Consider the following 531,879-nt stretch of genomic DNA (forward strand, 5'->3'; position numbering starts at 1 on the left):
AGGAGCACCATCCTTTGACATAAAATGTCCGTAAGAAAGTGATTGATATTGCTGTCATCATAACAACCACACTGATCTTCTTAGATAAATGAGGCTGGGACACATAATTGCTTGGATGAGAGACTGCATCCATAAATTAAGAGAACTGGAAAATTGAAGTAATTATTCAGATGATTAAGGGAAACCTGTCTCTGTTCTCTCCCCATCCATCTTAGCCACCTATCCTCAGAATGAGACAAAACTGATTTGGCCTCAATTCATAGGATAATTAATGCTTTACATTCCCCCCTCACCCCAGTCCTGGCTTCCCTCCCACCCTCAACATCCCATTACCTCTTCTGGAATGCTGCTATAACTCTCTTCATACATTTGGCCATCAGACCTCCTAGGCTCAGGATGCAAGCATCCCACCTCATAGACATAATCTCTTCCCTTTTCTCTCTTTTTAAAGTACTCAAAGGAATTTTAAGAATTTATCTAATCTAACTCCTTCATTTTGGAGATAAGGAAATTGAAGTCCAGAATGGCTAACTAACTTAATTAACTAATATACAAGAGCTGAAATCCAAATTCAATCCAAAGGTTGTGCTTACACAGCATTATAAATGCAGGTTACTATTCTCATTAATATCTTTAACATAGAGGCTATGAATAAATGAAATTGTGTATGAATTCCATAAGTCAAATATGAGAATGAAGCACTTTACCTTGGAGTTACACTCTCTTATGGGTCTTTCTCCAGATGAAGGAATGTAAATCTAAGAAGCTGCTTTCAGTGGGGAAAATGCTAGTCTGGGATTTGGGGATTTTTATTCTAGCACAAGACTTGATATCTGCCCATGGAGCCTCAGTATCTTAATTTGTTCAATAAAGACAAGTTCTAAAATTCTATGCCATGACAATAACCAGTTATATGACCAGAGGTTATTTTACCTAAATGGACCAATTTCCTTATCTATGAAATAAATAACTTGAACAACAAAATGCAGCAAGAAGGGATAGAAAGTAAAATTTCATTCAAAATAAGTACCAAATATATAAAAGTTAGGAAATCTACTTACCAAAACACTCAGAGCAACTCTATGAATACAAGTATTGATGCTGTTTACAAAAATACAGACCTCTTCTCTTCATTTCTCCCCAGCCTGCTTACAATCTGATTTTTCCAACATGGCCCCAAGCAAAGTATTTTCCCACTTGCTGGTTCAGCTTCAGTTTCAGTGTTGTCTTTTTTTTTTAAGTTTCTTTTGCAAGGCAATGGGGTTAAGTGGCTTGCCCAAGGCCACACAGCTAGGTAATTATTAAGTGTAATTATTTAAGTAAGTAATTATTAAGGTTGGATTTGAACTCAGGTACTACTGACTCCAGGGACAGTACTGTATCCACTGCGCCACCTAGCCGCCCCAGTGTTGTTTTCTCATTAGAAAATAACCTGCTAGGGGTGGCTAGGTGGCGCAGTGGATAAAGCATGGGCCTTGGAGTCAGGAGTACCTGGGTTCAAATCCAGTCTCAGACACTTAGTGATTACCTAGCTGCGTGGCCTTGGGCAAGCCACTTGACCCCATTTGCCTTGCAAAAACCTAAAAAACAAAAACAAAAACAATATAACCTCCTTGAGAACAGCCTTTCTTTTTGCTTCTATTTTGTAGTTCATGTTCTTAGCACTGACTGTAGTAATCATTTAATAAATGCTTATTGACTGATCCAAATAAGTGAAAAGATATTAATTTCTAATCATTGGGTCATGATAATATAAGATAAATTAGAATGCTACATAATTAATTTACTTAATCAAAGCCATGTCAATCAAACTAGCAAAGAATTACTTTTTTAGAGCTAGAAAAAATAAAGTTCATCTGAAATAACAATTATTGTCAAGATTCTCAAGGGAAAGGAAGAAATAAAACTGAAGAAAGGGAATTTGGTAGTATCAGTTCTTAAACTGTACTATAAAGCAGGAACCATCAAAATTGTTTGATACCAGTTATAGATAATCAATAGAATGGATTAATTAAAAGTTGGAAGAAAACAATCATAGTAGCATGGTTTTTGATCAGCCCAAAGACCCCAATTATTGAAGTAATGTCTCCCTAGTCAACAAAAACTGCTAGGAAAGCTATAAATCTGACAAATTAGGTTTGTATCAAGAGCTCACACTAGAGAAAGATATGTGTTTTGTTATTTTTCAGTCTTTATAGTCACTCTGTGACATTTGTGAGTTTTCTTGGCAGAGATAATGGAGTGGTTTATTATTTCCTTCTCCAGTTCATTTCATAGATGAGGATACTAAGGCAGAAATAAATGACTTAGCCAGGGTCACATACTAAGTGTATGAGGACAGATTTGAACTTACGATTTCAAACCCACTGCTCTATTCACTGTATCGCCTAGCTAGCAGTATATATGGATAAATATAGCATGTATTATGCATATTTATATATACAAACATATATAAATATATTATATATGAAATAAAGATATGTAATAATGATAGAATGAAAAAATTAAAAGAACTTTTAGTCATTTGAAAAAATTATTATTGATTAGAGAAATGTACATTAAAACAATCTTGAGTTATCATTTTATATCTAACAGACTGGCTAAAATGATATAAGTGGAAAGTGACAAATGCTGATGAAGAAGTGGAAAAATTGGGACACTAATTCATTGTTAGTGGAATCTAACCATTTTGGAGAGCAATATGGAATTATGCCCAAAGAGTTATTAAACTACCCATATCTTTTGACCCAGCAATACCACTACTTGGTCTATTTTCAAAGATGATTCAGAAAAAAAGGAAAAGAACCTATATGTTCTAAAATGTTTATAGTGACTCTCTTTTTGGTGTCAAAGACCTAGAAATTGAATATATATCCCTTATTTGGGAAACAAGTTGTGATGGAATACTACTGTACTATAAAAGATGATGAGTTCAATGATTTTGAAAAAACATGGAAAGACTTGCATGAAACAATGAAGAGTGAAATGAGCAGAAGAACCAAGAGAACATTGTATATAATACTAGCAATGGTGTTTTAAGAATGCCTTTGAGTGAAGGTTATTTTTTCTATTATAAGTATTAGATATTATCTTTTTTTTTAGTTTTTACAAGGCAAATGGGGTCAAGTGGCTTGCCCAAGGCCATGCAGCTAGGTAATCATTAAGTGTCTGAGACCGGATTTGAACCCAGGTACTCCTGGCTCCAAGGCTGGTGCTTTATCCACTACGCCACCTAGCTGCCCCTTAGATATTATCTTCATCCAGAGAATAAACTGATAAATAGAACCATGTATGGAATAATTCACCTGTATATACACTACTAGACACAAATAGGTATGTGTGTGTATGTGTACATATCACACACACACACACACACACACACACACATACCTATTTGTGTCTAATGGTAGCCATCTCTAGGATAGGAGGAGGGGAAGAATGAAAAAAAAAATTTCCCCTGATAATTTTGTTCTATATTTGAAAGTAGTAAACTAGGTATAGTACATTTGTAGTTTCCTTTTCTTTCTTTTTTGAATTTTACAATTGTTCTCTCAACCTTACTTCCCTCCCCACCACAGAAGGCAGTCTGTTAGTCTTTACATTGTTTCCATGGTATACATTGATCAAATTTGAATTTATTGAGAGAGAAATCATATCCTTAAGGAAAAAATAAAAGGGACAGCAAAATTGTATAATAAGATGTTTTTAAAAATTATTTATTATATCTTTTGTCTTTGCTTAAACTCCACAATTTTTTCTTTGGATACAGAAGTTATTTTCCATTGCAGATAGCCCCAAATTGTCCCTGGTTGTTACACTGATGGAATGAGCAAGTCCATCAAGGTTGATCATCACCCCCATGTTGCTGTTAAGTTGTACAGTATTTTTCTGGTTCTGCTTATCTCTCTCAGCATCAGTTCATGCAAATCCCTCCAGGCTTCCCTGAATTCACATCCCTTCTGGTTTCTAATATAACAATAGTGTTCCATCACATCCATATACCACAGTTTGTTAAGCCACTCCCCAATTGAAGGACATTCACTTAATTTCCAATTCTTTGCCACCACAAACAGGGCTGCTATGAATATTTTTGTACAAGTGATGTTTTTACCCTTTTTCATCATCTCTTCAGGGTATAGATAGACCCATTAGTGGTATTGCTGGATCAAAGCGTATGAACATTTTTGTTGCCCTTTGGGAGTAATTCCAAATTTCTCTCCAGAAAGGTTGGATGAGTTCACAGTTCCACCAACAATGTGTTAGTGTTCCAGATTTCCCACATCCCTTCCAACATTGATCATTGTTCTTTCTGGTCATATTGGCCAATCTGAGAGGTGTGAGGTGGTACCTCAGAGAGGGCAAGTCACTCTTAACCCCATTGCCTTAAATAAATAAAATTTAATTAAAAAAAAAAAAGAAATGGGGGCAGCTAGGTGGTAAAGTGAATAGAGCACCGGCCCTGGAGTCAGGAATACCTGAGTTCAAATGCGGTCTCAGACACTTAATAATTATCTAGCTGTGTGGTCTTGGGCAAGCCACTTAACCCCATTGTTTTGCAAAAACCTTGAAAAAATGACAAAATGGACTGTTTCAGAAAGACCAAGAAAACTCACATAAATTAAATCAGAGGTAAGTGAACAGAACCAGAATAATTTGTACGATAACTACAACATTGAAAAGAAATATGACTTTGAAAGAAGGAACTTAGACTTGATAATCTCTAAGAGACCATATCCTTCTCTGTAGGCACATTTAAGAGTGGTTTGCTGATGGAAAATAAGCAATTGTTCAGTTGTATCCAACTTATCATGATCCCATGCACCAGTACATATCAATATTGCCAATGAAGTTATCTTGGCAAACATCCTGGAATGGTTTCTCATTTCCTTTTCTCGTAAGGTAAGCATAAAGTTGCGTTAATAATTAGCTTAATTATTCACTTTGCTTTCATAGCTATTCATACCCTAGAGTTGGAAGGGTTGTAAGAAACCAGATCAGAACATCAATCTTCAGATTCCAGCATCAATTCTCTTTCTTTCCCCTCTCAAAATAGACAATCATTGGAGACTTGCAAAGAACCTGAAAAAATGGTAGTCATGGAGAATGAATGACCCAATTGGTATACTGATGTAATGGAATATTATAGCACCATAAGAAGTGATGAACATGTAGCAACCGGAGAAACAAGTCAATAGCTAAAGTATGGCAATATGGTACAATGGAAAGAACGTGATATTTGAATCACAGAATCTGGGTTAGACACTCGTTCTGTTATTCCGTTACTACCTGTCTTATCCTGGCAAGTCACTCCATTGTAACTTTGAGTCCTCATGTATAAAATGAGGGGGATCTGACTGGGTCAACTCTAGGGTCCCTTCCACCTCAAGATCTAGGATTCTGTGAACTGATACAGAGCGAATGAAATAGAACCAGGAAAATAATTTATATAATGTCCAAAGGAATATGAATGAAATAAGAATAAAAAGACACCAAACTGCTATGTAATTGTAATGAGCAATACCGGCTCTGGGAAAGAGATGAAGTAAAGCAACTCCCTGTTTTATTAGAGCTTAAAAGGCAAGACTGTGGGGATAGAATGGTGCAATACCATTAGACCCCTATGTGACTAAGGGGGTTGGTTTCTCATAACTATTTTTCTTGGTTATATTCTCATGGGCAAAGGAGAGAGTATATAAGCAGAAAGAACTGAAAAAACAAAAGGCATCAGAACTTAGTTAAAAGGTTTTTTAATTGGTACTGGCAACTTGCTGTCAACTCACAAAGAGAAGTATAACTAACTTAAGGACTCAGGGTTCAATCATGATTACTATTTGCTTTCCTGTTTAGTTTCTTAAGGGAACTCAAGCTTCCAACATCAACAAATTAATTCCTATTGAAAAAAGAAGTGAAATGAAAAATCTTAAAGGGTAATAGTCAGGACTAAACATTTTTATAATATCAGACTCGTTGGCTGCTAGTCCACATTAACTATCAAAGCCAAGCTAGGACTCTAGATTTGTGATCCCCAGCAGACCAAACCAGGATAACACCTATTGATAAATTTCTTATTGCATAGTTCAGGGAGATGAGAGTTAACAACAAGGAAGGCATCAAAGCTCTGAAAGAGTCATCTTAAAAAACACAGATTGGCTAATGGTACTTTTATTGCAAAGAGATCATTGTGGAATAAAATTACATTTCAAAGAAATGGAATAATTCCTATTGGCATTTATAATCTTTCTTCATTTTTTTCCCTCTTACAGGGACTTATATGGCATTCCCCCCTCAAAATTTGTAACTATACAAATGTCAATATATTAAACTTACATGTTTGTGACCCATTTCCTGGCCTACAATCATGGATATCTGTAGCCTTGAGATTCAATGCCTTCTGAGTCCCTTGGCATAAGGTTACATTTAATGACATAACCTTTTTATTTTTACGGGTCGGATTTTTTAAAATTTAAGTTGATTTACTGAAACCCAACTACATACATGTAAGCCCACTATATTCATAGAAAATACATTTTTCTCTTGACTTATTTATATATCATGAAGAATATCTCCAAGGGAATTACAGTCTCTGTCTCTTGAAAGTATGATCAGTCCTGATATTTCTTCGAAACAATTACCACAAATATAACTCTTACATTACTTACCTACATTTTTAATGATTTACATGTTTTGAAGATACTATGTCTTCATCCCCACCCTAGAACTTCTTGATTCTCCAAACTACTCTGATAGGGTCCAGCTGTAGCAAACTCACTAAGGAATAAAAAGGGTCCAACTGTGGAATATTCATTCAAGGATATCATGACAGCTATTTCTGACTCACACCCAGATCTTTATCTCAAAACTATAAGTCAATAATAAGTCAAATGTGGAAAGGGGGAATGGTTACTTTGTTCCTCCACTATGAACATTTGTTTTTAACATTTTTTTATTGTGAGCTAAGACCAGGTACTATTTCTGATTTTTCCTTTTTATCTGAACCTAGTAAGTCCTCAACACTTTTTTCCCTTACATTCATCTTGACCATCTTAGTGATGTGATGTGAACATGAAAAATTTCCTGATAATCAAGGATATTAATCACTCGTTTGTAAATTCTTTGGATTTTAAAAAATATTCTTTAAAAATGATAGATTTCACTTTCTTATAACACTTGAAAGCAAGGCAATGGAGATTATTTATTCAATATTTTTAAAGTGCCTACTATGTATGAGGTACTATGTTATGGAGATGCTAATAAAAGACCCAGTCTCTACTCTCATGGATTTTGTCTAGCAGATGTCACCTTTCTTTCTGACCTTATCAAAGACACCTAGGAAGTTCGTCAATTAATGAGTAGCTGAAGGGTCAATATCTCTAAGATGACTGATTCCAAGCATAATAAAAATTGTGTCAAGCCTCAAAGTTAAACAGGTCAGGGAATAACCAGAAGCAGGAGACTGAGGCCATCCTGACAGTGATCTATATTATACAAGTCTGATAAAAAGTCCTAGCAGATTGGGATGACATATTATGCCCATTGTTGGTCTCCTGCTTTAGCTCTTTTATCCTCATTTCTTCCTCTAAGGTATTTTTTTTTTTAATAGGATAGGGAGAGTCAAGTCTCTCCCTACCTAATGTTTGGCTAAATGATGTTTTAGGTGCCATTAGTTTTAGAATATAAAATATTTGCACAGAATATTATATCTGAGAGCTTCTTCCCCGAACGAAAAAGTTTCTCCTCTGGTTATAAGGTGGTTCAAAAAGGATGCCTAATCAAGCTGATGGTAGAATGACAAGCTATTTATTCCTCTCCTACACTTAATCTTTCCAGTGAGAATCTTTCCCCAGGCAACTTAAACTCTGGGCCTGGAACTCTTACACAACAAATAGTGAAGGATCAAGCCTCTTCCTACCCACCTGCAGGAAGTGATTATGGAGCCTTGGGGCACTCTGTCTGTACAAAGACCAAATTCACAGCAAATCTAATGAATGCCATTTGGGTCACTGCAGACATGAGTATTTCCTTCAAGCTGACCAAGAGAGAATATCTGAATTTGACTGCTTTTGGGAGGAAAAAAGTGGAGGTGGCAAAGGATGTTGTAAACAGCTGTCTATAGTTTTCTTAAAAATTGTCATTTTTAGATTAACTAGCAAATATCCTTCAAGTGGGAAAAATTACATGTGGGGTATGTTTCTTTTTAACTTGTCCTTTTATGGGGGGTGTAGTTTTAGGAATCCTAGAATGCCAATGTCGGGACAGAGAAGTCATTGAGTCAGTGTAGAATAAGATCTATATTTTTTGAACATGGCCAATGGAAGAATTTGTTTTGCTTGATGATATGTTTTGTTTACAATTTTTTTTAAATTTCCTAAAGCAAGGTGAAAAAATTAAATGTTTGCTAATTGAAAAAATTTAGCTTAATTTAAAAAAAATCCCTGAATGTCATAGCTAATAATATCTATGTTTTATGTTATATCATAACCTTTGAAGAGACTCACAAATGCAAGGGTATGATGGGAGTAGGGAAGGAAGGATGAGAAGGGAGTTACTTTTAAATATTAAAAAATTCATATTGGTCTCACATTTCACCTTTAACATTTACTTGCTGGATGATAATGGACAAGGCACATAACTGCTCTGAAAAGCACTTTCCTCCTCTATAAAATGAGGACAACTGTAATATCTATTTCATTGGGCTGTTATGAAGCTCTAATTATATAATAGATATAAAGCACTTCGTAAACTTTAAAGAACTAGATGGAAGTTGTGATGACTACCATCTTTTTTCCCACCTTCTATTAACATAAAAATTGCATAAACCTGATTAACCAATGTGAAATTGATTGGTCTTTGCAACAGAAAAATACAAAATTAAAAGTTTAAAAAAGTTTAGTTTTGTTATTTTGGAAATTCCAATGTAACTTTAAATTGGATTGGACTTCAGTATTTTTTCCAACGGGAAATGACAATATCATTTGGAAAGCATATACAGATTTCTCAGTCTTTAGTGATGCTTTTTAGGACCTAAAACATGACCAGGGGAAATAATAAAGATGGTAATGTAACTTAAAAATGTTTTTTGATCCATACACATGAACTAAAGACTTCAAATTAATTATATCTATTTTAATTTTTTTTGGACTAGACTTAATAATATCAATGATGTTGGGAACTTCCAGGGAGGAAATTTTTTCTATCAATGCAGAGTGGTACTAATTTTACATCTTAGATTTTAGAGGCTGGCTTAAGGCATTGAAATATTGACTTGCCCAGAATCACCCAGCTAATTAAAATGGTAGAAGGAAAATGAGCCAAAGTTTTCTGGACTCTAAGCCCAGATCTTTATGCACTCTCCTGGGCCATGTTGATTCTTCCTAAATTTCATAGGATTCTAGATCTAAAGCTGGAAGGAACCTTGGTCCTAAACTTCTATTTATTTAATATATGAGGGAAAGTATAATGATATTTTCACAACCTATTAGAATAAGGCCTTGAAGAAATAAATTCAATAATTCATATTGACAGGAATTTTCAGTTCATTGTCGAAGATATGGAAGAATCACAGACTCAAAGCTCGAAGGCAAAAATCAAAGATCATCTAGAGAATCCCATAATTGAAGAGGAATCCCTTGCCTCATTTTATTTATTTATTTGTTTGTTGGTTTGTTTATTTATTTATTTTTTTAAATTTTATTTTTTTAATTCTCATTTTGTACAAATGTTTTCTTTTACATTAATAAAAAATTCTTGTTTAAGAGTAAACAAAATACCCCCCCCCCATGAATATAGACTTGCTTGGGCGATAAAGTAAAGGGGAGAGAAAAAAAATTAAAATAAAAAAATAATAGTAATAATTGTAGGTATGGCCAGGTGGCGCAATGGACGAAGCTCCAGCCCTGGAGCCACGAGCACCCGAGCCCACATCCAGCCTCGTACACCCCACAATCACCCAGCCGTGTGATATGCAAGACACCCAATCCCCACTGTCCTGCAAAAACCAAAAAGAAGAAAAAAAAAGACCCAAAATAAAATAAAATAGTAATCATAGTAAGGGTGGCTGGGTGGCAGATAGAGAGCATTGGCCCTTGAGCCAGGAGCACCCAGGTCCAAATCCGGCCTCAGACACCCAAAGATTACCCTGCTATGTGGACCCAGGCAGGCCACCCAGCCCCATTTGCCCTGCACCCTCCCCCAAATAATAATAATAATAAAAAATGTGCTTTAGTCTCTGTTCCAACACCAACAACTCTGTCATGGGTGGATCGCATTCTTTATGGTAAGTCCATCGCAAAAGTTACTTCCATATTTTTCCACCATTGCCATTGCTGATTGCAACTCCCCCCTTTCTTATTTCTCCATTACCATGTACTCTATTTTCTCTCTCCTTTCACTCTGACTCTGCTGTAGGGTCGCTGAGTGGCGCAGCAGACAGATCCCTGGTCCTGGGGCCAAGAGGCCCTGAGCCCCCATACCACCCCTTAGGCCCAGAATCCACCTGGTCCTATGGTCCTGGACAGGCCTTCCATTCCCAGCCCCTTGCAAGAAGTAAAAAAGAAAATGTGTTATATCTGACCACTCTCCCACCATGGTCCATCCTGTCCTCCTTTATTCACATCCCCACCCCTTCCCCCTGCTCCTCCCTCCTTCTTACTCCAGATGCCTATACCCCATTGAGTATATATGCTGTTTCCTCTCCTAGACACCTCTGATGAGAGCAAAGGTTCCCTCATTCCCCCTTGCCTCTCCCCTTCCATATCATTGCAATAGCTCATTGTAATAAAAAAATCTTATTATATGAAATATCTTGGCCTATTCCCCCTCTCCTTTTTCTTTCTCCCATTACATTTCCCTTTTTTTCTATTGACTCCATTTTTACACCATATTTTATCTTCAAATTCAGCTTTCTCCTGTGCTTCATCTATAAAAGCTCCCTCTACCTGCTCTATTAACTGAGAAGGTTCATACGAGTATTATCAGTGTCATGCAGGAATACATGCAGTTCATCCTCATTAAGTCCCTCATATTTTCCCCTTCTCCTCCAATCTCCATGCTTCACCTGAGTCCTGTATCTGAAGATCAAACCTTCTGTTCAGCTCTGGCCATTCCAACAGGAACATTTGAAATTCCCCTGGTTCATTGAAAGTCCATCTTTTTCCCTGGAAAAGGACATTCAGCCTTGCTGGGTAGTTCATTCTTGGCTGCATTCTAAGCTCTTTTGGCTTCCGGGATATTATATTCCAAGCCCTACGAGCTTCCAATGTAGTTGCTGCTAAGTCCTGTGTGATCCTGACTGCAGCTCCATGATATTTGAACTGTGTCCTTCTGGCTGCTTGTAATATTTTCTCTTTGACTTGGCAGTTCTGGAACTTGGTTATAATATTCCTAGGGGTTGGTTTTTTGGGATCTCTTTCTCGAGGGGGATCAGTGGATTCTCTCCATTTCTATTTTGCCCTCTGCTTCTAGAATATCAGGGCAATTTTCCTGTAGTAATTCTTTGAAAATGATGCCAAGGCTCTTTTCCTGATCATGACTTTCAGGTATTCCAATAATTTTTAAATTATCTTTCCTAAGTCTGTTTTCCATATCAGTTGTTTTTTTTCAATGAGATATTTCACATTTTCTTCTAATTTTTCATTTTTTTGGTTTTGAAGTATTGATTCCTGATTTCTGGTAAATTCATTAGTCTCCCTGAATTCTATTCTTTGTCTGAAGGATTTGTTTTCCTCAGAGTTTTCTTATCTCTTTTTCCATCTGGCCAATTTTGCTTTTTAAGCATTCTTCTCCTCAATAACTTTTTTGAACTGTTTTATCCATTTGACCTAAGCTGGTTTTTAGCATGCTATTTTCTTCAGCATTTTTTTGGATTTCCTTGACTAAGCTGCTGACTTCATTTTCATGTTTTTCCTGTATCTCTCTCCTTTCTTTTCCCAGTTTTTCTTCCAACTCCCTCCTTTGATTTTCAAAGTCTTTTTTGAGCTCTGTCAAGCCTGAACCCAATTTCTGTTTTTCTTGGGAGTCTTTAGATGCAGGAGCTTGTGCTTCCTCATCTTCAGACTGAGTATTTTGATCCTTCTTGGGCTCATATGCAAAATATTTCTCAATGGTCTTCCTCTTGTTTCTCTGCTTGCTCATTTTCCCAGTCTGGGCCTGGTTTTGGGGTGCTTCCTGAGCTTTTGGGACACTCCCACAAGGGTCTCAGTGTGTGAGGCTCTGTCCTCCCCTCCTGGTCTGTGAATGACCATAAGTGCTCCTCTCTGCCACGGGGCTGAGGTAGGGGGCCCTGCTGTTCTATGGGGGGGGGCCTAGACTGCAATCAGGATCTGAATGTGGTCAGAGCCCCAGAGTCCTGTTCCAGGGGCAGAGGACAAAGCTAGGCAGTCTCTCTTCACTCCCCTTCCTCAGCTCAATGGGCTCATGCCCTGGAGGCTCCTGCTTACTGGCTCCGCCTGCTTCTGTTTCAGGCTCAGGGCTGCAGAAAGACCAAGCTGCTCACAGTGTGCCCGTAGGGCTGGGCTCCACATGCTCCCTCTGGCAGAGGTCCCCCCTGTTCCCCCAGTTTGTGCCCAGTGCTCCCTGGGGTACAGCTCAGGAGACTCTCCCGCTCCTGTGATCCGGGGCTCCCAGCGCCCTGAGGCTGCCTCTGGGAGGCTGAAGTTTTCTTGCTCTGTCAGGCCGCCCCTCCGACCCTGGGGGAGCAGAGCCTTTCTGCTCTTTTCCAGGTTACCTTGAGTAGGAGAACTGCCTCACTAGGTCCCTCTGTGGGTTCTGTCTCTCCAAAGTTTAGTTAGAGTCCTTAGTTTCAAGTTTTATCAGAGAGCGCCTAAGACTGGATCCCTTCTTGTCACCATCTTGGCTCCACTCCTTTCTATTTCTTTTAAACCCCCTTGCCTCATTTTTAAGACCCTCGAGGGATTCTTACTACTCCCGAGGCAGATTACTATACTTCTTTTAATAAAAAAAGGGCAAAAACAAAAGAGCAGAACACAAGGATTTTATGCTTTATTGAAGGAATTCAAATAATAAAAAAACATAGTTTCAAGTGTATTACATTTTAATAATCTTGGAAAGATAATATTACTATACATATATACACACAAGTAATCTAGAACTACTGTGGAATGTTTTAGTCTATGTAGTCAAAATCTTCTGGAATTCCAAAGTTCTTATCAATTTTACTTTCTTCAAATCCAAATTTCCTTTTGGCCCAAGATTTTATAGCAAATATGTTATCTATGAGAAAAAAAAAGTAATATTTCAAGGTAGGTGTACTTATAATATGTTTCAAAGATACCTGGGATGCCAAAATTAGTCAATAATTGTCAAACAAGGGGCAGCTAGGTGGCACAGTGGTTAGAGCACTGGCCCTGGAGTCAGGAGGACCTGAGTTCAAATACATCCTCAGACACTTAATAATTGCCTAGCTGTGTGACCTTGGGCAGGTCACTCAAACCCCATTTGCAAATGGTGAAACTAAAGTGGAAATATATTAGTGGACACAGGGAAGAACAAGATCAGAATTCTAAATATGACAAACATCATCTAGGCAAGTCTTGCAAAAACATTAGGAAAGCTTAGATTTGGAAGGGGTCATAAATTTCAAACTGGAAGGCACCTTAGAGATCATCTAATTCAACCCTTCATTTTTTGACAAGGAAACTGAGACTAAATGTGGTTATTATTTAATCATTACATTTGGTACTAACTAGCAATGCTGAGATTTGAACCTAGATATTCTAATTCCAAACTGAGTACTTTTTCCATTTTTCCAAATCTAAGCCATCATTTTACACAGAAGAAACTGAGGTTCAAAAAAAATAAAATAATCCTCCTAAGGTCACAGAGACTTCTTATTGGAAGTATTTCCTAAATGATTATAATTTTTTTTTGATTCACTGGAAGCTTCTTTAAAATTACCTCACTGTACATATTTTAAGCAATGCTTGAACTTACAAAATCCAATCAATACCCAAGTTTTCAGGATTGTAAACTCCTACATAGACCAAGGTACACACATATCTCTGATGTCCTAACACAGTTATGGCACAACAAGTTTATTTTAGAACTCTTGTAATGGAGCCAGGGTTGTGTAGAGTACATACCAGTCCATCTGTTAGCAGCATCCTTGGCCACTTTATTTGCTTGCCCTAAAAGTTTTTAAAAAGAAAAAAAATCTTAATTTTTATATACAATTTCATCCATTTCATATATACAAAAGGTTAAATAATAAAAGCACCAATGTAAAAGATTTAAATATGCTAAGAAACTGAACTCAGAAATTTAGAAAGAAAGAAGACAACTTAAGAAAGAAGACTTTCTTATTTGTTTTCAGGAAACTTCCTGTTTTATTATGGTAAACTAAATTGGAGCACAAGAATAATACTGATCAATGGAATGTCATTTGAAAGAATCACTCAGTCTCCTAACCTCTTTCCTCTGGGTCCTTGAAAATAAGTTTGTAAATTCTCATCACCATAAGCTTTCCTTAAAAAGTAGCATCCCTCAGAGTCCTGGATTGAACCAGGCTCAACATAATTCAATTTCAGAACAAGTATAAAATTAACCAGGAGGAACAATTATTTTATATTTGCTATCTTGAAATTTTAGCTGGCTTGGGACTATTGCTAGTTGCATACACAATATTCCCTCCAAGGAGGGAGATTTGTTTTGATAAATTTTTTTCCCCTGAAAGAATCCCAACAATGGAATTCTTAAAAAAGAATCAGTCTCTATCTTCATATGTATTTGTATAAATATACACATATGTGTGTATTTATAGGTTTTTTATATATATATATATACACCCACATATATGCATACACATACATACAAACATACACACACACACACACACACACACACACACACAGTTTTTTAAAAAAAGAATTCCATGGGAAAGAAATTCCTTTGAACTGGCTAGTTTTACCTTTCCCCATTGAAAGAAAGCCAGAGAAGCTAAATTCTTATTATTCCAATGGTTTCTCACACTTTGATCATTCCAAATTATTCTTGCTCATACTTGCCCGATAATAGTAATATTTTACTGACAACATAAAATATAAAGTTTATCCCCTAGGGGTTATTGAGAAATAAGTAAGAGATAAAAGAGCTCTGCTTGCATGAACATAAAGATAAACCTTAAAAAAGACTCAATAAATAAATCATGTTCCTAAATAAATGAAAGAAACATACAAGGATATGGTTGTTTTACTCCAAGAGCTTCAGTAGGAAAAATTTCCTTCCCCATTAAGATCCCAATACTTAAACATAACATAATCTCACTGCCCAAGGGCCCATACTGATGGGTCCAGCTCTGGGTTTTCAAGGTCCAAGTCCTGCCTTCTCCCCTGAAACACTTATATCTTTAACTTTCTGTTACTGGTTCCCCTTTCTGTACTATGATCAACCATGATGGTTTGACTGGAAGGACACCTAACCTTCACAGAGTGAATAGTTTGTTTTCTAAGTATGCAAAAAGGGCTCTTAAATGGTTGGAGGAGGAGGAGGGAGAGGAGAGGAGGGGAGGACTTGGTCATTTGGGTATTAGTAACCAGGGCTCAGCAGTAAAGTCATTTGGGTTCAAATCTTGGCTTTGCCATGTAGTTCCTATGTGATCATGGCCAAATCACTTATGTTTCCTCAAATTGTGGGCTTGCACTAGTTGACTTTTAAATTCCTTTCCATCTCTAAATCTTTGGTACAAGAAATATCAGTAAGAAAGAGAGAGAGAGAGAGAGAGAGAGAGAGAGAGAGAGAGTGTGTGAGAGAACATATTATAAGTAGCAGGATCAAATAAAGAGAGAAGCCAATTAAAAATGCATAAGTATGTCTTGGTAAAACTACAAGGGTAAATGACAAATTTGAGTATCTAAGAAATCTTAGTCTTTTTTTTGGCAAGGCAATGGGGTTAAGTGACTTGTCCAAGGTAATTATAAAGTGTCTGAGCCTGGATTTGAACTCAGGTCCTCCTGATGCCATGGCAAGTGCTCTATCCATTGAACCTCCTAGGTGCTGCAGTTTTGTTTTGTTTTTCCAAAGCTTAAAATTGCACTAAGACTTTTTGGGACACCTTTTATAGGAAAGGAAATAAGTGAGGCCAAAATAGGCTGGGGTAAAAAAGCACCTTGATCAACAAGGCCAGAAAGAAATCAGCAAGCTACCAATGAGAACAGTATAGGTAGGAAGACAGTACAAGAAATACTAAAGTCTGATGGGATTTTTGTGGGAATGGGTTCATTTCTAGCCTTTTAGGTTCTTACTCGAGGCCCAGGTCCTGAAACTTTTTGGAACTCAGACCCACTAGGGTCAGCTAGAATGGGCATTATCAATTCTACTTCACTTCTCCTGGACCTGAAAGAGACTCTCTTGAATTTCAGTGGGACAAATACTTCAATGAAGAGAAGGGTAGACTGGGCTTGAGTCTGGTGGTGGTGGTAGGAGGTAGTGATTCTGTTCTAAACAATCTAACTTTATCTGCCCCCCCCAAAAAACATCTAGCAAACACCTGGCCTGGCTATCCCTCTTCTCACTTCTCTGCTTCCTAAGGAAGAACTAGAAGGGAAAGAGAAGAAAAGGACCATTGGAAAGTGACAGCCTCAAGAATAGCTAATAATTTGGAAGATAACTGATTTCAATGGGTGCTCCTCCACTGTCAATAAACATCTGTAAAGTGCCTATCTGGCAAGAGAGTCTACCAGGCACAAAGATAGAAATAACAATGATCTCTCAAGGTATTTACAATACAAAGAGGTCAAGAGATGAACAAAAATATTTATTTGACAATTAATGCACCTCACACCTTCCCTATGCTTCATCTTTTTTTTATCGTTTTTCCTTTATAATATAAATATTCCAATTATATTATATAATATATTCCTTTATATATGTATCATATATGTGTGTGTGTTTCCTTTACATTAATAGAGAATCTTCCTGATTCAGTGAAGCCTTCTTTTCTTATAATAATGGAGAGAGCCATACCTCTGTAAATACTCTATACTAAATACTTTCTTTCATTTTTTCATGTCCTCAATAATATCTTTTATGTGATGTAAGTTGACACCCTGCTGTATAGCTTGCTCATGTCCACCATGTATATTTTCGTTTTCCATTGGGTTATGCTTGATTTTAATTTCTCTGAAATTTTATATATTTATATATATTTTCATGATTCCCTGGAATACAAGATGAATGGAGTAATCCTGGTTTCTCACATGAGATCTCCCTCCAACAGAATTCTGTTCCCAGTTCACTGAATATCTATATTGCCTACACACAAATACATATTTGTATACACACACATATATATGTCTACATATACCCACAGTGTGTATATATATATATATATATGTGTGTGTGTGTGTGTGTGTGTGTTTAGATATATACACATGTTATGGCTTTGTCTTTTTTTTTTCAGTTGTGTCCAAGTTTTCTTTCTTCTTGATCCTATTTGGGTTTTTCTTGGAAAATATATTAGAATGGTTTGCCACTTCTTTCTCCAGATTATTTTACATATGAGGAAACTGAGGTAAACAGGGTTAAGTGACTTGTCCAGGATCACCCAACTAGTAAGTGTCTGAGGCCAGATTTGAACTTGTGAAGAGGAGGCTTCCCAGCTCCTGCTCTGATCCTCTCTCCACTGAGCCCCCAGGCTCCTCTTGTACTGTTCCCCTAGTTGTACAGTTTGCTTTCTGGCTCAGCACCTCCTCCTCTCTCCATCACTGGACCCAGAAGAATATGAGTATGGTTCAACCCTTTCAAACACTGGATTTGGAAGTCTTCTCCCTGGGATTTACTGAAATATGTGTAGGAAACACCTAACCTGTCCAATACCAGAACAAAATGAAGGGTGGGGGATGGCAGGACCAGAGCAGTTGGCAATTCTGACACTGAGACTCCTAAAGCCAAGCACTAACAATGGAAAGACTTAGTAGAGGAATTGAGCCTGAGGAAGGAGCACATTCCATGACATCTGGAGAAAAAGGAAACCTCAAGTTATTTCTGGTTCCAGGCAACTCCTTGAAGTTAGGCAACTGGTGGGGCAGTAGAGTCTGACCCAAAGTCAGGAAGACCTGGGTTCAAACACTTAGTAGATGAATTATTGAACCTCTGCCTCAATTTCCTCATCTATAAAAATGAGAGGGATGAAAATTGTCCAGTCTACAATAAGAGTCTGAGGTAGAGCTCTAAGTCAATGGTACTTTATTAATGGGTTTGTGACCCCCTCCAATGAAGCGGACCTCAGAGCTTTTTCATGATATGAGATGCCTCCTTCTTCAAGGACCTTGTGGTTATAGGGTTTGATAGCCAATTATGTAGAGAGGCATGGTGAAATACAGTCTCAATGGTTGATATACCTGCTTTTGAGGACCGAAGTGACATAGCAGAGGGTCCTCATGTTGGGTGGAGCACAGGGCACCTCCACTGATTAAGGGTCATAAGACGGTCACTTGCTCATAGAGGACAAGAGAGAGAGGTTCAGAGGCCCAAAAATAAATTGGAAGACTTTCCATGCAATTGGGTGACACACCGGGTGTGGTCACCACTACAAGGAAAAACAAAGGTAAGGAAGGCCTCATCTGGTTTCCTGTGATTAAGCAAGTGAACTGACAATCTGTAGCTCCCAGCTCTAGGGTCTAACACACATAACTTATAATCACTACCTCTATAGAATTATATCAAATTGATTTATCCTGATTGGAGATAGAGTAGGGGTCCAAATGAATGATTTCTCATATTCCTCCCAAGGTCATTATGAGGTTCAAATGAGATAATAATTGTAAAAAAAAATTGTAGCACAGTAGCTAGTACAATGCTTATTTCTTTCCCCTTGCTGTGAAATTTTTTTTGCACACTCCATTTCCTCTGTATGAGCTCTCCTACTCTAAGCTTGGTCCCCATACCTGTAAAACCTTCTCTTGCCACTCCAGTCCAAAGAATGCCATTTATCTCAGAAAGCACAACACCTATTTTCAATGCTGCCTAATCAGCAACTGATCTTTTAATCAGAAAGCCAGATAGGTCATTAGAGAGACCATTTGTCAATCAATTACTCAATCACACAAATACTTAATAAGCATCAAGGTCGTGTTAGGTCCTGGGATGCTAGAGGTACAAAGATAAAAAACAAACTATATGTTTTAAAGAAGCTTGTGTTCTATCAAGGAACCATAAATACAGATATAATTATATGCAGAAGATAAGATTGCATCTGGAACAACCCCATCTTTTTACAGATGAGAAAACTGAAGCCACAAAAATGAACTAGCTTTTCCAGAACGATACATCTAATGAATGGTTGTGCACAAGCCCATAGGGGATGTTTCTTCTACTGTGGGTTCACACAGTAGAAAAATAATTGGCCTTTCGGATCAAAAAATCTGGTACTCAATCTTACTGATCTTTCGTGTGCTTACACCTTGTCTTCCTAGCTCTACCTCCAGAGTTCTTCTCCATTTGAAATGACTTTGTATTAACTTATCAATGCATGTGATACATGCTCTCAGGAGAAGTCAATTTCTTCAGAGTAGGGTCCATTTCACTTCTGTCTTTGGTTTGGCTTTTATTTTTGCACATAGTGGGTACTGAATTGAATTCTAAGTTAATAGAAAGCAAAAAGTCCTTACTCCAGGCAAATAACCAGGCAGCTGGGGGGGGGGGGTACAGTGGCCCTGGAGTTATATAGACTTGAATTTGAACCTGGTCTCAGACACTTAATAATTGTGTGACTCTAGATAAGTCATTTACTCTCTCTTTGACTCACTTTCCATAACTGTAAAATGGGCCATTGTGCAGCTCGTATACAGGAAGCACTATATAAACATCATATTATATAATACAATGTAAACAAATTACTACTATATGCTTTGTAAAGATTCTCCAAGCTAAGCCTTTGAATATCTTGGGTAAGAACTGAAGCTGCTAGCTAAATAAAGGCAGGTCCATGGGTAGGGGCACCATACTGGTGTCTAGGAGAGCCACTGAGGTGGAAGAGGACTTGGGACTCCATAGCCCTCCAGCAGTTAAGAGTCCCCACTTCTAAACTCCAAGAATCATTTTAGCTCAAATTTCCTTACACCAACCTTTATATTGAACTTTATATTGAAATGTTTCCCTGCAGACCAACAATTCTCCAAGTACTCTTTTTTCCATTCCTTGCTTTTGCATCTCTAGGGCCAGCGGCAGAGTAGAATGAAGAACAGCATTGAGCCAGTGGTGGCACGTGCATCTGAGGGCACCAATTAGAGCCCCTGCGTGGAAGCAGTCTAAATGTTTATTAAAAACATACCACAAGGTCTTACCAACAAACTTCTCCCCAAATCCTAAAACAGTCAAACCCTCAGGTTCCGCAAGGCCACAAAGGACTTGTCGCAACAAGGTTTTGCTTTTATTTTTATGGTGAACTGTGTGTCAATCAGTGAAGAAACACCTCCTAAAGCAGAAGCACCCAGTTCTACAGTTTGTAATGTGACAGGGCAACCTGCCATGGATCACATCGTCAGGATATAATCTGAGGCTGGAATTTGTTTCTAACTAAATCTGAGGTCCTCTTTGGTCACTCCTGCAAAGATGCCTCTAATAAAAATATAGCACTAATTTGAATGAACACTATCAAATCTTTAAAGTATACTGCTTAAAATATACATTTTTTTCTTATTAATTTGTTATTGGTCTTTGTTTTGGGACAGTCATTATAGCAAGTTTTTCACCAGTTCCAAAGGAGAACATGATACTACTTAATCCTGAAAATTCCTTGTGGCCCTGACAAAGAAACTTTAATTTTTTACTAAGATAGCCTTAAAATTATTCCATTTTGCAATTCACACTGAATTTATTCCTCCTTTTTATCAATAGTGTTCATTCAAATTAGTGCCATATTTATAGTCTATGGGGAAACGTCAATATAAGGTTCACATAAAGTTGGAGGAAGGAAATTTAATGATTCTTAGGATTTTTTGGTGGGGAGCTCTAACAGCTGGAGGATTATGGAGTCCCAAGTCCTCTTCCACTGCCCTAATCTTCACTCAGCTCCAGGAGAGACCCGGGAGCTGAGCTGGGAAGGGAATCAGAAGACTCACTGAGGCTGAAGTGAGAGAAGAATGAGCAGAGTCTGTCCAAAGACATACAAATGGGCCCTGGGTTAGCTAGAATAATAAGCTAGCCTTTTTATAGGGCAATAGGAGAGGTACCATCTGATTCTCACAACAGCCTTGGGAAGTAGGTGCTCTTAATAATCCCCCATTTTTATGTTACAGATGAGGAAACTGAGGCAAAGAGGTTTAGGGACTTGCCTAGGGTCTCACAGTGGAATCTCCATTTGAATGCAGGTCTTTCTGCCTCCTGGCCTCTGTGCCCTACCTAGGATGCCAATGAGTCTGGGCAGCTGAGCACAGGAAGGGGAGTAGTATGGAATAACCTAGAAAGATAGGCAGGGGCCAGATTGAATGAAGGGCTTCCACACCAATCAGGATCTGTACTTTAAGCTATAGAGAATAAGGAGTCTTTGGAGCTTTTGGAGCAGGGGAGAGCCGACTGGGGTTTTTTCATTTCCTCCTTTAATCCCAAAGAGGGGGCTCAGTATTCCAGGCAGCATTTTCCACCCCCAAGGCTGCTCATTTGAGCCCAGACTGGTCCCAAGGAAAAATCACCATCCCTTTGAATAAGCCCAGCTCTAGCTGCATGGGCTCCTGGGACATTTCCTTTAAATGCCAGTCAGAGATTGGCAATCACTAAGAAGCTTAGACAATTCACAAGTTATTTGCAAACCATTTGGAATTAATTAACTAGCATTGTTATTTATCTTTTCTGGAGAGGTCTAGTCTCCCTCAAAAAACTGCAACCCTTTTCAAGGGCAGACTTTCAGGCTCCTTCATATTCCCAGTGCAGAGCAAGGGGCAAGCTGGGACCCTCCCTCCTGGCAGGATGTACAAAAGAGATATACTATATGATATGTAATACATATATGTGATATGTATTTAATATATAATAACCTAGAAACCTAGAAAGATAAGTCGGAGTCAGATTGTAATAGAGGCAAGGAGACCATTTTCCAACTAGCACAGAACTGTGGGACCAGTCACAGGAAGAGGTTATTAACCACCCTTTCCAGGGAGAGAGAGAGCCGGAGACCCCAGGAGACCTCAACAGATCCAGGTGTGAAGACAGCAGTCCACTCCCACCCTCTCTGCCCACCAACTCTTGTCCCAGCCTTTCCACAACCATTTTAGGAGCTATCTCCGACCCTTCCATCACTCGACCCAGTATTCAGGCTGTCAATCGTTGTCAATCAGCAAGTGTTTATTAAATGCTTTCCACACACCAGGTGCTTAGTTAGACCTTGATGGTACAAACCAAACAGTCCTGTCCTCAAGGAGCTGACATTTTATCAATAAGGCCAGGCAAGTTTTATTAAGCTGGCCAAGTGAGATCCTAAGAGCTGGGAACAGAGATGCAAGCCAAAGGAAAGGCAGTCTCTGTATTCTGGAGCCTTACATTCTAAAAGAGGAAGACAATAAACAATAGAAATAGGAAGATATTTGGAGTGAGGGTCCCCAGGAGCCACTCAGGTCTCCAGGGTGGGGGCAAAGTCGGGAAACATGCAACATATGCAGGTTGAAAAAAAGAGGATAACAAAAGAAATAATTTTAGGGGAATTTCATAACATTTTCATTCTCTACTCTAGTGACCTACCTGGTCCACTTCCTCTCCACTCTTCTCTCCTCTCCTCATGATATCTTTTGTGAGTTTTGAGACAGAATTTTTCATTGGCCAGAGCAAATTCAACAAAACTAGACATTTTTCCATTGAATTCTTTGGAGAAGATGATATTCCAGGATCTGTAACCATAGAGCCTTGACTATCTTTGGAAAATCCCCCTTTCCCCTGGACTCTGGGCTTTGGTGAGCTCCTGCCTCTCCCTAAATCAGAGGGTGGTCTGACGAAGCTGGACATGATGCTGTGTCTTTGGCACTTTCCGGGAAGACACTTTGTTGGAGGCCTTTAGGACTGTGTCTTAATCAAATTATTTTTATAGACACAGATGGAGGTTGCCTAAAAGGTCTAGAACAAGAATGTTCTCTATTATGTGACTGACTAGCAATTATCCATGTTGTGCTGGGAGATTTATAGCTGGGGGAAAACCCTCACTCCTCCTTCAGTGGGGGAAAACCATTTTCTTTGGGGAAGCTGGGAGACCCAGAGGACCAGCCTGGAGTCAGAAGACGTGAGTTCAAATCTGATTGCAGACATTTACCAGCTGTGTGACCTGGGCAAGTCACTTAACCTCTGTTTGCCTCAGTTTCCTCATCTATAAAAATGGGCACAATAAAAGCGTCCACACTTTTGGGCTGTTGTAAGGAGCAAATGAGATAACAATCATAAAGTGTTTAGCACTGTGCTTAGTATATATTAAATGCTATTCAAACATTAACTATTTTTATCTCCTGAGGTAACCATTCCATTTCTGGATAGTTTCATTGGTTAAGTAAGCTTACATTTTGTTCTTCTTAATTTTCATACAATAAAAGTTCATTTCATAACCCTTTTTCTCCTTTCCTTTCCCCACCAAGGCTTCCTCTTCTTTATACTACACATCCCTTCTTTCTTTCATCCTTAGATCCTATAACTCTGGGTCCTTTGCCATCTTGATGGGTCTCCTTTGCTGGATAATCTCCAACTTCACAGTGTTCCTCCTAAAGTGGGATGTTGGGGGCTGTCTTCCCTTCAAGTCTCCACTGAAACTGGACCTCTGGAAAGTCATGGCCACTCCTTCTTCATTCCAGCCCTGTCCCTCTATTCATTATTACCTAGGTATATTTTATATGTTCATAGTTATTTGCATGTTGACTTCCTTTCCTGTGTGAGCTCATGCAGATAAGGGACTATCTTTTGTCTCTTTTTGTATTCCAGGCACCAATAAGCAAAACAAAAAAAACAAAAAAAAACCCCCACACACATAAAAGACAACAACCTCTAGAGAATTAGACAACAACCTCTCCTAAAGTAGCTTGACAACACATACACTTTCTTGGCTGCCAAAAGGCTCTATAGACTAACACAGCACTTGCAGAGATCTTTTAAACCAACTGCTACATAGTCACATCTCCCTTATCGTGCACTTCTGAGGTTGATAAGTATGGTACGATCTGTATCATTTGCACTTTTCAGTCAATTGCTCAACTGTAAAGATGTGATCTGCCTGTTCTTTTCTTATATATATCTTCTGATGTCTATGCAGATAACTCTTATGGTGATTTAGTCAATATGGGAAAGTAAGCACATGGATCATTGTTTTCTGATCTCTTTTTTCAGTAATAATAATGTCCGCAATTTTTTGTCCAAATGTTAAATCTCCCCCTTTTCAAGAAACCTGAGAATCAATCAGTTCCATAATGCTCTTATAATAATGTCATTGCCATTAAATTATTCTTTTAAAATTATGTAACAGTGAGAATTTTTGGAAATTCTTTTTGCAGGCATGCTGCTAAAGTTTTTCTGAATTTAAAAAAAATTTATTTAAAACTTAGTTTTAAATTCTATCTCTTCCTTCCCTCCACTTTCCCTCTCCCTCTCAGATATAGGTTATACATGTGCAATTATGTAAAATATTTCCATATTAGTTATTTTGCACAAGAAGATTTGAATAAAAGAAAAAAATGAAATAAAGTTTAAAAAATAGGAAGGCATGCTACTTTTTTGAGAAGATCCTATATGCAAATGATAATGCTTAAGACCTTAGTAAATAATAAGATAGAAATTCCATGTCATTCTTCTACTTAAAATTTTTCATTCTACTTTCAAACTGTCACCATTCAAATTCCTGGCCTGGCATTCAAGGTTCTCCACAAATGATACTCCATCTTTTCTTTTTTTTTTATTTTTACAACTTTTTTTTTAGGTTTTTGCAAGGCAAATGGGGTTAAGTGGCTTGCCCAAGACCACACAGCTAGGTAATTATTAAGTGTCTGAGACCGGATTTGAACCCAGGTACTCCTGACTCCAAGGCCGGTGCTTTATCCACTATGCCACCTAGCTGCCCCAATACTCGATCTTTTCAACCTTATTTCACATTACTTTCTTTCACTTTCACGTACCTGAAAATAGAAAATTAATCTTCCCATATCGGTTCATGCTCTTCTCTAGGCCTGAAAATGCTCTCCATTTCAGTCCTTGTCAAATTGCCTACACTTCTTGGAAGTTTTCCATCTTATCAGATGGTAAAACCCTTTCCTCTCTCTGTTTTGATTTATTATAATGCATTTATTGAATAATATGATATGTTACCATCATCTATGGTAGTGTTTTACACCCCTTCACCAAGGGTCAGTCAGGAAACTAGCATTTATATGTCTATTATCTGCCAGGCACTTAAGATATAAAGAAAGGGAAAAACCTAGAGAGAGAGCACAAAGCTATCTCTGCTCTTAAGGAGCCCACAGTCTACAAGGGAAGACGATATGCAAACAACCAGATATAGTTGATATAGACAGGAGAACTCTTGGGAGGTCTCAGAAAGAAGGCACTACAATTAAGGATGACTTTAGTTTAGTTTTTTTTTTCAAGACAAATGGGGTTAAGTGGCTTGCCCAAGGCCACACAGCTAGGTAATTATTAAGTGTCTGAGACCAGATTTGAACCCAGGTACTCCTGACTCCAGGGCCGGTGCTTTATCCACTGTGCCACCTAGCCGCCCAGAAAGGATGAGTTTAACTGACACCTGAAGGAAATTGGGAAAGCCAAGAAACAGAGATGAGGAAGGACAGCATTCTGGGAGTGGAAGACAGTAAAAATGTTTGAAGTCTGGAGATAGAGCAACCCCTGTGAGGATGGTTGGGGAGACTGGTGCCATTGGACAGAGAGGGGAGTAAGATATGAGAGGTAGAAAGGTAAGAAAGGTCAAGGATTCCTTCCTAGATTTTTTATATTAAACTGGAGAGAATAAAATTAATGGAGCTAACTGAAGAAGAGCTGCATTTTTAGGAAGATCAGTTTGACAAGTGAGAATGATTGAAGTGGAGAGATTTGAGGCAGGGAGACCAACCAGTAGGCTATTCCATTAATTTAAGTGTGAAATGATGAGGGCCTAATGATGATGATGGCAGATTTTGTATGTGTTTGTGTGCATGTGTGTTGTGTATATGTAAATACACACACATATAGGTGTGTAGATATTATGAAAGTAGACATGACAGGATTTGGCAAGTGACTGAATACGGAGGATTTGGAAGACTAGATGATGGTATTTCCATTGACAGTGAGAGGGAAGTTAGGAGGAGGTGAAGGAATGGACAGAATATTAAGTTTGTGTGCCCAAAAAGTTATTAAGCTGTTGATATTACTTACTACATCTATACACCAAGATATCAAATAAAGAAGAAAAGGACCCATATGTATGAATATATATATATATATATATATATATATATATATATATATATGTATATATAGCAACTTTTTTGTCATAGCAAAGAATTGGAAACTGAGGGTATGTTCAACAACTGGGAATTAGCTGAACAAGTTATAGTATATGAATGAGATGGAATACTATTGTACTGTTAGAAATGATGAAGGGGATAGTTTCAGAAAATTGTGGGAGGACTTATATAAACTGATACAAATTTAAGTGACCAGAAACTGGAGAACAATTTATATAGTAACAGCAATATTATAAAGATAATCAATTCTGACTTAGTGTGATATTTCCCCATATACAAGATACTCCCATGTGACACACCTTAATTTTGGGGTTTGAAATTGAAAAACAAATGTATTACATAAAGTTATTGAAAACTCAAGTTTTATTCATCATCAAATTCATATAACTACTCATCATGTCAAAACTCCCATCTTTGTGGATACAGGAATTCCAATTGCCCTTTGCTCTTCCATCCATCTCTCCAATTCCCTTTCTAACTCAGGCCATTTGGCTGCCTTGCCGTTCATGGCCTTCATTCACTTTTGCAAATTGGATCACTTTGAACTTGAATTCAGCATTATATGAAAATCTTCTGAGCTATTTCTGGGCAGAATATACAGATAACAAATGTAAAACAATGAGCACAAAGGCAAGCACAAAAAAGGGGGAAATGCAAGTAAAAAAAAATCTATAAAAATGAGCACAAAGCCAAGTGTAAAAAAGTGGAAAATGCAAGTAAAAAAATCTACAACCACCATATAAGGTGCTCCCAGTTTTTAGACCCCAAATTTTTTGAAAAAGGGTGCATCTGGCACATGGGGAAATATGGTAACTCTGATCAACACATTGAGAAATCACAATTCCAAAAGATTCAAGATGAAAAAATAGTATCTACCTCCAGATTAGGAGAGCCACTTGATTCAGAGAGCAGACTGAAGCATATTTTCTTTTATTTCTTTTATTCTTTTTTTCCCCTTGACTAATAGAAATATTTTATTTTTGTTTCTTATCAACTGGAGGACAGGGAAAAGAGAAATTTGGAGCCAAAAATAATATTAAATTAAAAAAAGATAAAGAGGTCAGTTTTAGGCATGTTGAGTTTAAGATGTCTTTGAGACATCTCTTTCAAGAGATTCATTAGACTGGTAGAGATATGAAACTGCAGATCAGGAGAGAGGTTAGGAATGGAGAGAAAGAAATGATACTTGAAACCATGGAACCGAGGAGATCACCAAATGAAATAGTATAGAAGGAGAAGAGAAGGGGACTCAGGACAGAGCCTTGCAAGATCTTCAATGTTATACTGGATAAGATGAAAATTCTACAAAGAAGACAAAGAAATGGAAGAGAAACAGGAAAGAGTGATATCATAAAAGGCTAAAGACTAAAGAGTATTCAAGGCTGGAGGGAGATCAAAAAGGATAAGGACTGATCTCTAATCAATTGATAAATATTTATTAAATAACTACATGATACTATGACAATCCAGGTATTTTTATATCTGGGATACAAAAAGAGGCAAAAGAAAGTTTCTGCCCTCAAGTAGTTTATGGCTAAGGAAGAGATGGAGAACATCACTAAAAACAAATTAGATGATTTTTATTATATTAAATTAAAAAGCTTTTGCACAGACAAAACCATTGTAACCAAGATCAAAAGAATTGTAGTAAACTGGGAAACAATCTTTACAACTAATGTTTCTGACAAAGGACTCATTTTTAAATATACAGAGAAGTGAGTCAAATTTTTTTTTTTAAAAAAGCCATTCTGAGGGGCGCCTAGGTGGCGCAGTGGATAGAGAACCTACCCTGGAGTCAGGAGTACCTGAGTTCAAACCCAGCCTCAGACACTTAATAATTACCTAGCTGTGTGGCCTGGGGCAAGCCACTTAACCCTATTGCCTTGCAAAAAAACAAAAACAAAAAAACCTAAAAACAAAAAAGTCATTCTCCAATTGACAAATGGTCAAAGATATGCAAAGGCGATTTACAGATGAGGAGATCAAAGCAATCCATAGTCATACAAAAAATTGCTCTAAATCATTACTTATTAGAGAAATGCAAATTAAAACTTCTCTGAGGTACCACCTTACAACTCTCAGACTGGCCAATGACCAGAAAGGATAATGATCATTATTGGAAGGGTTTGTGGGAAATCTGGGACACTATTACACTGTTGGTGGAGCTGTGAACTCATCCAACCTTTCTGGAGAGAAATTTGGAACTAAGTCCAAAGTGCAACAAAAATGTGCATACCCTTGGATCCAGCTATGCCACTACTGGGTCTATACCTTGAAGAGATGATGAAATTGGGTAAAAACATCACTTGTACAAAAATATTCATAGCAGCCCTGTTTGTGGTGGCAAAGAATTAGAAATCAAGTAAATGTCCTTCAATTGGGGAATGGCCTAGCAAGCTGTGGTATATGTATGTCATGAAACACTATTGTTCTATTAGAAATCAGGAGGGATGGGAATTCAGGGAAGCCTGGAGGGATTTGCATGAACTGATGCTGAGTGAGATGAGCAGAACCAGAAAAACACTGTACACCCTAACAGCAGCATGGGGCTGATGATCAACCTTGATGGACTTGCTCATTCCATCAATGCAACAATCAGGGATAATTTGGGGCTCTCTGCAATGGAGAATACCATCTGTATCCAGAGAAGAACTGGGGATTTTGAACAAAGTCCAAGGAATTTTACCTTTAAATTAGAAAAAAAAAAGACTGATATCTTATTGTCTGATCTTGCTGTCACTTATAACTTATGTTTCTTACTTAAGGATATGATTTCTCAGGGCAGCTAGGTGGCACAGTGGATAGAGCACTGACCCTGGAGTCAGGAGTACCTGAGTTCAAATCCGACCTCAGACACTTAATAATTACCTAGCTGTGTGGACTTAGGCAAGCCACCTAACTCCATTTGCCTTGCAAAAAACCTTAAAAAAAAAGGATATGATTTCTCTTTCATCACATTCTATTTGGATCAATGAATATCATGGAAACAATGTAAAGATGAGCAAATTGCCTTCTGTAGGGGAGGGTAGCAGGTGGGAAGTAAGATTAGGGGGAAAAATTATAAAACTCAAAATAAATAAAATCTTTAAGTACAAAAAAAGAAAGAAAATTTCTGCCCTCAAGGAGCTTACTGGAATCTTGAAGAGATGTTCTGGTTGAACAATGAGGTCAGGAGTCAGACTACAAAAGTCTTGACTTTCTTTGTAAGGGCTTGGCAAGTAGTAGGGATTTTGTGAGCTATAAAGTGGTAGGGAACAAATTCATGTAAATGCTCATCATTTTCCCCTTGCCCATCTGACAAATGTGGGAAGGAATCTTAGAGTTGCTTAAATTTGCATTTCTCTTATTATTAATGATTTGGAGCAATTTTCCCCCCAGGACTGCTCATAATTGGATTTCATCCTTTGAAAACTTCCTGTTCCTATCTTTTGACCATTTATCAATGAGATAATTTATTCCTTAAAATATAATTTTGTCTTGAAATTCATTTTCTTTAATTTCTAAAATAGAATTTTTTCATAAAAATGGACGTGTGTAAAAGCAAAATTTCATTGAATATAAAATTGGTAGAGAATTGAGGGAAGAATACTGCCAGATAGAATAAAATGCTGTTATCATGATGGTTTGCTGACTGGTTTTTAGGTGTCCTCTACCTAATTTCACCCACAAAATGAAGATTAATGGGCTTTTTAAAATATTCAAGACATACTCTAAGTAGAACATTCCCTGGAATTCCCATGGAATAGGCATGAAAACATTAGATTAATCTAAGAATAATAATGCAGTAGATAGAGGGTCAGGCTAGAAGTCAAGGTGACCTGAGTTCAAATTTGACTTTAGATGCTTACTTATTATGTGAACCTCAGTTTCTTCAACTGTAAAATGAGTTGGAGAAGGAAATGGCAAACCATTCCAGTATCTTTTAAAAGAAAACCCTGAAGTGGGTTATGATGAGTTGGACACAATTGAAAATGAAATGGTTGGTATAGAATTAGGTCGCAGAGTTAAGAAGACCTGGATTCAAATTCTATCTCTAATATATCCTGGCTGTGTGACCCTAGGCAAGTCACAAATTCTCAGGATTCTAGGCAACTCTCTAAAACTATAGTTTCAGCAATGACAGTCTCTTCATCTTCATATCAATGACAGGTATAAGTATTCTATAATGGAAAGCAAAAAGAAACTTTTGAAAATGGAGCTGGTTGACAAATAAACCACAAGCTCATTTGAATTAGAATTTTTGTCTCCTTAAAAACATTCTATTTGATGGTAACTTAAACTAATCTGTTGACTTTAATATTTTATATGCTGAAGACTTCTCTTTGACAGGGAGTTAATTCTAAGTTATGATTTATAACTATTTAAAGATACTTGTGTAGATGGTCTGGTTAAGACAGTCAAGAGAAAATTCAAATTCAGGTAATTTTCATTCAATACAGATATTTTAAAATCTTAAAAAAAAGAAAAGGAAGAAAGAAAGGAAAAAGGGAAGGGGAAAGGAAAGTGGAAGAGAAAAGAAAGGTAAGAAGGAAGAGAAGGAGGAAGGGAGAAGAAGGAAGGAAGGGAGGGAGGGAAAGAAGGTGGAGCCAGATTAAAAAAATGAAATATAAGTCCACATGTTCCCTTTTATGTCATAATATTTATTAACTTTTGTGGTTTTTTTAAATATCATCTTAAATCTGTTATAGAATAATAATTCCAAGTGACTCAAGGGAAATAGAATACTATATGAAGAGTAACTGTGTAATAAAGCATTTTTAGCTTTTCTATGACATATTTACACTATAATAAAAATTCTGTGGGAACAACTTAAAGCTAATGGTCATACAGTAATTACTCCCCAGTAAATACATTATTAGGTACTATCTAGAAATACTATCATACTGTTCCTGATCACAATCTACTAAATACTAGTCGAGCCACTAAACAGTACCCTTTGTGTCCTTGAAGAGTTATAGAAGATGACTCTAGTCACCTGGTGAAGGTGAATACTTGGCACAGCTGGGATAAAGGGAACAGAAACGTATGAAACTGTCACTAGGCCAGTGAGAGGAGCATAAAGACCAGGAGGGGAAGGGGATTGATATCTTTAAGGGACAGCAATTTCAAGGCAGAGCCAAGGTTTACAAAGGGACAAAGGTCATTAGAGCAGAAAGGGCCTTGCCCCATTTTTTCTGCTGCTGCTTTGCTTTTGTTTTCCTCTTGACAGTGCCTCTCCATCTTCATCAATGTTCATCAGTCAATATCCATTGAAGTGCTACTATACCCTAAGCACTGTGCTAAGGCTGCTATATTGGGAACTGAGTCTGGATCTATGAGTTCAGTGGCACAGGGAACACCCTTGAAGTAGAAGGAGACTCCTTCTCCCAAAGGATCCAGTACTTCTATGTAAATTTTACCCTTAGAAAACTATCTAAGGCAGTGATGGCTTAAGTAACTGGCCATGGTCGCATAGCCAGTATGTATCTGAACTAGTTCTTCTTGGCTTTGAGACAATCTCTCTATCCACAGGGGTTTAAACATCAGAGGTGTTCAATAAATGCTTATTGAGTGATTTACTGGCTAAAATATAGCACTGAAGCATATTTTTATTATTTATTGTATTTGCTGACAGAGGATTATGTTTAAGTCAGGAATCACCTTCATGAAACCTTGGACCTGATGTTTTCCTACTCAAATCTGTCTTGCTAATATTTAACCTCACCTTCACATTGATATTCTAACTTGAATTATGGTTATTTGTGTATTATCTTTGCTCATTCGAAATTGCTCTTTGATGGAAGATCTAGGTTCATAGAGTATTATCTCTAGTCTGTCAATCAACAAGCATGTACCAGAGTTTCTTAACTTTCTTGGTATCAAGGACTCCTTGAGAAGTCTTGCAAAGTCTACATAATCCTTCTCAAAATACTGTTTTTAAAAAAACATAAAATAAAATACACAATTACAAAGAAACTAATTATGTTGAAATAGAGATGTACTTTCTCCCATCCAACTTCAAAGACATCCACTCCAAATTGATATACTCACCCCTTAGGAGTCCATGGACCCCAGATAAAAAAATTTCTTCAACCTATATATTACTTTACTAAGTGCTAGGGGAAACAAAGAAAGGCAAAACCAGTTTCTAGGCTCAAATATAACAAGAGGAGACAATATGTAACGAGGTGCATCCATTTAAGATATAGCCAGAATAGATGGATAATAATCTCAAAGGATGCCAGCAAGGCTGGCCACAAGGCAAGGAATTTTTCAAGCCATAGTAACTCACAGAAACTATTACATTATTCATAGACTGATGCCTGGTAGAGACTTCAGAGGCTACTGAGGATTTAATAATATTAATTAATAAATGAATTTAAGTGCCTTGATCACATGGGAAGGCAGCAACAGGATTTGAACCTGGGCTCAGACACCAACACTCAATTCTGACACACCATGCTTACCTGGTGGAAAGGTGATATGAAATGATAGAGTCTTCCCATACCAATGAAATCTTGGAACCTAAGCACATATTGTCAGACTAAGTTTGAATTTCAAAATGTAACCATTTTCTTATTATGAGTATTGCTGCTAATGAAATTTCTTACAAAAAAAATTAAACATAGTGTTTTACTATTACAAATGCTAAACCATCCTTATTTTGCTGTGTAATTTTCTTTAAAGATAATTCTGTCCCTGGAAGATAACAGGGCAAAGGAATGGGTATGAATACAGTTTCTAAAAGAACTGCAAACTCTCAACAACTTCACAAAATATTACTCCAAAATAAACTACAAAAAAATTCAAACTGAAAAAAAATTCACCAAGGTTTCAATTGATGCTTAGTAAACTGTCAAAGATGAGAAAAACATATGAAAACTGTCAATGTTGCAATGGGGAGCTAGTAACACTAATATACTGCTGGTGGAGCTGGAAATGGGTTTAACTTTTTAAAAACCCCATTTGGAATTATGTGAGAAAGGTCAATAAATTGTTCATAGCCTTTGGTCCTGAAATTCTACTGTTGAATATATGTTCCAAGGAGCTCCTAGACAAAATAAGGTCCCATATTCACCTAAAGATTTATAGCAACACTTTTTGTGGTAGTAAAAAACTAGAAACAAATGTCCATTGATTGGGAATTGGGTAAACAAACTGATATATGAATAAAATTAAATATCGCTTATAACTTATAACACTTGTAAGGAATTTATAGAAATATAGGAGGATTTATATGAGCCACTGCAGAAAGCATTAAGCAGAAACAGGAATACATGCAAAATACACACACACACACACACACACACACACTGTTCAGTTGTGTCAGTCCTTTGTGAACCCCATTTAGGGTTTTCTTGACAAAGATACTGCAGTGATTTGCCATTTCCTTCTTCTGCTCATTTTAGAGATGAGCAAATGGCAGACAGATTTAAGTGACTTGCGGGGGTTATAAAGCTAGTAAGCAATTTGAACTCAGGGAGTTTTATTTTCTGGTCCAGGTCCAGCCACCTAGTTGCACTGACATATAATGTATTATATAATATAAGGAAATGTACTTTTCTCTTTTCCTTGGAGAAAAAAAGTAAATGCAGAATGATACTTGTACAGTCACACATTTCCCCAGTCCATTCTTGTGATGAATTGATATTCAAACACAGTAGGTACTACATAAATGTTTATTCCCTTCTCTTCCCCTTCCCCCTTTTTTACAAGAGAAGATTCTGATTGAGTTCGGTGGTATAGGTAGAAAAGGAAAAGCATGGATAAAATATTAATCCTCATGAGGTAAAAATCAGAATACCATTCTCCCTTTCATTAAGTGTGTCATTAACATCACAGTAGAAAACAGGTTTACTTTGCTAAAAGAGGGCAAAAATGGTTTTCACTTAATAAAAATGAAAAAATTGGGGGTACTGTAATGTATAAAATTTGTTTAACTGATTATCAGTCTTTGTTAATACTCATTCATCTACTGAAAAAGATGGACACAGGAAGGTATTTATTCTGAGTCCTTAGAAGGATTTATAGACACAGATTGAAGCTAGAAAGAACCTGAGATGTCCCCCAATTTTACTCCCTCTGAACACATCAGGAGGCAGCAATGATTTTCTTTTTAGGGTTTTTCAAGGCAGTGGGGTTAAGTGATTTGCCCAAGGCCACACAGCTAGGTAATCATTAAGTGTCTGAGGCAGGATTTGAACTCAGGTACTCCTGACCTCAGGGCCAGTGCTCTATCCACTGTGCCACCTAGCTGCCCCAGGGAACAATGATTTGCCCAGAATCACACAAGCAGTAAGTACCAGAGCATGATTTGAGCCTACATCTCCAAATTCAGTGCTCTCTCCACTGTACTATGCCACCTCATATCCTAGAAGGAATAAAAATGATTTATGGTTTGGGGAGAGCAGAGCAAAGAGGTTGTCATTTGTTAGAGAGAATTAATCTGTGAGAAGTAGCTCTGGACAAGACAGGCAACCTTTGATGTCTTTTTTAACGAGCTGTCTGCATTTCATCATGAAGGTGAGTCACTGGTGGGTTCAGATTCCCAGGAATAACATCGCCCACTCTTGCTTTGATGTGATCCTGTTTGGTGATTGCCATGTAACTAGCTACATTTGGTATAAATAGATCTCCATTATAATAATTTCTAATGACCGTTTTTAGTGCAATCCAGGGAGTGCTTTCCTCTGTTGGAGTGAACAGGGCTCCTGGTGCCCACTCATTAGATTGTCCACTAGTGGTCTGTGTCTCTTCTGATTACATCATTTACATGGCAGGGAGTGACATTGTCAATCGGTTACTTGGACCCTTCCCAGTAGTGAAGGGAGTTCTTTATTTAAGATGGGATGTTCTTCAAGCATGTCTCCAAAGAATAGGTAGAAGATTACACACACACACACACACACACACACAAACACAGTAGGAGGTCTACCTCTTCCTCATGAGGTACCTTATACCTCTGAAATCACAGGTTTGGTGAAAAAAAAACATTGTGGGACATTGCATATATTTTCAATTTTTTTTTCAATGAACTGATCATTTTTTCTATTTTTTTCTTTTAAAATACTCTTAAATTTTGTTATATTTGATGGCTCTGGGGGGAGACAGAAGACTATAGGGGAGATTTAGGCATAAAATATCAACAACATTTTATTTTTAAAAAGAATGGGAAGTTTTTTCTACATTCAAAGCTATCTTATAGTAACATTTTAATTCTGGAAGAGCCTATAAAATGCAATTTTGATCTTTTATTTAAGTTAAATCTTTTAGAGCTGTGGAAATATAAGCATACTTATCTTCTGCTAGTGGAACTCACTGAATGGGTTACACAATTTAGAATTCTGCAAGTTAATAAAAAGAATTTATATTCTTTGTCCCAGAGACTCTACTACTCAGGTCAAACTCTAAAGATGTTAATGACAGTAAGAAAGGACCCATGTAAATTGAGGGGATGCCCACTAATTAGGGAATGACTGGACAAGATGTGGTATATGACTGTGATGGAATTAGAAGTGACTAACAGGATGACTTCAGAAAACCCTAAAAGGATTTATATGAATTGATGCAAAGTAAAGTGAATAGAATCAGGAGAATGTTGTGCACAGTAACGGCAATATTCTAACGATGATCAGCTGTGAAAGGTCAGACTACTCTTAAGCAAGACAACATTCAAAGACAATTTCAAAGGATTCAGAGTAAAAAATGCTATCCATCTTCAAAGAGAGAACTGATGAACTTTAAGTGCAAATTGAAGTATAATTTTTCCTTCCTTTTTTGTGATATGGCTAATATAAATGTTTTGCTGATTTCACAAGTATATGATTGATATCATGGTGTTTGCCTTCTTAGTAAGTGGGGGGGGGATTTAAAAGGGCAAAGAATTTGTAACAAAATTTTTTTTAAAAGAATATTATAGGGGCGGCTGGGTGGCACAGTGGATAAAGCACCGGCCCTGGAGTCAGGAGTACCTGGGTTCAAATCCAGTCTCAGACACTTAATAATTACCTAGCCATGTGGCCTTGGCCAAGCCACTTAACCCCACTGTCTTGCAAAAACCTTAAAAAAAAAAAGAATATTATAAATAAATAATAAAAGTAATAGAGTTGTTAATTGTTTTTAAAAAGATAGAGAAAAGAACCATATATGTAATAATTTTCACAGAAGTACTAACTTTAAGAAGGCTGAAAACAAAACATGGAGCCAATAGCTGAATTTGGAGGATTTGGGGGGTCTAAATCACACCTGTGATTTCATAGATGTACAAAGTACTCCCAGTGAAGAAACCTCCTCTCCCAATGCAGAATTACATCTCAGAGAGTCTTGCTTGAAGCACTAACAGTAACTTGCTGGGGGTGACAAAGTCAGTATGTGTCAGACCTAGGTTTTTGAATGAGGCAGACCCTTTATCTATATATCTTGTTGCTTCTCTATGAAAATCACTATACCATCAAGAATGGTAAATAGGAAGAGTACAGAGAATTAAAGGGAAAAAAGCAGAGCCTAAGGAACTATCTATCTATCTATCTATCTATCTATCTATCTATCTATCTATCTATAGTAGAGAGGGCAGATAGAAGGCAAAGTGGACAGAGCACTGGGCTATGAATCAAGAAAATTCATTTACTAGCTGTACGATCCTGCGCAAGTCATTTGACCCTGTTTGCCTCAGTTTCTCATCTATAAAATGAACTGAAGAAGGAAATGACAAACTATTTGAGTATCTTTGTCAAAAAAAAAACCCCAACTCAAATGGAATCATGAAATGTCAGACAGGACTTCAGACAGGACTCTGTAACAACAAAAAACAGTGATGAGATTGATAGCATGTGAGTTATCAAAATTAGAGCATACATACTCCTTTCTGTTAATGATAAGTAAACTTCCAAGAGGAATGTGTCAAGAACTATTAATAGCAATCCAATTAGGTGTTATTTGCTTAACTCTTTAGAGGGGATGAAGTTCACAACAGGGTTTGTTTGAATGTTGACTGAGGAGTATCTGTTAGGCATATAAAGTTGTCAATAAATTAAAAAAAAATAAAACCCTTTAGACTTAATCTAACTTAACTATATTTAATATGTCATGTAATTATACCTATTTAATATGCTATTAAGTGTCAGCCTAGATATATTCCAAAGAAATTGTTGGGTAGAGTAGTATAAAGATCTATACTTTAAATAATACATTTCTAAATTTTCTCAAAGCTTTCTTCCTACCATCTACAGTTACAATAATCCTGAAAACAGTTGTTAAAATGTTTTTCTAACTTAGACACATTACCTAACAATGAGGTGCTATAAACACACAAAAAATTAAATTTTCAATCTTGGTTTCCTGGTCAAATTTAATATTGTATCTTCATTATCAGAAAGATTTAATTTCCTCCAATACTATTAAATGTCCATCTTTACATAATATTTTCTCAAGGGCAGAACAATAGAATACAAAAATATAGTTGTGTTGTACACCATAACTATGAGTTCTTTGCTTTTTGGGTATAACCATAATTAACTGGTATTAGGATAGGTAAATGCAAAGACTTTGTAGGCATGCCAGTTTCCTCACAGTTTTCTGCTTCTTACTGACTTTCTTTTGGTACATTCTTTACTAACTTTCGATTGTCTTGCTAAATTTAAGAAACTCACTGATAATTTAGTTTCTCATATGACTACTTTGTCAAATCTAAGCCTATATCTTATGTTCTCTGCCCCTTAGGTTTCAAAATGCTTACAATTTCTGCAAACAATTATTATTAAAGGTTTCAACATTCATTGTAACAACTCCAATGTACCATAAATTAAGAAATTTATTTAAAATGTATTTTCCTATTATTAAGTCCACTGTAAAAAAAAAAAAAGTTGTGAACAATAAAACTGGAATAATATTGAAAAAAACTAGGCTTCATTTTCTCATTCACAAGAAGAAAAGAGGCCAAAGGCAGAGATGGGTATGGAGAGAGAAGTAATAAACTGTTGGAGCAACATCACAGAATATCAGAGTTGGAAGGGTTCAAAGAAGTCATCTTGCTCAACCTGTAACATGACTAGGAACCCCATCCCCCCACATGACATTCCTGACAAAATCCAATCCCACTACCTTCAGAATTAATGAATTCTAGTTTTAATTACTGAGTACCTTACACAGAGTGACATGCCTAATAGAGTTTACAACCCATATAAAAATAATATAAAAACATTGAACAAAACCTTCTAATACATTAAGAGACTTGATCAAGTCTCTACATTACACTCATTTTTAACATTTTACAAGGGTAATAAAAGAAGACACACCTACTAGAGTCTTATTTACAGACAAAGTGAGACTTGCAAAAAGTTTGTTTCCTTTAAATAGACTAGGTAGGATTCATCAAAGACACAAGATGTCAAAAATTGTTTGAATAATGGAGGGAAGAGGTATGATATGTTGAATGGTTAAGTGAGCCATTCTAAGTCACTGGTACACTTTCAGAGAAAGTTCAGAAGTAGGGGTGGCACAACCAAAAGAGCATATTGAAATAAATTCTTTTAATTGGTAATTTCTTTTATAATTAAATGGTTAGGTTTTTATAAACAATCTCTTCCTCTCCCTTAAATTTGAAAAGTCATTAAATATCTTCCTTTTTTCCTCCCTAGGTTTGTAGTGAGGCATTATATTCATTACTTGAATTTAATGAGCAGTTATTTTTTCCATTTTAAAAAACATTTTTATTTAAAATTTTGAGTTTCAAATTCTAGATCTTCCTCTTGACCCTCCTCTTGGCCACTCTGAGATGGCAAGCAATAGAAATAGATCATATATGTTCAATTATGTAAAACATTTCCATATTAGTCACTTTGTTTAAGACGATTTGAATAAAAGAAAAAAAATGAGTGGGGGGAAGAAAGGATGCTTCAGTCTGTATTAAATCAATATCAATTCTTTGCTCTGGAAGTATATAGCATGCTTTATCATTAATCCTTTGGGATTATTTTGGATCATTTAATTGCTGAAATAGCTAATTCATTCACAGTTCTTCATCAAACAATATTGCTGTTACTGTGTACAATGTTCTCTTGGTTTTGTTCACTTCACTATGCATCAGTTCATGTAAATGTTTCCACATTTTTCTGGAATCATCCTGCTTGTCATTTCTTATAGCATGATAATATTTCAGTTCAATCATATACAAGTTTGTTTAATCATTCTCCAATTGATGGGTATCACTTTGATGTCCAATTCATTACCAAAAAAAATTGCTATTATAAATATTTTTGCAATGTAGTTCCTTTCCCCACCTTTATTTTATTGTTTCTTTGGGATACAGACCTAAGAGTGATATTACTAGATCAAAAGGGAAGCACAGTTGATTGCCTTTGGATATAGTTTCAAATTGCTCTCTAGAATGGTTGAGTCAGATCACTTACTCCACCAACAATGCATTTTTTTCCCCCTCCAACAATCATCATTTTCCTTTTTTGTTATTATCAAGAAGTCTGATAGGTATGAGATGGTACCTAAGAATTGTTTTAATTTGCATTTCTCTGATTAATAGTGATTTAAAGTATTTTTTCATATGACTACAGATAGCTGTGATTTCTTTGAAAACTGCCAGTTCATATCTTTTGACCCATTTATCAATTGGAAAATGAGTTATATTTTTATAAATTTGACTCAGTTCTCTCTCTCCTTTATATGTATATGTGTGCATATACATGTATATGTTTGAGATATAAGATTTTTATCAGATACCTGTTGCAAATTTTCTCTCCAGTTTGCTGCTTTCTTTATAATTTTCATTGCATTGGTTTTGTTTGTGCAAAAACTTTTTAATTTTATGTAATCAAAACTATCTATTTTACATTTTTGCAAGCTACCCGGGTGGCGGACAGAGCATTGGCCCTTGAGCCAGGAGCACCCGTGTCCAAATCTGGCCTCAGACACCCAAAGATCACCCTGCTATGTGGCCCCAGGCAGGCCACCCAGCCCCATTTGCCCTGTACCCTCCCCCAAATAATAATAATAAAAAATGTGCTTCAGTCTTTGTTCCAACACCAATAATTCTTTATGGTAAGTCCATTGCAAAAGTTACTTCCATATTTTTCCAACGTTGCCATTGCTAATCGCAACTCCCTCCTTTCTTATTTCTCCACTACCATGTACTATATTTTCTCTCTCCTTTCACTCTGACTCTGCTGTAGGGTCGCTGAGTGGCGCAGCAGACAGATCCCTGGCCCTGGGGCCAAGAGGCCCTGAGCCCCCATACCACCCCTTAGGCCCAGCATCCACCTGGCCCTATGGTCCCAGACAGGCCTTCCAATCCCAGCCTCTTGCAAGAAGTAAAAAAGAAAATGTGTTATATCTGACCACTCTCCCACCATGGTCCATCCTCTCCTCCACCACTCATATCCCCTCTTACCCCATCCCCCCCCTCTTTCTTACTCCAGATGTCTATACCCCATTGAGTATATTTGCTGTTTTCTCTCCTAGCCGCCTCTGATGAGAGCAAAGGTTCCCTCATTCCCCCTTGCCTCTCCCCTTCCATATCATTGCAATAGCTCATTGTAATAAAAAAAAAACCTATTATATGAAATATCTTGGCCTATTCCCCCTCTCCTTTTTCTTTCTCCCATTACATTTCCCTGTTTGTTCTATTGACTCCATTTTTATACCATATTTTATCTTCGAATTCAGCTTTCTCCTGTGCTTCAACTATAAAAGCTCCCTCTATCTAGTCTATTAACTGAGAAGGTTCATATGAGTATTATCAGTATCATTTTTCTATGCAGGAATACATGCAGTTCATCCTCATTAAGTCCCTCATATTTCCCCCCTCTCCTCCAATCTCCATGCTTCACCTGAGTCCTGTATCTGAAGATCAAACCTTCTGTTCAGCTCTGGCCATTCCAATAAGAACATTTGAAATTCCCCTGGTTCATTGAAAGTCCATCTTTTTCCCTGGAAGAGGACATTCAGCCTTGCTGGGTAGTTCATTCTTGGCTGCATTCTAAGCTCTTTTGGCTTCTGGTATATTATATTCCAAGCCCTACAAGCTTCCAATGTAGTTGCTGCTAAGTCCTGTGTGATCCTGACTGCAGCTCCACGATATTTGAACTGTGTCCTTCTGGCTGCTTGTAATATTTTCTCTTTGACCTGGGAGTTCTGGAATTTGGTTATAATATTCCTAGGGGTTGGTTTTTTGGGATCTCTTTCTCGAGGGGGATCAGTGGATTCTCTCCATTTCTATTTTGCCCTCTGCTTCTAGAATATCAGGGCAATTTTCCTGTAGTAATTCTTTGAAAATGATGTCAAGGCTCTTTTCCTGATCATGACTTTTAGGTATTCCAATAATTTTTAAATTATCTTTCCTAAGTCTGTTTTCCATATCAGTTGTTTTTTTTTCAATGAGATATTTCACATTTTCTTCTAATTTTTCATTGTTTTGGTTTTGAAGTATTGATTCCTGATTTCTGGTAAATTCATCAATCTCCCTGAATTCTATTCTTTGTCTGAAGGATTCGTTTTCCTCAGAGTTTTCTTATCTCTTTTTCCATCTGGCCAATTTTGCTTTTTAAGGCATTCTTCTCCTCAATAACTTTTTGAACTGTTTTAACCATTTGACCTAAGCTGGTTTTTAGCATGCTATTTTCTTCAGCATTTTTTTGGATTTCCTTGACTAAGCTGCTGACTTCATTTTCATGTTTTTCCTGCATCTCTCCTGCATTTTCCCAGTTTGTCTTCTATCTCCCTCATTTGATTTTCAAAGTCTTTTTTGAGCTCTGTCATAGCCTGAGCCCAATTTCTGTTTTTCTTGGAGTCTTTAGATGCAGGAGCTTGTGTTTCCTCATCTTCAGACTGAGTATATTGATCCTTCTGGGGATTGTAGATAATGTATTTCTCAATGGTGTTCCTCTTTTTTCTCTGCTTCCTCATTTTCCCAGCCTTAAGCTGTTTTGGGGGTGCTTCCTTGAGCTTTTGGGATACTCCCACAAGGGTCTCAGTGTGTGAGGCTCTGTCCTCCCTCCTGGTCTGTGAATGACCATAAGCGCCCCCCCCTCTGCCACAGGGCTGAGGTAGGGGGCCCCTGCTGTTCTATGGGGGGGGGGGGCCTAGACTGCAATCAGGATCTGAATGTGGTCAGAGCCCCAGAGTCCTGTTCCAGGGGCAGAGGACAGAGCTCTGCAGTCTCTCTCTCTTCACTCCCCTCCCTCAGCTCAATGGGCTCATGCCCTGGGGGCTCCTGCTTACTGGCTCCGCCTGCTTCTGTTTAGGGATCTGGGCTGCAGAAAGACCAAGCTGCTACTCTGTGCCCTGAGGGCTGAGTTCCATGTGCTCACTCTGGCAGAGGTCCCCCACTGTTCCCCCACTTTGTGCCCGGTGCTCCCTAGGGTGTAGCTCAGGAGACACCCCCGCTGCTGTGAGCTGGGGCTTTCAGCGCCCTGGGGCTGCCTCCAAGAGGCTGACGTTCTCTCGCTCTGGCAGGCCACCCCTCTGACCCGGGGAGCAGAGCCTTTCTGCTCTTTTCTAGGTTACCTTGAGTAAGAAAACTGCTTCTCTGGGCCCCTTTGTGGGTTCTGTCTCTTGAAAGTTTAGTTAGAGTCCTTAGTTTCAAAGTTTTATCAGAGAGCGCCTAAGACTGGATCCTTTCTTGTTGCCATCTTGGCTCCGCCCTATTTTACATTTTTGTATTGCTCTCTATATCTTCTTTGATCCTAAATTCTTTCTTATCCATAAATTCAACAGATAAACTATTTCATGCTCTCTTAATTTGCTTTTGGTATCACCCTTTATGTGTAAATTATGTACCTTTTTTGGCTTTATCTCATCTTGGTATACAATGTGAGAATGGTCTATACTTAGTTTCTGCCATGCTGTTTCCCAGTTTTTCCAACAGTTTTTGTCAAATAATGAGTTTTTGTTCCAAAAGCTTGGGTCTTTTGGGTTTTACTAGATTGTTACTATAATGTAATTTGTACCTAATCTATTCCCATTGATCCACCACTCTATTTCTTTTTTTTTAGTTTTTTTTTTGTAAGGCAAATGGGGTTAAGTGGCTTGCCCAAGGCCACACAGCTAGGTAATTATTAAGTGTCTGAGACCGGATTTGAACCCAGGTACTCCTGACTCCAAGGCCAGTGCTTTATCTACTACGCCACCTAGCTGCCCCTACACCACTCTATTTCTTATCCAGTACCACATTGTTTTGATAATTACCGCTTTATAACAGATTGAGATCTAGACCACCTTCTTTCACAATTTTCCATTGATTCCCTACATATTCTTGAGCTTCTCTCCTTTTAGATGAATTTTATTATCATTTTTCCAGCCCTCTAAAATAACTTTTGAAAGTTTGAATGACATGATACTGAATAAATAGTTTACTATAGATAGAACTGACATTTTTATTATACTGGCATAGCCTACCCATGAGCAACTAATATTTTTATTTTGATCTGTCTTTATTTTGTGAAAAGTGTTTTATAGTTGTGTTTATATAGTTCCTGAGTTTGTCTTTGCTAAGACATCAATAAGCATTATATAAGCGATTACAACAGGGTATCACCATGATTTACCATTTAAAATATCAGAATAAGAGAAAGAAGCTGCATAAGTGAACAGAGTAACAATAAAGACTTCTGGGTACAAGGCTCTATTCTCTGTAGACATTAAGCACACTTAAGCAAGCAAGCAAACTTACTTATTTCTTCTACAACTTCAGGATCACATTCTTTGTATTTTTCTAATTCTGTCTTTAGCTGCTCCTTCTGCTGGCGTAGGGAAGTGAGCTCCTTAGAGAGTGAGGCACGTTCTTCCTATGTTCAAAATAATTTCATGGGTCACAATCATCACAAAGAAAATCTGGTTTAAGAAAAAGTTCAAATTGAATATTCATTTCCATAATATTTCATCAAAAATGTAAAGGTGAAAAGGACCTCAGAGGTCAAGTTCATTTCTTTATTTTATAGATGAAGAAATTGGGACTCAGAATGGCTAAATTTATTTTTCCCGGGTTTCATAGGTAGCAAGTCTTAAGTATTATTTCAAGCCAGACCCTCCTGACTTCACCTTAGCTCTATATTCTCTGCATTTTGCTGTGTCTTGTATTTTATTTCTTTTCACTGCCCAAAATCTAGCAGGCACTTTGTTAATACTTCTAGGTGGATTATCTCATACCTCAACAAGGAGGTCAAGCTAGAGACTAATTTATCTCCTTAACAATTTGCTTTAGCTTTCAAAAACTCTAGATTTTTAATAGTTTGGGCTTCCCCAATTCTGATGCAGATCTTACCCCTCCCTCCCCCAGAGTCTACTCCTCTCCAAAGACTTTTTGTCCATGTTTTCCCATAAATTATTCTCAGAGGACCTAGGAAAGGTGCAGAAGGACTAGATTTTAATCCCTTAGAATCCTGGAAGTACTTAAATGCAAATCTTAAAGACTGACCAAACATCCTTTTTCTTTTTTTTTTCACCATACACATCCTCCATGTCTTTTAGTCTTCTTATTCACAAAGCACCAGTGAGGTATAAGTAAAGCAGTTCTATCTTTTTCTCCCAAAATCTCCTATTTTCTTCATAGATGTAGAATGTAAGGATAGGATAAAAAATGAGCATTCACAAGTAGACAATGCCATTGGGTTGTATCAATCAATGAACATTTATTAAGCACTTTATTTAAACTCTTATTCAGATCCCAAATTTCAAAATTCCACTTTCTTACTACTAAACTTTCTGTCTTTTTACCTCTCCTCTATTCCTCACTTAATTCAATTTGACAAGTATTTATTATGTGCTTACCATTAAAGGTCTAAAGTTACACACATTTAAAGAAGTGTGGAGGAAACTGAGGAAGGGAAAGACAAAGGAGGTGTTATTCTTAACTCACTGAACCACCTTCTTTTCAAAGAAGGTCAAAATATAAGTTTTAAGTGGAAATGTGATTCAGTAAACAGCTACTGAACTTTCTAGTCTCAATTTTTCCTAAGAGGTAAAAAGTTTAAAGTATGCAATTCAACAAGCCTTTATTATATATTTCTATTGTGTGAGAATCATTATGTTAGGGATACAAAAATAAACAGAACTTGCTTTCACTGAGAAATTTATAATCTATTCAGGGGAAAGACAGGTGTACAGCAATAGTGAGGACAAAGGAAAAGTCTAGGCATGGTGCTATGAGAAACATAAGGATTAACAATAGCTAACTTTTATACAGAATTTTATGGTTGAAAAGGTACTGGGAATGTAATATATCATTTGATTCTCATAGCAATCATGTATGTAGAAGCCTGCTATTAGTGTTACCTTTATTTTACAGATGAGGAAACTGAGGCTGAGCACAGAAAGCTATAAGGTTCACAAGGGTGTTCCCCCATCTCCTCCTCCCCGACTCCCCCCCCCCATTTTGGTAATTAAGGTCATATTCAAATTCAAGTTTTTCTGGCTCAAAGTCTAGAACTCTATTTACAATGTATTACAGCCTCACTTTCAGTTTGGGAAGAGAAAGTCAGAGGGCATCATGAAAGAGGTGGGACTTGAGTTGGATCTTTAAGGAAGGCAGGGAGGATGTCAGTATAATCTGGGGAAAGGGTAAGGTGCAGAGGGAAGAGGGACAGAACTATAAAAGCAAGCTAGATCAAAGACAGGGTCAAGGAGGTATGCAATCAGGCCAGAGTGCTGAGTACATCAATTGTATGACATAAGGCTGATGACCTTGAATTTCAGGATTAAGAGATGATACTTTATTTGGCAGGTAACATTTAGACAAGGACACGGCAGATGAATTAGATGAGGATTACACACTAGTGTAACTAGACCTATATCCCTTTCCCAAACCCCCTATTCAATATGAAAGGAAATATTAGAATTACGATGTATGTGCACCTAAGTTATAAGCTGTGTTAATTTCTATATTTATTTCTAAATATAATTTATCAAATGTTCTCTGTGCTACCTCCTTGAAATGCTTCTTTTATATCTCTCAGGGTACTCAGGTACTCTTAGCTTGGGAACTCCTGAATTATTGACAAGGCAAGTCAGTTGGGAGGCTATTAGAATTAGATGAGAAACCCAGAAGAGATGCCTGATCTATAAGATGTACAATGGAAAAAATCAAATAGATGTGAGATCTCTTATAGTGGGCAGTTAGGTGGCTGAGCAGATAGAGCGCCAGACTTGAAGTCAGGAAGACTCATATTCCTGAGTTCAAATTTGGCCTCAGACACTTACCAGCTGTGTGACTCTGGGCAAGTCACTTAATAGTATTTGCCTCAGTTTTCACCTGTAAAATGAGCTGGAGTTTGGCAAACCCAAACTACTCTAGTATATTTACCATGAAAACCTCAAATGGTGCTATGAAAAGTCAGAAATAACTTGAAAACAACTCAAGAACAACAACAACAGAATTATGGGAAAAGAGAATAAAAGATGACTTTAAGATTATAAACTTGGATGAAAGAAACTGGTATGGTAGGATAATGGTAAGCTCAGTTTTAGATATTCAGTGTAGAAGATACTGGTGGACTATCCAGATGGAAATGTTCAAAGAAGTAAACAGTAGTTTTCTGTAGTTCTAGGAGAAGATACCAGTTTTGCTATCATTTGTATAAAAGTAGTAAAATAAAGTCATGAGAGCAGAGAACAACTGAATGTAAAGGCAGAAAGAAGACAAAAGGTCACTGACAAACTTTGGGAATATTTTTTTTTTAGGTTTTTGCTAGGCAATGGGGTTAAGTGGCTTGCCCAAGGCCACACAGCTAGGTAATTATTAAGTGTCTAAGACTGGATTTGAACCAAGGTATTCCTGACTCCAGGGCCAGTGCTATATCCACTGCGCCACCTAGCCGCCCCAACCTTTGGGAATATTTACAATTTAGAGGTAGAAGGAGAATAAGAAAATAATAATGAGAATATTCACAAGGGAAGAGATGTTGATATGGAACAAAGAGAATATAAAAAGATGTAGTTCATAGAATCAAATGCTGCAAAAACATCAAAGAAAATTTAGGTTATGAATGTGTAGTCATGCAAAACATTTCCACCTCACTTTGGTCAGATAGGTTAACAAGACAGAAAAGGGAAATTACAAAAGCTAGACCAAATATAAAAAAATAGGAATAGTAATGCATTACTTGGTATAGTTGTGAACTGGTCTGGCCATTCTGGGGAACAATGAGTGCTATTAAACTGTGCCTACCCTGTGGCTCATCAATACCACTATTAGATCTGTACCATAAAGAAAGCAAAAAAAGAGAGAAAGTTCTACATGTATTTATAGCGACCTTTTTTTGTGGGGGACAAAGAATTAGAAATTGAGGGGATGCCCTTCAACTGGGGAATGATTGAATAAGTTGCAGTACATGGTTGTGATGAATAACTATAAAAAATAACAAGCAAAATACTTCCAGAAAGACCTGGAAAGACTTAAATGAATTGAGACAGAGTGAAGTGAGTAGGACCAGTCCATCATTGTATATAGTAACAGCAATATTGTAAAGATAAGTAATTGTGAGAGCTCTCTGATCAGTACAATGAACCAAGACTCTTTTAAAGGTCTCATATTTCATAGAGAGAATTGATGAATCCCGAGTGCAAACTGAAATATAATTTTTTTGCTTTCTTTTCAATGCCTTTTTTTTACAAGGCATATATAGAAATATTTTTTGCATGACTTCACTTGTTTAATGGGTATCATATTGTTTCCCTTCTCAAGGGGTGGAGGAAGGGATGGACAGATGGAGAGAATTTTGAACTTAAATTTTTTTTAAATGAATGCTAAAAATAAATTAGTTTAAAAATTTTAATTAAAAAACCAGAAAATTGTTGATGAAGTTGAGAAAATGAAAATAGACTTTTTCTAGCAGTTTGGCAATGAATGGGGTTGAGAAAGACAGACTCAAAAGAAGGTGGTTTTTTTTATGTTTCTTTTTTAGGCCTGAACTTGCAGGTGGGCTGAGAAATCATTAATATATAAGGAGATATTGAAAAGTTCTGAGAGAAAATGCAAGGTCATAGAAGAGATAGAATTCTGTTGATGGTATCAAGGACAAAAGTATAATGGGAGTTAACTTTGATGAGGAGGATTATGCCATCCTCTGAAACTAGAGGGAGAAAAAGAGATGGAGATATTAAGAAGTTAAAAGGAGTGGACAGAAGGGATTTGAAAATGATCCCATCAGATGCTATTAGGATCTGTGAAGTAAAAAGTAAAGTCATCTGTTGGAAGTAAGAGACAAGATGGTGGAACCAGACAGAAGGTTTAGAATAGCCATCTTGCTGAACTGGTCAGAGAAAGAGAAAAAAAATTTTCTGTTTATGACCATAAGAATACAGCAGCAGACTAGAAGACATCAAAGTGCCAAATACTGAAGGACTCTTTGATACAGCTACTAAGGCATATATTCCAAGGAAATCAGAGGAAGAAGGGTTATATCTATCCAAAAAACATGTATAGAAGCATTTTTTGTAGTGTCAAAGAACAGGAAACAAGTTGGGTGCTCATTGATTGAATCGTATCCATTGTCATACACAGTCAATGTAATGATCTATTTTGCATAATTGTGTTTATTAATAAGAAAGAGTTCTATTCGAGGAAGGAGTATTTTTGGGCAGTGGCTGTAATTTTTAAGAAAGCATGAATACACTTAATTTGGGTCAATGTATACCATGGAAACAATGTAAAGACTGATAAATTGCCTTCTGTGGGGGGTGGGGGGGAGGGAAGTAAGATTAGGGGAAAAATTGTAAAACTCAAAATAAATGACATCTTTAATTTGAAAAAAAGTGTGAATAAAACATTAAAAAAAATCACTTGTCAAGTCAACAAGTATTTATTAAGTTTCTGCTCCATGCTATATTGGATCACAAATCTCTGACAAAAATTGTAAAACCCTACTTTATTCTCAATCTATTTCTTACTACAGAGCCAGGTTTTGGTAAAGAAGATGTCAAGACTTTTGACAGTCATCAGAGGCTGGGCTATGGGTTCAGGGATGGTATGCTATGATATCCCCTCCATGTCTCCTCTGTAAGTTATAGAGTGAAAATGAAGGAGAAGGGAAAAGATGAGAAAGGCTCTTTGGTTATGTGCAATGAGCAGCAAGAGATGCAGACAGGCCAGGGTCCCTCAAAAAATAGAAGACAAGGAAGCCAAAGAAAGTCTCTGTGACAGAGAGAGATTCTTTTTTTGTTGTTGTTGTTGTTTTTGTTTTTTTAGATTTTGCAAGGCAAACTGGGTTAAGTGGCTTGCCCAAGGCCACACGGCTAGGTAATTATTAAGTGTCTGAGGCCAAATTTGAACTCAGGTACTCCTGACTCCAAGGCCAGTGCTCTATTCACTGCACCACCTAGCCGCCCTGGCAGAGAGATTCTTGCACAATTACTTTCTATTCCTAGTTGAAAATAACACCCACTCCTTTTCTCACCTGGTTGCAAGTGGTTCTTGTTTAGGAAGCACCCGAAAGCCATGGCTTATACTCAGCAGCTAGTCTGCCAACATTAGTGCCAGGGTTCCTGAGAGCTTGAAGGTGATTCTATCTAGAATTGCCAATGTGAAAGAGGAGGCAGAATCAAAAATGTCTGTTGCTGCTCTCCTACAACACAATGATTCCTGGTCATTGGCAGTAGCTATTCAGAAAATGTCCCTTGAGATGGTCTTTAGAAGTTTCTGTCACTTATTCTGAATCTTATTGTAATCATGAGAAAAGATCAACATAAGGAATTCAGAGAAATATGGAAAGATTTTTATGATCTGATGAAGAATGAAGAAAGCAGATCCAAGAGAATGTGCACGATGACTAGAATAATGTAACATTCCAAAAACGAATGAATTCTGATGAATTGGGGTTTTTTTTTAATGTGATTAACATTTTTTGTTTTGGCATCTCCTTCATTTTCAGAGATAGTCCTGACTCCCCAGATAGACATCCCATGGAGCAAAGAATAAAAGACAGAAAGGAAAAACCAGTTCAGCAAAATCAATTAACAGATCCAGTTGAGACCAACAGTAAATGTGATGATTCACACCTAGGTTCTCTTATTTCTGCAAGGAAGGAAGGGGAGGGTGCCTTTTTTTCTTCATGCCTTCAAGACTGGTCATTAAATCACACCTTTTTTTGCAGTTGTTGTTATTCTCTCCATTTACACTGTTGTAGTCATTATGCAGGTAGATTTCTGCCACTTATTTAGCTCTGCATCAGTTCATGAGAGTCTTTGCATGCTTCTCCTTATTTAGTATATTCATAAATTCTTTCAGTATAATAATATTCTCTTATTCCCTGCCCTGGAATATCCCACCATCACTGTTTCTTCTACAAGAAGGTCTTCTCCCTCTTTTCCCAGGAACTTCAAGTGAGTTCCCCTCTGGGACTGTGAAGGAAGCAGGCCAATCTTCCTTCTTTCCTCACCTCACCCTGTTTCTGACTTTCTGGACTTAAAAATCAAAGCTTCATTGGGAAGCATTTTTTTTTCAGCTCCTTATTGAATGTTATCTTGCCCCACTAGAACTGAAGGTCTTTGGGAGTAGAGACTATTTCTTTTGAGCTATACTTGTACTACCAGAGAACAGCACAGTGCCTGGAGCATCAGTAAATAAATAATCATTTCCTTCTTTCCTTCCTTCCATTCTTTCTACCTTTCTTCTACTTTCCCTCCATAACTTCCTTCTTCCCTCCTTTTCTTCCTTCATCTCCCTACTTTCTTTCTTTCCTTCTCTCCTTCCTCATTCTCTTCCTTCTTTTCTTTTCTCTCTTTCTTCCTTCTTCCCTTCCTTCCTCCCTCCTTCAGTTTCTTCCTTCTTTCTCATTCATATGCCACTTTTTTTAGCCTTTCCCCAACTGATGGGTATCAAGTTTGTTTCCAGTTCTCTGCTACTACAAAAAAGTGCTGCCATAAATAGTTTTTTGTTTGCTTTTTTTTGTGAGCAAATGGGGTTAAGTGACTAGCCCAAGGTCACACAGCTAGGTAATTATTAAGTGTCTGGGTTTGTATTTGAACTCAGATACTCCTGACTCCAAGGCTCGTGCTCTATCCACTGCACTACCTAGCCTCCCCCTGCCATAAATATTTTAGAATGTATGTATTTCTTTTCTATCTTTGTCTTTTTCAGGGGTCTATACCTAGGGATTACTGAGTCAAAAGGATTTGGATCTTTTAGCCCCTTTCAAAATTCCAAATCACTTTCTAGAATGATGGGTCCAATTCACAAATTGGTGTGCTTGCTTGTCCACAATTCTCTCAAGATTGACTAGTTCCATCTTTTGTCACTTTTGCTAATTTACTAAGCATATAGTGGAATCTCAGAGTTATTCTCTAATTTTTGATGAATTGAGCAATCTTTCATATATTCAGGTATAATTTATAAATGAGTTTGAGATTTATTTGTTCATATTTTTATCCAATGGGAAATGGCTCTTGATTTTATATATTTGTGTTGATTTCTTATATATCTTGGATATTTAGTTCTAATTAGTCATATTTATTACAAATATCTTTTCTCCAAAATTATTGGCTTCTCCTCTCATCCTAGTTGCATTGATTTTGTTTATGCAAAAAGTTCTCAATTTCAAATAATGAAAATCTACTTTATCTACATTTTGTAATCAACTCTCATGAACTATAATGAACAAGCTCAATTCTGGAGAATTAATAATGAAACACATCTACCTTTCTCTTCTCAGCAGAGAAGCAGAGTCTAGGGATAGGAAATATAAATTTGAAATGTACAGGATGGGGGATGATTGGGCCATGCAAATACAATTCAGTAATTAACTTTTAAGAAAAGAAGTTGAGCCAAGATGGCAGAGTAAAGGCAGGGACTCTCCAGAGCTCATTCCAAACCACTCCAAATACCTTTAAATAATTAACAAAATTCTAGAGTGGCAGAACCCACAAAAAGACTGAGTGGCACAATTTTCCAATCCAAGACTTGGCAGATCTGTGGGAAAGTTCTGTTGTACCTGGATTAGAAAGGGCCCACAGCACAGCCCAGGCTGGACTGGAGCAAAGAGACTCTAGCCATCCAGAAACAGACCACAGGACACCTGGGTCAGAAGCAGCAGTGGTGATCCCTCTCAGCCCAGGGATTACCAAGGACAACTTGGAACGTCAGCAGGAAAACTCGGCTGTACCAGAGTGAGAGCAGAGCCCAGTCCACTGTAGGCCTTAGCACAGACCTAATCCTTGGAGACCAGAAGCAGGTTTGGGGAGTCACCTGGCAGCTACTTCCAGAGCACTCAGCCCATGGATGGTAAGGGGCTGGGGGAGAATGCAGAGGTTATCCCTGAGGTAGGACTCTGCTGCTTTGCCCATAATCTGATCCAGGTCACAGTCTGGAGTCCTAGTCTCAAGAAAAGGAGCAAAAGTACAGGACAGCTCACCACCTGCAGGGACCAGGGACTCTTCACACAGTTTCAGGACAGAGGGGAATAATTGTGGTCATGCACAGACCAGAGCTTAAATCAGAAGAGCAGTCATAGCCTCTCATAAGACCTTGGAGGAACTGAGAATTATTTGTAGGTTCCTATGGGGTATCCCTGAAAACACCTGCAAGAACCCTCAAAAGTTTGGGACAGTGTGTCCTCTACCTAGGAAGCAGAACCCCACCTTAACAAAGAGTTAAAATCAAATCATAGGCTAGGGAAATGAGCAAACAACAGAAGAAAAAATCCAACATAGACAATTACTTTGATCTTATGTAAGATCATACTAAATACTCAGAACATAACAAATTCAAAGCTTCTGCATCCAAAGACTCTAAGAAAAATAGGAATTGGTCTCAGGGTATGGGAAAAGTCTTTGAAAAATTAAGTAAGGGAAGTAAAAAAAATTGGGAAGAAAAATCAGAGTGATATGGGAAATCAAGTCAGCAGCTTGGTGAAGATAATACAGAAAATACTGAAGAAAATAACATCTTAGAACCAGGTTGGGTCAAATAGTAAAAGCAGTTCAAAAGGCCAATGAGGAGAAGAATGCCTTAAAAAGCAGGATTGGCCAGATGGAAAACGAGATACAAAGGTTCTCTCACGAAAATAATTCCTTCAAATGTAGAATGGAGCTAAGGGAAGTTGATGACTTTGTGAGAAATAAAAAAAAAAAAAAACCCAAAGAATGAAAAATTAGAAGAAAATGTGAAATATCTTGTTGGAAAAACACCTGGCCTGGAAAAAAAATCCAGAACAGATAATTTTAAAAATTATTGGACTATCTGAAAATCATGACTAAAAAAAAAGACCCTAGACTTCATTTTTCAAGAAATTCTTGGGGGCGGCTATGTGGTATAGTGGATAGTGCACTGGCCCTGGAGTCAGGAGTACCTGAGTTCAAATCTGGCCTCAGACACTTAATAATTACCTAGCTGTATGGCCTTGGGCAAGACATTTAACGCCTTGCAAAAATCCTAAAAAAACAAAAATTCTCTAGGAAAATGGCTCTGATATCCTAGAAATAGAAGGTAAAATATAAATTGAAAAAACCAACCGATTACTTCCTGAAAGAGATCCCAAAATAAAAACAGCCAGGAATATTATGGCCAAATTCCAGAAAATATTACAAGTAGCCAGGAAGAATCAATTCAAATATGTGGCTCTACAGTCAGGATAACACAAGATTTAGCAGCTTTTGCATTAAGCGTCTGTAGGGCTTGAAATATGATATTCTGGAATACAAAAGAACTTGAATTACAACTGAGAATCAACTCTTTCGGGGGAAAAGATTTTTTTTTTTGTCCTTCCTTCTTGAAGAAGACCACAACATCAGGAAGGCAATGCTATAACAAGAATGTAAATTGGATTTGATTGAGCGAGGCTGTGCTAAGTCACCAAACTCACTCTCTCCTCCAGAGCCATCTAGGTCCAGTGGCCATATATGAATCAGGACATTTGGAGATGGTACTGCATGTGAGGAAATCAGGGTTAAGTAACTTACTTGCTCAAGATCACACAGCTAGTAAATGGCAAGTATTTGAGGTCAGACTTGAAGAATCTAAGGCCAGTGTTCTATCCACTACACCACCTAGCTGCCCTTCAGGGGAAAAGATAGACTTCAATAAAATAGGAACTCTCAAACTTTCCTGATGAACTGACCACAGCTGAACAGAAAGTTTGATTTTTAAGAACAAGACTCAGGTGAAGCATAGAGAAGAGGGGCAAATCATGAGGGACTTAATGATACTGAACTGCTTATATTCTTGCATGGGAAGATGATACTGATATATAGACCAGGCACAGGAGAGAGTTGAATTTGAAGGTATAATATATTGAAAAGATGGAGTTAATGGGGGGGGAAGGGAAAGGAGAGGTAGAATGGGGTAAGCTATTTCACATAAAAGAGACAAGAAAAAGCTTTGGAAGAGGGGGGAAGGTGAGGGGGAAATGAGTGAGCCTTTCATCTAAAGCACCTTGAGAGGGAATAACATACACACTCAATTAGGTATAGAAATGGGGGACAGGGGGTATAGGTGATAAAAGAGAAGGAAGATTGTGGATGAGTCTAGTCACATGCAATACACTTTTGAGGAGGAACTGGGTGAAGATAGAGAGAAAGACAGAGAGACAGAGACAGAGAGACAGAGAGAGAGAGAGAGAGAGAGAGAGAGAGAGAGAGAGAGAGAGAGAGAGAATAGAATAAATGGGGGACAGAGGGAAATACAGCTAGCATTAGCAACTATGGGGAAATACTGAAGCAATTTCTCTGATGGACTTATGATAAAGAATGCAATCCATCCCAAAGACAGAGCTGATGGTATCTGAATTCATACTGAAGCATACTTTATTTTTTTGAGGTTTCTCTTTCTTTGAGGGGGGGAAAGGAGTGGTGTTATGTTTACCTTTACAACATGACTATTGTAATAATGTTTTTCATGGCAACACATTTTTAACCCAAGTAACTTGCTTTCTCAGTGGTGGTGGTGGGGAGATAGGGTGGGAGGAAAGGAGAGAGTTTGGAACTCTAGGTTTTGGAAGCAAATGTTGAAACTTGCTTTTTGGGGGGGTGGAGTCAATATGGCAGAGTGAAGGCAGCATTTCCCAGAAACTCCTTTCCCCCAAAACTCCAAAAGCCAACAAATTATGACTCTAGTCAAGATTTAGAGGGGGCAGAAGCCACAGAAAGACTGAGTGATACATTATCCCAGTTCAAGATAACTTAGAAGTTCTGCGGGAAAGGTTTGTTTCACCAGGACTGGGGGTTGGGAAAAAACCACCATTGCAGTGCAGCCGAGCCCAGCCCAGAGATCACGAGCAACAGTTTGAAGGGGTGGTGAGAGAACTCTGTTACACCAGAATGAGTGTGGAGTGAGGAGTACAAGCTGCAGAATCTGTAAAGAGAACTGGGAGAAACCAGCCTGCACCTCCAGAGCACAGCCCACAGATAGTAAGGGAGTCAGGGGAGACTGCAGAAATTTCTCTGCTCCCCTGGGGCAGGACTCTGCTGTTTGCCCATATGCAGATCCAGGTTGCAGTCTGCCTTCGGTACTAAGATAGCAGGGCCCCTCCTCACAGCTCCTGGGCAGAGGGAAGTGCCTGTGGTCATCTACATATTGAAGCACAGGCAAGAGAACATAAGACCTTGAAGGAATAAAGGTCCCAGTGGGGCGTCCCAAAAAAAACCTCAAAGCGGGTGTCCCAATAATACTCTAAAACTCAGGAAGCATCCCCAAACCAGGTATAGGCTGAAGAAATGAGTGAACAGAGAAAAAAAAGAACACCACTGAGATATTCTTTGTCTATGATCCCAAAAAGGATCAAAATACTCAATCTGAAGATAAGTACAAGCTCCTGCATCTAAAGACCCCAAGAAAAAATGAAAGTTGGACTCAGGCTATGACAGAGCTCAAAAAAGATTTTGAAAATTAAGTAAGGGGGCGGCTAGGTGGCATAGTAGATAAAGCACCGGTCCTGGAGTCAGGAGTACCTGAGTTCAATTCCGGTCTCAGACACTTAATAATTACCTAGCTGTGTGGCCTTGGGCAAGCCACTTAACCCCATTTGCCTTACAAAAAACTAAAAAAAAAAATCAAGTAAGGGAGATAGAAGAAAAATTGGGAAAAGAAATGAGACAGATGCAGGAAAAACATGAAAAAGAAGTCAGCAGCTTAGTCAAGGAGATCCAAAAAAATGCGGAAGAAAATAGCACGTTAAAAACCAGCATAGGTCAAATGGATAAAACAGTTCAAAAAGTTATTGAGGAGAAGAATGCTTTAAAAAGCAGAATTGGCCAGATGGAAAAGGAGATAAGAAAGTTCTCTGAAGAAAACAAATCCTACTATTATTACTATTTTATTTTGGGTCTCCCCCCCCCCTTTTTTTTGGTGTTTGCAGGGCAGTGGGGCTGGGGTGGCTGGCATGTCACACAGCTGGGTGATGGTTGGGTGTACGGGGCTGGATTTGGGCTTGGGTGCTCTTGGCTCCAGGGCTGGTGCTCCATCCACTGCACAACCTGGCCATACCTACAATTATTACTATTATTTTTTTATTTTTATTTTTTCTCTCCCCCTTACTTTATTGCTCAAACAAGTCTATATTTTTTGGGGGGAGGGGGTATTTTGTTTACTCTTAAACAAGAATATTTTATTAATGTATTAAAAACATTATTTGTACAAAATGAGAATAAATAAATAGTAAATTAAAAAAAAAAGAAAGCAAATCCTTCAGCTGTAGAATGGAGCTAAAGGAAGCTGATGACTTTGCGAAAAGTCAAGACACAATAGTTCAACACCAAAAAAATTGAAAAATTAGAAGAAAAATGTGAAACATCTACTTGAAAAAAAAACAACTGATCTGGAAAACAGATTCAGGAAAGATAATTTAAAAATTATTGGGATACATGAAAGTCATGATCAGAAAAAGAGCCTTGGTCTCATTTTTAAAGAATTCCTACAGTAAAATTGCCCTGATATCCTAGAAGCAGAGGGCAAAATAGAAATGGGGAGAATCCACCGATCTCCCCTGGAAAGAGATCCAAAAAAAACCAACCCCTAGGAATATTATAGTCAAGTTCCAGAATTCCCAAGTCGAAGAGAAAATATTACAAGCAGTTAGAAGGACACAATTCAAATATTGTGGAGCTGCAGTCAGGATCACACAGGACTTAGCAGCAACTATGTTAAGGGCTCATAGGGCTTGGAATATAATGTTTTGGAAGGCCAAAGAGCTTGGAATGCAACTGAGAATCAATTACCCATCAAAACTGAACATTCTCTTCCAGGGGAAAAGATGGACTTTCAATGAACCAGGGGAATTTCAAATGTTCCTGTTGAAATGACCAGAGCCGAACAGAGAGTTTGACCTTCAAATACAAGACTCAAGTGAAACATAAAGAGCGGAGAAGGGTAAAATATGAGGGACTTGATGATGAACTGCATGTATTCCTGTATAGAAAAATGATGCTGATCATACTCATATGAAACTTCTAATTTGATAGAGCAGGTAGAAGGCGTTTTTATAGATGAACCACAGGAGAATGCTGAATTTGAAGATTATAAGGATGGAGTAACAGCTAAAAGGGAAATGCACTGGGAGTTAAGGGAAAAGAGAGGTGGAATAAGCTAAGATATTTTGTATAAAAGATACATATATATATATAAATATAAATATTTTTTTTTTACAATGAGCTTTTGCGATGATATGGAAGGGGGGAGGGCAAGGAGGAATGAGGGAACCTTTACTCTCAGCAGAGATGGCTCAGAGAGGAAACAGCATACACACTCAATAGCGTATAGATATCAAGAGTAAAACAGAGGAGGGGTCAGGGGGAAGGGGTGAGAGTGAGAGAGGAGAGGGAAGATCATAGGAGAGAGAATAGTCAGATATAACACATTTTCTTTTTTACTTCTTTCAAGGGGCTGGGATTGGGTGGCCTGTCCAGAATCACAGGGTCTCAGGGGTGGTATGTGGGCTTGGGGCCTCTTGGCCCCAGAGCCAGTGATCAGTCTGCTGCACTGCTCAGCTACTCTACAGCACATTTTAGAAGAGGAATGGAGTGAAAGGAGAGACAAAATATAATATATGGTAGTGGGGAGGAATGGATGAAGGGAATTACAATCAGCAACAGCAACAGTGCAAAAATATGGAAGTAACTTTTATGATGGACTTATCATAAAGAATGTGATCTGGAGCGGCTAGGTGGCACAGTTGATAGAGTACCAGCCCTGGAGTCAGTAGTACCTGAGTTCAAATCCGGTCTCAGACACTTAATAATTACCTAGGTGTGTGACCCTGGGCAAGCCACTTAACCCCTTTTGCCTTGCAAAAACCTAAAAAAAAAAAATGTGATTCACCTAAGACAGAGCTGATGGTATCAGAACACAGAATGAAACACAATTTTTTTCCTCTTTCCTTTACTTTATTTCTCATGAGGCACTATATTTTTTTGGGGGGGAAGGGTGTATTATGTTTACTCTTAAACAATATTTTAGTAATGTATAAAAAAAATCACATGTACAAAAATATTCATAGTAGCTCTGAAGCTCTCCAGCTTCATAATTACAGAAGACTGTTGGGTGTGATATACATTTCCTGCTTCAAGATCCTCTTAGTTTTTGGTCAATACTGGGTTATTATTGTCAAAGAATTGGAAATTAATGTACATGTCCTTCAACTGGGGAATGACTTAACAATATGTGGTATAGGTATGTGATGGAACACTATTATTCTATTAGAAGTCAGAAGGGATGGGAATTCAGGGAAGCCAGGAAAGATTTACATGGACTGACACTGAGCAAAATGAGCAGAACAAGAGGAAAATTGTGCACCCTAGCAGCAATGTGGGGGGTGATGATCAACCTTGATGGACTTGCTCATTCCATTAGTGCAACAATCAGGCATAATACTTTATTTCTTTTTTCCTTAAGGATATGATTTCTCTCTCATCACATTCAACTTAGATCAATGGATACCATGGAAACAATGTAAAGACTAACAGATTGTCTTCTGTGGGGGGAGGGAAGCAAGATTAGGGGAAAAATTATAAAAAAACTGAAAATAAAGAAATAAAGAATAAAACTAGATAACAGCAAAAAGAAACTTGCTTTTGCATGTAGCTGTGGGGGGGATTTAAAAATTAAAAAAAAGTTGCTGGTTGTCCTTTTATTTTTTTTTTATTTTTTTTTTAGGTTTTTGCAAGGCAAATGGGATTAAGTGGCTTGCCCAAGGCCACACAGCTAGGTAATTATTAAGTGTCTGAGACCAGATTTGAACCCAAGTACTCCTGACTCCAGGGCCAGTGCTTTATCCACTACGCCACTTAGCCTTCCCTTGTCCTTTTATTTCTATCCATGATTGTGCTGACTGCTCAAATAAGAACTTTGAAAAGTTTAAAACACTATGACTGAGTAGTACTGTTATTGTTTCTTTCTCGTTTGTTCAAAGTGTCAGGGTCCTTCTTTGTCATGAGAATGGAAGTTCAAACATTGTTGTTAAACCATAGGCCACTAGTATCTTCTATTGCCATCATCCAGAATGTGCTTTTAATCTGATTTTCAGTGTTTCTCTGGACTGAGAAATAGAGCAAAACTGATGATGTTTTTGTTTGTTTTTTTCAGGGTAAAACTGATGATTTTTTTATCCATAATGATAGATCAAAGAAAATGAACACTTTTTTTTTTCTGTAAAGATCCTTTAAGTCATTTAAAATTCTCATGAGAACACAAAGGATGATGTGTAGATGGCATTCAGAAGTGGGGGAATTAACAGAAAACCACATCAAAGAGAATTAGGCCCAGCCAAAACCCAGTTTCATAATTACAGAAGACTGTTGGGTGTGATATACATTTCTTGCTTCAAGATCCTCTTAGTTTTTGGTCAATACTGGGTCATTATTGTCAAAGAAACCAAAGATGGGAGAGAGCTTACCGTGTCTTGTCGGCCAATTTTGGCTTTCTTGATGCTTTGTTCTAAGTTCTCTTTCTTCTGATTCCCCTCTGAAAACTGTTAGAGGAAATAAAACAAAACAAACAAGGGTAACTTACCAACTGAACCATGGAGCATTAGCCCACAAGGATTTTGTTGCACCCAGAGCCCAGTAAAATCAAAGATGGCAATAGGTTCTTCTATCATTAAGAAAAGATAAGGGAGCATGGCTCATCAAAGCTTCCTGAATATATCTATTTCAAGGGTCTATGATTCTGTCAACATGGGTAGTCCTTCCAACCCAGATCACAATCCCACATCCAGACTGACAGTACCCACAAGTTTCAATGCCTGCAAAAGGAACACAATGCAAAGAGAGCTATAAGTGGTATCAGATGACCTGGATTGAATCTTTGCTTTGCCTATTTGTGTGACCTTGGGGGAATTACTTCACCATTCTTTGAACCCTGATTTCCTCAACAGTAAAATGAAATGTTGGACTAGATAGCCTTATCAGCCTTGTGATAAAACTGCTCACTACTTAGCTAGGATGGTCCACGGAAGGACAGATGATCTACCAATAGCTACTTACTAAATGTGTAATCTTAGGCAATCCCTTCACTTTTCTGAGTCTTGTTGTCCCCATCTGTAAAGCAACTCAGTAGAACTAAGATGACTTTTAACGTTTCTTATAGTTCTAAATTTGTGATTCTGTGACATGTCAGAATATATGATTCATTGGCATAAGTTTTCATGAATCCAGGGCTACTTCCTCTGATTCTGAAAGACTCAATTTATTTTCTTCAATTTACTTTCACTGGGATTAAGGACAATCAGCCTCTTTACCCATCACACATTAATGAAGGTGAAGCTTTTATCTCAAGAATTCACAAAATGGGATAACTACTTAAATAAAATGATAGGACGGAATGAACACCAATACTGTTAATATAGCTGCCATCCTGTCTTGGTTAGATATGCCTTCTTTAAAAAAAACACATTATATTGATTTAACCTCACTGAGTTCAAATTTGACCTCAGATACTTATTAGTAGTGTGATCCTGAGCAAGTCACTTAACCCTGTTTGCCTCATTTTCCTCATCTGTGAAATGGGCTGGAGAAGGAAATGGCAAACTACTCCAGTAACTTTGCCAAAAAAATCCCAAATGAAATCATGAAGAGTCAGATGCAACTGAAAATGACTTAACAACAACAACAACAATCCATAAACATCAGTATCCCAGCTATTGGGTTTGCTATACTGTGGTCATCCTGGAGACTTGTAGTTCTGTGAGTGGGTGGCCACTTCACTAGTACTCAGAATGAGCAGGGAAGGAAGTTCTCACTGCTTGGAAAAAACATATAGTAAAGGACATTTTATATTTACATACTCAGTACTTGGAACTGGTTAAGTTGGCTGCCAAACAGCTTTAGTCTAATATAAATCTACTTAGGCTATTTATTTAAATATTTTCTTTATCATCCTAGTGATCAGTCTAAGCATTTCACTTAGTTTACTAAATTGATAAAACGTTGCATGAAGAAATGAATTAAATATCATAAGCATAAATCTACTACAAATCTGGCACACCCATCAACATGCAGCTTTGGACTATACCAAAAGAAGTTTGGTAATTTCCCCTTTTATTGATCTCACTTGACTTTTTTTTTCCTATTAATTTCCTTTTTGTGGGGGGGAGAGGGTCTAGATCAGCAAAGGGAACTCTCATTGTAGAAATGTCCTCCACTAAGGCCCCTGCAACTCCTCATCTTTAGTTAATAATCTTAGAATACTGCTGTGAAAATTTGAGAGATTAACTGACTTTCTCTAAGCTAAGATGAGCCAGACGCAGGACATGAATCCAAGGCTGGCCTTCCATCTATTACTTAACTAAATATTCACCAGTTTAACAATTCCCTGTTTAAAAAAATCCAAAAAACTCTCCATTGCATTGCTTTTTTAGAAATGAATTAGGAGTAGACACCTGGTTAAAAGCAGATATTTTACTTTTATTTCTGTAAAATATCACAGTCCACATGGGGTATGAACATGAAGGAAATAATTAAACTCTTAGATGAACAAAAACTTTTTCTCATGATGATTGTAAGAAATTGTTCTTTCCACATGTGACCTAGCAATATTTGGACAATGAAAGGGGCCTGAGTGTTCTTTTGCTGAGAATAAGGAGCAATATCTTTTTTTTTTTAGGTTTTTCTTTTTGCAAGGCAAATGGGGTTAAGTGGCTTGCCCAAGGTCACACAGCTAGGTGTCTGAGACTGGATTTGAACCCAGGTACTCCTGACTCCAAGGCCGGTGCTTTATCCACTACGCCACCTAGCCACCCCAAGGAGCAATATCTTTAAGAAGTGTGCCCCTGCTCCTGATGTACATATATAAAGAAAAGAAATCGTTGTAAGCTTCCACTTAATATTTCCCTGGTCATTAATTCTAATCCTCATCATAAACAAGACCAATCAGTAATGTCCTGATGACATAACCAAACCAGTATACCTCTTTATGAGAGAAATCATCTCAAAGGAAGGAGGAGGGGAGAGGGAGAAGTTTGGATATATTCTGTTAGAATGCTTGGGATCCACAACAAATTCAAAGCAGGGCATAGGTTTAAGATCTTAACTGCAGCAAAAGAATACTAACATTACTGCAAAAGCATGAGTTTCCCCTTAGACACAGTCCTAAAATGCAAGTCCTCTCTAGTTCAGAGAGCTAGGACAATCCTGGAAGATCTATTATGGACGACATCCAGACCAAGAAAACAAAACAAACTATAGAATCTGAATGAATACCACGTTCACCTCTTTAAAATTTTTCTTTTATTTTTCCTTTCTAACCCATGGTTTTCTTTCTTTTCCCTTAGTCCTAATTCCTCATATAGAAAATGACTAATATGTAAGCATGTTGAACACAAATGTCCATGTACAATGTTCACTAGACTGTTTGTCACTGAGGAGAGGGGGATGGGAAGGGAGGATGGAAGGAAATTTTGTAACATAAATACATATATGGATCAATATTAAAAATTTTCATAACACATAATTGAAAAAATGAAATAAAATATCAATAAGAAAAAAAAAGAAATGGTCCTAAAGAAAGCCAACATGCCCATTCTCATGGACCCACCTTGAGTAACAAGAAATATTATACTGTTGTACATGGTCATTTATAGACTTAGCACAATGGTTCTATTTGAAATTATATTTAAAATTGTTCTAATCACTATACCCATAAGAAATAATGTTCCTAAAGCACAAATGGTGCCATTCCACTATCCTGCTCAAGAAACATTCCTGGTTCCCTGTCACCTCTAGGAAAAAATGCAAACTCAGCTAGGCCTTTAAATCTCTTCACCCTTGGGCTGCAGCCTTTGTTCCCACTTAACAAATTTCTCCCCTACATAGATTCTATGTTCTTGCCAGTTTGGGAAAAACTGCCTTGCTTGCTATTACCCAAATCTGACCCTCTATCCACCTAACCCTGTGTCTTTGAGCCAGAAGGCCCCTCATTCTGGCTTCTCAGTGTCTCCTCCAATTGTCAAGCATGTGCTTATCTCTGCCTAGGATAGATCCACCTCCCAGGAGAACATAAGTTCTTTTATTGTAGGGACTGTCTCACTTCTGACTGCCCAGCACCTACCAACAAATGCTGGGCTCCTTCTCTGTCTCTCTCTCTCTTTTTGTCTCTCCTCTATGTCTCTTTCCTCTGTCTCTGTTTCTGCCTTTCTCCCTCTCTTTTTGTCTCTCTGTCTCGTCTCTGTCTCTCTCTGTCTCTCTCTCTCCCCCGTTTCTCTGTCTCTTTTCTCTCCCTCTCTCTCTGACTCTCTCTTTTTGCCTCTCCTCTCTGTCTCTTTCCTCTGTCTCTCCTCTGTCTCTCTCTGTCTCTCTCTCTCTCTCTCTCTCTCTCTCTCTCTCTCTGCCTCTCTTTCTTTTTGTCTGTCTCTCTCTCTCAAGAAAGGGCATAAAATGAACCATTAATTAACTGAAACTCAGCCTCATAATTCAATTACATAAATGACATGTGTTAGAGGTTTTGTACCAATCAGTTTGGTGAGGAAGTAGAAAAGTCAAATGAAAGATGTATCCCAAAACAAGAAGTTCAGTAATGAATAAAATAACCTGCCCTTAAAGGAGGAACACTGTATTCAAGGTCTGGCACGTAAGCCCTTCGGTAATGCACATGATGTAAGAAGAACAGAAGCCTTCCCTGGCCACCTTCTGTACCAGTAAGTCCCCAAACAGTTTGGTCTGGCTGAGTCCTGAATGCTTCTTGGTATTCTGCTGAGATCACAGCGTCTCCATCTCCAAACCACAACATTTAACTCCTAAGTGACTGTCTTCCTATCACAACAAGGGATCTGTACTTCCCTTGGAAGTTGTTCGGCCACAGTTCCTGGCCAGTACTTTGGCCCTAAATCAATCAAGTCCTCATGTGACAATGGCTAAGGGCTCTTAGCTATGGTGATGATAGGATCTAAATAACTTCTAAAACCTGTTTTCTTGCTGTGAGAAAACCAGCCAAGAGACACAGGATGATACAAGAATGGGTGTACTACAAAAATCTAGACTGCTAGATAGATTAATCTTGAACTAGGGAAAAATATAAAGCTATGTTCTGATTTTAAAATGGAAAGTTCATCCTTTTCTTTAAAATGAAATTCTCAGTAAGATTCTTCTTAATTATAAGCTTTCTTAGTCTACATGAAATATGATTTATTAAAATACTATATACATTAAAATTTCTACTGTGTAACGTCAAGGGCGCCTATATGAGACTATACAGTAAAATGGGGGGAGGGGAAAACCTCAAAACTAACAAGTTTTGTTATACCTATAAGATCTTTCTGTGGGGTAAATAACTCTAGCCATAGGATGAGAATTTACATATGAAAATTTGCAAAGCCAGGACACTGTTGTTTATCTGTACATTTGACAGAACAGGGTTAAGAAAAATAATGCCAATTTTTTTTTAGAGCAAATCACTGTCTCAAGGAACTGCCTGCTCATTACAGAAGCAGAAAGTTGTAGAGGTCAAGGATCCTAAACTACTTTTCTGACATGAAAGGATTACAAAGACATCAGATAGAAAGATGAAAACTTTTTAGAAGGGATAAGTACAAGGGAAAAAAACAGCAAAAATCAGGCTAACATTTCTGAACTTAAGCTAATGATTTTCAGAAGATTGATTGTTTCTAAGATGTTCTTTCTTTCTCTTTTATAATCCAGAATAGCAAAATGAATTCTGCTATGAAACCAGCTAAGCTCATGTATTATAATTTCTTATGGTTTAGTTGAAAACAAAATACAGACACACAGACACACACCACCAACCCCAATAACAGCTACAAATGTCCCAAATTCAAGTTGGCAGGACATACCAAAATATTAAACTCAGAAAGGGCCTCTGTTCATCTAATCCAACCCTCCCTAGAAGAAACAAACCAACCCTCCTCTACAAGTACATCCTGGAATGCCCCTTCTCTTGTACACAATAGGCACTGAATAAAAACTTGATGAATAGCCCACCAGTCATCACTTAGCCTTTGCTAGAAGACCTGAACAGAAGAACCGCCTCTCCTCCCAGAGCAGACTGGGCCACTTTTAGAAGAGCTCTAATTTTGAACAAGTTTCCTCATGTGACATATGTTGTCTTTCTGCCCCTTCTACTCACTGGCCCTGGCTCTGAAGTATGATGCCAACAGAACAAGTCTAGATAAAAGCCCTTCTAGTACTTGTATATAGTTGAGACCTGCCTCTGAGGACAATGCTTACCTGAATAGGAATCCTCACTTCAACAGGCTTGGCCTCAAGACCTCTTGGGCAAGGGAACCCAAATCCCACTTCTAGACTCTTCCCAATATCTGTTGGGATGATTTGAAAACAGAATGTAGAATTGGAAGGGGACTCAGGAGGGCTATTTAGCCCAATCCCTACATTTTACAAATGAGGAAACTAACATTTATATATTGTTTATAACTGGCCAAGTGATTTATAATTATTATTATCTCATTTGATCCTCACTCCAACCCTGGAAGACAGGAGTTATTACTGTCTCCATTTTACAGATGAAGAAACCAAGGCAAAAAGATGTGCAGTGACTTGGTCAGGGTCATGCAGTTAATAAATATCTGAGACTGAATTTGAATTCAGAGCTTTCTGACTCTAGACTCCATGTGCTAAATTTTGAACCATGTCTTCCTGACACCAAGTTCAACTTTGACTGTTAATCATGCTGCTGGATAGGGTTTATAAATTATATATATAACATTTAAAAATTGAACAAAATTTTCCATTGCTTATATAAAAATATCAACTTAAGTATTTATATTATATGAAGTCAAATACGGCTGTATTTTGGGAGGCAGTAAGAAAAGAGATAACTATAGTAGTTTTGTGGGAAGACAGAGTGGGATCTGTGAAAAGTATACTTATCCAATTAGTCTAGGAAGGATTCATCAAGGCAATAAGATATGAAAAATTATTTGAATAATAAGAGAGAAGAAATCTGGTAAGCAGGGTAGTTAAAGTGTCTATCCAAAAGTAGAACTGGTATAATCACGTATAAACTGCAGAAAATTTTGCAAGATACAAAATTTTAAACATTGCTTTCCTCCTATGTAGGAATGCCAGATAAGGTTAAGGAATGGGAGTGGGTGGATCAAAGTGGACTATGATATTAATTCTGTAAGCATTTATTGAGTAATGATGATAATGCCTAATTTTAAAGTCTGCAAATTGCTTTCATACATCATTTCTTGAAGCCTTACAAAAACCCTGTGAAATCAGTATTAAAAGGATTATTTTTTTTTATTTTTCAGATGAGGAACTGAAATTTATGGAGGTTTAAATGACTTGTTCTGGTCATATCACTAATAATTAGTGCATGAGTCAGGATTGGAACTTGGGTTCAAAGTGGGATAAAGGATAGAATGCTGGGCCTTTAAGTCACAAGGATTCATTTTCTTGAGTTCAAATCCAGCCTCAGGCTGGACTACTAACTGTATGGCCCTGGTCAAGTCACTTAACTCTTTGTCTCAGTTTTCTCATCTGTTAAATGAATTTTTTTCATTTGTCAAAGAAATGGCAAAAACACTCAAGTATCTTTACCAAGAAAACTTCACATGGGGTTATGAAGAGTCAGATACTGCTGAAACAACTGAACAAAAAACAAAATAAAATAAACCTCCTTAGCTATGTAGTCATATCTATAGTAGAACCACAATTTTATAAATCTTCCATGCTATTTGCTCTCATTTAATCTTGAGTTAACTGTTTTTTTTCTCTAACAATATTCATTAAGAAAGATTCATCTGGCAGCATAAAGAGCTAGAAAGAGAAATCCCATTTAAAGTAACCTTAAATAACTGGGCAAACATCAACTGATCATGGATAGGTTGAGCTAATATCATAAAAATGACACTTCTACGAACACTAAACTACCTGTTTAGTGCTCTACCAATCAAAATTCCAAAAAATTACTTTAATGAGTTAGAAAAAGTGGTAAGTAAATTCATATGGAGAAATAAAAAGTCAAGAATTTTCAGGGATTCAAAGAAAAAGTGCAAAAGAAGGTAGTTTAGTCTTATCAGATCTAAAATTAATTATAAAGCATCAGCCATCAAACCTGTCTAGTATTGGCTAAGAAATAGTGGTGGATCAGTGGAATAGACTAGGTGCAATAGCAGGAAATGATTATAGTAATCTGCTGTTTGATAAACCCAAAGAGTTCATCTATTGAGATAAAAACTCTCTTCAATAAAAACTGTTGGGAAAATTGGAAGTTAGTGGAAGAAACTTAGATTAAACCAACACCTCATACCCTATATCATTAAGATAAATGGATACAGGATTTAGACATAAAAAAAATATTATAAGTAAACTTGAAGATCAAGGATTAATTTACCCATCAGATCTATGAAAAGGAAGCAGTTTAGGACCAAGGAAAAGATGGAGAACATTGTTAAATTTTTTCCTCTAACATATTCATTAAGAAAGATTCATCTAGCAGCAGAAAGAGCTAGAAAAATAAATTCCATTCAGATAATATAAAATACCTGGGAGTCTACCTGCCAAGGAAGACTCAAAAACTTTTTGAAAACAATTACAAAACACTTCTCACAACTCTAATTTTGATTACATTAAATTAAAAAGCTTTTGTACAGACAAAACCACTGTAACCAAGATCAAAAGAAATGTAATGAACTGGGAAACAATTTTTACAACTAACATGTCTGACAAAGGACTCATTTCTAAAATATACAGAAAACTGAGTCAAATTTTCAAAAAAACAAGCCATCCCCCAATTGACAAATGGTCAAATGATATGCAAAAGCAATTTACAGATGAGGAAATTAAACTGATCCATAGTCATATGAAAAATTGCTCTAAATCATTATTTGAGAAATGCAAATTAAAGCATCTCTGAGGTACCACCTCACACCTCTCAGACTGGCCAATATAACCAGAAAAGACAATGATCAATGTGGGAGGGAGGTGGGAAATCTAGGACACTGATACATTGTTGGTGGAGCTGTGAATTATTCAACCTTTCTGGAGAGTAATTTGGAATTATACCCAAAGGGCAACAAAAATGTGCATACCCTTTGATCCAGCAATACCACTACTGGGTCTATACCCTGAAGAGATGATGAAAAAGGGTGAAAACATCACTTGTACAAAAATATTCATAGCAGACCTGTTTGTGGTGGCAAAGAATTGGAAATCAAGTAAATGTCCTTCAATTGGGGAATGGCTTAGCAAACTGTGGTATATGTATGTCATGGAACGCTATTGTTAAATTAGAAACCAGGAGGGATGGGAATTCAGGGAAGCCTGGAGGGAGTTGCATGAACTGATGCTGAGCAAGATGAGGCAGAACCAGAAAAACATTGTAGACCCTAACAGCAACATGGGGTGATGATCAACCTTGATGGACCTGCTCATATCATCACTGCAGCAATCAGGGATGGTTTTTGGGCTATCTGTGATGGAGAGTACCATCTGTATTCAGAGAAAGAGTTGTGGAGTTTGAACAAGGAACAAAGACTATTGCCTTTAATTTTGAAAGAACCCATTGTCTTGTATAGTTTTGCTATTTCTTATACTTGATTTTTCTTTCCCCTGGGGATATGATTTGACTCTCATTACATTCAACTTAGATCAATATATGCCATGGAAACAATGTAAAGACTAACAGACTGCCTTCTGTGGGGGGGGGGGGGGGGGGGGGGCGGGGAGGAAGATTAGGGGAAAAATTGTAAAGCTCAAAATAAATAAAATCATTCTAAGAAAAAAAGATTCATCTAAACTGAAAATTAAAGCATGCTTTCTTCACCTTCTTTAGGTTTCTTGCTTTTTAAAAATTTTTTGCAAAATGGCTAATATGAAAATGTTTTACATAACTTCACATGTATAATTGATACCATACAGTTTGCCTTCTCAATGAGTAGGGGGCGGGGTTGGAGGGAGAAAGAGAGTTTGGAACTTGCTATTTTTTAAAAAAATGAATGTTAAAAGTAAAAAAAATAATAATTTTATTTATTTTTTAGGTTTTTTTTTTTGCAAGGCAAATGGGGTTAAGTGGCTTGCCTGAGGCCACACAGCTAGGTAATTATTAAGTGTCTGAGACCAGATTTGAACCCAGGTACTCCTGACCCCAAGGCCGGTGCTTTATCCACTATGCTACCTAGCTGCCCAAAAAATTAATTTTAAAAGAGAACAAAGATTCCTCTATAAAATTACTAAAAATGTAAGCATTTAATATTCCTCTTTTGTAGAGGTCAAAATTAAACCAACCTCAACCATTTGGAATATTATTAAAATCCTATATAAGTGAAAAAGGGTTTTGAAGGGCCTAACTAGCTATCATGCTACAGGACAGGCTCTCTGGCCCTCCTTCAGACCATTACCTTTTATATAAAACTAAAAATCTTAACCACGAGGTTTTCCAGAGAACAGGAAAGCAAATTAAAAGGGGATGGGGAGATGAAAATCTTAGCTAGTTAGCTTATAAAATTAAATATTAATTTATAAGCACCTATGAGCCAGTCACTACAATAGATACTAGAGATATAAGCTATCTTTTCCTCAGGGTTTTCTATTCTACTGGAAAGATACATATACCCAAATATATAGTACAAGGAAAATTGAGGAGAGTGCAGTAACTAATGGAGTGAATAAGGAGGCTCTAGAGCTAAATCCTGAAGGAAAATAAGGACCTGCTGACAGAAAGACATAATGGCAGCCAACCTTGAAGGTAAGAGAAGGAAAGACTCAAGAACTCAAAAAGCACAACTGTTGGGAGAGATCTAGTGTAGGGGTAAACACCCTCAATTGCTTTTGAGGACATAAGTTTATTACAACATGGTATGATAACTGATGTGCTTAATGATGACCATTAGCTGGTCTTTTCAGCTTTCCCTTTCTAGATGACTAAGGTCTTCCCTTTAATTAGCTCAAACTTCTTCAACAGAGTGCCTAGACCACCTGTAAAAGAGACAGAGAACATGGCCAGACAGAGAGACACCAGCAGCCCAGGGTCTTCTAATTCCCATGACAAACCATCAAGAAAACAACTTAAATGTAGGGTTTGTGAAAAATGATATGCAGCAAGGATATATTGCAAAAAGACTTGAGGAAGAGCAGCTTTGTGTATAACTTTCTATGGCAGAGAACACTGAGAGTTGTGGGGTATGCTCAGTCATTTTCAGTCAATTCTGACTATGACCCTTGAGATTTGTCTTGGCATAGATACTAGAGTACTTCCTTAGTTTCTTTTCCAGCTCTTAGAGATGAAGAAACCGAAGCAAACAGGGTTAAGTGACTTGTCCAGGGTCATAAACTGGTGTCTGAAGCTGCATTTGAAGCTAGGCCTTCCTAATTCCAAATCTGGTCCTCTAGCTAACTGCCCCTAAAATGTTACTGAGTATTTTTTTTTGATTTTTTAAAAAAAGCACATGGCTTGATAAAATGAAATACAACCCTGAAGGCTCCTTTCAGATGTTTTTCTTTTATGTATATAAAAGTTGAACAGTCCCCTATGATAAATATGAGAAGTAAAATGGGAAGATATTATTTTCAACAAAGTTTTTTAAAAAATTAATTTATAAGACTAACAGACTGCCTTCTGTGGGGGGTGGAAGGAGGGAAGTGAGATTATGGGAAAATTTGAAAAATTCAAAAATAAAAAAGCAAACTCATAAATAAATAAATGTATTTAGCAGTTAGCCCTTCCAAATTGTGGCATTCAGTGACCCCTGTGAACTGGAAATTTTGCAAAAAAAATTTTTGACCCTCTCGTTAAACCAGAGAAGAAGTCTGATTTTGTTTAATGGGTTTTTTTGGTAAAATTTGGATTAAATATTTGGTCATAGGATCTTTGTCATCTACTGAGCTTTGCATCTAAAACCTCGACAAAATTCTCCCCAAAATTCCATTTAATTTGTTATGCCGACCCACGATAAATTAAAACATCGATGGGGAAAGCTGTAATGTGGAAGGAATAACTATAATCTTTATTTTAACATTACACTTTTTAAAAATGTTGAGTTTTGAATTCTTCCTTTTCTTTTCACCCACCCTTTTACCCACTGAGAAGGCAAGTCATGGAATAACAACTATACATACAAAATCATATAAAACATATTTACATATTGGTCTGTTTCAAGGGAAAAATCAAGAAAAATAAGAAAAGGCTTTTTAGAAGTTGGATTTGGAATCATGACCTGGGAGAATTCCATAGTTCAAATCCCACCTCTCAACTCAACTCTGAGTGAAACCCGGGCACTTCATCCTTAACTTTTTTTTTTAGGTTTTTGCAAGGCAAATGGGGTTAAGTGGCTTGCCCAAGGCCACACAGCTAGGTAATTATTAAGTGTCTGAGACCAGATTTGAACCCAGGTACTCCTGACTCCAGGGCCGGTGCTTTATCCACTGCGCTGCCTAGCCGCCCCTTCACCTTAACTTTTGAGAGTCTCAGTTTCTAGTCTGTAAACTGTTGTGAATGACAGCATCTATTAAACAGGGCTATTGAGAGGATTAAATGAGATGATAATGCTTTTAAAATGCCAGCTATTATTATTTTTATCGATGTCATGACATCTTGTGTAAAGTCAAAACAAAAGTAAGGATTTCCTATGACTGATCATGAAAATAATAGCTCCTATTTATATACATGTATATATATACACACATATAAATATACAGTTTGCAAAATACTTTATACAAAAAATAATTTCCTTTGATCCTCACAAGTGCTATTACCATCATTTGATAGATGAGGAAACTGAAGCTGGGCTGGCTTAAGCATCTGAGAGGCAGGATTCACATCTGGATCTTCCTGGCTCTCATTCTAGTGTCTTAGACATTAAGCTACAGTGAGTTATTCCAAAGTGCTTAGCATGGAGCTGGAGACATCCAGAGCCCTGGATCTCGGAGCATTCCTTAAAAAATCTACTTGGTAAAATCCATATTACTATGGAAGAGCTGGGTCTAACCATCCACATGAGAAAAATAAAATGGATGGAAAATATATAGAGTGCAAACTACCTGGACCTGTTGAGTAGGCTCATCAATATGGTTATTTCAAAAGAATATTAGATATAGTTTTAAAAATTACTCTCAATGGGCAAGGTGAAGAAATTTGATGATTTGCTAAGTTCTAATGGTTTCATAAAGGGTAAAAAAGGTTTATTTTTTTAAATATATAAAGTATAGGAAATACATGGTTATAAACTCATCAGAGCTTGAACAACCAGGAACAGCCAGGCCTTTGAATTGGACCATGTGACTGAGATACCGCCACTACCACCTGCTGGCTTCAGGTTAAGGCTGCAGGTTTTCTGAGGTTGTTAAGCAGGTCTGCAATGTCATTGTCACAAAATGGTAGCATCATCACAGTCCTATGATTTTAGGGAAGGGAATACTTGGGGTTGGCATGCAGGTTTTCCTGAGGTTCCAAGAACATTTCCTACCCTTCAAACTGGATTCAAAAGTACCAGTTTAGGTTCCCAGGTTCCAATAGAATTTGAGATCCCAGGTCCGACCAGTTCCTTTCTTAACACTAAGATAAATATTTTAAGTAATTAGAAGATGGTGGATATATAAAAATTCTAAGTCAAATGATACATCATGCTGAGCCTTTATCTTGTACAATACTGGACAGAAGTGTTCCAACATGCCTATCTATTGTAGCTGAGAAGAGTATCTGGCACAAACTTGTAGTCTATTGGATTATGTCAGCTTTTATTTATAACATGTAATTTCCCCCTTTAACCACCCCAAGGCAAAGAGGGGGAGAAGAAAACATAATTTATACCCAAAGTAGATTCAAATCAACAGGATTACAGTAAAAGTACACCTGGATCATCTATATTTAACAATGATCATTTCAGATTTTGACTTTAGAATATCAAGTCCTGAGACTAATTTAATAATTGTCTTGACTATAGGAAACAGAAGACAAAAGGAGGGAAAAAAAGATACTATTTTGGGGAAACACCCCAAAACACACCCACTGTTATCTATCCACAAGAAAATCATCATACTTTTTGTTTTCTGTAGATATTATTATGATTACATGAATGTGAATGATAATATAATTATCATTTTTTCTAAATGCTACTTATTCCCAAGCATATATATACATGTATATGTATATATATACATATATATATATGTATATATATACACAAACACCCAAATAACTAACAGATATACTTATAATCATTCAATGACTATATAATCAAGAGTACAATTCAATACATTATTCCAGGAGTCTAGAAGGAAACAACTAAATGTTAGAATGAGGTTAGTATTTGTAATCAATGACACCTCTAAGTAGATACTATTTAATACTTTGAAAATCTTTTTGATGGCCCAAGGTCAATGGATAAGCACTCTTAAAGTATGATTATAGATTTTTCACTTGGGGCACCATGTAGACTTGCAGATGAATTATAGAGACCAGTACTTCAACAGATTCCTATTCAGTCTGTCCACCTGTTCCCATCCTAGTCATCACAGCCTGATGGATTTTTGTTCTTGTTTTAGCTCAAATCTTCTGGAGAGGAGATATCTGACACTCTGGATATTTTCTGATTTTATAAGTCTTGGTGCAGAACCTATATTGCTAAAAACTCAAACTGGCCCACCTCTACTTATGGGAAATAGGTAGAGTTTCAAAAGATGAAGATAGTGCATAGGGGAAAGAAAAAAAAAGAGGTCAAAGAAAGAAGAAAAGAGTTCAGATCCCACCCAAGGAAAAAAGTTCAAATATCTTCCACAAAACTACAACTCCATAGTGTATGGAATGCATACCAGACACAAATAAGATGAATTCTAGGATTGGAGTATGGACTGCTTTTCTTGGACTGTAGGTCATATGAATAGTGGGAGATTAAGTTGAAAGGGTGGGTTAGAAGTCAAAAGAGTAGGGTCTTGAATACTAAGCTAAAGAATTTGTACCTCTATTTAGTTCTGAGACCTCAGATGCATAATCTAAGATACAACCTGGTTTCTTAATCTAAGATCATTCATTTAAAATTTTTTTTAAAATTATGTTTCAATATAATCAAATTTTTTATAATCCTATGTGATTCTGGTTTTTTTGTGTACTGCAAAAAAAAATGATTCTGAGAAAGGGTCTATTGGCATGACCAGACTGCCAGAAGAGTCCATAAAACTAAAAAGTTAACAGCTTGAAAAGGAAGTTCAGGATCAGTTAAAAAAACCACATAATGGGTAATGTCTAGATGTGGATTCATGAAGACCAAGGTTCAAATCCTGCTTACATGGCCCATTTAAAACTTCCGAAGATAGTTGTATTTATTATCTTCTTTTTGTTGTTTAGTTAAGTCCAAGTCTTCCTGACCCCACAGAATATAATTCATCAGGCCCTTCTACCCTACACTGTCTCCAGAAGTCTGTTCAAGTTCATGTTCACTGCTTCTATGACACTATCAGTCTTATCCCCTGCCCCCCACCTCCTTTTCCTTTTGCCTTCAATCTTTCCCAGCATTAGAGTTTTTTCCTCCAAAGAGTCTCCTCTTTTTATTATGGGAACAAAGTATTTAAGTTTTAGCTTTAGTACTTGACATTCTAAAGAATAATCTGAATTAATTAATCTGAATGAATTAATATGACCGATTTGATCCCCTTGAAGTCCAAAGGACTCTGGAAAATCTTATCTAGCACACAATTCAAGAACATCAATTCTGTGGTACTTTTGTTTTCCTTATAATCCAGCTTTCACAGCCATATATTACTACTGGGAAAATTATAGCTTTGACTTTGTGGACATTTGGTGGCATTTTGCTTTTTAGTATGCTATCTAGATTTGTCATAGCTTTCTTACTTTCCAAGGAGCAAAGATCTTTTAATTTCATGGCTACAGTCACCACCTGGAGTGATCTCTGAATCCTATAATATAAAAGCTGACAGTGTTTCGATTTCTTCTCCCTGTATTTGCCAGGAAGTGATAAGACCAGTTGCCAAGATCTTAGTTTATTTAATGTTAAGTTTTAAGCCAGCTTTTACAATCTCCTCTTTCATTCTTAAGAGGCTTCTTAAATCTTCCTCACTTTGTGCTGAGTGGTATCATCTGAATATCTGAGATTATTGATATTTCTCCTAACTGCCTTAATTCTGACATTTGATTTATCCATCATTTGCATATAAGATAAATAAATAAGGTGACAATGTATATAATTGCTCCATGTTTGGTTTTAATTGCTGCTTCTTGGTCTGTACATAGGTTCCTTAGGAGAGAAGTAAAATGATCTGATTCTCCCATCTCTTTGAGGACATGTCACATTTTATTGTGATCCACCCAGTCAAAGGGTTTAGTGTAGTCAGTGAAACAGAGATAATTGTTTCTATAGAACTCCCTTCCTTTCCACATAATCCAAAAGAATATAGGTAATATGGTCTCTAGTTTCTCTGCATCTTGGAAAACCAGCCTACTCTTCTGGTAATTCTCAGTTCATATATTGTTGAAGCCTAGCTTGTAGAATCTTAGGTATAACTTTAACTGACTATCATGTTAGAGGAATCAATTACTTGGTCATTTGAACATTTTTTGACATTAAGTTTGGAATATAAACTGATCTTTCCCAATCCAGTGGCCATTTTAACAGCATTATGTTTGAGGATTTTGAAAAGCTCAGCTGAAATTCCATCACCTCCCCTAACCTTATTTTTAGGAATGCTTCCTGAACCTTAACAGCTGTATGACCCAGAGCAAGCCACTTAACCTCAGTTGGCCTCAATTTCCTTATTTATAAAATGGAAAAAATAATAGTAACTACTTTCCAAGATTCTTGTGAGGATTAAATGAGATAATCTGTGGAAAGCATTATATAAAGGTTAACTATTTATAGTTATTTCTGGAGGTTTTTTTTTTTTTAACTTCTATACCAGTTTGGAGGCCTGGAAGGCAGGAAGGAGTATTAGGACAGAGTTGGAGTTCAGTTGTCCAAGAAACTTATTGGAGAATTCACATCCCCAACCCTTCCCAAACTAATCAATCAATCAACAAACACCTAATAAGCCCCTATGATGTGCCAATACTAAGTACTGGAGATACAAAATAGGCAAAAGACAATCCCAGCCTTCAAGGAGCTTACAATCTAAGGAGGAGACAACATTCAAACCAATATATACAAAGCAAGCTATATGCAGGATAAGAAATAATTAAAATATTGAATAATATAGGAAATAATTAAAAGAAGGAAAGTACTAAAAATAAGAAGGGTGGGAAAGGCTTCCAGTAGAAGTTGGGATTTTAGCTGGATTTGAAGGAAGGCCTCCAATATAATAGGTACGGGGATTTTATAGATAAGGACAGTATAGGATAAGAAGGTGACACAGGCATAAGAAGTCTGTATGAACAGAGGTTTGAAGAATGATGAATAATGATTGGTCAGAAAGGGGGGAAATGGTTCCAGAAAAGAGTAAAGAATGGTATGTGTGAGGTATAAGCCATGGTTGGGTGTGCTTACCTAGAAAGGAGGAATGAAAGATGGGCTGAAGTCTGAGTGACATCCACAGTAAAAGGGAAAGAAATACAGTACAATAAACAGTCCTGAGGAAAGTAGTTCCCAAAAAAACAATAAGATTACCATCAAGAATCCAAAGCTACAAAAGTCAGTCATTTCACTAAAGTAAACTAGTATCAGAAACTACCTTAATATTTTATATCACCTCTGGGGGGGGGGGGGGGAACTGCCTTCATACAATTGCTATGAAATCCTCAATCCTAAAACATATCATTATAAATAATTGAAGAAGTTTATACTAAAACTATTATTATAACTAAGCTATGTCCTTAGGGAAAGCCTTAAGAAAATAGATCTGAGTCATTCCCTTCTTCCATGTAGGAGAAAAATATGAAGATTAAAAAAAAAGGGATCAGTATCTTCCACAAAAGCGCAACTCTCTAATGTATGGAATTGTTCTGATAATCCTCAGAGTTTAACTCATTCACTTCACATTTGGAGGAGGAAAAGTAAGGAAGAAGAGAATTAGAAAGAAGAGCAGAAGTAGTAGCATTAGGAGAAAGAAGGTTAGGAGGGGTAGATAAGGAATAGGATTAAGAATAATAGGAGGAAGAGGAATAGGAATAGTAGGAATCAGAGTAGTGGGAAGAGGAAAGGATTAGGGATAATAATAGTTAGCTGTAGTAGTAATAGTAGTATAGTAGCAGGAATAGGAATAAGGATAGTAGAGAATGTAAGACTAATTGACAAGACTGGGAGGAATAGGGGTATCAGGAACAAAAGGAGGAGAAACAAACTACAAAACTTTTAAAATGCTTACTTTTATTACAAAACTAAATTAAAAGTAATCAGGATGTCAAAACATATGATGTCGACAGTAACTTTTATGAAAAATCAAGATGGAAAGATGACAGTTGTGGCTCGTTTTATTTAAGAAAATTCAAGAAATTTGTGGGGCTGAAGAAGAGCTTTGGAAGATGGCTGAGAACTGAATATCACTGAAGGGAAAGGAAGATCCCTGGTAAAGAGAAAGCAGCAAGGTTTAGATGAAGCAATGATCATGAAGCAGAGAACAGAGGAATCTGGCTAGAGGGAAATTTTTTGACTCAAGACATAAAGGAAGACAAGTTATCTTTTTCTATAAAGAGGCAAAAAGAATCCAGTCTTCCCATAGAAAGAAATATAACTTTTCTACTTTTAACAGAGGAGGATGATTGTGTGTGTGTGTGTGTGTGTGTGTGTGTGTGTGTGTGTGTGTTGTGGGGAATGGGGGGTGTAAGAAAAGAAAAAAGGATGAAGAAAATAAAGGGGGGCAGCTAGGTGGCACAGGGGATAGAGCACTGGCCCTGGAGTCAGGAGGATCTGAATTCAGCCTCAGACACTTAGTAATTACCTGTGTGATCTTGGGCAAGTCACCTAACCTCATTGCCTTGCAAATACTTAAAAAAAAAGAGAGAATAACTCAAGCAATAATTTCTAGTTTCAAGCTTTCCCCTTTAAGAAAGTTCCTACTAGCTAAGAAAACATTATACACAATGACTATAACAATGTAAATGGAAAAAAAAAAAACACCACAAAACTGAAAATGAATGTTACAAAATTACAGAAAAGAAACTTGGCCCCAAAGAGATATGAGAATATGCTTCCTCCTACTACTTTGCCGAGGTGGGAGGTCTATGGGTGTGGAACATAGTGTATATTTTCAGATTTGTTTTTCAATGTATGGGTTCATTGTGTTGTTTTTTTTTCTTCCTTTTTCTTTCTTTTTTTTTTAACTTCAAAAGATATTCTTTGTGATATGGGTTTGTTCTCTGGAATAGAAGAGAGAGGAGGATATGGGGGAAATTGAAGTGATGAAAAAAAAAAGATCCATATAAAAAGACAGCTCTTCAAAAAGACTGTCGTTGTGATTAAAGCCCTACTGCCTGAGGGAAAGAAAAGCAGAAAATGTCAGTCAAGACTCTTTGAACAGCTGTCCAGTAAGAAAAAGAATCAGTTCTTAGCTGATTGATAGCCTACACATGTACTTCAGAGTGCAGATAAAAAGTTATTTAACTATGGCAGGTCCCAGAACTTAGCTAAGTCAGTTCTAAGCTACAGTAGTACATGACTCCAATCCAGAGGCAAAGGATAGGAGAACAAGAATGGAGGCATTTCTGCTTCTATGGTGAGAACTGTCAAAATACTTGCTTTCCCTACTATCCCTTATCACCCACAAGTTAGTAATGCACAGGACAGATTTCAAAGAAATTAATGGCTAAAATAACCAAACTTCATTACATTCTTCTTCTTGACATGAAGCCTGTCCTAAACTGAAGTTTATTACTTCAGGTAAAGCAAAAATTTTCAGGAGTAGCACAGCATCATTCTAGTTTAAGAGGACAAATTTCTCTCTGAAACCCCCAAATCCATTTTTCAGTCCTTCAGTCATTAATGGACTGCACCTCAGATCTCATAGTTGCATTAGTGGGAGTTGTTACCACTAATGCAAAATATGCCAGTTATCAATATTTCAGCTTACTGGCTAGTGTTATCACTAAGCATGATGTTATTAAATATGTAAATACAAAATATACTCATTTTCATAAGAGTAACATAGTGATAACTCTAAGGTTGTGCAAATTCAAATGTTTCTTATAGCTACAGGTCAAAATCCTAACTAAATCTTCACATTGTAGTACCAATTTCCTTTCCATTTTTATTTTCTATTATTCTCAAACACAAATATTCTGTTATAGACAAGTTAGTCCATTCTCTAACCACTGGATTGATTTTCCCAACTTATTAGCTCCTAGGACACATACTACCTATATTTAATTAATTTGGTACCTAATCAAATCCTGCATAGGCTGCAAGAATCAGAATTTTAAGCTTATTAGGAATCTGATAGATTACTCCCAATTCCCTAAATTATCAGCAAGACTAGAACCTAAGCTTTTTGCTCCTTAGGTCAGTAATTGTTCAGCTAAAATATGGTATTGCGTACACAGTACTAAACTTGAAGTCAGAAAGATGTGAGTTAGATGTAGATCCACCTCAGATAATTGTAAGCTTGTGAGTCTGTCAAGTCACAGGAAGAGAGGTAGGATTAAATGGTGTGAGCCTATGATTTTGTGAACTTCTCACATATGTATATATCTTTTTTTTTAAAAAAAGAATTAAATTATAATAGTATCTACTCAAAGGATTGCTGTGAGACCAAATGAGAGGGAGGGACAGAGGGAAGAAAGGGAAGGGAGGCGAGGAAACTAACCTTAAAATTCTATGTAAATGCTAGCTATATTTATAAGCTCTTTGAGGGTGGAGGTTTGTTCCTATAATTCTTTGTCTTTTCCACAGAACTAAAGAGTAGTGCTACGAATATACACAGCATTGGATAAATATTTGCTGAACAAATGGATGGATAAATGCATTAATTTGATTCAATTTTTTTCACTCAATAGATAAATTTTTAGGCTATGTCCTCCAGTCAAATCCAGTAAGTTTACTTAGGCTAGCACAATAATAAATTATGTTCATAAAGAAAACCAGGGCATTGAATTATTCTGAAATGTTTTCTTAATCCCTAATTAAACAAAGACTAATATTTAATTACAGTGCTATGGATTTTTACTATATTCTAATCCTTTGAAAATCTTTCTTCTGGCTTGCTGGAGATAGGGGAAGAAAGCTGCTGTTTGACAAGAGCACATTAGCATGTAGTTTGCAAGCACAGGGATAGGGATGTGTGTGTGTGTGTGTGTGTGTGTGACCAACTTCTGCCACTATTTGAGGAAGAAGCAGCATATACAGGATGCTGACTCTTGGGTCCATGTGTGGTTTTTTTTGAAGACAGCAGGAAGTGGGGGGGGGAGGCCACAGAGAGTGGACTGTTGGCCATATTTAGTGTATGTACCATAAGTCACTCTCATCTACAGTTATCCTCCACCCTCAAACCTATCCAACTCTAATTTTTATGAATAAATGGGAGCTTGTGAAGCCTAGAAATCCAATAATTGAGTAAAATTTTAAATTGAGAGAGAGAAAAAGAAGACTGTTCCCTGTTCTTTATCAAAATCAAGAATCCCTTACCTACTTTCATTCTGACTTCATCACTCCTCTTTTCTTCTTTTCTAGGTTTAGATTTTGTGGTTCTCAACTAATAGAGTAGGGTTCTCTTAATTTTGGGGGAGGGGAGGGCTTCTTTGATAGTCTGGTGAAACCTACTCAGTATAATTTTTAAATAATTGGTAGAAAAGCTAAATTTCAGTTAGAGGCTGGGGAAAATAAAGATGTTGATTTATTTTCCCGTCTAAGTTCATAAAGTGCTTGAAATCTATGTATCTCTGATTAAGAACTGCTGATATAGACTGAGAAACAAAAAAATTATCTCCCTTTCTTATTACAAATGAATCAATATTTACTGACTACTGTTTGTATGTAGGGGAAGGGAGTATATGAAAGAGCCTTTAAGGAATTTAAAGATATCAAAGTCATGTCAGTGAATATTTATTTTTTTAAGCATTTACTTTATGACAGACACTAATGCTGGGAATATAAATACAAGCAGAAAGACAGTCCCTGCCTTCAAAGAATGTATAATCTGAAGAAAGACAAAAAAAAGAAAATGTTATTACTATTACTGTTTATAATAATAGTAAGTAGTTTCTATCCTCCACACAGTTGACAATATAAACTTCTTCAAACAAAGGTCCAACTAAGTCATTTCCCCTTCAGTGATTCACTATTGTTTCTAAGATAAGGTAAGAATTTTCCAGTCTGGCTCCAAGTGGTCTTTTCCAGCCCTGGTTCTCATTACATTCCTTGAGGCACTCTCTTTCCGGCCCAATGGACATTTTGGGGTTCTCCCTCCTCTTGCCTCGGTATTTTGGCACACATACACCCCCTCCACATGGCATCCTTAAATTCCCTCCACATGCATCCTGAGCTTTTTCTAGAGTCCAGCTTCAGATGGTGCCCTTCATCATCAGCACCCTCCCTCCTCAAAATGGCAGCTGGCAAACTTAGCTGGCACAATTTAGATTCCCACAGAGAGACAGGGACCGTTTCTTCTTGTCTTCATAACTCTAGTGCCTAGCACCCACGTGCCTTCTTTGCATATAGTATACACCTTCTGGAATACTGAAAAATCTAATTTTTAAAGACAATCCAAGCACTGTGCTGATGCTTCACAAATATTACCCTGATTCATTCTCTCAACAATTTTGAAAGATAGGGACTATTTTTACCCCTATTTTACAGATAGGGAACCTGAGACAGGGGTTAAGTGATTTCCCCAGGGTCACATAGCTAGGAAATAATTAAGGCAGAATTTGACCTTAGGTTTTCCTAACTCCAAGGACGAGGTTCTATCTACTGTGGTTGGCAATGAATAAACATGGAGAGGGCACCAAGCCAAATATGTATTCTAAACACTTGATTTTTAGGTAAAATGTTACTATCACATCCCAAGGGCTTCTTTTTTTTAGAAAGATCCATTTAGACTGTGATCCACACCACCAGGCATCCCACAGGTTACAAGAAGAAACAGGTGAGAGAACACTGATGGCCTAGAATAACCCTTCCCTATCACTGAACCCATGAAAGCATGCACTTTGAGTTATCTATATGTATATGAAAGGAAGCACACAAACTTTTATGACCAATTAATTTATTTCCTAAAATAAGTAATTTTTCATATGCCATCCCTACCTGCCTGCAGATTTCTAATTCAACACCAACCTCCAATGACAGCTCAGCTGAAGTGTTCAGAAGAGCCCACGTTGTTCATCACACTTCTGCAAATCTCTTCTTAACAGACTGAGAAGACAGAAGCTCCCAATCAGCGAAAGCAAAAAATAACACTGCTGTAAAAGCTTTTTACCACTTTAGGTAAGCTATTTCTCCTTTTAATCCAGGAACAGATGGAAGAAAGACTAGTTTCTGTTGTCTGGTCTTGTGTCTTTTCTCACACTTTATCACTTCAAACTTTCCTTTCTCTTTTCATCACTAACAAGATTCTCCCAGTATAACTGACAATATAAAATACCAAATGCAAGAAGCTCTTCTTTCATAGATATTTAATGACACCTTCCCTGCCAAAACAACCAGATGCTCCTACTATTAAATTTTATTTATTGCATGACTTTATAATATTAATGGCCAGACTCCTCCTAAAAATAGTGATCGCTTCACAAGTTCATTATCTCAACTCAAAAACATACCTTCTAGTCCCATCTTCTCATCAGTCCAATCACAGTTTCCAAGATGTAAGGAATCTTGAAAGTCAGCTAGTGCAAGTTTCTCATTTTTAGATAAGGAAAGCATACATGATAAGCTAAGTGATTTCACCAAGGTCACATAGATGAATTTATTTTTCAGATTATATGAAAATGTCTAGAAAGTCCAAACCAAAATTGAATAGACCAACCAAAAAACTAATAGACATTAAATAAATTCTGCAAGGACACAAAATGGCAAGATCAACCCATAAAGTCTTTTGCATTCTAATTTACTAGTAATAAACTTCAAAATAACAGTAAAAAGACACACCACTTACAACTATAATAAAATGATCAACAAATAAAATTTCAAAATTTGTGAATTAACCTATTTAGAAATTACTACATTACTCATGTAGAACATGACTAAAAACCATAATGACTGAATTAAAGGAAGACAAGTTGGAAGGACCACATTTACAAATAGTTAGATTTATATACCCAAAATGTCAATACTCTCCAAATTAATTTACCCTTTTAATGAAATGTCAAATTTATTTATTTAATGCAATAAAAATAGCAAGAAATTTCTTTAAACTAATATGCAAAAATATTAGGGCAGGCTGAAAAAAACTAATGTCATCTTGTGATTTTAGACTTTAAAAATATTAGAAAGTAGATATCAGGGGCGGCTAGGTGGCATAGTGGATAAAGCACCGGCCTTGGAGTCAGGAGTACCTGGGTTCAAATCTGGTCTCAGACACTTAATAATTACCTAGCTGTGTGACCTTGGGCAAGCCACTTAACCCCATTTGCCTTGCAAAAATCTTAAAAAAAAAGAAAGAAAATAGATATCAAAACTATTTAGGAGAAGGCAAAAAAGAGAAATGCATAATATAATAGAATAGAATATTCAAACAAATGACAAAAAATTAATATTTAATATAACAAACTTTCAGATAATAAAAAGTGAGTTGAGATTAGTTTAGCAAATATACTTGGGAAAAGTTGTTAGCAATTTGATGGGAAATGGAGTTAGACACATATTTCATACTACTTAAGCTGTGAATTCCAGAAGGTTGAACAGATAAACATTAAAAAGAAAATGATAAAAAAAGGAAGAAAATGAAATAATGTAGATATTTAATAAAATCTAAATTATATATATTTAAGTACTTCAAAATAAATTTCTGCACAACAAAACTAACATAATCACATTCAAAAATAACAGATTGGGAACAATATCTATAATGAACAAAAGAAATAAAAGCTTGAAATATAAAATATAGAAGGACCTATGACTTCATATCCTTTTACTGCTAATCTAATTCCTATTTCTATTTTTTTTTGCCCTGTGACATATAAAAAAATAGCTTTTGATCTAAAGGTATTTGTTTATATATTTGGTGAAATCTTTGATGAAAACTGTTTTTGTTCATTTTGGGGGGGTATAAAAGTATTTCAGTCTTTTCTTCTTTGTTTTTTTTTTCTTTCTTGCAAACAGAGTTGAGTGATTTGCCCTCACACAGCTAGTAAAGTGTCTGAGGTCATATTTGAACACTTGTCCTACTGACTCCAGGGCTGGAGCTCTATCTACTGTGTCAATTTCAATTTCATGTAATAAAAAATCTCAAAATTATCTATTTATCTTTTATCATAGTCTCTATCGCCTATTTGGTTAAGAATTCATACTCTATTCACAGCTGTGAAAGGAATATGATCTGCCTCTCTTCTAATTTTTTCTTTTTTTTTTACTATTTAGGTCACACATCAATTTTGAATTTATTATGGAATGTAGTATAAGAAGCTATCCTAAGTTTATTTTCTAACACAATGTTTTCCAATTTCCCCAACAGTTCTTATCAAATAGGAAGTTCCTTCCTGGATAATATATGTTTTCTGACTGATCAAATATGTGGTTATTTAGTTCGATTAATTCTGTTTCTTCTTTGTCTAGACTATTCCCCAATTTAGTTTTCAACTTTTTAAGCAGAACCAAAACTAAATATATATATATATATATATATATATATATAAATAATTTTTAAATGTTCAAAACATTTTAAATCTAATATTGAAAAGAAGGTACTACCTTTAAATCTGTCAAATTAATAACACCACTCCCCTCCCAATTCTCCCATCTCTCTAGTGTCTTCTAGGCTCACAGGAATCAAATTAATACTTTTAAAACTATTTTTCCTCACTTAAAATTGTATTTATTTTACTCACCTAAAATATAATTACTGATAAAATACAATGATTATTTATGGCTTTTTGGTTCTATAAAACCTATAGTATGTAAAATATCTATAATATTCTTCTTCCAATTCAGCCAATGAAAGTTAGCCAGTGATTTTTTATATAATCTGGATTTTTTTCTATTACAAAGATTTCTTGCTTTTACGAGCTCTAATGCTCATCAGTTACATATAGAGTCTATATTTTCTAAGTCCTGTAACCAAAAAATGGACCTTAAGTATCATGTTACGTTATATTATTCTGTTGGCTTTGCAGTAGTCATTTACAACTTTCAGTAATTTCCTGCCTTGTAAGTTTCCCCAAAATTCTTTTGTTCACTCTCTAAAATATTTTCCCTTTAATGGTGCTTTTCATGGTTTGCAATATGTTCATCTTTCATTGCTTCCCTTATTTGATGGTTTACAAATTTCTCATTGATTTTAGCCTGATTCTTGGAATTTTTTTTCTTTAAATAAGTAAAATCTGCAACATTTCATTAATCCAAGTTTATTGCATAAATTGTGGGGGTAGGAAGGACTTTCTTAAAAGACTAATTAGTGCTTGGATAACCAAATTTCTTTCCCCCATAATTAATTTTTTGTTTTGGGGTCATTGGTTTAAAAAAAAGGTAATGATTTTTCATTTCTCTGTTATATTCACAAAGAAAGCAGTAATATTTGCTATTCTCATGTTGTAATGCTAGCAAAGAGCAAAGCTTTTCTGATCCTCTCGGGTAACCAAGGACACTTGTCATTTGTCATTTGTAATGCCTCAAGTCAAGTCTCCTGTTTTGTATTTCTTTTAGTGTTCTCATGTAAAAGAATTCATCCTTTTAATTAGGACACCAAAAGTTTGGTTTGAGTTGAATGTATGAGAAAATCATGAAAATAAGGTCATGTAGATATGACTGAGCTATTAAGTCACAATCTAAGGACAAAAAGGTTATATCAAATGTGAAATCACATTTGCTGATCAATAATATAGTAGATAGAGCATAGGACAAAGCATTTGGGAGACATGTTATCAAATCTAGCCTTAATAGATTCAAAATCCTAAGCAAGGCTTTTAATTTCTCTGTGACTCAGTTTCTTCATCTATCTAGTGGGGAAATTTGATGCGAGGGTCTCTCAGTTTCTATGATCCAATGTTCCTACCTTGTTTTTTTGAGTCTCACAGCCTTAATCTAAATGATCAAGTTAATGTTCTTTATTCAAATTCAAGTTTCATGTGGTTTTCTTATAAACAGTCCTTTAATGTGTAAAATGAGTTTAAAATCTGAGAGCAGAATTGAATATTGTACAATATGTTTGGTCTTGGACATAATCCGCGATGTATTTGCAAAGCAGAAATAGCAATTTTTTGAAAACTCTTTTGGCTTGAGGATAACTTAAGTCTTTACAGTATAACTGAGATGACTAAGTCTTATTTATCCTGATCACCTGTTTTACAACCAAAAGAGAGTAAATATGCTTAACTAGATAAGCGAAGTTCTTTTTCTAAGACATAAAAATCTGTTAATTATATATGAAACAAGTGATTTATATGCCTACAAAAGATGGTGATAATTTAAGTAATGATCCAAACATTTACGAAGTACAAAATAACTGAGAACACAGAATTAGAAACAACTATGTTGCTTGAGATTTTGTTCTGTCATTCTGCTAATCATCGAAAAATATTCTGCCCTTGATTCTGGGTCTTTCACTACTTGAGGAGTCCTTGATTTCCTCATTTATTGGTTATTGCTAGCCGAGCTAATAAATGGATGGTGGTTGGATTTCTAACGCTTTATTTCCATTGCAGCATGCAAAACTTTTAATAAAATTCTAGCAAAATGACTACAATATATAGCCAAAACAACTATTTATTATGAAAATTTATGGATTTATGCCATTTAGGCTGAACTGAGGAGGGAAAGGGGGCAAGAAGATAACTGACTAAACCTTGTTTCTCAAACACTAGCCAGGGGAACGAAGCTATAGAAAAGGAAGAGAGATAAAGGACAAACATTTAGTCAGGGACATAACTCCAATGCTGAAAAGACTATACCATCTTGAGTCACCCCATTGGGAGTTCTGAAGATCATAAATACAAAGCCAGACATGATTCAAGGACAGTCAGGAGTTCCTAGAGAGCTGGCCTGGAGGCAGGAAGACTGACCTCAGGCACTTCCTAGCTGCATGACCCTGGGCAAGTCACTTTACCCTGGTTCCCTCAGTGTCCTCATCTGCAAAATAAGCTGGCGGAGAAAATAGTGAACCTTTCCAGTATTTCTCTGCCAAGAAAATCTCAACTGGGGTCATGAAGAGTTAGATACAACTGAAAACAACTGAACAAGACATGATCTGAGGAGACATCTGGACTAACGTCTTCCTTTTAGAGATGAGAAAATCAAATTCCATTAAGGGTATTCCTCTCTCTCAAAGTATTGATCTCAAGTCAATCTATCACCTTTCACTGATCAATGACTTTCCTCCAACCAAGGTGGCATCATTAGGAAGCTAGTGAGTGTCAGGGTGGATTTTTTTTGGGGGGGGGGGGTTTACAAGGCCCTGGGGTTAAGTGTCTTGCCCAAGGTCACACAATTAGGTAATTATTAAGTATCTGAGGACGAATTTGAACTCAGGTCCTCCAGATGCAGGGCCGGTGCTCTATCCACTTAGCTGTACCCCAACCTATTTGCCCCCCAAGGCCAGATTTGAACCCAGGACTTACAGATGCAGGTACAGGGCTCTCTCTCTCTACTGCTCCAACTAGCTGCTCTCTATGGAGAGACTTTTGGTTCTAGTCTCCCCCAGTTTGCCAGAGGGGTTCTACTCTCAACTTGGTAGAGGTCTTCCTCACTCTCCCAGAATTGCTGGAGAACCAGTGGGGCCCTCTGGCTGTCTCCCTTTATACTGCCAAATGACAGACACATCTCTGACATACAACTGCTTGGTGAACCCTTTGATTCCCGTTCTTTTGGAGAGATCTTCAGGGGGTACATACTGCAGTGCCCTCACATCCACCACCCTCCTTGTGATACATCTTTAGTTCAACAGAGGTAGAAATGTTGTGCATCTCACTACCATAAAGCAACTAATGTGTCTTTGTTTTCAGAATGTGGTAAAAGAAACTTCAAAACCCCTCCCCAAGCTAAATAGGATGATTTTCCTAAAAGGCAATGGGATATTTCTAGAAACTTCCTTGGCTCAGAGGACTGAAGACTAAGACTTTCTCATTTCCTAAATATAAAGTAGTCATGATGCTCAGTCAGAGGGGAAGGATGCGTGGATTGTGGTAGGAGTTTGTCCCAGATATTTCAACTCAACTGATTCTCAATGACTATCCTTAGTGGATATCCTAATTTTTTTTTAAATAATTAAGTGAATCTCTTTTTCTTAACTGCTGAATTATCTATAGTGTCTCATTTTGTTCTACTATTAAACCTAAATTGTCAGGGAACTGGCAAGGGGTAAGTTTTATTGTAACAGGTTTTTTGGTAATAACCTTGCCTGTACAGTAAAAGACTGAAGTGGTTTAGATCAGATTTGTTTACCTGGGAAGGACTGAACAGGTAGAAAACACTGACCCTAGAGACCTTCCTAGTCTAACACTGAGTATGCCTTACATCCTCACAGAGACTACTACAAGGAATTACCTGTCCCTATACACCTCAAGCCTAAGTGTTGCCTATTGTGCCTGTGTAGAGGTCAATTCTCTGTTGTTTCCTTGTTCTTTCATTTGAACTCTATATAATTCAAGGGGAGTAGGCCATGTATCTTAGTTCTCTCTGTTGAATAACAAAAACTTCTTTCTAAAAACTTTTTTCAGGTTTGGGCTTGTTCTCAACCAATAATTTTGTGTCAGAATTCAGATCCCTGATGAGCACCCCAAAGAAACTGGAAGGTTCTCCAAGACCATGGATGCTGAATAAATTTCTGGGATCAAGGTGAGTTGGAACCAACTTGAACAGGATTAATTGCCATGATGATAACCTGGTGAGTACTCTGGGATTTGATCAAATACAAAGTTCTCTGGCCTTGACTAGGTTTTGAGCTCTTACAGGGAGGGAGGCAGAAAGCTTAGCCTAGGAAACTGTGGATCAGAGCAGATGAGTAAACCTCCTGAAGGTTCTGGGGGCAGCAACACATTTAGCTTAACGTCTGGTGGATCTTTTCCAATCATATATGGTAGATATCCCCCTAATTCACTAATGGGCTTAAAATCTATTGGCCACCCTCAGCCTGGTTTAGTCTATGACGGTTTCTCTGGGGAGTAGCCATTACACTTGCTCCAGCTTCTGGGAGTGACAGGGTGGACAACAAAGAGGTGGGGGAGTAAGTGGTCCTGAAAAGAGCTTAGCAAGGTATTCCCTGAACACTCCATATACCACCCCACCCTGACTATTAAAGATAAGTCAAGACAGTAGGGTTGTTAGAAGGATTGGGACTTTCACTTCAGAAGCACTCCTTGGGCGGCTAGGTGGCACAGTGGATAAAAGCACTGGTCCTGGAGTCAGGAGTACCTGGGTTCAAATCTGGTCTCAGACACTTAATAATTACCTAGCTGTGTGGCCTTGGGAAAGCTACTTAACCCCATCTGCCCTGCAAAAACCTAAAAAAAAAATAAATAAATAAAAAAAAAAAGCCCTCCTGTTTGCAGAATACATTCACTTTATAGATTTTAAAGGGTAAAACCAAAAACATTGGAACTAATGTAAATATAAGCAGCATACTTTCTATTATTTCTCCTTTTGTTTCTGCAGATTGACAGATGTATTATTTTAGTGTAAGGGAAGAAGTTGATTTAATCAACTTGAGAATGTAAAGAAAACCTTAAAGCAAAGAAAAATAATGATTTGTAGTTTGAGGTCACTGGGCCTTATCAGGTTAAAATATGATCTTAGAAGGATGTTATTCTTTAACACTATTTTCTTCTCTAAGTGATTCAACAGAATGTTATTTTGGGGATAAATTAAAAGTGGTCACCTAAAAGAAATTGAAATAGACTAAGCAACTTGAAATGAAAAATTTATTAGTATAATATGAGAAAATTTATTTAGGAATAATTTGGAGTATTAGAATAATATATGACTGGGAAGTAAAGATGAGATGAATTTAAGAAAAATGAATATAAGAGAAATGTTGAATCAAACCATAACAAGAAAGATGCAGTTTTGAAATTTGTAGGGCGTTAAAGTCCACTAGAAAAGAAAAAAGAATAAAAAGGTTTAAATAGTAGAGATTAAAGGGAAATAAGTGGAACTTTAAAGGAAGTTGGGGTTCATTTGCACTAACAATGTGAATACTGGTTTTGAAAGTAAAGGATTTCAAGCTTTAGAAAGTAGGGCTTAAAAAATTTTGGTCTCAATAAGATAAAAAGAAAATGAGAAATTTTCTTTGTCTTTAAATTTTGGGGCACTAGTTGGAGAAATGTCTGTTAGTGATTTAAGACAGACAAGATTCCATCAAGTTATAATATTTACAAATTGGAAACTATATTAATAAGTTTGCAGTATAGAATAATTTCAATATAGCATACTAAAATTTTGTCTTTTAATGGACCATTTAATGCCCAAAAGGACATCAGAAGGGTGTGTTCCATCTCACAGGTCTCAAAGAGAGAGATGAGAATCTTTGAAAATGAGCAACTTGAAAGTAATAGGCTCTATAATTTGAGGTGCTGGCAGCTTATGGTCCTTAGGAAAAATAAAATTTTAAATACTTCTTGTAATTATAAATTCAGATTTGATTGAATTTGTCCTAAAACTATAATGTAGTCTCATTTAAAGTGTCCTATTAGGATAATTGTGATATTCCTTAATGCAAAATATATCTGATATTGGGCATTAAGTCAATATGCTTAGAAACTTGTATGAATAAGAATTAAAAGTGTGATTGTTTCTTCCAAATTACTCATTATTGACTTTTTAATGCCATTAACATAGAATACCAAACTGAAAGATGAATAAAGTGATTTTCTATGGTGGATGATTTAGAAATTTTGATTTATGTTTTAAAAATTCATAATACCATTATATTATTGTTAGGTTTCTAATTCTCGTATTGTGATTTTGGGGAAATAATTGTATTAAGAAATAATATTAATTTGAAAAATGATACCTAGAGGATGATGCAATAGTATCGCTAGAAATTAATTCTTTTGATCAGAATTCTGTAAAATTATGAATTTAAATTAATTTGGTATAATTTTCTTTATAGTGAGTAATAATAATAATAATAATAATAGTAACTTATGTTTTGAGAAAAGTATGAAAGACTTTTTAAAGCTGAAATGTCTGTTCTCTGGGGACTTGCCAGATTTTCCTTGCCCTGGATCTTCAACCTTAGTAAGGTCATAAAATTTCATCAACTCTGAGAAAAGTTGCCAAAGAAATGTTGTAAAGTTAATGAGAAATTAGAATGCTTTACAACTGAAGTAAGGAGATTTACAAGTTTTATAAAGAATGATTTTAATCTGATTTTTTTACTGCTTATGAAAATTATAAACTCATACCTGGAATAATATGCATTAAGTTATATCTTTGAGCCAACTTAATCTTAACAGACTCCAGATTTAAAGATTTTATTTTTGCCTTGGGTTAATGTGTAAAAGCTTCAGACATGGATATTTGTTAGTCTAGAGGTTTGCAATAAGTAGCCAGTGATTTGGGGGGTTTTGAGGGAACTGTCATATAATAACTATATGTATGAAGCTCCAGAATATAATTGTTCTTAATTTCTAATGATTGATTTCTGCTCCAGGATGGATTTAAATTAGAAAGGATGAATAAGATAAGGCCTTGTATGTGTTTCCTGTTAACTTGTTGCAACAACATGAGAAAAAGTTATTAACTGTGTCTAGCTCTAAACTGATTAGTGAAATTTGTTATTTTAGGCATAATCTCTTGGGACTATAATTTATTTTATTGTGAAATTTGGTTTCAGGTATGATTGTCTGAATTGTCTTTAAACCAACAATCTATCTTTCAAAGGGAGTGTGCTGAGAATGCTGCAGATAGATAGCTGTCTGTCTGACAAGGTGCAGAGGATAACTTTGCTGAGGTAAGATTCCTTTAACTCAGTTAACAGGAAATTCTCCCACTTGGTTAATTTTGAATCTAGCTATGATAACCTAGGAATAATGTGGAATTTTGTTGTTCCAGAATAAAAGTTAACTATGACTCTCACTTGTAATCAAGCAGAACTAAGAAAACTTGTGCTCTAGAAATGATCCAATGAGGTTTTATTTGTGCACAAAACACTCAAAAACATTTTGCATTGATAGGTGAGGAGGCATATGAGGTACTGCTTATTCATAAGGAGCAATTTTGTGCTAAGAGTCAGAAAATATTCACACAAAGAAAATTATTTCAATCAACTAGATAAAGATATAAAATACTGCCTTTCTTATAGGTGGTCTATTTTTACCTGAAAGGAGTAGGAACGTGTGCTTTAAAAAATAAATGATTTAAAATATGAGAAGGAGCAAACAGCTTTCAAATGGGATTTGAGTAGTTTTGGACAAAAAATGAACTGTGGCATATCAAAAATAAATAAGAAATTGACATAAATATATAAAGCTAGTGTCCATTTCCTATATAAATGTTCAAAGGACATGATCAGTTTTAAAAAAAAAAACTATAAAGTTAAAAGGACCATATGGAATAGGCTCAAATATCTAATAAGAAAATGTATAATTAAAATATCTCTAGTTTCACTTCACACCCAGCAAATTGGCAAAGATGATATAAAATGAAAATCATTAATATTGGAGAAAGAGACATAATTACATTGTTGGTAAAGCTGTGAATTTGTCCAAATGTTCTGAAAACAATTTAATAAAGGAAAATTTACTAAAATGACCCAACAATCTTACTCCTTGGCATATACCTGAATGAGGTCAACTACTGAGAAAAAAATAACCCTAACAAAATCTTCAGGCAGCATTTTTTTATGGCCCCCAAACTATGGGTGTAATGGAATAGTACTATACTGTATGACCTCTGGTGTTCCAAACCTCTGATCTCTGATCCTGTGTAAAAAAATGTTAAATATGAGAATTGCAGAGAAACTGGAAAAGACTTAAATGAAATACGACTAAAAAACACAGAATTAAGATTGATGTAATAATTGATTACTTCCAGAAAGCTGATGATGAAATATATTTATCTTTACTCCATATTGGTGGCACAAAATGACCACTTGTCAATTTGCTTTAATTTTTTCTTTGCTATGAAGGAGGATGAAATGATGGATGAAGGATGAAAAGAAGGATGTTGCAATGATTTTTTTTAAGTATTGAAACAAATTAATAAATAAAAATAGAATGGAATTTTTTTAATAAGCTGGGCTCTTTAGTAACTGTGTCATCTGCTCTGAACTTATTTATATCAATAATCATTGCCACAGACTAGCCAAATATGGAAAAGGCTAATAAATATTTTGCCCATTTATGAAGCCAACCTAAATAGTTTCTCAGTAGAATGAATCTCAACTTAGCCATAAAAATGAGACAGTACCCCACATAACTTTCCAAATTTATCATTCTGTGCTCATAGTCAGAAGATTCAAAAACAAAATACTAAAATGTCTTTTAAAGACAACTTTCAACATCTTGTTGCCCTAGTTAGCATAATAAATAGATTTCATCAACTTGCTCTTCAAAACCCCCCCTAAACTGGCGGGTGTGTGTGTGTGTGTGTGTGTGTGTGTGTGTGCAATGATCCTTTATTTTGTGCAATGAACTCCTCTGAAAGTCTGATGGATTCCTCAACTCCAATGCTTCTGCTGCTTGCTGCTCAAGACATTGTCAACCCCTCCCTCAGCGTGGAGGGCTAGAGGGCAAGAGGACCCAAATTCCTCCCAAACCCTTCCTTTATATAGAGCAAGAACTGGACTTTTGTTCACTCATTTTGTATCTCTTGCTCTGCCTGGTTTCAACACCATGGAACAAGATAATCTCATAACCCAGTGATGCAGAGAATCATGGGCATGGGGAATATGGAAATTAATTGGAAACAAAAACAAAAATTTTAAATCTTTTGTTTGCATTGTTAAAAATCTTCATTTTTCTTCTATCCCTTTGTTAAAACACTCCATCTTAACCTAGGGTCTGACCTTGGCCACAATTCTCATTGGTCAGGCAAACTAGATGACTCAGGTGTTGACATATCACCTTGAGACCATCCAGGGCAGACACCAGACACCTCCTCAAAATGGTAAACTCTCCAATGTGGGACTTGGGCAACTCTCAAGACACTACCTCTTCCCAGGGACCCTGAGGAGGCATTAAAGGAGATTCTGGCCCAGGCTCTCTCTTTTTGCTTTCAGACTTTGCAGAGTGTGTTAATCTTGCAGCTGGACTGCAATCCACGTGGCTGGAATTGATGGTCTTGGGTTCCCTCGCTAGATGTATGATCCAATGTACCAAGGATTTTTGTCTAAGAGACTTTTTTGTAGATCCCAAACTCAATGAAATTACTGTCAGGTCATCAGTTGAATTTCAATGCTAATTTGAATGCTATACATAATGCATATGCTAATGTATACATTAGCATATCAAAACCAAATCACTTTTCAATTACTCCAGCCCCAGGCAGATTTGTGGCAATCCTCAATCCACAAAGGATTTAGAAAGAGGGATTGGATTTGGTGGGGTTTTTTTTGCTGGGTTAGTTTTTTTGTGATAGCTATATACAAGGCAGATTGGATTGGGGGTTGGGGGAAAGGAGAAGCATGGACAATAATAGAAAGCAAGTAGTCAGACATTATTCTTTTCCATAATACCAGGGTTTATTTTTTCTGTGTTGGTTGGAAATGTTGATGAGTTATGAGTTTGTTATGAAATGTATTGTTCAACTTTGATGGATGCAGCACCTCTCAGCAGTTCAGAGATTTAGGACAACCCTGGGAGACCTCTAATGGACCAGGCATCCTCACCCAGAGGAAAACAAAACAAAACTAAAACAACCCATAGAACCTGAATGGATGCTATGTTCACTTTTTTTTAAACGTCCTTTATGTTTTCCTTCCTATCCCATGGTTTTCTATATCCTTAGTCCTAATTCCTCATATGAAAAAGTGACTAATATATAAAATAATATGCATATATATAAATATATAAAACATGTTAAACATAAATGATCACTTACAACTTTACTAGTCCGTTCATCACTAAGAGAGGGGAGTGGGAAGGGAGAGTGGTAGAAAAATGTGTAAATAGGCAAGGGGATGGATTTTGAAAAACTTTCATAACATGTAACTGGTAAAATAAAATATCAATCAAAAACATAAATACAGAAATATAACATTCAAGTCTTGCTATGTAAAGCAAGCAATAAAATGGTTATTAGGGTAAAGTTAGAACCTATAAAGTAATCAACAGGGGAATGTTATTGTAGGTGACTACTACCATAATTAAGGAAGATATATTATGAATAATAAGTCTCTATTAAAAGTATTTCCTTTTGGGGAGGTTAGGTGGCATTGTGGATAAAACACTGGCCTTGGAGTCAGGAGCACCTGGGTTCAAATCACTTAATAATTACCTAGCTGTGTGGCCTTGGGAAAGCCACTTAACGCCATTTGCCTTGCAAAAACCTAAAAAAAAAAAAGTATTTCCTTTCAAATAAAATCTCATTATAGCCCCCTAAATTTTATAAATAGAACTATTTCCTTCCTTCAGTATTCAGTGGATGTCTCTTTCTTCAGGATCCTTAGGCAGTTAGGAGAAAATTATAATTGCCATAACTAAGATAAAGCAGCTCAGTTTACCTAGCACACCCCACCTCCAATGGGAAACTGAGGAGATCCATTGATTTGGAAATGGGACAAAAAGAGTCATTTTATCTAGCCCTTTCATTATATTGGAATGTAAGGAAACTGAGAAGTTGAGTTGAGATTTATTTTGGTTTTTTTTAAAGTATCATTTTAAGTTTCATTTTATATACCAATCGATAGCTACCAGCTATCAGAGAATGAATCACAATAAATTTCTATACTTTCTTTTTTTTTATACTTTCTTAAAATCAGTAGACTAGTTCCTTATATGTTTTGGTTCCAAAGATACTCAAAATGAAGTTTCCCTATATTTCTAAAGCAAAAAAAAAATTGTTAGGATAAGTCCTAGAAATTGATAGTGAAAAGAATTGAAAAAAAAATCCATTTACTAATAGCTATTCCAAGTGAGATGAAAGGAAAATGCTTTCCTGCATGAAAAGCTGAATGAAAGTTTTTTTAAGTATCCAGAATTTGGTCAAGGGTAGAAAAAATACACAGAAAAAAGTGCAATGCTTGGAATTAACCCAATAAAGGAAAGAAAGAAAGGATTCAAACTGAGAAGACAAATTCTGACATCACTGTTAGGCTGCTAGATTAGCAGAATCATAATCTTAATGTTTAGCTCAAGGTGTTTAAAAATTCACAGGACATTTTTGGAAACAAATGATAGTACAGAGCTCTGTACTAAAGATGGCAGGCTCATTAAAAATAATTAGATGTGATTGAAAGAAACAGTTCACTAAATTTCTTGTGAGCTCCTAAATCAATGGTAATGAAATTGGCTTAAATGATACTAATTGGCTGCAAATATGGAGGTTTATATAGTATTGCCACAGCATTATATTAAAATAAATTCTGCCTACCATTGGCCCATTAATACAAAGCTTAATTTAGTACAAAACAACTTGAAACATTTATCCAAGATAAAAATTAATTTTCTATCCATAGTAGTTTTAATTAAGGAAAACATGAACACTGAAAAGTCTTAGCTCTCACCTTCAAAAATATCGTGGAATGTAGGAATACAATTAGAAACAAATACTATTTAAGTCTCTGAGGACATAAATTCATTCATAAATGGATGATATTCAGAGTTAGATACATTAATATAACACAATTCCAAAAAATGATAAATCAGAATAAACAAGAATAATACTACTACCAGAAAGCTGGTTAATATAAAATACTAGATTCATTAGCAAAAAAATCTAGTCTTATATTACCTAGCTTTCTAGAATTTTGATTTTGTAAAAAGATAACCCTCCAAAAAATTAAAAACCTTTCAAGTGCAAAGGGCTGAACTCATGAGCTTTCAAAATACTTTCATAGAAAGTCATCCCAAAGGTGACCTTCCTTGAGATCTCTTGAAATCTTTATTATCGGAGTATCAATGGGATGTACAGATCAGCAATCAATTATCCTTCACTTTTCCTATCTTTGGTCCTCTTATCCTATACATATAAGACAATCCTTTATCCAACTTCTGCTCAATTCTCCTTAGTATTACAATAATTTGTTGCTATCTATTCTAATAACTGCTACACAAAGCATGAAAAACAATATAGGTTTCACAGGATATTTCATTTCAAAACACCACAACAAAAGATGCAGCAAAATCCTATGGATTTGATATATCAGTTTCTTACAAAAATAAACGACACATTCCTCCTCCCTCATCCCCATAGCCAGTCATTTTAAAGTAGTGAAGCACAGTGGATAAAGAGCCAGATTTAGAATCAGGGAGACCTGGGTTCAAGTTACTACTTTTGATACACAAATGGACAGTGTAAACTGAGCAAGACACTCAATACTGTTTCTTTTAGATTACAATTTACAGAAAAATTGCCCAATTGCTAAGAGTTCTTCAGTTTCCCACACCAAAGAAATTAAATTTTACAAATTTATTATAGCACTAATGATGTATTAATGTTATACTATAGGACTCTTCTATTTATTATAATATATATATATATATATATGATGGATTTTTTTTCTATTTAAAAAAAATTTTGCACAATAAGTCAAAAGAGGAGACTCCTCCACCAAAATATTGGCAGGTGTTTGGTTTTTTCTTTTTGATTTAATCTTCACCTAGAGTCACTTAAAGGTAGTAATAGTTGGGGTAGGATTTGAACTTGGGTCTTTTCTGGCACTAAACTCAATACTGTAGCTATTCTGCCACCTGCTGTTATCACTGAAAGACATTTTAAAAATCTATGCTCCTTTCACAAAAAAAAGGCCTATTTTTTCTCATAATTCTTGCTTACCTGAGTTGACAATGTCTCCAGTTTTCGTTTTCTTGAATGCAATGCTTTGCTTGGAAAAGCCCAGAAATAATTAGATGTTCCAATCCTCTCAGAGTCTACCATGCCATCATCAACTAGGCTTTGAAGGACTTCCTTTACTGACATAGAAGCTATCAGAAAGAAAAACAGTATTATAAATTTAAATTAGAATCACCCAAAGATAACAAATGAATGGAAAACTCCATAATGGCCCTTAAAGTGTAAAGCTTCAAATGACCCTAGAAAGAGATATGTCTCAAGGCTCTTTTCATTTTCTTAGGATCAGATTTTTATTCAAAAGAACCTAGAATATACTATGGAGAGCCTAAGGCTTCTAAATCAGTTTACAAGTGCCTATATTACCTTTACCATCATTGCCTTTGAATTTCATGAGACACAGGTTGGTTCAGTGGATAGAGGGAGTCAAGAGGAACTGGATTCAAGTTCAGCCCCTGATATAAGCTGGAGGTCTGATATGGGGCAAGTCATAAACTGCAAAGGGAGCCTTGAATCAGCAAAGCTCACCCCAGAGCAAATAGGTGCTTATGTCCAGATTAAGCAAGAGTGGAAGGATCCCCATGAAAGGCAACAAGTAGCACCTGACTACAGCAGCACTCAGAGCAAGACACCCCAGACCAGGTTCTTGGTGGTCTCTTATATTCTATCCCGAGATACTGGCAATGAGCTCTGACAATAGAGCTGAACTTCAAAGAGGCAAAAAAGGATGACCCTAAGAAGTCAAAGTTAGCTTAACAACTGGCTCTCTCTCAAGGAGAGACTAAGTAGGACTAAAGACCTCACTCAAAGTACAGAAAGGCAGTCTAGCCTTGGCACATAACCTTGATTCAGGAAGCAAAGCTGGAAAGGAGTAAATCAAAGAAAACACTCACTAATATCAACAACTATTTCAAATCTAGAGATTACACTCCCCCCCCCCCAAAAAAAAGTAAGTCTATAACAATTTCAAGTTTAGACTCAAAGAAATAAAGGAATTTTCTACAAGGACTACACAGATACTTAGAGCAAATGAAACAAGGGATTTAAAAAAAATGGAAAAAATCTCTGGGAGAAAGAAGTGGAGGGAAAATAAGTAACTTAGAAAAGAAAGGGGGTAACCCCTAACCAGGAAATCAATTCCCTGATAACTTAAAAACAACAGCAATAAAAAAAAGATCAATGACTCCATGAGACAAGAAGAAATACTGAATAAAATCTATAGTCTAAAAAAAAGATAAAATTAAGATGTTTGATTAAAAAAACAAATGAATTGGGAAAGATAATTAATGAATCAATGAATTCCCTTATTAAAAAAAAAAAAACCTGGACACTATACTGTAAGAAATCATAATTGAAAAATTTCTAGATCTACTAAGACCAGAGGACAAAGTAAAGATTAAAAAACAAACTACTAATCACCTCTTGGAATGAATCCTCAAAGGAAAATTTCCAGGAATGGCATAATCAAAATCCAGACTCCTTATGTTAAAGAAACAACACTGTAAACAACCAAAAAGAAGTAATCCAAAACTTAAAGAAACACAATTAGGAATACATAAAACCTATAAGCTTAAAATATAAATCAGAGAAAATCTTGAAAAAAATATTCTAAAAAGCAAAAGATACTGGATTACAACCAAGAATAATAACCAGCAAAGTTGAAAATAAAATATTCAATAGAATAAAGCATTTCTAATGAAAAAGTCCAGAGTCAAGGTGAATCTTTGAGATACAAACATAAAAATTCAGAAAAAATTTACCCAGAAAAGATAAATTTGTTTGAACAACTGAAAGGAATTATTATCATGATAAAGGGTAAAGAAATAAGGTTTCTAAAAACCTTCATGTTTTCAAGAATGCTGAAAGAGATAAACAAGAAAAAAAGAATGATTTGGAGAACAGAGACTGATTTTGTTCTGAGTTTTTCAAGAGGGGAAAGAAAAGTAAAAAGAATACATTAGGATAGAAATAAAGGAGAAATGGTTGGAACCTGTTATTTCTGATAATTGGGGTGTTTAAGAAAAGTATGCAGACATGGAAGAAAGAGAAGAATTGGGCATTAGAGTGTTGAATGAATTTTCTTATCAGTTTGCCTAGTTAATGCCAATAAGCCAGCACAAATAAGAGAAAGGTTTTATCACTCAAAGTGTGAAACACCCCACTATTAGTCGATGGAGAATGTGTCATTCACAATTCTGCTAGTAGTATTACTATATTAAAATAAAACAAAAAACAAACAAACAAAAAGATGTTGTTTTTATTATAGTACAGCTGGCTATTTTTTAAAAGTATGCTTGTTAAAGAGAATGTATATCATTAGCTACAGGAGATAGATAAGGGATGTGTCCTTTATAGTATAGGAAGCTTCACTAAATCAAAAGGAACCGACAGGTTAGATAAAGGCAAAGTACATTCAGAGATTTTGTTTTTGTTTTTGTGAGGCAGTGGGGTGAAGTGACTTGCCCAAGGTCACATAGCTAGAAAGAATCAAGTGTCTGGGGCTGAATTTGAACTCAGGTCCTCCTGACTCCAGGGCCAGCACTCCATCCACAACAACACCTCTGAAATTCTTTGTAATTTTTTTAAACAATTAAGTTTTTTTAAAATACAATTTCAAGGAGGAAAGAAGACAATAAAGGGCACTAGTTATTCCAAATGGTCCTGAAGTTCATGGAAAGGTACACTGCATACTGGTGAAAACAGAACAAAACAGAAATACATTCTCCCCAAAATTCACATTCAATGAGATAAATCTCATTCTTTTCTAAGATGACAAAGGAGGGTTGAATGAGCACACATTCTCACACACACAGAGTTTGATATAGAAATATATATAAAAAGGGAAATAAGCAGGGATTTTAAGGGAGGATAATACTGTGGAGAAAATAGTCACACATAAAATAACATTCTGATGCCAAGAGAAAAGGGAGGTTCATAGTTTCCCAAAAAGCCCCTTTTTTATGTTCTCTATTATGGAAATGCTTTTTTATTAGTGTTGGAAACAACTAGAAGATAACAGCATTGGTTTTTAGACAATATATTTTAAGACAAATTTTTAATCAAATTATAATAGCTATATCCTTCCATAAACCAAGCAAAAAAGGACAACACCAAAAACTGCTCTCACGGACAAATGTCAAGACCCAAAGAGACCAAATAAATCTATCACTGAGAGGTCTAAAGACATCATTTCATTGAGAAGCTGAGATGTCAGTTTTGAAATAGAGTTTGGAAGAAATAATTCAAATGCAACACTGACATTTTCAAATGCTTCATGAAAATTACAGTTAATAATTTTACAGTGAATTATTAATAACTGTCTTGAGCTCCTTTAGCCTTTGGGTTTATTTTATCTTCTCTAGTGCTGCTGTAAAGGACAGAGAATGAACCTTGACTTCCTGAAGACCAGGGATCAATCCTCTCTGATACATATTAATGTGGGACCATGGACAAGTCACACGGATCCTCGGTATTCCAGCTCTCTTTCTCTGTGCTACATAGGTGCTTCAGACCTCTAACAGTGGAGGGTGCTCTCTACTAGGGAGATCTCCACATGGATGGAATCACAAAAGTGATAACAACAACAATAATCTTAGCTAGGACTTGAAATTGCTTTAAGATTTGCAAAATGCTTTACATATATTATCATTTATCCTTACAACCTTGTGAAGTAAATAGTATTATTACATCCATTTTAGATGAGTGAACAGTGTCTCCAAGAGGTCAAAAGACTTGCCCAAGGTCCTAAGTACCAAGTAAATATCAAGAGAAAGAGGATTTAAATACAGGTCTTCTTGAGTCCTTAGACTAAAATAAGAGGAAACACAACAAAATTGCAAAAAAAATAAAAAGGTCAATGTACCAAAAATAAAACACCACACAAAAATCAACAGTAACTTCCTTGAATCTTTAAAGATACAAAAAATAAAGTAATGATGATACTTACTAATTCCTTTCTCTCTGGGAGCAATCTTCTCCATATCTTTCAACTGAAATACATCTTTCTGTTTAAAAGATATAAATCAAACGCATATTTACTTTCCACTTGATCTTTACATTTATGAATCAATCAACAAATATTCAATTAAAATCTGATACTAGGAGCCAAGCACTGAAGTTATAAATACAATGAAAGAAATAATCTCTATTTCCATTCTAACACTAAATTCATACTCTGATTGATTCACATGACTACTGTCATGGATCAGAGAGTTAGAGCTGGAAGGGTCCCCCCAAAGGTTATCTAGTCAATGTCTCTCATTTTACAGAAACAACAGAAGATTGCCCAAAGTCACAGGGCAATAAATAGCAAAGCAAGAATTTAAACCTAAGTTAAATCAGTAAGTATTAATTAGGCATTTACTATCAGTTAGGTACTATGCTATAAACCAGGGATGAAAAAAAGGGAAAAATCCCCTGGCCTCAAGGAACTCACTTTCTAATTAAGATTTTATTTGTTTTTGAGTTTTATAATATTTCCCCCAATCTTACTTCTCCTCCCCCTACCCCACCCACAGAAAGCAATTTGTCAGTCTTTACATTGTTTCCATGTTGTACATTGATCCAAATTGAGTGTGATGAGAGAGAAATCATATCCTTCAGGAAGAAACATAAGATCAGGTTTTTTTCCCCCTAAATTAAAGGAAATAGTCCTTGATCTTTGTTTGAACTCCATAGTTCTTTATCTGGATACAGATGTCACCCTCCATTGCAGACAGCCCAAAATTGTCCCTGATTGTTGCACTGATGGAATGAGCAAGTCCATCAAGGTTGATCATCACCCCCATGTTGCTGTTAGGGTGTACAGTGTTTTTCTGGTTTTGCTCATCTCACTCCGCATCAGTTCATGCAAATCCCTCCAGGCTTCCCTGAATTCCCGTCCCTCCTGGTTTCTAATAGAACAATAGTGTTCCATGACATACATGAGCCACAGTTTGCTAAGCCATTCCCCAATTGAAGGACATTTACTTGATTTCCAATTCTTTGCCAGGAACTCACTTTCTAATGGAGAAAACAAATAACCATGTACAAACAAGACATATACAGAGTAAACTTGGAGGAAAGAGAATAGTATCAAGGGGGACAGAGAAGGTTTCAGCCTTCTTCTATAGCATCCTGTTGCTATAGTTTATGAGGGGCAGAGAAAAATATGTAATTTGAGCAAATTTCTTGAGAAGTCAAAAGATTCTTAAGAATATTTATACAGTTGATACAGATATAATCTGGATTTCTCTTTTCCTTTTTGCCTTTCCAAAGACTATCAAGGACCATTTTATTTGCTCAAAGACCATATGGGGGATCATTACACTTATGAAGTGGAAGAATAAGTAATGATGATTTTAGCTGGTCAAGTTAAAAATGTTAAATACACACACACACACACACACACACACACTAATCACAAACCTCAAATTAATCAAAAAATTATTTGTCATTTTTTTCAAATATATTATCAGACAGTCAAATGTACTATCAGAAGTTTCATGATCTTGTTCCCTAATCTGCATAGATGGCATAATTGTTTATGGAACTGAAGTTTCATTTTCTACTAATTAAGAATGTATGAATTCTTCATGATGATGACTGTCCTTTGTTCTCGAAGAAGACCATGACATCAAGGAGGTGATGTCACAATAAGCACGTGAATTAGATTTGAGGGAGGGGGTGCTGTGCTAAGTTACCAGCCTCACTTTTTCCTTGGGACATCTGGATCCAGTGGCCAGATAGGAATCAGGATGACCAGAGATGATCCAGGATGTGAAATAATCAGGGTTAAGTGACTTGTTTATATCCATTTAGTAAATGATGCGAAGAAGAAAAAAGGCTCAAAGAAACCATCAAAATTGGTCAAATGGCACTTCCTATTCAGAAAATTTGCCAGTCTGTTTTGACTGGGATCCTTTCTTTCTGTATGATCTTTGGAAGTCATTTAACCTTGCTGGGTCTACGAAGACTCACCTTAAAGGCCCCTTCCAGTTCTAAATCTATGAAAATCCTATGTAAAAATCTGTTATTAACATTACTAATAATTGGCTTAGTTATTACTATTAATTCCTCTTTTTTGGGGAGAGGAGGCCTTGGCAGAGAGTCCAGACTTGTGAATACATCTGCCTAAAGAACTCCCAAGTCTGGGTGAACTACCTTGGAAGGTCAGACAACTTTCTCAGAGTTATACAGTTAATATACATAAGGAGATAGGATAAGGACTCATGTTTTTCTGACTCCAAGATTGGCCCTCTAATGGACTAGGTCTCTCTACCTTATCTTGTATTTTGCCAACAGAAAATCTATTGAAAATAATAAAAATGTAAAGAAAATTTACTTACCGTCTCAAAAAAGATCTCCATCATACGAGTTCTCTTCTCTTCTACACTCAATCCTTTTTTCTTTGACTAAAGAAAGAGTATATGCACTTCATGTTAAAACAATCTGCCAAGTGGCTTATTCGGAAATATTATGCATTTTCCTACTTATACTAATATGTATATAGAACATTCCTCTCTTGTCAATTATGGTCAAGATTGGTGACCTTCAGAGTCAATTAGTCAAATAAACATTTAATAAAAAATCCTATTAATTGTAAACTAATTAGAGACCAAATTTGTGACTGAAATTTCTCTACTGTGAATTTCCAAATTATGGTTTCAATGTTTCTATAAATGTTTTGGGGAACACTCTGTAGAATTTATTTTAAGGAAAAAGAAGAATAAAATTCTGAAAGTTATATAAAAACAGCACTTAGACCTTTTAATTACTCTCTGAAAATGACAAATTTATTATTTTAGTTCAAGGAAGTTGATTTTGATGATCAGAAAAAAAGGAAGTTTGCAGTTTAAATTTTAAGAACTAGCTATTATTAACTCTTTCTTGATACTGAAAAGGGGAAGCTTGTTTAAATAAGGGAGCAGCTTAAAAGTAAATAAAGCATAAACTGGAAGAATGTTTTGTGTTTTGACTATATTCTAAAACCAAATCATGTGGTCTCATTTACAGAGAGATACATACTCCTATTAAGATAATTGTGGTAATTCAGAACCCAATGCAAAAATCTGTATGACGTTAAACAAATTACTTCACCTCTGTTTACTTTAGTTTCCTCTTCTATAAAAATGGATAATAATACTAGCAATCACCTACCAGGGTTGTTGTGAGGATCAAATGAAATGATAAATTATTAGAGGCAGACCCATTGGGTCAGGCTAGTTGGTTCAGGTTTGATATTAGAATTAATTGAGAAACTGAAAGGTCATTCAATAGTTACAGAAGCAGATTAGCTGTATCATACAAAAGATATTCAAAAAGGATTCTCTAGTCCTTGCCAAGAGGGTAGACAAAGCTCTCTTCATCTCATTTTGGAACCATATAATCAACAGGCCAAAATCTCAAAGCCTTGGGTATCCTCCAAGTCTGATGGACCTCAATTCCATCCAGGTGAGTTTTTTATGCCATTGGATAACCAGGAAGCCATGTTAAAGGTGGTCAGAGACTACCGGGAAGCATAATGAGAAAAGCACAGCTCGAACCTCAGCACCTGAACCATCTGAGCACCAGGAACAGCTGTTCAGGGGAAATTAGTCTAACCTATGTTGGGGGGAGAAATGGATACCTTTATAGGAAGTGGTCCTATCATAAGTAACTCTTGGAGACCATGTATTCAGACATTGAGATTGTGATTTGCATTAGTGAAAGGAGTATTAACATTAAAGAAAAAATAGATCTTTGATGTATTGAAATATAATAAGAAAATGCAGGAGAGGGCTGCCATAGGGAGCCAATATAATTGAGGAAATAGGAAAGTGACACTTTTTTAATAAAAATAATTTTCAATGTCAAATCAAAAAATCAGAAGAAATAAAAAGAATAAACTTATTATGCACAACCATATGCTAACAAAACTAAGAAATAGAATATAACTATTATACCTTCAAAAGTGTAAAATATTCAAACCAACAGAAGACCAAATAGAGATTTTAAATAATCTAATCTTGAAAACTAAACAGAACTAACTGTAAAGGAAACTAAGGGGGAAAAAATCTGGTCCTGATGGATTCACAGGAGTCACAGAATGCTATCAAACTTTTAACTATGTTATATAAATTATTCTCAAAAAATAAGAAGGAAAGCCCTCTACCATAATACTTAATACCAGGAGAGTTTGATAAAGCACAGGACTGTAGACCAATATCATTAATTTATATCTGATTAAAAACATTTTTAAATAAAATTCTGTCAAACAGAAAATAGTAACATAACCAAGAAATGATTCATTACAACCAAGTTGAATTTATACCAGGGATGCAAAAACAGTTCAAAATTAAGAAAATAATCAACATGATTATTCATATTAAAAACAAAATATCAAAAACTACATGAATATCTCAACAGATATTGAAAAAGCTTTTGACAAGGTACAATATTCATTTGTACTAACAACACCCTATAACATCTGGGTATAGAGATATTTTTAAAAATATCATAAAATCGGTGATCCCCCGCCGGGGTCTCCGGGCCACGGCCGAGCATGGAGGCGGGAGAGGACCTGCCCTTGCAGGGCCTGGAGAAGGTGCCAGCGGAACTCGGGCCCAAGCTTCTTCATAAAGTAATTGATGGAATTTGTGGACGTGCCTATCCTCAATTTAAGGATTATGACATTATTTGGGATTCATCTGAATGGATTAGTATACTGGAGGATCTTTCCAAATTTTTCAAAACTGTCATTGGTAAAAATAAAGATTTTGAAAAGGTGATTGAACAGTTGAATCACTTAAGCTCAGATCATCAGAAGACAATCATGAAATGTTTGAAAAGTCGGAAGGATGAAATTAGGAAAGCCCTCTTAGGAGAAATAATTGCCATTTCTTCTACTCAGTTACAGGATTTTGATTGGCAGTTAAAGCTTGCTCTCTCTAGTGATAAGATTGCTACATTGCAAGTCCCACTTCTGAACCTTGATCTAGATGTAAAGGAAAATGATGACATTAAACAATATTCTGTAGAAATGAATAAAGAAGAACTGCAGAATTTAATAAATTCATTGGAAGCAGCTAATAAGGTCATCTTGCAATTGAAGTGACTGGAAATGATGGATGATAGAGACATCGACTTCTTACTATTACAACAGAGATGGCAGCAAGAGGGGAATGTGCTCAGAGAACCAGGGGATACACTGTTATAGTATACTGATCTAAGCAAGCAACAGTAATCTGACATTAGAAAAGATGAAAGTATTTATTTGGTTAGGAAAAAGTACTATGGTTGATGTGAAAAGCATAAAAAAAAGTAAATATAAAGATTATAATAGTGTTTTATATTTTTAAAATGTTTTATGTATTATTTTGTAGAGAAATCTTTAGAAACATGTCTGTTTAGAAAAATACCGTTTTATGTATACTAAATACATCAAGTTAACATAAGCATTCCAAGTACAAATTGTACCATTTTTTAAAAAAAGTTTATAAGTACTAGTACCATAATGATGGGATTAATAATTTTAAATGTTTTAGATCTAATTTTAAAACTATGTAATACTCCTCCTGAATATATTTATATCTCTATACACATATATCCAAACACATTATATATCTGTACACATGTAAATGACTATACAGATATACAATTTATGAATTATTTTATAAACATTTCAGAAACAAATTTATGTCATCTAGTACTTAATGACTATTAGTCACAAACTAAACCTAGAGAAGAAAGGAATCTTAGCTGAACAAGATTCTCTTCCACAATATATTTGACAAGGTAATATTAAGCTTTTGTTTGAAGACTCTAGTGAAAGGGATTCTCTGACTCCTGAGATGGTCCATTACCCTTTTGATTGTCCTAATTGTTTGGAAATCCTATTCACTGACTTGAAATCTATCTTTATGACATCTCCCATTAATTTCTGATGTCTTACTGTAACTAAGAAGTGGACCTTTTAAAAGATAGTAGTTTCTTTCTGAAATTGTAGGACTCAGAACTGAACACAGTATTCCAGACGTGGCCAAAGATGGCTTGGTTACTGTGGCACAGTCACCTTTTCCTCTCTGCTTCTCAGTGACACATGGGAGGACAGATTGACCTTTTGGCTGCCATTTACCACTTGATTCATGTAGAATTTGCTTTGGTCTCTAGATTTTTTTTCAGACTAGTTGCTCTGTAAACATTGTTTCCCTGTTTTGTATTTGTGGAGATTACTTTTTGAACATAAGTGTAAGTCTGTCTAATTAAATTCACCCCTGTAGTCTAAGCTGACTAGCATCAACTTTGTCATCAGACATGCTGGTCATCTCCCCCAGATTTTTATTAAATCGACTGCTTAGAAAAAAAAATATCATAAAATCATCTAAAACAACAAAAAAATTTTTAAATGAGGATACAACTAGAAACTTTCTCAATAAATACAAGACAAAGCAAGGATGTCCACTATCCTCATTATTACTTGATGTCATTCTCGAAATGCTAGCAATAGCAATGAGAAAGAAACTAAAGGTGTAAAAAATAGGTAAAGAAAAGTTGAAACACTCCCCATTTGATGAAGATATGATAGTTTACTCTAAAAACCTAAGGAATTTATAAAGATATCAATTAAGATAATTAATAATTTCAGGAAAGTTATAGGCTACAAAAAATTCAAACCTAAAAAAAAATTTTTATATAACAACAAAAGCCAAAAGTCAACAATAGAAAGGTAAATATCATTCCAATTGACAAAATAATTGAGGATTAATCTATCATACACATACACACACACACACACACTCAAACATATGCAGACACACACATATATGAAATCAAGTCATTTCTTAGTAGATATGTGATCAAAAGATATAAAAATCATTCTTGTACCAATTGCAAACTATTAACCATTTGAAAGAAAGTTCCAAATTAAGAAATGCAAATCAAATCAACTCAGAGATTTTACTTTTTACACTGTAAATTGGCAACAGTGACAAAAAGATGGAAATTTTTAATGTTGTACGATACACTAGCACATTATTGGTGAAGCTATGAATTAGTACAATCATTTTGAGAAGCAATTTGGAATCATGGAAATGAAATGACTAAATATTCATTCCCTTAGACTCAGAGACTGCACTACAAGGTTTATATCCCATTGATGAGAAGACCAACTATATATACCAAAACATATATGCCTTATATACCAAAATATTTAAAGCAGCACTTTTTGTGAGAGCAAGAATTGGAAACAAAGTAGATATACATTGGAGAATGGTTGAACATATTCTGGTACATGAATGTAATAGAATATTACTAAGATACAAGAAATGATGAATATGATCACTATAGAGAATTATGGAGAGATATATAAGAACAAAAACAGAACTAAGTAAGCAGAACCAAGAAAATAATATGGACAATAATTGTAGTAAATAGAAAAAATCCATAAAAATCAAAAATAAAATGTTGCAAAATTACAAAGAAGTAAGTTCCAAAGAAGAAATATGAGAAAATAACTCTACCTAACCCCTTTACAAAGATGGGAGGTCTTCAAATATGGTATGTTGACTTTTTAATTTTCAGATTATTTTCAATGCATTGATCAGTTATGCTAAATTATTTTCCCTCTTCCCTTTTATTTTTATTTTTTAAAAAAACATTACTTGAGAACATATGGAATGGCTCTGGATGAGGGAGGGATGTTAAGGGAAATTATAGGGATGTAAAAAAATAAAAGACATAAAAAACTAATCTTTAAAAAGAAAATCATTTTCGGCATTTGTGCAGAAGATAGACTGGAGAGGGGCAGTCAAATACAATGCAATTACAGCAGTCCTGAAGAAAAATGAGAAGAGCTGAGATTAGGAAACTGGGGAGATATGGAGGAGAAAAACAAGATTTGGCAAATGATTTGGAAATGTGAAATGAGTCTGGAAGGATTAAAGTCCCCTCAAAAGAAATAAGCAAGTTCAGATGGGTGTGGGAGGAAAGATAATGAGTTCTGTTTTAGTCATGCCTAATTTGAAAAGCATATGTGATCTTTTGGTTTCAATGTCCAGAAACATAGTGATGGGGGACAAGAGCTTGAAAGCTGGATGTGTCAATCTTGGAGTGATTGGTTATCTGATTATCATGATTATCATCCTGATGATAAGCCAATGTGGTCACCAAGTGAGAGCGTAGAGAGAAGAGGTCCAAGATGAAGATCCATATCTAAGAGGCATTATGTGGATGAAGAACAGCAAAGGAAACTGAGAAAGCACAGCAGGTTGGTAGGAGAACCAAAAGAGAGCCTGAGTAACAAAGACTCAAAAAGAAAATCCAGAAGGTAGGGGTGGCTAAGTGGCGCAGTGGATAAAACACCAGCCCTGGAGTCAGGAGTACCTGGGTTCAAATCAGGTCTCAGACACTTAATAATTACCTAGCTGTGTGGCCTTGGGCAAGCCACTTAACCCCATTTGCCTTGCAAAAAAAAAAACAAAAAAAAATCCAGGAGGAGAGACAGAGTCAACTCCTGAGCAGCAATCAAGAATGAGAAATAAGAAAAAGCTATCAGATTGGGAATTTAAAAAAAAAATTATTTTAAAAAATCAACTTTCCACCCCACTTAACAAGCATTTAGTTCTCTTTTGTAACCTCTAATCTGTAAAAAAGAAAAACTAAACATTTTTTAATAAATATTGATAATCAATCAAAACAAATTCTCTAACTAGAGTCTGTCTCATTCTGCATATTGATCCTGTCATCTCTGTCACAAGCTAGAGAACATCCAGGCTGACAATTAAAACAGTTCTGATACCTTTGGAGAGAACAATTTCAGTGCTGAGGTCAGAAGCCAGACTAACAAAAGTTGAGGAGTGAGAAGAAAGGAAATGGAGGCAACATTTATAGACAGATTTTTCTGGAAACTAAATGGTCAATATAAAATGAGACCAAGTGAATAACCTTCATTAAATATCCCTCAGGGAGGCATAAAAGGCCAATTCATTACTTGTAAGCAGAAATTTTTTTCTCTGCAAACTAGAATTAGAGGCAAATATGTTTGAAGAAAGAAATGGAAGGGTATGTGTTACCTGAGATTATCAAAGTTCCTTACTTGGATAATTTTTTTGAAAGTTGGATTCATCTTTTTATAAAATAAGAGACTCTAATAAATGATGTTCTATCATAAGTTAAAGAATACTTAGGGACTAAATCTCAACATAATATGAACAACATAAATTACAGAGATAACTTGTACCACTTTTAAACCATGTAAATATGTTTAGTTTTACAAAAAGTTAGTTTTACAATCCCTGTTACCTCAAATTAAACAGCCATTAATTAGTTCACAATCTGGTAAACTTTGTCTGGATCAAAAAATACACCAAAATGATATAGAATTTCATAATTCCAACCCCTATCATCGTGAGAACATTTTAGAAACACTATCCCCATTCATTCTGTAGTATGCTCTTTATCAGAGATAATAATCAAAAACAGTTTTAGAACTGGATTTAACTTCTATAAAGAGCCCAGGTGTGAGAAACAGACTTCTTCCCACCTCAAAGAAAAAGGAAAAGCTTTAAACCTGTGCTAGACAGATTTAGGCAGTTAACTCAGGACTATAACTACCAAGTTACTAAGGGCGGGTGGGGAGGGGAATAGTATCAGGCTGCATTAGTGACATTTTTTTTTAAAGTTTATTTGAGCATGAGGGTGGTACATTCACACCAATTTATTTATACCCAGGTGGTTGGGTTAGTCTAACCACAAAAAAAGCCGTTATCAGTTAAAATTACATTTGGAGCAGCAGTAACTTCACACTTCAGTACTCTGGACTGCCTGTCTCTGCACCACAATTTCAACTAAAATACTGCCCGTTCAGCTTAAAAACAAAAGGCCCCAAATTACAGCTAATATCACCAATCTAAACAAACACAGGGTTAAAAAAAAATTCAAGTAAAGTTGAATGGAAATAATTTGATGGGTAGTGAGAATGCAAGAAACAATGTGGTTTGAAATCTTACCTGGATTTCATTGCTCTGCCTTGATGCCACTACTAATCCTCTACATTAGGCACTATTTCTCTCTAAAAATAATCTCTTGGGGTGGCTAGGTGGCGTAATGGATAAAGCAACAGCCTTGGAATCAGGAGTGCCTGGGTTCAAATCCGGTCTCAGACACTTAATAATCACCTAGCTGTGTGGCCTTGGGCAAGCCACTTAACCCCATTTGCCTTGCAAAAAAAAAAACACCTAAAAATAATCTCTTAAACAGGATTTAAGCCAGAGAAACAATTTGGAAAACTACAGGTTGTTCTTATTACATACTTAAGAAGAAAAAAATTTTGTGCCTGATCGAAAACTACAGTTTGCAACTCAATCTTTTTTCTGTTTTAGGCAATACAAAAAACAAATAAATAAAAATAATCTCTCACCCCTCCATTCCTTTCCCAATAGAATACCAAATAGTGGCTGAGCTCTCCACTTTTGCTTCATGCTGATTAAGCTACTAAATAAGCAAATGAAATGTCATTCCTGGGCCCTTTGAACTATGGTGAATTTTACTTGCTTGCTAATTTTTGACAGTGTCATATCTACCTCTGGTCTTTCACTGGGCCGCTGCAATCCCAGCCCTCCATTCATTTACTCACCATCACTTATTAAACACCTACTATTTGCCAGATATATTGGCAGGGAGAGTAAATTATTTTGCAGGGCAAGGGGATTAAGGTCAAACAGTTAATAAGTATTAAGTGTCAGAGGCCGAATTTGAACCCAGGTCCTCCTGATTCCAGGGCCATCTAGCAGCCCCTGAGAGTAAATTATTTTTTACAGTAGTAGTTGTAGGAGACTTTGGGACCCAGTGTTACAGAAATTTTACGGTATTTCTTCACCCTTCACATAACTAACAAGATATTCTTCCTAAAACTAAAGTCTGACCAACCTTTTTATTCTTGATCAATAAAAACCTCAATATCTGGAAAAAAAGAACATTTGTTCTTTACTCTAGCATTTAAGGCCTCCAGTTTCTGGGAAAAACCCTGAGATTTGAAATAAGTATCTGCCCAGGATATCTAGGATGTATTTTCTTTTTTTTTAAAATTTTTTAGTTTATTTATTTTATATTATTACAATAATCTTGTGAGTAAACATAAACCTCCTTCCCCCTCAAAAAGATAAACCTCAAGAACAGAGATAAAGAAAAGTGTGCTTGTTATTTCTTCTCTGAGCCATTTCTGATGAGAATGAAGGCTCACAGCAATCACTCCCCCTTGTCTTCCCCTATTCCACTCCATTTTCAAAGCTTTTTCTTGATTCTTATGTGACTTAGTCCCTTCTTCCTCTCCTTTCCCTTTCTCCTAGTACTTTATCACCCACTGACTCCATATTTTACTATATTATACTATTATATTCAGCTCCTTCCTGTGCCTTGTCTATATATGCTCCTTCTAACTGCTCTTATAAGTGAGTAGGTTCAAGGGCGGCTAGGTGGCATAGTGGATAGAGCACTGGCCCTGGAGTCAGAGGTAACTGAGTTCAAATCTGGCCTCAGACACTTAATAATTACTTAGGTGTGTGGCCTTGGGCAAGTCACTTAACCCCACTGTCTTGCAAAAAAAAACAAACAACAAACCTAAATAAATAAATAAATAAATGAGAAGGTTCATATGAGTTATTTGTATCTTCTTCCTCTGCAGGAATACAAACAGTTCAACATCATTAAGTTCCTCACAGTTAGTCCTTCTTGTTCACCCTCTCTATGCTTCCCCTGAGTCCTGTATTTGGGGATCAAACTTTCTGTTCAGCTTTGGATGTTTCAATAGGAAAGTTTGAAAGTCCCCTGTTTCATTGAAAGTCCATCTTTTCCCCTGAAAGAGGATGTTCAGTTTTGCTGGGTAGTTGATTCTCCGTTGTAAACCAAGATCTTTTGCCTTCCAGAATATCACATTCCGAGCCCTTAATGTAGATGCTGCCTGATCCTGTGTAATCCTGACTATGGAGCCTTGGTAGTTGAATTGTTCGTTTCTGGCAGCTTTTAATATTTTCTCTTTGACTTGGAGGTTTTGGAATTTGGCTATAATATTTCTGGAAATGCTCTGCCCACAAACTGCATATTATGAAAAATCAGATTTTACTTGAAAGTTAGATTTTTTCCCTAATGAATTTCTTCCCTGAAGATCCTCCATGATGTCTACCATTGACGACTTCTTTGAATCTTCTCTTTTTCTTGGGGATCTGTAGTGTGAATGTCAGAGTAGAGGCTTCATTTACCTTTGGTAGGGAAAAGCTCTGGATGGATCCTTTCCTACACTGAAGTTTTTAAATGTATCAAATAAATTATGTTTTAAGAAAGCCAATTATATTGAAATAGTTATAAAAAATATTTTTAATAAGCAAGTTCATGAATTCCAGGTGAAGAACATCCCTCCTATAGGATTTCCTCCAAGATCTCTCCAGTGCCCCAATTTTGAATTACATTTATTTGCAAGCATATAATATTTACCAGTAGGATCAACAAGAGATATTTATTAAGGGTCTACTATGAGCAAATTGACACTAGTTAATGAAACAGTCCCTCTTTTTTAAGAAGTTTACTTTCTAGAAAAATTTACCCACTTCTAGAAAATAAATTCCTCCAGAGCAGACACATTGTGTCCCTTTTCATCTCTGGAGTAGATACTTTAATAAATGATTGCTGTAGTCCAATTTTAACCAACTTAAACTCCTTTCAAGTTTGCAAGTATTCAATGAAGCAAAATTCCCTGTTATGTAAAGTAGAAAACCCATAAGTAAAGAAGTAGGAAACCAGGAAACCTGGAGCAGCTTGCAAAAGCTGTGCATAGACACCTACCCTGGAGTCAAGAGGACCTGAGCTCTTATCCAGATTTGCACTTAATGGTTACTTAGCTGTGTGACTGTGGGCAATGTGTTAAGTCCCCATTGGCTTGTAGTTAAAAAAATAAATTAGAAACTTAATTCAGCCCTGTAGTAGGGGAAAAGGGTTTGAAATTGTTGGGAAGAAAAAAAAATAAAAAAATAAAAAGGGGCAGCTAGGTGGCACAGTGGATAGAGCACCGGCCCTGGAGTCAGGAGTACCAGAATTCAAATCTGGCCTCAGACTCTTAGTAATTACCTAGCTGTGAGGCCTTGGGTAAGCCACTTAACCCCATTGCGTTGTGAAAATCTAAAAAAAATATAAATAAAAATTAGAAAAAAGAAATTGTTGGGAGAAATGTATTGAAATCTGGCATTTCTACACCTATTAGATGAGAACATGGGAAAAGAAATCATCATTTGGGCCTTGGTTTACTTACATGTAAAAGTGGACATAATAGGCTATTAATAAATGCTATTGCTGACCCACTGTAGGGCAGGTAGCTTTGTTGTGAAAAGCAGATGGGAGAGAGCACAATCCAAAAGGGGGGAGGAAAGGGAGGAAGTGGAGAGGAAGTGTTGGGGGAAGAGCAGGGAGGGGAGGGGAGGGGAGGGGGAGAGGAGAGGAGAGGAGAGAGGGAGGGAGGGAGGGAGAGAGAGAGAGAGAGAGAAGGAAGGAGGGCAGGGAGGGGGAGGGGAGAAGTGGAGAGGAAGGAGGGGGAGGGGAGAGGGCCCGGGAGAGAAGGGGGCGGGGCGGAAGGAGGAAGTGGAAGCGGAAGAAGTGGAGGAGGGGCAGCCGGGCGAGGGGCCGCGACGCTAGTAGAAAAAGGGGAAGCAGGGGAGGGGGCCGCCGCGGGAGGAGGCGGCGGGCGGCGGCCCCGGCCCCGGCCCCGGGCGGCGCGGCGCTTACCATGGCGGGCCGGAGGCTCTCCCGGCGGCGGCGGCGCGGCGGGCGGAGGCGGGTTTGAGTTTGGCGCCGGCGCCGCCCCGTCCCGCGCCGCGGAGCCGCCGAGGAGGCGGGGAGGCCCCGGCGGGGAGCAGCGGCGCCCCCTGGCGGGCGGGCGGGCTGCGGAGCGGCCACCGGAGGCCGGCCTGGGTGCCCCGCCCGCCCGGCCCGGCTCTTCCTCCCCCCCCCCCCCCCCCGGGCCCCAAGCCCTCTTTGTGTTCTCCCCCTCCCGGCCTCCCCTTCTCTGTCTGTGCCCCGCTCCCGGCCTCTGCCCCGGCTCCCCACCTTCCCCTGCCCCTGGCCGTGCCCCTGCCTGTGCCCCTGCCCCTGGTCGTGCCCCTGCCTGTGCCCCTGCCCCTGGCCGTGCCCCTGCCCCCTGCCTGTGCCCCTGCCCCTTGTTTGTGCCCCTGCCCCCTGTTCGTGCCCCTGCCCCATGTTCGTGCCCCTGCCCCCTGCTCGTGCCCCTGCCCCTTGTTTGTGCCCCTGCCCCCTGTTCGTGCCCCTGCCTCATGTCTCCGACATTCCTGGCCGCCCCCGTTGCCCCCTTTGACTGAGCCTCCCATCTAGTGCCCTCTCTGCCTGGACGTGCAAATAGGCTCCTCCAGAGTGCGGTGGGTGCCGCCGGCTTTTCTGGGTTTTCTGGGAATCTCCTGACTCTTGGCTCTGAAAAGAAAAAGCTACCCTTCTTGTGCCCCCCCTCCATAGGTCAGGACTCCCTTCTAGCAGTGTAAATCGATTGGCACAAAGCCTGGTATGTATGGGCGCTTAATAAAAGCTTGCCCTTGCCCCTCTCCCCATGGCACTTTGACATCCCTTTTTGCTTTTCTTTCTGGATCCTCCTCTCTACCCCTTTTTTTTTCCTCTTTTCCCTATCTTTGCCCTCTTCTTCCAATCTGGGGTACTCATTTGGAAACAATGAATATACCATAACCCATGCATACCTGCCCAAAAGTACTCCAGAAGAGGCTATCCACCGTGTAACTGCCCAAACCATTTGCTCTTCCATTCCTTCATGATGTTCTTTATTATTATTATTATTATTATTATTATTATTATTATTATTCAGCATCCTAAGTGGTGATAAACTACAAGCTTCCCATACCTCACACAAAACTATCCTTTAACTTCTACTGGTTTCCATCTCACGTTGGAGGTAATGGTGTTCTAGATCTCGATGTTGCACTACGCTGAAAATAGTGTTAAAAAAGATGAACCTTTGCATTTATAACAGGTGGTGTAACCACTCACACAGTGCAGAGGGGCCTCACAACTCTCACATGGACCTGTAGACATCTACTTGCTATCCGGGTTGTGATCACTTCAGCCTGCTCATCCTAACAGGTCTGTGTTCCCAGAGAGAGACTATCACCAGATATTGCATTCACCTCTCAGGATTCTAGGGGTAATTCTACTGAGTGGAAATACACTCCCTCTACTCACAACTCCCGATCTTGAGCTCCCATTGATGATGCATTTCAAAGTACATAAACCAGTCACAATTATGACACTTAGAATTTAAGCACAATCATTTACTTAACAATAAGGCAAAAGAAAGAATAACTATCAGAAATAAAAATAATAACAATATAGACATAAATGTATAAATAATAAAATACTTTACAATTTATATGTAAACCTGGGGTCTCACTTTCCCATCCAGGCAATCAGTTTCTATAAGAGACAGTGACTGAACACAGAAACCTGAAAGGAAAGTACATGAAGAAGGAAACCCATGTGCTCAATGTGACTCAACACTCAGGACCGTAGACCATTGTCACTGACCAGTTTAGGAAACATCTGTGCCTCATGATCACCTCTTTGTTCTTTGTTAATCCTCACTTGGGACAGTTAGGTGGTGCAGTGGATAGAGCACTGGCCTCAGAATCAGGACAGGGAAGTTGGAGTCCAATCTCTTATTCTTACTAGCTGTGACCTTGGACAAGTCACTAACCCTGATTGCTTCACATCCAGGGTCATCTCCAGGCCTTTGATTCATATCTCTCCTGGTGTCATAGTCTTCAAGAACAAAAGACAAACATCACCAATCCTCACCATTCTCCAGCTGGACAAATTCTTTTCTAAACTCAAATATAGCTTTGACCTGCTCTTTCAATTTAAAATCACTCCTTAAATGCATTAAGGAAGTTACCTTATAATGTGAATAGCAGTTCCTTTTATGTCAAAACAATAAGGTCCTTCAGGCTGGCTATTTCTGGGCTATACAAACCAACTGAATCAGCTCTCCACTGATTAGGATGCTGTGTTGTCCAATCAGAATACTGCTTGTGGCAAATAATTCAGGTATACTGAACCTAAGCTGATTTTCTTATACAATAAAGCAACAGTAGTCGCTGTTATTCCCCTTTCTGATTTTCCCTTCTGGACAGAGATGGAGCAGAAGAGAGCAGGTAATACACTTTTCAGAAACTTCAACTCTCAAGCTTTAGTTGTTCCTAAATTAGTCAACTTAATTGGGAACTAATAGCCAAGGCACAACTAGGTGGTGCAGTAGATAAAGCCCTGGCCTTGGAGTCAGGAGGACAGGAATTCAAATCCCTTAGACACTTGAGGCATACTTAGCTGTGTGACCTTTGGCAAATCACTTAGCCCTGACTGCCTTACAACCAGAGCTATTTCCACTGGGCTCAGATGGCTCTGGAGAAGGTGAAGCTGGTGACTTAGCATAGCACCTCCTCACTGAAATCCAGTTCATGTGCTTATCATGGCATCACCTCCCTGATGTCATGCTCTTCTTCAAGAACAAGTTATCAACAGCCAAAGCAGATTCATTTTGCTGTTAGTGTCTTCAAACAGCTTTAAAAAATTGCCTTTGACCTTTTGCTCATAATTTTTCTTTTGTAAATCTTTTCTCCCTTCCAATTTCACCAACCATCTCCCATTCTTTGAGGGTAAATATAATGAAATCCATTGTATATGAGAAGTAATGCAAAACAATTTGGATTAGATATATTGCAAAAAAAAAGATAATTTAAAAAAATCTTCCAGTTTGGGGGCAGCTAGGTGGCGCAGTTGGTAGAGCACCAGCCCTGGAGTCAGGAGTCCCTGGGTTCAAATCCGACCTCAGACACTTAATAATTACCTAGCTGTGTGGCCTTGGGCAAACCACTTAACCCCATTGCCTTGAAAAAACTAAAAAAAAAAAATCTTTCTGTTTCCATTCAGAGTCATCAGTTCTCTTTGGAGTTAGAAATCACTTTTTCATTATGAGTCCTTTGGAATTATGGATCTTTGTATTGATCAGAGTAGCTAAATCTTCCATAATTGATTATCATTGCCATAATGTTGTTACCATATACAATGTTCTCTTGGTTCCCCCTGCTGTTTTTTCCTCTTTTCTCTCTGGTTACAGTCTTCAATGTCAATTTCCTTTCCTTATCTCTTATTTCTTATACCTTTATATGTCTTAAATCAAAACCTTTATTCAAATCTTAGTGACTCACCTTCTCTTAAAAGGTAACAATTCTCCTAAATTCCCCAAATATATCAGTAGTCCTTTTAAAATTGTACCTGTGAGAGCAATGATCATTAATAACCAATGATTTGGGAAGATTTAAATTTCCTATTTTTTTATCCATTTTATCAGTTTCAGAAGATTGAGTTTGTCTTCCCCTGTCTCCAAATCCCATCTAGGTGGGGCTGCCATTGTCTGTTCTGGTTTGGGTGAAGATAAATTCTTTAAATAGATTGTCTAAGGCTAAGGTTAACTTAAGAAGTAAATGACATAATCAAAGTTCAGGTTTAGCCCCTCTAATATTCATCTTGTTCATTATTACCTAATGAGAGTTGATTGCCATTTCAACATTCCTCTTCCAAAAGTGCATATAAATTGTGACTTGCCACTATGATTGTCTTTAGCCTGTATGTTCATCTGTAGAGTTCTGAAAACCTTTCATAACATGGCTCCTTCTTACATACATTTTATTTTCATTCATCTAAGAGTTTGAGCCTCACAACAACCCTGAAAAGTAGGTGATACAGGTGTGATTATTCCCATTTTACAGGTGAAGAACCTAAGATTTACAGATTAATGGATTTGGATTCCATATAGCTACTGTCAGTAGTGGAAATTAGACCCAATTTTTCCCATCTCCAAAGTTATTTCACTCTGTACTTTCCAATATTTCCCTGATAAAAAAAAAGAGAGAGAGAGAGACCCAGAATGTAAGGCTCTAGTAAAGTACCATGACTTGTTAATAGGATAGAGGTGATGCTGTACTCTTGAAAGTCATTATGTGCTTAATATGGGTTCTGGCAACTAGAGAGGAAGGTCACAAAGGAAGGGGGAAGGTCTTCCAGTCCTTCCTGCCTTTAGGTCTATTTTCTGAGTAGCAGCCTTAGCTAAGTTTAGAAAGGTTTTTTCTTTTTTTTTATTAGGGCTGTCTGCATGATGAATTTTTTTAGCCATGAAGCTCATAAAAGGCAAACAGGGAGGCTGCCAGACTGATGGAAGGAGAACTTCCTTCCACTAATGAAATTATAGAGCTTTGAAGTTGTGAATGCAAAGATATTGTTATTTCTACCATGAAACAATTTATTTTTTGATGTGTTTGGTGATATAAATAATTTATTCACTAATTTATTCCATAAAGCACTATATATATAGTTTATAAATGGGCAGCTAAGTAATGCAGTGGATAGAGTGCTAGACCTGGATTCAGGAGAACCTGAATTCAAATCCAGCCTCAGACACTTAATAATTACCTAGCTGTGTGACCTTGGGCAAGTCACTTTACCCTATTGCCTTACCAAAAAAACCCAACCAAACAAAGCAGTTGAGAATCAGGAGTCTCAGAGAAATAACTAGCAATCTTTGTGACCAGGGCTAGTAGCAGGAGATTTCATTACCAAGCTGCTGCTTGGCAAGACAATGAGTGGGGGGGGGTACAGGGTGAAGGGGGGCCATGGCAGTTGAAGGGGAGAATAGTTTTTGGAAGCCATCTGCCAGCTTCTTATTTTAACTAATTGGTATTGCTAAATTAAATTGTTTTGAAGTGGGGGAAATAGTGGACAGAGAAATATGTTTTATGATTAATCTGTTCCCTCTATGCAGAACATATATCTTCCCCTACCCCCATCCCATCATTCAAGGATTGAGATGAGGTAAAGTACCTGCCCCTACCTGAAATCTTATGGTTCTTGCCCTAGCCTGAAAGGATGAAGTCTTTGAGCTACTCATCAATATCTCTCTCATCATCTCATCTCTGCTCTCTGAGCTATCCACCCCCCACCCTTCCATAGCTTCCTACATCTTCCTGTGTTCCCCTAAAAATCTCACCCTTTACTCAGTTGACTTGTTATTTTCTCTTGAAGTTAGCCCGTTTGGGGAGTGTGGTTTTCTCTTTCGCTCCTATACTTTTCCTTATTGTTTAGGTTGCTTAGGGATCACTGGTTTCCCACCTTTAATCTTTCTTGCCTTTAGCTTCTGCTCAAAACAAAAATACTTATATCAATCTTTTGTCACTAAAATTTCTTCTGGGTCAGAGTCTTTCTTTTACACGAATTCTTTCATGGTCCCCCCAAACTGGAACCTTTACACAACTGCATTTTTTCCCAGCAATAGTTTTATGCTGCTGATGTACTCAAAGTATTTCTTGTCCCTCTAAATTTTGGCACCCTGGAGATAGTCTCAGTTGTCCTGCCCTAATTATAGCTCAGAGGGTACCTCATTGAGATCAGTCTCCTCATCTGTAAAATGATTGGCTCATATATGAAATCCTAATTTCCTTCCTTTCAGCTCTAAAAGTGTGATTTGCTCTAGGCTCTCGGGGTTCTCTCCTTTCTGGTAATAAAGGGTGTTGTACCCAGCAACCCTCTAGGGCAGGAGTCAGCAACATTTGAATGGGAAGGAGCCAATGTTGTTGATTTTCTTAAAATAACACAGCCCACATCTATACTTAAACCTCAGGTTTAGAAAGAGAACATTTTGAAAGGCTTAATTATGTTTTGTCAACTGATGCCAGAGAAGGGTTATACCAACCTCATTTGTGCTGGTTTCTGTATTTTTATTATTTTATCTAATTTAAACCAGTGGATACAATACAGCAGAAAGATCAGATAATAATTATTTGTCTCCAAAAAACATCACAAGTAAGAGGAAAGGGGAGAAGGACAAGAGGTACAGAAAAGGCAGAGTGTTGTAGAACTTTGGACAATGAGAAATGAAACATAAGTATCACAGGAGACCTAGGCCTTCCTTCTATTCTCTTTTAAGGTGACTGGGTTGCAGTTCACAAGTTCATAGATTTAGAACTGGAAGGAAACTTCGAGTTCCTTGTTTACTTTTAGATCAGAAAATACAGAGTGAATGGGGAAATGACTTACCCAAGGTCACATCAGGCTTCAAACCATTCTTCTAGCTCTAAAATTTCACATTTTTCATGATAGCACTGCTCTAGTTGTTAGTTTATCATTTCCCTGTCACTTTCACAGAATAATCTACTTAAAGCACCTTCAGCTTAAAAGAAGATTCATACCTTTCTCTTCATTTACAATACAAAACCCTTCAAGGGCCTCAGTAATATGCTTCTAACCTATCTTTCTGTCTTTACAATTTCCCCCTCTTTATACACTCTGTGTTCTATTCAAGCTGGATTACTAGATGGTTCTAACATTTTTTTTTTGTAGAATATACTTGCTCCTCACCCTATTGGTTTTTATAATTGAGTTTGCATTTGTCTAAACACCTTTCTATATCCTTGAATTGAGTTTAGGAATTAAGCTTTCTCTTTGAGTTAGCTTAAAAGAAAAAAAAGTCTTATTCTCATGCTGCTATCTGCTGGGTTACTCCCTAGATATCTGTTTGTTAATCCCCACAAATTACCTTTACCAAAGAAACATTGTCTATTTTTCCCCATCTTTGTATAGTTTAGGGAAATTTTTATCTCTTCAAAGGAGACAAGAAGTCTGGCAACTAAGATCCTTTAGCAAAGACTATAAGATGTGGAAGGGTCCTATAAAATAATTAACTCTCCTTAATTTTTCAAGACTGGTGTGATTAACCTCACCTGAATGCCAGTTCACCTTTCTCAGTATAGCCAATTGTCCAGTTCCTGCCTCTTAATAGAAGTTATCCCTCATAATCAAAGAAAACCATTAGTAATCAAAGAAGACCCTCCTGTCCCTTAGGATTTATCCCATTCTCTTCAGGTCTACCAGGACACCTTCCTTGTTGTATGTCACTAAAGAGGGTCCCCTTCTATTTTTTGGGTTCTTGATTTTACTGAGGTTGCGATTCTTGTCATTGTTAACGAAATGATCTTGCTCAGAGTCTGTACCTCAGTCTACCTTTATTAAATTTACTCAAGATATTTTCTTTCTAGGCAGACACAGCCCTGTTGGCATTTTTCTGTGAAGATTTTTTCTTGATTCCTTCCCTAGTTACTGCTCTCTCCCTCCTCCATTTACCTGACATTTATTTAGCTGTGTAACCTGGGCTTCTCTGGCTTACCAGTCACCTAACATGGTGTCTATTGCATCCCCTATAGTGTGGGAGGTGGGAGTTGGAAGGTAGCCTGCCTTTGATTAATTAATAACCCTCATCTTTAAAATTGGCAAAATCAAGTCAGTCACTCTTTTCCACTATTCTTTTCTTTCTGTTGCCCTCTTATCAGCTGTGCCGAAGGGTGACAAAGCCTGTTCATCCACCAGACAATTACTTCCTTCCTTCCTTATCCTTCTCTGTTACCCCATTCTGAGAAATGGACCTGGGGCTGTTTGTTTCTGTTATGTGTTGTTTGTCCTCCTCAATTTTAGGTACCAGAGGTAATCATCAAGAATGGAGAGTATGGCAACCTCAGAGCCAGGATTGCAAAAGGGATGGTACAATTAGCTAGTTGGGCATGGAAACCCTGAACCATCAAGGTACCTGGAACAAACCCAGAGAATTCAGGACTAGAAACTGTATCTGTGTGCTATGGGAACTGAACTAAAATAAAAGTCTAATCCCTGTCCCCCGCCCCCCAAGACTGTTGGAGTCCAAAAAGGGGAGGGAATTATGCTTTCCACATATTGGGGGAGCATTTCTGTATTTGTGATTATACCGTCTGAAGAAAATATTTCTTTGTAAAAGTTAATTTGACAGTGGCTAAAAAACTGGACTGCAGGAGGCTATATATACTACACTTGGGGGAACACCATTGGTGGGGGGTTGAAGTCATCTTAGGAGGAGCTAAACCTCTAATTGTCTTAAGGATACTGAAAACCCTGAGGGTGGATAAAGCCTAACATATCTGGCTTTCAGATACATGTGTTACACATGAAAGAGTTAAATTCCATGCTTCTCACTGCATAAATTGTTTTTCCTCACCCAAGGCCTTGTAAGCAATAAATGACAAACATTTGTCAAATTGAATTAAATCCCCCATTTTAGAGAAAATTAAAACAGACAGACATTAAGTGACTGACCCAGTATCATAGCTAATAGGTATTTGAGGCTATATTTGAACTTGGATCTTCCTGACTCCAGGCAGGCCTAGCATTCTATCTACTTCTGTTTCCTATTTTAGTAAGGGACCATGCTCCAACTTTTATGGTCATTAAGAGAGAATATAAAGTACTTTACTCCACTGAGGCCCCAGTTCCAGGGAAAATAACCTTTCAATCAGAAGGAGGGTTACTGAGTAAAAACAGAACTGGCTCCTGCCTCTGGAATGAAACCAATAAAAAGATGAGGGAAAATGCTGCTCTATTTTGGCAGGAGAGGTACATTTTTTTAAAATTTCTTCAATAAGAAGTTCAGCTGGTTAATTTCATTTTGTGTTTTTTAAAAAATCCATTAGGAATAATAAGGAGATTTCAATGTCAATTTTTGTAATGTCCTATTTTAAAAAACTTAATTTCCAGAGCCCTGATTAGGAGGGAACTTGATCAGGAGACCATTTGGGACAAGAGTATGAATCTGACAGTCTTACAATTTCCTTGGAGCCAGGGAAGTCCCTATTCCAATTTGCCAGTTTCCAAAAGTTTGGGCAATAGCTCTGTTTCTAGTTAATCTAATGATTATAAGAAATCAAAACTGTTCTGCCTCAATCTAAGTTAGACAAGGAGGATTAGACCATAAGATCATAGATTTAGTGCTGGAATGGACTTTTGTGAAAATTTAGCCCAGGTGGCACCATGGACAGAGCATTTTACACCTGAAGTCTGAAAGACCTATGTTTAAATCTGCCCTCAGACACTTAGTAACTGTGATCTGATATAAGTCATTTAGCTTTATCAGCCTCAGTTCATCTTTAAAAGGCACTAATCATAGTGCCTACATCACAGAATTGTTGTAAGGATAAAATGAGATTTTGTACATCACTTTGTAAATGTTAAGGTTCTCTCTCTCTCTCTCTCTCTCTCTCTATATATATATATATATATATATGCTAGCTCTAATAATTATTCAATTGATAAATGAGAAAACTAGTGAGTGAACTGACTTAGATTCTATAGAAGTCACAATTCAAACCCAAGTCTTCAGTCTACATATCCATCACTCATCTAAGATCTAAATGGAAATTTATTGAATTCATTCTACCTACAGATGAAATTTGTTTCATAGATTCTTCTGGCAGCAGCCCCCCCCCCCCCCTGCAATGGGATTAAGTGACTTGACCAAGTCACACAGCTAAGTATTAATTGTCTGAGGTTGCATTTGAACTCAAGGTCTTCCTGACTCCAAGGCTAGTGCTCTATACACTTCACCTAGCTGTTCCCATCTTAAAGATTCTTAACTGTTGACTAATCATGTTTCTAGGGTGACATCATTAGGTTATGTTATATTTGTCTGGAAACCAATGTATTTTGCCACGCTATCACATGGACTAAGCACATGTAGTTTTATGTGAGAAGTGCTTCCTGATGGAAATCCTGAGTTGTACTGAAACAGTAGGAAAGCTTTTGAAGTCACCTCTTATCTTCACTTCCAGCTGAGAAAGGGATGAATGCTCTCCAGATTCAAAAGAGCCTCAGCTGGTGGTGGTCTTTATTGCTTGGCTGGGGGTGGGGTGGATGTGGAGTCTTGGGGAAAGGGCAGGCTGTTGGAAAACACATTTTTTTGATTGTTTTTTTTACAAATTAAGAGTGTGGAAATGTAGCTAATAAAGTAGAACTAAAGAAGATACCCACAGCAGGCATTGTTTTTAATTAGACTATTTTGTCTTATTATTATTATTGTTATTATTGCATCACATTTTATAGCCTTGCATTCACTAGGGGGAGGCAGCTGTGGCTTTGTCCCAGAATGAGAAACCAAAAGGGCAGAATAATACCTTCCTGAGAACTCTTAACCGTTCGTTCCCTCAAAGGTTGCATTGACAACAAGAAAGAAACCTGGGGTATCCAGAGTATGCCTAGGGGAATCTTTACACTTTTAATCTACTAATGAAAAACCACACAAAATGAAAACTCTAAACTGACATTTGAAAAAAATTGCATTCTCATTTAAAAGAGCTTTAAAAATAATGATAGAAATTACCTATAAATTTCCTTGATGAGGTCAAAGCCCATTAGAATGACACTAGAATATTAAAAATTATTTTGGTGTATGGAACACACCTTGAAACAAATGGGGCATCATAGGATTTAGATCTGTAAAGAAACTTAATTCAAACTTCTGTCTTCTTGCTGAAAATTCAGTGCCCTATTCATTATACTTGGAGACCTTCAACTTTATGTAAGGAAAGAGACCACATTATCTCTGTAAGGAAACCATTTGGCCCAGGTGTGAATATGAATTTCCCTTAATTGCTGTAGTGGTCCATCTTGATTGGACATAGGGTCATTATTTGGACATTCACTTAGTAATGGTTATATAATGTCTATATAATCAATTCCTTATATGGAATCCAGGTAGCTGGTTACACATCTTGTTTATAGTTTGATTTCTTATGTTAGTCTCAGATTTGGCATGGTGCCGACTTTGTTCTAGGCCCCTATAAACATCCAGATTAGGGGGCAGACTTTAGGCAGGGGGACAAGTAGAAAGCAGACTATGTTAGGAATGCAGACCTGGGAGAGAAATGTGGAGTAGGAACTTGGGGAATTGATAAATAAACCTGGGCTATGCAGGATAGATTTGTGTGGACTTGACCCTGCAGCCTTCCACCATCAAGATGGTACAATAAAAAGTTCTAATTCTCTCCAAGTCTCCTCAGCATTCCTTTGGTCTTTCTGAATAAGGAACCTGCAAAACAAAGAGGATGGGATTTTTTTTTATTTTTTATTTTTTTAAAGATTTCATTTATTTTGAGTTTTACAATTTTTCCCCTAATCTTACTTCTCTCCCCCTACCTCCCACAGAAAGCAATTTGTCAGTCTTTACATTGTTTCCATGGTATACATTGATCCAAATTGAATGTGATGAGAGAGAAATCATATCCTTAAGGAAGAAACATAAAGTAAAAGAGATAGCAAGATCAGACAATAAGATATCAGTTTTTTTCTAAATTAAAGTTAATAGTCCTTGGTCTTTGTTCAAACTCCACAGTTCTTTCTCTAGATACAGATGGTATTCTCCATTGCAGACAGCCCCAAATTGTCCCTGGTTGTTGCACTGATGGAATGAGCAAGTCCATCAGGGTTGATCATCGCCCCTATGTTGCTGTTAGGATGTACAGTGTTTTTCTGGTTCTGCTTATCTCACTCAGCATCAGTTCATGCAAATTGAGGATGGGATTTTTTTTGAAACATCCTGTTTCCCCTCAATTAGATAAGGATCTAGAATGAGATCTGACAACTTTTGACAGGATTGAATTGGCCTGATTTAGTCTCTAATGTTCTTACCAGCTCTAGAATTCTGGACTTTCTAAGATTAAGCTTAAAAGGTGGCTCCAAAGCCATTTAATCCAACCTTTCCTTATTGTCATATGTGTAAGCGGAATCCTGAGTCTGAGAGTGGAAAGAGTGCCATGCTGGCTGTCATCTAGTAGCTTCCTATTTTAATTGCTTTTTTTTTGTTACCCAGGTGCTAAAGCTCTATTGTTTCTAGGCTTCTGAAATACTAAAAATTGTTTTGAAATCCTCTAAAATTTGGTGCTCTTGGGACAAGGTCTACAGCTTACACTGTACAAGTCAAGTGAAATGAGGTCTGGAGAACATTGTATAGAACGATAGCAATATTGTTTAATGATCAACTGGGAATGAATTCATTATTCTCAGCAATATAATGATTCAAGACAATTCTGAAGGACTTATGTTGAAAAAATGGTATCCACCTCCAGAGGAAAAAACTAGTGAAGTTTGAATGCAGATTGAAGCATATTTTTTCTTTATTTTTCTTTCTTTTGCTTTATGTGTTTTCTGCTACTGCATGACTAGCATAGAAATATATTTTGTATGCCTGAACATAAATTACTTCTATCAAATTGCTTGTTTTCTCAATGAGAAGGAGGGGAGGGGTAGAGGGAAAGAATTTTAAACTTAAAATTTAAAAAAATGTTAAAAATTGTTTTCACATGTAATTGGGGAAACTAAAATATTAAAATATATACACTTTGTAATGAGTGCTGTTAGAGCCCTCACTGTGATCTGGATTTTGTCTATGCTTCAACTTCAGTTATGTTGTCTGTACATTCTTGAGCCACTGAAAGAATGGATGGACTGGTGGCAGTCATGTCTTCTGTTTCTACATCCTGCCCCAGTCAATTATCTGGGTCTCCCATGTATGTACCTTTGGGCTTATGATTCCGCTAATGCTTTGTCCCAGATGTATTCTAAATTTTAAATAGCTTATTATTTTTATAATCTACAAGGAATTTTTAGGCTCTCCCTGGGATCTACTCTGAGTACTGCCCACTATAAAATCAAAATTGACTGGGAGTCAAGAAGACTTGAGATCAAATCCTGTCTCAGACAGGAGCTGTGTCATGCTATGCAAATAGCTTGGACTATGTCTCCCAGTTTCCTCACCTGTATAATGGGAATAATAGTAGCACCCATTTCTCTTAGTGCATCAAATCAGACAATATTTCTCAAGGGTTTTGTAAATTTTAAAGTGATATATAAATGCTAGCTATTATAAGTTCCTTTTTCTTTTATTCAATGGGAAAAAATGATAAAATTAATAGTTTTACAATAACAAGCATTCATTAATCACCTAATTGTGTCTAGTGCACTTTGCCCGTAGGTACAGAGTCAAAACACAGGTCTAGGTACCAAGAAAAATAAACCACCCTGAAACCAACAGAGAAAACGAGCTTTATTATAACATTTTGAGAGTTTGTGCACAGTCAAGTTACACATTTGAATCTTGTTTCTCCTATATTTCATGACAGAATAAATTTAAAGTTTTTATTTGTAGACTAAAGCATCCAAAATACTGTAGCACACATGATGCTACACACTCACACACACACACACACACACACACATATGCACACATACTTTTGATACAAGCTTTCATCCTCAATCTGAAACAAGCAGTCAGTATTTTTTGTTTTTTAAGAGAACCAATGAGAATATTTTCAGTATCAACTTCAGAGTGCAAGACATTATATGTTCTATACATAAAACATGAAATGGACTTATAATGATGGAATGTACAAACACCCCCCCACCCCTTCAAAAAAAAACAAAACCCAACACTCGCACATATACACACATGCACACAAACCTGCACAAACATATGCACACGCCTTTCACATCCTTGTTCCCGGGAGTAGGAGGGGAGGGGTCCAAAGTGGAAAATGAGCAAACACTCTGGCACAGGGTTCTGCTAATGATGCTGATGAGAAAACATTCCCACACCACGAAGCAAGAGCAGAAGCATTGAGAATAAGGCCATGTTGCTTTTTACGAACATTGAGTGCTGTACATTCATTTGAACAACATAGCCCATTGATCCATCTACTCTAGGGTGCTAATATCATCCGTATCATCTTCACATGCAGACCACGCAAGCAGGGCACACTATTTATCTTCAGAATGCATTGGGGGTTAGTTACATTATTATAATGGGTAGTTTGCTGTCATTCAAAAGCAAAGCAAAAAAAAAATCATTTCTTCACCATAAACACATCTTTAATGGGCACTTCATTTCCATTATGGCAACACTAGATCCTTTGATATAAAAAAATATTAACAAAAATATAAAATTTAAAGCCCTGCAAATGGTATTGACAGCATATGTTTTGAAGGAATGTCAGATGTTTGCAACAAATGTTTACCATGAAACATTTGCAGCAAAATAGATGAAATTTTATCTTATGTGAAAAATGCATTAACGTCTGTGTATAATTGAAATAAATGTGCAGTTTCCCCTTCATCATCATCTTTTTTTTCTTTTTCTTTTCTTTTTTTTTTTTTAGAAACTAGGGATTGGAGTGCATGTTATAGGATCCTATTTAGATTCTCCCTCATATGGACTGTAGAGAGAGCCCTTTAAAGCCTCTATGTTAAAACCTTGCATTGTTGGTGCTCCACAAATACCAGCTACTCAGCTGAGATTCTTATTAACTCTTAAGATTACACATACCCTGTAAATTCAACAGCAATTAGAATGGGAATTTCTAATAGCCATGGAGTAATTAACAAAAAGAGTCAACTAGACATGGGCAACTGGGGAGATTTGCTTAGTTACCAGTCTCTTAAAGGAAAAAAAAAAAAAACAAATTTTTTCACACTCTGGTCTTCAAGCATTTGTCTTTGGAAGCTTTTAATCTAAGAGTTTCTGGCTAATCAAGTGACAGCTTGACCTTCCTGTGTCAAGTGGAGTTGGTCTGTAGTGTGGCTGTAGAATGTTTTATTCACTTGACTTCTCAATAGTTATTAGCAGGGTTTTATGCTAAGGGGCCTAGGGGGAATCTGAATTAGTGGCTCTTAAGGTCTCCTCATCATCACCACATGACAGGTTCTGTATCCTTGACAATGAAAAGCCTAAAGAGAAGGCCAGTCTCTCTAAATCTTTCTCTTAGCATACCAAAAACAGTTTGACTTCATTAGGATATGACAGCTTTAGATTGAAATCTTGCTCATTAATGTCTCATCAGAAGCACTTTGAGAATACATTTCAGGGAAAAGGGAGACAGTAAATGCACATGTATATACTCAAGGAAGAAATGATATCTATATCTCAACATACAAGTATAAATATATATTTCCAAAACTTAGCGTTTCCTGGAGTGCCCAAAAGATATGTTTGCTTATTTGTTTGTTTTTTAGCAATATTTAGATAGTGGGACAGGTCAGAATTACAGTTTCTAATAAATTTCATTCCAGTTTGCACTATTATTGCAGTTGAATATAAACAAAGCCAAGAGGCCTAAATAAGCATTTAGGTTCTTCTGGGTAAGTATTAAGCCAGGTAAAAAGCATTGCTTAGATCCAGGATTAGTACTCCACATCAGAAGTGAAATGGATCATTAAATTCAATGTTGTCTTACTTCATGAACATAATTCAAATCCTATGCAAGTAGAAAATTCTCTTTAAGTAAAATATTCCTAAGATTGAAAGCCTGTGAAAAATGCTTAATATAAAGGCTTTGTTTTTCTTTTAGATTCTGGGATAAACTAAAAATTAATTTAATCGTACCCATTCTTGCAGCTTAAAAACAATGTAATAACTATGGTGAGTTTGTCCTCCCTGTCCTGCAGAGTATTAGGACAAACCAACGTCAAAGTTGTAGGCTTGCTGCCCTTATTCTGGAAGAGTATTGTGGTTGAACATTCTGAAAAGTTTTATTGAATTTTACAACTACCTTATTATAGGTTCAAAACAAAGACAAAGTTTAAAAATTTCACCTAAACAAGAGGTAATAAACCTCAAAGCATATCTCCCTTAAAAAAAATTAGTCTTTATAAGCTCAGTGTTTATTTGGAATAGAATGGTTCTTAACCGCCAACTAGAAATATTAGACTGATTTATTGTTTAAAAAAAAAGAAAGAAAAAGAAAAATCCCCTATAAAACAATTGCTAATTCTTAAAACAAAAGGTTGCAAACATCAACTTCAAATAGTTGAACAGATGGCAGGATTAAAAAATTTTTCTAAGGTGCTAAAAAAAAAAAAAACCCAAACCTTCCAAATATTCTTTCAAATCAACATCATACTGATTGCAACTGAATAGAAAATTCAAAGGGGAAAGAAAATAACATTATTTTAACAGTAATAGCAATACTTATAACCATTGAAATAATTAAGTTGAAAGTATTGCTTAAGATAGATTAACCTTGGTTCGAACTGTTTCACATGTTGCAAAAATCTCAAAAGTTTTCTTTTAAACTAAAAGGTGACTAATACACCATTGGAGAAAATAGCCCAAATTGGTCTTATAAAGAATTTTCAAAAAAAAAAGGGATTGTGTCCACATGATTGAATTAAGTTGGAAAGTAAAGGAATGTACCAAAAAACTGACATGAGGATGGTCTCCTCTTTCAGGGTGCTGCCTATTTCAATAACATCATCAAATGCTTAGCTATATATATATATATATATATATATATGTATATGTATATATATAATACTCTACCTTATCCTATAACAATGTATACAGAATCCTTTAACCTTTCTATTCATCAGACAGTAATAAAGAACCATAACATGCTCTTATCTGTAATGTTCTTAAGGAAACACAACTTTGGTAATACTTGCTTTTAATGCCGAAACCATTAATCGATCACTTACATACCTTTGGCTGACCACCCCATGTCCTCCAAGGGCTATTTGTATGGCTCTCTGTCCTAGGTGATACTGTGTGTCCTACCATTTGTGCTGATGGGTTGCAGAAGGCAGAGTTTACATTTTTGGGGAGTGACCAAAGGACAAATGTGGGAGCATGGCACACGTGGAAGAACTGGCTTTTTTTATCTTATTACAACCCAATATGTTCATTTTGTGTCAATGGGATTATTTGTTTATTGAAAGGTAGCATTAATTACTATAGTGTGACAATGATTTCAAAGCCTTAAGAATATCAGGTATGCCCCCTGCAAGCATACTTGGTGTTCTGCTACCAGGTGAGCAAAAGAAGGTGAAAAGAACACACAGAAAAGGTCTTTGATCTATTCCCAAAATGATGGGAAATTTTGCATTGATTCTTATAGTGCTAATGTCAAGGCATCTTGGGCCTGACAATCAGAGCAATAAGGATTTTGCAAGGCAGCCTTAAAGGAAATCTATTAAGTTATAGTTGCCGATGACGATGACTGAAGAACACCACAAGTAATACACACCATGAAAGCTGAGGTCTAGAACACTCCCAGATCTTTCATCTGGGTTAAATAACATATACCTACAGTAAGTTTTTGTATGTGGAAGCTCTGAGCAAAGGCTACCATTCACAGGTTGAATAAATGTCTTCAAATGTTTAGCTTTTCCAAAATGTTGGTTTGAATTCCCAAAATGATTTGTTAGCTATGCAAATTCCTGTTCTATCAGTCAAAGTTTGCAGGTTTGAGATTCTGCTCTTTTAAAGGATTCAGGAAAAGAGAGTTTTCTTTTTTAAATGTTAAAGATGAGTTACGGAAATCAGAAGTGAAGTCTTTTAGTCTTAAGTAAACAGTCACCTTTGGAAACAACCGTGAACAAATCCAGTGGAGATTCCTTCAGACATGAAAATGAATTCAGTCTAGTTGTAGTTGGGTTTTGCATGAAGAATCCAGTCCAGGTTATAGTACAGGACAGTGGCTTAGGGCTAATTCAGATACCTGCCATTATTGCAAGTATCGATAGACCTTGAAACAGTGATTTCCAGAGTCTGCCACTACAACATGACCATCTGAAGTTAAGGCCAAGCCTTGGGGACCATAAAGTGGATCAGCAGATGTGTTAATGTAGGATAAAAATGATCCACTCCCATCGAAAACCTTAAGAAAAATAAAATGATTTGTTATGTCAGAGAGAACTAGTAAAGATGCTAATTATAAATAAGAATGCCTCTTAACTTTATTTAATTCACTATAATTTCAAATTCAGATCAATCACACAGATCCCACCTAAAAACACCTTGCATTTTATCTTCTCCCTCCATGATTGTCACTTGATGAATGAATCTTGACCAAGAAGAAACTTAATTTGGGGTGGGAGAAAGAATAGGGCAGGGGAGGAACAAATAATGATATATCTTTGTATTTGTTCTCCCTGATTCTTTTTTAGTCTCTACTTTCTACTTATTTGAGGATGAATGTGAGAAAGTTCAAAATTAAGAGCCTGGCCATGGAAGGATTGGCCTTAATGCATAAGTTTGGAAGAATCACAGCATAGTATTAAAAAAATAGCATTTATAATTCTATTACATTAGTTTCCTTACTTAAGTGAGGAACATTTTTTTTTTTTTTTAGTTTTTTGCAAGGCAAATGGGGTTAAGTGGCTTGCCCAAGGCCACACAGCTAGGTAATTATTAAATGTCTGAGGTCACATTTGAATTCAGGTACTCCTGACTACAGGGTCAGTGCTACTGCGCCACCTAGCCATCCCCCAAAACATTTTTTTTTTAAGAAAGCAAAATATAAGATGATTTTCTATTCTGTTCATTTCAGTGATTTAGCCTTTCATTTCCTCATTTTTGCTGTGATAACTCGCAAGGATAATTATATGAAAGAAACAGCATTTGGCCTTCTTTACCTCCTTCACATGGGTCTAAAATAATTTTTGTTATATAAAGGAAGTTAATTGCCTCCTGGGGGAAAGTAAGCAGTCTCCCAAGTATGGTACACCTAATTCACTTTTAGGTTCTCAATGTGGTATCTTTCAGGCAAATGATCTATAGGAGGATTTATTCAAATTTTGGTATATGAGGAACCCTTCATCAGTTTGGTAAAAGCAATGGATCCCCCTTTTTTTAGAATAATAGTCTGTTAACTGCATTCATAATTAATGGAAATACTAAATTTCAATGACAAGTTATTGAAAATTAAAATGTATATTTTTTTTCTCATCTGAAATAAAAAATCCTCTGAATTGTATCCATGTATTTCTTAGGAGTCCATGGACCCTGGTTTAGAAATCTTAATTGTTTAGGGTGCCAATTAGCACCCATTCACTGTGAAGGAGGTATTTCAAGGGTCATATTGACTTGAGCCAAGAAGTCAGACTTGGGGCTTTCTAGACTCTAGAGTAAAGTTAATCTGAACACAATTTGTACTGTATGATTATCTTCATTGGGATGACTCATTCCATTCAATATGCAATTTGGTACATGATTTGCAAATACAATCAGACAGATTTTTCTATAATTAGGGATATCAGAGACACTTTATGAATTCAAGAGGATTCTTTGTAATGATTTTTAAATTTCCCCATCATCCTGGCTTATGCTCTGTTGCCATAGTAGTTGCCTTATACTGCTCTAAACTGATGTATTAAGAACATAAAGGAATTCAGTATTCATGACCATCTATCCTTTGCTTTTTACCAGTACTGTTTTCAACAAATATATCTATAAATCAGCAATTTTTTTTTACCTGGATTCTACTGTTTCCCCAGTCTGCTACAATGATATTTCCATTTGAATCCACTGCTACCCCTGTTGGGGCATTAAACTGTCCATTACCTTCTCCATTAGAACCAAACTTCAACATGAATTCTCCTTCTTGATTAAATACCTGTATGAAATATTTTTAAAAATTTAAGTTAATGATAAAGGGAACTGGAACTAGACAGAGAGGATGGTGATAAAAGTGATAATAAATTTACAGTACCTTGACTGAATGATTATGAAAATCTGTAACAATAATTTCATTGTTGCTGTTAACAGCTGCAAAATGAGGACCTATAAAAAAATGAAAAAGAACAATCTGTGATGATGAAGTCAGTATTATTAACAATAACAATAAAATAACCATATGACTTAAAAAAAACTTAATTTGTTAATTCAACAATTCAAGGGGAAAAAAAATCAAAGAATCAGAGACAGAAGGGACCTTGAGAGGTCTTTGGTCATTGCTCTGACTCTAAGTTGAAGGGGGTCCTATGACAATCTATGTTTATTGTTCCTAAGAGATCATCTAGTCCAATCCCCTCATTTCATAGACAAAGTCTTGAGAAGTTAAATGACTTGTCCAAAATCATACATATTCCAGTCACCAGGTTTTGAACTTGGTTTTTTTCTAATTCAAATTCAGGTTTGTTTTTTTTTGTCTATTCTGCCTCCTTAAGGTCAAGATGAAGATTTCTGGTAGCTTTAATGGAGTGGGATAAGCAATAAGCAGTGAGAATCCATCCTTCATGCCATCATCTGAAAGTCACATCTATTGGCATCCATGAGTGTGTATGGATTGTTTCCAAGAACGTCTCTTTTTGAGGGAAGACACCATATCTCTTCAGGCTGAGTGAAAGGTCTTAAGTCAATAATATATTTAAGTGTGTCAGAAATTTGGAGTGACAATCAGAACTTGGCAGAACTGGAGATAAAGCACAAACCAAGGTCAGGCACAAAAATGTTAAAATGTTTGAAAAAGTCATTAAAGAAAGCTTAATAAACTACTTTCAGCCAGTTATTGCAGATGTGAACAACTAAGTGAAGTGGAGGACCTAACATAAGGAGAATAACACAAGATGCCCTTCTTATTCTTAGGAAGTATTACTAAAATGATGTTCTCTTTAAAATATCTATCACCTAAAAATGGGACAAGAACTTTTTAGGTTGTTTGCTTGGGGTTCTTTAAACAGCAGTGCAATTGGGCTGGGTATTTGTTCTATTTGTTCTTCAAGTCATATTCATGGTTTTGAATTCTACTAAGTAGATTTCAGTTAAAGCCTCAACAACTAAAAACAACAGAATGGAATTCTGTCCAACTTACATCTTTCCTTCTGCCCTTGCATTTAACTGAGTAGCAATGAACATGCCTTGGCGTTGCCTCTGTCCCCAGCATCTTTCCAATCTCAAGAAAACATGCTAGGGATGTGACCTCTTCAACATGCTCCATCATCATGCATATGTGAGCAGAAGAAGCATAAAAAAGGGGATTTACATATTACCATCGAGTGTACCTGCAAACTGCCTGTCCCCATTTCCTCGGCTACCAAACCTGGTCACGATTTTCCCATTGGGTTGGAAGATGAACACACAGCATGCTTTATTGTCTACCACTATGATGTGTCCATTGCGGTCCACGGACACACCTTTTGGTCCCATCAGCTTTCCTGATCCAATTTTTGTCTGTAAGAGACAAAAAAAATGGTGATCAGGTTGCATCTAGAGTTTTATTTTAATGTGTGGAAACACTGGAAAAAGGAAGCATTTCTGGAAAATGAAGCAATACAATTCTAGGTATTCCCATGTGTCATAGAATCTATCTTGGTCAAATAGATGAGAGAGATAAATTAAAAAAAAGGCCTCTGCTGAAACTGTTACTTTCCTTTCCAGAAAGCAGGAAGCTGAACAAATCAAAGATCTGTCATCCAAAATCTCATTTCCAAAGCTCTGATATTATACCAGTATTTCACTAAGTAATTTGGGGATTTAGGCAGGATGATAAAGTTTTAATTGTACTATTATTCATATTTCTGAAACATTTAAAATCAAATTGAATGAGTACACTGAATTCCATCCAGAGTCTGCAATTATTGGATGATTACCACAGTGGTTAAATAATCCAAGTATTTTAACTATATTATAGCAAAAGAGAAACAGCCACTTTTTGTAAGCTAAGGATAAAATATCAAGTAAATATTAATGTTTGCTCTTTTTTGAATAGGCTGGATCTCACATAATATATTTACAATGAACTGGGAGATCAAAGTGGACATTGATAAGCATAGATTTCATCATTACTTTTGGTATTCAGTGGATGTGTGTGTTCACACCCTATTGAGTCATGATAGAAACAAAGGCAAGACATATACAACACACTTACTTTTGTTGTCCTATTTCATTATCCTCTAGGATACTTGGGAGCAAGGACTTATCCCCATGACAGGTATCATTATTTATATCCCCTAATTCCTTTCTTTTCAACTAAAATTCTATTTCATTTTTCTAACTACATGCAAAAACAGTTTTCGACATTTATCCACTTGCAAATTTATAAATTCCATATTTTTCTACCATTCTCCCTCCCCTTTCATGATGGCAGGGAACAGTCTGATAAAAACTGCATATGTAAAATCATGTTTAACATATCTCCATATTGATCATGTTGTTAAAGAGGAATTAGAACTAAGGGGAAAGAAAGAAAAAAACACCAAAGAAGTTTTTTTAAAAAAGTGAACATAGAGCTCTTTGTTCTGCACCCAGATCCCACAGTTTCCCTCTGAATATTATCCCCCAACTCTTAAGAGAAATTGAATACAGAAATTAGGTTGACCTCTCACTATAAACAGCTCCTATAACTGGGCAAGTCCATCACCAGTAGACTTCTTTCTGTGTTCCAAGGGAGTAGTTTCCTCTTTGTTGTTACTGTTTTAAAAGGCATTTTATTCAATTAAATTTAACATCAAATATTTATTAAGCACTTAGTACATACCAAACACTGTGTACAGAAGTAAAAAGTACTGGGGAATAAAACAAAACAAAATAAAAAATGGTGCCAGTCTATTAAAAGCAATATATGTAGAAATAAGCAAATACAAAGTTTATACACTGAGATATCAGAAAGCTTTCTCATAGGAGGCAACTGAGCCAAGACAAATCAAGTTCGGGGGTTCTGGAGGCAGAGGGGAGAAAGAACAATATATCCCATCACGATAGGGTTGGTCTCTGCAAAGACCTGGAGGTAGGAAATGAGATGAGAGGAGTATAACCAACGGGTTAATTTAATTTAGTAAATGTAGTAAAAATGTGAAATCAGGCTAGACAAGATTAAACCAGATTGTGAAGGACTTCAAAGATCAAATAGAGAACTTTCTATTTTAGTGGAGCCAGCATGGTATAATGGAAAAATACACTAGCTTTGGAGAATTAAATCTAGCTTCTGTCGCTTAATTGTCCTGTCACCATGGGCAAATCACTTCTCATGGACCTTAGTTTCTTCTTCTATAAAGTGAAGGCATTGAATAAATTGACTTCTGAGGTTCCTTTGAGTTCTAAATCTATATGACTCTGTCTAGAGGCAAATGGGAGCCATTGTAATAGTAGTGATAGTGACAGTGGTAGTGGTAGTAGTGGTGGTAGGGGTAGTAGCCCTTCATAATCAAAGAGGATCATGTCAACATATATGTGATAACATGATTTGCACATTATATTTATTATAGTGAGGGGTATGCTGTGGAAAGACATTCTTCTCGCTGCCTTTTCTGGAACTATTTCATCCATTGGTCCGATCTGATAGGATACAGGACTTCTGGGGATGGCTGGGTGCTGTGGAAGTCCTTCTGAACTCCAAAGCCTTATGACTAGTTCCCTACCATATCAGCAAGGCATTATGGCATTCTAGCAACCCTGGGCAAAGCACAAATGTGATTTTTGGCAACAAAGTGGTCAACTTGGCATATCCAAGTTGATGGTCTGTTCATCAGTATGGTCTTTTCCTCTTAGGCCTGCAACCATAGTTTCCCTGAAGCTGCCTGGAGGGTCATGGGAATAATGCCATGGCATGCCAGTTGGCATCCTTTATAGTTGGAACTATGATGGTAGCTAATCATCATCAAACTTCTGACTTTAGTTCTTGATTAATGAAAGCATTTCTTGGTAAATGCTTTTGCTCTGGTCCATCTTGTACTAGTCCAAGAATTTTACCTCTACTGGCACAATATGAATCCCCAGAATCCCTCTTAATCATGATCCCAGTTCCAAAAACCAACTAAATAGAACAGGAGTGCTATTCATTTATTCTTAGCTGGGGTATCCATAGCTATTTCTTTAGAAATACCTATTTGCTATCTTTGAGGAGAATAGGCAGCTAGGTGGTGTAGTGGATGGAGCACTGGGCATAGAATCAGGAATACCTGAGTTTAAAATCTGTCCTCACACTATTTTATAACTATCCAATACAAATGTGTATGTACAATATTCACTTTGTTTGCCACTGAAGTGGGGTGGGGAGGGTGGAAGGAAATTATGTAACAAACACACACATATATGTATATATACACATATATACACACATGTATATATACACAGAGATGGAAAAAAATAATTGTATAATGTTGGCCAAGTCAATCTGTTTGCCTCATCTATGAAATGAGGATAATGATATCCCCCACATTCTAGGGTTCTTGTAAGGATAAAATGAGATAACATTTGTAAAGTGTTTAGGACACAGATTGGTACACAGTAGGGACATAATAAATGTTTGTTTTCTTCCTTATATTAGCTTTTAAATTTGGCAAGGCACAGAAATGCAGAATTATCTCATTTGGTATTTTACAGCAATCCCATGAAGTAGGTGATATTATTCTCGTTGAACATGTGAGGAAACTGAGAGAGGTAAAATATAGACAATGGGTATCTGGGGAAGGTTTCAATGACATTCACTTTGTCATACTTCTGTTTCCTTATTCAGAATCTCTGAAGAATGTTTGACTGTCATGGTCTCAGGTTCTGCCTTTGACTCTCAACTCTTCTTCCCTTGGCTATATTATTCATTTCCAGGATTTCAAGGATCACCTTTAGGCAAACAATTGACAAATCTAGATATCTATTTCCCATCTCTTTTGAAAACCCCAATTCCTCATATTCTACTGACTGCATAAATGTATTGTTGAGACCTCCAATTCAGTGTGGTAAATAGATTCTAGTCCCCTGCAAAACCACCTACTAGTCCAAGTGTCCTTGCAAAATGCCTCTTCCTCCAAATGTCCTAATTTCAGGCCATGGTGCCATTGTTCTTTCTGCCTCCCAACTTTGGAACCTCAACTCTTCTGATTCTTCCCTTTCTTGGGTTTTCATAGCCAATCAGCTACCATTTGCATATTCCTTCACAAAAAAAGGATTTTTTCTTTTTTTTTTTTTACATTTTTTAAAATATTTATTTTTTTCTCTTTTTGTACAGAAATTTTTTTTATACATTAACAAAATATTCTTGTTTAAGAGTAAACAGAATACCCCTCCCCCCACAAAATATAGACTCGCTTGAGGATAAAGTAAAGGGGAGAGAAAAAAATTAAAATGAAAAAAAGTAATCATAATAATTGTAGGTATGGCCAGGTGGCGCAATGGACAGAGCCCCAGCCCTAGAGCCAGGAGCACCTGAGCCCATATCCAGCCCCATACACCCAACAATCACCCAGCTGTGTGACATGCAAGCCACCCCAACCCCACTGCCCTGCAAAAACCAAAAAAAGAAAAAAAAAGACCCAAAATAAAATAAAATAGTAATAATAGTAGGGGTGGCTGGGTGGTAGACAGAGCATTGGCTCTTGAGCCAGGAGCACCCAGGTCCAAAAAGGACTTTGCCTCAATCTCTTTCTTTCCTTTTGAACTACAAACATGGTTCAAGTAACTTGTCACACAGCTAATAAGTATTTGAGGTTGGATTTCAACTCAGGTCGGTCCTCCTCACTCCAGGGCTGGTGCTCTATGTGCAGTGCCACTAAGCTGTCAAGATTCTTTAAGTCTTAACTTAAACACCCCTCCTCCATGATGTCACCATAGCTGAATAATGTATGAATAATTAAAAATGTAATACTTCTCTCTGAATTTCTATAAATTTAGTGTGTTCAACTTATAATGTATTCATTATATACTTTCTTATAATTTTTTTTTGGTGTGTATGTATATACAAAAAAACCTTTCCTACTACATGGAAAGCTTCTCAAGGATAGGGATGTCTTATAAATATTTTTGTATATCCCACCTTACCAATCTATAAACTTTCTGCCAATTCTGGAGGTTAGGTAGCAATTATCATTATCCTTCATTTTACATGTGAGGAAACTGACCCTTAGATAATTTGTATTGGTCACACAGATAGTAAGTTTGGTGCCAGGACATGACCCAATCTCTCTTGACACCAAGTCTGGTGCTTTCCTACTCTATCTATCTATTGTCTTCAATCCTATGAAGAGTCAAATATAAGTAAGAGTTGACAATTAGTAGCAAAGTGTGTCACTTTGCATTTTGTCAAACATTCAATTAGAAGATAATGAATTTTTAAATAAACAAATTAATGAAGCTACATGTGGTGTTTATATCTGTAGTTCCAATAATTCCATTAGTATTAGGAACACTGAATTAGAGTCAGAGCTAAAAAGAACCTTAGATGCTATATAGATTAATCATTTAATAGATGAGGAAACTGAAGCACAGAGAAACTAAGTAAGATGTCTAATCTTTTTTTTAATTGTTTATCTCCCTCTACCAACCCATTTCCACCTCCACCATGAAAAGAAAAATAAATCTCTTGTAGTAAATACGCATAGCCAAACAAAGCAAATTCCCCATTGGGTTGTTAAAAAATGTATGTCTCATTTTGCATTTTGGTGACCAGTTCATCCAATTTTACACAGCTAGAAATTTCCAGGTGTATTCAAAGTCAGATTCTCTAGCTTCAGATTTGGTGGTCTTTTCATTATTAAAATTTTGAAGGTCCATGATAGATTTTTTTTTTAAGGTTTTTGCAAGGCAGTAGGGTTAAGTGGCTTGCCCAAGGCCACAATCCTAGGTAATTATTAAGTGTCTGAGGCCGGATTTGAACTCAGGTACTCCTGACTCCAGGGCCGGTGCTCTATCCACTGCACTACCTAGCTAACCTATCCATGATAGATTAAATGAGCTTCTAGGATGACCCGAGAATTCATAGTCATTTATAAAAAAAAATTTTAAGTAGGGAAAAAAAAGACATTCTAATTTCCAAATAATTAAGTTATAAATAAGTTATAAACAAACTTTTTGAAATATAACCCCTTCCTATGTTAGGAACTGGCCTGAGCTACACCACACAGCTGCAAATAGGACACAACTTCCTTGACTATATCCTGGCACTAAACATTATCTTTGGTAGCCCAGCAGACTAGCTGCATTATAATTGCATTCTCTTTATTTGTATCCTGGTGGTTCTATAGGAAATTCTGAATGAATTCTTGCTGATTGGTTGATCAGTTCTTCCCTACAGTTCCCTTCTCTACAATCCAACTGGATAAATGAAACTTTCTTACATAGTTACATGATTCTATTACTTTCCTTTAAGGAACAGTTCATAAATAATAGGAAGCAGCTAGGTGGCACAATGGATAAAGCTTTGGGCTTAGGAACAGGAAGCTTCATCTTCTCAAATTCAAATTCAGCTTCAGACACTGTGTGACCCTATTTGCTTCAGTTTCTCTTTTGTCAAATAAGCTGGAGAAGAAAGTGGCAAATCACTCCATTATCCTTGCCAAGAAACCCCCCAAAATGGGGTTATAGAGAGTCAATATGACTAAAATGACCCAACAAGAACAAAAAGTAATAGGATGGGGTGGCTAGGTGGCATAGTGGATGAAGCACCCGCCTTGGAGTCAGGAGGACTTGGGTTCAAATCCAGTCTCAGACACTTAATAATGACCTAGCCATGTGGCCTTGGGCAAGCCACTTAACTCCATTTGCCTTGCAAAAATCTAAAACACAAACAAACAAAACAAAAAAAGAATTTAAGGGAAAACATTTTGGGGCGGCTAGGTGGCACAGTGGATAGAGCACCGGTCTTGGAGTCAGGAGTACCTGAGTTCAAATCCGGCCTCAAACACTTAATAATTACCTAGCTGTGTGGCCTTGGGCAAGCCACTTAACTCCATTGCCTTGAAAAAACTAAAAAAAAAAGTAATAGGATATGATTTGATCCGGTGTTTGGGATAGGGTGAAGTAATAAAAGAGGGGTTTTTTTTTGGGGGGGGGTTAGGGTTGGAGAGTGGGTCTACCTTGCTCAGACCAGAAGTACAATGACCACTTTTGGACCCTATTCCAATAGTGATGATGATGTTGATAGAAGCTTTCACTTGCTCTGTTTTCCTATGGGATAACATGCAGATTCTGTGTCGCCAGTGGTTCATCATACCAGTATTAGACTCTGTGTGTGTGTGTGTGTGTGTGTGTGTGTGTGTGTGTGTGTGTGTGTGTATACACCTGGTTGGTTTTTACAATACTGTAGCTCAGAACTCCTAAGCTTAAGCAACTCACTAGCCCCAGTTTTCCCTAATATCAGGGATAAAAATCCATCATTTCTAAACTGAAATATCCATCATTTCTAAACTGAAATAATTTTACATTGAGTTGAAACATGACACTTTATGCTAAACTTTATTGAAGTAAACTATCTTCTAAAATAAATCCAATGGAGACATAGTAATTCAGTTACCTAATGTTCTTAATATATCACACTGATTTAAATACACTATTTATGGTCACAGTCAGAACCATAACTAGCTATTTTGGCATCCAGGGCAAGTACACAAAACAGCTCCTACCCAACACTGGAAATATGGAAAATTCATTGCTTGGTTCTCCTTTCCCTGTCAAGAAGAAAGAGACCAGAGGTGATCAATGACCATGGAGAGAGACACTGCAACACCATGAGACCATTACCTTGGAAGAGCATGGCAAGGTCAAGAACTCACTCGGTTCAAATTTTTGTGCTCTCTAAATTTTGTTGCCCTGGCAAAGCAATTGTAACCCAATCCTAATTATAGTTCTGTCTTCAATACCATCCTACTTACACATTCCCTATTCAAAATTTGATTTATAAAATAACTTGAATCCAAACCATAATAGTATTCAGCAGAAGATGGAAAGATTAAAAATAACAAAAATTAATTTAAAAAGCATCTTTAATTAAATTTAAAGAAATTTTTAATTTGAAAAAGATTAAAATGTTTTTAAAAAGCATTCACATTATGATTTTAATATGGTGATTCTGCATAATTTCTAGTACATACTTCTGCTAATTTTCCCTTCAAAGAGAACTCAACTTAGGGATATGTTCAGGAGGAGATTAGATTAAAAATAACAAGATACTGGTGTTATAAAGACAAAAATGTATAAGGGACTTGTTTCACTGACAACTGAAATTTTGATAACTATTCTGTTTCAACTTAAATATTTGAATTAAAAGAATGCAAACAGATTTTTCTGTTTCTGAAAAAAGTAATCATTTCATTCATTAACATGAAATATTTTCATTAAAAGATTAGTATCTTTAAATATCATTAAATAATGATAGGTAAATTATTCAGAAGAATCATTTGGCTCATCATTCAGTTCAATTAAAAAATTTATTGGGTATCTGCCATGTTTGAGGGCGTGCACTAAGTCCCAAATGAATTGTATGCAATTAATTAGCTATATAATTCTCTGCTAGTAAATTAGGTCTAGGCAGGCCCATTAACTCTTTCTGTCCACAATAAGGAGTCACTTTACATGTGATAATATTCATACACTGTACTATCTTACTAGTCTGAAAGACTATCAAAAGTAATACACTGGGCAGTAGGAAACCTAGTAACATCATCTAGAGAGTGTAGTAGTGAAAAATGCAGGAGCTTGTGGTTCCATTTGATTCAGATGCTCATAAACCAACACACTTTGGCACAACCAACTTAGTGAATTGTTGGAGAAATTCCTGTCTCTCCTTATCATAGGCAGCCTCTGGCTGAAACAGCTATTCTAGTTAAAGAACAGGACGGTGAGGCTGTGAACAGTGAGCACCCAACACCTGGCTTAGCCATTGTGTGTAGGGCTTTCCTCAAAACATACACAAAGGATGTCAAGCCAAAGTCCTATGTTAGTTTCATGGTGTACTTCCCCCCCCCCGCCCCCCAGTCAGGAATGAACCTGGGCAGAGAGAAAAATCTGGAAAAAAAGAGAGAAAGAGAATTCTTCTCCCATCATAGAAACTACTGCTTACTGGATTTCTCACAGAGTATATTGAAACCATTATAAGAGTCCTAAAGGGAACCTAACAATAACTTGTTCCCAGATAGCAAAATGAAGGATAAAGAAGGTAGGAAAATGAGGGTAGAAGTTTTTTAAAGATCATGTCATTACCTTGCTGGTGGAGTTGTAAACTGATCCAATAATTCTGGAGTACAATTTGGAACTATGCTGAAAAGGCAATAAAACTGCATGTTCTTTGATCTAGCCATACCACTATTAGGTCTGTATCAAAAAAAATCATTATAAAAAGGGGAAAGACCTATAAAATATTTATATCATACAAAATAATTATAGCAGCATTTTTTAAGGTGGCAAAGAATTAGAAATTGAGGGGTTGCCCATCAACTAGGGAATGGCTGAACAAATGGTATATAAATGTAATAGAAAACTATTACACTATAAGAAATAAGAAGCAGGCAGAAAGACTGTTGCTGAGTGAAATTAGGAATAGCAACATTATGTGATGATTAACTATGAGGGACTTGGCTCTTCTTAGCAATACAGTGATCAAAGACAATTCCAAAAGTCCATGATGGAAAATTCTATTCATATCCAGAGAAAGAACTGATGGAGTCTGAATGCAGATTGAAGCATATTATTTTCACTTTCTTTGTTTTGTTTTGTTTTTGTGTGTGTAGCTTTATCTTTTTATTCTGTTTCTTCTTTAACACCATCACTAATATGAAAATATGTTTTCATGATTACACATGTATAAGTTATACAAGATGGCTTTGCCATCTTGGGGATGGGGAGGGAGGAAAAATTGTAACTCAAAATGAATGTTAAGGGGGGCGGCTAGGTAGTGCAGTGGATAAAGCACCGGCCCTGGAGTCAGGAGTACCTGGGTTCAAATCTGGTCTCAGACACTTAATAATTACCTAGCTGTGTGGCCTTGGGCAAGCTACTTAACCCCATTTGCCTTGCAAAAACCTAAAAAAAAAATAAAATAAATAAAATAAAATAAAATGAATGTTAAGGGAACAGATAGGTGGATAGAGGATGTAAATTCAATTCTGGCCTCAGACACTTGATACTTATTCCCTATGTGACCTTGGACAAGTCACTTAACCCCACTGCCCCACAAAAACAAAAAAAAGAATGTTAAAAATGGTATTACATGTAATTAAAAAAATAAAATACTATTAAAAAAAAGATCATGTCATTATTTTCCTCCCTAGAGAATGACATTCTCCACATTTGGATAACTCTAAGTCTGCATTTTAATTCCATGAATAACTTGAAAACATATACATTATGAATTGAGTAGAACAAGTTCTATTATGGATGAAAATAAAAGAATGAAAATAAGCCATTACAAGCAAAGTTGTTGAAGATCCATCAGTCTGTGTACTTGATGGGCCAAAATCTGGCAGAATCACAGATCTTGGGCCATTAGATCATTTCCAAAAGACCAAAGATATGGTGGGTGCTTAGAATACACTCAGGAAAAGTAAATAAATTTAAAGCAGTTATTTTGAGGACATAGCTTAGAGCAGAACTACTTATTCTTCTTTGTATCATGGCTCCTCTGAATAATCTAATGAAGCCTATGGACCTATTCTAGAATAATGCTTTTAAAATACATAAAAATCCTAAGATTAGAAAGGAAACCAATTATACTGAAAAACTGAGTTATCAAAAAACTTTTTTTTTTTTAAGTTCAGGGACCTTGAATTAAGAATATCTGGCTTAGAGGAAAATTTGGCCTCTTGGATTTGGTCATGTTCTTTAAAAATGTTAAAAAGTTCAGTTTATAGCCAGTTTAGAAATAACTGTAGCACTCTTTGGAATATCAGTGCATTCTAAGAAATGCCAATAGGGGATGGACAACTATTCTCAGAACCAGGAAGACAAGATTTCAGTTCCTTTCTTTGACACATACTACCTGACTGATTTCAGGATAATAACTGGACCAGTCATGTAACCTCTTACTTTTCTAGGAAGCTATTAAAAATTATAAATCATAGAGAAGGTGTTAACTACATGGTTGGAGGGTTCTATTTATTTATTTTTACCCAGTAGTCTCCCATACTATCAAAATCACAGGTCTTTTCCCTATCCCTTAATGAACATGCATAATGGGAAGGTCCACCTTAATTAGATAGCTAAACACTTTCAGATATATACTGCAGGTGGAAAAATCTCAATTTTCTATTCTATGGCTTAGTCTTAATGAGAAAATAGAATAATATGATCATTATATTGAGCCTAGGACTTACGCTAGGAGGACGCAAGATTTGGACTCGAGAACTAATTTTCTGAAGACTCACATGTATCATTCATTTTACTAGCTCAAAGAAAAGAAAACAAGAGACTTTCTGGTACATAGATATGATCTCTACAACTTAAACATCACTTTTCAATAAGCAAGGAGTGACTTTTCTTTGTTCCTTTTAGACCTTAACTTTTTATCAAAAGGTATTGTTGGAAACTGTGTTGTAAAGCAGTCTTCAGTCCTCTAGGGGGTGAAAGTGTTCTTTAGTACTTTTTCTTTTCATACATATTAGACCAACGACCATTTTATTTAATATGTTTTTTATTCCATCACCCCAACCTCTACTTTATCTAGAATATTAGGTATCAGAATGAAAAAGCTTTAACTTAAGAAGCTCTAGATACAAAACTCCTCTCCTCTAGTAAGCGAATACCATTTCAGCACATTTTTTTTTACAATTAGTTTTCAATTGACTTTTTCTATATGACCACATTTCCCCTTTGTATCCTTCCAAATATATCAACTTTTCCAGAGAGCTATCTTGGAGAATAAATAACATTTAAAAGTAAAAAAAAAAAATTAAGACTCGAGAGGAGAAAAAAAATCAGCGTAACTAATAAATTGAGGAAAAGGCTGAAATATATACAATTTACAACTCCTGTGGACTTTCCAGCTCTACAAAAGGATGGGGGTCAGGATGTTTCCTGATACCTCTTCTTTCAAGCCAATGGCATAGAATTTTAATGCCTAATTAGCTATCATATAAACAAACAGCAAAATAAATCAGTCATGTACCAAAGCTTTCCTAAATGGGAAAACAAGATATCTCTATATCATGGAAGAAAAGAACAAAAACAAAATAATCATAGATCAGAGGGAGAAAAGATTTAGAGCTGGAAGGGACTTTAAAGGTTATCACATCAGCTCTGGGTCCCTTAATTTTACAGATGAGGAAAACGAGGTCTAGAGAACTGAAGAAATTTGCATTATTATATAAGTAGTAAGCAGCAGGGCTGGGATTTGAATCCAGATTTTCTGACTCCAAAAACAGCACTTATATTTCAGATATGTTATTACATTTTTAAAAATTCTATACAGTAAAGTAGCCAATTTGATCTATTCCAAATTGATCAATAAGACATGAGTGAAAGAAAGGAAGAGATGATGCAGGAGGAAGGAAGGAGCTTTCAAAAGCTTCTACTGACACATTTATCCAAGTTTCTATAGGAACAAAAAATTTGAAGGCTTTGAAAGAAATAAGCAGAATATGATGATGATGAGACCCGCTTTATTTTAATCCACATTTTCATATGGTTGCTCTAGCCTACACCTTAAATCTGAGATTTGGGAAATTAACAAGCAAGACAGAAATAAGTAAATTCTTTTTCTCAACAATCCAAGAAAACATCTTCTATTTATTGTTCTTCATTCAATCTCTACAAAGAACAAATAGCTTTCTCCTTTGAGAACTCTCCTGTCCATTGAAATCATTGATTAGCACATAAATACAGATCAACACACACACACACACACACACACACACACACACACCCTCAACATACTTACTGTACTGTCACTTAAAAATGGAAACTGATGGACTAATTCCTTGCAGTTCCTCAGGCCATTTTATGCAATGTTACACTAATCAGATTTTACTTGAATAAATCTATAGTTCTAGAAATAGAGTCAGCATCTCAGTGATAACAATAACAACAACAACAGCATGTGCTGAGGAGAAAGGAGAAATTATCTATTTAAATCTGTCATTTTCATAAGAAACATAACTTATTTGAACTTAAATTCTCTGACTCCCAATTTGTTGTCCTTTCCACTAATACCAAACAACTAAGCAGCTGAATAATTTACCTCTTTATACATTTTTGCTTAAATCAAAAAAAAAATTTCCCCAATTACACATATGTTTTCATATTCATTTAAAAAAATGTTTAATTCCAAATTTTCTTCCTCCTTACCTCCCCCCCCATACTGAGAAGGCAAGCAATTTCAGATAGGTTGGAGTTATGCAAACAAAACATGTTTTCATTTTAGCTATGGTGTGAAAGACAACACAGAACAAAAAAGAAAAACTCCAAGAAAACTAAGTTTAAAAAAAAGTTTGCTTAGATCTGCATTCAGCCTCCAATTATTTACCTTTTAAAATCTAGCCATCCACATTTAACCAGTGTCTTTCTTTATCAGCCTTACTATAATATATCACTGTTCTCAGTCTTTTAAAATCAACTCTGTGGATTGTTACTGAAACAATGATTATTTTTCTTGATTTTTTAAAATTCTCCTTCTCTTGTCCTTTTACTACTGTCCAAGACCAAATGTATATTATTTTAACTTACCTTAAATTTCCCATCAGAAGAGAAAATGCTAACCCATTTGTTATCATAATCTGCAATGATTATATCTCCACAGGGATGAACAGCAACTCCTGTTGGCCTCTGGAGCTGGCCAGGAGACCGTCCTCGGATACCAAAACGACTTTTGAACTGACCGTCATTGGAAAATATCTATTTAAAAAAAACAACCCAAAAACCATAAGAAGCAGCACAAAAATTACTGGAAGGTGACAATGAATACATTCAATTCCCTTGAGAAATATCCTGTTTCTAAGCTAGTTTCTTACACACAGACCATATTGTCCACAGATTTTAGATCCTTAAGTAACAAAAATTGGATCATAGCCATTCTCTCAAAAGAATCATTTCAATTTTAAAGTTCATTTTCTATTTTGAGCATGCTGGTTGACCCAGTGGATAGAGAGCATGAGACACAGACTCAGAATGTTCTGAGTTCATATCTAACCTCAGAAACTTATTCATCATGAGACCCTGGGCAAGTCATTTAACTTGTAAGATGGAGATCTAACTCTCAGGTTGGTTATGCATGAGGATCAAGTGAGATAATACAAAGCATTTTGTAAATCTCAAAAGAATTCTATGAATGCTAGCTGTTATTATGAATAATTTTAAAATCATACCTGCACACATTGATTGTTGCTGTCTGCAATTAGTATCTTTCCTGTTGTAGATGCAGCTACCCCTTGAAGATTTGTAAATTCTCCTTTATTTCTTCCTTTGGTACCTGAAAGCAATCACAGAACAGCAGATGTTAAGAATGAGATAATTAGATCTCTCAGTTCCAGCAGGAAAGTTTGGGTGGTCTTTGTTTACTTCATAATTATTTTGACTTCTCACCAGCCTTTGGTAATCAAAAATGAAACAGAACAAAATCTAAGTCAAATATAATGACACTTTTCTGAAAGAAACAAACACCTTTTTCTACAGTTAGGTGGTTTAGCATTAAGTCTGTATTGGGATTTTTGATATAGACTCAAAAATCATCTGGTCAATCCTCTTGTACTACAAATGAGGAAAGTATGACCCAGTGACATTCACTTGACCAGGTCACACAGGTTATAAGCATCAAAAGGAGAATTTGACGCCTCATCTTAGAAATAGTTTCTTCTATGGATTCTACTGTTGGAATACTAGTAATTTATTCCCAAATTTGCTCTCCTGCCTTGGTGGTCTTCTCTTTATCATGTTCTACATTAGCATTTTCCTGTTATTCTTTCACCTTTTAGACAGAAAAAGCTAGGCTAGAGCAGGAAATAGAGTATTGAGTGTGAAGTCAGGAAGAACTGAATTAAAATCTAGTTTCAGATAGATGCTAGTTGTGCAACCCTAAACAAGTCATGTAACTTCTCTCTGCTCCTCCCCCCATTTTTTTTTGCAAGACAATGGGGTTAAGTGACTTGCCCCAGGCCACACAGATAGGTAATTATTAAGTGTCTGGGGTCAGATTTGAACTCAGGTACTCCTGACTCCAGGGCTGGTGCTCTATCCACTGCGCCACTTAGCTACCCCCCTCCCCATTTTCTTAACTACAAAATGGGTATTATAATAACAGTACCTATTTCCTAGAATTGATGTAAGGGTCAAAGGAGATAATTTTAAAGTACATTTAATAAATTCTTGTTTCTTTCTCTTCCTTCCATCAACATGGACTCCTTAGACATTATCATGTTTAGTTCCACAAACTGATGTTTGTCTTTCATTTTCAGAGAAGACCATGACAACAGCAAGGCAATGTTGTGATGGGCATTTGAATTGGATTTGAGTGAGGGGGCCATCTAGATCCAGTGGCCAGATGTGGATCAGAACACCTGGAGACGGCCCTGGATTCAAGGCAATCCGGGTTAAATGATTTCCCATGATCATATAACTTGGAAGAGTCAAGTGTCTGGGGTCAAATTTGAATTCAGGTCCTCCTGACTCCAGAATTAGTGCTCTATCCACTGCACCTCCTAGTTATTCCACAAATATTTCAGCAAATAAAATCATAAACATTTTTGTACATGCATATGTATATGAAAACAGAGTATCACTCCGGGTAAGGTAACTCCTTCTACTCATGCAGATTGTAATTCATCTGTGGCTTAATATATAAGTCCTAGGGAGCTTTCTGAAATATATAGTATTAAAATAATTTGCTCAGCATCACACAGCTGATAAATGTCAAAGGTAGTTTTGAATCAAGATTTTCTTTATCACATACCCTGGTCTCTATCCACACCATGTTGTTCCTTTGGGGGAAGGGGCATTTTGGATGGTGTCAGAAAATCCTACTGACATCCACAAATGTTGGTTTGGCCTGAATGCAGGGATATAACACTTCCTCTCCTTTCCTGCCTTTTAAGAGTTTTCTCTGTGGTGTATGTTTCCCTTTGTGAGGTACTGAATTCACAATGACTTTTTTTTCATTTGCTGGTGAGATTCAGAATCTAAGAGTTGTAAGAAAAAAAATGCCATTCCCCATGTGAGGAACACAAAGAAATAAACCAATGCCAATACAGTAATCTTCACTGACCTTCTAGTGGTAGATAAGTAGCAAGTGTTTTCCCTCATTTAGCAGAGGAAGAAGTTGGGCTGTCGATAGTATTTAAATAAAAAAAAAATAGGAAACCTGACTTGAACTCCATTTATCAAAATGTAAGGTCAATGAAAGAGACGAAAGTCCCAGGTGGAGTTTTTAAAAGTGAATTTGTTTATGAACATTATTTCTAAAGGACTGACATAGTAGTCATCCAAGAAGTGCATTTTCTTCCTACATATCTAAACACTATTCTGACAATGTCTTTTCCAGGTTGATAAGCACAGTGTAAGGGAATTTATTCAACCAAAGAACTCCTGCAAAGACTGCCAGAAAACAAAATGAGGGGAGGAGAAAAAAATATCAAGAAGGCTTTAAGGTGGTAGATGTTTGCTGCATTTTTAGAGAAATTTAAAACTCAAATGCATTAAATTAAATTAAAATTAAATTGGGAGGCATAATGATGGTAGTATTGTTCTTCAATTGTTTCAATCATGTCCAACTCTTTTTTACTTTATTTTAAGGATTTTTTTTAGGCAAAGATACTGGAGTGGTTTACCATTAATTTATTTATTTTATTTATTTTTAGATTTTTTGGCAAGGTAAATGGGGTTAAGTGGCTTGCCCAAGGGCACAGCTAGGTAATTATTAAGTGTCTGAGACCGGATTTGAACCCAGGTACTCTTGACTCCAGGGCCAGTGCTTTATCCATTTCACCCCTACCATTTCCTTCTTCAACTCATTTGACAGATGAGAAAACTGAGAAGAGGATTAAATGACTTGCTCAAGGTCATATAATTAGTAAGTGTGTCAAGTTGGTTTTGAACTGAGGTCTTCCTGACTTCAAGTCTGTCACGCTATCCAGTGTACCATCAGCATATTGTAGTTAACAGTACACTAGGCTGAGAGTTAAGACCTGGGTTCAAGTCCTATATCGGACTGGTGTTTAATAAATACCTGATAATTGATTAAGTGAAAGACAGAGCTGGAACAAAGCTTGGAGGGAGTAAAACTATGATTCAAAATCAACATCAGTTATTTAACCAATTGGGTGACTGTGGGCAAGTCACCTTGCCTCTCCAGTGCCTTCAGAAATGAACAAAGTGCTGACTTGCATAGGTAAAGTTTTCTCTCCTGGGAGTTCTTTATAACAAAGAAATCACAGGTACTGTGATTCTTTCAATTGATCAACAAATATATTCCAGGGACAGGGGCATCTAGGTGGCACAATGGATAGAGGACTGGTCCAGGAGTCTGAGTTCAAATTCAGCTGTAGACACTTAAGTAACTATGTGACCTTTGGCAAGTCACTTAACCCCAATTGTCTCTCCCAGCAAAACAAAAGGGAAGCAGAAACATCCCTCAAAAAGGATGAGCTGGGTCTAGGTTTCAGGGTCAAAAGGCAGGCAAAACTTTTCACAATTCAAAGGAAGAAAAACATATTGAGATAGATATAATGACTAAATTTAATGCTTTCCTTAGTGTGTGTGTGTGTTGGGGGGGTGGAATGATGTGGATCTTTATGAATGAGCAGAAAAAAAGTATGCCAGTCTGCCAGTTCAAGAAATTGGTAAGAGTTCTAAGAAGAGGGGTGGCTAGGTGGCGCAGTAGATAGAGCACCGGCCCTGGAGTCAGGAGTACCTGGGTTCAAATCCGGTCTCAGACACTTAATAATTACCTAGCTGTGTGGCCTTGGGCAAGCCACTTAACCCCATTTGCCATGCAAAATCCTAAAAAAAAAAAAAAAAAGAGTTCTAAGAAGAGCCAGATTGTAATAAAATAGATATTTAATGGTTGTCCTTCATTCTCGAAGACCATGACAACAGGAGGTGATTCCATGACAAGCACATGAATGGGATTTCAGTGAAGGGGGTGCTGGGCTATGTTACCAGCCTCACTTTCTCCTCCAGAGTCATCTGGGTCCAGTAGTCATATAGGAATCAGGACAATTGGAGACTGTTCTGGATATGAGGCAATTAGGGTTAAGTGACTTGCCCAAAGTCACACAGCTAATAAATGTCTGAAGCTGAATTTGAACTCCCTTCCTCCTGACTCCAAGGCCAATGCTCTATCCACTGTGCCACTGGTAGTAGAATTCACCTCTATTCTGCCCCAACCTAAGGACAATAAACATAGGTTCTAATATGGACCACTATCCAAACTGATACTCAACAAGATGGTTCACATTGGTGACACCAGTTTATGTGTTTAAAAAAAACCCCACAAACAAACTAGGGGGCAGCTAGTTGGCACAGTGGATAGAGCCAGCACTAAAGTCAGGAGGACCAAATTTGACCTCAGACACTTAATAATTGCCTAGCTGTGTGAGCTTAGGCAAGTCACTTAATCCCATTGTCTTAAATAAATAAAATTTAAAAAAAGAAAAAACCCAGATGAAGGAAGGGTGGCCTACCTGGCCTCTAAGCTGAGATTTGGGTCTGACCCCCAAGAGCCTAGTATAATCAAATTAGGTTTTAGCCCCAGAGGAACAGGGTACAAGTCAGACTACAAATAGAGGGAAGCAATAGAGGCCGTGTTTTTACTATAGGATCTATTGATAGATTTCAGGGGGAAAGTTATGTCTTCATTTTTCTTAATCTCAAACTGAAATTTATCACTTGTTAAGAACCTTGGTGTATGGGAGCACTGTAAATTAACTTCACCTGGTGTCCTTGAACTCCAGAGTCTTATTTTTCCAAAAGCTGTGGGAGTGGATTAGGGCTGGTAAGGTATTCAGGCACTGATGTTTTGGTAAATAAATGGAGCACTTGATGGAATACTTGTCTCCCACCCCCCCAACTCTCGCCTTGTGAAAGAATAAAGGAGTCCAGAACTGGAACTCTACAACCATTTCCTTCAAATATAAATGCAGATAACAATATTATTCGGAGGAGTTCATCTGTTTTGCCAGAATGTCAAAAGGTGTCCAGGATACAATAGTTCAGAATCTCTGCAATCAAAGCACCATGTCAGAAGGAATGGATTAAGAGATCAGGGCCAAAATCAAGATACTTGAACTTAAAATCCATCTCTTGCTAACTGTATTTGAGAGACCAGATTGGATGAGTGTAGGTGTAGCCCTAAAGGTGGAGCCAGGCCAGTCACAATACTGTGAAGCAACATAGCCTATTGCTGCCCCTCTTAACTGTGTCATTAAGGAGAAGGGCCAAGGTGCAAGTTCACAGAAATATGTATTAATAGTCAATGGAAGAAATGAACATATTTTGTTTCAGAAGAAGCAGATTAGACACTATGGGATTTCCCATTGTAGGTAGTTACATCTCATAAATAACAATGCTTGTGTAAATTCTCATGAATTTAATTGTTGTTCAGGAGAAAGAATAGTGGATTTGAAGTCAGAGGACCCGAATTCAAATGTGAGTTATGACAATTACCACTGAATAATTTTGAGCAATTTATCTCTCTGACCCTCTGTTTCTTTCTTCATCTCCAAAATGAGGACAATTAGAGTTAGAACCTAAAGGGACCTTGGAGGTCATCAAATTCATTATCTTATTTTACAGATACGAGGGCAGAGAGGGGAAGTGTTACTTGCCTAGGTTCACATAGGTGGTTAAGTAATTAAGGCTGGATTGACAGTTTTAAATTCCAAGCCTATTCAATCATGTTCTGATTTCTACTTTTCAAGTATAGAGGCTAAGGGAGAGAATATCCAAACTCTTGACAGATGATAATAGGTAGAGGCTGTCAACTAATGAGAATAGGGGCATGTTATTGTATTGACTATCACACGGGGAGCCATTGTTCAGACGTGAGACCACAGAGTGGAAGACAATGCCTGCTCAATGGAGGCATGTGGGCCAAAGGCCCAATCCTTGTGGACCAGGATATTTTGGTCTAGTCTCACTGGCTTTAGCTTCAGTCCTTAAAGGCAGTGGCACTTAAAAATTAGTAGAATTATGAAAGAGATTGTGCCTTTCCTATACCCATCAGACATCTGTGCTTTCCTTCCCTTGTATTTATTGATCTAAGTGTGGTATTCTCAACTCATTCCCAAAGTCCAAAAAGTAGAATATATGTTCCCTGAAGTAAGGGATTAGTTAATTTTTAGTTTTTATCTTCAGCTCTTAGCAGCTTAATAAGTGTTTGATGAAAGTTTTCTTTTAAAATATGATGACGCTTCTAGGACTTTTGAGGATTAAAATTCACTTTTGAAAATAGAAGAGCCAAAGAGAGATGGGTGAAAGAAAGGATCAAAGGTTCATATACCTAGAGATGGAAAGGACCAAAAGAGAAAGGTAAGAAGTAACCAAAATGGAGAGCCACTAAAGTCACATTATAAAACCATGAACCACTTTAACCAGATAAAAGGGTTAATTACAGTTGCTGATGGTTTGTTGATCCAGTTCCCAAATAATGACAGTCCATCCTTCAACATTTCTTCATTCAAAGCTAGGTAATTAATTAATGTCTGAGGCAGGAATTGAACTCAGTTCCTCCTGACTCCATGGCTGGTGCTCCATCCACTGTGCCACCTAGCTGCTCCTCCCTTTGGGGTTTTCTTTGGCAAAGATTCTACAGTTGTTTGTCATTTCCTTGTCCAGCTCATTTTACAGATGAGGAAACTGAGGCAAACAAGGTTTCACAGATAATAAGAATCTGAGGTCACATTTGAACTCAGGTCTCCCTTACCCCCAGTGCACTATCCATTGAACCTTCTAGCTGCTCTTTTTAAAAAAAATCTCTTATTTTCATTATAAAATGAAGAAATGTTGAAGGATGGACTGTCATTATTTGGGAACTGGATCAACAAACCATCAACAACCATAATTAATTTTTGAAATTCTCACTCTTTGTTGCTTTTAGAACCATGTTCCAGTTTCTGAAAAGGTAAGACTGACATTATTGATATCTTCTAATTCTCATAAATATATTTCAATTTCATAATGGAGAAACTTCATCAGGGAATACTTATCACATATTAGTATTTTCAATTACATATGAAGATACAGCAAAAATCACACACATAGGAATAAAAATATGTTGGTGCATTATAATCCAAAGACAGGGCTCTGTTGGATAGTGGAAAGAATTTGGGGTTGGAGGAAATGAATTTTAATTCTTGCAACTGTTGCCCCACTGACAAACCCATGCAAGTTGAAGATCAATGGAAAGACAGACTATGCTGATGTGTGCAGGGGAGAGGAAGATGATTCTTGATTGGCTGAGAAGTTCCTAAGCCCATGACACTATAGATTGTGGACTTAATGGAGAGGTTCAGAGAGACACAGAGAGAAAGCATAAACTTTGGAAAGACTAAAAGGAGCTCCAGAACCACAGAAAATATGGGGAAAATCAGCCTGGGCCATTGATTACTAGTGCTTGTATCCCCATAGACTGCTAAGACTAGGTTTCTCTGGGGAGAGTGTTGGTTGAAATTTTATCTTGCTCCTAAGTCAAAGAGCTCATTTATTTTTGTGTTTCTATGGTCCACCCTAGTTTATGTAACTTCCATCATTTTTGTTTCACTACTTGCTTAGATTTAGAAAAAGTTTACTAGCTATTATGATTGCTTTTTTTATATGTTAAGCATCTGGTGGAAGGAAGCTAAGGTGACCCTCCCAGGCTGCAGTAAGACTACTTCCCACCCAAAGAAAGAAGGGAAAGTGGCTTTTATTTTGAACCCTCAAAAGATCATGACACCTCTGGACTGCATATATATCTGTTCTGTACTAGAATAATTCTGCCCTAATGTAGAGATACCAATCTCACTGATAACTGGGGAATTCGGATTTTCCACATTCTAGGTCTTCTCTATCTATAAGCAAATCCCTGCAACACCAGTACCAGTGGCCAGGATTTAAACAAATTCATGCAGAACATGCCAAAACCATTACAAAAATGTCTATATTATACCAATTACCACCTGTATAACCATAAGCAAATCACTTAACCTCTAAAGGGTCTCAGTATCCTCATCTTTAAAATGTGTGTGTGTGTGTATGAGAGAGAATGTGTGTCTGTGTGTAATTGTGTAATGCTTATGGACTCTGAAAGGTCTGGCTTCAAGCCCTGGACCTACTAGTTAATGACTGTGTGACCTCAGATAACTTACTCTGAGCTCCCAGTTCCTCAATTGCCTCATTTGTAAAATGAAGATAATGCTCTCATTATCTGTGCTTCATGGAGTTGTGAGGATTAAATAAGATGGAACTAAACTATAAAGTGCTACATAAATGGAAGTTACCATAGTTATTTCAATTTGGAGCTAAAATAAATAAAATGAACTTTTACACAATGAGAATAATTTGTTTCTGCTGATCTTTAAAATGTTTAGCCAACTCTACAAGATTATAAAAGCTTAGACAAATTACTTTCTAAAAATTCCTAAATGTATGCTAAAGTTTAACCATATTCTATCCTGAAGTTTGTTAGTGTAACATATAATTTCCATAGGCTGTACCCAGGTAACCTTTTAGATTTTACTTTATTTGGAAGATTTTATTAAAAGACCCCCCAGTATTGATTTGATAAATGCTAAGTGCTTGTAAAACTAATTTTTTAAAGGACCATGGTAGTAGTCACCTTCAATTGATAAAACAATTTCTATTGAATTGTTTTATTTTAGTCAAATTGGCAAGCTATTAATTGCTTGCTATAAGCCAGACAGTGGCTTATAAGCACTAAAATATAAGGAAAGTAAAAGTTTCTTTCTTTAGAGTTTATTCTTATGGGAAGACATGAAAATAATGGTATATATGACATATATACAGAGTAGATATAATCTTAAAGGAAGAGACACTAGTAGTCAGGAGACCTAGAGAGGACTCATATAGAAACAGATTTAAAATATCTTAAGAAGTTGAGATAAGGAGGATAAGTAGTCCAGGTATAGGGGACATTCAGGGAGATGGATCTTGGGGTGCAAGGAAAAGTGAAAAGGCCAGTGGAACTTTGTCATAAAGGGCATTGGAAGGAAGAAAGTATAAGAAGAATGTATAAGTAGGAAGGGACCAGATTGTAGAGAGCTTTAAATGACAGAGGACTTTAGGCCTGATTCTAGAGGTAATAAGACAGTGGAAGTGATTGGGGAAGTGAGAGATGACATTGGGCAAATCTACACTTTAGGGAAATCATATAGGCAACTGACTGGAGTATAGATTGGAGTGGGGAGAAACTTGAATGAGAGGGTATATTATGTCATATTATCATGAGCTACCAAACAAAAAAGAACTTGTAAGCAGTCCTATGCTCATTAACCAAGAACAGTTTATTTATCCTCTCTAGACTTCATTTATAAAAATAATGATGTTGAACTGGATGACCCATAAGCTACCTTCTAATTATAGCAATTTCTCTATTAATGAATCTAATGATCAATCTAGCTGACCAAACTTATTAAAAAATTATCCAAATTCCAACTTACAAAAAATAGATTAGGAAAATATTAGGTAATGATAACAATAATACCCCATTTTTTAAAATAAAGATTTACCATTTACAAAGCATGTTATCACATTCAATCCTCTAGCTATTCTTTGTTACACAAATGAGGAAACTGAGGCCACTGAAGATTGAGGAGTTGCTCAAGGATAATGGAAGAACCAGAACAAGAACTCAGATGTCCTCTGGGCATTGCCAAGAAGATCCATTCACGTATTGCCTGGCCTTTGCAGTTGCCATGAACTGAATGTAACCCAGAGCTCAAGCTGGGCATTGTGTAAGGCTCTCATCTATCTTCTTTGAGAGCACAGAGTGAAGTGTAAACATTCTCTCCATCAAAAAGTCTTATGCCAAAGACCAATTTGGGGACCCACAGTTACATTCCTATGAATGTAAGACCTCTGTTAGTGAATTCACTGAGAGCAGGGATTATCACATTTTTCTATTTGTATTCTTAGCACTTAGTTCAGCACTTGATACATAGTCAATGTTTAATAAATACTTTTTGCTATATCCAATTCCATGTTCTGAAGGTCTCTAACATGTTACCAGGGGAGGGATTTACCTAAGAATTCTTTAAAACATCTGATTTCTATAACTGGGTTAATTACTCATTCACTATTATATCCCTTCAACTTTAAATTCTCTTATGAATATATTCAGCCTTTATTTTTTATCTCAAATGAATGGAAAAGCAATTAAGCACCTATTATGAGCCACTCACTATAACTGATCTCTAAAGGGAAATGGAGGTACAAAGGATAGCCATTTCAAGGAATGGAATCCATGGGTCATATAGTGTCCTCCTTAGTTATGTTTGAAGTGTATCTTGTTGTCTAAAAGGTGTGTGTATGTGTGTGACAGACAGACTCGCAGGGATGGGAGAATCCAAATAAGACTAGGAATGAAAACCACAAAAATGATAAAAGAATGTCTTCTTTCCAGGTATTTGAATCTAATCTAAATAACCTGAATAATTCTACAAACCCTGTTTTAGACTGAAAGACAAACTAGAGCACAAATGCCCTGTTACTAGGGAGATTTCCATTCAAAATCCTTTTTTGTGTATCAGGGAGGCAGCATATTAATTGCATATTTAAATTGCATCTAACTGCACTTTCACAACTTCCCACAGCTTCTGGTTTCCTTTCTTTGATCAGGAACTTTCTTGGGGAGCTGACAGAGCTGGCTTATGATGTCTAGTCAGCAAACCTGAACACTGAAGAAGAGAATTCCGGACATTTCAAGGTCCTATTATCTTACACAGGTGCTCAGGTTACTTAGCTAAGACATTTCCATTTCAAGGCATTTTCTGAGATGGTGTTAGATCCCAATCATCATTCATTCATTAAGGCAACATAATTAGGCTTTCAGGGTGGAGAAGGAGAAGGGGAGAGTATTAAGTATCTCTTCTTTAGAAAACAAAAGCAGTCAAAAGACATTTCAGATAGGAATCAAATTCTAAGTTCCCCAAATTTTGTAGCCAAGCTCTGTTCTGGAAAAAACTCAAGCAAACCAAACACTCCCATTGATGCCATGGAGAGTTTGGGAGTAAGCATGGTCTATTCACTCTGAATATAATAATAGTAATAATAATAATAATAATAATAATAATAATAAATGTAATTGACATTTATATAGTTCTTTCTAGTCTATAAGGCTTTATATAATCATTCATTTGAAGGGTCAGCATAACTATTCCTATTTTATAGATGAAGAGAGATGATGAAAAAGATCAAAGTGATGAAGCAATTTGTCTAAGGTCACACATTTAATAAATGCTAAAGCTGGAGTTTGAACTTTGATCTTTTTTTGTGAAAATCCAGAACTCTCTCCATGACACTTTAAATCAACAAACACTTATTAATTGCCTACTATGGACCACTATATCTATAATGGAATCCTTGTACAAATCTTTGAATTGCTATTACTGTGCATGTTAGGATGAACTAAATATGGTAATCAATTGAATTCTAAGGCAGAGGTGATTAACTTGTCAGTGAAATCTGTATCTCTCTGTTTCTCATTGAAAACAACTGGGTTCTGAATACTGACAAAAGGTTTTCCCATTTGTAACTAATGTGAAGAGAGGTTTTGAGTTAGCATCTTTCTACAGCACCTAGTGGAGTCTTGGCTTCTGTGGGGATCTAATACACACACAACTGCTATTTGCCAAGTCTAGCAGTTCTGGTTCAGAAATATTTTGCCTGTTCCTATGTCTCAGTAGCACCCATCAACAGGGAGGATGAGAATGAAATCTGGATGCAGAAGTATAGCTCATGATGCAGTTAAGAACAAGAAAATAAAATCTTTCACTGTCTAATAAATGCTTGGTGATTGATTGATTACACATCTCAGCCACCTGTGTACCCAAGCTGCAATTAACTTCTTCCATCCCACCAGCTGCTCTGCCAATGGATTTGTTACATCACCTCCATTATTGAACAGATCAAACAATTAGTGTCATCACAGCCTTCCTGAAGAATTAGCTTTAACCATTAAGAAACAGAATCAAGTAACAATGAGATAAACAGATGGAATCATGGGATTTTTAGAATTAGATCATCTAATTCAGCTCCCCCCCCCTTTTTTTTTTTACCATAACTGAGACTCACAGTGGCTAAATCCAGAGTCATATAGGTGTCAGTTTTTAGAAGCCAAGTTTCCTGGAAAAAACTTCTGTAAATGTCATTGGGAATGTCAGAGTAAGCATAGTTTATTCATCCTAAATAGAAAGGAGGGGGAGGAGGTGGTGGAACAAGAGAGGAAAGAGGAGGAGAGGAAGGAAGAAGAGGAGTCGAAAGAAAGGGAAGAGGAGGGGGGAGGGGAAGGCGAAGGCGGGTAGGAAGGAGAGGAGGAGCAGGAGTCTAGTTGCCTTTCTCTTCCTCATTTCCTCCAATTTCTACCTTCTGCTGGGGAATATAATTAAATACTCCCTATTTTAAAAGGCATGTCAATCCACTCTCCTCTGGTTCCACTCATCATTCTATGGCTTTCAGAACAAAGTATTCTTCTTTGTTACTACTCTCCTGTATTTGTAATCTTCCACCATTAGAACCTCAATCCTCGAGGGCAGGAACTATCTTGCTTTTGTATTTGGAGCACAGTATTTAGCAAGTGATAAAAATTTCATTTTCACTACATCACTCGTTCATTCAGTCAATTTAGCATTCTGAGAGTTTTTCATAAAAAATGGATCAAGGCCCCTCTCCTTCCACCTTGAGAGAGGTGTCATTTTATTAGGATATCTTAATAAAAACCATTTTAATCATCCTGGACTAAGTATTCACAAGCCTTTTATAACTAGCCCACCCTATAACATTTTCCCCCTGCTATCATTTTGATTCCTTGACCAGGGACTTGGATTCCAGAAGACTTGCTTCTCAGTGTCCTCAGGATTGATGGAACCTGGGTTTCATCTGGCTCCCACCCTTTCCATCACTGGTTGAACCTAGGGTAACCATGGATGTGGCAGGCCAAACTCACAGAGGCTGTCACTAGGTATCTTCATGGGAGACAGGATAGACCTGACAACCCAGAGCAGAAGTTGAGGAGAAAAGGTTCCAGGTGTCACCTGGAAAGAGAAGTAGCTGGCATCTTAAAAGAGGCTACCTTATCAATACAATCAACAGTTTGTCATTAGAGTTTATCAGATTCCCAGTAAGGAGTGAACTCCAGAATATAGGAGATAAAGAAAGAACCAAAGACAAAACCTATGTTGAGTCACCAGGAAGCAGGGCTAAAACAGAAATTCCCAGAAGCCTGAGTCTGGTGTTAGGCACAATATCCAGGACCAAGTATGATCAGTCAACCTATCAAATGAGATGAATAAAGAATAACCAAAGAACAAAGCTCCAATAGAGAAATCAAGGCTGAGGATATTAGCAAACAGATGAAAATGCTGGAACATACTGGAGAACTACTATGGCTTAAGAGAAAACCAAATGATAATCCCAGAAGAAAAAGACTACTATAAGAAATCTAAGTAGAGCCCCAGAGAAAAAAATATACTGGTCACAAGGAATATAAGGAATATAAGAGTATAAGAGTACCTAAAATAAGAGTACCTAATATATAATATAAGAGTACCTAAAAGAAATTGAAGTAGGGGAAATGTTAAGAAAAATCTATTCTTTAATTAAGTAATCTCTTTCTTCTGCATCTATCATATATCCTTCCATTAACACTGTTCCCACTACCATCTTCAAGATGAAATCAATGAGCTTTTAGTAAAGTGCCTTGCCCCAAACTGACAAATCCCAGTCCTCAGGCACAAAACAAACCTCTAGCAACTAAACAATGGATGCTGCCTTAACTGAAAGGATTTAAGTCTCTGCACAAATAACCCAATTACCTCATCTCTGCCTCCAACTCTTCCTTAAAAACTTGCTTAGTCCTTTTCGTTTCTTGATTTCTTCAGAAGATCTGCCTGCTCTGAGGGAGCATAATTCTAGAAATAATTCTCACTCCCCTATGCTTTCTTGACTCTGATTCCCAGCTTGCTCCTCTCCTTTGGAGGTCAACCTGCTCTTAAGGAGCATCATCCCCAAACTGAACCACCACCTTCGTCATGTAGCTGGATCCATATTAATAATCTAAGCCCAATAACTGTCATGTGGCTAGTCCCTTTCCCTTTTTCACCCTTTCTTAATTGTGCTGTTCTCCCTGACCAAAGTTCTTCTGTGCTTAAATTTGTCTTAAGAACTTGCTAAAGAACCTAACCAGTGAGGATTTTTGTAACTTGTGAACTTTTGAAACAACCTGTGAATTAAAATTTATGCCTTTTTTACTCTCCTGATCCTTTAAAGCCCCCTTCCTCTAAGCCAAAAAGAAAAAATGGAGCAATGAGGCTGAAACTCACAGAACTTTGGAACTATCTGCCATTCAAGTATCCACACCAATTCTATTCCTTTATAGCTATAAGTTGTATTTAAGATGCAATTCATTGATGAGTCCAGAAATACAAAAAATTAATTCTACCCAGCTTTGAATTTCACATAGTTCAATTCAACAAATTCACACTGGTGCTAATTTTTAGAAATCAGATTAATAAGTGAAGAAGTCACATTCCTTGTCCTCATGAAATCTAGGAAATATGATATACACACAAATCTAGAGAAGACTTGACAAATCCCATGTAATTGGACAATTTTATATCTTACAACATTTTTCAGACAGGAAGCTCTAATTTTCCATAAATCTTGCATGTAAAAACTTTTCAAGCTATCAGTAGACAGAAATAAAATTTTCCCAGTGTCTGTATCAGTAAGCTTTTTTTCCCTTACCTATTCGAAAGATCAAATCATCTTCAATGGGATTCTCTTTTCTTTTTCCAGTGCTATACATGCTTGCAGGTCTTTTCACAGCTTTTTGTTTCACATGACCACTTCCTGGGGACTTAACACGCCTTTTGACCCCTTCAGTTGTTGGAGACACATCTGCTGAACGAATCACTTTAAGTTTAAATGGGCTGCCGCGGATATGCTGGTCATAGAGTCTCAGGGAAAGGGTAAAATCTCCTTCCTTCTGTACAGTATACAAGAATTCATAAGTACCGTTTTTATTATCCAGTATTTCTCCATCTGCTACACTGCCATCAGGAGTACTCAATTCGGCAGTGATGTAGGCATTCCCAGATTTGCACAGCTCACCATCTTTGTCCTTGGTTGTTATAGTAACTGACATGGGTTGTCCAATCACAGTCTGCCTCAGTCCTTCACCTGTAGCGACCGTCTCAGAGGCCACAGCATTGGTGGTTAAAATAGTCCCCAGGTTGTGAATAGATTTCTTAAGCCCTTCAGTCTCTACAATGAAATCTAGCTGATCATTCTCCCGGGGCTGCAAGGGGAAGTCTTGATCGGCAAGTTCATTGAGCTTCTCACTCATCTGTTTTTTAACCAGCAAGACTTCCGTTTCAGTGCCATGGTTGAGGGCCTGTGCAGTAAAGTTGCTACAACTTTTAATGTTCTCCTGTCCCTCCAACAGAGTATCCAGTTGTGACTGAAGGACCTGCAGAAAAAGCAAGATGCCTGAAGGATAAGATTGACCTTTTCTACTAGAAAACACATTTCACAATCAAGGAAACAAAATGAGAGTGGTCCAAGAAGCTGGTGTGGGGAGAGATGGGTCACCCTGTTCACTAGGTGGCTCTTAATATATATTATATAAACACAAGGTTTTTAATTAATTGACAAATTCCACTTTACACAAGCAACTATTCACAGAATGATAAAATCAGAGATCTGGAAGTAGGAAACTTAAAGGAGATTTAGTACATCTTCATCTTACAGATAAGGCAACTGAGGCCCAGAGAAAATAAGTGACATAAAAAAAAAGAAAGAAAATAAGTGACTTGTCCAAAGTCACTTTGGGCAAACATAATAGAAGCAAGGTTTGAAGAGAAAGAAATATTCTTTTCCTCTAAATTACATTCATACTATCTATGTCCTGAATACACAATTCTTTACACATTGTCTCTCCTATTAAAATGGGAGCTCCTTGAGAACAGGGTCTGTGAGTTATTGCCTTTCTTTGTACAAATAGAGCCATATACATAATAAATACTTTGTAGATGTTTGTTTGGGTCTATTTGAAGTCTGAAAATCCTTAATTATTCAGAATCCTTGACTCTCCTCCCCTTTCCTTGCTCTTTGCCAATGTCAAAGGGCACTGGGTTTTGACAAGAGCAGGTGGCCAATTGACTATAAAGGGCTTGGCAAGTAAATGGATCCTCTTGACATCTGAAATATTCATTATTCTAGAGCTTTTCTCTCACCATCGAAGAGGTCAAACAAAGAAACAACAAAAAAACCCACCAACAAAAACGCCTTTCTGGGCTAGAGATGCCACCTACTTTTTAATCCCTATTTTTTCATTCTTAGGCAAACTAGCACACATGGAGATCACTTATCTAAATTCAAGCTGTAGGGAATGGAGGAGGCCTTAGTGAGCAAGCACTAAAGATATGACAGTCAAGCTTTGGAAATCTAATTAAATGGAATGATCTACCAGGAACCCAGAGGACTAAAGAGCACTCACACTACCCACCTCCTGTCAAAGAAGTAAGGGACTTCAGGACCAGATTTTAAACATGCCATTTTAGACATGGCAATTATGGGCATTTGTTTTGAGGGATTATGTGTATTATTTGAAATAGTTTTATTTCTTTTTTGATTATTTCATTGTGAAAAGTTGGTGGGAGGGAAAGGTTAAGTAAATGGTTGTAAAAAATTTTTTTAAGTTGCATTCATTGGTATATTAGAGTGGTGTGTATATGTGTATGCATGTATTCATATATGTGAATGTATGTGTGTGTTGGGGTGGGAAGAATGGAGACGAATTATTTACTACAAACTGGTGCTTAAGATCTTAGATCTCTACAGGAGCTAGAAGGGGGAAAAACATCCCTGAGCAGTCATCTAAAGAATTTATGGAGTACACAAAGCAAAGCATGAACATCAGTACCTATTAGGGGATCTCTCTGTACTTTTGGATCTCAAGAAGGCAAACTCCTGACCCACAGATAACATCATTTACTTGAAAAACAAGAAAACAAATCTTTTTTTTTTTAAATCAAAGACTTGAACACTTACTTTGTGTTTAAGGCCATAATTCACCTCCAGTTCCATGAGCAGTACACTCTTACGCACATTTAGCGTCTTCTGGAGCTCATCAAAGGTGGAATGGATGTCATCTACGATGCTAGCCTTTTGGTTGGTTAACTGGTGGATGATCTCAGATATGAAATGAAGAGCAGAGTCTATCTCAGGGAGCCTGAGGAAGGAAATCATAAAAGATTACTATTTAGAATTCATGTTGCTGACTTTAAAAACATAAAGTTCTAACATTAGATTATGAGCTTCTTGAGGGTAGGGACTTTCTTTTGTCTCTTCTTTTATCTCTAGCACTAGGGCCCAGTGACTGGCATAGTAGTAGGCACTTAGTAAAAGTTTATTGGTCAAAAGCACTATTCTGTAATGCTGCTAGTTCTCCAAACAAGATGCATAATCAAAAAAAACCACTTTCACGTCTTTCAGCACAACTGTACATAAGGAGCTTTGTAAAGTTTTCAAACTATAGAAATGCAAGTTGTGATTTTGGGGGTTGGGGTTGGTCAGACCTGTGATTTTATTGATATAGGGAACTATCAGTGATGAATTAATTCTAAATCAGTCCTGAGATCTAAAAAAAACCATCTGCATTTAGAGAGCAGCTTATACAAAAACAGCACAAAAAAACAAATGTCTTTCAAGGAGTTAAGAATACTGATCAACACAGTAACCAATTTCAATTCCAGATATCTCATGATAAAGAACAATTGACAGGTGATGTACTCAAGATACAAAATTAGATATACAATTTTGGACATGCCAATGTGGGAATTTGTTTTGCCTAAACACACTTTTTTGTTATAAAGATTTTTTTCCCTTTTATTCTTGTGGGAAGAGTGGGAAAAAGAAAAATAAATGTTTCCTAATTGAAAAATACAATTTAAAAAGTTTTTGCTCTAAAAAATCCTAGATGCTCAGATGGGTATTCTCTTCAGAATATTTGCAAATAATGAACCCACTAATCAAGCCTATGTTCATCAAAAATCAATATATTTCATGAATAAAATTTTATTATAAACAACAGTATTTTAAAGCAGAGACAGAGTGTGATATAGTGAGAAAAGCCCTGAATTTTGACTTCAGAGTGTATGGTCACTTTCCATGAGTAATTTAGCTTTCTTGACTTGAGTTTCTGTCTGCCAAGTATGGAGTTGGGGCAAATATCTAAGGTCTTTATCATTTCTATTATGGGCTCATCTATCAACATGAAAGTCTCTTTGAATTGAGAGTTCTTTGTGTACTTTCCCTAGATTTCCAAGTTCTTTTTCAGCATGAAATACTACTCTTTCCCCATTGTGTCTGTGCTTTATAGACCCAATTTTCCAATACTCTCCATCTATTCATGGCTCATAGGGGCAGTTAGGGGGTGAAGAGGATAGAGCACTTGACTTGTTATCAGAAAGACTCATCTTCGTGAGTTCAAATCTAGAGTCAAACATTTTTGAGCTATATGATCCTGGGCAAGTCACTCATCCCTGTTTGCCTCAGTTTCCTAATCTGTAAAATGAGCTGGGGAAGGAAATGACAGAGCCACTTCAGTATCTCTGCCAAGAAAATTCCAAATGAAGTCAGGAAGAGTCAGACAAGACTGAACAACCAGATTCCTCAAACTAGAACTGGAAGGGACTTCAAGAACTTACTCCAATCTTCCCATTTTATAGGTGAAAACATTAAGACTCGGAGTTTAAGTGATTTAAATGTCCAAAGTTATCCAGGCAATGTTAGACTTTGGTTTTTGGTTTTTATTTTGCAAGGCAATGGGGTTAAGTGATTTACCCAAGGTCACACAGCTAGGTAATTATGAAGTGTCTGAGGTATGATTTGAACTCAGGTCCTCCTGAACCCAGGGCCAGTGCTCTATCTACTGTACCACCTAGCTGCCCCCCCAGGCAATGTAAGAGATAGGACCTGAACCCAGGTCCTCAGACTCTAGGGGCATGAATCATGTCATCTTCCATCACTTTTTTTCAAAAGAAAAATGAGAATCTTGTCTTTCATTGTGGTTTGCCTTTATAATATTACAAGCATTGTACAAATTATTCCTTTGATTCTTCAGACTTCAATAATATTATTATAGAGAGTTTTGACATTTACAAAGCATTTTTACATGTACAATCTCCTTTTATCTTTACATGTGTAGTAGGTGTTATAGGCATTAGATACCCATGTTACAGATGAAAAAACTGATGTAAAGAAGGATTTAGAGACTCAACAAATAAGTATGGGCAAAGCACAACACAGTCTTATTTTATTTCACTCTGATGGCCCAAAAGTCCCAAAAGCTAGTTAGGATCAATGGTGGGTATCAGGTCATAGCTTAGGGTGGGGAACCTCTGGCCATAGGATTGTATTGGTCTCATGTTGCCATGGCAACTGCAGTCAGGACTCAAAATTCAATAAATATTGGAGCTTTTAGAAGTGAATTTAATAAATGTTTGACCCAATGTAGCTCAAGAATGGCAGGAGAAAAGTTTCCCCATAATACAAATCTCTTAGTTCCTTTGTAGAGCATGTACAAATAAGTTGCAGAGCATGTACAGATAAGTTGTATAGTAACACTCCTGTTCAATATACAACTGGATCTGAGAGCTGAAGCAGAGGACTTGCCTCCAACACAGCTGAATAGCTACAAAGCCACATCCTGAGGTTGTCGCTGTGAACAGTACTGAAAATGGACCCTGGAGGAATATGTTATCCTACTAACCTACTTTGGAGGTCACCATCCTCATGGCAGTGCATCAGGAAGGAAAAGGGAGATATGTCTCTTTTACCTTTTGTTGACAGCATCAAGCTGGACCTGAAGAGAAGCTTTATGTTGTTCAACCACATCCTTGAGTGGAACGGTGGGATGTTCAGCATGTTCCCCTTCTGTACACTCTCGACACATGGCAGTCTCACAAGACTGGCAGTAAAATTCCATCACCTAGGGGCAAAGCAATTCCATTTAACAGAGAGACAAGCAACAGCATTTTTTTTTTCCTGGCTAGAGTGACATATCGATTAATTGTTGTCTTTCTAATTCAAAGGAGATTATGACATCAACTGAACGATGGCATGACATTATGCAGATTAGAGTGAGCAGAATGTTGTACAAGGACATTCTTCTCATTGCCTCTTCCAGAACCATCCGTATCAAGTGGTGTATTAGGATAGAAGTAACATATTATATTTGCCTGAAAACAACAACAACAACAACAATAATAATCAATAGCGAGCACAGAGAACTTTGGAGTCAGGAAGATCTGAGTACAAAATCAATTTTAGTCTTTTACTATCTAAATGACCCTGAACAACTCTGTCTATCTCTGCTTTCTTATTGGTAAGATGGGAATAATAATAGCAAGAATAACCTCACAGGACTGTTGTGAGAATCATATGAGATAAAAATATATAGCACTTTATAACCTTAAAGAATGATATAAATGTTAAGTATTATATAGATGACTATTCACATAGTAAGCACTCTATAAATGATCATTTAGCAACTTTTTTTTTTTAGATTTTTGCAAGGCAAATGGGGTTAAGTGGCTTGCTCAAGGCCACACAGCTAGGTAACCAGATTTGAACCCAGGTACCCCTGACCCCAGGGCCGGTGCTTTATCCACTATGCCACCTAGCCGCCCCTTAGTAACTGTTTTGATCAGCGTTCTGTCTTTCAGGGGTGTTTGCCTTTACACTATTGTCGGCTCTGTGCAAATTTGTTTCCATTGCTCTGCTTACTTCAATAATTGATATTTATATAATTCTTTGAGGTTTCAAAGGGTTTCATGTACATTATATTTTTAATCTTTACAATGACTCTTGGGAGGTAAATAATCACTTCTATAATGTTTACTATGAGTTTTGCAAGGGTGAAAGTTAAGTAAGCAGCACTGATCCAGCAAAGAGGGCAGACAGAGTCACTTACAAGGGCCAGCACATCCTCTGAATCATTTTCCTAAACTATTCAATCTAATCAAAGTTGGAGATAAGATATGACCTTAATGATGTTAAAGGATTCCTGCTCTAAATCTGGTTACCACCTAAATCTATTTTCCAGGAGCTCATGGGCTCTTTATTAAAAGTAAAAGTTTAGCCAATTTCCTCATGGAAAGTAGTTAGACCATAGGGTGGGGGTGGGATGGGAAGCATTACTTGATTAGAAGTCTCATTCTGTACTATTCTGTACTAGGTCTATGCTTAACCATCTAAAGGGGGGGGGGAAGATGAAGGAGGGAGGGAGAGAATTTGGAAGTAAAAGCTTAAAAAAAAGTTTAAAATGTTTTAACATATGATTGGGGAGTGGAATTAAATATAATATAAAAAGGTCTTCAAATTTGAGAAATAATTACTTCATAGTGGCTTGAAAGCTAACCTTCCAGTCACCATGACATGCTGCCTCTTTTATATAGTATTTTCTAAATGAGAGTCTATAGCAGGTAATTGTAGCTTACTCTTTGGAAGCAAATGGAAAGATATAAGATTGCCAAGTACTTTATTGAGGTAAAATTCCATTACAATTAGATGTTTCCTGAGGCTAGAATATTATATTTTATGTTGCTTGAAAATGAGTCACAGACTGGAGTTCTGACATTTTTTTTTGTTCCGTTGACTGCATGTATTTTATTCCTTGACTGACTTGGGTTGTTACTGAGCATCAGACAGTCCCCTCTCCTCATTCTATTAAACAGAGATTCATTTGCATAAACTCCCATTTGAAAATATTATGAGCAATAACAGAGCCCTGCCAGATTTGGGAGGAATGGATAGGCAGCAAAGTTGCATTGATACTTTTTAGTGAGGTTTTGAAAAGGCAATGTCTTTTGTTAAAATGCCTATGCTGTCCCCCTATAAGCATCTCCCTACTGCCTTCACGACCATGTCCACCTGCATTTCCCACTGTCACTACAAACTCAATGTATCCAAAATGGAGATGCTAGTCTTACTCCCTAAACTCACTCATTCATTTCATTTGAGTATTTTTGTACTTCACTTAACATTCATCTGACAGTTTGCCAGCTTTAAAACATTGATATCATCTTTGACCCCCAGTTCCTCATTTCTCTGATCTGAGTTACCACCAATTCCTGTCAATTTGACATTGCTTATATCTTTTCATGGTCACAATCTCATTTCATCCCTAGACTATTGAAATAGCTTCTAACCAGGTTTCTCGACAGTTTTCTCCATCTTTCACAGTATTTCCTTCTTAAATATACAATGCAAGCATGTCAAGTCCCTTCTCAAAAATCTCAAGAGTTTTCTGCAGTCTAATGAATAAAATTTGTATTTCTTTGCTTTGCATTTAAAATTCCCATATTAATATTAATCCTTTCCATGCACCTTACGTTTTGGCTAAATTATTTATTGCCTTTCAAACACACTTCATTTTCTTGCCTCAAGTGCCTGTGCCTTTGCTCACAACTGCTCCCTCTGCTTGTAATGTTCTTCCTCTCTTTGGTCTCCATTTACTTCTCCTCCATGAAGCCTTAACTGGTTCTTTTTTTTTTTTTTTTTAGATTTTTTTGCAAGGCAAATGGGGTTAAGTAGCTTGCCCAAGGCCACACAGCTAGGTAATTATTAAGTGTCTGAGGTCCGATTTGAACCCAGGTACTACTGACTCCAGGGCCGGAGTGTGCTCTATCCACTGCACCACCTAACTGCCCCATGTCCTGGACACTTCTAATATACTTAGCACATTATTTATAATTTAACTATGATGTCTTTTTGATGTCTTACAAGATTTTAAATTTCATGAGAGCAAAAATTATTTATATTCTAAACCTCATATTCCTCCCATATCAAGCACAAACTATCTATATACAGTATTTAATAAATGTTGAATCAACATATTAACAATTTCTGGGTTTTATGATATCTAATTTTTATCATTTTTCACATACTTCCAAAAATGAGAATTTTTTGACCTAGTTGAAAGCAAACTTTTCTACCATTCTATATCATCTTCTTTCTCCATTTGCATGGGATCCAAAGAGGAATTCCGAATATGGCAGCTTATGTGAGCACATTACCATTTCTCATGAGGTGCTGGGTCTCAGGGAATTTTTGCTGATTGAATGAAATCAGGAACCCAGTTTGTCAAGGAGCTGACCTACCCTGGCAGGCTCTGATAAGTGATGGGAGAAAGGAGCTGTTGAAAGAAGGATGGTATCAATGAGTATGAGAAAAGCAATATGGAGGCTTAAGAAGAACAGTGAGAGATGGAGATTTCCTGGTTGGAGCAAAACAAGTAGATCCTGGCTTGGGAAAAACTTCAGATTCTAATAGCAACAGTTTCTGACCAGAGATGCCAAGGGTGTCTGCACTGAAATCTTTAACTCTACCTCCATCTCCTTCTCTGAGACAAACACTGTCTATGAGACACTGGCCAGTTTTCCTTATGGGAGCTGGGATTCTTTTACAGAAACGAACCCCAAATTATTTTAAAGAGAAGAAATAAGAGGAAACTACAGTCATAGGGAGTACAGGCTATGATTACTTTTTATTGTTTCGCTGTTCAATTCTATTCCAAATAAATATTTTACATTTCAATTCCAACTGTTGGCCTTTGTTTTCCTAACAGATGAGTCACTGAATTTTTTGAGAAATAAGCTAATTGGAGAAGATTTCAAGAATTTTAGAATCTGAAAGGGAAGAAATGAATCAGAAAGATCCATTTATGATTATTTTAAAATTATTCTTAACTAAAATAAACATGAAAATTTCTGCATACAAAAAAAAGAACAGAAAAGGAAGACAACTATCTACTATGTACAGCTTTTTAGAAAGATATTAATAAGAAATATACTGTACTTGGGGCGGCTAGGTGGCATAGTAGATAAAGCACCAGCCTTGGAGTCAGGAGTACCTGGGTTCAAATCCGGTCTCAGACACTTAATAATTACCTAGCTGTGTGGCCTTTGGCAAGCCACTTAACCCCATTTGCCTTACAAAAAAAAAAAACCTAAAAAAAAAAGAAATATACTGTACTTAATTTAATACACTAGTTTCAAAGCTCTCTTGCTTCCTTATTACCTTGTAGAATCTTCTGATCCTTCCTGGCAAAGTCTATGATACCCCTGGGTATCCTCCCTGGGAGGAAATGGGGAAATTGGGGATAAAGAAGGGCCCAGGAAAGGATTAGACCAACAATGGATGTCATTTTTGAAGCTTGGTTAAATATTGGGATGGTGATGCCACTTCAGGGAGGAAACATATCCTCCATATATTGGCCATCTGTGCCAGATCCAAACTCAAGTTACCCCACCCTTGTTATTGCTATGTTGAGAACCCCAGGTTTCAAATATGGTATATGTGAAAGAAGATGATTCAGACCTTCACAGGATGCATTAATATGATGTCATTTCAAATATAAGAACAATTTCCTTCACTTGCTGTGAAAAATGGAGGAATTGAAAACAGATTAGATACAAGAGGAAGCAGAGATTGTCTCATGCAAAGGTCTTGGCAATAGATTGCAGGATCAATGCACTTCTGCAGCACTGGAAAGCTTTTGTCCAAAAGCAAGACTTAAGTGTACTATTACTTTTGCGGTTCAATCAAATTCAAAACAAATTCAGCACATTATTTTCTATCTTCAAGTAAATTGATGGTATATTACTGGAATCTCAAGAGAGTCACCAACCTCTAGGTCAAAAATCAGTAAGAGGAAGGTTTCAAGCAAGAAGGTCATCAATTCATCTCATTCTCTTATTTAATTGGCAATGCTTTTATATGTGGTAGCCAAAAAAAACCACTAGAAAAGTGGGTACACATCAACTGAAGAATGCAACAAAATTTGGTATATGAAGTGAAGTACTATTGTGCTATAAAGTGAAGTATAATTGTGCTATAAGAAATGATAAATATGAAGAATTCTGAGAAACAATAGAAGACATATAAAGTGATACTGACTTAAGTATAGGTAAAAGGCTAATAAAGATAATAATTAGACTAATACAAAAATAACATTAAAAGGTTATCAAGGGGCAGCCAGGTGTCACAGTAGATAGAGCACTGACCCTGGGAGTTCAAATTTGGCCTCAGACACTTATTAATGATCTAGCTGTGTGACCTTGGGCAAGTCACTTAACCCCACTGCCTTGTAAAAAAAATACTATCACAGAATAATTAAAGTTGATGACCAATCTTGGTCCCAAGAAACTGGTATTGTATCACACCTCTCTCATATCTAGTAGGGGACTGTAGATGAAAGAATATGGTATTAACCATCTAACACAGTCATCATGTCAGTTGGTTTTAACTATTTCAGTACAAGAGAGAGTTCAATGGGGATGAGTTTTAAGGTTAAAAAAGTATGTAAAAATCAAATAAAACTTTAAATATATTACTGGTCCTTAGAGTGCTTACTGTCTTGGGGATTGGGGAGGGAAAGAAGGAAGGAAGAAAAATTTAGAACTCAGAATCTTATAAAAATGAATGTTGAAAATATGTAATAAGAAATGAAAAAAATTACATGAGGGAGAAAAGTACTGTCTCAAGTATTTTAGTTATTCTAAAAAAACATTCATGAGTCACATTTTTTTCAAGAAAAAACATGGAAAACAATATTGGAAAAGAGTAGAGTTCTCCCCCCATACAGTTTTCCCCTTTGTCTTTGCTTGGGGGACTTTTGGGAAGATGTCCCTTACTAATGTAGCTCTAATGGGCCTGCCAATGCTAGTTTGCCTCCAAAAGATGAACTCATTATTTCCAGTTTACTCATACCCAGCAATTGTAAAATGCCTTCATTCACAATTGTTCTGGCTCACAATAATCCTGTGCTATCACTACCATGAAGGACCCAGTTTGCAGATGGAGGTCAAAGACACAGAGCGTTAAGAGCTCTTCTCTGAAAGGACTTGGGTTGTGTACATTAGTGATGGCAAGCTGTTTCTCTGCTTCCTACCTCCTACAGAACTAACAGGAATTCTGCCCACCACAGTGTAAGTGTGTGTGTGTAGGGGGGTGGTGGTGGGGGGGAGAGAAATAAGTTTTCTCTCATCCTCACTGCAACTGGCAAGGTAGTGGGAGCACCATGAATTTGTCTATCTGTGCAGCTGGGCTACTGCCCAGACTCAATGGGATATTTGTGCTACCCTGAGCATAGAAAATGAAATGTCAGTTGAAAGAATTTATGTAGTACACCCAAGGAAAATGAACTGAATTACTGTAGATGGGGAAAAGCCTGCACTCATATCCAATCCCTGAGTATAATTTTAGCACCTACTTCTTTCCTTAGCCAATCTCTTGGAATTTATTTTGACAAAAATATAATTGTATTTCTGAAGGTGGAAAAGTTTCAACAGAGTTAGGGAATTCAAACCCAAGTTAGCTGACTTTTTTCCCAGGAAAAACTATGATCCAGACCTCTAAAATTAGGAAAGGGTCATTTTAATTGAAAGTTATCCATTTTTCTTTTGTCTTTGGAGTCCTGGGCACTTTGCACATGTTAGGCAATTTAACAAATGCTTATTGGATAGGATTAGATTACACAATTTAATTTCTATGATTGTCAGAAACTCAAGCAGTTTATCTTCTTTGATGGCCAGAATGTCAAGCAAGCGAAGATGTGTGTAACAACAGGTCAGCTGTGTCCCTTGGCTGCCTTAGGGGCATGGAGCTAACCAAGAAGGAACATGGTTGCCCTGTGGGCAAAGAAGCCTTTTGGATCTATATGTTCCTTCCAGGACAGGATTCTTATTTTTCTGTTTTTAATTCAGGCTGTGTGTATCAAGATAGTTTAATTAGAAGTCAGATAGCATCAGAGAACTTCAAATAGATGACGGATTCTAGTCCCCACAACCTAATCTGTATCATGAAAGCAGTTTACAGTATATTGTGAATGAACCTGTTTTAGAAACCTGCAGACTCTTGAATTAAGTGATTTACTCTGGCAATTAGCTGCAGTCATTGATTTATCTGGGATGTAACAGGGTAGGATCTATTTCCATATGGAAATATGTGTTTGTGTGTGTGTGTGTGTGTGTGTGTGTGTGTGTGTGTGTGTGTGTGTGTGTGTGTGTGTGTGTGTGCACACGCGCGTAGGGAAACCAGCTGCCTAGAAACCACAGTGGCCCCCAGTTGCCCTCCTCAAGGAAATAACAGAAGAACCCAAATCATATGCTACTAATTTTTCAAAGACTCTTGATGACATGTAAAATTTTACCATGTGAAGAACCCCAGCACTTAAAAGACTTACATGGCTTAACAAAAAATGGAGTTATTCTTCTCCTGGGGTTGCTCTCCTGTACCTCAGAGAAGTCTGAACTACTGAGATTGAGGCAGCTGGGACCATGATAAAGAAGCACAAATTAATAAGAAAAAATACTCATTTTAAAAGGTATTTTTAACTCAGTTGAAACCTCAACTTCTTCATAAAATGACAAGCAAGGTAGGGATTCAAGGCTTGGTGCTAACTCTGGAGACCTGTCATTTCCAGGATCCTCCTTCCACTCTCCCCCTCCCTTCCACAGATAGATTGGGCTTCCAGAGCTAGCAAAATGCTTCTTTTCAATTCACTCTGACTCTCTCTCCCATTCTTTCCTCTTTTCTTTAAAGAACCAAAGAAATAGTTGAATATCAATTTTAACCATTCTGACATGGTTGTGGTAATAATAATATTCAGCCTACAGAAATTTTTACTCTCATCAAATTCTACTAGCCTTTTCCACACTAACAGAAATTGTATCAGAGAAAAGCCATTGTACTCTGAGTTGGGAGATCTGGGTTACAAATCCCTACTTTGAAAAAAATATATACTTGCTGTGGAACCATATGCAAGTCACATCTTCAATTTCTTCAACTGTAAAGTGGATAAAATAATGTGAAGTTCCTTCAAGTTTTAATACTCAATGAATTCATGAATATCTATAACAGCTATTATAAAATTATGGTAATGATACCAAAAAACCCAAAGGTATAACATATAGTATATATAATACTGCATACCACAGACACAAGTATATATATATATATATATATATATATATATATGCACATAGAGGTGTGTATACATGTATGCATGTATGTATATGTGTGTTTAGACAGTCAGACACAGATAGATAGTTAGCTCGATAGTACTTTAAGATCTTCTGCATTTTAGGATAAAATGAAACCTCCATTTGACATTTAAAGCTTTCTCAGTCTGATTCCAAACCATCCTTCAAGATTATTTCACACTAACCCCTCGCATATTCTCAATTTTCTAGGCACACTAGCTTATTTCTATTTTCTTCTATAAACAACCTTTCATCTTCTTACTCCTTGTTTGTAATGCTCTCTTCATTTTTTGAAATTCCAGTTTCGTCTTTCCCTCTCCAATTATTTTTGTCTTTTTTTGGTATATATGTTGTTTATTTACCTATAAACTGTTATTTAACAGTAAACTGTAAACTCCAAACATTTTGATTTTTGTCTTCACATTCCCAGCTCCTGGGACAATGTCTGGCATAGTATCTTTGGAGACTGAGGATATTGGTTCAATTCCTGCCTCTGGCACTACTATGACCTTGGGCAAGTCACTAACAAGCCCAGGTCTTTGGTTGCTTATGTCTATAAAAAGTGGGGTTGACTTAGATCACCTATAGGACACCTTCTAACTCTAGAGAAAGCAACTAATATAAGAAGTAATAAATAAATACTTATTGAGTCAACCTGAATTGTCAAATATAACAAAGAAAGAGAGAAAAGAGAAACTTGGGACAGAAATCTTTGAAGTGTATAAGTGTGTTTTAAAAAAATAATAACTTCTAATTAATCAAAGATGTTGGCTTAGGAATCACAAACTATCTTCTATTAAATGAGATGCACAGGGCTTCCTAGTGTGAATAGGTCATAGATTTTTCTGCCCTCTGACTTGCTGCCTAGATTCAACTTAACCTTCTCTAGTCCTTCTAAATTCTATAGATGAGGAAACTGTACTTACTGGTGTTTTCTTTTAACTCAACCAACCTATGAATGTTTGTTACCTTCTCTCCATTATTGGAGAGAATACTGTTTATGACCAATCATGCCTTCTGCTGAAGTCACTTTCTTGACATTGCATGAATTTTAAGATTTCTTTAATATAAAACTGACACATATTGCTTCTAGCTTTTATGTACTTCCCATTCAGAAACTCTTAACTGGAATCACATCTTTGAAACTGGCAACACCCCATGGGATATGAGCAGTGTATATTAATCTCCTCCTTCAGGGCTTACAAGTTTTCCTTACAACACTTAGAGGCAGGTGGTACTTTCATTCCCATTCTAAAAAAGTGGACAGAGAAAAGAGCAAGGAGAGCTATAATTTATTGAGATCCACGTTCACACTGGCTAAAACAGGGGTTAGATGTACAAATCTGTACAAGCTTATAACTCAACTGTCTTCAACTTGGTTTCAGGATCTTCTATAGATTCACACACTTCCACCATTCATAGAATTTCCAAAGGATTATAGATTTAGAGCTCAAAGGGACCACACCAATCCCCTCATTTTACAATGAGGAAACTGAGGTGGTGCCTTATGCTGCTCAGTAATTCAAAGTAGTACAAATGTGTGACTTTGAAAATGAAAAATAACTGAAGAAAAATATAGTGTGGCAGAAAGAGTATTGAAGTGGTTTTGAATCCTCGTTCTGCTCTTACTATCCATATGACTGAGGTCAAATCATCTAAACTCTTTGGTTTTTATTTATACATCTGTACAATAAGGCATCTAGGTAGTATAGGAGATAGAGCACTGGACCTAGAGGAAGACTGATCTTCATGAGTTCAAATCTGGCCTTGGATACATATTAGCTATGTGATTTTGGGCAAATCATTTGCCCTTGCTTGCCTCAATTTCCTCATCTATAGAAAATAGGCTAGAGAAGAACATGGCAAACCACTCTAGTATCTTTGCCAAGAAAACCCTCAAAGGGACCACAAAGAGTCAGACACAATTGACCAAGAATAATTATACAAAATAATTGTGGTAACCTGGTCTCTTCTTGCTCTAAATCTATGATTCACTGGTAGTCTACAATAATTTTTGAGAGAGGGGCAGCTGGGTGGTGCAGTGAATAGAGCAGCAGCCCTGGAATCAGGAGGACCTGAGTTCAAATGTGACTGCAAACATTTAATAATAACTTAGTTGTGTGGCCTTGGGCAAGTCACTTAACCCCCTTGCCTTGCAAAAAACCTAAAAAAAAAATTTTTGAGAGAAGGGGAACAGAATAGTCAAAGAAATACCATGATTTTGGGGATCATTCCAGTATTGAACCCAGACTGTGTTAGTCCAAAGTTTTTGGAGAATGGGGTGGACTACAAAAGTCATCATAAATATCTATTAAATCCATTATTGACCTTTTATAACACTTTGTATTATAAAGTATTGGTGAGTTAGGTGGAGAAATAGATACAACACTGGGTCTAGAATCAGGAAGAACTGAGTTCAAATCCAGCCCTAGATACTGACTACTTCTCACTACTCCCTCCAGGGTTTTTGTGAGAATGAAATAAGATAATATTGGTAAAGTTCTTAGCACAATTGGCTAACACTTGGAAGGTACTCAATGAATGCTAGTTTCTCTTTCCTCCTCCATTATGATATGGAGCTGATCTTGAGTTCTTAAGGTTAAGGTTCAATCAACAACTTCATCATACTCATAATTACTAGCACATTATCTTATTAGACCCTCACAATAATCTTAAGAAGTAAGGTAACTGAAAATGAGGTAATATGATTTTCCCAGGATCTCATAGCTAGTAGATATTTGAGGCAGAATTTGGACTCAGACCTTCCTACCTCCAGGTCCAATACTCTATCCATTGTGCCACCTACTGGTCACAACTTAGAAAGACTTTGAGAATGGGAAGTGATAGATGATATCCAAAAACCAGTCAAGTTAAATGAAGAAAGGTTTATTAATAAAGAGATAACCACCAGGTAATGAGATGAGGCTTTGTATGTGGGGGGGAGGTTAGTGTAGGTTCATTAACAATGATCTTCAAAAGTATGGAAGAAATGAAATCTGTATTAGTAGAAGAAATAACTAATCTGATAGGGCCTATCCTTCTGATGGTGAACAGACATGTCCTAATATCCTGGGAATCAATACAAGTGGTCCAGATTTTCTAGCCTATTGCAGTTGTGCATTTTCCCCACTTAAATGCTATGACAATAGAGCTACTCTCTGAAAGTTATTAAAGACTCACAATTCAATTCAAATAATTTCAACAAACATTGTGTCTTTTATCAGTGTTTATAATAGAGAAATAATAGAAGTCTTAAAAATAAAAAAAGAGAGAAACCAGGGAAGTCTATTGTTGCTATTGTGTCATATAGTTCTGAAACTACTGCCTATAGATAGAAAATAAGAAATTGTATTCTCACACAGCACAAGTAAAGACGATTCAAAAGTCTCTCTGTGCTGATAATATGTGGATTTACTGAGATTACAATTTCAATTAATTACAAAAATTAATTGAAATAGTTAAATACTGCAGTTAAGTAGGGCATAAAACAAATTCCATAAATTGTCAACCTTTCCTTATATTGGTAACCAAACCCAAACAGAAAAATAATTTCCTTTCAAAATAATTGTAAACTTCATTTTTAAAAATGGGAGGGTGTAGGGTATCAGTCTATGAATACACACCTAGCACATGTGAATAACTACAAAGCATTCTTTACAATAATAAAGGATTTAAATAATTGGAGATCTTTTCATTGGTCAGAGGTAAAATGGCCCAATATACAGAGTACAGGTTACTGCCTTTGAGCCTATGAGAGTTATTAACCTGGTAAAGTGCTTAATCCCTAATTGATCTGGGGAATTCCCTATGACTATAAGTTGTAGGAGAGATGTCAACTTGCTTTGGTAGAAAGACCATTGAAATTATAACTCAAAGCCTTGTCCTATCTTTATTAATTGTCTATGATTCAGTGATACCAGTATAATAAAATGACAAGGCTCTCTAAATTAATTTATAGATTGAGTATTATGCCATCAAATTACCAAGGTGTAAATATTTAAAACTAAAAACATACAACAACATTCATTTGGGTGAACAAAAATATCAAGAATCTCAAGAGAAATAATGAGGTTTGGAAAACCATGAATAAAAGAGTTCTGACATCAGCTCTCAAAATATACTATTTTGTAGTAATTATGAAAACCATTTGATAATGGTTAAAAATAAAAAAGTGGATAAAAGGAAGAGATCAGATAAGTATGACTCAGAAACAATCAAACATAGAAATCTAGTATGAGAAACCCAAAGAAACTAATTACTGAAGTAATGACTCCCTATTCAATAAAAATTGCTGGGAAACTTAGAAAAGTCTGACAAATTAAATTTAGACTACCTTCATATATCATATTCCACTTTAATTCGCCAAATGAATTCACAACCTAAAAATAAAAAGGTATACAAAAAATTTAGAAGAGAATGGAAGGGCTTGTTCAAATGACCAGGAAAATAATTTGTAACTAAACAGGGGTCAGAAGAACTCATAAAAGATAGACAATTTCATAATTGTCTTATGATAAAATTTAAAAAATTTGCATGTATAAAATTAGAAGAGAACAATTGACTAGGCACAATTTTCTCAGCAATTATCTTTGACACAGGTTTGATATGCAAGATATGTAAGAAATTATTAAGAACAAGATTCATTCTTCAATCAATAAATGTCAAAGAATATGAATTGGAAATTTTTCTTTTTTTAGATTTTGCAAGGCAATAGGGTTAAGTGGCTTGCTCAAGACCACACAACTAGGTAATTATTAAGTGTCTGAGGCAGAATTTGAATTCACATCCTCCTGACTCCAAGGCCTGTGCTCTATCCATTGCATCACCTAGCCTCCCCTGGAAATTTTTAAAAGAAGAAATACAAGCTATCAAAAAGTATAAGAATGGATTCTTCAAATTAAGACAACACTGAGGTTTCATATTATACTCATAAGTTTGGTAAATATGAGTTTTAAAAAAATTGAAACTTCAAGGAGATCAAATAAAGAAGGAAAGGTCCCACATATACAAAAAAATTTATGACAATCCTTTTATAGTAGCAAAGAACTGCAAGTAAAGTGGGCAGTTGATTAGGGAATGACTGGACCAATTTAGGCAGAAGAATGGCATGATATAACGTAGAAAAGGAAGACAAGGAAAAAATCAGAGAAATTTGGAAATATATATATACATATATATGTATATACATATATATATGAATTAATGAAGAGTGGAGTAAGCAGAACCAAAACAATTTACATACTAACCATGATAAGGTAGGAACAGCTAGGTGGCACATTGGATGGAATACCAGGTTTGGAGTCAGGAAGACTCTTCTTCCTGAGTTCAAATCTGACCTTAGATACTTATTAGCTGTGTGCTCCTGGGCTAGTCATTTACTTCTGTTTGCCTCAGTTTCCTGTAAAATAAACTGGAGAAGGAAATGGCAAAGCACTCCATTATCTTTGCCAAGAAAACTGTAAATGGGGTCATGAAGAGTCAGACATGACTGAAAATGTCTAACAAAAAGCAGATATGATAATGTAAAAGAAAGTATCATAACTCTCTTCATAACACTGATGAACATAGAGACAATTAATGATAACAGAGTACTAATAAGAAAGCAGGATTCCCTCCTCTCAGCAGAGTGATAATGGACTGCAAATATATAAGATACTTTTTCAGACACAACCCACAGATTGATTAGTTTTGCATGGCTATTACAAGCAATGGGAGGTCACTTAGGTGTCATAGTGGATAGAGTGTTGGGATGGGAAATCAGGAAGATTCATCTTCAGGAGTTCAAATCCAGCTATGGTCACCTTAAGCTGTGTGATCCTGGGCAAATCAATTAACCTTGTTTACCTCAGTTTCATTCTCTGTAAAATGAGCAAACCATTCTAGTATCTTTGCCAAAATAATCCCAATCACAGAGTCATATATGATTAAAAACAATTAAACAACAATAAGTAATGCTTCTTTTCTTTTTTTTTTCTTAGTGGGACAGGTGTAGTGCTACTCACCAGGAAAGTCATACTGATATGAAAAAAAAGGAAAATGACCAATGAAATACCTAAAATGAAAAAGGGGGCTAAAAAAAGGTTTTTAGATAGTGAAGGAATCCAAGTTTACACCATCAAGTATTAATCAAAAAGAATATGAAACATGAGAGGAACATGAGTCAATCCCCTCAGAGTGAAACAGGCAATATGTATTAGAAAGAGTTCTACAATCAGGGGACCAGGGTTCAAATTCTACATCTTACTACCTATGTGATCTTGGGCAAGTCAATCAACCTTCACTCCCACCCCTAAGCACTCCATTTCCTCATTATCAAGTAAGGAGGTTGCATTAAATGGCATCCGTGGTGTTTTCCTAGTGCTTGATCTAAGACACTGAAGTCTTGAATATCAACTTGGCAACTCTGTGGATGACAGATCAGAGGAAGCAGATACTGCTGGCGATATGCATATATCTGCACACACATATACATAATTTATTCAATGCAAATATAAATTACAAAGTATCATTCTTTGTATTATGACCTCCTTAATTTATTTATAGTCATTTATCAGTAAGAGAAAATGTGTTTGAATTTCAATCTTGAATTTCTTAACATGAGCCTGGATATTTTCCAATAATGACATTTGTAGTCAGACATATGGGTGCTTAAGTTAACACACGATTATCGTTTACAGCATAAATGCAGAATACAAATGTGTTATTTTTCTTTCTGGTTTGTGGATTTTAGCACCTATTCAGTCTGGCATCTGAGCTGAATCTGGAACTCAATGAGCCATCTCACATCTCAGTGCATTTGAGTAACCCTTTTCCTCATCCCTAGACTGGACTCTTCATCTCTGTCAGAATCTTGATTTTCTTTCAAGAAAAGCAGATGCCATTGGATCAATAAAAGCTTCTTTGATCTTGCCAGCTTAAAGTTATCTCTACTTATCTAAATATTTCTCTAACACTTTATATCTCTTCCTTCTACCTACCACACTCTATTTGTATAAATTTCATATTTTCCCGAATGGATCAAAAATTCTATTAGAACAATGACTAATTTTTCCTTAGTATTTCCAGTACCAAAGACAGTGATTTCTTCATGACAGAGATTTAATAACTGTCATTTCATTTCTAGTATCTATACATATATATATGTATATATAAATATTTATATGCTAAAATAAACAGATTTTTAGAAAACTACTGGTCTGTTCTACAGGGCATTAACTGGATTTGTGATGTGATTTTTTTTTATTATTTTATTGTGCAAAATACATTCTAAAGGAGAGTTGATAATCCAAGAGAAGGATCAACTACTTAGGATAAATTGTCTTACTGTACGAAATCAAGTTGGTTATACATTGTCTAAGAGTCAACAATTAATAAAATAGAACTAGAAATCAAGTCTATTGATCTTTGGTATATTCATAAATATTTCCTTTTAGAAAGATAGTTGATATAATGTATGAAAGCAAACCTGAAAGCATTATATAAAAACTGTAAAATAACCATCATCATTATTATTAATATATGAGAGTACCTTGGGATGCACCATGGTATTGCATCCAGAGAACTTGTCTGAAAGTAAAGAAGGTCTGAATTTAGACCTACTTCATCACATCATTGACAATGTGACTCTGGGCAAGTCACTTCACCTCTCAATGTTCAAGGTGAGTACTAGTCCCCTTTCCTCACTTCTGCCCCCATTGAAGAGATTACAGGTCTCAAACAACAATAACAACAACTTGTATACAGCAGGTGCTTAATAAATATTTGTTGAATTGAACTGTGTGCCATTTTATATGTAAAGACACTATATCATTTTCTACTCTACTTACATTTCCATCATGGTTTGGGCAAGAAAGAGGTTTTCCTGCAGCCACAGCTGTGACTGTCTCCAGGATGGAAGACTCCTCAGTATTGCTGCCTGGTGTTCGCTGCAACACATCCATCAGGTTAGTGATGAAGAAGTTGTTCTGGAGTGCTGAAACCCCTTTCTCTGGCAGGATGGAGGTCTGGCGGCACACGGGGCAAGACAGTGTTAAACTGTGTGCTGGGATGTAGTTCTGCAAGCACCTATTAGAGGAAAAAAATAATGACAAGGAAAAACCAGAATGACAATCTGAACCTAAGTGGACTATGGTTATATAAAGCATGCACACAACACACACACACACACACACACATACACATGCAAACATACATCTTTTTAAAAGTACTTTAAAATGTATGATACAAAGTATCATGGATACTTTTTTATAATTAACCCTGCTATATTAATAATGAGAAAAGGAAGGGGGCAGAAGGGAATAATTTTTCTAACAGCACTTAGTCATTGAATGTGCATTGCCTTAGACAATTTGAAACTTGGGAAAGACCTTATTTTAGAAAGATCAACGTCACCCACTGTATTTTGGGCCATTGCCAGTCATCTTGACTTTTGTCTTGCCACTGTACTTCTATGTAAGACTGAGTAAGGCTGACAATTATGTATACTCTATCTCACCTTCGTGATGTCATTGATCCTCTTTGTGAAAGAATGAAGAACAACAACTGTGTTACTTTAATCTTATCAAAATGCTGCTTTATTAAATGAATTATTTTGCACAATATGAACATCAACATAATTTCAATTACAAAAAGTTATAAAAAGATGAACTGATTTTCAGGATTTCCAAATCAGGGTCCAAGTGTACATTTACATAGAATTGTCTTAGCATGAAATCCAAAAGAGTACAGCAAAAAAAAAAAAAAAGAGTTATTCTGTAGCCCCTTTAGCTGATCAACACTTTATTAGAAAAGCAGCTGCAGATTTGCAGCTTTTACAAATATTATTTCATTTGACCACAAAACAACCCTGGAGGTAGGTATCATTATTAACCCAATTTACGGATGAGAAAATGGAGACAATCAGAGGTTAGGTGACTTGATCAGTCACTTAGCTAGTAAGTATCTAAAGAAGGATTTGAACTATAGTCTTCCTGATTCCAGGCCTATTGTTTTCTCTACCAGCTACTTCCAATAGTAGCTCACAATGACATTGCACCTGAGTATCTGCAAAGTAATATATAACCTATACGCATATATTAATATATTTTCTCTCCCTACATATACTATGTATACACACACATGTTTTTTAAAGATCAAATATACATACCTCATTTGATCTTCACAACAAATTTGTGAGGGAGGTACTATTAATAATAGTAATGATAATACTTGTGTTGATTTACAAAAAGTAGTTATTTTTATCTAGCATCTACCTTCTGGGGTTGTTGTGCGGATCAAATAAGATAATATTTATAATAGACTTTAACACAGCCAATAGTAGATGTGATAAAAATGCTTATTCCCTGGTCTTTCCTTTATGTACATATGCACAAATCTATACAAGCATAAAAAAATAGGAAGAGAGGGGTTCCAGGACCATTTATGATTTAAATCCATCAAAAAAAAAAGGTGAATTGGCAAAGTACTTGATCTCATTTGAGCCTTAAGAAGCCATCATGTGAGATGGATACTATAGCTATCATCACCCTTACAGATGAGAAAACTCAAGATTCAATAGGTGAAATGACTTGCTCATTAATATGCAGATAAATAACAATTAGGGATATAATTTGAACCCAGGTCATTCTGACTCCAATCCTAGCACATGATCCATTACATAATGCTGATTCAGCATTTCTAGAAACTAAAGAGATTTGTATTTGAGTTGAGGGACAGAGGGTATCAGTTGTTCTCCTGCTGGACTTGGTCAAGGGCTCCATGGGCTGGAGTTCTGACTCACATCCTAACTAGCTAGCTGTATGATCACAGGCAAGTTACAACCTCTCAGAGCCCCAGTTTTGTCAGCTACAACATGAGGATGAATAATATTGCCTGTGATAAAAGAATGGTGAGTACTATAGAAGCTGGAGTTTTTAGTAATATTTTGGTTGATCAAGCAAAAGATTAAAATGCTCAAGCAAGAATACACTATCCCTGAAGTAGAATGTAAGCCTCTTGAAGACAAAGACTGTTATCATTTTTATTGTTTTGTTTCCTCAATGGATAAGACTTCACTTAATACACAATGGACATTTAATGTGTTTGTTAAATTATTAACACTTTTTAAATATCTTTTCACAGTGCCTAACATACTGCTTCAAAACAAAGTAGGAATGAAGGAGAAATAAGGCAATGGGGCAGTTGGTCAGTGGTTTAGCAATTTAATTTATTGTTTATGAGGAGGATTGGTTCTTCTTCCCATATCTCACCAACACAACGTTCTACAAGTGATATGAGTAAGATTGAGATTCACCTTCCAAGAACAGCTGTGAATTTGAGGTGAGAAACAGAAGAGATGGCTACCAAGGCAGCAATCTGTCCTCCCCCCATCCTGAATTCTTTACAGATTATAATATCCCTTCCAAATAAATGAAGCCTTAACTTTTTTATTTTTTAATAAACAAAATTGACATCAATTATTAAAATAAATTAACATTCTTAACAAGTTTGTATATGGAAGCAAATACTAAGTTATGCATAAGAGATTTACAGTTTCATGTACTAACACCTTTTTTTAAAACGACAATCTGGTATAGAAATATATGTTTTATTCTATAAATTAAAAATTAAATAAATAAAAAATTTGGAAAAAAAAAAAGAGTCAAATCACCAAATATTCATCAAGTATTTCCTAGGCAACAGCCACAGAAGATACAAAGAGAGAAAACAGTCCCTGCCTTCAGTGAGCTTGTAGTCTAGGGATTAATCTTTAAATTTCAATGTTTATTTAGAATGGAACTTGCAGTAGAAGCTAAGACCTCCATGACCACTTACAAATAAAGGGGATCAAAAAAAAAAGAAATAAGGATATTCTGAAGCATCCTACATCTGAGCTGGGAGGCAGCAGTCTGCAAACTGCCAAGGAGGGGAGTGGCAGGAAGACCACATTTGAGCCCAAGTTTCTGGGGAGTTCTGATATACACCCCAAACTTTGCAAGGCTAGTTAGACAGCAGCAGCAAATTACCAAATCAGTTTGTCATGTGTGCTTTATGAAAGGACTCTCTCAGGACAGTTTTCCACCAGACTCATGTGAGGACACAGAAAATACCAGACTGTGGAATCGGTAAGTCAGTGTGGTACAATGGTGAGAACACTGCCTTTGAAGGCAGAAAACCTGTCTTCACATTTCCACATGAATTCCTGCTAGCTTTCTGACCCTGGGCAAGTTAATTTCCACATCTATAAAGTAACGTGTTTGGAATAGATGACTTCCTATTAACCTAACCTCATTGTGAAAGAGTACAAAATAAAGTTATATTTCAAAACAAAGTATGGCAGTGCCAACAGACTAGAATAATAATAACAGAAAATTCCCTGACCATTCCTTGACACTTTACGCTTTCCAAAATAAACCAAATATCAGAACATTTCACTAAGGCAAAGGCTATAAGTTAAATCTTTTGATGGAATGGGTAACTTTGACAGACCCTTATTTACTAAAAAGTCATTTATCTCTCCACAGTGGAAAGTAAAACATTTTCAAATTATGTTTATCTAATTACCATAGGAAATATACTAAAATTTACTGTAGTTAAATAAATATTTTAAGAGAGAAAAAACCCTACTCCACTGGATGAATAACTAATGCTATCTATGACCAAAAAGAAGGCTTCTTTGATAGTTGAAAATGATCACTAGTAGAACATTTTTATGCTGCCTTAATAATAGGACAAAATTGACAAAAGAGAGAAATATTTTTCTTATTCTTCAGAATGGACAAAGTGATTTAAGGGAATTTTTCTATTTGGAGTGGAAGTTTTCCAAAGCAGGACATCTATCTATAATGGAGGCTGGTAGAAAGAGTTAGGATGCCCTGAAGCATCCTACAAGGAGCTGAGAAAACAACTTTTCATGTAAACTGTATATTTAGGGGATTCAGGAACAGATTTTAGTTATCAAATCCACCAAACAAAAATACAATCTCATTTTACAAACACTAAAGTCTGAACAACTATCTTCTGAAGTATCTGCAAGAATGAAAGCCTGCCCTTTTGACCTCGAGCCTTTTACAAATTCATTGATGTTTTCATCTGACTTAGCCTGGGGGAGGAAGTAGCAGGTTTTTAATTGATCCTCACTAAGAACTCCTCACATGGCAATGGTGATTAGCAAAAGCAGTTTCAAAGAAAACAAAGATAAAAGTGAAATAAAAAATTTAATAGATGAAATAATGAACATCTCCCCCCTCCTCTTGTCAAAATAAATTGGTGGATGTTTGCTTGGTGTTTCTTAATTGCAGTTTTTTGAATAAAGCAAATAATTGACAACTTATGATTATGTGACTGGAAGTCTTAGTAAGAGAACAAAAGATTCATTGTTTCATAGGGTAACTGTAGAATTCTGGGAAAAAGCATGGTTGCAGTAGGTTGAGGAAGGACAGTGTGACTGCTGCCTCCATGACCAGGATGCTTGCTTACCTCTCACAGAAAGTGTGTAGACAGGGAAGTACCTTGGGGTTCTTGTAACGTTCCAGGCATATGCTGCAAATCAGAAACTGCTTGTCAATCTGCCGCACCACAGGACTGGGGATGTTCGAGCCTTCACTGGCCATCCTAGACCATTGGCATATGGGGCCTGATTCCTTTTACCCTGCTCGATGCTGCTAACACAGATGAAAACCAAGAGAGACAAAGAAAAACATCGTTTAAGCCATGTGGAAGTAGCAGTCATTGCTAGAATGTTCATTTTAGACATAAATTCATCAATGTTGATCTTAATTGTTCAGAATGCATCCTGTGATTGTGCTTCTAGAGTTGGAAGGGACCTTCAAGAAATCTTCAAGTCCAACCAACCCCTTCGTTTACAGATTGGGAACTGGATCCCAGAGAGGTGGCTTGTCCAAAGCCACAAGAATTGGAATCCATATCCTTTGATTTCAATCCTAGGACTTTTTCTATTGTACCATCTGTTCCTATCAAAAGAATGAAAGGAAGTATTTTAAAGCATCTACTATATGCTATGCACTGTGCTAAATTTAATTCTATTTCATTTGATCATCTCAACAACCATGGGAGGTAGGTACCACCATTATCATGATTTAATATATGGAGAAACTGAGGTAAAAAAGGTTAATAACTTGCCCTTGGCCACACTGCTAGTAAGTATGTGAGGCTGGATTTGAATTCTGCTCTTTCTGACTTCAGGACTATTATTCTATCCACTGTACCTACCTGTCAAAAAGATTTATCACTTGGTAGCCAAGTTCCTGGTGATGAGTCATTATCGACATAATGTTACTGAAACCAGTATAATCTTATTAAGAAGACTGGTGAGACATCAGAATTGCTTAACTATATACAAACCTCATAAAACAGGAAGCCTGTTGCTACAGGGTACAGAGTTGGTACACTCTGTTGTGGTTTATTTTATTTGTTTTCAAAATAATTTGATTTTATGAAGCTCTCTTAAGCACATAAATACATTATACTTCCTGACTTTCCATTCGCTCATGCCTGGCTCATATTAAGAGCCTGGTCCATGTCTGTAGAGTTGAATGGAAAAATGTGGTCCATATGTCATTTGAAATAATTACAAATTGCCGTTTGGGGGGGGGGGGTACCTGAGAATGCATAGTCACCTTCTACAGTAATTCAGTTTGATAAAAGGATTAAGAACTAGAGTTCTACCCCCATCTCTTAATAACTAATTTCAAACATTTTCTCTCTCAAATCCGCTCTCAAGAGTTGAAATTTATTTATAGCAGCATTTAAATGACAGATGAGAATTTGAAGTGTTACTTCTTGTATTGCAATTTGCATTTTAAACAGGGATCAAAGCCTTAAGCTAAGTTCTTACAGTGGACATCAGGTTGCATTGTACATTATGCTGTGCCATTCCACTACCCCTGAAATCTTATCCGTTTCCGCACAATGACTTGGGTAATCTCAACCCCTAAGGTGAAGAGAAAGCAGAAAGGTGGGGAAACGAGCTAATGGTCAATACACATTTATTAGGCATTTCATGTGGATCAGACTCACTGCTAAGAAGATACAATGAGCACAATCTAGACTTACAGCATTCTGCTGATTTCAAATAAAAGAAAATGAACTCTAGAGTTAGAAGCCCAGGTTCAAAACTCACTTCAGATTATTACTACTTCTGTGACTTTAGACAATTCACTCAACCTCCTTGAACCTCAGTTTCCTCATCTGGAAAAATGAGAGGATAAAATAGGCTATCCTATCCTGAGGTTCCCCTTCTGGCTTTAAAATCTCAATCCTTAGATTTTATTGAATTCACTCCAAAATAAAGTAGATAGGATGGCCTGAGAGTTCAATTAGTGTTGATGCTTAAGGAAAAGATATGGTTATTAAGATACAGAAATTATTAAATCCAAAGAATTTTTATTTTTTGGATCTTTTTAAATTCAACATGTTTTTCCTTATGCAACCCCCACATTTTTGCACCATTATTCTTTCCATGATGATATATAGCTATTCATCATGTAAAATACTAATCTTTGAGAGGGCAGAGACTGTTTTATTTTTTATTTTTGTCGCTAATGTCTATCAATAATAATGCCTTGTACGTAATAAATGTTTGTTCAATTGAAGTCTGCCTCAGAAATGTCCAAAGGCTAGTAGTTCTGACCTATGGAGATAAACAGAAGTCTAATCCCTCTTCTGGAAGATAACCGTTCAAACAGTTAGTGGCAGCTATGATGTCTCTAAGTCTTCATTTCCCCAAGTTAAGCAACCACAATTCCTTCAATTGACCCTATATGAAATGGTTTCACATTTCCTCACAGTTCTTTAGTTTTGCAAGTTTTCAGTGCTCTTCCTAAAGTGTGAATACCAGACCATAGATGAAGTCTGATTAAAGTACAATGATTGAATGGAACCTCTGTTAGAGATCTCTCTTTAAATTCACATCTATTCACCAAATCCTCACTTTCCACATCTGGTCCAACCCACAAATATATGGTCATTTAGTGTGCATTTAGTATCCTCTAAGATATCATTATTCTTCTCTGAACAAACTCAACATTATCAATGTCCTTCAGACAAGGTCTTCCTTGTTATTGACACAGGATTCTCATAATATAGCATAGCATTACTTTAAGCTTTTTTGGGGGGGGGCTATCAGATTATACTTTTACTCATAATAGTTGTGCAAGTTATGAATACTCACATGAGCTGTTTGTTGTTTCCCCTATTCATAATATATACAATTAGTATTTTGAAAAAGTATATCGCTTTGCATTTGACCATATTAAATTTCAACTTATTGAATTTGGTTCAAAGTTTCTTCTTATTAAGATTTTTTCAAACCTGGTTGCTATCATTTATGCATCCCTCCTCAAAATACAAAAAGTATTAAATCTACACCTTTGCCCAAGTCATCATTTGTGACAAAGTGTAAGAGAAATGTAGCTCTTTATCCAAGAATTATTTCCAGGTGAATAACCACTCCATTCATCTCTATTTGGATTTGCTCAATCATTTAAGCAGTTCCAAATCCATTTAATTGTGCTATTATTAAAACCTGTATCTTTTGTGAAATCCAGGAACAACATTCCTCTGATTTCATAAGCCTGTCAAACAGGGACAAATGGATTGACATCAATCATTGTGTCATTGAAAGAGAATGGGATTTGGAGTCTGAGGACCTGATTCAGGTCTTTATTCTGCAACTTTTTAACTGTCTTTATCTATGGAAAAGTAACCTCAATTTGGACCTCAGTTTCCTCATTTATAAAAAAAAATTGGATTAGACTATATCTCTCAGGTCTCATTTAGCTCTCAACATTCCATAATTCTAAGGTTGTAGGACTTGTTTTAATAAACTCATTAATGAACATCACTTTTCTTTTTAAAAGCTTATAAACTATTTCTTTAAAAGTTTCTTTATTTTTTGTTTTTAATTTCACTTTAATTTCTGTATAAATTCCCTCCTAGTCAGTCAATCTTCCCTTGTAACAAAGATGGTTTTGCCAAGTTCAGTAAAATGAACTAACACAACATCCATATCTGACAGCATGCATTAACACTCTACAATCATAGACCATTTCCCACCTCTTCAACAAAAGGACGGAGATACATTTACTCATTTTCCTTTTCTCCAAATCTGATCGTCATATTTTCATAACATGTTCATTCTCTACTTTCTCATCTCTCATCTCTTATCTCTATCTCTCTGTTTCTCTGTCTTTCTGCAGACTCCCTCCCCCCTTTGCATTGCTGTATTAAATGTGTCCATTGTTTTCCTGGTTATTTCCCTATTTACTTTACTGGGCAATATTTCACATATATCTTCCCAACATACTATGCTTTTTAATGCTTCCTAGAATTCTGTTGGAAACCAAAGTCAAGTTCACTAAAACACAATTTGCAGAATCTTCCTTTTTCTTCTTTTTGAAAACAGGGACATTTGCTTCTCTCTCTGGTCTTCCTGTCCTTCACTATTTTTCAAATGAGTTTAATTTCCAAAAAAAGAAGTAATAGAAGATAGTACGAGAGACCCCTTCTTTTCAAAGTAAAAATGTCACTTGGCATTAAATTAAGCAAAAGAATTAAGCAAAACCAAAACAATGTGGCTGTAGTAGGGATTCACTGTGCTGGGATAAGATGACCTACATTTTTCAGTCCTAGGTCTGACATAAACTAGCTGTGTGACTTGGAGCAAATCAGTTCACCTGTCTGGGTCCCAGTTCCTCATCTGTAACATGAGAGGTCAGATGAAATGATATCTAAATTCCCTTCCAGCCCTAACATTAGATGAGTCAAGGGTTGGACACTACCACTATTTTCAGGATTCAATGAATTTTTAAAAAAGGCATTATGTATGTTACGCTGGACTGGTCTCCTTACTCTCTAGGATTTTGAAATCTCAGATTCTCTTTCCTTTCACATTGTCAGCAAAAAATAAGAGATTATTGGGATAATAAAAAGGAATGATAGAAACACTACTCTGCTAGAGATACAGAAGGAGCAAAACTGCAATTGTTGGAGAAGACAAATTAAAGCATGGGTGTGACAAGCTTTGTCTTTGTTATATTCTCATTGGAAATTTGCCATTGGTGGGACCAGTATAAGGTTTGTAGGAAGGGAAATCAAGATTTGGAGATCAGAAGGATCTATGAAACAGTGCTTCCCACACCTATACCCTCCAAAAGGAGAGAAATACTACTGTAAATATTTAGCATCAGGCTGATACTCGATTAGACTGTCTAGGATACCAATTATGGGAGGTTAAGATCATATATCACATGTAGAAGATAGATTAATGTTCATTGTCAATGGAAAACAAATGTAGCACTATTACAGTATACCTCCCTAATGGCCAGATTGCAATACGCTGGAGAGAGCTGCTTAATGTACTCATGTGAAATTGGGGAAAGGAATCTGCCATGGTGGGAAGGGAAAGGAGAGACTTTGCTACAATTCTACTGTACAGTGGGTTGCTGTACCAAATTCTGTAATTTGATTTTTCTTTGACAACAAGCATTTACCTGCTTCTCCATTTAACATCATTCATTCATTCATTTGTTTGTTCATTCATTCATTGATTGCTATCACTACTCAAAAGTACTCGTATGAGTTGTGCAAGGACAAGTCATGCACTTGTGAATCTGCAGATATAATTCAGGTAAGGCCTTATTATCTTCATGGAACTTAAAACTAAATGTTCAACATTAGTCTGATGTTGAACACCAATGCTAATAAGTACAATTAAATATAATTTCAAAATAAAAACATTTAAACATATCCCTAAATGGAATAAGATTTTTTAAAAAAGAAAATATTAGTCTTTAAATGGAAAAAAAAGGCACTAAATTAAAAAAGCAGAAACTCTTTTCTTTTTTTTTTTAAATCTTCAATTCTAAACAGAAATCCTCATGGAGAAATTATGCACTAAACATAACCTTGGGAAAAACACAAAATCTTCCTAACCATTTTTTATCACATAACATGTCTGGCATTCTTCCTGACCCATTCCACCACTCCTGACTGCACCCACAGTTCTGTGGGATTGAGGTGAAGCAATGAAGAAGGCTCTAGTAGGAATGGAGAAAATGAGAACAAACTCTTAAATACATGTTTTCCAAGATTTGGATTCCTTTGGGAAATCAACATATTTCACATGACTCCTGGGTTAGAAGCCCTAGGCTATTGAATTTGGTTTTTATAATTTCATATTTCTGGTATTGCTAGATTGCTACTTTTTCCTTCTCTGCTGCCATTTCAGATTTATATCTCCATAGCAATCATGTATGGCATGAACTGTTATTATTGGGTTAATGACAAAAGCAGGGAATATGCTGAATCAAGAATTTTAAAATTCAAGTGGTGTGTGAGTGTTTGGGACAGTTGGCCTAATCAGTCACGGCATAGGATTAAACAAGTATGATTGCAAAACAAGGAGTTATCATTAAGGAGAAGATGTATGGATGTATATTATCACTTACAGGTAATTAATTTCCACTATGAATGAGGGTTGAAAGTAAGAAAGAAAGGGAAAAAATAAAAGAGAAAAAAACCAAAATGGACCATTTCTACTGACCTCAGTTAAATAAAACTTATTTCAGGTGGGCTACTTTGTAAATTATTGGGTCAGATATTACATCTGTCCATATCATATGGTCCTATACATAAAATATAGGAAATTATAGCATACTGAAACTGGAAAATAGGTCAGTAGGTTGTCCAATCCAATGCCCTCTTACAGGAAAGTTTATACACAAGCCATCCAAAAATCTCCACTGGTGTAGAAGTATAGTAGAAAGAGGAACATCGGCTATGATACTTAGAGATGGAAGGGACCCTACAGAATCTAGCATCAATCTATCTCCATTCTGCTGTTTAGAAGCTGGATGACTATGAGAAAGTCACCTAATTCCCTGAACTTTTATTTCCTCTTATGAAATGGAGTGGAACGAGATTGATGTATGATCTACTTTCTTATTGCTTTGTTGTAATCAATCAATAAGCATTTATTAAATACAGTATTAAATGCTAGAAAATTGCTTTGCAAACTCTGAAGAGCTATTCTGTTTTCAGAGACAGAGATCTCAGAATTTCCCTAATAGATTTGCTACTATAAAGAAGAAGTTCTCTCTTATCCCCAAACTCATACTTTTCTTTCAGTTACATATGTCTTTTTCTTTGAATACTGGAAGACTTCTGTATTGGTCAGAGTCACAATAACCTTCAGATTTCTGAAGTGAATTATTACATTAACCTTCAGCTTCTTTCCCCTACCTAAGTCTAGACCTCTATGATGGGCAATTGTTACTTAATCAGATCAGTTTAAATGCAGTCTGGTAGTATGGGGCAATAAAGACATGTAGGGTCTTCTGCCCCCTTATCAATCACGTTGCCACTTCTCCCCTTGCTATCCTAAGGTGATTGGGAAGGACACAGAGAAACAGGGCATCATGGGACTTCAAAAGGCAGAAAGGGTCACAGCAAACCAGATTGCTTATCACTAGACCCTTATTGTCTGTAGCAAAAGGGGATTACCATTCTTGATTTGGAATTGCACAAGCACAAAGCCTCAATAGTATCTCTGCCATGGAGAAAATATTTTCTCTTAACTATTTGAAATCTGTTTGGAAAGTAATTAGATTTGTGCTATTAAAATAATGGATTTTTGAGGAAAGTAAAAAATGTGTTTAATAGAAGGAAAGTAGAGGAAAAGGAAGAGAGAACAGAATGGAAGATGTTAAAATAAGGAGGAAGATGATTTCTTTTTACTGGACATAAAGAAAGCATGAAGAGTTCCTTCAATGACAAGGCAGTTCTAATTCTCAATCTAGACGCATCTGCTACTCAATTTCTGGTCTAACCAAATCCAAATTCTAGTAAGAAAAATTCAAATTCTAAGTCAAATGTAGTCAAATTCAGATAGTCGAATGGCAGACATCTTTTTTTTCCCCCAAGGCAGATTGAAACTGCTCTATGAGTACAAAACCACTTAGATCAGAAAACAGGATTCAACATCAGTGCTAAAAAACATAAAACATTAATGGTCATTTGTTTGCAATTTGCTAAAAATACAGAAAAATTAATTTAACCTGATATTTCTTTTTAAGGAAAATAGTTCTTCAAATTAATCATTTTAAGCAAAAGTATCTTCAACAAATTTTAGAGATACAAGTCAAATTGATATGATATGTTTCATGGTTAAACATGGTAGTTTTAAGGGTTAGGCATTAGTTTTGGAGGAAAAAAACTAAAGGAATGAAAGTGAAGGATATTTTTTCTCAAAATTACCAAAATTGGATATTTTTATTTTTATCTGTTGGACAACAAAATCCAACAGGTTTCTGCCACTGTGTAAGTTAAATCTTAATAGGTGTTATAGGTTTTGCTCTTATTTCTGAAAAGGCACAGACCATCTTAAAAATATGCAGATCTGTACAAACTCAATCACTGACTGAAAACCCATTTCTTTGCAATTTTTTATAAGGAAGAAAAATCTTTAGTGTGATTTAAACTGAGTGTTCAATCTCCAAACTAAATAGTTATTTGTATCTTTCTAGGAGAAAACTGGACAGAAACCTTTGGCCTTTCATTTCATTGGGAAAGAAAGCTGCTCTCTCATACCATATACACAAACTTCTCATTGTGTGCTAGGGAGGGGCATGCATTATTTAACATCACAGTTGGTTAGGAACAGAACTCTCAAAGAATCTGTCCTGAAATTAATGAAAGTCATGGGGGGGAGGTTCAGATTTGGGGAATTTAAATCTAGTAGGTAGTCACAAGTTGCTTTATGTCATGAAAAAAAAACAAAATTTAATTTGGGCTTATCTGGATGCTCTTACACATTCTCTTTAGGATTTTGTTTTAAAAAAGTGATACAATTTATTCATGAGCAATAGAATTGCAGAAACCTGATCTATGCAATGAAACCAAAGGTTAATGAAGAATTTTAAAAATACCCTGACTTGAGCTTCCACCTGTCACTTAAATCCTGAGCACCAAAATAGTTCCCCCCTGTTTCCTTTCTTTCTTCTTTAAGAAATAGGAATCTTTCCTGCACCTTCTAGGTCTAGAACATACTTATTGCATTTTCTTCATTTAAAGAACAATCACAATCATTAGTCTTTGCCCTTCTCCTTCCAAACTTCTCCAATTCCAATAATTAAAATTCACATGCAAAAAGAATAAAAACTCCAGACTTCCAATAATGTAAGAAATACAGTCTGATGTTTCAGGATGCAATGCCAAGCCCAGAGACTCTTTCCCCATGCAATGCTGCCACAGAACTCCACCCAGATGTGAGGCACTACTTCATGGCTGAAGGAATCATGAAGGGGAAAAAAACCCCCAAACCCCAGTGATCTGCAGCATATTCTTTTGCTCCTTATCTATGACATTTAGGATCCAAGGGGGTCAAGTCATGCATTATATGAATGAATGGGTTTCTATCGGTAATGGAGAGCAGTGGAACTGAGGCCAGGGGTTCTCTTAAGAAAGGAGGTGGGGGTGGGGGATGGGTTACTTTAAATATTCCCTTTCACCCTTGGAAAAGCAGGGTGGAATTCAGTAGATGAAAGGTTTCATCCCTTTCTTTATGCCCCCAAACCGAAAAATAAAAGGATCCCTCCCAGCAGCTCAAAACAAATTAAGATTAAAAACATACACACATAATAAAGAATAACAATAATAAAATTCTAGGAACTCACATTAGAGGCTTGATAAGCACAATCTTGCACGACTTTTCTCCCCTCTCTTGTTAATCTGGTGCCTTTGTTTAAGCATTAGAGTAAGTCTCTCTCTCTCTCTCTCTCTCTCTCTCTCTCTCTCTCTCTCTCTCTTTCCTATAGTTACTGAGCATGCAGCATCACCATGAGAGAGAGAGAGGGGAAAAAAAGAGCCAGAATAGAACAGGAGGAGAGATCAGATATCCACCTGGCATAATATTGAGCAAATCTGAATATTTAAGACCTACCCATCTCTGTAGATAAATAGATTAATCAACGAAGTAAAGTATTAAGTCCTCCCAAGGGCTGTGGCTGCAGTTAGCTCCGCAATAATCCAAAGGAACAAAGCATATTCCTGCTAATGTCTCAAGTTTGGAAGCACTGCTTAAAATGCCCTACCATGCAGCACAGCCATACTTAGCGACAGAGCCTAGCTTGGACTTTACATGTAGTGATGCTCCAATCCATGAAGAGGACAGATGAAAAGAAAAATGGAGGAAACAAGAGAAGCCCCACTGAAGTCGTCATGAATTTTTTTTTTTCTGGGGCATTAACAAGTGGGAGACCCCTTCAGGATTCAGACCAATCAATCTTTATTGAGTACATCTTTTTCTCACTCAGCTTGTATTGAAAAGACTGCAGCAAAGAGGGCAAGGCATTGTGGGATAGGGATGCAGCAGAGAGCTGCAATGAGATTCGCTGGGGGTTTTCTCCCTCCCTCCTTCTCCTCCACCCCTTCTGAGTCAGCAATCAGCTGTTTTAATGCTTGCCTGCGGGAGGGGGAGTTAGGGGGAACCGGAGGACTGGGCCCCTGACTTTGGCCACCGGGTTGTTGGAACAGTGAAGATGAGGAGGGGACAGCAACTAGTGGACACCTCTCCCAGGGCAGCGCAGCTAGGGACAGCATCGCCTCTTTCCGAGGATGGAAGATTGAATCCATCTAAGGGAAAGGGAAAGGGAAAGGGATGCAAAGCCACAGACTCTAGGTGGGACGCTAAGAACACAAAGCTTACTTCGCTATTTAAATGGGGGATTTTCATATAAAAGAGGCCAGGGCGCATGTGTAAGAACGCGGGCGGACCCACATACGCACAGGCTCTAGTTAGGAGGAAAAAGGCGGATACTGAAACTTCTGATAAAATCTGAAAGTAAAAACAACTACAACCACCCTAAACTTGGGTTTCTCAGCACAGCCACAAAGAGGCGACCTTAAGTGATTAGCCGGGTTATGATTCTTTGAGTAGCAAGGATTATCCAAAGGAGGGGTACCTGCTATTAGTATCATTAATATAATTTTATTTGGAATATCATGTGCCCATCTCTGGGTAATAATATTAAATGACGTTTGGAAGATGTTGTAACATAGTGAGTAGAGAGGTGACCTCAGTCAGGTAGACCTACTCTTGATCCATACTATGTGATCCATACTACCCAGGACTTGGAATCAGTAGGGCCTGGATTCAAATCCTACCTCAGGCTTATTAACTGTGCTACCCATGCCTTACTTTCTGTATCTTAAAGTAAGGATAATTATGGCATTTACCTCACAGGGTAAATGAGGAGTAAATAGGCTGATATGCTAATGATGCTTTTAAACCTCAAAACAAAATATAAAGGTCAACTTTGTAAAATTGGGGGGGGTGAGGCAGGGCAAATAATTTCATTGTTATTAGATGTTTTCTGGGGAAGAGACTAACGTTCTCCACCTTCATATCTTATGGAGAGGAGGGGGGTGGGATGGGCACTGAGATTTTAAGTGATTTTCCCAGGGTTACACATATGTATGGATCAAGAGTAGGTCTACCTGACTGAGGTCACCTCTCTACTCACTATGTTACAACATCTTCCAAACGTCATTTAATATTATTACCCAGAGATGGGCACATGATATTCCAAATAAAATTATATTAATGATACTAATAGCAGGTACCCCTCCTTTGGATAATCCTTGCTACTCAAAGAATCATAACCCGGCTAATCACTTAAGAGACAACCACTCTCTTAAAGTAACAACATGGAGTTACAGAATGAGAAACAAGAGATACAGTTTAAATATTCTGTTTTCTGATTTCCCTACAGGACATCAATCCTGATAACACAGGTGCTATTCAGTACTTGGAAAATGATTCACTTACAATGAAATCTAGCTGATTTTGTACTCATCTAAAGTAATTAATACAGCTCAACTCAACAAACATTTATTCAATAGCTTTCATATGTGCAAGGTACTGCGCTAGTTGCTGGGGATGCAAAAAGGAGCAAATCCCTAGAATTTTAGCTCTCAATCAGCTTGCAATCTAGTAGGAAGATGATACACAGATAATAATAATAATAATAATAATAATAATAATAATAATAATAATAATTAGTCTTGAGAGAATTCAAAGAGTGAAGGATTATTTTTACCTGGGGATAGCTAGAAGACTTCATGGAGAAGTGGCATGCCAAAGGTGGAAGAAGGAAGGACATTATGAAACTGGTGAGTATGGAGGTGGGAGAAAAACAATGAAATCTAGGATCATGAACTAACTATCTGGTGTGGCTGGCTGCACAATGGTAAATTCACTGAAATAAGATTGGCATGGTAGGTTGGAGTCAGATTGTAGAGGGCCTTGAAAGCCAGACATTTCAAAGGTAACAGGAAGCCATTAATGGGGTTTTTTTGGGGGGGGGAGGGAGGAAAGGGGCATGATCAGATTATTTCCATTTACTATGAAATTATTTTTGAAAGAGGGATGAATATTGAATTGGAGAAAGAAGAGATGACACAGGAAAATCTGGAGTGCAAGAATTAGAGGCAGCTCCTGATTTATAAATGCCCAACAAAGTACATAGGATACTAAGGAATATCCCATACCTTGAGGTAACCAAGTACCTCTTCCCTTTGCCCCTTGTCATTTGCCCTAGTCCCCATTTTCATTCCTTCACTCCCTTTTTTCCTGATTGTTTCCAAGACTCCCTTAAACTCTCCTTCCTCTGACTGTGAGTCTCTGTCTCCTCTTCCCCTTCAGCACCCCCTCTCCCTTAATCTCCCTTTCTCTTCATTCTCTTCCCCAACCAATCAGACCATGATAGCCACTAAAATAATATAGGACGTAGCATCAGGAAGAACTGGGTTCAGATACTCACTGGCTTGGTGATGCTGGGAAAATAACTTAAACATTCTATGCCTGTTTCTTTGTGTGTAAAATGGGAATAATAATAATAATAATAACACCTACCTCATAGAAGGATTTGGATGTTGTGAGGATCAAATGAGTTAATAATCCATGTAAAACTCTTGGCAGATCTTAAAGCAATATTTAAATGCTAGCCATTATTATCAGAGGTGAGAGCTAGAAGAAACCTTGCAAATCATCTAGTCCAAAACTCTCATTTTATGAGAAGAGACAAACTCAGAGAGATCCAGTAATTTGCTCAGGGTCACCTAGAGCCAGAACTGGAACTAGACTTCAAAACCAATCTTGCTTCTTTCAAGAACTGTTCTTCATGTTCTTAAAACCTCACACTCTAACTCTTCATCCACTAATAGCAACAGTCCCTGTTTTTCTTCACTTCTCTAAGGACCCCAGGCTCCCTATTTGACTGCTCAGCTCTGGTCCTCTGCCTTTCTCTTCCTCCGGGCCTTGTTCATATTTCTATAGTACCTTAAGGCTTACAAAGACTTTACAAATACATTATTATGTTTGATGATAACTCTGGGTAGTTAGCTCCTATTATTATACCCATTTTATAGGAGAGGAAATAGGCTTAGATGGATTAAGCAACTTGCCCAGATTTGGTAACACAGGTATAATACTGTAATTTGGATATTGATGTCTGGGGGCAGCTCAGTTAAGTTTAGAAAGGTTCAATACTAGTTATGGAATATTTGGAGCCACCTCAGCTCTAGAAACCAACCCAGTGAGGTGGAGGTAGAGTGACAATCTGCATGGGAGAGGGATTACACACAGGATTATGGAATCACGGAATTGGAGAGTTGGAAAATCGTTAGTTATCATTTTAGTCAATCCAATCTTCAACAGGAACTCCCAATAGAAGGAAATGGCCTCTGCATGAATTCTTGATGAATATAAATTTGAAAACCATCATCTTTTATTGAGAAGTAAAGTTTTTTGAACAGTGATTTACCATAAAATTATTTTTGAATATATAACCACATCTAGGTCCTATACTTTCTATATCAAGCAACAAGGTGGTGTAGTGAATAGAGCACTAGGAAGACTCTTCATGAGATCAAATCTGACTTCAGACATTTAATAACTATATAACCCTGGGGAAGTCACTTAACCTTGTTTGCTTCACTTTCCTTCTCTGTAAAATAAGCTGGAGGAGGAAATGGCAAACCATTTCACTATCTTTGCCAAGAAAAACCCAAATAGAATCATGAAGAGTTGGGAACAACTGAAAACCTTTATATATAGATACTCTTCTTTTTCCTTAAATTAATCTGCTGTTAGAAAGTAATATAAATATTTTAAAGGTAAGTTTAAAGGACTATAAATGATATCCCTTATCATGTCATTTTTCTCTAATTTGTCTTTTTTTTTCCTGGAACCTTTTAATTTCTTTAAGCTGGATCAATATCTATCTGAAATATGAGAGGAAAAAAAGCCTCAGCTCAGACCACTCTTGTGTAATTTTGTAAATTTATGATATTAAGGGGAATTTCCCAAAGTGAATATTGCTACGTATGAGAGGTAGACTGCAACCATCCCCAAATAATCTGATTTTATGTTCTGATCCCATGGCAAGGGTAACCTTCTTAGGAGAAGGATGTCAGGGAAGTTCATTCTCTTCTTAGCCTCTCCCCAAGTTCTTCCTTTTATATTCTGAATTTCCATCCATTCAACTGATTTTTTGGTAATCAAACTCAGAGAAAGAAGTAGAAGCCAATTGCGTGGAGGGAGGCAGGGAAAGAGGAAAAAGAGGACCAAGAAGAATCATGGCTTAGATAGAAGGATAAGAAAAATCCAAGGACAGAAGCAACTTGCTCCTGCCTAAAGAACCTAAAAATACACAATGAAATAGCTGCAGGAAATCAAAAAGTATTTTTGACCAAAACAAAAATCCTTTTCCTGAAGCCAATTTCCTCACTTTCATTTCAGAATGGTATAGTGGAGATCCCAATAGGATCTCTTTTTAGCAGGAGCTCTGGTATGGACTTCCCCCAAGTTTGAGGCCATTCTTTTTTTTTTTTTTTGGTGGTTGGGGAAAGTCCAAGGTCCAACTGAACCTCTAGGCCTGTGGAAGGATGACATAAGCTTCATATGTACTCTAGGTCTGAATAATTCAGAGTACCTGGCAAAAGTTTGACTTATCTAGAACATAACAGAATGACAACTTCTCAACTTCCAAGGTCTATTCTCTCATCTACCCAGATAATTACAAAGCATTTTTGTTTCTTCAGAAATGAACTCAACTAAACTATGTACTGATTTAATTAATCAGTAGAAACAACTGCATCTGGGAAGCAGAGATTCTGTGTTCTGTGGCCTGTGGTAAATTGTTTGTTTCCTCTGGTGACTGGTCTTGACTACAGCAGACCTCCCCAATCTGCACTGGACAGATGTGAAGTCCTGGCAGCCTTGAGGTAGAGGAGTAAGGGGAAGAGGAAACAGATTTTGGGCAAACAGCCATTTGTTTCATTAAACTCCATGCTATCTCAATTCTACATTATTTCCCTTCTGCTTCCTAAAATTTGTTTTTTTTATAAAAAGTGAAAAGTATTTGGTGAATGTGACAATAGGTGTAGCATTGTCCTGGGCTCTATACCTTATACAGAAGAGGTGGAAAATATAACTTTTTCCTTCAAAGAACTTACAATCTATTAGCCAATGTCATGTCCTACCATCATTTTGGTCTGGATTTGGAGTCAGAATATCTAGGTTTAAATGCTGCTCTACCTGTAGATTGTGGGTCCCATTCACTACTTGTATGGCCTTGGGAACGTTGCTCCATCTAGGAAAAAGAAAGAGTTACACTAGAACATCTCTAAGATCTATTCTAGTCTAAATCAATGATCCTAAAATCAAAATATAATAAACAAACTCAACCATAATATTGTGAAATCTTTCTATTAGATTAGATTTCCCACTTAAATCATTCTAACAAAGGAAGTCATTATACTCCCTATAAGTGTCATTTTCTCTCATTTGTCTTTTTTTTTTCTGGAACCCTTTAAAAATATGAGGTAGGTTATACTTGGCAAATCAAGAATGGTTTAAGTAATACCTAGTTTTCACTCCACCACTTAATCATTTCCCCTCTTTAGGCCTCAGAATAGGCAGCACATGGATCTTCTCTATCTGGAAGATCAGTGAAATTGTACTAGAAGATGCTTAATGTTCCTTCTAGTTTCTATCATGCTTTGATAGGAATAGCATAATATAATATGAATAGAAGCTAACTAAACACTAAAATCTAATTAATGCTAGTTTGTGTGTGGAAAAGTCAGATATAGAGGCAGACAGATAAGAGAAAGGATGGACTGAGGGAGGAAGAAGGAAGCGAGGGAAAGAGGGGAAATGTACTTTTAGGAATTAATAGAGATTTCCATCCATGGAGGATGGAGAAATTAGAGGCCTGGGGAACAGGTGACCAGCTTGGCCTTGAAGAATGGGTAGATTGTACATAGGCAGAAAGGAGAAAGGCCTGAAATATAATGTAAGCAAAGATCAATATTACCAAGGTGACCTTTTTCTCTGATTGTTTGCAGATGTTTTAGCTGAAAGGACCTTAAAGGTCTTAGCCATTGTCATTTTGGTTTTTGAAATGATTCCCAGGAAGCATAGGGCTGGTCCCAGAGGATTCCTTCTTCCCTTCATTTTCCTCATCCTTCAGCTGGCCTCTCACCATCCCCGCCCAGGGTCACAGGCAGATCTTTATGCAAACCATTGTAGTGACTCTTTCCCAGCAGAGTTAGCAGTAACCATGGTGACAGGCTTCGCCTCCAGAGGGACTGGAGTTCAGCAGCACTCTGGAGGAATCTACCCAGTGAATGTTCACTTGAGGCACCCTTGTTTAGAATGGGCTCCTACGACCCAGCTCAAGGATAAGGCTCTCTTTTCCTTTTCTCTGGGCTGTCTTTCCAGTAAAAATGACTAATTGGAAAGCAGGTTTACTGGGACCAGTGAATTAAATTAGGGAAAATAGAGAAGAATCAGGTTGGTGGGTAAGTCCCAATTCCCCTTCATAGAAAACATCAGTCCCATGATGCACACACAAGATAATCCCCTCTGACTCAGGATAGGTACTATAGGGTGATGACTGGGCAACAACAGCAGGTCCTCAGCATTTCTAGGCATCCCTCTCCCTCTCAAGGTCCTCTAGGAATAGTATGTCCTAGGGAGGACAAAGAGGTGACAGATGTTTCTGTTATGTAAAAATTCTGTCTATCCCCTCCTCTTTCTCCATCCCTGTTCTCCCTGCCCACCATCTTTCTTAGTGCCTTTTCCACTTATATAATAAACCAGCTGGCACAGATTACCACATAATGCCTGGCAACTATCCCTTACAAAGCATTCCAGCAAACTTTTCCAGTCATTTCTGAGCTTGAACATTTAAAGAACTAGAGAATAGGAAAAAATAAAAACATGAAGAAAGGTGGGTAGGGAGTCCTGCCAATGTCCTACAAAATACCCTCATGTGGTCCTCTGAGGCTCAGGGTTACAGATGAAATGGCCAATTTGCTTTAGTGGAAGTACTGTTCACTCCAGGAGTTCAAAGTTGACTTCTCTCATGCTTTCCTCCACCAAAAAAGCACGGCCATTACAACAAATATTTATGAAGTATTTACTATGTATAATGAAGACACCGAATCAGTCATTGAAGAATGATGTCACAATGAGAGCCACATTAAGAAATTTAACAGATCCAAGGTGGGGAGGTAGAGGCCACATATACAAATATCTATAATACAAGTAAGACCAAGAGATGGGTAAAAAGAAAATCCAAGTAAAGTGAAAGTGGAAGGAAGAGAACTATTTTAGTTATGGGCAAAAGACAGGGTCACACTTGATTTGGGCATTTAAAAAAAAGAAGGGGGAAACTTCATAAGGAGATTTGAAGGAGTTGGGGAGGTAAAGTCCAGACATGGGAGATAGCATGAGAGAAGGCAAAGAATAGAATCAGATTGAGAATAGTTCCATTTGATTAGAACATGATTCCTAAAGTCAGGGTGAGAAGGGTATAGAATCATTTGAAATTAGAGTGGAAAGGTAGGTTGGCTAGCTAGGTCTTTTTACCAGTGGGGGGCATGCCTATTGTGTGCCAACCAAAATACTACAGTGGAATTTTGTATTAGTTTGTACAAAGTAAAAATATTATACTTATAAATATTATCTTTGATCCTCACAACAATCCTGTGAGGTAGGTCCTATTGTATCCTCCATTTTATAATTGAACAGTCAGGCAGTCAGAAGTTAAGTGATTTGTCCAGTAGTCATAGAACTAGAAATTACTTGAGCCTAGATTTGAATACAGGTTTTCCTGATTCCCGGCCCAGTGCTCTCTCTAGTTGCTTCTGTAATTGCAGTGAGGAAGTATAGAGAAATTTAAAAAAATGTTTAAAGCTAATGCAATTTTAGGTTGCTTTAAGAAATTAAGAAATGGATTAGGGAGATTATAGCCCTGTAGTATTCCACTCTGATCAGGTCACATCTAGAGTATTGGGCTCAGTTTAGAATATCACATTTTAAGAAGAACATTCACAAGATTGAAGACTACCCAGATATCAGTAACCACAATGTTCAAGAGCCTCATCTTCATACCATTTTCTTATCAGTTGAAAGAACTGGTTAGCCTGGAGAAAAGAAAACTTGGGAGTAAATGGGGAACAAGGTAGTTGTTTTCAAGCCCTAGAAGCCTATTTTGCTTATTTTGCCCAAAGGGCAGAACTAGAAACAATGGCCTTAAAGAGACATGTATAGGCTTGACATCAAGGAAAAAAATTCTTAAATTAGAGCTATGTTATTGTTCAGTTGTTTTTAAGTCATGTCTGACTCTTTGTGATCCCAGTTAGGATATTTTTGGCAAAGATACTGGAGTGGTTGGCTATTTTCTTCTCCAGCTCATTTTTTTTTCAGATGAAGAAACTGAGGCACACAGGGGGCCACAAAGCCAGTAAATGTGTTAGACCCGATTGAACTCAGATCTTACTACAGATCTAATGCTTTATTCACTGTGCCACAAAGGTGAAGAGGTCATCACTGGAAAGTGTAGTTTTTCTTTCACTGGAGGCCTTCAAGCACTGGTGAATGGACCATTAGAGGGGATACATTTAAGAATGGGTTGAACTAGGTCACCATGTAGGCCTTCTAACTCAGAGTAGGTGAGTAAAAGACTTAATTAACATGAGAAATGAAGTAAAAAGACATAAGTGGAAACCATTATAAGCTAGAAAAGGAAGTAGGCTGGGGATATAGTAAGAAGGGTAGACAGCATATTTGTGCTGAGAATGGTACATTAGTATTCCTAAAACCAAATGTTCTTCAACACCTGGATACAATCTCTGTGAAGGACTTGTGAGAAAATGCATAAAAGAATCACATAGGATGAGGAGACAAGGAAGGCTGATGATTTTCATTGTTAGAGGAAGTATCTCCCACCCATAAATTCATATATAGATACAACAAAACAAAGCCATGGACAGCTAACTGACCCTTAACGAAATTGTTAAGGCCATGAAATTTCTTTCTGTGTCTCCCTGAAGTTTGGCACCTCCTTCCTCAATTCCCAAGACTTATACATTGTCCCTGACAAGCCAGGGATCTCAATAAGGTCATGCTCCACCCAGACTAGACTTGATCTATAAAATAAGGAAGACCAGATCATGGGATCATGGGATGGAGTTCAAGAAGAAATCTTAGATCTCATCCATCAGTTTTCTCTCTTCCATTTTACACAGGAAGAACTTGAAATCCAGAAAAGCCATGTGACTTACATGTGACTCACACATGTAACAAATGCCGCAGTTGGAATTCCAGCCTAGGTTTTCTGAGTCCAATTCTAATGCTGTTTGATCCCTAAGATTCCAAAAATAATTGCTGATATTTTAAAGTAGTTCAAGATCTACAAAATACTGTGATGCAAATTATTTCATTCAATCTTCACTGTGTTGGTTTATGATTCCCAGTTTACAGAAAGGGAACTGATTCACTGAAGGCCACACAACTATTAAATTCTAGTCCAAATTTCAGCCAATTCTCCAAATCCAACCTTCTTTCCATTGTAATACTTCCCTCTTCAAGGACAAAGGACAAACCACAACAATATCTTTCATGAAGATGTATGTAAAAGTCAATTTAATGTTTCTCCTTTATTTTTTTTATTTTTATTTTTTTTATGTTTTTTGCAAGGCAAACAGGGTTAAGTGGCTTGCCCAAGGCCACATAGCTAGGTAATTATTAAGTGTCTAAGTCAGATTTGAACTCAGGTACTCCTGACTCCAGGGCCAGTGCTTTATCCACTATGCTACCTAGCCATCCCTTGTCCTTTATTTTCAAAGAAAACCATGACATCAGGGAGATGATGCCATGACAAGCACATGAATTGGATGTTGTTGTTTTTTTTAATTTAAGGCACTGGGGTTAAGTGACTTGCTCAAGGCCACACAGTTAGGCAATTATTAAGTGTCTGAGGCCACATTTGAACTCAGGTACTCCTGACTCCGGGGTCAGTGCTCTATCAACTGCACCACCTAGCTGCCCCTGAACTGGATTTGAGTGAGGGGGTGCTGTGCTAAGTCACCAATCTCACTTTCTCCTCCTCAGCCATCTGGGTCCAATGACCAGATATGAATCAGGATGACTGGAGATGGCCCTGGATGCGAGTCAATCAAAGTCAAGTGACTTCCCAAGGTCACACAACTAGTAAGAGGCTGGATTCAAACTCCAGTCCTCCTGACGCCAAGGCTATACTGTGCCACCTAGATGCCCTAATGGCAATTTACAAGTAAAACAACTGCTACAGAGTCTGCAAAGAATTAAAACAAAAGACACAGGAATCTCAAAACCCACAAATGGGTACAAACTAATACTTGGTTATTACTTAGCTCTTGGGACAACATTCTACTTTGATAAGTAGCCTGAAAGTTCTTCCTATTGTACTGTAACTTTTGTACATGTGGGGAGGTTGAAATGTTATTTTGTTGCTTGTGATACTTCTCCAAAGAAGAAGTTTGGACAGCTAATCTTGCAAGCCTCTTCGCGAGCCAACATTTTATTATCTGCTACGAACTTCTATCTACTGCTCCTTACAACTCTAAGGCACAAACTTACTACATGAAAGAAGGGGCATTTTTATATCTATTTTCCTTCCTTAGGAGATAAAAGCAGAATATTCTTTAATAATCAACTAAAATAATGAAAATGGGGGTATTGAGGTGGCACAGTGGATAGAGCACTAGTCCTGGAGTCAGGAGGACCTGAATTCTTTTTTTTTTTTAGTATTTTTTTTTGCAAGGCAAATGGAGTTAAGTGGCTTGCCCAAGGCCACACATCTAGGTAATTATTAAGTATGTGAGACCGGATTTGAACCCAGGTACTCCTGATTCCAAGGCTGGTGCTTTATCCACTACGCCACCTAGCCACCCTGAGGACCTGAATTCTAATAAGACCTTAGACACTTACCAACTTTGTGATCCTAGGCAAGTCAGGATCACAACCTGTTTGCCTCAGTTTCCTCATATGTAAAATGAGCTAGAGAAGGAAATGGAAATGGAAAACTACTTTGAAAAGAAAACCCCAAAGGTGGGGGTCTCAAAGAGTCTGAAAAAACCAAAAAAAAATGACTCAATAATAAACAACAAATTTGAGGGAATTAGACTTGTTCTTCTTGGCTCCCTAAAAGTAGAATTAGAATAAATAAAAGTTGTTAAGCGATAGATTTAGGTTTGATATAAGGAAAAACTTTCCAACAATTAGTTATTCAAAAATGGAAAGGGTACTCTTAGGAAGTAGTAGATTCCTCTCAGGGGCATTTGCAAATTGTATGTTATATGTGAAAGAGAAGTCTTATTTAGGTATGGGGTGGACTATACAACTTCTGTGGTCCCTTAATCATATTATATGATTCTGTGGCTTACAAATGGACCTAAGGTTTATGGGTTCTTCCTACCCTGCCCCTCCCCTGGCTTCCAGTAAATATCATTTGCAATAATGAATTACCTTGTTGTAGGATGAAGAATTGCAAGTAAATCATGGTAGGAAACTAGAGTCTACCTGAAGAACTTGGTGGGCAAGAGATAGGGGAAGAAAGGGGGGGAAACCTGGGAGGAGGTTGGTACCATCCTGCTCTGGGAGTAGAAATAGCTTGGAAGAGTATCACAACAGGCACAAGCCCTTAGTGTGACACATTCAATTTGCAACCCATAGAGATTGGTTCAAAAAAATAAAATGGTCTCATTTTTCTATCGCTGACACATAAGCTGGATATGCAGGCCTGTACTCTGGAAAATCTATTGTGCTATTGTCACTATAGCAACTTTGTGGCATAGTGAATAGAGCACTGAACTTTGAGTCAGGAAGACCTAAGTTTGAATCCTTTCTCAGATGCTAACTGGCTAACATGGTTTTGGGAGAAGTCACATGCAAAATGGGGATAGTTACTCTGAGTCTCAAATGAGAATATACTTAAATTACCTTTCAAACTTTAAAGTGCTATGTAAGTGGTAAGTTAATAGATACTTCTGTGAGGGCAGGGATCTGGTTTTATCACTTCTAAGATTTTTCTTGTTCACTGGAAAGAGATGCCCCCCTCCCCTAGTAATTCATTCCATTTTTGAACAACTCTAATTGTTAGAAAATTCCTTCTTACTCACAGTGCTGTGTATTCATTTAAAAAACAACCACCCCAGCAATCCAGTAAAACATGTTTACAAGCTGATAACTAAAATAGATTCTGGTCATTGAAGAAAGGAAAAATAATGGGCTAGTTTCAATGCTGGCTGTTGCAATTACCATATTAAAGATTTCTCCCACTAGGAAGAAGAAACACAGCATAAAAGACTAGGTTTTCTGGTAGGTTCCTAGGTAACATGTTAGTTCCAGACATACTTTTATCTCTTTTACTTTTAAATGTCATCTGAGGACAAAAGAATGGGCTAATTTTTCTTCAGGCTACCTAAAAAAGGAAGTAGGGAAGAGAATGGGAACTGGATAAACAACTTTGGCCAGGAATTGACCAAATAGTCCTTATGACTTGGGAAGTGATCTTCTTTCTCTAATTTTTCATTTCCCCATTAGTAAAATGAGGGTGCTAGAAGATGTTTTATCTCTTTCCAGATTCTTTCCAATTCTGACATTCTAGGATTCTAAGAAGTATAAACCTCCAGATCATGAAACCTTCCCTCTTTAGCAAACTATTTTATCAGGACTCCAAAATTAAATGAAAAATAGCTATTTTTGCCAAACTCTCACTCCTAGAAATCGATCCATAATATTTGTTTCAAACTCTTATTTAACAAAACTAAGGAATGAATGGTGCATTTTAATAACTGTAAGGAAACTCAGCAGGATGACATTGAGGGACAATCTCAACTTGGCCTACTTCCAACTTCTCATTATTTCCTGCTAGGGCCAGCTCCAATTTACTTCTCCTAATCTACCCGTGCCAACTTGCTTTGGAAGGCAGTATAGTAGCCCTGGATTTGGAGTCAGGTTCAAATCTTAGCTGACTTTGCTTTATATTCTCTGGGTAACCAAGTCATTTTACCTCTCTGACCTCAATTTCTTAATCTAGAAAATTACTGAATTGACATTCTGGAGAACAATTTGGAATTAGGCCTGGAGGGCTATACAATTCTGAATACCTTTGATCCAGCAATAATACTATTAAGTCTGTATCCCAGAGAGATCAAAGAAAAAGGAAAAGGAACCAAAGGTACCAACAAATATTTATAGCAACTTTTTGTTGTGGCAAAGAAATACAAATTGAGGGACTGCCTCCAACTGGGGAATGGCTGAACAAGTTGGTACAGTATCACGATTGAATACTACTGTGATATAAAAAAATGGCAAGGTTCAGAACAATCTGGGAAGACTCATGAATTAATGCAAAGTAAAGTGAACAGAAGCAGGAGAATGTTATACACAGTAAAAGCAATATTGTATGATCAACTGTGAAAGACTTAGTTATTCTGATAAATACCATGATTCAAGACATAATGAAAAAATCCTATCTACCTCCAGAGGCAACTTATGAATTCTGAGTGAAATTTAAAGTGTATTTTAAAATTTTTCTTTATCTTCTCATTTTTTCAATATAGTTAATATGGAAATATCCTTTTTCATGACTTCACATGTATAGTGGGTATCATATTACTTGCCTTCTCCATGGGTGGGGGGGGAGAGAATTTGGAATTGAATATTTTTACATAAGTATAAAATAAAACATATAAGTTGCAGGAAAAAATGATTGGGCTAGATCAAACTGCCTCTATAAGGTCCTTTTTGACTTTGTATCTATGATCCTACAATCTCATATCTCTTAAACTCTTTGAGTTTTCTCCCATCTATAAAATGATGGGATCGGAGTAAATGATCTGTTAAGTCCTTTCCAGTTCTAACTCTATGACTCTGATTCAAAGGTGAGGGTTGAGAATCAGCAAGAAAGCACAAGATCATCCTACAGGACAGTAATAGAATCCATAATCTCAGTCCTTGTGTCCAAGAAGGTTCTTGATAGGTTCCTAGATCTAGAACTGGAGAGGACCTTAGAAATCAAGCCCCACATTTTACAGATGGGAAAATTGAGGATTGGAGAGACGAAAACAACTTACACAAAGTCACATAGCTAGTCAAGTCAGGCCCCTTGACTTCAGGTTCAGTATTCTTTCTACTGTACCACTTATTTAACTCAGAGGAGGTCTTTCTCAAGAGAAAGAAATATAAGGTCTGGAAGGCTTCCTGCCCCTACACTGCTTTCCACATCTGATCTAAGCCAAAAATTCAACAAGCTACACTAGTTTTAAGTATTATTTTTAATGCACTGCTCTGATTATGTCAGCTCATTTTTAAAATGCTTCAGGAGTTCCCAATTGCCTTTTGTAGTAAGAATAAAGTGCTGACAAAGCAATTGAAGACTCTAAATAATAATTTATATAAATAATCTGGCTGTCATCTGTCTTCCCTGCCTCCCATTCCCTTTCACATATCTAGAAGATGTCCTGTTCTTCACTTTGACCCATCACAGCCAGGTTGCACAGTGGCTAGAACACTAGGGATAGAGTCAGGATGATCTGAGTTCAAATCTGACCTCAGATATGTATTACCTGTGTTACCCCAAGCAAGTCATTTAATTGCTTTTTGCCTCAGTTTCCTCAGTTATAAAAAGGGGATTATAGCCCTTACCTCCCAGAATTATTGTGAGGTTCAAATGAGATAATATGTGCAAAGTGTTTAGCAGGCTTGGCACATTATAAGGGCTTAATAAATATATTTACCTCCTCCCCCACAACTTTCCATTTTTGGGCCTTTGTTCTCTCAGTATTCTAGGCCTAGAAAGTACTATTCCTCCAAGTAACATTTCCAATGCATTGCTCTGATTACACCAGTTCATTACTAAAATCCTTCATATGTTCCCAATTGCCTCCTGCAGTAAGAATAAATTGATGATAAGTTTAGACATCCTTCTTTTTGGCCCAACTCATACATATAGATCACCACCTTCCCTGATTCCCTCAATGTTACAAAAACAGCCTGGAACAAAGAAGAGATTTGACCCTATATCTTCCCAACACTGAGACTACCTTTCTAATCACTATGCTTTACTGTGACTATAGTAGGAGCTTCATAAACACTCAACTGAATTGATAGGGCATACCAAGTAGAAACAGAAAAGTATGTTATGGAGCAAAATGCTCTCATACCATAGCTGACCTCCTGTACTTAGTAGTGACTTAGAGTTCAGTTATAAATAAGCAAACACCAGAGGCAAACAGCAAGAGTTCTCAGGATGATAGAGGAAACAGGAAATGACCAACAAAGGATTTTTCAGTACTAAAAGGTTGAAAACCTGACCACCTATATGGTAAAGGGCAGAGGGAAAAAAAAAACCCCTGCATCCTGCAGGGGTGGAGTTTCAGTAAAAGCAGTCCCCCCTGGGATTAGACTGAAGATCTATCTTTCTCCAGAAGGCAGACAATAGAGTTCAACTTCATGTAGTTTAAGAGACAGCTTATCCCCAGAATGAGCTGGGCAATAGGAATCTATTATTTGATGAAAATTTGGAGGAACAGGACCTGAATCTCTATAAAATACAGAATTAGGAAGAAAGATGGGGTGCCCTAAGTAGAGAGATTAAACAAGAATGAAGATGAATCCTTCAACTTGTTCTTGGCAAGAACCTGTTTTGTTTTTGTTTTTGCTTTTGTTTTACTAGAGTAAGCTAAGAAAAACAGTTGATCACTCGAAAGTCTTCCCAATTAAAATGAGATCAAATGGTTCGACTATTTGGCCTTCCTTTTGTAGTTTCTCTTCATGGGGTTTCATTAGAACGTTTTCTAAAAACCTGTTTTAAGAGAAACTGCATAGTAGAGTCAGGAAGACTTGGATTTAAGTTCTGCCTCTGATAGAGATGGGCTGTGTGATCCTGAGCAAGTCACCTAATCTCTCAGTGCCTTGAGCCCCAAAACTACTGACTTATTTTGGGGAGAGGAATTGTTTCAGTGGGAATTCCTTACACCAAAAAAAGGCAGGTCCAAGTAGTTTATTAATTGAAAAATAATTTATTTATTGTTTCTAATAAGAAAAAGACTCCTTATCCTAAAGTGATATTGTTGGCATATGGCAAGTCTTGGGAAGCGGAAATCTTTTCCACTGCCCTCACAATAGCCTCCTGGCCTCGCCAACATTCTTTCCATACTTCCTAGTCTTATTCTCACTTTTCAATAAGAGATGAACTAATTCCATAGGTTAAAATACTGAGACCCAAAGCAAAGAATAAAAGAAATGGAGAGTTGGCCTCTTACCCTTTATTCATTGCAAAATGAGTGGGTCTCTATTGAAGAAGGGGGAAGGGGCTTCTTCTTTAAGGGAATCACACACACAATACATTTGCTTGGGATACCACTAAGAGCTTTGTGAACAGTCCTGCCTTAGAAGTCCCATTCTCACTGACCAAAGACTGAAAAAAACCTTGTATCATGGCTGCTGAATATTAGAGCTAAACCTTGGAAACAGGATTTAACTCCCTCAAATATGGCATCTTTGAACACTGTAAAATCAAATTTAATTAGTTTGAACTCAACTGATTTCATATCATCTAACAACTTGTGCAATGTCTTTGCAGAAAAGGTTCTTAAGTAAAATAATATGCAAACAAAGTGACAGGAGGTATGTTTAACCTACTTAACACAATACATTTAAGCTCTTTAAATTGTTGTTTGCATGACTGTAATCTCAAATGACCTAATCTACTCATTATAGCAGGCCTAGTAGGACTTATATTTGACTAGCAGTAAAATGGAACTACTGACAATACTTGAGAGAAATAAATAAAATAAAATATTCTGTAATTTGTAATCCTACAAATTCAGACTTCCTTGTCACTACGTTCATTATCTTCTTGTCTGGTCAACAAACATTTATTAAGAAACTGTGCTTAGATGTTGAGCATACAAAAGCAAAAAATAAAAGCCAAATAGTCCCTTGTTCTCAAAGAGTAGACATGAAATCAGGAGACAGAATGCTGAACTCAGAGAAGAGCAAATTAAGCCAGTTCCGTTGGAACATGGACAGTGTGAAGAGAAATATTGTGAAAGATACCCAGAAAGGTAGGATAGAGCCAAGCTAGGAAGTTTGGATTTTTTCCTAAAGGCAATAGGAAGCCACTGAATATTCTTGAGAGGGGAGTGACATGATCAGGTATATGTTTTGGGAAGATTGCTTTGGCAGCTGTATTATGGATGGAATAGAGATGGAAAAGCTTGGTAGCTACTGATACCAATTAGTAATCTATTACAGTAGGTCATGAGAGCCTGAACTAGGTCTTTATAATCCTGAATGAGTGATCTGCATATACACAAATGAACACAAATCTATTTTACCTGTGCTGCCAGATAACCTCCTGCAGTCAGAGATGAGATTGAGAGAATAGCTTTTTTTTACTCCTATCCTAAGTTTCATCTACAGACACAATGGGAGCATCTTATTTTATAGACTATTTTAAATTATTATTATTTTAACTGACAGAGACATATTTCTGCTCATGTAAATCCTGAAGGCAATTTCAGGCAGTCTTTTTGATGTTCGAATTAACACACACACACACACACACACACACACACACACACACCCCTCCAAAATGAGAAACTAGAGACCCAGCAATTAAACAAAAATGACTGTGTTATTAAAAAATAAAACCCCCACACAATGTTTTGGTTACTGGACCTGAAATATCTATAGCAACATTAAAGGAAAACATTTTCAGAATTGACCTTAGCTTTCATTTGCCATCCACCAAACAGGAATTGTGGGTCTCATTTTCTCTTAATTCAAAGACATTTTTCACATCTGCAAATCATCAAGCTACCTGCATATTGTTCACATGTCCAACTTCAAACAAGGCTCCCAATGAAAGAGAAGGTGGCTAAGTCAAATAGGATTGCTTAAAGAAAATAAAGTGTTAGTCTGATAGAATGGGGAGGAGACAGGGGAAGAGAAGAGGAAAAAATTATTTAAAAGCTTTTTGCTTTTGAAATTCTATCCATTCAGTAGATTTCTATTGAGAAGCTATAATGGACTGTGTTAGGTTCTGTGGGATATAAAAAGAAATACCTCTGCTTGAACCCATCTTGGATATTTTCAAGGTTTTATTTTTCTGGGATTAGAAGAAAAAATAGAAAGGGGGAACCAAAATAAGAGGATAAAAATGAAGGCAGAAAGAGAGAGAATCTTTTTTTTAAAATAAAGAAACCTCAGGAATAGTCATGTGGCATAGTGGACAGAGTATGGACCCTGGAGTTAGGAGGACCTGAATTCAAATTTGGCCTCAGACATTTGATGCTTACTAGTTGTGTGACCTTGGGCAAGTCACTTAAGCTCAATTTCCTTGCAAAAAAATGAAAATAAAGGTAAAGAAGCCTCCTTCCCCTCCCAATAACATTATTGAAAACAGTGTTCATTATATCTAAGGGAAATATAAAGGTAGATATTAGAATATATTCCTGCAAGTGAGAACTCCATTAAGACTATAACCCAACAATTATCTTTTTCAACTATTGTGTAGAGATGGCATTTCCAAGAACCAGAACTAGCATTTTCTGTGTCTAGGGCAAACTGCATTAAAATTGGAAATGAACATGTAGAAACCTTGGGACAGAGAGATTAGGGAAACCCTGGGGATTGAGGAATTCCTCATCTGTGGGATGACAATCAGAGAAAAGGAAGCTAGACTATGTGGTATTATATGATTTTAATTAAATATGCTAAAGAACCAGATATCAACCTCCATTGTTTGTTTATCTAAGTACTGTTAGCACAGCAAAATTTCAAGGCTCTTAGGGAAAATCCTTGATTGTCCTATTGTAGTCATGTTTTTTGAGTCCTGCTTAAAAGTGACAAGTTGAGATAGCACAAGTTGCAGAAGGGTGAAGTCTTAGGCAGCTTCTTTGTTAGATTCTCTTCTTTACCAGAGCCACTCTCACACAAACTGATTAGTAAAGGAAGATGGGAATTGTGTAGAAGAATTCTGTAAACAATGGCTTTTTGTGCCATGAGGAACTACCCTGCAAATATATGGAAGCTACTCTTACTCCTAAATAAAATTGATGTGGACCATACTCTCTTCTGAAAGGAGGAATATAGTGCACTAGATCATCTCATTTCCATGGAGAAAACAATTCTGATAAGGAGTTTTCAAGCCATCTCAATTCAAAGGATTTCTTTAAAATAGTGTTAAATTTTAAATTGTCAGTAATAGAGTTTATAATTTTATTTAAGGCTACTTTTATGCATTTGAATGTTCATTTTTGTTTTTCTGTTATTTTGAATATATTATGGCAAGAATATACACACACTAGCATTCATACTCACATATGATCACATGTACACTACACACACACACACACACACACACACACACACCACATTCTTTCTCTGGGAACATTAGGAAAGATAGAAGGTATAATCAAGTCTCCCACTGTTCTGCCTTGAAAGGGATGGGATGTAAATCTCCTTTCACCAGTAAAGTAAGATAAATATCCAATATTTATACCATACTTCTATTATGACCTCATTTAACTCTCAAATAAAACAATGAGACTTGTGGGCATTATTATTATCCATGTTTACTAGAAGTAATTGGGCATTGAAAAAGACGTGCAGAGCTGCCTCACAAACTATCGAATTAGTCATAGAGAGTTGTGATTTGCGTAAGTAGAAGGGATACCCACAATAAACAAACTTGGAGATCTTGCAGATTTCAATTTTTAAACTATATCATTTATATTATATTTCTCAAAAAATTGTACCACTATTATGCTTCTGTTGAAATTTCTGTATGCAGACATGTTTCCTTCATGTACCCTTATATGGAGAATTTAGCAATATAAGAAATCTTTATTCTAAATAGTGATGTGCTAATAAATGTTTAACAATCAGCTCCTAAAACACTCACAATACATTTTTCTCTTTTTTTTCTCTTTTTTTTATTTTTTAGATTTTTAGAAGGCAATGGGGTTAAGTGGCTTGCCCAGGCCACACAGCTAGGTAATTATTAAGTGTCTGAGGCTGGATTTGAACTCAGGTACTCTTGACTCCAGGGCTGGTGCTCTAGCCACTGTGCCACCTAGCCGCCCCACACAATACATTTTTAAATTTAATCTGCATTATTAAAATTTTTCTTAATAACTTCCTTCGATCTAGGCAATTAGATCTAAAACAATAAATCAAATCCTGATTTATTTAGAAAAAAGCATTTGCTTTTTTCTAAGGTATAAATGTTCACCCTCAAAACTTAACAATTGACTTTCCAATTGAGCTGGCTTTAGTATACCCTCACCAGAGTCCCACAGCTAGGGCATATCTAAAGCCAGATTCAAACACTAGTAAAGGCCTGACCCTCTTCTCCCACTCAGGAGTTCCTCCTGTAGCCTCACAAGGTGGCTGTAGCCTATTCTTTATATTAAAAAATTATTTATTTTATTGATTTGGACAAGCTTTATCTCCTAAAAACTCCAAAGAACAAAGTAATATTTTCATAAACTTAATAGGAACAAGAAGAAAGAAAGAAGACATTGCTTTTCACTAAACAGTTACCTAGCCAACACATGTATTTAGTATATAGAAACAGGCTATTAAATGAAAAAAGACTAGAGCTATCACCTCTTGAAAAAAAATCCCCAAATAAAAAGTTCCAAGAATATTATAGCCAAAATCCAGAGCTTCTAGATCAAAGAAAAAGTTCTCCAAGCAGCCAAAAGGAAAGGATTCAAATACTGAATGAAGAGCCACATTTAGGATCACACATGATTAAGCAGCTGCCATTCTAAAGGGGTTGAGAGTTTGGAATATGATATTACAGAATGCAAAAGTTATAGATTGACAGTCAAGAATAAAAGAATAACTTTCTCAGCAAAGATGAATATACCACTAAGGCTCTTTAATAAGACAGACAATCTCTAGGCATTTCTGATTCCAGACCAGAGCTGAAGAGAAACTCAAGTGAAAGAAATATAAAGGCATACCAAAAAATGACAAAGGACTAAACCAGATCCCTATTATCGTCAGAGTTCATAGAGGGAGAACAATGGGACAGGACCTAGGAATATTTGTTATAATTTGATGATCTTAAGAAAAGAAAGAACAGGGGAGGCTAGGTGGCATAGTGGATAAAGCACCGGCCCTGGAGTCAAGAGTACCTGGGTTCAAATCCGGTCTCAAACACTTAATAATTACCTAGCTGTGTGGCCTTGGACAAGCCACTTAACCCCGTTTGCCTTGCAAAAAAAAAGAAGAGAAGAGAAGAGAAGAGAAGAGAAGAGAAGAGAAGAGAAGAGAAGAGAAGAGAAGAGAAGAGAAGAGAAGAGAAGAGAAGAAAGAAGAGGAAAGAAGAATACACTTAAGGCAAGCAAAAAAATTAAGTTAGGGAAATTGTCTTTCCTAATCAGGGTACAAAAGAAGACATCTCTACAAATAAGGAGGTGGGAGAGGCTGATATTTGAACTTCACTCTTATCTCAATTGATCAAATTCATACACACATATACACACAATTGGGTACTGAAACACATTCCACTCAACAGAGAATCAGGAGAGAATAAAGGAGAAATGGGGAAGGAGAATTAGAGAAAGAAGAGATTAAGAGTAGGGGTAGCAGGGCGGTTAGGTGACACAATGGATAGAGTACCCGCCCTGCAGTCAGGAGTACCTGGATTCAAATCTGGCCTCAGGCACTTAATAATTACCTAGCTGTGTGGCCTTGGGCAAGCCACTTAACCCCATCTGCCTTGCAAAAGCCTTAAAAAAAAAAAAGAGTAGGGGTAGCTAAGTGACCCAGTAGATAAGAGTGTTTGGCCTGGAATCAAGAAGTCTCAACTTCACTCCTTAGATATTTCCAATCCAGCCTTAGACACTTATTAGCTGTGTGATTCTGGGCAAGTCAGTTAACCCTCTTTCCCTTAGTTTCTTCATCTGTAAAAAATGAGCTGGAGAAGGAAATGACAAACAGCTTCAGTATCTTTCTCAAGAGAACCTCAAATGGGATCATAAAGAATTGGATACTACTGAAATGTATTGTCCTAAGCAAAACAAACTCTAAGGATATAAAAAAAATATTTATGACTCTTTTTTGAGGCGGCAAAGAATAGTAATTTGAGGGGGAAATGGATGAATAAGTTATGATAAGTAAATATGATGGAATAATAACTCTTATCAGTGTAATGACCAGCCAGGATTCTAGAGGAATAATAAAACATTCTACTCACCTCCTTGTTGGAGGGATATGCAGATTGATACAAAACTTTTTTGGACATGGCCAATCTGGAAATTTGCTTTGATTGTGTCTGTATATTTGAAATGGTTTTGCTTTGATTGTCTCTGTATATTCATAATATTTTGTTTTTTTTCTTTTATTCGCAGTTTAGGGAGGGGTGATTTGGTTTGAAGAAAGTGAGAAGGCAGATCAGATTAAACCAAATATCTTTTTTTTTTTTTTTTTTTTTTTTTTTTTTTAGTTTTTGCTAGGCAATGGGATTAAGTGGCTTGCCCAAGGCCACACAGCTAGGTAATTATTAAGTGTCTGAGGTCAGATTTGAACTCAGGTACTCCTGGCTCCAGGGCCAGTGCTCTATCCACCTAGCTGCCCCTAAAACAAATATTTTCTAAAAAATTTTTTTAAATCAAGTAATATGGTAATCTCTTAAACTGTAAAGACCAAGATGTATAATTTTAACAAGTTATACCAGTGGGAAGTAGTGGGAGGTAGCCAAAAGTTGACCTTGGATCTAGGAAGACCTGAGCTCAGTTCTTGCCTCTGACACATACAGGTTAGGTGACTCTGGACAAGTCTTTTAAACTCTCAATGCCTTAGGCAATTTAAGCCTATTAATTACCAAGATATATACTGACCTGCTTTAAGTTCTTTGGTCTAGGGATCCTTTTAGGGCATCGAGATGGTGAAATGGATAAAGTCCTGGCCTGGAGTCAGGAAGACTCATCTTCATGAGTTTAAGTATGGTTTCAGATACTTATTAGCAGTGTGATCTTAGGCAAATCATTCAATTCTGTTTGCCTTAGTTTCCTTATCTGTAAAATGAGCTGAAGAAGGAAACGACAAACCACTCCTACTGGAGTTTCCTTTGCCAAGGAAACCCCAACTGGGGTCAACAATAATTGAACATGAATTAAAAATGATTATAAGAATTAAAAATGACTATGTAAGGGACCAGCACACTTCTGGTTAAACATCTGCGTGACTTTGGGTAAGTCACTGACCCTCTCTGGGACCTTTTCTTCATATATAATTCAAGAGATCTCTAAAAACACATAATATTTAAGTGTATGATCCTGTGATTTCATTTGTAGGACGTATCTCAATGTATTGCTTTTCCTACAGTTATCTTCCATCTTTCCCATCAGGCTCAAAGGAAAAAGAGCCTTTTCTCCTCTTTTCTGATTTTATTTTTGAAAATTTCCATTCTTAAATAAATTAAATAAATAAAACTTTACATTCTTAAAAATTATTGAGGACCTTCCAAAGAGCTTTTGATTTTGTGGGTTATACCAATCAATATTTGTTATATATTAGAAATTAAAACATCACAGTGATCAAGGACAATCCTGAGAGACCTCTCATGGAAAATGCCATCCATATTCAGAGGAAAATAACTGAATGCAGAACAAAGCATACTATGTTCCGTTTTAAAACTTTCATGTGTTTTTCTTTTTTTCTGATGATTTTTCCCCTTAGGTCTAATTCTTCTTTCACAACATGGCTATATGAAAATATGTTAAACACAATTATATATGTACAACTGTTATCAGATCATTCATTTCCATGGAGAAGGGAAGGGGATGGTAAAAAAATGTGAAACTCAAAAGTTTGCAAAAGGATGAATGTAGAAAATTATATTTGCATATAATTGAAAAAGTAAAGAAAATAAAAAAAGAAACTAAAGCATCTTAGTATTACTATAAAATAGTTTTTTGACCTTGTGGGTCTCCTGAATGGGTCTTCAGAAGCCCCTGGATCCCTATCGTTATACTGTTCTTTATTAAAGATTTTATTTATTTTGAGTTTTACAGTTCCTGTCCTTATACTTTTAAACAGATAGGAAGACTAGTTCTGGTTAGTTTTATCAGAAAACTCCCAGAACCAAGGGGTTATGAGAAGAGGAAGTGCCATTTCTCCAGCTGCCTCTGGAAACTGTTGCTCCAGAAACTGAATCTTTTTATAATGTCACACACATTGAGATTGAAGTCATTTTCCTCCATCTGTTTTTTCCACACTATAATACAAGGCAAAATGCAGTTGTCCTTGCCTTAAGTAGAATTTTGGAATAATGTAACAATTATACTTGGGTGAGCAGCCAATAGAATATCAGCCCCAAGCGCCCGCTCTGTTCTCTGTAATTTCCATAAACTGTGATGCCAACAGGCAATTAAAAAATGCTTTGGGGAGGAAATCATGGCATTTGGCCTTTAACACATGACTCTGGAGCTCTGGATTTAGAATAGGAAGGAAAGCCTGGGTTAAAATCTTAGGGGTGCTGGAGTATGCTCACAAGATCTTTATTGTTAAAATTTCAGTGTGAGCATTTACACCTCAGAAATTGGCAACTGTGACAAATACAGGCTTGATTTATTGTTTTGCTGATTGTCTAGACTTAAAAAAGGGATGGGGGAAATGCTGATAATACAGAATCAGCTTAAAAGTGTTATCATATATCAACCCCCCCCCAATGTAAGGAACCAGCCTACTTCTGATTAAAATCCCATCTCAGTCATCTGTGTGACTTTGGGTAAGTCACTGACCCTCTCTGGGACTGTTTCATCATATATATATATATATATATATATATATATATATATATATATATATATATATATATATATATAAAATTCAAGAGATCTCTAAATACATATAATATTTAAGTGTATGATCCTGTGATTTCATTTGTAGGACATATCTCAAAGTATTACTTTTTTCTACAGTTATCTTCCATCCTTCCCATCATGCTCAAAGGAAAAAGAGCCTTTTCTCCTCCTTTCTGATTTTATTTTTTGAAAATTTCCAGTTCCAAATTCTCTCCTTCTCTCAGTTCCCTCCCCCAGCTATTGAGGAGCCAAGAAACAGAATACCTCTTATACATATGAAGATATACAAAACATATTCCTCTCCCTTCCTAATATCCCCGAGTCCATCTCTTCCCACTTCTTCCAGAATTTCACTCTGAAAATTAACACTAACTATAGTAATTTTAGTTTATCATTTTAGATTGACTTTTTATTTCTATCTTTAATCTCCACAAAATCTTACCTCAAAATTTAAAATAACAAGGATCATTTGACTCAGAGTAGACTTTTTAACATGCTTCATATAACATTCCATGTCTCCTTTGTTTTTGTGTTTCTTCCACTACCTAGCTGAGTGAATTGTATATAGTAAGGACTTGATAAATGTTTATTGAACTGTATAAATTTCCAACTTTAAGACTTTGCTTGCTCTGCTTTGGTAGTTCTTTCCAACCTCCAATCTATTCAGATCTAATCTATCCTTTTAACTTTGCCTCAGGTTGTATTTCCTTCATGAATCTTTCTCAAGAGAATGTGGGACTCTTCCCTTTTCTTTGTTATTTGCAATCTGTATCATATAATTTACCACTATGCTCCCTGAAATCCTAGGATAAGTACATGAAAGCTATTCTTTGGCTACTTAAAATTCAGATTGAACATTATCACTGGATGGTATTCTTTCTTGCTTTGTTTTCTGATTTTTCCACTTGTGCTATTCTTGTGTTTCCTCAATTGGATTGTAGGATGCTGGGTCCTTATCAAAAAACAACTGATATCTGTATAATTTGATAATAATTGTATAATCAAGAAGTCATACAATCTTTAAAGAATGTATTTTTATGTCACCTACATTTCTTTAAAATCTTTTGAGATTTTATTTTTTTATATAATCTACATTTCACAGTATATGCCTCTCTCCACCTTCTTCCAGAGAGCTTCCTTTATAATAAAGAAGGGGGGGAGAAGGAAAAAAAAAGTTCAGCAAAAATAACCTACATAATAAAAACAATCTGATGTTATATATAACATTTCACAACAGTATCTGCCTCTGCAGAGACATGTAGGTGCTGCCACTTTGGAGCCAAGTGTGGTCATTAACAATTTTTTAGTATTCAATTCAGGGAATCATACAAGTTATAAGAATAGGAAAGGACCTCAGAAGAAGTCATCTAACCTCATTGGAAGCAGAAATCTTCTCCACATTATCTTTTCTTTTTTTTTTTAGATTTTTTTTTGCAAGGCAAATGGAGTTAAGTGACTTGCCCAAGGCCACACAGCTAGGTAATTATTGTCTGAGGTCGGATTTGAACTCAGGTACTCCTGACTCCAAGGCCAGTGCTCTATCCACTGCGCCACCTAGCTGCCCCCACAATATCTTTTTGCAAAAGAATATCCTTTCTAACTTGGTTTTTTTTGGGGGGGGGGCAAGGCAATGGGGTTATGTGACTTGCCCAAGGTCACATAGCCAGGCAATTATTAAATGTCTGAGGTCAGATTTGAATTCAGGTTCTCCTGTCTCCAAGGTCAGTGCTCTATCCACTGTGCCAGATAGCTGCCTCCCAACTTGAACATCTTACTCTTTATGCAAGATTCTGAAGACACACAGGATTTAGAGCTGGGGAGATCTTAGATATAACAGGCATTTTATAGATGGGGAAACTAGTCTGTTCAAGGTCATCCTATAACTAGTTGATCCAGAACTGGGTTTTCTGACTTTAAATACAGTGTTCCTTCCAATTTGCCAATTTGCCATACATCAATCAATGAATATTTGCTGAATGCCTACTAACTTTGACCCTTTGCTTTACAAACTTATTATCACTAGTCATAAGGACAGGGTCCATGAACATCTACTGCGATAAATGCAAAGAAATAACTCACAAGACAGGCTTGTGGATCAGTAAGGTTATCTTTGCATGTGCAGGCTAATACTTCATCACTGAAATCTAGTTTATGATAGTTAACTTAGGTACTCATTAGATCTGATTCACAAGATTGAACAATATTAGCTCTGTTGCAATGAAATCAGGAGGTTACAAATTACCCATTAAGTAAAGGTCATGTACAAAGTTTAGTTTTCTGGAAGTGAATTATACTAGAAAGTGTATAGTTTTAAGGCTAACCCCAAGTAATCACAAAACTGCCAAATGTAGCTCCAACACAGAAAACAAGTGTATTTTTGTGTATTCATAGTCTCAGCAATCTCCTTTCTACTATATCAAATTTCCTGAAAGAGAAGCAGGACTTCGTTATTCATTTCACATGAAGAAGAGCATTAGTAGTGTAAGGAATGCATATTTTTAGTAGCTCTAAATCACTGAACTTTTGCTGAAAACCAATCTCTTAAATCAAATTTCCTCAAATACAACATCCTTTATAGGTATCTATTTTTAAGTGGTTAAATTTCCTCTGTTTTTCTTTAAGACTCTCAGCCTTGGGATTTCAATTCCTTATTCTGGCATCTCCTCATCCTAAACAGTGTTGAAGGATGTGGAAATGTGACAATCAGTTGATTTAAGTTGTTAAAGAGAAACATACCAATAACAAAGCATGCATATATAATGAGAATATATAAAAGGGAAATATATCTAGCCTTTCTGAGATCCTCATGTAGCAAGGGGTTACCTTTCCCCTTGTTTCAATTGTCTAAGTCTGAAATGTTGGTATTAATTCTGTCCATTGCTGGGGCCTCATCCAGGACAACAATGAAACATGTGGGAGCTGTATAAGTGTAACTAAACAATGAGGTAAATAGCCACTAAAGGAGCCATGGTTCTTGATTCTCTTTGAACTTGGTTATTAGTCCTTTATGCTTCCTTTATTGAATGAATAAAAGTCCTATGTTCTTAATTCTTAAGAGATTGAGAGCATACAAGAGAAAGTGGTGGCTATTACCAGAGGAGAAACACTGACTTCTTCTATTTTCCTTGAACAAGACATTTCATCTCTCATTTTCTCTGACTGCTCCCCATCCCTGGAATATTTTCCCTCTTCACCTCTATCTCTTGCTTCTCTGGTTTCCTTCAAGTCCCAGAAGAAATCCCATTTTGTACAGAAAGCATTTTCCTTCTAGGAATAAATGGTATAAATTTCCTATTTCTCCTATATATAGCTTCTTTGAATATTGTTGTTTGCAAGTTTTTTTTTTTTTTTCCATTAGATTGTAAGCTCCTTGAGGTCAGGGACCATCTTTTGGCTTTCTCCAGTGTTTAGCACAGTATCTGGAACAATTTAATAAATGTTTATTGACTGAGCACTAAGGACAAAAAGTTCCAATTAATGTATGAGTAAGGATGTAATGAACTGGATAAGAGAAAGGCTCCCAAAGTTTGCTTGGGCCCTTCAAGTCAGGAGGCGGCTTCTGACAGAGGTTATATACAAATTAATTTAGAGAGAGAAATATAACATAATGAGACAGGCAAGTAGAGAGTGAAAATCAGAACCAAATAATCACACAAGTACACTAAAAGACCAGCTAGCATTTTCTTATATAAGTCTAATGAACTAGAGTCTTAAGGAAGTGATTTAGGGAAAAAAAAAATTACATAGGAAAACAATTTTATTGACTTTCATCTTGCTATAATTCTTGGCATAAATTAAACCAAAAGTATGTACCCTAAAACAAAATATAGCTCAAATGGATAAGTGACTAAGGATAGAAGAGAATGGAAAGTGCTAACTTTTATATCTATGGTTGGGGGAAAGTCATTAACTAAACAAGAGACAAGAAAGATCAGAAAATTACCAAATGGACAATTTGATTATATCAAGTAAAAAAATGGTATAAAATTTTGGGAAAAAAATCTTGTAAAAATACTTCTAATAGTAGTCTGATAGCCAAGACATATAAGGATCTACTATAAATACATTAGAAAAAAGAGCTCCTTCAGAACCCGGAGAAAATTGTGCACATTGACAGCAACATTATGTAAAGATCAACTGTGATAGATTTAGCTCTTCTCAAAATACAGTAAACAAGGACAATTCTAAAAAGACTTATGATGGAAAATGCTATCCACATCCAGAGGAAAAATTATGGAGTCTGAATATAGACTAAAGTATATTATTTTCACTTTTTATAATTGATTTTATGGTTTTTCTTTCTCATTTTTTCTTTTGTTCTGATTCTTCTTTCACAATATGACTAATATGGAAATATGTTAAACATGATTGCACATATATAAATAACCTTTATCAAATTACTCTCTGTCATGGGGAGGAGTAAAGGAAGAGAAGAAGGCAGAAATATATTGAACTCAAACATAAAAAAAATCAGTACTGAAAATTATCTTTACATGTTATCAGGAAAAATTAAATTAAATTAAGGTAAAAAAAGAAAAAGAGCACCTTAATAGAGAAATGGTCAAAGGAAGTGAACAGTCTTCAAAAGATAAAAATGCAAATAATAAAAAAACCTATAACAAATAATTAAATAAAAAATTAAATAACCATAACTATATAACAATAACTACATGAAATAATCAGAGAGCTGCAAATTAAATCAGCTTGGGTTTCACTTCACTCCCATCAAATTGGAAAAGATGATGAAAAACAAGTAGCCAATGTTGACGAGGCTATGAAAAGATACACCCTAATACAGTATTGGTAGAACTGTGTCTTTGGGGCAGCTAGGTGGTGCAGTGGATAGAGCACCGGCCCTGGAGTCAGGAGTACCTGAGTTCAAATCCGACTTCAGACATATAATAACTACCTAGCTGTGTGGCCTTGGGCAAGTCACTTAACCCCATTGCCTTGCAAAAACTAAAAAAAGAAAAAAGAACTGTGTCTTGGTTCATGTTTTCTGGATTGCAAGAAAGAGACTTCTACTTCTGATATTTCTAATGTGTGTGACATAAACCATGTCATTTAAACTTTCTAAACCTCAATTGCTTTGCCTGTCACATGAGGAACATAACATTTGTACTATCTCTTTTGTAGAGTTGATCTGTGAATGGAAAACTCATTAAAAACCTTAAAGAACAAAAAGAAAGTTGATCATAATAAGCCTAAAATCAACAAGGACCAAATTTCCTTCATTGCGGGCAGATGGGGTTTACAATCACTTAATTCAACAATCGCTCTCTTATTAGAGAAGCTGCTTTGACTATACAAATTTAAATTCTCAAAAAAATATGACCAATTGTTGATATTGTGAAGGGATTTCAAGGATTTATAAGATTAATCTTCAATGGATAAATATGTACAACCCTTCCTAAGAGTTAGAGTTCAACTAGTTTACGTACTAAAGGGAAAATCCCCTCTTAACAATCTCTCTGGGAGATCATAATTGTCTTGTCTTAATGAACTTTTGTTAACATATTACTTGGAATCACATACTCAGCAGGAAGAAACTAGAAAGAAGAACTGATAACTAGGTCATTCCATAGTGAACTAGAAACTAAAAAAGCAGGGCTAAAAAGCACAGAAGGATCATAGGATTATTGATTCATAGCTATGAAGGACTTAATGGGTAATTGAGTCCAATTTTCTCATTTTATGAAACTGAGAAAAGGGAGCACCTTAGGATCATCAATGTACAGATGGGACTTTAGAAGATCATTTAATCCAGTCCTCTCATTTTAAATGTGAGGAAACAAATGGAGACCCAGAGGGCTTAAACAACTTTCTGAAGATTATACAGGTAACAAATTATAGTCAAAAGTCCAGCCAAAATCCTCTGATTCCAGATTCAACACTTCCCATAAAACTGCATTATCTCCCACCTTCAGTCCTACTATCTTCCTCTTCTAATTTCCTGGATCTTATAATATATAATGTTACCTCAGTGATGGCTTTATCATTGAGAGTATATTTTACTTCATGTGTTTGTATCATTGTACAGGTATTTTGTATAGGTAACCAGATTAACCAAAACCTCATCAGATCATCCCAACTAATATTGTTATGAAATAATATGAATAATATATAATGATCAAGCTCTATCATAGAGGATACAAACTACTCTGTAAGAGTTATAGATCCGGGATGATACAAACCCTTTCTCACCTCAGATTAGTGGAAGTCATAAAGTGAGTCATAAAGATAATAATTGTGATACCTGACAGTCATATAAAGGTGTGTTGTAGCCAGCTCAAACTTACAATGCAAGTGTCTGCAACTTGGAAATTGGCAGATGCTATATATCAGGACTTGATTTATTGTCTTGTTGATTATATAATTTTAAGAAAATTAATGGAGAAAATATTGATAATGCATATTAAATTTAAAAGAATATTATATATATAATTCTTTTTTGAAAACTGGTTATTAATCACTTGCCAGCATACCTCTGTTTATAAAATACCTTGTTGGATGGTCATAGTAATTTTGTGAGATAGGTATGCATATATTATTATTATTATCAGTGTTTTACAAATGATGAAATTGAGACTCAGATTACTAATAACTGATTTATAGGGATGAGATTTGAGTCCATGCTATGGAGTCAAAGATTTAGAGCTAGAAGAGACCTTAGGGGCCATCTACTTTTTTTTTTTTTGCCATTTTCCAAAAGAAGACTCAAAGTCCTGTGGTGACTTCCAGAGGTAAGGCAGTGTTTTATGTGAGTCTCAGCATAAACTTAGGGGGTCCTGTGGACCAACCCTCCTTCTACCTTCACCATACATGAAGGAATAGCTCCTTTCATTTACTATGGTGGGAAGCTCTCTAAGCAGGCTAGGGAGGAAGTAATGCAGAGAAGGGAATCAGTACAACCATAAAAAAATATAATCTATAATCTATTGTAATCTATAATCTCAGGACTCTATAGAAACCCATTTTGGTCACTCAAGAATGTGTCTCCCATGTATAATAGTGTTTTCCTCCATCATCTTGTTTTTCAAGGCTGTAATTATGTTTGATAGATGTTTGCTTAGTTTTTAGTTTTATTTGGTTGATTTGGATGTTTCATCTTAAAAAGGGTAAGAGAAATGAAAGTATGATTGTTTTGTGATAAAGGAATGAAAGAACTATCAGGAGAGAAAAAATAAATATAGGAGACTTGACTGAAACCATAGAGCAGAGCAGAGAGAACCTCATGGTTTCAATGGCAAATACCTAAAGGTGGTGGTGGGGAGACTGTCTGTTTCATAGATCATAATGAACTATTTCATTATAGGTCATATTTCATAATGACCTATGAAAAGGACAGTTTTCCCTCCATTTTTAGGTGTTTGTCATTTTAGTCCTGGGTGTACTAATCAAGCCCAAACTTATTAAACAGGGACAGAATATTTCATGGCTAAAGTGATATTGTAATGAATAGTATTATACAGTACGACTTTCCCTAATCTAGAGCTGGAAGAAAGGATAGGGAAGAAGCACTTGTAGAGCACCTACTATGAACCAGGCTATATGTTAAGCATTTTGCAAATATTATTTCATTTAATCCTCACAATACCCCTGTAAGGTAGCTTCTGCTATTATCTCCATTTTGCAGTGGAAGAAACTGAGGTTAAGTGACTTGTCTAGTCATTTTATAGATGAGGAAATTGAAACCCAAGGTCAGATGCTGTGAATATCATGGAGTCAAAAAGCAAAGGAGGAAAGGCAGCTGCCATCTGGATCTAGTCAATCCATCAGTCAATGAATCAAGTCCTCTTCTTGAGGAATTTCCATTCTTACAAGGGGGCAACATGCACTACCTATTTAAGGGCATCAAGAAGTCATCCTAGTTCTGGAGTTAGCAGGAGTGAACCAGAGGTTTGATTGAAGGAGCATGGAATGAATGAGGGAGTACCCATGAGCCTTTGGATACTGAGGGGGGGGAGGGAGAGAGAGAGAGAGAGAGAGAGAGAGAGAGAGAGAGAGAGAGAGAGAGAGAGAGAGAGAGAGATCCTAGGGGACCTGGGTCACTAGGATCAGAAAAATCTGATTCTTAGGCAGTCTCTCTTCTTTGGCTCACTGTTTATAGCTCAATCCTCATTTTTTTAATATACAATCCTGAATTAATACCAATCTGGTCAGCAACAAGGGACAATTCTGCCTCTGTTTTATATAAACAGGTGTTTTCATGACCGAATAAGATCTGTTTTTAGCACCTAAATTAAAGTAAGGTTCACTGACTATTCCTTCCATCATTTCCCTGGATCATTGCCCCCCAAATAAGAGACCTTTTGTTTTACCTGGGACCTTTCCAGTTACCTTGTTTCACTCAGGTTCACTGTTAAATTTTGGAAGAGATAGCGAAGGGTCTCTATCAAGTCAGTCTGCTTTTAAGTGGTTACTATGTACAAGTCACTGTCTTAGCTGCTGATTATACAAACACAAAAGTGATGTCAGCCCTCAAGAAGCTTGCATTCCAATGGGAAAGACAGCAGAACATATCTAAGTCCATCCATAAAGTAGAAACCAAATGAATTCAAGGTAGTTTAGAAAGGGAGGGTGCTAACACCTGGGGGGGGGGGATGAGGAAAGCTGCCTTTGGGTTGAGTTCCAGTAGAATCATAAATGGATAGACCCTTCCTCCTATTCAGAAGGTGCTTAGGAAATGCACTATGAGCAAATGCTTTCTCAGACTGAAACAAATCCTTTTTTTGCCCAGGAGGATGATAGGGTCAGGAATAATAGTCTTGGATTCTCTGGTGAAGTATTGGCAGCTGGGTTTACAATGCTACATCATTGTTCTAGATTTGGCTGTCTTCAACTAAAGGCAGAAGAAAGGGGTAGAAAACTACTATCCCTAAAAGGAGTTTGATATACAAAATCAAGATTAGAGTACTATCTAAAAATCTGAACTACAGTTAGAATTTACTCCCAGCACTGGAGTGGTTACCATCTTCAGTAAAACCATAGCCAATTTACACTACTCACCGTAGTGGTGGCTAGAACCAGATGATTCTGTAAAATCCCCCAAAATATCTGTTTTATTAGGCTGATGAAGAGACAATGTCTACAATCAAACATTGACTTGTAAAATATTTGGCAAATTTTGAAGATAGAAAATACATTATTATTAGTAGCAGTAGTAGTAGCAGCAGTTACTCTTTATATAGTAACAAAGGAACAAATAAATTTAATATTTCAAAATAAATCCTAATAAAAGCCTTATCCCAATTAGCACAAAAGATCTGCAGGGGCCAAAAGGCTTTGATTTGAAAAGAAAATGCCAAATAAAGATGAATGATATAATCAATTAAAGGAAATAGTGTTCTAAATATCAAGTATCATAAAACTGGGGAACAAATTGCCACCTAGATATGGTTATTTAAAACAAAAAAATAACTTCCTAGACCTTCAACCTCTTTTTCAGCAGTTTTCTGTGAAAATGGCTCTTAGTCCCAAAATCTGTCTGAGCTGAGTCATTTTGGAGCAGCCAGGAAGCCATCTTGTCTTCCCTGGCTCAATTTAAACACTCCCAAATGTTCTATGTTTCTAAACATACAGACACTGTGGTGATTGTGTGTATGAGTCAAGGACAAATTCTAATCTTCAAGGCCAGACCTTTTACATAAACAAATTCTGGCTAGACCTAAAAAGAGTATGTTAGAGAAAAGCAAAAATGCATTTAAAGTCCTAAGGAGAGGATGGTTCTTTTGGAGGATTGAAATGAAGCTCAAAGGCAGGATGTGCAGAGACAATAGTCATTTTGACCATTTAAGACCTGGGCATATAAGAGACAGAAGAAAAGAAAATGAAAGCTAATGTTCTCCAGTGGAATTTTAAGTGACCTTTCAGACAAAATAGAGGGCCTGAGTCCCTCATCCTCTAGAGGGAATGTACTATCACTTTGATTTTGCCTTTTTTCTCTCCCCTTAATTTCCCCTAAAATGTCCTTATCTTCTAAGGAGGTGCTTGGCAGTGCTATCAACCCTGTGACAAAGCTTGTCTCAGACTGATAAATATGCCTTACTCCTTTTCTCAGGCAATCATGAAATTTCCAAATTCAACACAGCTTGCAGGTGTCTTCTAGAGACTTTTTGTGAATGAATGAATGAATGAATGAATGAATGAATGAAAAGATATTTATTAAGCAATTTGCTATGTGTCAGATACTATGCCAAACAACAACAAAATGGAAGACAGTTCCTGACCTCAGGGAGCTTATATTCTAATAGGAGAAAGAAGCACATGTAGGAAAGTGGTAGCTAAAGAGAGGTATTTTGGGAAGTCATAGGGATGTAGAGTCATAGGAAGTAGTCATAATATAATGAACTGACAAAATCTCTTTAAGATGGAAGTATTCATATATGAATATTCCCAGAGAAAGAGTGGAAAAGGAAGGAGGCATTGAAGGAATAACTTAGAAAGGGCCTAGTATTTGTGGATATGTGAAATATCTGAAAAACTTAGGGAGACTTGTATGAATGTATACAGAGTAAAGCGTTGTAAGACAAACAGCTTTGACAGAAGTCTGATAGATTTAATAATTAACTACAATTCCCAAAAAAAACCAATGAAGAAGGATGCTATTTCCTGGGAAAGGTGATTGACTTAAGAGAAAAAATAAAAAGAGATTTTTACATGATCATCTTGAGAATTTGTTTTACTTGATTATATTTTTATTTATATCAATATTTATAGCTCTATAAGATAGATTTTTCCTTTTTTTCTTTTTTCAACAGAAGGGGAAAGAAAATAAATGCTTGTTAATTAAAAATAAATAAATATTTCAGAAGAGATAAGGTCTTTATTTCTCTAGAAATATTGAATTGTTTTATGTTCTAATCTAAGGTGATACTAATTTGTACAGAATTCAGACAATGAAATAAATTTGATTTATATTTTTAAAATACAAAAGCATTTATATTTTGTATAAACCAAGAGGTTGAGAAGGTATGAAAAGAGTGATCACCCATTCCCTGCTGTTTCAAAAACTGCAAACTTGGATTTTTTGGGAGACCAAGAATATAGTTATTCTCCAGGAATGGGTTGTTACCCTAAAAAATTCAGAATTGATAAAGCCACAGTCATTGTGACTTTCTCCTTCTACCTTAGAAAAGTGAAGATTATCTCAAAAGAATTAGACTAATGCCAAGTAATTTAGTTTAGTCTATGCCAATATTAACTAAAAGCATAGATAATAACAATGATGGCCTGATATACAGTTGGTGCTTAATATAAAGATGCTTGCTGATGAATGAAAATTTTTAAAGTCCCTAACTTTCTCATCATCTTATTTCTTCCTCACAATAACAATATGAGAACAATGCTACTGTTATTATTTTCATTTCACCTATGAGGAAACTATTTCAAAGAAGTTTATGCAACTTATCTATTGCTACTCAAGTATCAAAGGAAGAATTTGAATCCATTTTTTTCCTGATTCCATTTTCAGCACTCTTACCATTTTACCCCACTGTCTTTTGATCCCAGGAACAAGCAAAGGCAAAAACAATTAGTTTCCTCAATGGGATTGACTAGGTCCATTGGGATTTCCTTGATTGATTAGTCTTTCATTCAATTTGAGTTTGGCATATGATAGGAAAAAATGGCTTCCTTGCCTTTTGTGGTCAACCAGAAAAGCAAGTGAGTATATCTAGACAATGGTGAGGGCTAGAAGGACAGATGAGTCGGCTTGGAGACTTTACATTCCCTTCTCGTGGCAAGGAAAAATCTTTTGGCAGGATCCCCCCCCCCCCCCCCCCCCCAGGAAATTAAGGCAGGCAATGAAAAGCACATCAGAGAACATCAACAAAAAAAAGAACACTTTCCAATATCTAAAGAAACTTTCATTGTCAGAATTTTTTGAATTCTATTATTTATGTACCTTCTAAATGAGATATCACAAAAGAAAGAGTTTGTCAAAAATGGGAAAAAGAGAAGACAATTCAGAAATAAATACAAAAAAAATCCTTGCAATAAATGATTAGCCTTGTACATTCTTGCCTGTCTAAAGGCTCATAGTCACCTTTAACACGAAAATTTAGCATTTGTGCATATAAACTCAATTCTATCAAATATGTCTATTCTACACTTACTATGAGGAAGGAGAGGAGTATTTAAGGCAGTTTTCTATGTGCTTTATAAATTATTCACCCAACACATGCTCTCCAGTTTGATAAGGAGACCCCCAGAGATACAAAGGCTTCAGAATCATTCAAAACCTTTCTTTCTTTGTGTAAGCATCTGGTTTTGCCCTAAGAGGAACCCACTGTAAATCAGAATGAGACAGGAGTCTAGATGGTTCTAGAAGATTCTGGATAAAGCAGAAGATTTATTCTCACTCTCTGAAGTAAATGACAGGAAACAAAGTGTTTCAAAGAACCAGGGAATTCAAGTCAGACTGTTTATATATAGTTGCATAAAAGGGAGGGAGAGAGACCTTCAGTCCATTATCTTTCTATTCTTTAAAAATTAAACACACAGAAACAACTATAGACTCCTTCTAATGGGGGAAAATATGAGGCTTAGATGAGTGTGGTGAAGGAAAGTAAGAGGAAGAACATAACCATAATAATGTATTCTTTCTACCACAAAGATGATAAACACCAGTCTCTGAAAATGCAATCTTTCTTCTATTTTTTTATTTGGAAATTCTAATTTTTTAATTTGGAAAATATAAATTAGCCTCTGTTTCCTTGTCTGATGAAGGAGATTACCTTGAGAGGAGAATGGAAAGGGGAAGGTTGACTGCCTTGAGAAAGGACAGCTACAGGTAGAATTCATTTGCAGGTTAGAGAATGATTCAGAGATTGGTAGGCCTCACACTTAAAGGAGTCAGTTTCCTTTCCCAACCTCTCCTCTTCTCTTCCCTCCACTCAAGCCCCCTCCCCAGGCCAAGACTTTTCATTATTCCACTAACAGTAAGCATTTTTAGACTTCTGTATTCATCTTCAAAATAAATGTTTCTAGTGCCTGGCTGCTGGATTTTGTTTTAAGCTGACAAACATATCAAGGTCAACATCTTTCCAGCAATCACAAATGAGAGTCGCAGGATGACTGAGGCGTATGGAGTGGGGAAAGAATAAGGGCAGATGGTTAAGGAATTAAATTCAGTTTCTGGTAATGGATAAACTACTAAAGTTTTTTTTTTAATAAAAGGGAGGCAAAATACTTCCCAAGTTATAAAATCTGCCTATTTAAGATTCCAGGGTAATTTTTTTCTTGGAGTCAATGACATTTCAAAGCTCCGCTTCATGCTTTTCATGTACATAGATCATATATTATTATTTTTTTAAAAACAGGGTGTACTAGCTTCTCCTTCATTGCCATCCCTCTTGGCTCAGGTTCAAAGCTGCTTAATTTGGAGTCTTAGCACTTCCAACAATCTTGCTTCTGACATGCACACTAGCACTGGGCTGGGCTGGGCTGTCAGAAACCTTTCTCTTGTCTTTTTGCCAGCATGTCTGGCTTCTAACCACTGCAGTGACAGGTTCGGAAATGAATTACTTTACAGACTTCTTAAACATGCGAACATCCACCCAGGAGTGAACAAAAAAAGGTACCCAAAATAGACAGAAATTGGCAGCCCCCGGTGCATTGCCTGTCATGAGCAGAATAACAAGTTAAACTCATACACACACACACACACACACACACACACACACACACACACACACACACACACACATTCCACAGCAATCTGGATGCATCTCAACCTTCTGCGGAAGTATTTCTAGAGCTCGATAGCACAAACAGGCTAATGAATAATTGTGAAATGGTGAATTACTGCACTTAGGGAAAAAAATCAGCAAACCAAACTACATACACACAAGTCCCCAGGAGAAAGCTGTTGCTATCTTCTCTTTCTCTCTCCTTCTCGTCCCCCTGCCTGCTACGGAAGGGTTGGATGCTGTTTTCTCAAAATCAGTCAGACAAATCCTGAGATATTCCTTTGCTCTTCTCCATGCACTCTTTCTCTGTCTCTTGGGCTGCAGCTGCAATCTCTCCTTCTGATGGTATGTCAAGGTGAAGCAGCTCTATCCCCTCCCATCTCAGAGGGAGAGGGATGGACTGAAGGAGGGAGGAAGGTCGGTCCTTGGACGGCTATCAGTTACGCAGTAAAAATAGACAAGAGGAGGGGAAACCCCCCTTCTGGCTGGATTCCGAATTGTCTTCACTCGATGTTCTCAGCCCAAAAAGCTCTCTAGTTGGTAATTTCCATTCTATGAGAAGTTCCAGCACATTAAGACATCTGTTTTTCATAAGCTGAGAAGGCAACGGCAAACGTAGGATAATATTTTGTCAAACTGCCTCAGCCTCCCCAAAGCCCAAGGCCGACAGCTAATCCCAAGCACAAAGAACTAGGAGATAAACAGCCAAGTTGGTGCCCAGTTCCAGAGATCTCCTGAGTGTGGATGACTAAGTGTTCCTATTGCCAGCTTCCCAAGGGCCAATCACATCACAATCCCGCTTATTAAGAGGTGTTTTGGCTCCATTTTCATTCCTTCTTCAGAAAACAAGTTTTTGACTCCACCTCTCCACCCACCCCCAAAACACCACCCACTAGGAACACGCATGCAATACTAGCCCTCCAGGGAAAAGAACCTGAAGTAAAGGAGACTAAAACAGGGCTGGGGAGAACTGGCCTCTAGACTCATGCCAAGACAGATGATCATTAAGGCAGCAACAGAGGCACACTGATTATGACAGAGGCAATGATCACTTCATTCTCTCTGAACTGACTCAGCTAGTAGAGGAGACACTGTACCCATGGTGAAAATCTTCACTCCTTTCCCTGTCTTACTGCAGCATCTCTTTGGCAGACACAGCTCTGGGGCAGCACCTCTCACTGCCTCTGGTTGGCTCTCTCCACTAAAACCCATTTGCCACTAATCCAACAAAATAAATTTATAAAATGTTAGGTCTGTGACCTTGTCATCCCTTTACTCAATGAATTCTATTGCTCTCTATTACCTCCAAGATCAAACATAATGTACTCTGTTTGCCATTGAAAGAACTCTTCATGTCACTGCCACTTCCTATTTTTGAAGTCTTCCAACATGTTGCTTTGCTTTGGATGTACTTTATGATCCAGCTCCAATGCTGGCCGTACTGTTCATTGAATACAACAGTCTTGTCTCCTGACTATTTTTTGTTTTTTAGCTGTTTCCAGGCATGGAAGGTTCTTTTTTCCCTCACCTCCTGGGCTTCATTGGCTTCCTTCAAGACTTAGTTCAAACCCTATCTTCTCCAGGAAGCTTAATCTTACCTCTCCTCCCCCACTTCCAGTGGCTTTCCTCTGAGATTACCTTCCATTCACTCTGTAAAAAATCTTATATTTACACAGTTATTTTTATGTATCTCTTCCATTAGAATGTTCACTCCGTGAGACCAGCACATTTTTTTTTCTGTTTTTAATTCCCAGTGCCTGGCAAACAAGATGGCTCTCACTAAATGTTTATTATCTGACTGACTAGATCCTCAGTTTAGAACTAAATGATATATCACAAGGCTTATGGATGATGTAGTTGGAAAAGCAATCCAACCATCTTACCATCCTTCCATCCATTCATCCATCTTTGCATCCTTGCAACCATCCATCCATCCAACTTCAACTAAGTAAAAAGCTAATAGGTTATTTCTCCCATGTCTAGAATGTTCTCCCCCTTCACCTATGCCTTCTAGAATCCTAAGATCATAGATACAGAACTAGAAAGACTTTAGAGGTCATTCATTCCAAGTCCTTCATTTTACAAATGAAGCAACAGACTATGGGGTACTGATTTTCCCAGGGATTAGAAAGGATGAGAGTTAGGATTTGAATTCAAGACTTCCTTACTCCCTGTTAATAAATGCTTATCAAATTAGACTGGTTATACTAAGAAGTTTAAGACATAGTTCTAGTCCTGCACTATCTTCTATTGAAATGTAAAGCTAAAACACATAAACAAATAACCATGCTATAATGCAGTATATTATAGAGCAGCCCACATTATAATAATAACTTGCATTTATATAGCAATTTATCTTTGCAAATTATTTTCATACAATTTTCACTGGTTCTTTTGAAGTCAGGTGGTGCAGTAAATAGTGCAGGATCTGGAATTCCTGATTTCAAAACTGATTTATTTTATTTTTTTAATTTTGGAAAGTTTTTTTTATTTTGAATTTTACAATTTTTCCCCCAATCTTGCTTCCCTCCCCATACCCCTTTACATCATTCCCATAGTATGCATTGATCTAAGTTGAATGTGATGAGAGAGAAATCATATCCTTAAGGAAGAAACATATAGGATGTGATATAGCAGAATTAAATAATAAGATAACATTGTTTTTTAAATTAAAGGTAATAGTCTTTGGTCTTTGTTCAAACTCCACAACTTTCTATCCCAAAATTGTGCCTGATTTTTGCCCTGTTGGTGTGAGCAAGTCCATTAAGGTTGATCATCACTCCCATGTTGTTATTAGGGTGTACAATGTTCTTCTGGTTCTGCTCATCTTGCTCAGTATCAGTTCATGCAAATCCCTCCAGGCTTCTCTGAATTCCCATCCCTCCTGGTTTCTAATAGAATAGTGTTCCATCACATACATATACCACAGTTTGTTAAACCATTTCCCAATTGATGGACATTCCCTCAGTTTTCATTTCTTTGCCATCACAAGCAGAGCCTCTATAAACATTTTTGTACAGGTGATGTTTTTACCCTTTTTCATAATCTCTTCAGGGTATAGGCCCAGTAGTGGTATTGCTGGCTCAAAGGATATGAACATTTTTGTTGTAGGCATAATTCCAAATTTCTCTCCAGAAAGGTTGGATGATTTCACAGCTCCACCAACAATGTATTAGTGTCTCAGATTTCCCACATCCCTTCCAACATTGATCATTGTCCTTTCTGCTCATATTGGCCAGTCTGAGAAGTGTGAAGTGGTACCTCAGAGATGTTTTAATTTGAATTTCTCTAATAATTAGTGATTTTGAGCAATTCATATGACTATGGATTGCTTTGATTTCCTCATCTGTAAATTGCCTCTGCATATCCTTTGACCATTTGTCAATTGCAGAATGGCTTATCTTTTTTTTAATTTGACTCAGTTCTCTGTATATTTTAGAGTTGAGTCCTTTGTCAGAAACACTAGCCATAAAAATTGTTTCCCAATTTACTACATTTCTTTTGATCTTGGTTACAGTGGTTTTGTCTGTGCAAAAGATTTTTAATTTAATGTAACTGAAATTATCTAGTTTATTTTTAATGGTGTTCTCCATCTCTTTCTTGGTCATAAATTACTTCCCTTTCCATAGATCTGACAGGTAAACTATTCTTTGTTCTCCTAGTTTGCTTATAATATTGTTTTTTATATCTAGATCCTGTATCCATTTTGATCTTATCTTGGTATAGGGTGTGAGGTGTTGGTCTAATCTAAGTTTCCTCCATACTAACTTCCAATTTTCCCAACAGTTTTTGTCAAAGAGAGAGTTTTTATCCCAATAGCTGGACTCTTTGGGTTTATCAAACAGCAGACTACTATAATCATTTCCTGCTATTGCACCTAGTCTCTTCCATTGATCCACACCTCTATTTCTTAGCCAAATCCAGACAGCTTTGATGACTGATGCTTTATAATATAATTTTGGATCTGCAGGGCTAATCAAATCTGATTTTAGATACTTACTAGCTGTCTCACCCTGGACAAGTCATTGAATTCCAATTGTCTCACTTTCTTCATTTGTAAAATGATCTGGAGAAAGAAATGGCAAACCACTCCAGCATCTTTGACAAGAAAACTCCAAATGAGGTCATTAAAATTTGGTAACTTTTTTGAAAACTGTATCCTTTGACTATTTATTTATTTATTTATTTATTTATTTATTTATTTATTTATTGGGGGGGAGTGGCTCTGGATCATAATCTATATCAGTTCCTTATGTATCTTGAATAGCAGATATTTTTAAATTTTTTTTTACCATAGCTACATGCAAGAGCAAGTTTCAATGTTTACTTCCAAAACCTTAAATTTCAAATTTTCTCCCTTCTTTCCACCCCATTACCCCCACTGAGAAGGCAAGTTACTCAGTGTAGGTTAAAAAGGTATAGCCATGAAGCACATTACTACAATAGTCATGTTGTAAAAATAAACATAATCCCCTACACACACACACACACTAAGAAAGGAAAAACTCAAGAAAAATAAAGTGAGAAAATAAGTGTGCTTCAGTTGAATAGCAGATATTTTGATACAAAAATATTTCCCACTTGAGTTCCTCTTTTTATTCCATCTGCATTGATTTAAATAAAAATTTAAAGCTTTTAAATTGTATGCAATCAAAAAAACTATCTTCTATCCTTTTGGGGATGGCTATATACCTCTAGTCATAAGGCCCTAATTAGGTTTTGCCAAATTGATGCAGAACCTTCTTAAATGTTATTCCCATTTCTAATTTCCCTATTGCTGTCCACCCCTTTCTTCCTCCCTCCCTTCTAATCCATTGTAAATACTTCTGGAAGATTAAGAATTAAAGGCAGGTCTGATTATGTCACTTTTTCCCACCCTCTTGATAAAAACTTTCAAATGGACTTTCTTTTCATAGGGAAAAGATTAGACTCCTTCATCCAGCACTGGGAATTCTCAATAATCTGCCTCCTACCAATTTTACAAGTCTTATATCACACCAATTTAGGTGTTATACTCCACCCAAAATAAGTTCCTTACTTTCCCCTAAACAATCCTAAGTATTCTTGTCTCTAGGACTTGTCTTTCTTATTATTAACCCCTCTCCTGCTTTTTCTTTATAAGTCAAAATACTAATCATCTTCTAAGATTCAGTCAAAATGCCAAGTTCTCTATGAAGTAGACTGATCAGATGCAATCTATTCCTCTGAACTCCTTTTCATTTCTTTTTATTTGTTGGTTTTTATAGGGCAGTGGGGTTAAGTGACTTGCCCAAGATCACACAGCTAGTATCAAGCATCTGAGGCAAGATCTGAATTGAGCTCCTCCAGGAGAGGTGCTATCCACTTCACCACCTAGCTGCCCCCTCTGAACTCCTTTTGTATATTTATTATGCCTCTCGCCTTCTTGCTAGTATTACAGTTATTTGTATATATGTCTCATCTCCTAATTCAGCATTTGGCATTGTTTTGTAAAGTTTGCCAAGAGTGTGGCCTAATAAATATTTGTTGAATGGATGATTAAATAAGAGAGAGTAGTAGTACCACTAACTGAGGTACATCACATGTTTTCTCATTTCTTCACATTTATCTGCACTGTTCCCTTACCCACTGTTTTCTAATATTTTTCTAAAGGAAAAAGAAAACCCTTGTAATTAATATACACAAACAAAATAAGTCCCCACATCCACTTTAATAAATATTTATTAAATGCCTACTATGTACAAAGGTCTGGGCAAGGTACTGGAAATACAGAGACAAAACCAAACGAAACCTAACTCTCAGCAAACTTTCATTCTATTGGACTACTCTCTTCCCATACACCAAGGTCTAGTTTAAATGGTACTCTCTATTAGAGGCTTCAGGGATCCCTCCAGCTAGAAGTTATCTTTCCCTTATCTGATTTCAAAGGATTTTGTAATTTTATGTACATGCCATATTTTAGAAAGGCAGAGAAGCACAATTATAGAACATTGAACTTGGATCCAGCAACTCAAGGGTTGGAATAACTTGTTAGACACATGGGATAATAGGCAAGTCACTCATCATCTGTTTCCCTAGTTGTGAAATGAGGCTAAGAACACCTATAGTACTTAACTCAAAATTGCTGTGAGGACTGAATGTAGTAAAATGTTTTGCAAACTTTAAAGACTATATATCCACTCTTGTTACTATTATTAATTATTTTTGTATTACATTTACTTATGTTCATGTTATATTGCCTCCACTAAATTACAAACTCCTTGAAGGCAAGTTCATACATTGCTGATCCTTGTACTTCTTTTTTTTTTTTTTAAAGTTTTTGCAAGGCAAACGGGGTTAAGTGGCTTGCCCAAGGCCACACAGCTAGGTAATTATTAAGTGTCTGAGACCGGATTTGAACCCAGGTACTCCTGACTCCAGGGTACATGCTTTATCCACTACGCCACCTAGCCGCCCCGATCCTTGTACTTCTTCAGGGTCCAACACATTGTTTTTATAAGGTAGGAAGGGATAATAAAGAGAGGAAGGGATAAAGGGAAAGAGGGAAAGAAGAAAGAAAACGGGGGTGGGGTGGGGTGGATGGGAAGGAAAGAAGGGAAGATCCATCCAAAGTTTGTACTTTTAATAGGAATCCCAAAACACAATGTCTTTTGTCACCAAGCAAGAGATGGAATTGAGAAATGTACTTTTTAGTTGTCATTTCTATTGAAGTCTCTAAAGTACTTTAAAAGGAAATAATGAAAGGTGATAAAAATCACAAGTGGAGAAGAGTAATCTAGTGAGTGTGGGCTTGTAAGGGAATGGTGTAGGGAATCCATAGTGAATTTTATTTTGAAATAGGATTAAGGATGAGCAAAAAGCATTATGTAATATTTCAAAATCACAGGAAAGCTGACAAGGAAATAGCTGCTGACTTTCATTAGCTCAAGGATATATTTTCTTAGAACAATTTCCTAAAATAAGTAATCCATTGATCCTCACAGGCTCATCCATTAGACATGAAGAGAAGGACTGAGACATTACTTACAGATGCTTACTCAAAAGAAGCATTAAGAGATAACATCATTAGGCTTCAGCCTTTAGAATGAGACAATAAGAAAGAATACAGTAGGAAATCAGGGAAAGAGCCAAGAAAATGAATGACTCCTAAGGTCAGGAAACTTTTTTTCCCTGATTACAGTTTTCCATCGCTGGTTGGAACATCAGTTCATTTTAAATATTCCTTTTCCATTTTTTTGCCTTAAAGTAGGATTATATTTAAAGCTTCAGATAAAAAATTTAACTTTGAATTGTCATATATTAAGTCATTTTTTCTTTTTAATTTTTTTCCTTCCATTTGGATTTGATTCTTCTTTTACAATATGATTAATATGAATCTATGTTAGGGTTATACATGTGGATCCTATATTAAATTGCTTTCTGTCAGGGGGAGGGGGAGAGGGAGAACAATGTAAAATTCAAAACCTGTCAAAAAAAAAAGTTGAAAACTACGATTGCATGTTAGTTGGAAAAATAAATAAATAAAATACTTTATTAAAAAAGAGGAGATGAAATAAAGGTATAGAGTGATTATGTAGATAATCCTATAATGTGTATATATCATTATATGCATGTGTAATTATATATGTATATAATCATTCTACACCCTTAATCAATATATAAAAAGAAATATATGTAACACACCACACATGTGAATATATACACGTTCATGCATGTATATGTGTTATTTGTGTGTAGATATTTTAAATATATGTATTGTGTGAACATCCTTTGGGGAATATCATTTTGTTTGACCACATATATTTGTTACAATGATTTTGTTATTTTAATGGATGAAGAGAAGAAAGAAGAGTAAATGAATAAATTTCTGTTTATTTAAAAAAAAATTAGCTTTGCAAAAAAATAAATCATAAAAACTGAATGCAAAGTACTTTCTTTTATCAACACATAACCAGGGACATTGGGCTACTATGACTCATGGACTACTACCTTATCCAAAGAAATAAGATTTATGAATGACACACGTGAATGGAAAGGTGCATGATGGGTATGAGAAGCTTGGCATATATTACCAGTGATGATTAATACACAAAACATTAGGTGAAGCTCTCTCAGAGAAAGGTCAAATAACTTGCTCCAAGTCCCACAGCTAGTACATGTCTAAGATAGGCTTTGAACTCAAGTTTCAGATCCAGTGTTCTGTACCTACTGTGCCACTTATCTGGGTAGATGAGAGGCAGATGCTAGCTCCATGTAGGGAACAACTTTCTAAGACTTAGAGTCAGACCAAGGTAGAATGAATTGCCTCAGGAGATTGTGAGTTCCCCATCTTTAGAGCTGCTTAAACAGATGTTGGATGATAACTTATTAAATAATTTACAAAGGGAGTTCTTGTGTAGGTACAAGTTAGATAGGAGACCTCTGAGATTCCTTAAACTCTGAGATTCTTACATCTTAAGTAGCATGATCTGTCAATCAATAACAATTAATAAGCACTGACTATTTGCAGGCACTATGCCAAGCATAATATCATTTAAAGTACCTTGGACTAGTAAATGAGATGTTTCCGATATTGCACATAACTCTGCCTATGCCTTTGGGCAAGTCACTTTATCTTGTTGAGATTCAGTTTTTTTCAGCTATAAAATGAAGGGATCAGACTAGACAACTTTTAAGGTCCTTTCAGTTATAAAACTATTCAAGGAATGTTATGGCAAATTGTTTATCATAAGGCTAAAGTCTCATCTATTTAGTTGCAATACGGTCAATGTAATAAAATGAGGACTTTCTGACAGGCACTTCTCAATTTACAAACTATTTATGCTCTTTATGTTCTAAAAACTTGGCAAGTTATCTGTCATTCGAAAACATTTTCCCCAAAATAAAGGCTATAAAAGTTCATTAGACTCCTACACTAGCCCACAAAAGCCAAACTAATCAATGTATCAATAGTGCTGTGTACACAAAACAATAGAACCCAACCACCATATATAATCAGATTGTTATGGGAAAATGCCTTCCATTGTCTGACTTGGGATGCCGAGAACACATTATCCTCAGTCTCACTCTGGAAGTGGGAATGGGGACTCCCTCTCCTTCCCACCCCCAACATTTGCTTAGCAGTGAAAACAGGAACTAGTTCCCCCAATGCCAAGCCACTTGTGGTGGTTCCCATGGTGTGGATCAGAGGCTACACAGCAGTTCCCAGGGGAAAGTAAATGACCCATTATTATTTGGAGGGACATAAGAATCTAGATGTAATAAAGGGTAGCTGTCATGACCTTCTTCCTATTTATCAAAGAATCATCAAATTTTACACAGATATTAATATTTATGTGCTTTTCTATTCACAAAATGCTTTTACAAGTTATCTCATTTGATCTTTATAACAGCCTTGGGTTTTATTACTATTACTATTACTATTACCATTACCATTACCATTACCATTACCATTACCATTACCATTACCATTACTATCTCCATTTTACAAATGAAAGAACTGAAAGGTTAAACTAGTATATGGGGCAGTATTTGAACTCAATTCTTTTTACCCATTCTCTTCAGTAGGCCACCCTCTCTGGGCCTCAGTTTCTTCATCTCTAAAATAATGGGTCTATAATACTTGACTTCTACTTAAAGATTTATGACCCTATGATCCTACATTAAACAGGAGCTGTCAGGGACCCCATCAGCCATCTAGTCAATCTCTACCTGAAAAGGAGCCCCTACTACAGCATGTCAAATAAATGGCCACTCAGTTCACTTGAAGCCCTCCAAGGAGAGAGAGCCCATGATCTTCAGAGGCAGCCCATCAGATTGCTCTAATTAGGATGATGTTTTTCCTGAAAGGAAAGCTAAGAAAGATGCCTATTTGCAATTTCTGCTTACTGCTCCTGGGTTCTGCTCCCTGACAGACTAAGTCAAATCCTCTTCTGCAAGAAAATCTTTCTGATATTTGAAGATGGCAATTGTGTCTCTTCTTTGTCTTCAGGCTAAATATCTCCAGTTTCTTCAGCTGATTTTCACAAGTCAAGACCGTATTGAGTCAAGAAGTCAAGATTGTTGCCCCTCTTGCCTGCCTTCCTTTACAGCATCTCCTGCTCATCAGCAGCTTCCTAAACCATTGACACCTAGAATGGAACACAACAGGCTGACCTATGTAGACTACTGACAGAATCTCACCTCTCCTGTCCTGGTGTTTAGGATGCTACATATCACCAAATGCATCCCCAGATTGTACATAAGCCTCAAATGAACCACTTTTTAGTCTGAGCCAATTTCCCAACATCCACTTTACTAGAGTTGCAGAATCTCAGGGGGACTTCAGAGACCATCACTAATTCCCACATAGACATGAACATGTTTAGCATTCTTAATGGGGCAGATAGATTGCATAGTGAATAGAGCATAAGTCCTGAAGTACAGAGACTAGTGTTCAAATCTGGCCTCAGACATTTGATAGTTACAAGCTATGTAACTTTGGGCAAGTCACTTAACCCTGATTGCCTTGAATCTTGAGGTCATCTCCCTCCCTGTTATCCTGATTCATATCTGGCCACTGGACCCTGATGGCTTGCTCCAAGGGAGGGAATGCAGATGGTGACTTAGCACAGCAATCCCTCATTCAAATCCAGTTCTTGTGCTTGTCTTGGCATTACCTCCCTGATGTCATGGTCTCCTTTGAGAACAAAGGCCAAACATCATCGTCGTTGTCATCATCATCATCATCATCATCATCAATCTTCTTAATAAATTGTCCATCAGTCCAAACTTGAAGAAATGGGGAGCTCACCACCTTATGTGACCACTCATTCAATATCTGACCTTCCTTAGTTTTCTGATGAAGAAATTGAAGTTCAGTTTCTTTTCTTATGAGGGTTCCATGGATGGACCACCCTGTTTCCCTTTTTGCTGACATTGACTTAACCAAGTTTCTCTTCCACTGAAGAACAGAATGAAACCTTACAGCTTTGTCCTTTATTCACTGAACCATACATATAATCCTTCTGGGATCTATTTTTTTAAATTACAAAAATATTCCAATATCTCCCACTCATCTTCTTTCCACCATACATCAGAAAACCCTCCCTTGGGTTTTAAGTATGATTAATAATTAGCAAATCAATACATTGGCCATGTCTGATTATGTTAGACCATATTTCCTCATTTAGATTTCACCATCCTAATCTTAGATGGGATCATGAGAATGGTGCTTGTACACAATGGCCCCTCACTTCAGTCAATCTCACTTTCCTGATATCATGATCTTCTTCAATACCAAAGTACAACAACTACTACTACTATCTAAATTTCACCCCTTCTGCTGAGAGGAGAATCATAGATTCATCAGCAGGGCTTTGCAGTCAAGACTGGGCAGGATTCTGAAGTCTTTCAAGGCTGATTTTTTTACTTTATTGTCATTGTGTAAATTTTGCTACTGGTCTACTTCATTTCATTCTTCCTAAATTTATCCAAGATTTAAGATACTAGTAACACTAACATTTTCTCTGGCCAGGCATTGTGCTGTGTTTTATTTACAAATAGTATCTCATTTAGTCCTCAAACAGAGCTGGATAGGACTATCTAAGCTTCAAATTTCTCTGCATTCTTCACATTCTTGTTTCTTATAGTGCAATACAATTTTAATTATATTTCCATGCCACAATGTTTGTTGTCATTTCCTAACTGATGAGTACCTATTTTATTTTCAATTTTTTTGTTCCCAGAAAAAACTCTATTAATATTTTTGTATACATGGAACTTTTGCTGTCTTTGATTTCCTTGGGGCATGCACCAGGCAGTGGTACTGATGAATGTACAATTTAGTGACTTTTCTGCTTTCTTCTATGTAATTACTTCATAGAAAATTTCCCATGTTGCTCTGAATGCCTCCTATTTATCATGTCTTCTGGCAAATTACATATATATATATATATGTATATATGTTTGTGTGTGTGTATACACATCACTTTTTTAAACCATACTCAATTGATGAACTTCTATTTAGTTTTCTATGTTAGCTATCATGAAGAAGACTATTAAAAGGATCAAAATTTTGTTTTATTATAGGACCTTTATGTCTTTGAACTCCATATGTCCCTATGCCCATTTGTGATATCACTAGGACAAAGGGCATGAACAGATTGGTGGCAATTCCAAACTGTTTTCCAGAATGATTGAATACTCTCAACTTAACTAACAATATACTAGTGTAGCACTGATTTCTTCAGGAACTGTCACAAAAACATAATCTGAAAATTCATACTTTTCTAACATGCTTTACTATATAGGCTAACCTGAGTTAACAATGGTGCTGATGCAAATCCAAAAGATGATGATGATGACTTTAAGAGATGCTAAATATGAATCACATATATTATCTCATTTGATCTTCACAATAACCCAGTGAAGCAAGTACTATTATATGCCAGTTTTACCACTGAGGTAATTGAGGTTGTAAGAAGTTAAATTACTTTCTCAGGGTCACAAAGTCACTAAGTACCTGAGAGCAGAATTCAAGATCAGGTATTCCTGACTCCACACCCAATATTCAATTCATTATCGCCTGCTGTAGAGACAAGATCTCATTCCTAAGAATTCTATTTCCCTCCAAACTTTATCTTCAGTAGTTTGAGTAAATAACTGATCTTGCTAATTGGAATGGGAGCATCTATCTTTTTTTTTTATTTTTGAAAGGCAATGGGATTAAGTGGCACCCCAGGTCACACAACTAAGTAAGTAGTAAATGTATAAGTCTGGATTTGAACTCAGTTCCTCCTGATTCCAGGGCTGGTGATCTATCCACTGCTCTCCCAGGCTGTCCCTCACTCTTCTTGAATTATCTGTTAAAGCAAAAACTTTCCATAACTTTAGCTGATTCCTCTCAGGTTTTCAGAGGCTTGGTCTCTCAGAGTCGGGAGAGGCCAATTTGTCCAACTCCCACCTAAACAAGAATCTCCACATAGCATACCTGACAGGTTATCATTCTATTTTTCTCCTGCCTACATACCTAGTAAGGGGAGACCTCCTACCTCCCAAGGCAGTCATTTTTCTTTTGGATAACTCTGTTGGGAAGTCCTTCTTTCTAACAATGTCTTATATTTAAGAAGTGAAGAAGTACAACGGAGTTAGGAAGGTCTAGGCACTTACCAACTGTATGACTCTGGGCAGGCCACTTAGCTATGGTCTACCTCAGTTTCCTCAACTGTAAACAGGGATATTAGCAGCTACCTTGAAGGATGTTTTTCTTTGTAAATCTTAATCACTATATGAATGCTAGCTATTATTATTTTTAAATTTTACTTATTTTTGGCATTCACTTTTTTCCCTAAACTAAATGATAAAGCACTCCAGTATCTTTGCCAGGAAAACCTTATGGACAGTATGTTCACCAAAGAATCAGATAGGACTGAACAACAATAGTAATATCATTACTGTTTTAATGGTAAATAGTTCTGTTGGCAGTTTGGACTCTTGGGAGCCAAGTGGAACAAGTGAAACCCCCCTTTCATACCATTGCCCTTGAAGCTACTTGGAGACAACCAGCACGTCCAAACTTATCTTCTCTAACTGAAGATTCCCCATTCTTTCACTTGATCCTCATATAGCACTAGGCAGCTAGTGGTATAGTAGATAAAGTTGGAAGGGACCTTAGAAATCACCTTGTCCAAATCTGTCATTTTACAAATAAGGAAACTGAGGCCCAATGAAGTGAAATTACTCATGCAAGATCCTAGCTAGTAAGAAGTAAAGGCAGAAATTAAATACCTATGGTATTTAAACTTCAAATCCCATGTTCTTTCCACTTGACTATTTTTTAATTCTTTTGAGCGGCCCTTCAAATAACTAAAAAAAAGTGGTGTTTTTTTTAAAGCTGTGCCTACGGTGTTAACTTTTTGATAGTCACGTCCAAACCTGACAGACATGAAGAAGAGTGAGTCATTTCTGTTTTTCTAAGGCATCAGAGCCAAGCTACAGTATCCTCGTGATATGGGCTGTGGCCAAAGAAAGGGGTTATTGAAAGCATGTAGTGTAGGCAAAGGAAGAAACCTGGAGGCCTCCTGTGTTCAAAAGGCAAGACAGACACACCTGTTTGAGGTCATTATTTTCCTTCAACCCCACAGTAGCTTAGTACTGTGGCATGTACAGTCTAAGGAGGAGGCAGCCTCCAACAGCCAATGGTTGAGAAAAAACATGTCTCAGTGGTAAAGAAAGTTAATCCAGAACAAAAAAGTAAATCCCTGTTTCATCAAAACAAAAAGAAAAATTAGGCATAAGCCTAAATTGGGATGTTATGCACTGAAGAAACTGGAGAGTTCTTTTGAGGAGTGAGCCAGAATAGACTGTTAAGAACTTGGAGAGTTGGGGTGAAGAGGGAAGATGCAGAATGATTTTCCTTCTTTCCCACCTAGCTAATACTCCTCCCACTCCACCCCCACCCATGTATGATGGGTGAGTTCAATTCCTTAATTCCTTCCCTGCCTGTCCAAAGTCCCCACTTTCAAATATACATTTAATATTTGGCAGAGATGAAGAGGGGGAAAAAAGAAGGAAAACAAAGAGGGAAGTTTTTAAAAGTGGAAAGAGAACTTGAATTTATAATGGAACGGGGTAAAAGAAAAACATACCAAATTGTGATTTCATTACTCTAGTGATCTGCAGGTAAGGAGACAGACTTTGCTATTGCAGATTGGCATCTTCTCTGAAACTTATATAGTGTTAGAAATTTGCCTAGAGCAGAGGAGTCAAATAGAGGGGCCACATTCAGTGACTACACCTCCCCCCCCTCCACCTAGTGTCTCCCAAAGCAGATTAAGATATAATTGCTAAGTATTTAGCAATATAAATTTAAAAATAGGCTACAACAGAAATATTGTTAGTAATCTATGGCTTACTAAATGAATATGCAGTCTATAGGCATCCTTACATAAGGCTAGGCATTGTTTCTTGTTTTTGAGGAATTTGGGGTTAAGAGACATGTCCAAGGCATTTAGCTAGTAAGTGTCTAAGTCCAGTTTTGAACTTGTCTTCCTGACAGGACGAAAAAAAATAAGCACTGAGGAATAACCTTCTCAGGGTCTTACAACTAGAATGGATCAAAGGCAAGCCTTGTCCTCAGGTCTTCTAGGCCCTGACTTTTACTCTATATTGCCTCCATTTCATTGGTTTATTAATGAGGGGCTGCTAGGTAGTGCAGTGGACCCTGGAGTCAGGAGGACCTGAGTTCAAATTTGACCTAGAGGAGTTTACAGTCTATTAGGGAAGACAATAAGCAAACAAGGATGCAGAAGCAAGCTACTGCAGGATAAATAGGGCAAAGTCAGTGATCTTTGAAAAATCTTGGGAGACTGAGAGAGGAACCAAAACATTGGGGAAGGAAGAATGGCTCACTGAATGAAATGGAGTCTGAAACAAATGCGAATCAAATTAAGTTTCTTAAAGAGGCAGGTAGATTATATCTCCCAGTACAAGGTGGAGTTGAAACTCTTGGATTTTGAATCGGAGGGAATGCAATCAGGTCAGATTTAGTTCTCAAAAATATAATTCAAATCAATTTAACAAGCATTTATTAAGTGCTGGAAATATCAAAGCAAAATGGAAAGGAAAGGAAAGAGAAGAAAAGAAAGGGAAGGGGAAAAAAGAGAAAAGAAAAAGCATTTCCTTCTCCTAAAGAAACTAAGAATAAACACTTATTTGTTTAAAAATTTAAAACTGTCTCTCTGACTTGGATGAATTAGGGACTTGAGAGAACCTCTGGATTAAAAGATCCTATTTCCTTCACATTCCTCATTAGGCTATCATTTTCCAAACAGGTTCTAAAGGATTGTTGAGTTAAGAGCTGATGTCAAAGAACCGGTAACCCATGGGGGTGGGAAGAAAGGACAAGACCTCTTTAGGGCTTTGGAGTTAATGTTTTCTGCTGTATTTGAAGTTTATTTACATAGCAGTGGTCAGTCAAATGCCAGGTTTACTGTTCCTTTAATTTTCCCTCATTTCCCCTCAGTACTCTACTGGAAAAAAGCAGTCTGTTGTTTGGCAAATACACTTAATGTTTAAGACCTAAATACCAGGAAACACTTGGCCTTATAAAAACTGAGCAGGGCTGAGGCAAAGATAAGGGAGAAGTGTGCCTTTAGCAGGTATACCTTCTAAGTCGGGCAGTGACCAGAGTTCTATTCTACCTTTCATTTGTTTTGTGCTGATAGCATTCTACTGACTGAACAGTCTCTTCTGTGCTTACCTTAAGCCTTCACAGGGTCATGCACAATATAACTTTGATTCAGTTTTAGCCAAAAAAAGAAAAGGAATGAGCTTTCTCTTTAATGAAGACAGATACAACATATGTTCCACAACACTGCCAAGTGTGGACCAAACCAGATTAAAATATAATCGGAAAATATTTTACAAAAAAGCCCTAAAAATACATTAAAAGAGAGATAGTTATAATATGTAGGTTTCTAAGTCAACATATGGACTGCAAGAATTCTCATGTATAGGCAAAAGGTTCATGTTTCTTTTTGATTTTGACATCACTCATCTATATCTATGCTCTTTCATCCAGAGAGTTCCTAGAAGCTTGATTGCAACTTTGAAATAATAGCTGAATACTTAGATTATGACTTCTGTCTTCGAATTTCAGTTCTTGCCTTGTGCCTGTGGCCTGAAGAAAAAAATCTAATGCTACTTGGATGCTCTCCCCAAAATACATCCAGACTACCATCCAGAAACTAGTCATTTAGAAATACCTTTTTAGCCTTTCACATAGTCTACAATTCAAGGACTTGTTCTCCTTGCAATACATCTCGGGTGACACACTCATCTCTTGAGTCCCAGTCCCCAAATTCCCTCCCTCCTCATCTTTCAGTTTTAGCTAAAGTCCTACCTTCTGTACAAAGCCTTTTCTTCTACTTTAATATAAAACTTGAGATTGGTATTAAGTGGTTTTTTTCAGTTGTGTCTGACTCTTGTTGGTCCCATTTGAAATTTTCTTGGAAAAGATACTGGAATAGTACTCCAGCTCATCCATTAGATGAGGAAACTGAGGTAAACATGGTTAAGTGACTTGCCTAGGGTCACACAGCTAATAAATGTCTGAGGCTGGATTTGAATTCAAGAAGAGTAGTCTTTCTGGTTCCAAGCACATGCTCTATCCATTGAGCCACTTAGCTCTCCTCCCTTTGAAATTATTTCCAATTAACCCTGCATTATTATTACATAGTTCTTTTCTTTTTTTTTTTTTTTTTTGCAAGGCAACCGGGGTTAAGTGGCTTGCCCAAGGCCACACAGCTAGGTAATTATTAAGTGTCTGAGACCAGATTTGAACCCAGGTACTCCTGACTCCAGGGCTGGTGCTTTATCCACTACACCACCTAGCCGCCCCACATAGTTATTTTCAAGTTGTTTCTTCCATTTGACAGTAAGATGATGTTTTTGTTTTCTTTATATCTCTAAGCTTAGCTCAATTCTTGGATTCATTGTAGACATTTATTGATTTGATTTGAATTAAAATAGAATGACCCGACTGTTTCTTCATGAGACTGAAATTTAGGTTAAGTAAAGAAAGTATAACAATAACCATAAAAATTTAAAGAGCATTTTAAAAATAAACCCTTGCACTTATTGATCTTGAATAGTCTCTTTCATCCCTTAGATTCTGATCTTTTAAAATGCCTCAACCTGAGTTTTATTCCTTCACTTTCCAAACAAGGTACTCATGGGCAGTATAGGCTCACAGCAAGAAAGAGAAGAAAGTTTATAATCAGTCTCTGGAAAGCTGATCACTGACAGCACTTGTTAGAATTGCCAAGAACTACTTACTTTCTGGCTCCCTGGGCCCTCTCAGAAAAGGGAACTCTCTGGGAAACAGAATCTGTTTGACTTTGTTATCTAATTATCCTCTAGCATACAAATGGGTATCGGAGGAAACTGCCCTTGTTACTACCAAAGACAGGCATCTAGAAATGAAGCTTCTCAAACACACTGGGGCACTTTCCGCCTTGGTACACAAAAACAGGAGGCTCATTGAAAGAGACTGCCGCCATCTTTAGTAGAAGCGCCTCCTCCTTGTTCTATTTTGAGAGAAATGAATTTTATAAAGATGAGTTTTTCTAAAGTCCTCCAAGCTCTTTCAAAGCCTTTTCTAATTAGTGCTCATATATTCCCAAGAGGAACATCTGGGGCAGATAGCACAATTTGCCTTTTGCCGATAAAGAAATTAAACCAATGAGGAACGCTATCATTGCCCAGCTTTCATTAGAGCCACTCAGCTAGAAATAAAATTAAACTTAGAAATAAAATTAAACTTCACTTGTCTCTGTTGGAGAGAAGCCTATGCTAGCTCTTGGACTATGAGCTAGCAAACACATATGTGTATACATTTCTAAATATACACATGTGTTTATGTATACATTCACATTATGGATCTATATGCTTATACATCCATGTGTGATAGGCAGTATTCTAGGGAACAAGTCACTCTGACTATACTGCCCATCATTAACTATGTCTATAATTTGGTTCAATAGGTTAAGATGGGAGAAATGTCAACAAATGAGGTTTTCCCACTTTAGCAGATGGACACATAAAAGGGAACTCTTTTTGGCTTTCCGTGTAGATACCAATTAACTCCCAGCAGGGTCCAACACATCAGGGGTACTGTCTCAAAGAGTTCGTGAAAAGCTAGGAATAGAATTTGACAACTGCATGCCAAAGGAAACTGGTTTCATAATATAACTGTATACACCTTCAGCCTCTGTAGTTAGATTTTCATTTTCATTTGTGTTATCTAGAGATGCTGGTCCCTTGAGCTTCACAAACTTATTAGATAGTTAATGAGTGTAAAAAAGTTCAAAGACAATTTTTTAAAAAAAGATTAACTCTACCAGCATTATTTCTTCTTTAGCTCCAAAATATAACCTCCTTGAGGGCAGAGATAAGTTTATTTCAGGGTGTATCCAGTACAACGTATGGTGCACACTAAGACCATAATAAAATTTTGTTGTTGTTGATCAGTCATTTCAGTCATGTTCAACTCTCTGTGATCCCATTTGGGGTTTTCTTGGCAAAGATACCAGTCATTTGCCACTTCCTTCTTCCCCTCATTTTACAAATGAAAAAACTGAGGCAAACAGGGTTAAGCTACTTGTCCAGGCTCACACAGCTAATATGTAACTGAGGCCCGATTTTGAACTCAGGAAGTCTTCCTGGCTTCAGACCTGGTACTCTAGACAAACTTCAAATTGTCTGTGACAACTATTGCTGTCTGTAGGACCAGATAGTACCAAGCATTTAAGTACCTGAGATGTGCTTCCTCAAAACCAGATAAACCATTACCATTTTTTTAAATTAGGTTGTTTTTTATTTTTTGCAAGGCAAATGGGGTTAAGTGGTTTGTCCAAGGCTACACAGCTAGGTAATTATTAAGGGTCTGAGGCAGGATTCGAACTCAGGTACTCCTGACTCCAGGGCTGGTGCTCTATCCATTGTACCACCTAGCTGCCCCCATTACTTTTTTAAAATATCATTGGCCAGGCATGGATGGCACCCTATAAGTAAAGAAATTATGTCTATGGGGGTTGGAGGTAGGGGAACCTATAATTTCTTGAATGAATAAAATGAAATGAGTCCTGGGTTATAGGAGAGTGAAGTTACTGATATTAGGTGGAACCTTTGTCTCAACTTCTCCCATGGTCCCCTTCCTTTATGGACAACATTGAGAGTAACTAACATTTTCCCCTCAAGACCTTTTTCTAACTGGATCACACCCATCTGTATGCTGTGTCTCTAGACTCTCAGCCTCCCCTGACAAGGACACCTTTGCAGCATAAAGAGTGCAAAATGTAAAGGTAGGAGTTCTGGGTTCCAATTCAGCCTGAGATACTACCTCTGTGACTGTGAGAAACTTAAGGCTTCTCTGAAACTGGGGTTTATTTTTAAAAAAAAGCTAATAACACTTGTACAACCTGATTCTAAGGGCTATTATAAGAAAAAAAAAGCACTTGTAAACACTTCAGTGCTGTAAAAAATTTTGGTGTGATTCTAAAAGACAATATAGAAGATTGGAAGAAGCATGCTGGGCATAGGAGTCCAGGGAGACTTGGGTTCAAATCTAACTTCTACACGCTCCCCTTTATTCAGGATATTCCAAAAGTATTAGAGCGTTTTAAAACTATTTAAGTTTAACATGTTTGGGACACCTTGGACAGCACTTCAACAGTCTGCAAAAAAGTTTACCTATAGGATTTCATTTGGTATTTAGGAGCTATGTGGCCATGGGCATTTCCTTCATCTCTCTGCCTTTTGCTTTTCTCATCTGCAAATAGGACAGCATCATAGAATCTGAACTGGAAGACAACCATAGAGGTCATTGAGTCCAATCTCCTCATTTTATGGAGGAGGAAATGAACTGGGGAGGAGAACAAACTTGCTTAGAGTTAGTCAGCTGGTAAAAGTCCAGGATTTCAACTCCAAATCCAATGGCCTATTAGATATATCATTATGTCTTTCCATAGCTTTGGGGAGAGAAATTGTTGAAATTCTTTGTGAATGTCCACAGATATCATTACAACCTTATGTAGAAGCAGCCGTGTATTTATTCTCATTATGCAGATAGAATATTCTTGTTGCTTTTCAAACAGACCCCAAATTTTAATAACTTCTAAACTCCAATTTAACTACTCTGGGACCTATGAGAAAATGATGATTTTGTATGAAGTGAAAACAAAGCATGGAAGAATAGCTACAATTCCATATAAAGGACACATTTAAAAAAAATCTCACTTTAGGTATACCTAAAGATTAGCCAAACTTCTCTAACTCCCCAGTGCAAGCTTTGAATTCATTCTCTTCCTCCCTTTGCAAGTTAGAAAGTAAATCAGAAATGTAATGAATGAATGAATGGGTGGGAAAAGCAATTATTAGACTTTGATCAAAAGATGAGAGATTTAGAGTTTAAAAGGATCTTAGCTGTTATTGAGATAAGGAAAATGTGACCCAAGTTCTATAACTTGCCCGTGGTCATGCAAGTTAATATCTGAGTCAGGATTGGAATCCAGAGACTGGTATGCCATCAGCACTTCTCTAACTTTTGTAACTCAGGCTCCTTCATTCTATTAAAGATTATTGAGGACCCCCAAAAGCTTTTGTTTACAAGGTTTATCTCTATCAGTATTTATGTGTTAGACCTGTAAACATCTTAGCATCTTTATGAAACCATTTTAACCTTTGGACTGCCTGAAAGGGTCAAGGGATCTCACCGAGATCCCAAACCATGCCTTAAAAATAAATTATATCATGCTGATTCTCACTTCCAATATGCCAGGCCCTTTGGAAGGGCCCAGATGCTTGGACCAAATTGCTATAGATCACTTCTCAGTTCTACTGGAAACAGGACATTCCAGTCACAGTGCCTGGAGTTAGTCCCCTTAATTGTTAATCTCCCTAGCTCTGAAGCTCCAGTTGAGCACGGTGGAGGCAAACCTCCTTTCTGAATGTGTGGTACAACCTGGCAGGTGTCTTCCCTAGTGCCAACCATGTGCCTGGAAGAATGATGATGATGATGATGATGATGACAGTGAAGATGGTACCACACTCAAACTCTGCTTTCTTGACAATTTTCTTCTGCCCTTTCCTTTGATCCCTGAAGTTATCTGACACCCTCCCTTCCCAATCATTAATCAGGCCACAGTAAAGCTACCTGTGCTATATAGCTGGCCAAGCCAGTTTTTGGTGCCTCATCCCCCAGCTCATTTGAAGAAGAAATTCTTTGCTTCCTGACTTAGTATACTGGTAAGTCAAGGACAATTGCTATAATTGCTCAGCAGTCCTTCCTTTATTACCAGAAATCCATCTTGCCCAACCAGAGCAGCCTTTGAGCAGATTTATGAGGCAGTAAAACTTTACTGCAGGCTAGTCCCAGCCCTTTCCCACATTTCTGAATGGATCCCTCTCTGACTAGTGTCCACCGTAATTTGTCCTTTGAAATGTTAGCATCTATTTGACTACTTTTAACATGTCGAACACATTTTAAAGTGGCAAGAGGGAAGAAAGTCCCTCAAGTCCTCCCTGAAAAAAAGGCAATGGGAAGCCCCCCAAATACCACAGTTGCCTTCATCCCCTCTTCATTATGGTTCTTTTTAATTTTTTCTTTCATTTTTCCATCCAAAATCCAGTTCATCAGAGGGGACAAAGATCTAGTCAATTTCTCAGCCCCTTTAAGTTTAGACTTGGACACAAGCCGGCAAAAAAGAAAAGCAATACAACCGCACAACTACTCCCCTGCCACCGCAGTGAGGGATCACAGGAGATAGCCCAGCCACCCTAAGAGAAGCTACTCGGAAGCACACTTAGAAGCCTACTTACTGGCTTTCCATAGCGACCACGGCTGGACACCAGGGACTGAGCCCCAGCCTCCTTCAGCTCCGGCACCAGTCACACAATCAGTCCCATTCTAGTCCCCAGGCAGCTCAGGGAAAGGGTGGCCCTTGCAAAAATATAAACAGCTTGTCAGCACCAGCCAAAGAGGCGGGACTGCAGTATCAGGGGACGGGGCCGGCCAATGATTAGCCTCTTTGGACTCCACTGGTTTAAGATACTGAGTTTCATTGTGAAGTAGGGAACAAGAAGGGTTGTGTGTGTGTGTGTGTGTGTGTGTGTGTGTGTGTGGTGACAAGGAAAAAACTAGAGAGACAGAGACAGAGAGGAAGGCGAGAGAGAAAGACTGTGGCTGGGGGGCAGGGGGAAGCGGGGCCCTCCCTGCTTCAGCCAAGGAAGCAACCAAAAAAGCTATCCTTGTTCAAAAGTGAACCAGTTCCCAAGATTCCAGTCTTGTCAGGAAAGTAGAGGAGGATCACACTGACATAAATCATCACTCTTTATTTTTCCTCTAGCCACTGGCATGTTTCCGCCCTCTCTGCCGCCTTCCGCCTTTACTTTCTAGAGTTAATAAAAAAAGTTGCGTGTTTTCCATCCAAGAAGGGAGTGTGAGGGAAAAAGCCTTTGAAGCGTGAGAACCACGACTCGCCAGATCTTGGGGATCTAAAAGAAGGAACCTTGGAGGTTGGCTGATACCTGACCAAGCACATATTTGTTGCATCTTCTCCCCATATGCGCCAAAAGAAAACAAAATCTAGCTAAGCATAGAGCTACCCAGGCAGTCTGAGAGACAGACAGGACAGGACAGACAAGAAAGAAGGTTTAGTTAGTTTTCTTGGCAAGATTGCAGGGGGTGGAGAGAGTGACAGGACTCTCCTTAATCCAGGTAAATTCACAGCAATTGCTTTCGGACAGAATAGGCAGAGATCCCCCCGCATGCATTGAGCCTGTCAAGGAGACAAAACCTCAATGGCTCCTCATTCCCATTCTCTCCCTGCCACTTAATGCTCTTTTTACTTTTAATAACAAAGAGCAAAATCAGACTGAGAAAAACAAGTCCTGTTTCTCTCTGTGCTTGTCTGAGCTCACCCAGATAAAAAGGGAAGTCTGGAACTGCTGAATTGAAAAGATGTACCTCTGTCTACCTTCTCTATGACTTGGATACATGGGTTATTTGTTCACTATAGTTAAAATGATCTCCCTTCTCACCTCAACCTCTTAGAATCTCAGGGAAGCTCATCTCAGGGACTACATTAGATGATGTCTTTCTTTAAACTCTCCAGCTGTTCCCAGAAAGTCTTCCCAACCTTTTCCAGTCCCTCTTGGCTTTTTGCCAATATGAAAGAGAAGATATTCTAAATAAATATAAATTCTAAGCATGCTCATATAAGAAATAAAAAGATTAATTTCGATAGGATAATAATTTGCCAAATATTTTACACTCCTTGACTCATTTTCATATCCTCTGGGAATATACACATTCTAGGTTGGGAACCTGGGAGAAAATAATGCTTCCATCACTCCAAATGACCTTGTATTTCCATTACATTTAGATCTGCTATATTTAATTATTTGTGTAGATTTTGTCTCTACCCAAACTCCCCCAAAATGTAAGTGCAGAGACTTCTGTTCTTGACTTTGTATTATACAAAGTATCTACCACAATGCTTGGCAAACAGTAGGTGCTTAGTTGATTAATTCCCATTTAAACAATACCATGTAGTCGTGAAAACTAAAAAAAAAAATCACTGACACCTTCAGATTACAATGATTTTGTCATTTAAAGTAAAGTACAGAAGCCATCATAATTATGAAAGACCTTCAGGTCTTGAGTTAAAGGAGAATTTCTAATCTATGTTAAATTAAAAAAAAGGTCTTGTGATTCCATCAGGAAATGCTATTTTAAAAAGCCTTTCTCTAGAATCTCTTATGAACTTGGAAAGGCCCCTTGTGTGTTCCTCTGGTCCCTTTTTGCTGTCATCACTTTAGATAAAATTGAGGACAGGACTGACTCACCAAATTGGAGGATGTAACTGCCTCAATTCTTTGCTACTGCAGGGCTAATGATAATCTTCACATAATCATCCTTGACTCTTCCCTCTCTCATCCCTGACTCATCCCATTTCTGATAAGTTGCCAGATATCATCAATTCTACTTCTTCAACTTCTCTTGTATCTATCCCTTTCTCTCCATTCATATGACAACCATCCTCATCCTGGCTTTCATGGGTTCTTTCTTAGATGGCTAAAATACCCTTCTTATTGCAACTGGATGACTCAGTGGGAAGAGTGTCAGCTGTGAAGTCAGGAGGATCTGAGTTCAAGGTGTTTTGTTGTCCGGGCAGCTAGGTGAAGCAATGGATAAAGCACTGGCCCTGGAGTCAGGAGGACCTGAATTCAGATTTGGCCTCAGACACGCAATAGCTGTGTGACCCTGGGCAAGTCACTTAACCCCACTGCCTTGCAGCACCCCCTCCCCCCCAAAAGATTTTTTGTTGTCAAGATATTGCCAAGACGATGCTTTGTGACTCCATTTGAGGCTTTCTTGGCAAAGATAGTGCAGTGGCTTGCATTTCCTTCTCCAGCTCATTTTGCAGATTAAAAAAACTGATGTGAAGAGGGTGAAGTGACTTGCCCAGGTTCATATAGCCAGTAAGTGCCTGAGACCAGATTTGAACTCATGAAGATGAGTCTTTCTGATTCCCTATGCATTATGGTGCCATCTAGCTATCCCAGTTTACTTTTAGGCTTATTTAATGCTGCTCCCAGCTCCTCAAATTCCATCTCTATGCACTAGCAGGTAATCCCCAAATCTAGATTTTTCTCTCTCTTCTATCCAAAGAACATCTGTCTGCCTTCTGGGTTCAACTTGAATATCAGCTGCAGTTACCTGTTGCTCCAGTTACCAAGTTGCCTGGAATCCTATTTCTTTATCTAAGTGCTGTATATTTCCAGTGGATTTGAAGCTGCTTGAAGGCAGGGGCTGCTCTGGTACTTTTCACCTCTATTATCCATCACATATTTCATTGGAGCTGGGAACTAAGAAACCAATGAATCCACAAGCATTTATAAATTGCCAAGTAAGCCTGGTGAGGACTCCTGTCAGTGGTATAATTCACTAACCTTCCATGACTCCTTGTCCTATGCGGCTCTTGTATATGTCCTTTCAAAAACCCTCCACAGGGATTCCAAGCGAGAGGCCGTCCTATCTCTTTTTTAAAAAAATTATTAATTTTTCCAATGAACTGCAAAGAGTTTCCAACAATCATCTTTTGTAAGGTTTTGAGTTTTTACATTTTTCTTCCTCCCTCCATTCCTTCCCCCTCCTCCTGACGGAGCAATCTAATATAGGTTATACATGTATAACTATGTAAAATCTATTTCCATATAAATCACATCCTACATATTTCTTGACATTACATGGAAATCAGGGCAAGCTATGGACTGTTTGGTTTAATTCCTTACTCCGGTCATAAATCTCTTTAATAATAACTGGTTCATAATTTAGATGGTGCATTGAGCTCCAGACCTAGAGTCAGGAAGATGAGTTCAAATCCAGCCTCAGATACTTTCTAGCTGTGTGATCCTATGTGACTGGATAAATTAATTGACCTCTGTTTGCCTCTATTTCCAAAACTGCAAAATGGAGATAATATTATCACTTATTTCTCAAGGTTACTGTGAGGATAAAGGAATAAGGTTTATAAATGCTGGCACAATGCCTGGCAAAGAGTAGGCATTTAATTAATTTTTTTTCTTCCTGTTTTTTGATGACAATATTCAGAAGATTAGTAACTGAATCATGCTATCTCTGTTGCTGGGTCTTTCAAGGTCTGATGATTCTTTATATTTGCATAGGAGAAATAGATACTTTATTAGAAAATGGGCCCCATTTTGTTCTGAATGTCCTTTTTAAATAGTCAATAAAGAATATGAACAATGATATGTTGCATTCTCTGTATCTTTCTTATCTATTCATTAAGGATGCCTGTAAAGATTTTGTGTTGGTAGTAGGCACAGAGAAGGCACAAAATAATTATTTTTTTGAATTGAATCCATTTGGATGAGCCCTTTGATTCCACATCATCATCCTAAGAAATTTTTGTCTATTTCCCTAACTACCCTATGAAGAACTTACTCAACACAGTGGAATTCATTTGCTGGTTTTATCCATATCTCAACATGTGGGCTTCAATGCCCTGTGATCCTTTACTTTAACTACCTGACACTTCCTCCTCCTTTTCTGTAATATCTGTCCATAACAGTGACTTTTACATTGGTTCTCCTGCATGCACAAGTCATTGGTGATATTATATTCACTTTTTTCCAAATGTAATCTAGCCTGATCTGATCTCAATTCATTGTCCATCTACATTGCCCATCTACATTGCTTCTCTCTCTCTCTCTCTCTCTCTCTCTCTCTCTCTCTCTCTCTCTCTCTCTCTCTCTCTCGTTATTTTTCCAATTACATGCAAATATAATTTTCAACAATCATTTTTGTAAGGTTTTGAGTTTCACATTTTTCTCCCTCCTTCCCTTCTCTTCTCCCCTCCCCTGACAGAGAGTAATCTAATACAGAACTATATTAAGATATTTCCACATTAATCATGTTGTGAACAAAGAATCAAAACAAAAGGGAAAAACAAAATATACAATAAATTTTTTAAAATTGAAAATAGTGTTTTTGGTCTTTATTCAGACTCCAGTTCTGGTTGTAGATGGAATTTTCCATCACAAATCCTTTAGAATTGTCTTTGATTATGGAAGTACTGAGTTGAGCAAGTCCATCATAGTGGATCATCACACAATGATACAATCTTCTTCTGGTTCTGCTCACTTGATTTCTTACAGAACAATAGTACTCCATTACATTCTTATACTCCAATTTATGGGCATCCCCTCAATTCTCTCTCTCTCTCTCTCTCTCATCTGTCTTTCTCTCTATTTTTGTCTGTCTCTATCTCTCTGTTTCTCCCTTTCTCTCCTTTCTTTCTCTTTTCTTTCTTTTTCCTATCTTTCTCATCCTCTCCCTCTCTCATCCCTTCCCTCCCTCCTTCTCTCTTTTTCTCTTTCTCTCTTTTCCTTTCTTTCTCTGTCTCTCACCTCCCCTTTCTCTTCTCTCCTCCTTCCCCCCTTTCTCCCCCCCATTCCTTCCCCTTCTCCCTTTTTCTCCCTCCTTTTTCTAACTCTGTCTCTGTTCCTCCCTCCCCCTTCTCCTTTGCCCCCCCCCCTTCTTCCACATACATCTCTCTCTCTCCATATACTGAAGGATTCACAGTCACAAGCTCTGGGTTCAAATCCTAGCTGTGTTATACTACCTCACCTCTCTAGTCCCCAGTTCCCTCATCTGTAAGATGAAGGGATGGGAATAGATGATCTCTAAGCCCTCTTCTTCCTCTCCAGTATTTTAGTGCTCACAACTGAGAGGCGCCTCAGTGGCCATCTCATCCCAACCATGCATGAAATCAATCTGTCCTGCAACAAATTTAGCAAGTGGTTGTTCAGCTTCTACGTGAAGATGCCCAAGAATAGGAATTCACTCTCAAGGAGCCCTACTCCACTTTAGGGCTACTCTATTTGTAGGAAGTTTTTCCTGACATCCAGTTTAACTATGCCTCTTACAGTTTCCACCTAATATAACTGGTTCTGCCTGGCAAAACCTCTTCCAGAGGACAGTAGCTCAGACACTTGAAGACAGCCATCATTTCCCTCCCTCCTGAATCTTTTCTTTTCAAGGTCAGACAGCTCTAGTTCCATCAGATGATCCTCATATAACATGGACTTGAGGCCCCTCATGATTCTAGAGCAAATGATCTCATATAACATGTATTCAAATCTCTTTATAATTCTAGATCAAATATTCCTCATATAGCATGGACTCAAGGTTCTTCCTCTTATCTCTTCTGAATGCTTTCTAGTTTATCAGAGGCTTCTTAAATTCTAGTGCCTGGAACTTAATACTACAGTCCTGATGAGATCTGATGAGGGCAGAGTATAGTGAGATTTTGTCATTCAGTCATGTCCAACTCTTCATGACCTCATTTGGGGTTCTCTTGGGAAAAGATGCTGGAGTGGTTTACTATTTCCTTTTCTCGCTCCTCTTACACATGAGCACACTGGGTTAAATGACTTGCCCAGGGTCACACAGTTAGGAAGTGTCTGAAGCAGGATTTGAACTGATTCTAAGTCCAGTACTCCATACACTATGCCACCTGGCTGACCCGGAAGTGAGATTATTGACTCCCTAGTCCTTTCTTATGGATCACTGATAATACTATCAGAGACAAATAAGAAATGTCTCATATTTCTAGGGTGGAGGAGAATGGAGGATGAGAAAATTTCAAGGATAATCAGGTTTATATTTAAAATCTTATAGAATATATATTATAAATGACTAAAAATTAGAATTCAGACTATTAAAAGTTTATTAGTGATTTAAAACTGATCCTATGATAAAGAATTAATTTCTACAGAATAGATTAGATAAATTCAAATGATATTTAGCTACATCTGGAAAGTATAAAATGTAAAAATGTTGTTTTTCAGTAGTGACTAATTTCTTTGTGACCCCCAAATGGGGTTTTCTTGGCAAAGACACTGGAACAGTTTGCCATTTCCTTTTCCAGTTCATTTTTACAGATAAGGAAACTGAGGCAAACAGGGTTAAGTGACCTGCCTAAGGTCACACAACTAGTAAATGTCTGAGGTTGAATTTGAACTCATGAAGGTGAGTGTTCCTGATGCTAGGCCACTTCACCACATGGTTGCCCTCATATTTTACAATTGAGGAAACTAAGGCACCAAAAGTGAACTAATTTGCTCAAAGGGAAGCTAGGTGACACAGTGGATAGAGCACTAGCCCTGGAAACAGAAGGACTTGGATTCAAATTCAACCTCAGATACTTAACACATACTAGCTGTGTGACCTTGGGCAAGTCCCTAAATCCTGATTGACTCCTATTCAGACCCATCTCCGGTCATCCTGGTTCATATTGGACACTGGACCCAGATGACTCCGGAGGAGAAATTGAGGCTGGTGACTTAGCACAACTACCCTCACTCAAATCCAATTCATGTGCTTGTTATGGCATCACCTCCCTAATGTCATGATCTTCTTTGAGAATAAAGGACAAACAGCAACAACAACCTGCTAAGGTCTTATGGTAGTAATGAGAAGACTCATTTGTGTCTCCTGCTTCTAAATGCAGTGTTCTTTTTATCATCCATCCTATACTCTAAAAGAAAGTACAACCTGGAAAACAGGAGTAGTCAAGGAGCCAGGAAGACTTGGGTTCAAATTCTACCTCTGATGCAGAGTGAGTGTGTGACAGTGGGAAAAATCATCTGATCAGTAATCTAGGTAATTCTTTGAGAATTTTTGCAAAGAGGGTCCTACCTTGATTTAGTAGATAGTTTCCTTACCTTGAAATTTCCTACAGAAATAAGTCTAGCCTAGACAACTCAAAAATTAAAAGTACTTTTCCAATCACTTTTTTTTCTTTTTCTTTTTGCAAAGCACTGGGGTTAAGTGACTTGCCCAAGGCCACACAGCTAGGTGATTATTAAGTGTCTGAGGACAGATTTGAACTCAGTTCCTCCTGACTCCAGGGCCAGTGCTCTATCCACTGGGCCACCTAGCTGCCCCTTCAATCACTTTCAAAGAGATTTTTTTTACTTACTACTTGTATGTCTGTGCATAAGTCACTCAACCTCTATAATACTAATTTATTTCATCTTTAAAATGGGCATAATGCTACTAACACCTACTTCAAATAGTTGTTGCATTATGTCTAATAGAATTATAAATAACCCCAAAGAAAAGAGATTTTATGCAAAGTAGGATACTATTTAAAGATGTCATTATTTAGTTAATTTTAAACTCTCCATTGCCTCTCTCAACAGCAAACCAGTCAGTGGATTGCCTTTCCTCCTATATATTAATGTCTAAGGACAGATAAAAGACAATATTTAACTTTCTCTTTTTCATGGTTATTATTTATTTTCTCACTTATGGTTTGTTTTTTTTAATTGGCAAACAGGAGAACATATATATGTGTTGTGATCTATGTTTTTGTGAAAAAAAAAACTGTGCTCTGGCCTACTTAATCCACAAAAGATTTCCCAGAGAAGGTAGAATATAAAATGACTTGTGGACAGATGGTTGAGCAGAAGCAGAAGTGGAGGTTAGAAAAGGAGGGCATTTCCATTCAAAATGGCAGAATTAAGTAGAAGTGTGCTTCACTGATAAAGGAGCATCTTGCCAACCATCCCTGAGGCCTATTCCCTTGTAGTTGGTTTAATGCTATTATTAAAAATAATACACTGAATAATTACAGAGGTAGATGTGTACTTTAAAAATGTGGGCAGATGACATCACCACTTTTCACATTTTAAACCATCAGATTATGCAATTCTGTCAATGACTAGGTGCCTTTTGAGAACGGTCATCATCCCAATTAAAGGCCTTCCCTTGATTCAAAACAGGATGGATCTTAGTCACCAAAATCTTGGCAACCTGAAACTTCAATTATCCATAAAGGCAGAACTTTACTTAATCCTTCCAAATAACTAAAGCCTCAATTAACTGGGTTAATTCAGTGTTCCACGACCCACTCAGATGATCCAGAGGGTCCTAGCTTCTTGAATGCTTGAATTTAAAAAAAAATATATCATTTTTTCATAAACTGACACACACTAAAAGCTCCACTTAGATATCGAGAAGTTACCAAATTATGTGTCTCAAGAAAGAGCTGGGGGTAGCTAGGTGGCATAGTAGATAGAGCACTGGCCCTAGAGTCAGAAGAACCTGAGTTCAAATCCAGCCTCAGATACTTAATAATCACCTAGCTGTGTGGCCTTGGGCAAGTCACTGAACCTCACTGCCTTGCAAAAACCTAAAAAAAAAAAGAAAGAGATGAAAGTTACTTTTAAGTCATTAGCCATCATATTTTAAAAAATTGTGGGAGACCGGTAAGATGTAGTGCAATGGATAGAGTGTCAAGCCTGGAGTCAGGAAGACAAAGCTTCCTGAGATCAAATCTGATCTCTGACTCTTCCTGGCTGGGTGACCCTGGGCAAGTCACTTAATCCTGCTAGCCTCAGTTTCCTCATCTGTAAAATGAGTTGGAGAAGGAAATGGCAAACCACTCTAGTGTCTCTGCCAAGAAAATCCCAAATAGGGTCACTAAGAATGAGATATGACTGAATAAAGCCTGAAATTCTCTGTCTCTCCCTACCTCCCCCTACCTCTCTCCCTGCCCCCCCTGGGATAGATAGAGGGCATATATTTAAAAACACTTGAATTCAAGCCTCTGATTCCTACTACCCTCTACCACTAGAGTCAAGTCTTTTAATCTCTGTACCCCAGAAAACTCTTTAAGGCTATTGGCGGAGGGAATTTTCATTCTAGGAATTCCCCACACTGATGAAAACATAAGTCCAGACTTCTACTTTCCCCTTCCTTCCCTCCCATTTAGAAAATGAAACCTGGTAATACATGTTAAGACCAGACATGGGGTAGGCATTTCTGGAAAACACAGAAGTATACATTTAAGTTATATTCTTCTTTAAATGGAAAGATGATTAGCGTTTTTTGAAGCTGCAAATAGAATGAGATTCAGGGGAAATATTACTTAATAAAGAAAGAATAAATGCTACAGACTGAATTGATTTGTAATGTGACAGAAAGAATACTCTATAGAGAGGAAGAAAGAGATGACATCTTTTTGGAAAGACAAAAATGTTAGGTTCTCTTAATGTTAGTCTCTATGTACCTTAAACCACAAACCTTTATATATATTAGCATCCATAACTATCTAAATTATTCTGTGTGAATATAGGCAACTGAGTCAAAAATCACTGTCTCATGGAATTTTAGACAAAAGAGACCTGACCAGTCAGTCAGCCCAGGCCTCCTCCAAGTAGCCCAAATACAACATATCAGAAAATAAATATCCAGTTTTTGCTTAAAGAATCCCAAGGAAGAACCCTTTGCCTCACCCCCCAAACCAGTTCATTCCACTTTAGGACAGAAAAAGTAAGAAAGGTTTGGGATTTTTTAAAATGACATTTAGCCTAAATAAGTTTTTTTTGTAAATATCTATCCATTACCTCTCACTGTCATCTAGAGTCAAGCAGAATGCTAGCCTTTTTGGAAAAAAAGATGATTCTTTTGACAAGTCATCAATAAGCATGATACATTTTTTCTGAGAGTGATGATTGATTTTCAAAGAGAATTAGCCAGGCAGTGTGCTAAGAGCTTTTATAAAGATTATCTTGGGGGCAGCTAGGTGGTGCAGTGGATAGAGTACTGGCCCTGGAGTCAGGAGGACCTGAGTTCAAATCCAACCTCAGATACCTAATAATTGCTTAGCTGTGTAACCTTGGGCAAGTCACTTAACCCGACTGCCTTAAATAAAAATAAATAAATAAATATTATCTCATTTGATCTTCACAACAACCAGAGAGGAATGGGTGTTGCTAATAGCCTCATTTTAGAGTTGAGGAATCTGAGGCAGAGGTTCAGTGACTTACACAGGGTCACACAACTAGTTAGTATCTTAGGCTAGATTTGATCTCAAGGCTTCTTGATTCCAGTCCTAATGCTCTGTCTACTGCACTACCAGGTGTCATAGATCTTTCAAGCTCCAATATTCTGTTCTATTCTATTTTGATTGCAGTTTTTTTTTAAATCACAAATTGTCTCCATTTTAAGAATCTAATTTAAGGCACAATTTCCAGGGGTGTCTATCCTATGTCCATGTTTAATATGTATTACCAGGTTTCCTTTTCTAAACAGCAGGGGAGGAAGATATAGTTGGCTGGTCTAATTTCATCCCATCTTTCATGTCCTGCCTCTTGCAGCCAATAGCACACATCTAAAAGACCACTAGCTAGGAATGAGCTGAAGATCAACCATGCTTCTACAACCTCACTCCCATTAGCAGAAAGGTTTAACTAGGGGCGGCTAGGTGGCGCCGTGGATAAAGCACCGACCCTGAGTACCTGAGTTCAAATCCAGCCTCAGACACTTAATTACCTAGCTGTGTGGTCTTGGGCAAGCCACTTAACCCCATTTGTCTTGCAAAAATCTAAAAAAAAGAAAAGAAAAGAAAAGAAATATTTAACTGACTGAGAAAAGCACCTAGAATTGATACTACAGCATGAATTGATTACTACATTACTTGATACTACAGGTGGTTAGTAGTTTAGTATAATGGTTCTCAAATATTTTGGCCTTAGGATCCTATTGAGAAGCCCCAAAAGGAGTTTTTTTTTATGTGCTTATATCTATCAACATCTATTGCTTTTGAAATTAAAATTCCTTCGTATCACTGTGAAAATAGTTTTGACTTTGCAAATTCTCTGACAGGGTCTTGGGGACAATCCTCATCCCACCATTCCAGGATCATCATTTTCTTTAAAAAAAAAATTTTTTTCCTAAGCAAAATCAGGGGGGATGTAACTTGCTCAGGGTCACACAGCTAGTATGTGTAAAGTGACTGGGATTGCATTTGAATTCAGGTCCTTCTGACTCTAGGGCTGTTGATCTATCACTGTTGCCTCAAGGACTATCATTTTCTTTTTTGCTTGTTTGTTTGTTTTAGATTTTTCAAGGCACTGAGGTTAAGTGACTTGCCCAAGGCCACATAGCTAGGTAATTATTAAGCCTCTGAGGCTGGATTTGAACTCAGGTCCTCCTGACTCCAGGGCCAGTGCTCTATCCACTGCACCACCTAGCCACCCCTGGACTATCATTTTCAACAACATTAAGTATTATTGATTTAATAGAGGATTGTGATGATGACATCCAAGACATAGTTTTCAGGAGTTCAAAATCAGTCTCAAAAATGTAGCAAATACTGTTCCACTAACCATGAGTCATGGGTTGAAGTGTTATTTAATATTTTCACCAGTGACCTTGATGATAGAAGAAAGCATCCTCATTAAGTGAGCAGAGACCAGAAGCTTGGTGGAAGAAGCCATCAGCTACTTGGAAGATAGAATCAAATGCTTGTAGACATTTTATTATCCGAACTTTTGAAACCACAAATGCTTTTGTTGATTTCTCCTGTAATCTGAGTCTGCTGTTTGGTAATTTTATTCAGGCCATAATATTAGTACTTAGATTCATATCTCCCTTTTAGATTTCTAAGCTCATATTAAAAAGAAATTCAGAAAACTGGAGAACTGGCAAAAAGTCAAATAAATGGGATTCCATAAGAACCTATGGGGCAGTACAGCAAAGAAGTATAAACAAATGGCAGAAACAAAAGAAAGACAGGAACTAGTCATGACAAATGTGGTTTAAAGGTAGAAAGAGTTTTTAGGTTGAGCAATGAATACACTGATTAAAATTTGTGAGTGTAAGAACCATTCCCCAATTTATAAATAGTCTAAGGATATGAACAGGCATTTTTGAAGGGAAGAAATCAAGGCTATCTATAGTCACATGGAAAAAACAATAAATTGCTTTTAATTAGAGAAATTCAAAATAAGTATTTCTGAAATTCCATTTCATACCCATCAGAGTAGCAAAAGATGATAAAAAGAAAAAGAAAAAAGGATAAGTGCTGAATTAGCCCTAGGAAAAACATACACATTGATACACTGTTGATGGAACTGTGAATGGTCATATATTCTTTGGAAAGCAATTTGGAATTAAACACACAAACTTACTAAACAGTGCTTGCCCTTTGATCCAACTGTCCCACTGCCAGGCTCATACCCAGAAGAAATCAAAGAATTAGGGGAAAAATTCTATCTATAGCATTTATCAATTTACAGTAGATTTTTTGGGGGGTGGGTATCCAGAAGGATGAAGAAGAATAAATGAAGGAGGAGAAGGAGGAGGATAAGAGGAAGAGGAAAAGGAAGAAGAAGAGGAGGAAAAGGAAGAAGAAGAAGGAAAAAGAAGGAAGAAGAAAGAAGAAGGAAGAAGGAGAAGAAGGAGAAGAAGAAGAAGAAGAAGAGGAGGAGGAGGAGAAACAACTAAGAAGATTTCTGTAAGTTGAGAAATGGATAAACACTGTAGTATATAAATATAATGGAATACCATAGTGCTATAAGAAATAAGGAAATAGATGACTTCAAATAGACTTGGAAAGATTTATATGAACTCATGTAGAGTGAAGTGAGCAAACCAGAAGAACAATTTATGTTATTAGCATTATTATTCATAAAGTGAAAAATTTTGATGACATTTAGAAACTGAAGAATGGAATAAGCAAAACTAGCCGAATAATTAATAAATAATTAATTTTATTAACGTAAAGACAATCAACCTTAACAGCTGTAAGAATTTTAATCAATGCAATGGCTATCCATGATTCCAGAGGACCAATGATGAGGCATACTATCCACCTCCTCACAGAGAAATGATATATTTAGAATGCAGAATGAGATATGCCAATTTTTGTTATACAGCTAGTGATGGAATTTATTTTGCTTAATTATACATGTTTGTGCATGTATAATTTTTTTCTTTTTTCCCCAATGAGGTAGAGGGGATGGGAGGGAGATAAATGGATTTCTGTTCATTTTTTTGGTAAGTCAATGGGGTTAATGACTTGCCCAAGGTCACACAGCTACGTAATTATTAAGAGTCTAAGTCCACATTTGAACTCAGGTTCTCCTGACTCCAGGGCTGGTACTCTATTCACTGTACTACCTAGCTGCCCCATTTCTGTAATTTAAAAAAAATTTAAATAAAGGGGGAGAGGTCCTATACAGTTGGATTGTTGTATACACTTTCAAATAAGGGAGGTGACTCTTGCTCATTATGTTTAATTGTTTTACCTTGTTTCAAGAGAACTGCCCTGGAGAGGGAGAGAGAGAGAGAGAGAGAGAGAGAGAGAGAGAGAGAGAGAGAGAGAATAGTCTGAAAATATTTATAATTTGTAATGTAGAAGCAAAACAATGTCAATAAAACTGGAAAAATATACTGAAAAGGAAGAATAAGTACACCAGAAGTGGAAAGATTTCCTTATATAAAGGAAAGCTATAGGACAAAACTGTAGTCAACAACAAAAAAATCAATAAAAAAAAATCTGATAGCATCATAGCTCAGGAGAGAGACATAGTTCTTGAGAGTACTGACCCCTTAGGACCTGTGGTCCTATCTTTTCCTCTCCTCCTCCTCCCACAAACATTTTCACTGGACCAAGTGCCCACCCACAATCTCCCCCCCCCCCCCCCCCCCGCCTTGTTTTGCTTCCTACAATTTGGCTTTTTATGCTTGAATTGACCTTAGAATTCTAAACAAAGGCACCTAGGAAAAGGAGGCTAATTAAATCTAAGTGCTTATGTGCTTTTCACATTTTTTTCAGTCTTCTGGTTCTTTCCCCCAATCCTCCTCCACCCTCTATTCCCATGAGTCTTTAATTCCTTTCCTTCATCCCTGGTTCTATGAACCCTTTCTCTGCCACTCTGGGGTATTCTCTTCTTCAAGCCCTTCAAACTACAATTCATTTCATCACTTACCTCTCCAGAGAAGCCTTCTACAATGGGTTGCCCTGATGTGTGTTGCTCTGTCCAGACACTCCTCAGTGGTCTCATAGGTGAGTGTTCTAATTCACCAAAAACTGTAAACTCCCCTATCTTCTGTTTTGACCCTGTGCTTTCTGAACTCACAGGACACGGGCCCATTGCTCAGCAAAGACTGAAGATGTCCGGATGTTGCTATTTAATTTCACTTGTTCATTTAGAGAACATAGTTGGAGTGAGAACTTCTGGATCTAGGCAATAGTATTTAAATACTCTAGTGATTACAGCTTAGCCTTTGAGAAGAAAACCCTAAACTGCTTTTTTCTTTAATAGAGCTGCAGTTCTGGTTAGATTCAAAGATGAGCATGAGTCACCTGGGCTTAAAAAAGGAAACAGACTCTTAAGGATGTCTAAGCAAGAGGAGAGCTTTCCAGAATCTTCTCTGACCCTCCAGTAAGAGTACTGAACTGTCCTTCAATAAATGTGGAACTTGGAAAAAGTAGGGAAGATTACAGAGAAAAACCAGAAGGGCTAGGAAATAAAATATTTGAGGAAAAAAGTTTAAAAAAAACTGGACTTGCAGAATAAATTATCACAAATACTTGTGATCTCTCTGTCTCAAGAGAACACAAAATAAGGGGAAGGGGTTTCAATTGGAGCATAATGAATTTAGGCTAGTACACAGCACAAAGAGATCACAAGATCTGAATCTAGATGTGTTCACTTCTCCAATCCCTTCATTTAACAAATGGAGAAACTGGTGGCACAAAAGCTAAGCTTGCCCAAAATATACAGGCAGTGAGCAGCAAGCTGGGATACAAATTCAGCCCTCATTACAATGACTCTTTTTAGATAGGGTAAGCCAAAAGGTTTGATATAATTTTAAGCTTTAATTGCTTTTTTTAAAAATAGCTTTAATGACCTCAAGCTTAAACATATAAAACTACACTAAAACTTTTGGAGACATCTGTTATTAGGGAGGTAAAATATGGGAACATGCAAAATTAGATTCTTAGCTCTTTTGAGTCCTTTCTTCAAAGTCCATCTCAGAGGCTAAACTATGTGGGGTCATCCACAATTCTCCCAGTCACTGCTAGTGCTCTGCCCACTGAAGTTATTTTGCATCTGTGTATTTTTTTTACATACATACATATGTACAGTTGTATCCCTCAATAAAACAAACAACCTTTACAAGGGCAGGGGCTATTTCATACTCATCTCTCTACCATCAGTGCTAAGCGTAGTACTTGACCATTTTGGGTATAAATTTTCAATCAGTTGATGGAATGACTGAAGTGTGGTCTTTCCTAGAGAGTAGGGATTAGACATGGTGACCTTTCAAAGTTCCTTTGGCTCCATGAATACATCACTTTAAGTTAAAGTGGAAAAAAGCTTCTGAATCTCAATCCAATGATTTCCCAATAAAAAAATCCAATCTATCCTAGGGGTTCTTAACTTGTTTTTTCAATATTGTGAAACTTGGAGAGTCTGGCAAAGTCTCTGGACCACTTTTCAGAATAATATTTTTAAATGAAGAGAATAAAATACATAGTATTACAAATGCAACCAATTCTGTTGAAATGCAGCTACCAAAATATATATTAAAAAAAGTTCAGAGACACAGATTTGTTGTAATACTTCAGTGACCTCTGAGTCAGTGGTCATATTTTAATGTTCTGACAATAAATATCATGTTTCTCTACCCTCCACTGCTGCTCTTGCCTTCTCCAGTCAAGTTATGATTAAGTAACTTAATCTCCCTGAATTACTGTGGTTGAGAAAATCCATCATCTGGCAGCCAACCATGAGCCTCTCTGAATTTAAGCAGATTGGTTATTGAATACCAAATGTACAATCTATGACTGGGTTAGGGAAATGGAGATTTCTATGTAAACTGCATGAACATATACACACTCACATGTATGCACACAGACACCAACATAATATATAACATATTTGAAAACTTGTTAGCAAGTTTCAAGAGCTCTCTGTAGACTTCATCATGAGGCAAACCAATTTTTAAAAGCCAAAAATAGAACTCTTTATGAACCAACAAGTCTCGTGAGAGTTGTGTCTAACAACAGAATACATTTGAGGTCATTTTCTCAGAATTAAGCTTACTTGCTTTACTTGCTTACAATTTTCTTTCTTTTTTTTAAGGTTTTTTTTGTTATTTATTTATTTTTTTTGCAAGGCAATTGGCTTAAGTGGCTTGCCCAAGGTCACACAGTTAGGTAATTATTAAGTGCCTGAGGCCAAATCTGAACTCAGGTACTCCTGACCCCAGGGCTCCTGCTCTATCCACTGTGCCATCTAGCCGCCCCCCTTACAATTTTCAAAGTAGAATTCTCAGCAATTAAATACCACGACATTTGCTTTGCTAACATGTTACAATAACATCTTTCTAGTCAACAAATGTGAGGTCTAAAATAATCTATCTTCATTATTGAGACTTCTTAAGAATATTAGATGGTAAGCATCTTTTGTATTTCCTTTTTTCTTTAACAGTATTTTTTCCAATTACATGTAAAGCTATTTTTCAACATTCATTTTTGTAAAATTTTGAGTTCCAAAATTGTCTCCCACCCTCCCCTCTCTCCTCCCTCCCTGAGACAGCAAACAATCTGACAGAGGTTATACAAGCACAAATTGGAAGCATCTTGAGGGTGCTTTTTTTTTCATCCCTAGTACCTATCTCAGTAGACCTTGTAGCTGAGTCTTAAATATTTGTCAATTGGAAAATCCTGCCTGCCTTTCCTCTCAACTCCAGCTGACTTTCTTTTTTCCCCCCAACATTTATTTTATTTTTAATTTATAGAATAAAATAAACACTATTGCAATAGTATAATAAAAATGATTTCACATGAAACTGCAAATCTATTATGTACAACTTTTAAATATATAATAAAGTTATCGGGTAAAGAAAGGCAAAATAGGGGTGGCTAGGTGGCGCAGTGGATAGAGCACTGACCCTGGAGTCAGGAGTACCTGAGTTTAAATCTGGCCTCAGACACTTAATAATTACCTAGTTGTGTGACCTTGGGCAAGCCACTTAACCCCATTGCCTTGAAAAAAAAAAAAAGAAAGGCAAAATACAGTTCTGGTTCTCAAGGAACTCAAGGTCTAAATGGGGAGACAGTAGGCAAAGAACAATGGACAAACAAGGGTGTTGTGTGTGTGTGTGTGTGTGTGTGTGTCTGTGTGTGTGTGTGTGTGTGTGTGTGTAAGAGAGAGAGACAGAGAGATAACAGAGAAAAGAGATGGAAAGAAGAGATAGACAGAATGACAGACAGAAGAAAAAGGAGAGAGACAGAGATAGAGACATAGAGATGGAGAGTGGGGAGAGGAAAGGCAGTATGTCCTAGTGGAGAGAGAATCAGCTTTGGAATCCATCCTCTGATATATCCTGGCTGTGTGATCTTGGAAAAGTGACAACCTCTCAGTGCTCCAAGCAACTCTCAAAGACTATAATCTCCAGAAACTCTTCATGAGTAGAAGGCATTTCCTGGGGGAGGCACGCTCAATTATCCTCATTTCATTCTAGGAGAAGTTGATTTTCATGATTTAATCCATTTAAATCTTGTTCTAAAGCACTGGTCTGGAAGTCTTGTTCTAATATAACCTATTAAAAGTGCACTGTCATTCAACAGAGCCTTTGTAATCTTTTTTGCAATTAATTTTATTTCACAACTGTATTGGTCCTCTGGAGATTTTTTTACTCCTGTCTCTGTCTCTATTATAATAATAGGGTCTGATAAAGTTTATTACTTCTCATTTCTACATATTCCTGTTAATAATTATCTGTTTTATGGAGGCAAAAATTTATAGTGGAGAATAGAAAGTAAGCACTAGAATCATCATCCAAGGACCTGGGATTCATTCTCACCTCTGCTTGCTCATTACCCATGTGATCTTGGGTAAGTCATTTACCTTTGTTTTCAACCAGAGAGTTGGACTAGAAGATTGTCCTTTTTACCTCTGAATTCAATGAAAACTATTAAATGTTTTGGGGTTTTTTTTGGGGGGATGCTTAATGGGAATTTCTAGATCAACCAATCCCCAGTACTACTGGATAATTCCTTTTTTGACCTATCTGCAGGAATTTTTGGAAGGAACTCTAGAATTCTAAAAAATTGTGCCCTTAATACACACAGTTGCCACCAAAACCACAATAAACATTTACTTAATCTTATGGTAAGCACTGGGGATACAAAGACAAAAATAAAGAGGTTCCTGCCCTTAGAAAACTTACAATCTTACAAGGCATGATATATGTATGTGTGTGTATGCTTGCATGTATATATTTATTTTATGCATATGACATAGATGTCTCATGTTTTATTATAAGTGAAGTATAATACATAGTATATATTTATTATATTTAAGACAAATATCTAAATATATTTTTATGCATTTTCTTATTTTGCATATACTTTATATACATATATAAAGTAATAAAAACAAATTTGAGGAGATAGAGGTAACTAAAACTTGAGATCACATACAGCAGAAGGTAGCATGTAGACTCTTCTTTGAAGGAAGCTAAAAGACTGAGCTAAGGAAGGAGTACATTCCATAATGGAGAAATGTTCTCAAAAGAAAGGAGGTAGAAGGTGGAAATATGTGGCCTAATAGGCAGACCTACATAAAATTGAGCAATATGAGAGAAGACTGGTTAAGGTAGGTAGGATGGGCAGCCAAGCAACACAACAGAATGCTTAGCCTGATGTCATAAAGAGTCACTCATCTTCCTGAGTTCAAATCTGGCCTCAAACACTTAATTGTTGTATGATCCTGGACAAGTCATTTAACCCTGTCTGCCTCAGTTTTCTTACCCTTAAAATGAGCTGGAGGAAAAAAAAAGGGTAAACCACTGAAGCATCTTTACCAAGAAAACTCCAAATGGGATCATTAAGAATTGGACATGACTGAATAACAATAATAAAGAAAGATGGTGAAAAGTTTTAAATATCAACTTGAGAATTTTGTATTTTATCCTAGAATGCCTAGAGAGTCACTGAAGATTTCTGAAGAGTGACAAAGTCAGATCTATACTTTAGGAATCAGTTTATCAACAACTATTTAATAGGTACATACAATGCAGCAGCTTGGAGTATAAACTAGAGAAACTGGAATACAGGGAGATAAGGTAGGCATCCATAGCTACAGAAATGACGCAGGCTAGAACTAGGTTAGTCTTGTGAGAAAAGACAAGGGGATGGATACAAGAGATGCCAAAGACGCAGAATGGACAGTATGGAGTAAATGAACATGGGGAGAGAAAGTTCTCTGCAGATGCTTAAATGAAAATATTCCCTCAAATGCCATAGAACTATTCAGCAAAATGTTTATTCCATTATGATCTCCTTGACTTTTATCTATCTTAAGTTAAAATTGTGTTCATATACACTTCTCTGCTTACAAATAGAAGTTGATCAGCATACAAAGATTTTAAAACATTTCAAAATAAGAAAAATTTTATTTTAATATATCCATTTTATCCCAATGAACTGAGGTCAGAAACTTTTTTTTCATTCTTCAAAGTATAAGAAATTCACAAATAACGTAGTAATGCTCCTGCCAGGTCTAACTGAGCCAATTTCCCCAGAATCCTAGAACCCCAGAGCTGAGTGGTCATCTAATCAAACACCTTCATTCAGTCTTTGCTCAAAGAGAGAGTGCTTCACCTAAAGAACTCAAATGAGGGACCTGTCCAGCAGAGATCCTGTAAAGAGGTGGGTAGGCCCAGAAGAGAATGAAGACATCATGAGACAGGCCCCTACAGTGTCAGAAGCATGAGTTGCCTGGGCCACATGTGATCTCTATGTTGGTACTTCATTCTATTTATGCATATATTTTTCCCACTATTGCTTATGTGTATTTTGGGAGAGTTCACCCTAGGTTTATGAAGGAGAATTTTTTTTAGATATTGTTCTTTAATAGTCAGGAGACATAATTAGCTCAAATCAAAGGTATTTGCTGAGTTTCAGTTTCTCTATTTATACCAGGATGATATTTGGACTGTATAGATAGATAAACTGAAACTCAGCAAATACCTTTGTTTTGAGCTAATTACGTCTCTAAAAAATTGCTTGTTACCTTTCCATAATACTTGTATTCATTTTATATATACTACATATCTATTTACATGCTGTTTCCTCTGGTAGAATGTACGGTCCCTGAAGGCAGGGATTATTTCATTTCTGTTTTAGTAACCTAACAGCTACCACTCTGTATGTCATATAAGAGACATTTAATAGATACTTTTTTTTTATTATTGGTCAGTTGATTCAGTTGTGTTTGACTTTTTATGACCCCTTTTGGAGTTTCTTGGTGAAGATACTGGAAAGGTTTATCAATTTCTTCTCCAGTTCATTTTATAGATGAGGAAATTGTGGCCAACAGGATTAAGTGCCTTGCCCAAGGATCACTCAGCTGGTAAGGATCTGAGGCCAGATTTAAACCATGATTTAAAAAAAAGAAAAGATAAAGTGTTTTATATATACTAGTAACTCAAAGACTTTTTAAATTAATACATGATGTGATGACATGGCTATAATAATGATTTTCCTTTGAACTCTTAGCCCTTGAACTTGTATCAAAGCTTTTTTGATTTTGAAGATCAAATTGGCAAGCAGAGTTTTAATTGGATTTCTTTAGTCCTCCTTCACTTAGAAAACTGATTTGAAACCATGAATCACTCTTGGGATTGGCCTTCCCCATTAGGGCCCTCCCTTAAAGATCATCTTTAAATCCTCTTATTCTGTAAACCTCTAAAATGTTCTTTTATTTCTCATGTTCTCATGTGTTTGTATTTACACTTACACATCTCATCATCCTTTCACTCTGTAGCTCACACCTTGGTAATATATTTAAAAAAACACTGTATAACACAATGGAAAGTACACTGGCTTTGAAGTCAGAGAGATTACATTAGAATTGTGTTCCTACCTGTGTGACCTTGGGTGATCACCTAACTTTGCTACCCTTCAGTTTTTGCTGGATATTGAAAGAGTTTTGGAGGGGAAAGAGAATTGGTTGAATTTAATGGTGAATGCTCTAAATCCCAACCAATCTGCCAGTCACTTGAGTTCTTTGGATCTTAATTTTCTTTACTGAAATATGAAAAAGTGGGACTAGATCACTTCTAAAAGTTCATTCTAACTCTAAACCTATAATCCTAAATAAGGTACATTAACATAACAACACTAATAGAACTATATTCCAAAGACATCAAAGAAAAAGGGAAAGGTCTTTTTAAGTTCAAAAGTATTACTGCAGCTCTTTTTGTGGTGGCAAAGCATTGGAAGGTAAGGGGATACCCATTAATTGGGGAATGTCTGACAAGCTTGTGGTATGTAATTGTGATAGAATACTATCTGTGATACAAGAAATGATGAGGAGGATAGTTTCAGAAAAAATCTGGGAAGGCTTCTGATGCAGAGTTAAGTGAGCAAACCTTGGAAAACATTGTAGATCATAACAGTAATATCAGAAGGATGATCATCTGTGAAAGACTTGATTCCTCAGATAAGACATGATCCAAGTATATTCCACAGAACTTGTAATGGGAAATGCTATCCACCTCCAGAGAGAGAACTAATGAAATCTAAGTACAGATTGAAGCATAATTTAAGTGTGCTTAAATTTTTTTTTCTCTTTTCTTGCAACATGACTAATATGGAAACATCTTATGCATGACTTTACATATATAATGTATATCATAATGATTTCCTTCTCAAGGGGGAAGGGTAGAGGAAAGAAGATAGGGAATTCAAAATTTAAAAAGGAATATTTTTTCAAAAGATATCTTTTTTTAATGCTATTTAAGTCTTTTGGATTCTCCCTCACTTTAAATGAGGCAGGATGATATAGTGAAATAAAGAATACTGGATCTGAAGTCAGAAGACATAGGTGCAAATCCTGACTCTTCCTTCCTCTATCTTACTTTGGCTAAGTCACTAGGTCTCAGTTTTTTTAATACACAAAATGAGACAATTGAATTTTATAACCTTTAAGCCCTACTGGTGCCTCTCATTTCATTATCAACTTTTCCATTTTGAGATTTTAATATGTATCTTGAATCTTGAATGTACTTAATTAGTTACATGTTGACTCCTCCATTAGAATGCTAGCTCCTTGTGAGAAGGATCTGTTTTTGTGATATTGCTTTTTCTTTTGCACACTCAGGTTTTATCATACTGCATCTAGTGATCATAAATATTTTTGATATATTGATAAAGGGATTGACAAATTAAAAATACATATAGACATGCTGAATTAAAAATAGTGGCTTTATTTATTATTTCCTCTATCCTTTCTTGTTAAAAGAGAAGGGGAGGGAGAGAGAAATATAAGTAAGGAATAAATTCTTACATATATATATATATATATACATATGAACATATATTCATATGGACATACATGCCTACAAAACCACTAATATGATCATCTTCAAAAAACAAAACTGTTTAGTCTTAGTGAGCCACTAATCTTCTGTTGGGTTTTCTCTAATTTATAGTTTAAAAATTGCTCACTGGAAAACCAAACTAATGACATGAACATCACTCTCGAACCCTGCTCTTCTTCCTTTCTATCACTTCCTAGGGTCTCTGGATCAGCTTTTTCCTTCAAATGAAGGGGGAAATAATGACAAGTAGTGAAGATGGGTCTAGTCTAGTCTGCTAATAATGGAAAAGTTGTATTTCCTGCCTCCACCCCCATCAGCTACCTTGGAACACTGGGGTTAATTTTTGCCAAAAGGCTCTCAATGCTCCCTGGGAGTAATCTTTTCTCTTTAATTTGAGGAGAAGATGATTTTGTTCAGAGTGCTATCCCTGGAGGCCCAAAAGAATTCTTTACTAGGCTATAGAGGATGAGAATCAAGATCATTCAGCACAAGTGTCTGGGCAAGAAACCATTGAAAACTCTAAGGATGCCCCAGAAGTCTGACATGTATCTAAAAGAAAACCTTAGGAAACAAATGAAACAATCCTTTCTTAATTTGTTTCTTCCTTCCTTCCTTCTCTCTTTTTTTCTTTCCTTTCTTCCCTCCTTTCATCCTTCCTTCCCTTCTTCTTCCTTCCCTTTCTTGCTTTCTTTGTTTTTCTTCCTTCATTCTTCCATCCCTCTTTTTTTTCCATTCCTTTTTCCTTATTTTTCCTTTCTTCCTTTCCCTATAATACTTCCATGAAACCATGACTTTACTGGTATTACTGTTAGCAAAGAAAGTACTTCTCTCTCTGCACTTTACTCTAATTCTCTTTATGAGAGATACCAATACATTCCTCCAGCTTCCATCTTTTATTCTTTCTTTTTTTTTAAGGTTTTTGCAAGGCAAATGGAGTTAAGTGGCTTGCCCAAGGCCACACAGCTAGGTAATTATTAAGTGTCTGAGACCAGATTTGAACCCAGGTACTCCTGACTCCAAGGCTGGTGCCTTATCCACTATGCCACCTAGCCACCCCTGCTTCCATCTTTTATTAACAATCACTTTCAAAACATGGAATCTTTAGATTTAGATCTTGAAAGGACCTTAGAATTCAATTAGTCTCCTCATTTTCTAGATGAAGAAACTGAGACTTAGAGAATTGAAGGAATTGGACAATAGCCAGATGGCAGACCAGGTTCTCTGATTCCAAATCTGGCATTTCCCATGATACTACATAAGTGATCCATACAGTAAATACCATAAGAGCCAGATTTCATAAACTGCCAGATTTTCACAGTTCAAAGGAACCTTAAAGATGATCTAGTTTGCAGATGATGAAATTGAGACTCAGAGTATTTTTTCTGGAATAACAAAAATTAAATAAAGCAGAAAAAGCTTTAAGTAGGAGACAGGTCCCTGATCCAGAAGCCAGAGAGAGAGACAGAAAGAGACAGAGACAAATGAGAGAGAAAAAGGGACAGATTAGATAGATAGATAGATAGATAGATAGATAGATAGATAGATAGATAGATAGTTAAGGCATTTATTAAGCCATACATTTTCCAGATACTGTGCTAAACCCCTGGAATCTATACAAGCATAAAAGAAAAAGAAAACAAGGACCATGTCTCTTTTCAAGGAGTCAGCGTTCTAAAGGAAGAAGACAACAGATACAGGGAAGGTGGACAGTAGAAGGGGCAGTGACAGGCACCAAGGTCAAGGTGGCAGAGTCAGGAGCAGAGCAGGGCAGGGCAGATGTGAGCCTGGAGGACTTGGGTACTTCCTGAAACTATCTTCCCAGGCTGTGATCTGGCTTTCTGAGAACATGTACTCTCTGTGAGTCTAGACTACTAAAAGTTTATAGTAAAAGATGAAATTTCCTCACCATGGAGTTATATTTAGGTCCATTTTCTCTCCCACAAGGGTTCTCAATAATAGAGCCAGTCCTCCCATCAACTAATTTTGTTGATGACCTTGCACATATCATGCTATATCTTTGGCCTCAGGTGGCCCAACTGTAACATGGTGGAGACTATCTGATCATAACTTTGGAGCTGAAAGGATTTCAGAGGTCATCCAGTTTCATGTTAGAGATAAGGAAAGTAAAGCCAAGGGCAGGATTTGGACCCATGTACTTTGATCCCAGAGTCAGTGTCCCTTCCATTGCAGAATGCTATAGACTATTTCATTGCTGGCATTTTCTGTGGTCCTAAGATTTTGCAGATAAAAAAGCTCAGGGGTCCTTCAACTCTGGCAGGTGGCTTCTCAGTCTCTAAGGACTAGGACTTCTCATTTTCCTAATGGAGCTCTCAATCCCACCTCCTCTCATTTCTTAAGAACTTAGTACCTCTCTAGACCAATCGTTGGCTAAACCCAAACTCTCTTATCAACTTAATTCAACAAACACTTATCTACTCCACAATTCCCCTCCTTGAGATAAGGCTCTTAGGACAGCCTAAATAGTAGCAGGCAAAGGGTCAAACTCTGCCACAGTCCATTGTACTTCCGAAAGGAAATCACTTGGATAAAACCACTTGAAGATCACAGAATGCACTATTGAAGAAAAACTAGGGAAGAGTCATAGACAGACAAAAATGCAAAGCCTGTACTCAAGGAAACAGCATTGTTCATGGATTAAGGTCCTAACTCCCAGAGTTGAGTCTAAAGGAAGTTAAAGAAGACCATGCCTCCCTGCCAACCTGGGAGGCCCTGGGATGACCTCTTACCTTTTTACCTATCTCCATTATGCCCCTCATATCTATGACTTTGATGGGTAAATTCTAGGAAGTTGCTTGGAGCAAATAAGGGACTTTCCTAGGCTGTTAGAGAATTAAACTCAAGTATCCCTATGTGGGCCTGCCTGTGAAGGGGGAGGGGGGCAGCCAGGTAGAACAGGGACTGTTGAACTCAGGAAGACATCTCATGAGTTCAAATCCAGCCTCAGAGGCCAGTTATGTAGTACAGTGAATAGAGCACCAGCCTTGGAGACAGGAAGATCTGAGTTCAAATTTGGCCTCAGACAAACTACATTCATGGATGCCAGGTTAAGAACCCCTTGCTCCTAGAGGTAGGGTTCTTTCTATGAGAGGGTATTATGTATAGAATACCCATCTTAAAATGAGTAAGATCTCACCTCTGGCATAGTCACATATCCTCTCTTGGCCTCAGATCTTCATCTGTAAATTGAGGGTGGTTTATTAGATGTCACTAATGTCTCTGCCACCTCTAAATATAAGATGCTATGACTTTACAGTAAACAAATATAATGATTATAGTCACATGAATGGAAAGAATAACAGCAATAAATAACTTATTTTAAGAAATTACCAGTCAACCCAATCTTCAGCAACCACAGCCCTGATCAATCAGCACCCATCATCATCAAGGCAAGACCTTCTGCCAGCAAAAAAATTACATGATTAGCATTTTTTAACAATAAAATATTTTTAAATTAAAGTGTGCATACTTTTTTTTAGATATAGTACTATTATACATTTAACAAACTATAGTATAGGGTAACATAGCTTTTATATAACTTTTATAGTCACATAAATGGAAACTAAAAGAATTGTGTGACTTGCTTTATTGCAGTGGTTTTGAACCAAACCCACAATTTCTCCAAGATATGCCTGTATTTGTTACTATATCTTCCAAACTTAGTCAAATACCTCAAATATGTGGTATTTAACTAAATATTTATTGAATAGAATCTTAAACTTTACTTATCTTAGGTTCCAGTTTCAAGAGGTGGAATGGTTTTTTTGGGCAAAGATAGACCCAAGACCATGACATGTTCCCATCTCATCTCTACTTCTGGCTCTGTTCCCAAGAACAGGGAGGAAGAGGGTAGGGTTAATAGTATGTATGTCCCAGGGGTATAGTAAAATCTAATAGGATAGCATCTGTGCAACAAGTTGAGTCTCCCAGAAAAGATTTTACATTAATACAAAACCATGTTATTACAATAATACCTCTTTTAACTACAGAGATTTAATAGGGCAATTTACTAATTGGGAGAAAAATAATTGATTTTGTTTAGCTATAGGCAGAGAGAAAAGGGGACTTAAAAAGTGACAACATTTTCCAACAGAAAGCAAATTCATTTGATTTCTTCCCATTTTCAAGTGAAAAGAAAACATAATCTTTCCTGGGTATCATACACACACACACACACACACACACACACACACAGTCTTTACAAAAACTCTAATTAGCTTTTGCTTTTTTTTTTTTCCCCCAGCAGTGGATGTTTTAAGAATTTGGCATGGCTTATGAAGATGCCTGAGCCTGCACCACACGGATGTTTGTATAGTTAGCCACACAGATCTAGCAATAAAATCTTCCAATTAAAGATTGTCCTAAATACCACACAGTCAATCTGTAGCAGCTGAAGGCTGGAATGAATGGTTCCTCACCAGAGTGGTGTAAAAGATATGAGAGGCACAATTACATTCTGGTTTCTCTGGGATCATTTCACAGATTAGGTCTATGTTGACTACCATTTTAAAAGAAAATTAGGTGGTTTCAACCCTCCACCCGCAACATTCCACCCCGCCCCCTCTCTGTGAGCTTCTCTCTATCTCTCTGTCTATCCAACCTTTCTCTTTATATTTAGGCCTCACTTCAAAATTCTCTCCTTTATTCCATAGCTATGGCACCTAAGAACTTTCCCTATGAAATAAGGAGTTGAACTTCTTCCCTAGGAGACTTAACAAAACCACTGTGCTCATTTATGTGTTACTGCCAACCAGGCATTCTAGCACACTAGCTTAGCATATTTTCTGAAAAGGTTTTCTAAATACTCCTCTAATGGCAAAATAAATAAATCTCTAGTCCTCTTGCTATGTGGGCAGCATTTACACTTATTAAATTAGAAAAGGGAAGGATCATATTTTCTGACTCTTGCTTACTCTGCACTTCCTTTTATAGTATGCCCATACAGATTGAGCTATATGTGCAATTTAACCATGAAAGTCATGCCATCATTCATTTGATGTCATGGTCTTCTATTTTGAAGGACAACACCCTCAGTTAATTCAATAACTGATCTACAGTAAGTAGGTGCCTCCTACATGGCTAAAAATTTTAAGATCACAGGAAATAATTCTATTAAAATCCAATTTTCAAAATATTGAAAAAAAAAGTTCATGGTTCCCCAGGTCAAGAACCTCTGATCTAGTATAAATTGCTCATTTTACAGATGAAAAAACTGAGACCTGAAAGGTGAAGTGATTCACTCAATATTACACAGGTTACTATTTGGTAAAATCAAGATTCAAACCTTCATCTTTTGTAAAATTTAACTCTTTTCCTGCCACAGTAAGTATTTTCTTAAAGTGCAATATATCATGGAACCCAAAGGTTCTAATAATCTGCAAGTGGTACCAGTGGAATGAACACAGCCCATTAGGTAGGGAGCTCCTATGACTTCTAGGATGCCTTAAATAACAACTCATATTTTATATTTTATCTCATATACTTGAGATTTACAAAGACCTTTTCTCATGACATTGTGTATGAAGTAGTGTCAAAGTGATTATCCCCATTTTGCAGATGGGAACACTGAGTCTCAGAAAAGATTGACCTAGGTCTCACAGACATTGAATCTGGAGTCAAATCTCTGTTTCCAAATTCAGAGCTCTTTTTCTTTTATTCCATCAGAGTGCTTTATCTGGAGACGGGAAGACATGAATTCAGATATTTACTAGCTGTGTGACCCTGGATGAATCGCTTAACTTCTTTCAGCCTTAGTTTCCCCATCTGTAAAAATAGGGATAATATTACCAGGATTATTGTGAGATTCAAATGAGCTAATGTGTATGATGCTTTCCAAACCTTAAAGTGTATGTATGCATAAATGTGTATGCTTCTTTATTATACTATATTATGAAAATAAAATAAATAAAATAAAAATAAATTTTAAAACATGGAAAAAAGTATTATATGAACATGCTATCATATTTATTATTTTTACTCTAATGAGTTTGCCTGGGCAGCAGTAATTAAGGATAGTGACTCATATTTATATAGTGCCTTATGGTTTGCAACTAGGTGGAACAGTGCATAGAGTGCTAGATCTGGAGTCAAAAAGGCTGGAGTTCAAATCCAGCCTCAAAAAAACTACAAGCTGTGTGACCCTGGACAAGTCACTTCACTCTATTTGCCTCAGTTTCCTCATTTGTAAAATGAGTTGGAGCAGGAAATGGCAAACCACTCGAGCATCTTTGTCAAGATAACTCTGGATGGAGCCACAGGGAGTCAATCAGATACAACTGAAAAATGACTGAATAACAACATGCAAAATACATGATGTCCAATATTTCATTTAATCCTCCCAACAATCATTTTACATTGTCATTCCCATTTTACATTAGATGAAACTAGTTCAGAGAAGTTAGATGACTTACCCAGGATAACCAGCTAATATATGTCAGAGATGGGATTCAAACCTAGACTTTCCTGACTCCAAGACTACTGACTGTCAACCACTCTATGTAGGCTATAATAGAGTTATAGTTGTGGAGCCATCATATTGATGAGTCTGGATTCACTTTTAAAGAAATGAATCCCTTAAAAACAATAGCCTATAAACTGCTTTTTTGGGCTTTCATTCTCTTTTGCTGTGTCCCCAAGCCCCACCTCTCTCCCCTTCATCTTTTGTGAATCTTCTTCTTCCTTTCCTTTCTCACTACTCCAGTCTTATATTGCTGCAGGCTCCTCTTTCTTGAATTCTCTTTCATCTCTAGTGCCAACCCCGTCCCACCCCTAGTCGTTCCTCTCCATTTGTGTTGGAGGAAGTTTTCAATCCCCACTCAATAACATAGTACTTGCAATGCTGGTAGCATCGGTATCTGCAGTGTGTGTGTGTGTGTGTGTGTGTACATATTAGCTCCATCATAAGCAAAAATACTTAGACCAGGCCTGGGGCTCCTAGTGACTTTCCCAGAATAGATAGACTTGAATAAATTTTACCCTTCTGACTTTTAAAAGATAGGATGAGAATCTGTGGCATGTCATAATTAGTCTAGCAAAAAAAAAAAATTTATGAAACATCTACTAATGTGCTTAGTGCTAGAGAGGCAAAGAATGCCAGAAATGTTCTCAAGGAACTCACAGTTTATTGGGGAGACAATAGACAAGTAACCAACAAGATGCTGTTCAGTCTTTCAGTGTTGTCTAACTCTTCATTGGATCATGTATCACACTGTCCATTGGGGTTTTCTTGGCACAGATACTGGAGTGGTTTCCTTCTCTAGCAGATTAAAGCAAACAGTAGTTGAGGGACTTGTCCAGGGACACCCACTGGTAATGGATGAGGTCGGATTGGAATTTAGGTCTGTCTTACTCCACTGACTCCACAAGCTATAGACAGGATAAATTGAAGATAATCTATAAAAAGAAGATCCTTGCAATAGAGGATCAGGAAAGGCTTTCTGCAGAAAATGGACTTTTAGTTGGAACTTGAAGGATGGCAGGGAAGCCAGGAGGAGGAGGAGAATAGGAGAGCATTGTGGGGGAGGGGGCTGGGGAAGGTGGAAGGCCATGGAGAACATTAGACTTAGAGTCAGGGAGACTTGTATTCAAATTCTACTTCCAGGTATTTGTTAGGTTTGTGACCCTAGCCAAGTCATTTAACATTGAAATTAACTGATGCTGCTGCTATAACTCATAGAGTTTTTTGTTTGTTTTGTTTGTTTTTTGGTTTTGTGCAAGGTAAATGGGGTTAAGTGGCTTGCCCAAGGCCACACAGCTAGGTAATTATTAAATGTCTGAGGTAGGATTTGAACTCAGGTACTCCTGACTCCAGAGCCGGTGCTCTATCCACTACACCACCTAGCTGCCCCTGATAGAGCTTTTGAAGGTATTCACAGCACTTGATATATTTCATCTCATTTGATTCCCCCTAATAGTCTGGTAGGGTAGGTGCCATTTATCATCATTCTTAGTTCAATTTAACCTCTCTGAGCCTCAGTTTTCCCTTCAATAAAATGCCCACAATCACAACATCACACATTTGTGAAAAGGTTCGAATGAATTAGGATACAGGGATAGTGGTGGAAGGGAACAAATATTTATGAAGCTGCTAATAAAAAATGTATTAAAATTCCAGGTATTGTGATAAATGCTTTACAAATATTGTTATTTGATAATGTATATGTAACATTTTGATCACTTGATATTCATATTTATTGTAACAACTTAAAAGGCTGACAGGTTTGCCTAGCACTTGATAACTATTACATTTTACCCTCACAACAATTCTATAATGTAGTTGTTATTATTACCTGATTTTTACAGAAGCAAAAACTAAGGCAGATAGCAGTTAAGTGACTTGTCTAGGTTCATCTGATTAGTATCTATGGCCAGATTTGAATTCAGGTGTTTGTGACTCCCAGTCCAGTGACTGGACCTTTAGACAACTCTCAGAAGTCTTCTAGTTCAACCTCATTATTTACAAATTAGGAAATTGAGACCCAGAGAGGAAAAGTGACTTCCCAAAATTGGCACTGGAATGTGTCTCATTAAGGCAGATTCAGGATTTGGTGTCACCTCAACTGTACTACATGGTTTGTTGAATTGTTACAAGATACTTGGCCACTAGGCAGAGGCGAGGTGGTAGAAGGGAGAGACTTGCCTGAGCCCTCTCCCAAATAATAACTCTAAGCTAATTCTAGAGCAGCAGAACCCTGCAAAAGAGAGAATGAAACAAGACAACTTAGAAGGACAGCAGGAAAGGTCGATCATACCTGAGTGAAAGAGGAGCTCAGTCAAACACAGACCACTCCAGCACAGACCTGGCTCCAGCAAACCAGGGCAGGCCTTGTGAGCCAGTGAATCAGCAGTGGCAGTTTCCAGATCTCTCAGTCCACAAAGGGGATTGAATAATTGACCAGAAGGAGATTTATAGGGGTCACTTTGTTGGTATAGGGGCATTGTCTATACTTATGATCTGGATCGTAGACCTGGGTCTTAGTTCCAGTGGGAGGAAGAACACTAGGACAGCAGTACTAGGGGCCACAAGGAACCAGAGATCCTAGGCACAGTTCCAGGCTTGTGAAAAGAGTGCACAAGCCAGTGAATAGTACAGGAGAGTAGTAAACATACCTCTCCCTAGATCATAAAACGTTGGATGAGTCAAAAACTTACAGGTTCCTAGAATTATCTCTGAATACCTCTGCATAAAACACCTGAAGCTTGGGACAGTGCCCCCTTCATTTGAGAAGCAGAGCCCTACTTTAGCACAGAGTTAAAAGTCAAGAAATGGTAAGAAAACTGAACAAATAATAGAAAAAATTCTGACCATACAAAATTATTATGGTTTCATAAATTTTTTTGATAGACTGATTATATGATATGCCACAGATTCTCATCCTATCTTTTAAAAATCAGAAGGGTAAAGATGGTGGTGTGAAGGCAGCAAGGACAACAAAGTCAAAATTCCTGTATTCAAAGCCAAAAAGAAAAATATGATTTGGTTTCTGTTCATGGAAGAGCTCAAAAAGAATTTTAAAAATAAGAGTGATAGAGGAAAAATCTGAGAAGAAAAATGAGTGATGAAAGAAAATCATGAAAAAAAAGAGTTAATTCAGTAAAAGAGGCACAAAAATACTGAAGAAAATAATATCCTAAAAAAAATAGGTCAAATGATAAAATAGACACAAAAATCCAATGAAGAGAAGAATGCCTTGAAAAGCAGAGTTGACCAAATGGAAAAAGATGTACAAAAATTTACTGGAGAAAAGATCTCCTTAAAAAGTAAAATTGACCAAATGGAAGAGGTGGTACCAACAAAGCTCACTGGAAAACAATTCCTTAAAAGTTAGAATTTTGCAAGTGGAAATTAATGACTTTATGAGACAATAAGAAGCAATCAAACAAAATCAAAAGAAGAAAAAAAGAGAAGAAAATGTGAAATATCTCATTGGAAAAACTTCTGATCTGGGAAATAGATCCAGAAGAGATAATTTTAGAATTATTGAACTACCTGAAAGTCATGATCAATAAGAAAAGAGTCCAGACATCATGTACCATGAAATTATCAAAGAAAACTGTACTGATATTCTAGTAGCAGAGGGTAAAATGGAAATGGAAAGAAGCTAACAATCACTTACTGAAAGAGATCCCAAAATGAAAACTTCCAGGAATATTATAATCAAATTCCAGATCTCCTAGATCAAGGAGAAAATACTTCAAGTAGCCTAAAAGAAACAATTCAAATATCATGGAGTCAGGATAAAACAAGATCTAGCAACTTCTATATTAAAGGATTAGAGGGCTTATATTCTAAAGGGCAAAGGAGCCAGGATTATAGCCAAGAATTACCCACCCCTCAAATCTACTCATATATTACTAATATAATCCTTCAGGGGATTTTTTAAGCATTCCTGATTTTAAAAAAAAGACCAGAACTAAATAGAAAATTTGACTCTCAAATATAAGATGCAAAAGAAGCAGGAAAAAGAAATCATAAGGAATTTGAAAAAGTTAACTTTTTTTTATATCCCTACAGGGGTAAATAGTATTTATAACTTCTAAAAACTTTCTCATCATCAGGGAAGATAGGAGTATACATAAAAAGAAAGCAGGTGAGTGAGTTGAATGTAATGGTATGATTATCTGAAAAAAAATAAAATTAAGAGCCAAGAAATAAAAGTGTACTGGAAGAAAGGGAAAGGGAGAGGTAGAATGGAATAAATTATCTGACATAAAAGAGGGGAACATTGTAGTAGCAATACTGAATGATGATCTACTTTGAATAACCCAACTCTTCTTAGTAAAACAACAATCCAAGACAATCCTGTTGAACTAATGATGAAAGGTGCTGACAATCTCCAGAGAAAGAACTAGTAGAATCTGAATGCAGATCAAAGATACTTTATCTTTATTTTTCTTGGAATTTTTTTGGTCAGTGTTTTCTTTCACAAAATGCCTTACCTGGAAAAGTGTTTTGCATGATTACATATATATAACTTATGTCAAAGTGCTTGCCTTTTTCGATGGGAGGAGGGAAGGGAGAGAATTTGGAACTCAAAATTTGATTTAAAAAAAGAATGTTAAGATTGTTTTTACATGTTTTGACCATGATATCCATTCCTATGTCTTTTTCACTGTCATTGGTTTAAAAAACAAAACAACAAAATATGATTTGCTATTAAATGCATTATTATAAAAATAGTTGCAACATAATATGAGCAGCAGCAATTATCAAAGTGTGATCCAAAGGCCTGCAGGGGTTCCTTTCAGAAGGTCTGTGAGTCAAAATATTTTTAAAATAATGCAATGACATCATCTACTTATTTAAAAAATTCTCCTCCCTTTTCAACTGCATCTCTTTGAGGCTGGATTTTCTTCAGATAAATCAATCAAAATAACCTAAAACAATCAACTGAACACAGGGTTCACAGAGCTATGAGTATCTGTCAGACATTTCAGAGACTTGCAAGACTATGTAAAATAATGTCACCCTTTTCACTAATTGTTTTCATTTCAGAAAATAAAGTTATTTTTCTTTTTTTTTTTTTTAGGTTTTTGCAAGGCAAATGGGGTTAAGTGGCTTGCCCAAGGCCACACAGCTAGGTAATTATTAAGTGTCTGAGACCGGATTTGAACCCAGGTACCCCTGACTCCAAGGCCGGTGCTTTATCCATTACGCCACCTAGCCGCCCCTAAAGTTATTTTTATAAAAATGTTTTATAAGTAATTGTTCATTACTGATATTTTAAAATGAATTAATAAATGTTTAGAATTTCATGAGTTTTAATTTCCAATACAGAAAATATCAATAGTTTTAAGTCACATAATCAAAAGCCCTTTGAATTCTTCAATAATTTCAAGAATGCAAAGGGGTCCAGAACGGGAACTGCTGGTAGAATAGAAAAAAGATCATTGGCCTTAGAATCAGGGGGTCTGGTTACAAATTCTTCCCCTGCTCTCTGGCTGGCCATGTAATGGGCAAGTCATTTAACCTCTAAGTATCTCCAAGGTCTTCTTAAGTTGTTCAAGTAGGACTGATAGAGGGAATTATTCCCTACACTGATGAAATCCAGGCCAATTTAAGTCATGGCATCTAGAAGAGATCCTGCCTGCTGGGAGAATTGCAGTGGAAAAACCTCCTTGTCTTTGAAACCTCTATTAAACTTGGGTCTCTCAGCAGATTCCCAGAGCCTGGAGTCAGTCACCTGGGTGCCTTTGACTCATAAGGCTTGGAGGAAAAGGGAACAGAAGTCCTTCTGTTCTGATGAAACCCAGTATGGCACATTGAGGGGAAACTATTGTCTGAGACAGTAGCTGCCAAGTCTCAAAACTGGAGCCCCATGGGTTGGCACCCCTCCAGGTCTGGCAGGAGAGTTGGACGCTAAAGCATGTGAGGAGCCAGCATCCTGGTGCCTGCTGAGGACAGATCCATCATTGAAAAGCTCTCACATGTGACTCTAGGACTACTAAGGAAATCTGTCCTCAGAGCAATTTTATTTGCCTTGCTTTCTAATGACACCATATTTGGGAGTTAGTGATAGCTAAAACCAGAACGTTGGGAATCCTGGATTAGAGGTCAAGTTGTACCCATTTATTCACTGAGTTTACTTGGAAAAATTACAATTCTGTGAGGTTATGTATGTTCTTTCAAGATTTGGTCTTCTCAACTGTCTTCTGATAACTGTTTTTAGAATCAATTTTTTTGGTGAATTTAAAAAATTTTTAAACTTAAATACAAAATGAGAAAAGATAGAGAACATTGACATGTACACTGTAGAACATAAGAGATGGTTCAATATAAAGCAATAAATTTCCATTTCAGGAAAGCCTATATAATAAATACCACACATTGTTTTCAAAACTGCCCTTTGCTTCCATGTTGGTTTTCTTTTGCTTTTTGCACTTTTTACTTTATTTTTCCCCTTCCCTCTTCCCACCTTCCTAAAGAAGGCTACAATTAAGTGTGGATCTAGAACTAATTTAAAAAATTCTTGAACTTAAGAGAAAATGGTTAGGTAGTCTCAGATTCCTAAGTCAAGCTATTCACTCATTCACTTACTTATTCAATCAATGAACAAATATTTACTGACTAATCGCTCTAGGCTCTCTGAAGACTTGTTCTTACTCTCTCTTTCTGTAGTAAGTGTGTGTGCATGCATGCATACATGTGTGCATGTATAAATGCATATGTATGTATACATGTACATGTCTGCATGTATATAATGTGAAGGAATATATATATATATAATTAGAGGAGATAAAAGTTGAGAAAGAGAGATGATACATTCTATATATGAATATGCATATATTCATATTGCTTGCAATTTCCTTCTCCAACTCATTTTTCAGATGATGAAACCGAGGCAGACCAGGTGAAGAGACTTGCTTAGGGTCACACTGCTAGTAAGTGTCTGAGGCTGAGTTTAAACTCATGAAGATAAGTCATCTTGACTCATCACAGTTGTCAGAGTTATCATAAAAAAAGTGAGGAGATGATGGAGAGATAATGCCCATCTGAAATGATCAGAAAAGATTTCTTGAGGAGATGACATTTGAACATGGGCTTGAAGAATGAATAGGATTTTGACAGTCAGAAAAGAGAAAAGGAGGGCATTTCGGGCAGATGGAATGACATTATAAAGACGTTAAGATGAGAAATGTCCAAATATAGGAAATAGTAAGTAGATCCTTGAATCAGAACTGGTCTCTGTCCATCCTTTGCAGTTCTTTCACTATGATCCATTTGGTCCCAGAAGGTAAAACCAGGAGAAGATAGTTGGAAGTTGCAAAATGGCATACTTAGACTCTATGGTAGGAAAAACTTTCTAAGTATTAGAGCTTTACAGAAATGGAATGAACTTCTTTGAGGGGTGGGTTCCCCTTTCCTTCAAGTAGAGGCTAGATGATCCTTGTCAAGTATGTTCTATTAGTGATACCTTTTAGGTTTAGGTTGGATCAGATAGTTCCCAAGACCACCTCTCTGTGATTCATTAACAGAGTATAAAAGGTTGTGAGCTGAAGTGAAGCTGGAAAAGATATCTGAAGTCATTTAGCCCAACCTCTTCATTTTAAAGGTGAAGAAACAGGCCCCCATTGGGGGGCAGTTGGGCCCTGAGCAAGTCTCTTAACCTGGTCTGCCTCAGTTTTATCACCTGGAAAATGAGTTGGAGAAGGAAATGATAAATAACTTCGGTATCTTTGTCAAAGAAAATCCCAAATAGGGTTACAGAGTCTGACAGGACTGAAACAGCTGAAGAACAACAAAAACAGGTCCATAGGGTTAAATGACTGCCCAAGATCATACAGGTTAAAGCAAATGACAAAGCTGAAAACCAAGATTCTCTTACTCCAAATCTGCTCATTATAAACAAAGTGAATGAACATTACTTGAAAAAAAGATTAAACAAACTATGATATATGAATATGATGAAATTTTCCATAATAAAAAGAGCATTGTTGATGTTCTCCTTTGTTTTCTAAGAGAACCAGTGACATCACAGGTGCTGTCTTAACTCTTCAGTGAACTGGATTTAAGTAAGTCAAAGTTGCACAAAGTGATCAACCTCTCTCTTCCAAAGTCATCTCAAAGTTAAATGGCAGGGCAAAAATCAAAACAACAGCAATGACTTAGGGTGCAAAGGAAGACCTTGGTGTCTTTGATGCCTGACCAAGCTCTAAGCATTCTACAATGCTCACTTTAGCCATCTTTGTGCTGTTGAAACAAATTGTTCCCATCCACCCATTACAACAGAGGAAGTCTTCACATGCTTGGGGCAGTCATCCCCCTAACTCACTGACAGATTTGAGATCATCAACCTGGTTTAACCCATTTGTCCAAGATGGTTTACCAATATGTGACTGCTGTTTCTTGGAACCATAGGTGAGAATTGGATGAATCAAGTGGACATAAATGGTGAAGGAACAGTCCTGAAAAGGGTCCTACGAGTCTCCTCACCAGAGGTGCTAGTCCTCCTTGAGAATCACATACACCTGGGCGGCGGGGAAGGGAAGAGACCATATGACAGAGAGGAAAGAGGACTACTGGGAGGCATGAGCCCTGGGTTTGAATCTTGACTCTTATACTCATTGATTGGGTGATTATAGACAACTAACTTATAGTCTTATATTTTAAGGTAGGTGGCTTTTTCCTACTCAACATAAGCTACAATAATCTAAACAAAAACAAATTCTAAAAAGGCAGCCAGATTTTGATAAATATTTATTTTTAGGTTTTTGCAAGGCAATGGGGTTAAGTGGCTTGCCCAAGGCCACACAGCTAGGTAATTATTAAGTGTCTGAGGCCAGGCTTGAACTCAGGTACTCTTGACTCCAGGGTCAAGTGCTCTATTCACTGTGCAACCTAGCTGCCCCCAGATTCTGATAAATCTTAATGATTAATATGTTTCAAATAACAGATAGAAAAGTAAGCTCACTTCTCTCAGTACAAAAGTAAGAGTCTGTAGTTACAAGGAAGGTCGTACAGTGTCAAATAAGATTTCAAAGATGCTTGGTTTGGCTTGGATATTTTCCTTTCTTTCAAGGCTGAGTTCATGCTTGAGGGACAGAGATCAGTCAAGGAAAAAAAAACTATTGTATAAAAAAACAAAAGGAGAGACAGACATTCAGAGAGAGACAGAGAGGTGGAAATAAGTCTTATGCTAAACCACTTGCATTTTATGGGTGATGGGATCTGGAGAGCAGCTGCCTTGTAGTTAATCAATATGACCTTATTTATTCTTATTCCTATTTCTAGTTCAGAAGGAAAATTCAAGATAATAATTATGCTAGACTCTATGTTCTGAACAATTGCTGATGTTTAAAAAATACTAAGATATTACTAAAATTTCTCTCCATTCTCTTCTTGTGCCAGGAAGGAGGCAGGTAATAATTGTATTTTTCTTGTTTTACTTAGGATGAATGATCTATTGTTATTGTGTTGGGGTAAAAACCATCCCTTGGTTTGCCTTCTTTTTATGAAAGGGCAACACTGTTAATCACAACAAGTGAGTCATTCAGCCTAGCATATATTTTCCTAGGCCTTGGACAGAATTGTACCAACCATCCCCCCGGCTGCAGCTTTCATTAAGTCTCCCACGTGCTACCACCATCTGCTTAATAGATGGAGACAAAATGGTCATTGCTGCTTCCCATCTCTCACTATCCTACATAAGTTTGCATTGCATAAATCTTATACGCACAAGCAGGATGGTACAGGGGAGACAATTCTAAACCTTCCTTCCAGTCTGGGTTGAATCCTAGCTCTGCTACTTTCTATCTGTTTGCCTTAGGTAATTCCCTTCAAACCTCTAGATCTCAGGTTTCTACTCTATTTAAAAAAAAAAAAAGTTGGGCTAAATGACCTCTGAGATTTCTTCCAGTACTAAATCTGTGACACTCATCAAGACACTCATCTATGTTTGAGGGAAAGATTTCCGGTACTCACTTGTATTTCTATGTAAATACAGGTGCCACTAGCATCTAGGGTATCCGAAAAGATTCAATGCAGTTTAATGATTTTAATAACAGGAGGCTGCATTTATACTTTTGTATTTAAGGGGCTCCTACCTACATTAAATTATCAGAACAAACTTGCCCCATCTTATATAAGCACAGCTCATAAAACTGATTTCACTTCAATAGCTCCCAGTTGTTGCCTTAAACATCAGTTCATTTTCATAGTTATTAAATTGCTCATACCCTTTGACCAAACAACCTCACTACCAAATTTGTACCAGCGATTAAAGACAGTAAGAGCCCATATGAACCGAAATATTCCTCACAGTACTATTTGTAAGAGCAAAAACCTACAAACAAGCCATCTGCTCAGTGATTGGGGAATGATAGGGAAAAAATGTGGCAAATGAATGTAATAGGCTCTCGTGCTCTAAAGGAACAGCAAATACTAATATTCTGGAAAAGTCTTGTTTAAGTGATGCAGATAAAGTATGCAGTACAGAAGAGTAACATATACAGGCACACAACAACTTCAGAAATATAAATAAAGGCTCCAACAAAAGACAACAAAACCCAAGTCAAATGCAATAGACAAAAGTAGTGCAAAATGATTAAGGTTTGTGTCTCCAAGTCTTGCTGTTTAGTCTGTTAACAAGTGATAACAAATGTCAAATGAATATCAAGTATTATTGGCTGTAATAACTCCATAAGACCTTTTTGCATAGCTGTTTTTAGGGAATATATTTCACTAAAGGGAGTGTTTGTGGGGTTATTTTGCTGGGTCAAAATAAAAAAAACCCAACTATTTAACGAAAAAAAAACCCCACAAAGCAGTTGGGCTTTGCTAGGTCTTGGGCTTTGCTAGGTCTATACCATAACTTTCTTAACTGTTATTTTATAGCAGCCTCAAGGTTTCTCTTCTATTTAACAAGCTTTGAATATTATTTGTTTTCTTTTAATGATGTGAATCTCATCAGAAAGTGACAGATACAATAGGAATTTTGCCTCAAAAGTAAAGTCAAATTCGGATCAAGTTCAGAACACACACACACACACACACACACACACACACACACACACACACACACAATCACACACACACATCTGCAAGAAATAAAAATAAGAGAAGTCACCATGTGGTGTTTTCTTTAGTCATTAGTCCCAGGAGTCCCATCACCCTCCACATGATAACTGACAGATTTAGTGGATGAAAAACAAATGATCACAATGAATTTTTTACATGAAATGTGACTGCAGAGTGATCAATGAGTTGACATTTCCTGAGGAGACCAATCAAGATGATTCATTAGACCTCATTTATTTTAAGTACCAGAACCTGCTTGGAAGACAGGGTCAATGGAACCACTAGCTTTGTCCTTACTATGACAGACCACAGTGTCCTCATTAGCACCCAGAATTTTTTTTTTTTTTAGGTTTTTGCAAGGCAAACGGGTTAAGTGGCTTGCCCAAGGCCACACAGCTAGGTAATTATTAAGTGTCCGAGACCGGATTTGAACCCAGGTGCTCCTGACTCCAGGGCCGATGCTTTATCCACTGTGCCACCTAGCCGTCCCCACAGAATTTTTTTAAAAAGAAAACTAGCCGGGCAGCTAGGTGGCGTGGTGGATAAAGCACCGGCCCTGGAGTCAGGAGCACCTGGGTTCAAATCCGGTCTCGGACACTTAATAATTACCTAGCTGTGTGGCCTTGGGCAAGCCACTTAACCCCGGTTGCCTTGCAAAAAACCTAAAAAGAAAAAGAAAGAAAACTAGCCTCCAGTGCAACATATAACACATCTCATGAGATATTCTTTTAGCTATATGTCTAATGGTTACTTGAGAACTTTAAAAAATCCAACAACTTCGAATATGACATTATCATAAATAGGTTTTTAATCACCAGTGTTTAATAAATCATACCTATTTTATTTTTATCACAGTAATTTCCAATTTTAAAAATCTCCTTTCCTCTTTAAATGGCATCAGAATTTATTTTATTATTTCACCTTTTAATAACAAGAATCTATTTTCTCTCCTTCCTGATTTCCCACAATTTAGGAAAAAAATAGAAAAACAAAAGTTCTATAAAAAATTTGCAAAATCAGGGAAAACAAATTTTCATAATGTGCATTCCCCCAAAATGTGCATGCTCTTCTGCATCTAGCTTCCCCCACTTCTCTATTAGGAAATTAGTAGCATACATCATTATCATCAGCTCTCTGAAATTATGGCAGGTCATCAGCAGATCAGATTACTTAAGTCTTGCCAATTCCTTTATAATATTCTAATTGTGTAAATTGCTCTCTCCTGGTTATGCTCACTTCATTCTCTATCAGTTCATGTATGCCATCTCAGATTTCTCTGAAACCATCCCTTGAATCAATTCTTATAGAATAGTAGTATTGCAATGCATCCATATAGCATAATTTGATCATGAATTCCCAGTCATCCTCTTTTTTATTTTCTGTTTTTTTAATTTTAGAAGGAAATTTATTAGGTGATTTGGTAGATGAGAAAAGCTGGGAGAAGGCTCCCTCCCTAATCTATTAGAGATTTACATTTATAGAGTTTCAGAGAAGAGTTCCAGCAAAATAATTAAGGTATTTTGTAGAGATGGCAATTCCTAGGAGAGAAACATTGAGATATATATCAGTAATCATAAATATTCAAATAAATATGGATTGAGATATAAAAATTAACATTAAAATTTGGGAAACCAAAAATGTAAACACTGGGTGAACCCAAGACTAGACCTGGGGATCATACTCTTTGTTTCTAGTTCTTCATTCATCTGGATTCTTTTTGAATAAATAGGCCTTATTTTAGATAGCAAGTAAATTAATAAATGACTATGGATGAAAGATGCTAGTGAACATTTTTGATTATCAAGGATCTGATTATCTAATTTGTACATTATCCGTTAACTTCTTCTCATTTTTTCCTTCCCATTGACTGCCTCTCTGCTTTCTTTCTTTTTTCCTCCTTTTTTTTTTTTTTTTTGCCATGTCTCATTAGAAGGCAGATAGAGACTACTGTTGGAAAGCAAGTCTAGCAACTGGATAAAATTTCAAGAAACAGCAGGTCACTGCTTCTTCCTCCTAGTATTGAAAAAAATGCAAACAATAAACCATAAACATCAACAACAATAGTGGATTACCTTAAAACAGTGATGCTTAATATGGGATCCTGTTGAACTTTCAAAAAATATATTTTGAAAACTGTATTTCAATATAATTAGTTTCTTTTGTAATCCTATCTATTTTATTTAGTGAATTTAAAAATATTTTGATTAAGAAACCCAAAGCTTTACCAATATGCCAAAGACCATTAAAATAAAAATGGCTAAGATCCCCTAACCTAGGAGTTACCTTGAAAATATTTACCTATTTGCCATAAAGTAAGCAGAAAAAACAGGCAAGGATGAAACTCTAATCTTGTCCCATATTTTGTGCTATATTACAATTATTGTAGTATGAATACCCTGATCAATTTGATAAGATTACAGAGAAGTGTGTCTTTGAGATTTTGATTTCATGTTTATCTGTCTCATCAAATCAATGTAAGTCAATTGGGTTGGTTTGGACAGTTATAGGAGTCATTCCTATATACAATCCTATTAATGGAATGCCCTCCCCTCCACACAAAGATATTCCAGTATTTTTGTCAAGAAAAACTCAAATGAAGTCATGAAGAATCTGACATGATTGGAGTGACTGAACAACTACCACACTTTCCTTTTTCAACAGAGAGATTGTGAGGGGGAAGGAGAGTTAAGATCATTTCTTCATTTGTATATGGTGGGGGTGGCCAATACTTCCTCCCAGTTCTCCTCAAATACCTCTTACAAGTCTCTTGGGGCAGGTGATCTAACAGAGTGGTATGTGTTCTCATCCACATAGCTGGAAAGGTGAGTCCCTAGATTAGGAGTAACTGGAGCCAGCAATGGCAGAGGCATCTATGTTCTTAAACAAACAGCAGCCTTAGAAAGGGAAAACAGGTAGTGGGAGTAGCTTAAAATCAAGTTTCTGGAGTATTACTGAAAATTCTTGTACCCAAGCTTCCTGAATAGACTAGTTGGGAGAGGGGTATTATTTCCTGAGAGTCATATTTCAGAATCCACTTTTCTGATGAAAGAAAATGTTCCTGGACAATTCCAGTCTCAAAGCTGACTCATCAGCATCTTCACACTTGAGAGAGTTCTGGGTTCTATCCATCTGGAAGGAGAAGGAAAATTCCTGGGAAGAGCTAGCCTCTTGGAGGAAAATGAGGATTGCATGATCCCTCTCACATTTAGAAGAACATCAAGGTTCCAAAGTCATGATATAGAAGAGCAAAAAATCTGAAATTTGAGTCCCACTATTTTGGTGAGTTACTCAGAAGCTGTAGGCACAATGGAAGAAGTTTGCCTTGCCACCAAGTCCAAGTGAATATTTCTTCTGAAGGGAGTTCAAACTTTCAAGCTAATACCATAAGGCAATCCAAATTTCTGAATCTTTGGATAAAAGTGTAGTTCATTAGAATGCTGGAAATGTAGTTGCTCTGATAGTAAGACAAACTTCCACTTCTTTTCCTTTCTGAGGTGGGTTTTAAATCACAGAGGAGTATTACTCATCAGGTGGACAGTGGGGCTCTGGGGAAAGGTGCATGTCATTGCAGACAGAGTATAATGACTCAAATGTTTATGGGCTACTTTGAATCCTTTTACGTTTGTTTGTTTTCTGCCTTTTTTGTGGGGTGGAATAAATTGATCTATCCTATATATGATACAGACTGGGTGGATGGAATAAAAGAATGGATAGAGTATGTGACATGGGGTTAGAAAAGACCTGAGTTCAAATCCTGTCTCAAACATTTACTAACTCTGTGACTGACAATTTAACCTCTTTTAGCTTCAGTTTCCTCATCTGTAAAATGGGAATATAATAATAATAATAATAATAATAATAGCATTTACTTCTCAGAGTTTCAAACTTTAAAGTATTATAAAAATGTTAGCTATTATTTTTGAATGACTGCAAAAACAAAGAAAAACCCAGAAGAGTCCTTCTTTATAAATTAAGGATTAATGAACATATTTCAATATTTGAAAGAGTCTGTGTGTGACCTTGTTGATATAAATTCCACCTTCATCAATCACAACCTTTCCATACCTTAGTAGAAAGGTGGTCACTGGGAGTTCCTGTAACTAAAGAAACCCTTACCCTGTGGCCAAAATCTAGGCTGTTCCTGGGTCAATAGCAGCAGAGATCATGGGCCTCTTTTTCCAAAGAGTTTCCAACTTGACAGAATTTGTTAGACCTTGTGCTCCTGACATATTTTTTAATTGAAAACTGGGCTTGCAACTGAAAATATTACACCCAGCAAAGTTAAGAATTATCCTGACTGGAAAAAAAAAAACCCAATATTCAATGAATCACCAGACTTTCAGGATTTTGTTACAGAAAAGACCAGAACTTTTTTTTTTTAACAAGGCAATGGGGTTAAGTGGCTTGCCCTAGGCCACACAGCTAGGTAATTATTAAGTGTCTAAGGCCGGACTTGAACTCAGGTCCTCCTGACTCCAGAGCCGGTGCTCTATCCACTGCGCCACCTAGCCGCCCCAAAAGACCTGAACTTAATAGAAAATTTGACATATTAGATTCAAGAAAAATATAAAGTAAACATCAAAGACCAATTCCAAGGCACTCAATAAGCAAAAATGTTTACTAGTTATATATGGAAATGTAAGCCATATGGCTAACATTGTCATTAGCGACTGGGCAATTCTAAAGAAAAACTGGGCAGAGCCAAGATGGTGGTGTGAAGCTAACAAGTTTCCAGAGTCTTTCCCTACAAAAGGTAAATTAAGCCTCTACTCTGATACTCATACTACAGACCCCACTGAGAAAATGAGAAGATTCAAAGAAGTTTTCAACTGCAGACATCATGAAGGATCTTCAGTGAAGGTCATTCTCTTTGGGGGAAAAGGGGAAAAAAAGCCTAGGAGGTGGGAGAGTGGGAATAGCCGGCAGGAGACTTTCAGCCATAGTGCAATACAGGTCCTGACAGCTTAATAATAACAGAGGTCCTGGCAGCTGGATAGTAAGCCAGCAGGGAGGATCCCAACCCCAAACACAGTCTGAAGCCTGAAAACATCAGGGTAAATGACAGGACTGGGTTTTGAACAACCCTCTGTTAAGTCAGAACCTGGACATAAAGAAGGGAAAAAAATTCTACAAAGGCCAGGCCTGGACTGCATGGCCAATAACAAGCCAGGGATCAGACCCCAGCCCCAGCAAAATAAAAGCTTGGATCTGTACTCTGCATACCTCAGGACCAGAACTACAACAATAAAAATGAACAAAAAAGCTAAAAGAGTTATCACTATAGAAAAACATTTCACAGATAAAGATGACAGCAATGTCATGTCTGAAGAAGAAAGTTGTGAAAAATCACTCACAGGAGAAGTACCAAAAGTCCATATGGGGGCAGCTAGGTGGCGCAGTATATAGAGCACCGGCCCTGGAGTCAGGAATACCTGAGTTCAAATCCAACCTCAGACACTTAATAATTACCTAACTGTATGGCCTTGGGCAAGTCACTTAACCCCATTGCCTTGTGAAGAAGATGAAGAAGAAGAAGAAGAAGAAGAAGAAGAAGAAGAAGAAGAAGAAGAAGAAGAAGAAAGGAGGAGGAAGAGGAGGTGGTCTATAAATTGGACTCAAATACAAAAGCTCATCCAAGATCTTAAAAAAGAATTTAAAAACCAAAGAAGAGATGAAGAAGAAAAATGGAAAAAAGAAATGAAAGTCAGGCAGGAAAATTGTGAAAAATTGACCAAAGAAATCAATACCTTTAAAAAGGAAACAAAAAGGTAATTGAAGAAAATAAAATACTAAAAATTAGAATTGAACAGCTAGAAACCAATGTATCTACAAGACTACAAGACTTCATCAAACAAAATAAAAAGGCTGAAAAAATGGAAGAAAATATAAAGTATCTTCTAGGGAAAATAAATGACCTGGAAAACAGATCCAAGAAAGACAATCTAAGAATCACTGGACGACTAGAAAGCCTGGACCAACAAAAGAACCTGGAAAACATCATGCAAGAAATTATAAGGGAAAACTGCCCCAAAAGAGACCTCAGGATAAAAACTCCAAGGACTATAATAGCCAAATTTCAGAACCCTCAAATAAAAGAGGAAATATTACAAACAGCAAAAAAGAAAACAATTCAAATACAAAAGGAACACAATCAAACTAACACAGGACCTATAAGCCTCAACACTGAAGGATTGGAAGAACTGGAATAACCTATTTTGGAGAGCTAAGGACCTGGGATTACAACCCAGAATGTATTACCCAGCAAAATTCAGCATATATTGTCAGAAAAAGATGGATGTTTAATCAAATACAGGACTTCCATAATTTCCTGACACAAAGACCAGAACTAAACAGAGAATTCAATTGCCAAATACATGACTAAAGAGTTACATAAATAAGATAAATGAAAAAATGTTTGTACCTAAAAGGGAAGATACAACAATTCTAATTCATTAGAGCTTGACTTCTCTACAGATAATTAGAGGGTAGGATATAATTGAAGAGAATGAACCTAAAGGATATGAGTATAATTGGGTCTTGTCTCTCAATTGAAGAGGTACAAGATTACATCACTATGTCTGAGACAAAAAGCTCTGAAAAAAAAAACAGGAGTGTTAATTTTCACTTAAGTATCTCATTATACCTTGACCCTCTTTAATCACAAAGTGCTAAGCACCTTGTCTAATGAAGGCATCATAAACCGAAATGTCCTGAGACAGCATCTTGGTTACTTCCAGTCATTTGTTAGGTTCTCCTTGAGACCTCCAGAATCTCCCAGTACTTAGAGATCTTCATGATTCTTTCAGTTAATTAGATTAGGGTAATTAACTGGTGCTTCATTTAAAAAGGTGTTAAGTACTTTGGGTACTTTACCTTAAGCTGGGGGCAGGGGAGGTAAAGTATGAAAGAAAATAGGCCTGGAGGGACAGACACAAATAGTTCAAGAAATGATATGACTCTGGATGATATTTTGGCTTGTGAGAAGGATTGTCCATACTTGAAAGATTCTTAAAAGGGGTTTGAGGTAAAAAAATGATTATAATTATAATTTGATGCAATTTGAGTCAATGTTGCTTATCAAATAGTCAAGTAAACAATCTGTGATGATATCTTGATAACAATAGTTTATCAAGCAATCAAATAACCAAACTGTTATTGATGATACCTGATTAATAATATTAGAGCACAAGGGAAGAGGCACAAAGATTTATAATTTTAAAGGGAAAGAAGGGGAAATGTGAATACTGAGTAAATTCTATTCAATAAGATTTAGCCCAGAGAAGAAATAAGATATATTTCTCACTTGGGTTTAAAAATCTAACTTAATCTACAGGGGGCCAGGGGGAGACTGGGAACAGTGAAAGATAAGGGAAGAAGGGACTGATAAAAGGGAAGAGAAAGTATAAGTGAAAGAAAACTGAAAGTTAAATTTTTAAAAGAAAAAATCAAAGGGGAAAGTAAAATTTTGGTGAGGATGAATAAGAAAACTGGAAAGAGAAATATAAATGGAGAAAGATAGCATACAGGGAAATACAGAATTAGCAATCTTAACTGTAAATGTGAATAGATGAACTGTCCCATAAAATAGAAATGAAGAGCAGAATGGATTAAAAACTAGAATCCTACAATATGTTGCTTACAAGAAACACATTTGAAGCAGAGAGATGCACACAGGGTAAAGATAAAAGGTTGGAGCAAAATATATCATGCCTCAGTGGAAGTAAAAAAATCTGGGTTAGTGATCCTAATCTCAGCCAAAGTAAAGGCAAAAATCAATCTCATTAAACAGGGTAAGGAAGGAAACTACATCTTCTTAAAAGGCACCATTGGAAATGAAGCTATATCATTACTAAACATGTATGCACCTAGTGGTATAGCATCCATTCCTAGAGGAAAAGCTGAGCAAATTGCAAGAATAGACAGCAAAACTTTAATAATGGGAGACCTCAATCTCATTCTTTCAGAACTAACAACAAAATGAACAAGTAGGAATTTAAGAAGGTGAATGAAATCTTAGAAAACTAAGATATGATAAACCTCTGGAGAAAATTTAATGGGGATAGAAAAGAATATACCTTTTTCTCAGCAGTACATGGCACCTTGACCAAAACTGACTATGTACTAGTGTACAGAAACCTTAAAATCAAATGTAGTAAGGCAGAAATAATAAATACATACTTCTCAGACCATGATACAATACAAATTACATATAATAAAGGGTCAGGGAAAGATAAATCAAGAATTAATTGGAAATTAAATAACATTATTTTAAATAATGGGTGGATTTTGATCCAGCAAATAATAGAAATAATCAATAATGATATCCAAGAAAATGATAATAATGAGATAGCATACCAAAATTTATGGGATGCAGCAAAGGCAGGTTTTTTTAGTTTTTTTTTTTTAGGCAAAGGCAGTTTTGAGGGGAAACTTTATATCTCTAAATGCTTTTATGAATAAAATAGAGAAAGAGAAGATTAATGAATTGGGTATACAACTAAAAAAGCTAGAAAAAGAACAAATTAAACATCCCTAATTAAATACCAAATTAGAAATTCTGAAAATCAAGGGAGAGATTAATAAAATGTAAAGCAAGAAAACCACTGATCTCATAAATAAAACTAAGAGTTGGTTTTATGAAAAAGTCAATAAAATAGACAAACCTCTGGTTAATCTGATTTAAAAAAAAAGAAAGAAGATAACCAAATTATCAGTACCAAAAATGAAAATGGTTAATTAACCACCAATGAGGAAGAAATTAAAGAGATAATTTGGAGCTAATTTGCTGAACCATATGCTAATAAATTGGACTTGAGTGAAATGGATGAATATTTACAAAAATACAAACTTCCCAGATTAACAGAAGAGGAATTAAATTACTTCAATAACCTCATTTCAGAAAAAGAAACTGAAGAACCATCAATAGACTCCCTAAAAGAAAATAACCTGGGGGGGGGGGTGACTAGATTGCACAGTGGATAGAGCACCGTCCTTGGAGTCAGGAGTGCCTGAGTTCAAATGTGACCACTTAATGATTACCTAGCTATGTGGCCTGGGGCAAGCCACTTAACCCCTTTGCCTTGTAAAAACCTAAAAAAAAAAAAAAGTCTCCAGGTTCAGATGAATTTACAAATGAATTCTATCAAACATTTAAGGAACAATCAATTCCTATTTTACATAAACTATTTTTTTTAGATTTTTCAAGGCAATGGGGTTAAGTGACTTGCCCAAGGCCATACAGCTAGGTAATTATTAAGTGTCTGAGGTCGTATTTGAATCTAGGTACTGACTCCAAGGCCAGCGCTCTATTCACTGCACCACCAAGCCGCCCCTACATAAACTATTTTTAAAAAATAGAAGGAGTTCTGCCAAACTCTTTTTATGACACCAACATGATGCTGATACCTAAACCAGGAAGAACCAAAATGGACAAAGAAAATTACAGACCCATCTCCCTAATGAATATTGATGCAAAAATCTTAAAGCTAGCAATAAGACTATAGCAAGTTATTATAGGGATCAATACACCATGATCAGGTTGGATTTATACCAGGCAGGCAGGAATGGTTCAACATTAGGAAAACACTCAACATAGTTAAACATATCAATAGTAAAACCAACAGAAATTATATGATTATCTCAATAGATGCTGAAAAAAGCCTTTGATAAAGTACAACATCCATTCTTATTAAAAACACTAGAAAGTTTAGGAATAAATGGAGTTTTCCTTAAAATAATAAATAGTACCTATCTAAAAACCATCAACAAAGATTATATTTAATGGGAATAAACTCTGAGCATTTCCAGTAATTTCAGGGTTGAAACCAGGTTTCCCATTATTACCACTTCTATTCAATGTTGTATTAGAAATACAATAAGAGAAGAAGAAGAAATTGAAGGAATCAGAATTGGCAATGAGGAAGCAAAACTTTCACTCTTTGCAGATGATATGATGGTTTACCTGGAGAACCTGAGAAAAATCATCTAAAAAAAACTCCTTGAAACAATTAACAAATTCAGCAAAATAGTAGGATATAAAATAAGCCCATATAAATCATCAACATTTCTATATATGAGCAACAAAGTCCAAAAACAAGAGACAGAGAAATTCCATTTAGAATAACTGTAGACAAATTAGATACCTGGGAATCTACCTCCCAAAACAAACTCAGAAACTCTATAAACATAATTATAAATCTCTCTTCACTCAAATAAAGTCAGATCTAAATAACTGGAAAAATGTCAAATGCTCATGGTTAAGATGATTCTACCCAAATTAAATTAATTATTCAGTGCTGTACCAATCAAACTACCAAAGAACTACTTTACCAAGCTTGAAAAAATGGTAACAAAATTCATCTGGAACAACAAAAGGGCAAGAATAGCAAGGAAACTGATGAAAAAAAGTTTAAAGGAAGGTGGCCTAGCTCTATCAGATCTAAAATTATACTATAAATCAGCAGTCATCAAAACTTCCTGGTACTGGTTAAGAGATAGAGTAATGGATCAGTGGATTAGGACAGGTTCAGAGGAAAATACAGTAAATGACTACAGCAATCTACTATTTGACAAACCCAAAGACATCAGTCTCTGGGATAAGAACTCACTATTTGACAAAAATTGGTGGAAAAGTGGAAAATAGTATGGCAAAAATTAGGCATAGAGCCACATCTCACACCCAATACCAAAATAAGGTCAAAATGGGTACAGGACTTAGACATAAGGAGGAATACCATAGATAAATTAATGGACCAAAATATATTCTATCTATCTGATCTATGGAAAAGGGATAAATTTATGAGCAAACAAGAATTAGAGCTGATTATGCACTGCAAAATGAATGATTTTGACTATTATTAAATTAAAAAAGGTTTTTCACTAATAAAATCAATGCTACCAAAATTAGAAGAAAAGTGGAAAGCTGGGAAACAATCTTCACAAACAGAAGTTCTGATAAAGGTCTCATTTTTAAAATAGATAGAGAATTGCATCAAATTGATAAATGGTCAAAGGATATGAACAGTTTTTAAATGAAGAAATTAAAGCTATATATAAACATATGAAAAAATGCTCCAAATCACTACTGATTATATAAATGCAAATTAAAACAACAATGAGGTATCATCTCACACCTATTAGATTAGCCCAGGTGAGGAAAAAGGGAAGATGATCTATGTTGGAGAGGTTGTAAGAGGATTGGGACATTGATGCATTGCTGGTGGAGTTGTGAATGGATCCAACCTTTCTGTAGAGCAATATGGAACTATGCCCAAAGAGCAATAAAACTGTTCATACTCTTCCACCCAGCAATTCCAATTCTAGGACTATATCCAGAAGAAACTGTTAAAAAAAGGAAAAAGTCCTACATGTTCCAAAATATTCATAGCAGCTTTTTTTTTGTAGTAGCAAAGAATTGGAAAATGAAGGGATGCCCATCAATTAGGGAATAGCTAAACATGTTATGGTACATGAATAGTATGGAATATTATTGTTCTATAAGAAACAATAAATGATCAGACTCTAGAGAAGCATGAAATGACTTAAGGGATCTGATGCTGAGTGAAGGTTCTAGAGCCAAGAGAACAAATTACACATCAACATTATGAGATGAACAACCTTGATGGAAGCAACCCCTTTTGGCAATCCAAAGACAACTGTATTTGACAGATTATGGACTATATTATCCCCACCAGAGGAAAAACAAAACAAAACAAAGCACAGGAAAAAAAAACACCCCTACCGAATCTGATGAAACCTTTATAAAAATTATCTCTTATGAATCTCTTTCCCTTAATCTCATGCCAAAAATTAATAATTTGTAAATATGTTTAACAAAATGTGTATGTAAAATGCTAACCTGATTGTTCCCAAATGGGGGGGGAGGGAGGGTGGAGGGAAACTTTGTAATTTGGAAATATGCATGTACAAATGGATGAAAATAAATAAATAAATGATTTTTTAAAAAAGAAAGACTGCAGTAAAGCTGATATGACATAATTTGAAAAAAGTAAAATGGTGCAGGAAAAGATGAAAAGAGCAATTATCTCATACAAATGAGGTGCAAGAAGAAGAACTGATAAAGAGCAATGGGGAAGGAGGGCTGGTAGTTGTGGAAATTTACTCTCATTGGGAATCAGTTAATGAAGGCAATACTATGCATATCCTGGAAGGTATAAAAGCTTTCTAAATTCAGAAAGAAAGAAGAGGGAAAGGGAATGAAGGAAACTTCTTCACCTTCAGAGAAAGAGGAAATAAACATAGTATGGTCTTACATATATGTGTATGAATGATTATGGGGAACTAGGTGATGCAGTAAATAGAACACTGACTTCTGGAGTCAGGAGGACAGTTTGAATCTGGCAGTAGAAGAACTGACTACTTACTACTTATGTGACCTTGGGCAAGTCACTTAACCCTGATTGCCTCTCTCCTAAGGGTATCTCTAGTCTTTCTGATTCATATCTGGCCATTGGATCGAGATGATTCTAGAAGAGAAACTGGCAACTTATCACAGAACCCCCCCACTCCAATTCATATGCTTGTCATGGCATCATCTCCTTGATATCATGGTCTTCTTCAAGAATGAAGGGCAAACATCAACAGCACCATTACCATGAATGATTATAGATAACTATATGTCAGTATACAAATTTGCATATATGGGTATATATTATGCATGTGCGTATGCATATATGTATCTGTATATATGTCTATGGGCATGTGTGTGCTTGTCTGTGTGTCCATGGTTCTTGAAGGATGGGGAAAGGGGGAAAAATATAATAAAAACTATGCAGCAGACAACAAAAGAAAATCTACAAGGAAGCAAAGAAAAGATGGACAATTTTGAACACAATGTGTAATGTTTATTATATAGGCCTTCTTGAAATGAAAATGTATTGTTTTATAATTGAATCTTATGTTCTGCTGTGTATATGACAATTTTTTTCTTTTCTTATTTTGTATTTAAGTTTAACATTTTTAAAAAAAGGACAAGATACCTCCAAAACCCAATAGGCACTAGAGAAGATCTTTAGTCATCACAAAAATTTTCACATTTTGACTCTTTCTGGCCCATGAAAATAAATTATTATAAAAGTTCCTATGTCACAGGGTTGTGAGGATCAAATGAGAACTTGGCAAGCCTTAAAAAAATGCTATATAAATCCTAGCTATTTTTTTTTCAAGACTTCTTTACTTGGGGACAATCTGAGTGACTTGTGATTAATATCATGTTGTTTTTCTTTCCTTTCTTTCCTTTTTTCCAATAAACCATTTGTTTGGAAGCTTTTGCTATTCTTACTGGCAAATTCGGTGAACAATAGATGCTTCAGTGAGTGACTCCACCAGAGCTTGGCAGAAACTGTGGTTACAATTGTGTTGTGATCTGTTTGACCAGAGGTTAAAACTGAAAATATTTCAACAATATAAGAAAAGATGGCATGGGGGAAGGGGGAGAGCATCTCATTATTCCCATTTGCAGTATGCCATTGATGCCAAGCTCAGAGACACTCACTGTTAGTTGCTCAAGGAATTAATACAGCTGCCTTGATGAGGAACATAATTCTGCATTCAAGAAATACAATGGGGTACATTTACGGAGGTAGCAGAAGGTCCTCATTGTTACACAGTTTTTTACAGAAAGTTAGATTTTACAGACATACATGAAAGATCTGTGTTGTCATCAGCATAAGAAACTCCCTCTACCAATATCCAAACACTTAGACTTCATAGATAAATATGAGGGAGTCTAAGACTCAGAAGAATTAACTAGTTTTGAGTCAACTACCCAGTGTCTGATAAAGGATTTGAATCCCTCCCTCTGTCTATAAGAATCTGACTTTATTGAATAAGACACAGAACCATAGATTTAGAACTGGAAAGGCCTTAGGGGTCACATTTTAAAAGTGCTAAGGAGTCACTTGAGGTTGGGGGGTGGGGCGGGTACTAAATGGATTTTCCTGGGACCACAGAGTTACTCTAAGAGCCAGAATCTGATCCAATGCTGCACATGCTATCTGCTAGGAAGTGCTGCCACTAATTATAGCAACCAACATTAAATGAAGCCAAATGGATGGGAGAATCACTTGTTTACATTATCTTGGTTCACAATAGTAGGGGTGCCAAGATCATTCCAAATTCAGAAGTCCTTGAATAAAGCAGAACAATGGAAATTTAGACTTGTCATGGGTGGTACCATAGAAATGGTGTACAATGAGCATCTTCAATGATATAATTTGACAAGTCCTGATTTTTAAAAAATCTGTGATTTTTTCTTTTTTGCCCCATAATCATTTTTAACATTCTTGCCTCCATTAAAACCCCCTTTATAAAAAAATAGTCTTAATCAAAATCTAACCTGCCAAGCAATTGTGACTGACAACACATCCACCATTTTGTAACTATAGTGCCTCTTTCTCCATCTCTTTTTTTTTTTAAGTTTTTTGCAAGGCATTTAGGGTTAAGTAGCTTGCCCAAGGCCACACAGCTAGGTAATTATTAAGTGTCTGAGACCGGATTTGAACTCAGGTTCTCCTGACTCCAGGGCCAGTGCTCTATCCTGCGCCACCTAGCTGCCCCGGTCCATCTCTTTATTGGGAGAAGGTAGCTTTCATTATCTATTTTTAGTTCTAACATTAATCATTTGAGCCCTATTTTTAAATTAAGATCTAAATATGTTTTACCCTAATGATATATCCCAGGTTATTAAATTAGAGAATAATATAAGTACTAGGGGACTGTTATAACCTTCTTATTGGCTAAATCTATAAAACAGTCCATCTTTCCTACTGGACATATACTGTGGGCAGCTTTACCTGTCAAGGTGGTGTAGGGAGTGTAATGGATACCAGATTTGCAGTATGATCACAGCAAGGAAAGTCTCTTTTCCTCCTTTTTGACCCTCAGTTTCCTTATCTGGAAGATGTTGCAGTGTGTGTGTGTGTGTGTGTGTGTGACCAGAATTCTGGATTTGGAGACAGGAATAGCTGCTTCCAAATCTTGCTTGTGACACTAGCTTTGTGTCTAGGGAAATATCATTTCAATTTTCTGACTTCCAATTTTCTCATCTCTTAAGTGAGGGTAACAACACCTGTAGCTGTAACTGACTGGGTTGATGTAAGACTCAAAAGAGATGATTGATGTAAATTTTGTTATCTCTAATATTTTATTTTCTCCTCAAGGATGTGATTTCTCTCCCAACACATTCAGTTTCAATCAATGTATAACATGGAAACAATGTAAAGATTATCAGACTTCCTTCTGTGGGGGATGAGGGGAGGGAAGGGAAGGTAGAGGAAAAATTGTAAAATTCAAAACCTTACAGAAAATGATAGGTAGAAACTACTATTGTATATAATTGGAAAACAAAATTTAAAAAAAATTTTTTAAAAAGAGATGATTGATGTTTACACAATGCTCTGCAAATTTAAGACATAGTATCAGTTTCTATTTTTATTATTTTTATTTCTTGATCTAAATCTTATGATCTTAGCTCCTTTAAGCATTTATTCTTACAATAAAAAAGTCCCTTTTGATAGATTTGGCACATACCATCACATTTCAGTATTAAAAGTACCTGTAGGCTACATTTCATAATTCAGCCTAGAATGCTGGGGGGGGAAATGCTAAATGGAGATGAAACAAAGCTTTGGGAGGGGGATATTGGGCACTGGGTGATGGAGTGGAAAATAAAGATTCTGACATAACAAGATATTCATTCATATTACCCAAGAGAGTCTTCCTCTTATTCTTTTCTCTTTGCCCTTTTAGGTTTAAAAGGAATTGAAAAGCTGTGTTTGCAAAGAATCACAATGACTGGAGTTAGATTTGAACTCAGGTCTTCTGAGTCCAGGCTCAGTACTCTATCCACCAGCTACCTCATTTACTTCAGAAGACACAGAATCCACATGGTACAAAAATAATTTTGCCTTTTCCTAGGAAACCAGCACACTTTGGTTTCCAATTCAGTATTGTTCACTGTTCTATCTGCCAATCACTGCCTCCCTAGCCAAACTGCTTATAAGCCCATTTCAATGTACTACCATCCAGAACTCTACTGGTTCTGACTATGCACAAAAGGACACAGCCAGTCTGACCCAATCCCTAATTCAGGGCAGCCCCTAGAAAGGACTTTCCTAGTTGGTTGATTCTGTCCTGATCACCACACCCTCCCTCTCCTCTATTCACCTTCAGAAGTCCTCTTTTGAAATCTCACATTCTTCCCTTGAAATCTGGGTCCACCCTTGTCCACAACCAGGTAAGTGAAGCTGATATCACCTCAGCAGGATTGTCAGTAGGGATATTACAAGTTGACCTGGATTAACTCTATAAGGGAATTCTGCTTTACAGATGTCTCCAAAGATAACCTTTGTTGATCTAATCTAAAATGGAAAAATCTGGTATTCTGAGTCCTTGGGACAGACAATTGAAGGTTATTTAACTATGACTTTAGCTATCTGACTGAAAGAAATTTTAACATTCAAACAGAGGCAATGGGAGGCAAATGTTACACAGGACCCAATGCCAGAAAATGAAATTCAAAAGTATTAAATACAAGTAACAGAATCAGAACATTTTATGGCCAAGAGCCTTGAAGTCTTGGGGTATGATTTGATGCTCAGTAAATAAGATTTAAAAAGCCCATGGTCATTTTCAGGACCACACCACATGCTGAACTGGTACACCATTCCATGGTCCTTGCCAAGATCAACTTACAGCTGAGGCCAGAGGCACTGGTTGGAAATCGATGACATGAGATTCATAATAATGGAATCTAACCACATTTTTCCATGCCATAAGCTGTGATTTGAAATTAAACTCTGCTGGGTTAAAGATGGTATCTGGGTGGAAAAACCTAGCCACAGAATCACCATCTGCTCTTTCAACAAGGTCTGAGTCTGCTTCTGCTCCTCCAAGAAATACATTTCAGTCTATCAACATTTGGGTCAAATCAGAAAACTGGTTAACCGCTTGCAGTGTCATTCACTGGCCCTGCTAAAATCCTGCTCCCCTTGAAAGTTTTGGAGTGTTTTCCTTCTCCACCTTAACAAAGATCCCTGGGTAGCTGGCACCTGTTTTTTCTACTTCTATAAGCTGCCAAGAAGGGGGCAGCAGAATATACATGGACATAGAAGGTTTCTCAATGGGCAACCAGTTTCCCATCTGGTATTGGCCTGATGCCAAAGAATTCTGGCATCACAATAGCTCAACCCATGCCTTCCTATGCCCATTTGGTGCTTATATTTAGAACCTATGGTCAGTGAAACTGAGCCACCAGAAAAGCAGGCTAATTGACAGCCATACCTCCATGAATATTTATGAATCTTCTGGAAACAAAAATTTTTTAACAAAGTCAGTCTGAAACTGAAACTAAAGGAACTCAAGAGAAGTTTAGGTTTTGACAGGCACTGTTTGGTAAGAGCTAATGCTAGGACTGAAGAATTCAATGGTGCGCTTTTAGATAGTATTGTTTGGAGAATTAGACCAGGTGTAGTAGTAACATCTGCCAGGGAAGTATGGAGACTAGGTTCATTTTTCCTTTACAAATATTAAAACTGGGGCCACCAGGTGGTACAGCGGATAGAGCACTGGCCCTAGAGTCAGAAGGACTTGAGTTCAAATCCAACCTTGGGCAAGTCCCTAACTCTATTGCCTTGCAAAAAACAACAACAAAAGATACAACAAATATTGAAACTGTTCTTGAGACTTGGACCATCCATTGGTAGCTTAAGTACAAAAGCTAATGTAGGGACACTTAGGAGTTCCTTCTGCAGGTCGACCAGCATAACCAACAGAGGCAAGGAAGCTACTCCCAAATAAATCAATATTGTATCTTTGCAGAGAACCCCATTCTTGGTATGGCAAGTAAACTCCTTTTCATTAAGTGTTAGATAATTTATGAGTGTCTCATTGGGTTCCAACGCTGAATCTGAATCACCAGACCATCCTGAATTAATCATTAACATTTATTAAGCTAGGCATTGTGCTAAGCACTGAGGATACAAAAAGAGAGGTAAAAGACAATTCCTGCCCTCAAAGAGCTTACAATCAAATGGATAAAGCCTTGACTTTACCAGGAAGACTCAAGTCTGTTTGAGAGGAAGACCATAGTTTTAGGGTGAACAAAGAGTGCTGATGTGAGAGTAAAAATGTTGCAAGTCATTGGGTAGCTAATTATTGTGAACAACACAAAAGTACTATCTCCATGTCCCTCTGCCAGAATCCTGTCAAAGGTGAGAAAGAATGCCCTATTAAGGTTCAGAGAGGATGAAATACCTATCCTGAAACATATTTCCCTCTAAGAAATTTTAGCAACAAAAACTATATGTCAGGACACATGATCTTTGTGAATAGAAGTGGCATATTTTATCTCCCATTGACTTCCTGGGGCAAGATTTCAGGGATCAATTATCTGTCCACAGTTTCTTGATTGTAAATTCCTTGCTAGATCACAGGATGATAGGATATAGTGATAGAAGGAAACCAAAAGGTCACTTAGTCCAAGTTCCTCATTTAAAAAAAAATTGAAATGTAGTGAAATTGTGTCCTGGACCACTTAATAACAGAAATATTAAGTAATGACAATAATAATAATAATAATAAAAATAAATATTTATATAGAACTTTAAAGATTTTCTTTTTTTGGAGAGGCATTGAGGTTACATGACTTGTCCAAGGTCACACAGCTATGCAATTATTAAGAGTCTGAGGCCAAACTGGAATTCAGGTACTCCTGCCTCCAGGGTTAGTACTCTATCTAAGATTTTCTTAGCATTTTATGAATATTTCATTTGATCCTCACAACAACTGTGGAAGGGAGGTGCTATGATTATCCTCATTTTACAGATGAAGAAACCAGGGCAGAGAGAGATTAAGTGACTCATACAGGGTCACACAACTAGTTAGTGTCTGGGACCAAATTTTAACTCATTTTTAACTTCCTCATTCCAGGTTCAGGGGTCAATCCTCTGGACCTCAAATAAGGGAATTCAAACCCAGATCTTCAGTCTTCCTAATCCAGTACTTATTCCACTCCGAACCTTACTAAATCATAAGCTATATGGAGTCAGAGATTGTGTGCTTTTTTCATATTTTTATCCCCAGTGTCTAGCTTAGATCCTTAATAATAATGCTCATTGAATTGAATTTGATCCTGACAAGTGCAAGACACTCCATCTCTTAGCTCTGGGCATTCTCTCATGCTGGAATGCTATCCTTCCTCTATTCTGTCTGCTCACCTTAAGTGTAAATTAAAATCCCACCTTTTACAGGAAGCCTTCTCCAACCTCTCTAAATTCCAATCTTTCCCCATTTGGATCACTTTCTGTTTCTCAGTGGATAGAGCACTGGCCTTGGAGTTAGGAGGATGGAAGTTCAAATCCAACGTCAGACACTGGGAATTTACTAGCTGTGTAACCTTGATTGCCTCGCATCCAGGGCCATCTCCAGTTTCTGGCCACTGGACTTAGATGGCTCTAGAGGAGAAAGCAAGGTTGGTGACTTAGCTCAGCACCCTCTCACTCAAATATAATTAATTCATATGCTTGTCATGGCACCATCTCCCTGATGCCTTCTTCAAGAATGAAGTACAAACATCAGCATCCTGTATATCTCAGTTCATATGCATTTATTTGCATGTTCTCTCTCCCCCATTAGATTGTAAGCTCTTTGAGAGCAGGGACTGTCTTTTGCTTCACAATGCTTGCTACATAGGAGGCATTTAATTTTGATTGATTGAATGAATTAGAAAAAAATTAAACTCATCTGCTAGGTTCTTTCTCTTCTCAGTTTTGTTCTCATCTATTTTTAACTAGGGAAAGGGGAACAGAAAAGACAAGGTGAAAAAATGGAAAGAGTACTGGCTCTGGAAATCCAGTCCTATTACCTACTACTCAAACTACCATGGGCAAACGAAACAACCTTGCTGCTCCATATTTTTCTCATCTGTAAAATGTAAGAATTAGGCTAAGTGCTTTCTGTAACTCCTATGATCTCAGGTATCCAGATAAGGCTCCAGCCTGTTATGAATGCTATATCTTGTCAGAGAGGTGACAGAATCAAGATGTAGAATAATACAGACATTTTTGTTTTGCTTGACTTGCAAATTTTTTCCAAAGGATTTTTTCTTTCTTCCTTTCCCTCCCCCTCCCAATGGCAGAAAGGAAGTATAAGTGAAAAAAATAAATGTTTGTCAATTGATTATTTTTTAACAAAAGAAACCTTTAGAAAGAAACCTAAGGCCTCTAGATTTTTGCTTTTATTGGCTAGACCAAGGTTTTTTACCCTAATTAATCTTTTTAATTAAATTCAACAATTTGTTTAAGTATTTGATAACTATCCATAACCTGTAAGGCACCATGCTGGGAGCTATGTTTACAAAGATAAAAACCAAAATTCTTTTTGACTTCAAAGAGTTTACATTTTTTTTGTAAAAATAAATTATTTTTATTTTTAGTTCAAAATTTTCTCCCTCCCATCTAGGAGAGAAAGAAGACACCCATTATATAATTATGCAAAAGATATTTCTGGGGGTGGCTAGGTGGTGCAGTGGATAGAGCACTGGCCCTGGAGTCAGGAGAACCTGAGTTCAAATCCGACCTCAGACACTTAATAATTACCTAGCTGTGTGGCCTTGGGCAAGCCACTTAACCCCATTTGCCTTGCAAAAAAAAAAAGATATTTCTGTATTATACCCTTTGATCCAGCAATATCACTACTAGATCTATATCCCAAAGAGATCACAAAAAGGGTAAAAGAACCCACATATACAAAAACATTTATAGTAACTCTTTTCATAGTGGCAAATAATTGGAAATTGAGGGTATGCCCATCAATTGAGGTTAATGACTAAACAAATTATTATATATGAATGTGATGGAGCACTATTGTTCTATGAGAAATCATGAGGGACAGGATTTCAGAGTAGGTGGGAAAGACTTGTATCAATGGATACTGAGTAAAGCGAGCAGAACCAGAAGAACATTGTATACACTAACAGCAGCATTGTGTGATGATCAACTATGATGGATTTATTCATGTCAGCAGTACAATAAAAGACAATTCTTAAAGACTTGCGATGGAAAATACCATTAATATCCAGAGAAGGATCTATAGAGTTTAAATACAGACCAAAGAAAACATAAATATCTTATGTATTAGTTTTTTCCCCTCTAATGTTTTTTCCCTCTTTTCAATTTGATTCTTCTTTCACAACATAATTAATACAGAAATATATTTAACATAGTATGTATATTATATTGCTTTCTATTAAGGGGAAGGGGGGAAGGAAGGAAGGGAGGGAGGAAGATGTGAAACTTAAAACCTTACAAAAAAGTGATTGTTGAAAACTATCGTTGCATATAGTTGGAAAAGTAAATAAATAAAATTTTTAAAAGATCAGGAAGAATATATTTCTGCATTAGTCAATATTCTGAGTTAAAAAGCAAGAAAATTTTTAAAAAGAAAAAAATGTGCTTCTATCTATACTCTGAGTCTATTAGTTCTCTGGAGGTAGATAGCATTTTATATCATGAGTCCTTTGGTGAATGGTGATAATAGATATCTTTGCTTTATTTCTGATCTTATTGGAAAGGTTTCTAATTTATTCCCATTATAGATAATGCCTGCTCTTAGTTTTAGATATCATTTAAGAAAAGTTCTATTCATTCTATGCTTTTTAGTGTTTTTAATAGGAATGGGCATTGCATTTTGTCAAAGTTTTTTTTTTTTTAGGTTTTTGCAAGGCAAATGGGGTTAAGGCCACACAGCTAGGCAATTACTAAGTGTCTGAGATCGGATTTGAACCCAGGTACTCCTGACTCCAGGGCGGGTGCTTTATCCACTGCGCCACCTAGCCGCCCTGTCAAAGTTTTTTCTACACTCAATGGTATAATCATATGATTTTTGTTGGTTTTGTTATTGATATAGTCAATTATGTTTCTAGTTTTCCTAATATTAACCAGCCCAGCATTACTTGTATAAATCAATCTGATTATAGTGAAAGATCTTTATGACATATTGCTATAAAATCCTTGCTAATATTTTATTTAATGTTTGTGTCAATATTCATTAAGGAATTATAATGTTGAATTTTGGTTTCTAATTCATTCTACTATCAGTTTCCATTTTAGGGGTAAGTTCATCCCATTCATATTCACAATTAAGACTGCTAACTATATTTTCCTCTAACCTCTATCTTCTGTTTATTATTTTCTTTTAAAAATTCTGTTCCTTCTGAAAAGTCTGTCTTGATCTGACCACTGTCTCCATTGATCTGTCTTCCCTAATCATATATCACCTTACTCATTTTTCTTAATCCTTTCCTCTCCTGCTTCCGTATTAGATAAGATGGATTTCTAAACCAACTAAGTATCTTTCTATAGTTTTCACACATGAGAGTGAAGTTCAAACATCACCTGCTCCTACTCCTTTTACCCTCTATTTTTTTTTTTTGCAAGGCAAATGGGGTTAAGTGGTTTGCCCAAGGCCACACATCTAGGCAATTATTAAGTGTCTGAGGCCTGATTTGAACTCAGGTACTCCTGACTCCAGAGCCGGTGCTCTATCCACTGCACTACCTAGCTGCCCCTACCCTCTATTTTAAAAACTCCTCCTATTGCTCTTCTTTTATATGAGATAATTTCCTCCATTCTTCTCTCTTTTCCTCCTCTCAGTATATCCCCCCTTTCTTGTCTGCACATTCTTTTATTTTGAGATTTTTATTTTGAGTTTTATAATTTTTTTTCCTAATCTTGCTTCCCTCCCCCACCCCTGCCCCACAGAAGGCAGTCTGTTAGTCTTTACATTGTTTCCATGGTATACACTGATCTAAGTTGAATGTGATAAGAAAGAAATCATATCCTTAAGGAAGAAAAATAAAGTATAAGAGATAGCAAAACTGAATAAAAAGATAACGGGTTTTTTTTTTTCTAAATTAAAGGTAATAGTCTTTGGTCTTTGTTCAAACTCCACAATTCTTTCTCTGGATACATATGGTATTCTCCATTGCAGATACCCCCAAATTGTCCCTGATGGTTTTACTGATGGAATGAATAAGTCCATCAAGGTTAATCATCACCCCCATGTTTTTCTGGTTCTGTTCATTGTGCTCAGCAATGACAGCTCATGCAAATTCTTCCAGGCTTCCCTGAATTCCCATCCCTCCTGCTTTCTAATAGAACAATAGTGTCCATAGGTACATATGCCACGGTTTGTTAAGCCATTCCCTGATTGAAGGACATTCACTTAATTTCCAATTCTTTGCCACCACAAACAGGGCTGCTATGAATATTTTTGTAGAAGTGATGTTTTTACCCTTTTCATGATCTCTTCAGGGTATAGACCCAGTAGTGGTATTGCTGGATAAAAAGGTATGCACATTTTTGTTGCCCTTTGGGCATAATTCCAAATTGCTCTCCAGAAAGGTTGGATGAGTTCACAGCTCCACCAACACTGTATTAATGTCCCAGATTTCCCACATCCCTTCCAACATTGATCATTGTCTTTTCTGGTCATATTAGCCACTCTGAGAGGTGTGAGATGGAACCTCAGAGAAGTTTAATTTGCGTTTCTCTAATAATTAGTGATTAGAGCAATTTTTCATATGGCTATGGATTGCTTTGATTTCCTCATCTGTAAATTGCCTTTGCATATTCTTTGACCATTTGTCAATTGGGGAATGACTTGTCTCTTTTTAAAAATTTGACTCAGTTCTCTGTATATTCTAGAGATGAGTTCTTTTTCAGAAACACTAGCTGCAAAAACTTTCCCAATTTACTACATTTCTTTTGATTTTGGTTAGAATGGTTTTGTCTGTGCAAAAGCTTTTTAATTTAATGTAATTGAAATTATCTAGTTTATTTTTAATGATGTTCTCCATCTCTTCCGTGGTCATAAACTGCTTCCCTTTCCATAGACCTGACAGGTAAACTACTTCTTGATCTTCTAGTTTGCTTAATAATATTGTTTGTTATATCTAAATCCTGTATCCATTTTGATCTTATCTTGGTATAATGTGTGAGGTACTGTTCTAATCCAGATTTCTTCCATACTAACTTCCAATTTTCCCAACAGTTTTTATCAAGAAGAGAGATTTTATCCCAATAGCTGGACTCTTTGGGTTTGTCAAACAGCAGATTACTAAAATAGTTTCCTGCTATTGCACCTGGTCTGTTCCACTGATCCATCACTCTATTTCTTGGCCAATACCAGACAGTTTTGATGACTGATGCTTTATAATATAATTTTAGATCTGGTAAGGCTAAGCTACCTTCTTTTGTACTTTTTTCATTGATTCCCTGGAAATTCTTGACTTTTTATTTCACCATATGAATTTACTTAACAATTTTTTCTAACTCATTAAAGTAATTTTTTGGTATTTTGATTGATAGGGAAATTTTATTAGTAGTTTAGTTTTGGTAGAATTGTCATTTTTGTTATATTAGCTTAACCTATCCAATGATGCTTGCCCAGTTATTTAAATCTGATTTTATTTGGGTGAGAAGTGTTTTGTAATTGTTTTAAAAAGGTTTTGAGTCTGCCTTGGCAGGTAGACTCCCATGTATTTTATATTTCTGAAGTTACTTTGAATGGGATTTATCTTTCTAGCTCCACTCATTCTTTTTTTTGAGATTATGCTAACACAAGAGATTTATACTCATTTCCTCTGTCTACTCAAACTCCATATCATCTTCTTATATAGGAATGTAAACAGTTTAACTTTATTAAGTCCCTTATGATTTCTCTTTCATATTTATCTTTTTTCTTAAGAGTTTTATTTGAATGTCAATTTTTCAATTCAGGATTAGATAAAAACAAGTTTCATCAGGAATGTTTAAAAATTCTATATTTCACTTAATATCCTTTTTTTAAAACCTGTAGGACTATGCTCAGTTTTATTGGGTGATTTGTTCTTGGTTGTAATCCTAGTTCCTTTGCCTTCAACATAAGAAATCCGCTCCTTTATCATGGTAGCTGCAAAAACATGTATGGTTCTGACTATGTCCATGGAATTTAAATGATTTCTTTTTGGCTGTTAGCAATGTTTTCACCTAGACCTAGGAACTCTCAAATTTGTTTATAATATTCCTTATTGTTCTATTTTGCCTTCTTGTTCTAATATATCTGGGTACTTTTACTTTATAAATTTCTAGAAATATGATATCTCAACTTTTTTCATGGTTTTCAAGTAAGTAGTCCAATAATTTTTAAATTACCTCTTCTTGATCTTTTTCCAGGTTAGTCATGTTTCTTCAGAGATAATTTCATATTTTCTTGTATTTTTTCATTCTTTTGGCTTTGTTTTTATTGTTTCTTGATGTCTCATGAAGTCATTAGCTTTCATTTCTTCAGTTCTAATTTTTCCTCAATGAGATTTTATAATTCTCTTATCAAGATTTTAATTCCCTTTTCATAATTTTCATGCATCACTCCTTTTCACCAGTTTTTCTATTATTTTTATTTGTTTTAAATTTTTTTCTCTTTTTAAAAATTCACTTTTTAGTTTTTCCTAGGACATCTTGTTGAGTTTGTGTCTAAACTGCATTTTTTTCTCTTTGAGGCTTTACCTGTGGATGTTTTCAAATCATTGTCTCCTTCTGAATAAGTGTCTTTAGCTTCCCTTCCACTATAATTTTTTTTTATGGTTAGTCTATTTTTTTGGTGGTGTTTAATATTTTTCCAGTTTATTTCTTGAATTGGGACTTTATGTTAGAATTAAGTTCTACTAATTTCTGGAGGTGGGGGAATGGCTATTCTGATTTTCTGACTTTTATATTCTGTTGCTTTCATGGCTAGGTCTGGTGGCCAGTAAATTATTTGTGATTCCAAGGTGGTGTGGTCTGGGGTGGGGGTGGGGGGGTGGAGCCAAGATGGAAGTGTGAAGGCAGCATTTCCTGGCAACTCCTTACCCCCAAAACTCAAAAAGCCAACAAATTATGACTCTAGCCAAAATTTAGAGGGGCAAAACCCACAGAAAGACTGAGTAATACATTTTTCCAGTCCAAGATAACTTAGAAGATCCACAGGAAATGTGTGTTTCACCAGGACCAGGAGTGGGAAAAAGCCTGCTTGCAGCACAGCCTCAGAACAGCTTGAAGAGTCAGGGAGAGAATTATGCTACACCAGAATGAGTGTGGAGTGAGGAGAACCGGCCATAGAACCTTCATTGAGAATCTGGTGAAAGCAACCTGTACCCCCAGAGCACAGACCACAGATGGTAAGAGGGTCAGGGAAGACTGAAGAGATTCTCTTCTCTCCCTCAGGGTAGGACTCTGCAGTTTGCCCACACTCAGATCCAGGTTGAAGTTTGGGCTTCCATACTAGGATAGGCAAGCAGGACTCCTCCTTACAGCTCCAGGGCAGAGGGAAGTGTGTTGATCATCTATATATCAAAGCACAGGCAAGAGAGAATAAGACCTTGGAGGAATAAAGGTCCCAGTGGGGTATCCCCCCCCCCAAAAAAAAAAAAACCCAAAGCCTTGGAAGTGCTGTAAATTAGTCTTGGGCTGAGGAAATGAGTAAACAACAGAAAAAGAAGAATCTGACCATAGAGAATTATTTTAGTCCCATGAAAGATCAAAACACATACTCAGATGATAACAAAAATTGAAGCTTCCATATCTAAAACCTCCAAGAGAAATAGAAAATGGGCTCAGACTACGGATGAGTTCAAAAAAGACTTTGAAAAGCAATTAAGGGAGGTAGAGGAAAAATTGGGAGGAGAAATGAGAGTGATGCAGAAAAAAATCATGAAAACCAAATCAACAACTTGGTGAAAGTTGTACGAAAAAATACTGAAGAAAATAATATGTTAAAAACCAGTTTAGGCCTAATGGAAAAAGCAAAACAAAAAAAAAAGGCAAATGAGGAGAAGAATGCCTTAAAAAAAGCAGTATTGGCCAGCTGGAAAAGGAGATATAAAAGCTCTCTGAAGAAAATAACTCCTTCAAATGTAGAATAGAACTAAAGAAAGCTGATGACTTCACAAGAAATCAGGAAGAAATAAAACTCTTCCAAAAAACTCCAAAATTAAAAGAAAATGTGAAATATTTCATTGGAAAAATAACCAACCTTGAAAACAGATCCAGAAGAAATGATTTAAAAATTATTGGGCGGGGCAGCTAGGTGGTGTAGTGGATAAAGCACCGGCCTTGGAATCAGGAGTACCTGGGCTCAAATCCTGCCTTAGACACTTAATAATTACCTAGCTGTGTGGCCTTGGGCAAGCCACTTAGCCCCATTTGCCTTGCAAAAAAAAACCAAAACAAAACAATAAAAATTATTGGGCTATCTGAAAGCCAGGACCAGAAGAAGAGCCTAGACTTCATTTTTCAAGAAGTAATACAGCAAAGTTGCCCTGAGATCCTAGAAGCAGAGGGTAAAATAGGAATCAAGAGAATTCACTGGTCACCTCCTGAAAGAGATCCCAAAAGAAAAACTTCCAGGAATATTATAGCCAAATTCCAAAACTCCCAAATCAAAGAGAAAATTCTAAAAGCTGCCAGAAACAAACAATTCAACTACTGAGGCTCCATAGTCAGGATTACACAGGATCTGGTAGCATCTACATTAAAGGCTCATAGGGATTAGAATATGATATTCCAGAAGGCAAAAGAGAATCAACTACCCAGCAAAACTGAACATCCTCTTTCAGGGGAAAAGATGGACTTTCAATGAAACAGGGGACTTTCAAACTTTCCTATTGAAACAACCAGAATTAAACAGAAAGTTTGATCTCCAAGTACAGGACTCTGATGAACCACAGAAGGAGTGGAAGAGAAGGACTATGAGGAACTTAATGATACTGAACTGTTTGTATTCCTGCATGGGAAGAAGATATTGATAACTCATATGAACTTTCTCTTTTAAAAACTTTTCAAAGAGCTGTTAGAAGGACCATATATAGATAGGACACAGGAAGTAGTGGAATATAATGGTATAATATAGTAAAAAGATGAAGTCAATGGGTGATAAAAGAAAAGTACTGGGAGGAAATAAAAGGAGAGGAAGAAGAAGCTAAGAAATTTCACATAAGAGTCAAGAAAAAGCTTTTCAATGGAGTGGAAAGGGGGAAGGCAAAGGGGAATGAGTGAGCCTTCATTCTCATCAGAGATGGCTCAAAAAGGAAATAACATACATATGATAGGGTGAGGAAATATGTCTTACCCTAGAGAAAAATGAGAAGAAAGGGATGGGATAAGGGGGAATCGGGGAGGGAAGGGGGGGAATAGGTAATAGGAGAGAGGAAAGATCGAAGGAGAGGGTACTTAGATACAACACACTTTTGGACAGGGCCAGGATGAAAGGAGAGAGAGAATAGAATAAATGAGACTGGGGAGGAATAGAGTGGAGGTACAGTCAGTAATAGCAACTGTGGGAAAAATATTGAAGCAACTTCTCTGGTGGACTTATGGTAAAGAAAGCAACTCACCCCAGAGACAGAGCCATTGGAATCTGAACACAGACATGTTTTCTCTCTCTCTCTCTCTCTCTCTCTCACTATTCTTGAGGTTTCTCATCTTCTTGGGGGGGGTATGTTTACTCTTATAACAAAATTATTGTAATAATAAATTAAAGTTCACTTGAAAAAAAAAAAAGGTGGTGTGGTTTGGGAAGAGGACTGGTCATTATTCTCGTCTGAACTCTTATTCTTACCCAGGGAGTAAGAAAGTGTTCCTTCATGACCATAGTTGTTCCTCTCCATCCTAAAATTCAACCCAGAACTAAGTAATGGGTAATGAAGCTGCCAAATGACACTTAATCCTGTGCCCAATGTTAGTACAGGAATCCCCCAGAAATCTCTTTCTGACCAAGTTCCCTTGCCATTCCAGTGCTCTGGGTGCTCCTGGTTCTCACCACTGCTAATGCTTCTTCTTCTGCTGCCTCTGTAACCTCCAGGCTCCACACCTGATACCACTTCTGCTGTACCATGACCCCAGCCAGTTCCCATCATCTTGACTCCACCCCAATAGTCTTTTATAACTACTTATGTATTAGATAATGCAAAATAATTTCAAAAGGGAGAGTATGATAATCAATAGAGGAATTCAGAGGGTGTAGGTAATAAACATTGATTAAATGCCTACCACATGCCAGTACTGTGCTAAATAGTTTGCAAATATTAACTTATCTGATCTAGAAAAGTTTTTGTACATAGTGGTCCTTTGCTGTACTTTGAAGAAAGCAAGAGATTCTGTTACTCTATGATCACATGAAGTTAAGATAAAGAAATAGCTTTTTGTGGTTCTATTCTTGCTATCATATTCTCTGTTGGCTAATAAATTTTGTAGTTGTACAGAATTTCCTATTGCTATATACTCCAGAGAGAAAAAAGATAGTAGAGATTCATGGGTAAGAACATATGGCCCATTACAAATAAAGAGGCTTTGGAACAATTTCTTTAAAAAAAAAACTCAATAGAATATTATTAGAAAAGTCTGAAAACCTCCATATTTAATACTGAAGACGAAATCTTCAAGGGAAATTGTAGTTCAGCAATGAGAATCCCAAATCTTAGGCCCACAGCTATAAACAAGTAAATATTTTCTAATGATGATGATGATCATGTGCTAAACTAAGCTTAGCTCTGGAGATGCAAAGAAATACCATAACACCATCCCTATTCTGAAGGAGCTCACATTCTAATGGGGGAGACAACCTGTATATGTACATCTTGGTCGATCTCTCTCTCTCTCTCTTTCTCTGTGTGTGTGTGTGGGGGGAGTTTCTCCCTCTCTATACGCATCTATATTTATACATAGTGTATATAGATAAAGATGCATATTTTAAAAAAGAAGGTAATCCCCTAGTTTTTTTTTAATGGTAATAACCTCCAGCACAATTTTCCCCAGGGCCAGATCAATATTTATGAATTAATAGGGATATAAATAAATCATGTAATGTTTGCATCAATTTTGTCTATCCATTATATTTTCAATTTCTTCTCTACAAGTTTTCAAATTACTTTTGTTATAGCCAAAGGATCATAGATCTAGAGCTATGGAAGGGATCTTAGGGTCCATAGAGTCTAACCTCCTCATTTTTAGATGAGGACACTTGAAACCCAGAGAAGATAAGTGAATTATCTGTGAATTTACAGGTATTAGGTGGGGGGGGGGGAGGTAGGATTTGAATCCAGGTCTTCTGGCTCCAGATCCCCTCACACCAAAATCAATAGTTTTTTCCTCAAATTATGTTACTTCACCTCAAATTCTTTACAATTATCTAGTAAAAGATTCTTTTTTTTTTTAGGTTTTTGCAAGGCAAATGGGGTTAAGTGGCTTGCCCAAGGCCACACAGCTAGGTAATGATTAAGTGTCTGAGATTGGATTTGAACCTAGGTACTCCTGACTCCAGGGCCGGTACTTTATCCACTACGCCACCTAGCCACCCCTCAGTCAAAGATTCTTGACCTAGCTTCCTTGGACCACCAAGAAATCTATGGATAGAGTGGGTACTGAGAAGTTTAAGAATTTGGATGGGGAAAAATTACATTTTTATTTTCATTAACCTCTAACTGAAAACCTGTCCTTTAATTATGATCTTTTAAAAAAAGATTATATTAAGGATAAGTAGAGAAATATATAGTACAGTCTTACAAATATGTATATGTTTATGATTATAGATTTCTATGTACATATGTGTATATTTTCTTATTTATATTTAAATTTAAAATAAAAAGAATTGTAAAGAGAATAAACAAAAAAATCTATTATTCTGAGGAGTCCACAGGCTTCCCCACTTTGCTAAAGAGCTCCATGTCACATGAAAGGTAAAAAAAAATAAAATCTTGATATAGTTCCACCCCTTTATTCTACAGATAAGGGAGTTGAGACCTAATGAGAAGTGACTGGATCAAGGTCATGACCAGTATATAACAGAACTGGTATTCAAAGTCAGGCTTTTCAACTTCAGATTTATTTATGATTTTGCTACAATGTGCTGCCTGCTCGAGAATAAGAAACATCTTTTAAAGTAATGATAAATTTGTATTCTCAATTGAGAGACATTTAGATAGTATGACAGTCCTTTCAACAAGAAAACAAGAAAAATAGATCTAGCTACAAAATTCTCACTTAAAGTGAATGGGGGGGGGGAGAATTACTCTCAGGGAGTCCTTTTTAGAAGGAGGGAGCAGTAGTTGGTCTACTAGTTCACTAATTGGTCTTACTTCCCATGAGTTCTGCCCATTGACCTGAAAGCCTGTGATGTGAAATATCCCTCTGGGAGGCAGGATGTCAGAGGATGAAAAATAAATGCCAGAAGATGCCTGTTTCTGGAATAAACAGCCAGCTCTCCAACTGCACACATTGTACAATCCCGAGCACAAAATAGACACCCCCCCACAACCCACCAACATTTGTTCTCAGCAAAGTCTGTGGCGCCTTCAGTGACACACCCTTGGACTAGACCCCAAACGACTTTGTACTTCTGCTTCACCAGTCAGACAGGCATCATTTTAATTCAGGGAGGGAACATTTTCAGTGAGTTAAAAAAAGCCCTCACTGTTCAAGGCTGATTTCTCCTCCTATCAAATGTCTTCTATCAGAGTCTCCCTGTTTCTAGAAGGCTTTCTATCCCAGCAACTGTCTTTTTATGTTGTAATTCCTACAGACACTGAGAGAAATCAGTCATCTTTTACCCTGTAGAGAGAATCCTCCTCTCTGAAGTGCCGCAGAGTCTTAGCCCCCATCTTGGAGCCTCCTGGCTCTTGGCCTCATCACTGAGGCAATGCACGCAATCCTAAAGGAGTCCTGATGGTGGGAACGATGTGTTGTGGAAAGCCCCAGAGTCCTCTTGCTTTCTGTCTCCAGTAGTGAAGGTGGCTGTTGTCTCTGGGGACACTGGGGAACCTGGAGATTCAGTCAACACTGGAGCTTGAACCTCAATTAGGCCACCAGAACAGGGGTCCAGAATACTCACATGTGTAGTTGGTACGGGTGGCACCTGTGCACTCCTCCCCCAGCACTGGTGACTAGGAAGCAGAGAGAACACTTCTCAAGCCCCCGGCAGAGAGACTAAAAGCACTGGCTGCCTCAGAGTGGCCCTCACTCTCTGTGCATCTGACTACATGCTCCTCCTCTGTCCCCAACCCAGCTGCCAGGTGAGGAATCATGTCAGTCTGCCCCCTCCCCACTCCAAGAGCAGACACAGAGCCACACAGAGACGCCAGGGTGAAGCCAGCCACCCGCACGCTGAGCTGGAGCAGAAGCACCAAGACCCCCAAGAATGTCAGAGTTTGTCTGAAGGCAAACATCGGCCCTCTTTTGCCCTTTCCTAAATTCCTAAATTTACTCATAGAGTAGAAAGTTCACTTTTGCCCTGATAATCATTTTCTCAGTCAAAACAAGAAATAAGTAACCTCAATTCAATTCAATTCAATTCAGGTACTGGGCTAGATACTGGGGATACAAAGGTGGATATAGGAAGGAAGGAAGGAAGGAAGGAAGGAAGGAAGGAAGGAAGGAGGAGAGGAGAGGGGAGGGGAGGGGAGGGGAGGAGAGGAGAGGAGAGGAGAGAGAGGATAGCAAGGGAGAGAGGGAGGAAAGGAGGGAGGGAAGGAAAGAAGGAAAGGGGGAGGAAAACAAGGGAGGAAGAAAGGAAGGAAGGAAGGAATAGAGAGGGAGAAGGGAAGGGAAGATTCTAGGAAGAAATGAAAGAGAAAGAGAGAAAATGAACCAGACAGAATGAGATTGAGACTCTCTCTTTTCCCATTGACGTAGCTTCATGCAAAGTGATTTTTTATAGAGATAAGTCTTACTGTGTGGGGGAGCTCGTTCTTAGTTCCTGGTTAGTCTGGACCATTTCCAAAGCACAGACAGGAGAGACACCAGCTCCTTGCAGGTGACTGGAATTTATCTTGCCAGAAAATGTTAAATGATGCTGGGGGTGGAGGGTGGGGTGGGAGGAGAGGGGAGGCAGAGACGGGAAAGGAAAAAAAAAAGCCCAACTATATGGGGTGTGTGTGCGGCGGGGGGGGGGGGGGGGCTATATTTTTAGAGCAATATAGGAGCATTTGATAAAAATGCAAGGATGCGGCCAAGATCATGCGACTCTTGCTCCCCTTTCCCTTGCCTCCACCCATTCCTACCTCAGACTCCTCCCTTCAACCCTCATTGCTATTCACCTCACTCCCATTCCAAGCACCTGTCTCAGCAGGGAGTGGTTTCTGTGGAAACGAGAGAAAGCTCTTTTCCCTTTGGAGATGGTTACCAAGGCAATAGCAATCCAGTCTGCAGTGTGTACCAGATCAAAAGAGAGTGTCAATTGATGTTTAATTTAAATAGAGACTTTAAAGAGTTTCTCTCCCCTACCAAGGGGGAAGAAGTGAGTAGGGATGACAGACTCAGAGTAAAGCCCATACTATTCTGGTGGGTGGGTGGGTGGGGGGGTAGAATAACAACTTGAGATCCTCAGATCAATCAATCCTTAATTATGAGTGTTAATGAAGGAGATCATTTGAAAAAGCAATTGTCATTTTGTTTTGGAATCCATGAAAGTCTTTTGGAAGCAACTTTACTCTCCTACATTTTGTGTCAAAGGATTAACAAAATTAGTTTGAGAAGTCTGAGCACCCACCAATTGGGTCTGAGCACCACTTAATTGGGGTTGGGTGGGTAATTAGATAGGGGGTGACCATTGGAAAGGCAGCCCAAATGCAGAAATGACCCAACAGGAAAAGTCATTCTGGAATGAACATTTTACAGTGGGTGCTCTAGATTCAAATGCTATATTTGACCCATCACTGATTAGCAATTTTATCAATAATGTGGATAAAGGTATTGAAGGGGCATGGTTATCTAATCTGCTCTGATTCAGGGTTGCTAACACACTGTTGACAGAATGTAGAAGAATATAAAGACCCTTTCCCCACCTTCCCCAAATACTAAGATAATATTTTAAAATTATTTTTGTCTGAAGTCAGTGAGTTCATATAAAAGAAAAATGTCTTTCTTTAACTATCATTTCCCCCCCAAAAATTCTTGCTTCCCTTTCTTCAAGCCAGGGGTAAGAGGGGCAGCTAGGTGGGCACAGTGGATAGAACACTGGCCCTGGAGTCAGGAGGACCTGAGTTCAAATCCAATCTCAGACACTTAATAATTGCCTAGTTGTGTGACCTTGGGCAAGTCACTTAACTTCATTATCCTGAAAAAGTAAAAAAAAAATACACCAAAAACCAGGGGAAGGGGAAGAAAGCAACCATTCACTGGCTAGGTTAAGTGGCTTTGACCAATTAATGGTAAAAATATTAAGAAGTCCTGTTCCTAGTAGTAGCATTATCAGTGATGATCATAATAATAATGAGCTTTAATAATATAGAGCTTTAAGATTTACAAAGACATTACAAATATTATTATCACTTGATGACTAGAGTAACTGTAGAAAGTAAATGCTATCATTCTTATTTTACAGATAAGGAAATAGACAGAGGTTTAGTGACTTGCCCAGGTAAGTGTCTGAAGGTGGATTTGTACTCAGGTCTTCCTGACAGCACTCTATTTACTGCTCCACATAGCTGCGGCTATATTGTAAAAAATTTATTACAATAACAACTAGTTTTTACAAAGTATTTTAAAATTGACAAAGAACTTTATGTAGTTTGTCACCTGAGGCTTGTGGCAGTCCTAATGTAAACATCTAGGCATTATTATCACTATTTTATACATTATGAAACAGAAATTTGGAGAAATTAAGTGATTTGTCCAGGGTCATACAGTTAGCCAATAAGCATTCATTAAATACTTACTGAGTGTCAGACACTGTGTTAAGTATTTGAGAAATGAAGAAAGGCAAAAGACAATCATGCTAACAACCATATGCAATACAGGATAAATTGGAGATTATCAATTTGGGTTAGGTGCTTAAGATAAGGGATGAGAAAAGGCTTCTAGTATAAAATGAGATTACTGCTCAGACTCAACAGAATCTAGGAGACTTTAGGAGACAGAGGTGAGAAAGGAAAGCATCCCAGACCTAGGCCAATCTAGTCAGTATAAGGAGTTAGGAATTGAATTCTTGTCTTTTTGTTGCTGCCATTGCCAAGTCTAACTATTTGACTCAACCTGTTATGCAGGTTTGCCCTGTATTTTACTATAGGTGTCTTTAAAAAAATAACAAACCCTGTGCTTTATTCATAGACACTTTTGCATCTCTAGTTTGGCTTTTATAAACTGAATCCTACTTCAGATGCACTTAGGAAGTTTTCCTAGAATCATTGTAAATCTTTTTTAAAGAAAAGAAAAATTTCCCCACTGGCCCAACTTCCACCTACCTATTTTTAACAATTTTTAGATATTCAGATACTGGGTCTGCAGGGAATGTGGGTATTGGTCCACATTAAACAAGTGGTATTATTTACAAAGGTACCACTGGGAACACTCTTCTTGTTTGTGGTCTCTAAGAAAAGCTATCCAAGGTTCAAGGTGTTATGGGATCAAAACCATAACTCCAAGCGACAGGGCCATGAAGCCAGCTGTGGATGAGATGTTCCCAGAGGGCGCCAGGCCCTACCTGGACCTGGACGAGGCTGGAGGCAGCACGGGGCTCCTGATGGACTTGGCCACCAATGAGAAAGCCATGCACGAAGACTTCTTCAATGATTTCGAAGATCTTTTTGATGATGATGATATCCAGTGAAGTGATTTCCAGCTAGGGAAACCCAAGATGTTAATTCTTTGATTTGTAGCAGTAGCGTAAATACTGCTTTTATTTAATCAAAACATGGTTTATGATTTCTAAAGAGCTTTTGGAAATCACTTAAAGTTGGGGCATGATTACCAAGACAGGAAATGAACTATAAAAAAATGTTAACCATTAAGAAGCTGCTGTAGATATCTTTTAATATCAGCTGTTGTCCTTGTCTGAATAAATATGAAAAGGGTTTTATTTGTATGTAGTTCTATTTTTCCACATTTGAATGATGTCACGGTTTGATGCATAATTTTGAAAAATAAATTGTTTCTGTTTTGGAATGCTGATTCAAACAGCAAATTTGTCAGCTTATCAAATACATAATAAGATTTTTCCTAAAAAACAAACAAACCATAACTCCAGAGCCCCCATTGATGTGTTTACTTTTACCAGTCAGCCAAAGGACACATTCATTCAAAACAAAATATCTTTAACTAAAAGGCACATATAAAGAAAACAATGCCATTTCAGCAGGACAGAATGTACAAATAAAGATGGGGGAGGGGAGGAGAAGCAATTAAAAAAAAGAAATAAGGGGAAAAAATAAATAACATACCTTCCCACATTTCATATAGTAGTAGTAGCATTAAAATAAATTAAACAAATTATCTTTCCTTCAAATTAAAGACTGTCCACACTTTGGGGGGTAAAAATCATGGTAGAAGATGAAGGCTGAGAAACACTTTAAAAAGTATCACAGAACCCCAAAAGAAACTCCCCATTATTCATGCTTGGAAAACCAGTCTGATTCACTGAAGCAGCTATCTGAAATGAAGAGGGTGAAGCTCAGAGAGAGAAAGGAATGAGAGATGAAACTACCACACAGACACAGAGTAATTGAGAAACCAAACCACACAAAGGATGGTACCAAATGCCTTTAGAATCTTTGGCCAAGAGGTTCTTGCCCGGAAAGAATTGTCTTTCTTAGTCCATCACTAACTTCAGCCCCAGCTCCCCGACTAATTAACTGGATTGTCCTCAACCAATCACTTCACCTTAATGAGCCATAGGATGCAAAACTATGAAATAAAGTTAATATTTGAACTTCTTGCCTTAAAATGAGACAGAAATGTATTTCATTGTTAATAGAAGTAGTCATAGTCATAGAATATAAGTTCTATGAGGGTTAAGAAATTGTGCCTTTTTAAATAATTGAATCCCCAGGGCTTAGTATAGTACTTAATAAAATATTTGTTACATTTGTTACATTTTTGCAATCATTATTATTGATATTCCTGGCCAGCAAGGCTCCTTTTGCTTGCTTCCTACTGATAGGTATATGGACATCAATGAAAATGGTCCTAATCATCCCCTTGGTTGGAAGACTTAGCAGAGAGACAGTAAAACACAAAAATCTCAATATTTCTGACACAAAAATGAAAATAGTCCCTGACCTCAAGAAGCTTATTTTCATCCAAGGGGAGGAGTGAGCATATTTGAAGACAAGTAGATAAAAATTGCAAAATAATTTCTGGGTAAGTGAGAAATAAGAATTGGGAGGCTCAGGAAAGACCGTGTAGAAAAGGTATTCTGAGCTTCGAATGTAGCTAGTGGATCCAAAAAGCGGAGTCCCGGCCTAGAAAACAAGCTGTGCAAAGAAAAGGAAACACCCACCAGCTATGACATTGGGCTGGAACATGGAGATCAAGAGTTCTAAGATCCCTAAATCAGAACAATACTATTGGTTGAGGGTGACAGGCCAAAAGAAGAAGAAGAGTGGTTCTGTAATTGATTTCCAACTCTTTGTAATTCCATTTGGAGTTTCTTGGCAAAGATGCTGGAGTAGCTTACCATTTCCTTTCCAGATCATCTTCCTGATGAAGAAAATAAGGTAAACAGGTTAAGTGACTTGCCCAGGGTCACACAGCTAGTAAGAATCTGAGACTGGATTTGAACTCAAGAAGAGGAGTCATCATGATTCCAGGCCCAGAACTTTGCAAACCATGCCATGCCACCTGGCTGTCCATTGAGAAAACCTCTGGTAAAAGAAGTGACAGGACATTGTAGGACCTAAAAATATATAATATATAATATATACATATATAATAGACCTGACTCCTGACAAGCTATAATTAATCATGATTGTCTTTCCTCTCCTCACCCTTAGGATTTACCCCCCTGGCACAGTTTTCTATCTATTCATTGTAAGTCCCCATAGGTGAGAGGAGCACATTTATGACTATCAAAAAAGTCCCTCCAAGAGTGTTGATGACCTTCTCACAAAGTCTCATGACTCCAACAAGACCCCAGGACTGATTATCCCAGAATGATTTAGTTACTAGGGAAATTTTGACTTCATATCTTTCCATCGGATTGTCTCTGACTGCCTTTTATCCCATGTGTCAAGACCTTTGGTAAACCATGATTGCAGTGAGGGGGGACTGGGAAACCTCTTATTTGATCCTATTACATTACTGCAGAAACTATGTCTCATGACTAGGCTGAGAAGGTCCAACTTCAACCACAGCTTCACTATACAAGAGGGTTCTTTAGGCTAAAGAAACAACCCAGAGAAAGAGACCTTCATGGTTGGCTGCTGTGGTTTCTTTATCCTTTTAACCCCAATCATCTACTGAAACCACAGGCCTAGTTCTTAATTCAGAGGTCAAAGACTAAAGTTTTATTGTCCGGGCACAGAGATTTTCTGTCCAAAGATTTCTGGCGATTTTTCAATCCCATTTGACAATGGCTGAGAAATTGAGCAGCTAGATGGTAAGATGGATAGAGTTTGGGGCTTGGAATCAGGACACTAACAAGCATGATCTTGGGCAAATCACTTACCCTATTTGCCTCAGTTTCCTCATCTTTAAAATGAATTGGAAGAAAATGGCAAACCACTCCAGTATCTTTGCCAAGACAACATCAAATGGGATCATGAAGAGACAGAAAATAACTGAACAAGAAAAAAAATTACAGAAAGGAAAGTAGTGCCATTGAATAGAATTCAATTGCCTAGTAGACTTGATGTCAGAAAGAATTATTTCTAGTCCTACCTCAGCTAGTTACTAGCTATGTGGCTCTGGACAAGTCACCTAACCTCTTAACCTCAATTTACTCATTTTACAAGTGGATCTAAAATAGCACAGAACTGTTATTAGGAACAAACAAGATAACAAATACCTTGCAAACCTCAAAGAATTGTGTATCAGCTATTATTTTTTTTTTTTAGACTAGACTTGTGATTTCAGTGGTCTATGGAACTTCCGATGAGGAAACTTCTTTTACCAGTGCAGTTCAGTATTTCCTCTGAAACTTTAGTCTTAGAAAGTTACCTAAGGAAGTTACTGAAATGTCAAATGACTTGTTCAGGATATGAAGTCAGTAATTTCAGAAGTGGGACTTGAATCTGGCTTTTCCTGGCTCCCAGGCTAGCTCTTTACATCACCTGTCATTCAATATCACTATCATGCACTGAAGTAGCATCACTATTTCATTCTTCTCATGTTTTTGATAGACCTCAGAAATGGATTAAGTGATTGGGTCAAGAAAGTCATTCTCCTGCTATTATTCTTTTATATTTTATGTTCTTTGTTTGAATAAGTTTTGTTCTTCAGTCATTTTTCAGTCATGTTTGACACTTCAATGACCCCATTTGAGGTTTTCTTGGCAAAAATACTATAGTAGTTTGCCATTTCTTTTTCCAGCTCATTTGATAGATAAGGAAACTGAGACAAATAGGATTAAGTGACATGCCCAAGGACACATATCTAGCAAGTATCTGAGACTGGATTTGAACTCAGGCCTTCCTGAGTCTAGGTAAGGCACTCTATCCACTATGCCACATCACAGGTAGATAAAATAAATGTGAGATTTTTTGTAGTTGAACAAAAACATTACTATTTAAGGTGATTTTCTGCAGATGCAATGGAAACACCTTTGGTATAACAATAACAATAGGAACCCCTCATAGGTATGAAACCCTCTCATAGACTACTAGTTAAGAAGTGGATATAGAAATAAAATGATTTTTCAAGATCACATAACCAATTATTGGAAGAGGCAGAGGCAGAACCCAGATTGTCTGACTTTCAGATAGATATTTTTTAAATAGATATTTCCACTATGCCACATTTCTTTGACTGATAAGGGACAAGGTAACTCCCATTCTCAGGGAGGTTTTGATTTTAGCCTTCAGAGTCACAGTAGGGAAATTCTTTTGTAAGACTATTGGAATCTGGATATAAAAATGCCACTCATTAAACATTGCTCAATGGGAGCCCCTTCTTGTGATCCATTACCAGAACAAGTCACACAAAGGGAGGAATTTTCCTCTCTTGAAGCATAAGCAGTGGTCAAACAAATCTTTATGTTCCTTGAAGGCAGAGACTGTTTTCTTCCTCTCACCACACTGTATCTTTAGAAAATGGGCCCTCAAATCAATCACCTGTTGAAGTAAGCAAATGGTTATCTTCTCATATCCCTAAAACCTTGGCAAGTTTCTATTCTACACTTAGAAATTCTGGCTTTCAGGTTTAAGCTTCTCCATTTTCCAGGAAGATCATGTTGAAGCTATCTTTTGTGCAAGGAGAATTCCATTCTACCTGAAGTTTCAAAAGTCTTTTGAAGCAAGTTAGAGCTTTTCAGTCTGTAATCTTCTTGACATCAAGGTAACATCAAGTTAAACTGACATCCTTCCAGTCAGTGATTCCCTTTCACTTACCCTTTTGCAAACCAGTTTCAGTTTCCTCCATTTCTTTATGTAATTTTTTTTTTAGCAATTCACATAGATGAAACTGTAAAATAGGACAGGAAAATAAAAGAGCAGAGAGAGGAAAATGGTAACAGCCTCAGTCCTACCCGTGTTGTCATTCCACTGTCTTTATGACAGTTTATAACACACAAGTGCCCTCAGCAAATATTTGAAATAAAGAGATGTTTGGTTTGCCACTCTTACCTTTCAATTCCATATCAAACTATCTCTCAAAACATAAACATACCCGTGTAGAAAGTTGACACTATCTTTTGAACAATAAGAACAGTAAGAAACCACAAAGTATGCATCAGTCATTTCCTCCTTCTAGTGGGTCTTTGATGATGTTTTGTATCAATTGATAAAACTGGGTAATGCAAAATCAATTCCTGAATTTGAGCCAAATGTATTTGTTCTGACCACATTTAAAAACTATCAACTAATACAATACTACCAAAGAAATGATGAATATGAAGAATTTAGAGAAGCATGAGAAGTCAAATGAACTGTTGCAGAGGAACATACACAGAATCAGAAAAATATTCCTGATGACTGTACCTAAGTAAATGAAAAGGGGCTGGTATGGTGGCGTGGTCTGAAGTCAAGAAGATATCTTCGTGAGTTCAAATCTGGCTTCAGACACTTACTAGCTGTGTGACTTTTTAGGCAAGTCACTTAACTCTGTTTGCCTCAGTTTCCTCACCTATAAAATGAACTGGAAAGGAAATGGCAAACCACTACAGTAACTTTGCCAAGAAAATCCCAAATGGGGTCAAGAAGAGCTGGACATGACTGAAAATGATGATTAGAAATGAACAGTGATCATTAGAAAGCTAAGAGTCATATAGTACTTTGTTTTAAAACTCTGTTTTACATATGTTGAGACTTACAATCCTATGCATTATTATTAACTCCATTTTTACAACTCAGGGAACTAAGACTGAGAAGGATCAAGTGGGTCTCATAGTTGAAGCAATATTTGAGCTCCTGTTATCTTGATTCCAAGACCAGCACTCTACCCACTAAAACATCCCATGAAAAAAAGGGATAAACATATGTTTGCAAGGGTGTTTGTCACTGTTATGGAGGATGTCTAATACAGAATCCAAATGTACGCACAACCAAGAAACAATCCACACAATGGCTATAACAAATGTAAGTTGTTCAATTGTTTCAGCTGTATCAGACTTTTCATGACCCCATTTTGGTGTTTTTCTTGACAAAGAAACTGGAGTCATTTGTCATCTCTTTCTCTAGATCATTTTACAGAAAAGGAAACTAAGGCAAACAGGGTTAAGTGACTTGCCCAAGGTCACACAGCTTACTAAGTGTCTAAGGCCAGATTTGAACTCATGAAGATGAGACTTTCTGAAGGTTTCCAGCCCCATGTTCTATGCACTTTAGTGCTACCTAGTTGTTCTGTTTAGATTTTTTTAAAGTATTCATTCAGATTAACCACAAAGGGTGGTGCAGAGTAAATCTGTTTATCTCAGCAACAATGAACTCACAGTCTGGTCCCTATCCCAGTCCTGTCACAACATAATGACTTCAGCCTGGTCATTGAATTTATCCATCTTATCTTCAATCAAAAGAAATAGGAAAAACTATGACAAGATGGATGACCCCAACTCTTTTCCATTTGAAATTATGATGATTTGTCAATCTGTCAGTAAAGGCCAGCTCCAATGTTCAATCTTGATGTGGAGGTGACCCCAAATTTTCAAAACCTTGGTATGGAGGTGACTCAGAATTCTCAAATAACAACCGAGCACAAATTTTGACAGGTGCCACCATATTGGAAATATCTGGATGGGGGCAGCTAGGTGGTGCAGTGAATAGAACACCAACCCTGGAGTTAGGAAGACCTGAGTTCAAATCCAACCTCAGACACTTAATAATTACCTAGCTATGTGGCCTTGGGCAAGCCACTTAACCCCCTTGCCTTGCAAAAACCCTTAAAAAAAAAAGGAAAGATCTGGATCTACAAATCTGTTGATGGACCAAGTGTGTGCTACCTGACAAATTTTCAGAGTTAAAAATAAATTCGTTTTCTACCCAAAACTTGCTCACCAACTCAGAAACTCATTAAAAGTTCTTCAAAGACAACAGGGGTTGGGGAGTGAACACCCACATTGATAATATTAACAGAGATTAACAATCTTTGATCTACAGGTCAAATCAGAGCCATCATTTGTTTTTGTACAGATCTTGCGTTAAGAATGGTTTTAATAGCTTTTAAAACTGTAGCATTATATTTTGAAATAAAGGGGTTTTAGGGGCAGCTAGGTGGCACAGTGGACAGAGCACCAGCCCTGGAGTTAGGAGTACCTGAGTTCAAATATGCCTCAGACACTTAATAATTATCTAGTTGTGTGGCCTTGGGCAAGCCACTTAACCCCATTTGCCTTGCAAAAAAACCCTAAAAATAAGAAAATATTTTAAAAAAATAAAGGGTTTTTTGGAATTTAAAAATGTTTTTTTTAAAAAATTCTTAGCTTGCAGACCATACAAAAATAAGTAGCAGGCCAGATTTGGTCTTTGGGACATAGCTTGTTGACTGTAACATTAAGGTCTTAATGTAAATAGTTTATTGATACTGAGGGCATACCTTGGAATTTCTGGACATGTTATTTTGAACTGGTCTTGGAACTTCCAAACTATGTCTTTAATACTACTATAAAACTTTGAAAATCCGAGGGAGGGAGATATGGAATGGGGGTTCGTAGGTGTAAGAGCTGGAGTTATTTGCTATCTGAATATGAGGAAAACAACCATCTAGAGGCTGTTCTCCTTTTTGTTGTGGATGAAGCTATGTTTTATGAATTTGGAAATGGAATAATAATTTAAAATTAAGTTATTAACATGAATTCATATATGGATTCATAGCATTTAACAGAGTACAGAAGCACTAGTGATGTAATGATATTGAGTACAAAATGTTAGCATCATGAAATCTAAAGCTAGAAGGATTTTTGTTGATCAGACGTATCTGACTCTTTGTGATTCTGATTGAAGTTTTTTGGCAAAGATACTAGAGTGGTTTGCCAGCTCATTTTATAGATGTGGAAACTGAGGCAAACAGGATTAAGTAATTTGCCCAGTGTCACACAACTACTAAGTATCTGAGACTAAATTTGAACTCAGGTCTTTTAGCTCCTGAGTTCAGAATCCTATCCACTGTACCTTTTAAGCTGCCCCAGAAGAATCTAAGAAGTCATATTTTACAGATGAGAAAACTCAAGTCCCAAGAGTTTAAATGAGGTCACAAAATTATCATGGTACATTGCAAAGAATGCAAATTTCTATAGTCAGAAGACCTGAATTCAAGTCTCACCTTTAACTCTACTTATGTAACTTTTAACAAGTCATTTAGTCAGTCAAAAAGCAGTTTTAATTTTTTAATTAATATTTTACTTTTCTAATTATGTATATAATTTTTAATATTTGTTTTTTAAAAATTTTGATCTTTAAATTTTCTTCCTCCTTTCTTTTCCCCTTCTCCTGAGACAGCAAGCAATTTGATATAGATCATACATGTTCATGATATAGATTACACATGAAAAACATATTCCATATTAGTGATGCTGTGAAAGAAAATACAGACAACCCTCCCCCAAAAAAACCATGTAAAAGATAAGGTGAAAAATAGTATGCTTCAATCTGTATTCACACTCTATCAATTCTTCCTCTAGGGAAAAATAGCATTTTTCATCAAAGGCCCTTTAGAATTGTCATGAATCATTGTTGTGATCAGAATAGCTGTCTTATACAGCAGATCATCATATAAGATTACTGCTACTGTGTACACTGTTCCACTGGTTCTACTTTTTATACTTTCTATCAGGCCATGTAAGTCTTTCTAGATTTTTTGTGAAAGCATCCGGTTCATCATTCCTTTTTTTTCTGCCTTCCTTATTTTTTCCAATTATCAATAAGCATTTATGAAACCCCCTACTATGTAGAAGAAACTTTCTAAGTTCTGAAGCTAAGAGATAGGCAAAACAAAGTCCCTGCCCTTGATGAATGCATATTTAATGGAAAAGAAGCTATACATATGTATTGAATTAAATGGCCTCTGAGGTTCCTTCTAAATCTATGATTCTTTGATCCTAATTAGGAGCATCAGAATTTGAACCGAAGTCCTAATGACTGATAATGACCATTTTCTCTGAAAGTCACTTCCAGTCAGTGTAGTAAGGAAGGTGGCATGCTGAAGGCATGGACAAAAGAAAAACAGGAGATGCCTTGCAGAAATCACAAAAGATGCCTCTCCCTTCCCCTCCAAGCACTAAAGTGTTTTTTCCTGGTATTAGTCTCTTAAATACTCAAGGCTATATTGAATAATAATAGAGTATGATGGGGGAGCTGGGGGAATCCAAGAGGGAAGATGTTTGTGGCCAGGAAGAGCAGGCAAATTGCTACCTTTGGTCCTGGGCATTTCTCACCTTTTGTCACCAAAATTCATTTTAATTCAAGTTATTTTATTAAAATATGCAGAGTCTTGCACTAGGTAAAGTGGTAAAATAATGGCTGAGAGGCTGTGATAGTCCCCAAAACCTCTCTCAGATTCCTCAGGCTTATTTGAAATGGGCAGTCTCTGTATGAACACATCTCTCTCTCTGAGTTTTCTTGCTGGCTTTCCCTGTAGGAGCAAATAGACTCACTTAAGTCTCTATAAAACTTAAGACCTTTGCTGATTGATTGAGCAGCCTTGTTTTAGTGACAAGAGCCCAGATGTCTCACAAGTCAAAGCGGAAATAGGGAGAAAAATGGACAAATCAGGACATGCCAAGTCCAAGGGACCTGTCCAAAGGGACAATTCTGAACTCCCCTTCCCCTGTAGATGACCAAAATGATGAAGGTTTTGGCCTCTGACCCATCTGTAGTCTCAGTTGTATTCTCTCCCTTCTGTGCCTGAGATCTAATGTTCTCTTCTGCCTTAAATTCTTCTTCCCTAGTTTCCTTGCTGGTAGTTATTTGTATAAAAGGAAGAGAAAGCATTTGAATGATATTATGGATACAGTAATGAACAGCACCTGGTTTGTATCCAGCTGTGTTACACACTCCCTAAAACATTTTGGCCACTCTGCAAATTTTAGTATTTTCACAACAATAAGAGTAATATAATAATCATTTAGAACTTAGGAGATATACATTGTCCCTCATTTTTTGCATCTTCCATAGAGAGGGCATTATGCAATATTTTCCATGTAACATAGTATCTGGTGAATGAATGAATGTTATAGTTATTTTCAGTCATGTCCAACTTTTTGTGACCCCTTTTGGGATTTTCTTGGCAAAGATAATAGAGTGGTTTGGCAATTCCTTTAACAGCAAATGCTTTAGATCTTACTAGAAATGGAATGCTTTGACTTGAGGGAAATCTAGGCCAATCCCTCCCTCCCTCCCTCCCTCCCTTCCTTCCTTCCTTCCTTCCTTCCTTCCTTCCTTCCTTCCTTCCTTCCTTCCTTCCTTCCTTCTTTCCTTCTTTTTTCTTTCTTTCTAGTTTTACAGGAACCAACTGACCCCTCCGTGCCTTCTTTTTGTCACTCCTTTAATTAAGAAATGGAGGGGAGGAAAAGAAAGATCCACAAAGGGAGGTAGGGAGGTAGGAAAAAGATTAACAAAAACAGACACAGAAAGGCAGTGACAGAAATAGAGAGATGGGGACATACCAAGAGAAAAGTAAAGAGAGACTGACAAAGAGGGAGGGGAAGGGAAAAGAAGGAGAAAGGGAGAACAGACAGACAACAATGAACAGCTTTTGATACCATATCAAGAGTGGAAGAAAAATGAAACTTTCCACTGCTCATAGTTAAGCCAGAAGGAGGAAATAAAATGAAATTAGCCCTGTGAGACGTAGGAGGCCTGCTGTCGTTTTAGATAAGCCTCGTGCTTCTAACCAGAGCCAGCATCCAGCAGCTGTCTTCGTCATCAAGATAAGAGCCCACAGATGAGTGAAAGCAAGCATGAGATCCTATATAAAAAGTCTTCCCTTCCAGTGGCTGGTGAGCCAGGAGTGATAACTGGGATGCTGATGAGAAGGAAGGTCACTGAGTTCCTTTTTTATTCTCAGCAAATACTAGTCAATGTTGCTTGCCAGAGACTCTCAATCCCATGATGGTTTTTGGTCAGTGGTTCTTGGCTAGTCCTGAAACCTGGGCTTTCATCCAGAGCTAGCCCTGCAGTGCAGGGTAGGACAGGGCAATCTGGTACCTGGAACCTGTTTCCTCTGGACAGAAAGAAGTTCTGTTTTAGAACAGACATGAAATGGTGACCTCTGATACTTTTTAAAATTTTTTTAATTTTTTTAGATTTTTCAAGGCAATGGGGATAAGTAGCTTGCCCAAGGCCACACAGCTAGGTAATAATATTAAGTGTCTGAGGTTGGATTTGAACCCAGGGACTCCTGACTCAAGGGCTGATGCTCTATCCACTGCACCACCTAGCCTCCCCATCTCTGATACGTTTTTAGATTATATCCAGTATCTTCTGAACTATAGGACTAGTTCATGGGAGCATGAATTTTCAATTGGAATGGACCCTAGAGGCCAACTTCTAATTTTTCAGATAATGAGGCTGAGACTTAGAGAGATTAATTTATATGCCCAAGGTCATATAGTTAGTAAGCAGGATTTCTATGGTTCTGACCCAAAGGTTCTATGATTTAAATGTGTTTCAAGTCTTTGGTCTTGATGCCATTCCCTGACAGTTTCCTTTCCTTCTTCTATCCTTCAGCATGACCTTTTCCTTTAGGTCACAGTTTCTCTTATAATTCAGACTGAAGTTATTTTGAGAGTTGGAGTCCTGACCCCAAATCCTGATACAAGTCTTGTCTTCTCTGCTGTTAAGAGCAGAAATTCATCTGTAGAGAATGTCTGTTTCAACCCCTTTGTTTTAGGAATGAAGAATCTGGGATACTTAGAAGGGAAGTAATTTGTCCAAAAATATATTGGTAAAAGGCATCTGGGATTTTTAGGTGCTCTAATTTCAAATACAGGATTCTTTTTACTCCATTATCCTGCCTCCCAGCCCCTGGAAAATTGTTTAACAAATGATTGAGCAAAGTATGGTATCTGAACAAAATAGAATATTACTGTGCTATAAGAGAGAATGAAAGGTTTTAGAGAAACCTGGGAAGTTTTTTGAGCAGATGCATAGTGAAATAAGGAGAACTAGGAGAACAAATTATGCACTAACAACATGTTAAGTCAAAAATCTTTGAAAGACTTAGTAACTCTTATTAATTCAATGTCCACCCACAATTACAGAGGATACATGAGGAAGCATGTTACACCTCCTGCCATCGACATGATTTTAGACATGACCAATACAAGATTTTGTTTAGTTTGATACTTTTTTAGTTTGATACACATTTATTAGAAGGATTTTCTTTTCTTTATGTTTTCAAATGTGGGGAAGCTAAGAGGCAGAGAAAACAAATGCTTGTTGATTGAAAAAATAAAGATTTTTTTTGTCTGAAGGAAATAAAATGACAGTTCAGTAAGATAGTTGGGCAAAACCTATCACTGCTTAGATATTACATTTCGCCAGCCTCTTTCAATCACTGTAGGCTTTTTATAAAGAAGCTTCCTTCATGAATATAAAACAAGAGTTGCTTCATAAAAAAATTCAACTCCTCAGAAACTCATTAGTTCTCTTAATTGAGATACATCTGTAATTTGGTCAAGAGTTTAGAGTCAAACTTGTATTGAATTCTGTGGGTCTATCTGCCAGAGGTCACATTGAGCACTTTCATTTGTTCCTCCTGGTGCTTGATGAGTGGCTCTGGCAGAAGAAACGGGGGAATTTCTGTTGGAGATTACCAGATCTCCAGGAGATTTTTGTTTTCATTTACCAACAGAACTACAACAACATGAAGTAAATGAGTCCATCCATATGGGGAGGGAAATACTTTCTAGGGAGAAATATAGCCCCATGTCAATTTGACATCCTTCACCAACTTCTACTGGCACTTCATAAGTCTTTGCCCATGAGTCTTTGTCCAGGTCTCTGACAAACTGTTCTCTTGAAGACTTCTTTCCCTTTTTTCCTTTTGGGAGTGAAGGTCACTTCAGTCACTCAAGGTGACGTCATTTGCAATTTGACTTTCTTCTTTGTATTTTGAGGAAGAACTAAGAGAATGAAGCAGGACCTTTTATCTTCCTTATTCTCACAGGTGAATAATCAGGAGTTTGACATTTTTCCCTGATACCAAGTAAAAATTAATTCATTATTAATTTCAAAGGTCTTTAAAATGGTCACAAGAAAACTATTTTAAGGGAAATGACCAAGAAACATTTCTTTTAATTCTTCTTGCCAAAGATGCTTAAAGCAATTAAAAACATGTTGGAGCTTTGATTGGGGGTTGTACCTGGTCCAAATTGCTCTTGAATTATATTATGTCTATTCAGTATTTGATGAGGATCAATATTGGAGAGAAGGGAAGCAGACCCTATGGATCTTTCACAAAGCATCCCTATGGAATGTAGACAATGAAATGCATTCAACTAGCATGGGGTAAATTGCAATAGAAGGATGTCACAAAGACTTCATAGAATAAGCTTTGAATGAAGTTTTGCCAAGTACAATCTGCTGAAGATGAGCTGAGAGCCACTGGTAGCTTAAAAGTATGAATCATAGTCCTGTTAAATATGTAGAATGAGATTCACATTTTTGGACCTGGACATTACAGGAATTTGTTTTTCCTGACTATGCATATTTGTTTTTCCTGGGGAAGAAAGGAAATGGGAGAGAAAAAAAAATACTTGATTTTTTTTTAAATTCAATGGAAAAATAAGTATCATAGTCTTAGAAGCAACTGATGACCACTGTTTGGAGAATGTCTAATTAAATCATGGTACATGACTATTAATAGAATATTACTGTGCTCTGAGAAATGATAGTGATTGAAAAATTCCAAGAAAGTACAGACAGTATCAACTTAATTAAAAATGAAGTATAACCAGGAAAACAATGACACAATGACAACTATAATGGAAATGAAAAGAACAACAACAAAACAAATGAAAATGAATGCTGTGAAATTATAACAATGGCTTGGGGGCCTAAAGAAGAGATGGAACAAGGCACTTCCTTCTACCTTTTTCCAGAGGAGGGGAATGAAAACTATAGTATAAAGTAGCTAGCTTTACTAAAAAATATACATTTTTTCCCCTTTAATTGTAAGAAATTGCTTTTGGATCGGGGGAGACATCAGGAAATCTGGGTGAGATAAAAACAAAAGATTCAATTAAAATTTATTTTTCTTAAAAGAATTTATTGTTCTCAAAAGAATCAATTTCCAGTCATTCCAGTCATAATAATGAATATTTATACACAGAGAACTTTCACATATGATTATGGAGGGAGGGGAAAATATAATGCAAACATTATATTCATTTTAAAAATGAGGAAACTGAGAATGGGAGAGGTTAAGTGACCTTGGCATAGTTAAAAAGTGAGTTTCAAACCTAGGCTATGGATTGATTGTTGAAATCTACCCCAAATTCCTGAGCCTCAGCTATCAACCTAAACCTCCAACCAAGTCTTTTACCAGAACCAAAATACACTTAGAAGATGATTTGTGGAAACAACAGTCAAATGGCCCAAACTGGAGAGTCAAAACAGAACTGTGACCAGTAGTGTTTATCTTAGAAACACCAAAAAAGTACCATGAAATCAACTTCAAAGCTAAATTCAGTTGGGGACAGGGAGAGGTTCTAGCATACTATTCCATGAGGAAGACATGAGATATTGTTAAAGGGTCATCTCTGGGAGAAAAGGACAGGCAGCAGAGTACAACCTCAACTTGGTGAGGAAGGAAAGAAAATATCTAGTAGCCTCCTATTTTAACTAATTATTCTTATACTCCTACTGAAGGACCTCAAATATCAACTTCCTCTGAATTTTAGTACCCTGGTGACCCAACCTTAGTTACTACTCTAAGTCTAAGAAAGAAAAGAAGAGGAGGAAGAACAAGAAATTTGATTCACAAAATGGATGTTAGGATTTGAATACATGAAAGAATGTGGTTTGCTTTATAAGAATCAAAAATCTATAAGATTACATATGGAATACTGGGGCAGAAGGAAGGAAAGGTTTTATCTTCTTCTCAGCTGAGCTGTGACACCCAAGTTTAATGTTGTCGTTCTGCTCCCCCAAATTGTATATTATGTGTATTGATTAATGTGTATCTGGGAATTCCCCAAGTTAAAATACAAAATATCTGAAGGTCAGAAACTGTATCATCAAAACACATGGCGTATTGGCACATAAGTATAGCAACTGCATTGGCATTAGGAACTTTCAGATGAGAAAATATGTCTATCAAACAATTTCCAGTTTAGAAAGTTTCCTAAAACTTGTGTTGGAAAATACCATCCACATTCAGAGAGGGAACTATGGAGTCTGCATGTAGACCAAACTAACTATTTTTAATTTTTTAAATTCGTTTCATGTATTATATTTTTTCCCTCTTGTGATTTTTTTTTCTTTTTTGTTCTCATTCTTCTTTCACAACATGATTACTATGTAAATGTGTTTAACCTAGTTATACATGTATATGAGGAAGGTAAGGGAGAGAGGGAGAAAAGATGCAAAATTCAAAAACTTTACTAAGAAATGAATATGTTATCTTTGCAGTGTTAGAAAAATAAATAATTTTTTTTTAAAATGTAGAGTCAGAGAGAGAGAGAGAGGGAGAGAGACAGACAGACAGACAGACAGACAGACAGAAAGGGAAAGAGGGAGGAAAAGGGAGAGAGAGAGAGAAGAGGGAAGAGGTGGAAACAGTCAGTCAGCCTAAAGCAGTGAGAGATTAAGAGACATGCCCAGAGGTGCACACCTCAATATATTTCAGAAATAGAATTTAAACTCATTTTCTTGATTCTGAGGTCAGCTTCTATCCACTACACCACACTTCCTGTCATCTTTCCATAGTAAATATTTAATAAATGCTCACATCATGCAATGAAAAAAAAAGTGACACAGGAGAAAGCTGAATTTGAAGATAAAATATGGTGTAAAAATGGAGTCAATAGAAAAAAAGGGAAATGTAATGGGAGAAAGAAAAAGGAGAGGGGGGGAATAGGCCAAGATATTTCATATAATAAGATTTTTCTTTATTATAATGAGCTATTTAAATGATATGGAATGGGGGAAGGCAAGGGGGAACAAGGGAATCTTCGCCCTTATCAGAGGTGGCTAGGAGAGGAAACAGCATATATACTCAATGGGGTATAGGCATTTGGAGTAAGAAGGGGGAGCGGGGGACAGGGGGAAGGAGGGGATGTAAGTGATGGAGGAGAGGATGGACCATGGGGGGGTGGTCAGATATAACACATTTTCTTTTTCTTTTTTTACTTATTGCAAGGGGCTGGGATTGGAAGGCCTGTCCGGGACCACAGGGCCAGGTGGATTCTGGGCCTAAGAGGTGGTATGGGGGCTCGGGGCCTCTTGGCCCCAGGGCCAGGGATCTGTCTGCTGCCACTCAGCTACCCTACAGCAGAGTCAGAGTGAAAGGAGAGAGAAAATATAGTACATGGTAGTGGAGAAATACGAAAGGAGGGCATTGCGATCAGCAATGGCAACGGTGGAAAAATATGGAAGTAACTTTTGTGATGGACTTATCATAAAGAATGTGATCCACTCACGACAGAGTTGTTGGTGTTGGAACAAAGACTCAAGCACATCTTTTATTATTATTATTTTTTTTTTGGGGGGGGTGCAGGGCAAATGGGGCTGGGTGACCTGCCGGGGACCACCATAGCAGGGTGATCCTTGGGTGTCTGAGGCCAGATTTGGACCTGAGTGCTCCTGGCTCAAGGGCCAATGCTCTGTCCGCCACCCAGCCACCCCTACTATTATTACTATTTTATTTTATTTTGGGTCTTTTTTTCTTTTTCTTTTTGGTTTTTGCAGGGCAGTGGGGTTCGGGTGGCTTGCATATCACACGGCTGGGTGATTGCTGGGTGATTGTTGGGTGTACGGGGCCGGATGTGGGCTTGGGTGCTTGTGGCTTCAGGGCTGGTGCTCCGTCCATTGCTCCACCTGGCCATACCTACAATTATTACTATTATTTTTTTAATTTTAATTTTTTTCTTTCCCCTTTACTTTATTGCTGAAGCAAGTCTATATTTATGGGGGAAGGGGTATCTCGTTCACTCTTAAACAAGAATATTTTACTAATGTAAAAATAATTAATTGTACAAAATGAAAATAAATATTAAATTAAAAAAACAGATTAAACAAAAAAAGAAAAAGAAAAAAGTGAATATTCAGCACATGACTAATACATTTGTTGTTTAAAGCTCTCTCAGGCAAGATGCTAAAGATGCTCTTTTTTCAGCACCATCAACAACAGCAACAGTCAATAGATACCCTCTAGATGAGACAGACCACATTAAGACTTCTATGGTACATTTGCAGCTATGTGGCGCAGTGGATAAAGCACTGCAGGAGAAAGGAAGCTCGAATCCAGCCTCGACCACTTGTCACTTACTAGCTGTGTGACCTTGGACAAGTCACTTAATCCTGATTGTCTCACATTCAGGTCTCTCTCCAGTCATCCTGATTCATATCTGGCCACTGGACTTAGATGAATCTGGGGGAGAAAGTGAGATTGGTGACTTAGCACAGCAACCTCTCATTCAAATCTAGTTCATAGGCTTGTCATGGCATCACCTCCCTGATGTCATCATAGTCTTCTTACAGAATGAAGGACAAACATCATCTATGATACACTTAATTCAATTTGCCAATCATTTATTAAGCACCTATTGTTTGAGAAGTGAGAGGCAGATGTGAAATAGTAGATAGAGAGCTTCTTTTGGGTTATCAGACTGACACTGGGCAAGGCCATTCATCTCTCTGTACTCCAGATTCTTTTCTCAAACTTATAACAGCCCACTGTACATTGGGATTTGGGTTGCCTGCATTTCTTCCTTGAAAAGAATAAAGAATTAAACTATCTTCATCTTCCAAGGAAGAAAAAATAGAAGAAAACTTATAAAGAAAAAAAATGACAACTCAAAATTATTAGATTTTTGAAATGGCAAGCCTAGAATGTAAAATGAGTCCACATATTCGGGAATACTTTTGAAGGATATGAAATTTCACTGATATAGGAACTTCATTCAAGGGTATAGATTGCATTACACCATCCACAAGTTCTCTGATGGTCTCCTCTCTGGCTCTCTGGCTCTGTCTCTCCTCTGTTTCTATCTCCCGTCCTCCACCTCTGGCTCCCTCTGCCTCTGTCTTGTCTCCTCCTTTGTTTAGCTCATCTTTTGTCTATCTCCTCTCTCTCTCTCTGTCTGTCTGTCTGAATTTACTCTCTGTGTCGGTGTCTGTCTATCTGTCCATTTCTCTGACTCTCTCCCTCTCCCCCCTTTCCCCCTCTGATCATCCTCCCTCTCTATCTACCATTCCCTCAGTCTCTATCTCCTGTCTCATATTTCCCTCTTTCTCCCCTCTTTTCCACCTCTTCTCTCTTCTCTCTCTCTCTCCCTTTTCCTCCCTCTTTCCCTTTCTCTCTCTCTCTCTCTCTCTCTCTCTCTCTCTCTGACTCTATGTCTCTCTGCCTGTCATAGTAATCACTAAGTTGTAACTTTAACATTGAAGTAAGAATTGCCAGTAGATGGCGCTATTCCTCAAGTTACCCAGGGAAAAATTACAACAATAACATAAATGGAATCTAATTTAGAGCCACAGGACTTCAGTGCCAGAAGAAACCTTGAGTTTCAAATGAATCTCTCTATGACCCAACTCCTTCGTTTCATAGAAGACTGAGACCCACATGGAGGATAGATCAGGTTCAAAGTCACAGCTTTAAAACTAATGCAAGTAATTTCAGAATAAAAGGGGAGGGGTGGTATAGAACCTACATTTTTAAAGAAAGAAAATATTCACTTCTGTGACTCTATCAGATACATTGGGGCACCATGAAAAACCCAGAGCAGAGAGTAGCAGGGTATGCATATGTGTAAACATATGTTAATATACATGCAAATATAATTGCACACATTGAAATACATCAGGCTAATGCTAGCTTCTTGTTTGTAGGGCTGGTTCAATAAAAATATTCATCATTATTATTACCCCTACTTCACAGGGAGTAACAATAGAGGAAACTGAGGTTCAAAGAAATGGAGTGACTTATCCACTGTCACACAGCTAGTAAAGATCAGAGACAGGAGTTGAAGCCACGTTGAACTCTACCCCTGATATCTTCTGGTCCCTGTTGACCAAAAGTGGCCAGATGCTAAAGAAGCGAGTAAATTGTGTTAACCCAAGGAATAAGCTACCAGCTCTTTCCTGGTCAGCAAATACTTGGTACCACAGGCTGTTCTCTAAAGTCCTAAGGTACAGATGAGTTGATGATTAATTTTTGTGAAGGGAGTTTCTCCACTGGAATTTTCTTATATTGATAAAAGAGTGGCTGGATTTGAGGTTGGCAATCTGGATTCAAATTCTTTCTTAGCCACTCACTGCCAGGATGTTCTGTGACATTGTTACCACAATGCCACAGTACGGTATCTGAATACTGTAATATTGTAAAACAGTGCTGTAATGTATACAGGGCGTCATGAGTATTCTGGTCATTTGAGACTGAGCTGGGTTTCTCATGATGCTACTAACTTTCTGGTTTTCTGTTTCCCTCTGAAGACAATGCCTTATAATGCCTGAAACAGGGTAGATATGCAATTGATTTATTGTGATACTGGAATAGGAATGTGTTGGTATATAATCTTTTCTCCAGGAAAAAAATGTACTTATGACACACTTTAAAGTTTAATCTGAATTATTTTCTCAAGTCTGGCAAATCAACAGAACAATAAATCAAACCTTGATTTATCTGTAGTTTTTGCTGATTTCCAATATATAAAATGCTCACACTGAAAACTTAACAATCAGCTCTCAGAAATTGGTTTGAGCTGGTTCCAGAACATTCCTACCTAAGACCTAAAAGAACACAAATCAATAGAAGTGGCAGGGATAAAGTTCAAGATGTTTCATCTTTTCAACATAGTGATCAAATATTCCTGTTTTTCTCCCTCCACATTCCCTTCCCCCAGGGCCCAACTATTTACTGCAAGCAACCAGGCTTCTTGCTTTTTCAAAGTCAATCTCATTTATAGACACAACTCCATTTCAGGTCTTGCTTTCAAGTCTTTCACACATCCTGATAGATGTTCCTTTGTTAACATAAAGAAAGAAATCACAAAAATTAAGCAACTGGAAGCCAGCATGAAAAATAGCTCCTGCTATTGGCATGAGGCATATAACTTGTGCTCTCACATACATCCTTGTCATAGCAAACAGGAGATTGCTTGGATCTCCCCAGAGACATGATAGAATCCTCAGTTTCAGAGACTTGAGTTAAAGTGATCAGAGGCTACAGAACTAAGCAAATCATTTTAACCCAAGGAATCAGCCTCCAATACTTTCCTGGTGTTAGCAAAGACTGGACTGCTTGTAAAGATGCTTTACCTACAGAATCCAGATAAAGGGACAATAGGGGAAAATACCTTCACAAAAACACAACACTCAATATTATGGTTTTGAAGAGGATGGGGGGGTCTGCATTTTCCTTAGGGCCACTTTGAATTAGATTTCGCTATTACTTCCCCCAAAAAGTTATTTTCAGAAACCATTTTGTTAAGAGTTTTAAACTCCTTGGAGTCTGATCTCTAAAGCTATCTCTTGGCTTAAAACATCCTTAAGGTACTAAGTAATATTACCCTCTCATAAAAACAAGATTTCTCACACTCAATAAGAGAAGGAACCCTTATATTTAAAGAGGGCTAAGGTTAATTTGGAAAAGACAGAGTATGTCTGAACAAGAAAGTAACATCTCATCACAAGGATTTTCCTTTTCAGTGTATAAAATCATAAAATCTTAGGAAAGTACATTAGAGATCATCTCAAATAACTCCTTTCCCTTGCAGAAATCCCTTTGTAGACAACATTCCTGATGGATGATGATGCAGTCTCTACTTGAATGCTTCTAGTAGCAAGGAACTCATCATCTCAATGGTCAACATTCCAGCATTAGAATTATTCCTTATATTGTGCTAAAATCTGCTGGTCCCAGTTTCTTCTAGTCTTGCAGAAAGCTAATCAAATCCCTCTTTCTTTTGTAATGGAAAGAATCTTGGACTATGTATAGGAAGATGGACTATAATCATGATTCTGGTACTGATAACCATGGGCAAATCATTTAATTTTTCTAAGTCTCAGTTTTCCCTTTTGTAAAAGGGGGCAAATTATAGCCTCATATCTCACAGTGTTGTTATGAGGATCCAATAAGGTCTTTAATTTTTTAAAGTGATGCATGGTCTGCTATTAATTTCATATTTGCAAAAATCATGCCCATTTATCTGGGCAAAATTTCACCAATTTCTTCCCCTATTCCTCATATGGTAGGGTATCTAGTACTTTCACCATCCTAATCACCCTGCTCTGAGTGTGAAAAGGACTGCTGAGTAGGAAGAGCACTGACTTTGGAGTAAAAAGAACTGGTTTCCAAGTCCAACTTTGCTCCTTCCTACCTGTGTGACCTTAAACAAATTACCTCCTCTCTCTCCTCTCTCAACCTCATTGTCTTCAACTGAAAAATAATGAATTCATGCAATTTTAGATCATATGATACATTCCAATTTGTCCATCTCTTTTATACTATGTTCAGACCAACCAAGAGTATGGTGGTATTGCCATCTTACTTCTTTCAGATGTTATCCTTTTCTGTAAGCAACCAAAATTATGTGCATGTTTTAAATAGTCACATCACACTATTGATTCATCTTAAATTTTCAGTCAACAAAAACCTCTCAATCTTTTTCACCCAGGATTTTAATGACAAAGATTTCTCTCCCTGTGTAGAGTTTTCTCTCCCCTAATCAAGTTCATTTTCTTAAATTTGGTTCATCACTGAAGCAAAGTCATTTTGGGTCCTGATTCTGTCGCCCAATATATTGTCTATCATTCCCTGGTCGGCAAAGTCTAGGTGCTTTATATAAATAAGCTTGTAATAATGCCTTACCTACAGAATCCAGGTAAAGGCGCCACAGGGGAAAAATGTCTTTATAGAGATAAACGCTCTTAAGATTATGATGTTTGAAAAGGATGGGACTATGGTTTACTAAGGGCCTCGTTGAAAATCATCTCTGTGTTCATTGAAAAATGGATAATTATGTCTTTTATGTCATCAACATTAGGAAGCAGTCAGGTAGGATAATGGACAGAGAGCTGTGTGACCCTGAGTTCTTGATGCCTCATTTTTTTTCATTTTTCCCATATATAAAATGGACATCCTAATAGCAATTTCCTTACCAGGATTATTGTAAGGATCAGATGAGATATTTGTAAAGCATTCATTCAGCACATAGTAGATTTTTAATAAAAGGTTGTTTCTTTTCTCTTCCATTCATCCAAGTCAATGATGAAAATGTTAACTGAGTCTTTTTTCCCCAATTTGACCCTCATCTATCTACTAGTTGCCACTTCAGAATGATACATATGGAAATGACTCTGGATTTGGAGTCAGAGAATTTAAGTTCTGACTCTAATGCTCACTATTTAAGTGACCTTGGAAAAGTCTCAATATTTTTTAGACTTGCTATACAACATGAGTGAGCTCTCTATAGCTGATATTCTTTCTCACTGAAGTGAAAGCTCTCTAAAAACTTCCCTGTCCTGACCCCAGGGACAGGTGGTAAAGGAAAATGACATGGGTGGGTAAATACAGTAAACTCTGAAAGAAGGAAAAGTCTAAGAAAAAGCAAATGGCTATTTTTATGCAAGTCAGACTCTACAGGAACTCCCAAGGGACTACTTGCTTTTAGTATTTGTTTCTCTGGTTCCACTGTGTTTCTCTAGTTCCACTGTGTTATGTTGTTTACAACAACATAAGCCAGCTCTGCTCTGCCTTTCAAGCTGGCACACTCTGGTAAGGCAAGCCAGATTCCAGGATGGGCAGAACACTAAACCCAGGCAGGCAAACTTCATTTCAAATCTAACAACAACCGTCTGCCTCAGTTTCCTCTTCTGTAAAATGGGAATAATAACAGTCCTTAACTCCTAGGGTTGTAGTGAGGATAAACATCATATTTATATAGTGCTTTGGAAAACTTAAAAACACATATAAATAGTAGTTATCATTGTTATTATTATTATTATTAAGCTCAGATGTTGTAAAAGCTAAAATATAGCATATGATGAGTTGGGTAAGTATGTAGAGGCTAAATCTTCAAGAAGACTGAAATTATTTTGTTTTGACAATCTATGGCAGAGATTCTTCACTTTTTTTATTTTGAGGGTATAGTTTGGTGAAGCCTCTCGGAACCTCTTCTCAGACTAATTTACTTAAATAAATAAAAAAAGTATTGCAAAGGAAACCAATTATATTGAAATAATATTGTTGTTGTTAATTATAATAGCAATAGCATTTATTTAGATATGCTAGGCCGAGCCCTGACAGAAGCTCCTCAAATTAGAAACATTAAAGCTGGTGAATACAAGAGAACACTCTCTCCCTCCTCCCTAGATAATCCTACGGAAAACATAGACTTGGAAAATAGTAGACATGCAGGAGCGCTTGGTCTGGGTTTGCAAGATGAACACAGTGTAGGGTTTTAGATGACTGACTCCAAAAAAATTTGCCCACATGAATATTTTATAAAACCCCAAATGCTTCGAAGTGCAAAGAATCCACTACTTGAGTCTTTTTTTTTTTTATACTGAATTTATTTGGCCAATGAAGTCCCATGGTCTCCTTTGCTGGCTCTGGATCCATGTCTGGCCTTGCACAATGGTAAGATGTGTTCCATCAAGTTTAGATTTCCATTCAGATCTCAGGTCAGATGGTAAATTTTATACTACAGAATCATAGGTTAAGAGTTAAAAGAGATTTCAGATATCATCTAATCTAACTCACCTATTTTACAGATGAGGAACTAAGGCCTAAAGAGTCTTAAGTAACTTACTTAAGATCATACAGGTATCAGGTTTGGAAATCAAACTCAGGACTTCTATACCACAGCCACTGTTCTTTTCTCTCCTTCATGCTGCCTCTAAGTTTTGGATTTATACAAATATTTTATATTATTGCATTTATTTCTTTTATTTTTATTTTATATTATATAAGAAATTTTAAAACACATTCCATATTTAGTTATATACTTATGTTTATACTATATAAAATTATATTTGGATATTTTATATGTATATTATATTATACTTATATGTATATGTTATTTATATTAATTTGGATAATTTATTTAGATAAACCATGACTCAGATGCTAATAAGCACTTTGCAGTTGGAGTAGATTTCCTCTGAGCTCCCTTTTAGCTCTAAATCTATCATCCTTCACTTAAGAGATGAAAAAAAAAAGACTAGAGAGATCACGTGATAAGCTTATAGTTGCATTGGCCTGTGACACAGCTGGCATTGAAGCCCATGCCTTTGATCCCAAATCCAACTGCTCTCTCTTCTGTAACATGCTATAACTAGAATGTCATCTTCAAGATGGGAAATTAAAAAAATGAATAAATATGTATTTTTGCACAATACTTAAAATAATCATTTAATAAATGTAAGCCTACTCCCATGCAGTTTCCAAAAGGACAGCTCTGGGATGCTGATTGTTGAGAAAGTTGAGAGATGTGACTTCTGATTGACTAAGAACCTCTTGAATACAAGATGCTATGTAATTTTGGAAAGACTTCAGAAGAGAGATCAAGAGGGGACTGCAAACTTATGATGATAGATAAGATATCCCTCTGTAGCTAGAGACATGTAGGGAAACTAATCCTTATATCCTTAACTATTAGTGCATGCTTTCCCAGGCTTTCCCAGAAAGCTCATTGTCTCCTTGGTCACACTGAGGGTTTATCTCACTCCCAGTTAAAGAGCTCTTAATGTTGTTGTTGTTCTTGTTGTTTTTACAAGTGCTAAGACATTTTATTTTTGTAACATTTTATTTTCCCCTCAAATTTTACTTAAGAACAATTTTTAGTATTCATTATTTTTAAAGTTTTGAGTGCTAAACTCCCTCCCTGAGATAGTAAAAAATCTGGTATAGGTCATACATGAAGAATCATGTTAAACATTTAATTTCTAATATAGTAAATATCAGTATATATATATATATATAGAGAGAGAGAGAGATATGGATATAGATAGATAGATAGATAGATAGATAGATAGATAGATAGATAGATGATAGATATCTTTTTTAAAGGTTTTTGCAAGGCAAATGGGGTTAAGTGGTCTGCCCAAGGCCACACAGCTAGGTAATTATTAAGCGTCTGAGGATGGATTTGAATTCAGGTACTCCTGACTCCAGGGCCGGTACTCTTTCCATTGCACCACCTAGCCGCCCCATATGTATTTAATTTCTAATATAGTATATATATATATATATATATATATATATATATATATAAATATATATATATGTGTGTGTGTGTGTGTGTGTGTGTATACATATACATATACATATATACATATATATATATATATATGTATATACGAAACTGTGGGGAAGGGGTCAATAATTTTAAGAGTCTAAAGGAAACCAAAAAGTTTGAGAACTCATGGACCCCTTGAAAAGATATTGGGGAACCCATAGATTCTCCCAAACACTGAGAACCGCTGGCAGGATGTTATTGCCAACAGCAGTACTTTTAGCAGAGCTTCCAGAAATAGTGGCACTTACCCTACCCATCCAACTACCTTCCTTTTTTTTTGATGAAAAAAATGGGAACCATCAGGAGGTCTGTCTAACTGTGTGGTGAGCTTGAAACCTCAGAAATAAGGTCATGGTCAACCAGCAAGCCTCTCTGGAAAAAACTCCACTGGTTTACTCCCCACAAACTAGATTATATAAGTTGGTTAGAAATGAAGTCAGATGGTTTCCCATCTGTGCTAGTGGTGGCAGGAAAGAGGGTAAGGTAATGCCTAAAGAAGAGGGAGGCAAATCTCTTCCCCCCTAATTTTGATGAGAGGAGGGAAAGGAACAATTAAGTTACTGACACAGAAAGTTTCTCCTGATATATTCATAGCAATACACCCACTTCTTATCACTTTTTAATATTTGCAAAGTGTTCTGAGTCTCACTGATATAACTTGCCAAGCAGGGGTCATTGCTTCACCAAAAGAGCAGGATGGCACGGACCTTTACATGATGTTGGCCAGCAAAGAGACAGGGCTCTTGACCAGAGATAGGCAGGCAGTTGAGGACTTGAAATCAAAAGGGAGTAAATGCGTCCTTGGAAAGGCAACAACTTCTGGTTCATTTTCTCTTCTGCATGTGCCCTCAACCCCTGGCTGAGATGCCAGCTCACTATCTCAGTATCAATATCTTTTTTCCAAAGGGAGAAGACTTCTGGAAGCCCCTAAGATGAATATTGCCACATCATGGCTGTGTTCCAGGAATAGAAAAGTACCTGTCCTCAAAAACCAGACAAAACCCCAGGAATGAACCCAGACCTAGAGATGTAATAGGATAAGAACCAGAACTAGAACTGAAAGGGACCTTAGTAGTCAAGCTAGTTCACCCCTCTCATTTTACAAGAGAGAAACTGAGGCAACAATGTGGTTTAGTGACTTGCCCAAGGTCACATAGGAAGTTTATATCAGGAATGGGATCTGAACAGAGGTTAAATTTCTAAAGGCAGGGGCTCATTTCAGTGAATCATCAAATAGTCAGGACAATCAGGGTGTATTGGAGATTTGCCATGGCACCTTACCTTTCCAATACATTTCTTCTGTGCAGATTTAACATAGCTTTGATATATTCCTAGATGCTTCAAATTGTATTTCAAAATGGAGCTGATGTATCAGCTCCCTAGAACATTACCAGGTCACAATACATTAGATACAACAGGCCCCTGACTAGTACCAGATGAAATATTGAAAAATGAGTCCTTATGAAAATGGCAGGAACTAATCCTATGGGCAAAGGAATAGAGTCTGCGAAATTATTCTTCAAATCAATCCACTGTTTATTATTATTTGCCTATTAAAAGCAGGGTATTATGCCAATCCTTGGAGATATAACAAAAATGAAACAATGCCTGCCCTCATGGTGCTTTCATTCTCCTATAAAAACCTGTACTTTTTGGTCAATAAAACTCATTTATATTAAAAAAGAAACCCTATAAATCAAACAACATTCTGGTAGCCTTCCATTTTCTCTTTTTTCCTCTCCCAATCTCATCCTAAAATAGGAAGAAGAATGGAATTATGTAACCATTTGGATCTTTGCCCACTGTTACCAAGAGCAAACTTCATTAATATTTGAGGTTCTCTTTCCCATTTACTAAAGAAATGATGCCTATAAAAATAAAACCAGGGAGGCTAGGTGGCGTGGTGGATAGAGCACCAGCCTTGGAGTCAGGAATACCTGGGTTCAAATCTGACCTCAGACACTTAATAATTACCTAGCCGTGTGGCCTTGGGCAAGCCACTTAACCCCATTGCCTTGAAAAAAAATCTTAAAAAAAATAAAACCATAATTCCTTAGGTTCAATCATTCAATAAGCATTTATTAACAGAGAAAAAGGGGCAGCTAGGTAGTACAGTAGATGGAGCACAACCCGGGAGTCAGGAGTACCTGAGTTCAAATCCAGCCTCAGACACTTAATAATTACCTAGCTGTGTGGTCTTGGGCAAGGCACATAACCCCATTACCTTGAAAAAAAAATTGTCTAAGTAAGAAGTACTGAGGGCCTTGTCTAGGGTGGTGGCTGTGTTGGCACAGTACTTGAGGCCCTATCCCACCCAATCCCAACCTACCTTTCCAGTTTTATCTCCTATTGCTCCCCAACACACACCCTCTTCTTTAGACCTCATCGTCTAAAACAAGCCTTAAACTTTCTCTGCTCATTCTCTTCCAGTGGGGTCTTAGGAAATAGAACCTAAAAACTAAATGATATAGAAGCTCCATCTGTGAATTGCCTTCATGGCTTCATGTGTATGTTTTCTGAATACACTTAGGAAATTCCAAATCTGCCACTTTCTACCTCTGTGACCTTCTCTTATTCATCAGAAAAATGAGGAGGCTGTTCTACCTTTAAATCCTAAGTCAGTTCAATCATTCTGAGGTTCAGGCAAGTCTGTAAGTTCATCTATCAAGTGGTTGACAATGGGCTGCCATTTTCTTTGGTGGAGGCTATTCCCTCATAAATTGTAGTCATAGAATAACAGGATCATTTAGACTTTAAAGTCTTTTCTTAAGTATATGGGGTATTCAGGGAGGAATAGTAACTTTCAGGAGAGGACTTGCTGAGCCCTTTTCAGGGTTGCTCATCCACCTTTGTGGTCCACCTTCATCCAACTTTCACCTGTGGCTTCAAGAAGCTGCAGCAATGCAGAAAAACTATCTCAGCAGATGAGCTAAATCAAGTTGAAGGCAACCAACAGCGAGGCAGAGGAATGTCTTCCCCAAGCCTATGAAGACTTCTCCCAGCAGAATAGGGCAATGAGAAGAGTTTGTTTCAGTGATCACAAAGGCAGCTGAAGCAGGTGCTAAGAAATGCTGAGAGTTCAGTCAAACCTCCAAGATGCTGAGGTCATTCACTGGGCCATCACCAGTCATTCTGGTTTTCATCTTGCCAATGGAGTTCAATGACTCAAGAGAGCAGGAGGCTGATGACTTTGTGTAATTCTACCTCACGAAATCCAATTCACACATACAAATAATTACCCAATGATGGTACTGGTCCCTTTGAAAATGAAGGATGAACAGCAAGGTCCCTTCCAGCTCTCTCTAATTCAATCTGCTCATTTTAAAGAGACTAAGGAGGTTATATGATTAATGACAAGACCTCACAAGTACTAATTGAGAGACGCAGGATTTGAACCCAGGTTTTCTGCCTCTAGATCCATAATTTTTCTCACTGTACCATACTGCCTCTTAGATCTTTGATGTATTAATGTATTGATTTTAACATTACATATGTCACCTTGGATAAGTCTCTTTACTTCTTATCTAGATGAGTAGGCTGTACTAATTCATCTCTAAGCATTCTATGAATCTTGTTCATTTTGAAAGCTTCCTGATTCTATAGTTTGCTCATTTTTTAATTCAAGAGCAAGTGCACTGGAAGCTTTTGCAGTGACCAGGCTACTTTACTTACTCCCATTAAAAAGTAGAAGGGAATTATTAGATGCCTACCTTGGCTTCATCTTCCTCCAGCTGAGATCTGTTGTGCAGAACTTCCTTGGGTAGAAGAATCCCTCTAGGAAAGAGAGACTGATGCTTTGTGTCAGTTCCTACTTCCTCCTTCTGTCAGCTGCCAGTGTCGATTATTATCTATCCCAGCTGTTTTCTCTAGATAACAGCATCAGGAGAGACAGCAGGCTTAATCATGATTAATGATGGATACAGTTGAGTTATTCCCAAGTCCTTCACTATGCCGTGCTAGGGAAATTCAACTGGCTCCTGGTCCCAAGGACTCTGAGGAGGGTGTCAAGAAAGTCTCAGTGTCTTTGCCCTTGGATCAAATGGAAAAGTAATCCTAGGAAGGAAAAGTGAGAAGGTGAGGTGGGGTGGGGGGAGACTACCAGGACAGAATGTGGCAAATCCAGTCAGTTTAGATCAATTAATCAATAAACATTTATTGTTGTTCAATTGTTTGAATCATAGCTGACTCTTCATGACCTCTTTTGGGGTTTTCTTGGCATTTCCTTCCCAGATCAATTTACAGTGGAGGAAATAGAGGCAAAAAGAACTAAGTGACTTGCTCAATGTCACTCAGCTAGTAAGGGTCTGGAGTCAGTTCTGAAATCAGGAAGAGGAGTCTTCTGACTTCAGAGCCAGCACTCTATCTATCCACTGTCCCACCTAACCATCACAAAATACTTATTAAGAGGCTCCTGTTTGCCAGGCACCTGCTAAACACTGGATTTTTATTCATGTGTTATTGGGCTTTGCTGAAATACTTTAATTTTTAAAAAATTATTCCTAAATGAGATGACTAATTGGGGAGGGGAGAAAGAAGAAATGTATTTCTGAATATACAGATGAAATGAAATACAAATGCATAAAAGAAAAAATCAATAAAATTTTTAAAAAGATTACATAGAAAGGCAATCATACTGTAATACTGGAAATACTCAAGTGTCCTAACTTTCAAATAAGAAAGAGAAGGAAATCTATAAACCATAGGCCAATAGGCTTGATTTTCATTTCTGGAGAAATTCTAGAACTTATAATTAAATAGAATGATATCAAGAAAAGGAAGCCGTGATCACAAAGAGCCAGCATGACTTCAACAAAAACAGGTCATGCCAGACTAACCAAATTTCATTTGGAAAATGAGGAAAGTACTGCAAGTGCAGCTTATCTAGATCTGATTTGATAAAGTCTCTTATGAAATTTATATGAAAAAGAGGGAGCTGTGAGCTAGATAATAATCTAATTGCTTAATTTCAGACCTGGTTAAATGAGACTAGACCCACAGTTTACTCATCTGTAAAATGACTGGATCTAAAGTATAGTTATTAATGGTTTGACATCACTTTGGCCCTTTATTGTTTGATATTTTCATCTATGACTTTAATAAAGTCATACACAACATGGTTATTAAATCTGCCAGTTACACAGAGTGAGGAAGGATAGCTGACAAATGGATAAGGTAGGAAGAATCCAGAAAGATTTTGACAGGCTATATTTCTAGGAAGAATAAAATAAGATGAAATTTAATAAGAATAAATGCAAAGTCTACAGCTGAGTTTAAAAACTTAATGTAACAAATATAATAACAATTGCTAGAACTCAAAAGTGTGTTGTTAAATATTTAGCAACCAGCTTTCTGGGCAGGAGAAATATACACTGGGCATACATTTAAGCACTATTAACACTTTCTCTATTACTGTCTTAAGTCTAAACAATCAACAGAAAAAATAATCAAGTGCTGATTTTAGCTTTTGCTTATTTCTGAGGTGCAAATGTTCACACTGAAAATTTAACAATCAGATATTTCAAGTTAGCTCCCAGAACTTTATCTATTTGAGAAATTCTTACTTCCTGAAGACAGTTAGCATCTGTGTTTAAGTATTGGTTCAATTGTTAACAGTTGTGTTTGACTCTTTGTGCCTCCTTTTGGTAGTTTTCTTGACCAAAGAAACTGGAGTGGTTTGCCATTTCCTTCTCTAAGTCACTTTACAGGCAAGGTTAGGTGACTTGCCCAGGGTCACACAGTTAATAAGCATCTTTAAGTACTGGGGACAGTAGTGAAATAAATTGAAGTATACAGTAATCTTGAGGACCAACTGGCCAAAAATTCATATATAGATTCCACCTTGAACCTCAATTCTGTATTTTCCTTCTGTTTTTCCAGTCTCTAATTTTCTCAAATCATAGTAGAAGACCTAATGATCTTTCTTAAATACACTGTAAAATCATTTTTGGTTTTCTTCTCTGTTTTGATTCTATTTGCAAATAAATTTTGATTTGCAAATTTAATTCAGGTTAGAGTTATCTACCTGAGTTCAAATCTGATTTCAGATAGATGACCCTGGGCAAGTCACTTAACCTTGTTTGCCTTATTTTCCCTATCTGTAAAAGGAGCTGTAGAAGGAAATGACAAATCACTCCAATATCTCTTCCAAATAAAATCCCAAAATGTGGTCAAGAAGGCCAGACATAACTGAGAAACAACTGCACAACAATTACTGCTTATGGAAACTGGCCATTAAAGTTGGAAGAAACTTTAGAATTAGCTAATCTAGCCCCTTTAATTAACTGGCTAATCTAACCTTTCATCTGGGGAAATTGAGATCCAGAGGTAGAGCAACCTCCTTTATGGAACTTTATTTTTCAGACCTTTACATCTTAGTTTCTAAAACAACAAAAATTTAACGATTGTACATTTAGAGCTGGAGGGGATATTGAAGGTCTTCTTTTCCAATCTCCTCCTTTTTCCCCATAAAGAATACCAAGGTCCAAAGAGGTTAATTACTATACATGGTCACGCAGCTAACAAGTTACTGAATTGTAATTTGCATCCAGATTCTCTCACTCCAAATCCAATATACCATATTACCTCTCTCAAGAGTCATTAATAATATTAATTGCCCATTTCAGAGTTAGACACATATGACCTTTATCAGAATTGTTTTAAAATTATGATCTAGGGGCAGCTAGGTGGCGTAGTGGATAAAGCACCAGCCCTGGAGTCAGGAGTACCTGGGTTCAAATCCAGTCTCAGACACTTAATAATTACCTAGGCTGTGTGGCCTTGGGCAAGCCATTTAACCCCATTTGCCTTGCAAAAACCTAAAATTATGATCTAGCCAAAATTGAGACAAACATGTGTATATACATACATACATATTGTGCAAATATTATATATTGGACATATATCATATATATATATAGCTTTCTTTTTCTGAACTTATCTTTTCTTTATCACCTTAGGAGATACAGCAGTTTTATAATTTTATTATAATTTTTACCTTTTTATATAGGAGATTCCTTCCACCAGTGCAGATCACCACCTGTTCTGCAGCACAAAGTCTTTGGGAGTTATTTGGATACCTTAAGATGATAAATCATTTTCCCAGTTTCACGGAGTCAGTATATGTCAGAGACAGAACTGGAATTCAGGTCTTTGTGATTTCAAGGCTTGCTCTCTAGCACTATCCATTATACACACTGTCTCCCATTTTATTTTAAGGATGCTTAAAAAGAAATCCTCCAAATCAACCCCACATCCACAGTTCATTCCGAGCTCTTCACTCTCACCATTGTAACAGAAGCAAGCACTGACTCAGCAATCCCAGATCAAACCTGAGTGAATTGGGAATTCACTGATCTTACTCTATTAAAGAATGTCAAAGGTCCTGGTCCCTCCTGGCCCCAGACTTACCAACAAAAACTTCTGAGTCAGCTCAGAAAGGACTCGCCTGAGATTAGCCATGAAACTGAGGAAGGAGTTCCCAGGTGGGATGGTCTGTTGCCCTTTGTTCCATTACAGAGCTTTTCCCACCAATACATTTCTATGTATTGGGGTGTGCTGAAGAAGTTGAGCATTCAACAAACAAGCTAGGCAGCTGGTCAATCATAAACTCTGAACTGGTTGAGTCAGCTGGGTGAAACGTGGTTTAATTTCACTGGTTCTGCATCAAGCCACTGGAGGAATTTTTAAAGAGAATGGTTTAAACAAATACTCAGGAAACAAAATCCTGGGTCACTTTTATTCAACTTGCTGCCAGTGGAAAGCATACTTTTTTCATCACCTTCACTCCGTGCTCCAAAGTGTGCTAAGATAAACAACTAAGATAATCAATTAGAACTGGAAAGATCTCAGAGTCCAGACCCCTCCTTTTTACAGATAAAGAAATAGAGACCAAAGAAGATGAAGTTTACATGGCCATGAAGTTTACAAAGGTCATGCTAGAGGAAAACCTCAAAGTTGGAATTTAAACTCACATTCTCTGATTCTTGAGGTAGTATACTTTTCACAGCACTCAGTCTCTCCAGCTTAAAGATCTATAAGCACTGCTTTCATCTAATTTCATTTCCATCTAGAACAAGGGTTCTTAATTTGATGTCCATGACTTTATTTTAAAAAAATTTTTTGACGGATATAATTTAATGTAATTCATTTCAAATCCAGCCTCAGTCACGTACTAGCTATATGAACCTGAGCAATTAATCCTATATGTTTCTGTTTCTTCATCTATAAAATTAAGTGGAGAAGGAAATGGGACTATTCCAATATTTTTGCCAAGAAAACCCTAAATGGGGTCACAAAGAGTCATGACTGAATCAACTGAACAAATTTTAAAAACATTCTAAGAAGAGGTCCACAGGTTTCACCAGATTGCCCAAAGGGTCCATGACATGAAAAAACTGAAGAGTTCCCTGACTTGGAGTTTCAAGGATATGCCATTTCATCCAGAATAAGTATTCAAAAGTTTTTGCACACAAAAGAACAGAAGGAAGTTTAAAAGGAAATCCAGACAAGCAAGACAGCTTTGAAAGTAACATGTTGAATTTATTTAATACATTTTTTAAAAAGCAAAAGTATACATAAGAGATTCATGATGTTGCATATGATCCTCTTTTTTCTTTTCTATTTTCTATTCAGAAATGTTCCATTTGGGAGTTTGTAAATTCAGAATAAAGAAGAAGCAGTTTTTTTTAAATAAAGAAAAACAAAACTGATGACTATTTGGCCCTAATTCTCTGATAGATACATTTACATTTGCAAGGCAATGGGGTTGAGTGACTTGCCCAAGGTCACACAGTTAGGTAATTATTAAGGGTTTCAGGCAGCGTTTGAACTCAAGTTGTACTGACTCCAGGCTGCCCTGATTTCTGATGTTATTTATCTAGATCCTCCCCCCACACATATAGATTGCAACTCACCTGTGCCTATGATTATAAATCTACCATGTAGGTTGGTGGGGAAAGGGAAACACCCTATGGACTCTGGGCCTTCTCAATTTCTTGACATTGTATGGACTCCCATGGAGTACATAGGTAATTCATTGTTCTTATAAATGGCCTGTATCTATATTTTTCTAAGTGATTTCCCTGATGTTCTTATATGTCTTTCTTCTTTCATCTCAATTATTTTGTCTTAAATTCTAATCCAGCAGAAAAAATCCTCCAGCAATCCTTCATTACTTCTAGATTCTGGGTCCAGAGTCCCATAGCATATATGTCAAAGTAGAATCCATTGTGACTGAGCCAGAAATTCTTGAAAGACTTCTCAAAAGCATTCCTAAACACACTCCAGCCTCCAATCTCTAGATATAGAGAGAACTGAAACATAATATTGAAGGAGATATTTTGAAAAATTGTTTAATACACCCACAAACCAGTGTTTTCCTGTTCAGTAAGCTAAATGATCAAAAACAGTTTCTTTTTCAAACTTTTCCACAAATGAAATAATTTTAGATGTTAGGAGAGAACAATTCTGAACAATTGGAACTTTGATACCTTCCAATCACTCTACAAATACAATGCACTTTTAATGTCTATACCTGTCATCTCCCCTTTCTCATCTCTGCTTTACTTGTCCCAATAAATTTGGATTCTATCCATCCCATCCTGTCTACAGAGACACTCAACTGTCGTATCTCACAATCATTTTTCATTCTTCATCAGTCTTAACCTTTGCAGTTTTTGACAATGCTGAGTTTATTCATTCCATCCTTACTCAAATTCATTGACAGCACTCCCTTGTGCTTTCACCTCTTGCCTCTCTAACTACTCCAGGGTCCCTTGCATTAATTCCTTGGACTCATCCCAAACTTTCACCATAGCCATACCTCCCACAATGCCTACCAGACTGTACTGTGCACTGTAGGGGATGTGTTTGATAGTTTTTGGTTGAATTGAATTGATTAAAAACCTGAATTCTGTCTTATCTAATTTCTATAGCACCCAGGTGCCCAACATACAACAAACAAGAGAAGTAAGCTGAATAAAATTGAATTCATTTTATACAGGGTTGAACTTCTAGTTAATTATAACAGAAACTTATCTTGCTATTCTTCCCCATCAGCTCTTTTGGGGGGGGCAGGCATGGGTGAACATTTTTTTCTCCTTTTTCTATTTCTAAAAAAGATTAAGTTCCTGAATACCCTATTGAGATTGAATGCTTCACAAATATCCTTACTTATTTCTAGGGTTTGGGGGAGTTTCCTGGAGTAATAGCCCCCAAATCAAACAGTTAAAAAGCTCCCATCTTGTGCCTCTTACCTCACTTTCTTCCTTTCCCACTCCAGCCTTTTTTCTCTTGGCACTTCCACCAATGCCAGCAGCTCAGACCTGAACCCTTTGAATTTTGTGGAGAATGAACCTGACCAAAAAAAAAGAGAGAACATAGCCATTGTCTGACTTCATTTCTCCCTATAATCCCAATGGTGCCAATAATCTTCTGCTCTAGGATTTGGAGAGAGCTTGGAGAGAGAATGATAATATCCCAGTTATCTCTTTTCTTCATAGATCATCTGCAAAACAGGTTGAGGGGCACAGCAGATAGAGCACTGGCTCTGGAGTCAGGAGTACCTGAGTTCAAATCCGACCTCAGACACTTAATAATTACCTAGCTATGTGGCACTGGGCAAGCCACTTAACCCCATTTGCCTTGCAAAAAAAAAAAAGACAGGTTGAGTATGACTTCATTTATGTTAGTTTATAAAGAATTTTGTGGAATCTTTCCACATCCCTTTTAATGCTAGTGCCTTCCCTCACTTGATTATTTACAATTTATCCCATTCATAATTCCTTTGTACATAGCTATGAGTTCTTTGAGAACAAAGACCATCTTTTGCTATTTTTGGTAACTCCCCATTCTTCACACAGTGTCTAACTGACCAATTTATCTCCTCAAGCAAGTGTCAGACACCCATAATTCTCTCATTTAAAGGAGCTTGTGGTATGGTAGTGTTGTCTTAGGCTCCATGCAAAGCAGTTCACTGGAAGACTAAAAGAACTTTGTAATAGGTTGATCTCACAAATAATCTTGGGTTGTGAACCCAGAAGACTATAAGCTCTTTGAGAGGAGGGACTGTCTCATTTTTGTCTCTGTATCCCCAGTGCCTGTCATAGTACTTGGTGAATAATAGACCTTTAATCAATTCTTGTAGAAGTCAATATTATGAGAACATTTATGTGTACATATTATAGAATATATATTTTGTCATATATGCATATTTAATTCACTAGACTGCATATACACACATATCAAAGGACAATTTTATGTTATTCAAGTTTAAAATATATGTATATGTATATATATAACTAAAATACAGGAAAGAGTTATGAGTACATTTAGAAAATGCTTAATTGGGGAAATTCCTCTATCAGCTTGGATAATAATAGTACTATGTAATGTATATTAAATTACTTGCTTTCTCAATGGAGGGAAGAGAGAGAGAAAAAAATATAGGATTCAATTTTTTTAATGTTAAAATTTGTTTTTATATGTAAAGGAGAAAAATAACATTTTTAAATTTTAAAATAGTAATCCATGTATTCATACATTAAAATAGGGGATTTGCAGGGTTGGGTGGATCATTTTTTGGTTCACAACATTAATGGAGGGAAGTCCCTAGCAAGAAAACTCCCCCCACCCCCAAGGCAGGTCAGCTCCTAGTCTTAGAAAGTCATGAAGAATACTAGGATGTCATATGACTTGCCAAGGATGAACGGGCCAGGTGGGGTCAGAATCTGAACCCAGTTTTTTCTGTTTCCAAGACTTCTCTATCCATTGCATCATGCTTCCCCTACTGTTCCTCATCCATGGTAACCCACCTCCCTACTCTGGGCACTTTCACTGTCTGTCTGCCATGTTAGGATCCCTCTCCTTCCTCATCTCTGCCTCCAGGCTTCCCTGGCTTCCTTTAAGTTTCAGCTAAAATTCTACTTTCTACAAGAAGCCTTTCCCAGGGGCAACTAGAATACCAGCCCTGGAGTGAGTTCAAATTTGACCTCAGATATTTGATACTTACTAGCTGTGTGACCTTAGGCAAGTCACTTAACTCCATTTCCTCACCAAAAAAAAACCTTTCCAGTCCTTCATCCTTGTACCTTCCTGCTGAGATTTTTTATTTACATATATGTGTGTAGATATATGTATGTATACATATTATATAAATATTTTTATAGATATATGTATATATAATATCATTATGGCAATATATCTAATATGTACATAGTTGTTGCCAGGTTGTCTCTCCCATTAACCTATGAGCTTCTTGAGAGCAGGAACTAGGACTTCTTTTGCCCTTTTTTGGATCCCAAATTCTTATCACAATGCCTGGATATAATATGTAATATTATGCATATAGTACTTAATAAATACTGGTTTACAGACTATATATAATTATGTAATGTATTTATACATGCTTGCACATGTATGTGCATGCACATATAGATGTATACATACCCGTGTAAATACATGTACAATGTGTGTCTGTGTGTATATATATATATGTGTGTATATATATATATATACACACATATATATATACACACAGACACACATATATATTTTTGAATATAATTTGGGACTAGGCTTGTAATTTCAATGATATGGGAACCTCTTGGATGAGGAAATTCCTTCCACTGGTGTAGGTTGATACCTTCTCTGCAACTTAAGAGAACTATCTATAATTCCAGGAGGTTTCCCAGTATCTTACAAGCACTCTATGTTAGAGGTAGCTTCCTTCCACCAAGGACACCACTTTACCCACTGCTTAGTGGGTACTTAGTGGGTACATGATACTTCTTAGGATTAGGAGTATATTTTATGTAGAAACATATACATGTCTGACATATACTGGCTCCATTTCCCAGGTCCATGACTTTGAATGGACTGTTACCCACTCCCAGAATCAGAGGCTTGGGAGGTAGGAGAGGGGAGATTGTGGGAGAGGGAGGAGGAAGCCAGCTCTAACCAATTCATGGGAATCACTTGTTAAAGTTTCAGTTTAAGCATTTATACCTCAGAAAATGACAAATGCCATAAAGCAGGATTTGATTTATTGTTTTGTTGATTTAAGAAAATAATGGAGAAAAATGTTAACAATGCAGACTAATCTGAAAAGTGTGTACTTTTTTCCCTGGAGATTTATTTGTTAAATATTCACCAGTTTGCCACTGTCCTGAATACCTTACCTTTTAACCCTTATCTCTTATAATTCCTGTCCACAGGAGGCTGTTTTAATGTTGTCTCCTATCCACTCTGTACAGATTTTGGATGTATTGATTTATGTATATGAAATACCCCTTTAGAAGATAAAATCAGCAGCATGATTCAGAAAATGTGTTAAGAACTCCTGCTCTTAGATATATCTAGAAGATCTTTATTTCCAACTTGGAAAATTTTGGGATTTGGTGTTTAAATCAAAGCTTTAACTGCCATGACCAGCAGATGGCACAAAGCCCTCAGTAGGATAATTTGCTGGGAATTTTGGGTTCTGATATAGTCCTACATAATGGAATTATGTGATCTCATCCTCATGCCCTATATATATATATATGTCTTGGATCTGAGGGATGGATGGAGGGAGGGAGGGAGGGATGCTTAATCCATAGAATTCTCATAGCAATGTAAGATCACAACTAGCTTTCTGATATCATGAAATTGACCCAAAATAATTCACTTGGCCAACCACTTATTAAGCACCTACTATGTGCAGAGTACTATCACTGTGCAAAGACAGCCCCCCCATCTTCATTAGTTTTATAGTCTAGGTAAGAGGACATGATACTTAAACAACTAAGAGAAATAACACCTATAATGTATGATAAATACAGAATAGTTAGGATTAAATTCAACAACATTTATAAAGTACTTTGAAAGCATTAAAAACATTGTAAACTATGTGCAAACATTTTATAAATGCTAGTAATTATAATTGTTTGAGAGAACTCAAGTAATTTATTTTAAATGTGGTAGAGTCATATCTGATTAAACTCATACCATGAGACAAGTGTTGGCTATGGAATCTCAGAGGTCTAGTTGTCCATTCATTTCAGCTGTGTCTTGACCCATTAAGGTTGTTCTAGAAAAGATATTGGAGTGATTTGCCATTTCTTTCTTCAACCCATTTTACAGATGAGGGAACAGAGGCAATTGGGGAGCAATGACTTCCTCAGGGTTACACAGTAAGTGTTTGAGGTGAGATTTGAACTTACAGAGATGAGTCTTCTTGATGTGAGATCCAAAACAGTATCAAATGTACCATCTACCTTCCCCTTGGAGTCAGAGGACTAGTTTTCAGGTTCCAGCTTTATTTGTCTGCATAACCTTGAACAAATTATTCAGTCTTTCTGAGACTTGGTTTCTTCATCTGTGAAATGCAGGGAAGTGGAAATGGACTTGATGGCCCCCCTAAGCACCGTTCTACATCTAAATGATGATTCCCATCATCCTGATAGCTTTCTGTTTTCTCCAACTTGATTGACTACTTCCCCTTTGTCCCCACCCCTCTGAGTTATGAGATAAAAATATACTCTTGAGAATAGAAATAAAGTTTTGAGGCCTTATAACTTGCAGCCTTCCCAAGGGAAAAAAGAATACATTTGTTCCTCCTTGTGTGCTGTGTTAAGGGGCTTGATGTGCTAAATAAAACTGACAGGTGTAGTTAAAAAAAGGTCAGCCATCAAGTATTACCAAGGAGAACAGTAGAATCAATCATCTCAGCCCTGTAAGATCTTTGAGAAGGTGTAAGGACTGTTAGAGTCAAGGTCATTTCTTGTTACATAGAACACCACATTACCTACCCAACTTTTCTGGAAATAGTCTGTTGGAGGCCCAGAACTTCTGAAAGGATAAAGTATGCCCTCAAAAATCTAGCCCTGAAGGGAAAAGGCAGATATTGCAATAATTCAGTCAGACCTGGGCAACACTTGAAGAAAGAAAGAGAAATAGAAATTTTGAAAATAGAGGATTAAAACACTTCACACCCTATTCCAAGATAAGATCCAAATGGATACAGGATTTAGACATAAAAAAACAATACTATAAGCAAATTAGAAGATCAAGGACTAGTTTACCTGTCAGATCTATGGGAAGGGGAGCAGTTTATGAGAACATTACTAAAAACAAACTAGATGATTTTGATTACATTAAATTAAAAAGCTTTTGCATAGATAAAAACCACTGCAACCAAGATCAAAAGAAATGTAGTAAATTGGCAAACAATCTTTACACTAATGTTTCTGACAAAGGACTCATTTCTAAAATATACAGAAAACTGAGTCAAATTTTAAAAAAAGCCATTCCCCAGTTGACAAATGGTCAAAGGATATGCAAAGGCAATTTACAGATGAGGAGATCAAAGCAATTCATAGCCATATGAAAAAATGCTCTAAATCATTCATTATTAGAGAAATGCAAATTAAAGCTTCTCTGAGGTACCACCTCACACCTCTCAGACCAGCCAATATGACCAGAAAGGATAGTTATCATTGTTGGAAGGGTCGTGGGAAATCTGGGACACTATTACATTGTTGGTGGAGCTGTGAACTCATCCAACCTTTCTGGAGAGAAATTTGGAACTATGCCCAAAGGGCAACAAAAATGTGCATACCCTTTGATCCAGGAATACCACTACTGGGTCTATACCCTGAAGAGATGATGAAAAAGGGTAAAAACATCAGTTGTACAAAAATATTCATAGCAGCCCTGTTTGTGGTGGCAAAGAATTAGAAATCAAGTAAATGTCCTTCAATTGGGGAATGGCTTAGCAAACTGCGGTATATGTATGCCATGGAACACTTTTGTTCTATTAGAAACAAAGAAGGATGGGAATTCAGGAAAGCCTGGAGGGATTTGCATGAACTGATGCTTAGTGAGATGAACAGAACCAGAAAAACACTGTACACCCTAACAGCAACATGGGGGTGATGATCAACCTTGATGGACCTGCTCATTCCATCAGTGCAACAATCAGGGACAATTTGGGGCTGTCTGCAATGGAGAATACCATCTGTATCCAGAGAAAGAACTGTGGAGTTTGAAGTTCAAGGACTATTCCCTTTAATTTAGGGGAAAAAAACAGATATCTTATTGTCTGATCTTGTTATCTCATACATTTTGTCTCTTCCTTAAGGATATGATTTCTCTCTCATCACACTCAATTTAGATCAATGTACAACATGGAAACAATGTAAAGACTGACAAATTGCTGTCTGGGGGGAAAAGGAAGTAAGATTGGGGGAAAAAATTGTAAAATTCAAAATAAAATCTTTAAAAAAATAGAGGGGTGGCTAGGTGGCGAAGTGGATAGAGCACTGGGCTTGGAGTCAGGAGTACCTGGGTTCAAATCGGATCTCAGACACTTAATAATTGCCTAGCTGTGTGGCCTTGGGCAAGCCACTTAACCCTGTTTGCCTTGCAAAAACCTAAAAAAAATAAAATAAAGGGTTAAAAAAATCAAGAAAACTACTCAGCTTATTTTGAATAGTTTTCTAAAAAGGGCATCATTTATACTCTGGGAAGTGAAAAAATTTCAACAATCTCTTTAATCATGATTTTATAGAGGTGGTCTAAATTTTTTTTTATCAAAATTTATGAATTAATTTAGAAAGTCTGCTGGGAGTTGGTATAGATCATTTCCTATAAATAAAAGGCTTATCCATAGCCTTGTGTTTGCTTATATCATTTAACAAACTTTTATTAAGTGCCTCTATTTATTATGCTAGATCCTTGGGATACCAAACCAAAAAAAAAAAACAAAACCAAAAACCAAAAAACAACACATTCCTTGTCCTCAAAAGGAGCTTGTTCTTGTAGAAAAAGGAACTTTTTCTAAAGATCAAAAGGTAAGTCCAAAGTAATTTGAGAACACATTGTTATTGTTGTTGTTCATCCTTCCTCTGAAAAGGATCAATGACATCACCAGGGTGATGTTTTGACTTAGTTTGAATTGGATTTAAGTGAGGCAAAACAGAAGGAAGTCATCAGTTTCAGTCTTTCCTCCAGTCATCAAAAGGGGATACCACTAATAGCTGTGTGGGGGGGGTGGTGGTGAAGAAAGGCCTTGTGAAAGAGAGGAGGTGAGGAGGAGGTGCATGTCAACTATGGGTCTGTGGAAGGCTCCTACATCCTGGCTATAGAACAGTCTGTAACGACGGATTATTATTCATTGAGCCCCATATGTTCATAAATTTAGTGCTGGAAGGGCTTTTAAAGGTCATTCAGTATGGACCCTTACTTTTTAACAGCTAACATTTATATAGTTTTAAAGTTTATAGAGAGTTCTACAAATAATATTCCACATGTATCTATATATGTATATTGATATATGAAAATATACATCGATATGTATATTACAAATTAGGAAGCAGATCCAAAGAGGTTGTGATTTCTACAATGTCATACAGATAGATGATCTTGAATTCTGATTCCCAGGTCTTAGAGTTCCAAATTTATTTTCTTTAAAAAAAATTTTCTTCAGTTACATGTAAAAATAAATTTTGGCATTCATTTTTAAAACTTTGAGTTCCAAATTCTATCCTTTTTTCCCACCCCATTTCCCCCTCATTGAGAAGCCAGGTTATCTGATAAGAGATTAAAAATGTAAGGTCGTGCAAAACATTTCCATAATAGTCATGTTGTGAAAGTAAGCCACCAGTAGTGAAATGAATATTCAACCCAGGCTAAGCGCTTCCCGGGGCTAGAATAATATACTATATGTCATTTTTCCAGCCCATCCCTACCATTTCTTTTGAGTTTAGATGACCTGTCCAAGAAATAAGTCAACTCTCAGCAGAAAATGGAACAAAAGAGTTCAGAAAATATTAATTTCTCAAGGTCTAGTATGCCACCTGGTGGTCATTAGGCATAAATCTTTATCCCTACACAAAGCACTTTTCAATAAAAGAGACAAAAGAATCAGATGTTTTTTGTTTTAGGAAGTCAGGGAGGAGTGCTGTGGTTGAAGCTTCTGTAGCTGTTGCTTAGGCAACCAGATAGAGCACTGGACTAAGTTCAAGTCCTATTTCAGATACTTACTTGTTGTGTGACTCAAACACCTCACCTGTAAAATGGGGATTATTAATAATACCTACCTCAGAGGACTTTTGTAAGGATAAGATGAGGGCAACTCTGTAAAGCCCTTCACAAACCACCAAAATGTTGGTTGTGGCTGCTAATGGCTTTCACGGCACTAAAGACAAAAACAGACAGAGCTTTGTTCCACCTTCCAAGCATGCCTTTATTCTTTCTCCAGCTTTAGAACAACAGCCCCTCTACAAATATCTCCATCTCACCCTTTCACAGTCTGAGAAAAAGAAAAGTTTTGACTTCTTCCGGCCCTTCCCCCTCCTTTATTATCCTGAAGATGCTAGAATAAGATGACACATGGATAAGCAAAAAAAGAAAACACCCTGGGAAATCCTGCTTCTCTCTCAGATTATATTTCTTACCAGTTTTAATGTTTTGGAAAGACTGTCTTCTGCCTTTCTTGTAGAAATGATCTGAATGAGGTGAACTGAGTTTAAAAGGAGAGAGGGAACTCTTCTTAAATTTGGAACCAACCCACCTACTGACCCCTCACTGATTCTAAAATCCTCAAGAGTGAAAGGACACTAGGGATTTGGCAACCTTGAAGAGTAGCGCCTTTCCCTTTAACAGGTATGGCCAATCCTAAGTAATTGGTCTTCAAACGGCCTCACTTCCCTTTGTTTCACACCCTTGTATTATTTGGTTACCTGGATGGACTGGTTCTTAGCAAAATTTTAAGTAGTCACTTTGCATTCTTCCTTGCTTCTGTATGCCCCCCATCTCCCATTCATTTAGAATTTTATTCTTGGGGGTGGGCTTTGCTATCAATTGTAAATCTATCACTCTTGCTGGGGTGTTCACCGTTAGATTATAGATTTAGAACCAGAGAGGATTTCAGAGTTCATATAGTCCTTCCCCTCTCCCTCTTCACCATTTTATTGATGAAAATATTGAACCCTGAAGAATTTTAAGGAATTATACACAATCATACAAGGAACAATTGTCATAAGCTGGAACTAAACCAAGTTCCTCTCACTTTAGATAGATTGTCCTTTGTATATGTGGTTCTTGAAAAAGATGGGAAGGATTGCTACCCATTCATATTTACATAGTTGAAGGTCTCTTAAAAACTCAAAGGAAAGAAACTCTAATTCCTTACATTATTATGACTGAAAAAGAGAATGATCTTTGGATAGTCCCTTTAGTCACCCTGAAAGTAGACTTGTATTATATCTATTTATTAGTTTGTTAATTTGGATCTGAGACATCATAGGTGTAAGAGATCCCTGGTGTGGAAAACCACTCCACAGATGCAGTTGGATAATTAAAATTTAGTCTTAGCTACCTGGAGTAAGAGAAGTGACTTGTCCTTAGATAGTCACATTAGCATTGATTTCAGAAAGACTTGGACAGAGTCCTTTGTGATGCTGAGCATTAGTCAATGTAACAAGTGAAAGGGATCTTCCGGTTCAGGTAGATCCACCTTCTTCAGTGAAGTTCAAGTTAATTCAACTAAAAATATTTATTGCCCTGTACCTATTTTTGTAAGACTGACAAAGGAGGAAGAAAGGAAGGAAAGAAAGGAAAGAAGGAAGGAAAGGAGAAAAAAGGAGAGGAAGGTAAGAAGAAAGGAAGAAATGGAAGAGAAAGAAAGAGAGCTTCTACTTTCAAAAGAAAGATGAAATGACTTGCACTCAGAAAGTTAATGGCAGGACTAGGGCTGGGCCCGAAGTGTCCTCATAGAGAGCCTCTGGATACTCTGCCCTCTGCATCTTACAAATACTAACCATCCTGCTTTTTAACAGAGGGGAATCAAGCTAAAATGTCCAGGAAATTCAATCAGAATTTTTTCTTACTGTTGGCAGATTGAAGCCTGTTTAGACTTGCCTGTGATAAAATAAACAATTTGACGCATCATAGAAATTGAGACCTTCATATTAACTGGAAAATGAAACAAGGACAGCTCAGAGGGACTCATCATGTTAATTAGGAAATACTTTCTGGGGGAGAGTTAGGAGAAATCCAATTTTATCTGATTTTTCTCCACAGGGACCATTTATATCAAAGTTAGAGTTGCAGACTACCCGTTTTCATTTCCCAATAACATATTCCTCCTAATATTCACCAAAGACTTGACTTTTCTCTTTTGAACCCTGGTCCTAATTTACTGTATTCAAGTTCCTTCAAGTTCGGTTTCCACATCCATAAAAATGAGAAATTGAATGTCAACTCCTTGAAGGCAAGTTTTTTTTTTTCATTTTTTAAATTCTCTATTTCTTGTGCCCAAAACTGGAGAAAAGCATAGTTCATTGGAAAGAGTGATGTATTTGGAGTCAGAGGATCTGTGTTCAAATCTTATTTCCTAATTGTGAAATCTAGGACAAGGTACTTCACATTTCCAGGCCTCAGTTTCCATATCTGTAAAGTGAGGGGTTGTAGTAGATGATCATGAATGTTTCTTCCAACTCTAGAGCAATGTCCTACTTCTGATTATACTCAAACTCATCCTCCTTCTCCAACTCCTCTCCTTTTCATTATAACAGTCTGTGCCAACCAAATGAGCCAAGCTTCAGTTCTTTCATTCTTCCCCCTTCCTCCCTGCTATGTCTAAACAGTTACTGAATTCTGAGAGGCATCCATTGGTGCTATTTCTCCTCTGTTCAGAATTGTTCATTCTTGTTGCAACCACATCAGCTCAGTCTTAGAGCTTTTCTCCTCCGGAACACTTAACAGCTTTCTCATTTGTCTTCTTGCTAACAGTATGACTTTGACACTGCCGCCCATGTGGTTTTTCCATTTAGAATGTGGTCTGGGAGAGGTAACCGAGAGCTGAGAGAGACTTCAAAGCATCCCTCCTCCTTCCTCACAAAAGGGCTTTGCCTCAATCTTTCCTTACTTGACTTGCCCTCCCTTGTAGTAATACTAATAGCATCTCCATACTGCTTTAAGGTCTGTAGGGTGCTTCATAGATTTTCCTACTTGATTTTCATGAAACTCCTATGAGATAACTGTTATTGGTATTCTCCTAATTTTTATATGAAGAAACAGACTGGGAAAACTTAAGTGATTTGGTCAGGGTCACACAACTAGTAAGTGGATGAGACAGGATTTAAACTCAGTTCTTCCTGATTCCAAGTCCAGTACTCTATATGGTAGTTGCTTTAGCCTCATACACACTAATAATAACAACCACCTACCTAAAAACCCAACATTTATGTTGCACTTTATGATTTGCAGAAACATTTTATCTATATTAGTTCATTTTTTCTCATAATAATTCTAAGAGATGGGCACTATTATCCTCATTATATCATGAAACTGAGATAGTGAAGTTAAGTCACCCAAAGTAGGGTCACATAGCTAAGCAGGTAGAACTTGAATTCTGGTCTTTCTGACTCCAAGTTCTCTATTCAATTCACTGTATAACCTAGCTATGTCTCTATGTCATAGATTATAAATGCTTTGAAGGACAGAACTGTATCATTGTTCATTTTTGTATCCCTATACCCATATAGCATTGTTACTAAAGCCACTGCAACAAAAAACATAATAAACAAACAAAAACAAACAAAAAGAAATACATTGCAAACTCTTTGAAAGTTATACCATAGGCACTTAATAAATCTTGTATTGAATTAAATTGCAAGAAACTCATAACACCAATAGTATTTGTTTTATCCCCAAAATACAGACATGGTCATCTCATCAGTACCCTTCTTCACCCTGGATTAAATTGACAGAGGTACAGGACAGCACAAGGTTCAACAAGGAAGAAAAGAAAGGTGGTAAATGCTCCTGACTATTTTTGCCCATCTCAGTTAATCTTTTGAATTTAATGTTGTTTGTTAAAAAGACTGCCCAGAAGTCAAAGCTTAGGAACTTACTGAAACTCTAGACCATGGCTATGAACCATTACCAATATTCTTGGAAAATAAAGATATTTGGGGAGGTTCTGTTGAGGAATTAGTGTTAAAGAATGTTGAATGGTGGGAAGATCACAGACCTAGAATTCAGATACCTCAGGAATTTATGCTACATTTATGCTACAGAGCAAATGTATGATCTTGGACAAAGCACTTCACTGATTTGTTTTCTCATTTGTAAAATGGAAACTTTAGGTGAGATGATCTCTATGATGACATTCAGCTCTTGTCTGAATTCTATCAGATCAATAGAACAGCTAGTCTCTTCAAAACTGAGAGAAAACAAGTGTCTACTTTTGTGGAAAGAGCTTTTGATGACCACATTTGGAAGATGTTAACTTCCTACAACAGTACTGTCCAAATATGGTGCCAGGGTACTTGCATATTGTCTGGAGCAATGTATGTTACAGACAGGTGTGTGGAGGATGGTATGCAATGATGTGTCCAGGATCTACAAAAGACATTGTTCTGATGGGTCAGTAAAAATGTTAATGAACTTTCCTTCTTCCCTCCCTGTACCCCTCCATTCAGCTCCCTACTCTCCCTCCCTCAGTTCCTTGGCATGGAAGTCAATGTATTGTGCATTATGTCTCATGTATTGTCTGATGGTAAGAGTGATGAAGTGTGTCTCTTTGGACACGTGCCTTGTTCATTACATTATCTATTCCCTCCTGGTTCCCACAGTTCCTATTATCATTTTCATTAATTTTTCATGGGAATGTATGTGTGTAGATGAACTCTGAGTTTGTTTGGCTGGCAGGCATAGACTTGTCATCTGAAGAGCAGGAGGAGAGGATGGGTGTGCCTGGTGAAGATGGAGGTTGGCAAACGTGAGCAGGATGATGAATGTTTTAGTGGGTCTGTAGACCCTAACAACCAACCTTTTCCACCGTTGATATGGATCTCCAGTACCTCTCCTTTACAAAAAGAGCCTCCATGGTAGGGCTGAAAATAAACAGGTAAATCAATGGTTTTGTTTGTAAAATTGATGTCAAAGTTAAGAGATGGGACTATTCCAGGAATGGGTGTGATTCCAAAACAAACCAAGTTCTCCTCCAGAGACTGGGATGCAGACTTGTAACCACTGATTTATTATCACCAATCTGTGTTGCTCTAATCTCAGGAAAGATCTCCTGGAGTATGAGAGTAGAGAGGGTCATGCTTGACTTAATGAAACTTTCTTATTCTTGGTTGGGAGAGGAGAGGAGAGAGAGAGAGAGAGAGAGAGAGAGAGAGAGAGAGAGAGAGAGAGAGAGAGAGATTGTTGGAAGAAGGAAGGGAAGGAGAGATGGGAGGAGTTCATTTGAGGAACAAGCTGTGCTGAGTGACTAAACTAAAGGTGATGTAATAACTAATCTGAAGGCTTCCAACTGCTATAATTCTGTGTGAATAATTCTCATAATGAACCTTTACTCAGCAAGGATGGCATCCAGATAAGCAGACTGCTAGTCTTCTTGTCAGTTTATGTTAACAGTACATGTATTACAACTGAACATTCATGACGTAACCCCAGACCCACAACATGACTGACACTTCCCCATTCGGTCCAAATGCCAGTAGGGGAAATGATGCAACAGGTACCTGTCCAGATCTGAAGATATCCAGGGTTCCTTCATTTCCTCTTTGCTCTAGGGCTCCCTGAGTCTCTACTTTCTTGCCTTATCCTCAGGCTACCCCTAGAATTTGCCAAGCTAGGTCACAAATGCAGGACAAGTTTAGGGGTACCCTTCTGGCCATTAATAGATGAAGGTTTTGACAGGGGTGTTTCTCAGGTAAGGACATTTGTCTGAAATAGAGAGATTTCAATAGCAATCTGAAAGGAGGGGCAATTGTTAGCTTGCTATCTAGGACATCCCAAACAAGGTAAATAAAGGTGGGATTACGGTTTCCCAGAGAAAGTCAGAGTGAATCAAATGGGTGAGAAAGGTTGTGATCCCTCATAGTTCAACTAGCTCAACTTCCTCCCTTTAAAGAGGAAATAGGCCTAGAAAAATAAAGTGACTTGAGTAAGTTCACAAAGGTTAATAAGAGGTGGAGCAAGGATATGAACTCAGATACTCCTCTAACTCCAAATTCATTTCTATTTGCACTTAGGTCCTTTCTATTGCATACCACTGCCCTGATCTAACAAGAAAAAGTATGAAGATGCAAGGAGCCCTTTCAAATACATTGGAGAATGTGTCAGATTGGTTGTTTGTATTAAGTCCTTTGTAAATTATTAATTATCAAATGCTTAATTGCTAATAATCTCTATGCTTTTCAGGATAATTTTAGAATTGCACCTAAACATTTCTCCTTCTCTCTATTACCTTCTCTGCTTAGAATACCTCAGCACCTTTACCTCTGTCTCTTAGACTCAGCTCCGAGTTCATATTCTACAGAATTTCTTTCCACTTTCCCCATTATTAATGCCTTTCCTTTCCAATCATTTTAAAAATGAATTGCATCTGTCTCACCTTGTTTTCCCTATTAAGCTATATTCACCTTGGAAGCAGATGCTATACTTGGTACAGAGTCTACAAGTGTCCGTGGTGTGCTTATTGTTGTTGTTGGTTGCTTCAGGAGTGCTTGATTCCTGATTTTAATTTTTCTTGGCTAAGATACTGGAGGGGCTTGTCATTTCCTTGCACATAGTATATAGGACTTATTAGATGTTTTCTGACTGCTTGATAAATATCAAATAATGATTTTGTTTTAATACCTTTTTCTAGTCCAACCCAAGATTATTCAAAGTATAGGGAAGAAGAGCCAACCTAATAAAGTCAATATGAGTAATGATGTGATACACTGCCAAAAGAGCTAATGGACAGGAGTTTTTCTGAGATTAATAAGAAGCAAGCGTCCTGGATTAGAAAGGATTAGTTTCACCATACACTGTCCTGATCAAACCACCCCTGGCTCCACATTTTAACTTCTCAGTATAAGAGAGGAACATCCACAGGAGTGTAAAGTGTGTCAAGAGGGTATCAGATGAAGGACCTGGGGATGGTTATTCTGGAGAAAAGAAGACTTAGGAGGCACATGGTAGAAGTGTGAAGCATTCAGAAATCTGTCATGCAGACTAGAATTATCCTTGGCTTCCCACCAGAGAGTAGAACTAGAAGCCATGGAAGGAAGTTGCAAAGAGGTGAATGCAAGCTTAATGACAGGACAAACTTTCCCACAAACAGAATTATCAGAAAGTAGAGTGGTGGCCTTCTGGAAGAAGCAGGTTCCTCTTTCCTAGGGATCTTTTGAGCAAAAGCTGAACAACCACTTATCTGAATATTGTAGAATGACTTCTTACCCAGGTACTGCTTGGATGAAATGGCATTTGAGGTCTCCTTGGATTCTGAGATTCTATAACTATCATTTATTAAACATTTATCAGAGTGGATAGGGAACAGTCCATAGAGTCAGAAAGACAAGAATTCAAATGCTACTAGCTCTGACACAAATTACAGGTGTGACCATGGGCAAGTCTTTTGCTTGTTTGTTTGATGGGCAGTGGGGTTAAGTGACTTGTATAAGGTTACACTGCTAGTAAGAGTCTAAGGTCAGATTTGAACTCAGGTCCTCCTGACTCCAGAACTGGTGTTCTATCCACTGTGCCACCTAGTTACACTTCTGGGCTAATCTTTTGATCTCTGGGTATCCTCAGGAAAACTCTAGGATTGAGATTCTGCAGGAGAGAGGGAGATTCCTTAGAGGGAGTTTCTTTCACCAGTGAAATAAAAGTTTTGAACCTAAAAAATAAAACCTGAGAAATAAAAGTTAAATACATAAAAAGTTAAATATCAAAAGTGATGAATTATAGGTCCAAACAATAATAAAAATAATTACAAGAAACTCTCTCTTAGGTCCAATTTTAATTACCATCCAAAGATAGAATGCCAGAATAATCCAGAAGAGAAAGATAGAATGAAAAGGCTTTGGGAAATCTTCCTACAAAGAAGGAGGCCTTGAAGGATAGGCCTTCATATTTAATCACCAATCAAAGATGATGATTAAAAAAGAATAATCTAGAGGAGAGAGAGAGAGAGAGAGAGAGAGAGAGAGAGAGAGAGAGAGAACAGTGGGAATCATTTGGGAAGTATTCTCACAAAGAAGGTTAACAGGTAGCTGGAAAGGATGAGAGTATATTCCAAGGGAGTTAAAGTCAAAGAAAGGCCAGTGAGTGTAGTGGGGAAGAAGCAGAAAGAAGAGAGGTGGGGAAAGTGACTGAGTAATTTGGAATAAGACTGGAAAGACAACAAGGAATCAGTTAACAGAATACCTTGTACAACATTATAAGGAGTCTGGACTTTTTCCTGTGATCAGTGAAAGACATGAATGGAGGAGTGATGTGATCTTTATATCTTCAGCACCTAGTATATGCTTGGTAGTTAGGAGTTGTTTTTTAGCTGCTTGTTGATTGATTGATTAATGACCAAAGTGATGAGAAACTAGGGGCAGAGAAATCAGTTAAGAAGCTACTGTTACAGTCCAACAATAAAATGGTGATAAGATTCTGAAGTAGGGTGTTAGATAAGAAGACATTTTGAAAGATCAATAAGACTTGGTAATTAACTCCATGGTGGGAGGTGGGGGGGAGAATCAAAAATAATTTCATTCATTCACACCACAAACACTTTCTGAGTGACCTCCAGGATTAAATATAAAATTCTCTGTTTGGATTTCATAACTTCATAACCTGGACTCATCTTACCTTTCCAGTTTTCTTATCCTAATGTCCTACCACATACTCTTCCAACCAAAGACATTGAATTCCTGACTTGGGTCTTTTCCCTGGATCTTCCCCATGCCTGGAATTCTCTCCCTCTTCATCTACCTTTCCCCCCTTCTCTGTCTTTCTTTAAGTACCATCTCCTATAAGAATCCTCTTTAATGTAGTTTGCAGGTTGTCTCCCCCATTAGATATGAGCTCCTTGAGAGCAGAGATTGCCTTTTCCTTTTATTGTAGACCATCTTTTACCTTTTATTGTATCCCCAGAACCTAGCACTGGAACATAGTAGGCACTTAATAAATGCTTACTGACTATTGACTCCTATAGTAAACACTGTTGTTGAAAGAAAGAACAGATTTTCTGCTCCCAGGTGGGATCCAGTCTAATAAAAGAGAAGAAATACAAGACAAGAAGAATTCGAAAAGTACCATGAAAGAAATTAAATAAAGGGGTATGTGAGTTCAGATGGTTCATTATAGAAGACTGGGTTTATCAAGGAAGCTATCAGAGGTGAGGTGGCATTTTTTAAAGGGCCTTGAAGGATTTCCACAATAAGATTTCAACAGGTTGAGTTGGGTGAAGGTTGGATTGGGAAGGAAGTTACTTCTGGTGAAAAGTCTGATGTGGGAAAATGTAGGGTGTATTTGGGAATGGCTTTCGGTTTACTTTGGATGGAGCATTGAGCCTGTCATAGTGGAATGGTGGTACAATGAGCATGTTGGGATCAGACTGCGGAAGGTCTTCATTGTGAGACTCAGGCTAAGATTGGGGGTCTTTGAAACTATTAATTGTGTGGGTTCGTTTTTTATTGCATGTTGGGGATAGAATTAGAGGGACAGGCACAATCTAGGTTCTAGATTATCAAGAAAGCAATAGCTGACACCTAGCTCTTCTAATTTTGCAAAATGTTTTACATGCATTACCTCATTTTACTCCCTACCAACCTCTGAAAATGTTGAACTGCCCAGAAAGATGTGGAGTTCAGTTGGGAGACTAGAAGACTGTGGCAATAGTTAAGCAAGAGGCAATAAGAGCCCAAACTGGGATGGATGGAGGGAAAAGGGAAAGGAGAGACTCCTTAAGAAAAGTTTCTAAGGTAAGAATTGATTTGCTATTGAAGGTTAGGTGAGATTGTCACAGAGGGCAAGAAGTTAAGGATGACTCCAAGATAAACTTCTGAACTTGGCTGAGCAGACAGGGAGCTTGTTATAATGGTTTTAGAGGGAGGAAGATCTGATTCGAGTTCTTCCTCAGTCACCTCACTAGCTTTGGGTCCAAGAGCAACTCAGCCTCTCAGTATCCCAGGTAACACTATTAATTACAGAAGAGTAGCCAACCCGAATTGATGGAGGGAATTTTCACATAGGAGTTTTCTACATTGATAAAATAAAGGATCTAGATCAATAAAATAAATAAATATAAAAAGTTTTTTCTCTCCAATTCCTTCCTGAACACAATTGATGGATCCCAGAATTGTGGATTGGGGTTTAAAGTCCCTGGATAGCTTTGTTTAAAGTCAAGTCCCCCAAATCATTTATAGCACAATCCAGACTTGACTGGCATTTCATGATTTCCCCAAAATCTCCAGGAACCCCTTCAAAAGCCTAGAATGGTTTCCTCTCTGTAACAAAAAAATGCACTCTCTCTCAACACCTGCCTCCTCCCTGTGTTATGCCTTCTTCTGCCCATTTCCCTAGGGCTGGGCTGCTTCAGGAAATGACTATTTGTCAAGAGTCCATTAAGATATTTGGCCCCAACTTGTTAGGGGTGACTTCAGTGCAGTGCTATATACAATAAACTGAGCAGAGTGCTTCACATTTCTTTAAACTTTTTAAGGAAAGATCTGGAAGTTTAGGTACTTAATCCTACCAGCAACCTCTTGAGGCTGTTTACCTGGGTTTTAAGGAGGAAATATATTCAGAATATATTTAGAGCTAGGAGAGAGACCTAGGAATCATATAGTACAATTGCTTTTTTTAATACAGTTAAGGAAACTGAGGCCCAGGGAAGTTACATGAATTACACTAAATCACACAAATAAGGAGGTAGTAAAGCTGGAACTTGAAGTCAGGTCTTCTGCATTATTTAAAACCCTACTGTGTTGCTGCTTCTCCCTAAGCAATGTCTGGAAATGAACTTGAAATAATGAATCCAATCTCAATTACTATCCCATCATTCTAGTAAATCACTATCCATTCTATAGAAATATCCAAAATTTTCTTTTTTTTTTCTAATCATCATTAAAGAAGCAAAGTGAATAGCAGATTATCCCTCGAGTCAGGAAGAATCAAGCTCAAAATTCTGTCTTTTTTTTCACATTCTATTTTTAGGCAAGTCACCATTTCTGTGGCCTGAGCAACTCTCTAAAGCTATTTATTGCAGATTTCTTATGAATCTGCATTGGTGAATAATGGAAGGAATTCCCTCAGCTGATAAAATTCTAAGTCTAGACTCCTCTCAACTCAAAAAATCTCATACACACTCAAAAATTGAATCTTGTTTTAAGAACTGTATTGCACTGCTCCAAATGAGGTGGTGTACCATTTAAGAGCTTAAATAACTTTCTCTTGGGCATCTTGTTTCTCATTAGCAATCAACACCTATAACATGTGTTGGGGGAGAACCCAAGGGAAGGGAATAACAGCACTTCCCAGACTAAGAACTCTGGCCTTGGGCCACACATATGGAGAACTGGGTCACTCTGCAGAATTCTGATTCCCTAATCCCCACCTAACCCCTTTACCTCCTAAGAGTATAGCCCAGTGCAGAGAGCAGGATCCAGTCATAAGACTCACCCCCATGCCAATTCCTTTCGGGGTAGCCTCAGTTAATCTGGAAAGTTGACTAGAAGCCAAAGGGAACAGTTATATAATGCCGAAAGTTTAAGCTTGGGAGGCCAAATACACATATACAAACATATAAACCAGAGGACAGCAAAAAGGAGAAAGTCACAAGATTGGATAATGCTTTGAGCTCTCATGTTTTATTGCATTGTAAAGAAATAGAGGTGGATTAATTATTACATCTCCCTTTGTCTGGGGACCCTGGCAACAAACTAACTGCAAATTACCTGCCACAGAATTACAAAGAACACTCTTGGCTCCAAAGATGGAATATGAAAAAATATCTCCTCTTTTGCAGAGGGATGGGAGTTCCACATAGGTGGAAGACTGCATGCATTGTCAGGCTTTTAAAAAAATTTTTCTTATTTTTTCTCTTTAAAAAAATCTCTTTATTAGGGTATGGCTCTTTGGGAATAGGAAGGGGATAGATACAAGGGGGAAATTTAAATGATATAAAAAACAAAATCAATAAAAATTTTATTTTAAATTTTAATTTAAAAAAATAGGTAACCATTACAGTCGAACATCATCCAAATACCATTCCTATATCTTCATCAATGCCAGTTGTAGATACCTGAAATTATATCCTTCTCTTTGTATTTCCTTCTGGGTTGGGCCATCCAAGGTTGTACCCTGCTCCCAACCAGAGACAGAAATACTGACTGTCCCAAAAATCCTTAGTATGTTGACAGCTTAAAACTTTTAAAACAGAATTAGAAAGTGCAATTTTTTTCCTTGTACATTCATTTAGTTTTATAAACTTTGAATAATAGATGTTCAATTTTATTTCTAGATGATACTTGCTCAGACAGGCAGATAATTAGCGATAGTGAGGCAAATTCTTTTGTTTGGCCACCTTGAACTCCATTATGCTTTTTTGATATGGGGTCCTCTCAAAACTGCCACATTTGTATCATTAGTTCATTCTTGGGGGTGAACTTCAGCTGAGGTAATACATGCAACCTGTTCACTTGTTGAGGTTTCTACAAAGTATGAAAATCTTCCAGAGGAAGGATAGTTAGAAATAGTAATTATGTCCAATTTTAATAAGAAACATGGATATTTTTAAAAAATTAATCTTTGAAGTGTTATTTTTTATAAATTTGTAGCATTTATATTTCTGACACATGTCATTGTTTCTTTGATTAGCTTTGTTTGACTCTTTCTGACCCCATTTGGGATTTTCTTGGTGGAGATACTGGAGTAGTTTGCCATTTTCTTTTCTAACTCATTTTAGAGATGAAGGAACTGAGGTAGACAGGGTTAAGTTATTCATCCAGGGTCACACAGTCAGTAAATTCTGGAAGTCAGATTTGAACTCAGGAAGATGAGTTTATCCTCTGGACCACCTAGCTGCCCATCTCTGAAGTTATTAAAACTTAAAACAACACTATATTTGAAACACACTGTAGGAAAGATGCCTTAGATCATGGAGTCTCATTCTTTCTAGGAAAGGTCTGTGACTGAAAAACCTCTCTTATCCTAGAAAAATAGTGGGAAAAAGAAGGAAAAGAAAGAGAACTAGGAAAAAAAATACCCCAAGTTTAGAGATCCTCTCCAGAACCAGAAAATGCCTTGCCAGTACAATCAGCAGAGGATTTAACTGAGAGGTAAAGATAGAAGAGGAATAGACCAAAGCCCAGAAAACAGTGGCCAGGGAAGTATTTCTCCAACTTGTCCCTGGCAGGGAAGGGACTTCCTCTCCAGGGGAAGTAAGACCGTGGATTAAGTCAGGCAGAACCACAATCTGGTGGCTCCAGGGAGTGGGTGCCAGAGACAATGGTTTCTCCAATGATGTGAAGAACAGATTTATCAATTTTTCTAATAATATAATTAAGATTAGAAAAGACTTGAAAATCTGTATATTGAAATGGAAAGTGGATTTGAAAGCAGAGAGCTAGGGTTTAAATCTTGCCTTTGTTACAATCTGGGCCACCTTAAACAAGTCACATCACTGAGTCTCAGTTCCTCCTTCATATGGAAAACAAAGGAATTTGATTATATGGTTTCTAAGGTTCCTTACAGGACTTAATCTCTGATCCAACAGTTTTCAAACTTTCTGGTCTTTGGACTCCTCTATACCTTTTATTTTTTTCCAATTTTCTCACAGCATATTAATTATATGTACATTATATTACACTTCACAGATCTGTGATTTCCTCTACCTTGTCACATTGCATCACAAGCCCTCAGTAGATGGGTCTTTAAAAGTTTCTAGGGGAGGTGTGGTTAGGTGGCAGCTAGGTGGCGTAGTGGATAAAGCACCAGCCCTGGAGTCAGGAATACCTGGGTTCAAATCCGGCCTCAGACACTTAATAATTACCTAGCTGTGTGGCCTTGGGAAAGCCACTTAACCCCATTTGCCTTGCAAAAAAACAACAAAAAACCTAAAATAAAAAGTTTCTAGGACAGAAAAACTCACCACCATGAAGCCAATCAGTCAGGTAAGAAGCTTCTACTAACTTTTCCTAAGCTAGTCCTGAACCCTGGATTCATGCACAAAGCCTTTCCAAGCTTGTGTTTCACAGGCAAATAATCTGTGAAAGTACAGTTTCACCTCCACAATCCAATGACAGCTTCTACTGAGGTTCATGATACAAATAAAGAAGAGAAACTCAATAAATGTTTGATGAATGTATGAAATATACATCAACAAAGACAGTTCACATTTTACTTCTTTCAGGAGATCTTTTCTGATCTACTCATTTGCTGATGCCCTCCAATCCTGCCACCAAAATGACTCTAGGTTTACTCTGGATAGTTTTTCTTTTCTTTTTTTAAATTTTAATTTATTTTATTTTCAATTCATAGAACAAAACAAGCCTGGGTCGGACTAGAATAAAAAAAGATAATTGAAGGGTGGCTAGGTGGCACAGTGGATAAAGCACCGACCGGCCCTGGAGTCAGGAGTACCTGGGTTCAAATCCAGTCTCATACACTTAATAATTACCTAGCTGTGTGGCCTTGGGCAAGCCACTTAACCCCATCTGCCTTGCAAAAACCTAAAAAAAAAAAAAGATAATTGAAATTGCAAATCTGCCATGTACAACTTGCTATTTCTTCCAAATATAAAATAAAGTTAGTATGTAAATTTTTTTTCTTTATTCTTTCCTCCCCCCACTTGTCCAAGATATGGCTATCATTAGACACAAATATATGTAAAATTATTCTATACAGACATCTATTTATCAACTTTTCCTCTGCATACAGATAGCATCTTTTTTCATATGTCCTTTATTTTTGATTTATATATTTATAATAGTCAAAATGACAGTCACTCAAATTCATTTTTTAAAGCAACATTGCTGCTACTCTATACAATATCCTCTTGGTTCTGAATATTTCTCTCTTCCTCATTTCATGAAATTCTTTCCATGCCTTTCTTTCTAAGATCGTTGAGTTCATCACTTCTATTACAGTAGTATTCAAATCATCACAACCATATACCACAACTTGTTCAGCCATTCCCCATTTGAGGAGGGTCCCTGAAATTTCTAGTTCTTTGCCACCACAAAAATAGCCTCTTTAAACATCCCGTGCACATTCAAGTATAATTACTATTTGTGAATTTCTCTCCAATTTAATTTTATTCACTATTTTCTTTCTCAGTCTCTCTTTTTAACCCTCTTCTATTGTTTCTCCTCCTTCTACTTCTTTCCTACCTCCACTTTCTATATTCTTAAAATTATTGAGGATTCCAAAGAAATTTTTTGTGTATTATAGCTATTACTATTTCATATTAGAAACAGAAAATGAAGTAATCTTAAAAATTAATTAATTTTATAATATCCCCTTTGTGTTCTAACATAAATAAAATTTTAATGGAAAAAAAACTATTCCCCTCCCAAAAAAATTAGTGAGAAGAGTGGTACTACTTTATGTATGTCTGCAAATCTCTTTCATGTCTGGCTAAAAAGAAACCAATTGAATTCACAGCTCTGTTTCTGTATTTATTCTGTTGCAATATGCTACTTGGGTTAAAATATATTAAGAAAATCTGACCTGACAAAGATATGAAGATGGAAAAGGGAGGGAACATTTTGGAAGGCAAAAAATATCTTAGTCATGTGATAAAAATATTATTAACATCATGAGCCTTCTGAAAGTGTCTCAGGGATTCCCAAGGCCCTCATACCACATGAGGACCTCTAATTTAGTCCATGTCTAATGAAACATTTCTCACCTTTGGACAGCAAAGGAGTAAACTAGAAGTGTAGAATTTGGTTCAAACCAATCCATTTTAATTCAACAAGGACTTTCTAAGTACTAATATGTATTAGGTCTAATACTAAATATTGGAAATACCAAGTCAAAAATGAAACAGCTCCTGCTCTCAGGGAGGTTATTTTCTATCGGGGGATAAAACATAGACTCAGATAAAGAAATACAAAACAGATATAAATTAAAAACAAAATAATTTTGAGATCCATGGGAATCCACTAACAAATGAAGGACTTAAATAAAGTGTCTTGTAAGAGGTCACTTTGTAGGTGAGCCTTGAAAGGATCTAGGGGTACAAAAGGCAGAGGTAAGATGGGAGAACATTCCAGAAATGGGCCAAAGCCTTTGCAAAGCAAAGAGGTGGGAAATGGAATTTCTTGTATGTGGAGTGACAAGTAGGCTAGTTTGACTGGAAGTCTGAGGGAGGAACACTGTCAGATATGTATCTGTCCCCAATTTTTTTCCTATATTTGTTTATGAAAATTCTGCAAATAAATTTTTATAACATAAACAATAATTCAAAATGGACATGATCTGAATATTGAAGATAATGTCATAAAATATTAGCAAACAAGCAGGTTTGTAGATACAATTTTGTAGAAACAGCTAGAAGGTGAATTCTTAGTAAAAACAAGGGATAGAGATTATTAGAAAAGGGGGGAAAAAGGTAGTTTCAACTACATGAAATTGATAAAGAAAATGACTTAAATTGTTCATATTCTTTGACCCAGAGATTCCACTGCTAAGCATATGCTCCAGGCAGGGAAATGAAAAAAGAGGTTACAGATAGCATAATATTTATAGCAGCATTTTTAATAATAGCAAAGAACTGCAAACAATAATAGATACTAATGGATTAGTGACAGCTAAATAAATTATAGTTACATGAATGGAATAGAATATGACAGGAATGAAATCAGAGAAGCATGGGACAGGTAGTTCTCAGCAGGCAAAAAACATTGACCACAAAGCTGATAAGGCCCTCAGCAGGTAAATAACAAGCTTTCATTGATATTTATCATCTTACTGTGTCATCATCCATATCTCATCCCCTAACTGTGGGTGTACTCCCAAAGTCTTGTCCTAGGTCTGCTTTTTTCCTGCCTACATTCTTTCTTGATGACCATAAGTTCAATGAGCATTTCTATACAAATGCCATCTTGATCTCTTTCCTGCTTTAGACTTTTCTTGAGCTCCCCAAATAGAATTCATTATCTTTTCACATCCCAAAAACCTACTTACTTCTTTCAAGTTGCCTTACTTCTGTTGAGGTCACCACCATATTTCCAATACCCAAAGACTGAAGAAGAGACCCAAAGATATTGAAAAGATTTGAAAAGCCTGGTGTTCTCATCTCTCCTACTGTCATCAACTTCACCCCTGCCCCTTCAGACACCCAAGGCATCTCCTCTAACCAATGGAGAGAGTCCCATGCCAATGGACTTTGGAACTTGGATTAAAATATTGATATTTGCAAATGTAGTCTTTCTCTATAGTATGTAATGTCTGTAAGGGGATCGGAATCCAAAATTTCTCTTGAATCCCCAGATATATTATAGTATCTGGTACTCAGTGGGTGCTTAATAAATCTCTGCTAATTGATTAATTGATTATATATGTATTAACTCCCCAGTGAGGCTGTGAGCATTTGCAATGACAGAGTGGTGTGTTAGTCAATTCAAGACAATAATCATTTATTATAGTCCTTATATCTTCTGCTCATCCTCCCTCTTCCCTCCTCTCATTATTGGTAGTCAATAAAAGTTGATGATACTAATGATATGCCCCTTCCAGATGCCATTTGACCATTTAGAAAGAGAGTTAGGAAGCCCAAGAAAAAGAAAAAGTTGTTATTTAGAGATAACATTTAATGATAGAAAAAAATGACTTTAGAGAAGAGAGACACAGCCACAGGAGTGTCTTGCCTCCTCTATGTTTGTGTGTGTATATATGGTTGTGTGTGTGTGTGTGTGTGTGTGTGTGTGTGTTGTATTCTTTTCTATCTCTTCAGATTAATCACAGATGTTAGAACCAGAAGGGAATTTAATGGGGATTTAATTTATTTCCTGCATTTTTTCAGGGAAAGAAACTGAGGCTAAGAGAAATATAGTGACTTGTCTAAGGTTAAATATTAATTCAATGGTGGATTTTCTGTCAATATTTACCTTGTATCCTTTTAAAGTGATTTGGGTGGTTATTTTTTAAGCTAAGTAAATACATTTTTCAACCACCTCCCTTTTCACTGATAAACATAATCCTAGTCTAGCAAACCTCACAGGAAGGTTCAGCTGTGACCAAAAAATTTCTCCTTTTCCCCTTTCCTCCATCATTCCTTAAGGATCATTTGTAAATTTGATGAAATTTGGTTTAGTATCCTAGAAAGTGCACCAGACAACAGACCAATCACTGAAAAATTCTGTGTGCATGCGTGTGTGTGTGTGTGTGTGTGTGTGTGTGTGTATGTGTGTGTGTATTTGTATGGGTGGGGATGAAGAGGAAAGTTACCTGTAACTTACTCTTACTGCTGATATGGCCCTTCCTATCCTCAAATGGGAAAAAATTCTTTACCATTTTAAATTCTCCTTTTTCATGAAGGTTGCTATGTGAGACTGACTTTATAAAAAGTTGGAATTCATAAATATGAAGCAATAAGGGGGTCCTGTCAAGTCTCCTGCTCCTTTGTCCAAGAAAAATATGTCTCTACCAATCATCCATTGTCTATTAGTAGCCATTTTCAGTGATGCTCTGTATGACCTTGAACTAATTCCTTAATTTCTCTGGGTCTTATTTGGGTCCTTATTTGTAAATTGGGGAAACTAGAGCAGAAGACCTTAGAGGTGTCTTCCATCTCTAAATCTACACTCTCATGATTCTTTGTCTTAAATCTCTTTGTCCTCTCAGCATTTTCTTTGGATGATGACTCTTCTGGTTCCTGGAACACTTTCCTTTCTCAGCTCTGACCACTGACCTCCCTGGTAGCCTTTAAAATCTCACTTTCTAAACAAACTTCCCTGACCCCTCTTAATCCCAGCACCTTCTCTCCATTATTTATCTTGTAATAGCTTTCATTGTGTTTATTTATTTGCATGTTGTCTCCCCCCAATAGACTGTAAGCTCCTTGAGGGCAGGGACTGTCTTTTGTTGGATTTTTTTTTTTTGTATCCCCAGAGACCAGGATAGTGACTGGCACACAACACATAAATGCTTTTTGACCAAAAAGTCAGAATCAAGGTAGAGAAGGTTACAAAATTTCTTAGTTATATGGGTATATGGCTACCTTAAGAAATACAAAGGGATTTTTCTCACAACACTGTGAGATGGTTAGTGCATATGTGATTATTGTTCTCTTAAAACAATGATAACTTAGGAGGCAGTGTGGTATAGGGGACAGAGAGTGGAACTTAGCACCAGGAAGACCCCAGTTCAAATCCCACTTCTGACACATTCTGGTTGGGCTACCTTGGACTATAGTCAATTAACTTTTAATGCCTCTGGCAACACTGTAAGACTATAAATGGCAGGGAAAGTGATGAGTGATCAATATTGGATATCAATATTGGTTAGCGATAGTGATAGAGGACAGTTTTCCAGGCTAGTGAAATCACTAGTCTGGTACAAATAAATAGCAATTTGTATTTTCATATGACTTTAAAGTTGACAAAGTACATTATATAATTATCTTCACACATAAGGAAGGTATTGTTTTTATTCCCATTTTATAAATAAGGATACTGAGGCTAAAGGAGGAGGTGAAGTAATTTGCTCTTAAGTAGTCATACAATCAGTGAATTGTTGGAGCTAGGACTAGAACTCAGGTCTTTCGAATATGAGAACAGTGTTCTTTATAGTTCACCATACTGCCTCCTCTGTACCTCATTTATTATTTTATTGTGTGATCACTGATAAATTAGTTTACCTTTTCAGAGCCTCAATTTCCTCATCTGGAAAATGGGGGGTGATAATACTAGTTCCTCACCAAGTTGCTTTTAGCCAGTCAGTCCATAATATTTGTTAAGTAGCAACTATGTATCAAACACTATTGCCAAGACCTGAGGATACCAAAAAAAAAAAAAAAAGGAAAAGATACTGCAATGGAAACTATGCAAACCAACTGTGTGCAAACAAATTATATACAAGATAAGTTGGAAAGAATGCACTTTGTAAAAACCTAAATGTCATATTGCTATTATTTCTTCCTTATAATGTATAAAATGGGTATAATAATATTTCATAAGGTCATAAGTTTTAGAGCTGAAAGGAACTTCAGATGTCATCTAACTGAACCTTATCATTTTACAGATGAAGAAACTGAGGTTCACCTAATAGTAATGTGGAAATACTGGAAGGAAGGCAAGTGTGCAAGGATGGGGAAATGGGGAAACAGATGGGATGCGTGGATGTAATGAAATATTTGTAATGAATGTAATGTAATGGATGTAATGAAATAAATAATGGATAGATGAGAAAAATTCAGAGAAGTTTAGGAAGACATATAAGAACTGACTCAAAAAAACAATACTATAAGCAAATTAGAAGATCAAGGACTAGTTTACCTGTCAGATCTATGGAAAGGGGAGCAGTTTATGATTAAGGAAGAGTTGGAGAATATCATCAAAAACCAATTAGATGATTTTGATTATATTAAGTTAAAAAGCTTTTGCACAGATAAAACCACTGTAACCAAGATCAAAAGAAATGTGGCAAATTGGGAAACAATCTTTACAACTAATGATTCTGACAAAGGACTCATTTCTAAAATATACAGAGAACTGAGTCATATTTTAAAAAAAAGCCATTCCCCAATTGACAAATGGTCAAAGGATATGCAAAGGCAATTTACAGATGAGGAGATCAAAGCAATTCATAGCCATATGAAAAAATGCTCTAAATCATTCATTATTAGAGAAATGCAAATTAAAGCTTCTCTGAGGTACCACCTCACACCTCTCAGACCAGCCAATATGACCAGAAAGGATAGTTATCATTGTTGGAAGGGTCGTGGGAAATCTGGGACACTATTACACTGTTGGTGGAGCTGTGAACTCATCCAACCTTTCTGGAGAGAAATTTGGAACTATGCCCAAAGGGCAACAAAAATGTGCATACCCTTTGATCCAGGAATACCACTACTGGGTCTATACCCTGAAGAGATGATGAAAAAGGGTAAAAACATCAGTTGTACAAAAATATTCATAGCAGCCCTGTTTGTGGTGGCAAAGAATTAGAAATCAAGTAAATGTCCTTCAATTGGGGAATGGCTTAGCAAACTGCGGTATATGTATGCCATGGAACACTTTTGTTCTATTAGAAACAAAGAAGGATGGGAATTCAGGAAAGCCTGGAGGGATTTGCATGAACTGATGCTTAGTGAGATGAACAGAACCAGAAAAACACTGTACACCCTAACAGCAACATGGGGGTGATGATCAACCTTGATGGACCTGCTCATTCCATCAGTGCAACAATCAGGGACAATTTGGGGCTGTCTGCAATGGAGAATACCATCTGTATCCAGAGAAAGAACTGTGGAGTTTGAAGTTCAAGGACTATTCCCTTTAATTTAGGGAAAAAAACAGATATCTTATTGTCTGATCTGGTTACCTCTTAGAATTCTTGTCTCTTCTCTAAGGATATGATTTCTCTCTCATAACACCCAATTTGGATCAAGGTACAACATGGAAACAAAGTAAAGACTGACAGAGTGCTTTCTATGGGGGGGTGGGGGGAGGGAAGTAAGATTGGGGGGAAATTGTAAAACTCAAATAATATGTTTAATAAAAATTAATAAAAAAAAAAAGAACTGACTCATTAAGTGGAACAAAGACAATTTAAACAGTGACCATAAATAACACAGAAACACCACACTGTAAGATGTCAGAACTTCAATCTATTTGGTGACCCACTGTGACTTCAGAGAACTCAGAGTAAAAATATTTCCCAACTCTCTAAGGAGATGGATGATTAGATATGGAATGCTTACATTTTCAGACATCAATCAATAAACATTTATTAAGTTTCTACTGTGTGCTAAGGATTGTGGTATGTGCAGAAAATTTAAAAAAAAACAAAAGATAGTCTTTGCCCTCAAGGAGCTTATAATCAAATGGCAATCAATGTCTTGCCTTGAGATGGCTGATTGCTCATTTGTTAGAAGGAAGATTTCTATTGCAAGGAGGAAGGGATGTCAGTTAGTCAAAATTATGGAAAAAGAGCATCATTTAAAAAGTTTAAAAGAATAAGAAAGAAGGTTTAGAGAGCTTACTAACTCTTATACTTTCTACCACAAAGTTGTTTCAAGGAAATAGGGAATATTCTTTTTTCAGTCCTGTTTGAACTAGTTGGCTCCTGAGGTTTTGTAACTGGGAAAGCAGGGTGTAAACATTAAGGTGTAACTGTGAGCTCTCAAGAATAATATTGAAATGCAAAATAGTCTTGGTAAAAGTTAAAAATTAAGACCTCTAATTGCAGATGCCAATTTCCTAGATCCCATTTTCCAGATCGAATCACTTAATCTCCCCCCCCACCCAAGTTTCCTCAGCTGTTATGATGAGAGACTTGGTGACGCCCCATAAAGTAAGCAGAACCAGGAGAACAATTTATACAATAACAACAACACTGGAAAGACAACAGTTTTGAAAGACTTAAGAATTCTGATCAACCACAATTCCAGAGACCCTTTGAAGCATGCTACCCATCACCTGCCAGACAAATGATCAATGCAGAGGTGTAGAATGAAACATTTTTTTTTTTTTTTTTGGACATGGCCAAGGAGGGGAATTTGTTTTGCTCAATTAGACAAATTTATAACAAGAATTATTTTCTTTCTAAACAGAGTGGGGTCAGAAGGAGAGAAGGAAGATTTGTCATTGAAAAAAATAAAATTTTAATTTTCTTTTTTTCTAAATGAGGTAGAGGAAGAGAGAAAGAAGGAGGATTTTCTCTGATTGAAAAAAATAAAATTTTAAGTTTTTTTTAAAAATAGGATACTGGAAGAGGGAGAAAAGGTTTTGATTGAAAAAGTTTTATCTCTTTTTCTAAATGTGTGTGGAAGAAGGAAAAGAAGGAAGATTTTCATTGATTGAAAATTATTGAAAAAAATTTTAATTAAAAAAAGAACTCTGATCAATGTAATAATTAATTGTGATTCCAGAGATCCAGTGAGAAAGCTCTCTATCCAGCCCCTGGCAGAGAAGTGATAGACTAAGGCTGGAGAATAGGTAAGAGTCATACAAAAATTTGCGTTGCTTTACTTTCCCCATTAGTTCCATGGGAAAGGGAAAAAAAAACAGATTTTATTAAGCTCCTCCAGTGAGTCAAGCACTGTCCTATGCCCTGGGGGTGGAGGTATGAAGGAGAGAAAAGGGAGTTTCAGAGCAGCCACAGTCCTTAGCGATGTGAAGCCCAGGAGCAGGTGAACCACTTGCCCTGCACTGCCCTATAGCCACAAGAGTGGATTTCTTTGCAAAGCAGGTCTCTCCCCTCTGAGCTACAGGCCAAGTCCCCAGACTGTCCCAACCCTGGATTTGCTCATTAATGGAGTTGAGGAAGCCTCTGTTCTTTCTTTTCTCAAAGGGCCAACACAGTCTGATTCCCAATACTCATCATGAAATTAGATATATGACATTCCTGCAAAGCCCCAACCAGAAAACAGACTTGGATAAATTTGAAATTGAGTATGATGAATTGAAATTCAGAGGTGATGATGTTTGTCCTTCATTCTCAGAGAAGACTATGACATCAGGGGAGGTGATGTCATGACATGCATATGAATTGGATTTGGGGGGAGGGGGGCCCTGAGCTAAATCACCAGCTTTACTTTCTCCTCCAGAATCATCTAAGTCCAGGGGACAGATATGGTTTAGGACTACTGGAGATGACAGGACATCTAGGTGTTGCAGAGGATAGAGCTCTGGCCTTGGACTCAGGAGGACTTGAATTCAAATCTGACCTCAGATGCTTAATAATTGCCTAGTTGTGTGACCTTGGGCAAGTCACTTAACCCCATTACCTTAAATAAATATTTCTTTTTTTAGGTTTTTGCAAGGCAATGGGGTTAAGTGGCTTGCCCAAGGCCACGCGGCTAGGTAGTTATTAAGTGTCTGAGACCGGATTTGAACCCAGGTACTCCTGACTCCAAGGCCAGTGCTTTATCCACTGTGCCACCTAGCTGCCCCCCAGTAGTGCTTTTCAAAAAAAAATTTATTGGGGCAGCTAGGTGGAATAGTGGATAAAGCACTGGCCTTGGAGTCAGGAGTACCTGGGTTCAAATCCGGTCTCAGACACTTAATAACTACCTAGCCGCGTGGCCTTGGGCAAGCCACTTAACCCCATTGCCTTGAAAAATCTAAAAAAAAAAAAAAAAAAGGACTACTGGAGATGACCCTGGATGTGAGACAATCAGGGTTAAGAGACTTGCTCAAGTTCACAAAGTTAGTAAGTATCAAGTGTCTGAGGTCAGATTCAGACTCATGTCCAGCAGATTTCAGGACTACTGCTCTATCCACTGCACCACCTATCTAACCAGGTAAATTGAAATTAAGTGGGAGACAGGCAATGTGCTGGATGTCACATGATCAATCAATTTATAAGTATTCATTCATTTATCTTTCCCATGTTTATTTATTTTATTTTTAATTTATGGAATAAATCAATCATTTCCATAACATAGTATAATAAAAAAGATTATACATGAAACTGTAAACCTGTTACATACAACTTGCTATTCCTTTTAAATAGATAAGTTATCATGCAAATTTCTTTTTTTCCCTCTTATTTCTTCCTTCTTCCACCTCCTTCCCCTCCAGTTCTAGAGATGGCTATCATTCGTCACAAGTTAGAAAATAAATAACAAAATTCATTTGGAAAATCAAAATGTCAAGAATATCAAAGGAACTAATGAAAAAAATGTAATGGGGGAGGGGGGGCGGCTAGGTGGCGCAGTGGATAAAGCACTGGCCCTGGTGTCAGGAATACCTGAGTTCAAATCAGGCCTCAGACAATTAATAATTACATAGCTATGTGGCCTTGGGCAAGCTACTTAACCCCATTGTCTTGCAAAACCTTAAAAAAAATGTAACAGAAGGAGCTTTAATATTGCCATATCTTAAACTATATTATAAGATAGTAATTATCAAAACTATCTGGTACTGGCTAAGAAATAGAAAGGTAAATCAATGGAATGGAGTAGATATACAATTTATAGCAGTAAATAAATATAATAACCTTGCATTTGACAAGCATAAAGAATCCATAAATAGTTATTAGGGTGCTTACCATTGTGGCAGGAACTGGGTTAAACTTTGGGGATTACCAAGAAAATAAAAAAACACTCCTTGACCCCAAGAATGTCACATTCTAAAGGAGGAGACAAGTTGGACACATATGCATATATGTAAGATACATATAGGCCATATACAAGGTCTTCTTAGAGAAGAAGGCGCCATTAGTTGAGAAGGGCAAAAGCCTCCTGCACAAGGCTTCTTTGTCATAGACTCTTTGCAGAAAAGCAATTACAAGGTACTCATTTATTACCTGTCAGCTAGACTTAGTTATACAGCAGGATTTTTATAGCGTTATTGTCAGTCAGCAGGACCAAGTTCCATTTTGGGGACTTTTGAGGATTCCCATTGCCTATAATACACTTTTAACTTGCATTATTGATATTTTCTTCACCTCTTTTTCAAGTCTAAACAAGGAACAAAACAGTAAATTATATCCCAATTTGTATGTGTTTGCCAATTTCCAAGGTATAAATGCTCACACTGAACATTTAACAATCTGTTCTCGTGAGCTCATTGGAGCCAACCCCACACACCACTGAACCTCTTGCTTCATATTTGCTTTTATTAGAACAAGCCAGAGGGTAATGGAAAGAATCATGACCTTGGAGTCAGCTCCAAGACCTGAATATCATCTCAGGTGTTCACTGTGTGATCTGAGACAAATCACCTAATCTATCTGGGACTCAGTTTCATCATCTGTAAAATGGGGATAATAATAATAATAATAATAATAATACCTTCACTACTTACCTCAAAGGATTGATGTGAGGAGAGTATTTTTGAGTCCTTAAAACCTATATAAATATGAATCATTTGTTGTTTAATAATCATTAAAAATCAACAATGTGCAACTATTATATTGGATGATGAAGATAACCCAAATGAAGCACTCGCAAAAGATTGAACAGTTAACAAAAGAAGGTTTACTTTGTTCCAACACAACAAAGATATATGATGAAGATATAATGGCATTAAGTTTCTCTCTCCTGGAAACCCTGGCCTCTCTCATCTCCATATGGAAAATCATCTGGTCCAGGTAGCATGACTTTCAGGGTCTTAGGCACTCTCCAAGTTTGAAAGGCCTGGACTCCACAAGATGGGAACTTTTTATGTCCCTAGATGATCAGAAAACTGCATCAAGGAAGCCAGGACTGAGGTGTCAAGGACAGCTTCATCTTCTTCATCTTCTTCATCTTCAAGGGAAGAAAGAAAGAAAAAAAGAAAGAAATGAAATCAGGGAATAAAGAGATTAAAAGTGATCTTGAAGGAAAGAAAACATTCATAGTGATGATATGAACTCAATTTGAGCTACCATTTTTTTAGGGCTCACACTTGGAGCCCTAAATAATAACTAGTGTTTATACAATATTTTAAGAATTGTCTTGATTACTTATGATTTTTAGCCAGCAAGATGGCATTGGGGTTAGAGTGCCAGACTTTGAGACAGAAAGATTTGAGTTCAAATCCTACTTCAGACACTTAAATAGCTGTGTGACCTCTGGCAGGTCACCTCAGTTCTCTGTCTCAGTTTCCTCTCATTTGCTTCACAACATCCCTGTGAAGTAGATACTATTATTATCTCCAATATATAGAAGAGGAAACTGAGTAGAGAAGTTGCATTTGAATTCGGATTTTTCTGACTCAAAGTCTGGCACTCTTTTCTACTACAACACCTAATTGCCAAGAACTTCTAAATATCCATGAAAATTCTCTTTTCTTCTCCAATGATTGCTCCTTCCCCCCAAAAGAGGTTGAGGACCTCTGGAAGGGGAAGATTCCCATAGATATTAGAAAGTGGCCTTTCCCTTCTTCACTCTTCCAATCTCATAGTTCATATAACTTAGTCAGTGAAAGGAAAGATGAGGATTTGTTTCCTGTCCCATAATGTTCCTTGACCTGGAATCCTGATTGGGTTGGACATTCATTATGGCTCTCATGGTCTGATCTAAGTACTCCATTTCTCCACCCCCTGCCACATCGCAGAGCGATCACATTTAGTGATTCCTGAAGCTATCAACTTGGTTCATGAACACCGCAAAGCTCTCCTCCACATTGGAATATAAGTTCCTTGTCCATAGAGATTGTTTTATTCCTTGTTTTTGTCTCCTCAAAGCCTAGCCTGATGGCTAGTAGGTGCTTAATAAATTCTTGTTGATTGATCCTGCTACCTCCATTTGCTATATGACATGGGGTTGCATGGTTCCCTGGAGAACATGGCTTCTGTAAGAGGGCATATAGCTATTCAGTCCTCTTTCCAGAGACCTCCTAACTTGCATTCTCTGTCTAATTTCTAACCCATCTTCTCTTCCATCTGTCCCCTGCATTTCTATTCTCCCTTTAAAAAGTCAAATTCAGGTTCAAGTTATAAATTAGCCATGAATCAATCTAATCAGTCTCAGTGACATGTCAGTGGGGCAACTCAAGGCAAGGTGAGGAATTTACATCATATGAAATAGAGCACCAATATCATTTAATCAATCAGACAATGACAATTTTTAAGTGCTTACTATTTACTATATATATTTATTTACTATATACCAAGTTTGTGCTGTGTTGTAAATACAAAAAACAAAGAAAGGGGGGAAAAAAGCTTCACAATTGATATCAAAGTTCTTATATTTAAATGGGAGAGAAAAATTTGTAATGGCATTCCTAAATGTGGAAGGTCTAACAGTTGGGGGTACATGGAAATATCTCCAGTAGTAATGATAAAGACCCAGGGGAATGCCTGGGTACATTCATTCACTATACTTATGCATAAGTATCAAATGCCTAGGTTTGGGGTGGCCATATCCCTTGAGCCTGAGCTTCTGAGAGCCCTCCCTGCCCAAGATTCTCTCTCCTGCTCTACCACTCCCCATTTGTCTCCAAGGACAGTCTGGACAACTCTGTTTAGTTGTGGAATGGTCAGAACCAGTTCCTCATATCCCCTTCTCTGTGTCTTCACCTGATACTTCTAGCTTCTGCCAACCACCCACCTACTTCCAGGGTAGGGGCAAACCTAGAAGCTAATGATCAGATTGTTCAGCTCTCAAGAAAGAAAGATTGATAGCTTGCAGGGGTGTGAGTATAAAGTAATGAGACTGATTTCGCAAGCCCACAGGGGAAAATCTGCCCTCTTACGTTATAGACACACCTCATACACCCACCTAAACATTCATTTTCATAAGCTTATTATTCTAGTTATCTGAAAAGGACAGCCAATGTCCTTTCCCATAGCCAATTGCATCTTACTGCATATAGAAACTGTATGTCCTAAACCTTCAAAATTGAGTATTTGTAGATGGAATGATCTCTCATATGTACTAGGTGCAGAGTCAGAGGAGGGTGCAGAGAAAAGCTTGAAATTTAAAGAACTCATCTCAAATTTACTAAAGAAATGGAAATTTCTCTCTGTCTCTGTCTCTCTGTCTCTCTCTCTCTCTCTCTCTCTCTGTGTGTGTGTGTCCATCTGTCTCTGTTTCTCTTTCTGTCTCTGTCTCTCTGTCTCTCTCTCCCTCCCTCTCTCCCCTCCCCTCTCGTTGCTCTCTCATTCTCTTTTTCTCTTCTGTCTCTCTCCTTTCTTTCTCTCTCTATTTCTTTTTTCTCTCTGTCTCTGACTGTTTCTCTGTCTCTCTTTCTCTGTGTCTCTCTGTTTTTCTTTGTCTCCTCTTTCTCTCCCCTCTCTTTCTTCTCTGTGTGTGTGTCTCAATTAATTCAATAAGCATTCGTAAGTGCCAATTATATACTAACCACTGTGCTAAATGCTTAAGATACAAAGACCAAAAAAAGTTTGTACTCTACAGAATTTTACTTGGAGGGGGTTGAAGAGTAGGGGTGGAGGGCATGGAGGCAAAGGGAAAAACAAAACATGGATCAAAAAGGAAATAGAAAAAATAAAAAGTAAATTCAAAGTAATTGAGGGGATGGAGTAGCAGTGTACGAAAGTACTAAAAACTGCTAAGAGTAACAGAAAAGTTACAAAATAAATTATCCTTGAATCGAGCCTCAACAAAATCCAGGAATCCCAATAGGAAGAGGAAAGGATGGAGAGCATCCAGTGCAAAGATGCCAAGGAGAGGCAAGGTAATAAAAAGTGAACATTTTATATCTATTGCTAAGTTTGCTTCAATTCATCTCAATATAGATTTGGTAGATTAAAAGAAGACAAATGGGTGACTCAGTGGATAGAACACCAAGTTTGCAAGCAAGAAGTCAAGAAAATTCACCCTCAGACATTTACTAGTCTGAACAAGTCACTTAACTTAACTAACAGAACTTAACATAACTGAACAAGTCACTTAAATCTGCCTCATTTTCCTCATCAAATGAGTTGGAGAAGGAAATAGCAAACCACTCCAGTATTTTAGCCAAGAAAACCCCAAGTGGAGTCATTAAGAGTTGAACATGATTGAAAGAACTGAATTATAACAACAAAGCTTACAAGACTCAGGCTAATGAACTTTACCTAGAATTTACATATCATTATACAATGTGCTTTTTTCAATAAAGCATTGTAAAAGAGATCATATTAAATATTATCCTCATTTTTTTAGTTTTGAGGAAACTGAGGTTCCAAGAGGTTATGATCAAAATCGTGTTGAAGTGTTGAGTGTAAGGGTATTTGACTCTTAGTCTAGTGACCAGTCCACTATCCCACACTGATCATAAGCATGAATCTGGTCACTGTTTCCTAATTTCAAGCAGAGTATGTCGAAAAAAGACACATTCCCCATCTGAAATTCTTCCCTCCAAAGGGAGAAAAAACAAAACAAAACAAAACCAAAAAACAGTGATTTTTTTTTTATTGGAAGTCATAAAATATAGCCAACCTCAGATTGCAGCTAAGAATCATTGCCACCCACTGAGTTCCCAGCCCTGCCCTTTCCCCGGGGTAATCTTCTACTTGTTATACCCAAACCCTTTCTTGCTATGGATTGAGGATGCTCAAAACAAATAAAAGTTTTATTCACATCTGTAAGTAGAACTTGGTAAATGGGGCTTTTCCCCAGGCAACAAATTTAGAGGAAGTTGATACACTTGCACTACTCTACAACTTTAGAAACCACAGAGTTTGGCACCCGGTTATCAAAAACAATTAATTAAAATAATGAATTATTATAATTTATATTAATAAATTAAAATAAAATAAACAATTAAAATAATTAAAATATCATGCTGGGATGTCCCATGCCCAGTGTATGAGACTTGTTCTGGACACAGAAGTCCCTAGTTATGGTTCAGTTCTCCATAAAATTCTGTATGTATATATTAATAGTCAAGGAAATAATTGTTGAATGACTCAGGATTTAATGACTACTGACCCCCCAGAAGGGATGCCTTGGTTGCCAAAAGGTTCTAAGCAAGGAGATTGGGATAAATTATATTGTAATTTCTCTCTACATATAATATAAATATACACATATGTCTTTGGTTCTATTATGTGTACATATAAATCTTTATCACACAGATTATGTAGATATGTCTGATTCTTTTGTATATATTATACATACACATATATATACATTTATGTCTGTCTAGAGGAATCTATTCTATTGTATATATATATAATATATACATGTATGTATATGTCTCTTTATATAATGTATACAATGAAATCACAAACAAAAGTATATTGGATGGAGCTTATAATTTCACCAACATAGGGAAATCCTGGTGAAGAAAAATCTTCTAAGTGTATTCTTTGAAATTTTTAATTTTAGAGAGATGTGGCTCAGCTTCTCCAGAATGCCTCAGAAGTCAGATGTGGAGGAGAGGCTACCTACTCAAATGCCACATATGCACCACCTGTACCACCCACTTACAATCCAGTTCTATCAGAAGACACCTTGTGATGAAAGGGTTTGTTGTTGAGTGTTTTAGTAATGGTGATAAAATATATGAAGTTTTTGAAATCATGGGAAAAGCTTTTTTTTATGGAAGGTTTTTTTAATCCTCTCTTTCCTTTAACTAAAGAAAGAAATATCTAAGATCACAGTAATATGTCTTAAAAACTCAGATGCCATATAATCCAATCCCTTTATTTTACAAAGGAAACTGAGGCTGAAGCAGATTAATTAAGAGTTTGCTTTTCCAAAAAGCAGACAGATAGCACCATAGTTCATAGAACTCCAGGTCTGGAGACAGGAAACTCATTTTCTTGAGTTCAAATTTAATCTCAGGTTTAGTAGATGTATGACCTTGGACAAGTCACTTAAACAGTTTCCTCATCTGTAAAATGAGCTAGAGAAGGAAATGGCAAACCTCTCCATTATCTTTGCTAAGAGAACCCCAAATGGAGTAATGAAGAATGAGACATGACTCAAATGACATTTTTCCAAAATCATCCATGTAGTGTCAAAAATATAGGAACTCAAATTCAGGCCCTCTGATTCTAAAACCAATGATTTTTCTACTAGACCACATTATATATTCTCTATGGATAAGTGCATATCAGTAGATGATGGAGTAAAACATTGGGAAGTCATAAGGATACCAGCTTCCTTGAAGATGGTGTAAAATAGGAAATGAAGTGCTCTACATGAAGTCAGGAATATCTAAGCACCAATCCCACCTCCAGTTGGGAACCTTGGGAAAGTTCACTGACTTCTTCAACCTTCATTCTTTCATTTGTAAAAGGAATACTAATTCAAAGAGGCTGTTGTGGGACTCAAATGAAATAATATATATGTAAAAAGCTTCACCACCCTTAATATTTCTATTTCTTCTTCCTTTTCTCTTCCTCCTCCTCCTTTTCCTTCTCTTTCTTCTTCCCCTCCTCCCACTCTTTCTTTTTCTCCTCCTCCCCTTCTCCTTCTTCTCTCTCCCTCTTCTTCTTCAACTACCACTGCTTCTACCACTACTACTGCTACCACCACCACAACACTACTACTACTATTACTACAACTGCTATCAATACTATTACTGCCACTGCCACTATTAGTGCCAATACTCCTACTCCTACTACCACTACCACTACTACTCCTCTACTCCTCCTACTCCTATTCCTACTCCCATGCCACCACTCCTGCTACTAATGATGTTTTTCATGACATCAGGGAGTGATTCCATGACAAATACTAAGTCATCAGCCCCACTTTACCCTCCAGAACCATCTGGGTCCAGTGGCCAGATATGAATCAGGACAACTGGAGATGATCCTGGATTTGAGGCAATCAGGGTTAAGTGACTTGCCCAAGGTCACATAGCCAGTTAGTGTCAAGTGTCTGAGACTGGTTTTGAACTCTTGTCCTCCTGACTCCAAAGCCAGTGCTCTATCCATTGCACCACCTAGCTATCCCACTGCTGATGCTACTACTACTGCTGCTGCTGCTATTGTTATTGTTGCTGCTACTATTGCTACTTCTATTACTACTCCTACTCCTACTACTACTACTATTACTACTATTACTACTACTACTACTACTACTACTACTACTACTACTACTACTACTACTACTACTTCTTCTTCTGGGCTCCAGGCCCAGAAAATCAAGAACTTTCAGAGACCAAGGAAGGCAAAAAGGTTCTTTGTTGGGAATTTAGAGTTCAGAGAAGTTTGGAAACTGGCAAAGAAGAAAGGCCAAAAGTTTCTCTGGATCAGTTCCAAATAAGAGCTAAATTCCTTGCAAAGTGGGGAAGAACCACTAAGACCCAAGAGAGAAGGTCAGGTCTTTCACACACCCAACTGTATCCTTTTCCTAACAGATTTCCTGTCTTGTCAGGAAGCAGATGGCCACGTGGGTCTGGCCATCCTGTGCTCCTTAGGATCTCCCTGGATTAACAAATACAAGATGCAAGGTCAATCTGTCTATCTTTACAATGAGTGTTCTACTTGGCTGAAAGAACTAGAAAAGGGGGGAAATGATGGAGATAAATACTATGAGTGAAAAATGCTTGTGTTCTCATCATTTCTAATAAGTTGACAGATCCACATCCATTTTATTTCCCATATTTGTTCCTTTCTCTCTACTTACGTAGTCAATATAACATTCAAACTTCCATCACCTTCTGCCTGGACTATTACAATAGCATTCTAATAGATGTCCTTAACCTTAAGTCTTTTCCCACTCCAATCCACCCTGTAAAAAGTTGCCAGTGTGACTTTCCTAAACTGTGTGCCTGGCCATGTTACTCTACTATTCAATCAACTTTGGTGGCTACCTATTACTCCTTTGATAAAACATAAATTCTTCTTTGGGGGGCATCTACAGGTTTTAGGACCTGATTCCAACTTACATTTTTAGTCTTATTACATATTACCTCCTTTGACTCACTGGTCCTTGTACTGTTCCACTTACATGACAGTGTCTCTCATGTTATCAATGTACCCCTCATCTCTGTATCTCAGAATCTTCAAGTCTCTTTCAATTCTCAAATTAAGTGTTACCTCTGCCCTGTCCCTTTCCCATAGAACCTTCCAAACAATAGGAGTGGAGAGCCTTCACTGACCTATTCCCCCCATGATCCAATTCTTACTAAATGATGGATGGACTACACTCTAAGCTGGATGCTGATCCCACCCTATATCCCCACTTCTGTCTGACCCCAATCCATTTGGATCCACTTTCTCCTTCCCAATAATCAGTGTTCAGGGACTATTTTCTTTGCTTTTGCTTCCCAAGAACCAAAGATACTTTTCACTCACCTTATTGCTTTGTCTGCTGGATCTCAAGTATCACCTGGTCTTTCTATCTTCCATGAATGAATGAATTTATATGTTGCCCCCCCTTAATTAGAATGTTAGCTCCTTGAGATGCTCTTCTCTTTGTACACCCAGCATCTAGCAATGTCCTTGGCTCCTTGAGTAAGCATCTAGCAAATGGTTTTCCATTGTTGTCCATCAATTTTCCCTAACCACCCTCCTCTTATTGATGCTCTCTCCATAAAAACAATTTGTTTCATTTTTGCACATCTATAAATAAAGAGATTTGTAATCTTCACCAGAATATAAGTTCTTGAAGCACAGGTTTTATTTCATTTTTGTATTTGTTTTCCATTACTTAGTGCTATCCAATGAAGACTTATTGATTGAGTGAGTGATTGATCATAAACTCTCTTCAGCACAGGTACATGGAGTTTTTTGGTTCTACTTCATTGATTAAGAACTGGAAAGGACTTTGAAGGTCATCTGACCTAATCCTTTTATTTTATAAAAAGAGAAAACTGAGGCACAGAGAGATTGATGGGACTTCCTCAGGGTATTAAGTAGCAGAGAGGAGATTCAAACCCAGTATTACTGACCATAAATCTTAGTGTTCCTTCCACTACTGCCATGGAGGATTCAGTTTGTGTTTTAAAATCATGAACACAAAGGACATGCAAAGGCAATTTACAGATGAGGAGATCAAAGCAATCCATAGTCATATGAAAAATTGCTCTAAATCATTACTTATTAGAGAAATGCAAATTAAAGCTTCTCTGAAGTACCACCTCAGACTGGCCAATATGACTAGAAAGGATAATGATCACTGTTGGAAGGGTTGTGGGAAATCTGGGACACTATTACATTGTTGGTGGAACTGTGAACTCATCCAATCTTTCTGGAGAGAAATTTGGAACTATGCCCAAAGGGCAACAAAAATGTGCATACCCTTTGATCCAGTAATACCACTACTGGGTCTATACCCTGAAGAGATGATGAAAAAGGGTAAAAATATCATTTGTACAAAAATATTTATAGCAGCCCTGTTTGTGGTGGCAAAGAATTAGAAATCAAGTGAATGTCCTTCAATTGGGACTGTGGTATATATATATATGTCATGGAATACTATTGTTCTATTAGAAACCAGGAGGGATGGGAATTCAAGGAAGCCTGGAGGGATTTGCATGAACTGATGCTGAGTGAGATGAACAGAACCAGAAAAGCATTGTATACCCTAACGGCAACATGGGGGTGATGATCAGCCTTGATGGACTTGCTCATTCCATCAGTGAAACAATCAGGGACAATTTTGGGCTGTCTACAATGGAGAATACCATCTGTATCCAGAGAAAGAACTATGGAGTTTGAACAAAGACAAAGACTATTACCTTAAATTTAGAAGAAAAAAACCTGAATCTTATTGTCTGATCTTACTATCTCTTATACTTTATGTTTCTTCCTTAAGGATATGATTTCTCTCTCACCACATTCAATTTGGATCAATGTATATCATGGAAACAATGTAAAGACTGACAAATTGCCTTCTGTGGGGGGTGGGGGGAGGGAAGTAAGTTTTGGGGGAAAATTGTAAAACTCAAAATAAATAAAATCTTTAAAAAAAATAAAATCATGAACAAAAAATGTTTTTAGATACTATAAAGAAGGGAATGTGTGTTTCCTTCCTTCAAGGAATTTACATTCAGAGGCATCAGAGCAAGCACTAATAATTATAATTATAATAATTAATATTTATAGAACATGTTATTAATTTATGCAGAACTTTCCTTACAACAACCCAATAAGGGAAATAGAAATAGTATTATTCTCATTTTAAAAATGAGGAAACTGAGGCTGATGATCAAGTAACAAGTAAATGATAGGGCCAGAACTTAAGCCCAAATCTTCACAGATGAGTGTTTCTTTTCTTTTCTTTTGCCATCCAGCACAGAATGAAATCAACTCCACCACCTTCTTTATTCATTTGTTCAAAGAGAAACTGAGTTTGTTTGTGATAATTGGGAGAAAACCTTATTGTACTGTTTGAACCTCGCCCTGTGTGACTGGGCCACTGGACCACCTTGACCTCCTGTTTATTGTTTCTTAACTAAGGACCTAGGTAAAATGCTGACTAGAAACCCATTCAGAGCCAAAGATTAATGCAAGGAGTTTTCTCCCAAGTATACATCTCAAGTAATCTATATGTCTTATCTGAAAACCTATCTCTTAATGATCAATCAGTTGTTGCTTCCATGTTTCTTTGATTGTTTACAGACAAGGGACTGGATCACCACTTTTTCTGATTCCAGGGAATAGCACCTGTTCATTCTCCTCCTTCCAACTTACAAAGTTCCTAATATTTTTTTTAGGGTTTTTTTTTGCAAGGCAAATGGGGTTAAGTGACTTGCCCAAGGCCACACAGCTAGGTCATTATTAAGTGTCTGAGACCAGATTTGAACCCAGGTACTCCTGACTCCAGGGCTGGTGCTTTATCCACTGTGCCACCTAGCTGCCCCTCCTAATATTTTTTTCCATTTAAAAATCAGTTGACCTAATTTTGTATCCTGGTTAATTGTTGTCTTTTAATCAATTGATCTTATTTGGTGAATTAATGTTAATGTATAAAAGCCTGTCTCAGGGTCTAGTACCAAAGCTAAGGAAGATCCACTTGCCTTGATTTGGTGACAACTGGTATCCTGATAAATAATAAATCAATATGCTTGGAGGCTCAAACCTTTGCTTCCTTAGTAATTTCATCTTTTACCTGTAAGTTCTTTACATTTTCTGGCATTCCATATCTACCAACAACACAATATAAGAGATGTTTTGATCCCCCAAGAGTGTATTAATGTGTTCTAATTGGGTGAGGATCTCACATTTAGAATGTTGTGTTGAATTAATATTTACAGATTGTGTAAAGGTTATATGAATGTTAAAATTTCTGTTCTCTTCTCCATTAATCAGTCAGTCAGTCAATAAGTATTCATTAAATGCCTACTGCGTGTCAAGGGACTTTGTGTTAAGAGCTGCAGAAACAAAGGAAGGCAAAAAACATTTCCTTCTTTAAAGAGGCTCACAGTTTAATCAATCCTACAGGGGGAGCAGAAGAAAGTCACAGGGTCCCAAGAGCCATGTTCTCTTTTCATTTGTTTAAAGGGCTGCTCTGGTCAAAGAATTCATCAGCTAATATCCAGCCTCCAAAACTTAACCTTTGGCCTTGTGTTAAACACTGAAAATTTAAAGCAAAGGCAAAAAATAATCCCTGCTCTCTAGAAGATTATGGTCTATTGGAGATTATAACATGTATTACCTTGAATGAACAAATGCAAGGTAATTTGAAGAAGGAGAGAAAACTATTAAGTAGAGGGATTGAGAAAGACTACATGAAGGAGGTGTTACCTAAGTTGAGCCTTGAGGGAAGTTTAGTATTCTAAGAGGTAAAAATAAGAAAGAAGAACATTCTAGGCTTGAGCAGATAAGTCAGGCAAAAACAACAAAGGGTGAGATGCAATGCTGAGGATTTTTAGAACAGCACATGGGGTAATTTGGTTGAAATGTTACAATGTGGGGGGGGAGGGGGATACTGAGAAATATCTGGAAAGTTAGGTCAGAGATAAAGTATAGGAAAGTAGTGACAAAAGTACCAGCAAAAGGTGATGAGGGCCTGATCTAAAGGGAAGGAGTAGAAGGCAGGGAAGGATCATGAGTACTCTTAGGGAAATAGCTTGAGATTATAGCAGGGCCAAGTGAAGCCATTTTAAGGTTGGGGGAAACCTGGGTGTATTATAGGCATCCAAGAAGAGACAGTTAAGAGGGAGAAATTGAAGGGGAGAGCAAGGGAGGGAATAATTGAAAGGACAAACTTGAAGGGACCAAGAGCATACAAAACCAAGGGCTGAAATGGAGGGGGTGTTGGTCATGGCAAAAGTGAGACTCAACCTCTTTACCAGAAATTGGAGCAAAATGGGAAAGCATGGGGAATTCTTTAGAAGGGTTTTGAAACATGGGACAGAGAGTAAGTGGGAGCTTAAGATGATGACCTCATCAATAAAGTAAGATATGAAGTCCTCTGCTGAGAGAGAGAAGAAAGAGTATCTGAAGAGAGAAGTACAGAGATAGAGAAGAATGAAAATTTAGGTGCACAGAAATGAGATTCCCATTGAGATGAGATAATATATACTTCTAGTGCACTCAGCATAGCTATGGTCAGCATCCCATAAGTAGGACTGGAAAAGGGAAATAATGGGGGCACCCTATGAGATTATGTGATGTGAGGTGGTAAGGGATTCCAGGATAAAGGAAGGTATAAATTGAACTAGTTTTACCATAGGGCCAAAACTGTGAAGAGGAGTAGAAGAAATGGACTAGACCAAGGGTGCTTAACCTTAGGTCCTTGTACCAGAGTACATAAACTTGGATGGGGAAAAAATTATGTCTTTTTTTTTCATTAATCCCTAACTGAAATTTAACATTTCCTCAGATGGTGAATTAAAGAAAAATTATTCTAAGACACATTTATATGTTTCATCAACTGCCAAAGAGATGTTAAGATACTCACACACAAAAATGTTAAGAATCTCTGGACTAAGAGATAAGGAGTGACAGAATGACTGAGATGGAATTGGGTGTTTAGTGAGGAAGACTAAGAAGTTTAGGAAGAAGGAGAATGAGATGTGGAAAACTATGAAATTGCCATCGTAAAAAAAATTTTCCAATCATGGAGCTGACACAGTTATGGTTATGATAATGCCTAGAGTATAACTATCTCTGTGGGTAGCTATGGCAGAGTGAAGATCTAGACCATTGGAGTTAAGGAGGATAAATAGAGAGGAGTGTTCAAAAGAATATTCACATGAAAACTGAGGGAAGGGTTTGGGATGAAGAGGAAGACTGTAAATCAGATACAAAAATCCTTGAGGAAAAAATGGACCTGAGACTGGCAACTTACAGTGACAAGGTTACAAAGATCATTCATGTTGACATTTCCTGCAGTATTCAGCACCCATCACTATGAAGTAAATGCTGAAGAAATGGTTAAGCATTTAAGTCTAGAGGTATCTCAACAGATAGTTGAGTCTACAGGAAGAACTACAGAAAGAAGACCCATCAGACTAACGTCTTCATGTTCTATGGCCCAACCTGATCCCTCTCTAGGAGTGAAGTGAGTGAATCACACTACCTCTCTTGGAGGTCAAGATTCTATCCCATAATGCTTCCTTTGAATTTCCCTTGAGTTTAGGCTTTGTCTTCTCTATTCACAGGCATGTGCCTAGTAATTAATTGGTTATTTAGGGTTCCCCATGAATTTCTTGGCATCCAAAAACTAAAGCAAAACTTGTTTTCCCAGAGTTTTCAGAATCTATCTGGTCTTGTTTTGAAAGCAAGGGAAAGATTTTAAAAGGGCTGCTGAGTTGTTAGTTACAACATTCTTCATTTCCCCCTTCTAAACATCCTTGTAGCTAAGGATTGTATCCAGCTAGGAACATTTGACCAGGCTTTCAGCACCTTGGCACAAGGACAATTTTGGCCCAAACAGAAGCCCTATTCCTATCTTCTCTCCTCTCTGCCTCCCAGAGTGGACATTCATTCTGTCCTTGAAATTTCCAAATTCACATGGGGTCATACGCAGTCTAACTAAAAGAGCTGAAATAAGGAATCATTAATTCTGCATTAGGAAGACTGCAATTGAAATTTATCTCTTCTTTAGATAAAAATCAGATTTGGTATACCAAAAGACTCATTAACTCATTATACCCTTTGTCTGAAAGAAAAGACTTCACTATCAATTTGCCGGGAACAAATTCAATGAGGGGAAGGGAGAGGTGGTATAGAGAATGTTCTTATTACCTAACTCATTGATGCCCAGAAAAGTTGTGATCCATCATTTAGAGAATCAACCCTCACCCCAATTGGGTATTAGGTAAAGAAGGCAATTGCTGAGAGAAAGATGCTCTAGGAAAGAAGGAAAAATAAAATGCCTTCTCCTCAAGATCTCAACCTCCCCCACCAGTCACTGACATGGGACATGTTACATTTTACAACTAAAGTTGATTGACCTGGAGATGTTCAGGGTTAACTTAATTATCCAGAACAGTGATGGTCCAGTCTCCTTCACCAAGAAGTACAGAGAGGGTAGTAATCTACATTCAGGTATCCAGATTTCAAGTAACTAGTCTTTCAAGGCTGAAGAAGATGTTGACAGCCCAAGTCATATTCCTTACTCTGAACAAGATTAAAAACTGCAAATAGAAGGTCAGCTGAACATAATGGAAAATCCAAGTCACTTATTATATTCAATGCATCTATCAAAAACTTCATTTGCTAGCTGTCAGATCAATAACCACTTATTCTTGAAGGTTATCTGTTGTTACGTGCTGTTCAGGTTCATAAAGACAAATATTTGATGTCCTGCCTTTAAGCCTGTTGTCATCACCCAGACACATATGAATAAAGAGGAAAGGAGGAGCCCTATCATTATAATTTGGATTGATGTAGAATCCATTTATTCAAAACACTAAGAGATAAGGACACAGAATCTCTTAAATGACTCATTGTCTCAAATCATTTTAAAAATAATACAAAGGAGGGGCAGCTAGGTGGCACAGTGGATAAAGCATGGGCCCTGGAGTCAGGAGTACCTGGGTTCAAATCCGGACTCTCAGACACTTAATAATTACCTAGCTGTGTGGCCTTGGGCAAGCCACTTAACCCCATTTGCCTTGCAAAATCCTAATAAATAAATAAATAAACAAATAGATAGATAGATAAACAAATAGATAAATAAATAAATAAAGATAATACAAAGGGGAAAAGATCCACAAGTACAAAAATATTTATGGCAATTCTTTTAGTAAAGGCAAAGAATTGGAAATTGAGGGGATGCCCCATCAATCGGAGAATGACTGAATAAACTGTGGTATATGGATATAATGGAATACTACTGTTCTGTAAGAAATCATGAGCAGGTGGATTTCAGAAAAATCTGGAAAGACTTACATGAATTGAAGCTAAGTGAAGTGAGCAGAGCTTGAAGAAGTTTGTACACATTAACAGAAACATTGTCTGATGATTAACTATGATAGACTTCGTTCTTCTGGACAATATAATGATCAAAGACAATTATAAAAGATTTATGATGGAAAATGCCATCCACATCTAGAGAAAGAACTGTGGAATCTGAGTGCAAACCAAAGCATTCTATTTTCACTTTTCAAAAATTAGTTTTATCTTTTTTTCTTTCTCATTTTTTCCCCTTTTGTTCTGATTCTTCTTTCACAAAATGACTAAAATAGAAATATATTCAACAGTATTATACTTGTATGACCTGTATCAGATTATTCACTGTTTTAGGGAAGGGAGAGAGTGGGGATGGAGATAGAAAATTATAGAATTCAAAATCTTACAGAAAATGAATGTTGAAAACTATCTTTACATATAATTGGAAAAAATAGTAAAAAATAGTTTAAAAAAGTTTACCCATATTAAAAAAAATACAAAGGAACAAAAATGCTTAATACTGGACAGAAATTGTCATCTCTGCATCTCTCCAGGTAAAGTTGCTAAGTACTTTCTTGAGGATTAACAAAATTTTAAGGTAAAGTTGTTAAGTACCTGCTTGAAGATTATCAAAATTTTAAGATAATGGCACAGGCACTGGTTTCCAGGATCATGTGGGAACCTAAAGGACTTCATTTGCCTTAATGAAGCAAGGAATGAGGACTGCAGAACTTTTAGTTTGTAGGCAGAAGGAGTGAATTAAATAGGAAAGCTCTTCACAAACTGGATGTCAGTCATGGTGGTAGGACTGACTAACAAAAGAGATGAAAATAAGTTATTGAATTCCCAATCATTTTGGTCCTAGCCAGTCTCACAAAAAGGCAATAATATACCTTCCAAAATATATACTTTCCAGAGGAATAATATATCATAGAAGATAGCAGGAACTGGAGCCACAGCAAATAATGGATCTTGGAGGTAGAGTAGAACAAAACCAAGGCAAACTGGTTGCCAGGAGATAGTGAAATTTTTTTATTAAATATTTTATTTTTTTAATTTTTCCAACTACATTCAATTATAGTTTTCAATAATAATTTTTTGCAAAGTTTTGAGTTTTCTATTTTCTCCTTCCTTCTCTCCCCTCTCCCCTCCCCCTGATAGAAAGCACTTTAATATAAGCCATACATGTATAACCATCATGAACATTGATCCATATTATACATATGAAAGAAGAATGAAATCTAGACAGGAACAATAGAAAGAAAAAAGACATAATATATATGACAACTTTTAAAAATTGAAGATAATAAACTTTGGTTTATATTCAAGTTCCACAGTTCCTTCTCTGGATATGAATGGTATTTTCTATCACAAGTCTCTTAGAATTGTCTTTGATTATTATACTCCTGAAATGTGCAAGTCCATCAAAACTGACCACCACAAAATATTTCTGTTAGGTGTATAATGTTCTTCTGATTCTTTTCACTTAACTCTGCATCAGTTCATGCAAGTCTCTCCAGACTATTCTGAAATCCCATCCCTCATGATTTCTTTTAGAACAATAGTTTTCCATTACATTCACATACCATAATTCGTTCAGTCATTCCCTAATTGATGAGCATTCCCTTAATTTCCAATTCTTTGCCACTACTAAAAAGGCTGCTATAAATATTTTTGTACACATGGGATTTTTTACCCTTTTTGTGATCTCTTAAGGATATGGACCTAGTAGTGGTATTACTGAATTGAAAGGTATGCATAATTGCATTGCCCTTTGGTCATAATTCCAAATTGCCAGGACATAGTGATCTGAATGGAGTCTAACAGTACTGAAACTCTTCCTAAAAATAGGAGTTTTAGCTGCCTAGGCAGTGTTTCTCTTACCAAGAAGGAAGTGAGGGGAAGATTGTACACTTGTGTGGAAAGGGATTGGTTAATGTTTTTTTCTATTTAATTTCCCCTTATTATTTACTTTGGATTCTGGTCTAATTTAATGATTCCTGAATTTAATTATTCCTGATTGATGTTTCCTTCCTGGGATGTTGGTAGAGGAAATACTGGATTGGGGGTTTCAGTTATAGTTGAATAATTGTCATTACACCTAGCACACCATCCAACTTGAAGTATGTGGTAGGTACTAAATGGACCCTACCCCTCTCCACAGTGATAAATGACTCATTAGGCCCCCAAAGATTTCTGGGTGAGAATAACTTACTTTTTTTAATTGCAAGATAGAAAACCACAAACTAAAAGATTACATCAGTCAACTAGGAAGCAAAACAATGTCCCAATCCTCTTGAGTTCATAGTCCCCCAGTCTGCCAATGACACTGACCACAAGTATCCTGCTGAATATCCCAGTTGCACTGCCTTCTGTTATAAGAACCATTGTCATCATAGGCTGGCTGGGTCACCAGAGAGCTAAACTACAGACTCCCATCCAGTGCCAACTGAAGGGGCTGAGCTAGAGGCACATTCAAAGTCAACAGTGCATAGCTGGGGCTCAAATGAATGACTTTGCTACTTAGAGTAATTATTTACAGATTTCCTACCCCTTACCCCCTGAAGATAGGTATCTGATATGTCCTAGAATGTGATGGTCTATACATCCTGAGGAATTCATCTCTGCATACTTAGTAGGACATTGTTTTGTCAGTAGGAAATAATCCAACTGTCTCTTTTACTAGATGTCCCAGTCAAAGCTTCCTTCTCCAAGACAAAGTAGTTCAAGTCAAATGGGACATTTGTTACAGTGACATGTTAAATTTAAGAGGAAGACTGATATGCCTTTCTCCTTTTGTCAGAGAGATGGAGGGCAATGACAGGTATAGAATAAGGCATTCCTTGTCTTACTAGTGCTGATTTATTTTGTTTAGTGGTATTTCTTTGTTACCAGGAAGAGTTCTATTGAGGGCAGAAGGCAGAAGAGTGATTGGGAAGGGAGACTGGTATTAAAAAATCAATAAAACATTACTTTGAAAACACAAACAAAATGGCATGCAAACCCTGCAAATTTGGGTTTCACTTATTATTCTCATTGTTCATGTATGAATCAAATAAGTCCTATTCCAAAGTCTCATCAGACTAGGGAGGCAACTAAAGGGTCCCAAAAACTCTGTCTGGGGAGTTTAAGCTCTGGCAAATTCTTCCTGACTGGAGAGACTTCAAACATCATTCCTGGAGACCGACTGTGTCTGTGGGTTGGCACATTAGATGATGAATTATTTGGCCATAGCAACTCAAGAATATAAATAAATAATAATAGTAATGTATTTACATATGACTTTACAGTTAACAAAACACTTTACATAATTATAGCTCATGTTTCTCTAGTGCCTTAAGGTTTACAAAGCTCTTGACAGTATCTGATTTGATCCTTATAATAACCCTGTGAAACTGGACAAGTATTATTTCTATCTGTCTAAAATTCCTCTAACCCCAGGGTGAGCATATGTTTTTCCCTCCATCTCTACCTGGTTCATCCCTGAATTTCTTAAAATAGAATTACATACTGTCAGAGAAGGAAGAAACTTTTGAAATAGTTTAGTCCTACCCTTCATTTTAAAAATGAGGAAACTGAGGGTTAGTGAGGTAAATTGATTTATTATCATGGATTTGGAGCAACTGGATGATCCTGTTCAGTTCTCTCATTTTACAGAAGAAGAAACTGAGGCATGGATAATTTGTCCAAGTTCACACAGGTAGGAAGAAATTGTAGTAGTCAGAATTTTGATCAGATTCCAAATCCTTTATTCTTTTCCCTACCTATACCATGTAGTGGAAAAGTTAGGATTAGCCATCTGAATATTGGAAAAAGAAGGAAAACAAATAGAATCTTAATCCTGCAAAAGACCATCAACATGGTGTTAATCATATAAAGCAGGAAGGAAGGATGTGTGAGAGAAAGGCACCTTAGGAGAATTTGGGAGGCAGTTATCGGAAACTCTATCTGGAGAGTTTTGGAAGCTGGCTCAGAAATTCTAGGGGGTGGGGTGGGAAGTTTCCCAATTAAGATGATCACACCACCACAAACATGCATCAGGCTCCACTAGTCATAGGTTTGTTGTCTTCTTTCTGTCTTGTTCTTTTCCTGATAAGAGACAGAGATGACTCAGAGACTAAAACACACAAGTGATTGAATGCTGATTCTGAGAGCAGAAAATGTTTTGTTACATCAAACAAAGAAAGGCCAGGGCAAAGAGGAACAAGACAAGCTATTCTTAAAATGAACCATGGATTTTGGGTCTGCCCAAATAGTTGAAGAGAACAGAGTCCTGGACATTTTGATTTGTTTATTTTATGGGATACTATCTCTGCAGTTTATAGCCTAAAAGGGTTGCCTAGGGCTCTGAGAGGTCGTGACATGTCCAAGGTCAGCCTGTATGTGTCTTTCTGGATCTAAGGCCAGGTGTCTGTCTCTTTTGCCTTCATGGATAAGGGGGCACCTGGGGATTTGTGAAGGTGGGTTTCAGGCATTCATCAAGAAGGTTACCTTGGCATGGAATTTAGGAAAAAGAAATTGATCCAAATAAATATGTCAAAATAGGTTTTCTGCTACCAATCATCATTTGCCTTTCTAGAATATTTACCAATTTTTCCCTACTCTTCACTTAGCTCCAAGAATATGGATTTAGAAGAAAGCTTGAATTCAATTCCAAACACTGCCATTTACTAACTTGATGACCTTGAGAAAGCCACTGCCACCCATGCCTCTGTTTTATCATCTACAGAATGGGGGAATATATAACTTCAAAGTTACCTTGTAGTTCATAATATACTTTTCCCAGGATGATAGAAACATTGCAATTCCCAAGACTCTTGAGTTCTGGGTCCTGGGCTATCTTCATCAAGGTCTAAGGGAAAATACTGGTCAAGGTAGTGGTGGTGGTGTGATTTGCCTCCTATCTTTTCCATAGGTACCTGGTTACTTCAATTAAGTTAGGTTGTCTGTCCTGTGCGGAGGTGATCATTTCCTTTTCCATAAAATAATAATAAGATGGGGGCAGTTAGGTGGTGTAGTGAATAGAACATGGACCCTGGAGTCAGGAGTACCTGAGTTCAAATCCTGCCTCAGATATTTAATAGTTACCTAACTGTGTGACCTTGGGCAAGTCACTTAATTCCATTGCCTTAAATCAATTTTTTAAAAATAATAATAATAATAATAATAAGATGAAGATAGCCTTTCAGCAATCAACTCCTCAAATAGCAGAGAATTCTGCTTTGTCCAATCAGATATCAGAAAACCAAGCTTCTTCTCAAAGTAAAACAGAAGTAAAGCCTCTATTTGTCCTTCTCAAAATAGAGAGAAAAATAGAGAAAAACAAAACAATCCTGAGATGACACTGGAAAATAATAAGCCCAGAAAGCTCTTCATTCATCAATAAGATTTAAGCCTATTCCAATAAGCTTCCAGCAGCTGCAGAGCTTACAAGTCTTCAATCTGACTTTAAGTTGTGGTATCCTGGACTCATCTTCCTCCTCCTCTCCTTGTCCATTCTTCTGATGGTTTCTTCTTCTTATTTCTTTTGATGCCTCAGATTGGGGTCTCAGAAAGCACTGACCTTATAATGTGACACTCAATAGCTCTAACTTAGTGTACTCACTCAGATATGCTCACCATCAGTACTTACATAACCTATCTTGAAGCAGGGGACAGTGGATAGAAAGCTAAGATTGGATCAGGAAGACTCATCTTCATGAATTCAGATACTTCCTAGCTGTTTGACCCTTAATGAGTCACTTAATCTAGCCTGCCTCAGTTTCCACATCTGTAAAATGAGCTGAAGAAGGAAATGGCAAACCACTCCAGTATCTTGGCCAAGAAAATCCCAAATGGGGTCATGAAGATTCAGGCACGACTGAAATTACCAAACAACATCTTTAAGCAGTTATTTCTTTTATCAATTTGTTGGTTATAGCCTATCCAACTCCAAAAGTAAGCACATGCAATTAAGCTGATGGACCATAATGTCCTGGAACCCTGGTCAAGCACTGCCCTGCCACCACATAGGTTCCCTTGGTAGATTTATCTAAGGAGGGTCTTTCTCTCAAGGTCTTCAGAATAATCTGTGTTTCTCCTTAACATGTATGTAAGAAGTTGTATTTCTCTTCAAGTTGATTTTATCAGTTTTCCTTACAAAATGTTATTTTTTTCTGACCTTATTAGCAATCAAAATATTCATTTAACAAAGGGAATGAAAAGAAAAAAATGTCTTAACATTAAGAGCTATCCAAAAATGTAACAGGTTCTGTTGAAAGATGCTGGGTTTCCATGTCCTAGCAAAAACTAGTTCACCACTTGCCTGATACTGAATTCAAAGCATTTGAATGTAGTCCATTTATTAAAAGACATGATACTTAGACTCTATGGTGAATAATATAATGAATCCAACTGATTCAAAGAATAAGAAATTGGTGATTAATTTATAATTTTGGAGTTATTCTCTAGGCTAAGAGAGCAGATGCAAGACACTTTTTTTTTGATGTCTAGGCAATGTAAGCATTGGAAATAGTTAAAAATGAATTCATCATTGAAACAGAGAAGCAAAGAGTATGTTCAATTCTATTTGCATAGCCAATGGGCTACAATGTCCTTTGGGTTCTCCCTGAAGGATGAGGAGGAGAGTATCAGAGGATGTTTACATATCTGTACAAAAATGAAATGTACAAAAAATGAAATTATTCCTCCTATTCAAAAGCTAAAAGTGATACACAAATATGCATAAACACATTTCAAGACTGAAAAATTATCAATAACTCGAATAACAGAACAGACTTTGTAGGAGGTGATATCTAAGTTCTCTTTTGATGGGAGCTTGGGATTCTAAGAAATTGAGGAGCAAAGGGAGAGTATTCCAGACTTGGAGGATCATTTACACAAAGGCATGCTTATGAGCAATGGAATATTGTCTAACAGGAATAGTTATGGACTGATTTGACTAGGAGAGAGTGGATGAAGGGAAGCAACGTTAAATAATAAGACTAGGAATGTATGCAGAAGTCAAATGGTAGAGGATGTTAAATAGAGCGAATCACTGAAGAATTTTGTAAATTATAGAATGGATATGTCTTCCTGTATTGGCTTAACTAGATGAGCTCTGAGGTCCTTTCAGATATTGTGTGATTCTAGTGTGGTGACCCTTCTGTTGTGGAGAGAACGTGATCCAAACATGATGGCAATACATAAACTGCTTGGAGTAAGATGTATTGTCCAGCTAAATCATAACTGACTTCACATCAACCTAGGCTGCCTACCCAGTGGACTAAGGGGAAGACTTCTAGGAAAGCCTGCATAGGACAGAGGTAGCTGTTTCCTGGGTCACAAAGTCTTGTTTGTATCAGTTCTGTTCTATTTAAAGATGACTTCATCTTGCCTCAAGGCAACAGATTTGTAAACATCTTCTGATACTCTCCTCCTCATCCTTCAGGAGAACCCAAAGGACATTGCCCCAAACTGCTATGTGAATAGAATTAAACATACTTTTTACTTCTCAGTTTCAAAACTGAATTGTTTAACTATTTCCAATGTTTACATTGCCCAGGCACCAAAAAAAAAAAATGAGTGTCTTGCATCAGCTCCCCTAGCTACAAAAATTGGAAATTAATCACCAATTTCTTATTCTTTGGACCAATTGGATTCATTATATCATTCAACATTGTCTTATACTGCATCTCTTAAATGTTCAAAAAAAGACTCTTACCAAGGCCTTGTATTTATACATCATTTTGGAGAACTCTCATTGTTGTTCAGTTATGTCCAAAAGACACCATTTGGAGTTTTCTTGACAAAGATATTGCAGTGGTTTGCAATTTCCTTCTCCAGCTCATTTTACAGATGAAGAACCAAGGGAAACAGTTAAGGGATATGCCCAGGATCACACGACAGGTAAGTGTCTGAGGTCAAATTTGAACTCAGACCTTCGAGACTCTAGCTTCAACAATCTATCAGTGACCTAACCACCCAGAGAATTCTTAATGACTCTTTAGTTTAAGAATTTCATTTTCAGGGGGTGGCTAGGGGACGCAGTGGATAGAGCACTGGCCCTGGAGTCAGGAGTACCCGAGTTCAAATCTGACCTCAGACACTTAATTACCTAGCTGTGTGGCCTTGGGCAAGCCACTTAACCCCCATTTTCCTTGCAAAAAGCCTAAAAAAAAAAGAATTTCATTTTCTTGGGTCAGGGTTTTTCTATAATGTTTTCATATTTATGGAGCTGAAGTCATCCATATATCCACATGAGTGGCCTTTTCAACTTTCCAAGCCCACTTGCTATTCTGGGTATTCATGGGTCTTTCCTGGTTATTGGGAAACTGTACCATTGTGAACCTCTTGAGGATTGCAGTAAGACTTTTTTTCCTTGAAAGATGTATTTCCCCATAAGCCAAGGGAAGCAAAAATTTTGAAAACATTCTATTTTGAAGGCAATTTTTTTTTTGCACCAGATGACAGGCCCCAATTGCAATTCACTACCTAAAGCAAGAGACCAGGAAGGAGCCAGTAGCTCAAAGATTGGGACTACAATGCCATTTGTTGAGTTCAATGGGATCTTTTTATTCTTTGTTTCAAAAATGTGGTCACACTTAACATCTTTACCATTTTTAAAGGCACACCTTTTTATCTTGACCTAAAAGTACTTTAAGGTCAAGGTAAAGATTAATCTGCTGAAAGTTTGCCAAGGATTCTTCACGTGTAGTATATTGGGGCCAAAAAACTGAAAAGGCATTTCCTAATAACTCTGTGTGGCAAGTATACCTGTAACTTGTGTGATTGGGTATAAAGAAGAATTCTATTGGTTGAAAGAAGAGACCAATATACCTGGAAGTTTCAGAGAAGTCACGATGAAACTGTATTCATTCTCCCACTGTGGGGGAAAAAGTTCATTTTGTTTCTTCTTCTTCTTAATGCTAGCCAGCTACCAGAAAGGTGACCCACTACTCCTTTGTACAAGTGAATGGAGATGAAAGGGGCTGATCAATTTGATCAACTATCTCTGTTGCTAGAGAGGATGGACGTGGAAGAATATACCTTCCATCCCTATGGAATGAGGGCAAGCAGTCCTTGTTGAGAAGATAAGCCACTGGTTTCCAGTGGATATGACTATCCCCAAGATGACTGACTGGGATTCTAGGGAATACAGATTTTGCCTATGGAATCACCTCTTTTCATCATTCTATAGAAGAAAGTAGCAGACTGCTCTCAGTCTTTTTGCTTTTCCTCCATCTTTTTCTGTTTAGAGGACAGACCACTGTGTAGCAGAGGTGTTCAGGCACTTCAGTCATGCCCAATTCTCCATGACCCCTTTGGTATTTTCTTGGTAGAAATACTGGAGTGGTTTGCCATTTCCTTCTCCGGTTCATTTTACAGATGAGGAACTAAGGCAGACTGGGTTAAGTGACTTGCCCAGGATCACACAACCAGTAAGTGTCTAAAGCCCTGTTTGAATTCAGATGCTCCTCAATACTCTATCCACTGCACTACTTAGCAGAGTAGGGACATGTTTTCTGAGGTTTGAGATAAAGGACAGTCTGCATATCTTGTCTCTTCTCCTCTGGATCCTTTTGCTTACCCACATTTTACTACAGTAAGAGGAAAATTCTTATAAGTAAACCTTCTTAACTTGATAAAATGACAGCGGGGCAGTTAATCTGTTCCTGCAGAAGAACATAGAAAACATGGGCTTGTCTACATGACCTAAATGGGTATTGTGGACAATGTTTTTAAACTTCAAACTTCCAGATGGAGGAAGGAGGATACTAAGTAGTGTGATCCTCTAATTTAGCCTTGTAAACAAGATTAGAGAGATTGGGGGAGGGGGGGGGCAGAGAGTTCTTGAGCAATATAATATTGAGAGAAATAAGAGGATCACTCACATAGTCCTTAAGTTGTAGGGGTAATAAGGGTTAAAGCGTTGTCGTGGAGATGACAAAAGATTTAGAACTTATCATCACCTAAACTTCCATACTTTAATAGTGAATTATTCTGAAAATAAAGGTTCAGTGGTAAGAAAATTGCCTGTTCAGAAGTTCCAAAGTGAGGTTTGTCTTATTTGATTTCTACATCTGTTTTGTATTCCTATGAATCTTTTACATTTTCTGCATCTTTGGCATAGCTGACCTGTATCCGTGTTCATTTGCTATCATGAATGAATGGTACTGTGTTTCCCATATTTATGGAAACCTACACAGTCCATATATTTGGATAATTTACTAAAATAAACTCTTGGTTGGAGCTTAACAAGCTAAAAGAAAAAATCTACTTCTTGGATATTCAACAGGGTCTGACCTGATATGTGTAAGTCCAGTCTTGGGGGGATCCTGGATCACAAGTTACACCTACAAATGAACTCCTTCATTGACTCTGTCAGGACATGACCATTCATGTGTAATGAAATCATTGAATAATCAGATTTAGAAAGGACTTCAGAGACCATCTAGTTTAATAATTTATACTTTCCACATGTCAAACATTTCCTTTTGTATAATATTGGCAAAGGCTGCCTCATAGATTGCTATGAGTAAACACAAACATCTGTAATAAATGCTAGGGTGTTCTATCAGCCTTTGTCTTTTATATACAATCCTATTTTTCTACTGCCTACAGAGAGGGGGAATTTGTATAGACATGATTAGATAAAGCACACTCTTCACCAAATCTTTCAATGAGCTAGGCAATTGAGAGTAATTACAAGAGAATTCAGCAGTATCTTTGTGCTATTAACTAAGTCTCTTTGATCCCCTGTTGTATAGATAGCAAGATTTTGGTAGGCTTTCCAGAAAAATTAATTTTGGCAACCATATAATTAATTATGAAAAAACATCAAGTGAGGTCCTCAGAATCTCTTGCCTCTGTATATACAGAAACACATGGAGAACCACATATTCTACTCTCCAATATTTTATCTGTATAGAGTTGCCTTTTTTAAAAAAGTATTTTAATAGGTTTATTAATATATTTTGTTATTTTGTACCAATTAATGAACAAGCAATTATTAATACCTACAGTGAGCCAGCTCATTCCTCAATTTATTTCTCTTTCCCACTGAAAATCCAGTTGACAAAATGACTTAGTTTGACAGTATGCAATATTCCACTTCTGCATTTCCTCACTTTATTGCATAGTGGAAAGAGCACTTGGGCAGATTCAAAAGGTACTAGATAAAGTGCTGGATCTGGAGTCAAGAAGTGAGTTCAAATCCTCCTTTAGATACTTACTACTTGTGTGTCCCTGAGCAAGTTATTTGTTTGCTTCCAGTGCCTCAACTGTAACATAGGAATAATAACAGCACCTACCTCCCAGAGTTGTTGTAAGAATCAAATATTTTTAAAACATTTAGTTTGGTGCCGGTAAGTAAGTAAGTAAGCATGAGATAAGTGACTTGCCCAGGGTCACACAGCTAGTAAGTAAATAAAACTGGATTTGAACTCAAGGAAGAAGAGTCTTCCTGACTCTAGACCCTATCTTCTATGACACCTAGCTACATAATTCCATTACAGTTTATATGTGTTTGTGGGTGAGTTGGAGAATAGAGAAAAAGTCAAACTACTCCTGAACTCTATTCTTTTTCTGTTATTTCTTCTTTTTTTTTCCATTCCAAATTCCCTCCTTCCCTAAAGTCCCTCCCTTCCCCATTGAGAAGGTAAGCAACATGATATCAATTATATATATATATATATATACATATATATATATATATGAAATTCTAATAATGTTTTGTCCTTTGTTCTTCAAGAAGACCACAACATCAGGAAAGTGATGCTATGACAATATGACAAGCACATGAATTGGATTTGAGTGAGGGGTTGCTGTGCTAAGTCACCAACCCCACTTTTTCCTCCATCTGGGTCCAGTGCCCAGATGTGAATCAGGACTGGAGATGTCTCTGGATGCAAGTGATTTGTCCAAGGCTACACAGCTAGTAAGATTCAAGTGTTTGAGGCTGAATTTGAACTATTGTCCTCCTGACTCCAAAGCCAGGGCTGGCAGCTAGGTGGTACAGTGGACAAAACAGTGGATGGACAGTATTTTTCATCATGAGACCTTTAAGATTGTCTCTGATCTTTGTAACCAAGTCTTTCACGCTTGATCATTCTTACAAAATTGCTGTTAGTGTTCCCCCAGTTCTGCTCACTTGACTTTGTTTCAGTTCACCTAAGACTTTGTGAAATCATCACCTTTGTCATGTCTATATAGCATTATAGTATTCCATCACAATCATATACCACAGCTTATTCAGTCATTCCTCAATGGATGGATAGCCCCTCAATTTCTAATTGTCAACTCAAGAAGAGTTAGCTATAAATATTTTTGTACATGTTAGTTCTTTTCCTTTTTCTTTGATCTCTTGGGGATACAAATTTAATAGTGGTATTGCTGGGGTCAAAGGATATGCATAGTTTTATAACCCTTTGGCTACAGTTTCAAATTGTTCTCCAGAATGATTGGACCAGTTCACTACTCCACCATCAGGTCATTAGTGTACCAATTTCCCATATCCCCCTCTAGCATTTGTCATTTCTGATAGATATGAGGTAATACCTCAGAGTTGTTTTAATTTCTATTTCTCTAATCAATAGTGATTGGAAACACTTTTTTTTATGTGACTATAGATAGCTTTGATTTCTTCTTCTGAAAACTTCCTGCTTATATCCTTTGGCTATTTATCAATTATGGAATCGCTGAATTCCAACATTTAAGTAACCTCATGTGTGGGGTTTCACCAGATAGTTTTTGTTTAGATCTATTGGCTTGCCTAAGAGTAGAAGATAGTATGTATGGAAGTTACAGGAAGAAAGCCTGGGGTTTCAGAATAGCTTGAACTGTTTAGAAAGCATTAGGATTTGTGTCTGTCAGGATCTCAGATCTGAAAATGCGAAGAATTCAAGAATTCACAAAACTTATTTAAATACTATCCTAACTAAGTGACTTACATTTTGCTGAAATGTTTTATTAATGACTTTTTTTTTATTGATCCAATTTTCCATTCTGGAAATTGAATTGAACCCTCTGTGTGTAATAAGAAAAAAAGGAGATGAACAAAATCCATCAATATACTACCTAACTCTGATGATGTATAGAATAGCATGCCCCTTGCACTGCAGTCTATTCTAAGGCATGGAGAAGGAGGTTTCATTATTTGATCTTTGGGATAGTAATAATGAATAACTGCAAATACTCAGAGTTCTGGCCCATTCATTTCAGACAATATTCAGGACTACATAAATGATGACTCCTGAAAGTTTATCAGACTGAGTTATGGGATTTGGGGTGCTTAGGAGTAGTATTCATTTTCTGATTCTTAAATGTGAGTATACCCAAAGTCTCTGTCTAGGGACTTTCATTCTTATCTTCCTTGGTGCTGTCTTCATCAACATCATCATCCAGAGATTAAGCTATTTCTCTACATAGATAACCTTTAAATCTATACACTTAACCCTAGTTTTACTCCTTATCTTTAAACCCAAATTACTAATTACCTGCTAGCCCTCCCCCTAAAATTCCAAAATAGAACAGTATCTCTTCCCTTGAGCCCATTCTTTCTCCAATTTCCTTGGATCATCATCACCATTTCTTTGTTCATCTCTTTTATACTTTTCTACTCTTCTTCCTTTATTCCTTAAATACTTTCTTATTCATTTTGTTTCCCTGATATTTTAGGCTCTCCCTCTTCCCATTCATGGGCTTATCACTTTGTCTACTCAGTCTCATATCATATCCATACAAGGTAACTTCTTTTAAATTCTAAGACTATCAAAAAATTCTTTATAAGCTTCCAACTTGAAGTAAAATACCATCCCTCTGTGGATTTAAATCAAACCAGAGGAAAGAATAGTCCATAGGATGAGGGTGGAGAGCCAGGAAGATTATTCTTTGAGGGTCTCAGACCCTTTGTCAGAATAAAAGAAACCTTATTTCTTTTTCTTTTCTTTTCTTTCTTTTTTTTTTTTTTTTTTTTGGATGTTTCACCAGAATATTGAAGCACTGGGCAACCAGAGGATCCTGGGTACTGATGAAATCACAAATTTGTTTTCCTGAACAGAAGGGTCAACAATTTTGCAATACATTTACTATTTCTGTGTGTTAACATCAAAGGTAGAAATAGCAAGGTGAGACTGATCAGGTACTTGACATAAGTGACCCCCCCAACCTTTGCCAAAAATAAAGCAGAGGGACAAAACAAATAGACCAGATCAGAATGAGTGTTTTCTCTGCCTTGCCAGGAAAGAAGCTCTGTGAGTCTAAATGCAGAAACTTAGTAGCCAGAAGAACAATGTTTCAAGAGCTATAGCTAACAATTTTGGCAGGGGAAAAGTAAAAAAGAGGCACAAAACATTTTCAAATCAACTTTTTAAGACAAATTCAGTTGTGGAGATGTAGGATAAAGCCAAGCAGGATAGGAGGAGCTTGGGAATCTTCCCATTTTAACCAATAATTCTTTCTTTTTAGGTGCTGAAAGGCAGCAAAGAGAGCAGATAAGAGACAGAGACCATGTTGGCCATATGACCCTAGACAATTCATTCAACCTTCCAAATTTTCTAATCAATTCTCTAAATCTATAAGTTGTAGAGAAAGTGCTAAAATGCATTGGTAGAGAAAGTTCCTCATCAGGAACTCCCTGTACTGCTAAAATCAAAGCTTTGCTTAAAAACAATAACAAGCAACAGCAAAACCTCATTTGGTTTTTGTTGTTTTAGGTTTATGCAAGGCAAACGGGGTTAAGTGACTTGCCCAAGGCCACACAGCTAGGTAATCATTAAGTATCTGAGGCCGGATTTGAACCCAGGTACTCCTGACTCCAGGGCCAGTGCTTTATCCACTATGCCACCTAGCAGCCCCTTGAACCTCATTTGTTTCTAAGCTGCTAAAGAACACTAGGTGATATCAGCACCCTCTAAATACAGGTGTCCTGGACTAAGCTCTAGTCACTCCATACTAGTTATGGCACTGGTGTTCCTATTATGTGAAAATAATTTCTCAAAATCTCCCTTGTTGGAATTCCTTGAAAATCAAATAATAGAGTCCCTATTACTTTAGAAAATAATTGGAGGGGCGGCTAGGTGGTGCAGTGGATAAAGCACTGGCCCTGGAGTCAGGAGTACCTGGGTTCAAATCCGGTCTCAGACACTTAATGATTACCTAGCTGTGTGGCCTTGGGCAAGCCACTTAACCCCGTTTGCCTTGCAAAAAAACCTAAAAAAGAAAAGAATTGGAGAATATACAACTGCTTATAAAATAGTGTAAGACTAACTTAAAGTTGGTCTCTTTCTTTTGGAATTGCTACTCCCTGTTATGGCTGGTCTTCAGGTGATTTTAGTCCTAAGTCTACATTGCAACACAGGCATTTGAAGAAACTGCCAATGATTTGATGATTGAATTTAATGTATCAGCCTTTATCAACAATTAGGCCCAGATCTGAGCCATTCAGGGATTACAACAAGCAAAACATCAGCTTTTTCTATTAGTTTCAAAGATAATCTCCTTAGAGATTGGAGAAAAGGCATAAAAGTGTAGAGAATGAGACATAAATATGGTGTGATAGCACAGTCAAGTCTGTGTGTAGGAGAGTGGGGGAGAGAGACAGAACAAAAAAAAAAGGAGTGGGAAAAGAGGAGGGAGTGCCAGGCTAGAATTTGGGCAGAACTCTTCTACAAAGAGGCCTTTATGGAGCTCAGAGAACTGGAGGTAATCAGCCCATGTCATCTCAGGTTCTATCACAGTTGTGGCAAGAGGCAGGCCTGTGCAGGATTGTGACTCAGGGCCAGATGACAGGAGATACGGACTATAGAATAGTGATTGCACTGTCCTCTTACACCCTATTGAGCCAGAGAAATTACTGGGGGGGAAATCTTCATCTGTATAAATGGAAAGAAACCAACAGACATACTTTTTACAAGGTAGTTCCTAACTAACAACCTTGCATAGAGCAGGGGTCTCTTCTTTTTTATTTGGTAGTGATAGGTTGTGAAATATTCTCTATGAGTCACTATTCTGACATCCTGTTACTTCTGGGCTAAAAGTTCTCCCAAAGGCCCTGGTTATGAAAAAATCTATTTTATAAACAAAAGGTATCCTCATAGGACCTGCTAACAAGGTTTAGCCATCCTATCATCTCAGTCAAATCCTCTAGGGCAGCTTTCTATATGAAGCCTTTCCTGCTCCACTTAGATGCTACTGCCCTCTCTCCCAAAATGGCTTCATATCCATTTCATGTGTATTCTGTGAATCTTTGTACTCATTTATTTATTATTTTTGGGTTTGTTTGTTTTTTTAGATTTTTACAAGGCAATGGGGTTAAGTGGCTTTCCCAAGACCACACAGCTAGGTAATCATTAAGTGTCTGAGGAGGGATTTGAACTCAGGTACTCCTGACTCCAGGGCCGGTGCTCTATCCACTGTGCCACCTAGCCGCCCCTATATTTATTTATGTACAAGTTTTTTCCTCTGCTAGCATGTAAACTCCTTGAAGTCAAGGATTGCTTCTCTCAGTCCTGTCTCTCACCTCAGCATCTGGCACAGTGCCTTGCCAATAGACACTTAAAAAATGCAATTGGGGGTGACTAGGTGGCACAGTGGATAGAGCACTGGCCCTGGAGTCAGGAGTACCAGAGTTCAAATCCCTCCTCAGACACTTAATGATTACCTAGCTGTGTGGCCTTGGGCAAGTCACTTAACTCCACTGCCTTGCAAAAAAAAAAGAAATGCAATTGATTTGGGATTACATTCAAATGGCAATTCAATTGTGCATACCCTTTGATCCAGCAAAATCACTACTAAGTACAAATCCCTAAGAGATCTCCCAAAAAGGTAAAAACCACAGATATAAAAATATTTATAGCAGCTCTTTTTGTAGTTGACAGGATGCTCATCAATTGGGGAATGACTGAACAAGTTAGGGTAGATAAATGTGATGGAGTACTATTTTTCTGCAAGAAATCATGAAGTGATTAATATGAATCTTTATCAGTTATATATGTTTTCTGTCAGGGGAAGGCAGGGGGAAAGGGAGGGAGGGAGAAAATGTAAAACTCAAAATCTTTCAAAAATGATTGTTGAAAACTACTGTTGTGTGTAGTTGGAAAAATAAATAAATCAAATATAAAAAAATTTTAAAATTAAAAAAAGAAATGCAATTTATTGAATAGGGACCTTTGGGATTTTTTTTGTGTATGTTTCTTTTAAACCCAGATCCCCCCCTCTCCAGCTATCCATCCTTAAAAATAACTAAATCAATTAACACCCCTTCCCAGAAGATTCCTTTGAACCCTGGTTCTGTAAAAATCTCTCCACCACCCATCACCAATTTACTTAAAACTTTGTACCTTTCTGGTGTAATTATTTTAGTTTATAATTACCTATGCTTGTGTATTATATGTCTATAAAATGATAACCAACATGAGGGCTATTCCAATTCTTATCTCAACTTTGTATCTCTACTAGCACATTTTCATTTTGGCTTTGTATACGTCTAATGCTTTGCCCATAGCCAGACATATCAGAAGATTAATAAATTCCTGTTGCACTGAACTAATTTTTTAAAATGTGAATTATCTGAGTGTTGAAATGTTTTTGTTATGCAGAGATCTGGGCTGTGAGTCTACTTGTTGTATACATTTCTTTAAAAAAATAAAATAAAAAGGAAACCCATGAAAATTCAAAAAAGAAATATTCAGGCCTAGAATCTTTGACCATATATTTCATTTAGTTTCTGTGAAGAGTGTAGAGCGTTTGGTTTCCACAAGAATGTGAGGGGAGATTGTTAGTCTACATTACAAAGACTGGAGTCTCTACCTGTACTGGTGCCTATGGGCAGGTATGTGAGTATAAGACAAAGAATTAGACCCAACCTGATCAAGACCTGGGGTTAAGCCTGCCCCATCTAGCTCAGAGTTGACCTAGGGTCTGTGACCTTGTCCTTTGCACCTGCTCAAGAAGGTTCATGTATACTACTGGTAACTCCCCTGTACTCATTAGAATAATCAGCAGGACAAGGAAAACATTTGGAGAAAATCTATCAATTAGATTGTGGCCCTGGTCGATAAATAGCACAGAGCGGGAGGAACAGGCCTTTCAAATGGCATATAAGACTTGGCATTGTCGCAATTCAGGTCCCCTTTCCTTAAGACAGGAGTCCTTTACAAATGTATTAATCAAAGCCATTTTAATCACTCAGGGCAAAGTATTTATAATGATGAGACATTGAGAACAGTTTCCATTTCAATAAATTTTTACTAATTACCCCGAGTTAGGCACTGAAGTAAAAGGCCTGTGTGTTCCCAACAAAGTCACTATTAACCCAGTCAATCTTGTCACCTACAAAGGCTTGTTGACTACAAAGGCTTGTTGACTGAGGTTGAGTAGGGGGTGGCATAATCCCAACATAAATGCCCAATAGGTATTTTTTAAGCCTCATCTTTTCCTCTAGGCTGTTTCACATGTTTGAAAAATAAGTCTGTGATCATATAGGGGAAATGGGGGTGGAAAGCTGCTTCCTAATATGAATTCTATGCAAATGTCCTCAGGGTCATTATGTTTAAAAACAAAACATAGCAGAAGAGAGTAAAGGTAATTCAGATAGAAACATTTTCCATTACTGAATATTTCCATGGAATCTAACAATAATAGGTCGCTTCTGTATGGTGCTTTATGGACTCTAAATGACTTTCCTTACAATAATTCTATAGGGAAAATTTTTAAAATGTCATTCTTTTTGCTGATAGGGAAACTGAGATTTGTCTAAGGTAACAAAGTCCATGAGAATTAAAGCATATGGTCCCTTGCATGAATTTAACAAAAGTCAAATTGGACCTTGGCTGGCCAAGGACAGAGAGAGAGAGAGAGAGAGAGAAAGAGAAATTCTTATTTTTCTTTTTTCTTTTTTTTTTATTTAAGGCAATGGGACTAAGTGATTTGCCCAAGGTTGTATAGCATCTGAGGCCATATTTGAACTCTGGTCCTCCTGACTCCAAGGCCTGTGTCTATCCACTGCACCACCTAGCTGCCTCGGAAAAAAAAACATTCTTTCCCTAGACACAGACTTGATAGGAGTCAGAGATTTTAATGATAGGTATTATCATAGTTCTCCCAAAGCAGAGAAGAGAAAAGATCAAGTTAATCAGGACCTAGGCACAGAATGAATTCTACCTGAGAAAAGGTCTGCTCAAAAAAAGCAATGAGCAACAAAAAGTCTCTCTGAGAGTAGGAAAGAATGGTCATTTGGGAGTGCTGCTGGAGATTAATGTCACCACTTTAAGATTGAAAGGTCTTGAAAGTGAAAGAATTTTCATACAATTCTGGGATTTTTAAACTGTTTAGGATTTATTATACAAGCCTGTCAAGCATACAGATTAAAATATTTTCTTCTCCTGGAGAAGCAGCAAACAGCTTGTAAGTTCCTACTTGAGGGAGGAGAATAACAAAAGGCTAGATGAGGTTTGAGTTGTGGGGGGGCGGGGAGAGAGAGAGAGAGAGAGAGAGAGAGAGCTAGGAGAGCTAAGTTAAGATTTAAATGTGTCTGTGAGCCTTGAGGGGAGTCCAGGTAGGCTTTATAGTGCGTACTCATTTTCTGGGTACACAAGGGTCAAGAGACTGGGGGCAAAGGGGAAATCTCTCCCCCTCTACCTGACTGGAATCTGGTAAAAGGCTGGAAGCTGGGGGAGGGGTGGAAATGAAATTTAACAATGAGATAATAGGAATCAATTTACATCACAGGTACAGATAACATTCCCTTATTAGACAAAATTTAAGTGTAAAGGATTACCCAATTTGTTTCCAGTGAATTACAATGTTCCCTATGCCCATGATTCTCTGCATCAGGAGGTAATGGAGAGAGGAAGAGAGGATGAGTGACACAGAGAAAGAGACAAGAGAAAGACAAAGAGACAATGGAAAGGAAAGCAAGAAAAAGAGAGAGACAGAGACAGAAACAGAGACAGAGATGTAAAGAGAGACGAGAGAATAGAGGCATAGAGAGAAATTAAAGATCTAGTCTGAACTTTAATTTGGCAAGCAAGAAACTGAGTTTGAATTCAAGTTTTCTGTTTCAAAAATCCAAGCCTCTTTCCATTGCTCACAACTATCTGGTAAGGTATAACAATTACATGGGCTGGGTCTGACTCTTGGTATTTTAGATTTGATACTGCAACAAAATGAGACACCCTTAGGCTATTCACATACATTTATCAAAAAATCTCCTTAGCCACAACAGAAGAATATTAAATAAGGATCCTTTGTGATCCATCTGTCAAGCCTGAGAAAGTCCCTTCAGCCCCTCCCAGCTGCATTGTACCTAGGAGATGAGGAAGTGACACCAAGTCTGGATCAACCCAGCTCAGGGAATGGGTTATTCCTGGAGACAAAAAAGGTTACTATATTTCTCCTACCTCAGTAGGCATTATAATGTTTTTTTTAAATCCCAAGATATTAAGTAACTTGGGCCAGATTTGGACCTGGGCACTCCTGACTACAGGGCTGGTGTTCTGTCTACTGCACCACCTGGCCATTATTATTATTATTATTATTATTATCATCATCATCATCATCATCATCATCATCATCATCATTATTTTTGTCACTTTATTTTATTTTGGGTTTTTTTTTTTTTTTGCAGGGCAGTGGGATTGGGGTGGCTTGCCCAGGGTCACACAGCTGGGTGATTGTTGTGTATCTGGGGCCAGATTTGGACTCAGGTGCTCCTGATCCCAGGGCCAGTGCTCTGTCCAATGTGCCATTTAGCTGCCCCTATTAATATTATTATTATTATTATTTTTAATTTTAATTTTTTCCTTTTTATCGCTCATACGAGTCTATATTGTTTGGGGGAGGGGGTATTATGTTTACTCTTAAACAAGAATATTTTAATAATGTATAAAAAACATCATTTGTACAAAAATAAAATAAATATAAATTTTTAAAAAAGAGTCATATTAAGTGCTAAGGCAGGATTTGAAACCAGGGCTTCCTGAATCAAGCACTCTTTCCACTCCATAATCCTACCTTCCTACTGCCTTAAAAAGGCATTTCATGATCCTCACACAAGAAACAAGAAAGCATGTACTATACTGAAAACAGTCAAAATTCCCCTTGTTCTCTGAAAGATTATCATAATATCTCAAATCAATATGGTTCTAAATTGGCACAAGTGAGTCTTCCCTCCCCAAAAGAATATCATGTAAATCAAGTGATATAAAACCTCAGTTCTCTCAAAGTTCTGAGAAATGATGGTAGTCACAGAGGTCAAATCCAGCCTATCCCTATTTGAAAAATCCCCTATGTAGCCATGCCCAAGAATTGTTACCCAATTTTTCCTTAAAATCATCTCAAGACTACCTAATTCCTTTTTGAATAGCTCAAACTATTGGAAAGATTTTCTGACATTAAAACCAAATATGCTTCTCTGCAACTTCCACCTACTGTCTCTGATTTGACCTAATGAGTCAAGAAAAATAAGTCTAATGTTTGTTCTACTAGAACAGTTAATATTGCAGAGAGCTATCACTATACCCCTAAGTCTTCCCTTCTCCAAACTAACCACCCCAACTTCATTCAATGAATCTTCTTGTGAGATGTTCTCCATTTTATCAATGAGTCTTTGTTCTCATAGAAATAAGTGAGTTTTCTAAATAGCTGAGGGATCCTTCCTTGAGCATTCAAACTATTTTATTTTCATCATTTTAATTAGAAATCTTGCTGACAAAGATTACATACCCTTTACTGCCTTCTCGGAGTGAGCTAAGACAATTTAGTCTTTTCTTGATGACTTAGTATCTTTATTATGAACATCAGTTATTAGATACTACTATAGATGTACCCTCAGAACCTTCTGAAGTCATAGGGTTATTTGATCCTAGACTAATGTTAATCTAAAATTAGAACATTAAAACAGAAGTTAAAATAACAACAACAATAAAGAAAAATAAATTAGACCCAAAGTTTGCTTCAGTAGAATTTTGCCCACCCTTATTAGATAATGGAGACCATCTTAGAATGATCACCCTGGGAGTGAGATCAGAAAATTTATACAGTAATAAGGAAAGGGGAACAGAATATACATAACAAGAGTAGGCCCCAGACACCCAACAATCACCCAGCTATGTGATCCTGGGCAAGCCACCCCAACCCCACTGCCCTGCAAAAACAAAAAACGACCCAAAATAAAATAAAGTGACAATAATAATAATAATAATAATAATAATAATAATAATAATAATAATAATAATAATAATAGGGATAGCCAGGTGGTGCAGTGGACAGAGCACCAGCCCAGTAGTCATATTTGTTCTTAGAGGATCACTCTACAGTGCTATTTTCCTTGAGGGAGGTAATTTGTTTTTGAGTTTTGAGTTTAAGTACCAGGAGGGCAGGGTTAAGTACTTGTTTTTGAAGTCTAATGGTGGACTGAATTGATTTTTTGATTTAAGGAGGATCAGACAAAATTCCCTTTACAAATTCAAAAAGAGAGCAAGACAAGTCTTCCTTTCACATTCCAATCCTCACAATAACTTAAGAAAAAACAACCTTTGACCAGGAAAAGAGTTTAATAAAAACTTATAGTAATTATTATATTTTACACTAACTTGCCCCAATTGTTGTGTTTGAGTTCTCTGCATTTTTAAAATTCCAACATAGATATCATACATTTACTTCCAAAAAAAAAAATATTCCATAGCTGCTGTAACCTTACAAAACAGATAGGGCCTGACCAGGGAGAAGGGAGGCCTTCATTGTTCCTGGATGAAGAATTCTGCTTCTATACCAGTCTGGACTGATTCGGTATGCTGCTAAAAAATCGGCTGACAGAGCTTCTCACATTAGGGAAAAATCAGCTGACACTTGGTCCAGTTGGTTTTAGTCTTCCCACTTACTCCCTTGGCTCCTTCTTATATTTACTCCACTAATGTCTTTTTGGCACTTTTTTTAGTTCCTCCTTTGTTCTGGATGCCTACATCCTTCATTCACAAAACAGTGAACATTTTGCAACATAACAGATGGGCAAATCCATAACACTACTTCAGGTCCAACAATTGCATCCTTTACCCTTTGCTGTACCTGATGACATCATCATCCCCCACACAGCTAGAAGTGGCTCCAGAAGAACTGATCTCTGACCCCAAACCTACTTTGTAAAATTAAAACAAAAAGGCTGGAATGTTGGATCCGGATCTGAGTTTCTTTGTTGACCAGTAAAGCCCCATTGATTATCCTTTCCTAAGGACATGAACCCTACTCTCCACAGAAACTCCAAACGACCAATAATCTAATCTTGATGAAACCCCAACAAAACACATTCTCCAAGGAGACCCCAACAGCTCCCAAACCCTAGAGAAACCATACTACCCTACCTCCTATATCCAATACCCTAAAAAAAAGACTTGCTCTCCCTACTACCCAACTGCTGGAGTCTACTTGGACCCAGCCTGCTGGGTCCTTTAAAAAACAATTTTGCATTTATTTCCATTTATGGCACCATCTTCCTTTTTACCTAGGTTTTACCTTTTGACCTTTCAATCTAGTCTCAACATTGAGGGCCTTCAAAACAGTAAGACAATCTTTATACTTCTCCTTGGTTTGTGAGGAATGTGGAGTGTTTGGTTTCCACAAGAATGTGAAGGCAGATTGTTAGTTTACATTACAAAGCCTGGGGTCTACCTGTATTGGTGCCTATGGGCAGATAGGTGTGGATAAGACAAAAGAATTAGCCCTGACCTGCTCTAGACCTAAGATTAGATCAGGCCTGCCCCATCTAGTTAGGGATTGACCTAGGGTCTGTGTCCTTATCTTTTGTGCCTATTCAAGAAGCTTCATGCATATTATTGTTTACTCCCCTGTATAATGAGCAGGGTGGGGAAAACAAATAGGGGGAAAGTATCAATTAGATTGTGACACTAACCAATGTTTGGCATAAAGGGAAGGAACAAGCCTTTTAAACTTATATAAAACTTATATAAACATATGTATATATATATATATATATATATATATATATATATACATATATGACTGGGCATTTGTCATAATTCCTGGCCCCCTTTCTTTTAGAGAGTCCTTCTTTGCAAAGATGAATTAATAAAAGGCATTTTAATCATTCTGGACTAAGTATTTATAATGTCAAGCAATTGATAGTATGGTTGATTCTCTGTCTCACCACAGCAGCTATTCAAAACTTTCTATTCTCTAATTTACTTTTCTATCACTTTCCCCAACTTTTCAACTAAGGATCTTGCCTCATACCTCATAAAAAGAAAGATGTCAATCACTCTCTCTTTTCATTATCTTTTATTTCTTTTGACATAACCTGATATCTTCTCTGTTAATTCAATCTCTGATGAAGATCAGCTCTTTTACAAGTACCCTTGATCCTTCCCAATCTCTTCTCCTCCAGAAGATTGTTATTCTTTCATCTTGTCCCTCCTATCTTCATTCTCTCCCTATCTAATAGTTCCTTTCCTATTCCTAAAAACATACCTGTCTCCCTCATTCTTAGAAAACTCTCACTAGATCCTACCATTCCTTCCTTCCTATCATCTATTATCTCTCCTTTCTTCAAGTAATTCCTTGAAAAAAATCATCTACATTTAGAGTTTGCCTTTATTTTCTCCCTTTTCTAAAGCCCTCTATAATCTGGCTTACAAGATCATTATTGAGCTGAATCTTCCATCTCCAACTTTATCAATGATCTCTGAAGTGTCAAATCTATTGGCTTTTGCTCCATTCTCATATTTATCATGGGACCATAGATTTAGAGATGGTAAGGACCTTAGAATCCAAGTCCTTCATTTTTAGTGATGAAGGAGATAAAACTAAGAAAAAGAGATTAATTTGTTCAGAGCTAGTAAGTGTGTGAAAAAGGATTTAAAGACCATTTCTTCATTTCAAGTCCGATGATTATTCATTATATCATACTAGGTCTTCTTGATTTCTATAGCATTTAACTCTATCGGTCATCTTCTCCTCTAGCTTACATTTTCCATATCATGATTCTCTCTTGATTTTCTTCCTATCAGACCACTCCTCAAAACCCTTTACTATATCTTCATCAAGTTCAAATACATTTACTGTAAGTATACCATAAGGCTCTGGCTGGACTCTCTTTCCCCCCGCTCTATAACTTTCTTACTTGGTGATTTCATTAGCTTCCATGACTTCAACTATCCTTTACCTATACCTTTATCCTATATCCTACAATAGTATAGTAGTCAACCCTACAACCTCTCCTGAGTTCCAATCTTTCATCACAAACTACTACCCATGTCCAAGTAGATGTTCTGTAGTATCTTAATTTCAACATGTCCAAAACAGAACTCATTGTCTTTTCATGACACCTACTCTTTTTAAAATTATTTACTTAGCATTTTATTTTCCTCTAATGACATATCAAAACAATTTTTAACATTCAGATTTTTAAAATTTTGAGTTTCAAGTCTTTCCCTCCTTCCCTCTTCTCCTTTTATTTTGGAAAACAAAAACAAGTTGATATAGGTAATACATGTGCAGTCTTGCAAAATATATTTTCATATTAGTCATGTGGTGAAAGAAAGCACAAGAACAAAAAAAGAAAAATGAAGAAAGTTTAAAAAGAGCATGATTCAATTCACATTCAGATTCCATCAGTTCTTTCTTTGGAGATGGACAGAATTTTTTCTTTTCCCCATTTTTTTCTTTTCTTTTTATTTATTTAAGGCAATGGGGTTGAGTGACTTTAAGGTTACACAGGCAATTATTAAGTATTTGAGGTCAGATTTGAACTCAGGTCTTCCTGACTCCAAGGCCGGTGCTTTATCTACTGTACCACCTAATTGCCCCAGAATTTTTTCATCACAAGTCCTTCAGAATTGCACTGCTGAGAACAGATTAGTCATTCACAGTTGCACATCATAGAATATTGCTTTTATAGTATACAGTGTTTACCTGGTTTTGTTCATCTCGCTTTACATCAATTCATATAAGTCTTTTTCAGGTTTTTCTGTGAACATCCTGCTCATCATTTCTCATGACATAATAGTATTCCATCACAATCATGCACCCCAACTTGTTCAATTATTCCCATTTGATGGAAATTCCTTCAATTGCCAATTCTTTGCCACCGCTAAAAAAACTGATATAAATTTTTTTAATATATAAGTTCTTTTTCTTTCTGTTTTTTTTTCAATCTCTTTGGGATACAGACCTCGTAGTAGAATAACACCAATCAAAGTGTAAGCACCAATCATGATTTTCTATCTCTTGGCAAAGTTCCAAATTGCTCTGCAAAATGGTCAAATAAATTTCCACTTTCACCAACATTAAGTTCCCAATGTTTCCCTCATCTCCTCCAATATTTGCTATTTTTCTTTTCTGTCATTTTAGTCAGTTTGATAAGTTTTACCTCAGAGTTGTTTCAATTTGCATTTCTTTAATCAGTTGTGATTTAGAGCATTTTATATGACTCTAGATAACTTTTTCTAAAAAATGTTTTCAATCCAATGTATAAAATTTCTTACTAACAAAATAGACAGGAAATCATCCACTTTCCTTTTCAGGAAATCACTACTGGTTTTTTTTTGTTTTGTTTTTTAGTGTTTTTACAAGGCAATGGGGTTAAGTGGCTTGCCCAAGGCCACACAGCTAGGTAATTATTAAGTGTCTGAGGCTGGATTTGAATTCAGGCACTCCTGACTCTAAGGCTGGTGCTCTATCCATTGCACCACCTAGCTGCCCCAATCACTACTGTTTTAACACTGACAATAATGGAAACCTCATTGCCTAAAAGATAACTCATTACAATCTAGGAAAATTTTAAGTTAGAAACGTCTTCTTTATATTGAACCATGCCTTTTAAACCATCACGTCTTTTAACTATTGTCCAGTGGTCTGTCTCTCTTCTGGCACTAAGAAAAAGCAACTAAAATCCCTTTTCACCATGATAGACTGTTACAAACTCAAGAAAATAATATGTAATTCATTGAAGGATTTTCTTTTACAGACAAAACTTGCCAAGATTCTTTTTTTAACCAATCTTTTTTTTTTTTGGTAAGGTTTTGAGTTTTTGTGCCTCTTTATCAAATTATTGACTCTTTTTTCATGATTTTCTTATAACACTGTGGTTTATTTTCCCAATTTTCCCTCTACTTCTCTTATTTGATTTTTTTAAAATCCTTTTTTAGCTCTTCTAGAAATACTTTTTTGCATATGAGACCAAATTGTATTTTTGATTGAGGTTTTATATTTAACAGTTTTGACTTTGTTGTCTTCTTATGAGCTTGTGCTGTGATCTTCTCTCTTACTACAATAATTTTCCATAGTCAGGACCTCTTTTTGTTGCTTGCTCATTTTCTCAACCTATTTCTTGACTTCTAACTTTATATTAAAAATTGGTTCTTCTTCCAGGGTGGAAGGGGCATTGTTCCAAGCTTCAGATTTGGGGGGCAGTTGTTTTCAGAAATAGTTCTGGAAATTTGTAAAATTTAGTTCTTCTAAAGTGATATGATTTAAGGCCAGGTTTATTTACTACTCTCTTGGTCTGTTCTCTGGACTAAGAGTGACCACAAGTACTCTTTGATGCCCTGGAGCTATGACTACTCCCCTGTTGCTGCAAGTTCTATTATACTAGTGCTCCTCATCACTCTGGAACTGCAACCCAGGACTGAGACCTGGATCCCCATATGGATACTGCCAGAGTCCTTGCTACCAGTGCCAACAAAGGGACCCCTGTAATCTCCTTCTGATGAGTTGTCTGAATCCCTTACCATACATGAACCATTCTAGACCATGCTCTACTATCACCCTTGTGTGAAAAACTTTTTTTTTAAATCAGTTTTCTAAGTTGTTGCTAGAAAATTGTTTCCTCTCATCCTTTTGTGATTTTTTTTTTATGGAGAAAAATTGGTTCTACTGAATTTCCCTATAACTGTCAAGAGCATCCCCATCTTTCCAGCCACATGGAATCACAACCTTGGCACCATCATCTATTCCTCACTCTCAGTCACCTCATAGATCTAATGATTTGCCAAATCTCGTCACTTCTTTTTCCACAACATCTCTCACATATTTATCCCTTCTTACTTCTCACATGGCTTCCATCCTTGTTCAATTCCTCTTGCCTGAATGATTATAGATTTCTTCTCTAGATGATTATAGAATCCTCCTATTTAGTCTCCATGCTTCACCCCCTGTTCATCTTCCACAGTTGCCAGCTAAAAGCACATGTCTGCTCATGTCATACATACCCTTCCCACTCAGTTAATTCCCGTGGCTTTCTAGTACTTCCAGATCAAATAGAAATTCCTTTAGTGGGTATTTAAAGCTCTTTAAAATCTTTCTTAACCTACCTTTCTAGTTTTATGATATCTTACTCCCCTCATAGACTCTGCTGCCCAGTTCTAAAGGACTGTTTGCTGCTACAGATCATTCCTTTTTAAATCCGTATGAGTTCTGTGCTGGCTGGCTTTCCATGTCTCGAATGTTCTCCATTCTTCCCTCCACCTCCTCCAATTCCCAACTTCCTTTGAATTCTGCTCAAGCACCACTTCCTACATGAAGTATTTTTCCAATTGCCCAAGTTGCTAGCAACTCCCCCCACTAAGGTATGTTGGGGGTTTCCCCTCTTGTTGCAATTTAGTATACATAGTCAAGCAAAATGAATTCCTCCAATGACCATGCCCCTAAAATATGTCTTATTCTGTACCCTGTGCCATCTACCTCCATGTTACTATGTTACTTTCTTCTTCATTAGGTCCTGGAGCTCATGCTTCAACAATGCATTTATTTTCTAAGTCTACTTTGTATCAACTTTGTACATATCATGTGTGTCGGGGGTTTGTGTGTGTGTGTGTGTGTGTGTGTGTGTGTGTGTGTGTGTACAGAGAGGAAATAGAGAGAGAAGAATTAGGATGTAGGATGGATGGAAGAAAGAAAGAAGGAAAGAGAGGAAGAGAATGAGAGAAAGAGAAAGAGAGAAAAAGAAACAGAAAGAAAGAAAGAAAGAAAGAAAAAGAGAGAGAGAGAGAGAGAGAGAGAGAGAGAGAGAGAGAGAGAGAGAGAGAGAGAGAGCCATTTGAAGTCAAAGACTGTGGGTTTTTTCTTTTTATCTCCAGCACTTATTATTCAAAGTAATTTTAAAATGCTTGTTGATTGACTGATTTCTTTCCTGTTACTTTGGGGAGCTATCACTTTGGCTATAGCATGTCCACCTCTTGTGACACATATGCTCACATTTCTTTAATACTTAAGGATTCCAAAGTCCTCTCCTGATACTTATCTTTAGCAGTAGGTAGAACAGGTCCTATTGTCTTATTTTAATAATTGAGGAAGGAGGCAGCAAGGTGGCACAGTGGATAGAGTACTCATCTTTCTGATTCAAGTTTGGCCTCAAACACTTACTAGCCATGTGATCCTGGGCAAGTCACCTAACTCTTTTTGCCTCAGTTTCTTCCTCTATAAAATCAGCTGGAGAAGGAAATGACCTTCCACTCCAGTATCTTCGCCAAAAATCTCAAATGGGGTCATGAGAGTAGGATAAAACTGAAATGACCAAACAACAAAAAATGAGGTAAATCTTTGAAAGTAAATAACTTGTTCATAGTCACACAAGATCCTTAGCGTCAGACCCAGGATTTGGAGCCAGTTGTCTGAGTCCAGATTTGGTTCCCTCTCCATATGCCATTGTTCATCACAGCCTTTCACAGCCTTTCCCTGCTCCTCCCCATTTACAATTACATGAGGCAACAAGGCCCGGTGATGCTTTACCTCTTGCCCCAGGTCTCACAGGGAGGTGAAGCCCAGGGTTTGTAACCCCAAACCCCATGCTCTTTCCATCAACCCAACCAGAGAGACCCAGAAGCCCCCAGGGGCAGGTTTCTGTGCTTCTGCCTCACTCCCATCTGAAGGAATGTTCTGTACAAATGTGGGATGGCAGGGGAGAGGCTACACAAGGGTCAGGAGCTGGGGCTGAAGAGGACACAAAGAAGAGCTACCTGGAGGGAGGCTGCCTGCCAAGCTCACTGGCAAACCAGCCTGAGTGCCACCTTCCAAACTTTTCCAGAGCTGTCTGTCAGCCATTAATGAGGATTTTGTGCCCCTGAGGAAATTCCTCTCCCACAGGGATGCTCCACTACCAGCCGTTACCACAGGCCTGCCTGGCACTGTCCTGCTTGTGAAGTTCCAGGAAAACAAATAAGAAAACAAGTGGAGGCCCAGGGACTCTGGCTGCTGCTGCTGCTGCTGCTGCTGCTGCTGCTGCTGCTGCTGCTGCTGCTGCTGCTGCTGCTGCTGCTGCTGCTGCTGCTGCTGCTGCTAGGATGGAAAAGTTGCAGAAAAATAGAGAACAGCCTCATCCTACCCTGGCTGACTTGGCCCAGCCCAGTGAGGGCAGCCAGGCCAGCAGCAGAGCTGAATGGGGCAAAACCACGAAACAAGAGAAGCAACTTCCACATTCCCTCCACCTTTGCCTCTGATCCTTCCCCCACCACCCCAATAAGCACAGACACAGCCATTCTGCATCTGCCTTCTCCCTCCCCCACAAGTGCCCACTGGACCTATTGAACACATATCCATTCTAGAGGCCTGAAGTCCAATATTCTCAACCTCATCAGAATTTACCTGACCTGAGTCTTCTTCCATTGGTACTACACCTTCTACTCCCAGGGTGGAAACTGAATGCACTGAGGTATCAAGGGACCTAAAAATCTGTTTCTACCTCTGCCTCTCTCTGGCTAAGCTACATGATCCTCATCAATCCTCTAAAGTTCTCTGGGCCTCTGTTTTTTCACCTGGAAAATGAAGGGATTATATGAAATGATCTTTAAGGACCCTTCCAGTTTGAAGAGTCTATTGGTTTATAATTGGAGACATGTTAATTTAATACTTTTCCCAGGAGTCTTCTGAGGACACTGCCTTCACCCAAATGATTGTATCTGATTTGGGGTTCTTAAGTTGGTATCTGTGCTCTTTCTAATTGTATTGAAGCACTTTTATATTTTAGAATATTTATATACAATAATTAATATTTTTGTTATATATTTACTATTTAAAATAAAAATATTTATATTTTAAAAATAAACATGTTTATTGAATATATTTAGTTATAATTATATACATTGCATATTCATAATATATATATTTAAAGTTCACAGACACTATATATGTGGATAATCATATTTCAATGTGAGTATATAAAACTTTATATAAAATAAATGATTACTTTGTATATATTTGAAAATATATACCTTATCTATAAAGTTCACACATCACATAAATGTATATAACCATATTTCAGAATGAATATATAAAGTTTTATGTATACATGAAAGTTTTTTTATATACTGATAATCACATTTCAATATGATTGGCTTACTTTGTAATTCTATATATTTTTATTTTATGTATTTAAAAATACAATTCTGAAAAGCAATCTGTAGGCTTTGGACAGACCAAGGTGTCCATGGTGCAAAAAACAATGACAAGCCAATACTCCAATTCATCTGTGATTTCACTGATGTGGGCACTTCTTATAAAGAGGTAATCCCAGTCCATCCATGCTTGGCCATCTCTTGTGACTCATGTCCTTCCTCAGTTTCCCCCAGAACCTTCACCTGCCAAACTGGGGACCTTTTTCTCATAATTTTGACATTAAGAGGATTCCAGAGGAATGTGCATACATTTTTCCTTCCCCTCACTGTGTGACTGACCTAGTCTGCCTTTTTTCGTGGTCCTTCATGTAGAGATTATATTCTACATAATTATTCCTGGCCTCCATATGTTTCTCCATTGTCATTGGAGTCTTCCAGAATCTCATTTCTTTGGAGGTTGTAATGTTCCTTGACCTGCAGTCTACATTTTCATTAAAGTGGGAACTTTCTCCATCAGTACAGGTTGCAGTCCATTCACACCTTAGGGAGCAATTTTGATGAGTTACCCTACACAAACTCACCTGGTGGCCAACCCTCTAATAATAAACCACTCACAATTTAATAAGGCTAATTTTTGTTGACAAATGAGAGATACAATGCAGGCAGGGCCCATACTCAAAGTTCTTCCTTCCCAGTGGAGAAGCTCCACGGGTAGAGCCTTTGAGAGTCCAGGGTCTACTTCACACCACAAGGAGGCATCAGAGGAATAATAATAATATTATTAATAATTTAGATTTATGGAGCATTTAAAGATTTTTTTGGACTTTTTTTCCCTTACAGTCATCTAATGAAAGAAAGATCAATCCTTTTTTACCAATGAGGAGTGAGGTTCAGAGAACTCAAGGAATATTCCATGACCATCCTGATGACGTATTGTCAAGGTTTACTAAGCAAATTGCTAACAAACTTGTGATTGAGCTATCTAGAGGTGACCTCACTTAAAACATACCTAACAGCTAGATTCCCACGGTGTCAATATTCTGAAAGCATTGATCTATCCTTCTTGTTTTCTCAAGAAATTTCAGTAACTCCTTGTTGTCTCTTGCAAAAATACAAAGGACTCTCTTTGGTATTGAAAGTCTTTCACAACCTGGGTCAGGTCAATCATTCCAAGCTGATTTCACATGACTCCTCCTAATGCCCTCTTTGCTCCAATCAAATGGGTCACCCTGCTTTGTTTGTACTCAATACTCTGCCACTGTCACTCCTCCAGGGTTCTTTTTGCACAGGCTTTCCCCTCATTTCTTCCTCACCTTTCCCTCCGGGAAGCCCCTCAAGGAGTGAGGCTGTCCTTCACTCTCCCAATTATTATTAGTACCAATCACTTAGATTTTCAGCATTTCAATATAGTCAGTATTTCATATTCACATATATGTTGCCCTCGCCCTTGGTAAAATGTAGGTTCCTCGAGGTCAGAAACAGTTTAATTTTGCTATTGACATTTTCACCCTTATATCTAGGCCAGTAACTGGACCCCACAGTAGGTGTTTAATAGGCTGGGTGTCCAATTATATCTAGCATTTTGCTCTTCTGACATTACTTACATCATCAAGGACAGTTATGAACTTTTCAGCTGTATAGTAGCTATATATTAAAAGAATTCAAGCTCTCATCTCAGGCATTGGATTTTGGGATAGTCACTCCAAATCACAGGAACTAGCTACAGGATCCCATGGGAACAGGAACTGAAAGGAAACAGAATAAAATGAAAACAAAACCAAAAAAAATGTAAATTGTGTCTGCATTTCTCTTCAGAAATGACCTAGGAGACAGAAAGACTTGGTTTCAATTGGCTTCAATTCCTTCCTCTGAAAAAAATTGGTTGTGTGATGCTGGACAAACCACATAACTTTCAGGGACCCCCAATAATTCTCTAAACTGGTGAAGGGAGTTTCCACCCACACTGACATTAATCTTGTACTAATGAAATCACAGGGCAGGACTCAAAAAAATGCAAGTACCTTCCCTGCACACCCCAGCCCCGGCAGGCTTTGGTAAGCTTCAAGGAGTGTGGTTTTCCAAGAGATAATTACACCTTAAAGAAAACTACAGGGGCATATCTGAATTCACAATGCCCAGAGAATGTTTATTTGGGGATAACCACACCCAGTGTTTAATTAGCTAACACGCCTAGTGCTTCTGGTGTCCAGGAGGCAACGAGCATCACTCCACACAAGGCAAACATCTCCCCAACTCCAAACGAGGGGAATAATAGGGCTGGGACTACAAGAGCACCCAAGAAGTAGGCCCTGGTTTTGCGCCCTGACCAGCTGCTGTTGATTCAGTTGGGAAAACAAGGTGCTCTTTGATGGAGGCAGGTGGTGGGGTTGCAACATAGCCCATGAGAGGCATGAAGAGGCTAACAGAGGCTTCTCTGGAGAGGAGGGTTAACTTCCTTGCCAAGAGAGGTGGGTTGCTCAAGTTGTGTCCAAATGGGAGGCTTAATGGGCGCCTACTAGCCTTTTTTCCAACCAAACCAGCCCAGAACATCCAGAGACATAAAAAGTGAAGTGAGACTGAATAAAAAGGGTCTCCCTTGATGCTGCTGTCTTTGGAACGCTGCAAAATAATTGGAAGGGAAGAAAAAGAAAACAGCACAGCAGCCTCATAGGAAGCAGGAGGACCCTAGTATGGAATGGTAGCTCTCTTCCTACCCTGGGCATAACAGGAGCTCACAAGTACTAAGAGTTGGGTGACTATGTAAAAAGCTATTTGCATTTGGAGTCATCCCTCAGTTCAAATCCTGTCTTAGACATTTTTTCTAGCTCAGCAAATCACTTTATCTCTCTGATGCTCAGATGAAGACATCTCTAAAATAGGTATCAGTTCTGTGATAAAGGGGAAAATCCATGTTTTTCCAGACCTAAGTAAACATAATGAGCAGGAATACACCCATTTGCCTAAAGTTTGAATTTCTTTTACTATCTTTGATTTGATTCCATATTGATTGATTTCTAGATGAGGAAGTAGAAAAGAGGGAAAACCTTGGTCCTAATTCAATAATTAGTTATTAATTTAAGAAAGAAACAATCATTTCTCTCACTATTCAGCTCTCTGTATTCAATAGTACTAATATTAATAAGACTACAATTCACATACTTCTGAAGAAATGAACGATTGTGGCCTCACATCCTTCCTATGCTGAGTAGAACACAGTCCAAGTGGAAATGGGTGTGGTGTGGAAACCTAAATGGGAGAAGAAAAATATATACATATATGTAGTTTGGCAAAAAGTAGAGATAGCAGGAGGAAAAACCAACATCTGCCAGTCCAAGGCTCACGGCACCAAAGAGAAGCACTTGGAGCCATACTAAGAGTTTGGAGTTTCCAGTATGCCAAATGACTTTGACTGTAACTAGAGTGATACCAATGGGGCTTTTCCCTAGAGTGTCATATTTAGAGGGCACCAAATTTTGAGGGTAATAATAACTATTACAGTGTTTTTACATTGTAGAAAGAAGAGTGCTTATCACTGGGTGATAAAATGAATGGGATGAAGTCCTCTGCCCAACCTATCTTATTTACTATTCCCACCCAAGCCCAGGGTCCCTATACCAAGCCAAGTGCCACCTAAGCCTTCAGCTGGAGGGTATTGTTTCATGTGAATTTTCCTGGGTGGAGTTTGTGAGAATTGCCCCAGGATTAAAATTCCTTATGATGACAGAGGCCACATCTTCCTTAGACCTGAACCCTAAAACGGTATTTGCTCCAAACCCTTGCTAAACCAGAGCAGAGCCACTTAGACACCTTGGTGGCCCAAGGTCACATGGTGCCATCATCTTCCCTGACTTGTGTGACCACATTGCTTTCTCTAGAAAGGAGTATGCTTTTTTTCCATCTATTACCATTATGTCATCACTAGTAAATGTTTATGGAACACTCACTGGGGGCCTGGCACAGTGATTAGCTACTTTGCAGAACTCTACAAAACAGAGAAGATAGAGTCACTTTTAATTAAAAGCTGCTAGATTGGAAGAAATGACATTGGTAATTTACAAAATAAATAATACAATAACACACACACAAACACATACACACACACAGACATACACACACACACACACACACACACACACACACACTCATATACAGGATTTCCCAAAAGTCAGTTCTACATTAAAGCTTTTGAAATACCCAAATCTACATCTATATTATCCTTTCTATTCAATTATCTGTATTCAGTGACTAGTAGTACACCCGTTTTGCTTCCCCTTTTCTTTCCTTTCCTATTTCTCCATCTATCTACTTAAATGATTCAAGAATCCATGACTTTATTAGTGGAGGTAGAAGATACACCCTAGGCTCCCTAGAATTAGAGGTGAAAGGGACTTTAGAGAACCTGTCATTTTGCAGATGAGTAGACTGAGGCACAACACATTTGAGTGGCCTGCTCACTTCATGACAGGAGTAAATGTCTATGCTGGGATGGGAAACTAGTGATTCCAAGTCCAGTATACCCCAAGCCACCTCACCCAGCAAATAGTCCCCAAGAATTGTTGTGGCCAAATTTTCATCATCCCCATAGACAATCTGGTAATGAGCCTGTCCAAATTTAAGTAGGCTGGTCCCCGATGATAGATGCAGTCCTTCATCAGGCCTGTACTTGAAGTCTCTCCAGCTTGGTAGAACCTGCCAGAGCTTGCACTTAACTGGAATAGCCTTGGAAGCACCCAGGGTCAAAACCAGCCCTCATCACTACTGCCACAATGAAAATGAAGGGAGAATTTGACAACTGAATATAATGCATACATTTCTCAAAAGAGCCAAGTTATAATGGAAGAACAGAGTGGCCCAGACACCACAAAAACAACTGATCAATTATACGTAATTATTCTGAAAAGCATTTCTGGATATGGGTCCTCCTGTGAAGAACACTACATTTGTCCTGATTATTTAGTCTCCAAAATTCCTGGAGGATTCAAAAACAGACCATGGTGGATGGAAATGCTAAAGAATTCTGATGTACATAAAGAAGACGATTTGGGACTGATACTTTCCAAGAATGAACCCCAAAGTACATATGTTTTCTTTCATTTTATTCCAAACTTGATAAATATCAAATGAAATGAACATTTCCATCCATTCAGTAGCACATAAGTAGGTGATTGTTCAAGAAACTAAGAATGGCAATTATAAAGAACTTGCTTTTCTTTTTAAGTATATAATAAATTCAACATATAACTTTCAACACGATAATAATAGCACCCACAATATGTACTGTTTGTCTGTGATTTCTTCTGGCCTTCCTTCTGTTCTCTCATTTTTTAAATATCTATAAGCTACAAAATCAACTGTCCACACACATCCTGTAAATGTCTGCTTATCCAACATGGTTGGGGAATAGCATGTTCAAGTTAAATGAATATTCTGATCTGATGAGCGCTCTTACATACAACATACCATATAAGGAATAACCATATTCAAAGACTTGAGAACTAAAAAAAAAAATTACAGCTAAATCCTCCTTGGATGATTCAGAAGGCATCCCAAGATCTTGCACTGCCAAAGGGCAATCATTTTGAACACCAATTACCATAAAATCATAGAATCTCAGAATTAGAAGAGACCTCATTATGTTCTTCTAGTCCATCTTAAGCATGAAAATGCACTATCTCTGAAAGGGAACTCATTGCCCTCAAATAGAGCCTTCCATTATCGAGCAGTTAGAATACTGAGGGACTTTTTCACTTTATCTTTAAACAAAAAGTCCTTCATCTAGGCCTCCCATTTTCCTCATTTATAAGAAGACTGGGTTGGTTGGTTGGTTCCAGTTCAAATTCTGATCTATATTGAGCACTAAGTCTTTTGTTTTCTAGGCAAAACATTCCAACTTCCTTCAGTTGATCCTCATATGGTCTGGTCTCCAATACTCCCCCTCTAGAAAGGTTTTCCCAAAAGGTGATACCCCAAAATGGGCCCAGTATTTACTGCCTATCACTACAAATGAGGAAGGCACCAACAACTGACCTAAATCTTTGTTGAGAAACAACATGTTGATAGAAGCATGAATTTAGGACTAGAGGAGATTTCCAAGGCCATCAAATTCAACACCCATTTTACAAATATGGAACAAGTGACAGTATAAATAACAATTCAGCCACTTTTCAAGCCTGACTCTTCTTCATCATATTGGGTTTTCTTGACAGAGATACTAGAGTTTTTTGTCATTTCCTTCTCCAGCTCATTTTACAGATGAGGAACTGAGGCAAAGTTAAGTGACTTGCCCAGAGTCATACAGCTAGTAAATGTCTAAGGCCAGATTTTTATATATTGAGATAGAAGGGGTAGAAGTCAGCTAGGGAGCACAGTGGATAGAGTGTTAGACTCGGAATCAGGTAGAAATCATCTTCATATGTTCAAATCCAGCCTTAGACATTTATTAGCTGTGTGACCCTAAGCAAGTCCTTGCCTCAGTTTCCTCATCTGTAAAATGAACTGGAGAAGGAAATGACACCTCACTCTACTATTTCTGCCAAGAAAACCTCAAATGGGGTCCAAAACAGTCATATGTGAATGAAATAACTAAAACAACAGAAACAAGGGTAAAGCCAAAAATTGAAATAAAGAGTTCTGCCCCCAAATCCAAGATGATTTCTACTACATCAGATTTTCTCCCACTGATATGCCTGGAATACTCTTCCTCTTCATTTCTTTCTCCTGGCTTCCTTCAAATCTCAACTAAAATCTGTTCCCATTCTACTTTACACTAGCTAGTGTCTTCCCTGGGATATGACCTCCAAGATATTCTTCATATATCCTTTTTGTCCATAGTTGTTTTCAAAATTTCTCTTCCTGTTAGATTAGATTGTAAATTCCTCGAGAACAGGGACTGTTTTTGCCTTTCTTTGTATTCCTAGCATTTGGTACAGTGCCTCACATACAGTAAGTGCGTAAAAATATTTATTGATTTGGTTTCTATATTCCAGCCAATAAAAACCACTAAAAACAAAAACAAAACTGATATTAGCTGATTAATCAACATTGTAAAAATTGTAGGAACCATTTATTCTCCATCAATCCTTCCAGGTGTTTGGATAGTGGGAAAAGGGTAGTGGGGTGAGAGAAGGTGATTGCTATCACTAAGAACTGGGGTGTTCTCTTGGGTTCTTCCTCCCTTCCTTCCCTATCCACCAACTCACTCGGGAGGGTAGGAACAAGCTCTCACAAGTTAGCCCTTGATGAAGCTTGCCTCTTGACTCTCTACTTCTGACTAGAGCCCTGAAAACTTCGCCTGCCGGAGAAGAAATTCAGCCCTGTATTTGTTCATCTAGAATACTTCATGTATCACACCAATGCCGATTGAGCTTGTTATACCAGCCAAGGCTCTCTCTATAACTGGGTGATGGGAATAGTCCAAGATAGCTGATGTGTATTGTTGCTCCAGAGTTCATTAGACTCTTCTGATTCTAGAAGCAATGAATTTGTTAATTTGTATTAAAAAAAAAAACAAGCCATTTCCCAATTGACAAATTGTCAAAGGATATGCAAAGGCAATTTATAGATAAGGAATTCAAAGTATTCCATAGTCATATGAAAAATTGCTCTAAATCATTACTGATTAGAGAAATGCAAATTAGTAATGATTTAGAGCAATTTTTCATATGACTATGGAATACTTTGAGTACCACCACCTCACACCTCTCAGACTGGTCAATATGACTAGAAAAGACAATGATCAATGTTGGAAATCTGGGACACTAATGCATTGTTGGTAGAGCTGTGAACTCATCCAATCTTTCTGGAGAGCAATTTGGAATTACACCCAATGTGCATACCCTTTGATCCAGCAATACCATTACCCTGAAGAGATCATGAAGAGGGTAAAAACATCACTTGTACAAAAATATTCATAGCAGCACTGTTTGTAGTGACAAAGAATTGGAAATTGAGTGAATGTCCTTCAATCGGAGAATGGCTTAACAAATTGTGGTATATTTATGTTATGGAACACTATTGTTCTATTAGAAATCAGGAGGGATGGGAATTCAGGGAAGCCTGGAGGGATTTGCATGAACTGATGCTGAGTGAGATGAGCAGAACCAGAAGAATATTGTATACCCTAACAGCAACATGGGGGTGATGATCAACCTTGATGGACTTCCTCATTTCATCAGTGCAACAATCAGGAGCAATTTTAGGGTATCTATGTTGGAGAATACCATCTGTATCCAAAGAAAAAATTGTGGAATTTACACAAAGACAAAGACTATTACCTTTAATTTTTTAAAAAATGTATCTTATTATATAATTTTGCTATCTCTTATATTTTATTTTTTTCCTTAAAGACATGATTTCTCTCTCAGCACATTTGGTTTTTCTAAATGTATAGCATGGAAACAATGTAAAGATTATCAGACTGCCTTCTGTGGGAGGTGGGGGAGGAGGGAAGCGAGATTGGGGGGAAAACTGTAAAAATTCAAAAGACAAAAGAAATTTATTAAATTTGGGTTGTGTGCTGGACTTGGAGTTTGGAAGACCTGAAATCCAACACTGCCTTAGACACCTTCTAGAGGTGTTTCCCTGGAGGCTCTCTTAACCTCATTTACTTTTCCTGTAAAATGGAATATAAATAATGTCTCCCTCATTGAGCTGTTGTGGACCTCAAATGAGGTAATATATATATATATATATATATATAAAACACTTTGTAAGCCTATGTCATAGCTAGCCACTATCATCATCATAAATATCATTATTCAATGTACTTCTAGATTTCCTAGAGGCAACATAAAATGATAGATTTAGATTTTAGTAAAACTTGGGTTCAAATCTGAATTTTCTTAGTTGTATGATCTCAGGACTAGTCATTTAAACTCCTGAGTCTCAATTTCCTTATCTCTAAAATAGAGGTAATAATACCAAGCATACAAGGTTATTGAATGATCCAAATGAGACAATAGAGTAGGATATAGATATAGATATGATATATTAATTATCATTTTCTCCTCCTATTGGATTAAATTTTCTCATTTATAAAAAAGAGTAGCAACTTGTTAGGGGAATCAAATAAAATGATATATGTATATGATATCTACATATAAATTATTTGTAACATGCTTTGCAAATTATCCTTAGGTGACTAGGTGGTGAATATAGCCTGTTGGATTTGGAAACAGGAATATCTGAATTCCAATCCTGCCTCGGACATTTAATAGCAATATGTCCTGGGCAAATCAACTAATCTATCTCAGTCACAGTTTCCTTAAAAGAGGAATATAATGGCAAAGGGTTGTTGTGAGGTTCAGAGGGGATAAAATATGAAAAATGCTTTGCAAACCATAAAGCACTGTGTCATGTTTTATTATTGTTATTGTTGTTGTTTTTGTTGCTATTATTCATTAACCCAGTTGCTTTCTACTCCCTCACGGGCATGTCTTACCACCCACTGGAGGCACCTAATAGAACTACTCATAACTCTGGTCCCCAGGGAAGACCTACAAAGAAAATAACATCAGACCCTGCAGGGGATTTGTACATACTTGTCTGCAACCTTCAAAGGGTTAAACATGCAACTACTCGGTGGGAACCTTTGGTAGCTTCCAAGGTCAGGAAATGAGGGTGTGTGGTGTTAGCTCAAAGCAGCTGCAGACAGTTGACCTTGTGAAAATCAGTAAACCTCTGAAGATGAACAGAGTGAAACTAATTTAGGGACAATGTAGGAAGAAGAACAGGTCATCTCATTATTTTAAATATTAATTCAAATGATCAATTCTTTATTGAATACCCACAATATATCCAATTCAATACAAATGAAAGTTTTTTTGACTGCCTAGTGTGTGTGTGTGTGTGTGTGTGTGTGTGTGTGTGTGTGTGTGTGTGTGTGTGTCACTATGTTAGGTGGGGGGATACAAAAGCAAAAATGAATTTACTTTTTATTTTTTTAATGTATAATTTATTTTATCATTCATTTTTTAAAAAATTGAGTTCCAAATTCTCTGTCTCACACCCCTTCCCTACCCAGTCTGAAGGCAAGAAATGTGACATCAATTATTCATGTGAAATCATGCAAAACATGTTTCTATGGACCTTCTTTGACTCTTAGAACCTCATTTATTTTAATCAACTAATCGACATGGTTTATGATGTTCCTATGATATTAGGGAAGATGCCAACTTTGCACGAAACAGTACCTACCCCCAAGGAATTTATGGTTCAGGAAAGGGATTAGACCAATAATGATAGCTATGACCAACAGGTAGTCAGTAGTTTCTCAGAGTGCAGCTCTTACCTCCTCCCTTTGCCCAAGAAAGAGAATGGCTTGCTGCTCATGGGGAAGGGACAGGGAAGATGGAAGGGGGGAATTTTCTTTTTTCCCCTAAAGAAGTTGAAGGAGGAGTAATGAACATTTAGGTCAAATCTGTAACTATCCAATACTGGCAAAGATTCTTCAGGGGATGAAACAGAAGCCCAGAAAGGACAATGAGTTACAAATAGTCTTAAGTAATGTGTACTCATGAGCCCAAGAAGAGAGGATTGCAAAACAGTCACATTTGCAGAAGTGCTCATAGGAACAAAGAGTCCTTCACTGGAGTCTTTTTCACCTCTAGAACCATCCAGGAGTATACTCCAGCTACCAAGAGTTTGAAACCATGCCTTCTTCTGCAAGAGCCATGAATCTTAGAGGATACCCCAACCTACTCTGGAGAGAAGTGGAAGTACCGTACTCATGCAGAAATATGTGCTGATCTTGACTGTCCTATCTTTCTATTTATTTCTGTCTTGATTCAGTGATTACTTTTATCAATGCTGTTCTTTGCCTAGGTCTTTAAATAGGGTGAGTCAATGAATAAACTTCAGGAGTTCCCAGTTTTCAAACTGGGTGGAACCAAGATAGTAAATTATCTTTAAAATTTCCCTTAAATTTGGACCTGAGTCTGTAAAGATCTAGAAGTGATGGGACTCCTGAGCTACACACAGCAGTATCCAACAAGTTGTTGTATGGGTTACAAAACAATCTGCTAGGCCTTATTCAAAGCAGAGAGCTCAGGTGAGCACTCCACCCTCTAAAAGGGGTGACAACATGGGAAAACATAAAGATCATGTTACACAATCATCTTTTATATGGATACTTGAACACCTAAAATAGGTATAAGCTCTGCCATCTGGATGTCCATTTCCTTCCAGCAATGTGGTCCCAATCCATTCTATCCAGGACAATTTCTTGTCTTCCTACAAGCTTAACTCGGGGTCCACTCTATATGCTTTAGAAGCCCTCCTTTCTCTCTTTTGATTTCTCTTTAAGAATGTTGAACATTGGGGGTGGCTAGGTGGCGCAGTGGATAGAGCACCAGCCCAGGAGTACCTGAGTTCAAATCCAGCCTCAGACACTTAATAATTACCTAGCCGTGTGGCCTTGGGCAAGCCACTTAACCCCATTGCCTTGCAAAGACCTAAAAAAAAAAAAAAAAAAAGAATGTTGAGCATTTAGCATATTTTATTTCCAGAGATAAAGAAATGAATAAGAAAACTTGCATTCTCTACAGACCATGGGGTGTTATAGTGAAGAAGACAGAATGACATCATTAAGGAAATTTTATATTCCAGAGAGATAAAGAGCATCTTTGATCCCAGATATCTCTGACCCTTCTCAATTGCAATTCAATCACTGTCTTCTCTACAAGCTTCTTGAGTTTCCCCTAAGAAACCCAAGCAGTACCTCTTACTTCCAAATTTCCAATCTCTTTCCTCATCTTCAATCCAAGTGACCAAGCATCCTTTTGTCATTACATAACTCCTATGGTGGGCAAAGCTGGAAAGAAGTCTTGGTTGGCAAATAAACAAGTGTGTAGCCTAAATACAATGGAGTGATAACTGGCCAAAGAGACACCAGTCCTTAGAACATGCATAGTGAACATGGTCTCATACTAAGCCACAGGGAGGCTTGTTTAGTCTGTTTCCATAAAAGCCTAACTGTGAATTAGGCAAAGTTTGTTTTCCAGACTCCATTCCTCCTCTAGGCTTTGGAAGGCTTCATTCAATCCATGACTTCCTCCTCCTACCATCCGCTGTCGTCTTCCTACTCCTTCTATAGGAATATCTCCAATCCCTTCAGGTTCATCTGATCAGATCAGCAATGACCTTAGAAATCATCTAGTCCAACCCCCTTTATTTTATGGCTCATTTTATATTTTACATTTCCCAAAAAAGGAAAATGATCTGTCCAAAGATTCATACAAGTAGAAAATGGGTCTGAGATTTAAACCCATATCCCTTGATTACATACTTCTCCATCTTCCAAAGTAAATAATAAATCAACTGGTTAATTAGTCATGCTACTGGGAGAAAACTGATGGAGAAATCTACTGACCTCTCTCCTCCTCTCCTCAAGTAACTTCTGCATTTTAACAAATTATCTTCTAGAAACAATGCCCCTCTATTTCTGCTCTCACTCTGAACATTCTAAGTAGAATAGAAATTCCATGAAGGCAAGGGTTATTTCACTTTTATATTTTTATCCTCTGTACCTAGAACAATGCCTGGTACCTGATACCTACTTAATAATTGTTCATTGATTATTTCATTGATTGATTAATGATGAGAATTTCAGGTCAGAAAAGAGGGAAGAACTATATCCTATAGGGGCAGTTAACTAGTGCAGTGGATAGAGTCCTGGGCTTGAAGTCAGGAAGAGTTATGTTCCTGAGTTCAATTCTGGTCTCAGACACTTACTAGCCATAAGACTCTGGACAAATCATTTATCCCTGTTTGCCACAGTTTTCTCTTCTGTAAAAGGAACTGGAAAAGTAAATGGCAAACCACTCCAATATCTTTGCCAAGGATACCTCAAAAGGAGTCATATAGAGTTGAATGCAACTGAAACAACTGAACAACAACAAAAATATCCTATTAGGGTAACCAGGGGAAATTTAGTGTAGAAGAAGCCTTGTAATCCCCTTCAAATGACAAGACTAATCAACCTGTTTGTAATGTTGTGTCTGACTATAAGAAAAATAGCCAGAGATCTTATTGGAACAACAGAAGAGAAACCCACAATAACATAGAACATTAAGGTTTGAGTGATGGGTGTTATCATTAACCTCATTTACAGATGAGGAAACTGTGGCAGACAGGGATTAAGTGATTAACCTAGAGTCACATAGCTAATAAGTATGTGAGGTGGGATTTGAACTGTCTTCCTGACTCTAAGCTTAGCACTCTGTCTACTGTGTCACCTAGTTTCCTCTAGCATAAAGATAAGAACAGGATAAGAATCAGAGAGTAAGAATTGATATCTTCATTCGGGTGGGGTGAACTTGAGTGTGGGAAGAATTGATAACCTGGTTTCAGGAAGCCTCAAAATCAGATTCCATTTGTCCACATAATATCAGACATCCCAGGACAGTTTTCCCCAGGTCATCTTAAAATACAGGATTATGACAGTGAACAAAGACAATTTTGAATGACTTGTGATGGAAAATGCCATCCACAATCAAAGGAAAAACTATAGCATATGAATGCAGACCAAAGTACTGTTTTTACTTCTTAAAATTGGTTTTATGTTTTTCTTTCTCATGGTTTTTTCCCTTTTGTCCTTTTATCATAATCCTATGATTCTTCTTTCACAACATGATTAATATGGAAATATGTTAAGCATGATAGTACATATGTAAAACCTATATCAGATTACTCACTGTTTTGGGGAGGGGAGGAAGGGATAGGAAAACTATGGAACTCTAAATCTTTCCAATCCCTGTTGAGAACATCTTTACATGTAACTGGAAAAAAATAAAACTTATTTTTTAAAAGGTAAAAAAAAGATACAGGTTTACACTGTGAACAATGGGACTGAGAGACTGCTTGAAAACAAAACTGGGTCTCCGTATGCAAAGAGAACTGAGGGTGGGCTAGAGGGTTTCTGTGACATATTAATAAAACCTAACATTTAGATCATGCTTCTGGCTTTGTAAACATCATATTGTTTTACTTGTTCTTCACAGCAATCATGTGAAATAGGCACTATCATCATCATCATCATCATCATTGTCATCATCGTCATCATTTTACAGAGGAGAAAACTGAGACTGAGGAGTTTAGTGAATGACTCAGGGTCACACAGGTAGTAATGTCTAAGACTGGATTTGAGCTTGGATCTTTTTATTTTATTCAGTATATTTATTTCCAGCAGGTTTGGGGAACTTTCTTGATCATTCTTTACATTGCATATATTAGACATGTTTTCCTTCTAAGAAATATAAATAGATTACACAGGACAAGATTTGATGGCAAATTTTTCTTAAAATAGCAAGTGACTTTTCTCAACAGAAATGTGGTCAAAAGATAAGAAGAGTATTTTTGAGGAGGGGTTGTTTTTTTTCTTTAATATTTTATTGATTTTGAGTTTTACAATTTTTCTCCCAATATTCCTTCCCTCCCCCCCCCAGAAGGCAGTGTGTTAATTTTTACATTATTTCCATATTGTACACTGATCTAAGTTGAATGGGATGAGAGAGAAAAATCAAGATAAGAGTTTTTAAAAGGATACATAAAGGGAAGACTAACCTATGAGGATCCCATGCTGGAACTATGTGTGAGACTTACCACTTTGGAGAGATGTTCAGGGGGCTGCTTCTGGAAATGGATTATGATGGAGAATGAAGGACTCTGCCTTTCTCAGCCCATTATTCTGTAACTCTTCCCTGTTGTTTATTTTTTCAGTGCAGAAGAGCCTTTTGAAGGGCTGCCTAGGTGGAACTAAAAGACACATACAAAAGACACTAACCTGTCAAGTCAAATACTCTTCCACTGTGTCTAAGCAGTCAAGGGTAGGCCTCCTAATAGTGGAAGGGCTTCTTATTCTGCTCACCAGGGAGCCTCGTGACATCTATGTTGTGTCTCCCTAGTGGTATGCTGGTAAATATTTAACAATCAGCTCTCTTCACCCAACAAAAAAAAGTATAAATGATACATTCTAAGTTTAATCCACATTAATATTTTCTCCATCACTTTTTAAAGTCGAGACAACAAAAAGAACAATATTAATCAAATTCTGTTTCCTCCTTTCCGAGGTAATACTGCTCACATTGAAAATTTAACAATCAGCTCTTGAGGTCTGGCTCCAAAACACTCTTGCCTCTTGTACCATTTGTGTCTATCTTTCCTGCTCTTAGTTGAAAGAAGATCAAAGAAAGAATAACTAAGAATTTCAAAAAAGTTATTAGAATTTGCCAGCAATCATTGATGTCACAGCCCAAAAGAATAACTTAATTGTTCTAGTCCATCAGTGGGTTTTCCCATACCTAAGAGATTAGATCCTGCAAGCAAGAGAGGGACTCCTTTATCAATTGGGCCCCATCTAAAAGTGGGCTTAGTGAAATGAAGGCTTTGCAGGAACCACTTTACAACTGAGCCCACAATCCTCTCATCTACCTCAATCCCCAAGTCAGGACTTAAGCCGAGTTTCCAAGACTCTATATTCTTTTGCCTCATACTTACATAAGACTTTTTTTTCCCACCATTTGTGAATAGCTTTTTAAATTATCTCCAATGATCCTTTGAAGCACACAGTACAGGTATGATTTATCCCCATTTTACAGATGATGAAAGTGAGGCTCAAAGATGAAAAGATGTAGTGGTGATATAGCCGTCAAGGGCCAGAGTATAGACTACAATTCTAGACCTTGGAGAACCCCAGAATGGAATTTTCTGAGCATTTTCTGCTGACCAGCACTTACCTGAATGTGGGTGTGTAATTCTCCTGCACTTCTTTCCTCAGGATGAAATGGTGGCAGGTCAGGGTGAGAAAATTCAGAGAGTGACTGTCTCAAAGAAGAGAGCTATCTAAAGGGCTGTCATTCCAATGAAAATAGCTAAGTACCTTCCAGGATCCCCATATCTTTTGCCAAGGTGAGCTAGGTGACGCAGCCAAACAGCAACTCCTAATATGGAAGAGCAGGCAGCTTTGTTGGGCATAGAAGCTTCTCTCCCATTTGTTTATATGGAAATAAAACACTTTCCACAAACTCTTTCAAGCCTTAGCAGGTGAAAGGTTACCTCAAGTTAATCAGGGGCCTGGGTTGACCATTGACACTTCTATTTGGCGAATCAGTACCTTCACTCAAAGGTGAGGAAAAGATAGGGCAGAGGTGGGAACTTCAAACAACTCTGAGAATTTGGGGTGGGGGAGGAGAAAGTCAGTCTTCCAAAGAAATTTGAAAAGGATTAGCTAGTCATCTACATATGTTCTCTATTAGTATCAGGAATAAGTAAAGCAGTGACGCAATCTTCAACATGCCTGAACTTCCTTTGTGTTGAAATGGCTCTTTACAAAAACCCCAACATACCATCACCCTGCACACTTCAACTAGAGTAAATTAGAATGTTTAAAACAACAGAGCCATATCTAGCATGAGGCAAACAGGAATTTGCCCCAGGGCTCTGTCATCTTTCTCCCTTCAGTAACCGCCTTCCCCAAACCTCACATCACAGTCCTTCACCAGCTCATGCCAAATGTGACCCTGGGACATTCATGTGCCACCCTACTGAGAAGTCTCTTTGTCAAGTCTCTCCTTTCCAGAACCCACCTTCCTCCACGATTCCCTTTGGAATGAATTTTGTAAAGTTGGATTCTGTTGGATGAGAGTTCCTAAACTGGACTAGATTTCAGGGAGTCTGTGAAGTAGGATGGGGGGAATATTACATTTTTATTGCAATATAATTGGATTCTTTTGTGATCTTTTGTATTTTCTTTTATGAATATTAGAATATTATTCTAGTTCTCACCAGATTGCTAAAGGGGTCCATGACTAGGTGAAGAAATCTGGCAAGGAGAAGAGTCCCTCCCTCGCTTGGAATGAGTACATGGGCAGTGTTACAAGCCTTCTCTGCAGTCTCTTGGATATACCACTACTATTCAACAATCCTCTAGGCTGGGAACTTCCAACCCACAAGATGATGGCTGCTGCCTATTCCCCATGCCTAATCATAAGTTGATTTTCCTTTGGAAAAAAATATTGCTACATTTTTGCAAAACAGAAAAAGAAGTCAAAGGGAATGTATTTTACTCATTGTGTAGTGTCACATCTACTGAGGTCTTCCTCTACTGGCTCTTTGAGACATGAGAGTCTCTGTCAATATTTCACAAGCCCAGTTACCAAGTTGAAAAGGCATCAAGCATGACCCAGTGATGGGATTTTGTGTTTGTTCTCCATGAGCTAACCTAGTTATGTCTGAGATGCCCATCAGCAGGAATCTGGTCACAGAAACTAGTGAAAAAGTATACCAAAGACCCAATATGCAAGGAATACATACACAAATTGAGATCTGGGAATATAAAAGAATATTATTGCTCAGTAAGAAAGGATAAATGTGAAGAAGATAAAAGAAAAAGGATGAACACGAAAAAAAGTGAACAGACCAGAACAATTTATATACAATGATCACACAGCACTAAAAGATGTCAGACTTCTGAATACCAATAACCATTTTTTTTACTTCATAGGACGAATGGGTAAGCATGCCTCCTATCTCATGAAACATGAGGTGTCCAACATGTCAGTATTTATAAGATCATAGCTCAATTATGAGAAAAGACCTTCAGAGGATATCTAGTTCAACATCACACATTTTATAGATGAGGAAACTGAGATCCAAAAGAATTTAGTAATTTACCCAAGGTAGCAAATAGGGTGCATACCAAAGGCTGGATTTGAATCTAGATTCTATGACTTCAAAGTCTTTCCAAAAACTCTTTCTATCATTCTGTTATTGATTTGTTTGATTTAGCTCTTCTTTGTTACAAGAGAGAATTCTATTGACTGAATAGTCATTGGAAAGATGGTTCTAGATTTTTTTAAAACAGCAATAAAAATATATGCACATATATAAATGTGTGTTTATGTACTGTGTGTTATGTATATAACATATATATGAAAATGTATATATATACATATATGTGTGTGTGTGTGTGTGTGTGTGTGTGTGCAAAATAAGGAATAAAAAGACTGGAATCCAGGTTAATATGGTATGAAATCATAGCTCTTTGTAAATTATGCAGCATAGATCTCGAGTCATTGACTCAAAATTAATACGCTCCAAAAATCTCTGCATATGCATGCCCTTTGACATTTAAAAGCACTACTAGACTTAAACCCTAAAGAAATCAAAGAGAGGATGCAAATAGTCAAGAATACTTAGAGCCTCTCTTTTTGCACTGGCAAAGAATGGGAAACTAAAGGAATAACCATCAGTTGGGGAATTACTGAAAAAATTATGGTATATAAATGTAATGGAATATTATTATGCCATGAGAAATGATAAGATCTGATGGGGATGGAGTAAGTAGTTTTATTCAGTCAGGTCTGACTCTTTGTGACTCCCTTTGGTGTTTCCCTATCAAAGATAACAGCTCATTTTAATGTTTCTCCTTCATTTTCTTTTTTTTTTATTTTCTTTTTTTAGGGTTTTTTTGCAAGGCAAATGGGGTTAATTGGCTTGCCCAAGGCCACAAAGCTAGGTAATTATTAAGTGTCTGAGACCAGATTTGAACCCAGGTACTCCTGACTCCAAGGCTGGTGCTTTATCCACTACACCACCTAGCCACCCCTGTCCTTCATTTTTGAAGAAGACCACATCAGGGAGGTGATCTCGTGACAACCATGTGAATAAGATTTGAGTGAGGAGACTGGGCTAAGTCACCAGCCTCACTTTCTTCTCCAGAGTCATCTGGGTCCAGTGGCCAGATGTGAATCAGGACCATTAGAGATGGCTTCGAATGTGAAGCAATCAGGTTTAAGTGACTTGCCCAGGGTCACTCAGCTAACACATATCTGAGACTGGATTTAAACTCAGATCTTTCTGACCTTAGACCCTATTCTCTATAATTATGGTCCCTTTAGGTTTTAATGCAGTCTGAAATGTAAAGTCAAGATGGGGAGCACCTCTTTCTTCTCTGCTAGCTACCCCTTCCTTCCCAATCACTCTCCCAAAAACCAAGATACATCTGCAGCCTAGGGTCTCCTCAGAGTCCTTCCTTATTCACACTGACCTACAGATGACTGCTTATACAGAAGATAACATCAACATATCTCTTTCCATTCCAAGGGAATATCCAAGGGAAAGTCCCACAGTTTCACAATATTTGACATACCCAACAGAAGAGGGAAGGTCGTTTCTTCACATAGGCTTGCTAAGAAACCAAATAAGATAACATGAAAAAAGACTTTGTCATCATTATTGTTTATGAAGATTTTTTTTGGACACGGCTATTGAGGAAATTTGTTTTACTTGACTGCACATCTTTATTACAAGGGTTCTGTTTTTCTCTTCTTTTTTCACTGGGTAGGAAAGGTAAGGGAGGAAAAAATATATTTTTTTTCCTCATTCTTAATTTAAAAAAGGAAAAGAAATGCTTACATATGGAGATGCCAACTATTATCATTTTCATTTAAGTGGAAAAAATTCCCTAATCATGTTTTACAATTATATGTAAAAACAGTTTTTTAAAACATTCATTTAAAAAAAAAATCTGAGTTTGGAATTTTTTTTCTTTCTCCACCTTCCCTTAGACAGTAAGTAATTTGATACAGGGTGTATATTTGCAATCATGTAAAACATATTCCCATGTTAGTTATATTGTGGGGAAAAAAAAGAAACAGACCAAAAGAAAAAACACACAAAAAAATGAAAATAGTATGCTTTGATTTGCAGTCAGACTCCATCAGTTCATTCTCTGGATGTGGAAAGAGAGCATTTTCCATCATGTATCTTTTAGAATTATCTTGGGTTATTGTATTGAACCCCCCCCCCCAATCTTTATTAGGACTTTGCTGCTTCCTGCAATGATAATAATTTGACGTTTATATTGTGGCTTAAAGTCTCATTTAACCTCACAACAACCCTGGGAGGGAGATGCTAACAGTATTATTAGCCCCATTGTATCAAAGAGAAAAGCGAGACTCAGAGGTGAGGTGACTTTTTCTTAGTCACACATACATTATCTAATTTGGGCCTTATGCCTTCTTTGTGAAGAAGGTGCTGAGCAAACTTTTTTTTTCCTCTTTACTTGAGGTTTCTCTTACTGTGTGGTGGTGGTGGGGTATGTTTATTTTATGACATGATTATTGCAGTAATGTTTATCGTGGCTACACATCCTCAATGAGGGGGAGTGGGGTGGGTGGAAGGGAGGGAATTTAGAACTCAAGATTTTGGAAGTAAATGTTGAAACTTGCTTTTGCATGTAGTTGGGAGAAAAAATTAAAATAAAATACATTTTTTAAAAAGTGAGAAGCAGGAGAAGGTGCTATAGGCATTATAATTCCCATTTTAAGGGGGGGGAATAAAACTCAAAAGAGTGAAATGAATTGTCAATATTCATTAGTGAGTTATTATTCAGTCAGCAGATTCTTCATGATCCTGGTTGGGGTTTTTGTGACAAAGATACTGGAATGGATTTCCATTTCCTTCTGCTGCTCATTTTATAAATGAGAAAACTGAAGAAAATAGGAATGATTTGCTCAGGGTCACCTAACTAGTAAGTATCTAAGGTTGAATTTGAATTCAGGTCCTCCTGATTCTAAAGCTGGTGCTCTAGCCACTGTACCACCTAGCTGCTTCTAGCAGGAATGAGAAGTAAAATTCAAGCTCAGGTCTTCCTGATGGTAAATTCAACATCTGAACCATTCCTTCCTGCTACTTTTCTATATTATTCAGGTCCTGAGGGTCATGCCCCACACTTAAATTCACTGGAAACTCCCTCCGGACTCCAACACACAGTCTTTGTTTTGTTCACTCCCAGAGCTTTTTCTCTTTTTCTCTAATATAATTTTAATCAGTTCAAGGTCAATGGACTCTCCCATTCTAGGTTCTCTCCCTATAGCCACTTGGATGGAATCACAGCATAACTGCCCACTCATTGCCCCTCCTCTGCAGGGAGTAAATGCTTATTAAAAAGATCTCAAAACAGTTAGGAAACTAATCAGCTGTCTCCATACTGTCCTGTGTTTTTGAAAGCCAGAGGGGATTGAAAAGGAACAATTAGTGTCCCTCACCTCTTTGCCCTCCCATCTCCTACTCCTCCCACTTATCTGTTAGATCCATCCTGGGGTAGGAATTAGGAAGTGACCCTCCCTCAGATTATATTGAATTTTTACTACAACATCACACATTTTCCATGTTGCCCCACCCCAGAACACTGCTAAAGTCATGTCTATCAGACCAGTTATGAGTTCTCTCTTCTTAACATTGTAAAAGTGGATAGACATATTGGTATTACCAGACCCTAGCTCCAGAGTTAGCTTTTTTGGAATGCTGGAACCAGTACTCTGGGGTTCAACAACCACATTAGGAATAATCAGACATCAGTTCAGCATTTGATGTCTTTTCACAAAGGACTTTCATCCATCTTATATGATCGTTTTTCTTTACATACACAACTCAAGAGAACAATCATTTACTAAACATCTACTTCTGGGCAAGACTCTGGAGAATCACAAATAAGCAAAAACTCACTCTACCCTCAGGAATTTTATATTCTTCCAAAAGGACAGAGACCCACAGATAGACAGTTAGTAGGTGATTTGAAATGGAAGAAAGTTCTAACAATTGAATGGATCAAGGAAGATTTCTCAGAGGGTGAAGCATTTAAAATAAGAATTAAAAGGAACAAGGATTCTGAAAGTAAGGGAGAGTGTTCCAGAGAAAGAAAATAGCTTATGCAAATAAATAGGGATGGAAAATGTAATACTGAGTTGGGAGGTGGAGAAGGTGGTGGAGGGAACAGTAAATAGATCAATGTGAGAAGTCCATGAGTATATAAAATGTAAATATATGTATGTAGGATAGCTATATGTGGTTGGCAGTTTTCTAAATACAAAGTTGGGTCAGCTCTGAATGGTGTGGATACATATCAGATCTAGTCTACTGATTTTCAAAGGAGATTGTGATTTCCATCTTTGTCAAAATGGTCTTCCTTCCACTTTCTCCTGGAAGTAGGAAGCACTTGGTCTATATCTCACCTTGGAAGATGTCTGTCTCAAGTATGTGAAAACTCTCCCCCTGTGGAATGGACAGATAAGAGTTATTTAATCCAATAGCTAAGAAGGCAGTTGAAGCAGGCACTATGGAGAACTTAGAATCTATCAGACATCAAAGACACATCGTGACCCACTGCATTCTAGTTCATTGCCAGTTGTCTTGGCTTTTGTCTTCACACTGGACTTCAATGACTGTGGAAGAGAAAGTGAGACTAATGACTTTGTTTTTTTGATTTTTTTAAGTTTATTTTTTATTCTCATTTTGTACAAATATTTTTTTTACATTAATAAAATATACTTGTTTACAAGTAAACAAAATACCCCTCCCCCCCTTGAATATAGATGGACTTGGCGAAAAAGTAAAGGGGAGAGAAAAAAATTAAAATTAAAAAAATAATAGTAATAATTGTAGGTATGGCCAGGTGGCGCAATGGACGAAGCACCAGCCCTAGAGCCACGAGCACTAGAGTCCATATCCAGCCTCGTAAACCCAATAATCACCCAGCCATGTGACATGCAAGCCACCCAATCCCCACTGCCCTGCAAAAACCAAAAAGAAGAAAAAAAAAAGACCCAAAATAAAATAAAATAGTAATAATAGTAGGGGTGGCTGGGTGGCAGATTGAGCATTGGCCCTTGAGCCAGGAGCACCTGGGTCCAAATCCGGCCCCAGACATCCAAAGATCATCCTGCTATGTGGCCCCAGGCAGGCCACCCAGCCCCACTTGCCCTGCACCCTCCCCCAAGTAATAATAACAAAAAATGTGCTTCAGTCTTTGTTCCAACACCATCAACTCTGTTGTGAGTGGATCACATTCTTTATGATAATCCATCACAAAAGTTACTTCCATATTTTTCCAACGTTGCCATTGCTGATCGCAACTCCCTCCTTTCTTATTTCTCCACTACCATGTACTATATTTTCTCTCTCCTTTCACTCTGACTCTGCTGTAGGGTCGCTGAGTGGCACTGGGGCCAAGAAGCCCTGAGCCCCCCTACCACCCCTTAGGCCCAGCATCCACCTGGCCCTATGGTCCTGGGCAGGCCATCCAATCCCAGCCCCTTGCAAGAAGTAAAAAAGAAAATGTGTTATATCTGACCACTGTCCCCCCATGGTCCATCCTCTCCTCCTTTATTCACATCCCCACCCCTTCCCCCTGCTCCCCCCTCCTTCTTACTCCAGATGTCTATACCCCATTGAGTATATTTGCTGTTTCCTCTCCTAGCCATCTCTGATGAGAGCAAAGGTTCCCTCATTCCCCCTTGCCTCCCCCCTTTCATATCATTGCAATAGCTCATTGTAATAAAAAAAATCTTATTATGTGAAATATCTTGGACTATTCCCCCTCTCCTTTTTCTTTCTCCCATTCCATTTCCCTTTTTTTCCTATTGACTCCATTTTTACACCATATTTTATCTTTGAATTCAGCTTTCTCCTGTGCTTCAACTATAAAAGCTCCCTCTACCTGCACTGTTAACTGAGAAGGTTCATATGAATATTATCAGTATCCTTTTTCTATACATGCAGTTCATACTCATTAAGTCCCTCATATTTCCCCCCTCTCCTCCAATCTCCATGCTTCACCTGAGTCCTGTATCTGAAGATCAAACCCGTTCAGCTTTGGCCATTCCAGAAGGAATATTTGAAATTCCCCTGGTTCATTGAAAGTCCATCTTTTTCCTTGGAAGAGGACATTCAGCCTTGCTGGGTAGTTCATTCTTGGCTGCATTCTAAGCTCTTTCGCCTTCCGGTATATTGTATTCCAAGCCCTACAAGCTTCCAATGTAGTTGCTGCTAAGTCCTGTGTGATCCTGACTGCAGCTCCACGATATTTGAACTGTGTCCTTCTGGCTGCTTGTAATATTTTCTCTTTGACTTGGGAGTTCTGGAACTTGGCTATAATATTCCTGGGGGTTGGTTTTTGGGGATCTCTCTCTGGGGGGGATTGGTGGATTCTATCCATTTCTATTTTGCCCTCTGCTTCTAGAATATCAGGGCAATTTTCCTGTAGTAATTCTTTGAAAATGATGTCAAGGCTCTTTTCCTGATCATGACTTTCAGGTATTCCAATAATTTTCAAATTATCTTTCCTAAGTCTGTTTTCCATATCAGTTGTTTTTTCAATGAGATATTTTACATTTTCTTCTAATTTTTCATTTTTTTGGTTTTGAAGTATTGATTCCTGATTTCTGGTAAATTCATCAATCTCCCTGAATTCTATTCTTTGTCTGAAGGATTTGTTCTCCTCAGAGAGTTTTCTTATCTCTTTTTTCCATCTAGCCAATTTTGCTTTTTAAAGCATTCTTCTCCTCAATAACTTTTTGAACTGTTTTATCCATTTGACCTAAGCTGGTTTTTAGCATGCTATTTTCTTCAGCATTTTTTTGGATTTCCTTGACTAAGCTGCTGACTTCATTTTCATGTTTTTCCTGCATCTCTCTCTCCTTTCTTTTCCCGGTTTTTCTTCCAACTCCCTCATTTGATTTTCAAAGTCTTTTTTGAGCTCTATCATAGCCTGAGCCCAATTTCTGTTTTTCTTGGAGTCTTTAGATGCAGGAGCTTGTGCTTCCTCATCTTCAGACTGAGTATTTTGATCCTTCTTGGGCTCATTTGCAAAATATTTCTCAATGGTCTTCCTCTTGTTTCTTTGCTTGTTCATTTTCCCAGCCTAAGCCTGTTTTTTGGGGTGCTTCCTGAGCCTTTGGGACACTCCCACAAGGGTCTCAGTGTGTGAGGCTCTGTCCTCCCTCCTGGTCTGTGAATGACCATAAGCACCCCCCTCTGCCACAGGGCCGAGGTGGGGGGGCCCTGCTGTTCTATTGGGGGGGCCTAGACTGGGATCAGGATCTGAATGTGATCAGAGCCCCAGAGTCCTGTTCCAGAGGCAGAGGACAGAGCTAGGCAGTCTCTCTTCACTCCCCTCCCTCAGCTTAATGGGCTCATGCCCTGGGGGCTCCAGCTTACCGGCTCCGCCTGCTTCTGTTTCCGGCTCTGGGCTGCAGAAAGACCAAGCTGCTCCTTGTGTGCCCAGAGGGCTGGGCTCCATGTGCTCGCTCTGGCAGAGGTCCCCCGCTGTTCCCCCACTTTGTGCCAGTGCTCCCCAGGGTGCAGCTCAGGAGACTCCTCCCTCCAGGAGGCTGAAGTTCTTTGGCTCTGGCAGGCCACCCCTCTGGCGGGCCGCCCCTCCGACCCCGGGGAGCAGAGCCTTTCTGCTCTTTTCCAGATTACCTTGAGTAGGAGAACTGCCTCATTCGGTCCCTCTGTGGGTTCTGTCTCTCAAAAGTTTAGTTAGAGTCCTTAGTTTATGAGTTTTTTATCAGAGAGCTCCTAAGACTGGATCCCTTCATGTCGCCATCTTGGTTCTGCCTCGAGACTAATGACTTTGTGCAACTTTGCCTTACTTAAATCCAATTCACTTGAGATTTAAGACATCACCGGTGATATCATTGATACTCTTTGAAAACAACAGTAGTACCGGGCCTCTACCCTGAAGAGATGATGGGGAAAAGGGTAAAATCATCACTTGTACAAAAATATTCATAGGAGCCCTGTTTGTGGTGGCAAAGAATTGGAAATTGAATAAATGTCCTTCAATTGGGGAATGGCTTAGCAAACTGTGGTGTGTGTATATATATATATATCATGGAACATTATTGTTCTGTTAGAAACCAGGAGGGACAGGAATTCAGGGAAGCCTGGAGGGATTTGCATGAACTGGTACTGAGCAAGATGAGCAGAACCAGAAAAACACTGTATACCCTAACAGCAACATGGGGGCAATGAGCAACCTTGATGAACTCACTCATTTCATAAGTGCAACAATCAGGGACAATTTGGGACTGTCTGCAGTGGAGAATACCATCTGTATCCAGAGAAAGAACTGTGGAGTTTGAACAAAGACCAAGGACTATTACCTCTAATCTAGGAAAAACCCTGATATCATAGTGTCTGATCTTGCTATCTCTTTTATTTTATGTGTCTTTCTTAAGGATATGATTTCTCTCTCATCACATTCAATTTGGATCAATGTATACCATGGAAACAATGTAAAGACTGGCAAATTGCTTTCTGTGAGGAGTGAGGGGAGGGAAGTAAGATTGGGGGAAAATTGTAAAACTCAAAATAAATAAAATCTTTAAAATAAATTTAACAAAAAGAAAATAGCAGTAGTAACAGTCCTTAACCTATCTCCAAAAAAGGTACTTGCTAGAATTATATCTGCATTTCAAATATCTCAAGTATTGGTGATGTAGGAATATAATTCTTTGGAGGCCCAATATTGATCTTTCTTTCCCCTTATCACTCTCAAGAAGAAGTGATAATTAGCTAATTATTGACAACTTAGTTCCTATCCACCAAATGCTGGTTACATAAAAGATCATATATTCATATACATTAAATATATATATGTGTATATATATATATATCCCTCTTCGTCAAAGTTAACAGAAAACTAATTGGGGAAGTCATTCCCCCCCACAAAAAAAAAACAGATGAAAGGATTAAGAAGAGTAATGTATATTTACTGCAGCTGGGAATGAGATGAGATCTCAGTTCAACCAACGATAGAGGGAATGTTCCAACCAAGAGGAATCTATTCTTATAGTTTCTTTGTCTGTGAGCAATGGTATTCAAAGGACATGTGACCGACTGGTTCTCTAGGAAGATCTCCTTTATGTTATTTAAAAATCTGAATTCACCTTTCCCAATCATTCCTCTCAAAATTCTCCAATTATCTAGTCACATCTCCCTCACTTCCATCATATACATTATTACAGACTCAAAGTTCTCTCAGCCAATAGGAATCACATCCCTTTATAGGTACATAGTACAGTTCAGACATATGACAGGCAGTAAAATAATAGATCTGGAACTCTAAACTAGGTCCTCTAATTCCAAACCCATTGTGTTTCTTATTATTTTTCAATCATCAGTTAAATAACTGAAAGAGGTTAGGATAACAGAAATATCTCACATTTATCCTTCCTGAGGAAATGTGACCTATGAAAGGGAAATACTAATACATTTTTTGAAATATTATGTGGCTTGGACTCTTTACACATTAGCGATAATAAATTTATCTAATGTTAAAATCCATAGAAAGGATGTTGGAATAGCAAAGAAAGAAATTCTACAATGTAACTTAATTAAGGCAGTTTTAAAGACAGTGTTACACTTCCTACAAGTGTATGTCAATTTGAAATGAATAGATTCTATTTAAATCATGAATCAGGGTAGCTAGGTGGTACAGTGGATAGAGAACTGACCCTGGAGTCAGGAGAACTTGAGTTCAAATCCGACCTCAGATACTTAATAATTGTCTAGCTGTGTGACCTTGGTCAACTCACTTAACCCCATTGCCATAAATAAATAAGTAAATAAATTAAATAAATAAATCACTAATCAAAGAGAACTGAATTAATCAATTTCTTCTGCAATATCAATAGTGCAACAAAGATGAATGAACATGTGACTGATTTGCTAAAACCATACTCTGAAAGTGGTCTCAAAGAGTTTCTTTCATTTTTATTATCCCTCCAGCCCTTACATTTATCCCCAGCTCTACCTTGGCCAAATCTACTGTAGCCCAGTGGACTTCTAATCATTTATTTTCCCAGTGGTCTATATTTTTAACAAGAGTAACAACATTTATAAGATAATAGCTTGACTCCTTATATATACCTTGTATACCACAGAGATAATTGAGTGTTTTGCCTCTCATATTGCAGTTGGCAAACATGTTATTTCCAGAGCTTAGTGATGGCTGTTTTAAGTATTTGAAGGGCTTCCATTTGAAAAAGGGACTAGACTGGTTCTTGTTGGCTCCAGAAAATGCTAGAAATAGGAGAAGGGAGGGGAGAAATTGTGAATTTCCATATATAGAAAATCTTCCTAACTCTTTGAGCTATTCAGATCAGAATAGGTTAGTTCTCTTCTCCTGACATTTTCAAATGGAGTTTGAATGATCCCATTGTCAGGGATGGTATAGGGGGATTCCTGGGCAGTTACAGTTTGCACTTAATGACCTGTAAGGTTCCTTCTTGCCTTGATAAGGGCTTCCATTATCAAAATATACTGTTCTGTGAGAACCATAGCTTCAAGTTTTGCCCTGAGGTCTTAGGAAACAGTTATGACTCATCTGGCTCCTATAACTATGTCATCAAAAGCAGATCCCTTGGCCTGGTGAAAGTAAATGGCTTAAGGACATATAACCATATGTCTGTCTTCTCTATAACAATGACAGCCATCTCTTTGTGCAAGATCTAGGATCTTTCTAGGATCCACACAACTCAACTGTCTCAAGAGCACAGACTTTTCCATCTCTAGGCACTTTGCTCTTTCCAGTAGAATTGGGATGATGAGTACTATTCTCAGTAGCATTCATTTTTGCTTTGCAATACATTTGTCTCTGCAATAATTTGACTTTGCAAAAAATGTTAGTTTTTTAGCCATCTAAAAATAATAGCTCACATTTACATAGTATTTTCTTTGAATGGGAGGTAGATAGTAAAATCATTATTATTGTTTTTATTATCATTATTATAATTTTACAGATGAGAAAACTTAGACTTTGTGTAAGTCCAAAACCTGTCCAAAATTACATAGTCAAGAAGTAACTGAGGCAGAATGTGAACATAAGTCTCTTGACTCAAAGAGCAGAACTCTATTCATTGTGACATATTGCCTATCTCCATTATGTTCAGAGAAGGGACAGACCACTTGCCTATCAAAAATTGTCAGATTAACAGTACATCCATTCTGCTTCTCTGCTACTTCACTAACCATGACTTTAATTTCTCTTCTCCAAGGTCCTTCATACCTGAGGCCCATCTTCTACTCTAATCTAGAAAACAAGTGCATATTAGGATATTTTCTCTAGACCTATGTAAAGAACTGTCAGACTAAGCTGCCATTAAGTTATCACTTCATTATCCCCAAAAAGTGGAAAAATAGACATCATAGAAGAGATCTTAAAACTCATAAATTCTAACACTCCCATCTTTTTTTAAGGATAAGGAAACTGAGTCAAAGAGAGGTGACCTGATTTTTAGAAATAAACAATTTATAAACCAACAATGCTTCAAAAACTTGTGAATTATTTGTTTCCATGGAGAAATGAGTTTTCATTTCAAGGCAATTAAATTCAATGAGCCTTTATATGCCTCTTATATTTTAGGTTCCACAGTAGTTCTGGGTATAAAAAGCAAAATGAAATAGGGGAATACAACATGCACACATAAAAATAAATCAAAATATATACAAAGTAATTTCTATACATGTCTAATACAAAAGACAATTTGTTACAAATTCCTAAACTAAAACATGTAAGAATAGGATGAAGTGAGATAGAACTATAAAAGGACATTCTCAACACTACAAAAGGGTTAGGTTCCCAGGCTAGCCCAAGAATACCTAATTAATCCATATTGTGACTGATCTATATAACCTAAATACCAGACACTATAGAACCTACAAACCCTAATGCGATTAATCTGGGGACCAGGTCTTCCCTAAATGTAGCCTCCAAGTGGAAATGATGATCATCTCCCTTTCTACCTCTTTTGCTGGTCACATACCATATTATTTCATGGACATCACTGGATATTCCAATGGTTGCAGGAAAGGGAAATGAAAATGGAAAGAGGTATTAAGTACTCTCAGTGAACTCCCAGTAGTGGCAGAGGATGATTAGATGGATATCCCAGACATCTTCATCAAGGGCAAGAAGAATGTATCAGCCTTGGTAGAAAAAAAATATATGTATCAAGTCCATAAGTCAGGTTTATAAGCTGATAGAGGCATATGTTTACTTTTTTCATTCATAACTAGTAGGGAGGACAGCACATCTAAAGGGAATACAGTTCTTTATGGACCAAAGTCAACCTGGAAAGAGAACCAGGTTAGATGTGGTGTCTTTTGAGTCATTTTTCCTTGGGCCAAGGCCAATCCAACCCCCTTTACCACAGTTATCTCTGAGATAGTTCATTGCTGTATTATTCATCCTGTAATTAATGAGAACACTTGATTACAGTGTATGTTTATCAGAATCAGACTTCCTCAGTTTCTCTCCATTTATGGAACTCAGAGAAGATTTTCACAAAAGAATCAGATAAGTCAATATTTGATAAAGCCAGAGTCCTTTATTTTGGTTTAGTTTGATTCATACAAGAAAAGACATAATACCTAAAATGAAATACCTGGGGCAATGGAATGCTTTGAGAAGAGAGATGTGGGATAGGCTTTATTAGCAAGGGAAGATGCATTTCAGTCACTCAAGAGTGTACATACAACTGGGTTTTGATTACCAAAATGATCAGAACATCAGGTGCAATGAGTTTTGGACCACAACAGGTGGAAGATTGAGGTTAGCAATAGTCCTTCAGAAAGGCTATAATTGGGGTGGCTAGGTGGCACAGTGGAGAGCTCACAGGCCCTGGAGTCAAGAGTACCTGAGTTCAAATCTGGCCTCAGACACTTAATCATTATCTAGCAGTGTGGCCTTGGGCAAGCCACTTAACCCCATTGCCTTGAAAAAGAAAAGCTATAACTTTATTTGGCATAATCAGAACTTTAAGAAGGTTTCCTGTTTAATATGTGGGATGTTACCTTCACAAGAGATCAATTTAAAGAAGCATCAGGTCATAGGTTTTATATCTTGGTAGGGGCACCTTGATTTATCTTTAACCTCTGATATCATAAACATAGAAATAATTGATATTGGCTGTATGAGGGATGATTAAATAAAGGCATGGGGTATGGTAGTTTCCAGAAAGTGGATGTGAGGGAAATGGAAGGGTTAGATAGTAAGAGGTGATATGTCCAGAGCAAGGTACTATCAGTATGAACATAAAGGGTCCATAGCTGCCAGGCTATGGGATTTTTCACAGTCCTGTAAATTAACCAAAATACTGTACTACCCAGACCCTAAACAAAGCTTTAGTAAAGAAGTTTCCTGGCAATAGGGAAGAGGAAGTCCCCTCTAATGCTACTAGAGTTGTGGGTGATGATACCAGACCTATGAGCCTACATTCATATACAGAATTTTCTTATTAGGGTAAATGTGTATTTTGAGTTGTTCTTCTAGTAAGTAGTGATGATTTCTACCGAACCACCATATTCTCTCATTTGGGCCCATTTTCTTGAGAATACCCCAAGATTATAACTCTATTATCCACCTCATAGTGTCCCAGAGTATTAATGATTTAAGCTCTTTGTTTATTATGAAACCAAAGACCTGATGTGGAAAGTGAGAAGTCCAAGTAAATAGAAGAGTCTGGGCTCAAACCCAAGTCTCTTGAACTTAAATCTAATGGTCATTGTACCACATTACACATCCCTTTCTCCCTTTTTATTTTTTGACTCAAGCTATGATTTTATTGGTTTAGACAGTTCACTGTAAGGACTCTTTCTATAAGTTCTTATACACACTTCTCTGCTTATTGTCATTTCTTTTAAAAGTTTTTCTGAATTAAAAAAGCTTTATCTTCTCACCTTGGCCTCTCCCAATGGAAAAAAATAAAAAATAAAGATAAATAACACTTATAATAATTGTGTATGGTCATCAACGTAGAGGGTTGTTGGTACACTGAGAGGTTATGTGGATTATCTGGGGCACACTACCAGACTGTGTCTGAGGCCTGACTGGAGGTCAGGTTGCCTCTCTCCCCCATCATTTATCCCACTCTATCACACATCATCTTTGTGAGAACATAGGTTACAAGTTTCCAAAGAGTAGGTTTGTGTCATATCCTTCTCTGGATGCAAAATGTTTCCAGTATTGTACAAAGGAGTATTCAATGAATGTGGTTGAATTTGAATAGGAATCATTTGCAAGTTGACTGGACAGCTGAGTCTCTTCTCAGGCAAAGCTACTACAGATCTATGCAAGATGAACCTGTGACCTTCTCCAGATACTACTGCTATTATTAATTCATACTCTGGATGAAATGGAACTGGACCTGGGATTTATCCATCTAAGGACCTCCCAGTGAGGCAACCCTCTCTACCAGAGATCACTACCTGAGATGTTATGAAGTACAAATGTTACAGAATCTTACTAGATTAAATGGCTTGCCCATTTTGCTTGAAAGTTCAATTTAGAACTGGAAGGGACCATTATATCCAACCCCTTCATTTTACAAATGAGGAATCTAGACCCAGAGAAATTAGGTAACTTGACCAAGGTTATATGGCTAATACCTGTCTGAGCCAGGATTTGAATCTGGCTTTTCCTGACTCAAATTCCAGTGCCAAATCTACAACACCATGTTTTCAATTTGCAAAGTCTTTCCTTACAATAAACCAATAATATAGTAAAATTATTATCAGTCACATTTTACTAAGGAGTATTAAGGAGTCATTAGGGAAAAAAAGCCTTATTTTGGGGGTTGTAGCATTTCCTAAGAAGCCAAATGTTGGTTTCTAGTTCCTTGCACTAGGGCAGGGCTCTAGTATTCTACCAAGGGATATGCATGATCTAATGTGGTAGTTCTTTGTTGGTCCTTTGAGTCCTGGTGACTAGGGGATTGTGTCAAAGATTGTTGACAACTGACCCAGGAAGTCACTCACTTGGTAGCTTATAAGAAAGTTTCTATCTCCCTTTGTCAAGCTTTCCTTTCTTGGGACAGATTCAGTGTCAATTCTCCCTTGATCTTCTAGGGAGGGGGCCAAAGAAAAGTGATTTTCTCTCCCTACCTCCCAATGCTATCTACAATGGTGACTACAACTGGAGGGCACAGGAGTGAGAATGTGTGCTTGTCTAGATAAGTTGGAGACCGGATCTCAAATTCTGACCACCTGTTTTATGTTACTTTTCTGAGCCCAGATCACCAAACAGTTATCCTCAGGAGTGGACATTTTCATTTCACCTCATACAATACTTCAAACGAGATCCTCTTGAAGGACCTCACAGGTCAGAAGATTTGAATTTTATGAGTTGCTTAGTCAGGGTAGGTCCAAGTGAATGTGACAAATTTGACAGCAATCCTACAAAGATGTTTTTACCTCCTAAGATAATATAATTTTTAAAACGTTTAAGATATTATTTAATATGTGCAAATAAGACTTCTGTGTTTTAAGAATTTCTTTGGATTGATGAAATAAATAACTGTCATGCATTATTCTACTTTATTCTACATTATATCTACATTATTCACTGAATACTTTTTCTGGAAGGACTTCAGTAATTCATTTTAGGGCTGATACCACTCATCAAGAAGAAGAAAGAAGAAGGGGGGAGAAGGAGAAGAAGAAGAAACAAGAAGAAGAGGGAGGAGGAGGAGGAGGAGAAGAGAAGGAGAAAGAGGAGGAGGAGAGGAAGAGGAGGAGAGGAAGAGGAGAAAAAGGAGGAGGAAGATAAGAGAAGAATTTAAGAGAGTTTACCCAAAACTCCGAAGTGAGGGGATAGAGAGCCAGAGTATTTAAAAAAAACTGCTTTCTTCTCATCCTTTAGACACTCCCTCCTTACCCCTTTATCCATTTGTGCCAGGATGAAACCCAATTCCCATGAGTCAAGAGGCAGAGCTTTTTGTGATTAAAGGGGTTCTACAGGATCATGGGTATGGGTGAAATAACATCCTAACCCTTCCTCTCATGCAAGTTAGGCTAGTTTTTCCCTTAGAAGGTGTATTGGAATCTTCCTCTAAACTTGGTAGGCTCAGGTAGGTTCAGGCTCTTGATGTCACTTTCTTATCACCTGATTTCAAAGCAACTTTTAGGAACACCTCTCTAATTCTTGACTCTTATTGGATAATTGAGACAAGGAAATTGAACTTAGCCTTATTAACTCAATGTCCTCAATGCTGATCCTTGTTGAATGGTTTTCTCCTAATATGACTAAGCAAATCTTTTTTTTTTAGTTGCTGAATAACCTAGGAATTCTTTTTCTTATCTTGTTCCAAAATAAAATCTAAAGTAGCAAAGAACTGGGCTGAGTTAGTTGAGCTCCAAATAGGGGATGACTTAAAAAAATATGAAATCTGAAAGGAAAAATATGAGTAAATGACCTTATCTACTTACTGAAAGAAAGGGAAGACTCCTGAGAAGGGGAGAAATGAGAATTGCTAAAATATTGGTATGCCTATGAATTCTTACTTACAGTTCCATCCCGTTTAATAGATAATTATTAAGAATATGCTATACAATGAAAATATGAAATGCTTTAAATCAAGATAAATGTAGCACAGAACAAGCTCTCAAGGCCATTTACATTCTCCCAAGACCATATAAATAAATGGTCATTTAAAACTACAAAGGAAAGGGGATTAAAAAGAAAGCAAGAAATTTTGGTAAAATACTAAGAGAAGCTAGTATAAAAGTAGGCAGCTGGTGAGATACACACACCCCAGGAGGTGGATCATAAGCAAAGTCATTAACTAATCTACTTGATCCAATTGGATCCCTAGTTAAGAACAAGAAAAGATCAGTCAATAGAGAGAGACAAGGAGATAAAGCCACAGATGAGCCCAAGTTCAGAGCGAAAGAACAAGTTAGTCTGGAATGAGTAACCATGGGGTGGAGGTTCAGTTGTGAGGGCCTCAATGTGAGCTGAGCCAAGATGGCCCATGGCCACATGGTGTAGGTGGAAGAAGCAATTAGCCCTTTAAAGGAAAAATCTACTGAAAAAGCCAACTTGTAAATCTGCCTCTGAGAATCAGCTTGGACCCAAGACAGAGCAACAGAAGAAATGAGGAACTTCTGAGGGTCTGGAGGATGGAGGGAGCAGAGTAAAGAGATGTCAAGGTCTGAAACCCAAGGGCAAAGTGCCTCTGGGGATCAGGTCTTGCACATGGATAGTCTCCAGGGGGGAAGAGTCCCTGCCTGGTCTTTCAACTCCTGTGCTAATTGAGGACTGGAGAAGCAGGTTCCCAACAGCTTCTGTGCCAGTCAAGTCTATAGAACTGGAACCCAGTAAATACTAAAACTCAGACTGAGCAGAGGTAAGTTAGGCAGGAAGGAAGAAACTATGAATGGCAGTGTCTCCCAATTGTTGCTGTGAAATAAGAGAGTCTTAGCTTCTTTTTGGAGGTGGGAGAAGGGGGTAGGAGGAGGTCATGGACTAGTTAGGTGGCTCAGTGGACAGACCATTGGAACCTGAGGAATATCTAACTTCAAATATAGTCTCAGACATTTATTAGTTATGTGACCCCAGGGAAGTAATTTAATCTTTGTCCGCCTTGGTTTCCTCGACTGGAAAAGGTGGTAATTAATAACTCCCTTAGAGTTGTTATGAGAATCAAATGAAATATCATTTGTAAAGCACTTAGTATATTTTCTGAAATAATGTAAGTACTATATAAGTGTTAATTATTATCATCACCATCATCATGGATCCTACAGACAATTCAGGTGAAGCCCATGAGCCCTTTCTCAAAATAATGTTTTAAAATGCACAAAATAAAACATGTAAGTTTAAAAAGGAAACTAATTATACTGAAATATACTTATATATACCTTATTTTTAATAAGGTTGTAGACCTCCAAGTCTTAAGAAACTATGTATAGAGATGTTTGTGAATGGACATGTTGGCCCTTCTCTTCTTTTATTTTACCCCCATCTGGCAGAGACATTCCACTGACATGCTCTATAATAAATCTCCTCTATAAAATGCCTAAGGTTTAGATATTTTCTTCTCATGGAACAAAGGGAGAAAGCAAAGTAAACTCTGAGCTCTTCTTCAGTTGGACATACCCTTGAGGGGTCTTTTTTGAGCAAGCCCAGTTTGCCCAGCATGGATCCCATTTTATTGTCTGCATCTTTTTTTTTTTTGATATTTTATTTTATTTTTTCAATTACGTGTTGTGAAAGTTTTTCAACATTCAATCACTTGCATATTTATGTTACACAATTATCTTCCACCCTCCCTTCCCACCCCCCCTCCCCTCAGTGGCAAACATATTGTATACATACTATTGTGTTTAATGTGCTTATATATTAGTCATTTTGTGTGTGAGATATTAGGACTAAGGGAAATAAAGAAACCATGGGATAGGAAGGAAAAACATAAGAGAAATTTTTTAAAAGTGAACATAGTGTCCATTCAGATTCTGTGTTTTTTTGATTTGCTTTTTTTTTCATCTGGATATGGATAGCACTGTCCAAAACAGGTCTACCAGCTGTCCTAGCTCTCTGAACTGCTGAGAAAAGCTGCATCCATCATAATTGATCAACTCACAGTTGTTAATGTGCTCAGTGTTCTCTTAATTCTGCTCCCTTCCCTCAGCATCAATTCTTGTAATTCTTTACAAGCTTCTCTAAAGTCTGAGAAACTATTCATGGTTTCTTATAGAAGTACAATAGTACTTCCTAACAATCATATACTAAAACTTGTTCAGTTATTCCCCAATTGATGGGCATCCCCTCAATTTCTAATTCTTTGTCACTACAAAAGAGCTGCTACAAACATTTCAGAACATGTGGACTTTTCTCATCTGTTATGATTTCTTCAGGATATAGGCCTAGAATTGGCATTGCTGGATCAAAATTATATGAACAGTTTTATTGCTTTTTGGACATAGTTCCATATTGCTCTCCAGAATGGTTGGTTCAGTTCACAACTCCATCAACAATATATTAATGTCCCAATCCTCACACAATCTCTCCAACATTGATCATTTTCCTTTTTTATCATCTTACCTAATCTGATAGGTGTGAGTTGGTACCTCATAGTTGTTTTAATTTGCATTTATTTAACAATAATGATTTGAAACATTTTTACATGATTATATATATACCTTTAATTTCTCCATTTGAAAACTGCCTGTTCATATCCTTTAACCATTCATCAGTTGGGGAGATTGGAATCCTTATACATTTGATTCAGTTCTCTATAGATTTTAGAAATGAGACCTTTATCAGAATTCTGGCTGTGAAAATTATTTCCCAAATTTTTGTTTTTCTTCTAATCTTGGTTTTCTTCTAATCTTATTAGTCTAGTAATTTTTAGGCAACTAGATCATAGGAATGTCAATTAATTTCAGCAAATTTTTAAAATTGATTAATTTTTTCATCTATGTGCACATATATATTTTTAAATTACAAAATTTCCTTCCAACCTCCCTTCCCATCCCTTCTCCCCTCAGTGGCGAACAGTCAGGTTAGCATTGTACATACATATTTTTTTAAGGTTTTTTTTTTTGCAAGGCAAATAGGGTTAAGTGGCTTGCCCAAGGCCACACAGCTAGGCAATTATTAAGTGTCTGAGACCAGATTTGAACCCAGGTACTCCTGACTCCAGGGCTGGTGCTTTGTCCACTGCGCCACCTAGCCACCCCAATACATATTTTTAATAAACATCTTTACAGATTAGTCATTTTCAGTATGAGAAATTAGGATTATGGGAAAGAAATACATAAGAGATAATTTTTATAAAGTGTTCACCAGATTCTGAAGGATTGGGTTTTTTGTTTTGGTTTTTCTTCCTCTGGATGGGGATAACATTGTCCATAGTTGGTCTAATACCATTGTCCTAGCTCTCTGAACTGCTAAAAGGAGCTGCTTCCATCAGGGTTAATTATCTCACAATGTTGTTGTTAATGTGTACATTGTTCTCTTGATCCAGCTCCCTTCTCTCAGAATCAGATCCCTACTTCTCTAGAGTCTGATCATTTATGGTTTCTTATAGAACAATAATATTCCATAGTATTCATGTACCTTAACTTGTTTAGACATTCCTCAATTGAAGGGAATCCCCTCAATGTCCAATTCTTTGTCACTACAAAAAAGAGCTACTATGAATGTTTTGGAACATGTAGGACATTTCCCATTTTTTATTATTTTTCTGGATATAGAACTACAATTGAATTCAGCAATTTTTTTTAAGCATTGTATTCCTGGATTGGCACTTGGCAAAAGCAAGGAATAACTAAAGAGATCAGGAAAATAGAAGATGTGTTCCCATCATATTGAATAGATCCCTAGCAACAACCCCATGAGAGGACATGGACCCAGTCACTCAAAAAGGTCAGTCATGGATGGGCTGTAATCTGAAACATTGGCAGAAATAAGCATGTCAATAAAATACAGATTCTCTGAGCATGTCTCAGAATTCACCATATAGTTTAGTAAGAATCCTTGTAGAAAAGTTAAAGAGAGATGGGAGCTAGGTAATAGACTCATTGGATAAATAATGACTTGGAGGGATAAATAATGACATGCTATAGCATGTCCAGAGAGCTACCCTTGATCCTACACTCTTTAATTCTTTCATTCATTAAAATAAGGAAGGCATAAGTGACACGAGTTTCAGATTTGGAGAGGATGCAAAGCTGGATAAAATAACTAATACAATATTTGACTAAATCAGGGTTCAGAAAGATAATCAATCATCTGAATTGAAAGGTTGAATCATATAAGATGATATTTAATAGTTAAGTGTGTAATGTCCTGTTGTGGTTGTTTAGTTATCTCAGTTACGTCTGACTCTGCATGATTCCATTTTAGGGTTTTCCTGACAAAGATACCAGAATGGTTTGTCATTTCCTTCTCCAGCTCATTTTACTGATGAATAAACTGAAGCAGAGTTAAGTGACTTGCCCAGAGTCACACAGCTAGTAAGTATCTGAGGATGGATTTGATGAGTCTTCCTAATTCCAAACCCAGTGCTCCATCCCCATCACAGCTGTATAAAGAGTAATGTCCTAGAAGAGCTCATCAAATCAGATTAGATGCAGCAGATAAAAGAAAGAAAAGGAAAAAAGAAAGCTAACATTTCTATTGCATTTACTCTTTGTCAGACACTATGATTTTACCCTTTTCATTTTTGATACCACATTTGGTTTTCTTATTTCTTTTTTTTAAATTAGATTAACCAATGACTTATTTATCTTATTGTTGGGTTGGTTGTTTTTTTTTTTAGGTTTTTTTGCAAGGCAGATGGGGTTAAGTGGCTTGTCCAAGGCCACACAGCTAGGTAATTATTAAGTGTCTGAGACCGGATTTGAACCCAGGTACTCCTGACTCCAGGGCTGGTGCTTTATCCACTGTGCCACCTAGCCACCCCTGGGTTGGGTTTTTTTAAAATAGAACCTAGCTCCTAGATTTATTGATGAGCTCAAGAGGTTTTTTTTTTAACTTTCATCTTATTTTTCACACTTTGATTCTAATTTTGTATTCTAATTTGGTGTTCAATTGGGGATTTTTAATTTGCTTTTTTTCAAGTTTTTTTAGTTGCATACCCAATTCATTGATTTGTTCTTTTTCCATTTTGCTGATGTAAGGATTTAGAGATATAAATGTACTCTGTATTGCTACGTACATAGTACAATGTACTATGTATTGCTTTGGTTGCCTCCCATAAATTTTAACATATTATTTTATTGCTGTCATTTTCTTTAATGACATTATTGTTTCTATAATTTGTTCTTTAACCCATTTATTCTTTAAGATTAGATTATTTAGCTTCCAATTAATTTTTATCTATCTTTCCACTGCCCTTTCCTGAATGTGATTTTTATTACATCATAATCTTAAAATAATACATATAATATTTCTGCCTTTTTACACTTGATTTTGAGGTTTTTATGCACTATTACAATTTTTGTGTATGTGCCATGTGTTACCTGAAAAAGGTATATATATATATACTCTTCTGTTCTCATTCAGTTTTCCCCAAAGATCTATCATATAGAACTTTTCTAATATTCTGTTTACCTCCTTAACCTTCTTCTTGTTTATTTTTGGTTGAATTTAGCAAGTTCTTAAAGAGAACAGTTGATGTCTCCCACTAGTATAGTTTTGCTGTCTTTCTTCCTTAAAGTCTCCTTTAAGAATTTGAATGATATATAACACTTGGTATATATATGTCCCCATATATATATATATATATATATATATATATATGTTTAGTATTGCTCATTAGCAATATTTCATTGTCCATGGCACCTTTTAGCAAGATGCAGTTCCTTCCTTAACTTTTAATTAGCTCTATTTTTGCTTTTACTTTGCCTAAGATCAGGATTGCTATTCCTGCTTTTCTTTACTTTGCTAAAACATAACCTTACTTTTATCCTGTTTGTGTCTCTCTCTTTTTACAAATTTCTTGTAAACAATATATTGTGTCTCTCTATTTACAAGTTTCTTGTAAACAATATATTGAAGGGTTCTGGATTTTTAATCCACTTTGCTATGAGAGTTTTAATCCACTTTTTATGAGAGAGTTCATCCCATTCACATTCACAGTTATGATTACTACTTGGGTATTTTCCTCAATCATACTCTTTTACATTACCTCTCCTTTCTTTTTCTTCCAGTACAGACCTTTTTCCACCCTTGACTCCATCTTTATACCATATTATATCATTTTTTCCAGCTCCCTCCTGTGCCTTATCTATATATACTCCTTCTAACTGCTCTTATAAATGAGAAGGTTCATATGAGTTTTCAGTATCATCTTCCCATGCAGGAATACAAGCAGTTCAACATCATTAAATCCCTCATAATTAGCCCTTCACATCCACCCTCTCTATGGTTCACCTGAGTCCCGTACTTGAAGGTCAAACTTTCTATTCAGCTCTGATAGTTTCAACAGGAAAGTTTGAAAGCCCCCTGTTTCACTGGATGCTCATCTTTTCCCCTGAAAGAAAATGTTATCTTTTACTGGGTTGTTGATTCTTGGTTGTAATCCAAGTTCTTTTGCCTTCTGGAATATCATATTCCAAGCCCTATGAGCCCTTAATGTTGACGCTGCTAAATCCTATGTAATCCTGACTGTAGTTCCACAATATCTGAATTGCTCCTTCCCGACTGCTAGTAGCATTTTCTCTTTGACTTAGGAGTTCTAGAATTTGGCTATAATGTTCCTGGGAGTTTTTGTGTTTTTTTGGTGGAGCGGGAAGGGGGAATCTCTTTCAGGAGGTTTCCCTTAATTTCTTTTTCACCCTTTGCTCCTAGGATATCAGGGAAATTTTGCTGGATTATTTCTTGAAAAAAAATGAAGTCTAGGTTCTTTTCCTGGTCATGACTTTCAGGCAGACTGATAATTTTTAAACTATCTCTTCTGGATCTGTTTTCAGGTCAATTGTTTTTCTAATGAAATATTTCACATTTTCTTCTAGTATTTTTTTTTATTCTTTTGGTTTGTTTTATTTCTTGATTTCTCACAAGGTCATCAGCTTCCCTTAGCTCCATTCTACATTTGAAAAAAAGCTATTTTCTTCAGAGAGCTTTTTTTATCTCCTTTTCTACCTGATCGATCCTGCTTTTTAAGGCATTCTTCTCCTCATTGACCTTTTGGACTGTTTTTGACCCCATTTAACCTAAACTGTATTTTTTTGGTATCTCCTTCACCAAGCTGCTGATTCTCTTTTCCTGATTGTCTTGCATTGCTTTCATTTCTTTCCTAATTTTTCCTCCATCTTTCTTATGTGCTTTTAAAAATCTTTTTTTGAACTCTTCCATAGCCTGAGACCAATTTCCATTTTTCTTAGAGGCTTTAGATACAGAAGCTTTGACTTTGTTTTCTTTTGAGGGTATATTTTGATCCTCTATTATTCAAAGTAATTTTCTATGGTCAAAATGGATTTTTTTCCTATTGTTTACTCATTTCTTTACCCTATGACCTGATTTTATCATGCTTCTAAACCTTTTGGGGGTTTGGGGGACACCCCCCCCTCAGGGACCTTAATTCCTCCAATGTCTTATGAGAGGCTCTGACTACTCTGCTGCCTTGTGCTCTGGTCTGTGGATGACCCTAGGCACCCTCCCCCATACACACACACACACACACACACACACACACACATACACACACACACACTGCCCTGGGGCTGTGAGGAGAGTCCCTGCTCCTCTATGGTAGTATGGGGGGCCCTGACTGGGCCCTGGATCTTCTCCACCCCCAATATGTCCTGCCCCAGGAATAGCAGAGAGACCTCTGCAGTTTCTCTGCATCCCCTTACTGTCTGAGGACTGAGGGCTCTGGCAGCAGCTGCTGGGTGACTCTGAGGTTCCTGGGGTAGGGCTGCCCTGTGGCCCGTGCTGTCCTGGGCTCCATGCTCACTCTGGTGGGGCAGAGGTCTCCTGCTGACCCTCCAAGTTGTCCCCAGTCATCTCTGGACCGAGGGGAATGGAAACCACTCCCACTGCCATGGACCTAGGCACCCCCAGGGACCCAGGTACCCAAAGGTTGTTCCTAGAAAGCTGGAGCTGGTTTGCTCTGATGCAGAGTGGCTGCCACCCAGGCTGAACTGTGGCTCTTTCCAACCCCAGTTCTGGTGGAATAGACCTTTCCCTCGGATCTACCAGGTTGTCGTGGGCTAGAAAAAGACTTAGGTCTTTCTGTGGGTTCTGACACTCTAGAATTTGGTTAGTCAGAATTCTACAGCATTTGGAGTTTTTTGGGGGGAAGAGTTTCTGGGAATTTCTGCCTTAACACTGCCATCTTGGTTCCACCCCCAATATGACAATCTTCTTAAATGATCTGAAGTCATGTGAAAGAGGGGTTAGTTTTTTTGTTTATGGTCTCCAAGGGTTGAACTAGAATCAATGGATAAAATTTTGATTTTAAAAAAATTTTTCCAAAAAAATAAAGCTGTCAGAAAATGGAGGTAGACTGCGGCAAGAAAGAGAGGGTTTCCCTCCTTAGAATCTTTCTTTTGTTTTTTGTTTTTTTTTTTTTTAGGCTTTTGCAAGGCAAATGGGGTTAAGTGGCTTGCTCAATTACCACACAGCTAGGTAATTATTAAGTGTCTGAGGCCGGATTTGAACTCAGGTACTCCTGACTCCAGGGCCAGTGCTCTATCCACTGAGTATCTAGCTGCCTCCCCTCTTGGGATTCTTTAAGTGGAGCCTGGATGACTATTCATTGGGGAAGCTTTAGATGGGAACTTCTGTTGAGGGATGGGTTAAACCATATGTCCAACTGAGAGATTATATGAATCTTCTCTGTGAGACTTACTGGAAAATGGCCCTGGTTGAGTCCTAAATGTCTACTCTCTCATTTTAAAAAATTTATTTTATTTTCAGTTCACAGAACAAACAAGCATTTCCATAACACAGTATAATAAAAAAATTGATTATATATGATACTACAAATATATCACTTAAAACTTGCTATCCCTCCAAATATACAACAAAGCTATCATATAAATTTTTTTCTTTCCTCCCCCTTCCTGACTCTAGAGATGGTTACTTCACTTTCTTCTCAAAATGCCCCTCCTCTCAAGATATCCACTCCATATTGAGGATGAAGGCTGGAAAAACAGATTGCTGAAATAACAAGTCCGGTCTGTTAAATTTATGTCTTTAGAACTGAAACTCAATTAAAAAGCCCAGAGTAAAAAGAAGAAAATGAGGCAGGAAATAGAGGGCTAAGAAGAGAAGGGATTGTCTTATTACTGCTGAGGATCAAAAATAATCCTAAAAACATTTGCCAACTGAAGCTATCTGTTATTTTATCCCCATCCCAACCTCTTTCTTGTATGTTCTCCTGTATTTTTTGTAAATCTCCTGTTATCAGGAAGCAAGAGAAGGAGTGGGGGGAAAAAAGAGAACTCAAAAGATGATCCAGCAGCTAAAATCTAGTAAATCACAATGAGTAAAACTGATGGGAGGAAGGAGGATTGTAGCTTGCAAGAGGTCTGTTGCCCCAAAAAAACAAATCCTAAATATAAGTACAACCTTTCAAGTATTTACATCACTTTCTCACAAGCACACCCCTTGTATAAATCATCCTTTCACTCTAAACACTGCATAATTATTGAAAGCAGAAGTAGCAGGATAGGTGTTTGGCAGCTTTTCAAAAGTAATGCCCTGGGAAGGGCTAAACCCACAATAGGACAATTGCCTCATTTGTGGCCCCAACCTCTCAAAGCCCATACCCCAACCCATTGTTACTGCCTTCCAATTAGGAAGCTAGGAGGGGGCCCTGCATCAGCTCTGGTCAGTCTTGTGTGTTTTCCTTCAAAGAATTTCATTGTACCAAGAGTGGATTCTCTTGTCCTTGATTTGTCATTGGAATTATTGTGAGTTCTTCCTCCTTCCCCCCTCCCCCACTTCATTATAAACTTAATGTCTGATTGATCAGCAGGTGTCTTCCAACCTGCTCAGAGTTTGACACACAGTAGGTCCTTAATCAATGTTTATTGAATTGAATGAAAAACCATCCAATCTGGCCTGTTGTTCACTGCCAACCAGTGGAATTCCTAAGTCCCTTTAAAGTATGGCTTACCTGGTAACTTCTACCCCAAACATATACTTCAGTTAACAGTATCCCATCCTTCTCCAAATTACCTTGTATATATTTTCTTTTACTAATTGTAGGCATCATGTTATTATAGTGGGAAAAAATTCTGGATTTAGGACTGAAGGACTTGGGTTTAAATATTTCCACTGTACCATACCAATAACCATTCTCAAAACTGGCATAGCCTTGGTCCGCCTGCCAGTGTTCTCTATCCAAAATGGTTCTTTATGTTAGAAAAGAAAAACTATGAAGACAAGAGAGGAATCACAGACAGGCCAGCTTGGACCACCTAGCAATCTTGTTTCTCAAACTATTTGTCTGCTCCCATCTAAACTCATTTCACCTCTGTCTGTCTCAGTTTCCTCAGCTGTAAAATGGGAGTAATAATAGCACTTACCTCCCAGAGTTATTATGAGGATCAAATAAGATTATAATTGAAAAGCATTTGGCTCTGCTGAGATAATAGACTGGAAATAAAAAAAGTCATCTGAGCTCAGGAATGGTTTTAAAAAGATAAACTTCTCAAAGACATTTTTCCAATTTCTGTAATCCTTCCCTCTCTAATCCATCTAGTATACAACTGTCAAAATGATTTTTCCCAAATAAATAAGTCACTGTCACTCTCCTGCTGAGAAATCTTAAATGACTCCCTACTGTCTCCAGGAGAAAATACAAACTTTGCTATTTGTCAATTAAAGTTCTTTACAACCTGACCTTAGCCTATCAATCCAGGTTTGTTTTATATTATTTCCTTTCACATACTCATAGTTGAGCTACTATTATTTTTTTAAATCACTTTATATTATAGTATGTCATATTATATTGTATTATAATATATTGTGCCGTGTTATAATTATATTGTATTGTATATTTATTATATAATTTATAATAAACATATAAGAATATAATAGCATACTATATTATATAACAAATACATAATCTGATAATATAGGGCAGCTAGGTGGCACAGTAGATAGAGCACTGGCCTTGGAGTTAGGAGGATGGGAGTTCAAATCCATTCTCAGACACTTGCCATTTACTAGTTGTGTGACCTTGGACAAGTCACTTAACCCTGATTGCCCCACATCCAGGCCATCTCCAGTCATCCCAATTCATATCTGGTCACTGGATCCAGATGATTCTGGAAGAGAAAGTGAAACTTTAGGACTGAAGGACTTGGGTTTAAAACTTAACACAGCCCTCTCACTCAAATTCAGTTCATGTGCTTGTCATGGTATCACCTCCTTGATGTCATGGTCTTATTTGAGATGAACGATAATATGATAATATACTATTATATGATCGAGGGGGAATAATATATATTTTAAATATTGTATATAATATATAATATAGGGGAATAATATAAAATATAATATTTTTTTAAAAGAATCACTTTGTTCTTTTTGAAGTGCAAAAAAAACCCAGCTCTCTAGTCTTTCCTGTAATTTCAGGAGCTATGTAGGCAAACTTGACTTAAACCAACACTTAGCACAGAGCTTGGAAAATAGCAACCTTGACTTGACCACTGGAGAAAGAAGACCAAAGCTCAAATTCTCTTAAAAGTTCATATTTTAGTTCATCCTCTGTTACTTTGAGTACTTTCTCTATACAGCTCAGAGTCACATGAATAATTAACACTCATCTAGCTAAGTTACTGACTCTTCAAATACATTGAGGTTCCTCAATGTGTCAAAATGTGAATGAGAGGAGAGAGCAGTGTTTGGGGAAACTTTCTGCCAATCCCAGAAATAGATCAGGATGACCTAGAAACACCAGGGACTACGTGAAGGACCCCTGCCCTTCCCAGTTCTTAGGATCCTTTCAGTCCCTGAGATTTGAAGAGTTACAGAGGTGGCTTGGGCAACACAACACCCACAGAGGTATCACTGGATGTTTGAAATGGAAAGGGTCTTAAAGATTACCCAGACCAACCTCCTTATTTTAGAGCTGAAGACATTGGAGCTCAGGGAGTAGTGTGTTCAAGATCAAACAGCAAAGAGATATCAGTTCAGCGTGGAAAACCATTTTCTGACTCCAAATTCAGTATTTTTAAGGGTTTTTTTTTTGTTTCCATTACATCTCACTAGGTTTAGCAGAGGAAAGAATTTAAGCTGTAATTTTCTGATTTCCAAGCTATTTTTAAAAGAAGTTTCTCCTTGCTACCCCCTTATTCCTTGGGAAAGGATTTGAACAAACTATTGGAACCAATGCTCTGGGAGAGGAGCAGGGTAATGAAAGGTAAGAGTCTAGGGATGGTATCTGAAAAGATTGTCAAAACCAAGCCTCTTCCTCACAATCTTCCATTCCCCCTTTACCTGAGCCCATCACTCCAAAATAGTTGGGGTCTTAGGACATGTATATACTGGTCCTGTCCCTTGTTTTCCCTCCCTTTGTATAACTATAGAATATATTCTACTTTGTTGTTGCTGATAAGTCCCAAGGCAGCTGCCCCATCTCCTCACTCCCCAGCTCTCCATCAGAAAGATATTTGAGACATTTTCTTTGGTGTTTTACAATTTCAATGAATTTGAGGGATAAACAGTAGTTCAGTGGATAGAGTGCCAGGCCTGGAGTCAGTAAAACTCATCTCACTAAGTTTAAATCTTGCCTCAGACACTTACAAGTTATATGACTCTGGGGAAGTCACTTAATCCAATTTGTCTCAGTTTCCTCCTCTGTAAAATCAGTTGGAGAATGAAATGGCAAACCATTCCAGTAGCTCTTCCAAGAAAACCCCCAAATGGGGTCACAAAGAGATGGACACCATGAAAAATTACTGAATAACAACAAAAATAAGGAGAAAGGGTAGGGAAAGCTGTTGGCTATACTCACTCAGGGCAACTAGACAATATTGAGTAATAATATCATCTGGTCTTTATACATAACACACTTAGTTTTGCAATGCATTGATTTCTATTTTCTCACTGAGGCTTGGAAAAAAGCCTGTAAGGTAGGTCTAATCAGGAATTGTTCTTCCCATTACACAGATAAGAAAATTGAGGATGAGTGACTTGTTTGTGTATTATAAATTATAGGATCACAGATTTAGAGTTGGATAGGATCTCTAGGGTCAGCTAGGGAAAGGCCCTGGAACTAGGACCAGGGTAGATCAGCCAGGTGGTCCAGGTCCTTGGATATTGCCAAGAAGATGTGAGCTTACATCTTGCTTCAGATACTTCTTAGTTCTGTGATCCTGGGCAAATCCCTTAACCTCTGTCTTCCTCAGTAACCTCATCCACAAAATAGGGATAATTATAACAGAGAGCTGTTATGACGACCAAATGAGTTAATAGGTAAATATTATCAGAGCTAGATAAATGTTGACTTTTGTTGTCCAAGGTCATACAGTCATAAATGGCAATCTTCCTGACTGTAAGTGCACATTAAGGAAGATGCTACATATTAAGAAAAAAAAATCTGACGTAAACCCAGATTTTTATGACTCCCTCTATAGGATTCTCTCCACTCTGCCATACTTCCTCTTGGCATAAGGTGCATATGATGTAATCCTTTAATATATAAGAACTGGCAATGACAGTCAATAATGGCCTGGAGCAGCTCAATCCCACCTAAGCTGGAGACACATCCATAGCAGCTTCTTGTGGTGGCACCCTAGGAGTAAAGATAGACTATTGAGCAAATTCCCATCTCTTTCTTTCTTCCAAGACTGTTGAAGCTCACTCAGAGACAGAGTGATAGACAGTCAGAGCAAAATAGAGACAGAAAGACAGACAGACATAGAGACAGAGACAGAGGTGGATGGGCAGAGAGAAACAAACACAAAGACTGAGAGACAGCAGGCAGTGAGAAACAGACAGAGAGACGGTGACAGAGACAGATAGTCCCCCAGATAGTTCACACAGTCCAAGGGCTAACCAGGCAAAGAACCTGTTACCCAAGAGACAGGGCTGGGCTACCTTAATAGAACAGGTTGGGCAAGTTCCCCGGATGTTGGCACATTGAGCCAGGTAATAATACTAGTTCACATTTATGTGTCATTTTGGATTTTACAATGTACTTATTTCACAAAACTCTGTGTGGTGGATGATTTGAGTAATGTGATCACTTTTTAAGAAGAATTTTGAGATTTGGTGACTTGCTCTAGTTTCTATGGTTGATAAGGATCTGAAAAGATAATTGACAATTCCTCTGTACTCAGAGATATCAAACATGAAGTCTGTGGCCGCTTAGCAACCCACCATATTCCTGGGTGCCCAGGAACCAGATTAAAGAGAAATGTTTGACAAAATAAATAAAAATACAATAGAATATAGATGATGTTAATATGTGGTTTTCTAGGATTTAGAAATAGAAGATATGTTCAAATTTCTGACTCAACCACCTAATAATAATAATTCACACTTCTATTGTTCATTTCATTATCATTTTTATCTCATTTTTAATTCTAAAAGGTTACAAGTCTTCAAGGTAGGCACATTATTATCTGTCATTTATAGATGAGAAAAAGGAAGCTAAGAGAATTAAGGGAGCCTTAGTCATTTAGGATGACACTAAGTATCAGAGCTGGGATTTGAACTTGGGTTTTTCTGACCACAAGGTCAGCATTCTCTCTACTTTACCTGGGATAAGTCATTTAACTCATTTGGGTCTTAGAAAATTTGACTATAAAGGAAAGATGTTGGATTAAATGATTTCTTCTGCCTTTAAATCTTGAATCCTGTGAATTTTCAGTATGGCAAAACTTGGCTTTTTCCCTTCTCTTCCTTCTGGCTTCATGATCTGGTTTCTTCTTTTTCTTCTCTCTCTCAAGGGGCTGCCCCTTATTACTGGGTTCAGTGGAAGGAAGACAATTTGTGAGGTAATATAATGAGGTCTGAATTTGAGTCAGACCTGAGTTCAAATTTCACAGATGTGGCCTTGAGCAAGTGTCTTCCCTTCTCTGGAGCTCAGCTTCCTTATGTGTAAACTGAGAGGGTTAAACTAGATGATCTCCCAGGTCCTTTGGAGCTCTGAAGTTCAATGGTGCTAGAATGTCAGCACCTTAACACACCAAAATATGAAAAGTTGGAGTTATACTTTGGCATATGGTACAGGAGAGCATCAGACCTGGAATCAAGAAGACTCATCTTCATGAGTTCAAATCTGGCCTCAGATGCTTGAGGCAGAGGAATATGAACACATAACTCTGCCTCTGTTTCCTCATCTGTAAAATGAGTTCGAGAAGAAAATGGCAAACCATTCCAGTATCTTTGCCAAATCAAGAGTCAGACACAACTGAACAACAGCAATAACAAATACCTGGAAACCAGACTAAGGGATTGAGCATAAAGTAGAAGATTCTCTTTCCTAACATGAAAAGGAAAGCCAAGTTTGCTCTTTTCAGTCCCTCCTCATCTCTCACCAAGTTGCCAGATTATTGCCTCACTCCTTGCCCTCTCACTGCTCCCATCTTCTTAAAGAGCAACCACCAATGTGGGTAACTGTGTCCCTATGGCCACAAGTATGCTGCTCATTTAATAGCTTTCTTTAGAGGACTAATAGATTATTCACAGTTCCTAATCCTCCTATATTATGCAGTAGAGTGAATCAAATTAAAGGAGAGTTTTGCCAAATCTTCCCCTTCCCCTGATGGGTCACACCCTCTAGTTATCCTTTCTCTTTGACCTTTTTTGCTTGGTCAGAATGAGATAAACAAACTTCAACATCACTCTCCTTCAGAGGCCATCCCTCCTCCAATTCACAGTGGCCCTGCCTCATACTGAGGTTTGTCTGTGAACACATAAATAGAACAAATATTTATATGAGTAGCAAGGCTTCATGGGCAGGAGAAATGGGAAGAAGGAGGCCCTCCCCCAACCCCTTCCTGCCTCTTCTCCTCAGAGTCCAAAATGGTCCATTGGGCAGAACAGGATTTTCTGTTGCTGCTGATTTCTCGATTTCTTAGAAAATACAAATACCTCCTGAGGAGCTAGGTGGTACAGTGGATAGAGGACCTGGAATCAGGAAGATGCCTCTTCATGAGCTCAAATGTGGCCTCAGACATTTATTAGGTGGGTGACTCTGGGCAGGTCACTTAACCCTGTTTGCCTCAGTTTCCCTATCTATAAAATGATCTGGAGGAACAAGGTGGCAAACCATTCCAGTAACTCTGTCAGACAGGCCTGAAAATATCTTTGCAATAACAATACAACTCACTATTAAAGTGAGTTGAATGAACAAGATCCTCACACCCAGTGTGTGACTGAGCTGTGACAAAAGGAATTAGCTTGGTGGAGCTACAATTATGACAGCTGACCAGGAAGCCTCTAGAACTAGTTGGGTGTGGTGAATGCAGCTCAGTTTTCCATTAGGATGGAACACCTTCAGTATCTGACAATCTTGACAGAATCACTACCTCTCAGAAACCACCTTCCTTCCCAAGGTCTTCATATTACTCTGCTAGGGTCATAGATGTAAAGTAACAAGGTACTTTAGAAGTTATTGAGTTCAATTTACAGATGAGGAAACTGAGGTAATGGACTCACCAGGCTATTAAGTATCTAGGATAGGCCAGAGTTTCCTGACCCCAAGATCAATGGTCTTGCCCTAACAACCTCTTATTTATATTTTTGTTTCCCCAAGACTTTGCTTTCTGGGAGCTACCTGTTTTGTTTTGGTTATTTTGGAGGAGATTTGAAGGTGTCTTGCCCAGAGTCAGTTAGTACACATCTGAGGTCAGATTTGAAATCAGGTCTTCTTGACTACAAATTGTCAGGGAAGAAGCCCAAAGTTCCACACATATTCATTCTAAGAAGCCAAATTGGTCTATTTGCTATTTCTTTAACAAAAAAACAGCATTCCAGGGGGCGGCTAGGTGGTGCAGTGGATAGAGAACCGGCCCTGGAGTCAGGAGTACCAGAGTTCAAATCAGACCTCAGACACTTAATAATTACCTAGGCTGTGTGGCCTCCGGCAAGCAGCTTAACCCCATTTGCCTTGCAACAAAACAAAACAAAACAAAACAAAACAAAACAAAAAAACAGCATTCCACCCCTCCCACCTCCAGTGCCTTAGCAGTGCTATTGTACCCCATGCCTGGAATTCTCTCTCTCTCTTCCACTCCACATCTTGGAATTCCAAACTCCCCTCAAATCTCAGTTCAGATGCCATGTCCTTCAAGAAGACTTTCCTGTTCCCTTTGGTTCTCTATGCTCTCTCAACCTGGAAATTCCTTTCTACCTATTTCCCTGGAAAGACACTGTGTCCGTTCTTCCCAGATGTTTGAGGTCAAGGACTATTGGATAGTAGGGACAAAAGAGGGATGGACAGGACATGGGATCCCATCTTTAGAATGAACTCCAGTGGGAAAATTTCTTCTAGCAATGTAAATAAGAACCTGCTCTGAAATTTTCAGATTTTCCTGGGGGGATCAACTGGTATGTATTCCCATGTAAAGATGATTTGCTTCCTCATTCTTTTGTATCCAGTGACAGCTTTGCTGTTTCTATGCTAGGACTACATTGGACAAGAGATCTCTCAGCCCATCCAGATCTCAATCCTTTGACCCCGTGAAGCACATTGGAGGTCTCCTACAGGTCTGTGGCTATGACACAGGAATCAGAGAAGAATCCCAAGCTCTGCTACTTTATTAGTATATGACTAGCTCAAGCTGCCTAGTCTCAGTTTTCTCATCTATAAAATGGGGATAATAATATTTGAGCTGCCTATTTCACAGGTATGCTGAGGAGCCAATGAGATAATATATGTCAAACACTTTGCAACAACTGAGTGCAATGGAAATTAGATATAGACGGTATATAGGTATAAAGGACTTGCTTACTAGCAAGAATGTAGAATTTCACATTTGAAAAGTATGTTTCATAAACACACTTCCAGTATATTATTGAAAATCATAGAGGTGAAGAAGATTTTAAAGACCATCTTGTTTAATCCTCTATTCTTTAATACAATGGAAAAGATATCAAATTTAGAGTCAGAAGTTGTGTTCAATTATTTTCAGACTTGTCGAACTCTTTGTAACCCCACTTGAGGTTTTCTTGTCAAAAATATTAGGATGAATTTGCTATTTCCTTCTCTAGATCATTTTACAGCTAAGGAAACTGAGGCAAACAGGGGCTAAGTGACTTGCCCGGAGTCAAATAGCTTATATGAAGCTAAGTTCAGATTTGAACTCAGGTGTTTCTGACTCCAGGACTAGTACTCTCTGTATTATGGCTCCACCTAACTGAGTCAGAGGATCTAGGTTCAAATCCTAGATCTGCTATTTAATACCTCAGTGATCTTAGACAAATCATTTAACCTGTCAGTATCTCTGGATAACCTCTTAAACTACTTCCAGCTCTAGATCTATGATGGTCTGTGAATGAAGTCTTACAGCAGAAAACATAAAATTGAAGTAGTAATGAAACAAAAAGGATGGGGAAATTATCATAGAAAGGCCCTTTTCTTTAAAAGAACTGAGCCACTCACAAATTGGAAATTAAGGAAAACAGTGAGTATGACTCATTCTCCCAGACTCTTAAAATTGGAATAGAGAGAAGTTACCTCACTCTACCTCAAGGTCAGGAAACATTGCAAGATTACTCATCTGATGTGAAAGAGACGATATCTGAGCAGAAAATGTCTGGGAGCCCCATAGGAATTCTCTCCTTTGTCCTTCCTCCTCTCCCTCCTCCTCTCCTCCACCTTTTCCTCCTTTCCCTAACCTCCTTCCTCCTCCTCCTCCTCCTCCTCCTCCTCCTCCTCCTCCTCCTCTTCCTTCCTCTAATGCATGTCATTAACAATGTGATCTCTCTTATTTCTATGGCACTTTAAGGTTTACAAAGTTATTCCCCAGTCCCTATCATCTTGAGAGATAGGTAGTACAATTCTTATTATCCCCTTTTTTGTTTTGGTTTGGTTTTGGCTTGTTTGTTTATCAGTTTTACAGATAGGAGAACTGGTGACTCAAAAGGTCTAGAGACAAGGTTCAAGTTAAGGTCTCCTGATTTGGGTTCCACATGATTTCCAGGAGGAAGGAAGGATGAAAGGGAAAACAGGGTGGAGATAGGAATTATTCAATCAATTGATCAGAAAGCATTTATTATACAACTGCTCTGTGTCAGACCCTGTGCTGACTCTAGGGATATGGGGACAAAAGCAACCCCCAAACTTTTACCTTTCCATGGTTTCTTTTTTTTTTCCCTTAGGTTTTTTTGCAAGGCAAATGGGGTTAAGTGGCTTGCCCAAGGCCACACAGCTAGGTAATTATTAAGTGTCTGAGACCAGATTTGAACACAGGTACTCCTGACTCCAGGGCCGGTGCTTTATCTACTGTGCCACCTAGCCATCTCGTACTAGCTCTGGTCATTTCAACAGGAAAGTTTGAAAGTCCCTTATTTCATTGAATATCCATCTTTTCCCCTGAAAGAGAATGTTCAACTTTTCTGGATAGTTGATTCTCAGTTGTAATCCAAGATCTTTTGCCTTCCAGAATATCATATTCCAAGCCCTATGAACTTTTAATGTAGATGATGCTAAATCCTGTGTAATCCTGACTGTATCTCCATGATATTTGAATTGCTTTTTCTGGTTGCTTTTAATATTTTCTCTTTGACTTGGGTGGTCTGGAAACTAGTCCCACTGTCATGGACCCAGGAACCACTTGGGCTGTTCCTGGATGGTTGGAGCTGGTTCACTCTCAAGGTGTGACTGTGGCTGCACTGTAGCCCTTTCCAAACTTGGTGGAACAGACCCTTCCTATGGATCTATAATAGTCCTGGAAGTTTTTATTTTGAAATCTCTTTCAGGAGATGATTAGTGGATTCCCTTTCTACTTCTAGGATATCAGGGAAATTTTCCTGAGAATTTCTTTAGTCCAATAATTTTAAAATTATCTATCCTGGTCAGTTGATTTTTCAATGAGATATTTCACATTTTTCTCCCAGTTTTCCACTCTTTTGGGTTTTTTTATTTCTTGATTTCTCACAAAATCATCAGTTTTTCCTTAGCTCCATTCTACATTTGAAGGAGTTATTTTCTTCAGAGAGCTTTTTTATCTCCTTTTCCATCTAGCCAATTCTCCTTTTTAAAGCATTCTTTCTCATTAACCTTTTGAACTGCTTTTTTCCATTTGACCAAAACTTGTTTTTAACATGCTATTTCTTCAGTATTTTTTGTAATTACTTCCCCAAGCTACTGACTTAGTTTTCATAATTTTCCTGAATCACTTTCATTCTCTTCCCAATTTTTCCTTTACCTCCCCCACTTGTTTTTCAAAATCTTTTTTGAACTCTTCCATAGCCTGAGACCAATTTCTATTTTTCTTGAAGGTTTAGGATATATAAGCTTTGACTTTGTCATCTTCTAAGTGTGTATTTTGATCTTCTATGGGACCAAAGTAAATGTCTATGGTCATTCTTTTTCTTCTATTGTTCCAGACTATGACCTAATTTTAACATACTTTCCCAAGTTTTTGAGAGGTTTCAGGATACTCCCTACCCTGGGACCTCAATTCCTTCAAAGTCTTGCTTTGTTTTTGTTTTTGTTTTTTAGTTTTTGCAAGGCAATGGGGTTAAGTGGCTTGCCCAAGGCCACACAGCTAGGTAATTATTAAGTGTCTGAGGCCGGATTTGAACTCAGGTACTCCTGACTCCAGGACTGGTGTTCTATCCACTGTGCCACCTAGCTGCTGCCCCCCCCTTCATAGTCTTAAAAGAGGTGCTGACTACTCTCCTGACTTGTTCCCTGGTCTGTGGATGACCACAAGCAACCCCCTCTGCCCTGGAACTATAAGGAGGGTCCTGCTCCATTATGGCAGTTATGAGACCCCAGACTGTGATATGGATCTGATCTTGGGCAGAGCAGCAGAGTCCTGTCCCAGGGACAGCAGAGAGACTTCTGCAGTCTCCCCTGACGCTTACTGTCCATGGAGTGAGCACTCTGGAAGCAGCTGCCTGAGGCTCCAGGGGCCTAACTCTGGTTCCCAGGGTGGGGCTTCACTGAGGTCTGACTGGCCTGGGCTCCACACTCACTCTGGGGCAGCAGTTTTCCTGCTGACCTTTCAAGTTGTCCTGGGAGATCCCCAGGCTGAGAGATCTGGAAACTAGCCCCACCGTTAGGGACCCAGTTGCCTCTTAGGCTGTTCCTGAATGGTTAGAGCTGGTTCACTTTTGAGGTATGACTGTGGTTGCCCTTTCCAAACCTGGTGGAACAGACCCTTCCCATGGATTTTCCAAATTGTCTTGGGCCAGAAAATTGTTTCATTCAGTCTTTCTGTAGGTTCTGCCACTCTAGAATTTCTGTAGAGTCATAATTTTAAGGCATTTGGAGTGGTCTGAGAAAGAACTTCTGGAAATTCCTGTCTCCACTCTGCCATCTTGGCTCCTTCCCCCTAAGGATTCGTTTCTTCTCTTTTCTTCATTCATTTTTTTCCAGTTCCATAGGTCTTCCTCTCCATATCTCTGTGTCTCTTTTTGATTCTGTCTCTGTCTCTCTTTCTTACTATTTCTCTCTCTCTCTCTCTGACACTGTCTGTCTCTCAACATGTAACTGGTCTCAGTCCTTCTGAAGCAGATTGACTCAGTTTCCATTTTTGTAGGATCAAAAGTACTTTAAGAAAAGCTATGAAAGTGGCTGCTCTCTAATAGGCACTTAATAAATCTCGATTAATTGATATAGTATCTGGACATAATGACAGTGGGGAAAAGGGTGAACAATTCTAACAAACTCTTATATGGGTAGACTACTAATGCTATTCCTATAAGTTCAGGAAACTGTTCTACCAGTTAGGTGACCTTAGCTTTCCTGGTCTGAGAATTACCATGCTGCCCAAAAGTCTCAGAACAATTTTAGGATTCTATCATGTTTGCTTGGCACTTAAGTCTCTCCACAATCCAACTCCAACTTAACTTTCCTCACAGGTATTACTTTCTTTGCTGTCGCCACACAATGGTTAACAATCAGGGCTCACTAGCAAATTTGTCCAAAGGCATACATCCAACTGCCCATACTTTGTATTTGTCTGCCTTGAAGCTAAAATTAAATATGAAAGAATAGAAAACTGTATCCTTCATCAAGCTCAGACATGCAGCCTCCTTTCCTTGACCTTGTTACAAAATGCTTTTCACAATCCTTAGCACAACAAATTTCTTTCAGAGACAAGCAAATTCAAATCAGCTCTGTAGTTCAATTTAAGTTCAATGACGTGATGATATGGTGCATATTCCTAAGGATCATAGATGTTGAGTTAGAAAGCATCAGAGATCTTCTAGTCCTCATGTTCTTGGAACTTTCGGTCAATCTTGTGAAAACCTATGAACCTCTCCTCAGAATAATGTTTCTTAAAATGCATAAAATATATGATTATAGAGGAAAACAATTATATAGAAATGTTATCAAAATATGCTCAAAGCAACTTTACAGATCACAAGTTAAGAAGCCTTGCTCTAATGTCATTCCTTCATTTTATAGATGAGGAACTAAATTCCATAAGGGTTAAGTGATTTGCTCAGAGACATAAAACCAGTATCTGAGGCAAGATTTGAACCTAGGTCTTCCTTTCTGACTCTAAGTCCAACACTTCACCCACTACATTTTACCAAGTATTGTGTAATGATTTTTAAATAATAAAATAATACAGTTTTCATCCTCCAAAAGATAATTTAAAAGAAATCATTTTTTAAATGTAAAATCTCTGCTGAGTCTTTTTTTTGCCTCTTCAAAATGTTCAACAATCACATTTTAAGAGTGGGAAGAAAGGGACTGCACTCCTTACTCCCCCTCATGAACTCCCTTTTCAGGCCAAAATGGATGACTCACTGTTACCCCAAACTTGTCCTACCTCTATACCTATTCTCACATCCCCCACCCCATCTTGCCTGGAATGTGTTCCACCATGTTTCCTGCTCCAATCCTGCACTCAAGGTGCTATCTACTCCATGAGGCTTCCCCTGATGTCCCCACAAGAAGTTCCCCCACAGGTTTCTCATAGTATTTTATTTGTACTTTTCTTATGTCCTTATCATTTCCATATATATTACTATTATTTTGTGTTTCTACCTCATCTCCCCAACTAGATTGTAAACTCCTTGAGGGAAGGGAGTTATCTTTCCCTTTATCTCTTGAAGCTACTACTGGACTATCTTTCTATTTGCAGGATCCCAATAAATGTTAAATGATTGAGTTCTATTGACTTTGAGTCACTCCTGGTGAACTTGGGGTCCTGCCCCTGAGGTTATACTTGAACTTCTTCTCTGCCATCTGAAAATCAATCTAAGGTCAGGAGGGAAAAGAAAGATTTAAACAAACACCCACCAGTTGGGAAAGGGAGCGGTGAGAATGGCAAAGATAAAGAATAGAAACCCTTGCTCTCTTCCCCCCAAAAGGCAGAGTAGCCTGAAAGTCCAGTTTGGCAATGGGTGGAGAACTTTCCTTTTGGCAAACTGAAAATTGAAGTAAGCAGAAAGATAATTATTTCTCTCTCAGGTAAGGAAGCTTCCACGTGGAGTTTTTAGGATGACCTGTTAGTTAGATTTCAGTTTCTGGATTTGAAGTAGTGAGATACTCCACATTATACTCAGTGAGTATCTGTAACCAACTAAAGAAAGGAAGAAATGTCTGAAGTCAGAACGACTCACAGTTATTCACCAAAGACTATATGTAGCAGGCAGGTCTTGCCCCTGCCCTATTTACAATGAGGGCATGGATGTTCCCTCCCTCCTAGAGATGGATGTTCTGGAAAGACAGGGTAACCTTTCCTTGCATCAGGGCAGGGCTGAGATATGTCTTTCATCTCCCTTGCTCAGTTATCCCTTTATGTTTTTGAAAAACAATTGTAAGACAATTTTTGGTTTGAAGGGAAAATATGTTTTCTAGCAGAAGATGGAAGGAGGACAGAAGGATAAAAGACTCTTCTTGGAAAGATGAAATATAGGAATATAAAAAAAAAGGATTGAGTCAGAAGATCTCAGTCTCAATGCAAGTGCTGCTGGTGTGACTCCTCTGGGCCTCAGTATTGTTCTCCAAAAAATGAATGGGCTAAAAACTAGAAAAGCTCTGAGTTCCCTTCCAACTCAGAGATTTGAAGAACAAACTTTGTATACCACAGGAAGACTTCAACTGCCATGATAGCTTGGGATCACTGGGTAACCAGAACTATTCATTAAATATTCATTCAGTAAGTAATAATCAAATACCTATCCTGTGTAACTGAGGGGTGTTGAACTATAGAAGACTGAAAAGAGTATTCACCAGGGGGGGGAGGAGGTTCAAAACCCCTGTGTTCTAGTCCTAGCTCTACAGAGAAGTAGTTGTGTGATCTTGAAAAAGTAACTTCACCTCTGGAGTTTCCTCAACTCTAAATTGAAAGGGCACATACATCTCTAAGGTTCCCGCCAGTTCATATGCTGGAGGTTTTGCCTTATGGATTTTGCCACTGGCATGCCAATGTCATCATTATGGCATTGGATTTACCAGTTACAGAATCCAAAATGAAAAGAGATTGAAGATAAATGTGGAGGTCCTTCATATGCATCTGTTTTCTATTGGGGATTTGCTGGTTGTAGCAAGCTCCAGGATGTAGCAGCCCCTCCTAATTGAGTTCTGTCATTAGTCCAAAGTTTGGCCACGAAGAAAAACCAAGTGCATGGAGAATACTTGCTGTCTAAATGAAGGGTTTTTACCTGGGGTCTGATCATTTGTTTTGTCTTGAATATTGGTATAAAGTTCAGAACATTATTCTGAGCAGGGGTCCATAGACTTCACAGACACAACTATTTGTCTTGGTCTAAACTAAGCAGGTGTATAAATATTGATAACTAGAGGGAACCCAAGCATTCACAAATCCTGAACAAAATTCAGGAAAGAATAATGAGTTGGGCCTAGATAGGAGCCATTTGGATTATGAGATCACAGACTTAGAGTTAAGGAACTTAAAAGTCATCAGCCCAGGATGGGTAAGGGAAGGTAACAAGCACTTACCGAACATAAACCAGGCAGAGCTGAGTGGCTCAGTGGATAGAGCTCTAGTTCTGGAAGCAGGAAAACCTGAGTTCAACTCCAGTTTCAGATATTTATTAACTGTGTGACCCTGGACAAGTAATTTAACCTTGCTTGCCTGTTTCCTCATCTGTAAAATGAGTTGGAGAAGCAAATGGCAAATGACTCCAGTAGCTTTGTCAAGAAACAAATGGGGTCAAAGAAAGACTGAAATGCCTGAACAGCATGTGCCAGATTGTAACCTAAGCAATATTATCTTTGATCCTTACAACTACCCTGAAGGCTAGATACTGTTATTATCCCCAATTTACAATAGAAGAAACTGAGAGTCAGAGATTAAGTAACTTGCTCAAGGACACAAAGTCAAGAAAGTATCTGAGGTCAGATTTGAACTCAGGTCTTCCTGATTCCCATGGAACCACCCAGCATCTTTCTTTCCTTTCTAGAGGTCCTTCTTTTCTCCATCTTTTTTCATTTTATAAATGAAAAAATTAAGGCTCAGGGAGAAGGAAGCATCATGGTGCAGGAGAAAGAAAATTAACTCAAAGGACATGGGTTTAGATTCTGCCTCTTATTCTACAATTTGTGTGGCTTCAGGTAAATCACCTCAGTTCCTTTCTCTGCAAAATGACAACTCTCCATCTACAATCCCATGAGGTCAAATGGTTTGCCTAATTGTTTTTAAAGATCCCTTTTCTCCCTGAAACAAAGCCTATTTCTTGGCCCCAATATTCTCCCAGTGGTACAGGATGACTACAAGTCATGGAAGACCACAGTCTGCAGAGAATATTCTTTGGATATTATGAATTTTTCTGAAGCAAGACTTGTGTCTGTTGCTTCACCACTATTCCCCACAGGCCAAATACATGGTTCTTGCCAAACAGTGGGTCAGTCTGTGAATGGTTATAACTGGCAGGATTAGACTGGTCACAGGCAACGAAGGGGAAGGTAAATTCAACTTTTTTTTGATTAATGTGTTCTCCCAAACACCATCCTTAGACTTTTCAGCACAGCAATTTACTGGTGAGAAGTCAGATCTATTTTAGAAGCACACAAAACTTTAGATAGCTAGAAGGGGTCTCATTTTGCAGATAATAAAGTTGAAATTCTGAGAAAAGTTAATGCTCAAAAGCCTCAGTCCAAAAATTGTCTCTGTCAATTGCTATTTGTCTGACGTTACTTCATTTCTAGGAGGCCTCAGTTTCCTTATTTGTAAAAGGAGAGGGTTGGTCACTAGATAACCTCAAAGGTCCCTCCCATCTCTAAATCCATAATCCTGTGATCCCATGTCTTTCTGCTCCCCAACCTCACCTCAAATAGTGGGAAATCAGTATGGTTACCTTTTAGAAATTTTCTGACAGCTGTTCACCCAGTATTGATTTAAAGGGCACTGCTGTGTTTACCTTCACATTCAAAAGCCAATGCTGGCAAAGTATGAAGGCCTTAAATGTTCTACTAGCAGAGTTTGAGCTTAAGGCCACGTGGGGAGGAGGTCAGGTGGAAGGGAGTCCAATTTACTTCTCTGTCTGTTGCTATGTTTTGTTCCTCTTCCAAGGCAACCGCTTCAAACTTGAAATGAGCTCATTAAATCACCTGAGCAGGTAGGCACAGAGCCTGGACAAGGTTTTCATGGCAGCAAAAATCAGGCTGCCAGCCACCGGAAATGATATCATCAGTGGTTCTCAAGAAGGAAGCCTTTCCAAGGACTGAACTCATCTCCACCACATTCCAAGAGAGGTCTCAGTTATCTCCTGTGTAGTCACTCCCATCACTCAGCTTCCACACCCCTCCAATGGCATGCTTACTGTATGGTAACCAAATGCTGGGACCCTTGCCCAGAAGTTTTCTGTCAACCAAGTCAAATAGGATAGAAAGGCTATAGGAAAGAAGGAACACTAATAATGCATAGTAGAGTTGTAACCTGGTCCAACTGTTCTAGAAAATAACTTAGATACATGTAAGAAAAGTCACTAAATTGTATATACACTTTGAGTTGGCAATACTAATAATAACAATAATAGCTAGCATTTATATGGTACCTTTAGTTTTACAAAGTACATTACTAATATCACATTTGATCTTTCCAACAACTATTATATTCAATATTTTACAGGTGAGGAAAACGACGCACAGAAAGGTTAAGTGACTTGTACAGATTTATCTGAGACTGGATTTTAATTACTGAGCATGTTTCCCAAGTAGATGTAAAAGAGGAAGAAAAACTCCATAGACCACCAAAATATTTGTAAAAGTATTTTGAGCATTAGCAAAACACAAACAAAAAACTGGGGGGGGGGGTTGTTCTTTCATTCTCAAAGAGGATCAATGACAACACAAGGATAATGTCTTGACTTCCTTGAGAATTGGATTTAAGTGAAGCAGAGCTGGGTAAAGTCATCAGCCTCACTCTCTCCTCCAGAGTCATAGGAGTCCAGTGGCAAGACATAAATCAAGATGATTTGGCAATGGCCAGTACTAGGGTATTTAGTAAAGGAAAGAGAAACTAGGGGTTGAAGTGGATAGGATGCCAGCTCTAGTTAGGAACTCATTTTCCTAAATTCTTCTTGCCTTACTAGCTGTGTGACCCTGGGCAAGTCACTTAACCTTCTTTACCTCATTTTCCTTATCTATAAGATGAGATGGAGAAAAAAATTGCAAACTACTCCCAGTATCTCTGCCAAGAAAACCCCAAATGGGGTCATCAGAAATGACTGAAAACTGAACAACAACAAAGATAGTAGAGAACAAATTCACATCAAGTATAAAATGACTAAACAAAGTCATATAAGTGTAACAGAATATTAGTTTATAGTAAGAAATGAATTTGAAGAATTCAGAGAAATATGCAAACATTTGGATAAATAGACAAGAGAGTGAGATATGCAGAATCAAGAGAAAAATTTGGCAATAACTACAATAATGTAAAGGAAAATCAAATTAAAAGGTAGTCAGGAGAACAGTTTGTGAGACACACTTCCCTCTCCTCTGTACAGAGGTGAAAGGGACAACCCTATGGCTGAAGAATAATGTTTACACTCAGATGTGGTCACTGACTCAGATAGTTTTACTTATTGATTTTTCTTCGTTACGGGGGGGGGGGGGAATTCAATGGGATCAGAGGCCAATAAAGGGAAATAATCATGATATAGAAATGAAAGTCAAAAATAAATCTGTACCAAAAAACCAAAAACCTCAACCACCTTAAATAGGTGGTTGGTAGGTGGTTGTTTAGTCAAAGGCCATAACAATGACAGGATGCCTCTAATCAAATTCTAGAGTAAAGGAACTCACAAAAAAATGACTGAGTAAAACAATTTTTCAGTCCAAGACAGTCTGGAAGATCCATGGGAAAGGTCTGTTACAGCAGGGTTGGAAAGACACAGTGCAGCTCCAGCCCCAGTCGAACTCCAGTCTTCCAGAAACAGCCTGAGGAGTCCCTAGAGATCACCAAGGACAACTTGGAAAGTCAGCAGGAAAGCTCTGCTACACCAGAGTGAGTGTGGAGCCCTTGCCCCAGGAACCAGAAACTGCAGAGCTACCTGACAGTTGCTTCCAGACCACTTAGTCCATGGACAGTAAGGGGGTCAGGGGAGATTGTAGAGGTCTCTCTGCTATCTATCTCTGAGGCAGGGCTCTGTTGCTTTGCCCTAGTCTCAGAAAGGGGAGCTTTACTGCTATAGCAGAGTAGAGACTCACTTCAAAGTTCCAAGGCAGAGGGGAGAGCTTGTGGTTATCCATAAACCAGCACAAGGATTAGGAGAGCAGTCAGTCTCTCAGAAGGTTGGGGGGGGGAGAGGGGTGAAGTTGCAAAAACCCTCAAAAACTTGGGACAGTTTATCTTCCACCCTGGAAGCAGAGATCCAGAAAAATCAAGTTAGAGACTGAGGAAATGAGCAAACAACAGAAGGAAAAAAAGTTGAACCATAGCCAATTACTTTGGTCATATAGAGGATCAAAATACACATTCAGAAGATGACAAAGTCAAAAGCCACAAAGGAAAAATAGGAATTTGTCTCATGCTATAGAAGAGCTCAAAAAATATTTGGAAAATCAAGTAAGGAAGGTAGAGGAAAAATTGGGAAGAGAAATGAGAGCAATACAGGATGATCATGAAAATCAAGTCAACAGCATGGTAAAGGAGATACAAAAATACCCTTGATCTTAAAAATAATTTTAGGTCAAATGAAAAATGCAGTCCAAAAGGTCAATGAGGAGAAGAATACCTTAAAAAAACAGAATTTGTCAGATGGAAAAGAAGATAAAAAAGCTCTCTGAAGAAAATAACTCTTCCAAATGTAGAATGGAGCTAAGGGAAGCTGATTACTTTTTGAGAAATCAAGAAATAAAACAAAATCAAAAGGATAAAAAACTAGAAGAAAATGTGAAATATCTCACTGGAAAAACAACAAGATTTTATGGCCTCCAAGGTTCCTTCCAGGTCTAAATCTATGATCCTTTTAATTCCATCTGCATCAGAAGAAAAAATTGGTGCTTGCTGGGGACCATTAAAGGTTATTTGACACTTCATTTTATACCCCAATATATATTGCAAAGTATTGGGCTCATTTTGAATTAAGGAATATGATCTTTGGACTTTCCCTCATTTCCTCCTTCCTCCCTCCTTTTCTCCGTCTCTTTGACCTTTTCTTTTTTCCTCTTTTTTCTCCTTTCCTCCTTTCTTGTTTTTCCTTCTTTTATTTTTCTTCCATCTCTCCTTTCTTTTCTCCTCCCCTTCTCTTTTTCCTTTCTTCCTTCCCTCATCCTTCCTTCCTTCCATTCTTCCTTCCTTCTTTTCTTCTTTCTCCCTTCCTTTTCTTTCATTCTTAATATAAAACTAGTCTATTACTTTTGCGGTCACTAATGTCTTCAGTGATGTCTTTTATGTCACTATAACAAATAGACAAATAGGAATTTACCTAGAGAACACTATGACATGAAAAACTTTTATTAAATGCTTACCATATGCAAAATGTTGTACCAAGTATCTAGGTGGTGGAGTGGATAGAACACTGGAAGGACTGAGTTCATATCTGACCTTGGACCAAATAGAAAAGCAAAGAGTGTGTGCTCTCAAGAGCACCTATCCTAATACAAGGAGGTAGTAGATATAGAAGATTTCAGCCACAAGCCCTTTAGAAAGGCCCAGTGGTTCTGAGAGCCTAGCAGCAGCGCAGATAACAATGCTTCTTTAAAGTCATTTCCATTGAACCAAGGAATGGTTTGGTAGTGGCACCTTGCTTTTCTGGAGAAACCATCTCTGGTACTAAACTGAAATTCAGTCCCTGCCATCAAACTAGGAGAAAACATTCATTCCCAGTACTGTCAATTTGACTGATTGGCAAAGGAGAAAGGAAAGAAAAGTTTCTGAGGAAATAAGGAGGTGGGGAGGTGCCTGCTCTTTGGGTGAATCTGGAGCCAAATATAATTTTGAGTCAGTTCCAGATAAATGCATTTATGTGGTTAGAAGGCTGCTCCTCTGTAACCTAGCTCCTGTCATTGGAGATCAAAGCCCTTTTCCGACATGAACTCATTGTCCTTCCTAATTCCCCAGTGATTTGGGCAGATGATGGGCAAATTTCCCACCCTAAGAGCTCAAAGAGAATTTGGTGATAAATTCAAGGTCATAAAGTGAGTCATTTGAAGGGCTGGAAGCAGGAATCAAGGCTCAGGCTAAGCTCTGGCCTCCTCCTACATCGTCTGACCTCCACCACAGTGCAGAGGACCTCGAAGCCAGCTTTGTTCATTGACTGAAATGTTGCCTCTGTGATAAAACAATCTTTCCCACAAGTTAGCAGTCTATTGAAGCCCTCCCATCTCACCTCATCCACTTAAATTCTTTAATTTCCTTCCAAACTTCATTAAAGTATTATTTTCCCATGAAGCTTTCTCTGATTCTCCCAGCTGTTTGTGCCTTCCCACCAATTACATTTGAATACTTTCTACTTATTGAGATAGATACATACATGCATGCAAACACATACATTGCTTTGCTTGATAGAATGTCAACCATTTGAGAGTTTTGGATTGCTTTGTTTTTATCTTGTATCCTAGCAGACAGAGCACTAGCCCCATAGTCAGGAGGCCCTGAGTTCAAATGTGACCTCCAATTCTACCAGTCCTTCTAACACTCTATGACTTACCAAGGGTGGGCACGGTTGTTGGGGGAAGGGGATGGGGGAGAAGAGGAGAGAGAGAGGAGAGGGAAGGAGCAGCGGAGGGGGATAAGGATAGTGCATGATATTATACCAAAGAAGAGAGAAAGAGGGAAAGAGAAAGAGAAAAAAGGAGAGAGGGAGAGAGAAAGAGGGTGGGAGGGAGAGAGGAATGAAGGGATAGAAGGAGAAAGAGAACACTATGCATATATTTATTTATATATATATATATATGGATGTACATCTATACCTATGATTATGTTCATGAATACATGTGGGTTATAATAGGAATGCAGAAGCTAATTTAATTTTGTGGCTTTTAAACTATCTTTTCAGGGAATTCAAAAAGACATGAATAAAATGGTAACTTTGTTACCTCAAAGCAAATATATTTAGAAGAAGAGCACTTGAAAATGAAGCAACATGAAGTTGAAAGAGAGCTCCAAGTTCAAATTCTGGTTCCTGTACTTACTCTCTGTTACCCTGAGCAAGTTATTCTCTATTTCTCTATTCTCTCTCTCGCGTTCTCTCTCTCTCTCTCTCTCTCTCTCTCTCTCTCTCTCTCTCTCTCTCTCACACACACACACACACACACACACACACATACACACACACACACTAAATGAAGTTAAGTGACTTGCCCAAAGTCACACAGCTGGGTAATTAAGTGTCTGAGGTCGGATTTGAACTCAGGTCCTCCTGACTCCAGGGCTCTATCCACTGTGCCACCTAGTTGCCCCTTTCCCTAGGTCTCAACCTTCTCCTCTATAAAAAGAGCTTATAGGGGAATAAGTCACATACAGTAATAATTCTAATATCAAGGGGCAGCTAGGTGGCACAGTGGATAGAGCACCGACCCTGGAGTCAGGAGGACCTGGGTTCAAATCTGGTCTCAGACACTTAATAATTACCCAGCTGTGTGGCCTTGGGCAAGCCACTTAACCCCATTTGCCTTGCAAAAAAACATAACTCTAATATCTAATTATCTATGATAAATGCATTAGAAGAAAATAATTACCAACTGAGAAAATCAGGGAAGACTTCTTGGGTGAAGTGGCTGTACTTCAAAGACATGGTCCACTTGGGCTGCTCTGAATTCCAAATCCCTGGTACTCTAAGACCCTGAATATCATTCTTCCTCTCTGACAAATCAAGCCTTGGGTTCAGAAATGGATTTGACCCTTGAACATAGTGCAAGCTTAGTGCCAGGACACGAGATGCATGATATAACTTTGACCTTTCCTTAAATGATAATATGGCACAATGCTGGTGTGTATATAGCACCTTTCTCCTATATAAATGTTCAACAAACATTACTTCATCTCAAATGACTGACTCCCAGAGTCCACTAGGGCAGGAATAAATAGAGTTTCAGACTTTGATCATACAGGTGATCTTGGAGACCTTGAAAGAAAAAGCATTTTATGGATCTGACAAATTGTAACTCAAGGGGCTGAATGGTGGAGTCCTTCACCAGCAGGACACAACCCATGACCAAGGTCACCTGGCAAAACAGGGGCAATGCCTAGATTACAAGGCACAGCTCCAGGCTAGGCTCAAAGACTGAGAGTTGGAAGGGATTGTTGAGGTTACAGAATCAAACTCTTAACTAAAGCCAGAAGGGAGTTCAGAGTCCTCTCATTTTACAGATGAGAAAATTGAGGCAGAGAAAGGGAAAGTAAAAAAACTGGGATTTCAACCTGGGTCCCCTGACCCCAAAACCAAGTCTTTTTTTCCAGGGTCCTGTGTAAATCCAAATCGTGTAATCATCTAGACTAGATTGTGGTTTAGCTCAGAACCAGCTGTATGTAAATCACAACCTGAGCCCTATATACATCATTTTCCTGAGTGGACAAAAGGAGATCTGACCACACGGCTGCCACCTGACTCTTTCTTCAGAAAGATTACCCAGAAGAGAGAGAGCATGAGGCATGGGTTCTCATTCCACCTCTGACACAGCCCAGCTCCATGATCAAACTTTCTGCACACTCCCCCTCCCCCCAGGGTAGTTCTCAAAGCCTAAACAAGGCAGAACACTTGCTGATTTTCCTTGGGAGGAGTAGTTTCTATGCTGGGCAGGCCCTATACTCTGAAATCACAGGTCTGGATCCCCTTCAGTCTTTTCCCCTCATCCCTAAAAGGATTATGTAACTTGCTATAAATGAAGGCTGGTCAGCTGTAGGGCACATCTTTACTTTGTTCCATAGGGCATTTCAATAAATGGGCAGCATGGATTTACAAACAGCAATGCTTACTTTTTAATGTGAAAATCTTTTCTTTTTTTTCAAATTACTTGTAAAAACAATTTTTTAACATTCTTTTTAAAAAAAATTTTGAGTTCCAAATTCTCTGTGTCCCTCACCTCCCTCTTCTCTGAAAAAAGCAAGAGATTGAATATAGAATACATAGATATAAATGCAACATTGATCACAGGGATTTACAAAACACTTTCTCCTTCTTTGTGTGTGAGGTGACAGCCAAGATCACCCTGGAACAGGTCTTGGGACGGAGGAGGACCTCTGAATCCAGACCCAGAGCCCATTTTCAACAAAGCACAATAGTTTCTAGCAGATGAACAAGAGTTAAGTGCAGCATATAAACTGGACATTGCAGTATCCTCCAGACCAGGACAAGATGATGGCAACTGCCTTCAAGGAAGTCCCAAACTTCCTAAGGAAGTAGATGCCTCTTTATACCATGAGAATGCATCTAAGAACCCCCAAAACTTGGTCTACCATGAAGGAACAGGCCCTGCTTAAGAGACTATTCAAGAGATAAAGCAGTTTGGGATCCAGGGCCAGCCTTATCACTAGTCACCCTAATTTCTTCTATCAATCAAATAAAGATGACAAGGCTCACAACTCACTGTGCATCCAGATGAGTAAATGGTCTGCAAAGTGATAGGGATATTAGAGGTCAAACATCCAGGGAGATTGAAAGAAGAATTCTTAGCAACCTAGGAAAAAAAGATTGAGGAAAAGGTCTAAGCAAGTAGACTTACCTCATGTAGTTCTTAACCTACATCTAGGCTCTGGAGGACCCTGGAGGGCTTGACAGGTATTCTGGAAGACCTCTCAGGAGGCACAGATCCCTGGCTCAGTTGTCACCCAGTCAGATTCTCTGAGGCAGGGAATCTTATTTGAAATGAAACAGTAGCAAGTGGGAACCCCTGACCCAGTTTAAAAAAAAAAGATCAATCTGATTACCATCCGTGGTGGTGGTGGACCATTTTGAAGGCAGAAACCAACATTCTTTCCTGCTGTAGTTCTTGTTATTCTTGTTTCATTACATTTATTTAAAGTCTTTTGTCCCCTTTTCTGGGGGTAGGGGAAAACTCTCCCTGATTACCTAATTGCTCCCTCCCTTGTCACTGTAAGATGCCTAGATGCACCTGCATAAAATATGTACGATTATATATGAGTTGTCTAATTGTATAGATGCAATTGGTGAGAAGTCATCACAAGGGAATAAAACTGGATAATCTGACACAATGGGTGGAAGAGGATATATAAATGGGGGGAAAGAATTTGGAAGTAAGAAAAATTAAATAAAAAGGATATAATCTGAGATCCAACCAACCTCTTTCTCATTCTCTTTTTTCTTTCCCACCTTCTTTTTCTTTTGTCTGTTCTCAGTGTGGATATCAGATACGTGTTTAAATCATAAAAGGAATGCCTTCTTTCTCTCTTTTCATGAATAATTTCATAGCATAGATATTAATTGATCTTTAAATGCTTGATAAAATTCATTTAGAAATCCACTTATTACCACTGTTTTTTTCTTAAGAATTTCATTTATGGGGCAGTTGGGTGGTGCAGTGGAAAAAAGCACCAGCCCTGGAGTCAGGAGTACCTGAGTTCAAATCCAGCCTCAGAAGCTTAATAATTACATAGGTGTGTGACCTTGGGCAAATCACTTAACCCCATTGCCTAGCAAAACCCCAAAACTATAAGAAAAAAAAAGAATTTTATTTATGGATAATTTGATTATAGTTTAAGATTTCTTTTTATCTTGTTAATTTAAGTATTTGGTATATTTTGTTGTACTAATTTGTTTACTTTGAATTCACAGTTGTCTCTGGTATATAAACATATTTAATAGTTTCCATTGATTCCTTTTATTTCTTCTCTGTGGGTATTATCTTATTTTGATTTTCCTTTCTTTTTTCATACACAAATAAGATACTGGTTTATTGATTTTATTATTCTTCTCTAAAAATGTTTTTTAGCTTTATCAGTTCCATAATCTTTTTTTATTTTCACATTTCCCTATTTTTCAAAATTTATTCTCTTGTACTTGCTTTAAGATTATTTTGTAGTTTTTGAAATTGTATGCTTAATTTATTAACCCTTTTCTATTTTGTTAACAAAAATATTTCTCTGAGTATCACTTTAGCTGTGTCCCATAAATTTTGATATATTCCTCTCTGATACCATTCTCTTGGATGTAATTATTCATTGATTCTATAATTTGTTCTTTGATCTACCCATTACTCATCATGTCATTAGTTAAACTCCATTTAGGTCTATTATTTAAATTCATCCTTTCTACATTAATTATTATTTTATCATTTTATGGCCTATAAATTATATGTTTATTATTTCTGCTTCTTTACATTTGCTTTTAATTACTATATTCATTAGAACATAATAAATTTCTTTAATATCCTCTTTAAAAAGTACTAGTCAAATCTAATTTTATGACAATATAGTCAACTCTATATTGTCTTGTATCTCTTTTGATTGGACTTGTCCAGCTCTGAGAATTATTAAGTTTCTTCTTCTTCTTCTTCTTCTTCTTCTCATCATCATCATCACCATCATCATCATCATCATTATTATTATTATTGTGTTTCTATCCATGTCTTTTTGTAGTTCACCTAGCTTTTCTTTTAGGAACTTAGATTCTATGTCATTTGATATATATATATGTATCACATGATACTTTTCTATTGTTTTTATGCTTTTAAGCATAATGCAATTTCCCTATTTATCTCTTTTGATATGATCAATTTTTATGTTGAAAACATGATTTCAGAAAAAAGTAACTTGTGTGCATTTTAAGAATCATAATAAATAGAATATATTTTGTCATTCTAGCCTTTCTTTTTCACTCCACTTATATTCTACTTTTAAAACTTCCAGAGTCAAACAGGATGGATCAAAATAAAATATCCCTAACTGCTTTGGTCCACTGAACCAACCCAGGAAAAAATGAATATTTTTGAATAGAGAAAGAATTTGAAACAAATTCTCTCCACATTTGAGCTTCTCAAACCACTAATATTTGAGACCTAGATAAACACTGAATCAGTAAAGTCATGAGCTTAAAGATGCAATAAGGAACCTAACCAACTGATAAATTTGCATTTATCAAGGATCTACTATGTGCTAGGAGATTATTATACACTGGAGATGCAAAGATGTAAAATAACCCATGACTTGAATTACTTTTTATGTACTCATAGAACTAGATAGACTCCATATGCAAGGGTAAACACAAAAGAAGGCAAGTTCTGGGGAAGGAAGGAACATCAGTAGCTAGGAGACTAAGAAAGACCTCATTTAGAAGTTGGCAAGTAAGATAAGCTTTGGTAGGAGAAGCAAAGGTGACAAGGTAGAATGCTCCAAACAGGGGTATATTCAATGGACTAGCATAGAGATGGAGATGGAAATTTCTATAGGAGAGAGACAAGAGAGGTTTTTTTTTTTTCCACTGGACCATAGAATATATGAAAGAGTCATTTCTAAGACTAGAAAATTACATGAAAGAAGACAGTAAAGTGCTTTAAATGCTAAAACGTTTATTTATTTATTTGTTTGATGTCTTCAAAGCAAGTGGGTTGAGTGCTAGAATCTGTAGTCAGGAAGACTTGGGTTCAAATTTGACCTCAGAAATGTACTAGTTGTGTGACCCTGGATAAGTCACTTTACCTCCATTTGATGGTTTCTTCATCTGTCAAATGGTGCTATAGTAGCTCCTACCACCTAGGGCTGTTGTGAGGATCAAATCAGGTAATATTTGTAAAGCACAGGCTCTGGGACATAATAAGGTCTATATACATGCTTATTCTCTTCCTTACAGAAGAGATTATGTTTTATCCTAGAGGCCATAGGGAGTCTTTGGAAGTTTTTGTGATAAGGAGTCACATGGCAAAATTTGTGCTTTAAGAATATTACTTTGATAAAAAAAAAAAAGAATATTACTTTGATAGTTGTATAGAATATGGACTGGAGCCAAGGAGAATCTATAGGTATAGACTAGGTCAGAGTAGTACAATACCAATAGGGTACTGAGACTAATATTTGTGAAACTAATTGAGACTAATATAGTATTGCAAAAGTCCAGGCAAAATCCCCAATTGACAAATGGTCAAAGGATATGCAAAGGCAATTTACAGATGAGAAAATCAAAGCAATCTATCGTCATATGAAAAATTGCTCTAAATCACTACTTATTAGAGAAATTCAAATTAAAACTTCTCTGAGGTACCACCTTACACCTCTCAGACCGGCCAATATGACCAGGAAGGACAATGATGAATGCTGGAAGGGACATAGGAAATCTGGGACACTAATACATTGTTGGTGGAACTGTGAACTCATCCAACCTTTCTGGAGAGAAATTTGGAACTATGCCCAAAGGGCAACAAAAATGAGCATACCCTTTGATCCAGAAATACCTCTGCTGGCTCTATATCCTGAAGAGATGATGAAAAAGGGTAAAAACATCTCTTGTACAAAAATATTCATAGCAGCCCTGTTTGTGGGGGCAAAGAATTGGAAATCAAGTAAATGTCCTTCAATTGGGGAATGACCTAGCGAACTGTGGTATATGTATGTCATGGAACACTATTGTTCTATTAGAAACCAGGAGGGATGGGAATTCAGGGAAGCCTGGAGGGATTTGCATGAACTGATGCTGAGGGAGATGAGCAGAACCAGAAAAGCACTGTATACCCTAACAGCAACATGGGGGCAATGAGCAACCTTGATGAACTTGCTCATTCCATCAATACAACAATGAGGGAAATTTGGGACTGTCTGCAATGGAGAATATCATCTGTATCCAGAGAAAGAACTGTGGAGTTTAAACAAAGACCAAGGACTATTAACTTTAATTTAGAAAAAAAAACCAGATATCTTATTGTCTGATCTTGTTATCTCTTATACTTTATGTTTCTTCCTTAAGAATATGATTTCTCTCTCATCACACTCAATTTGGATCAATGTACAACATGGAAACAATGTAAAGACTGACAAATTGCTTTCTGTGGGGTTGGGGGGAGGGAAGTAAGATTATAGGAAAAGTTGTAAAACTCAAAATACATAAAATGCTTTTTTGTGATGGTTGCCATTTGAAAAAAAAGTCCAGGCAAAAGATGATGAGGGCCTGAACAAAGGTGATGATCACATGAAAAGAAGGAGACTAATGCAAAAGATGATATATAAGAAGAATTGATGGCACTTGGCAACTGACTATGTGTGGTGAAGGAGATTAGGGAATTAAAGATGCTTCCAAAGCTGTACATTGGTAAGGCTAGCAAGATGGCGGTACCCTCAAAAGAAATAGGGTGGTTCAAAAAGAATTCAGATGTCTTCTAGAGATCTTGTTCAACCCCTTCATTTTACTGAGGAGGAAATAGAGACGCAAGGAGGAGACGCAACTGTTTGTTGGGTTGAATTAAATTGGTTGAAAGTGACTAAAATTACATAAAGAGAATAAGAAGACCCAATTCAAAGTCTATTGAGCTCTTTACACTCAACAAAACTATTTTTAGAGCCAAAGGATAGGCAGAGATAAGATCTTCTAGATTCCTATTTAATAAGAAGTGGGTTGACCAGGGAGTTTCTGCATATATCTACATGGATTGTCTCAGTGTGGCTATTGTAGAGGTGTGAATAGATTTCCCTGGAATTTAATCTATACTTCTCCAAGTGAGACTGATTCCTTCATGAAAGGATAGATGTGCTGTGCTACTTTCTTCTAAGAGAGAGGTACCAGAGTAGATGTCTAACTTCCAATATACGTCTTTAAATATTCCTGATCTAAGGAAATGACATTTACCTTAGGTTCAAGATGTCTTCCTAGTCTCTATCCATTAAAGAGGAAAGGCTACCCCAAGCTTATATCTTTCTCACCAAATGCTAATTACACAAAAGATCATCACAAATAATGAATAACGGATAAACAATCTATTCAAGCAGATAGCAAACAGAAAACAGAGAAGTTCATGAAGATTAGAATGCACACAGAATGAATGAATGAGATGTCTCACTGGAAAGGAGATATCTCAGTTCAACTAAGAGAGAGAAGGCTCAATTTTACCCAAGTTGAAATTCCCCAAAGTCTCTAGGGAGATGAGTTTGAAATTAGGGACAAGTTAAGGAACTGGTCACTGTATGTCTACCTTCGAAGTCTGTTATTTTTTTCAAAACATTTCTCCTCAGAGCAAGGTTATAGCTACAAGCATTCTATCTCAAAAAATAAAAAAAGAAAGAAAGATTTTTCTCTTCTCTCTCTCAAAATGTCACATTTCTTCCCTTCATGGAGATGTACAATGCCAATTCATCATTCCTTCTACCAGTAAGGAGAATCTTATATAAATTATGTTTCAGACTTGAACCTGGGTTACATTCATAACAACAATAATAATAGCAATTCATATTTATCTAGTATTTTAAATTTTGCAAAGTATTTTCTATACATCATTTCATTTGATTTTCATAACAATCCTGCACAGTGGGAGTTATTACTGTCTCTGTAGAAAAGAAAATTAAGAAATTAAGCAATTTGTTCAGCCTTTTTACACTTCATCTTGGTCCTTAATAATATAAGTGTATGATATCCCTAACCCTGAAGGATAGGGTGCTGAAGGAGCACCACCTTCACCTTGTCCATTTCCTAAAAATGATAAGCCTTCTTGGCTCCAGCATATAGTGAGAAGGAAGGACTTATCTAAGGTACAGGAAATGTCAAGGAGTTTGAATCCCTATGACAATCGCTAAGACCCAGGACTGGAAATTTCATCCAAGAATTCTTAATGTTTTTTGAGTCAAGGACCACTTTGGCAAAGTATATAGACTCATATCAGAATGCTTTTAAATGTATAAAATCAAATACATATGGTTACAAAAGAAGTTAATCATATTGAAATACAGTTATCACATTTTTTTTCAGTTTCCCACACCACAGGTTAAGAACCCTTGGGAGCAGGCAGAGAGGGCAGAAACCAGCATGGTCTTCAGCACCTCAGAGGGGGCAGACAGCACTGCTCAGAGCACCACCATCCTTAAATTATAGCTTCTCAAATGGGCAACTCTTTTTTTTTTTTTAATGAGCAACTTTTAAGAGAGGGCTTTACGTAAGTGCTACTTCCTCTGTCCCCCAGGCTCTAGTTCTGGAATTTCTGGTGATATGGCAGTGTGAGGAAACACATCAGATTCTTTGATCAGCCACCTGTATGATTGGCAATGTTGTTCTTTTCATAAAGGTACAAATTAGAACAATTCCTCAGTCCGGATAGGGGCTGGCAAGTCATTTTCTAATAAGGATGTGACCTAAATAGCAGCTGCCTCAGCATGGAGTGAACAGCTGCCTTCAAAATGTTTGCCAGGCCTGACTTCAGGAGGGAAATAGAGCATGAGTTGCCTGAGCAGAAGCTGATTATATGAGCAGGTCCAGGAGTGGCACTGGGTCCTTGATCACCTCTTTAGGAGTTTTAACTAGCTGCCCTTCCTAAACTAATGGCACTTACAGTTACGTTAGAATCACCAGGAATGGAAAGAGTCATTTGATCACTGCTCCTTCCTGGTATTCAAAGGTTTCCCCAATGAGAAGTCATCCTACCCTTTTATACTTAATTCAAGCTGATCCCCTCCCATATTCTATACTCTAATCAAGTTGGACTGCACTGTTTATAATGCCTAGAAAATAGTAAACATTTAATAAATATTTCATCTAATCTCTAATACAATCTGCACTTCCATAGTCTTTGCTCATGCTATTCATGTATTTTATAAAAACCTTTCCATTTCCCAATCTATCATTCTTCAGATGTTTAATTTCTTTCATGTTGATTCTGTGATTTCCTCCCTCTGTTAAAGTAGATTAGCACTTTTTCTATAATTTATAGTCTTGGTCAGATGCTTGGGAGCATTAATGAGTGAGGAGACTTGCTCAGGGTAACACAATTGCTAAATTTCAGGGGCAGAATTTGAAATAGCCTTCCTGACTCAGAAGACTCTATCTTTTTTTTTTTTTAGGTTTTTGCAAGGCAAATGGAGTTGTGACTTGCCAAAGGCCACACAACTAGGTAATTATTAAGTGTCTGAGACTGGATTTGAACCCAGGTACTCCTGACTCCAAGGCCAGTGCTTTATCCACTGCACCACCTAGCTGCCCTATCTTTTCTTTAAATTATATTTTTTTGCACTTTAAATTATCAACTGTCTCCCTTCATCTTTCCCCAGCCTGCATTAGAGAAGCCCCACCACCACACATCACACCACACCACACACACACATACACACACACACACACACACACACACACACACACACACACACACATTCATGTAAAATCATACTATGCATACTTCTCTTCATAAGTTCTTTCTCTGATGGTACATAGCATCTTCCTTCATAGGTCCTTTGTAGTTGATTTGACTATAACGCTCAAAATAATATAGTTGCTCACAATAATTCTTCACACATCATTGCTATTACTGAAAACAACATTCTTTTGGTTCTGCTCATTTCATTCTTCACTATTTTATGCAAGTCTTTCCCTGTTTTTCTAAGATCAACCAGCTCAGCATTTCTTATAGCATAGCAGAATTCCATCACAATAATATATTAAAACTTGTTTGACCATTCTCCATTGATGGGCATCTCCTCATTTTTCAGGTCTTTGACACTATAAAGAAAGTTGCTATAAATTTTTTAGGATGTATAAATTCTTTTTCTTTTGCCCTGATCATTTGGGAAAACAGACCTAATTGGGAAACAAACTAAGGTCTGTTTAATGGGAAACATTAAGCAGTTGGATCATTATACATAGGTTTGATAACTCTTTAGGCATAATTCCAGATTACTCTTCAGAATGGTTGCATCAGTTCATAGTTTCACCATATTAATCATAGTCTATTTTTCTGCATTCCTTCCACTATTTGTCATTTTTCTCTTCTCTAATTTTAGCTAATCTGATAGGTATAAGATGATATCTCAAAGTTGTTATAATACACATTTCCCTGCTTGCCCCTACTTGTAGCACAATTTTCTATATTAGTAATTATGAACAACCAAGTTGGGAGCAGTACCACAAATTAGTATGGGAATACACTTGAAATCTGATTAGCAACAAGTTTAACTAATCAGAAAAACACTTGGTAAAGAAAATTATTGAAACGGAATAAATTCCGATTATTTTTAGATAACTCCTTACTTGGAGGCTTGTAAAAACTGTCAACTTGCCTGGTATCTACTAGTTAAACTTTGTTAAAATATGCATATGTATATGTATATGTATACTTGTTTTTCCATTGTAAACAGATTTGAAAGAAAGATGTACCATTTCTCTGTTGTTATGTTGGACTATTTAGGAAATGTTTATGAACACTTAAAAAAGTGATTAATAAAAAATACCTGTGGATGTCTTGTGTAGTATCTTGGCATATGTATTAATTGTCAAAAGTTCTAATTTCACTCCCAAATAAAAATAAATCATGCACACAAAAAGTAATTTTTATTTCTCTAATCAAAAATGCTTTAGAGCATTTTTTCATATTACTATATATAGCTTTGATTTCTTTATTGAAAAACTGCCTGTTTATAGTCTGTCCATTTATCAGTTAGGGAATGACTCACATTATTAAAATTTAACACAGTTCTCTAATATATTTGAGATAAAAACTTTTATCTGAGAAACTGTGCATAAAAATTTTTTTTCCTACAATTATCTGCTCTTGTTGGCTACCTTGACTTTATTTGTACAAACTTTTTAAAATTAAATCTAATTTAAAAATTATCTATTTTACATCTCACAATGCTCTTTATCTCTATTTATAAATTCTTCTTATTCATAAAATCTGATAGATAATATGTTCTCTGTTTTTCTAATTTTCTTTTATGTCTTAGTCATATATCCACTTTGACCTATCCTGTAAGATATCGGTTTATGCTCAATTTCAACAGACTGCTTTCTAGTTCTTCTAACAAATTTTTTTTTATCAAATATTGAATTCTTATTCCCAAAACTTAAAACAAAGCAGGGTTATTATACTCATTTACTACTGTGTGTTCCATCGATTCACCATTCTATTTCTTAGGTAGTACTAGAAAGTTTTATATCATTTCTATGTCATATAGTTTTTTGGGGATTTTTTAGGTTTTTGCAAGGCAAACAGGGTTAAGTGGCTTGCCCAAGGCCACACAGCTAGGTAATTATTAAGTGTCTGAGACCCGAGTTGAACCCAGGTACTCCTGACTCCAGGGCCGGTGTTTTATCCACTATGCCACCTAGCTTCCCCTATGTCATATAGTTTAAGATTTGATATTGCTAAGTCTACTTCCTTTACCTTTTTTCATTAATTCCTTTGATATTCTTCAGTTTTTGTTCTTCCAAATAAATTATGCAGTGCTTTTTCCCAGCTCAATAAATTAAGTTTTTGGTAATTTAATTGGGATGGCATTGAAGTTCATTAGTTTAGGTAGAATTGCCATTTTTATGACATTGGTTCTGCCCATCCATGAACAATTAATATTTTTTCAGTTATTTAAATTGGACTTTTTTGTATAAAAATGTTTTACAATTATGTTCATTTAGTTCCTGGGTT

At 37.2% G+C, this 531,879-nt stretch overlaps 2 protein-coding genes and 2 pseudogenes across 10 annotated transcripts; 2 read left to right on the plus strand and 2 right to left on the minus strand.

Moving 5' to 3' along the window:
- Positions 1 to 11,322: 11,322 nt before the first annotated feature.
- On the minus strand, positions 11,323 to 116,520 carry MND1 (meiotic nuclear divisions 1). The gene is made up of 8 exons (XM_074229107.1): positions 116,435 to 116,520; positions 105,037 to 105,102; positions 102,657 to 102,714; positions 98,696 to 98,844; positions 60,224 to 60,298; positions 44,083 to 44,197; positions 14,097 to 14,141; positions 11,323 to 13,227 (listed from the first exon to the last, which is right to left on the minus strand). The coding sequence occupies exons 1-8, from the start codon at positions 116,435 to 116,437 to the stop codon at positions 13,121 to 13,123; spliced, it is 618 nt and encodes a 205-aa protein (XP_074085208.1). The 5' UTR covers positions 116,438 to 116,520; the 3' UTR covers positions 11,323 to 13,120.
- On the plus strand, positions 107,229 to 107,877 carry LOC141516208 (COMM domain-containing protein 8 pseudogene; annotated as a pseudogene).
- Positions 116,521 to 129,654: 13,134 nt separating the features above from the next.
- Positions 129,655 to 371,424, minus strand: TRIM2 (tripartite motif containing 2). Of its 9 annotated transcripts, XM_074229109.1 has the most exons (14): positions 371,232 to 371,424; positions 367,535 to 367,877; positions 355,853 to 355,954; positions 191,741 to 191,922; positions 187,111 to 187,348; positions 171,077 to 171,228; positions 168,288 to 168,468; positions 165,981 to 166,704; positions 151,397 to 151,500; positions 150,759 to 150,926; positions 137,399 to 137,567; positions 136,108 to 136,178; positions 135,871 to 136,011; positions 129,655 to 134,274 (listed from the first exon to the last, which is right to left on the minus strand). In XM_074229109.1, exons 4-14 carry the CDS (start codon positions 191,872 to 191,874, stop codon positions 134,122 to 134,124), a joined length of 2,235 nt encoding a protein of 744 aa, XP_074085210.1. In that variant the 5' UTR covers positions 191,875 to 191,922; positions 355,853 to 355,954; positions 367,535 to 367,877; positions 371,232 to 371,424; the 3' UTR covers positions 129,655 to 134,121. The 9 variants fall into 9 exon arrangements, with proteins under 9 accessions (XP_074085210.1, XP_074085209.1, XP_074085212.1 ...); XM_074229108.1 differs by lacking the exon at positions 355,853 to 355,954; XM_074229111.1 differs by lacking the exon at positions 355,853 to 355,954 and having other exon boundaries at positions 191,741 to 191,925.
- LOC141517774 (COP9 signalosome complex subunit 9 pseudogene) lies at positions 338,433 to 338,855 on the plus strand (annotated as a pseudogene).
- Positions 371,425 to 531,879: the final 160,455 nt, after the last annotated feature.

This window comes from Macrotis lagotis, chromosome 3, assembly GCF_037893015.1.
Source record: "Macrotis lagotis isolate mMagLag1 chromosome 3, bilby.v1.9.chrom.fasta, whole genome shotgun sequence".
NCBI lineage: Eukaryota > Metazoa > Chordata > Mammalia > Peramelemorphia > Peramelidae > Macrotis > Macrotis lagotis.

Bases quoted from the DNA above. Each gene is read 5' to 3' on its own strand.
- MND1 (XM_074229107.1), bottom strand. The intron at 102,715-105,036 runs GTAAGTAAATTT...TCTTTTAAACAG, and splicing joins TGGAGATCTTTTTTGAGACG to AAAGATGTATTTCAGTTGAA. The intron at 60,299-98,695 runs GTAAGCAAGAAT...TTCCTCTAACAG, and splicing joins TGGAGACATTGTCAACTCAG to TTTTCAGAGGGGAATCAGAA.
- TRIM2 (XM_074229108.1), bottom strand. From the start codon at position 191,874: ATGGCCAGTGAAGGCTCGAACATCCCCAGTCCTGTGGTGCGGCAGATT. The intron at 136,012-136,107 runs GTACTGTAAATT...TATTTCATACAG, and splicing joins TTCATAATCATTCAGTCAAG to GTATTTAATCAAGAAGGAGA. The intron at 134,275-135,870 runs GTAAAAAAAAAT...ATTTTTCTTAAG, and splicing joins GGGGAAACAGTAGAATCCAG to GTTTTCGATGGGAGTGGATC.